We start from the raw sequence: 576,716 nt of genomic DNA on the forward strand, positions 1-576,716 counted from the left end.
GTACCCAAGACTGACCCTTTAAAGGGTGAGTCGAGCTTGGACCCTCCAGATGAGGGTCACCACAGGCTGTGTGCACTGCCCTAGGAGGCTGTGTGCACTGCCCTATGAGGACCGTTCAGATGAGGTCACCTGAGGCTGTGTGCACTGACCTAGGAGGCCGTGTGCACTGCCCTAGGAGGACCCTCCAGCTGAGGGTCACCAGAGGCTGTGTGCACTTTCCCTGGTAGGCTGTGCACTGCCCTATGAGGACCCTTCTGATGAGGTCACCTGAGGATGTGTGCACTGCCCTAGGAGGCTGTGTGCACTGCCCTAGGAGGCCGTGTGCACTGCCCTAGGAGGACCCTCCAGCTGAGGGTCACCAGAGGCTGTGTGCACTTTCCCTGGGAGGCTGTGCACTGCCCTATGAGGACCCTTCTGATGAGGTCACCTGAGGCTGTGTGCACTGCCCTAGGAGGCTGTGTGCACTGCCCTAGGAGGCCGTGTGCACTGCCCTAGGAGGACTCTCCAGCTGAGCGTCACCAGAGGCTGTGTGCACTTTCCCTGGGAGGCTGTGCACTGCCCTATGAGGACCCTTCTGATGAGGTCACCTGAGGCTGTGTGCACTGCCCTAGGAGGCCGTGTGCACTGCCCTGGGAGGCTGTGTGCACTGCCCTAGGATCACCCTGAGGGTGACCGGAGGCCGTGTGCACTGGCCTAGGAGGCTGTGTGCACTGCTTTAGGAGGACCCTCCAGACGAGGGTCACCAGAGGCTGTGTGCACTTTCCCTGGGAGGCTGTGCACTGCCCTATGAGGTCCCTTCAGATGAGGTCACTTGAGGCTGTGTGTACTGCCCTAGAGGCTGTGTGCACTGCCCTAGGAGGCAGTGTGCACTGCCCTGGTAGGTTGTGTGCACTGCCCTATGAGGACCCTCCAGATGAGGGTCACCAGAGGCTGTGTGCACTTTCCCTGGGAGGCTGTGCACTGCCCTATGAGGTCCCTTCAGATGAGGTCACCTGAGGCTGTGTGCACTGCCCTAGGAGGCAGTGTGCACTGCCCTGGTAGGCTGTGTGCACTGCCCTATGAGGACGCTCCAGATGAGGGTCACCAGAGGCTGTGTGCACTTTCCCTGGGAGGCTGTGCACTGCCCTATGAGGACCCTTCAGATGAGGTCACCTGAGACTGTGTGAACACCCCTAGGAGGCCGTGTGCACTGCCCTAGGAGGCCGTGTGCACTGCCCTATGAGGACCTTCCAGATGATGGTCACCCGAGGCTGTGTGCACTGCTGTGCTTGTGCTGAGGGCTGTCCAGCTGTGCGACTATCGAATGAACACCTGCCCGGGAGGCCGGTCCTGGCACCAGCCCCAGTTCCCGCACCCACATGAACACACAGAGTTATGTAACCGGCGCGATGTAACACTCATTATATAACAGGACACAGGAGAGAGGCAGCAGCCGCTGACGTCACCAGAGGGCACCGAGCTCAAGAGCCGAGGGAGGGAATGGGGGGGGGGGCGGAGGGGGGGAGGCGTAACCGGTGCCAGGAAGGAGCCAGGTGCGCGAGTGACGTGAGTGGAGATCTCAGCGCGAGCGGGGGGAGGAGAGGGGCACAACCAGGGGACCTGACAACCTGCAAAGCATTGCAGGTCAGTGCAACCTCGCCCTTGAATGTTCAGATGAAGACCCCCCACCCCCCCGCTCAACCAGCGTGCCCCTCCCCTGGTAAATAAGAAGCTCACCTTTTACCCTACAGATGGAGACCCCCACGTCTGCCCCTGGTGCCCCACCCCCAGGTAGACAAGACCTCCAGGCCCTCCCAGCCTCTCCCTGCAGTTACAGACCCCAGGTCCAGAAGGTAAACAGGCTCTCTGTCCAGAAGAGACACCAGTTCAAGATGCTGACCCAGGGCACAAGGCCCTGCACAAGGAGGGACCAGCGTGCATCAACAAAGGCCTGAACTTCCACCAACCGACCAGACATCTACACTCTGCCTCCCTCTTCCTCACTAACACCCCCCCCAGATCCGGCGAAGCAACAGCGGAGGACACTCCTTCTCCCATCTGGCGGCAAAGCCTGGCACCACCTCCCCTCACCTCAGGACCACCCATCGCTCCAGCAATTCAGGAAAGGACTCTAGACCTGACTGTTCAAATGAACAGCTAGCAATCCAGCGCCACGAGGCAGCTAGCAATCCAGCGCCTCGAGGCAGCTAGCAATCCAGCGCCTTGAGACAGCTAGCAATCCAGCGCCTTGAGGCAGCTAGCAATCCAGCGCCTTGAGGCAGCTAGCAATCCAGCGCCTCGAGACGTTCACGCTCTGCAAATCCTTGGTTGATTGAGGTCTGCTGTTTGACCTCAGGCCATGAAGCCTGACCTTTAACACCCAGCTGAAGACCTCCAGAGCCCCCCTGCTGCCATTTACCCTGCAACTGAGGGCCCTAGGTACCCCCACGGGGCCCTTCCGCTTGAAGTTAAAGCCCATCAAATTCATGTAAGCTGCCCAAAATCTGCAGAGATGGCTTTGAGTGCTTCCCGCCTTTCCCAAGAAGGAATGACTCCAGCCCAACCCGCCTGCCCTGTACCCAGTCTCAGCCTCTGCAGGTAAAAGGACTTCAGGCCCATCCAGCAGGCCCCTTGCCCTGCAGATGAAGAAACTCCCCAAGTGCCGCAGTAGGGATCCTCAGTCAGTCTGCATGACTGGTGCCCTCAAAGAACCTGTCCTGCAGATAAGACCCCCAGATTTAACCAATGTAGGCATTTCCTGCACCTACGTCTCGGGATTCCCATAGCGCCCGCCTCTTTACTACCCCTGAGGACCACAGGCCAAGGCAATCACCCAACGCCTCTTCCTTCCGTAACCACATAATATTCAACGTAGTCAACTCAGGGCCTCGGAGCGCTGTAAATCGAGGGTCTTCTACCAACCCCAAGGTCCTTCCCACCTTCGAGGTTTAGCGCCTCCACCAACTGACCCAGTGGTGCATCCGTCACAGGGCTGCTGGGTCATCGTTGGGATTGTGCCACCATGCTATTTTCATTTCCCATGCCCGCCATGCATCACAAGAAAAAGACACTTATTTGCTTGAGGAGTTTGTTTTCTCTAAACAAAGCAATTATCAGTGCGGGCACATCACTGATGACTCCTGCTCACCAAACCTTTAGTAGAGAGAAGGTAGCTTCAGCGGTGGTGGCACACTTCACAGCACAGGATCCCTTTCATGTAGGCAGTGATCTCCAAGTAAGGTGGACGGTCGTACGCCAGGGTTGTGACTGCCTTGGTCACCACCCCTCCGGCAGGCCTGCAGACCCTACGGACTTGGGTTGCTTCGATTACAAGGAACCACTGAAGAAGGCCCCTCAAGAATTACTTAATGGACCGAAACAGCGCGGGCGCGTATTTCAGGAAGCTCAAATTCATTTGTGCTTTCCTAAGGATGTTTTTACAGATCATTCAATTAGAAGACAGATACTTGGTTTTCAAAACATACCTTTTGGAATGAGTGAAAATGTATGAGTGTAAAAACTTTTTAAAGATTGTTATGCGTTCCACTAAGAGTGGCTCAAAAATGCCAAAAGGCTACTTCCAGAATATGAAAGAATCATTTGTGATTACAGATGTGACACCCAAAAACACATTATGAAAATGTGAAAAACTTTTATGTTTCAAGCATGACAATTTTTTATTACAGAAATAGAAATTTTTAAAATTTTAACACTAGTTTGTTTTTTGTATAATTCAGGGTGTCACAAGAAATATTTGTTGAAGAAGCTGGTGCCAGGTAAATATAAAGATAGGAAAGCCCCCCCTGCCTGATACTCCAGCAGGTCTGTGTATAAAATAGGAGAGGGAGTCTATATGTGTGCTATTACCTGCATCCTAGACCGTTTCACCCAGGAGCTTCTAGGGGGGGGGGCACCCCTCTTTTTAATTTGTGAAGAGGAGGATGGAAGCTGAGGGAAATGGGGAGAAGATCCCCAATACCCCAGGACACTGGCCTCCTCTTGCGTAGCACATGACCCTGACCAGTGGGGAAGTTGTGCTTTGGCCCGTTTACGAGCCAACCACTCTACAGCAATTGTGCCAAAGACCAGCGCCCTACATACCCTAAAGCAGAAGATGAGTTAGATGTCAGTAACAGGGGTTACTGGGTTCCAAGTGACATCACAGGCCACTTGACCTTGACTCTTGTTATCTCTGGTGGCGCTGGGAAACCCTAGGTGAAAGACATCCCCCTTATTGATAGCTTCGGATGCATAATTATGTAGATTTTCTAGTGGAAGTCACGAATGTGGACAATGTAATTGAACCCTGCTGATGTGACACCGGTGTGATGTGACCTACCAATGAAAAACACGATTTTCATTGGTATGAGGTCAGGCCCAGGAAGCTGCCCCTTTCCCTGTCTTCCTCCCCTCCTGATGGTCTCTAGAGGTAAGTATTGTAATGATGGGCAGTAATGTGCCCCTGTTTTAGGTCTGCAAAGATCTAAAGAATGTAGTGAACCACACCGTAACGAGAAGGAAGGAAATGGTGGGCACCGATGTGGGGCCACTATCACTCATCCATCAGTACTTGTAAAGTGCAGTTCATCACCCGGGAGGGTATCCAGGCGCTTGGTTGCTGGGCTTAGTTTAAGCGTCAGTGCTTCAGTCTCTGCCTGAAGTCTGTCAGCGAGGGTGAGGTTTGGAGGTGGAGGGAGTTCCAGAACTTGATGACGAGGTCGGAGAAGGAACGGCCTCCACTCTGGCTACAGCGGATGCACGGTGTCTGCGAGGGATGCAGGCAAAGGTTTCTGGAGGGTTGGTGGAAGTTCAGAAGGTGCTTCATGTATGCTGGTCCTTGGTCGTGGGGGGCTTTGTAGGCGTGTTTCAGTTGTTTGTGGGTGTATTAGGGCAGGTTGGCGATCAGTCTGGCTGCTGAGTTCTGTATTGTCTGGAGCCTTCTCATGAGTTCAGTGGTGGTTCATGTGTACAGTGCGCTGCCGTAGTCCAGCCGACTGGTGGTGAAGGCTTGTCATTTGAAGATTCTTCAGAGCATGTGCAAAGTGTGGAAGCAAACAGACGAGACTGCGCTGATCTGCAGTTTCATGGTGAGCTCGTTGTCCAGGATGATGCCAAGGTTGCAGGAGTGGTCTGTTGGTGTAGGGGTGGGTCCGAGTTCGGCGGCCACCAGGTGTCATTCCATGGAGGGGCGTTGTTGCCAAAGATCATCACTTCGGTCTTGTCGGTGTTGAGCTTCCGACAGTCGGTCTTCATCGATTCTGCAACATTCCTCATGCAGTTGTGAAAGTTGGTCGTAGTGATGGTGAGGTCTGCAGAGATCCTGTCTTCTCTCTCCCTGGGGTCAGTCAAGACTTAAGGGAGACAGTAGATCTCTATGTGATGTGGCCACCACCGATGGGCATGCCGCTTGTGTTTGCTCCCATTCCCTGTGGACCATCATGCTCAGGATGGGAGGGAGAGGAACACAACAGGAGGAGGGGCTACCGGACACACAAACAAGAAAATTAATCTCTTTGGGAAAGAGGTACGGCTGTTGAGACAGGTGGCAGGGGTGCTAAGATGCAGGCTTTCGAGTTTAAGAGAGAAGAAAGGTACAGGAGAGGCATGAGAGGGCAGCAGGTATTTCTTTTACCTGTCAGGTGGGCGGGCCTTCCCTTTATTGTCTGTGACGCCACCCAGAACCCGCAGTAAAAAGATCCCCACTGTTCATAGTTATTACCTATAAGTCTGCATGTTGTTATTCAGAAACTAGCAGGTGGAGCAAACTTGTCAACACCATAGACAAGAACCTCAGGTCCCAGTGTAAGGATCTTTATTCATCGAGGGTCTTCTGCCGCTCCTCAATGCTCGCCTTCTGCTCACTTCAGATGCCTTGACTGAGTGAATCACTTGGTTTTCTTGTTCTTCTGCACTTAACCTTTCCTCGGGCTGACCAGTGAGGGTGGCATGTCCCCATTCAAGCAGTGAAGACCCTGACACAGATGTAGTATAAATGGCATTAGATGGATAATTATAGGTCAGCGGTTCTTAACCTGTGTTCCGTGGACCCCCGAGGGTTCGCAATGCGTACTCAGGGTGTCCACGACTGTTTAGAAAATTCGGCAGCTTAATAAAGTATAAAAGCTTAGAACAATCTGTTAACCTCTTCAGTGCCCATGACGAGATGGTCTCGTCATGGAGCACGGTCGCGCTGTGCCCATGACGAGACTATCTCGTCATGAACCCCACCCACTAATGTAACGCCCGGCACAGGAGGGGGAAAGGGCGTGGCACAGAAGGGGTTAACGTGAAGGAATTTGAAAACGAGGATAAAATTAAGTGGGCATCCTTATGTTCAGTGCCGGACTGGCCGTAGCGGGCACCGGGCGTTTCCCCGGTGGGCTGCAGAGGGTGGGGGCCGGTTTTGGGTAAAACAAACCCAGCAGCAGTGCTTCTTACTAGCAGCTCTCCTCATCCACCCCCCTCCCCCCCCAGGGCCAGGGCTGGTTGCTGTTCCCTGTCCGGCCCTGCTTACGTTGGTTCATGAGAGCTGTGCCAATGCCGCAAACAGAAACTAGTATGGACGATTGAAGGCCTCACCTGCAGCAGTGGTATGCGCTGACAAAAAGATAACACGTATTAGAAGCAAAAAGGACAAAGCGATAAGGTAGAGACTACCGTATTGCTTCATCTTTTAAAACTAAAACTACAGTTTGAAAAGCTCCAACATTCTCATAAAATTTTTGATTTTTGTAGATCGTAAGGGTAAGGGTGCTTGCGAGGTTCTGGTGAGTCCCCTTGACTACACGCACAGTAAGGGTGTTTGCTGTCTTGTATCTTGTGGTGAGTCCCCTTGGCTGCACGCACTGTAAGGGGGCTTGCTAGGTTCTGGTGAGTCCCCTTGGCTGCACGCACAGTAAGGGTGCTTGCGAGGTTCTGGTGAGTCCCCTTGGCTGCACGCACAGTAAGGGTGCTTGCGAGGTTCTGGTGAGTCCCCTTGACTGCACGCACAGTAAGGGTGTTTGCTGTCTTGTATCTTGTGGTGAGTCCCCTTGGCTGCACGCACAGTAAGGGTGTTTGCTGTCTTGTATCTTGTGGTGAGTCCCCTTGGCTGCACGCACAGTAAGGGTGTTTGCTGTCTTGTATCTTGTGGTGAGTCCCCTTGGCTGCACGCACAGTAAGGGTGTTTGCTGTCTTGTATCTTGTGGTGAGTCTCCTTGGCTGCACGCACAGTAAGGGTGTTTGCTGTCTTGTATCTTGTGGTGAGTCCCCTTGACTGCACGCACAGTAAGGGTGTTTGCTGTCTTGTATCTTGTGGTGAGTCTCCTTGGCTGCACGCACGGTAAGGGTGTTTGCTGTCTTGTATCTTGTGGTGAGTCCCCTTGGCTGCACGCACTGTAAGGGTGTTTGCTGTTCTGTGGTGAGTCCCCTTGGCTGCACGCACAGTAAGGGTGTTTGCTGTCTTGTATCTTGTGGTGAGTCCCCTTGGCTGCACGCACTGTAAGGGTGTTTGCTGTCCTGTGGTGAGTCCCCTTGGCTGCACGCACAGTAAGGGTGTTTGCTGTCTTGTATCTTGTGGTGAGTCCCCTTGGCTGCATGCACAGTAAGGGTGTTTGCTGTCTTGTATCTTGTGGTGAGTCCCCTTGGCTGCACGCACAGTAAGGGTGTTTGCTGTCTTGTATCTTGTGGTGAGACTCCTTGGCTGCACGCACAGTAAGGGTGTTTGCTGTCTTGTATCTTGTGGTGAGTCTCATTGGCTGCACGCACAGTCAGGGTGTTTGCTGTCTTGTATCTTGTGGTGAGTCTCCTTGGCTGCACGCACAGTAAGGGTGTTTGCTGTCTTGTATCTTGTGGTGAGTCCCCTTGGCTGCACGCACAGTAAGGGTGTTTGCTGTCTTGTTTCTTGTGGTGAGTCCCCTTGGCTGCACGCACAGTAAGGGTGTTTGCTGTCTTGTATCTTGTGGTGAGTCTCCTTGGCTGCACGCACAGTAAGGGTGTTTGCTGTCTTGTATCTTGTGGTGAGTCTCCTTGGCTGCACGCACAGTAAGGGTGTTTGCTGTCTTGTATCTTGTGGTGAGTCTCCTTGGCTGCACGCACAGTAAGGGTGTTTGCTGTCTTGTATCTTGTGGTGAGTCCCCTTGGCTGCACGCACAGTAAGGGTGTTTGCTGTCTTGTATCTTGTGATGAGTCCCCTTGGCTGCACGCACAGTAAGGGTGTTTGCTGTCTTGTATCTTGTGGTGAGTCCCCTTGGCTGCACGCACAGTAAGGGTGTTTGCTGTCTTGTATCTTGTGGTGAGTCTCCTTGGCTGCACGCACGGTAAGGGTGTTTGCTGTCTTGTATCTTGTGGTGAGTCCCCTTGGCTGCACGCACTGTAAGGGTGTTTGCTGTCCTGTGGTGAGTCCCCTTGGCTGCACGCACAGTAAGGGTGTTTGCTGTCTTGTATCTTGTGGTGAGTCCCCTTGGCTGCACGCACTGTAAGGGTGTTTGCTGTCCTGTGGTGAGTCCCCTTGGCTGCACGCACAGAAAGGGTGTTTGCTGTCTTGTATCTTGTGGTGAGTCCCCTTGGCTGCACGCACAGTAAGGGTGTTTGCTGTCTTGTATCTTGTGGTGAGTCCCCTTGGCGTCACGCACAGTAAGGGTGTTTGCTGTCTTGTATCTTGTGGTGAGACTCCTTGGCTGCACGCACAGTAAGGGTGTTTGATGTCTTGTATCTTGTGGTGAGTCTCATTGGCTGCACGCACAGTCAGGGTGTTTGCTGTCTTGTATCTTGTGGTGAGTCTCCTTGGCTGCACGCACAGTAAGGGTGTTTGCTGTCTTGGATCTTGTGGTGAGTCCCCTTGGCTGCACGCACAGTAAGGGTGTTTGCTGTCTTGTTTCTTGTGGTGAGTCCCCTTGGCTGCACGCACAGTAAGGGTGTTTGCTGTCTTGTATCTTGTGGTGAGTCTCCTTGGCTGCACGCACAGTAAGGGTGTTTGCTGTCTTGTATCTTGTGGTGAGTCTCCTTGGCTGCACGCACAGTAAGGGTGTTTGCTGTCTTGTATCTTGTGGTGAGTCTCCTTGGCTGCACGCACAGTAAGGGTGTTTGCTGTCTTGTATCTTGTGGTGAGTCCCCTTGGCTGCACGCACAGTAAGGGTGTTTGCTGTCTTGTATCTTGTGATGAGTCCCCTTGGCTGCACGCACAGTAAGGGTGTTTGCTGTCTTGTATCTTGTGGTGAGTCCCCTTGGCTGCACGCACAGTAAGGGTGTTTGCTGTCTTGTATCTTGTGGTGAGTCCCCTTGGCTGCACGCACAGTAAGGGTGTTTGCTGTCTTGTATCTTGTGGTGAGTCCCCTTGGCTGCACGCACAGTAAGGGTGTTTGCTGTCTTGTATCTTGTGGTGAGTCTCCTTGGCTGCACGCACAGTAAGGGTGTTTGCTGTCTTGTATCTTGTGGTGAGTCTCCTTGGCTGCACGCACAGTAAGGGTGTTTGCTGTCTTGTATCTTGTGGTGAGTCCCCTTGGCTGCACGCACAGTAAGGGTGTTTGCTGTCTTGTATCTTGTGGTGAGTCCCCTTGGCTGCACGCACAGTAAGGGTGTTTGCTGTCTTGTATCTTGTGGTGAGTCCCCTTGGCTGCACGCACAGTAAGGGTGTTTGCTGTCTTGTATCTTGTGGTGAGTCCCCTTGGCTGCACGCACTGTAAGGGTGTTTGCTGTCTTGTATCTTGTGTTGAGTCCCCTTGGCTGCACGCACAGTAAGGGTGTTTGCTGTTTTGTATCTTGTGGTGAGTCCCCTTGGCTGCACGCACAGTAAGGGTGTTTGCTGTCTTGTATCTTGTGGTGAGTCTCCTTGGCTGCATGCACGGTAAGGGTGTTTGCTGTCTTGTATCTTGTGGTGAGTCCCCTTGGCTGCAAGCACTGTAAGGGTGTTTGCTGTCCTGTGGTGAGACCCCTTGGCTGCACGCACTGTAAGGGTGTTTGCTGTCTTGTATCTTGTGGTGAGTCCCCTTGGCTGCTCGCACTGTAAGGGTGTTTGCTGTCTTGTATCTTGTGGTGAGTCTCCTTGGCTGCACGCACAGTAAGGGTGTTTGCTGTCTTGTATCTTGTGGTGAGTCCCCTTGGCTGCACGCACAGTAAGGGTGTTTGCTGTCTTGTATCTTGTGGTGAGTCCCCTTGGCTGCACGCACTGTAAGGGTGTTTGCTGACCTGTGGTGAGACCCCTTGGCTGCACGCACAGTAAGGGTGTTTGCTGTCTTGTATCTTGTGGTGAGTCCCCTTGGCTGCACGCACAGTAAGGGTGTTTGCTGTCTTGTATCTTGTGGTGAGTCCCCTTGGCTGCACGCACAGTAAGGGTGTTCGCTGTCTTGTATCTTGTGGTGAGTCCCCTTGGCTGCACGCACAGTAAGGGTGTTTGCTGTCTTGTATCTTGTGGTGAGTCTCCTTGGCTGCACGCACGGTAAGGGTGTTTGCTGTCTTGTATCTTGTGGTGAGTCCCCTTGGCTGCACGCACTGTAAGGGTGTTTGCTGTCCTGTGGTGAGTCCCCTTGGCTGCACGCACAGTAAGGGTGTTTGCTGTCTTGTATCTTGTGGTGAGTCCCCTTGGCTGCACGCACAGTAAGGGTGTTTGCTGTCTTGTATCTTGTGGTGAGTCCCCTTGGCTGCACGCACAGTAAGGGTGTTTGCTGTCTTGTATCTTGTGGTGAGTCTCCTTGGCTGCACGCACAGTAAGGGTGTTTGCTGTCTTGTATCTTGTGGTGAGTCTCCTTGGCTGCACGCACAGTAAGGGTGTTTGCTGTCTTGTATCTTGTGGTGAGTCTCCTTGGCTGCACGCACAGTAAGGGTGTTTGCTGTCTTGTATCTTGTGGTGAGTCCCCTTGGCTGCATGCACAGTAAGGGTGTTTGCTGTCTTGTATCTTGTGGTGAGTCCCCTTGGCTGCACACACAGTAAGGGTGTTTGCTGTCTTGTATCTTGTGGTGAGTCTCCTTGGCTGCACGCACAGTAAGGGTGTTTGCTGTCTTGTATCTTGTGGTGAGTCTCCTTGGCTGCACGCACAGTAAGGGTGTTTGCTGTCTTGTATCTTGTGGTGAGTCTCCTTGGCTGCACGCACAGTAAGGGTGTTTGCTGTCTTGTATCTTGTGGTGAGTCCCCTTGGCTGCACGCACAGTAAGGGTGTTTGCTGTCTTGTATCTTGTGGTGAGTCCCCTTGGCTGAACGCACAGTAAGGGTGTTTGCTGTCTTGTATCTTGTGGTAAGTCCCCTTGGCTGCACGCACAGTAAGGGTGTTTGCTGTCTTGTATCTTGTGGTGAGTCCCCTTGGCTGCACGCACAGTAAGGGTGTTTGCTGTCTTGTATCTTGTGGTGAGTCCCCTTGGCTGCACGCACAGTAAGGGTGTTTGCTGTCTTGTATCTTGTGGTGAGTCTCCTTGGCTGCACGCACGGTAAGGGTGTTTGCTGTCTTGTATCTTGTGGTGAGTCCCCTTGGCTGCACGCACTGTAAGAGTGTTTGCTGTCCTGTGGTGAGTCCCCTTGGCTGCACGCACAGTAAGGGTGTTTGCTGTCTTGTATCTTGTGGTGAGTCCCCTTGGCTGCACGCACTGTAAGGGTGTTTGCTGTCCTGTGGTGAGTCCCCTTGTCTGCACGCACAGTAAGGGTGTTTGCTGTCTTGTATCTTGTGGTGAGTCCCCTTGGCTGCACGCACAGTAAGGGTGTTTGCTGTCTTGTATCTTGTGGTGAGTCCCCTTGGCTGCACGCACAGTAAGGGTGTTTGCTGTCTTGTATCTTGTGGTGAGTCTCCTTGGCTGCACGCACAGTAAGGGTGTTTGCTGTCTTGTATCTTGTGGTGAGTCTCCTTGGCTGCACGCACAGTAAGGGTGTTTGCTGTCTTGTATCTTGTGGTGAGTCTCCTTGGCTGCACGCACAGTAAGGGTGTTTGCTGTCTTGTATCTTGTGGTGAGTCCCCTTGGCTGCACGCACAGTAAGGGTGTTTACTGTCTTGTATCTTGTGGTGAGTCCCCTTGGCTGCACGCACAGTAAGGGTGTTTGCTGTCTTGTATCTTGTGGTGAGTCTCCTTGGCTGCACGCACAGTAAGGGTGTTTGCTGTCTTGTATCTTGTGGTGAGTCTCCTTGGCTGCACGCACAGTAAGGGTGTTTGCTGTCTTGTATCTTGTGGTGAGTCTCCTTGGCTGCACGCACAGTAAGGGTGTTTGCTGTCTTGTATCTTGTGGTGAGTCCCCTTGGCTGCACGCACAGTAAGGGTGTTTGCTGTCTTGTATCTTGTGGTGAGTCCCCTTGGCTGCACGCACAGTAAGGGTGTTTGCTGTCTTGTATCTTGTGGTGAGTCCCCTTGGCTGCACGCACAGTAAGGGTGTTTGCTGTCTTGTATCTTGTGGTGAGTCCCCTTGGCTGCACGCACAGTAAGGGTGTTTGCTGTCTTGTATCTTGTGGTGAGTCCCCTTGGCTGCACGCACAGTAAGGGTGTTTGCTGTATTGTATCTTGTGGTGAGTCTCCTTGGCTGCACGCACAGTAAGGGTGTTTGCTGTCTTGTATCTTGTGGTGAGTCTCCTTGGCTGCACGCACAGTAAGGGTGTTTGCTGTCTTGTATCTTGTGGTGAATCTCCTTGGCTGCACGCACAGTAAGGGTGTTTGCTGTCTTCTATCTTGTGGTGAGTCCCCTTGGCTGCACGCACAGTAAGGGTGTTTGCTGTCTTGTATCTTTTGGTGAGTCCCCTTGGCTGCACGCACAGTAAGGGTGTTTGCTGTCTTGTATCTTGTGGTGAGTCTCCTTGGCTGCACGCACAGTAAGGGTGTTTGCTGTCTTGTATCTTGTGGTGAGTCTCCTTGGCTGCACGCACAGTAAGGGTGTTTGCTGTCTTGTATCTTGTGGTGAGTCTCCTTGGCTGCACGCACAGTAAGGGTGTTTGCTGTCTTGTATCTTGTGGTGAGTCCCCTTGGCTGCACGCACAGTAAGGGTGTTTGCTGTCTTGTATCTTGTGGTGAGTCCCCTTGGCTGCACGCACAGTAAGGATGTATGACGTTACAACGCACACTTTTACAACGCATGCACTTACAACGCATTTTTTACAATGCATAATCCATTACAACGCATGACATTACAACGCATGACACTACAACGCATTTTTAAAAAATACCTTTACAACGCATTGCCATTACAACGCATACTACCTTTACAACGCATACCATTACAACGCATTATATTAAATTACATTTAAGGTAAGTATTAGATAGTATAGGGGTAAAAATTACTATTCTAACTCCAGGGGGTGCAACAGTAGGGTAAGTGTTGGATAGTATAGGGGTAAAAATTACTATTCTAACTCCAGGGGGTGCAACAGTAGGGTAAGTGTTGGATAGTATAGGGGTAAAAATTACTATTCTAACTCCAGGGGGTGCATCAGTAGGGTAAGTGTTGGATAGTATAGGGGTAAAAATTACTATTCTAACTCCAGGGGGTGCATCAGTAGGGTAAGTGTTGGACAGTATAGGGGTAAAAATTACTATTCTAACTCCAGGGGGTGCATCAGTAGGGTAAGTGTTGGATAGTATAGGTGTAAAAATTACTATTCTAACTCCAGGGGGTGCATCAGTAGGGTAAGTGTTGGATAGTATAGGGGTAAAAATTACTATTCTAACTCCAGGGGGTGCATCAGTAGGGTAAGTGTTGGATAGTATAGGGGTAAAAATTACTATTCTAACTCCAGGGGGTGCATCGGTAGGGTAAGTGTTGGATAGTATAGGGGTAAAAATTACTATTCTAACTCCAGGGGGTGCATCGGTAGGGTAAGTGTTGGATAGTATAGGGGTAAAAATTACTATTCTAACTCCAGGGGGTGCATCAGTAGGGTAAGTGTTGGATAGTATAGGGGTAAAAATTACTATTCTAACTCCAGGGGGTGCAACAGTAGGGTAAGTGTTGGATAGTATAGGGGTAAACATTACTATTCTAACTCCAGGGGGTGCAACAGTAGGGTAAGTGTTGGATAGTGTAGTGTAATATTATGCGTTGTAATGGTATGCGTTGTAATGGTAGTATGCGTTGTAATGGAATGCGTTGTAAAGGTAGTTTTTAAAAATGCGTTGTAGTGTCATGCGTTGTAATGTCATGCGTTGTAATGGATTATGCGTTGTAAAAAATGCGTTGTAAAGGTAGTGCGTTGTAAAAGTTGCGTTGTAAAGGTTGTTCCCCGCACAGTAAGGGTGTTTGCTGTCTTGTATCTTGTGGTGAGTCCCCTTGGCTGCACGCACAGTAAGGGTGTTTGCTGTCTTGTATCTTGTGGTGAGTCCCCTTGGCTGCACGCACAGTAAGGGTGTTTGCTGTCTTGTATCTTGAGGTGAGTTCCCTTGGCTGCACGCACAGTAAGGGTGTTTGCTGTCTTGTATCTTGTGGTGAGTCCCCTTGGCTGCACGCACGGTAAGGGTGTTTGCTGTCTTGTATCTTGTGGTGAGTCTCCTTGGCTGCACGCACGGTAAGGGTGTTTGCTGTCTTGTATCTTGTGGTGAGTCCCCTTGGCTGCACGCACTGTAAGGGTGTTTGCTGTCCTGTGGTGAGACCCCTTGGCTGCACGCACTGTAAGGGTGTTTGCTGTCTTGTATCTTGTGGTGAGTCCCCTTGGCTGCACGCACTGTAAGGGTGTTTGCTGTCTTGTATCTTGTGGTGAGTCTCCTTGGCTGCACGCACAGTAAGGGTGTTTGCTGTCTTGTATCTTGTGGTGAGTCCCCTTGGCTGCACGCACAGTAAGGGTGTTTGCTGTCTTGTATCTTGTGGTGAGTCCCCTTGGCTGCACGCACTGTAAGGGTGTTTGCTGTCCTGTGGTGAGACCCCTTGGCTGCACGCACAGTAAGGGTGTTTGCTGTCTTGTATCTTGTGGTGAGTCCCCTTGGCTGCACGCACAGTAAGGGTGTTTGCTGTCTTGTATCTTGTGGTGAGTCCCCTTGGCTGCACGCACAGTAAGGGTGTTTGCTGTCTTGTATCTTGTGGTGGGTCCTCTTGGCTGCACGCACAGTAAGGGTGTTTGCTGTCTTGTATCTTGTGGTGAGTCTCCTTGGCTGCACGCACGGTAAGCGTGTTTGCTGTCTTGTATCTTGTGGTGAGTCCCCTTGGCTGCACGCACTGTAAGGGTGTTTGCTGTCCTGTGGTGAGACCCCTTGGCTGCACGCACTGTAAGGGTGTTTGCTGTCTTGTATCTTGTGGTGAGTCCCCTTGGCTGCACGCACTGTAAGGGTGTTTGCTGTCTTGTATCTTGTGGTGAGTCTCCTTGGCTGCACGCACAGTAAGGGTGTTTGCTGTCTTGTATCTTGTGGTGAGTCCCCTTGGCTGCACGCACAGTAAGGGTGTTTGCTGTCTTGTATCTTGTGGTGAGTCTCCTTGGCTGCACGCACAGTAAGGGTGTTTGCTGTCTTGTATCTTGTGGTGAGTCCCCTTGGCTGCACGCACTGTAAGGGTGTTTGCTGTCCTGTGGTGAGACCCCTTGGCTGCACGCACTGTAAGGGTGTTTGCTGTCTTGTATCTTGTGGTGAGTCCCCTTGGCTGCACGCACAGTAAGGGTGTTTGCTGTCTTGTATCTTGTGGTGAGTCTCCTTGGCTGCACGCACAGTAAGGGTGTTTGCTGTCTTGTATCTTGTGGTGAGTCTCCTTGGCTGCACGCACAGTAAGGGTGTTTGCTGTCTTGTATCTTGTGGTGAGTCTCCTTGGCTGCACGCACAGTAAGGGTGTTTGCTGTCTTGTATCTTGTGGTGAGCCCCCTTGGCTGCACGCACAGTAAGGGTGTTTGCTGTCTTGTATCTTGTGGTGTGTCTCCTTGGCTGCACGCACAGTAAGGGTGTTTGCTGTCTTGTATCTTGTGGTGAGTTTCCTTGGCTGCACGCACAGTAAGGGTGTTTGCTGTCTTATATCTTGTGGTGAGTCCCCGTGGCTGCACGCACTGTAAGGGTGTTTGCTGTCTTGTATCTTGTGGTGAGTCTCCTTGGCTGCACGCACAGTAAGGGTGTTTGCTGTCTTGTATCTTGTGGTGAGTCCCCTTGGCTGCACGCACTGTAAGGGTGTTTGCTGTCTTGTATCTTGTGGTGAGTCCCCTTGGCTGCACGCACAGTAAGGGTGTTTGCTGTCTTATATCTTGTGGTGAGTCCCCTTGACTGCACGCACTGTAAGGGTGTTTGCTGTCCTGTGGTGAGTCCCCTTGGCTGCACGCAAAGAAGGGTGCTTGCTAGGTTCTGGTGAGTCTCCTTGGCTACTTGTTTGGTAAAGGTTCTTACTGGGTTGTAGTGAGTTCCCTAACTTGCATGCATGGTATGGGTGTTTGTGGCGTTGTCTTGAGTTCCCTTGACTGGCTGCTCAGTTGGCATGTTGGTGGGTTGTGGTGAGTTCCCTTGGCTACCTCTTGGCAAGAGTGTTTGATTGCTGGTTTGTGGTGAGCCCTCTTCACTGCCCGCTCAGTAAGATTATCTGTTTTCAGATCTGGGGTGTGTCCACTAGTCTGTCTGCTCAGCAAGAGCATTTGTTTGCTGGGTTGTGGTAGTCCTGCTTTTTGTCTGCTCAGTGAGAGCATTGGTTTGCTGCGTTGTGGTGAGTCCTGCTTTCTGTCTGCTCAGTAAGAGTGTTCGTTTGCTGGGTTGTGGTGAGTCCTCTTGTCTGTCTGCTCAGTAAGAGCGTTTGTTTACTGGGTTGTGGTGAGTCCTCTAATCTGTCTCCTCAGTAAGAGTATTTGTTTACTGGGTTGGGGTGAGTCCTCTAATGTGTCTGCTCAGCGAGAGCGTTTGTTTGCTGGGTTGGGTTGAGTCCTCTAATGTGTCTGCTCAGTGAGAGCGTTTGTTTGCTGGGTTGGGGTGAGTCCTCTTGTCTGTCTGCTCAGTAAGAGCTTTTGTTTCCTTGGTTGTGGTGAGTCCTCTATCCCAGTGGTTCCCAAACTGGGGTCCGTGGACCCCTAGGGTTCCGCGACACATTCCCAGGGGGTCCGCAGACAGCAGTTTTAAAAGCACTGCAAAGTTCCTTGTATACTCAGCAGTTTTCAAAGCAACAATACAAGTGTCATGGGAACTCCGGTGATTAATGTACCTGCTGGTGAGCGATGGAAGTTTTGTCCAGTAACAGCTTTGACTCCTCTAAGGAGTCGCAGAGGTTTAATATACCTGAGGTAAAGAACGTGTACCATGCATTAAAAAAAATATTTATGTGCATAGCTCAGTGGGTTACTGCTTTTGGCACAGTGCTTCTGTTGTTACTGTGCAGTTCATGAGTGACAATCGTAAACTAGCACAGTGAGCTATGAACTGACATCAAAGAGCTGCATTCAAACTGCATGGTACAAGCTAGTAAGTTATGTTTGCTCTCAGTCTTTCATTATCCTGATGCTGCTAATAAAGGTTTATTTGGGTAGAAGTAAATTCTTATTATTAATGTCAATGCTAACCATCGTGTTATGTTCTGAATCCTGAGTTTGTGCTTCTTCAGACCAAGAACTCTTAAAAAATGCCGACCAGTATAGATGACATGTGAATCCTACACCTTGAAGTCCCCTTTGCCTTATGTAACATTTTCCATACACTCATTTACACATGTATGATTCATTGTCTCTGCCCTACACTGGTATGAGAGATGCTATAAAACAAATGCAATACATGTGACGGATGGGCCATGGAGAGATGAGGGGCACTGTTGGAGGGTGAGAGTGAGGGAGTCCGATGAGGAGGTCCGGAGGGGGCGTGGCCATGGAGAGATGAGAGGCACTGTTGGAGGGTGAGAGTGAGGGAGTCCGAGGAGGAGGTCCGGAGGGGGCGTGGCCATGGAGAGATGAGAGGCACTGTTGGAGGGTGAGAGTGAGGGAGTCCGAGGAGGAGGTCCGGAGGGGGCGTGGCCATGGAGAGATGAGAGGCACTGTTGGAGGGTGAGAGTGAGGGAGTCCGAGGAGGAGGTCCGGAGGGGGCGTGGCCATGGAGAGATGAGAGGCACTGTTGGAGGGTGAGAGTGAGGGAGTCCGAGGAGGAGGTCCGGAGGGGGCGTGGCCATGGAGAGATGAGAGGCACTGTTGGAGGGTGAGAGTGAGGGAGTCCGAGGAGGAGGTCCGGAGGGGGCGTGGCCATGGAGAGATGAGAGGCACTGTTGGAGGGTGAGAGTGAGGGAGTCCGAGGAGGAGGTCCGGAGGGGGCGTGGCCATGGAGAGATGAGAGGCACTGTTGGAGGGTGAGAGTGAGGGAGTCCGAGGAGGAGGTCCGGAGGGGGCGTGGCCATGGAGAGATGAGGGGCACTGTTGGAGGGTGAGAGTGAGGGAGTCCGAGGAGGAGGTCCGGAGGGGGCGTGGCCATGGAGAGATGGGAGGCACTGTTAGAGGGTGAGAGTGAGGGAGTCCGAGGAGGAGGTCCGGAGGGGGCGTGGCCATGGAGAGATGAGAGGCACTGTTGGAGGGTGAGAGTGAGGGAGTCCGAGGAGGAGGTCCGGAGGGGGCGTGGCCATGGAGAGATGAGGGGCACTGTTGGAGGGTGAGAGTGAGGGAGTCCGAGGAGGAGGTCCGGAGGGGGCGTGGCCATGGAGAGATGGGAGGCACTGTTGGAGGGTGAGAGTGAGGGAGTCCGAGGAGGAGGTCCGGAGGGGGCATGGCCATGGAGAGATGAGGGGCACTGTTGGAGGGTGAGAGTGAGGGAGTCCGAGGAGGAGGTCTGGAGGGGGCGTGGCCATGGAGAGATGAGAGGCACTGTTGGAGGGTGAGAGTGAGGGAAACATTGAAGAGCCCCAACAAAGATCGTTGTATCCTAGTACACAGCAAGGTCATCATTTAATATGCCTAAAAAGCTAATACAATCCAATATATAATGACAAATGTATGTGGGATACACAATTTTTCCTAATTTTCTTTCCTGTATGGCCCTGCGGGAGCAGGAACCTCGTTCCGCGAAATAGAAGCAAACATTGAAAAGTTAGTCTCAAAGGTGCATCGCTAAGCTTCCCATTAAAATCTTTAGATTTTTGCAAATATTTTCAATATAAAATAAAATCATTAGCTATTAGAGTATTTGTTTTGTCTGCACTTGTGTATTTTTCAAAAATTACTGCTTTAAAGTTTGAAATTTAAATAGTACAAATTGCTTGAGGTACCCGGCTTTCAGTAGTGACTTACTGGGTGTCCTCAGGAGTCAAATGTTTGGGAAACACTGCTCTAGTCTGTCTAGTCGGTAGGAGTGTTTGTTTGCTAGGTTGGGGGTGAGTCCTGTTATCTGTCTGCTCAGTAAGAGTGTTTGTTTACTGGGTTAAAGTGAGTCCTCTACTCTGTCTGCTGAGTGAGAGTGTTTGTTTACTGGGTTGCGGTGAGTCCTCTAATCTGTCTGCTCAGTAAGCGCGTTTGTTTGCTTGGTTGTGGTGAGTCCTCTAGTCTGTCTATTCAGTAAGAGTGTTTGTTTGCTATGTTGGGGGTGAGCCCTATTATCTGTCTGCTCAGTAAGAGCGTTTGTTTGCTGGCTGTGGTGAATCCTCTAGTCTGTCGGCTCAGTAAGAGTGTTTGTTTGCTGGGTTGGGGTGAGTCCTCTTTTCTGTCTGCTCAGTAAGAGCGTTTGTTTACTGGGTTGTGGTGAGTCCTCTACTCTGTCTGCTCAGTACTAGTGTGTGTTTTCTGTGTTGTGGGGATTCCTGTTGTCTTTCTGGTCACTAAGAGCACTTGTTTGCTGGGTTGTGGCGAGTCCTCTAGTATGTCGGCTCAGTAAGAGTTTGTTTGCTGGGTTGGGGTGAGTCCTCTTTTCTGTCTGCTCAGTAAGAACGTTTGTTTGCTGTGTTGTGGTGAGTCCTCTTGTGTGTCTGCTCAGTAAGAGCGGTTGTTTTCTGGGTTGTGGTGAGTCCTCTAATCTGTCTCCTCAGTAAGAGTATTTGTTTGCTGGGTTGGGGTGAGTCTTCTTTTCTGTCTGTTCAGTAAGAGCGTTTGTTTGCTGGGTTGGGGTGCGTCCTCTAATGTGTCTCCTCAGTGAGAGTGTTTGTTTGCTGGGTTGTGGTGAGTCCTCTAGTTTGTCTGATCAGTAATGATTTTTGAAGGTGCACTGGTTAAGAGACTGGAAGTTATCCCTGACCAGAGTTCCTGGCAAAGGCTTGTCTGAAAGCAAGCTTTTGTGTCTTTCCAGCCCTGTATTATTTTAAATTTGGTTTGTCCCTGAGTAGTTGGGCTAAGTGAGGTGGTCTCCTTTTCACAGCGCACCAGCTGCCAGTAAGGGGCTCACTTATGAAGATTCCCACCCAGGACATTATTCAAGTGGTCTGGAGCTGAATGCTATTACCATCGCTCATTGCACGAGGCAGTGTTTCTCCATTGCAGACACCTTGCAGTGGCAGAACCACACGCTCACATGTACAGCCCAGGACCCTCAACATGACCAGCCGCCACACATCAAGATCCACATGGTGGTTGGTTGACGGTCCCTCTCCATCAGCCCCACTGGATGACAAGGGGGGGGAAAGAAGAAGTTTAGCAGTAGTTGAAGCAGGCTAGATTGAGTATGGGAATGTAGGAGCCAGAGCTGTAGTTTGCGAGCCAGGTGCAGAAGTGGCGTAGGAGACGAAGAGAGCAGCGATAGGTCTGGGAGTGGAAGCAGGTAAGTGCCTCAAATCCTAAGGCAGGCGGTATAAGCGCACATGTCGGCACATTCGTATGTCTGAGTGCTCACTCACCCATTTGTGTGTGTGTGTTCATGTGCCTTAATGTGTGTCAGTCTGTGCGTTAGTGTGTGTTAGTGCGTGTGTGTGTGTGCATGTGCATATGCACACGTGCATGCATTTGTGCTATATGAGTGTGTGTCCCTAGTGTGGTTCCAACTATTTCCGACAGCTTGTACCACCAGTGGTGCAAGAGATACTGCGGAGAACCCGGGCATAACGATGGTCACCAATAGTAAAATGGCCATGGCAGGGTGGTAATTCATGGCTTCCTCATGGCTCCCCCAGCATAATTTTACCCACATGGGTGGCCCCCTGCATTAGGGTAGAGGAGTGTGGCCCTCAGTGTGGCCCTCAGTGCAGAAAAAGTGAAAAATTGTAATGAAGTCGCGCTCACTTCACCAGTTTACACCGCGCAAGTCACTTTGGCCGGCCGTCTTGTGACGGCCAGCCTGACATACGCAGTGTAAGCCTCTCCACATAGCTGTCTTAGATGGCTGGGTGGAGAGCAGGCACATGCCTCCAGTGCCGGCCGGAGCGTCGAAGCAGACCCACTCCAGCCAATCCTGGGGCTGCTCTCATGCTGCTCATCTGCAGCATGAGAGCAGCGTTGGGATTAGAAGAAGGGGGTTGCCTGGGGTTCCGTGAGGTGCCCTGGCTGAAACTGATGCCAGAAGGAAGAAGAAAACATGGCACAGGTAGGCACATTGAAATGTTTTATTTTTATTCGTTTTTTGCCCCCCACTGGGTTCATCTCCTGGTCACCCCAACAACCCTCCAGTTTTGAGTGTCACCACCCGCCACAGGTTACCCACATCAGACATGACACGACGTCCTTTACATTTTTAATACATACTTGACATTAAGGTGTGGTTATTTTTTAACATATTGGGGACATTTAGATCAATTGTGCCCATTATGTACATTGCGGTGGCCTTCCTTGATATATTGTGAGCATTGCTCGCCTAATGATGTCCACTGCCGGCCCAACATTAGCGGCTTTCTCTTTTGTCCATTTTGCCAATCGTTGGCCCTAGAGACGCTTAGCAGGTATGTGCAGGAGTAGCAGGCTGCTTCCTCCTTGAGGGTGGCGGTCTAGAACTGAACTCAACAAACCACAGAAGGGTTGTACCAGGGGAGAGTAGCCCCCTCTGGGCCACTGTTTTCCCCAAGGGGGCATGCACTTTGCCGGTAAACATTCCAAAAGCAATGTGCAATTCCCGTGGACTCACACTTATGGCCTCATTTAGATCTCGTTGACGGGTTACTCTGTCACATATATGAATCCCATATTTCAGCAGATGGGATATCTGCCACTAATGCGACCCGTCCGCCGAGAATAGATGAGGCCTTAAGTCACGTCGACAGGTGGAAATAGTGGGTAGGCTACAAAAGGTTGACCAAGCTGTTCGATTCATTCAAAGACTTTTCACCTTACATAAACCCTGCACAGTAAGTAATGCATGAAATAAAACTGCAGGTGAAAATAATGACATACGGCGAGGCCAGGACTTTGATTTACAGTACACTGAAAATTGACAAAATCGAGAAAAACATTGGCTCGCAGTTACACGTGCTGTCGGCATCATTTGACCCACTGCGCATACATAATCTAGGTAGATTTAAAGATAAGAGCTTGGAGGGAATGTGTTGGACAGGCCACATGAAGGGCTTGCTCCCTCCCCGCATGACAGGGCCCAAGCCCCGGACTCCCCGGTGTTACCCACCAGGGCAACCCGCACCCCGTCTCCCAACGGAACTCCTGCCCCCGGACAGCCATGTATCATGGGGCCGAACCACTACCGGCTCCCCCGGCCGGATCAGCCGCCATCTTGGACACTGCGCCACGAGGCCGCGTGGCCTCGGCTCAACCCTAACCCTGGGCCTGGCCGGCCCCGACATCCCGGCACCACCATCCACCCAGGAGGTGAACGGACCACTTGGCAGGTCAATGGGAGAAAGAAGTGTCGATGCCTCTCCCCCGCCAGGTGCCCATCACCCTCCAGCTCCCCCAGGCGCTGGCTCCACCCCCTGCTGGGTGTCTGGACTCCCTCATCCCGGACCCCCCGACCTCCAAGTGCGAGGGTCCGGACATCAAAGGGCGCCAGACCTATAACTAGGGCAGCTCCAGAGCAGGAAGGCAGTTGTATCCTGGAGTCGAGAGACACCGAGACGAACTCAGCCTTGACGGACTACTGGCGCTGCCGTAGCCCTGCCTTAGGAAAGATTGTCCTGCCTGCTGGCGCTGCTGCGGCCTTCTGCATCATCCATCCTCGTCGGGCCCTGCTGGCGCTGCCGCGGACCGTTGTAACGACCACCTTCATCGGGACCTGCTGGCGCTGCCGCGGACCGTTGTAACGACCACCTTCCTGGGGACCTGCTGGCGCTGCCGCGGACCGTTGTAACAACCACCTTCATCGGGACCTGCTGGCGCTGCCGCGGACCGTGTAACGACCACCTTCACCGGGACCTGCTGGCGCTGCCGCGGCCCGTCTCAGCTAGAACACCGAGCTCGAGGATTGTGAGCCATCCACCATACCATCTCAGCTACCCGATTGGTAACCAGACTGTCCCGCTACCCCCTTTTCCCAACCCAAGAGACTAGAACCGAGGGGACCCCTGAGTCCAGACCTCCTTGTACCATTTCACCGTACCTTAAGAAATCACCTATAAAGAACGTTGAATCCTATCCTTGTGTGGTGTACATCTGTGGGGGGGAAGTTATTCATCTGTACGATCGCTGGAGACGGCTCTCCCCGGAGACCTCTCCCCTTGTCCTCGGCCGACCCTCCCGGTCCGTCTAACATTGGTGGCCAGTGGCGGGATCCGAATCAACGCGTAATCGTACAGAGAGTAGCTCACCCCACGACAAAACCACGATGTCGACCAAAGAGAGCGGATCCACCGAGAAATTCCAGATGGATAAATTGGAAGAGTATAGCCATCGTGAACTGAAACAATTCTGCATTGAACTAGGCATTGCTACCACCGGCCTGAGTACCAAAGACGATTTGAAGCACACCATTGAGTCGTGGGCGGAAACCGGGGTCGCCGGATCCCCAGACCAAAACGGTGCAGCATCGGAGGGGAACGCCACAGCTCCCGAGGAGCGAGGAACGGGCCTCTCGCAGGAAGAGATCCAAGAAAGAGAAAGAAACAGATTACATGAGTTGGAAATGGCACGACTCAAGATGGACGGTGAACTAAAATTAGCCGAGCAGAAACTGAACCTAGAACATCTGCGGCTCCGAGAAGAACGGGAAGAAAAACAGAGGCAGAGAGAGCTCGAAGAAAAAAGACTAACATTCGAACACGAGCGCAAACTGGCAGAAATAGAACTTCGGAAACAGAATAAAGAACCGGAGGTGCCTGAGCGACCGCGCACCCCGGGAGCAACCGAGAAGAAAGTCCACATCCCCAAGGATGTTGTCCGAGAGTATGTCCGAGAGGACGACATACAACAGTGGTTCAAAGCCTACGAGATCGCCATGACCTCCCACCGGATCGATCGGAGTGATTGGGGAGCAGGCCTATGGGGGAGGTTCGTCAACGAAGGCCGCGATGCCCTACTGCAGCTCCCAGACCATCAGATGTCATCATATGACCACATGAAGGCTGCCCTCCTCACCCGATATGGGCTCACACCCGAAATGTACCGCCAGAGGTTCCGAGACTGCACCCGGATCCCGGGTACAACTTGGGTGGAATATGTCAACTATTTCAGCCGAGCCTTCGAGGGTTGGATCAAGGGAAGCCACGTAACGACCTACGAGCAACTCTTCAATCTCATGGTGTGGGAGCACCTGTCTAACAACTGCTTTGTCGAGCTCAGGCAGCACCTCCTCGACAGTAAATTGACTGACCCACGGCAACTCGCCGCCGAAGCTGACCGGTGGGAAAGCACCCGAGTGGGCCGGAGAGGGCCACACGAGCAAAACAGGAACAACCACGGTCAGCACCGTCCCCGAGGAGGAGGAGGAGGCCAGGGGCGAGGGAGAGACACCGTACCGGCCACTCCTGCGGCCAGCACCCCGCCCCCGGCCGGCCGGGGCAACCCCCCGATGCGCCCGGGGTTCCGAGCCAACGTCACGTGTCACCGATGCCAGCGAGTCGGCCACTACGCCAATGACCCGAGCTGCCCGCAGAACCAAACGCCAAAGCCCCGCCAGGTAGCTGCCGCCGCCCTGGGGGGAGAACAAATCTCCGAGGAACAAGAAGAGTATGAGCAGGCACAACAAGAGTGGGAACCGGCCGCCATGGTTCTAGCGTGCCTAGGGGGAAAAGACATGGTCCCGCGGGCTCCCCTACCCGCCAACACCAGAAAATATAGCCAGTGGGTGAACATTAATGGGCGCCGGGCCGAAGCCCTACGTGACACAGGGGCCAGTGTGACGGCCGTCCGCTGTCACCTGGTAAAACCAGAGCAGATCCTGCCGAACATTCTCTGCCCCGTCCGCTCAGCCGACAACTCCGAAAGTCTATGTCGGATGGCCTGCGTCCCCTTCGAATGGGGAGGAGTCTCCGGCATGTTGAAGGAGACGGTCCGGGATGATGCCCCCGTGGACTGTCTCCTGGGGAATGACCTTGAGAGTTCCCCGTGGGCCACCGTCGAAAGAAGAGAGCACCTGGGGATGCTGGGCCTCCCGGACTGGGCGTGCGTAACCACCCGGTCCATGGCCGCCCGTGCCATCCCCCGACCAGAAGAACCAGAATGGCCAGCACCTCCTCCCCCGGTCGCTCCAGTAGAGGACACCGACTATACCGACCCCCCAGAGCCAACCCCCGAAGGGGTCGCCCAGCCCCAGGACCTTCCCGGCCTGGCTCAGTGGCGTCAAGAAGGGGGGCCCACCCAGGAACAGTTCCGCCAGGAGCAGAAGACCTGCCCCTCCCTCGAGGGACTCCGCCAGCAAGCCATCGCCCAGAGCGCAGGGGACTCCACCGGAGCCCATTGGGTCTATTGGGATAACGACCTGCTATACAGTGAACAAAGAATAGCGGAGTTAGGGGCCAGTCGAGTGCTGGTGGTGCCCCTCCGTTTCAGAGACTTCCTGCTCAATTTGGCCCACGATGTCCCCCTGGCTGGACACCTGGGCCAGGACAAAACCTACAGTCGCCTGGTGACCCACTTTTTCTGGCCGAGGATGCGAAACGACGTCCTCAACCACTGCCGGTCCTGCCCCACGTGCCAGGCCAGCGGGAAGAGCGGCCGCAAGCTCAAAGCACCTCTGCAACCCTTCCCAGTGGTCACCACCCCGTTCGAGAGGGTAGGAATAGACATTGTGGGGCCCCTGGACCCCCGCACAGCACAAGGGCATCGGTTCATCCTGGTACTGGTGGACCACGCCACCCGCTACCCCGAGGCTGTGCCCCTGAGAACTGTAACAGCTCCGGTGGTCGGCCGGGCCCTAATGGGGATCTTCTCCCGGGTGGGCTTCCCCCGAGAAGTCGTCAGCGACCGAGGCACAAACTTTATCTCAAAATATATGAAGTCCCTCTGGCAACAGTGCGGGGTCACCTACCGATTCACGACCCCCTATCACCCGCAAGGGAACGGACTAGTTGAGCGATTCAACCGCACACTCAAGGGAATGATTGGGGGATTGGAAGAGCCCCTCCGTCGCCAGTGGGATGTACTACTTCCGTGCCTCCTCTTCGCCTATCGAGAAGTTCCCCAGAAGTCCCTCGGCTTTAGCCCTTTCGAGCTCCTGTACGGGCACCCTGTGCGAGGGCCCCTCAGCCTAGTCAGAGAAGGTTGGGAGATGGCCCCCCTAAAGACCCCTCCAGACGTCTTCAAGTACCTCCTGGCCCTACGCAATCAGACCCGGCGCTTCAGGGAAATGGCAAAAGCAAATCTCGAGGCCAGTCAGGAGGACATGAAAAAATGGTGCGATCAGAATGCCTCCTCCGTCGAATTCGAACCTGGTCAACAAGTGTGGGTGATGTCCCCCACCGAACCATGTGCCTTGCAAGATAAGTGGACGGGGCCCTTCAAAGTGGTCGAACGCAAGAGCCCCGTCACCTACCTCATCGACATGGAGTCCCCCCGGAACCCCCTCCGGTGCCAACCGACTCAAACCCCACTTTGTGCGCTCGGAACTCAGCCTTCTGATGGCTACAGACAGTGGGGTGGAAGAAGACTCCGAGCCCCTCCCTGATCTCCTGAAGACTCAGGAGAAAGACGGTTCCGTGGACGGGGTCCGGCTCTCCGATGCACTCACCCCAGAGCAACGCCAGGGCTGCCGGGACCTCCTGCTGCAGTTTGCTACTCGGTTTTCCCTCACCCCAGGGATCACCCCGTGGTGCTTGCACGACGTGGACACGGGGGACAGTCCCCCTATCCGACACCGGGCCTACCGCGTACCAGATCGGGTGCGGGCCTGCATCCAAGAAGAAGTATCCAAGATGCTCACGCTCGGGGTCATCGAGCCCTCGGATAGCCCCTGGGCCAGCCCGGTCGTGCTGGTCCCCAAAGCCGCTGCCCCCGGCACCACTCCTGAACTCCGGTTCTGCGTCGACTATAGGGGCTTGAACGCTGTCACCAGGACCGACGCTCATCCTATCCCCCGAGCGGATGAATTGATCGACCGCCTGGGGGCTGCCCGCTACCTCAGCATCTTCGACCTGACAGCGGGCTACTGGCAGATCGGTCTCACACCCCGGGCCCAAGAACGGTCCGCCTTCTCTACCCCCGATGGCCACTACCACTTCAAGGTCATGCCCTTCGGCATGAAGAATGCCCCAGCTACTTTTCAGCGTCTAGTGAACCAGGTCTTGGCGGGGCTCGAAGAGTTCAGCGCCGCCTACCTGGACGACATCGCTGTATACAGCCGCCACTGGTCCGACCACCTCCTCCACCTCCGAGAGGTCCTGCAAGCCCTCCAGCGGGCCGGCCTCACGATTAAGGCCGGCAAGTGCCAAATTGGTCAGGGGTCCGTGACCTACCTCGGACACCAGGTAGGAAGCGGTCTGGTGGCCCCTCTGCAACTCAAAATTGCTGCCATCCAGTCCTGGCAACCCCCAGTCACGCAGACCGAGGTCCGAGCCTTCTTGGGGCTCACCGGCTACTACCGGCGGTTCGTGAGGGACTATGGCAGCATTGTGGGGCCCCTCACGGGTCTCACGTCCAAAAACCACCCGAAGAAGATTAACTGGACCCCCGACTGTCAAGCGGCCTTCGAGAAGCTGAAAGCCGCCCTGTGCACCGCCCCTGTGCTCCAGGCCCCCGATTACAGTCGGGAATTCATTGTACAAACGGACGCCTCCGACCACGGCATCAGGGCGGTTCTTTCCCAGCTGAACCCCGAGGGTCTTGACCAGCCGGTGGCCTTCATCAGCAGACGCCTCCTGGCCCGAGAACAGCGCTGGAGCACAATCGAGAGGGAGGCCTTCGCAGTAGTGTGGGCCCTCAAAAAGCTCCGGCCCTACCTCTTCGGTACCCACTTCCGGGTGCAGACCGATCACCGACCCCTGCAGTGGCTAATGCAGATGCGGGGGGAAAACCCAAAACTATTGCGCTGGTCCATCTCCCTGCAGGGAATGGACTTCACTGTGGAACATCGACCGGGCCCAGACCACGCCAACGCAGATGGCCTGTCACGCTTTTTCCGCCTCGACGAGGAGAATCCCCAAGAGGATGGGTGACTCTCCCCGCCTTCAGCTGGGGGGGACGCATGTTGGACAGGCCACATGAAGGGCTTGCTCCCTCCCCGCATGACAGGGCCCAAGCCCCGGACTCCCCGGTGTTACCCACCAGGGCAACCCGCACCCCGTCTCCCAACGGAACTCCTGCCCCCGGACAGCCATGTATCATGGGGCCGAACCACTACCGGCTCCCCCGGCCGGATCAGCCGCCATCTTGGACACTGCGCCACGAGGCCGCGTGGCCTCGGCTCAACCCTAACCCTGGGCCTGGCCGGCCCCGACATCCCGGCACCACCATCCACCCAGGAGGTGAACGGACCACTTGGCAGGTCAATGGGAGAAAGAAGTGTCGATGCCTCTCCCCCGCCAGGTGCCCATCACCCTCCAGCTCCCCCAGGCGCTGGCTCCACCCCCTGCTGGGTGTCTGGACTCCCTCATCCCGGACCCCCCGACCTCCAAGTGCGAGGGTCCGGACATCAAAGGGCGCCAGACCTATAACTAGGGCAGCTCCAGAGCAGGAAGGCAGTTGTATCCTGGAGTCGAGAGACACCGAGACGAACTCAGCCTTGACGGACTACTGGCGCTGCCGTAGCCCTGCCTTGGGAAAGATTGTCCTGCCTGCTGGCGCTGCCGCGGCCTTCTGCATCATCCATCCTCGTCGGGCCCTGCTGGCGCTGTCGCGGACCGTTGTAACGACCACCTTCATCGGGACCTGCTGGCGCTGCCGCGGACCGTTGTAACGACCACCTTCCTCGGGACCTGCTGGTGCTGCCGCGGACCGTTGTAACGACCACCTTCATCGGGACCTGCTGGCGCTGCCGCGGACCGTGTAACGACCACCTTCACCGGGACCTGCTGGCGCTGCCGCGGCCCGTCTCAGCTAGAACACCGAGCTCGAGGATTGTGAGCCATCCACCATACCATCTCAGCTACCCGATTGGTAACCAGACTGTCCCGCTACCCCCTTTTCCCAACCCAAGAGACTAGAACCGAGGGGACCCCTGAGTCCAGACCTCCTTGTACCATTTCACCGTACCTTAAGAAATCACCTATAAAGAACGTTGAATCCTATCCTTGTGTGGTGTACATCTGTGGGGGGGGAAGTTATTCATCTGTACGATCGCTGGAGACGGCTCTCCCCGGAGACCTCTCCCCTTGTCCTCGGCCGACCCTCCCGGTCCGTCTAACAGAATGCCATGAGGTGCCTCCGTCATCCTAGCCCTGCTATAAAAAGACTAAACTGAGGAAAGGCCATGGATAAGGAAAACTCAAGAAGAAATCAAAATAAAAAGCGGAGAGACTGAGTGGGTCCGTCAGAGGTTGGCAGGTGAGTGGCATCTGCCCAAACACAGGAGTTGCCCCATCTGCCAACCTTGTGGTCCACATCCCCCATTTGGAGGGTTTCTGCTAGTTGAGCCTCACCAGACTCCAACAGCAGACACCACTGACCCGGCAGCCCTTCTGCTAGAGGACTGCTGGTCCACAGTGGCTGCAGCCCCGCTCTATTGAGGGACTTTGGGTATCCCTGCCCAAGAACGCTGTGCGACATATGGCAGTCTAGAATGGAGGAGAACCAATCAATAACCCAGGCTTGCTGGGAGTGAACTTTCCTCATCTAACCGCCATTTTCTGCATTTCTGAAACAAACTCCTTTGGAAGTTTATGTTTGAAAAACAAAAAATAAATGCTGAGTGATGGAAAAAAACATGGCATCTACTTAGCATTAAGCTCTGACTTAAGCAGATTTTCGGGAGTCATGTAGTGAAGGAGATCCCCGTCAGGCAGGGGGATCTCTCGATATCAATCAATCAATCAATCAATCAATCAATCAATCAATCAATCAATCAGTACTTATATAGCACAGCTATCACCCATGAGGGTATCCAGGCGCTGGGTTGTTGGGCTTAGTTGAAAAGCCAGGTCTTGAGTCTCTTCCTGAAGTTCGTCAGCGAGGGTGATGTTCGGAGGTGGGGGGGGCGTTCTAGAACTTGGCGGCAAGGGGGGGGGGGGGGAGAAGCCACCTCCACTGTGGCTACAACGGATCTAAGGTGTCTGTGCAAGTGTGCCGGAGGTGGAGCCAAGGTTTCTGGATGGTTGGTGGAAGTTCGGTCGGTGGGCCATGTGTGCTGGTCCTTGGTCGTGGAGGGCTTTGCAGTAATGTTGTAGTAATGTGTCAGTAGTTTGGCAGGCTCTCCCAACCAGTGCTTAGTTTGTAAAACAACAAGTGCCGGGGAGGGGGACACTGCAGCTTGCACCATCCAGCAATGACAGCTCCAACACAACGACTTGACAAGTCATAATATTCCAGGCCCCCAACGCAACAAGAATGGCGTCACTGTTAATGTTTATTGAATTCATAACAGCTGTTGTTGTACTCACACTTAAATTAGGCAGACAGCGCCACCATGTAGCAGACTGTCATAAGTGCTGGTGCTGACAATTAAGTGCCTGTGCCGAGCACCAGAAACCACCAACTCAAATTAAGCACTGCTCCCAACACAAGAAACAAGTTAACCACCTGCATGACCGAAGTTTCTAGCTGGATGAAAGCCAGCCATCTGGAGCTCAACAACAACCACAAGACACGTGGTGATCTATTCAGCAAGAGCGCCTTGCGGGTGATAGTGCGCATACACATAACAACGCATAACATGTGCTGCCGTATAAGGCAGGAGTTGCAAACCACCCAAGACCCATGTGTGGAGAAGTTCTTTAAAACTCATGCATTGTGAGTTTCAGTATAGTTCACAAAAGCTCAGACACATTCCTGTGTTTGCCTTTGTCTCATTAATTGCAATTGCATTACTATATAATCTATTTTCCCAAGGGTAAATCAGTATTACCATTTGTAATTTTCTTTTGTTTTCCGCTGATTGCTTTCCATGTTTTACCTAACATTTGAATAAGTCACCGTTGCAGTCCAGCTGAAGAACATGTTCTTGCATGATCATATTTGTCATAGCTTTAATCATGCTGCAGGATTCAGCCAATGACCTAATACTAAATACATTTACCATATTCTGCCTTTATACAGCCTTTTAATATAATATGTAGTTAGGAGCCCTAAAGCCCAATTTTGGTACCCCAGGCATTATTTCTGAGAATTTAGGAGGTTGTCGGCAAAGAGGTGGTATATAGCACAGATTCTTAACGTATGATCCTCAGAGGAGCGGTCAGGTTGAGCGGTTGAACACGATGGTCAGAGATAGTATTCAATCATGGTATTGGCTGTAAAAACATTCACAGTTTATTCTATGGCACCTTGTTTTGGAAATGGGGAACAACCCTGTGAGACGTTAAGAGCAGGAATGGTAAAACTGAAGGTGGCTATAAAATGCATCAGTTATGAGTCATTCTGAGAGCTAAATCCTGTTTAATGCCCTATAGGTGCTTTCGGCTGATTAACTGAATAGTTCACTTCCACCAATTTTATAAACAAACTGGTAACACTTTAAGAAATTCTTTCATGAGGAACACGGAGAAAAGCCCTACGTTAGTGGGCTATTTTAAGACCCCAGGGTGAAGAACCCTCAGCCGCTTCAGCCCTAAAAAGCAGCCCTGAGGAAGCAGCGCACAGTTGTTTCTGAGTCACAGATGCTGTTTGCTGCTATGAAGAGCCTGGGCCAGAGCAGAAGGTATTAGAACATACCATTTTTGATAACTTATTCATAGTTTATACATCACAGACTTCACCCCTAAGGATTTTAAAGCCCTGTACGACCAGATCACTGTTGTTCTAGTGAGGGAAAGACCTAAACAATTAGCAACAATGCTCCGATAAGAGATATATACGGGGGTGGTTTGCAGGGCTGGGGCCGGGTTTCAGATATATACGGAGCATGATGTAGATTATATTTACAATATACAATTTTACACCACTTCCACATCTTATATACAAAGACAATATGGACATAGACGGATTCTAAACAGGTTACACATGGGTACATTTGCAGTATTTTGCAGATCACTGGATTATTTATTTATTTATTGATTGATTTATTTATATAGCGCCTGCATCGACCCCCAAAGAGGTATCTCTGAGCTTCGGACGGGTAACAGGAAAGTAGAGCTTCTACAGCAAAATCAGAGACAGAAGAGAGTAGTCTTAAGCTGCTTTCTGAATTGTAGGTGGTCGGAACATTGTCTCAGGTGCGGAGGGAGCTTATTCCAATAGAGGGGGCCGAGGTGGGAAAGAGCCTTCCCACTCAGTCTAGCTTTTCTGACTCGGGGAACCAGAAGAAGAGACTTAGATCCCGAGCAAAGGGACCTAGAAGGCAGGTAAGGAGTAAACTTCTCCGAAAGATAACCGGGACCGAGGTTGAATAAAGCCTTATGGATGGTGCAGCAGACTTTGAACTTAACCTGTTTGCGTATTGGAAGCCAGTGACGCTGACAAAGGAGAGGGCGGGAGGCAGTCCTGGAAGGGGCGCTGAGGACCAATCGTGCCGCAGTGTTCTGGACCACCTGCAGTCTGCTAAGCGAGGACTCATTAGCAGAGACCAGCAGGCCATTGCAGTAGTCCAGATGGCTTAATATAAGTGTGTGAGTCAGAGTCTTCTGAGTTGAATCGGGGAGCAATGGAAAGACGCGGCGTAGTAAGCCTAGCGGGTGGAAACAGGAGTCAGCTGGCAGCGTGCTCCTTCACAGTGAGGGCCTGATCCAGGTGAATGCCTCCGTTCTTAACAAGGGATTTTGGGGGCAGGGGGAGCACCAAGATCGGCAGGCCACCATTCTGGAGTCCATAATAGGGGGGCATCTCCCAAGATCAAGATCTCAGTCTTCCCCACATTGCATTGGAGGAAGTTTTTTTTTTTTGAAAACCTTTATTGAGATATAGTAAATGAACATATCTGATTGCCGTAGGCTCCTATTACAATGGGTTGCTCCAGCGAGCTCATCTGAGCCGGTCCAGTATCTCTCACACAGCCATTTAGCCGACATCCCAGAGGACCGGCGGCATTGCAATAATACATCAAGCAGTCCAGACCGAATCACTACCGAAGAGTGAAAGACGTATTTGCCCCCAGCCTGCACAGTAGTCTAACACGCCCGCATGACCAACATACCGCTGGTCTGGTCAAGCTCCTAAGATTTCGTAAACCATATCTCAACGCCCACCCCCCCACCCCGTCCGCCACCAGTCCACTGTCTCCTCCTTCATTGCTTCTGCACGTACACGCTTTCGCAAACCCAGACGCCAAACTCTGACCAGTCACTGCGCCCCTCGCTTCCAGGCCACTCCAACCCTGCAACTCTCGTTCACATCTCACTTGCACACTGCTAAGAAGTGCAAGCCGCGGTCGGAGGACACCCCAACTCCCCTCCCGCAGACCAGCAACCATCCCAGTCGACTCACTGACATCATAGCCCATCACTCCACAATAGTGTCCTATTCTTGTGTCGCGCCCCCCACCGCCCCTCCGCCCGCACCTGGGGCTTCATGTTGTGTCTCCCCCTGACCAGCTTCCTCGGGGTCTCCGGCTGTCAGGTATGTTCTATACAGCGCCCAGAAGTTCTTGGGGCGACTACTAGGGGGTAACAGTTCGCTATACGTTTCCGCCTGCGTGCTGCAATACAGCATATCTCTAACCCATCGTTTCTTAGTAGGAAGCGGCCCTCTCATCCAGCAGGCCGCCACGACGCGTCGCGTGATCAATAACGCCATGTCCGTCAGACGCCTCAGCGCCAGCGGGAGAGGCCTGGAGTAGCCCAGCAGCGCCAGAGCCGGATTAGGGGGGGATCTCCTTTTCCAAAATCTGGCTCAACTCCCGAAACACCGCCGTCCAGAACCGGGCCACACCAGGGCAAAGCCAGGCCATGTGTAGGAAGTCAGCCACGGTGTTAGAAATGGGATTTCTGGTTGGCTAAGGCTTGCGCCAAAGTCAGGCAGAAACCACCACTCTAGTCAGGGCAAGGAAGTTACACGCCAAAGATAACCCCTGCTCACCCCCTTGGTAGCTTGGCACGAGCAGACAGGCTTATCCCTGAGGCGATGTGTAAAGCGTTTGCGCGCGCACCCAGCAACAACACCCAAGGCCCACCACAAAGGAAACTCCACACAAGGTATTCTATAAAAATAGCCTTTGTATTATACACAACACATTAGATAAAAACACACACTCTACAATGTGCCAACAGGCACGGGCAGAATTTACAAGGGATTATATATACAGGGGACAGGGCCACATGGACCACTGTCAGGAATTAGCACTTAGAACATAGCACAAATCACCAATAGTAAACATAGGACATAACACAAAGTAACTGTAGAGCACAACCAGTCTCTACTGGCGCAATAATGACCTCAGCATCATCACACTAGCATCGGGTGTAAAACCTATCCTGCATCTATCACAGGGGCATAAATACATTATGCACATTCCCAGTAGTCTAACGCATTAGACCTAACCACCTAAGTATAACTACTCTAGGGGCGTACATAACACAGGGAAGTACATTCTCCCTACCATCAACCTGAAAAGGTAAAACAACCTCCTAGGCAGAACTAACCACATTTAGAGGTATGAAATACAGGGAGCGCAAAATATACTATACACAGTACATTTCCTAACCCCATAAGCATGAACACAAGGTGCGCAAAACATACTACACCGTACATTTCCTAGCACCAAAATCACATTATAGTCCAGGTCGCACCAGAACCTAAACGTAGCAGCTGCCCACTACTTGCTGGGCAGCTGGGGACAGGGCAGGGCCTAAACGCTGCAGCTGGCACTAAGTGCTGCGCAGCTGGGGAAGGCAAATAGGAGGCATGGGCTCTCACTAGCCCCTGAATCATTATCCACAACGTTGGAGCCACCTAGGCTCGGAAATAACATGTCCCCAAGTCCCCCTTCGTTGGAGCCCTCCTCGGGGACTCGAGAAACAAAATGCCCCCGTTCGTTGGAGCCTTCACGGCTCTAAATACTCATGCCCCCTTTTCACCTGGGAGCCTCACGGGGCTCGGGAAACAACTATGTCCCGCATTGGAGCGCCCTGGCGCTTTGAACAAACATGCCCCCGTGTTGGAGCCATACTAGGGCTCTAAACCATGTGCCCCGTCGTTGGAGCGCCACTCGCGCTCTTGCTAGAAACACCGGTGCCCTGTTGGAGCGGCCCACTACCATACGGGCCCGCTCTGACTCCTAAACAGGACTGAGACATGGTGGCCCCTTCGTCGGGGCGGCCTGCTGCTCGACGGGGCCGCCCAGGTTGTCGGCACCGGCACTGGTGCCTCTCTCTCGCCCCCCCCTTCAGCCCTCACTCACCGGGCCTCTGGGCGGGAACTCTCTTCGCCCTGGTGGGACCGGGACTTCTCTGTACTGGCGGGGCTCTCTCACCTCATGAGAGCCCCGTCCCTGGATGCGCCGGCCTTCGCCCGGTCCCCCATCTCGGGACCGGGACTTCACTGGTGGAGCCTGCGAGGCTCCGGGGCAAATGGCGGCACTTCCGCTTCCGTCCCGCGGCCCCGCCCACAACCAGGCGGGCCGCGGGCGGCAGCGGCAAACTTTGGCAGCACAGAGGGGTAGGCTCCCTCCATCACAGGCAATACAATGCGGGGTGGGCACCCGCCAAGTGAACAACGGAAGCGGGGTGGACCCGCAAATCAAGCCACGAGCGGGGTGGGCACCCGAAACAACATAACATAAGCGGGGTGGCACCCGCAATCAAGGCATCATGGGGGGAATCCTCACGATGGGGATTCCCTCCCCCAGGGTGGCAGCACAGCGCTGCGCAGCCCCCAGGCTCTCCTCCTTTGGGGGGAAAGCAAGTCAAAGCGTTCCTAGTGCGCAGAAAAGGCTGCACGAAGTCTTGGGCAAAGTCAAAGGGGGAAAACGGTCCCAGATGTCCTGGCACAAAGAAATGGAGCAGCAAAGCTCCCAGCAAAGAGGCCCCTAGAAAGTAAGGGGCAATGGCCAAAAAGAACGGTCCCAGAAGTCCTCCGGCGTCCAGGGCATCCAGGGGCTGGGCAGGGCCCAGGGAGGCAAGCCTTCCCCTGGGCCCCAGCAGCAGCACGCCCCTGGTAGATTCAAGTGCAGAACAAGAACATTTTGTAAGGGGACACAGCCCCTTTTTATACACCAAATCCCTTTGTTCTGGGTTCAGGGTGAGGGGGAAAACCAGTCGCAGCTGGTTGGGGAGCACCCTTGATGTGCTCAGCCCCTCACTCTATTCACTGGCAGGGCTAGGGTCGTCAGTCGCACCACAGGGGGCGGGGCCAGCATTGTGTGTGGAAAACCCTGCCCTATTCAGGACCCAGGTGTACTCCTCCCACCCATCTAGCTGTTGATCTCCCCATTCACCACTGGGTGACTCATCCTGACTCTGGGGAATCCCTAGCCCGTCACATGACATGACCAGCCAATCACGCGACAGACACACTGCACACAGAAGTGCCCACTTCCAGAAGTGGCACTTCCACACTAGGTACATGCACGCCGCACACATCATCGCGCAGCATTCACTCCCACGAGTCCGCACATACCAAACTCGGGCCTGCACACCCCACGCATCAGGAACTACTAGGGACACATACATTCCCCATGCATTCCTATGGGAGGGCAGGCCTATCTCACCACATGCACTCAGAGCGCGCACGCACTTTACCCTGGGACACAGGGAAAGTGCGCAGAAACCAAGAAATCACCACACCAAGTTACCAATAAAAAGCAAAAAGTTCAGGGGTGAACCTGCCAGAAGGGCCAAGTCCAACACACGGGGACATGACAGCGCTCGCACTCCGCCGTGGGGCGCAACCCGTACCTATGCAGTCTTTCAGGGGTGTAATAGACCCGCTGCAAAAACTTGTAATGTATTAATCGGTGTCGACCATTCAAGGAGACCTTTTTAGTGCTAGAGCAGCAGTACTTCCAGATCTCATCCGAAATGTCCATTTCAAGATCCGTCTGCCAGGCTCGCCGCGCTGCAGAGCACTGGTGCGCCCTTTGCCGGTCACCGAGTTTTTTGAGGGTCGAGACCAATTTGGACGGCGCCGCAGTTTTGATAACATAGGAAAGCTCCGGGATTTCAGGGGGTTCCTCCCCGCACGGCCCCAAAAGAAACAGCAACGCGCCACGGACCCTGTGAAATTGAAAGCGCTGGAGTAACGTGATCTCTGGCTGAGTCGAGGCGACACGCTCCAGCGTCTTGGCCACTCCATCCTGAAACAGGTCCGCCATCCTAACTATTCCCAAATCACCCAGCGCCCGCTTCACCCCTGCTTCCCGCAGAGGGGGGAGCCAAGCTGCCCACTCCACCGCATCAACGGGAAGTATAAGAGGTCACGGTCTTGCGTTCTCATAATCGCATGCCACGCGTGGTTAGTGGCTCTGAGCGAGTCCAACAGACCCACCCTGCGATCCACGGGCAGAAAGACCGTCGCCGGAAGAGGGAGCGGATCCGCAAACAAGCGCTCCAGCAACACATGCGGAACGTCTGGTTCGGCATGTAGCCACGTATGCAAATGGGACGCCTGCGCCACTCTGTAGTAACTTTCTAGGTCCGGAGCTCCAAGCCCCCCCATCTCGTATGGCAGCGTCAGCACTTTCCACTGGACTCTAGGTTGTTTACCACCCCAGGCCAGTCGGGTCAGGGTCTGAGTCAGCTGTGCAAAGAAGGACCTGGGGAGCACTATAGGGATGTTGTTGAAAAGGAACAGAAATCGCGGTAGAATGACCATTTTCATGATAGCAATTCTGCCCATCAGCGACAAAGGGAGCCTGTTCCACTCCTCCACCTCGTCTACAAGTTTGGAATAAGCTACCCCATAGTTTTCCCTCAGCAAGACCTCCGGGTCCCTGTGCAGCCGAATCCCCAGGTAGCGGATTGAGTCCGTTGTCCACTGCAAAGGGTATTCCATAGGGAATGGCAATGTAGCCGGAGTCAACGGAAATGCCAGCGATTTGTTCCAGTTGACCCTGAGGCCCGACAGCGCCCCAAACCGGACCACCTCCCGCAAGATAGAAGCGAGATTCTCCTCCGGGTCTCGGATGTACAGCAGTGTATCGTCCGCGTAGGTGGAAATACCAATCTTATAGGAGGGAAAGTTGATTCCCTCGAATCTGTGGTATTCTCTTATCGCGCACGCTAAAGGTTCCGCCACCAGCGCGTAGAGGAGTGGGGAGAGAGGGCAACCCTGCCTGGTCCCCCTGGTGATTGCAAACGCCTCCGTGACTCGGTCTCCGAGGCGCAGCCGGGCAGTGGGCCTAAAATACAATGCTCCGAGCATCTGCAAAAAAGGCTCTCCCAGCCCAAGTTTCCTCAGCACCCGCACCATAAACGGCCATTCCACTGAATCAAACGCTTTCTCCATATCCAGGAAGAGCGCTAAGGCCTTACTCTCTGGGCGCACATGCTGCATGACTCCAAGGACCGTGCGGAGATTGTACGTGAGATTCCTGGATGGAACAAAGCCTGCCTGCTCCGGCGCCACGAGCTCCGGCACCAGAAGCGCCAAGCGCGTGGCCAGCACCTTTGCATATATCTTGGCATCGACATTAATCACGGAGAGAGGCCTATAGGAGCCGCACAGGTTGGAGGGTTTCCCGGGTTTTAAAATAGTAACTAGCAGGGCCTCTCGCATCGTGTCAGGCATACAGCCTTCAAGACATATGTCGTCAAAAAGAGTCATAAGGTGCGGGAGGAGCTGGTCCTGGAAGGCCTTATAAAAGGCCACCGTCAGCCCGTCCGCTCCCGGGGCAGTGCCCGCCCTCATACCTCCCAAAGCCTCCAAGATCTCATCCTTTTGTATGGGCAGCGCCAGGAATTCCCTCCGCGAGTTGGACAAAAACGGCATTTTAATGTAACTGAGGTAGTCGTCTATCTCCTCTTCCATGTGAGAGGACTGAGATTTATACAGTCCAGCATAATAGGCCTTGAATTCTTCTATGATCCCCGTCTCGTCAGTAATCACATCGCCCGAGGCAGTGACGAGCTCGTCAATGACTAGGGGTCGCCTAGCGTTACGGAGTATCCCCGCAAGTAAGGATCCCGGGCGCTCACCCTCCCCGTAAGTACGAGCCGTGGCGTACTTCCCCATATGTTGCACCTCTCGGTCCGCTTCACTGTTGAACTCAGTGACCAGGTTCTGCAGCCTCGTAGCTACCTCGGGGTCCGCAGAAATCCCCTGATTCTCCTCCAACTGCGCAATCTGCGTCTCCAGGGCCCCAAGCCGCCGCCGTATGGATTTAAGCACACCCGAATGCTTAGTCATTGCAACACCGCGAATGTAAGCCTTGAACGAGTCCCACACCGTTTGGAAACTCTGGACTGAGCCTGAATTTACCTCAAAGAACGATTCTATTTCATCCGCCAGCTCCCCCCGGAACGCGTCATCCAACAGTGAGTAAGGCGGCAGCCGCCACGTGAACGGCGGTACTCGTCGGTGCGGAGTAGCCAGTACCAGTAGAAGGGGGGAGTGGTCCGACAATGTGTGCGGCAAGACCTCGCAGCCCTTAACGCACGCAAGCAATGACCGCGACACCAACTAATAGTCTATTCTGGTATGCACGTCGTGGAATGCCGAGTAATGCGTGAAGCCCCCTTTACCCGGGTGCCGATGCCGCCAGATGTCTAGCATGTCTAGTCTGGTTAATTCTGCCTGCATATGTAGGGCGGCGGTCGCCGGGCGGCGGGCTGGCCCCAAGGAGCGGTCTAAATCCAGATTTAATGTAAAGTTAAAGTCACCACCCCATACCATGCCAGTGTGCACGTGTTGCCTGCATTGTGTTGCCAGTGCATCATAGCACTCAGGGGAGTCGTAATTGGGGCCGTACACATTGACTACAATTAGGTCATGGCCCTTACCAGCGCACCGCGCTATTAAGTAACGCCCGTCCGGGTCGGAGGTCAGCGACGTCAACCGCAGGTTCGATCGTGGGTTTACCCAAGTAACCACCCCTCTGGAGTGTGATGTAAAGCCCGCCGCCGCGCTGGTGCCCACTAGCCCCTTCGCCGCTAACAGTTTACTTGTAAGAGGGAGGTGAGTCTCCTGAAGTAGTGCCAGGTCAATGTGATGTCGGTGGAGATAATTTAAAACTTTCCTGAGCTTGCGATAATCGTTCAACCCCCGAACATTCCACGTCAGCGCCCTAATGGTCACTTCGCCAGTGTCACCCATCTGTTCTCCTAGTCCAGTCATCCCAGCAGAAACATACAGCAACCGCCGCAACGCACGGGCCAGGCGGGAGTCCCCGCCCACCACTCGGCTCCAGACAGTCTGAAACAGCTATACAACAGTAAGGCAGAAGGCTTGTCACTCAGCAGACAGTGCGGATCACAGTTCCCAACCACAGAACGTCCCCCTAACTTCCCAGCCCTCCACCCACAGCCGACCACCCCCAACCTGGCCAGACAGATCCCCAGTCCCACCCCCCTCCCTACCCCACAACAAACATACAGAACCATCCCCGAACCAGCCCCCAGAGGGGCCATGAAAGCTATCAGCGCTGGGGCAGGGGCCGCCGATGAACAGCTACCTTAAACTCTCAACAGTCCACCATATGGCCGTGCCCCCACTCCTAAGCCCCAAGTCTCAGTACAGCTCGAGCCATTATCGCCTCTCCTCCATTAGTTCTAGGGGGACCCCAACACCCCAATCAGAGGCGAGCCACCCCACCTATCTAAGCTTGCAAGGCACCCTCTAAGCGCCCCCATTAAGTCATCTAGGCCAGAGCCCATTTGTCTCGTAGACCGGCCCATACGGTGAGCTCCAGGCGCCACCCAAACCAGAGTCCCGCAGTTATTAAGGCCGCAGGGCTATCCCGCCCTTGACCAAACCATGAAAGCGGACCAGCCCCCGCCACTCCTCCAAGTCTAGGGCCTCGACACCAGGGCACCCCCAACACGTCGGAAAGTTCTCACCCAGCTGCAGCCTCAAAGTCCTCCGGGGCGGTCGCCGTCTCCTGCACACCAACAATGTTCCAGCAGCCGCAACACCGCCAGAGAAGCGGCAGCCTCCACGGCAGGGCAACGACCCCCCGCCAGGAGGCAGAGCGTATCCAGCGACCACTGCCAGCAACCTAGTCCTGCTCCCCCAGGCTGGAGACCTCCGCCCGGGCGTCCACGCCGTCCTGCAGCCCACGCCGTTGCTCCTTCGACCACTCCTTCAGGGATCGCTGCAGCTCCCTCGGGTCCATGAAGAAGTGCGAGTGCCCCTGTCTGTTGATCCGGAGCCTCGCCGGGTATAACATGGCATAGTCCAGGCCCAGGTCGCGGAGTTGTTTTTTGTAGGGTGCAAACTGCCTGCGCTCCTCCTGGACCTTCGCCGTGAAGTCGGGATAGATGGAGATGTCCATCCCTTCATATTGCAGCTTCCCCTTTTCCCTTGCCACCCGCAGGGCTGTGTCTCTGTCCCTATAATTCAGTAGTTTTGCTATTATGGGTCTTGCGGGTGCCCCAGGCTTGGGGCGAGGGCCCAACGAACGATGGGCTCTCTCGACAACAAACATGGGGGAGAACACGTCCTCTCCCAGCAGTGCCCGCAGCAGTTTTTCAACGAAGAGTTCCATTCGCCCGGTGTGCGTCGATTCCGCCACACCGGTGATGCGGACGTTCGACCTCCTCGAACGGGCCTCCAAATCTTCGGACTTGTCCTGAATGACCTGCAGTAGTTTACTGAATTGCCTGCGATCCGAGTCCCATGCCGTCTGTGCCTCCTCCACCTGTGTTATTCTCTGTTCGGACGCATCCAGCCGCTCTGTATTCTTATCCACTCGTTCCGACATGCGGTCCATGCGGTATGTGAGCGCATCAAGCTTGGTGTCTATCGCGGTCAGACTGCCCTGTAGCCCTTTTTCCATTGCCGCCAGCATTGCCTTGATGTCGGCGCACATAGAGCTCTCAGCGACCGCTCCATCTGGAGGCCGCGCCGGCGGTGCTTCGTCGGGCCCCTTCGGCTTACGGGGGTCAAAAGACAGTTTGGGCTGGGACTTATCGCTTTTGCCCATGGCGACGCTGAGGGTCAGCGGCCGGCGCGCGTCCGCCACTCCGGGGCAAAGTCCTGATCCAAGGGGGGCCGCGCTACAGGCAACCCCCACCACGTCTCGCAGATGCCCGGGGCGCCGACCACCCCGAGTCACAGTTCCACTCTCTGGTCTCTTCCCGGCCACAGTCTCCAGACTGCTCGCAGAGTAGTAGGTCAGCCTGCGCCACTCCCAGTGTCCGGTCGCCACCACAGGCCCGAGTGGGAGTGGGGTGCTCCCCACCCGAGTCAGTTGCTCCGGGCCGTCGCCGTCGCCCACCGGTCCGTCCACGGCACAGATGTCAGGCTCCCGTCAAGCAGGGGGCAGCAAAGGAGGGCGCCGCAGCGACAAGGCACAGCTCGGAGCAAGAGGGAGCGGCAATCTCTCTGGAGACTCCACAGGCCTGGGTCATCGCCTGTGGTGCAGGGGGGGGGAGAGCGCCAACACCCGGGCAGCCTGCAAGTGCCCAAATCACCGGGGGTAACTAGGGCTCCACGCGGCGCGGGCAGCCGCGTCTGCCGGGGGGCCAAGGCAGCAATCCAGCCGGGGGGGGAGGGATGGGGGGGGGGAGACACCACAACTGACTCTCCGCACCCCCCACGGGTCCGCGCCCCGCCGCTCGTGTGTCCGATGCACCTGGCTCCGCCGCTCCGCCGTCTCCCGGGCTCTCAGCAGTCGGACCGGGCCGATCGGGTCCTCCCCCTGCAGGTCAGCCGCATGTCGCGTGACGCACGGCGGGGAGAGCCACAGGACAGCCCGGGGATCACAGCCCAGTCCGCTCCTCCGCACAGCGCCCGCCGTTATCGACTCTCCGGGCCTCGCTCGCTTTCGCCGAGCATCCGGGGTGATGCAGCTGAGTGCCGGAGGGAACCCCCTCGCCAGCTATCTGTTCATCTCCGCCGTTCAGGATACTGTGGTCGGATATTTAGGGGCTGAGAGCGGGAGCTCCGCGTTTACACGGCCGCCATAGCCGCCGGCTAGCTCCGCCCCCCGCATTGGAGGAAGTTACTACTCATCCAGTGTGAGATCGCTCTCATGCCAGAGGAGAAGGCCGACTGTACCGATGGAGGGAATTTCTCACAAGGAAAAAGCAGCTGTGTATCGTCGGCGTAAGAGATGGGGATGAACCCATACGCCCTAAAGAGGTTGGCCAGGGGAGCAACATAGATATTAAACAGACTGGGGCTCAGGCAGGAGCCCTGGGGCACTCCCTTGGTCAGTTCCATAGGTGCCGAGCGATACGGGCCAAGATTGACGGTCTGAGAGCGAGAAGATAAAAAACTCGTCATCCACTGGAAGGCAGAGTCTCTAAGTCCGATCTCCTTCAATCTCCTGAGCAATATCTGATGTGAGACCGTGTCGAACGCGGCAGATAGGTCCAACAGCTCCAGACTCGTAGATTGGCCCCTGTCTAGGGTCATCCTGATGTTATCTGTGACCACTAGCAGAGCTGATCCTGTGCTGTATTTGGGCCTGAAGCCTGACTGGGAAGAGTCTAAACTACCAGTGAGTTTGACATGGTTGGAGAGATGTTTATTGATATGCTTCTCCAATAATTTGCTCGGGAAGGGAAGGAGCGAGATGGGACGGAGATTGGAGAAATCCGTCAAAGGAAACTTGGCGTTCTTATGGATAGGCATAACCTGTGCTGCTTTGCATTCTGACGGAACGTGACCCTCTCTCAATGAGAAATTGAGGAGATATTCGATGAAAGGAGACAGTTGACAGGCCAGAGAGGTGGCAACTTTGGCTGGGATAGTATCTAGGGGGGAACCTGATCTTACAGTGCGAAGCAATGTTTCTACATCTGCCAAGGTCACCGGGGGAAAGCTCTCTAGCAACTGGGAGGTAGCCTGTTCTGGCTGATGAGATGTCATGGTAACCAATGACTGGCTTCCTGACGGGACTATTTTTTCATAGATGAGCTCTATTTTCTGCGGGAAATATTGTGCGATGTCGTTACAGAGCATTTGCGTTGGAACCTCTAGATTCTCGCAGGCCTTGGGGTTAGTGAAAGACTGAAGGATACGCTATAAACTTTTAGGAGCAATGCCAGCCTGGGCTAATTGGGATGCAATGCGGGCTTTACGTGCAGCCTTTATATTTTTATGGTAGCCGGACAGAGTGACCAAGAACCGGTCTTTATCCCTCTCGTCATGGGTATTGCGCCAACGTCTTTCGTGTTTTCTACAGAGTTGTTTTTGAGCTCGGAGCTGGGTGGAGAACCAAGCAGTCTGAGGACGCTTAGAGAGGTTAGGAAGTGATCTCAATGGTGCAACTTGATCAATGGTGCTGGAGACAGCAGGACTGTATTTGGCAAGAGCGTCCTCTATGTTGTCCGGTGCAGCGTTCCAAGGCACTAAAAAGGAGGCTTGAAAGTGCCCCGGGGCGACTTTCTGCCATTGTCTGCGGGTGTGGTAAGTGACAGGGTTAGATCCTTTCATCTCCCTTGGGCCTTGAATGGAAAATTCAGTTGACGCATGATCTGACCATGTTAGTTGTTGGGGGGGCTCACACAGAACACTGGGAGAGTTGGAGAAAATAATATCCAGTGTGTGGCCTGCTGCGTGGGTGGGATTATACGGGAAAAACAGTTAAGTAAAGATTTGGGGTCCTGCGACTCAGCCCGGGAGATCACACATTCATGTATTTGCTTTTGAGGATATTTTTCACTCAATGTTTTGAAAATTGGCAAGAAGGGCGCGATCCCAATATGAAAAGTAACAGCGTGTTCTATTGTGAATTCTCCTTAAACCCTTCCGCGCTGCGTGAATTCCACCACTGTGCGGGCGATTTAATGAGTGGGAGGGTTACGGGCGGCCCCAGGTCGTCCTCCGCACACGCCAACCGTGATGTCGGACGGCCGAGGGCTGTCCGAAGCACACAAGGGGTTAAAATCTATTGTTTTTTAAATTATATATTTGGACAATTCTGCTGTAAAATGAAAGGTCTGGCCCAGTTTATTTTTTAAAAAGAAGGTAAAACCTTGCACCCCGCCTCCCAGACAGACTGGTACCCACCACCAATTTGAGCAGTTCGGGGCTTCCATTCAGGGCTCGTGTTAGCTCCAAGCACTGCCTACGTCATGGCACGTGTTCCATATCCCTGTGCTCCTCCAGCGGGGCCAGTGACGTGGTTCCAGCTTCCATCCTGAAGTCCAGCACCTCTGGCTTGAAGGCAACCTGGGCTACTAAGATCGATGCTTCCGTAGTCACTGTCCACTATTTCATGAAGGTTCGTCCGGTTCAGTGTGCACCGGAGTGGCTGCGTAAGAGCCCGGCAGGTAGTAGTAGCTCCCTCCGGCGTGGGAGTACTAGGATGAGGGCTCTGACAGCGAGGTAGGAATCATAAACTCTCTACCACACGTTAGTCGGGTGTAGACCCAACGCCAGCACGACCATGCACACATTCAAGATCTGCTAATCTGAGGTTTAGGGCTTTAGATTATAGACCTCACAAAAAATATCATTGCATCTCAGAAATAAAAAAAATCAATAGGTCACAATAAAAGTGGTTGCTTATCTTCAAATTGATAGTAAAGATGAGTAATGCAATACACAGTAAAAATGTAAAACAGAATGGTTAAAGCTCGTCTTAGTACAAGTTCATTGAATTCAAAGAAGAAAACACAATACTTAGGAAAAAATAAGTGCTTGCAAAATATGTGCATCTGTTGCATAAGAAGGACGAAGACTCAGAGCGAAATGCGATGGGCCAAAAATGAATCTACTTAAAGTGAGAAGGAGATGGCAGGTGAAGGGCATGGATTCAAATAGTTCCAGGTTTTGCTCACAAACGCTGAATATCCTTTTGTCCCTTGTTCCCTCAGACACACCTCACTATATCTTAGGGACATGAAAACCTTCTATTATAGTGAAGACGCAGGAAAGGGGTTAGCCGGGCCCACAGACCTCCGGCATTTGGTAAAATAATACAGTTGTATCCTCTCAGCAAAGTTATTGGTGGAAAGCAGGGAGGGGGAGGCAGACGACAATTCACACAATTGCCAGGAGCAACGGAAGTGACATCACACACTGTTTGACGTCACAGGAAGTGGTATGTGTTCTTCGACCCTGCATCTTAGGAAGTGATTTCACCTGATCTTTACCCTCAAGACATAGCAAATTCTGACATCACTGAACCGTAATGTTAACCTAACGAACAGATATTGATAAATATTAATAAATCACAGGAAGATGCATAAAAATTTAGAATTAGAAAAACAATAGGGGTCAAGTCCACCTATGTTAGTTTATATCGGCTAAAGATGCTGCATGTGAATTATTTTTTGGCTTTATTACACTTTATCGTTGGTTATAAGTTGTATGGTCACTTCTAAGAACTGAGATTGAGGTTTTGTTAAAGGCTCCAGTGTTTGACTGCGAAGTACATTTGGACAGTTGTCCTGTCCCCAGAGTGCAGGCTTTCTCCGGGGTTGGTCGGTCCTTCACGTACCAGAAGCTGCTGCGGGTTGGTGTCACTGGACCTTTCTGGGGCCCTTAAAACAATCTGTCGGGTGCATTGAATAACATTGAAAGAGCCCTATGGGCCAAGGGGTAAGGGGCTTCGGGTCCATCATATAGGATCTCTCAAGGTGAGGGTCGCCAAGTCCTCAGCAGACCAAAGTCCTATATGGGATGGGGTCTTAGCTGGGGCCACCAGGGGTCTGACAGTAAGGCTGAGATCCCCTTCCACCAGTATGTCGGGGGCATTGCACCTGCCGGCTGCATCTATCTCTGATGAGCAAAACCTAAGGCCAGCCTTCAGAGGGGCGGGACATGAACAGCAGCCCATTGTCTAAAAACCTAACACAACCAATGAACACAGCATTGGTAGTGTTGTCTTAGGGGCATTTTATATTTCTGAGCGGCAGGAAACTGCCCATTGTGAAAAGGGCATTCGGAGCTGCCGGATATCACTCATCATCAAACGGACATCAGTAACAAAGTAACAGTTTTAGCTGCCAGAGAGCGTGCATCATGAAAAGGGCAAGCAGTAACACTGTAACAGTCTGACCTGCCAAGGATAACACATGATGAAAGGGAGAGCCAGCAGTAACATTGTAACAGTCAGAGCTGCCAGAGATCACACATCGTAAAAGGGCAAGCAGTAACATAGTCATAGTACCCCCAGGGGCACCCCGCTGTCCCCCCTCCCCCATAGTAGGTTACCCAAATGACACACACAAGACAGTTGGTGTTGGGTAACAATGCTGCAGGTTTATTACATAATTCCAGAATATGTAATGGGTGGGTTATTTTACGGGCGATCCAAGGGCAGGCAACCAACTGAGTCGCCTGCCCGCCTAATGAGCCGGGCAGCGCGGGAGCGATGCCCGCCGTTGCTGCCATCCAGGTGATTCTTTCTACGATCACGTGCCGTTGGTAACTTCTACTCACGTCCCCCCTCTCGGGGCGGAGCGTCGCTTAGCAAGCCCTCGGTTGTTCAGGCCCACAACCGCCCGCAGGACTAGCGGGGTGCCGACACGGCTTCCGGGACCTCCCCTGAGGCTCCTCGGTTTTGGCTCAGGCACCCCCTATGGTGCCACGCAGAGGTACCCTTTGTACCGGCCTGCTTCCAGATCGCCCTGTAACTCCGCCACAGCCCTGGAGGCGGCTCACCGTCGCAGCCAGGGCCCCCCACCAACCCGCTATAGTCTTACCTGCAACCTCTCCTATCTAGGGCATCCTGCAACTAGCTGGAAGGGAACCATCCTAGCAGAAAGAAGAGTTTGAAATTCTGCCACCTCATGACAGTGTGACAGCGCTAGCAGGACTCAAACCCTGTGAGATCCCTTATATCCACAGGCCCAAGGCTTACCAGTGAGCTATAGCTCCTGGTGTTGTGGATGGCCCCATCTATGTCCCCAAAGCCCGAGACACCATCCCAATCGGATAGGGTCTGCTGAAATAAAGGACCCGTTGGGCCTGCGAAGATGAGCCAAGAACTATTCGCCCCCCTGCGGGAAGGTTACACCTCTTCACAATTCTGGGCCTGCCCTCTTTGGCTATTAAGGCGAGAAGGGTTTTACTGAACCTTTGGCCAGTCCCCTCTGATTGCTTAACCTGGAGCACAGGAGTGCTCCTAGCTGCCCACGCATGACCATGGGCAAGGGGCGACTCTTGCCCCTGCCCACCATCCCTTATTCCTTATGGGAGTTATGCCCCTACAGATCCCTCAGTGATGAATGAATGGTGGTTTCACCCAGCTATGGAACCTATTTACTTGTTTTGCTACTCGCCCCCCTATGGGTAGGCCTCAGAGTTAGGGCAACGCGCGTGCTCCCAGGGCACGGTGCTGCTGGAGAGCAGATGTCTGTTACCTACACGCTGATACTTTATCTGTTGCTAAATGCCCTACCGCTGGAAGTTTCCCAAGACCGTAGACTTCGTGTTCCCACTTAGATTGATCCCATCGCCTGGGGGGAACCCAGTGGTGGCAGGACCTATATGGTAACTCCACCCCAGCGTAGCTGTCGCCTATTTGTGACGCCGAAGCAGGAGATGCCCCCTTAGTCTCGAGTTCTAACCCCTAGAGGATAACCTTGGGGGCAGAAAAGTCTGTGGGAACCAACCGTAAACTTTGGTGCAACTACCGGCCCTATTCTGAATGTTGCGAATGCTGCATGGTCAATAATGCCCTGACGCCATGAGGCTCTACGTGGTGTTTACCACTACTTTCAGGCTTAGTGCTGGTACAGCATCGCCACAGTGCCAACCGGTGGCGTACCATTTGCAACATGGGCAATCCTGAAACTAGTGTCTGTCATGTGTACTAGGAGCGACACCTTCTAGATTCGACATTCAGTCCGCAAAGCATGCGGACTCGACCCGAAGGTATTGGAGAGCTGTACATGAGAACTGCCTTTACATTGCATACTCAGGCACAGGGGGAGATTAAGTGATTTGCCCAAAATCACAGGACACGACCTCGAGGCTCGAACCCTGGTTTCTTGCGCCAGAGTAGACGGCTGCACATGAGTACCGTATTTATAATACATATGCAGGCACGGGAAGATAAGAGATTTCCCCAGGATCACAGGACGCGACCTCGAGGCCCTAACCCTGGTCTCCTGCACTAAAGTCGGCGACTGCACATGGTCAGTATTTTCATTTCCTTTCCAGGCACGGGGAGATTAAGCGATTTTCTCAAAATCACAGGACGCAACCCCGAGGCTCTACCCTGATTACCAGCACCAAAGCCGCACTTGCTAGGCAAAGATGTGGCGGTGGTGTGAATATATAATGAATATATATTTGTTATTTGCTTGGCGCACAATCGGCCGGGATATTCCGCATAAGCACCAGTTCAATTACTCCCACATAATTATCTCCCGGCCGCCAAGCATCCTCGGGCTCTGCCTGCACATGCCACTCGAGGAGACATGCAGGCGCGCCGCCCCGGGCCTCGAGTCGGCTGAGCGAGGGGGAAGCGAGGGCAAAATAAATAAGGACGAGGCTTAACACATGTGCTTGCTTACTTAGTTTAGAGTGGTGGGCCTCCTGACCTGTATGTCGCTGTTCCTTCCGACCTCCAGATAGAACCAGTAACATGCCTACGCGCTTTTCCCACTACCCCATTAGGCCCCAAACCATAGGGAGCCGGCCGCCTTGCATAATGCTATTTCTGACATTGCATCCAGCCATATGAAAAACGTAACGTCGGACCTACGTCAATTAGCACTCTTGGATTGTCAATGATTGTCAATGGTTGCATGAGCTGAAAAGGCAGAAACTATGCATTCACACACTCACCGCGTGCAGTTCCTGTGGTGGGGGGGGATCGAGATGCAGGTTACAAAGCGTCACGTGTGGTCAGGATCGGACTGCGTGACCATTGCTGTAAATAGCACTTTTATATCGCGCGAACTCGACCCGAAGGTATAGCAGCACTGTGCATGAGCACCATATTTACACACATATTCGGGCACGGGAGTGAGATCATGAGCCGCCAGGTCCGCGACCCTCGGGAACCCGTGTGCGCACACCGGCGATGCCTTCTTGAGACACCGGTTGGGGGGGGAAGAAGCATCTGTCCATAGCGCAACTGCGCGCCAAAGTAACTGAGCACCGGACACGAGCACCTTACCACATTAATCAGTTCAGGTGCGGGATCACGTAATGAGCGTGCATGCATTTGAGCGCCGGACACGAGCAACGTGTCACACATTCATGCGCGTGGAATGTCGAAATTCCTTTAAACCGTAATGCGCGCGAAAGTATTAGAGCGCCGGACACGAGCACCGACCAAATAACCCATTCAGGTGTAAGGGGTGCCGTAATGCCCAGAATCACATAATGCGCGCGAATGGACACCCTTCACTACAGCGCAACCTCATTTATCAGGCCCAGTTCGCTAACTGGGCACGGGCTGTCAGTGTGTGCATCGCCGTGATACCGACCAATCAACCAAGGAGCCATGCACTGGGGCTCTTCCTGCCAGCTTGCAGGACGTGAACAGACCCACGCAGCCACCGGTGTCCTTTCAGCGACGCAGCTGAGCCCGATCTGTCCCAGCGCGTGTCTGTCCGCCTCGCGTGGCAGAGAGCGCCCCCCAGCCATTCGTAGTCGGGGACTCGGACTCAAGATGTGGAACAGAGAGATTTGTTCAGCCCTACGCCAGTCAGCCCTACGCCAGCCAGACCCAGCCGGAAGGACCAGACCTGGCCGGGTGGGGCAATGGGGTGCTAGCCGCCCAATCCGTCCCCGGCGCCGTTGACATCAGAGACACATACTCGGGGAGAGCAGGGTACGCGGCGCAAAGGCGAGGGGCGGAGTCAGACCCGCATATGTGGGAGCACACTGGCTTTAAAGATTTTCGTAGTCGGCAGGATCCGAAACGGCGCGGGGAAACCCCAATAGATTTCTAGTCTATTGCCTTAACCGCTCGGCCACGACATTAAAACATTAATGCGCGCTAACGTATTGGAGCGCCGGACACGAGCGCTGTGCCAAATTCACATTGAGGTGCAGGGGGGTGTCGTAATGTCCGGAATCGTCTAATGCGCTCAAATATGGGCTCGAGCGAAATCTTGTGAACAATGCATACACATGTATCATGTATCCGCATTCTTCGGCAGCCAGCAATTACAGCTTGCATATTTATATAGCGCAAATTCGACTCAAAGGTATTGGCGCAAAATTCTTGTGAATAATGCAATCCCTGCATCAGCATCTGCCCATATAGGCAGCCAGCCAATGCATGTTGCATATTATATAGCGCAAAATCGACCCGAAGGTATTGGAGCGCTCTACATGAGCACCGTATTTACATTACACATCCAGGCACGGGGAGCTTAGTACAATATTACATGCTAGACTGTCCCAGATCTTGAGCACCGTATTTACATTACACATCAGGCACGAGGAGCTTAAGTACAACATTACATGCTCGAATGTCCCAGATCCCGCGAGCTCTGCACCCGCGACCTCGCGGACCGGTACCTGATTCCTCCAAACCCGCGTCCCGCTCTCAGGTTACACCGCCCCGCCCGTTCCTCTCAGCACCCCCACGACAACGCACTCGCTGCCCCTGAGCACGCAGCCCAATGCATGCCCCCCCCAACGCCCTCACTGCATCGAAGCCACCGGAGGGGGGGGGCGACTGATCCCGGGAGCGCCACGGGTTTGCACCGCCCGCGATCCGCGGGAACCCAGGCAGCTCCCAACCTTGTAGTGCTGGGGGGGGGGAGGGTCCGAGTACCCATGCACGCTCCTAACGGCTCCCACCGGGTGCCGGGTGTGCGGCTTATTGGCCAGCCGCTCCCATATACACTTACTTGCGCGAAGTGCGCCGCCATATACACCCCAGGGGACGAAAGGCCGACGGACACCCGATTGATTTAGTGTGTGCCCGACAAGACCTTAATGGAGCTTTACCCCACACGGAATCACGCTGCGGTGGGCAGGGGATAGCTTAGACCGAGCCCGCGAAACCCCCCCGGAGCCCAGATCGATGTGGCGGGGGTGGGATGAAGGGATGGCCCTGGCGCGAATTCGCCCTAGGGTATTGGCGCGCCATGGACAGCACCGTCTGTACATTACACATTCAGGCACGGGCGAGAAAAGTGCTTTGCCCTGAATCACTGGAGTGGACGCAACCACGAGGCTCGCAAACTGCTTTCCCGCAACCAAGGCGGCTGGTGGACCACACCCCGTCAAGGAGATTACGTGGTTTCACAAATTTTCCAGATTTTTATGGAGTGTGCGGGCACCGATCCCGCTACTCGGCTGCCGGTAGATTTAGCCCGTCAGAAATGACCTTGCCTCCACTGCTGGGGATTGAACTCTTGCCTCTTAGGGACCTGCAACACCAAAGGCTGACAACAGTGCCTCTGAGCTACGGCTCCTGTTATAATCAGGTATAAAAAACATGGGAGGGACCCCACTGCCCAAGAGACAGGGTACCACAACTATGTAAAAAAGAGAGTTTCTCTTGGGTGTATCAGACCACCTAAACTACAACCATATCAAATTCACTCCAACCATTCAGACCAACTCTACTAAGTGTCTAAAATACCCACAATAATAGCCGCATATATCTCAAAGACAAAAAGCCAAATAAAGTAAAAATTAATATTGTGATTTATTGATAACAATTTGTTCACATATCAGTGATTGTGCACTCAAATTCATATAAACAATCAAAAAAGAAAAACATATAAACAATGTCTAAAAACATAAAAATTAGAGAGCAAAGATACAGTGTGAAATCTATTCATTCATCACAGAATGGTATAATTCCAGCATGCAATCAGATATACATATATATGTATCACAGGTCTATTTTTGGTACAGTAGATCCAAGTGTGAGACAGTTTCTGGATTTTAGACCAATTCTGGGTAATGTAGGCGTCGACGCGTTTCGGTGGTAAGTTCTAATTAATATCCACCTTATCAATAAATCACAATATAAATTTTTACTTTATTTGGCTTTTTGTCTCCTGTTATAATCAGACCTGCCCCGGAGGATTGGTTTTTTGTGGCATATGACTCCGGAGGCCGGCGCCATTATTCCCGCTCATGCCTCCACGCGCGCCCGGGGATCGAACTGAAAGCCCAGGCCGCGCTGCTGAGCGCTTCGACTTATTATTCTGGGCGCAGCCACGGCTTAAGGAAGGAGAGGTCTTCAGGTATTCAAATGGACCTTGAGACTTTGTTTGGAGGTTCTAGCAGGTTTTTATCAACTAACTGTCCTGCAGTGCACATGGAAGGGAGCAGCGCGCATTGTACCCGCGCTGCACCAGGGGGGGCCGAATTAAATGATTTGCCAGAGATCACAGGACGGTGACGCGACCACGAGGCTCGCATCCTGCATTCCCGCACTTAGGGCGGCAGCGCCGCTGACGGACCACATCCTTCAGGCCCCACCCGGTCCACACTCGACGCACAGGGGGATTAAATTAAATGATTTGCCCAGGAACACAGGGTGGTGCTGGCACCACGAAGCTCGCAGCCTGCATCACCGCACCTTTGGCGGCAGCGCCGCCGACGGACCACATCCCCAATGCCCCACCCGGACCGAACCCGACGCACAGGGGAATTAAATTAATTGTTTTGCCCAGGATCACAGGATGGTGACGCCACCAAGAGGCACGCAGCCTGCCTTACCGCAAGATATGGACGCGACCTAGAGGCTCGAACCCTGGATTCCTACACCGCAAGCGGCCGTGCAGCCGACGAACCTCAATCCCTCCCGGGGTGGTGGAGGCCAGCGGCACCAAGTTAGTGGGCATGCCGCCAGGGGTGGGGGGGGTGGGTTCACGTTGACCATAAGTGCCCCAGCTCCTAGGAGTGTCCGCTACCACGTGGCCGAACCCCGGATCCTTGCCACTAAGGCTGCAGAGCAGACGGTGGGCCACCGTAGCGCAGGGAAGAGGTCCGAGCATCGCTGGTGAACAGACGAGGGCGCAGCGGGGGGAAGCTAACTGCCTGACAACACCCCGCGTGGCGTGGGCACCCGCAAACGCGTGGGCCTCTGTGAATCACCTAGCCCCCCCCCCCCCCCAGTGGCGCCTAGGAGCACGCAAGGGGCTGGAAAAAGGCATTATGTATGCTTGTGCAACCACTCACTGAGGAAGTATAGGCTGGCGCTGAGGAGCAAGTGCCCGAACCCGGTTTTTCGAACAGGCAGCGCGCGCTCAAACGTGCCGCTATCAGTCATATTGTGGCACTGCTGTTCCACCCCCCCCCACCTGCTGAAGTCACCAGCATCGCGGGAGGTTTGAGGTTGGGCCGGGACACGCCCGGTTTCCCCAGGTCTGAGGGGCGCCTCACTGCGTCGCGACCGCAGCGTCGATAGTGAAGTGCGCGACCTAGGCCCCCCCCAGGCACCCGCTGAGCGGGGGCCCTTAGAGGGGAGAGGGACCCCCCCACGAGCTCGTCAATCCGGGGCCAACACCCAGCTCATATCCCCAACCCCGAGTCGCTGCCTGTCGCGCAAACGCCCGCCCGGGACAAGGGCTGCATCTCAGGCGGTGAGCGGAACCAGATCTCACCAGAGCACGACGCAACCTATTCAGCCGATGTACCCGCTGGCGGGGAGGGAGGGGGTCAGGGTGGCGCCCAGCATACCCAGTAGGGCAAGCAAGCGCGGGGTCCCCAAGATTGAACACTTGCGCCCCCCACTACCCACGCAACCGCATGGCCAACACCTCGAGCCTGGCTCCGAGCACGGTCCCCCCCCCGCCCGTGGTACTCCGACCACAGGGCCCCGTCTCCTGGTACTGCCCAGGGACAGGGCCGGGGCGAGGGGGTCAAACCGGCAAACTCACCGCCGAATATTCCGGGCAGCTGGACGGTCGACGATCAAGCTGCAACACGAGACGACGAGGTGAGATGATGTAGCGAGGTGGGCGACAAAGAGGTCGCTAGGAGGGTGGGGGAAGGCTAAATAGCCTCCCCCTCACACCAGGGCCAGGAAGTGACACGCATTGCGCGTCACTTCCGGCCAACCCGAGGAGGGGGGCTCCGGTCGGCGTCCCTGCCCCCCCCTGTGGGAGGGGGTGGGGAGGGGTGACCGGTGCCACGGGGGCACTAAGGCGCCGGCCGCCAATTGGCCCCCTGCGGGTGCCGCGGTCAGCGTCACAGTTTTAGCTGCCAGAGATCGCGCATCATGAAAAGGGCACCCAGTAACACTGTAACATTCTGACCTGCCAAAGATAACACATGGTGAAAGGGAGAGCCAGCAGTAACACTGTAACAGTCTGAGCTGCCAGAGATCCCACATGGTGAAAGGGAAAGCGGTAACATGGTAACAGTTTTAGCTGCCAGAGATCACACATGGTGTAAGGGAGAGCCAGCAGTAACACTGTAACAGTCTGAGCTGCCAGAGATCCCACATGGTGAAAGGGAAAGCGGTAACATGGTAACAGTTTTAGCTGCCAGAGATCACACATCATAAAAGGGCAAGCAGTAACATAGTCACAGTTTTAGCTGCCAGAGTTCGCGCCTCATGAAAAGGGCAAGCCGTAACACTGTAACAGTCTGAGCTGCCAGAGATCCCACATGGTGAAAGGGAAAGCGGTAACATAGTAACAGTCTGAGCTGCCAGAGATCACACATCGTAAAAGGGCAAGCAGTAACATAGTCACAGTTTTAGCTGCCAGAGATCGCGCCTCATGAAAAGGGCCAGAGATCACACATCGTAAAAGGGCAAGCCGTAACACTGTAACAGTCTGAGCTGCCAGAGATCACACATTGTAAAAGGGAAAGCGGTAACACTGTAGCATTCAAAGCTAACTGCCAGAAATCACTCATCATGAGTAAGAGAACAGTAACATCATAATACTCAGAGCTGCCAGAGATCACACATCATGAAGGGGACATCACTACACAGTGGCAATCTGAGCTGCCGGAGATCACACATTATGAAATGGACGAGCAGTGACACTGTAATATTCTGAGCTGCCAGCTATTATACATCATGAAAGGCGGAGCAGTAACACTGTAACAATGAGAGGGGCTAGAGATCACAGATTATAAAAGTGACATCACTCCATAGTAGCAGTCTGAGCTGCCAGAGATCACACATCATGAAAAGGGTGAGCAGTAACACTAATATTCTGAGCTGCCAGAGATCACACATGTCAAAGGAACATCACTCCATAGTAGCAGTCTGAGCTGCCAGAGATCACACATCATGAAAAGGGTGAGCAGTAACACTAATATTCTGAGCTGCCAGAGATCACACATGTCAAAGGAACATCACTCCATAGTAGCAGTCTGAGCTGCCAGAGATCACACATCATGAAAAGGGTGAGCAGTAACACTAATATTCTGAGCTGCCAGAGATCACACATGTCAAAGGAACATCACTCCATAGTAGCAGTCTGAGCTGCCAGAGATCACACATCATGAAAGGGGGAGCAGTAACACTGTAACAGTCTGAGCTGCCGGAGATCACACATCGTGATAGGGTGAGCAGTAACACCATAGCATTCAGAGCCTCCAAAGAAAGCTTTCACTAAATAAACAACAATGGTGCATTTTTTAAAACAGGAGCTAACAGAAATCTCACTTCCAATAAACACAAATAAAAGTGTGTGCTGAGCTTCAATGTTTCTCTTTATAATTGCATTAAAGGTGCAACAACTGATGTGGCTCACAGAGGTCCCTGTACAACTCCACAGGGACACCTAGTGACAGCCTGTGGTACTGCACCCTCTCATTGCTTCATGGAATATCTTGTATTACTTATGCTACTGCTGGGACATTTGTGAACCCCAAAAAATATACACAACAAACATTAGCATTTACAACGCCAATAGCTCAAAGTTTCACTAATGCGAGACCTATTGCATTGTAAATGCTTGTTATCCCTGCTGCTGAAAGGCCTTGGAGTTGAGGATAAATATATAATTGACTAAGGATTCTCTCTGTTTTGGGGAGTTCAATCATTTGGAAATACATCTGTGATTTCAGCAGTAGCAGTGAAAGGGTCTAGTTTGCCGCTTTCCGTCAGAGAGATCATGGCTTGGTATTTACGTTTGCTTCTGTAGTTCCAGTTCTAAGCTATAAATCTTCCTGAAAGAAAGTCACAGAATGAACTTCAAGGGGCTTTGGATTTACTCCCCCATTCATATTACCATTAATATTGGAGGTAAGAAAGGCGGCTGAGTATGTCTCCATCCCCATTGCTGTGGTTGTCTCAGTCATGGGGGAGGGGGGGGGGGGGGTAATGTTATCTTTTGACACAATCTTCATCTCAAATGTCATCCGGTTTAGTCATTAGGTCTCACCTACGCAGCGCACATGCGCTGCTTAGGAAAGAGACCTGTGGCCATCGAGTGCCTTTTTCAGGCTAAAATGTGCACGCGTTCTATTGCCTTCAATGGCAACGCGTGCACGTGTGGCGATTCCCTTGCGGGAGCAAGCGCCGCCATATGGTAGCAATTGTCGCTCTCGCAAGGGAATCGCGCAGCCCTCCTCCTCCCCCCTGCTGCCGCGTGAGGCGCGCGCACTCCTCCCGCTGCTGCCGGCAGCTTGCCTCGCTTGTGCTTGGTTTTTTTAGAATAGATGTGTCTAAATTTGGATGACCATACCCAGCGGCATCAAGCCTTAAGCTGCCTTATTTCATGCCTGTTTTGTTTTTTACTGAATTAACAATACTTTCACTGGGAAAGTCGCTATTTTTTCCAAACGCTATTTTGCCGGCAGAAAGACCATGTTGATGGACGATTCTCTTATCACTGTGAAAAACTTCTACTGTCTTGTCAACAATGCCAGTTTGGGATCTAAATCATACACAAGGTAATAACAGTGGACACCAGTGTTCCCACACAGAATCACAGATGGTGCAGCACATCTGGGGACGCATCGTTTACACACGCTCCAGAAAGCACAGAGGGCCCGATTCACAGAACTAACTTAAGACAAAATCGTACACTTACTACCATGTTGGTATTCACAGAAGGCACTTACTCATTTCGGTATTCACAGAAGTTAGTCGTCCTAACTTTAGGACTCCTAAATGCCATCTGTGCATACCGAAAGCCTTAAAGTTAGGATTTTTCTCAGTTTAGGAGTAGTAAAGTTAGGAGTCCTAACTTTACTACTCCTAAACTGAGAAAAATACTAACTTTAAGGCTTTCGGTATTCACAGAAGGCATTTAGGAGTCCTAAAGTTAGGGCTCCTAACTTTACTACTAAACTGAGAAAAATCCTAACTTTAAGACTTTCGGTATTCACAGAAGGCATTTAGGAGTCCTAAAGTTAGGACTCCTAACTTCTGTGAATACCGAAATGAGTAAGTGCCTTCTGTGAATACCAAAATGGTAGTAAGTTTACTATTTTGTCTTAAGTTAGTTCTGTGAATCAGGCCCAGAATAACTGTTATTATATGTAAAGTGCCGGAAAGGTGCGAAGAAGTGGAGCAGACAAATTGTCTTTACATGCACACAAACAACAGGCACAGCACAGTGAATGCAGTGTCAGCTTCTCTCACACAACAATAGGGGCACCATCCCATCCCACCCCTTCCTGTCACAGCACCATTTTCCTGGGAAATACGGTCAAGAGTTGGTCCCACCGAATCAATTGGAAGGGCGGACCTGAAAAAACACAGGACAGTAAAATGGTGTACTGGTGACACAAAAATAGACTGCAAAGGCACAGCGCAGACCGATGCGCACACATCCTTGACACACACAGCAAGAATCCTTCCCTTGCACAGTAAGAAGCATGCACACCGTGAAGCATACAGAAGGTGCAGATTCGGGCCGCTTGACCGGTTGCGGATTATCGCAGGTTCGGCCATGTTGCCCCAAAGTTCTGTCTCCTTCTCTGGCTGACATTCGAGTTCACAGGATGATTCTCTGCACCAATGTGTGCGTGGACTGGAAGGTGCACAGTAAATATTGCTCTTACTTGGCAAGTATCAACCAGAGATTTGAGTTCTGCTGAGGCCAAAATGGAACTCATTCAAACTTCTCAGCAGCAAAGTTTAGGGAGCAAACCTCTGGTAGTGTCTGGTCGAAACCTTGTAATGAGTTTCCCACTGAATTGCAGCACATTTCAAATCTCTCTTCAAAGAGCCACCGCCTCCTGAAGCGGGAGAGTTTGCCTGAATTATCTCGCGCATTTATACCCTTGGGTATAAGTGCTGCTCAGATCTTGAAGGTTTCGAATCTTTCTTACCAGCATGTGATGTTTTTTAATCCATCCCTCATCCATAGCTTACCATCCATCATTAGCATACCGTGCTTGTTTCAAATGTTTATAACATAGGACTCTTGTATATGCGCAACATGTATCCTCTACAGGCACATGTGAAGCTTTGCACTCACACTACCACAGCTCTGCAGTCTCCCGCCAGTGTCTAGGCCCCTTAACTGTGCCTGGCGGGGTTAGGCAAGACACTACTTCGGTTACACACAGTCATGCTCCCACGGTTGCAGGTGCAAAGTTAACAGTAACTTGCAACTTGTTCATTTCAACTCTACACACAGGAAGTACAATTATGTGATGTCTGCATGGACGAAGCAAGATGACATTAACTCGATAGTAGGAAATAAAAACCTGGAATTTAAAAAAAAGAAAGTCTAAGTCATTCCCTAATGATCAAAAGTCTCAGACAAATGAAAAATAATACATTGCATAATTCAATTGTCTATTTTGACCTAGGACCATATATTACAGAAGCAGCTAGAAGATGAATTATAGATTCCTATAGACTATTCAGAGATTTCTAGTGGGACCGCATGGGTGTTGCCAACTTTCAACACCACACAGAGCTACCCCGATTTACCGAATAAAATAACTCCCCAGGAAGTGACTCATTTTACATTTGGCTTTACTTTTTTCCAGACTTCTGGCTTCACTTAGAGTGCACACAATAAAGGTAAAGAAAAGTAATATGAAAAAACAGTACATTACAAACAACTTTGGCAAGACACACAGCATCTCCAGACCTCCGAGTCTTTGACAAGTTGAAATCCAAAATGCCTGCCAGACATTCCAGCTGCTGCTTAATGTTAGGCGGAGCTCACCCATGCTGAGAGGAACGGCATTAACAAAATTACAGCCTGCCAGTTCCTATTATGCCCTGAATGTGGCATGTCCAGCACCCCTGCGGCGATGGTTCTGGCGATGATGTCTGGGCCCGCGCGCAAAAAAGATCAGAGTTCACACAACCGGCAAACTACGAATACCAACACCTTTACAATGCCAATAGCTTAAACTCGCGTAAATGCGAGACCTACTGCATTGCAAATGCTTGTTTTTTTGAGATTTTACAATTTTTCTTTTTCAGTTTCCACCTTTTCCAGGTACTTGTAACTCCTGCCCCTTGTTTTCTTTTTCTGTTCAATTTATTTTAACGCAGCAAAAACCAAAGGAAATGATGTACAGAGTGTTGAACATTGCAAGCACTCACCCCCAGTCAACTGATCTGGGTTTAATCCATCACCGTTCTTTAGCCCACTCTGCCACCCCAGTTCAGACATGGCCATATGCAAATCAGTCTGACCCTGTGCCTCATGGGAACAGTCCAACCCGAACTGCCAAGCCATGCCTTCCCTGGACCGGAAACAAGCTTCCTAGGACCGGTTTCTGGCATTTCAGCCGTCTTCAGCCAGGCTTGCTTGAATCTAGTGGCAAAGTGAGCAAGGGACTCACGTCTGAGCATACCCTGCTAGGATAGAACATATACATATAGAAAGGTTGGAAGTTGCACAAATGGGGGACCAAAATGTGAGAAAGGGAAAAACAGATAATAACATAGTAAAGACCATTAATTCAAGACACGCCATATATGATAGGATTAAGGATAACTGGACTATCACTTTTTGGAATATTGCCGGACTTAGGGCCAAGCTGGATAACCCGCTTTGGTTTAAATTAATTGAAGGTCATGATGTCATATGCCTGCAAGAAACGTGGGCAAAAGATGTGTACCGTTTGAATGGTTTTAAAACAGTTTTCTCCCCGGCAATAGGCTCATTACATGGCAGAGCCAAGGGTGGGCTCTGCACATATGTTTCTAATTGCTTTAAATGCAAAAGTATTGAGGTTTTTTTATAATAACTGCTACTACCACATTGTCGGTCTACATATGAACAATACTCTTGAAGAACCAGAACCTTTTGGACCTGGCGGCGCAGGGTACGCCTTAATCTCCTGGGTTCTCCTGCTTAGCTACACAGAGACACGGGGACACTCTGTCGGCGTAAAAGGTCAGATTTATTAGCTGCAGCTAGTACAGTTGTCCCAGAAGTACACGAGGTAGGTTCTCAGGAGACTGCCACTTCACTCCGTGGCGCACAATCTTTTATAGCACATATGTAAAATATACATTAACCAAATACACACCCAGAACATATAAGAAAGAGCCAATAAGAAAAGTTGGAAAACAGGACAGAACCAATAAGAAAGGTTTGAAAACAAAGTATCAGATGACTCGAAGAAGCCTTTCCCCCAACTGTGTTTGTCAACCTCCCCACGAGCTAATTCATTAACTGATCTGCAACTAGCTTGCAGGTGGCGAGATTTGTTTGTGTGTATTGGAGGACAGTTGTGAAATGAGAGAATGCTAGCAGAGGACAGCGAAGGCCAAACGATAAGATAAAGTCAGAGGAGAATAGTGTGAACCAACAGATAGTTGAGACGGGGATTAGAAAAACCAGACAGGGATTAGTGTACTCGGCCAATCCTAACACCAGATTTGCAAATAGAGGCAGAAGGCTTATTTTAACACGAAGCTGCAGAAAAAGCAGAAAAAGACTTCGATCGTCGTGCTGCCTGAGTGAGGGCAACACAAAATGGCGGTGGAGCACAAAATGGCGGGTCGATACGATCATGATCGAAAATTGAGGTTCCTCACTCTCTGCATTCTGATTATTAATTTATACAACAATGTTCCCTCGGCTGACTTAGCTTCAGTATTTAAAAAGCTAAGCTCTGAAATTAACTCTATAATTTGCAATGAACGAAAGGAGTTCATTGCCATATGGGGGGGTGATTTTAATTGCGCAATCTGCAATAGAGTTGGAAAAGGAAACTGCGGATTAACCTTGGACAGGGAGTCCATATCGACACACTTCGAACATAGTAGGAAGGGCGACGCCCTGAATGAGATCCTCTTTATGAATGACTTAGGGTTTGCAAACAAATTATGCCAACCAGAGGTCCCGTTCTCTGCAACTTTTTGTGGTAGAGGGTTCTCGTCTGTAACCGACTATGTTTTGATTTCCTTGTGTTTTAGGGGAAGTGTTGGTAATTATCGTGTACTAGAAATATCCCTTAGCGATCATTTTCCCATCAGGGTGGAAATTATAGACCCTCGTGCCATCTCTGATAGCATTCCCAGGTTGCAGTCAAGAGATATTACTATCTCTAGGCAGAACGGATACACCCTAAAGTGGTCTAAAATTGTACCTGCCGAGTTTCTTTGCAATCTAATTAAGGCCTGTAATACATGCTTTAATACTTGTCTGGACATGGTGTATAAGGACATCGAAGTATTTAATAACTTCAAATCAATTATAACATGTATAAAGGAAAGTTTGTGGATCAGTCTGAAAAAACATAATAATAGTAAAAAGAAGGGATGGTTTGATGAAGAGTGCACTAAGGCACACTCTAAACTCAAACAGGCATTGAACGGGCATGTTAAAGACCAGAAACAGATCAGGGAGCTTCGGAAATCCTATAAATTGGCCATCAAGAATAGGAGGGCTAAAATAAAGAAGGCAGCATGGGAGAATCTATTAGGAGTTTCTGAACGGAGGGACATGACAGCATTTTGGAGGGCAGTCAACGCACCATACTTTAAGGATGATACTAAGGCACGGGTTGAGATTGCCATTGCCGAGGATGAATGGGTGAGTCATTTTGAGTCCCTTTATAGTCCTGTAGACTCCCTGAGGGACCCGATCGAGCAGGATACGCCCAAAGTACCTACAAATACTAAGGGCTTGAACCTCTCTTTTACATTGGGTGAGGTGACGAAGGGCATTAGTTCGAGTCAGGGGGGCAAGGCACCGGGCCCAGATGGTGTACCGGTAGATGTTTTAAAAAATAACGTAACATTATGGGCACCATTACTAACAAGATTCCTTAATGCATCTTGCACGGTGGGCCTTCCTAACACTTGGTACAAATCAATTATAGCACCCATTTTTAAAAAGGGCGATAGGGCAAGCTGCAAGTGCTATCGCCCTATATCCCTGCTCGATTCAACTGTTACAATTGTGGGTAGGGTAATCCTAGACAGGCTGCAGTCATGGGCAGATGAGCATAAGATCATTAGCGACCTGCAATATGGTTTTAGAGAAGGGGTAGGGACAGTAGACCAAGGACTTCATTTATTCATATTACTGGAAAAGTATACCAAGGCAAAGGGTGGGAGTTTGTTTTTAACCTTTGTGGACTGAACTTCCGCCTTTGACTGTGTTAACCACAGTAAATTATGGTCAATTTTAATACGATTGGGAGTAGAGGACAACATCATTTGTTTTTTAAGGGAGCTGTACAATGGGGCTAGGGCAACAATCAGATATGGCTTGAATGGAGAGTGCACTAGAATGTTTAACATTGCGAGGGGAGTAAGACAAGGTTGTGTCCTCGCCCCGTTTTTATTCTTAATCTATATCAACGAGTTAGAGGATATCTTGTTGAGGGATTGTATATATATGCCTACGGCATCACAACGTCATATACCGGCACTAATCTATGCTGATGATGCCGTTCTGATGGCAAGGACCCCCGTAGCAATGCAATCCATGATCACTTCCTTTTCCACCTTCATGACCGGTTTGGACCTGAAGGTGAATTGTACCAAAACCTTTGCTATGAACTGTGGCACTAAAACAAAACAGCGGAAAAAAAATCATGTTTATACATTCTAATCCATTAGATCACATCTCTACCTTTCCTTATTTGGGAATCCTGTTTGACTGCACAGGCCAGTGGAATATTGAAGTCAAGGGGAGAAATATGTTGTTCACCAAGTCTATAATGGCCCTTAAACTTTTTAGCAAAAAGATGGGAAAGAAACCAGTTAATGAGCTTTTGCGCATCTACAAAAGTAGTTGTGTGGCAGTGGCAACCTATGGTGCGGGAATTTGGGGCATTTCAAATATAACTAGTTTACAGTTGACAGAGAATAGCTTTTTGAAATATCTCCTAACCACGCCTGAGAGTACATCCACCCATAACTGCCACGCTGAACTTGGTATGTTATATATTGAGGATATCATTATAATCCAGCCGGTTCTTTTGTGGCACAGGGTTTGGACCACAAATGAGTGTCATTTGAACCGTCTCATACTGGGGGACGCCCTAAAATTGGAGGGTGCTCATCGAATGAAATGGTTGAGATACATCAAAAGCTTTTGTGGTTATATTAATCACCCCGAATTTTATGATGATCCCGAGTCAATGGTGAAGATCCCGAGAAAGGAATTGAAAAGGCTATGTATCATGTATCTTGTGAATTTAAGAAATCAAACTGAGTTGACTAAAAAAACAGTGATGTCTCATCAACTGACCTTAACCTCGCAGGCTATTCAACCATATTTAACCCTGCGGCTGACGGAGCATGAAAAGTTTCTACTGATACGTTTTAGACTTGGGTTTCTTTTTAGGTCTGTGAGTTTTCCTGTTAACAATGACTGGACAGCCGGAATAAGCAAATGCCCCTGTGACGATATATCCACCCAATCGGATATTCATATTTTATTCTTTTGTAAATATTATTCAGTACCCAGGGAAAGGTGGATCAATCCAATTTTAAAGTATATGAATTTTAGACATTGCCGCCCTGCCTTTCTGGCAATTCGGAAACTTGAAGACATTTTCACGGTAGCATCTGTCTCTGTATTTCTTAGAAACGTCTTTTATTCAAGAAAATCGATAATGTTTTAAAGGTATTGAGTCTATGAGTTTTTATTAACCTATATATACATCACCTGTTTTTACATTGTGTAAATTATGTCTAATATGTGTCTTATGTACTTTTATGGTTATCATTGTTTTATAACCGAATAAAGTCTTTGAACTGAACTGAATTGAACTGAAAGGGAGAGCAGTAACACTGTAACAGGCTGAGATGCAGGAGATCACACATCATGAAAGGGAGAGCCGTAACACTGTGACAGTCTGAGCTGCCGGAGATCACACATCGTGAAAGGGAGAGCCGTAACACTGTAACAGTCTGAGCTGCAGGAGATCACACGTGAAAGGGAGAGCCGTAACACTGTAACAGTCTGAGATGCAGGAGATCACACATCATGAAAGGCGGAGCAGTAACACTGTAACAGTCTGAGCTGCAGAGATCACACATCGTGAAAGGGAGAGCCGTAACACTGTAACAGCCTGAGCTGCCGGAGATCACACATCGTGAAAGGGGGAGCCGTAACACTGTAACAGTCTGAGCTGCAGAGATCACACATCATGAAAGGGAGAGCCGTAACACTGTAACAGTCTGAGCTGCCGGAGATCACACATCATGAAAGGGGGAGCAGTAACACTGTAACAGCCTGAGCTGCCGGAGATCACACATCATGAAAGGGGGAGCAGTAACACTGTAACAGTCTGAGCTGCCGGAGATCACACATCATGAAAGGGAGAGCCGTAACACTGTAACAGTCTGAGCTGCCGGAGATCACACATCATGAAAGGGGGAGCAGTAACACTGTAACAGTCTGAGCTGCAGAGATCACACATCATGAAAGGGAGAGCAGTAGCACTGTGACAGGCTGAGCTGCCGGAGATCACACATCATGAAAGGGAGAGCAGTAACACTGTAACAGGCTGAGATGCAGGAGATCACACATCATGAAAGGGAGAGCAGTAACACTGTAACAGTCTGAGCTGCCGGAGATCACACATCATGAAAGGGAGAGCAGTAACACTGTAACAGCCTGAGCTGCCGGAGATCACACATCATGAAAGGGGGAGCAGTAACACTGTAACAGTCTGAGCTGCCGGAGATCACACATCATGAAAGGGGGAGCAGTAACACTGTAACAGCCTGAGCTGCCGGAGATCACACATCATGAAAGGGGGAGCCGTAACACTGTAACAGTCTGAGCTGCCGGAGATCACACATCATGAAAGGGAGAGCAGTAACACTGTAACAGCCTGAGCTGCCGGAGATCACACATCATGAAAGGGGGAGCAGTAACACTGTAACAGCCTGAGCTGCCGGAGATCACACATCATGAAAGGGGGAGCAGTAACACTGTAACAGTCTGAGCTGCCGGAGATCACACATCATGAAAGGGAGAGCAGTAACACTGTAACAGCCTGAGCTGCCGGAGATCACACATCATGAAAGGGAGAGCCGTAACACTGTAACAGTCTGAGATGCAGAGATCACACACCGTGAAAGGGGGAGCAGTAACACTGTAACAGTCTGAGCTGCCGGAGATCACACATCATGAAAGGGAGAGCAGTAACACTGTAACAGCCTGAGCTGCCGGAGATCACACATCATGAAAGGGAGAGCCGTAACACTGTAACAGTCTGAGATGCAGAGATCACACACCGTGAAAGGGGGAGCAGTAACACTGTAACAGTCTGAGCTGCCGGAGATCACACATCATGAAAGGCGGAGCAGTAACACTGTAACAGCCTGAGCTGCCGGAGATCACACATCATGAAAGGCGGAGCAGTAACACTGTAACAGCCTGAGCTGCCGGGGATCACACATCATGAAAGGCGGAGCAGTAACACTGTAACAGCCTGAGCTGCCGGAGATCACACATCATGAAAGGGAGAGCCGTAACACTGTAACAGTCTGAGATGCAGGAGATCACACATCATGAGAGGGAGAGCCGTAACACTGTAACAGCCTGAGCTGCCGGAGATCACACATCATGAAAGGCGGAGCAGTAACACTGTAACAGCCTGAGCTGCCGGGGATCACACATCATGAAAGGCGGAGCAGTAACACTGTAACAGTCTGAGCTGCCGGAGATCACACATCATGAAAGGGGAGCAGTAACACTGTAGCAGTCTGAGCTGCCGGAGATCACACATCATGAAAGGGGGAGCAGTAACACTGTAACAGCCTGAGCTGCCGGAGATCACACATCATGAAAGGGGGAGCAGTAACACTGTAACAGTCTAAGATGCAGAGATCACACATCATGAAAGGCGGAGCAGTAACACTGTAACAGCCTGAGCTGCCGGAGATCACACATCATGAAAGGGGGAGCAGTAACACTGTAACAGCCTGAGCTGCCGGAGATCACACATCATGAAAGGGGGAGCAGAAACACTGTAACAGCCTGAGCTGCCGGAGATCACACATCATGAAAGGGAGAGCCGTAACACTGTAACAGTCTGAGATGCAGAGATCACACACCGTGAAAGGGGGAGCAGTAACACTGTAACAGTCTGAGCTGCCGGAGATCACACATCATGAAAGGCGGAGCAGTAACACTGTAACAGCCTGAGCTGCCGGAGATCACACATCATGAAAGGCGGAGCAGTAACACTGTAACAGCCTGAGCTGCCGGGGATCACACATCATGAAAGGCGGAGCAGTAACACTGTAACAGCCTGAGCTGCCGGAGATCACACATCATGAAAGGGAGAGCAGTAACACTGTAACAGCCTGAGCTGCCGGAGATCACACATCATGAAAGGGAGAGCTGTAACACTGTAACAGTCTGAGATGCAGGAGATCACACATCATGAGAGGGAGAGCCGTAACACTGTAACAGCCTGAGCTGCCGGAGATCACACATCATGAAAGGCGGAGCAGTAACACTGTAACAGCCTGAGCTGCCGGGGATCACACATCATGAAAGGCGGAGCAGTAACACTGTAACAGTCTGAGCTGCCGGAGATCACACATCATGAAAGGGGGAGCAGTAACACTGTAACAGCCTGAGCTGCCGGAGATCACACATCATGAAAGGGGGAGCAGTAACACTGTAACAGTCTGAGATGCAGAGATCACACATCATGAAAGGCGGAGCAGTAACACTGTAACAGCCTGAGCTGCCGGAGATCACACATCATGAAAGGGGGAGCAGTAACACTGTAACAGCCTGAGCTGCCGGAGATCACACATCATGAAAGGGGGAGCAGAAACACTGTAACAGCCTGAGCTGCCGGAGATCACACATCATGAAAGGGAGAGCCGTAACACTGTAACAGTCTGAGATGCAGAGATCACACACCGTGAAAGGGAGAGCAGTAACACTGTAACAGACTGAGCTGCCGGAGATCACACATCGTGAAAGGGGGAGCAGTAACACTGTAACAGACTGAGCTGCCGGAGATCACACATCATGAAAGGGAGAGCCGTAACACTGTAACAGTCTGAGCTGCCGGAGATCACACATCATGAAAGGGGGAGCAGTAACACTGTAACAGTCTGAGCTGCAGAGATCACACATCATGAAAGGGAGAGCAGTAGCACTGTGACAGGCTGAGCTGCCGGAGATCACACATCATGAAAGGGAGAGCAGTAACACTGTAACAGGCTGAGATGCAGGAGATCACACATCATGAAAGGGAGAGCAGTAACACTGTAACAGTCTGAGCTGCCGGAGATCACACATCATGAAAGGGAGAGCAGTAACACTGTAACAGCCTGAGCTGCCGGAGATCACACATCATGAAAGGGGGAGCAGTAACACTGTAACAGTCTGAGCTGCCGGAGATCACACATCATGAAAGGGGGAGCAGTAACACTGTAACAGCCTGAGCTGCCGGAGATCACACATCATGAAAGGGGGAGCCGTAACACTGTAACAGTCTGAGCTGCCGGAGATCACACATCATGAAAGGGAGAGCAGTAACACTGTAACAGCCTGAGCTGCCGGAGATCACACATCATGAAAGGGGGAGCAGTAACACTGTAACAGCCTGAGCTGCCGGAGATCACACATCATGAAAGGGGGAGCAGTAACACTGTAACAGTCTGAGCTGCCGGAGATCACACATCATGAAAGGGAGAGCAGTAACACTGTAACAGCCTGAGCTGCCGGAGATCACACATCATGAAAGGGAGAGCCGTAACACTGTAACAGTCTGAGATGCAGAGATCACACACCGTGAAAGGGGGAGCAGTAACACTGTAACAGTCTGAGCTGCCGGAGATCACACATCATGAAAGGGAGAGCAGTAACACTGTAACAGCCTGAGCTGCCGGAGATCACACATCATGAAAGGGAGAGCCGTAACACTGTAACAGTCTGAGATGCAGAGATCACACACCGTGAAAGGGGGAGCAGTAACACTGTAACAGTCTGAGCTGCCGGAGATCACACATCATGAAAGGCGGAGCAGTAACACTGTAACAGCCTGAGCTGCCGGAGATCACACATCATGAAAGGCGGAGCAGTAACACTGTAACAGCCTGAGCTGCCGGGGATCACACATCATGAAAGGCGGAGCAGTAACACTGTAACAGCCTGAGCTGCCGGAGATCACACATCATGAAAGGGAGAGCCGTAACACTGTAACAGTCTGAGATGCAGGAGATCACACATCATGAGAGGGAGAGCCGTAACACTGTAACAGCCTGAGCTGCCGGAGATCACACATCATGAAAGGCGGAGCAGTAACACTGTAACAGCCTGAGCTGCCGGGGATCACACATCATGAAAGGCGGAGCAGTAACACTGTAACAGTCTGAGCTGCCGGAGATCACACATCATGAAAGGGGAGCAGTAACACTGTAGCAGTCTGAGCTGCCGGAGATCACACATCATGAAAGGGGGAGCAGTAACACTGTAACAGCCTGAGCTGCCGGAGATCACACATCATGAAAGGGGGAGCAGTAACACTGTAACAGTCTGAGATGCAGAGATCACACATCATGAAAGGCGGAGCAGTAACACTGTAACAGCCTGAGCTGCCGGAGATCACACATCATGAAAGGGGGAGCAGTAACACTGTAACAGCCTGAGCTGCCGGAGATCACACATCATGAAAGGGGGAGCAGAAACACTGTAACAGCCTGAGCTGCCGGAGATCACACATCATGAAAGGGAGAGCCGTAACACTGTAACAGTCTGAGATGCAGAGATCACACACCGTGAAAGGGGGAGCAGTAACACTGTAACAGTCTGAGCTGCCGGAGATCACACATCATGAAAGGCGGAGCAGTAACACTGTAACAGCCTGAGCTGCCGGAGATCACACATCATGAAAGGCGGAGCAGTAACACTGTAACAGCCTGAGCTGCCGGGGATCACACATCATGAAAGGCGGAGCAGTAACACTGTAACAGCCTGAGCTGCCGGAGATCACACATCATGAAAGGGAGAGCAGTAACACTGTAACAGCCTGAGCTGCCGGAGATCACACATCATGAAAGGGAGAGCCGTAACACTGTAACAGTCTGAGATGCAGGAGATCACACATCATGAGAGGGAGAGCCGTAACACTGTAACAGCCTGAGCTGCCGGAGATCACACATCATGAAAGGCGGAGCAGTAACACTGTAACAGCCTGAGCTGCCGGGGATCACACATCATGAAAGGCGGAGCAGTAACACTGTAACAGTCTGAGCTGCCGGAGATCACACATCATGAAAGGGGAGCAGTAACACTGTAGCAGTCTGAGCTGCCGGAGATCACACATCATGAAAGGGGGAGCAGTAACACTGTAACAGCCTGAGCTGCCGGAGATCACACATCATGAAAGGGGGAGCAGTAACACTGTAACAGTCTGAGATGCAGAGATCACACATCATGAAAGGCGGAGCAGTAACACTGTAACAGCCTGAGCTGCCGGAGATCACACATCATGAAAGGGGGAGCAGTAACACTGTAACAGCCTGAGCTGCCGGAGATCACACATCATGAAAGGGGGAGCAGAAACACTGTAACAGCCTGAGCTGCCGGAGATCACACATCATGAAAGGGAGAGCCGTAACACTGTAACAGTCTGAGATGCAGAGATCACACACCGTGAAAGGGAGAGCAGTAACACTGTAACAGACTGAGCTGCCGGAGATCACACATCGTGAAAGGGGGAGCAGTAACACTGTAACAGACTGAGCTGCCGGAGATCACACATCATGAAAGGGAGAGCCGTAACACTGTAACAGTCTGAGATGCAGGAGATCACACATCATGAGAGGGAGAGCCGTAACACTGTAACAGCCTGAGCTGCCGGAGATCACACATCATGAAAGGGGGAGCCGTAACACTGTAACAGTCTGAGCTGCCGGAGATCACACATCATGAAAGGGAGAGCAGTAACACTGTAACAGCCTGAGCTGCCGGAGATCACACATCATGAAAGGGGGAGCAGTAACACTGTAACAGTCTGAGCTGCCGGAGATCACACATCATGAAAGGGAGAGCCGTAACACTGTAACAGTCTGAGCTGCAGGAGCTCACACATCATGAAAGGGGAAGCAGTAACACTGTAACAGGCTGAGCTGCCGGAGATCACACATCATGAAAGGCGGAGCAGTAACACTGTAACAGCCTGAGCTGCCGGAGATCACACATCATGAAAGGCGGAGCAGTAACACTGTAACAGCCTGAGCTGCCGGAGATCACACATCGTTAAAGGGAGAGCCGTAACACTGTAACAGTCTGAGCTGCCAGAGATCACACATCATGAAAGGGGAGCAGTAACACTGTAACAGACTGAGCTGCCGGAGATCACACATCATGAAAGGGGAGCAGTAACACTGTAACAGTCTGAGCTGCAGAGATCACACATCATGAGAGGGAGAGCCGTAACACTGTAACAGTCTGAGCTGCCGGAGATCACACATCGTTAAAGGGAGAGCCGTAACACTGTAACAGTCTGAGCTGCCAGAGATCACACATCGTTAACGGTAGAGCAGTAACACTGTAGTATTCCTAGCCACCGGAGATCACACATTGTGTAAGGGGGTGCAGCAACACTGCAGCTTTCGGAGATGCAGGGGCCCCCTCCCTCCCCCCATGGAATAATCAAAGCCTCCTCTGTACTGTAGGGTCATAAACTTGCAGTTTTATCAGCGGTGGCTCCTCCATTAAGGCGGAGGAGCGCCGCCCCACTGCTCTTTGAACAGTGCAAAAAGGAAAAATAAAATTCTAATAGCACAACATTGTTCTCGTTTTATTTTTCCTACTGGGGCAGTTTTCCAGGGCAGGGTGGGCAGGGCTGGGCTGCAGTCACTGCCATCAGGAGGAGGAGTGTTTGTCACACAGTGCATGGTGGTTTGGCCGGCTGTCTTGGGCGGCCAAACAGTCCTGCACACTTAGTATGTTCTCCACCCGGCTGATTTGAACCAGGGTGCTCAGACCAATCACGACACTGTTGTCATGCTGGCGACAAAGCAAAAGACACACAGATGATGGAGGGAATGCAGAGAAAATCAAACATTCACCCTGGGTTAAATCCATCGTTCTTGTGCTCACCATGGTTCTCCAGTTTAGACCCAGCCATATGTCTTGACCGTGGACCACAAGGGAACAGTCCAGCCTGAACTGCCAAGCCAGGTCCTCCCTGGACCGGAAAAAAGCATCATGGGTCATGCTGGTGACAGCAGCGTCGTGATTGGCTTTGGGGAGTTTTGGCTCCTGCGTGCATCAACAGATGAACAGACGAGGATGGAGGAGAGGCGGCAACTGGCAGTCAAGTAAGTGACATTTTATTTTTTGTCTACCCCCACCCCACCAGTACCATTCCGCGTCAGCCGCCACTGAGTCTTATCCATCAAAATGTCATTTATCGTGTATGAAGAATCTTCTTTGTATCAGAGGATGGATTGGGGGAAAAGTCACAAACAGAATGTTCTGGTTGACATGTAAATCAAAAAGGACCGTAGGCAAGAACGATGGATTAGTACAAACGACGAGTATGTGCTTATGAAGAACAGTGGGGCTCAGAGCATGAAAGTGCTGGCTGACTACGCGAGCAGACGTGATTAGAACATAAAAAACAACATTATGGGTCAACAGCTGAAGGTCACTGGCGGACAGTGACCCAAAGCACCTGTGCCAACCCTGGAAGGACCAAATTGTGGCCCTGCTGTGAGTGTGTCCAAGCTGAAGGAAACTAATTCAACAGACATGAGAAGGATGCTTAACAAAGAGTTCTGAGAGGGCATTCACAGAGACAAAGATCTCCTGTGGGCGGCGATAGCTGCTGGTAGGGCCAGTAGGACTCTATGTGAGACCTGTGCTAACCAGGTGGAAAACAAACTAAAGCACATCCTTCAAAGCTCCGGAAACTAGACATTATTCTGTCTGCTGGAGAACAGGCATGCTATAACAAAGGCACTGACGGCCATAGATTAGACTCTCGGGGGCCAGGCATTTAAGCAGAGCGATCGAGGAATGGTTGAAGTACAGAGGTCCACTCTATGCAGAAGACATAGCGGGTCCTTTTCCTCCAGATAAATCCGGTCCGGGAACTAGAGTTGGTTCAGCTCCAGGTGGGCCACCAGAATCATGGGGCAACCTGGTGCCAGTCTCAATCTTGAAGTGATCTCTGGAAACACAGAAGAGCATCAATTGCCACCCTTGACCAGTTGAGGAGCAGGGTCTGCCCCATAGAGAGAGGCTCTGTACCCACCCAGGAGGTAAAAGAGCTCGCTAACAGCTGGGCCTGGATACTGGCGACGCCAACGCCTGAAAAAGAGAGAGAGGTGAGTCACGCAGCTCACTTATACGGAGAGTACAATGTGTGCCACTGTAGTCCGCTCGATGGCTGCACCCTCCAGCTTGATGGACCACTGAAAGCTGCATGTCGAGGTAGTGCAAGATGGCAGAGTGTATCGGGGTGCGCCCCCCTGCTTCTTCTCAGGACCCTCGGACCTTCAGCATGTTCTTGTGGAAGGAGGAGTCTTCTTTGGAGAAGGGTTTGACACCCGAGTAGGCGTCCTGCACCGCCTCAAGTATATTCAGATAAATCAGTTCTGACCACCATCTAAAGAGCAAGAAAGGTGATGGGAGGACCACCAAAAGGGTGACCTTCTGACTCTGCAAGTAGAGCTGGTCTGAGACTGCATGGAAGGCCCAACTACTTCCCAATCCTATCAAAGGTCAAATATGAATTATTCTAAATAACCCATTTCGAGCCTGCTTAGCAGCATCTTAGTAGCAAAAAGGACTGAAGCTAAATAATCGGAAGGAAAAAAAACAGCCTGAATACAGCCGTCATTGAAAAATGAGAATAAGGTATCCTATCCCTTTAAGGTTCTAGGAGGTTCCCTTACCCATGATGCATTGCACTGGCTGTTGCTTCAGAGGCAGTTCTTCCTTTATGGTAAAATGTGTGTCATAAGTGGGTTCCAATGCCCAACCTTACCCATCCGGGTAGACAGGAGTCTTGTTTATGACTCCTGTAAATGTAAAAGGATTTTCAAAGCGCAAACTAATCTTCCGTGAGGGTATCCAGGCGCTGAATAGGTGTGTGTGGTCAGGAGCATCATTCGAGCAGCCAGGTCTTCAGTTTCTTGCAGAATGTTGTATGTGTGGTGACTGGTCTGATGCCCTGGGGGAGGGGGTGCCAGGTCTTTGCTGCTAGGTAGGAGAACGAGCAGCATCCTGTCCTGCGTCTGTGAATGCGAGGGGTACGCTGGGGGTGCGAGTGATAGCAAAGTAGCCCGAAGTTTCTGGGTTGGTTGGTAAAAGTGCAGTCGGCAATTAAGGGTAGGTTGGGCTCTTTAGAAGCAGCGCTTTGTAGGGAAGGGTGAGCATCTTGAACTGGCAGCGTTTCTGGATGCGGAGCCACTGGAGTTCCTGGCTCCCCATCCAGAAACGCTGCCAGTTCAAGATACTCCATATGGGTGCGGCGGGGAAGTTTGAGAACGAGTCTAGCGGTGGCGTTTTGGATGGTTTGGAGCCTGCGTGTGAGGTGGGTGGAGACTTTGTAGTAGAGGGCATTGCCGTAGCTCAAGAGCAATGCGTTGGTGATGGTCTTCTTGGTGACGGTCTTCCTGGAGCGTGCGGAGGACGCTGAAGCAGACGGATGTGACGGCGTTGATGGAGAGTTCAGTGTCCAAGATGATTCCCAGGTTTTGTGCCCAGTTGTTGGGTGTCGGGGTGGGTCCCAGTGCGGTGGGCCACCAGGTGACGTTCTAAGGGAAGTTGTTGGGTCCAAAGATCAGGACGTTCATTTTATCGGCGCTGAGTTTCAGGCAGTTGGTGCAGATCCATGTAGCCACTTCTTTCATGAAGCTTTTGAAGTTGTTTTTGATGTTATTGGGTTCTTCTGAGAGGGACAGGATGAGTTGAGTGTCATCCACGTACCAGATGATGCTGAGTCCGTGGGAGCGGGTGATCTTCACTAAGGGAACTAGGTAAATGTTGAAGAGGGTGGGGCTGAGGGATGACCCCTGTGGTAACAGGTGAAAGGTGGCAGCCTGACCCTTTGCATTCTTCTGGTCATGAAGATTCCTAAAATGCAGAACTACGGGTAAAAATGCGTAACATTTATTTCAGCATTTTAGGGTCTTTACTAACACCTGAATAGAGCAAGAAGCTTCCTGAAGTTATAGAAAGCCGCTGCCGGCAGCAGGAAAGGTAAATTAACATGTGTAATCAAGGGCTACCCTTAGGGACACATCACTTGAATAGGTTTCCTGACCAAACCTCAGACAAGATTAAGTGTCTGAATCTAATTAGTAATATCTATCAACCACCTCAAACTCAACCAGGAAAAGATTGAAATTCTTGTTTAGTCCAACCACGGCAATCACGACAGACTCAAGAATGGATAAATAACCTGGACGCTGTGAACTGCAAGCTGACTCTGGCTGCCTCCGCCAATTCTCTGGGCATCACCCTGGACTCAGTGAAAGATGCATTGTATAACCTCACACTCTTCAACAAAATCAAACCCTTCCTCCCTCTACATGACCTAAACAAGGCCACGCAAGCAATGGCTTTGTTCAGACTAGACTACGGTAATGCCACCCTCACAGGCGCACCGAAAGTATAAGTAGCTGCCCTGAGAGCCACTCTAAATGCAGCGGCAAGGATGGTTACAGGCGCAAAGAAACACGATCACATCTCTCCTTCACTGATACATCTAAAGTGGCTGCCAATCAAAGCACTCTGCTGCTTCAAAGCTGCTAGTCTCGCCCACAAAGTTCTACACACCGGCATCCAAACGCAGAAAGGCAGGCCAAACAATAAATCTACGGAACTCCAACACACTCCTTCTCTTCCTCCCGAAAAAACAGAAACAAAAAGCCCCTGCAGTTTCTTTTCCGGCAACGCCCCCAAAATCTGGAACTCCCTCCCAGTACATATCAGAACTACTCCCTCCTTTGTGAGCTTCAAGAGGCAACTAAAATAATTCCTCCTAAACCAGCGCCTTAATCCGCCAGGAAATAACTCTTAACACACCCTGGGAACACCACCTCAGGATATGCATATCCCTCGCAAGGTCTGTACTATGACTCAACACCCGACACTATTCCACTGTACTGTTATGAACTGATAATGACTCAACACTACAACTATACTGCATTCCGATTAACAGTTAATGCCTTCACGATGTTATAAAGCGCTCTGATACCCGCAGTGTTGCTAGTGCAATATAAAACTCTTTAAATAATTAATTAATATGTAAGTCAGAAACAATGAAAGATTATGTACGCATTACTACCCTGTTAAAAATGAAAATATTTTCCAAAGCTCCATGAACGGCAAAGAATGTACCTTGGTCACTCTTCCAGCATATGTAATGGCTATTAAAAAGGACTGCTTTCCAGGAAAGACGCTGCGCTGCAGCCTTGTGAATTGGCTCAAAAGAGAGGTCATTCGTTTTGACGGAACTAGATTGAGTCCACATGGAAGACACAGCCTTCTAATTGGTGGGAAACCCTTTCTTCAGTCCTTCCAAGAAGTCTTTAATTGATGGAACTTTGAAAAGGGGAGTCTGATCTGGTTATCTCCTGTAGGCCGTCCTAGTTGTCAAATGCCCTGTTATGGATGAGATCTGTAGATATGGGAGGGACGGTAGTGTGCATCCTCCTGAAAGCGTCCACGGTAAAGACACAATAAACAGAAACCTTTCCACTTCATTGAATAACAGGTTCATGTGGAAGGGTGTTTGCCTTTTTTAAATCTCCGTGCATGCCAGGGGAAAGATTTAAATGTCCATACTGTCCGAGTTCAGGAACCGTGCTGCCAAGCTCAGTGAAGTAGAGTTCGAGGTTTCAACCCGCCCTGACGTCTCTTTCATACATTGGTTTTGAGTGGAACCTCCTGAATGAGTTAATAGACACTTTGAGAAGGTTGAGAGACCACACTGTCTTGGCCAGTCTGGGGCTAATAACGTCATCTGTCCTGGAGACTTTCTCAGTTGCACAGAGGAAAACCAAAAGTGTAGGAGTAAAAGACTTTCACAAATAACTCAGACCAAGCCATCAACATGACATTGCCCTTTGATCCCTCTTCTAGTGGCCTGAATGCGAATTAGCAGCATTTTTTAGTTTTGTGTTGTTTGCTCTTCAAAGTTGTTGTCTCAAACTTCGTCATCCAGGACAGACTCGTGGTTCTCCTTGTAATAGAGACTGAGAAAGTCTATTCGTTGATTCGCCTCCTCTGGAATGTGGACCGCTGGTAGTGATACGTTTCGGCCAGAGCCCAGTGCCAAATTAACTCTGCTTCTGTGGATAGTGGTTTTTATCTGGTGCCTCCTTGTTTGTTGATGTAATGCCTGATGGTGGTGGTTTCCTGTCCGAATCGGGATTATTGTCTTTTTCTGAAGGGATGGAAGGATCGTTTTATTAACCACATAAACTGCTTTCAGCTGGAGGTGGTTTATTGATATTCCCTTGAACCACTGGATGATTCAAGTGAGCATGCCACCCTGCCATGGATGAATCTGGGACTCTTGCTTGTAACGGAGCTTCTCTGGAAGGGAGTTCCTTGCAGAAGATTCTGACTGACGCCTCCCCCAATGCCAAAGACTGTTTTGATGCAGTTGTCAGTTGCAACTGGTGTTTCAATCGTCCATTCTTTCACACCGCTGGTCTTCTAGACACCGTTGCAGGGGTCTCATTTTCAGACTTGCATTCAGGGCAATGTCATTACAAAATGCCATGGAACCCGGGAGCGATGTGATCTGTCTGGCTGCTGGTTGTGGTTCTCCGCAGAAGGTGGCACTTGTCTCGTTTAGATTACACTCGCTTCCCTCAAAGGAAACACTCCCTTTACTGTGTTTACAGTTGCTCCTGGGTAGGTCAGCCTTTGTACAGGGGAGAGCGTTGATTTCTGGAGATTCACATGAAGTCCAACAGGCTGGATGTTACAAGAAGCTCTAGTTTCACTTTCTGTTGCGTGTTGGCCTTCATCCATGTAGGGATGGGTGCGGATCCCCTTCCTCCTTAGGTGGGCTGCTGTCGCTGCCACAAATATATAGAAAAGGAGCGAGGAGCAGATTTCAGACTAAACAGCAGGACTGGCTGTAGGTAGTGACTTTTTCTTACCATGAATGTTGTGTGCTTCCAATGTCGGGGGCCCCTGGCATGTGTAAACATAAATATTAAAGACCTGTCATGCACATTCACTTGACTCGCGTTAGATGATGAATGGTTTGATGTCGGACGAGCCATTCAAATTTCTCATCAATGAATTTGTTTGTGAATCGTAGATCTATATCAATCTGAACTCTCCAATCGGATCTTTCTTTTGCACTAAGACATATCTGGGGCATTCCTAGAGCTTTGTGCAAGTAGGACAGACATTTGCTTCCTCAGGGTTGAAAGTTGGCACTCTGCTGATGGTTTTGGAGGGATTGGCAGAGGAACGGCTTTGAAATGTCATAAATATCCCAGATATACAACATTCAGCCCCCATTTGTGCTGAATATTGCAGCCCACTCTCCTGGAGGCAAAGAGTCCGCTTCCCCCACTGAATTGGGAAACGGGTTTGCGGGGTTACAAGGCTGCCACTGTCTGCGTCCTCAAGAATGGCATCTTCTAGAGGGTTCTTGGTTTTCACATTATCTTGTGTTTAGATGGTTCCCTTTAGTATGGGAATCTCTGGCTCTGAGGCCACTGTCGCTGTAGGTGCCAGACCAAGGAAGGGGATTCACCTGCATTGGTAGCGTCTGCGGTCCTCAGCCTTGTGCTGCTTTCTGAAGAATAACATCTGTATTGAAACTGGTGCTTGTGTAAAGCGCTCTGATACCCGATTTCTCGGCTCTAGTTTGCGCTATATAAAACTCTACAAAATAAAAAATACAAATCTTCTCCTGTTGGCTTGAGAGGTTCAGCTTTCTTTTTTCATCTTTACTTTTTATCATCAGTTCGACGGCCGGAGACAAGCTTGAGAAAGAAGGTCCACAGCCATATGTTGGGCTTCTGGGTGGCGACACGGAGCCAAGAAGATTTTCTAATTGAAGCGCCGTGGCCATTGCCAGTGGAAGCTAACTCTGCTAAGTTGACAGCTGTGCTGAGGGGTAAACAGAAAACTCTCATTGAGCGTGTCTTAAAAGTCTTGTTGCCGATGTTTTGCAAAATTGTCCATGTAAGACCTCATGCTGTCCGCGATTTCCATCTTTGGGTGATGGATGTCGTTGCTCTCTGAGGCGACCGTGTGTTGAAAGAGTAACGCATCTTAGTTGGCGAGCAGGTCGGTGCCAATGCCCTCGACATCGTTAGCTTTGATACCGACCATGAGTGGTGTTGAGAGTGGCGACCGATGAAACTTACAGCTTTGTCATATGACCTTGCAACACTCATTTGGGAGTCCTTTCCAGGAGCCAGCTTACTTCCAGAAGTTACGTCCTTTTCTTCCCTTGTGTATTTTCCTCCGCTCTCCTCGGCCTTATACCTGCCCAGTCTTCTAATACCTTCTCAGACATTTCTTGGCAAATATAACAATGTTTAGCGGAACATGAAGCCGGAAGGCAAACCACACAGACCTTGTGTGGATCCAAAAGTGCCTTTTTTCTGCCTCAGAAGTGGCACTTCTCAAATAGAGAAGATATTCTGACTGAACATAATTCCAGATGTAGGTAAACATCACTTCCTGTGGTAGCCAGATGAATAAGACTTCAAGCGAAAATAAAAAAGTAGAAGAGAGGACTGAAAATTCTGCCAAAAAACAGGTGTGAAATCTCTCATGACCTCTGAGATCCTACTCACAGGAGCCAAAAAATAGAACCCCTTCTGTGATGCGCCGGGCAACACAACGCATCAGGGGTAGGAGAAGGTTCTGGAGTTTCAAAATGACAGGATACTGTTTTCTCAGTTTTGACTCCATCACTTACAGGCTGCACTTTTGGCGTCCCATTGCACATTTCCACCATGTTTGCTACTGATGTCCTGCAATGCTGGTTTGAAATGGGTTATTCACGGTCAAACAGACTATACTCGGGGCTGGGCGGTTACTTCTCCTTTGATCGGCCACTGACGTCTGCTGCTCACCATATGGACACTACGCTTTGAGTTTACACTCAAGGACAGTGTACGTATGGCAAAGTGCTACGGGGTCCCACGCGTGCAGCGCGGTCCTGTTCCCTCGTTTAGGGCTGTCAATGAATATCCTATGATGCAGAACTCATCTTTCCACCAAGGAAAAGTGCCTGTGAATTTGGTGTTCTCTTGTCCCTTGGGTTTCATTTGCAGTCTGTGTCTGAAGCCAAAATACATCAAAAGGATTGGGCTCAAAATGAGATGCAAAAAGCCAAAAATGGTGCCAAGGTTGACCTGCATGGGCTTGTACCGCTGCCAAAACGACTCAGACACTGCACGTCTTAATGTACATGTGGGGAAGACAATCATTAGTTAAGTAAATGAAGTTCTCGACTCCCCACAGTGACCCCCTCCCACCCAAAAAGGATAAGGAAATGGGACATTGCGTTCTCACTCTGAATTCCAACTAAAAAGGCACCCTGTGGATGATGCCACAGCAGATCTCAGCAATGGGCAACAAGAACAGTTGTGCCCTACAGTGGAAGGCCTCTGTCGAGTTGTGGAAACAGCTGAATATTGGGAACCCCAAAAGCAAAGATTGATGTGTCTTTATTCCAGTGCTTTCCAGCAATGCCAAGGAGTCAACGTGACCTTACCAGAGTATGGACTTAAGTCAAAGACAAGGAGCGGAATCGATAACCCGGAGATATTTCATGTTCAGACATAGATTATCACTGGTCTTTAAGGGCTCTTTTACCCGTTTGTTTGGGTCTCCATCACAAGAGTTATCGTTCATTGTCCTCTACTCTGAGAAACTGGCTCCTTTTTTACTTTACGTAAAGCACTGTTTAAACCTTATAATGCCTAGCGAACAATATTCGTACAGCACACAGGGGGCCATAGCAAGAGTTAGAGTGCATATATGTAGAATAATAATCATGTTAAATGTATGTTCTGTCTTGTTCTCCTAAAACTCATCTCCCATTAGAAGATAACCACACATTTGGAGCTGAGACAGTGATGAGTCATAAGTACAGTTGAATATTTAAACCTCTAGATATTACAGATATTATATTAGAATACCTTGTTGATTAAGTATAAGGGTGCAGGTCCTATGAAGAGACGCTAAACCTGCAGTGATGCCCCCCCCCATTTTGGTTACTGTACGATAAACCTGCACTGACGACCCCCCCCCCCCCAGTTCTGGTTATTGTACGATGAACCTGCAGTGACGCCCCCCCCCCAGCTCTGGTGATTGTACGATGAACCTGCAGTGTCGACCCCCCCCCCCAGTTCTGGTTATTGTACGATGAACCTGCAGTGACGCCCCCCCCCCAGCTCTGGTTATTGTACGATGAACCTGCAGTGACGCCCCCCCCCCCCAGTTCTGGTTACTGTACGATGAACCTGCAGTGACGCCCCCCCCCCAGCTCTGGTTATTGTACGATGAACCTGCAGTGACGCCCCCCCCCCCAGTTCTGGTTACTGTACGATGAACCTGCAGTGACGCCCCCCCCCCCAGCTCTGGTTATTGTACGATGAACCTGCAGTGTCGACTCCCCCCCCAGTTCTGGTTATTGTACGATGAACCTGCAGTGACGCCCCCCCCCCAGCTGTGGTTATTGTACGATGAACCTGCAGTGTCGACCCCCCCCCCCAGTTCTGGTTATTGTACGATGAACCTGCAGTGACGCCCCACCCCCCCCCCCCCCCGGTTTTGGTTATTGTACGATGAACCTGCAGTGACGCCCCCCCCCAGTTCTGGTTACTGTACGATAAACCTGCAGTGACGCCCCTCCCCCCCAGCTCTGGTTATTGTACGATGAACCTGCAGTGTCGACCCCCCCCCAGTTCTGGTTACTGTACGATGAACCTGCAGTGACGCCCCCCCCCCCCCAGCTCTGGTTATTGTACGATGAACCTGCAGTGTCGACCCCCCCCAGTTCTGGTTACTGTACGATGAACCTGCAGTGACGCCCCCCCCCCCCCAGCTCTGGTTATTGTACGATGAACCTGCAGTGTCGACCCCCCCCAGTTCTGGTTACTGTACGATGAACCTGCAGTGACGCCCCCCCCAGCTCTGGTTATTGTACGATGAACCTGCAGTGTCGACCCCCACCCAGTTCTGGTTACTGTACGATGAACCTGCAGTGACGCCCCCCCCCCCCCTCCCCCAGCTCTGGTTATTGTACGATGAACCTGCAGTGACGCCCCCCTCCCCCGGTTTTGGTTACTGTACGATGAACCTGCAGTGACGCCCCCCCCCCCCCCAGTTCTGGTTATGGTACGATGAACCTGCAGTGACGCCCCCCCCCCCCAGAGTTCTGGTTAATGTACGATGAACCTGCAGTGACGCCCCGCCCCCCCAGTTCTGGTTAATGTACGGTGAACCTGCAGTGACGACCCCCCCCCAGTTCTGGTTAATGTACGATGAACCTGCAGTGACGCCCCCCCCCAGTTCTGGTTATTGTATGATGAACCTGCAGTGACGCCCCCCACCCCCAGTTCTGGTTATGGTATGATGAACCTGCAGTGACGCCCCTCCCCCAGTTCTGGTTATTGTACGATGAACCTGCAGTGACGCCCCCCCCCAGTTCTGGTTATTGTACGATGAACCTGCAGTGACGCCCCCCCCCCCCCCAGTTCTGGTTATGGTATGATGAACCTGCAGTGACGCCCCCCCTCCCAGTTCTGGTTATTGTACGATGAACCTGCAGTGACGCCCCCCCCCCCCAGTTCTGGTTATTGTATGATGAACCTGCAGTGACGCCCCCCCCCCCCCCAGTTCTGGTTATTGTACGATGAATTGTCCGGCTCGACTCTGGCCAATGTTTTGGCTCTTGGAGTTTACGTAGGAAATGCAGGGATACGGCCAGGTGCGCACAGGGCACAGGAACGAGTCGGTGCAGTACATGCGGTGGCTTGGGCTCCAAAAGTACTGCTAATTTCAAGCTCTGGAATTGGGGCGGAAGAAGCGGCATGGGGGTGGCGAGGTTTTGTCACATGCACAGCAAAGCACGCGCTCTGGCTTCTCATACTTTTTAATCCATTTGAGAAATCCTCCTGTCACTCTACTGCCTGGAGAGGGCATTGACACAGATTCTGTGGCAAAACCCAGCTAAAGGGCTGCCCAGGGTTGAAGACCAGCTCACTGCGCATCCGTGGAACCACCTCATATCATGGTGTAATAGGAACCCATCGACACATTATGTGTGATTCACACTGATACCACTGACGCAAGAAATCTGTAACCCCGGCTCACTAACACTGAAATCTTTCATATATTCACAGCCTGGGAAGCCGCTGTATATTTAAATAGCAGTAAACAGTGTTAAATGGACATCGGCCTGAACAAAATTGCTTTTGTTTAGTAGCACAAACACCCCATTTCAAACAATCCAAACTTCAGCCAATAGAGGGAAAGTGACAATACTTCTGTTCCCGCCAGAGGCCACCATAGCTCAGATTTCAAAGCACCAGCATCAGAAGAGTAAGTAATAAATGAGCCTCTGACCGGGGAGGAGGGAGCGTCGCATGTGAATATATGAAAGATTTCAAAGCACGAGCGTCAGAAGAGCATGTTATTAAATGAGCCTCTGACCGGGGAGGAGGGAGCGTCACATGTGAATATATGAAAGATTTCAAAGCACCTGCATCAGAAGAGCATGTAATAAATGAGCCTCTGACTGGGGAGGAGGGAGCGTCGCATGGGATATGAAAGATTTCAACGCGCAAACATCAGAAGAGTAAGTAATAAATGAGCCTCTGACCGGGGAGGAGGGAGCGTCGCATGTGAATATATGAAAGATTTCAAAGCACCAGCATCAGGAGAGTAAGTAATAAATGAGCCTCTGACCGGGGAGGAGGGAGCGTCGCATGTGAATATATGAAAGATTTCAAAGAGCCAGCATAAGAAGAGTTTGTAATAAATGAGTCTCTGACCAGGGAGGAGGGAGCGTCGCATGTGAATATATGAAGGATTTCAAAGCACAAGCTTCAGAAGAGTATGTAATAAATGAGCCTCTGACCGGGGAGGAGGGAGCGTCGCATGTGAATATATGAAAGATTTCAAAGCACCAGCATCAGAAGAGCATGTAATAAATGAGCCTCTGACCTGGGAGGAGGGAGCGTCGCATGTGAATATATGAAAGATTCCAATGCACGAGCGTCAGAAGAGTATGTAATAAATGAGCCTCTGTCGGGGAGGAGGGCGCGTCACATGAGAATATATGAAAGATTTCAAAGCACCAGCATCAGAAGAGTATGTAATAAATGAGCCTCGGACTGGGGAGGAGGGAGCGTCGCATGTGAATATATGAAAGATTTCAAAGCACCAGCATCAGAAGAGTATGTAATAAATGAGCCTCCGACCGGGGAGGAGGGAGCGTCGCATGGGAATATATGAAAGATTCCAATGCACGAGCGTCAGAAGAGTATGTAATAAATGAGCCTCTGACCGGAAAGGAGGGAGCGTCGCATGTAAATATATGAAAGATTCCAATGCACGAGCGTCAGAAGAGCATGTAATAAATGAGCCTCAGACTGGGGAGGAGGGAGCGTCGCATGTGAATATATGAAAGATTCCAAAGCACCAGCATCAGAAGAGCATGTAATAAATGAGCCTCAGACTGGGGAGGAGGGAGCGTCGCATGTGAATATATGAAAGATTCCAATGCACGAGCGTCAGAAGAGCATGTAATAAATGAGCCTCAGACTGGGGAGGAGGGAGCGTCGCATGTGAATATATGAAAGATTCCAATGCACGAGCGTCAGAAGAGCATGTAATAAATGAGCCTCTGACCGGGGAGGGGGGAGCGTCGCATGTGAATATATGAAAGATTTCAAAGCACAAGCATCAGAAGAGTAAGTAATAAATGATCCTCTGACCGGGGAGGGGGGAGCGTCGCATGTGAATATATAAAAGATTTCAAAGCACAAGCATCAGAAGAGTATGTAATAAATGAGCCTCTGACCGGAAAGGAGGGAGCGTCGCATGTGAATATATGAAAGATTTCAAAGCATCAGAAGAGTATGTAATAAATGAGCCTCTGACCGGGGAGGAGGGAGCGTCGCATGTGAATATATGAAAGATTCCAATGCACGAGCGTCAGAAGAGCATGTAATAAATGAGCCTCAGACTGGGGAGGAGGGAGCGTCGCATGTGAATATATGAAAGATTCCAATGCACGAGCGTCAGAAGAGCATGTAATAAATGAGCCTCAGACTGGGGAGGAGGGAGCGTCGCATGTGAATATATGAAAGATTCCAAAGCACCAGCATCAGAAGAGCATGTAATAAATGAGCCTCAGACTGGGGAGGAGGGAGCGTCGCATGTGAATATATGAAAGATTCCAATGCACGAGCGTCAGAAGAGCATGTAATAAATGAGCCTCTGACCGGGGAGGGGGGAGCGTCGCATGTGAATATATGAAAGATTTCAAAGCACAAGCATCAGAAGAGTAAGTAATAAATGATCCTCTGACCGGGGAGGGGGGAGCGTCGCATGTGAATATATAAAAGATTTCAAAGCACAAGCATCAGAAGAGTATGTAATAAATGAGCCTCTGACCGGAAAGGAGGGAGCGTCGCATGTGAATATATGAAAGATTTCAAAGCATCAGAAGAGTATGTAATAAATGAGCCTCTGACCGGGGAGGAGGGAGCGTCGCATGTGAATATATGAAAGATTCCAATGCACGAGCGTCAGAAGAGCATGTAATAAATGAGCCTCAGACTGGGGAGGAGGGAGCGTCGCATGTGAATATATGAAAGATTCCAATGCACGAGCGTCAGAAGAGCATGTAATAAATGAGCCTCAGACTGGGGAGGAGGGAGCGTCGCATGTGAATATATGAAAGATTCCAAAGCACCAGCATCAGAAGAGCATGTAATAAATGAGCCTCAGACTGGGGAGGAGGGAGCGTCGCATGTGAATATATGAAAGATTCCAATGCACGAGCGTCAGAAGAGCATGTAATAAATGAGCCTCAGACTGGGGAGGAGGGAGCGTCGCATGTGAATATATGAAAGATTCCAATGCACGAGCGTCAGAAGAGCATGTAATAAATGAGCCTCTGACCGGGGAGGGGGGAGCGTCGCATGTGAATATATGAAAGATTTCAAAGCACAAGCATCAGAAGAGTAAGTAATAAATGATCCTCTGACCGGGGAGGGGGGAGCGTCGCATGTGAATATATAAAAGATTTCAAAGCACAAGCATCAGAAGAGTATGTAATAAATGAGCCTCAGACTGGGGAGGAGGGAGCGTCGCATGTGAATATATAAAAGATTTCAAAGCACAAGCATCAGAAGAGCATGTAATAAATGAGCCTCAGACTGGGGAGGAGGGAGCGTCGCATGTGAATATATGAAAGATTCCAATGCACGAGCGTCAGAAGAGCATGTAATAAATGAGCCTCAGACTGGGGAGGGGGGAGCGTCGCATGTGAATATATAAAAGATTTCAAAGCACAAGCATCAGAAGAGCATGTAATAAATGAGCCTCAGACTGGGGAGGAGGGAGCGTCGCATGTGAATATATGAAAGATTCCAATGCACGAGCGTCAGAAGAGCATGTAATAAATGAGCCTCAGACTGGGGAGGAGGGAGCGTCGCATGTGAATATATGAAAGATTCCAATGCACGAGCGTCAGAAGAGCATGTAATAAATGAGCCTCTGACCGGGGAGGGGGGAGCGTCGCATGTGAATATATGAAAGATTTCAAAGCACAAGCATCAGAAGAGTAAGTAATAAATGATCCTCTGACCGGGGAGGGGGGAGCGTCGCATGTGAATATATAAAAGATTTCAAAGCACAAGCATCAGAAGAGTATGTAATAAATGAGCCTCTGACCGGAAAGGAGGGAGCGTCGCATGTGAATATATGAAAGATTTCAAAGCATCAGAAGAGTATGTAATAAATGAGCCTCTGACCGGGGAGGAGGGAGCGTCGCATGTGAATATATGAAAGATTTCAAAGCTGGAAAACTCGAGTTACAGGTAAGTAACTTTCTCTTCGCTTCTTTCATATATTCACACGCTTGAAACAGAATACTAAGCAGTAAATATTCAGAATTATACATAAGTAAAAACATGAAGTGGGCGCACATTTATTGAATCAGGTTTATGAGCACTGCTGGTCACTCTGCTGCGTCAGTTTTTGCGTCCACATCTAGGCAATAGTGCTTCAGGAACATGTTCTTGCTCTTCCAGGGGGTCGCATGACAGATGTCTTACAAGTGCACACCAGGATAGAGTGTCACTGCTGTTGTCATGCTCCTGGTGGAATGCACCCTCACCATCCCTGGAGTAGACACTTGGCCTTGGTGTGACAGAAAGTAATGCAGGCTGAGGGCCAGTGTGCATTGGTTCAAATGGGGGTTGCATTAACTGGCTGAGTACAGTGTTGAGCTCCTAACGAATCGGAGAGTCATACAGGTGGGAATGCCCTTAAAAGGTCTTTCATAAATTGCTTTGTGATCCTTTGAGAGAATAGACTAGATGACGGCAGTTCTGTTCTTCTTGCAGGTATATGGACTCTTACTGAGAATATTTAAGTCCAATCTTAGCCAGATCAAATAGGTATGACACATTTTGATGAGGCTTCATTTCAAGTTGAAGAAAGTCTTTAGTCTTGCACCAGACACCAATATTCTTCCACTTGGTGTTGTAAGTTTTCGGACTTGTAGGAGCACGTGGCTACGCAAGGATGTTCTCACAGAGCAATGAGGATCAGAGTGCCTCGATCAAGCTTCGCCTTCAACACCCTACGGATCAGGGAAAACCGAGGAAAGGTGCAAGCAAAGACTTTGGACCAACTGATCGAAAGAGCATTTGCTCACAGTGCCTGGATGCCAAAATCTGCTTCTGAACAACTGCCATTTCGTGTTCCTCGGTATCGTGAAGAGAACAATTATGAGTTGACCCCTTTGTCGGACTATGTGATCAACTTGGTCCTGGTATAGTTCCCACTCATGGCAGTCTGATATTTGTGGACTGCATCAGCCTGATCGATGTGGCATCCTAGCAGGTGTTCCTACGCAATGTCGATCTCGTAAGAGATGGCCCAGTAACATAGTAGTTGAGTTTCTTCTGAGAGGGGGTCAGGACCACGTCTGCCCGTGCTTGGCTATGTAGAACATTAACGTTTTATTGTCTGTTCTGGTAAGAGCTGCCTGACCTGCTAGTCTTGGTAGGAACTCCTCTAGGCCCAATTGCATGTCCCAGAGCCCCAATACATGGATGTGAATCATCTTTTCTGCATCTGACCAAAAAACCTCTGGTTGATAGTTATTGCAGTTGTTGTCTCAAATCACCCATGGACGCATCAGTTTTCAGTACGATTGTTTCTATTAGAGACTGGAAAGAGACCTGGTTTTTGATTTGTTGGGCTGCTCTACGACAACAGTGCCAGCTTCAGTCATCTTGTGACTTGGAATATATTACCCATGAGCTGTCAAATTGTTTTCATTGAGCGCCCAATTATTTTTGGACAAATCTCATCCGAAGCCTGCAAAAAGGGATGAGGCCTATACAGGATGGATGACATCAGACCCAACAGTGAGTTGCATTGTCTTAGTGGGACTGATCACTTTCCAGATAGCCTCTGCCACGGCCTGGAAATTTATTGCTCTTTTCATAGATAGAAACGCTTTTCCCAACTGCGTGTTGTGTGTTGCATCCAGGAGCTGGAACTTCATGTGGGGCTCTAAAGATGATGCCTCCTTGTTCAGCGTGAGACCCAAGTTCTGAGAGGGATCGATGCAGGCCGTCATAGAAGCCTCTTGTGGAGCTTTGATGAGCCGGTCATCCAAGTATGGGTAAACTTGGTGACCCCGGCATATGAGGAAGGCACTGGTGAATGGCTCTTGGTGAAAATTTGAGGTGCCGATATAAGACACAAGGGAGGGCCTTCAGTTAAAAATGTTGCCCTATCAACAAAAAACGGAGATATTTCCTGTGTTTTTCGTGGGTGAGTGTATGGAAATTTGTGTCCTGAAGGTCCAAGGATGCCATGTAGCCTGCTTCGAAGATCAGGAAGATTTTCTGAAGAGTGATGATCTGAAAGGATTCTTTTTCCAGATACCTGTTCAGTAATATGAGATCCAGGCTTGATCTCCAATGTCCTGTCGTCTTTTTGTTTGATATAGCGCAAACTCGACCCAAAGGTATCAGAGCACTTTACATGAGCACCAGTTGCATTACAGACGGACACATTCATTTTGTTAGGCACGGGGAGATTAAGTGATTTGCCCAGAATCACAGGATGTTAAGCGTCCCTGATGAGACTTAAACCCGTTTCCCCAGCTTCGAGGTCGATGGCGCTAGCCTCTTTGGGATTTGGGGACCTTTCTTATTGAAAACCTTGAGGAAGAGATGGAGAATTTCATGTTGTAGCTCCGTTGGGTGGAGATGATGTTCCTTTTTGGGGGGGCAGATAGGTGGTCTTTGAACAAATTCTAATGTATGACTTGTGCAAACAATTTGTGTCACTCATTTGTCTCTTACGATCCAACAAGAGGAGGTAACAAGCATTTGCAGAGAGTCTCGCATTTGTGAGAGTTGGACTGATTGGCGTTGTTAATGGCAATGTGTTTTTCTTGTGCGGTTTGGTGTAGAGTGGATGTAGGCGGTGTGTAGTGGAATTATGTGGGTTGGATTTGAATGGTAGGTTTGAAATTGTGCGCAGTGCAACTATCCCAATGAAAACAAACGAGGCGAGGCTGGAGGGGTGGGGGTGAAGCGCACAGCAACATGGAAAGTGGTGGGTGGGAGAGGAAAGCAGCAACATGTGTAAAAAACTAGCAGCAGAATGACAGATATTCCAACAAACGGCTAAGCAATGGCCGGGTGGCCAGCCCTATATTATATACAATAGAGGTAAGCCCTCCTGTTCTGATAAATTAGTAATTAATATAAGCCCCACTCCCAGAGCTGCAGGCTTTGGAACTGAGAATCAGGTTGATTCACAGCATCTGCTGAATATCCTGTTATTGTGGCAAATCACTGAATATCACAGGGCTCACTCAGATTATTATCCTGCTGACGGTGATAAACCCAGTGCAGTTGAGAGTAGTAATAATAACATGTGCTTTTAAATGTGCAGAGTGCCGAAATAGCTTATGGTGAGTCGCTATTTACAAGGAGATAAAATATCCTCGATCTTGAACAAGTATTTTGCTGTAAATTTGTGCTCTAAGCAAACACGTTTAAAGCCAAAGCATTTCCTGCTTATCTACGTTTGTGAATATAAAAGTAAAGGATTAGGGCATTATTTCGTCCAGCAGCATGGCGCCTAGTGCCGGTACATTCAATGGGGAAGTTAGTTCTCTGGTTTGGTATGTTGCCCTGTGCAATGTCAAAAAATGAATAGAGGTGGGGACTAAAGCCGGTGAGCGGTTTGCAACGCAAACTAAAAGCTGCACAAACAAAGCCGCCAGACACACGTGAGAGTAGCTGGCGCACTTTTTGAATTGTGCAGAGGAGCGCTGTCTTGCCCTAATTGTGGTGCGCGGAGTGTTTGGAAACATGGCAGACGAACTGGGCAAGCAGTGGTGGCAGGCGGAGAAAGAGCCACTGGAAGCAAAAGGTATTGCGCGCTGTAGCCATATGGCAAAATGATGTATCATGGTCACAAAATGTGCCGCATTACACAGCATATGTGACCTTTTCTTGCCGCACAATCTAGTCAACCCTGCCGCATAATTTGATCCTCCCATGCCACCTAATGCCAGTGGCCCTGGTCTTGTGATATATGCTGTGAAGGGACACCTATATTTATCTTGGCAGGCCTTGTTCAGAATCTGATGGAATCCGGCATTGGCAGTGCCGCAAAGAGTGGGTGACTGAGGGCATTTGGTGGGTGTTATGCCAGAGCACCGCTAGTGCCAGCACATAACAGTTTTGTTTCAAAAGACTTCCCGGTCACCCTGAGAAGTAATCTTGCTTGAGAGAGGTTCAATGGGGGAATTAGCATGGGGATAATGTTCAACCACACCCAAGACTCTTTCAAATCCTGGATATTTACAGAAAGTGTTGGGCTGCTGCGACAGACATCCAAAATCCAGATTTATCACGGTGAGATACGGACACTCAGCTCATGCCCACCCTTCCATTGGAAGAGTGCTGTAGGTGGGTAACCATGGAGTCTCCGTGTGCCCTCTTTGCTGGACACCATGGTTTGCGTCTGGGTCCTTTGGTTCTAGGTTGCCTAGCATTACTATGGTGATGGAAGGGTGCCTTGACGTCACTTGCTTAGGATGAACAGACTACGTAAATTCTGAAGAGGAGAGCAAGGTGATCCAGAAGCAACACTTCAGAGTGGCTCCTCCCTGGAATCCAGCATTTGTACCCTGCCTGTGTGAAGGCATGGAGCAGGTCAAGCTTTTGAGTAAGTCCACAGTACGTCACAAATTGCGACCTGCTTAATTAATATGATTTGTCAGTAAATAGGTTGCATCATAATTTGCATACACATTTGCAAACATTCAGCGTGCAAATTGTACATCCTGGTTTGGGAATAAGTCTGTATGTATCAAGCTTTTTATTTTGTGTCTGTCTCTGACCAAAACATCAAATGGGCTTTTTGGGTGGCATAAATGTATTATTGAGTGATGTAGAATTACTTTCACGTTGGTGCAGAACTCCGCTAATATTTGTGCGGAGTGGCTTTCACACAATGCATATTACTGTTCACATTGAATCAATATTACAGCAGTTCAAAAAACATAAGAACCATTCACTTCCATATAGGTAAACGTTTCAGCCAGTGCAAAATCCCACTTCTTGTGAAAACATATGATGCAATATTGCTGCTTCTTACAGGAGTTAAGTTATAATTTAACAGAATTAAACTAGTAATTATGTACTGTAAACTCTAAACTGCGTGTGCTGCCATTAAAAACCCGAAGCATTCTAAAGAACCGGAAGTCATTTTGTCACAATGCATGCCTATACTTGTAGTCTTGGACTAGCTCAATTAACCAATGGCACTGTAAGTAGATTGGAAACTAGGACTGACTATACCTGTCTTCTCGAAATTGTAAGAGGAGGATTCCCAATTTATGAGTGTGCCGACACTGTAACCATATCGCTCCTGACACGGTTTGTAACCAATAGCTCATGATATTCTTCAGTTAAGTATCTGATCTATGCGACTGACAGAGGTTCTGGCTCCAGGTCACTGTTTTAAGTGCAGTTCATGCTTTTCTGGTCCCAAATGTGGAAGGCGGGAAAGGAGCCACGAGATTTAAGAACAATATTTTGATAATTGCAAGACGGCCATTTCAGAGGTCAAGTCGGGCAAAGCTCGCTCCAAGAGACGTCTGGCCCTGAATGCACTCACCAGGCGCTCAGCTTTACAATGGATAATTAAACAAGAGGCTGTAATGAAACCGAACCTCTGCGCGACCTTGAGCAGTGTGACGATGCACACAGAAAGAAGCATAAAACACCAGAGATGAGAGAGATAATTAAATGCATTTCTACCCTCGCCGTGTCATCCCTGCAAACCTTTCTTAAACACGGAGAAGCAGCCTCCGGTTACCTGTTTTACGTAGCAGGCAGCTGTAGCGAGAAGTGAACATGGAGAAGCAGCCTCCGGTATGCATATCTGGAAGAGACACCATGCACGAGCGAGTGCAAGCTAAATCTCCAGTCTGTGTGGGCGGGGCCTAAGGGAGACAGGGCGGACACAAACCCTGCTTCCAGAGAAGCCGGACACAAAAGCAACGACAATAGATCTCGCCAAGGCGAAGCAGCGCATGCGCTGCAACGCTGGCGAGACCTAAAAAGGGAATTCTCTCCCCCACCCTCCCCATTCTGTGATTAAAATGGAAGGAGGGATAAAGGTGGTGAGTCAAGCTCTTTTTTAGTTTCTCGTTGGGGTGTGATCGAGAGGAGCTCTTCTTTCATCCCAATCACCTGCCATGTCCTTGCTTTTGATTTTGGTTTGACGCGTATCGCTGGTCATAGCTATGTTGTCTTTGAGGATAGTATGGTCAAACCTGGACCCCCCACTCTGGTTGAATACTTCCCTATAGGTTTGAGATCTACTTGAGCCAAGAAAAGTGGACAAACCAGATCTTTTATCCTGTAAAAGACTTAAGTGCTTTTGCTGAATCTGTTCCCATTTTGAGACTTTGGAGAGCTTCAACCACACGTTCTCCAAACAGGATGAGGCCATCGAAGGGCATGTTCAGGATTTTCTGTTGAACTTCAGGACTGAAGGCTGGGGATCTTAGCTAGCCATGCCTTCTCAAAATAGCTCCTACTGCAAGCTGGCAACACCCTACATTTCAGGCTCCCATTGCTGCTTCAATGATGCTGCTGAAGAATTCGCTCCCTCCCTGATGATAGCTTTAGCAGTCTCTATATACTCAGCAAGGGCTTCAAGCAATGATGTAATGTCATATCATATCTGGTGATCGTAACGTCCCAAAATTGCCAGTGCATTTGCCTCTATAATAGAAGTTGCAACAATTGTACTAATTCTTCAGCCTAAATTATCAATACGTCGATTATACCTGACCAGAGGACCAAATGAAGGTGCAATGGCCTTCTTAGGCCTCCTCTGAGCAGCCGGCTATCACAAAGTCTGGTTTGGATGGCTGGTAAAACATGCAGGCACTGAATCTGGGGCTCTGTACCATTTCTTCACAGTATCACATCGGCAACTGTAGCAGGTGTTTTCAGTCGTTTTAGCCATTCGGACCACTATGGATCTTATACATATTTCTGGTTGTTCCTTAAAGTCATAAAGGAAATGTTGTTTGTTGCACTAATGTCATGGACAGGTTGAACTTCTTGGCAGCCCTTTTCATTCAGGAGAGGAAACTGGATCTGTCATCTGATGAATTCAGTAGATTGGACAGGTCATCATGTTCCTTTGGGTCAATAAAGTCATTTTCATCTTTAGTACGTCCATCATCTTCTTGTGGAAGTCCCCCTTCCTCCCGGTCTACATCCAAAAATATAGAATTATATGCATCTTCATCATCTTCCATGTCCTTAGAAGTTTGAAGGACAACCAATCAATACATTCGTCTGGGTGATGGTTCCATTGGCGGTAGAGGAGGCGGTGAATGTCAGCGAGGAGCGGTGGATAGCAAGGGAGCAAGTGGAGGAGGCGGTGGAACAGGTACAGAAGATATTACAGGTTGACCCACAGGATGCCGTGCTAATCTTGTGTTTGACGGTATGCTGTGTCTGACGCTAGGTCACTGGCATTCTCTTTTGTGGTGTTCTATCATTTATTTATTATTTGTGAGCTCCTCTACTGCTTATTTTATGGTTCAGAGTGTAAGCACTCTGTTGGTGCTTCTACTAGGAGTTCAGTTGGTGCTGATCCTCTGGGCCCGTTGGACTTACATGCTGTTCTCTTCAATAAACTTCAAGAGAAAGCTACACAGGTTGTTGAGCTCTACTTTACAATTTTGGCAACAAGCTTGTGATCAGGACTACTCAACCTCGGCAAGTATTTTTTTTTCTACAAGCTGTTACACTTCATCAAGGTACTGTTATTTGTACTTTATTTTCTATCCATTACGGGCCCAGGGATCTACATTTTCACCCTTTCTCCAGTTTCTTCATTTGTCTGAGCTACCGATGAACTTTTTCATGTTTACGTTTCTTTCAATGTACTATAAATCGGCATTGGCAGTTACAGTACTCTTTTAAATATTTGCATTTGCGCGAGCCTACCTGCATACTACGTTTCTGTACGAGCGAGCCCCCACGAGCCATCAGTCTCCAGCTCTGCTTTCGTCATAGGGATTCCTGCTGTGCGGCTCTGCCATTATTACAATATCTTCCTGCTGTTTATGACGTACATACCAATACTCAGCTTGGCATGCGTCTTTTGGTTTCTTGCTGTGCGGCTTTGTTTCCAAGGTAATGCTGTCCTGACGTATGGTCTGGCTTTTCTCCACTTTGCCTTTTGACTGTGGGAGATCGCTCCAGTCTGTTGACACAGTAAGGTGACATTTGTTCTCTTTTCTTCTTGTTGTGCCGCTCGACCGTGGGAGATCACTCCGGTCACTTGGCCTCCTAGCGACTTTGGCACAATCACAACCAAGTGTAGTTGCATTAAGAAACAGCTACATCTGTTGGTTGCATTAAGAGACAGCTACGCTTGTTGGATTTTTTTCGCCATGCGAGGTCTCCCCACTGGATCTTGTTCCTAAGATACTTTTCTCCTCAATGTCAGCTTACATACGTCATCCTTTAAAGCTGCACATGCGCATTGATTTTCTACAACGTCTAGTACACTAACCTTTCATTTTTGTCACTGTTTCCCTACAAGCTACATGGATTTCGGTGATCCATACACCTCCATTGTTATCTATTTATGTCTACTTTGCTTTTGTGGTAAAATGGGGATTAACACACCTTTCCACACTTTCAGCGCATCTCGGTTACCATCATTTTTTTTTGTTTGTTTCTTTCTTTTGTGTTTTTTTAAGCAAGCCATAACTCAACCCAGTTATTTCTTGCAAGAACCTGGTGAACCACCTTTAATGTGGCGTTTATGGTTTGGATCCTTCAATGCCTATCTAGGAGCAATTGATGGTATGAAATTTAAACCAGACAGAAAACGTAGTCTTCTTTACTACTATCTAGGAATAGAAGGTCAGAATGCTTTTGACCACTTACCTACATATACTGGTCATGACAGTGGAGATATGGATGGATACCAATTGACGCTTAAACAATTGAGCACATATTTTGAGGGTAGAGTCAATTTGGTGGTGCATAGACACACAGTTTTCACTCGTGTTCAGGGTTCTTATGAGTCTATTGATACTTATGTTACTACCTTGAACGTTTTAGACAGTTACTGTGATTTTGAGGAATTTACGTCTCAACTAACCAGAGATCAAATAGTGTGTAGGTGCTACTCCAAGAAAGTTCAGCAAAAATTACTGTCTTGTAAAAATCCATCCCTAGATGAAACCATCGACATAGCCAAGAGTATTGAGCATTCAGAATTGGATTCTAAACAGTTAGAATTGAATAACACCAATACCACCAATGCTAAAGCTAATTTTTCTAGTAATAATTATCAGGCTTCTAATTCTAGTGATGTTAAGCAAAAGAAGGGAAAAGAACTTGTTGACAGTAATATCAGAGGGGGAAAGACTGTAGCACTAGGACGTACTTTTCTGGTTTGCAGTGTTTTAGATGTGGTTCTTTATGTCATTTGTCCAATTATAAAAACTGTCCAGCTGTTGCTCAAGAATGTTGGAGATGTAAGAAAATTGGTCACTTTGGAAAAGTATACAGAGGTGGCAAGCGCTTTCCTATTAGAAGTGTTCAAGAGCATTTAATTTTGGACAGTCAAGAGATTGTTGAAAAAAAGTGAATTCTGCTTCTGACTGTAATCAATGGATACAAAAGTTTGAGAATGTTTTTCACAATACAATTAGCAAAATAAAAGATTTTGTTCATACCATCAAGGTTAAAGATGGTGCATCTCCTGTGAAACATAACCTTAGAAATGTTCCACACAGTGTAAGGAGTGAACTCACTACGATGTTAAATAAAATGCAAAGTGACGGTGTTATTGAAAAAGTTGATGCTACCCTGTAGTTGTCCCCCATTGTTTTAGCCAAGAAAAGGTCTGGGGAACTTCATTTATGTATTGATTTAAGATCTATTACTAAGGCTATTCGGGTGGAGATTTTTTTTTACCACGCATTGATGACTTGATTACAGCTGTGAGCCAGTCCAAGTGGTTTTCGAAGTTGGATTTACGGTCAGCATATCATCAGGTAGTTCTAGATAAACAATCTCGCCATTTAACAGCTTTTGTGACACCTGATGGTACGTTTCAATTTTGTCGCATCCCATTTGGACTGGCTTCAGCTGCTTCTGTGTTTCAGAATGTTATGACCAAAATGTTTCAGAATGTACCGAATGTTGTAGCCTTTCAAGACGATATTCTTGTCCATACTGAAATAGAAGGTGAACACAACCAAGTACTAGAACTAGTTTTACAAACAATACAAAACAATGGTGTAACATTGAGGAAAGACAAATGCATTTTTGCAGTTAATGAAATTGAGTATTTAGGCCACGTTCTCACCAAGGATGGAGTAAAACCCAAACCTAGCATTGTAGAAGGCATAGTTAATGCACCACATCCTGTGGACAAAGATCAGCTATGGTCTTTTCTTGGATTGTGTGAATTTTTTTGCAAAATTCATAAAGACTTTTTCTGCACTTACTGGATGTTTCAGGAATTTACTAAAAAAAGGATTTGATTTCATTTGAACTGCCACTTGTCAAGAACATTTTATTCTCATCAAAGAGTGCATTTTGTCTGCTCCAGCACTTCAGGCGCATGTTGAGGGCAGGGACACTTACATTACAATAGATTCCAGCTGTTATGGTATGAGTGCTGTATTATCTCAAGTTATCAGGAACAAAGCAGCGACTGGAGGTATTGCTTAGAGGAGAATGAAAGATGTGGAATTGAGATATTCCGTAAGTGAAAAGGAAATGCTGGCTCATGTGTGGGGTGTTGAAAAATGGAAATCATCTGTATGGGGAAGGAAATTTTGATTGAGAACCGACCATAAACCTTTAGTAGACATTCTTTCAGGTTTTAAAATTAAAAACTCTACAGCTAGACATGCTAGGTTGGCCACTAAGCTGCTAGAATGTAATTTTTCTGTGCATTATTTTGCTGGTGATAAAAACGTTAAAGCTGATTTTCTATCTAGGCTTCCTGTTGATAATATTGATTTGAATGCTGAAGGGCTAGAGGACATTGAAGAATGTATCATTGCTCATGTGGATGACACTGTGATCTGTTCTAACATGGAGATTTGGCAAGATGTTTTAACTAATGATTCCGTCTTGAAACAAGTCATGGATTATGTAGTCAAAGGATGGCCCAATGAGAAGTCTTTAGTGGTTGAGTTACAACCTTATTGCAAAGTTGCGGATGAGCTTCCAATTGAAAATACCTTACTAATGAGGGGAGGTAAACTTATTCCTCCTAATAATTTCAGATCTAGAAAAATGGAAACAGCTCATTCTGGTCATTAGGGTATGACTTTTGGTGGCCCAGCATGGATCGTGATGTTGAGTCTATGGCAAGAGATTGTGTACAATGCTTGTATAGTGATAAGCATTTGATGACATCTACTCCTGTGCCTAGACCTGTTCTTTGTCTGGACAGAGTGTGGCACAGAGTTGCTGTAGATTTTCTTGGACCTTTTCATATTCTACCCAATTGTATGAAATATTTTATTGTACTAATCGATCACTTATCCAGATGGGTGGAAGTGAGAGGTATTTCTCAACCCAACACCAAATCTGTCATTCGTTTTTTACAAGATGTGTTTAGCAGAGAAGGTGTTCCAGAGGAACTATTGACATATAATGGTTTACTTCGTCTGGTATGCAAGAATGTTTAATGAAATTAAGGGTGAAACATCTACGCACTCCTCATCCACAATCTTATGGAAAACATGAAAGGTTCAACAGGGTGCTAGTTGAATGCATACAAAGCACTGTCAAGGCAAGAGGAGACTGTAAGACAGCTGTGAGAGATGTGGTTTGGGCATATAGAACCACTCCTCGTTCGGTTTCAGGTGTGGTATCATTTGAGCTAATGAGAGGAAGAAAGGCTTCTTCTCTTAATCCATTTTGGAAATTAAGAGCACTTGGAGGTGATTGCGATGTTTCAATTCAATCTAGAAAGGCTAAGTGTACTAGTGACCATGTTAATCATAAGAAATATGAAAGGAAAAGAATTTTAAGGAAAAGAAAAGAGACAAAGTTTGCATTGGGTGAGTATTTACGAGTCAAAGATCCTGTGCTATTACAAAAAGGAAAGTCTGAATTCAGAGAACCTAGATGCATTGTTCAAATTAAAGGCCATGCTGTCAAACTTAGCAATGGACAGTGGTGGAATGTGTCTCGTTTGGCAAAAGTTAGACAGTGCAATGATAATTCAAAGTTATAAATTACTAGTTCTAGAGTTGAAAATGTATGAAGGAGTTGCTGAATAAGAAGAATTCCCAAGAAATTCTATGACTAGCTTGCTTTTGTTATCATATATATAATTCATTTTTTTTTTTTTAAAAGGGGGGAGATTTGTGGTGTTCTATCATTTTGTATTTCTATCTATTGTTAATTATTCGTGGGATCCTCTACTGCATATTTTATGGTTCAGAATGTAAGCACTCTGTTGGTGCTTCTACTCTGTGTTATTCTGTAATGTTGGCCTTACATGCCGTTCTCTTCAATAAACTTCAAGAGAAAGCTACACAGGTCGTTGATCTCTACTTTACATCTTTCTGTTCCAATTTCTGAATTTGGAATGGTAGAGATGTTGTCACTCAGGTGGTGAAAATACAAGGGCAGTAAATACTGTTGTGGTCAGCAGTTCAACATCATAGGTTTCGCCGTCGTCATAGTGGTCAGCAATGTTGACAGCGGTAGGGGAGGCATGCATGGTACGGCCATCAATGGTAAAATCTTTGTTACTGACTGTGCCTTCGATGAGGTCTTTTTGAAGTTTGTCGACTGAGTGCTTTCAGATGATTAGAAGCAGTTTGGTTAGTTTGTGAATTACATTTGTCTACAGCTTTCTGCGCAGACAGAGAATCTTCTTTTCTGGAGTGTTTTTCAGCTCCAGGTTTAGTTTATGCAGAGGGAGCTGCAAGCGCAGTCCCACATAAGTCCATTTCAGGAAAGTCAAGATGTATCCTTTTCTACACTGTCTTCTTGGAAGTGCTTGGTGGGGCACTTTTTACAAAATATTTCCATAAGGAGGGAAATTCTCTTTATCCAGCAAATAGAGTGTTAACCTCCTCTCTCCGTCCTTTAGAGTCTTTGAGGTAAAGGTTTTTATAGATGTCACATTATGAAGCTTGTGAGTAGGATAAAGACAATAAATACACTGGGAACTAGGATCATCAGTGTACATTTGAGAGGAGGCTGAATGGTCTCCCTGGCACAGAAAAGTAAATGTTCCTAAAACCAACTCACAGTATAGTGGCAGCTGATATAGGGCTGAGTCAATCCCAGGGTAGACCAAGAAAGGATTATGTTACTTACCCTGTAAGCATCTGTATGTGGCATGTAGTGATATAGATTCACGCGCTGCGCATACTCCTGCCATCTAGTGTTGAGTCCGGACGTGTGCAAGTTGTTTTTCTTCAATGAAGTCTTTCGAGTCACAAGGTAAAGCGAATCCTCCTCTTGGTGATATAGCGCATGGGCATTGACTCCATTGTTAGATTGTTTTCCCGTGAATATGACTCATTACAATCCGTACTAATACCACACGTGCCATTACAACGCGGGTATTACTACATGTTGCAATTACAACAACATGCCATTACATTGCATACTTTTAACACGTATATGCTTTTACCACGCACGCCATTACAACACAAAGGCATGCGTGGTAAAGGTATACTCATGGTAAAAGTATGCAATGTAAGTGACACTACCCTGACCGCCAGTACTCTCCCTACATTAAGATGACCCAGCACGACCCCCCGACACTACCCTTAACCCAACAACACTACCCTGTACTACACACACACCACAACACTACCCTTACCCTAAAACACTACCTCCAGCACGACCCTCCCCGACTCCTAGTCCACTCCCTACACTTAAACACTACCCTGCACAGCCACCGACACTACCCTAAACCCTAAAACACTACCCTGCACTATAGACACACCACTGCACTACCCTAAACCCTAAAACACTCCATCCAGCACAAACCTCCCCCGACCCCCAGTCCGCTCCCTACACTTAAACACTACCCTGCATGACCCCCGACACTACCCTAAACCCTAAAACACTACCTTGCACCACACACACACCACGGTACTACCCTAAACCCTAAAACACTACCTCCAGCACAACCCTCCCTCAACCCCCAATCCACTCCCTACACTTAAACACAACCCTGCATGACCCCCAACCCTACCCTAAACCCTTAAACACTACCCTGCACTACACACACACCACGGCACTACCCTAAACCCTAAAACACTACCCTGCACTACACACAAACCACAACACTACCCTAAACCCTAAAACACTACCTCCAGCACGACCCTCCCCGACCCCTAGTCCGCTCCCTACACTTAAACTCTACCCTGCATAGCCCCCGACACTACCCTAAACCCTAAAACACTACCCTGCACTACACACACACCACTGCACTACCCTAAACCGTAAAACACTCCATCCAGCACGAACCTCCCCCGACGCCCAGTCCGCTTCCTACACTTAAACACTACCCTACATGACCCCCGACACTACCCTAAACCCTAAAACACTACCCTGCACTACACACACTGCACTACCCTAAACCCTAAAACACTATCTCCAGCACAACCCTTCCCCAACCCCCAATCCACTCCCTACACTTAAACACTACCCTGCATGACCCCCGACACTACCCTAAACCCTTAAACACTACCCTGCACTACACACACACCACAGCACTACCCTAAACCCTAAATCACTACCCAGCACTACACACACACCACAACACTACCCTAAACCCTAAAACACTACCTCCAGCATGACCCTCCCCGACCCCAATCCGCTCTCTACACTTAAACACTACCCTGCACGACCCCCAACACTACCCTAAACCCTTAAACACTACCCTGCACGACACCCACACCACAGCACTACCCTAAACCCTAAAACACTACCTCCAGCACGACCCTCCCCCGATCCCCAGTCTGCTCCCCACACTTAAACACTACCCTGCATGACCCCCGACACTACCCTAAACCCTTAAACACTACCCTGCACTACACACACACCACAACACTACCCTAAAACACTACCTCTAGCACGACCCTCCCTGACCCACTGTCTGCTCCCTACACCTAAACACTACCCTGCACGACCCCTCCGGCACTACCCTAAAATACTACCCTACACTACACAAACACCACAACACTACCCTAAACCCTAAAACACTACCCCCACCCCAGGCCCAATGCCCCTTACCTCTCTCTCCTCGTGGTTCCTCTCTCCTGGTTCCTGGTTTGCTTCACGGTGGCTGAGGGGCGGTGCACATCATTGTGAGGAAACGGAAGAGCCTCAGTTTCCTCACAACGAGGTGGATTGCCATTACATCGCATGCGTTGTAAAAGCACATGCAATGTAATAACATGTGTAGCAATGGCTACGCGTTGTTACATTGCATGGGTCGTAACGCTTGCGATGTAATGGCATGGGGGAAACAACTGCGCTGTAATGGCTTTTTTCCCCTTTCCTGCAGTTGGGTGAGAATGGGTGTGAGAAAGTGTTAGTAAAGAGATGACCATGCATACGATATTGTAAGTAGATTCTGCAACAGCCACAGGTGTCTGTGGAGGAGGGCGGGGGCATGTGAATCTACAGCACTACATGCCACGAACAGATGCTTACAGGGTAATATAATCTGTTCAATGGCTTTTGTGGTTCTAGATACACATGCTCTGCATAGACTATAAAGCAGTGCTTTCCAGAAAGCGATGGCTAACCTGAGAGTGTTGCAGTTGTTTGGAAAATGATACATAGTACCGCTTGTCCTACATTTGATTGCTGGCCTGCTAATACATCCACACAGTAATGTTTAGTGAAAGTGCGTGGGGTTGCCATGTAGCTGTTATATTGTTATATTGGCCAGGAAAGCCATAGAAAGATGCTCCTATTTTGTGGGTAGAGTTGGTTCTAGGAGGTGTGGGCAATGTTCTTTCAGCTTTGACATAACATGTCTGAATTCATTTAATTATCCATCTAGAAATACCTGAATATGATATGGGTGTTAATAAGGAAAACTTTGATGCCGATATGAGAAATGATACATTCATTTATGTGAATGATATCATGTTCTTATTGACGAATTAGCCCGTTGGGAACTCCACATCTACCTCGCACGTAGGGTGGCACATAGCTGGCAGACAAATGCACAGACAGGAACCCTTAGATCAATCCCACAGATAGACGCTGCAGCACTACAATGGTCAAGGGAGATTGGCCTCAATAAAGCACACATGGCCTGAAGGGGTTCGCGCGCTACTAAAACGCCATAAAGTCATATGCGATATAAGTTAGGAGCATATGGCCAATCAGAACACAGCACACACAGTATACGCAGTGATCACGTGCTCCCTATGCGGGACATCTGGACACGTTACCCACTGGCCACATTGTGTCCACGCAAGGTCGAGGCCCACCTGGATTATCCATCGAACAATTAATTTATGACTCCAAAGGCAACAACTTACATTCCTTACCATACAAGGATCACCGGATCCATTTATGGCATACAATTAATTATATATAAGAACCTCTCAGATAGATTGTAAATTGAGACAGTCCTCAGACCCTATGCCTGTGACTGATCTCCCAGCCACAATTTTTAATTAAACAAGCTGTTCCTGTTTTGACAAATGCCTCGTATCTCTTAAAGGTATTTCATGTTCAATCGAAATATGCAATAAGCTCTCCCACCTGACCCGTATTTCTTTACTATGGGGCCTAAACAGGATCCCAAATCTGGCCACAATGTTTCTTCCTTATTGATTTTACTGCTAATGTTATTTTCATTTTCTTAACCTTTTATCTACTATTTCTTTGTATATTTTACTTTAAATAAAGTCATAAAACTGAATACAATATATACAGTGCTATACAATAGTATGTGCATTATGAGTGGAGTGCAATATACAATACAAATTCATTTCACTGTATACACATAAGCCTTATTTTCAATTCTTTTATTTTCATTTTATTTTTTACACAAGGCATCTATATCATATGTGCATTATTTCAGAGCTGAATATACTCATAGCAATGAGCTACCCCCACATGGGCTGACCCACTCAGTCCTCACATACACACACATTAATTCTCTCATTTCTATCATACACGCTTGTTCCCAGCGTTACTATACAGTCACCATCTAGAAGCCAACCGGAACGGTCTATTAACTCAGCCGTTGCTGTAGAGTAGTAGGTAGAAATGTGTTGAAGTTCAGTAATGTTCAAGCAACATGGGTTTTCTTATGTGAGGGGTGAAAAAGCCCCAAAGAGTTACTTGGTTTTAAAGAAAATCTTTAGTTGGTCAATATAGGACATTAAAGCTCTTTTAACATCTAGTGCATGAAGGGTTCTTTCTGCAATTGAATCAGGTTGCGGAAAGAAGACAGGTAATTCAACTGACTGATTTAGGTGAAAGGTAGAAACTACCTTTGGAAGGAATTTTGGGTTAGTTTGAAGGACTACCTTATCTCTGTGTAGTTGGAAGAAAGGTTCTTCCAAGGTTAGTGCCTGGAGCTTACTGATACAACTAAGAGAAGGGATGGCTACTAAAAAGGCTACCTTCCAAGATAGGAATTGGAGAGGGCAGTTATGCAAGGGTTCACATGATGAACCCATAAGTCTGGTGAGTAGAATGTCAAGATTCCAAGCAGGCTCAGGGGGAACCCTGGGTGGAATTAATCTTTTAAGGCCTTCAATAAAAGCTTTAATAACTGGCATCTTGAACAGTGATAAATTGTGTCTGTTTTGCAGGTAGGCAGCTACTGCAGCTAGATGAAAGCGTATTGAAGTGTATACTTGTCCAGAAGTCCGCAAATGCAGTAGATAGCGGACAATGTTTTACACAGTTGCATCAAACAGGTAGATATGTTTACCACCACAGTATTTTCCAATTTGCAGGGTAACACGCCCTGGTTGTGGGTTTGCGAGTTTATTTGAGAATGGTCATACATTCTGGTTGGAGATTTAGGTAACTGAAATCCATGACCTAAGGAGCCAAATCGCGGGGTGGAGTTTCTTTGGATTTGGGCGCCTGACTTCCTTATGATTCTGAGTGAAAAGATCCGGGTTGAGGGGAAGCTACTCGTGTGGCACTACTGAAAGCTTGAGTAGTGACCATGGTTGCTGAGCCCAAGGGGGAGCTACCATAATGAGGGTGCGAGAGCTTCAGAATCACAAACAGAAGAAGAGCGAGCGGTGGAAAGGATCCCTGACCGGTTCATTCACAGAGCCTTGCTCTTGCATAGTAAGTGTGGACCCCTGGAGGGGAATTTGTGGGCATCGATCTGTGGAAACCCCCACTTGTGGAAGCATGGGAGGAGGACTCTGAGGGGGAGATCACACTAGTGGACTTATTGCCGCATCCTGCTGAGGAGGTCGGCGAAGTTGTTGTCCATACCTGGAGATGTTCCTCTAACAGGTGAATATTGTGACATATTGCCCAACGCCAAATCCTCTGAGATAGGCGTGATAACTGTAAAAAATGTCCCCCCCTTCCACGTTTTTGTAAATAGAACATGGCTGTCGTGTTGTGTGTTGGACCAAGATAACTTTGCCTTTCAGGTGGACTAGAAATGTTTTCAATGCTGGATGAACTGCTTGAAGCTTTAGGTAGTTGATGTGGACCTCTGGTGTTTGGTGTCCCAGAGACCCTGAACTGTGAGATCCTGTAGGTGTGCACCTCATCCTGTACAGGATAAGTCTGTGTGAGAATGATATGGGGAACAGGGTCAAGGAGCATCCACCTTTTTGATAGGTTCTGTGTGTTCCACCACTGCAGCGAGTGAGGTGTGCAGACTAGATCTTGTAACTGACCCTGTGACTGAGACCATCAACTCGCCAAATATTACTGCAGCTGACGCATATATAGTCTTGCATATGGCACTATTGCAATACAAAGCAAACACAAGATGATGGACGGAGTGCTGAAACTTTTCAACCGCTCACCCCCAGTCACAGATCTGGGTTTAATCCATTGTTCTTTTGCTCCCCATGCCACCCCAGTTTGGACCCAGCCATATGGAAATTAGTCTTGACCCTGTGCCTAATGGGAACAGTCCAGCCCGAACTGCCAGGCCAGGTTCTCCCAGGACCGGAAGCAAGCATCCTGGGACCAGTTTCGGCATTTCACCCCTCATCAGCCAGACTAGTTTGAATCCAGTAGCACAGCGAGCAAGGGACCCACATCTAGGCATACCCATGGCCACTAAGGGCAAACATAGGAAACACAACAAGATGATGGACGGAGTGCTGAAACTTTTCAACCACTCACCCCAAGTCACATATCTGGAGTTATCCATTGTTCTTTTGCTCACCATTAAGGGTGGGCGTCAAATTCCGTTCTGCTCGCGAAATTTGCGAAATTTAGGCATTTTCACGTTCCGCGGAGAACGCGGAGATGTCGAAATTTCCACGATCTGCGGCATAGCGGGGATTTTTTTCATGTTCGCACTTTAAAAATACGTTCTTGCGCACGCGGTCGACTTACCAGGATCCCTGCGTTCGCCATCGAGTTTTGCTATCCGTTCGCGTACGCCACGAGATGTTGGTAGCCGGTTGCGCTATCCCGCAAGAGTTTGCGTCATTTGCAGCGCCATCGGACACCGTGAGATATCTGCGAACACGTCATTCACCACCGCAAAAGTGAGCGTGCGATCGCGAACACGTCATTTGGACGTGCCATCCGACATCCGGCGGAAGTGTGGTGAAGCTTGCGATCCTGAACACGCAAAATTTTCAATCTGGAGAAGAAGAATATCTCGAGCAGCATAAAACCTTCTGTAAATGATGATTTGGATGAAAAAAACTCCACAGATTCAAAGGGTGAACGCAGGGGTTTATTTATTTTCTCAAAGGCGCCCATATAGAGGCAGGCTACGCTAGGTGCACAGGCAGCCCCCATTTTTTCCTTTTCCCCAGTCCCCTGTTCCTTTCCCCTTATGTATTCCCCAATGTGTTCATTGGCTTATTCCTCCTTAGTTTTCTACATTTTTATTTTTCTCCCTGTTGTGTGGAAACTTGCGAATTATGTAGGGATGAACCCCTGCGTTCATCCTTTGAATCTGTCCATGGGAGAATTTTCCCCCTCCTTCAGCGTCGTCTGTCCAGCATCCTATGCCCTGAATTCCTTAGGAGTTTACTGCATTCTGAACTTCTCTGGTAAGCGCAATTGTTGTGGGTAGCCAGTAGGCCCAGAGCTAGTCATGGGTGGGTACATGATGAAGCAACTGTTCCTTTGGTGTGTGGTGAATTTATTTCAAACATCATTTAGGGCATGGATGGAATTGGATTGATGTGCAAAATGTGTATTTTGGGGGGTATTTCTGTTCTTTTTGGGTGTGTGTTAAATAAATGCCTTTGTTGTGTATGGTGTGTTGTTGTGTACCTTGCAAACCTTGTTTAGCCCTGTGGATTTTCGTTTTTGCGTTTTATTTCATTAAAAGGCAAAGCAGTGTGGTTTAGCAGCATGTATCCTTTGCCTGGCTATTATAGGCCTTTTGTCAGTACATTGTTTTCCAGGCTTCCTGCTTGTTGCTTGTCATTTTGTGAGTGTGCATGTGGCTGGTGGCCATTTCTGGTGAGAGTTGTTAGTGTGCTGCTTTTGCCATATAGTCCTGAATGTTATTCCTTTGTGGCCTAGGCTTCTTGTTGTTGTGGGCCTGACCATGAGGCTGGTGGCCATTTTGAAGCCAGGCTGTGTGCTTTTTGCTATAGGCCTGCATTGTCTGTCTTCAGTTTCTTGTAGTGTGTGGGCCTGGCCATGTGGCTTGTGGCCATTTTGAAGGCCGGTAGTGTGCTTTTGCCATAGGCCTGCAAGCTTGTGGCCTAGTCTGCCAACAGGCCTTTAATCCAGTAGGCTCACAGGTAGTCACGGGCGCATGATACAGCTGTTGTTTCTGTGTGTTCTGTTGAATTTAAACACCATTTAGGGCATGGATGGCATTGGATTGAATTGCAAAATGTGAATTTTTGGGGGTATCTCTGTTCTTTTTGGGTGTGTGTTAGATAAATGCCTGTGTGGTGTGTACCTTCCTGGCCTTGTTTAGCCCTGTGGACCTTCGTTTTTGCATTTTATTGCATTAAAGGCAAAGCAGTGTGGTTTAGCAGCATGTATCCTTTGCCTGGCTATTACAGGCCTTTTGTCAGTACATTGTTTTCCAGGCCTCCTGCTTATTGCTTGTGATTTTGTGAGTGTGCATGTGGCTGGTGGCCATTTCTGGTGGGAGTTATTAGTGTGCTGCTTTTGCCATATAGGCCTGAATGTTATTCCTTTGTGGCCTAGTCTTCTTCTTGTTGTGGGCCTGGCCATGAGGCTGGCGGCCATTTTGAAGCCAGGCCGTGTGCCTTTTGCTATAGGCCTGCATTGTCTGTCTTCAGCTTCTTGTAGTGTGTGGGCCTGGCCATGTGGCTGGTGGTCATTTTGAAGGCCGGTAGTGTGCATTTGCCTTAGGCCTGCAAGCTTGTGGCCTAGTCTACCAACAGGCCTTTCATCCAGTAGGATCACAGGTAGTCATGGGTGCATGATACCGCTGTTTCTGTGTGTTCTGTTGAATTTAAACACCATTTAGGGCATGGATGTCATTGGATTGAATTGCAAAATGTGTATTTTTGGGGGTATCTCTGCTCTTTTTGGGTGTGTGTTAAATAAATGCCTGAGTGGTGTGTACCTTGCAGGCCTGGTTTAGCCCTGTGGATTTTCATTTTTGCATTTTATTGCATTAAAGGCAAAGCAGTGTGGTTTAGCATGCATCCTTTGCCTGGCTATTATAGGCCTTTTGTCAGTACATTGTTTTCCAGGCCTCCTGCTTGGTGCTTGCGAAATTTTTTGAATGGCCATTTCTGGTGGGAGTTATATAAGTGTGCTGCTTTTGCCATATAGGCCTGCATGGTTTTCCTCTTGGCTTACTGCTTCCATCCATCCCCTTTGCCAGCAGTAGCCCCCTGAATCTTTTATTTGTTTGTTTGTACTAGTAGTAATTGAACCACAACAACAAATGCAACATTTCACTGATGTCCTTCTCATGGCTTCTTTGCTTTTAGGTGCACAAAACGACAGAAGAGGAGGTGTCATCATCATCACCAGTTGTACTGCCAGACAGAAGTCCTGCTGCGCACCACGTCACGTCCACGTGTGACCACAGACATCTCTACAACTTGTACACCTGCGTCCTGCTGACATCTGAAGAAGATGGCCCCAAAGAAAGGTAGCAGGTCATGCAGTACCAAGAAAGATGTCGGTGACAAGGAATAGAAAAAGGAAGTGGCACTTGCCAAGACTGGTGTGCCGCCCCAGATGTTTTTAGGAAACAAAAAATTACGCCTGCAGCAGCGTTGTCCGGGGACCAAGCTGGGAGCAGCACCTCCGCATCATCGGGCCAGACCCCCCAACCTAAGCCCAAGCACATGAGTGTCGCAGAGGTAGCCAGTCTACTCACGAGCAGCGATGTTGAAATGTCATTATCGCAAAGTAGTACACAATCAAAGCAGGTGGAAACTCAGCAGATAAGTGGGCAGCAGCTGGCGACACAGCAGACGCAGCAGCAGCCGCAAGAACAGCAGCAGCCGCAAGAACGGCAGCAGCCGCAAGAACAGCAGCAGCCGCAAGAACAGCAGCAGCTGCAAGAACAGCAGCAGCCACAGACCATCATAGCAGTTGTTCCTCCTGAAGTAGGGGCATTTCAGGAGATCGAGCTTCCTGCAGACAGAGAGGGGCAAGCCACTGTTTCAGAAGATCCATTGTCTTCCAGACCCCCAGCAAGGAAAAGGAGGGTTATTCCATCGTCTTCTTCTTCAAGCCCCGCTTCTGATGATCTTGATGCCACTTGGAGGCAACCAGCTCAGTCTGAGAGTGATGCACGCCACAAGACAAGGCTAGTGAAAAGGAAGGTTCCAGAAAGCCTTACAGTTATGGAGGTAGATGTACAAGAGGGGGATGATGATGACGAGCCAGTCATCACAAGCATCACTCCCGGCCCCGAGGAGATGGGGACCAACATTATTACCCTATTCAAAATCTCTGCGAGGGATGTAGCACGGATACCTCCAACCCAGGTAACAACAACACGACTCCCAGCTTCCATATTTGCAAAGGCCTGGCAGGGACCTACATCCAGCTCAACCACCACCCCAGTAGGTAGTGGTAGTGTAACTGCACAGAGTCAAATTCCAGGCACACCCTCCAGTTCATCTGGTATTGAAAGTAGCACATCCAGCAGCGCCAGAAAGCTCTCCTCCCCAGTTTGGGACTTCTTTTCGGTTAGCAGTAAGGAGGAGAACATTGCTATATGCTCAATTTGTCAACAAGCTGTTAGGCGGGGTAAGCTTGGTACAAACTATGGTACCGGAGGCCAAACAAGTCATCTCAAAATGCACCACAGTATCCAGTGGGAGGCTCACCTACTTTGCTTAGAAAAAGTAAAACTGAACCCATTGCTGTTGTTGGGGATGAAGAATTAGGGGAAGATATGATCGCGGTGGAAGGTGAACAAGAGGGAGACATTTCTAGCCCTGTCCCCAGAAGTGTAGTGGTACGGCCTACATCCTCAGCAACATCTCAGTGGCACCGCAGTAAGAGTCATACTCAGAGTCAAACTGAGACACCAAGGCGACCGAGTACTGCAATGAAAAAAAGTGCGTGGTTGAGCCTAACTGGGTTAAAAAAAACAGCTGCCCCACAAAGTAAAAAAATCCAGCCTACCATTCTCAGCATGTTTAGGTTGGAGGGGCAGTACGAACGCAACCACCCAACGGCACTGTTGCACAATGCGAAGCTGGCTAAAATGTTAGCACTGGACCTTCTCCCTTTTTCATTTGTGGAAGGGGTGGGTTTCCTTGAACTTGCGTCAGCCATCTGCCCTAAATGGAAGGTTCCCAGCCGGTCCTATTTCGCAAGAGTTGCTGTTCCTGCACAACATCATGATGTGCTGGAATTGGTTGGACAAGCTTTGCAGCAGAGTGCTGTTCACAACATCCACCTGACAACAGACATGTGGACCAGTTGCCAAGCCACTGATTACATATGCATCACTGCACACTGGGTCTCTTTTGTGGGGGTTAGAGATAAGCTACCTGAAGTAGGTGCTGTTGATACAGCTGAGATCTTTAATGCTACTCTAAAAACATGCAACTGTAGCCATGTTCACCATGGAGAAATCTCATACTGCTGTAAACATTTTGGAAGAGTTTCAGAGCAAGTTCTTTGAATGGCTGCGCCCAAGAGGGCTTAAGATTGGTTTTGTTTCCACAGATAATGACAGTAATGTACTTAAGGCCATGCAGCTTGGTTCCTATTTCAGGGTGCCGTGTTTGGCGCACTGCATTAACATTATAGTTCAAGACTTTCTGAAAAAAGAAGCCATAGTCAGCAACTTACTGACCACCTGCCGAAGAATATGCACTAATTTCAGCCATTCTTTTAAAGCTCGTAAGCAGCTGAGGATCATTCAACGTGACTATAGAATGCCAGTCAAAGCACTCATCCAGGAGGTGGCAACACGTTGGAACTCAACTCATTACATGCTTGACCGTCTGTTTAAGTAATACAGACCAATCAATGAATATGTCATGCGAAGAGGGGATGCTACTGTGAAAGGCATGACCCTTCAGATGGACCAATGGTGCCTAGTTAAATGCCTGACTGAGATGCTTCTTCCTTTCGAGGTCTTCACACGTGAAGTCAGCAAGGAGGACTGTACTATGGGCCAAGCTATCCCATTGTTGCAAATGCTAGAGCAACAGCTGAAGGAGGTGTCTGAAGTGTACAAAGGTGTAGATAAAAAAAAGAAGCATATGAGTTGGTGGAGAGCTTATCCCGTCACTTAGCTGACAATACAAGGGTGCAAAATAAGATTTTCACACAAGAACATTACATTTGTGCCACAATTCTGGATCCACGGTCCAAATCGGCACTGAAAAGTAAGACATTAATTCCTTTTTCTGAAGTGTATGTTGCCCGGTACAAAATCTGGATAGCTGAGGCAGCCAGTAAGTTGGAAAATGAACGGCTGGTAATTAAAAGCCTGCTTCATACACCCACAACAAGTACTGCAGCAGTGCATCCGGCGTTAAGTTCAACTTCGGAGCCTGAGGGCAGTGCGTTTGGCTCAGAACAGTCACCAACACGACTTGCTAGGTCGAGTGCTGATGCTAAGACAAAAGAGGCCGAACAAAGTGTAGTACCCCTGAACATTGAGCGGATGGTCCAGGCCTATCTGGATGACCCGACAGAGGTGTACATTGATCAAAACCCATTGCGGTATTGGCATGGGAAAAGGGGCCAATGGCCACTGCTCAGCAGACTGGCGATAAACTATCTGGCTTGCCCTGTCACAAGTGTCTCTTCTGAATGTGTTTTCAGTGCTGCTGGTTCCATTGTAACAGTGAGAAGGACTAGTCTCTCGCCCAAAAACGTGGAGAGGTTAACCATGATCAAAATGAATCAGCACTATAAAAACCATAATGGCTTGGATGAGGAAAACATGGCGGCCGCTAGCTAGAGCTGTCCGCGCGTTCCAATCAGCCTCCTGAGACCCGTACCGCTGTGTTGTAGATTTCAAGCTATGCCGACATTTCCGACCCGCGGAGATTTTCTGTGACAGCGTGTGGTCAATCTCGAGAGATTAGAAGGGATTTGGCATTGTGGAACGGCAGGTACTGGCGAATGTGCCCGCCGGCGGAAACTCTCTCTCCTGCTCCTGCCTTTCTCCCGCCTTGGAGACGGGCAGCCATGGAGTTTAGGCGCGGCCGTGCGGCTGCTGCTCGGGGGCTCCATACCACGATTTCGGCCGGCAGAGGAAGAGGGAAAGTGATGCAGAGGGACACAGTACTGCATAGGTTTCGACTTACTGGAGAGACATCGGCATCAGAATCAGCTGGAGTGGCAGCTGGTTCGGAGGAGCCGGAAGACCAGGGCAACTTTCCCTCGGCTCGGGGTGAGGTGGTTGATTTGATTAGGGACCTTCAACTAGGAACCACAAGGAGTAAGACCAGGAATCGAGGTAAGGAGCTCAGGTTGGAAGATAGCAAACTACAGCTCCCAGAGTGCACCTTGGAGCTGGCTCCAAAAATAAGTCAGGAGCTTAAATCAAGTCTAATTGACTTCAAGCGAGAGACTGCGAAGGAGGGAAAAAAAAATACTAGGCAAAAAAAGACCAAAAATAAAAATCTGAAAGCCCCAGGAGGTATAACACCATCACTGCGCTCCTATTTTAAAGCCCTGCCCCAAGTGTTAGAGATTACGCAGGATATGGCAGCATTTAGGGGAGAAAGCTTGCAGCAGGATAAGCAAGAAAAGCAGGGTATATCTAATGCTACTTCCAGCTCAATCTCCCCCTCTAACCCGTCCTCGGAAGTGGTAATGCCCGAGGGTCTTCTATCACCTATCCCGCCTGACTCGGTTATGGTCATAGAGACTGCTACTGTCAGCAAAACATCTAGTCAACAAGATAAAATGCTTGATGAGGATACACGAAAAGCAACAGCAGCAGGAAAGGTGACGAAACAGGATGCAGTAGACCAGGGTCAGGAAGATCTGGGAGTAGGTAATACACTTGAGGCCCTGGTCAGCTCCATTGCTGCAATGAGGGAGGAAATAAGACATGATTTTGCAGTTTCTAAAACTAATCAAAATGAAATTAGAGCAACATGTGAGGTATTAGGTCAAAAGGTGGATGGCCTATGTGAAAGAACTGTAATATTGGAATCCTCAGTAGGTCTTTTGACTACAGATTTAGAGACTGCTAGATCTAAAATACACACCCTCTAAAGAGATGGGGATAACATGAGAGAGAGGATTGAAGTCTTGGAAAATTACTCAAGGCGTAACAACATTCGACTTCTGAAAATTCCAGAAGGCAAGGAAGGTGCTGATCTTAAAGGCTTTATAATTCGGATATTAAAAGAATCCCTTAACCTTGACGATAGAGCTGAAGAGTTAGACAAGGATATTCAGAGAATACACAGAGATCCGTTTCGCATGAAACCGGCAAGAATTAAACCCAGAAAGGTGTTAATCAATTTCTTGATCTACGCACTTAAAGAAAAGATTCTAAATCTGGCTCTGAAAGCCAGAACAATGAAGGGCCCGGATTCCTCCTTTGAGATACGTTCAGACCTTTCCAAAACCACACTGGATAGACAGTGGGAGCTGGGGCAGCGCATGGACAAATTTAGGTCATTAGGTGCTACAGTGCAGATGAAGTTTCCAGCATTCCTACGGATCATGTATAACAACAAGATGCACAATATCCGTTTTATTAACGATGCTGATGCCTTATTAGAATCTATCCAAGGACATGCCCAGGCCCAGAGTACAAAATAACTCAGGTGGGACTAGTAGTACAGAGGTCTCTTTGGTCCCTTATAGGTCCCTATATGTTCCTATTCATAAATTACTTCAAATTCCTGTACTAATCTAAGAGGTATGATATAACAAAGGGGGAAAATAAAATACAGACAACACAATTAAATTTAAATTCACAAAGGAAAGGGAAGAAAAAGGAAAGAATTATATAAAGAAGAAGAGGAAGAGGGAAGGGAAAAAAAATATAGATATAAAGGAAAAAAAAAGGGAAAGAAAAGGTGAGGAAGGGAAGAGGGAAAGAAGAAGGAAAATAAAAGGGAAGGGAAGAAGGGAAGGAGGAATGAGAAAAGGAGGAAAGAAGGAAGGGAATGGAAGGAAAAAAGAAGAAAAAAGAAAAAGAGGAAAGAAATTCTAAAAGAATGAAGGTAATGTCCAAACACTTATATTTTTTTCTTACTTTTTTTTTTTTTGGATGCTACTAAAGGGTTAATTTGCGCCCATATTGGTTGGCAATAGCAGCTTCTTACCTCAAAATATAGCAGCGGGGGGTTAAAGGGTAAGGCTGTAGGTGGGCGTAAATCTGGCCAGACACCAGGCCAGAATAAGTAGGGGTGGGTTTTCCAGGGGGTGGGGAGGAGGGGTGGGGGGAAAGGTCAATATAGCAAAAAATACTCATCTGTCTACCCTCTTTATTTTTTCAGTCTGTCCTTTTTTCCAAAATCAGATTATTAACATGCTAAAACCAAGATGTCATCAAATGGGGCATGTTAGACCTGTCAGCCCTTTGGGTGGTCCCTCCTCATCCTTATTTATTTTGTCCCACTTCTGCCTCAAACCCTATTATAATTATTCCTTTTTGGGAACCACCAGACTTTTTAGTGTTGATGCAGGGTCAGGGAGCCATTTTCCCTACCCCTGGAACTTCTGTCTGAGGGCCTGAGCCACAAAATGGTGGCCACCCATTGTCACCTGTGACATCACCAGAACCCACTGGAGGTTTCTAGAACCTTCTGTAACATTCTAGAACCCTGTGACAGTGGGAGGCAGTTTAGAATGTTGGGAGGCCATCTCAGTGGGGCAGTTGGCAACTGACTGGGGAAGAGAGAGGACAGAGATAGAAGGAGGTCGGAGTAAGGCAGCAGAGGTGGAAACCAGTGCTTGGAGTGGGGTCCAGAAACCCACCCTTGATGCTAGTCTCTACTGACCAAGCCCAACCTAAAGCCCTGTGTGGGATCAAGATCAGAAGAACCATCTTAAAGGACTGAATATTTGGAACAGGCCTTAAAGAAGAAGAACAGCAAGCTCCTGACCTGTTCAGCAGTGTCCTCCTGGAGTCCTGACGTCGAGAAGCCTGGAGACCTGGGGCCGGAGGTAGAGAAGCGGCGCTGACAGAAAGCAGACGTCGTACCCGGAGCCGCCAGAGGTCGAGTGAGGGCGCCGACGGAGGTCGTGGAGAGGCACTGGAGGTCGAGTGAGGAATCACCCGAGGTCGAGTGAGGGTGCCAACGGAGGTCATGGAGAGGTGCCGGAGGTCAAGTCGGGAGTCACCTGAGGTCGAGGTGAGGCGTCGACGGGGGAGTGAAGTCCGCCCACCGGAGTCGCCGGAGACTGAGGTGAAGCGCGCCGGAGGTCGGGAGTAGAGATTGCACTCCAGAGACACCAGGAAGTGGGGAGTCTGAGTCCCTGCGACGCCGGAAGGCGACATCGAGACGAGGCCGTCCAGCGACATCGAGCCGAGGCCGCCCAGCGACATCGAGTCGAGACCGTCCAGTGACATCGAGTCGAGACCGTCCAGCGACATCGAGCCGAGGCCGCCCAGCGACATCGAGTCGAGACCGCCCAACGACATCGAGTCGAGACCGCCCAGCGACATCGAGTCGAGGCCGCCCAGCGACATCGATCCGGAGCCGCCTCACGGCGTCGACGCGGTGCCGAGCGGAGCCGATCATCTTGAAAAGGACAGTAAGAGGTAGAGGGGGCGTCTGAGGCCCCGTGGAGCCCTAAAAGACCATTCTAGGGGCTAAAGGGGTGTTAGAACCAGCCTGGGAGTGCCAGGGGTGAACTGAGACTGGTACAGTGACCTCCATAAAGGGTTGTGTGGTTTGGAGGGCCAGGTCTTTAGGTTACTCTTGTTCTGCCTCAGCTTAGGCCCCAGCCTTGATCAATCTAGGTGGGACACCCCCATGCCATCCAAGTGTCCTTAAGTTGTGTGTGGGCAAAGTAAGACCAAGTGACCTCATGAAAATGATTTGAACTGTAACTGTCATTGATTGTTTTACCTTATTTATTGAGGTGCTTCATTTATTGTCATCCACTAATTTATTCCTGCACTGTATTTATTGTCTGACTGTATTTATTTGCCATCTGTATTTATTGCACATCTAATTATTCTTTGTGTAATGATGACCTGACCCTATTTATTGAAATTCCTAAGTAGTATTATTTATTTGACCTGCTCTTTTGAAGGAAAATCCCATTGTATTGTATTTATGTTATGAAACCTGCAACTGAGAGAAAATAAGATAAAGACATATATATATTTTCAATTTGACTTGCATTATTTTTACGGTGTAGTGTCGTTTTTGGAACGGATGAACGCATGGTTATTGTGAGGGTGTGACGTACGCTTAACACGGTGCCTGACCCCAACCGCTCGAGCCAAGCTACCATTGTGCTGGGAACCTGGTGACTGCTAACCCGGTTGCCCGGTTTCCAACAGGGCATAAAATAATGAAGGAGTTAGGAATAGTCTTATGACATTCATTCATTATATGTCCTGGAACGTCAATGGTCTGCGTGTGAGAGATAGACGAGATTGTATTTTACAATATTTGAGGGATTCTCAGGCGCAGATCATAGCTCTCCAGGAAACACATCTCCTTAAAACAGAGGCCACTACCCTGCTTAAAAAACAGAGGTGGATTGATAAATTCTGTTCAACAGATCATAACGCTAATATCAGGGGGGTAATATTCATTTTTAAAAAATCTGCAAAAGCGCAAATCCTGGATTGTAAAGAAGACCACACAGGGAGATGGCTATTAGTGAGAGTCTCGCTGGATGGTCAGATTCGTACCTTAGTTGGTTACTACGGTCCCAACTCAGATGATCCTTCGCATCTGGATGCTGTTAGAAACCAACTAGTATTAGTCCAGGATCCAGTGATCTGGATGGGGGACTTTAACATCGTCCTTAACCCCAGGCTGAACAAATCAACAAAATCTAGAAAGTGTAGTTCCGTCAAATCTAGGCAAACCCTTATTACAACTATGTCACAACTTGGCCTGGCGGATTTGTGGAGAGAAAGAGTGGGCAACAAGCTAGGGGTGTCCTTTCAGAATAGTCGCTTCAAACATAAATCTAGAATTGACTATGCTCTTTTTAGCTATTGCTTAAAAGACACTCTGACAACGATAGACTATTTACCATCACACCTGTCAGACCACTCTGCATTAACATTCAATTTGAGATCTGAAAACATCATTAAACATTCATCTTGGTCTTTTGACCGGTCACTTCTGCTCGAAGATGAAGAGGTTACATTTCTGCTAGCTGAGTCCTTAGTATTTTTTTATATAAATAGGGACTCTGCAGGCTTGGCTGTGGTCTGGGAAACATTTAAGGCCTTTTTAAGAGGTCAGATTACTAATAGAGCCTCGTATAGGCAAAAGATGTCTAGAGATAGGGTAGCTACCCTAGAGCAAGATATGAAATTTCTAGAGCTAAGGATCGACCCGTCCTCAGGAACATCAGAGGAACAGGAAAAACTGGCTGAGTTAAAATCACAACTGAAAAATATTCTACAGGAGAGAGTAAATAAAAGGTGGGAAGCGACCAAGATTTCCCAATTTGAATTTGGAGAAGCTGCAGGGAAAGTGTTAGCATGGAAAATAAAAGCTGACCAAGCCCTCAAATATATTAAGGAAATCAAGATAGAGGGAGAGGCCATGGTAAGATCCACTAACCTAGATATAGGTAGAGCTTTCTTCGAATTTTTTGAGGCAATATATAGGGAAGATCTTCCCAATGACCAGCAGGCAAGGGATAGATGGCTGGAAGCTATCACGCTTCCAACCCTCTCAACATTACAGAGTAAGGCATTAGAATCTGAGATAACAGAGGCTGAGGTGAAAAAAGCTATTAGTAAATCTAAAAAAGGGAAAGCGGCAGGTCCAGATGGTCTGCCGGGGGAGGTTAATAGATCATTGGAAACTGTCATTGCCCCCGTGCTGACGGCCCTATTTAATGGCATCCTAATAGAAGGAGATTCACCACCTAAATCTTGGGGGGAGGCCACAATTGTACTCATCCCAAAACCAGGGAAATCTCCACTTGAGTGCGGGTCATATAGACCAATATCATTATTAAATAATGATTACAAGATCTTTACAACAATTATTTCAGCAAGACTGGCTAGTGTTATTGGTACTATAGTTCATTTAGACCAAAAAGGATTCATTAAAGGCCGACAGTTATCTGATTTAACACATGAACTGATAGGGGCCATAGACATCGGCACAGCCTTTTCCTACCTTTAGCTACCCTAACCCTAGACGCAACTAAGGCTTTTGATAGAGTCAATTGGCTCTATCTGAACCATGTACTTAAAAAATTCAATTGTGGGGAGGGTTTTCGCAGAAATATAAACCTGCTTTATGGTGCCACTTCGGACAGGTTATTGGTCAATGGGGTTCTGACGGATGTCTTTAATATAACCAGAGGCACAAGGCAGGGCTGCCCGCTTTCCCCTCTCCTCTTTAATTTATATATCGAACCATTTGCCCAGCTTTTGCTGGAGGAGGCTAATATTCCATCTTTTAGCTTTGGAGAGTGGGAAAGGCGGGTAGCACTCTATGCAGACGATATCTTGGTCTTTACATCCGACCCATTAAAGACATTTCCAGTCGTTTTTAAGCGGGCAGAAGAGTTTGGTCATATTTCGGGCTACGATATTAACTCGAGTAAAAGTGAAACAATGGTATGGAACTTATTAGATATACAACCTGGGGTAAACATCTCGACCTCCATGCGTTATCTTGGGATAAGAGTCACACAAGAAGTGGGTAGCATTGGACAAACTAACTTGAATAGAATATACATTGAGAGCAAAAGTCTTCTAAAATCCTGTACTCACTTTCCACTTTCTATAATGGGCAGGGTAAATTTGGTCAAAATGTGTATTCTTCCAAAGTTTACGTTCATTTTTAATGCTATCCCCATGGCATTTGACCTTAAAACAATCGAAAAATGTCAGCGAGAAATTAACTCCTTCATATGGAACTATAAACCCATTAGAATAGCATGGAAAAAGTTGAGGAGAAGAAGAGAGAAGGGTGGGCTTGCTCTGCCGGATCTATTGCACTATGCATGGGCCTTCCAGATGTCATATTCTAGGATGCTTTTAAAAACGCCATCTAATCTTCCTACTGGGTCAATGTATAAAGCTATGCTAACAGGGGCGAATTTAGCATTAGAAGGATTCATGTTTAAATTTGGGAGTCAGAAATTCTTCAAAAAAATCAAACTTAAAATTCTACAGTCATGGACCAAAACCTGGCTCATCATCAGAAAAAGATCGGGGTTGTCATACTATTCTAATTTCGCCCCAATCTGGGACTCGCCTGGTCTTCCACCATGTTTGAGAGATAGTCTCTCTTCCAGAAATAGAACAAGCCGGTATTATAAGATGGGGTCAGCTATTTAAGGAAGGATCACTAATAGCTTGGGATGAGTTATACGACCATGTTGGCCTTGGGCTTTCTAGATTTAAATACATTCAACTGGAAAGCTGGGCGAGATCCCAACGCCGCACAGACGCCCATCTTGGGAAGGCTAGCATACTGGAGCAACGGTTAGTGGAACGACCAATTGGAGGGAAAGAAGTAGCCATATGGTATTGGCAGTTGTTGGAGAAAATTGATGGGGAGTTTCTTCTTCCGGATGAGCTATGGGGGGAGGTGACTGGCCTCCAATGTGAAGAGATGTGGTTAAACTCCTTCGGTCTTCTTCATAAAATTGTGAAACCATCATGGTTAAGACTAAATCATTTATTTTCAGCACATCGTGCATATATAACACCGTTGAAACTGTTTAAATTTCTCCCCGATAAAAAGTGCAATAAATGTAACTTTATTGGAGCATGTGACGTTCACATGTTCTTGGATTGCCCGGACATTGCCAAATTTTGGGAGGAAGTGAAGAATACTCTAAATTCCATTTTAAATGCATCCTTGTCAATAACTCTACCACTTGTCATCCTTGGGTTGGAAGATAACATCACTGGCAAAGCAAGGTCCTTCCTCTTCTATGCAATTTTATTGGCCAGAAGGCAAATTTGTATACATTGGGCAGAGAAAACAGCCCCATTACACTCTGGGTGGCTCTCGTCTCTATACGAAACATCTAAAGCTGACCTTAATAGATCATGTAGCAAACGTAACTTGGCTTTCTGGAATCTGCTGATCAAATGGAGATAATATCCCGGGGTTTTTTGTTTTTTTTCCCCGGGTCCTATGATTATGCCACGAACACTCTTTGGACCGGGTTTAGCCCAGGTCCGTTAATGGTCCTGCAGGTTGGTATATACCTAGATGGAGTCAGCGAAAGCCCCTCTGGTTTTGGGATATATCTGCCACAAACATAGCAACTCACGCCTCCGTGTTGTGTAAGGTGGTTGGAATCTCCCATATTGAGGGTAAGGCAAATGAGGACAAATGAATCAGCACGTTATACCACCAAATTATCACCAAGTTACACAATACATGAATTAATGCAAGAAGATGAGGACATCTGCTCAGGTGATCTTAGATCATGATTACCTACTTCTGGTTGAACCTCCAGAGTTTGAAGATGAGCTACACTTCCCTGGCAACTAGACTTCCACTTCTTACTGTCTTTCTCCTTTATTGACTTTTATTTGTGTGTCTGTCTTTCTGGTTGAGTTTCAGCTTTCTGCATTTCAGTCCACTCCTCCGAGTCCTGCTCCTCCATCCTTCTGAATCACCCTAAATCCCTCAAGCAAAATGATTAGCATAATAGAAGAATATCTGCTGCTGTCTCCTCCTTCTCCTCCACCAAAGCGACCAGCCGCCGGTATTCCCTTAGTATGGCTTCCAGCTTCCTGTGCCGGGCCTTGGCTGCCAACTCCTTCCTGTCGGGTTTCCCTTTGGAAGGAGTAGCTATATCAAGAAAAAAAACAAGACTATTGTAAAATATACTCTTAGCAAAGCACTGCAGTAAAACAAATTAATTCTACACATAGTGGCACAGTAGCACTAGCAAGAACAGTACATAACATTTTTGGAGTATGTATCTATCCTCCCACTTCCTCGGCGTCTAACATTTGTGGGAGTTTCAGGCATTCAACAACCCATGCATCTGATTCCTATCAGCCACCTATGCATGCATGCATCCCACGTATCCTTCTCTGCCAGTCATAAATATTAACTCTCGCCTGTCCTTCTTCCTTCCACACTTCTTTCCCTTTTCGTTCAACCCATCCATCAAGGTCATCTGATCTGACTTTTAGTCGTCTCCATAAAACTTTCACAGCTGAGTTGAAGTCGGATAGAAGAGGCCATTGGTTACTCAACACTCCCGCCGCTAATGCTTTTACTAATGCTAAGTAAAGGGTGTCTTCAACCGTTCACAACAACATCTTACTTAAAATGTCTCAACAGTACAGTATACAGTACACCCTTGCAGTGAGTGTAATGCATTGTCAATAAGTAAGGATTAGGAATATAACTTACCACCGCCTGCCACTGCTGCTGGCTTCCCCCCGCCACCTCTTCTCCTCCCTCAGCAGCCACGTCACCTTTGCCGCTGGCCCCGGCACTGGCTGACATTAGTACGCCTAGAAAAAACATAACACATTTTTTAGATGCCATATACACCTCCCCCTATTTTTCACTAGCAAGATTGAAAAAAAAGTTAATACATACATATACAACAGACATCACTAGTACAAATCAGGTAGTAGAGTAGACACGAGTAGTGTTATATGGTCCCTAGGGTCATTCTAGTCTTTGCTTACCTAGCCCGAGCCATGCCACCATTTTACCTTTGTGTCTTTTATTTTTGCTCACGTTACCTCGCAGCTTGTAGCGTAAGACGCCTTTGAGCTCACATGAGCTCATACTGCTACTGTATGAGCGCTGCGTACAAGGTCGAAAAATAAGCCACTTTCTTATGGAGTTCTGGTGTTAGTCCATACTGCTTATCCATAAAAATGCTAGACTTTTTGGCACGACTGACAAATGCTTGCAATATAGTACTAACGTGCACCATTTTTCTCATAACAGATGGAAGATTCCCTTCTACGAACCAGAGCTTTGCAGAGCTTATGATGTAACCAGTACTAGGTTCTTCTAAGGTGAGGGGTCCCCAAAATTCGCTCAGAGATCTTCATTTATAATTTTATATAAACTATATTCCTAGCAAGGAGAGGGTGGTGCTTCCACCACTGTTCAGTTATCATGAATTCGCCTTTTGTCTTCTACTTGTAGTTGTTGTAACTAAGTGTAATGAACTGTAACAATGTTTATAGTTTTAATCTTATGCATTTTGCTGTTGGTGCTGCATTATAGAACAACGTACAGAGCTTGTCAGTTGAAAATAAAAACTTTTGAACTTAAATTAATTTCGGTGGTATATGGTGTGGATTTACACGAGTGAGTGAGCGAAAGGGTGTGCAATGTGCATGTGCATTGCTTCCGTGACTGAGAGGTCAGGAGTGTTCTAATCTGGGTTGTCTACTCATTTGGTATGGGGGGTTCAGAGAGCTATTAGTAATGAGACACTGTCTATAACTAGTCGGTCAGGGGATTGTGGTGGGTTCTCTGATTGAGATGTGAGGAAGTGAAGAACCAGAACCTTTTGGACCTGGCGGCGCAGGGTACGCCCTCTGTCTCCGGGGTTCACCTGCTTCGTTACACAGAGACACAGGACACTCTGTCGGCGTTAGAAGATTGGATTTATTTAGCTGCAGCTAGTACAGTTATCCTAGAAGTACACAAAGTAGGTTCTCAGGAGACTGCCACTTCACTCTGTGGCGCATCAGATTAAATAGCATACAATACATGATTATTAACAAGACATACGCCCCAAGCAAAGAAGAAAAGAGCCAATAGGGTAAGTGGAAAACAAATCGGAGCCAGTAGAAAAGGTTTGAAAATAGAAATATCAGATGACTCGAAGAGACCTCTCCTCCAACTGTGTTTGTCATCCCACCCCAAACTAATTCATTAACAGATTACAACTAACTTGCAGGTGGCGAGATACGTTTGTGTGTATTGGAGGACAGTCATTACAAAAGAGAATGCTAGCAGGAGACAGTGAAGGCCAGTCGATAAGATATGATCGGGAAAGAATAGTGTGAGCCTACAGATAGTTGAAACAGGGATTAGGAAAGCTAGACAAGGATTAGTGTACTCGGCTAGTCCAAACACCAGCTTCACAAATAAAGGCCGAGGACGAATTTCGACACTAAGCTACGGGAAAAGCAGAATAGACTTCGTTCGTCGTGCTGCCTGAGTGATGGCAACACAAAATGGCGGCGGGTCACAAAATGGCGGGTCTATTCGATCGTGAACGAAAATCGAAGTTCCTCAGACCCTCCTTTTGCCAGAACTCAGGCAAGATAGACTCACGTTAATCTAAGTCCACATCAATAGCCATGAGATCATCAAGCTGTTGCTGTAACATCATCCTTATGTTTTCTGTTACTTGAGGTTTGGGTTTTGGGATGCACATAGTAGCACAAAGATCACAGATAGCGGGACCACAGTGCATACAAAGGCAACAAGAAAATACAATAGTCAAGATTATTCCAAGGAATGTCAATGCTTTCCAACCCCATTTGGACAGTAGTCCCCAAAACCATTCCGTTAAAGACCAATCTCCTTCGTCCTGATGAATAGACGCGGAGATTATGTGCAACTTGGAGATAGCTTGGTATACTGTCGGAGCGTCATTAGGAATGAAAATACAACAGCTTGACCCGATCAATTTACACACTCCACCACGATCGGCAAGAATAAAGTCTAAGGCAACTCGATTTTGCAAGGTCATAAGACGATCCGCCTGTAGTTCCGCCGTGATATTACTCAAGGCTCCTACAGTGATGTCTATTGTAGTCTCTACGACACGGACCAGTTGCCTTATATTTCTGCTGTTGGCCATTGGACCCCAGAAGGGAAGAAAACCTTTAAGGAAATCTCCTCCCTCTTGTCCCGCGGTGTCTTTTGAGTCAATGATTCTTCGGCTGAGACGGGTTCGGTGATAATTGGCAGAAGCAGTGTAAGTAGGAGGAAGAAGGAAAGCTATGTAGCAGGTACCAGAGAAACCTGTTGGTAACCTGGTATAAGCTCTATCATAGCAAATGAAATAGGTGCCTTGAGACGGTACTAGAGGAGGCGAGTTTTGAGAGGAATAAATGTATGTGTAGGAGCAATTACTCTTTAGTGCAGTGTCAGAAGAGCGATCGTTTATTTTTAGACAGAAATTACCTTGATGTGGTATAGTCCAGATTGGTGAGGATTTCTCTTTTCCCATTTTATTATTAAGACTCGACATATATTGGGTGACGTTCCAATTGGTGTATGCTTTCCTTTCGTCGATGAAAATCTTGCTGTTCTCCATGATTTTAGCCATAACTACCATACCCTTAATCAAGAAACTATGACTAAAATCCGGATAATTAATTTGTGAAGCAACGGACCGTCTAAATTTACTTTGATATGCATTTGAAAAAATGACAAAGAATGCCCAAGCAGAACCCTCATAAGAGAAAGGAAGAACTAGATATGGTATTCCTTTCTCAGTAGTATGTGGCATAAGACCACATACCCAACAATCAGTTGTGTTAACCACTAATTGATGCTGGTTCAATAGTTGGACAAAAGAATTGTTGTAATACTCAGTTCTTCTGACAAGTTCATGTGAAGGGAAAGTATGAAAGAGGTGTGGAGAGATAGTAGAAGAAGGCAAAGAGGAAGAAGGGGAGGTATTTCTTGGCTGCAACACATAAATTATCTAACCAATAGTCGCCAAAACAATACAGAATGATATTAAAACACATAGAGTTACACTGTAACGACTGTACATTATTTTACAAGATGCTTTCTTCATTTAATTTCTTCTCTCTTTATTACTTGGTGTAGTTTCCATTTTCACTAGTGGATGCTCACGGCAATCTTCCTCAATCACTGAAGTCGCGATGCTCAACCGTCCTATGACACTGAAAATCCTGCAGACCTATTGTCACTACTCAGGTCGTGACCTAGACTCCTACCGTGACCCTGCAACCTAAACAGAACACTACACAAGGGAGAAGAAAGTTTTAATTGTTCTTTTGTCTGGGCCTGAGGTGATAACGTTCCTTCCCTAGAACACTCTGGTCTCGAAACAATGTTCTTGGTTCAGTCGTATTCAAGCGATGATGCGATGGAATTGCTTCCTGTAAAATGTCATCGTCCTCTTTTTCAGACAATGTCCCATTCAGGTGTGCATCGCTAAAGGGTACAAATTGTGGAACTGTTTCGCCTTCACAGTCACCAACCCCTCTACGAACCCACTGATCAAAAGGCAAAAGCAAGGGTACTTTCTTGCAATGCACACCGTGAATCCAATTTTTCTTTCCTTCAACTTTAACTGCTGTCCTTGTCGTTAGTAGGACCATACGAGGCTCCCGCCATCTGGGTTCCAAATTCTTCTTCTTCTGAAAGTTTCGGGTACAGACCCAGTCACCTGGTCGGATGGAATGACCTGGATCTGTGGAAGCCTCTGGCAAAGCGCTCTGAACCTGTCGATGAAGGACATGCAATTTAGTTGTAAGGTCATGCAGATAGTCAATCAACATTGGATAGGGCAAGTCGGAAAACTTTTTAGGACGAGGTATTCCCCATACGTTGGCCGGACGGCCAAACACCACTTCGTAAGGGCTAAGTCCCAGAAGAGAGTGCACTGCAGTTCTGGTGGATAGCAGAGCTAACGGTAAAGCATCAGGCCAATTAAGTCCCGTACTTGCTTGAATCTTCGCTAATTTCAACTTCAAGGTACCATTGTAACATTCTACTAAACCCGCTGACTGAGGATGATTTGCCGCGTGGAACTTTTGCTTGATTCCAAGACCTGCACAAACTTTCTGCATGACTTGGCCAACAAATTCGCTCCCATTGTCACTCCAGACAATGCGCGGCAATCCAAACCTGGGAAAGAACTCTTTTAGAAGGATTTTAGCTGTGGATAAAGCTGTGTTATCTTTCAGAGGGTATGCTTCTATCCACCTCGAAAAGGCACATACTACCACTGTAGGAAGGTGGATATCTGACTATGGTTACCCCCAATTTTTTGCCTAGTGTCTAGCTGGTTTTTCGACTTAGTAGGCCTGAGATCCTGCCATTCAGGGTCTCAGCCTGTCTGCTCTCTCTTTAAAATGGACTCCATGTACCCTAGGTGCATAACCCATTGGAACTAGATCACCCTGTGAGCCCCTGTACCAGTGTACACTAGGTACCCAGGGCATTGGTGTATCTAAGGCCACCAGGGGCTGAAGCATGTATTGTGCCACCCCTGGACTGGCCTAACAAATTTGACACAACTGGCTGATCACTCAGCTGGGGTAAGTCGGTGTAACCACCTCTTACTTAGGTGTAATATACCTATACCTAACCTTAAATGGGACACATGTTAACCTATAAGTCACTCCTATGGCAGGCCTGGACAATCCTGAAGGCAGAGTGCTTGGTTCCATGTGAGATGGTGCTCTGGCATGAGCTGAGCCTGTCTGCAGTGGTCGGAACAACTTCCTTCTACCGTTTCCAGATATCGTCATACCATATACTCTTAAGTGCATTATGAACCTCGCGGTTAAATGCTATCTTTGGTTTGGCTTTATCAAAACATGTCGAGTAAGGTGTCATACGAATTGGAATGCTAACCCCTCGCCAATTCTGGCGACGGGGTTAGCATTCCACCCTTCTAGAGGGACACGACATGTATAGTACCTGAAACCCAGGTAAAATCAGACATAGCCTCAGCTCCACAAAATGGATGCTGCCACCACAGACACAAGTCTGCCCTCCTGCTGCTGGGAGTCCTTCCAGCTTGGGAGGTGTGGACAAAGGGTTTCCTGCCAGGGGAGGTGCGTGCACCACCCCAGACAGGATTTTGTGTATTGGTCAGGTAGGGCTTGAAAGGAATCAGACATGCCTGAGGCTCACAAGGAGCCTCGGTGCATATGCCAGTTCAAACTGGTCCTGGGGCACACCAGCCCCGGACCTGGGGCGAGCTGGACAAAGGATTGGGGGTGTAACCACCCCCCTTCCTGGTCCCACCCTTAGGGAGGGACCTAGCAGGTAGTCCGGCCCCTAGAATCCGCTTAAAGGTAGGAGCTGTGTCCTAAGACTTTAGACATCCTGGAATCAACTTACTACAAAGAAGAAGACGGGAACTTCGACGCTCTGCTGCACAGAGGACTGAAGGAAATCTCCCCTATGGTCAGGGAGTGACCATCTTGCTAACGCAAGCACCAACCAGCTATTCAATGTCTGCTTTGCCGCCGCCTCCCGCCGGAGCCCGAGCCCAGAGCCCGACAAGACCTGGACCTCCAGACCTCTCACAGCCCGATCCACAGTCCCTGCAAAGAAGGAACCCGTGGAGGCACCGAGACACGTGGAGCCAGCCATCTTGGAAGACCGACGACAAGCTGCAAGTACGACAACAGAGGCTCCCTCCAAGTTGTGCTTTGGGTCCTGAGAAGCCCAACCACCGAGCAGCATCTGCACCAAAGGTGAGCCCTCCAGCATCTCCACGATCTGCGTGGGGCCCCTCTGCACTTTGCATCTCAACGCGACTGCCCGGTCCCTGGCCCGTTGGCTAGTGGCCATTTTGGCGACCTATTTTGAAATCAACGATGCTGGTTGCTCCAGACTGGCCCCAGCTGCTCTCGAAAAGAGCAGCCCCTCTGACCTTGCTGGTCAGTAGAATCAGCTTTCTTGAATTTCCACAACTCCTGCCTTTGCCAAGGCTTGTTTGCCTCTTTCGAGTCGCCGACACCGCCGACAGCGAGAGCCTGCGTGGGACAGCTCGTGACTCGACTCCTGGACGTCGTCGACCTTCAGGGACCACGTGGCTGCAGAGACAAGCTACACCTAACCACCTGTTTGCACCCGACATCGCCTGGTACCTACCTGGTGCCACGCCGGTCACTGGCTAGTGACTGTGAACACTGTCCCCTCTGCTTTCAGGTCTTCTACAACTCCGATCCACTCTTGGATCCACCGCATCTCTTCTGGACCGACCGCCTGCAGCATCTTTGCCATCAGGCTCCATTGAATCGATAGAAGAAACCCGACGCACTTCGAGACCTATGCACACGCTTCCTGTGGGTGAGGTAAAGCTGGCACTCCGGTGCCCAAGTGTAGAGAAACATCTCTAGTGTCTGTGTTTTGAATCTTAAGATTGTAGTCCATCCAGAAGACCCTTTCTGCAGTAACTTTTATACTTTTACGCACCCATTGAAAACCTATGGGAGCCCGCGTGTAACTTTCCTCACTGCACACGCGACCCGTGGACCTCCTGGTCACTAACTGAAGTTAGCTCCTTGTAGGCCCAGCAATTCTAGAGGCCCTAGGCCTTTTCACTTTCCTGTTCGTGGTACTTATACCACTATTTTAGTATATGGTTTGAGCGGCCACCAGGGCCCATCCATATAAAGTGCAACTTCTGTATATTATAACATTGTCTTGTTTAACGATTTGTGCTCCTGTGCTCATAAAGAGTCTAGGGGATACTTTGAGTACTAAATACATATATATTTTGAATATATATCTGTGTGGTGTCCTTTCATTGGTATAAAGGGGGGTTACATTTGGTAAAACAGCCTGCTTAACACGCTTTAACGAGTTTAGCCTCAAAGACTGCTTAGCCTACGCTACCACTAGGGCAGTTAGTCCGAAAAGGTTGACTTACAACCACACCATAAGGGTTGCTTGGCATGGTACAAGGTGGTCACTTTAACTAGTGAACATCATATACCAGGCCAACTTCTCACATTGGTGAGCAGCGGTTGGATTTGAGCTTGCTGTGTTTTACCTCTGTAATCTCTTTGTTACCAATTGAAAGATCATACAGGTACCTTTAGGTACATATAAAACAAGATTAGATATACTTAAGTTCTACTGAACTTAGTTGTTGTAGAGCAAAGGGAGTAGCACACCCTGACTACAACTACTAGATAGGTTTAGTAGGAAAACCCAAGTGTAGGTAGATTGCAACACATCCACCCACACTTAAGAGCAATGGAGGGGGCAGAGGGGTCCAAGGTACCCATCTCTGTCGAGAGTGACCCCCAGAGGGCACCAACTCTCTTTGCTACCCTAAATCAAAATGAGCTCAGGCAGTTGGCAAATATCAGGGGCCTTAAACAGCCCAAGAACCCTACTTCTGCTGAGCTCAGAGAACTCTTACAGGCTGATGAAGATCAGAGAGCTCTCAAGAAAGCCTCCCAGTTAGGCCCCTTGGCGACTGGAACAGGAGGCCCCCCTTCTGAAGATGCTACTGAGGTACCCCTTTCCAATAGTCACCCCTTAGATGAGAATCATACTACAGAGGATGAAAGTGATAAGGGTACTGAGACAGAAGGTAGTGGGGATGAAGGGAGAACTAGCCCAGTGCCAAGTGTTATACGTGGCCCAGCTAACTTAAGGCTACTGGGGACTGACAATGGGATCATCCCATTGGATCTCCCTAGTGGACTTAACCAGGGGTTTGGGAGGCAAAGGAATCACTCAGGTGACTCTAATGCTTCTCATGCCTCTAGAGGCTCTCAAGGTCACTCCAGAAGGGGGATGACCAGCCCTCAGAGGAGGGAGCATGAGGCCAGAATGAAGGAAGCTCAGCTGAGGATCAGGAGACAGGAGCTAGAGGTAGCCCTGATGGAAGAGAAACTGAACAAGGATAGGCAACCTAGAGAGAGTGGGTCTATACCCACTGGTGGCAGCACTGTCCCTAGGGACAAAGATAGGGTCTTTGATAATAGGAACCTGTCCAAGGTTGTGCCCCCCTACAAAAGTGGGGATGATATCCACAAGTGGATGACTGCTCTTGAGAGAGCCTGCAAAGTGCAGCAGGTTCCTGAAGACCAGTGGGCAGCAATCTTATGGCTCTCCTTTGAAGGTAGAGGCAGAGATAGACTCCTCACTGTTAGGGAAGAGGATGTCAGAAACTACAGAGTCCTGAAGAGTGTCCTGATTGATGGGTTAGGCTTAACCACTGAACAGTACAGGTTAATGTTCAGAGATACCCAGAAGACACAGACTCAGGACTGGTCTGAATGTGTGGAATGTGCCACTAAGGCTTTGGAGGGTTGGTTGCTGGGAAGTAAGGTTTCAAATTATACAGGATTGTACAATTTGATGATGAGAGAGCAGATTTTAAGTAACTGTCAAAACCAGCTTCTCCATCAACACCTGGTAGACTCAGATTTGACCTCTCCCCAAGAATTGGGAAAGAGGGCAGATAAATGGGTCAGGACCAGGATTAGGCCTAAAAACCAGGGTGGTGACCAAAAGAAAGATACCACCAAGCCTCAAGAGAAGGGTGGGGATAAAGCAAAAGAGAAATCTTCCCCAGGGCCCCAAAACTCCACACAGGGTGGTGGGTCCCAAGCTCCCTCCTCTACCACAAGTAAAAAGTCTTACTGCCATGAATGTAAAATTCCTGGGCATTGGAAAACTGACAGCAGTTGCCCAAAGGCTAAAACCAAAACTGTTCCTCCAATTACTCCTGTCACACCACCTATTACTGCCAGCAGTAATCCCCCAGGTGGTGGGAGTGCCCCCAGAAATCTGGGTGGGTTTACTTGGGGAACACATGGGGACCCTGGCTTAGCCAATTCCCCTACAGCAACTACTCTTGTCTGTGATGGTGGCATGGGGTTTGCCAACTTCACTGCCTGTCCCAACACTTTGGGTAGGTACAGACAGGAGCCCTACATCAATGGTACAAAAGCTGAGGCCTACAGAGACACTGGAGCTAGCATCACTATGGTGGCCCATTGGCTAGTTCCCTCTGAGCAGCTTTTGCCTGGTTGCTCCTACCAGGTGACTAACATTGATGGCAAACAGAACAGTCATCCCATGGCAGAGGTATGTCTCAGCTGGGGAGGTGTCACTGGCCCTAAAAGGGTGGCAGTGTCCCCAACCTTGCCTGTAGACTGCTTACTGGGGAATGACTTAGAACTCTCAGCTTGGTCTGGAGTTGAACAAGACACCCATTCTAAAATGGTAGGCCTTTCACAAAAGGGTAGTGGGGTTGTGCCATTCACAACCCCTGTCCAAATAGATTTCCTCCCTGGAAAGGTTGGAAGGGCAGTGGTAGCCACAGCCCAGGCACAGACAGACTTCCCTATAGAGACTGGCAGAGCTGTGACAGTCACAGCTCAAACCCAAACTGAGTGCCTCCCTGAAAAGGTTGGCCAGGCTGTAATGGTCTCAGCCTATACTCAGACTGACATAGGTGTAGTGAAGCCTGAAACTATGGATCACTCCACACAAACAGAGAGTAGTGGGGAGGAAGAAAAGTCTCCCTCTCCCCAGACATTAGGAAAAGGTCAGCCTCCTCAGGGATCTGACCTCACCCCTTGTGAAGGAACTGCCCCAGAGGTAGCCAGGCCTGGCTACCTCTGATGTCAGTGGCCCCTTCCAAGGTGGGACCCAGTCTGGTGCAGGTAGCCTGCCTCTCTCTACCCTGCCTCAGTCAGCCCAGGGCTGCAGAGGTCAGGGAGGTCAGTGGACCCCAAGAGGGCCCCTGTCCACAAGAACCCCCCCATCAAAAGAATGAGGATTGCCTGACTAGTAGCCCTAGCCAGGTGATGGGTAAAAACATTCCTGAGGGATCTCCTTTACAGGTAGTTAGGGACCTCCCCCAGAGGGATTCTGTTGGGCACAGGCAAACATGGGACCTTAGGGCCCCAAACCTGACCTGTCCCTCCAGTAAGCCCACAAAAGGAACCCAGCCTCCAGCTTTAGGTAGCCAGAGGCTGACCCTGAGAGCACAGTGCAACTCAGCTAAAGAGAGAAAGGCATCCATGGTGGAGGATGATTGGAGGAAGCTGAGGCCTCACTTTGAGGACACTCACTTCAGTACTCCATCTCCACACCAGCCTTTTACTTTGCAAAGACACACCAAAGGTAGAGAGTCCCTATGGTGGAGACCCTATGGTACCTTTAGGGTGAGGGATTGCTTAGTGGACCATGAGACAGGGGGTAACCATGCCAGTGCTGGTTCTTCCTTATATGGCCACTTGGGCAATAGAGGCTTACCTGGTCAAGGACAGCCTTATCTCCCTTCGTTTGGGGGGGGGGGGGGGGGTTGTGTAGGAGGGTGGATATCTGACTATGGTTACCCCCAATTTTTTGCTTAGTGTCTAGCTGGTTTTTCAACTTAGTAGGCCTGAGATCCTGCCATTCAGGGTCTCAGCCTGTCTGCTCTCTCTTTAAAATGGACTCCATGTACCCTAGGTGCATAACCCATTGGAACTAGATCACCCTGTGAGCCCCTGTACCAGTGTACACTAGGCACCCAGGGCATTGGTGTATCTAAGGCCACCAGGGGCTGAAGCATGTATTGTGCCACCCCTGGACTGGCCTAACAAATTTGACACAACTGGCTGATCACTCAGCTGGGGTAAGTTGGTGTAACCACCTCTTACTTAGGTGTAGTATACCTATACCTAACCTTAAATGGGACACATGTTAACCTATAAGTCACTCCTATGGCAGGCCTGGACAATCCTGAAGGCAGAGTTGCTTGGTTCCATGTGAGATGGTGCTCTGGCATGAGCTGAGCCTGTCTGCAGTGGTCGGAACAACTTCCTTCTACCGTTTCCAGATATCGTCATACCATATACTCTTAAGTGCATTATGAACCTCGCGGTTAAATGCTATCTTTGGTTTGGCTTTATCAAAACATGTCGAGTAAGGTGTCATACGAATTGGAATACTAACCCCTCGCCAATTCTGGCGACGGGGTTAGCATTCCACCCTTCTAGAGGGACATGACATGTACAGTACCTGAAACCTGGGTAAAATCAGACCTAGCCTCAGCTCCACAAAATGGATGCTGCCACCACAGACACAAGTCTGCCCTCCTGCTGCTGGGAGTCCTTCCAGCTTGGGAGGTGTGGACAAAGGGTTTCCTGCCAGGGGAGGTGCGTGCACCACCCCAGACAGGATTTTGTGTATTGGTCAGGTAGGGCTTGAAAGGAATCAGACATGCCTGAGGCTCACAAGGAGCCTCAGTGCATATGCCAGTTCAAACCGGTCCTGGGGCACACCAGCCCCGGACCTGGGGCGGGCGGGACAAAGGATTGGGGGTGTAACCACCCCCCTTCCTCGTCCCACCCTTAGGGAGGGACCTAGCAGGTAGTCCGGCCCCTAGAATCCGCTTAAAGGTAGGAGCTGTGTCCTAAGACTTCAGACATCCTGGAATCAACTTACTACAAAGAAGAAGACGGGAACTTCGACGCTCTGCTGCACAGAGGACTGAAGGAAATCTCCCCTATGGTCAGGGAGTGACCATCTTGCTAACGCAAGCACCAACCAGCTATTCAACGTCTGCTTTGCCGCCGCCTCCCGCCGGAGCCCGAGCCCAGAGCCCGACAAGACCTGGACCTCCAGACCTCTCACAGCCCGATCCACAGTCCCTGCAAAGAAGGAACCCGTGGAGGCACCGAGACACGTGGAGCCAGCCATCTTGGAAGACCGATGACAAGCTGCAAGTACGACAACAGAGGCTCCCTCCAAGTTGTGCTTTGGGTCCTGAGAAGCCCAACCACCGAGCAGCATCTGCACCAAAGGTGAGCCCTCCAGCATCTCCACGATCTGCGTGGGGCCCCTCTGCACTTTGCATCTCGACGTGCCTGCCCGGTCCCTGGCCCGTTGGCTAGTGGCCATTTTGGCGACCTATTTTGAAATCAACGACGCTGGTCTGGTTGCTCCAGACTGGCCCCAGCTGCTCTCCAAAAGAGCAGCCCCTCTGACCTTGCTGGTCAGAAGAATCAGCTTTCTTGAATTTCCACGACTCCTGCCTTTGCCACGGCTTATTTGCCTCTTTCGAGTCGCCGACACCGCCGACAGCGAGAACCTGCGTGGGACAGCTCGTGACTCGACTCCTGGACGTCATCGACCTTCAGGGACCACGTGGCTGCAGAGACAAGCTACACCTAACCACCTGTTTGCACCCGACATCGCCTGGTACCTACCTGGTGCCACGCCGGTCACTGGCTAGTGACTGTGAACACTGTCCCTCAGCTTTCAGGTCTTCTACAACTCCGATCCACTCTTGGATCCACCGCATCTCTTCTGGACCGACCGCCTGCAGCATCTTTGCCATCAGGCTCCATTGAATCGATAGAAGAAACCCGACGCACTTCGAGACCTATGCACCCGCTTCCTGTGGGTGAGGTAAAGCTGGCACTCCGGTGCCCAAGTGTAGAGAAACATCTCTAGTGTCTGTGTTTTGAATCTTAAGATCGTAGTCCATCCAGAAGACCCTTTCTGCAGTAACTTTTAAACTTTTACGCACCCATTGAAAACCTATGGGAGCCCGCGTGTAACTTTCCTCACTGCACACGTGACCCGTGGACCTCCTGGTCACTAACTGAAGTTAGCTCCTTGTAGGCCCAGCGATTCTAGAGGCCCTAGGCCTTTTCACTTTCCTGTTCGTGGTACTTATACCACTATTTTAGTATATGGTTTGAGCGGCCACCAAGGCCCATCCATATAAAGTGCAACTTCTGTATATTATAACATTGTCTTGTTTAACGATTTGTGCTCCTGTGCTCATAAAGAGTCTAGGGTATACTTTGAGTAATAAATACATATATATTTTGAATATATATCTGTGTGGTGTCCTTTCATTGGTATAAAGGGGGGTTACATTTGGTAAAACAGCCTGCTTAACACGCTTTAACGAGTTTAGCCTCAAAGACTGCTTAGCCTACGCTACCACTAGGGCAGCTAGTCCGAAAAGGTTGACTTACAACCACACCATAAGGGTTGCTTGGCATGGTACAAGGTGGTCACTTTAACTAGTGAACATCATATACCAGGCCAACTTCTCACAACCACCAAAACATATTTGAGGTTGTTGCATCGATCCATGTGAATGTAATCGATTTGCAACACTTCAAATGGGTATGTCGGAGGAGCAAAGTGACCTGCTGGAGTGGGGGTTCCCTTTCCTGGATTATACATCAGACAAACAATACAATGCTTTACTACGTTGTCTGCACATTTTGGGATGTTCTCATTTTGCCAAACTGGGGCTAAAAGTTTACAAATGCCTTTTGTGCTTAAGTGAGCTGGACCATGAGCCATAGTAACCACTGGGAGTACATAAGCATCTGGTAACAACCAACGTTGATGTTCGGATAATTCTACCCAACAACCCATCTCATCTAACATTCCCGCACTTTCTCTCCACTTGCTCAACTCTCTTTCTGAAGCCTCTTTCTGTATCGTTTTCACGCTTTCCACTGTATTCTCACACATTCCTCTTTCTCTGACCCAATTCGCAGGACCTGCCATATACATTCGACTCGTTGAATCCCTCGCTGTTTTCTTTGCTGTTTCATCAGCAAATGCATTTCCCCGTCCAACATCATCCGTAATCTTCTTGTGTGCACTACACTTCACTATCGCTATTTGGGTGGGTAAAGCAAGTGACTCAAGGAGATCAGTCACTAACTGACCATGCTGTATCTTAGTGCCATGTGAAGTTAGGTAACCCCTCTCTTTCCAGAGACGCCCAAAATTGAACGCGACACCAAAGGCATACTGACTGTCATTGTACACGTTCACTCTTTTCCCTTTTGATAACACACAAGCTCTCGTCAGTGCTATCAACTCTGCTGCTTGCGCTGAATTGTGTCTAACAGGCGCAGTTTCCACAATCGTATGCAAGGTAGTTACAGCATAAGATGAAACCGTATCTCCATTAGGCATCTTAAAACAAGAACCATCTACCCATAGAGTCCCATCCGGACTCTCTAGCGGTGTGTCTCTCAGGTCAATCCTTCCTTTTGTCTCTTCCTCAGTACGGAAGAAACAGTCATGCTGATCCTCAACACTCTCCTCATTTGGAAGGGGCAACAAAGTAGCTGGATTCAGAGTATTGCATCGTTTGATATGCACGTGACTAGCCAATAGCGTCAGCTCGTAACCAGTTAGACGTGCACTCGTAAGATGCTGTGTCTTCGTTCTGTTTAGTAAGGTATCCACTGCATGTGGCACCCTGACAATGAGAGTGTTATCTAACACCATTCCAGCAGACAGTCGGATAGAAATTGCTGCGGCTGCTGTGGCTTTGAGACAACTGGGCAATGCTTTAGCTACGGGATCTAATGTAGCCGAAAAATAGGCACATGGCCGCTGTCAATCTCCAAATTGCTGTGTCAAGACTGATAATGCACAACCTTCTTTCTTGTGAACATACAGCATAAAAGGCTTAGTGTAATCAGGGGTGCCTAGTACAGGAGCAGAACAGAGAGCAGTGCGTAAATCAGTGAAACTCCTTTGGCACTCATCTGTCCATGGAAGGGGCTGAGGCGTATCTTTTAAAGTGAGTGCCAACAGGGGTTTGGCGATCAAAGAGAAGTTAGGGATCCACTGTCTACAATAAGAAGTAATACCCAGAAAGGCACGTACTTCCCTTTGTGTGGATGGTACAGACATTCGTGCAATCGCCTGAATTCGTTCTGGTGTCAATCGTCATCCCTCCTTTGATAGGAGATGACCCAAGTAGGTAACCTCTCGACAAACATACTGTAGTTTGGAAGGTGAAACCTTGTGTTTCAGCTTAAACAAGTGACGCAATAGTGCAACAGTGACATCCTTACAGATATCTTCTGAATCGGCAGCGACTAACAAGTCGTCCATGTATTGGATAAGAGCAGCACCAGACGGCAAGTGAAAAGTATCAAGATTACATTTCAAAGCTTGGCTGTAAATGGAGGGACTTTCACAGTACCCTTGGGGTGCACGCTTAAATCGGAAGCTTCGGCCTCCAAGAGAAATACCAAAAATATCCCTACTCTCTTCTGCAATGGGAATACTGAAGAAGGCATTCTTTAGATCAATAACAGAAAACCAAGTCGCTGTGGAAGGTATCATAGTCAACAAGGCAGTGATATCTGGAACAACAGGAAATTGTGGAATCACAATTTTGTTTACTTCTCGCAGATCAATCACAAACCGGTACACAGGTGGCTGAGAAGGATCAGTACGTTTAAGAACAGGAAGTATAGGACTATTGCATGTGTTACCTCTCGTTTCTTCAACCACACGCTTCCGAATTAAGTCATGAATGATTTCCAAAAGCGCTTTTTCACCTTCAGCAGAGATTCTATATTGTGGGATACGTGGTAGTTCAACATTGGGCTTGAGAGTGACAACATAAGGTGGTATCTCAAGACAACCCACATCGTTCGGACCCGTGGCCCAAAGTGCTGTTGGAAGAGAAAGCAACTCAGAAGGAAACTGATCTTTAGACAGATACATTGGGGAGATCAACTTCTGACCTAGAGTAAGATGTACGCCTGAAGGAGAACAATATATTGTAGTATGCATTCTTTTCAATAGGTCTAGACCCAACAGATTCTCACCACAACCATTCGTCAACAGAAGTGGAGCTTCCAAATCATAAGGACCAACTGAAATAGGCAAAGGACAAGACACTGGATTGCGAATAGGGGTGCCAGAAAATCCTACAGAAACATTCGTTAAGCCAGACAAAGGTGCCCCAGGGAGTTTAGAATGAATAATAGAACTTCTCATTGCTCCAGTATCTAGAAGAAATGGCTCTGATACACCCATTGTAGTGACGCTGACATAAGGACCATTTTGATCTACTGGGATTGGCACAACTCCCTTACTTTGTCCATGGCTGTCCTAGTTGGCATGAAGACTCTCATTCTCGCCTTCAACATAATGGTCTTCATTATAATACTGAGTAGATCTCACATTCTGCTGATCAAAGTAGTTCATAGAATTGGGAGAAGGAAGAGCACGCTGTTCTTGAGTTAACATACCTCGACCTCTACCTCTGTTTGCTGACTGGAGGCCAGCACGACCTCGTGGAGCAGATAACGCTCCATTGCGCTGCAATAAAATCGGACAACTGCTCTTAAAATGACCTTCCTCCCTACAATAGGCACATTGATTAGGACCTAACAAAGGTCGCGGAATGTACGTCTCAGGTTTCTGATACAATCTCTGAAACTGCGGTGGCTGCTGAGTCTGGGGCTGAACATAACGTGGAGGATAAGCTTGCTGCAAGAGAACCTTCGTTTTTAAATCTTTTGTCTTTTTCTCTTGCTTTTCTTTTTCTTCTTTATCCCTATTCTCGTAATATTGTGCGGTAGCCAATATCTGGGCAGAAGAAGAAACGGCCCAAGAACTTTCTGAGTCTTTTAATTTGTGTGACAGCTCAGGAAGCAAATTGAATACAAATTTGTCCACAAATAATCGCTGTCCACCCTCGGTAGCCATGTCTTGACCACTGTGTCTGGGACACCCGTCCGATGAGAGATAAAGGAAGTACAGACCATTTATCAAGTAGGGTTTTTATTTTAGTCAATGTGGCCCTATAGTTCAGGGAGAATAATTGATATATTGATTTAGAAATAAAAATACCTAGATAACGTACCGGAGCTAACTTGGCTGCTTGTATTTCTAGAATGGGTGGTAAAAAAGAGTTGTCATTTAAGTTTAGTATAATGATCTCCGTTTTATTTTGATTAATTTTATATCCCCCTATAGACTCAAAGTTAGTGAATTCCGCCAACAGATGATCTAAATTGGATTTATCCGGATGTAAATAAAGAATAATATCGTCTGCAAAAAGTTTCAATTTCTCCATCCCACCTATTGGAGGTCTTATTTCGGGATTTTCTCTGATTCTGATTGTAAGAGGCTCTATAAAAAACGTAAATAATAAAGGAGAAAGGGGACAACCCTGTCTAGTCCCACGTTTAATGGATACTGTTCCAATCTTCTCGGCATTCAAAACTACTCTAGCTTCAGCTCCCGAATAAATATTTCTTAGCATATGTATTATTGAATGAAATGAAATGAAATGAAAGAGGCATTTGTAGAGCGCATGGCTACCCTAGGGCCTCCCAGCGCTGAGAACCAGGTAAACAGAAATGCTGACTGCTTATGCGATGGGAAAAAGGTGCGTCTTCAAGAGTCTACGAAAGGGTAGATATTTTTCCTCCATTCGAATGGAGTGTGGGAGGATATTCCAAGTCCTCGATGCGACATAAGAGAAAGAACGACCTCCGCATCTGGACCTGAGAATTCTCGGAACCATAGCCAGGTGTTTACTACCAGAGCGGAGGTGTCTGTTGGGATGGTATGGGGAAACTATCTTTTGAAGGATTGGAGGGCCATTCTTGTTCAGGACCCTATGCGTAATACATAGGGCCTTGAATTGGATTCTTTCTGCGATCGGAAGCCAGTGCAATTGTCTGATTGCTCCTTTAGCTGATTCTCTCCGCGGGATTTGTAGGAGAATTCTTGCTGCGCAGTTCTGGACCTTCTGCAGAATGCTTATTGTGGATAGGGGAGCTCCTAGATATAAGGCATTCGCGTAGTCCAGACGTGACAAAACCAATGCTTGAAGGAGTAGTTTTTTTGCGTGGAATAGGAGAAGAGGAAGAATCTTCCTAGCTGTTTTCATGATCCCGAAGCAGCACCCAGCAACCTTGTTGGCCTGTGTCTTCATATCTAATTTTTCATCCAACCACACTCCTAGACTCTTGATGTGGTTTTTTGGAGTGGGTGGGGATCCCATGCAGCTGGGCCAAGCCAAAAGCAGGTCTGGGGGCAGAGGCTTTCCCAGCAGCATGAGCTCTGTTTTTGCTCCATTCAGTTGGAGGCAGGACTGTTTCATCCAAGCTGATATTTCTTCGAGGCATCTAGAGAGATTGCATTGTGGCTGTCCGAGATTTTTGAGAGAGACAATCAGCTGAGTGTCATCGGCATACATCACTATTTGTATGCCAAATTCCTCCACAATTTTAGCTAAAGGACTCATATAAATATTAAAAAGAGTGGGGCTAAGAGAGGAGCCCTGGGGCACTCCACTCTTCAGAGGAACCTTCGTAGAGGACACGTTCTCCTCAAAAACCTGAAAAGTGCGACCTTCCAGAAAGGAGGCTAACCAACTCAGTGCTGAGCCAGTCAGCCCCATTTCGAGACACCTTAAAATCAAGGTTTAATGATTAACGGTATCGAAGGCCGCACTGAGGTCGAGGAGAATCAATGCAGCTGATCCTCCTGAGTCCATGATTTTCCTTGTTTCTTCCACTACCGCAACCAGGGTGGTTTCTGTCCCTTGATGTGATCTAAAACCGGTCTGTGTCCGGTGCAGGCAGTTATGTTCTTCCAGATAGGAGGAAAGGGCAGTGTTAACATGTTTCTCTGCAATTTTAGCTATTCCCGGGAGCAGGGAAATAGGGCGATAGTTGGCCATTAATTCCGGGTCCGATCCTGGTTTTTTTAACAGGGCTTTCACCATGGCTTCCTTCCATAGTGCGGGGACTTTACCTGCTACAAAAGAAGAGTTAATCATTGTAGCAATGACAGGAGCTACTTCTGGGGCAACCTGCTGCAGTACAGTGGGAGGCGCCTGGTCATTTGGGGAACCTGATTTGAGTTTATTAAGTAAAGACACCACTATGTCTGCGTCTAAGGGCGGGAAAAATTCCAAGCTTTGATCTCGACGGCCTGTATTTTCCACCGTTGAGAGGTCATTATTAAGGTTATCGACGGTCGAGAAGGCTGAGTAGATCGCCTGAACCTTGTCGTGAAAGAATTCTGCTAGATTGTCACAACGCCCTTGTAAATCAATCGGTGTCATTGATATTACGGAAGGGGTGGTCAGGGCTTTGAATATTTTAAAAATTTCTCTGATGATGATGGAAATCCAAACTTGTTTAGCCCGATAAATAATGCCTCCCAATTTACTAAATCGAAAGCCTTTTCGGCATCAACCATCATAAACATTGATGGAATTTTATTACAAGTACAGTAATCAAGAGCTTGAATCAAGTAGTTAGTATTAGATGACATAAAACGACCGGCTATAAAACCTGATTGATTACTATGGATTATTTCCTGCGTGGCTGGTGTAAAACGCTGAGCCCAAATTTTCATAAAAAGTTTATAATCGACATTAAGCAAACTAATCGGGCAGTAAGAATTTACATCCTTTGGGTTTTTGCCTTTTTTAACAAAGCTGACAATCAGCGACTCTTTAAAACTGATGGGAATGTCTGAGCCATTTTTAATAACATTGAAAAGCTTTGTCAAAAATGGGTTAAACTCCTGGGAAAAGGTGTTGTATAGTTCTGCGGGAAAGCCATCCGCTCCGGACGCCATAGCACCTGAGATAGATTTTATAGTTTGTGTAACCTCTAATTCAGTAATTTGTTGGCTAATTAACTCACATCGATATTCTGACAGGTGAGGGAAAGAAACCGCCTCAAAATATTCGATTATTCTTTCCTGAGGTAAGTTATAGTGTGTGGTATATAAATTTGAATAGTGGTCCATAAAGATCTTGGCTATTCGTTCTTTTTCGAGCGTTGTGTTCTCAGTTCGAGGATCGGTAATCTCATTTACCGATGCAGCTTCCTGCTTAAATTTGGTTGTCCCAGCCAGCAGTTTGCCTACCATCTGGCTTTCTTCATACACCCTCTGCTGGAAGTTTTTAGTATGACTGATCTCTTCTAATATAAAAAATTCTCGCAGTGAGTGTTTAGCCTTATCCAGGAGAGATTGGGCATTAGAATTGACAAAGCCTTGTACATTATTTAGACGATGTAAAGCTATTTCTACATCGCGCTGAAGTTTAGCAATTTTATCTCGCCGTAATTTATTCTGAGCTGATGGATAAGCTATTAATTGACCACGTAATGTCGCTTTAAATGCACCCCAGACCGCAAATATCCCTGCTGAGTCCTGGTTATGAGAGAAAAACTTAGATATCCAATTCTTAGTATTTGCCACCCAGATGGGGTCTTGCGTTAAGCGCCGATCCATCTGCCACCTGGAGCGAACATTTAATTGTTCAAAGACCTCAACTTCTATTTTAATAAATGAGTGGTCTGAAAAGGAATTAGCCCCTATCTCCGAACCCAAGCACTTTAGTGACTGGGATAAGAGGAAAAAATCAATGCGAGAGGCCGTAAGAAATTGACGCGAAAAACAAGTATATTGATGCCGCCAGGGATCATAGAAATAATGCTCCGATCTGAGGGCTTCAAGAACTTTCTTAGTACGTGGTTTCAACTCTTTTTTATTTACATTAGATGTGTCTTTTTTAATGTCTTGAATGAAGTTGAAGTCTCCTCCCATAATTATTTTTCCTGGCACACCCCTTATTAGATTTGCAATTTTAGTTAACTGGAGGGTCTCATCTACCACCGGGCCATAATAGTTTATGAAATTGAGTATTGCGCCATCCAATTTAGCCACTACCCAAATCCACCTCCCTTGCGGATCTCTCTCTATTTGAGAAAACTCCCAGGAAAGATTCCTGGAAAAATAAATTGCGACCCCTCTTTGCGCTAAACCAGAAGAAGCAAAGAACGCATGAGAAAAGAAACCAGGAAGAAATAATTTAGGAAGGTTGGTTTTCAAATGAGTTTCTTGCATAAATAAAACATGGGGGAAAAGGAGGTGAGCCATCTAATTAATCCACCATATTTCTGCTTATTTAAGATCCCATTTACGTTAACAGACATTATGATGCATTTATTGCCTTTACTAACCATTCTTTTGTAATTTCCTTTGATTTATCCAAATTATAATTTTCCCTGATACTGCTCATTTTGTTTTTTTCAACCCTAACCCCCCCATCCCACAACCACCTAACCCCTAGAGATATGGCACTTCCCCGCTTTCCACATCTCTCTCACCCATACCGCATGGGGTGCTTTGTTGTTGCACCCTGTGTGTGTGACCTATAACCCATCCCACCCCAGTGAAGGCACAAATTATTTAACAGACTTTACTCGCCTGAATACATAAATTCTCCTTGTCTCTTCTTTTTTCCCCTTACCCTCTCCTTTCCTTTCTTCTCTCTCTCTCTCCCTCTCTCTTCTTTCCTTTCCTTCCCTTCCCTTCCCTTACTCTCCTTATACCCCTTTATTTCTTTTCTCTTCCCCCCCCCTTCTCTCCCAGGCTACCCTTCTTCTCTTCTCTCGCTTTTCTTCCTCTTCCCTTACCCTCACTTCCCTTCTATCCTCTAGCTCTCCAGTCTCCATCCCCCAGAAAGGCATTCTACCCTGTTGATAGCTCTTTCAGTAGATCTTGAGCTTCCTCAACAGAGGAAAACATTAGAAATTTGCCTCTAACTAGAACCTTTAGTTTGGATTGCTTAGCTATGGAGGCTTGTGCCCCCTTAGCTTTGAACAGGTGTAGAAGCTTGACAAACTCCTTGCGTCTTCTGGCTGCCTGCGCTGACATGTCTGAAAAGACACGACATTTTGATGTCTCAATGACCGTAAATTGTCTCTTTTCAATTGCCTTAGTCAAGATTTTCTTTTTAACTCTGAAGTCAGCAAAGTTGACTAGTATAGTACGTGGTATCCGAGAATTTGGAAGAGGATGCGATGGAATTCTATGTGCCCGCGTGATTGTTAAGTCATCCATACAGCCTGGAAGAATCTGCTGTTTAACGAAAGATTCAATCCACTGAATCGGTTGTGCTCCTTCAATCCCCTCCGGGACCCCCACGAAGCGGAGATTAGTACGCCTAGAATGATTCTCAAGCTCCTCCAGTTTATTTTCCAAAAGGCGTTTTTCCTTTACCCCGTCTTTAACTCTCACGGACATGCTGGTCATCTGATCCTCTAATTCAGAGATTCTTGTTTCGGCTTCTTGCATTCTGGCAGGGAAGCCTGCCATAGTCTCTTCAATTTTATCCAGACGACAATGAATGGATGCCGTAACCATTTCTTGAGATTTTTTTAAGTCTCGGATTCCTTCTAGAATCATGTTAAGCATTACCTTAATATCCATTTGAAGGCTACTATGTTCTTTAGTCTCAGAAAATAGAGGCGGGGAAGGTGATTGAACAGAGGATGTAAACCCTGCTTGTTCCCTGGCTAGTAAAAGGGAATCTCCTCTTTCTGTTTGCAAATGATCCTCCCTTGACTGCGTGGCCAAGATCTCAGAAAAGGCTGTTGCAAGTGACGGACTTACTACTGTCGTGTTTTCCCCTACCTCTTGAGGAATAGTATCTGGGCCTAGCTGTAGGGGAAATGTGGAAGAAGGCGTTAATACGGTGGATGTCATTGCCGGGGAGTCTGCGAGTTGGATAATTAATTTAGGGGGTCTCAAAACAGACTTCTCGGATGACGAAACCAAGGCTTGAGATATGTCCAGTGATTGAGTTGATGTCGGAGTAGAGCTATTCAATCGAGGCGGTGGGATATCATCCCCCCCCGGATGATTCTAGAGTAGATTGATCCTTAGCTACTGCACCATTAAGAGTATCAGATGATATTTGTGAAAAAATGTTTTTTTTAAATAAAGGAAATTCTCTTAAACTGGGCCCGGCAGTTAAAGCTAAATGAGCTGGAGGAAAACTTGGATTTTCCGGGATAGAGCCTTTCTCTGTACTGGAAATTAATGTAGACCCCTTTGGGGGGGAATCAACATCTGCAGATAGGCGAGCCTCTTCAACGACGCTGACTTGGCTAGAAATGGACGGAATTCGACCCGGATTATTCTCTAGCGTCACTATGGGTAGTGTTGATTTAGTCTGACCCAGGCGTGTCTTGGTCTTGCGTTTCGCCGCTGCATCAGGTATTATAGCAGTGCTTGAGGATTTAAGGCTTTTCCCCATTTTTTCAAAAGACAAAGTTGAAGAAAGAAAAAACAAAAACAAAAAACTCAAAAAACTTTGTTAATGTCTTTGAACTTGCAAGAATGGAAAAGCGGTTAGGTGCCTTGCGTTTCCACAACAGTATGAAGTAGGAGTGTGAGACAGCAGTGGTCAAGTGCCGAATGATATGTGACTCACCGATTAACCAGATTAACCAGAGCTATGCCTTACACCTGTAGAGTCGCTCGAAGCTCCATCCGCCGGACACAGTCAAGAGGAGAAGAAACAAATAAAGTGAGCAAATCATCAGCGATGCCTTTTACGCCGGTTAATAGCACGCACTGCAATTTATCCGCTTTTCCGGGTATTGTTTGGCTGGGAACCACCTGCAGAAAGCCCAAACCGCGCATCAGCAGCCGCTCTCATATCCAGCTCTCATATCCCAGCGCCGCTGCAGTTCCGCTATTAGCGGCTCTTGAATACCTCCGTGGGGGGGAAACGCCGACCTTCGGACGCCTTACTCAGCCGCAAAAATTAGCAGCAGGCGGTATCAACTCAAGCTTCCCGCAGAAGCACGGCCGCCATCACTCACTGCCGAACAAACAACTGCCTCCACAACAGGGGGGAGGGGCTCAGATCACCTGTGGCTACGGGGCAGCGGGATTCGCCGCAGCCATCTCCGTCTCGACTACTTCCTTGACTCACTCCTGACCACTGTGATCGATAAATGTCTCTTCCAAACGAGTAAAGAAATCAGAGACACTTTCATCTTTCTTTTGTTTGCATGCTGCTAGCTTATCCCAATTCACTCTCAATGCAGGCTTCATAGTTTTCATCAACGTAATGATTCTACCAGGAAGCTCTGAGATCAATGCGTCAGGCTTTGCGCCACCCACTTGATCTCTATCTGTATCAGCTATAACATCCCAAGTAGCACCCAGTTCCTGTGCGTGATCCTCTCTACGAATTTTAGCCCATATTGTCTGTGGGACTACATTACCCATTAGCATATCAATATCTGCTAGATTCATAATACAAGCATCAATTGTCTGCGATAATTCTTTGTAATAACCTGCAGGGTTCTTACGAGGATCTGGTAGAGTCTGCTTAAGGGCCAAAACTTCAGATCTCTTCCATGGCACATGTACCCATATGCGTTGAAAGTGAGCAGGAATAGCTGGATTAACACCTGCTGCCGCAACTTACTCCTTCCATACTGGAGGAACCTCTCTCATAGGATAATTTTTCGACGTCAGTTTAACCGACGGATCAGAATCAAGAAAAATCTGAGAGAACAATAAGGTTCTATAAGAGATGAGTGTCCTTACAGCTTCCTCGACTTTAGAACCTACAATAAGTCCTTATTCAAAATCGGCTTGAATATCTAACAAATCTTGTGAGATCGGACTCGAACTCACATCTTCCCATTCTTTAATGAGAATATCGCACATTACATTAAAAACATACCTTTGCGTAGGCGCATTCCATTGCAAAAAGGTAGGCATAATATCAGACACACTATATTATGGACCCTTCTTGATCCATCTTCGTGCAAGAGAATCTAGCTTCTCTCGTTCCTCAAAATCTGGAAACTGACTGCGAGATTGTCTTCGAGCAAAAGCCGGAGACACATTAAAAGCTCCAAAGAAAGGAGATAAAATACTAGTGACAGAATCTGTGAGACGCTTACGCATAGACGGTGAATTGGACATCAGAACTGGAGACAGAGTATTAGGAGAACTAACAGGAGAAGAACTAGAAATTACAGGAGGCGCAGAAGGCAAAGGAGAGCTAAGATCAGGAGATGAAGGCAAAGAAGTTGAGAATAATGGTAAAACCGGCAAGGGCGGTAATACTGGAGGAGGCAAATGCTGAAGAGCCGGAACCGGCGGAGGTACCACTAGCAGCTGAGCAGGCTGTAACGGTTGAGGTACATTGGCATTTTGCGCATAGGGCGGAGGCAACCTCAATAAATGGGACATTAGGGGATCTTCTTCTATATCTTTCTTATTATCAGAGGGAGAAACAGGCAACACCGGATAGCATTTATCTATCGCCATACGATGTTGTCTTTCTGAAATTTCAGTCGCATTGTCAATTTCATCATTCTTGAACTGTTGGGCAGCCTGTATAATTGTCATACCCTGTGCTTTCCTATCTTGTTTTTCTTGTTTCATTTCATTTTGTTTGGCTTCCTTACGCCAAAGGCGGAAAGAGTCAAACATTGCTGGCCGGGCTTTTCTTTTGAACAGAACTGCTTCCAAATTATCTAGCACATCAGGGTCAAAACTACAGTTTTCTGGCCATTTAAGAAAATCCTCTTTCTTCGTGTATCGAGTCCATGTCTCGTTAAAGGCAATGGGGCCGATACCATGTTTCAAATAGAGCTCATATGTGGGAGTTCGACCGAAGGAATCGGACAAGAGTCTTCAAGTCGGGAGTCCCTATTACAACCAAGACAACAAATTCTTCCAAACTTAGTCAGACCAGGCATTTCGCAATGTCTCTGGACTGTTCACAAACTTCAAGGGAGTAAAACTCAGTTTACGCAGTACAAATGCACTTACCCTCGGCTTTAGTCTTGCAATGACTAAATCTAAGATACATAAGGACATCAAACAAAGAACCAAAATTGTGGGCGCGATCCACGAAAATACTTAACTTAACTAAGGACGTCTTCTTCCACCAACAGAGGCCCGTCTATCGTCTCGCTTTACCATACATCACCAAAGGAATGGGCCAAAGCAGGGCGGCAGTCAGGGCAGCGGTCGCCAGTAGCCGTCAGGAAGGAGTAACCGCGCTGCAAAAGACCTTCGGACCACTTTCGACATACAGGGGTCGCTTAGCGTGGTTGGCGAACCCTCCGGAATTTTCTTGTGAGGTTCCTCACGACCTTCGAGCAGAACCGGTACCACTGAAGCCGCCCTACGTTGGGCACCAATTGAAGAACCAGAACCTTTTGGACCTGGCAGCGCAGGGTACGCCCTCTGTCTCCGGGGTTCACCTGCTTCGTTACACAGAGACACGGGACACTCTGTCGGCGTTAGAAGATTGGATTTATTTAGCTGCAGCTAGTACAGTTATCCTAGAAGTACACAAAGTAGGTTCTCAGGAGACTGCCACTTCACTCTGTGGCGCATCAGATTAAATAGCATACAATACATGATTATTAACAAGACATATACGCCCCAAGCATAGAAGAAAAGAGCCAATAGGGTAAGTGGAAAACAAAGTGGAGCCAGTAGAAAAGGTTCGAAAATAGAAATATCAGATGATTCGAAGAGACCTCTCCTCCAACTGTGTTTGTCATCCCACCCCCAAACTAATTCATAAACAGATTACAACTAACTTGCAGGTGGCGAGATACGTTTGCGTGTATTGGAGGACAGTCATGACACAAGAGAATGCTAGCAGGAGACAGTGAAGGCCAGTCGATAAGATATGATCGGGAAAGAATAGTGTGATCCTACAGATAGTTGAAACAGGGATTAGGAAAGCCAGACAAGGATTAGTGTACTCGGCTAGTCCAAACACCAGCTTCACAAATAAAGGCCGAGGACGAATTTCGACACCAAGCTACGGGAAAAGCAGAATAGACTTCGTTCGTCGTGCTGCCTGAGTGATGGCAACACAAAATGGCGGCGGGTCACAAAATGGCGGGTCTATTCGATCGTGATCGAAAATCGAAGTTCCTCAGAAGGTCCAACCTCCCATCACCAACGTCCTATTTTCTTGTGCCAAGTTCTGTATGTGCAGAATCCCTACAACAGTAGTAGTATGTCCTATCCTATCAAAAATAGTAAAATCTGGTTGGGCATTTTGTTGGTGGGAATTGTCAAAGCCTCAAGATTAAGAAAGCCTCAAGATTCAGAAGAATTGAAGTAGTAGAAGAGGACAACCCAAAGGACTGGACTCAATGGCTAGAGCTATTGGTGAATCTGAGTTTTATTTAAAACCTTTCTGTTAGAAAACCCCACTCCCACACTAGAAGGGGTGGTGGTGGTCTTCCGGTCACACTGTGGTAGCTTGGCTCGAGTGGTCAGGAATCAGGCTCCGTGCTAAGCATACAACATACCCAAACAATAACCATGCGTGCATCCGTTCCAAAAACGACTCTACACCGTAAAAATTATGAAAATAACTTTCTTTATCTTCTTTTTCTCTTAGTTGCTGATTAGATAAATAAATAACAATCACAATATACAAACTTTTTAAATAGTGCAGGTCAAATAAATACTGGCTTAATGATTCAATAAATAGGGGTGATCATAAATAATGAAGGCCTAAATATAAGTGCAATACATACAGGCAATTAAATATTCTGAGGCAATAAATACTGTAAACCAATAAATATTGTGCATCAATAAATACTGTGGACCAATAAATACAGTGGAACAATAAATAGGTTAAATACAATAAATACAATGCCCCTAATAAATACTTAAAAGCTGAGAGTGACACTCATGGAATCAGACCACTTTTGAATTCCTAAGGGCTGATTTGGCCCAGGCACAGCTTGTGGGGATGTGGAAGGCTTGGGGGTGTCTACTCCCTGGCTTGGTCAAGGCTGAGGCCTAAACTGAGGTAGATAAAGGGGGAAAATACCAGAGACCTGGCTCTCTCTCTCCACACAACTTCTCTAGATTAGTCCCAGTTCACCCCTGGCACAGTCAGGTTGGTTCCAGCACCTCCCTAGCCCCTTAGAGCAGTCTCTCAGGTCTCCACAGGGCCTTAGGCGCCCTCTACTCCACTTACTGCCCTTTTTCTGATGCTCCGACGCCGCTGGAGTCGGGTCGATGCCGTGAGGCGGTTCCAGCTCGATGTCGGCGGCCTCGGCACAATGTCAGTTCTTTGACGACGCCGGCGGCGGCTCCGGTCTCGACGTCAGCGGCCTCGGTTCGATCTCGGCCTCCGATTCGATGGCGTCGGCAGTCTTACTCGATGTCGACTTCGGGCGGCTCCGGTCCGATGGCGACCTCGGCTTCGATGACGTCGGCCGGCCTTGCCTCGATGTCGACTTCCGGCGGCTCCGGAGTGCGATCCTCACTCCCGACCTCCGGTGCTCCTCACAGGTTTCCGGCGACTCCGGAGTGCGACCTCCACTCCCGACCTCCGGCACGATTCTCACAGGTTCCGGCGACTCCGGAGTGCGATCCTCACTCCCGACCTCCGTTACCCTTCACCTCGGTCTCCGACGACTCCGGAGGGCGGACTTCACTCCTCCGATGACGCCGCTCACTCGACCTCGGGTGACTTCCTCCTCGACCTCTGGTATTCCTCACGACCTCTGACGGCGCCCTCTCTCGACCTCTGGCGGCTCCGGGTACGACGTCTGCTTTTCCAGTCAGCGCCGCTTCTCCACCTCGGGCTCCAGGTCTTAGGCTACTCGACGTCGGACTTCAGGGAAACCAGCTTCCAGATCAGGATCTTGCTGTTCTCTTGTTTCTAAGGCCTGTTCCTGCTGTCCAGGTCCTCAGGATGGTTTTTCTGACTTCTTCCCACACAGGGCTCTAGGCTGGGCTCCGTCAGTAGGGACTAGTATCAAGGGTGGGTTTATGGACCCCACTCCAGGCACAAGTTTCCACCCCTGCTGCTTCACTCCTTCCTCCTTCACGTTTGTGCTGCTCACTCTTCACCAGTCAGGTGCCAACTGCCAGCTCCAACTGCCAACTCTCTCTCTTAGCTTCCCAACATTCTAAACCGCCTCCAACTGTCACAGGGTTCTGGAATGTTCTGGAAGGTGCTGGTAGGTTCCAGTGGATGCTGGTGATGTCACAGGTGGCCACCATTTTGTGCTTCAGGCCCTCAGACAGAAGTTTCAGGGGTAGGTAAAATGGCTCCCTGAATCTGCAGCAACACTAAAAAGTCTGGTGGTTCCCAAAAAGGAAAAATTCAAACAGGGTTTGAGGCAAAAGTGGGACAAAATAAATAATGATGAGGAGGGACCACCCAAAGGGCTGACAGGTCTAACACGCGTCCCCCCCAGCTGAAAGTGGGGAGAGCTACCCAACCCCTTGGGAGTTCTCATCACTAAGGCGGAAATACCTTGAGAGACCGTCTGCATTGGCGTGGTCCACTCCAGGCCGATGTTCCACCTGAAAGTCCATTCCCTGTAGGGAGATAGACCACCTCAACAACTTGGGATTCTCCCCCTTCATTTGCATCAGCCAACGAAGGGGTCTGTGGTCGGTCTGAACAAGGAAGTGCGAGCCAAACAGGTATGGCCGCAACTTCTTCAGAGCCCATACCACTGCAAAGGCTTCACGCTCTATTGCACTCCACTTCTGTTCCCTGGGAAGTAGTCTCCGGGATAGGAAGACCACGGGTTGATCCAGACCCTCTTCGTTGAGTTGCGATAACACTGCCCCAATGCCATGTTCTGATGCATCTGTCTGGACAATGAACTCCTTGGAAAAGTCTGGGGCCCTTAAGACCGGGGCCTCGCACATGGCTTTCTTCAATTTCTCAAAGGCTTGCTGACAAGCCTCCGTCCAGACTACCCGTCGAGGTTGTTTCTTGGACGTGAGCTCCGTGAGGGGGGCTACGATGGTTCCGTACCCCTTCACGAAGCGGCGGTAGTATCCCGTGAGACCCAAAAATGCTCGGACCTCAGTCTGTGTCTTGGGGGGTTCCCAGGCCATGATGGCCTCGATCTTCGCCTGGAGGGGTTGCACCGCTCCCCTACCCACCAAGTGTCCAAGGTACACTACCGACCCCTGCCCGATCTGGCACTTGCTGGCCTTGATCGTCAATCCAGCTTGTCTCAGAGCCTGGAGAACAGCTTGCAGGTGACGCAAGTGATCCTCCCAGCTGTTACTGAAGACGGCTATGTCATCCAGATAAGCAGCAGAGAAACTCTCCATTCCGGTGAGGATCTGGTTTACCAGGCGCTGAAACGTGGCAGGTGCGTTCTTGAGCCCAAAGGGCATCACACAGAACTGGTAGTGGCCATTGGGCGTGGAGAAGGCTGACCTTTCCCTTGCTCCATCAGTCAAAGAGATCTGCCAGTACCCAGAAGTAAGGTCAAAGGTACTTAGATATTGGGCAGCTCCCAGCCGGTCAATCAATTCATCCGCCCTAGGGATCGGATGAGCATCAGTTTTGGACACTGAATTCAGTCCCCGATAGTCCACACAGAACCTCAGTTCTGGTTGGGCACCCGGTGGTGCAGCTTTGGGTACTAACACCACCGGACTGGACCAGGGGCTGCTAGAAGGTTCGATCACTCCTAGCTCCAGCATCTTAGTGACTTCACTATGAATGCTGGCCTTCACCTTGTCTGACATCCGGTAGATCTTGGACTTCACAGGTGGGCTGTCTCCTGTGTCCACGTCATGGACGCACAGGTGAGTCCTACCCGGGACAAGGGAGAACAACGAGGAGTACTGCCCCAGGACCTGGCGACAGTCCTCCTGCTGTTCAGGAGTTAGAGATGGGGAGAGAATCACTCCCTCCACCGACCCATCCTTTTCTTGAGACGCAAACAAATCGGGGAGAGGCTCGCTTTCCACGTCCTCTCCTCCGTCAGTCACCATCATCAAGATGACTTCGGGCCTCTCGTGGTGGGGTTTGAGGCGGTTGGCATGCAGCACCCGCAGGGGCTGACGAGGGGTCTTCAGGTCCACCAAGTAGGTAGCCTTACCCTTCTTCTCCAACACCTCAAAGGGTCCTGACCAGCGATCCTGGAGGGCACTAAGCTCTCCCGGTTCGATCACCCACACCTTCTGGCCAGGCTCCAACTCCACCGGGTGAGCGTTGTGGTCATACCACGCCTTCATCACTGCTTGGCTGGCTTCCAAGTTGTCAGAAGCTTGCTTCCACAACTTAGCCATTTGGCTCCGGAAGGCCAGCATGTAGCTCACCACATCCTGGGGAAGCTTTCTGGGAGTTCTTTCCCATCCGTCTCTCACCAGGTTGAGAGGTCCACGTACAGGGTGCCCATACAGAAGCTCGAAGGGGCTGAAGCCCACTCCCTTCTGTGGCACTTCCCTGTAGGAAAAAAAGTAAACAGGGTAGGAGGACGTCCCATTTCCTCCGCAGGCTTTCAGGCAGACTTCTGATCATGCCCTTCAAGGTTTTGTTAAACCTCTCCACCAGACCATTGGTCTGGGGGTGGTAAGGAGTGGTGAACCGGTATGTCACTCCACACTCCTTCCACATCGCCCGCATATACGCTGACATGAAGTTGGTCCCCCTGTCGGACACAACTTCCTTGGGAAAACCCACTCGGGTAAAGATTCCCATCAGGGCCCTAGCCACAACAGGTGCTGTTATGGTCCTCAGAGGTATTGCCTCTGGGTACCGTGTGGCATGATCCACTAGAACCAGGATAAACCTGTGACCAGCTGTAGTTGGTGGATCTAACGGACCCACAATGTCGATGCCCACCCTTTCAAAGGGGGTGCTAACGACAGGAAGTGGTTCCAGGGGAGCTTTCAGCTTCACCCCTGTTTTCCCACTGGCTTGGCAAGACACACATGTCCGGCAGTAGGTATCGGACGACACTTTCATCTGAGGCCAATAAAAGTGTGGGACAAGACGGGCGAAGGTCTTGTCTTGCCCCAAGTGTCCTGCCAATGGTATCTCGTGAGCCAACTCCAGAAGGAAGGCTCGATAACGTTGAGGGACTACCAAGGCTCGTGACGATCCGTGTAGGGGTGCCTTGGGTTCACTGTAGAGGAGGCCATCCTCCCAGTAAACACTGTAGTTCCCTTCAACGTTCCCTGCTGCCTGGGCTTCGGCCTGTCACCTCAGCCCCTCAAGGGTAGGGCACTCCCTCTGGCCCTGGCAGAATTCCTCCCTGGACGGGCCTCCCTCCACGTGCCACTCGGCCGGGATGGGTAGGTCCTCCAGGTTGGTAACGTCCCCCACCGCAGACTCCTGGTCCACCACCTCCGGTGGCCTATCCGTCCTACGGGGTGGGGACGCCGAGGCAGGCTCCTCCTGTCCTCGGTTCTTCCCTTGACTGGCAGCTGACTGGGCCTTTGTTCCAGGCTCCAGCCGAAATGAACTCCCTCTTCGGGTAGTCGCGGACCTTGTGCTAACACAGGCCCAGTCAGGTGTACCCAGCATCTCGGTGTGAGTCCGGTATTCCACCTCCTTCCAAGCGTTGTGCTCCATGTCATTCCCCAGCAGACAATCGACTGGCACGGCAGGGCTTACGGCAACTCGAAGTGAACCTGCAACCCCCCCCCATTCAAAGGGAACCTCGGCCACGGGATAGTGGCCTGTTCTGCCGTCAGCCATCGCGGCTGGGTGGAGTACATCGGGAATTACCTGCTCTGGAGACACCAGTTGGCTACGCACCATAGTCATACTGGCTCCTGTGTCTCTCAGAGCCTCCCCTCTTTGGCCGTTGATGGTGACCCACTGCCCATACTTTGCGGTATTTGCGGGCACCTGGATCTTAGGAACCATCTCCCGTTCTCCCAGGGACACTAAAGTGACACCCGCCCACTCCCTTCCCTTAGTTAAGGGCATCTCCTCCCCGAGCACTACACTAGCTACTCCGGGGGTCTTTCCTCCAGTGGGAGGGGGTGGTCGTTTCAAGCACTTCGGATCTCCTTTATAGTGTCCAACGCCACCGCACTCATAGCAATGGACAACCCTTGGCTGCTGACTCTGGCCAGGATTAGGGTTTCTGGGTGGGTTAGCCCTAGGGGTGAATCCTGTTCCCTTCCCTTGGAAGTTATTTTGGGGGCCTTTGGAGAACTCCTTTTTCTTTTCCCCTCCCTCTTTCTTCTGGGGGGCGCCCTGTCCGGCCTTTTGAGTATCCCCTCCAGTCCCCCTTGTGGACACCCGGGTACTAGCCCAAATGTCCGCCTCCTCAGCAAGCTTCCGGGGACTGGTCAGCTTGCTATCCACCAGGTGTTGCCGCAGTTCAGGGAAACATTTCTCGAGCAGGTGTTCCTTCAGTACTAGGTCAAACAGCCCCTCGTAGTTCCTCACTTCACTGCCCTGAATCCAACCTTCCATTGCCTTCTTTGCATAGTCCAGGAAGTCCACCCAATTCTGCGTGCCCAGTTTGTGACTACCCCTGAACTTCTGTCTGTACTTTTCAGGTGTTAGTCCAAACTTTCTGATGAGCGCCAGTTTCATGGTGGGGTAGTGGGTCTGCTCATCCTCTTCGAGGGCCAATAAAGCATCCCTACCAGCTGGAGGCATGTACTTGTACAATCCCCCTCCCCAGTACTTCTCTGGAACCCCATGGGCCCTCAGTGAGACCTCATAGGCCGCTAGCCACTTGGCGATATCGTCGCCCACTCCATAGCTAGCTACTATGTCCTTTGGCAGGTATGGTTTAGGTTCCCTGGTGATCTCTTGGGTTTGGCTGCCACCATTAGGAACAGGTTGTGCCCCGATTCTCAAGATCTGAAGATCTATTTCTTTCAGTCGTAATTCATGGGCTATCCTCTGCTCCTCCTTCTCCTTTTCCAGCCTTGCTAAGTCCCATGTGAGCTGTCTTTTCTCCCTCCGGTCTGTTAGCTCCACTTCAGACAAGCCACCGCTAGAGGCACTGCTGCCCTTCCTAGAAATGGTTCTGGGCCCTGCTGACAGGTTCCCCACCTCAGGTTGGTACATCTCAGCCCCCTCAGGGTCAGGCTCTCCATCCCTGTCTTCCTCCTCAGCCTTGCTTTCTCGGCGTGCCTCCCCCCAAGCCCTTAAGCTGGTTTGGAGTGCACCCTTCTTTGCTCCTGGGGGACAGTACACCCCCTCCCGCTGGCAAAACTCCCTGAGTTGGGCCACAGTGTACGTTTCTAGATTTTCTAGTACAAACTCCATCTTGCCCACTCAGGTTAGAGGACAGGTTTTTGTGCAGTAACTATGCAGGGGGGTACCTTTAATAATACCTCCTCCCACCACCAGAGTAAATTTGGAAAAAACAAAAACCCACAATTAGGAAGGCCGCTTTTGAGAAAACTCCCGGTGTAGGCCTATGGACTACCCACAGTTATTGTTGAGTATGCGTAGGCACAGCTCTATCCCACCACTGAACACCAATTTATGTTGGAAAACCCCACTCCCACACTAGAAGGGGTGGTGGTGGTCTTCCGGTCACACTGTGGTAGCTTGGCTCGAGTGGTCAGGAATCAGGCTCCGTGCTAAGCATACAACATACCCAAACAATAACCATGCGTGCATCCGTTCCAAAAACGACTCTACACCGTAAAAATTATGAAAATAACTTTCTTTATCTTCTTTTTCTCTTAGTTGCTGATTAGATAAATAAATAACAATCACAATATACAAACTTTTTAAATAGTGCAGGTCAAATAAATACTGGCTTAATGATTCAATAAATAGGGGTGATCATAAATAATGAAGGCCTAAATATAAGTGCAATACATACAGGCAATTAAATATTCTGAGGCAATAAATACTGTAAACCAATAAATATTGTGCATCAATAAATACTGTGGACCAATAAATACAGTGGAACAATAAATAGGTTAAATACAATAAATACAATGCCCCTAATAAATACTTAAAAGCTGACAGTGACACTCATGGAATCAGACCACTTTTGAATTCCTAAGGGCTGATTTGGCCCAGGCACAGCTTGTGGGGATGTGGAAGGCTTGGGGGTGTCTACTCCCTGGCTTGGTCAAGGCTGAGGCCTAAACTGAGGTAGATAAAGGGGGAAAATACCAGAGACCTGGCTCTCTCTCTCCACACAACTTCTCTAGATTAGTCCCAGTTCACCCCTGGCACAGTCAGGTTGGTTCCAGCACCTCCCTAGCCCCTTAGAGCAGTCTCTCAGGTCTCCACAGGGCCTTAGGCGCCCTCTACTCCACTTACTGCCCTTTTTCTGATGCTCCGACGCCGCTGGAGTCGGGTCGATGCCGTGAGGCGGTTCCAGCTCGATGTCGGCGGCCTCGGCACAATGTCAGTTCTTTGACGACGCCGGCGGCGGCTCCGGTCTCGACGTCAGCGGCCTCGGTTCGATCTCGGCCTCCGATTCGATGGCGTCGGCAGTCTTACTCGATGTCGACTTCGGGCGGCTCCGGTCCGATGGCGACCTCGGCTTCGATGACGTCGGCCGGCCTTGCCTCGATGTCGACTTCCGGCGGCTCCGGAGTGCGATCCTCACTCCCGACCTCCGGTGCTCCTCACAGGTTTCCGGCGACTCCGGAGTGCGACCTCCACTCCCGACCTCCGGCACGATTCTCACAGGTTCCGGCGACTCCGGAGTGCGATCCTCACTCCCGACCTCCGTTACCCTTCACCTCGGTCTCCGACGACTCCGGAGGGCGGACTTCACTCCTCCGATGACGCCGCTCACTCGACCTCGGGTGACTTCCTCCTCGACCTCTGGTATTCCTCACGACCTCTGACGGCGCCCTCTCTCGACCTCTGGCGGCTCCGGGTACGACGTCTGCTTTTCCAGTCAGCGCCGCTTCTCCACCTCGGGCTCCAGGTCTTAGGCTACTCGACGTCGGACTTCAGGGAAACCAGCTTCCAGGTCAGGATCTTGCTGTTCTCTTGTTTCTAAGGCCTGTTCCTGCTGTCCAGGTCCTCAGGATGGTTTTTCTGACTTCTTCCCACACAGGGCTCTAGGCTGGGCTCCGTCAGTAGGGACTAGTATCAAGGGTGGGTTTATGGACCCCACTCCAGGCACAAGTTTCCACCCCTGCTGCTTCACTCCTTCCTCCTTCACGTTTGTGCTGCTCACTCTTCACCAGTCAGGTGCCAACTGCCAGCTCCAACTGCCAACTCTCTCTCTTAGCTTCCCAACATTCTAAACCGCCTCCAACTGTCACAGGGTTCTGGAATGTTCTGGAAGGTGCTGGTAGGTTCCAGTGGATGCTGGTGATGTCACAGGTGGCCACCATTTTGTGCTTCAGGCCCTCAGACAGAAGTTTCAGGGGTAGGTAAAATGGCTCCCTGAATCTGCAGCAACACTAAAAAGTCTGGTGGTTCCCAAAAAGGAAAAATTCAAACAGGGTTTGAGGCAAAAGTGGGACAAAATAAATAATGATGAGGAGGGACCACCCAAAGGGCTGACAGGTCTAACACTTTCAAATAAAGAGTGGCCAACTGGGCAAGCTTAGCTACAGACAGAATAGAAGTAGTACAGAGAGTCATAGCAGAGGCAGTTAGAGGCAGGGATAACAAGAATTTAGAAACAGATAGTCTAGATCGAAGAAGAATTGGTAAAACAATAGCATTAGGAAACGGAAACAATAGTTCGGAAAAAATAAGGTGCAGTAAAAGTTAGGGAATAATAATTATTAATATTAACAACAGTAAGACTTACTGGGGCCAGCAGCAGAACCATCGATAGAGGAGCGGTCCTGGTCCTGTTCCTCCTGTGCCTGGTGTTCTTGGTCAGCTGCTCCCGCCGACTCCGACCCAGTCTTGTTGCCCCTGGATGCTGATCATGAAAGATATAAGAAAGAAAGAGACAAACATTGATGATTGGTGTGAAACAAATAAAATATTTATAAAAACGGTCAAAAAAACATGTATGGAAACAACAATTGCAATAAAATTGAACTATGTAATCTGGTCTACTAGTAGTATCGGGGGATTTGCGGACCGACTAGTTATTATTTATCAACACTAATCCAACACTAATCCAGTGTTCCATTCTAATTCCAGAATACCAACTAAGCCTAAGTACCGCCTGACCTAGCCCACCTCTTCCAGGCAGCACAATTTTCAACTAAGTCTGCATTTCCAGTTATTTTAGTCCTCAAAAATGCATAAATGGAGGACAAATTGTTGGTTGGTTGCTGCTGATGTTCTGCTAGTGCTAAGCCTCCATTACCACTCACTAAACAAACTACAAAAGGTTCTACTAAGGACTGGGGTAAGCAGCACGTAACGTAACAGAGGGTGCGTCACGAAGACCAGTAAAAAATTACCAACTCATACTAATAAGTAACTAAACCTAAGTATCAATCCACCACTATCTCTTAGTGACAGGAGGACAAAGGAAGGACTAGTCTCTCTAGCATTACCTAACTTAAGTTCTCTAAAAGAAACTCTTACATAATCACGCTAAGCGAGCGCAAATTTGCAAACAAGTAAGATTAGTAGCGCCGAGCACCTGTGTCATAACAATCACAGAAGATTGTTAAACGTAATTTACCTGCAATGTAAGCAGCAGCATTCTTGCTGGTCTGTAAAAAAATATATTCGCAATATATAACACAGAGCAGAAGAACAGACACAAAGTAGTAATATTAAATAGCTACTCACCAAGCCCCGAGACCTCCACTCCTAGCAGGTCCAGCAGGTCCTGCTCCCGGTCCAGAATATGGGACCACCGGTGCGTCAACTGGTTTTGGGTGCGCCGGACACCAGAGCAGCGAAACACTGCCCGGTGCACCTTTCCCAACACTGCCGATGCTCCCGGAGCCCGGACCCGGACCCAGGCCTGTCGCCTGCTGCCAGGGTTAAGGGGAGGTGGTGCTGCACACAAAAAAAACAGTGGGGCCACCTCGGCCTCACCGAATAAGGCCTGTCGCTGCACCCCGGGTTGGCGCCGCCTTCCGCAAGGAAGGCGGTCGCTGCTGTGGCTACGGCTACGAGCCCTGCAGCCCTTTGCCATGGTTCTGGGTAGTAAGAGGGGGCAGAAAAGAAAAGGTAGGAATGAAAAAAGTAAGTAAAAGAAATGAAAAAAGCAGGTAATAGAAAAAGAGTGAAAAAGTATTGAAAAATACACAAAAAGTTGGAAAAAACTCAAAATAAAGAATCAGGAAAATAGAGAGATAGATAATAAATATAAAAAGTTCAAAAAATGTTTCCACAAACAAAGGATTGAAAAGATACAGGGAGGATTGAAAAGCTAGCCCAGAACCATAGCAATAGAGTGAAAAACCAGATGGCCGCGCCCATTGCAACCGCGTGGGCAAGTTCGCGCGATATTTCCCCCGCGAGCACGCACAAAGCGTCGTTAACACTTAATATGCGTTCCCGAACAGGAAATATTTATCGCGAATGAGCGGGAGCATGCAGTACGCGACCCGGAACAGGAAATAACCATCGCGAGCGCGCGGGACAAGTGAAAAACAAGATGGTCGCGCCCATTAGTGACCTCATTGGCAAGTTGGCGATCGCGAGTACGCAAATCACATCCCAAACAGGCGGGAAAAGCAATCTCTGTGTCTTCGCGAAAGTTCCGCATGCTCGCAGAGATTTAGCGCAATTTCGCGATAATTTGCGTAGGACAACTATGGAAATTCCGCCCACCCACCCCAGTTTAGATCCACCCTTATGCAAATCAGGTCTTATAATTTACCCTGTGACTAATACAATTGACTTGCCAAGTGTTCCAGCAGCGGACGCAAAAATAGGCTTGCATGTGGCACTGTTGCAATACAAGCCACCATCATGCCTAGAAGTCGTTGAACTATTCTGACATATGGTGATTGGGGTGAAGTTGATAAGGCAGCATTGTGATGTTGCGAATCCTGAATGCATTAGGGTAGGCTAATCCCAGCTGTGTGTTGGGAATAGCCCCTAGATGAGACTGAATATGTGAAGTCGTAGAGTAGTGTGTGTGTGTTGTAGGTACAACTGAAGCGCACTGGCTTTGTTGACCCAATCGTCCAATAGGAGAAGACATGAATACTCTGTCTGCGTAGATGTGCTGCAACTACCGCCAGACATTTGCTGAACACCCGGGGTGGGGGAGTGACTTCACATGGAAGCACTTTAAGCTGATAATGTGTTCCTGCAAAAAAAACTTGAGATATTTTTGGCGAGCTGGATGCATTGGAATGTGAAAGTAAGCGTCCTTTAAGTCTAATGCAGACATAAAGGTGTAATAGAGGAATCACATCCTGAAGACTTACCACGTCAAAGTGCTCTGAGAAGATGTATTGATTTAATGGTCCGACGTCTAATTGGGCCGAAGTGAATTGTCTTTTTCGGGAACTGAACTTGTTGTGCTAGAGGAACAGGCTCTATGGCTTCTTTTTGCAAGAGAGTTTGTACTTCCTCTTGGAGCAAAGTTAGGTGTTGTTTGAAAAGTATGTGTCAGTGAGGTGGGATGTTTGGAGGTGTTTTGACGAGCTCCACACAATAACCATGTTGGATAACATGCATCGCCCACTGGTCTGTTGTTATGGTTTTCCAGTCGGGGAAGAAAAGTTGTAGTTGTAGCCCAACAGGTGTTAAATGGTCGGAGGGAACGAAAAATGAGTCACTGTTTGGAAGTGAAGGGTGTGATGCGTAGGAAGGCACCTCTAACACACCCTTTGAAATTATTCCCTTTATATGTGCCTCTATAATATCCCCTTGATGGGGAGGTTTGATGCTGTTGCCTATAGAAGGGGTAGAGGCATCTGATGGTTTTGTTTTATTATCATTTGTATGTGAGTGTTGGAAAACGGGCAACCGGGTTAGCAGTCACCAGGTTCCCAGCACAGTGGTAGCTTGGCTCGAGCGGTTGGGGGCAGGCACCGTGTGAAGCGTACGTCACACCCTCACAATAACCATGCGTTCATCCGTTCCAAAAACGACACTACACCGTAAAAATTATGAACGAAAGTAGTTTGTCTTTATCTTATTTTCTCTTAGTTGCAGGTTTCAAAACATACATACAATACCATAAGACTTTTCTTGAAAATAGCATGTCAAATAAATAATACCACAGTGGGGTTTCAATAAATAGGATCAGGTCATAAATAAACACGGAATAAATATAGGTGCAATAAATACAGATGGCAAATAAATACAGTCAGGCAATAAATACAGTGCAGGAATAAATTAGTGGAAGACAATAAATAAAGCACCCTCAATAACTTAAATAACACAATCAATGACAATTACAGTTCACAACCCTTTCACGAGGTAGTTTGGTTTTACTTTGCCCAAGTACAGCTTGTGGTCATTTGGATGACATGGGGGGGTGTCCCACCTAGATTGGTCAAGGCTGGGCCTGAACTGAGGTAGAATAAGGGTAACCTAAGGACCTGGTTCTCCCAAAATACACAACCCCTCACAGAGGTCACTGCACCAGTCTCAGTTCACCCCTGGCACTCCCAGGCTGGTTCTAACACCCCTCTAGCCCCTAGAATGGTCTTTTAGGGCTCCACGGGGCCTCAGACGCCCCCTCTACCACTTACTGCCCTTTTCACAATGATCGGCTCTGCTCGGCGCCGTGTCGATGTCGTGAGGCGGCTCCGGCTCGATTTCGCTGGGCGGCTCCGGTTCGGTGTCGCTGGGCGGCTTCGGATCGATGTCACTGGGCTGTTCCGGATCGATGTCGCTGGGCGGCCTCGGCTCGATGTCGCTGGGCTGCTCCGGCTCGATGTCGCCTTCCGGCGTCGAAGGGTCACGGTCTCCCCGCTTCCGGGTGTCTCCGGAGTGCGACCTCCACTCCCGACCTCCGGCGCGCTTCACCTCAGATTCCGGCATCTCCGGAGTGCGATCTCCACTCCTGACCTCCGGCGCGCTTCACCTCGATCTCCGGCGACTCCGGAGTGCGATCTCCACTCCCGACCTCCGGCGCGCTTCACCTCGACCTCAGGTGACTCCTTACTCGACCTCCGGTGCCTCTCCACGACCTCCGTCGGCGCCCTCTCTCGACCTCTGACGGCTCCGGGTACAACGTCTGCTTTCTGTCAGCGTCGCTTCTCCACCTCAGGCCTCAGGTCTCCAGGCTTCTCGACGTCAGGACTCCAGGAGGACACCGCTAAACAGGTCAGGAGCTTGCTGGTCTTCTTCTTTAAGGCCTCTTCACAATATTTAGGTCCTTAAGATGGTTTTTCTGGTCTTGGTCCCACACAGGGCTCTAGGCTGGGCTTGGTCAGTAGGGACTAGCATCAAGGGTGGGTTTCTGGACCCCACTCCAAGCACTGGTTTCCACCCCTGCTGCCTTACTCCGACCACCTTCTGAACTGGTCCTCTCTCCTCTCTAGTCAGATGCCAACTGCCACTCTGAGATGGCCTCCCAACATTCTAAACTGCCTCTCACTGTCACAGGGTTCCAGAATGTTACGGAAGGTTCTAGAAATCTCCAGTGGGTTCTGATGATGTCACAGGTGACAATAGGTGGCCACCATTTTGTGTCTCAGGCCCTCAGACAGAAGTTCCAGGGGTAGGGAAAATGGCTCCCTGACCCTGCATCAACACTAAAAAGTCTGGTGGTTCCCAAAAAGGAAAAATTATAACAGGGTTTGAGGCAAAAGTGGGACAAAATAAATAATGATGAGGAGGGACCACCCAAAGGGCTGACAGGTCTAACACGCGTCCCCCCCAGCTGAAAGTGGGGAGAGCTACCCAACCCCTTGGGAGTTCTCATCACTAAGGCGGAAATACCTTGAGAGACCGTCTGCATTGGCGTGGTCCACTCCAGGCCGATGCTCCACCTGAAAGTCCATTCCCTGTAGGGAGATAGACCACCTTAGCAACTTGGGATTCTCCCCCTTCATCTGCATCAGCCAACGAAGGGGTCTGTGGTCGGTCTGAACTAGGAAGTGCGAGCCAAACAGGTATGGCCGCAACTTCTTCAGAGCCCATACCACTGCAAAGGCTTCACGCTCTATTGCACTCCACTTCTGTTCCCTGGGAAGTAGTCTCCGGGATAGGAAGACCACGGGTTGATCCAGACCCTCTTCATTGAGTTGCGATAACACTGCCCCAATGCCATGTTCCGATGCATCCGTCTGGACAATGAACTCCTTGGAAAAGTCTGGGGCCCTTAAGACCGGGGCCTCGCACATGGCTTGCTTCAGTTTCACAAAGGCCTGCTGACAAGCCTCCGTCCAGACTACCCGTCGAGGTTGCTTCTTGGACGTAAGCTCCGTGAGGGGGGCCACAATGGTCCCATACCCCTTCACGAAGCAGCGGTAATATCCGGTGAGGCCCAGAAAAGCTCGGACCTCAGTCTGAGTCTTGGGGGGTTCCCAGGCCATGATAGCCTCGATTTTCGCCTGGAGGGGTTGCACCGCTCCCCTACCCACCAAGTGTCCAAGGTACACTACCGACCCCTGCCCGATCTGGCATTTACTGGCCTTGATCGTTAAACCAGCTTGCTTCAGGGCCTGGAGAACAGTTTGCAGGTGACGCAAGTGATCCTCCCAGCTGTTACTGAAGACGGCAATGTCGTCCAGATAAGCAGCAGAGAAACTCTCCATTCCAGTGAGGATCTGGTTCACCAGACGCTGAAACGTGGCAGGTGCGTTCTTGAGCCCAAAGGGCATCACGCAGTACTGGTAGTGGCCCTTGGGCGTGGAGAAGGCTGACCTTTCCTTAGCTCCATCAGTCAGAGAGATCTGCCAGTACCCAGAAGTAAGGTCAAAGGTACTCAGATATTGGGCAGCTCCCAGCCGGTCAATCAGTTCATCCGCCCTCGGGATCGGATGAGCATCAGTCTTGGTTACTGAGTTCAGTCCCCGGTAGTCCACACAGAACCTCAGTTCCGGTTGGGCCCCCGGTGGTGCAGCTTTTGGTACTAGTACCACCGGACTGGACCAGGGGCTGCTGGAAGGTTCAATCACTCCTAGCTCCAGCATTTTGGTGACTTCACTGTGAATGCTGGCCTTCAACTTGTCTGTCATCCGGTAGATCTTTGACTTCACAGGTGGGCTGTCTCCTGTGTCCACGTCATGGACGCACAGGTGAGTCCTACCCGGAACAAGGGAGAACAACGAAGAGTACTGCCCCAGGACCTGGCGGCAGTCCTCCTGCTGTTCAGGAGTTAGGGACGGGGAGAGAATCACTCCCTCCACCAACCCATCCTTCTCTTGAGACGCAAATAAGTCGGGGAGAGGCTCGCTTTCCACGTCCTCTGCTCCGTCAGTCACCATTAACAATAGGACTTCGGGCCTCTCATGGTGGGGTTTGAGGCGGTTGGCATGAAGCACCCGTAGGGGCTGATGAGGGGTCTTCAGGTCCACCAAGTAGGTAGCCTTACCCTTCTTCTCCAACACCTCAAAGGGTCCTGACCAGCGATCCTGGAGGGCGCTAAGCTCTCCTGGTTCGATCACCCACACCTTCTGGCCAGGCTCCAATTCCACCGGGTGAGCATTGTGGTCATACCACGCCTTCATTACTGCTTGGCTGGCTTCCAAGTTGTCAGAAGCTTGCTTCCACAACTTAGCCATTTGGCTCCGGAAGGCCAGCATGTAGCTCACCACGTCCTGGGGAAGCTTTCAGGGAGTTCTTTCCCATCCGTCTCTCACCAGGCTGAGAGGTCCACGCACAGGGTGCCCATACAAAAGCTCGAAGGGGCTGAAGCCCACTCCCTTTTGTGGCACTTCCCTGTAAGAAAACAATAGACAGGGTAGGAGGACGTCCCATTTCCTCCGCAGGCTTTCAGGCAGACTTCTGATCATGCCTTTCAAGGTTTTATTGAACCTCTCCACCAGACCATTGGTCTGGGGATGGTAAGGAGTGGTGAACCGGTAGGTCACTCCACACTCCTTCCACATGGCCCGCATGTATGCTGACATGAAGTTGGTCCCCCTGTCAGACACAACTTCCTTGGGAAAACCCACTTGGGTAAAGATTCCCATCAGGGCCCTAGCCACAACAGGTGCAGTAATGGTCCTCAGAGGTATAGCCTCTGGGTACCGTGTGGCATGATCCACCAGAACCAGGATAAACCTGTGACCAGCTGTAGTAGGCGGATCTAACGGACCCACAATGTCGATGCCCACCCTTTCAAAGGGGGTGCTAACGAAAGGAAGTGGTTCCAGGGGAGCTTTCAGCTTCACCCTTGTTTTCCCACTGGCTTGACAAGACACGCACGTCCGGCAGTAGGTGTCGGACGACACTTTCATTTGAGGCCAATAAAAGTGTGGGACAAGCCGGGCAAAGGTCTTGTCTTGCCCCAGGTGTCCTGCCAAGGGGATCTCATGAGCCAATTCCAGGAGGAAGGCTCGATAACATTGAGGGACAACCAAGGCCCGTGACGGTCCGTGCATGGGTGTCTTGGGTTCACTGTAGAGGAGGCCATCCTCCCAGTAAATGTTGTAGTTCCCCTCAACATTCCCTGCTGCCTGGGCTTCGGCCTGTCGCCTCAGTCCCTCAAGGGTAGGACACTCCCTCTGGCCCTTGCAGAATTCCTCCCTGGTCGGCCCTCCCTCCACGTGCCACTCGGCCGGGATGGGTAGGTTCTCCAGTTCGGTAACATCCCCCTCCGCGGACTCCTGGTCCACCACCTCCGGTGGCCTATCCGTCACACGGGGCACGGATGCCGAGGCAGGCTCCTCCTGCCCTCGGTTCTTCCCTTGGTCGGCAGCCGGCTGTGCCTTTGTTCCAGGCTCCCGCCTAAACGAACTCCCCCTCCGGGTAGTCGCAGACCCTGTGCTGACACAGGCCCAGTCAGGTGTACCCAGCATCTCCGCATGAGTCCGGTATTCCACCTCCTTCCAAGCATTATGCTCCATGTCATTCCCCAGCAGACAATCGACTGGCACGGCAGGGCTTACGGCAACTCGAAGTAACCCTGCAACCCCTTCCCATTCAAATGGAACCTCGGCCACCGGATAGTGGCCCATTCTGCCGTCAGCCATCGCGGCAGGGTGGAGTACATGGGGAATCACCTGCTCTGGAGACACCAGTTGGCTACGTACCATAGTCATACTGGCTCCTGTGTCTCTCAGAGCCTCCCCTCTTTGGCCATTGATGGTGACCCATTGCCCATACTTTGTGGTATTTGCGGGCACCTGGATCTTAGGAACCATCTCCCGTTCTCCCAGGGACACTAAAGTGACACCCGCCCACTCCCTTCCCTTACCTAAGGGCATCTCCTCCCCGAGCACTACACTAGCTACTCCGGGGGCCTTTCCTCCGATGGGAGGGGGTGGTCTTTTCGGGCACTTCACATCTCCCTTATAGTGTCCGACACCACCGCACTCGTAGCAATGGACAACCCTTGACTGCTGACTCTGGCCAGGATTAGGGTTTCTGGGTGGGTTAGCCCTAGAGGTGAATCCCGTTCCCTTCCCTTGGAAACTATTTTGGGGGCCTTTAGAGAACTCCGTTTTCTTTTCCCCTCCCTCTTTCTTCTGGGGAGCGCCCTGTCCGGTCCTTTGAGAGTCCCCTCCAGTCCCCCTTGTGGACACCCGGGTACTAGCCCAAATGTCCGCCTCCTCAGCAAGCTTCCGGGGATTGGTCAGCTTGCTATCCCCCAGGTGTTGACGCAGTTCAGGGAAACATTTTTCGAGCAGGTGTTCCTTCAACATCAAATCAAACAACCCCTCGTAGTCCCTCACCTCGCTGCCTTGTATCCAACCCTCCAATGCCTTCTTTGCATAGTCCAGGAAATCCACCCAATTCTGTGTGCCCAGTTTGTGGCTACCCCGGAATTTCTGTCTGTACTTCTCGGGTGTTAGTCCAAACTTCCTCACGAGCGCCACTTTCATGGTGGGGTAGTGGGTCTGCTCATCCTGCTCTAGGGCCAATAATGTATCCCTGCCAGCTGGAGGCATGTATTTATACAATCCCCCTCCCCAATATTTCTCTGGAACCCCATGGACTCTTAATGAGATCTCATAGGCCGCTAGCCACTTGGCGATATCATCACCCGCACTATAACTAGCTACTATGTCTTTTGGCAAATAGGGTTTGGATTCCCTGGTGATTTCTCTTTCTTCGCTGCCACCACTAGGAACAGGGTGTGCCCCGACCCGTAGGATCTGGAGATCTATCTCCCTGAGCCTCAACTCGTGAGCCATCCTCCGTTCCTCTTTTTCTTTCTCCAGCTTCGCCAAATCCCATGTGAGCTGTCTTTTCTCCCTCCGGTCAGTGAATTCTGCTTCTAATAAGCCGTTGCTAGAGACACTGCTGCCCTTCCTTGAAAGTGTTCTGGACCCCGCTACTAGGTCCCCAACCTCAGGTTGGTACAAACCAGCCCCCTCGCTGTCAGGCTCTCCATCCCTGTCCTCCTTCTCAACCTTACTTTCTCGCCGTGCCTCCCCTCAAACCCTCAAGCTGGTCTGGAGTTCACCCTTCTTTGCACCTTGGGGACAAAACACCCCCTCTCGCTCACAAAACTCTCTGAGTTGGGCCACAGTATAAGTTTCCACATCCTCCAATACAAACTCCATTTTGCCCACTCAGGATAGACGACAGTTGCTTACAGAAGCTATGCAGGGGGGTACCTTTTGTAATACCTCCTCCCACCACCAGAAGTAAATTTGGAAAAAACAAAACTCGAAATTAGGAAGTCCGCTTGGAGAAAACTCCCGGTGTAGGCCTATGGACTACCCACAGTTATTGTCGAGTAGACGCAAGCACAGCTCTATCCCACCACTGAACACCAATTTTATGTTGGAAACCGGGCAACCGGGTTAGCAGTCACCAGGTTCCCAGCACAGTGGTAGCTTGGCTCGAGCGGTTGGGGGCAGGCACCGTGTGAAGCGTACGTCACACTCTCACAATAACCATGCGTTCATCCGTTCCAAAAACGACACTACACCGTAAAAATTTTGAACGAAAGTAGTTTGTCTTTATCTTATTTTCTCTTAGTTGCAGGTTTCAAAACATACATACATTACCATAAGACTTTTCTTGAAAATAGCAGGTCAAATAAATAATACCACAGTGGGGTTTCAATAAATAGGATCAGGTCATAAATAAACACGGAATAAATATAGGTGCAATAAATACAGATGGCAAATAAATACAGTCAGGCAATAAATACAGTGCAGGAATAAATTAGTGGAAGACAATAAATAAAGCACCCTCAATAACTTAAATAACACAATCAATGACAATTACAGTTCACAACCCTTTCACGAAGTAGTTTGGTTTTACTTTGCCCAAGTACAGCTTGTGGTCATTTGGATGACATGGGGGGGTGTCCCACCTAGATTGGTCAAGGCTGGGCCTGAACTGAGGTAGAATAAGGGTAACCTAAGGACCTGGTTCTCCCAAAATACACAACCCCTCACAGAGGTCACTGCACCAGTCTCAGTTCACCCCTGGCACTCCCAGGCTGGTTCTAACACCCCGCTAGCCCCTAGAATGGTCTTTTAGGGCTCCACGGGGCCTCAGACGCCCCCTCTACCACTTACTGCCCTTTTCACGATGATCGGCTCCGTGTCGATGTCGTGAGGCGGCTCCGGCTCGATGTCGCTGGGCGGCTCCGGTTCGGTGTCGCTGGGCGGCTTCGGATCGATGTCGCTGGGCTGTTCCGGATCGATGTCGCTGGGCGGCCTCGGCTCGATGTCGCTGGGCTGCTCCGGCTCGATGTCGCCTTCCGGCGTCGCAGGGTCACGGTCTCCCCGCTTTCGGGTGTCTCCGGAGTGCGACCTCCACTCCCGACCTCCGGCGCGCTTCACCTCAGATTCCGGCGTCTCCGGAGTGCGATCTCCACTCCCGACCTCCGGCGCGCTTCACCTCGATCTCCGGCGACTCCGGAGTGCGATCTCCACTCCCGACCTCCGGCGCGCTTCACCTCGACCTCAGGTGACTCCTTACTCGACCTCCGGTGCCTCTCCACGACCTCCGTCGGCGCCCTCTCTCGACCTCTGACGGCTCCGGGTACGACGTCTGCTTTCTGTCAGCGTCGCTTCTCCACCTCAGGCCTCAGGTCTCCAGGCTTCTCGACGTCAGGACTCCAGGAGGACACCGCTAAACAGGTCAGGAGCTTGCTGGTCTTCTTCTTTAAGGCCTCTTCACAATATTTAGGTCCTTAAGATGGTTTTTCTGGTCTTGGTCCCACACAGGGCTCTAGGCTGGGCTTGGTCAGTAGGGACTAGCATCAAGGGTGGGTTTCTGGACCCCACTCCAAGCACTGGTTTCCACCCCTGCTGCCTTACTCCGACCACCTTCTGAACTGGTCCTCTCTCCTCTCTAGTCAGATGCCAACTGCCACTCTGAGATGGCCTCCCAACATTCTAAACTGCCTCTCACTGTCACAGGGTTCCAGAATGTTACGGAAGGTTCTAGAAATCTCCAGTGGGTTCTGATGATGTCACAGGTGACAATAGGTGGCCACCATTTTGTGTCTCAGGCCCTCAGACAGAAGTTCCAGGGGTAGGGAAAATGGCTCCCTGACCCTGCATCAACACTAAAAAGTCTGGTGGTTCCCAAAAAGGAAAAATTATAACAGGGTTTGAGGCAAAAGTGGGACAAAATAAATAATGATGAGGAGGAACCACCCAAAGGGCTGACAGGTCTAACAGTGAGTCACCGAAAGGAACCATAAGAAGTAGGAGTTTGAAGCGCCCCACTGAATTGGCAATCACTGTCCGATTACATTTTTTCTAATGTTTGGTCCACTTGGGGACCAAACAGATGTTGTTGATCAAAAAGGACATCGAGGAGTGTCTGCTGTACCTCTGGCTTTAAGACAGATATGCGTAGCCAAGCGTGTCTACGCAGCAGTACGCTTGTATTTATGCCCCTGGCAGCTGTGTCTGCAGAGTCGAGGGCATGTCTGATGGAGTTGTTTGAAATTAATTTACCCTCCTAGACAATTTGGTGGCCTCTTTTTTTGTACTCCTCAGAGAGATGTTGGAGGAGTTCTGCCATCTTGTCCCAGTGGGCCCTGTCGTACCTCACCAACAGTCCCTGAGTGTTGGCAATTTGCCAATGGTTTATTCCATTTTATTTATTTCAATTTATAAAGCAGGAACATAAACCTTTAGGGCAACAGAGAGCTCCACAACATGGAGGCAGATTGATTAGAGGGTGGTACAACTGAAGAAATAAAGCATATGTGAATATACAAACGCGGGGGAACAAAAAATGGGAAAGTGTGGAGTAGGGTCACCGTAGGTAGACTTGATTTGAGGTAGTCATTTAAAGGATATATAGTGTAACATCAGAGAGCTTGTAACATCATTGGGGAAGGAATCTGCCATTAGTAGTTGTTTTACTTTCTGTTTGCATAGGGCCATTGAAGGGATGGATCTGGTCTCAGGGGGGAGTGAGTGCCAAACTTTGGGGGCAATTCCAGAGAAGGGGAGATTGTAGGTCTTTTTTATTATTTATTATTTGGGGAGCTTTAGTAGAAGGGAGCATGTACTTCTTAGAGTTCTGCTTTTGCCTGATAGGAAAGGTTTCTTGGCCAGGTAAGTTGGAGTGCTGTGGTGAAGAGCTTTGTGAGTCAGGCAAGCAATTTTTAGGTGGATCTTTGCCTAATAGGGTAGCCAGTTTATCGTCTTGAGGTCAGGGGTGATGTGATCACTTTTTTTTAGCAAGTTATGAGTCGAGCTGCTGCGTTAAAAATGGCCTGTAAAGGTGCCAGCTTTGCTTTTGATAGACCCAAACTGGTAGCGCTACCATAATCTAATTTAGAAATTACTATCGCTTGAACTGCTGTCTTGTTAATTTCCTTAACTGAATTTGGGTAGCTTGCGCCTTTGGTGGTGATGCTAATGTGATCCTTAATGGAGAGGTGATTGTCCAAGATTTTTCCCAAAGAATTTGCTGAAGTTAGGATGTGTGGGGTACAGTTCAGGGCTGTTAGATCAGCGAGCCAATCTTTGATGGTGGAATGTGATTGGGAGGAGAGATTAAGAGGAATTCAGTTTTGAAGGCATTGAGTTTCAGGTGGTTGCGTGTGAGCTATTGTTAAGTTCTTGTCTGAGTGTAGGCGAGAGTGCCAATGTCTTCAGGAGAGGTGATTTTCAAGTAGAGTTGCGCAGCATCAGCATTCATATGGTAGATGTTGGATACTTGGAGGATTGCAGTCAAGGGTTCCATGAGTAGGTTCGATGAGGATGGCAGAGAGGAGCCTTGAGGGACTCCACTTGTGACTGGTGTCTGGATGGAAACAGTGTGGTTGAGCATAACTCTTTGGGTCTTGTTGGGTAGGAATGAAGGAACACGGAACCCGATAAGCCCATCCTGCTTCCTGGGAGGTTCTCAAGTTTAACTGTGTCAAGCACAGCTGATAAGTCTGGCAGTATTAATAGGCAGGATTCAATCTGGTCTAGGAGTCTCAGGGCATCATCAGCGATATGGATCATGGCAATTTTGGTGCTGTGACCCGGTCTGAAACCAGATTGGTATTGGTCATGGGGTTGAAAATGATCTATGTGATTACAAGCCTGTTGGTGCACGCATTTTATCAAGAGCTTGGCCTGAGTTGGGATGTTGGTTATAGGGTGGTAGTTGTTAGGTTCTGAGAGGTCAGTATTGGTTTCTTTTAGTACAGGGGTGACATGGCTACTTTTGTGACAATCTGGTATGGAGCCTTGGGTTAGGGATGTGTTAATAATCTTGGCCTATAAAGTAAGCGGGGAGTTTTATCTTGTTGAGAAGATTGGAGGGTAAGGAGTCATTCTAACAGTTAGGGTATTTCAGGGAGGATAGTAGATGTAGGATGTTAGTTTAGTTAAAGGTCTTAAAGATTGATCAAGGGGTGTTCTTTGGTGTAGGGCATGAGCAGTCAGGGTGGATTCCGTGAGAGATGGGGCGTAAGGTGGCGTGTCAGTGATGGGTAGAAGCTTAGCAGTGGCTTTGAGTTCCGTGTCAATATCGCAACTGGGTGGAGTTGAGTTCGTAGTAGAAGAAAGGGGAATTGGATTTTCTATTGGCGTGATTTCTGACAAGTTCAAACTGTTTTTAGGACGGTTTCGGCTCTATCAAGTAGTTTGAAGAATGATGCTTTGGATCTTCTGATATGCCTATTGAAGGCTTTCCTTTTTACTTTCAGTACATTGAGGTTAGTCAGAGAGGGAGAGAGTCTCTGAGTTCTTTCAGCTGCTTGTGCTGCCACTCTTTTCGCTTTTGAGGCGTGTGAAGATACCCTATATACCATTGAGCTTAAATTACTTGAGAAGAGATACCTCCCTTGTTCGTATCTCAGATTGTCATCTATGACCATTATACATTTTATGACTTTGTTTTATTGATCACCCACCTATATCATATCTGTTAATGTAAAGTTGTGCACCCAAAAAGAGAAATGACATGTCTTATTATGAAGTATATTTATCTCTTGATGTCATTGTTATGTACAATTTGTATAAATCCTTCTATGCACAACACCATAAAAACATATACATACAAAATATCAAAACCTTAAATTGACATATTACATTTATCTTCTTGTGCCATATCATGTCACAACTAGTGCATATTGTGAAGGGAGCGTCCTATGGCGTAACTCTAAGGCGGTTACAAGTTTTTAAATCTTTGGGAGCATGTTTTCACTCTCAGCGATGCAGTCCAAATGGTACTAAGCCGCCCTTTTGTGGTTGGAGATCATTTACGTGATCCTGGAGGTACCAATACTCTACTCGCCTATTTGGTAAATTAATTATTACTTTCTTGGTTGTAGAATGACTCCTGGCCACTTAGATTTATACGCTGATGCCTTTCGATCTTCTTGTGGGGCCTGTGTGTTTTTTGATGAAGGTCTTCAGGACACTATGTGGAAAAACAAAACAGCAAGTGGGTGACCATGTCATTCTATAAAAATGTTTGGGAAAAAAGCATGTATGCTCCAGGGATGAGTCCTGTTCCTGGTTGCCCAGGAAAACAGCTAAAGAGAGCCATATAGCATATTAGCTTCAGGAACTGCTACCGATGGACACGCTTTTGCCTTATCACGTAAATGACTTGAATGGCTAATTCCACCAGACTCTAACTGATTGGTGGAAAGTTAAGTGAAGAACTAATTCAGGCTCCAACCGACTGGTGGAGACCTGGCTCTATACTAAATAAGAGGAATCACACAAACCGGCAGATTTCATCTACTGAAGCATCTGCTTTTGACTGTCAAACAACACCCCCTTTTCCAGTCCTCAGGAAGAACCGCCTTGATGCTTTTTACATTTGCGCCACTTACAGGGTCAAAATGTCGACTTGCTGCATATGTCTGCATAGTGCTCATGATCACAGTTTATACTTATCAATGGATCCTACAGCATATGTGAATAAACGATATGGACAAAACAAAATCCCCCTTTTTCCCAAGCTTAGTGTCACATGTCTATTTGTCCTGTACATAGTGTACTGTCAATATCACCAATCACTATATGTCACTTTTTTCACCACAGTCACCTATTCCTCACTACAATTGAATTTGTAAAGTGTGACAGCCTTAAACATTTTGATATTTAATTTTGAATACATTATTGAAATCCTAATTCTGGTGTGTGTTATTTCATTTATTGATACATGTGTTATAAATAAGTCTCTACTTGTTGAGTATTCTAAGCAATTGATAATCCTCGACAGAACCAATTGTTTTACTTAATACTTATACCCAGGTTCTGAGGGACACCAGGTTACCCCATTAATTTTACTATTGTACCTTCAACAGCCAGGACAGGAACAGGTGTTCTGTAAGATGGCCCAAATTCTTTCTTGTCCACAATCTGTTCTCTGACCAGATCCCCAACTTTTGGGACCCAGGCAGTTCTTGCTGTTACGGAATTTACTTCCCCAGTGGCTGTGTGTTTTACTTGGACGTTGATTTGTAGTACCCGGAATTCATTTAGTTCCTGTAAATCAGCCAAACGGTTATCGATGTCAAATGGTTTTTTATCCGCCACTGTGCTGCCACAATCGAGGTCTGCTCCCACATTCTAGCCCCAAATAGGACCTCGTAAGGAGTACGGCCTCCTTGGCATGTTATTAAGTGCCCTCTGGACCCCATATAGGTGATTGACCCAACTACCACCCGAGCCTAATACCCTTGCTGTTAAGGATTGCTTTAAGTCCCGGTTTTTCCTCTCCACTGTTGCATTTCCCTTGGGATGATACGGAGATGAGTATCGCAATGCAACACCCACACTTCCCATGGCTTCCTTTTAAGCCTGAGAGCTAAACGCGGAACCACGGTCAGACTGTAATGTGCCAATTGTGTATGTCCCTATAAAGACTCGCAAATCCTTTATAACAGTTTGGGCGTCAGCCGAGCGCTGAGGCCAAACCCACATGAATCTAGAGCATGAATCCACTGCCACCAAGATATACTTGTAAGCCCCATCAGATTGTAAGGGGCTGCAGTGTTCCAAATAGACATAAATGTGAGAGGTCTGTCTGAAATCAGTAGTGGTGTTTGTGGTTGGCGTGCTACAGTGGAACCCTTCATCTGCTAATAGATGTCACACTTAAGGACAAATCCTTTTGTCTGTTTCGTTAAACCTTACCACCAATAGCGTTGTTTCAATAGTGAAACTGTCGTAGTAATCCCTGTATGTGCTGAACCCAGAGCCTTGGGGGCAGCTAGAATTAAACCTAATCTGCTATCCATGTTTGGTATTACTCTATCCCCCACTTCTGGAATACGAGCACATGGAATATTTTGCGCATCTAACCTGTTGGGGTACTTGAGTGGAAAGCCTTTTGGAAAGGTTGTGCTGTTTTTGCATGAAGCGATGACAGCAACCATTATCTGTCAGTCTGTCCTTGTTTTTGAATGAGTGATTGTAGCTACGGCAGCAGTTCGCACTGTCACCTTGGCAGCTTCATCAGCCAATGAATTCCCTTCAACATGCACGCCAACACGTTGATGACTCTGCATATTATTCACGTGAGCCAGCGGCAAGCCTTTGTTTTTAGCTCTGCCACTTGTTACCAAAGCAACCTATGATTTATTGTGCAACCTTTCGAGTCTTTAAAACCGTTCTGACCCCAGTAGTGAAGATATTCATTGTATGATTGGACACAATAAAATGTATTGCACACAATAAGTGTGGGGAAGTATCGATCCGTATTTTTTAGGGCCAGTACTAGGGCTTTTAGATCTGCCAACTGAGCCGTGCAATCTCCTAGAGACTGCGTCTGCGTATTGCTAGGACGGAAATTACCATCCCGTACACGAACCTTAACTATCGCACATGCTGCGCTCTATTGCAGTTTACTTCCTACGGCAGGCTGAGCAGATTCGTCAGTGTAAATAATATATTCATACGGATCGAGAGGCATTATTTCATTCGGAAGAGGATATTCTTGTTCGTACGGCAGAAATGCTTGACTTTTAATGTAGGATCAAATTTGCAGTCTACATCTCTTGCAGTGAGAGAATTAGTACATTGTATCCATCGTGGATGTAGTGCTTTAGGGTTTGGAACGCTAGCTTTTGTAACAGCCTCTAAGACCGGTACTGGAGTCACAACAATTATAAGTTTTCCCGGTCAGTGCTCTTTCTCTCACTACAGTAGTCTGTACTGCTGTTAGAATCTTTTCAGTGCATGCAAAGCGCATCTCAGCGTTTATGTACAGATGAGATTTGTATGCAATGGGTACAGTTCGCCTTCATTGAAGGTTGGGTAAGTGTACCCAGATTGACCCGCCACTACACGGATCACCAAATTTGTAGTGTTTACACGTGTGTGTAAGTGTTTAGAAGCTATCATAGCAGCTTGTAAGGAACAAAGTATCTCTGTGCGTTCCTTTGTACAATGTTGAACCGAGAACTGAGGTCTGATTAAGTCGTAGAAAGCTTTTACTTCTTCAGCGTAACCTAAAATGTATGTTATGCCAATATTTAGGAATCCTAAAATGGATTGTAAATTTTTCAGAATTGTTAGAGGTGGGAGTAGCGCAGACTTTTCTGAAAAGTTAGCTGCTAGGTTTTTCCCTTTACTTGAAAGCTCATATCCCAAAAAATAGGACATTGAGATGGGCAAGTTTTGATTTTTTAAAGTTACATTTGTAGCCCTCAGAGGCGAACCTCAATATGTTGTTCACCCTGGTCAAGTGATCCAATAATTCATCATCCGTCAGATAAATATCTATATTGGACAATGCCTCTTCACCAAAAGTTTGAAGTAACTCTGTTGCCCTTGCTGAGAACATTCTCATACCCTTGGGCAGTCGACAGAATTGACGCTGAGAGCTAAAAATACTGTCAAATATCTTGTGTTTTGTATTATATTGTATTTTTTCTGCTCAATGTTATTCATCAATGCAGCACTGTGTGCATTCTGTACTAGAAATGTCTTTGTGCATGTGTTCAAATGCCTGTAGTCCAAAATTAGATGATATGAATAATTGGGTTTCATTACGGGAAACATAGGCTTATTCATGGAAGAGATGCAATCCTCTATTACACCTTGTTATTCAAGTTGACCTAAGATCTCCCCGACTTGTTTTTTCGCATCATGTTTTATTGGGTACCGTGTCTGTGGAGTTGGAGTCGTTTTTACTGGAATTTCATGGTGAGGTGGCTCAGCATCCCACCCTACATGATTACGGTATAATGCAGGAGATAATGCTACCGCCCACTCCTGCGCGTATTAGTGTTTTAGTAATCCTGGAACAAGGTCAGAGAAAGCTGGTAAAATTAAAGTTTCTCCTTTTGGGCAATCCATAAAGAACTCAGGTGGCCAATCTTTTTGAGCCAAAAGGATATCATAACCAAAACTCAGGTTCTCCCAAATGAGACCTTTAACCTTCCTGGGTTTGTCCCCCTCTATTTGGAGTGTTATTTCGTATAACAGGTGTGGGACACTTACTCTAGTATCAGGTGTTTCCACCTTGATATGTTCATTCAACACCGCTGTCACCAGATATTCCATCGGGTTCTGGCGAACTTTTGTTACTTCTGCTGAGCTGTCTAGCATCATCAGAGCCCATTCCCCGTTCAGAAGTTGAGTCCTCAGTAGCCTGGTCATTTCTTAGTTTGAGGGCAGCTACTTTCTTCTTTTTAAATTGAGGTTTTGATTTTTGTTTATCTTCTTTTTTGATATTATAGTACAAAGTACCATGTGTATCTATGGACTTTGTTCTTCTGATCTGTGATCTGATCGTCCTTCCCTCTCAGAATTTTTGGATGAACCCTGAAAGGAACGAGAGGAACGTGTATCAGAAGATGGTAATCCTGCTGTGATTCTGAGAATCCTCATGAATAATAAATTAGGCTAGTTTTCAGAGAAAACCACACAACATTTATGCAGCCCCTAACTAGGTAAAAAGTCAGCAAAAAAAACCCGTTATGTAGTACAATGGCAGGGTAAATTTAGGTGAAAAGTTAGGTGACTACCCAGGCCTATATTGGGGTACATTCCGAATCGTAACACAGAGGGTCAAAACATATTCCCAAAGATTTCAAAACATGTAGCTGCCTTAGGGTTACACCATAGGACACTCCCTTCACAATATGCACTAGTTGTGACCTGATATGGCATAGAAAGATAAACATAATGTGTCAATGTAATGCTTTGATATTTTATATGTATATGTTTTTTATGGAGTTGTGCATAGAAGGATTTATACAAATTGTACATAAGTTGTTTTGGCACGCCTTTGAATGTTTCTTCTTTCAAGTACCACCCAGAATACAATCAAGTGATAAATATACTTTATAAGAATATTTTCTCTCTTTTTTTGGGTGCACAACTTTATATTAACAGATATGAGGTAGGTGAGTGATCAAAAACGAAGTAAAAAAAATGTATAATGGTCATAAGATGACAATCTTAAATACAAACAAGGGACGTATCTATTTTCAAGTAATTTAAGATCAGTGGTATAGAAGGTATCTTTACACTCCTCAAAGTTAAGTGATCCCAGCCCCTTAGGTCCAGAACAGGATCACTCTTTGCTACAACAGACAGTGTTGGAAACCGGGCAACCGGGTCAGCAGTCACCCGGTTCCCAAGGCACAACGGTAGCTTGGCTCGAGCGGTTGGGGTACAGGCACCGTGTGAAGCGTACGTCACACCCTCACAATAACCATGCGTTCATCCGTTCCAAAAACGACACTACACCGTAAAAATTATGAAAGAAAGTGGTTTGTCTTTATCTTTTTCTCTTAGTTGCAGGTTTCATAAAAATAAATACAATACAATACAATAAGATTTTCCTCAAAAGAGCAGGTCAAATAAATAATACCACAGTGGGGTTTCAATAAATAGGATCAGGTCATAAATAAACATGGAATAAATATAGGTGCAATAAATACAGAGGGCAATTAAATACTGTCAGACAATAAATACTATGCAGAAATAAATACAGTCAGACCATAAATAAAACGCCTTCAATAAATAATATAAGCAATCAATAACAATTGCAACTCAGGTCACATTTATGAGGTAGTCTGGTTTTACTATGCCCAAGTACAGCTTGTGGTCATTTGGATGACATGGGGGGGTGTCCCACCTAGATTGGTCAAGGCTGGGCCTGCACTGAGGTAGACTAAGGGTAACCTACGGATCTGGCTCTCCCACAATACACAACCCCTCACAGAGGTCACTACACCAGTCTCAGTTCACCCCTGGCACTCCCAGGCTGGTTCTAACACCCCTCTAGCCCCTAGAATGGTCTTTTAGGGCTCCACAGGGCCTCAGATGCCCTCTCTACCACTTACTGCCCTTTTCACGATGATCGGCTCCGCTCGGGCCGGGTCGGCGTCGCTGGACGGCTCCGGTTCGATGTCGCGTCGATCTGTTCCACTTGACGCCGTGTCGATGCCGTCTGGCGGTTCCGGTTCGATGTCGCTGGGCGGCCTCGGTTCGATGTCGCGTCGATCTGCTTTACCTGACGCTGGGTCGGTGCCGTGAGGCGGCTCCGGATCGATGTCGCTGGGCGGCCTTGGCTCGATGTCGTGTTCCGGCGTCACAGGGTCACGGTCTCCCCGCTTCCGGGTGTCTCCGGAGTGCGACCTCCACTCCCGACCTCCGTCGACTCTACCTCGGGTTCCGGCGTCTCCGGAGTGCGATCTCCACTCCCGACCTCCTGCGCGCTTCACCTCGGTTTCCGGCGACTCCGGTGGGCGGACTTCACTCCACCGTCGACGCCTCACCTCGACCTCAGGTGACTCCCGACTCGACCTCCGGCTCCTCTCCACGACCTCCGTCGGTGCCCTCACTCGACCTCGGGTGATTCCTTACTCGACCTCCGGTGACTCTCCACGACCTCCGTCGGCGCCCTCACTCGACCTCTGGCGGCTCCGGGTACGACGTCTGCTTTCTGTCAGCGCCGCTTCTCCACCTCGGGCTCCAGGTCTCCAGGCTTCTCGACGTCAGGACTCCAGGAGGACACTGCTGAACAGGTCAGGAACTTGCTGTTCTTCTTCTTTAAGGCCTCTTTGCAATATTTAGGTCCTTAAGATGGTTTTTCTTATCTTGGTTCCACACAGGACTCTAGGCTGGGCTTGGTCAGTAGGGACTAGCATCAAGGGTGGGTTTCTGGACCCCACTCCAAGCACTGGTTTCCACCCCTGTTGCCTTACTCCGACCTCCTTCTGAACTGCTCCTCTCTCCTCCCTAGTCAGATGCCAACTGTCAACTGCCAACTGCCACACTGAGATGGCCTCCCAACATTCTAAACCGCCTCCAACTGTCACAGGGTTCCAGAATGTTGCGGAAGGTTCTAGAAATCTCCAGTGGGTTCTGATGATGTCACAGGTGGCCTCCATTTTGTGTCTCAGGCCCTCAGACAGAAGTTCCAGGGGTAGGGAAAATGGCTCCCTGACCCTGCATCAACACTAAAAAGTCTGGTGGTTCCCAAAAAGGAAAAATTCATAACAGGGTTTGAGGCAAAAGTGGGACAAAATAAATAATGATGAGGAGGGACCACCCAAAGGGCTGACAGGTCTAACAGACAGATACCCTTTTCTCTGAAGCAACAATGAGTTTAAACTCTGTCGGTGGAGGAGCATCTGCTGATGTCTGAAAATTAGCCCCCTTGCGGGCGCAAGATACCAACAGCAAGTCTGGAGGAAGTTGGTCCTTGATGTGAGGTGAATCAGAGGGTGCAGCTTTGTATTTTTTGTTTACTCTTGATGTAATTTGTTTACTCTTGATGTAACAGTACGTGCCCATATCAGATATTGAAAGATATCATCTGAGTAACAGAGCATCCCCTTTAACATGGAGGCAGGGAGAGGTACTGGCATGCCCTAGTAGTAGAGGAGAGTGTTTCAAAGAGGAAGTCCTCCTCTATGAGGTCTTTGTGCAACGGGTCCTGGTGATATGTAGCTGCCCTAGCTTTAAGTTCCTGGAAGGGTTTTGCCTCATTCGGGGGTGATGGATTAGCTGGATAACGGTCTGGGTCTGGGGTAACTGTCCCAGGGGTCTGTGGGCTGCTAATCATCATCCTCTCCGCCCCCCTGATACCCAGTATCAGACTGTGGGGAACCCTTCTGCATCACTAAGAGTGATGAGATGAAGGATGTAGCGATGGTGAGGGAGGTGGAGGAGAAGCAGGTAATAGTAGCTGTAAAGGACGTGTAGCAATGTCCTTTTTAGGATGAGCCTGGGCAGTGCATGTGCTGCGGCATACTGTATTGGAGTATGGAATTGAAGCCCCGCCCACTCAACGCCCATATTTGTCTTTGCCCTTCGTAATGGATTCGTTTCTAGCCTTGTTAGTCCCTCCTTAGTACCGCCTTGTCTTCATTTGTAACCTCCCATGAGGACTTGTCCTTTTACTTCGGTTGTTACACAGTACTTCTTTTTTAGTCTGTAAACACTATTTTCTTTAAAGAGTTTCTCCTACTACATGCTTTCCTGCAACATTCAGCGGGCCATGCGCGCTTTAACTTTCCGAGCAGCCCTGGAATAATGGCGGCCACTTCTTTGAATAGGTCTCGCATTAACAAGAGTTTGAGCTATTGGCATTGAAAATGACAATGCCTTTTATTTATGTGTTAATTAGCAAAACAGATAGATAAAAGGCAGTGTCATTTACAATGCCAATAGCTTAAACGGGAGACGACCTTTACATCGCGGTCATCACACTACGATGCCATTCCAACGCGGTTGTTACAACGACCGCGTTGTTACCACTCAAAGCCATAACTACGCAAGTCATTACATTGACTTGCAGCAGATGGCGCGCTAACATTAGGAATAGTATAGTTTACTATTCCAACACCTTCCCTACTGTTACGTAGGTTGGAGTTGGAATAGTAAATTATACATTTCTAATGTCAGCGCACCATCTACTGCAAGTCGATGTAATGTCTTGCGTAGTAATGGCATTGCGTGGAAAACAACGCAGTCGTAACGACCGCGATGTAATGTGATGACTCCCATTGTAACGAGTCATATTCGCTTAAACTCTTGCAAGTGCAAGACCTATTGCACTGCAAATGCTTATTCTGTTTCTTAGGAGGTACGGGTAGATCGTTGGGGTCCTCAAAAGAAAGCTGCCGTTTGGATGAAGCAGGGGCTGATTGTACTGATTTTGGCAAAATGCGACCAGTAGAAGGCTGATTATGTATCTTCCTCGGATCAAGACTTTTTTTTGTAGGTTTGAGGATCTGTTCTGGTACCGAAATGGGTCAGTTCAGTGCCAAACTTGATTTCTGTTTCGGCACGGAGGTCTGAGTCTAAGTGGCAGAGGACTAGGTGCTCTGAGCCAATGCTTTGGATATTCTGCTCAGATCGCTGTGTACATTTTTAGCTTGGCTTTCGGTACGGGCCCAAGTGCAGGGCACCCTTAGCAGATATTTGGTGCCTACCATGGCCTGTCGGCAGGGACTGCCCAGAAGCCGTAATTTCAGTCGAAACTGATTGTCTTAGTGAGCTGGACATAGACATTGGTACTTACTGTGCACTGTCCCGAAGGTAAGTGCTTCATCTGTAGGCCAAACTCTATTTGAGGTTAGGATGCTGATTCCGATACGGAAAGGGCCTCTTTCTCTGCTGCTGAAGCCTTGTGCATTTCCTCCTCCATCTCTTTCAATCAATCAATCAGGGAATTGTAAGCGCGCTACTCACGGGTGAGGGTCTCAAGGCACTGAGGGGGGATGGGGGGGGGGGGGGGGGGGGTCCGCAGATCTGTTTAGCCGAAGAGCCGGGTCTTGAGGGTCTTCCTGAAGGTCTTCAGGGAGGGACGCGTCTGATGTCTGCCAGTAGCTCGTACCAGGTCTTGGCTGCAATGCAAGAGAAGGATCTTCCGCCTGCTCTGGCTCTGTGGCTGCTCAGGGTTTCGGCCAGTGCGAGGTTGGAAGAGCGGAGGTTTCTTTTTGGGTACGTGGAAGTTGATTCTGTCGTTGAGGTATTTGGGTCCCTTTTTCTGTAGGCATTTGTAGGCGTGAGTGAGGATTTTGAAAGTGACTCTTTTCTCCACGGGGAGCCAGTGGAGACTTCGTAGGTGTTGACTGATGTGATCGTGTCAGGGGATGCCGAGGAAGAGTCTGGCGGCGGTGTTCTAAATTGTCTGGTGTTTGCGGAATAGGGACTTGTTGATGCCGGCGTAGAGGGGCTTCCATAGTCCAGTCTACTGGTGATGAGTGCGTGGGTGACTGTCTTCCTTGACTCAGGGGGGATCCACTTGAAGGTCTTGCGGAGGATGCTGAGGATGTTGAAGCAGCTGGAGGTGATGGCGTTGACCTGTCGGTTCATGGTGAGTGATGAGTCGAGTACGATGCCGAGGTTCTTGGCGTGGTCTGAGGGGGTAGGTGGGCTTCCGAGGGTGGTCGGCCACCAGATGCTTTCCCATGCAGAATGGGTGGTACTGAGGACGAGGACTTATGTCTTCTCGGCGTGGAGCTTCAGGCAGCTGTTGGTCATCCAGACTGCAACGTCTTGCATTCCTTTCTGGAAGTGGAGTTTAGCAGTGGTGGGGTCTTTGGTGAGGGAGAGGACGAGCTGAGAGTAGTCGGCGTAGGATACGATGTTGAGGCCGTGTTGTCGGACAATGGCTGCGAGGGGGGCCATGTAGATGTTGAAGAGGGTGGGGCTCAGGGTTGAACCCTGTGGGACTCCGCAGGTGATTTTCACGGGGTCAGAGAGGAAGGGTGGGAGTCTGATCCTTTGGCTTCTTTCGGTGAGGAATGAACGGATCCAGTCCAGGGCTGTTCCTTATATGCCTGCGTTGTGTAGTCTGGCGACTAGTGTGCAGTGAGAGACTGTGTCGAAGGCCGCTGATAGGTCGAGTAGGATGAGGGCTGCGGAGTGGCCTTGGTCCAGGAGGGTGCGGATGTCATCTGTGGCGCCGAGTAGGGCGGTCTCTGTGCTGTGGTTTCTTCAGAATCCGGATTGGGACGGGTCAAGGATGGCATTCTCGTCAATGAATCGTGTCAGTTTCCGGTTGACTGTTTTCTCTGCAACTTTGGCTGCGAAGGGGAGGAGCGAGATGGGCCGATAGTTCTGGAGGTCAGAGGGGTCAGCTGTGGACTTCTTGAGCAGAGGTCTGACTTCTGCGCGCTTCCAGTCATCTGGGAAGTTGCCTGTTTTGAAGGTGGTGTTGATGGTGCGTTGTAGTTCGGGTGCGATGGCAGCTGCGGCTCTGTGGTAGATGTGAGGGGGGCAGGGGTCAGTGGGGGCCCCCGAGTGGATGCTTTTCATGGTCGAGGCAGTGTCTTCAGCTGTGATCGGTGTCCAGTTGGAGATGGTGGGCTGGCTGGTGTTTCTGGGGTGCGGGGGACCGTCTGTGGCACCTGGTGGATGTTCGAAGTTGTCGTAGAGGTTTTTAATCTGGAGATGGAAATAGGTTCCAAGCTTGTCACAGAGGTCTTGGGATGGGGTGATGTCTGTGGCTTTGCTGCGTGGGTTGGTGAATTCTTGAATGACACTGAGAAGTTCCTTGGAGTTGGCCAGGATTTCCTTGTGGATGAAGTTCCTCTTGGTGGCTCTGATCTGGCTGTGGTAGTCCGTCATGGATTGTAGGTGGTGTGGTTTTCGGTTGTCTTGGTGTTTCTCCAGTTCTTCTCCAGGCATCTGCAGGTGCGTCTGGCTTCTTGGAGAGCGGTGGTGAACCAGGCAGCTTTCCTGGGGCGTGGTCTGTTGGGGTTGCGTAGCGGGGCAAGCTCGTCTGCGCAGTCGGAGATCCAGGTGTGGAGTTCTCCGGCTGCGTTGTTTGTGTCGGGTGCCCAGGTGTGGTTGTCTCAGGTGAGGGTGGAGTTAAGTTGCTAGTCGGTAACCTTGCTACAGTTCCTACGTGGTGGGCGTGGGGCTGGTTTGGGTGCCTTGGGTTTGTTGATGGCGAAATGTACACAGTGGTGGTCGGTCCATGGCGGCTGCGTCGTGTGGCTGAATTGGATGCTGTTTCCTGCCCCGAAGATGGGGTCAAGGGTGGGTCCTGCTCTGTGGGTCGGTGTGTTGACGAGTTGTTTAAGTCCGAAGCTGGTGAGGTTGTCACGAAGGATAGTGGAGTTGGAGTCGCTGGGGTTGTCGAGGTGGAAGTTCAGGTCTCCAATGAGTATGTAGTTTGTTGAGGTGATGGCGTGGTGTGCGATGAAGTCGGTGGTGGTGGTGGCGGCGAAGAGTGTTCGGGGGGGGGTCTGTAGATGAGGGTCCCTCAGAGTGTGGCTTTGGGGGTGTTCTGGATCTGGAAGTGCAGGTGTTCGGCTAGGGAGAGGTTTTACTGGAGGTGGTGAGGCGGAGGGTGCTCTTGTGGGCGATGGCGAGGCCCCCTCCTGGGTGGTTGGGGCGCTCTTTCCTCTGGATCTTGCATCCATCTGGGATGGATGTGTTGATGTCGGTGGCGGAGGATGCGCTGGTCCAGGTCTCTGTGAAGAAGGCGGTGTCTTGCGAGAGAGTGTTGAGTAGGTTCCAGATTTTCATGGCGCGTTTGTGTACGGAGCGTACATTGAGGAGGATGCATTTTAGGGTGTTGCCGGTGTTGGCGTCGGCGGTGTTGGAGGCCGGGGTGGCGGTGAGTGTCTGGTGGCAGTGGAGGCAGGAGAACTGGCCGTGGGTCTTGTTCGGCGAGGCATGTTGGCATTCTCGAAGTCTTCCAGGGTTGAGTGCGAGGAGGGTGGTGGTGGTGTAGCGATGGGTAGTGGATAGTTCAGGGTTCCTGGCGCTGGCCGCGGTTTGGTCGCGTACAGGCGCAGACGGGCTTGCCTTTGGTGAGCCTTAGGCGTGCCAGCGGCGCGCCCGCTGTGCTCGTCCGCTGTGCAACCGCCATCAATAGGGGAGGTGGGAGGGAGGAGAGGCTGGGAGGGGCGGAATTCCAGGGGGTAATCCCAGAGGGGAATTCCAGGGGGGGGTGGGGTCGTAGGGGCAGCAGAAGGCGAAAGGAACAGGCAGTCACGAGAAAATAAAAACAGTGGTGGAATTAGAGCAAGACAGAGATGGGAACAAGAACAGTGGCACAACAGGGAAAAATTACGGAAAAAAACGGCTGAGAAAGGTTACGGTGGTTGCAGGCAGTCTGGTCCCAGTTGGAGCGGGCAGCAGGCGCAGGAACGGACAGCAGCCTCGAACCTCCAAAGGAGGTGGTCGGGATCTGAAGGCAAGAGACGGCACAGCAGAGCTGCGGGGAGAGAGTGGACCGAGGGTCGGCGGTTTCTTTGACAATATGTCCGGAATCTCTTCCAGATCTCGGCGCTGAATCTCTTTCCGATGCACCAGAGGGTCCGCAACGTTTTCTTAGATTGTAAATATCGACAGGCCTCACAGTTTTCCTCGTTGTGGTCAGGAGACAGACTTAGGTTTCAAACCTGATGAAGTCTGTATACAGGTATTGTGTTACAGTTTGGACAGAATCGAAATGGGAGTTCAGTCCATCAGCAGCGCATTATTGGTGGAAGCCGATGAGACAAGAAACCAGGTCCAAATAGAGAGGGCCCAAATAGGCAAAGCCCGAAGGCCACAGCTACAGAAAGTTGAATGGACGAACAAAGGATTGCTTCTGTTTTCGAAAGTCAGCGTTGTAACGCAGATGAACACAATACCTAAAGATATAGAGGTGAACAATGAACCAATGGGAGGCGAAAAGCAGTATTGAATCGGGCGTGGAAGAACACATCCGAACCCGACGGCAGAAAGAAAAGCACAAGTTACTACTTGTGTAACAATAGATCTCTAAGAGACATTAGTTAGTGATAGATTCCTTACCTCAGAATATCCCCAGGCGTCAGACTGGATCCGGAAAGTTTGTAAGCAGTACCCTGCGCGTCAGAACGTGGTGTTGTGCGGCTCCGCGTCCGTCGCTGGCGTCGTAAGTGCCGAGATGACGTAACAGACTACTTAGGCGCCACCCATGCGACCGGACGTCACTTCTGTACACGACTTTCCGCGCCAGGAACGCAGAGCCATGCAAAAAGCTGACCACTGGTGCCATGAAACTAGGGCCCTTAAAGGAATGACCGTAACCCTAGAAATCAGGTTGCAGAGCAGGGAGGATGGGTGGAGCGGTAAGGAATCCATCGCTAACTAATGTCTCTTACAGATATATCGTTACACAAGTAGTAACTTGTGCATCTGAAAGAGACACGTTAGTGATAGATTACTTACCTCAGAATAGATACCCCAGCAATACCAATCCCGGTGGTGGGTCTGTGAACAGGATTACACCAGAAAGTCACGAAGGACCAAACGACCAAAGAAGCAGTCTCTCCGGACTTGACTGTCAAGGCAATAATGCTTGGTAAACGTGTGCAGGGAGGCCCACGTAGCTGCCTGACAAATGTCCTGCAAGGGAACGCTGCATCCCAAGGCAGTAGTGGCTGCCGTTGCCCTTGTAGAATGGGCACGCAGCCCCACAGGAGGCTCCTTCTTAGCCAACGAGTAATATGCTTTGATGCACAGAACGTCCCACTGAGAGATGGTCGGTTTGTGCACGGCCCGACCTTTTTTGGCACCCACGTAGCCAACAAAAAGCTGTTCATCCACCCAGAAATGTTGTGTGTGCTTTATATAAAACGAGAGCGCACGTTTTGGAGCCAGACGGTGGAGCCTCTCTTCCTCTTTTGAAGGAAGCGGAAAGAAGGTGGGCAAAGTGATTGTCTGTCCAATGTGGAAGGGCGTGACAACCTTCGGCAAGAAAGGACGAGTCCTTAAAACCACCTTGTCCGGATGAACAGAAAGAAAAGGAGGTTTAGAAGAAAGCACCTGGAGCTCACTCACTCTTCTGGCATGGGTGATAGCTACCAGGAAAGCAGTCTTGAGAGTGAGAAGACATAAGTGACAGGTATGAAGGGGCTCAAAGGGAGCGCACATTAGATATGTCAAGACAAGATTTAAGTCCCATTGAGGCATTATGAAAGGCACGGGAGGAAACGTGTGTGTAATGCCTTTGAGGAAGCGATTAACAACTGGGGACTTAAAAAGAGAAGGGTGATCTGGAAGCCGTAGAAAGGTGGAAAGAGAACCCTTGATAGTGCCCAGAGCAGAGCACTGCTGGGCCAAAGAGAGAAGGAACAAAAGGACCTTGGAAAGAGGGGCAGAAAGGGGGTCCACAGCCTTTGCTGTGCACCATGCCACAAATATGTTCCACCTGCAGGCATATACAGTTTTAGTGGAGGGACGCCTGGCTGCCAGAATGACATCACAGACTTCGGGAGGCAGGTCGAAAGCTGTTAACTGTCGCCGCTCAATCTCCACGCATGGAGGTGGAGGATGGACAGGTTCGGGTGGAGGACCATCCCCTGCTGCTGCGACAGAAGATCCTCCCGAAGAGGCAGTCGGATCGGGGGAATCGATCGCCATGCTGAATAGCTCGGGATACCAGTGTCTTCGTGCCCAATCCAGAGCCACAAGGATGACTTGGGCCCAGTCACGCCGAATCGTCTTCAGCACTCTGGGCAGAAGTGGTATAGGCGGAAAGGCGTACAACAGACTGCAACTCCACTAGCGTCCAAAAGCATCGCCGAGCGAGAGCTGCATTGGAAATTCCAATGAGCAGAACTGACATTGAGCGTTCTCTTCAGTGGCGAATAGATCCTACCAAGGCTCTCCCCACTGCAGAAAGAGACCTTGCGCCACGTCAGTTCAGACACCATTCGTGATCCATCATGCACCGGCGGCTGAGTTCATCCGCTCTGGCGTTTTACATAACCAGACAGCGATTGAACCACCAAGGTAATGCCTTAATGTTCCAGCCATGTCCAGAGGCGAAGTGCCTCCTGACATAAGGTCAACGACCCCACCCCGCCCTGTTTGTTGCAGTACCACATGGCGGTGGTGTCCGTGAACACCTGCACTACACTTCCCCAGACAGAGGGAAGGAATGCTATCAGTGCAAGTTGGATCGCCCGAAGCTCCAAAAGGTTGATATGGAGCCGGGATCCGCCGGAGACCAGAGGCCTCTGATCTCCGCCTCTCCCAAGTGGCCGCCCCATCCCAAGAGGGACGCATCAGTCACCACTGTAGGCTCTGGTTGGGGAAGGGAGAGGAATCTGCCCTCGACACAATTGCGATTCGTGAACCACCACTGCAATTGTCGTGCAGTGCCCTCCGAGGTCTGGACAGGTTGCCCTGATGCTGTGCCCACTGGAGAGCCCGCATATGCCATCTGGCATGCTGCACTAGCAGGATGCAGGAGGCCATTAGGCCCAGGAGCCAGAGGGTCATCATGACCGAAACCCAGGATAGAGGCTGAAAGGTCGGAATCATAGCCGAATATCTCGGACTCGCTGCTCAGGAGGATAAACCCGAAACTGCGTCTAATACAGAACCGCTCCGATGAAGAGGAGCTTCTGAGAGGGGCTCAGGTGCGACTTCGGCACGTTGATGGAGAACGCCAGCAAATGCATGAGGTTGGCCGTAGTCTGGAGGTGTGAGACGACTGCCTGGGGAGAGCCCGCCTTCATCAACCAGTCATCAAGATAGAGGAAGACTGGAACCCCTGATCTGTGCAGATGAGCTGTGACCACCGCCATCACTTTCGTGAACACCCAAGGAGCACTGGTAATGCCGAAGGGGAGCGCGGCAAACTGAAAATGCTCTTGGCCTACCGTGAACCGCAAGTAAGGGCGGTGGGCCAGCAGGACTGGGATATGAAAATATGAGTCCTGCAAGTCCAACGCTACCATCCAGTCTCCAGGGTCGAGGGCAGCCAAGACCTGAGCTAGAGTGAACATCTTGAACTTCTTCCCGGAGGAAGCGGATGACGTTCCTAAGGTCCAAGATGGGGCGCAGGCCCCCTTTCTCCTTCTTGGGGACCAGAAAGTAGTGGGAATAACAACCACGTCCTACTTCTGGCCCAGGAACCCGCTCGATGGCCCCTTGGCCAAGAGGGCCGTGACTTCCTGCTGGAGAAGTCCAAAATAGACCCCCGACATGTGGTGGAACCAAGGTGGCATGGCTGGAGGGGCAGACTCGAAAGGGAGGGAGTAGCCCCTTCGGACGATTTGCAACACCCACCTGTCCGAGGTAACAGAACGCCAGTGGGGGAGGTGAAGGCGAATCCTGCCACCCACCGGCATGGGGTGTGCCCCAAAGCTCAGACTAGGCGGGTGCTGCGGGAGCGTAGGTGGACTGACCCGCACACAGGCCCCCTGTCCTGCCGCGGCAGGAACCACGTCCGCGCTGAGGTTGGTTCTGCCCAGGCTTCTGGCTGAACGAACGTGTCGGGCACCCTTCCGTGCCCACGAAACGAACGAAAAGCAGACGTGGCCGGGCACGTGGTGGAGAGACCCAAGGACTTGGCCATACCCCGGGAGTGCTTAAAACGCTCCAGCGCACTGCCTTATAGCCAAACAGGCGAGTACCATCAAAGGGCATGTCCATAAGAGAACTTTGAACATCCCCCGAAAACCCAGTGGACCGCAACCAGGCGTAGCGACAGAGGGCCACTGTCGTGGAAATCGCCCTACCCAGTGAGCCCGCGTTGTCCAGTCCACACCGGATGGCGAACTTTGCCGCATCTTTCCCCTCAGCAACAGCTTGGGAAAGCACTGTCCGAACCTCCTCCGGACACTGAGGTAGCACCTGCGCAACCGTGTCCAACACAGCGTGGGAGTTGCGGCCCAATAGGCATACGGTGTTCACCGACCGCACCCCTAAGCTGGCAGTTGAATACAGTTTCTTGCCGAACTGTTCCAGCTTCTTGGATTCCTTATCCGGTGGGGCGGTTGGGAATACGCTTTGGGAAGTGGAGGCATGGATGACCATGCTTTTCGGAGTTGGGTGGGTTGTCAAAAAAGCAGGGTCACCCAGGGCCGGGCGATGACACCTGGCTACGTTTTTATCCACGGGAACCCCCGTTGCCGGTCTAGACCAGGTGCCCATCAATACGTCAGTTAAGGCCTCATTGAATGGTAGTAGGGGCTCCATAGAGCTTGCCGCCGGCTGAAGTACTTCAGTGAGGAGATTAGTTTTGAGGGTCACCGTAGGCAGGTCAAGGGCCTCAGCTGCTCTACGGAGCACCATAGTGTATGTGGCTCCCTCCTCCATAGCCACAGCAGGAGGAGAAATAAAAGCAGGTTCGGAGGAGAGGTCAAGGCCACCTGCATCCAACTCCTGTCCATTCCTGTTCCGACCCGCACAGCCGCGCGAGAGGGTCCTCAGACCCCTCCCAGTCGTCCCCGTCCTCCACTGCCCATGTAACAGGCTGAGGTCGTGGGGGAGGGACAGGGGTATAAAAAGGGTCGAACTGCGCTAGTCCGGCTCCGTGTCCCAATTAGGGTCCCAACCAAGAAAAAAAAATTGTTCGGGAAACCGGGCAAGGTCGGTGGTGGAACGAATGGAACCCACTACAGCGCCGGGAGCAGAGTCGCCGGCGGGGGGACCTTGCGGCGCTGGGGCTGCCGGCGGAGGACCATGCTGCGCCAGAGCTGCCGGCAACGGAGCCGGCGGCAAGGGAGAGCCCTCAGCTGGGACCGCGGGGCCCGAAGGCACACCGGCAGGAGCCCTAGGCCTGAAAAGGCAGTCTATGGCAGGAAGGAAAGCTTGCACCTGGGCAGGAGTCACCGACGGACCCGGATAAGGTGGGTAGGCCGCGGGACTCACAGGCTCCAAAGGAGCCACGGGGGAGATACCCACAGCCCCCACGTCCGGAGACTGACGGGGGGACGTCGGAGAGTGAAAACGCTTCTTCGACTTCTTCTTATGACATCTCTTACCCGATTGAGTGTGAAGACTTCAACCCCGAGGAGCGATGATGGCTCCACAGTCGGTCCCTCAATCGACCCCTGGACCTCGAACAGCACGGAGACGACCGCCAGGCCTCCAGCACCTTACGGGACCGCTCCTGCAAGGCCTTTGGAACCACGGTCAGACAGTCGGAACATGACCGGGAGTCATGGTCGCGCTCCAGACAGTAGACAGACGCCATGGGGGTCGGCCACCGACATTGTACAGCGACATGCCCCGCAGGATTAACCCAGGCATCCCTACGTGGCACCAGGAGTCGAAGACTCAAAAATGAAAGACAAAAAGTCTCAAAAGTTAGTCAAACAGTGACTAGGGTACGTGCTCTAACCGGATCTGCGCTTGCTGGCGTAGAAGAAGAAAGAACTGACATCAGCGCACATGGGTGGCGCCTAAGTAGTCTCCATGACGTCATCTCTGCGCTTACGCCGCCAACGACGGACGCAGAGCCGCACGACACCACCTTCCGACGCGCAGGGGTACTGCTGACGAAAACTTTCCGGATCCAGTCTGACGCCTGGGGATATTCTGAGGTAAGGAATCTATCACTAACGTGTCATTCAGATCAATCTAACAATGGAGTCGAAGCCCATGCGCAATATCACCGAGGAGTCACTTTACCTTGTGACTCAAGAGACTTCTTTAAAGGAAAACAATTTGCAGACATCCTGACCCAACACTACATGGCAGGAGTATGCAGAGCATACCTACAGCCACACATACCATCAAGCATAACAATTTTAGGTTCACTAAGGGTTACAGCACAGCTCTGCCTGTGGGCTCCCTCACACACGACGTGCAATAAGAAATCAGAGCTATAATGACCTCTAGGAGTAGTAGAGGGGCTTACACTTACATCTCATTGACTGAAGTTCAGACTGCCAAATGAGGTGGTAATGCTACTAAACAAACTCTATGCAGGCCTATGGCTACTTCAACACGATTCACTGCTATTTAAATATACATAAAACTCCCAGGCTGATGATGGGGAATAATTCAAGCATGTGAATATATGAAAGATCCAATGTTTGAGAACAGTTGATACTGTCAATGTACTGGAAGTGAAGCCTCTGGAGGAGGAGTTTTTGGAAACCAATATTCTGCTATTCAAGTGTTTCATGGAGTGGCCTGATGAACCACCTGGCGACACAGAACCACAAGACACCTTTCATGGCTTAAACATTTATTTAAATATTAAATAGACATCAACCATTTCATATTTTTATAGACATTTCTCATTGAAACATAAGAAATACAAGTTATCAGTACAGTTTGCCGTAAAAAACAAATAAAAAAAACTTACATCTGGATGAGAGATCCTGTAGTGTCTGCTCTTACATATTCCAAGACTGCTCAGCAGTCTGAATGAAAGCAACTCAAAGAACATATCCAGCTGAAACAATTCATGTGGGGGGAAGGGGGGGGGGGTCGGAGGGAGGGTCACTCCAAAGATAAGCCTCTCATACTGTAAAATACTAACAGCCTATGGTGCTTCTTTTAGGCTGTGGAGAACATAGAGGGAAGGAGAGGCTGGCCTGGTAGAACTACAACAGAAATCAAGTGACACTATTCTCTGCCCTGCCAACACTAATGCGTCACCTGTGATTACCAGAACATCAGCATCTATCTGAACGCAGGAGGTTGGCCTCAAGTCCTGTGAAAAGGGACCCCAATAGCTAAAGATTTCAAGTTCATCCAAAACAGAAACGCAGGGTCACAGGGTGCCAAGAGCGGGCAGCAGCAGACTTCTACAGCTACACTCCCAGACCACAGTTCTATTTTAAGCCAAGTACTGAATGTCCACGTCAGCCAGAAACCATTCATTGACTGCGGGGAGAAAGTATCCACACAGCGGACAATTTGTCAAAATAGTACCTGTGGCTTCTCAGATGGCTTTCACTGACAATTTGCACAGGCCAAGGGCTACTGCTCGCAGTTAGTACTCCCCTCGCCACTTTACTTCAGTCTACAGGTCAACTGAGGTAGCAGGGTTTTTAGGGTTCCCTGGAGCTTCAGCAGTGCCAAGAAACAGAAGGCTATAGTCTGACAGGCTTGTGGACATAACCAAGTCTTCCTGAACAGAGACCAGAACAGCCTACTCTTCTCCCTACACCCAACCCTTCAGAGCTTGTCAACTAAACTTAGGGGCAGGCCACAGGGAAATTAAACACTACTCCTCTGCACAAGCAATGTTGAACGCAAGTGCCAAATCAGCCTAGCTAGCACTGAATCAACAGGACAGGAAGGCTGATGGTGGGTGAAAGATTATACCAGGAGTTATTGCCCATGCCTGTATGCTACTATAACAGGCTGCTGAAATGGGGTTGAGAGGTTCTTTGGTAATGTGGGAGGGCGAAGGGTTATTTTAACGAGACTACCCTTCAATGTACTAATGCTCTTCCTAATACGAGATGACATAACTCACAGCTATTTAATTTGTTCCAGCATGGTTACAAGAAATCTTCAAGTATACAGGATCCACCCCTTTTCCCCAAATATTTATCAGGTAACTTTGGATCCTGACCTGAAATGTTCTTCAAAACAAAGAAACACACACACACAAAAGCAGCATTAAAAATTAGTAAAGTGCATCATATGCAATCTCTCTGCCCCTTCCTAGGGCACAGGCACCGCCAGTTCTAGAATGATAGCAAATCTCACTGCATCAATCCTGCAGAGCGGCCTGGCCACAGGTGTGAAATGAGAGAGTGCGCTGGGTAACTAAGGGCATTGTGTATACTGATGAGGTCATCTAATCTACCCATTGTGCTGATTTTGGTTCAACTACCTCTGAATGCCCATCAGAGATGCAGATAAAAGGTTCCATCAAATGAACTCTTCAGAGCAGAGAATATTGCATATCTGCAGGCGTTCCTCAGTCAATGCTTGTCCTCCACAATGCACACGTTGTCCTTCAGACTGGGCACTTGCCATAGAAGGGTGGAAGGGTTAACAGGTAGTAAGGTTATTGTGCTGGACAAGTGAAGACCCAACCTACAGGGCTGGGGACATCACCTTGGTGTTCTTGCGCTCCATAAATACGCTGGCGGTTTGAGAGGTAATCTTCGGAGTCACAAGAAGGTGCAAAGGAAAAGTGGCTCTATGTGGTGACAGCATGCTGCCTGTGCCATTGTGCTGGGTGGTACTGTCCAACCATTCCTTTGAGTTCAGAGGCTTGCAACGGCCTTCAGTGCAAGAAGTAGGCAATGCCTACCAAGAATATTGCTGGTTTTGGTTGGGCCCTAGGGCTCCTCATCGTCTTTTTTTATTGCTAGACTCTGGAACTCCAGGCCCCGGATTCTATATGGTGCAGATTCCTTCAAGTCTCAGGAAAGGCTCTAGAGCTAGCCTTGCTACTTCACCAGCACAAATGTCCCTGCCTGCAGGGAGCTGAGGTCCTCCATCTCGCAGTCTGCCGGCAGCAGGCCCATGGGCTGGTACGGAGGGGTTAGGAAGGTGAAATGGGGCAGTTGGGGGAAGCGGGGAATGGGACTGTCACCCCTGACGTAGAGATGGGAATCCAGGAGGCGGGCTGCTGAAGACGCAGACACGTTGCAGACCTGAGCTTTCTCCGCCACAGAGATCTCCGGCTGTAGTGCAGAGAGCACAATGGAGGTGGTGCTGGATGGGCTGGTGCTTTCAGTTGTTGGAGACAGGCTGTGAGCAGGAGGCTGGAGCTGCAGCTGTAGCATTCTACAGGAGACAGTAAGGAAGAGAGTCAGTGTAACATTTGTTGTTACCGCTCGGAAAACATTACACATTTCAACCAAAACCTCTACATTTTAATAATCCTTCTACCTTCCATACTTGGCCACAAATCCTTCCTCTATATCTTCTCCCAGGAGGCTCACACCCTACTTTAGGCATCTGTGTCACAGCCACAACTCTAAGGACCAACAGACCACATGGAGCCTGAGGAGCAGAGGCCAGGCTCATGAGGGGCAGTGCTTTTCATAGTATTCTGGAGCAGTGCTAAGGCCACCTTCAGACCTCAGGTGGGGGGATAGACGGACACACGTTCTTCTCCAATCGCCCGTCCCAAGCCAGAGCCTCACTAGGAGCAGTACTTTTCATATTCAGACCTCAGGCACGCACCCCCCACCCCGTGCTCAGAAGTCATGCTGAAGCCTCCTCCTTCAGACTGTTCTCAAATCACCCTTCCTAAGCACAAACCAACAGAGCCCATTTAGGCACCCTCCCACATTTTTATCTGGCAGAGGCCAGCAGCAGGGCTGGTACACACGATAAACACATTTTGTCACAGCCTTCCCCTGGAAATGGAGCCATGTTTGATTCCAGTCCTGGATGTGTCTGATGTGCCACACTTCCCCAGTAGTTTGAGGCTCCCCTACACTAAGCCTCTCTCCCAGGCACTACCCAAAGCTCTCCAGTCAGCATGGCACCAAGTGCCCATGTGTTACCCCGGCTCTTGCACTATGCATTAAGGCTGGTACAGGCAAGTGTGCACTCTACTCACCTCTGCTGATGTAGCACGTCTTCCAGTAGACCACGACTCTCTCGGCCACTCCCTGAGCCGTACATGCAGGAGCTCTGCACGGGATGCTGCAGTGGGCCAGTGCGTGCTGCCCGAGCAGAGGGCGACTGGCACATGTGTCGAGCAAATCCTTTGATTTTGTTCAGACCCAGGCAGCCCTTGGCTCGAGCATTTTTGCGGATCTGCTGCCGGAAAGCTTTTAATCCTGTGGATCAAAAACAGGACATTTTTAGAATTTGGAGACCCTTGGGTGAACAAAAAAAAAAAATTTACCTGAAAAATCGCATGATGGCAAACAATGAATTAGGGGAAAAACAGCATTCAAAGGCATCTGCGGGAACGAACACATGGGCAAGGAAAGAAATGAGCATGCTGTGTTACCAGGTTGGGGGCGCCACGAAAGGTGTATCACACCAGGCTATGCACAAAAGTTCCGGCCATAGAAATATCACTTTACAGCTGTGCCAAAAAAGCAGCAGTACAGATGTGACATGATGTAGTAGCCGTTTGCAAAGGGGCCCTGTACTGAACCAGAGACAGTTCACACCTAGGGGCAAACAGCAAAATCTTGTGCGGATTATGCCCTCCCCGAAGTGTACAATCACCTCGAAGGCCACCACCTATCATAGCACCCAAGTTCAGCTGGCTTAGGGTGTAGGTCTAGATTGTAACAGGAGATGAATAGGACAGGAGCATTGTAAGCCCCCCAAAACCCAACAAAGCAGTGGCAAAACCCCATCACCTACCTTGTGTTAGTGAGGTATCAGAGGCCCGTCTTCCTTCCTGAAAGGTGACTGGCAGCAGGGAGTTCCCGCTCAGGCAGCCTTGAGCCTGGAAGGCCGGTGTGGCGGACTGGGCATTCAGGAACGGCGTGGTCATCCTAGCCGTGGCCTGGTTGGCAATGCACACCTGCTCTGCCAGGCAGACACCAGCTGACAACGAGCCTCCATTGGAGGAGGTGCCAAGGTAGCCATCCAGACTTACTTCCTCAGCCTGGCTCCCAGAGGAGGAAACGACGATGCCTGGGAAAAAGAGGACATACCAGGTGACTCCCAGAAACAGACCACAGGGCAGTCTGAGAAGCAGCCGCTGGCAGTTAACGTTACAACAACAAGCCTAGTCAATACTAGCTTCCTCCCAGCAAGAACCCATGTGAAAACGGGTACCAACTCCCCGATGGGCAAACCCAGTCAATATTACCCCCCTCCCAGCAAGAACACACGTGAAAACAGGTACCAACTCACCGTTGGGCAAGCCTAGCCAATACTCCCTTCCTCCCAGCAAGAACCCACCTGAAAACACGTACCAACTCACCAATGGGCGAGGGCCTGTCATCTAGGTCTCTGCCCATGTAAGAATGGCAGACGTAGGATATGGAGTGCGTGTGCTGGGGCCTAGGAAGAGCAACCATGAAACCCCATGTCCCCCCAAAACTGCTTGCATTCCTTATCCCCTTAGCCACCCATTTAAGAGGAGACACAGGCATCCCAGCCCACAAGTGCGCGTCACTGGAGAGGGGACGATTTTGACAGCTTCCAGGACTTACATGGCGGTGTACACTGGTGAAAGCGAGACATGACTTCCGCCAGCGTGTGCCTCCTGCTCCCACTGCAGGAAGTGACAAGCTCATCTTCCAGTTCCCGCTCCTGCCTCGCCTCGTCGCTGATACTGGTGTCGTGTGCAATGCCGGGAGAAAGGGAGCAATTCTTGAAAAAGCCATTGAGGTTTGCATCAGAGGGAAAGAACAGGGGCTAGAAATAAAAAAAGAATTAAATGTATAAGTTACAGCAGAGTCCAGCAAACACAAACAGGACACCACAAACCCGCTACAGGGACATCGAGGGAGTACCCACAGGCAGAAACCCCTCACTCACACACGAAGAGTACCCCCGCAGACCTGGGGCAGGCACACAGAGGGAGGACCCACAGGCTGAAAACTCATCCACACAAACAGGACCCCGCAGACACTGCACAGGCCCACAGAAGACACACAGCTCTCTGCAATTGTCCCTCAAGGCTGGGTACTTCACGGAAGACTCTTACCAGACGATACACACATACCTGCAGGGTGCTCAAGTCGCACTCCATGTCTGACTGGAACGAGGGCTGCGCGAGGCTTGCAGGCTGCGGGTACAAGAGAGAGGACTGCAACGAGTCGCACACAGCACTGTCCCGAGGAAGCTGCAAATAAAAGTTTTAGAGATCAGGCAGGGTTTCCGGTCACAAGAGAGCTCAGGGTATGGCAGCTTCCCAGGCTCTTGAAGTAGAACTTCAGGTTTGCACCCATAGTTTGACTTAAGAAGCATTATTGCCTGCTATTTTTTTTTTAAAATCCTACTGGCACTGGGGTATTGTCAGTCATCTCCCCCTTAATAGGACTAATTTTGCTAAGCTGCACATATCTAACCAGTGCTTAATTTGAGCCTGTGGTTTCCGGTGCTTGGCACCGACACATAATTGTCAGCACTGGCGCTTATGACAGTCTGCCACAAGGTGGTGCTGTCTGGCTAAATTAGAGATGACCACAACAACAGTTAATTATTACTTCACTACATATCAATCAATATTTCCTGCAGCCCAAGCCATTCTTATAGCTTTGGGGCCGGATATAGTCTGAATAGTCACACTTGGAGTTTGATGGTTAGGTACTATCATTGGCAGCGCTGACAGGGACAAGGGCTGGCGCAACCTGCAATGACCTCCTGTTAAGGCGCCCGGCACTTATTCCTTTACAAATTAAGCAATAAAGGCAGGAAAAGTTGCTTCCCTCTGGCATGTTTTGACATTTAAATCATTTTGAGATGTAAAGACACAATCCTAAATCCTACACAAGCTCGTGGATATTCAACCAAATCTAAGCTTGCGACTCTTGATTAGGTCAAGGATTCCCAGGGAAGAATGCAGATCACTGAAGCAGTACGTTTCAAGGACAACTCCCTCCAGAAAGGGGCTAGCATTTAAGTGATCAGACAAGGCAGGATCAGCATTGGGGGTTTTTAGGATATTAAATTCTCGGGTGGCCGAGGCAGGCCACAACTCACCTCCATGCAGAGCTCTAGAGTTTTCAGTCGAGGTTGCTGACTTGCTGCAGGAAGAGCTGAAGAAACAGCTGAAGAAACAGCAGACTTGTATTCTTTTAGACGCTCCAGCAGAAGATAGTAAATGGCCGCAAAATGATTATAGCTTGAATTCTGTAGAGACTGAGGAGGAAAGATACAATTCATCAGCAACAAAAGAGAATCCACTAGCAGAATTGAGGTCTACATACAAGCAAACAGGGAGAAGCGGGCAGAAGCATTCACGTCCGGCATCAAGACACCCTAAACACACTCACCTCTACTGTCCTCTGCCGGTCGATGCCCAGTGTGTTCATGATGCCCAAGACCTGCTCGCTGTAGTCTCCCAGGTTTGAGTTGTAGTCCTGCAGGGGAAGGGACAGGGGGGGCTGCGACAGCTGGAGAGAGGGATCCGCCTGCATCCACTTATGCTGCTTGATCTGGCTGATGGTTAGGCGTTTGGTGGGATCCACCACCAGCATCCGACGGATCAGCGACTCACAATCTAAGAGTTTACAGAGACAAGAAAAGACACATTGAGGGCCAACATACTAAAAGCAGGAAGAGCGAAGTCTCTTACTGACAATGTTTATAACTAGAAAGCACTACAAAATCACCACCTGAGCCCAGCAGAGATGGATTAAGGTGTTTGTGGTTTTTATGGTGGGCGGAGGTGGGGGGGGCATTTGCCGATTTAATGGAGAAGCATGCTTCACTCTCACACCAAACTTGTAGGACTAGCAGGCTGTGCCAGAGATATGAACTGACGTGCAGGAGTAGGATCAGCAGATCACACCTTTACATGATTTGGGCGTTTGCAGTACTACAACAGAAGGTGAGCATGCAACCGGTCTGGATGAGCAATAAACAGAGCAATTATAGAACCTCCCCCCCCCCACCATGCCTCGGAGTCAGTACTGTGAACACAGAGATAAATCCATCCCTTTGGCGGGACACGCAATGCAGTCATGGTCGAGTCCTGGAAACATACCTTGCGACATGAAGTACGGAATGCGGAACCTGCCCTCCAGCACTCGCTGCCGCAGAGTTGGCAAGTTTGGGCCATCGAAAGGGAACGAGCCGCAGACAAGAACATAGAGCACAACCCCTAGACTCTGAAAGGAAAAGAGCATGAGCGTTAGGAACATCATCTTCTGTCAAAATGCTGACTCCAAACAATGCTGGACGGTCGCTTTCAAAGCCTGAATAGGGGCCTGGAAGGGCGTGCTGAGTGCCAACAAGTGCCACAGGCGGGGGACCCTTTAGACCATCACCAATGGGATGTACAGACAATGTAATGAAGAGTGGCTAGTGGATGCCAACAGCACTGGACTGAGAAGCACTGGCTAGCAAAGCTCTGAGGGAAGGACTCTGGCTACAAGGACTCTGGCTACCCAAGATGGAGCCAGAGGATGGCACGCGCCTGTAAAGGGGATGGAGAAGAGCTCAGGCCACAGGGTGGAGAGGGCGACTGAATATGCCAAGCAAAGCAGGGGGCAATCACCACCTGGCTTACCCAAATATCAAGATGGGGTCCCTCGTACTCCTTGCCCTCAAAGACCTCTGGAGCCGCATAAGGAGGGCTCCCGCACCACGTTGAGAGAGGTTCACCTGACTTGTAGAAGTTCCCAAATCCAAAGTCTGTTGGGAATAAAGAACAATGAGTTTTCTGCGTGTATTTGTGTGTCCCTTCACCATCACCCACCCCAAGATGGTCGCCAAACCCAAGCAGAAGAGAGGCTCACCAGCTATCTTGATGTTCATGTTGGCGTCCAGCAGCAGGTTCTCTGTCTTAAGGTCCCGGTGCACGATGTGGCGGCAGTGACAGTACTCCACTGCAGACAGGATCTGGCTGAACTTGGTCCGTGCCTCGCTCTCATTCAGGTGCCCATTGGTCGTCAGGTAATCTGCAGGCAGAGAGAAAGCATGCTGGTTGTACAAACTGGCAAAGAAGCAGCAGCGGCGCAATGCAGACGCACCCCACACCTGACATTGGATTACAGGTGCTGCCCATCTCTGGGTGGAGGCCTATCATCTCATCTCATCTCAGGGGCGGGGCTTGTTATTGGATCACCTCTGATAGGAGGAGGAATAAGGTCGCAGGACATCATTTCAGGGAGCAGAAGAGGCTATAATCTCACGTGGGAGACAATGCTGCAGGTAGCAGGGTTTAAAATCTGACCGGGTATGGGGTAAAGTGCTGCAGGGAGCAGGTTCTAGCACCTAGAGTAGGGAAAGGAGGTGCAGGCGCTACAGTGGCGATCTGGGGAAAGGGGCCCATCATTCCATGATGTGGGGCTGCAAGAAGCAATTCAAAAAGTTTTGCTCAAAAAGATTAAAAACTCACCAAACATTTCTCCATTCTTTGCAAACTCTGTCACGATGTAGAGCATGTCTTTGGTTTCCATCACCTGACAAAACACAACGCAGAAGAGATCTGGTCAGCACACAAATGAAAGTGGACGTTACACAGCACAGGTGAATGAAACTGCTGAAACATGATGACATGGCGTGTAGTGCCACTTGGTGGAGAGGTGTGGCTCACTGGTTAGAGGCGGCAGATCCGCAAGCAGAGAATCGGCCAGGGACCAAGGTTCAATTCCCGACGCGGCAGGGTCGTGGACCAGGGTCAAAACGGACTCGATAATTCTCGCCTCGGTACCTACTCTAACCAGGAACACACTCGGCAACTCTGGGCATTAGCTTGCCTCATCTCCACAACGGCCCCCCACATTCGCCGGGGATGCCTGGTTTCACCTTGGAGATACCCTGGAGGTACCATCTTACAGGGATAGCCAGGACGGGTTCCCCAGCGGTCTACAGCGCCAGGACGCCTCAGGGCAGCAGTGCGCTTTACAAGACACATACATTTACATGATGAAGTGAGGTGCCGTTCGGTGTAAAATATGATGACATGGCGTGGAGTGCTGCCTGGTGTAACATATGATGGCATGGCGTGGTGTGCACCTGGTGTAACATAAGATAGCGTGGAGTGCCAACTAGTGTAACTTAAGTTGACATGGCGTGCCACCTGGTACAACATAAAATGGCGTGGAGTGCCGCCTGGTGTAACATAGGACGACATGGCGTGGAGTGCATCTGGTATAACATAAGATAGCGTGGAGTGCCAACTGGTGTAACATATGATGGCATGGCGTGGAGTGCACCTGGTGTAACATACGATGACATGGCATGGAGTACCACCTGATGACATGGCGTGGAATGACACCTGGTGTAACGTATGACGACGTGGCGTCATGCCTGGTGTAACATAGAATGCCATGGCGTGGAGTGACGTCTGGTGTGACATATGATGGATGACATGGCGTGGAGTGACGTCTGGGGTAACATATGATGGATGACATGGCGTGGAGTGACGTCTGGGGTAACATATGATGGATGACATGGCGTGGAGTGACGTCTGGGGTAACATATGATGGATGACATGGCGTGGAGTGGGGCGCATGGGCAAGGCGAGAACCAGGGCGCGCTGCTAGAGGTCAATGCGACACATGGGAAGGCAGGCGGAGGAAATGAATGGGAGAAAGGCGACAGGCACAGAACCCAAAGGCTGGACCGCAGCATCTGAAGAAAGGCTCGAGACTCGCTCAAATCCGAATAAGAGAGTTGCGCACATATAGCAAACAACAAGCTCGCGGGCCAGCGTGGACGGGAGAGAGCCCCTGCTGCCTTACATCATCTGCTCCCATGGAAAAGGCCCGTCCCAGGCTGGCACTACCACCTGCGACAACAAAGCACGCAGGCAGCCTGCTGTGGGGACGGCCGCAGGGGTGGCGCAAGCGGAGCCTGAACTATGCCAGGAATGTGGCCAGCCACGGCAGGGCACCAATGCGTGCCCCCACCGGCCCGTGACGCAGCCAGCACCCGGTACGTGCCCCCACCGGCTGATGACGTAACCAGCAGCCCGTGCGTGCCCTCACCGGCTGATGACGCAACCAGCAGCCAGCACCCGATGCGTGCCCCCACCGGCTGATGACGCAACCAGCAGCCAGCACCCGATGCGTGCCCCCACCGGCTGATGACGCAACCAGCAGCCAGCACCCGGTGCGAGCCCCCACCGGCCCGTGACGCAGCCAGCCCCAGGTGCGTGCCCCCACCGGCCCGTGACGCAGCCAGCACCAGGCAACGTGCGGGCCCCCGCCGGCCCGTGACGCAGCCAGCACGGCGTCCTACTCCGCCACAGCGGCTCCTGGCACCGAGCGGGCTGGGCACGGCATGCCCTCACACCATTACCAGCACCACTCAGGGCGCTCGGCGCCTCACGTGTCGCCCCTAATCCTCTTCCACGTGGGGGCTGAGCGCCCTAATCCATGCGGACTCAGCCGCCCGTGGTTCCTTCCACCGAGTCCTCCTGACGGATCCACATAAAGACGATTAAAGAGAACCGGCCCGGCGTGTAATGCGATCACACCGGAGCCGTGGGCAGGCCAGAGTCACGCATGCACCTGGGTCCAGGGGACAGGCCAGAGTCACGCATGAACCTGGGTGCTACCCCAGGGGACAGGCCAGAGTCACGCCAGAACCTGGGTGCAACCCATGGGGGCAGGCCAGAGTCACGCCGGAACCTGGGTGCTACCCCAGGGGACAGGCCAGAGTCACGCCAGAACCTGGGTGCTACCCCAGGGGACAGGCCAGAGTCACGCCAGAACCTGGGTGCAACCCATGGGGACAGGCCAGAGTCACGCATGAACCTGGGTGCTACCCCCAGGGGACAGGCCAGAGTCCCGCCAGAACCTGGGTGCTACCCCCAGGGGACAGGCCAGAGTCCCGCCAGAACCTGGGTCCAACCCATGGAGACAGGCCAGAGTCACGCATGAACCTGGGTCCGACCCATGGGGACAGGCCAGAGTCACGTATGAACCTGGGTGCAACCCATGGGGACAGGCCAGAGTCACGCATGAACCTGGGTCCGACCCATGGGGACAGGCCAGAGTCACGCCAGAACCTGGGTGCTACCCATGGGGACAGGCCAGAGTCACGCCAGAACCTGGGTGCTACCCCCAGGGGACAGGCCAGAGTCACGCCAGAACCTGGGTGCTACCCCCAGGGGACAGGCCAGAGTCACGCCAGAACCTGGGTGCTACCCCAGGGGACAGGCCAGAGTCACGCCAGAACCTGGGTGCTACCCCAGGGGGCGGGCCAGAGTCACGCCAGAACCTGGGTGCAACCCATGGGGGCAGGCCAGAGTCACGCTAGAACCTGGGTGCAACCCCTGGGGACAGGCCAGTCACACATTAACCTGGCTCCAACCCCTGGGGACAGGCCGGAGTCATGCCAGAACCTGGGTCCAACCCCTGGGGACAGGCCAGAGTCACGCCAGAACCAGAGTCCAACCCCTGAGGACAGGCCAGAGTCACGCATGTGCCTGACTACAACCCCTGGGGACAGGCCAGAGTCACGGCAGAACCTGGGTGCAACCCATGGGGACAGGCCAAAGTCACGCCAGAACCTGGGTCCAAACCCCGGGGTCAGGCCAGAGTCACGCCAGAACCTGGGTGCTACCCCAGGGGACAGGCCAGAGTCACGCCAGAACCTGGGTGCTACCCCAGGGGGCAGGCCAGAGTCACACATGAACCTGGGTGCAACCCATGGGGGCAGGCCAGAGTCACGCTAGAACCTGGGTGCAACCCCTGGGGACAGGCCAGTCACACATTAACCCGGCTCCAACCCCTGGGGACAGGCCGGAGTCACACATGAACCGGAGTCCAACCCCTGGGGACAGGCCAGAGTCACGCCAGAACCTGGGTCCAACCCCTGGGGACAGGCCAGAGTCACGCCAGAACCAGAGTCCAACCCCTGAGGACAGGCCAGAGTCACGCATGTGCCTGACTACAACCCCTGGGGACAGGCCAGAGTCACGGCAGAACCTGGGTGCAACCCATGGGGACAGGCCAAAGTCACGCCAGAACCTGGGTCCAAACCCCGGGGTCAGGCCAGAGTCACGCCAGAACCTGGGTCCAACCCATGGGGAAAGGCCGCAGTCACTCATGAACCTGGGTGCAACTCCAGGGAACAGGCCGGAGTCACGCCAGAACCTGGGTGCAACCCCAGGTGACAGGCCAGTCACGCCAGAACCTGGGTGCAACCCCAGGGGACAGGCCGGAGTCACGCATGAACCTGGGTGCAACCCCAGGGGACAGGCCGGAGTCACGCATGAACCTGGGTGCAACCCATGGGGACAGGCCACAGACAGAACCTGGGTACAACCCATGGGAGCAGGTCAGAGTCACACCCAACCCCTGGGACAGGGCAGAGTCATGCTGGAACCTGGGTCCAACCCCTGGGGAAAGGCCAGAGTCACGCCGGAACCTGGGTCCAACCCCTGGGGACAGGCCAGAGTCACACCTGAACCTGGGTGCAACCCATGGGGACAGGCTAGAGTCAGAACCTGGGTCCAACCCCTGGGGACAGGCCAGAGCCACGCCTGAACCTGGGTCCAACCCCTGGGGAAAGGCCAGAGTCACGCCGGAACCCGAGTCCAACCCCTGGGAACAGGCCAGTCACACATGAACCTGGGTCCAAACCCTGGGGACAGGCCAGAGTCCTGCATGAACCTGGGTCCAACCCCTGGGGACAGGCCAGAGTCAGAACCTGGGTCCAACCCCTGGGGACAGGCCAGAGTCACGCATGAACCTGGATCCAACCCCTGGGGACAGGCCATAGTCACGCATGAACCTGGTTACAACCCCTGGGGATACCGGCCCTTGAAGTTACAAACAGCAGCTCATATCAGTCTCACGCCTGAACCTGGGTACAACCCCTGGGGACTGCCAGCCCTTGCTATGATTAACAGGTCATGCCAGTCAGAACCCTGGGAATCTTCAAATGGCTGCTGAGCAACACCCAAAAGACCATCACACAAGACCTAGTTGCCAGCAAGAGCTATGGGGGCACTCTTTACGCAAGAATCAGCCAGAAACTCACTAGACCACTACAAACCCTCCAGAACGCAACGTCCAGACTCATCCTCAACTTCTTTCACATCACACCACACCTCAGGGAAATACACTGGCTCCTGATGCACAAGCGTGCTCATTAGAAATCCTCACACACTCAAGGCACTACACAACTCAGGCCCCACCTACCTGAACAGTCAAATCACTTTACACCAACCACTCGGAAACCTCCGCTCAGCTGGACTCCCAACTCGAACACATCCCATGCACAGACAGAAACAGACAAACGGACCTGGAGGCCGGGCCTGCTCCATCGCTCACAAAACTTGGAACACCATCCCACTACACATTAGAGCCTTGTGACGTCGTCGCGAGTGCTGCAGGAAGACCTGACTCTTCACCTAGTCCAGACCCTGGTTCTGTCCATACAGCTCCTGCTCTAGCACCAGGATACCGTAGCAGGGGATAGTATGCTCTACAAATCCACACAGCATTACACACCATGAAGCGGGGTCCGGAGCAGCCACACAGCCCTGCCATGTATCGAAAGGCCTGGACAGGGACTGGAGAACAGACTAACTCCATGCAGGGGTTATTATGGATTTATATTGTGAGACATTAAAAAAAACTAACAGTGGTAGAGTGAGAGATGCTAACTGTTGACTGCCAGTGATCTAAACCCAACACAAGGGCCCCACACGAGGTCTTCCAGGAAAGACGGAACACCCAGCTCCAACCCATGAGAGGTACCAGCTGGTGCAGCTGTAGAAAGACCTGGAGTTCCACCTCAAGCCTCTATCACTCCACAGGCACCAGGAAACAATCTGCCAACTAAGACGACGAAAGTGCACCTCAGCTGCAGGAGATACGCAAGAGAAGGCCCGGGAAGGTGAAGGGATGGGGTGAAGCCCCAGAGGACACAACACAAGTCCCTTACCTGGTACAGCTTGATGATATGCGGGTGGTTCAGCAGCTTCATGATTTGGACCTCCCGGTAGATCTTCTCCAGATTCGATGGGTCTAATCTGGTTTTGTCAATGATTTTGATGGCAACCTGCCAATGTAAACATGGAGTGTTCAGTTTAGAGAGACGAGGAGCTATAGGTGACATCACAAGCACCGCATGTGCGACACGAAACATCGCCTGCCAGGGTCTGCCAAGCATCACACACAGAGGGAAGGTGAAGGGACAGCTGGTCAGAATCTGCTCTGGTTGAATGCACAGAAGCTTGAGGAAGGGATGCCAAGCAATGTATTGCAGAGAACAGTGCACGGCTCACAGCAGGTCGGATCTTCACTATGGAGTGCGCACTGAAGCGTGGGGCAGTGGCTGGAATCCATTTTGTGCTCGGGTTGGTCGCTCTAAGTAGCCTGTGCTGGGAGGTCCCTGCGGTGCACTGTTAGATTGCCGCCAGCTCACCTCCTGTGATGCGCCTGATGCACACATGCTTGGCCATGGAGGAATCTTCGGGGAAGCATGTGGGGGGCAAGTGGTGGGATGTCGGTATACCCACCCCTACTGGGGAGGCTGCATAGGTGACATACTCACACCCACCCACGCCTACCCCATCACCTTTGTATTACAGTTCGAATGGATACGAGGTAAAGGCATGAGTGACGAGAGGTGCTTTCGACACACTTTACGCTCAGAATGTCACATTTAAAACTCAGATGGAAGATATACTGAGCAAAATGACACAAACTGAAGCTTGTGCAAGATGAACAGATATCGCGAGAGCTGGACTAAAGCTCTATGTCACACCAAAGAAATGCACATCTAGAAAACTGTGGCTGCGCAGAGAGCCCAGCTCCTAATCTCAGACAAGGACGCCCCCGTCCCACCTGGGGAGCAGGGGGTCCCTGAGCACGGGCATGTCCTCTCACCTGGGTCTTGGTCACTCGATGCCTGGCTAGCTTCACCACTGCAAAGTTTCCCTTCCCCAGGGTCCGCTCGATGTCATAGAAGCCAACCCGGAGGGGTCTGCATCGGGGCGCGCTGCAATCGGCCATGACCACCATGGTTCAGACGGGACACTGGTGCTGGGCTTCACAGGAGAGACACATGCAGCCGCCGACTGGCACGAACAGCACCTGGGCACAGGAAGAACCACAAAAGATTAGAGTAAGCGCAGACCGCATACAGCCAGCCACCAAAGCAGGCAGAAAACAGAATGGAGGTTACAAAAGCACACCCTTCGAGGCCGCCCACTCCTCCCTAGATGTGCCCTCTACCCTCCGAGAAGCGTCTTACACCGGACTCGAGCACGTGCCCACACGCCCGCCACCCTCACGCACACAAAGACCGCCCACTCCTCCCCAGATGTGCCCTCTACCCTCAGAGAAGCGTCTTACACCGGACTCGAGCACGTGCCCACAGGCCCGCCACCCTCAAGCACACTAAGACCGCCCACTCCTCCCCAGATGTGCCCTCTACCCTCAGAGAAGCGTCTTACACCGGACTCGAGCACGTGCCCACACGCCCACCACCCTCACGCACACTCCGAGACCTCTTCAAGCTAAAGAGCCCGGGTCGGCCTTGAACTCACGGGCAGCCTCCCTCGGAGACCAGCTCCAGGCCGCTCCGAGGGTCATATTTATTTATTTAGCAGCAGCACTCTGCACGTCCTTCCTGCCATCTGCGCTGGATCAGGAAGGAACAAGGCCCTTCGAGCTAACGAGACATCCGCGCTCTGGCCGACAGCAGGCTCCAGGGAGAGCCTCACAGGCTGAGCTTTGAAGGATGCTTTTATAGGGCCACGGCACCAGGCCTGGACACCTGAGGCCGTGTGTGCGTAAGCTGCACACGCACATTCCCTCTCACCGCCTCCTCGGGTTACGGCTGCCACCGACACGAACTGTAAGCTGCTTAGACCGGTCCTAAAGTCAACAACACGCAGGGACCGCAATCTGGGGCCACACAGACTGCAATCCGGGGGCCGGTGCCACCTGGGACACACTGGGAGAAGCCACCCAAGGAGACAGACGCACCCATGCCGCACAGGGAGGGATTGGGGCTGGGAGGTCTAGCCCCATGCCCAGAACCAGCCGGTGCCACACACTGGGAGGACCAGCCCCGTGCCCTGCAGGGTACAGAGAAAGAACCAGCCGGTGCCACACACGGGTAGGCTGCAGGACCAGCCCCGTGCCCTGCAGGGTACAGAGACAGAACCAGCCGGTGCCACACACGGGTAGGCTGCAGGACCAGCCCTGTGCCCTGCAGGGTACAGAGACAGAACCAGCTGGTGCCACACACGGGTAGGCTGCAGGACCAGCCCCGTGCCCTGCAGGGTACAGAGACAGACCCAGTTAGTGCCCCACATGGGTAGGAAGGAGGACCAGCCCCGTGGGTACAGAGACAGACCCGGCAGGTGCCACACAGGGGTAGGAAGGAGGACCAGCCCCGTGGGTACAGAGACAGACCCGGCAGGTGCCACACAGGGGTAGGATGGACGCTGTAGGACCAGCCCAGTGACCTGGAGGGTACAGAGACAGAACCAGCCTGTGCCACACACTGGTAGGATGGAGGCTGGAGGACCAGCCCCGTGCAGTGCAGCAGGATATAGAGACAGAACCAGCCTGTGCCACACACTGGTAGGATGGAGGCTGGAGGACCAGCCCCGTGCAATGCAGCAGGATATAGAAACAGACCCAGCCAGTGCCACAAAGATAGATAAACCAAAGGCAACCTCAGGCATGGCAGCTGCCCAATGGGGTGACTCGTGTGCTCCTTGTCCACAGAGAGAAGCAGGCTCCCTTCTGCACCGAGGACTAAGGAGCTTTTATGCCCCCTGGAGCAGATGGCATGTCAGTGTGTCCAACAGTGGAAGGACGTGCACGGGCCACCTGTGCCTCTTATCCACAGGAGGCAGCTGGCTCCCCTTGGCACTTACGGGACTGGAGGAGTGTGAATGCCCCGGGGGGGGGGGGGGGGGGGGATGTTAGTGTGTCCAACAGTGCTGGTCACAGAGCCCTCCTTGGGTAGTTCTTAGACAACCACCACTTGCTCCGCCACCAGAAACGGGCCGCCCGGATTACCAGGGCACCACAAATGTAACTCGGGTTTTCGAGATTCTTACATGTTGACCAATGACACAATCGTCCAGGTTTCTCGTAGGAATGTTTCTGTCCTGAAAAGTTCCCTTGCTGGCAGAGACCAGGGCACTTTTGTACCTCATTAAACACAGCGAAGGGAGGTTGAAATGACACCCACAAGTGCACACCCGTGTGAGGGGCCTGAAAGAGACGGGCCCGCCGCTCAGCACCGGGTGAGAAGCGAGTTCACCTAGAGGGCAGGGAATGGAAGGGCAGTGGACCCCTCCACCCCCACCCCGTGCCCGCACGGGCTCATACCTCGCAGGGCTCAAGTGCCTGAGACCACCGGACTCAACGTGTGCATCACTTGGATGTGGTCAGTGGCTGCCCCTCTGGAGGCAAGACCTTCGTCTGTGGGCATCGCAGGGTGACCTCAGGTGCCCCCGGGCATTAGGTCACCGTGTGCTGGTCAAACACCCACCTGTGCTCATTACCTGCCCCCTGTGTGGCACCACACGATGCCCTCGGGTGCCCCCGGGCTCAAGGTCACCATGTGCTGGTTAGACATCCCCCCCTATGGTCAGCGCCCGCACCCCAGAAGGCAAGACCCCCCCCCCCCCCATCTGTGGGCACGGCATGATGGCCTCAGGTGCCCCGGGCTAAAGCCGCCATGTGCTGGTCAAGGGCCAAAAGAGTCTCAGAGGAGACCAGCCATGGTGGGGGGGGGTCACCTGGGGACCCCGAGTGTCCCCCTTCGGGTTCGTCCCCACCCTCCAGTCACCAGCTGTCTCGGGCACCAGGTGTCCGTGGGTGGCACCGAGGCGGGCGGAGGGGTGGCTCCGCATGTGGCCACCATGTGTCTCTCCGAGGCCACTGCCCGTCTCCACAAGGTTCAAGCAGGTCACCACCCTCTGAGAGACCGGTGGGCGCCACGAGAGCTCTCTATATAGCCGGTGTCTCCCGCCTGTGGCGTCTCCGTCTTGAATACTGTGGACTCCTTCCATCACCAAAGTCTCTCCCTGGAAGCCCTCCGTGGACACTGAACCCCTCTCTCCCACAGTCCACGCGCCTCGGCCCCTTAACGACTGTTAACGGCTCTGCCCGAACCTCGCGCCTCTTCGCCCTGCCGCCCTCGCGCTCCAGCTCGAGTAGCCACGTGCAGCCCCTCGCGCTGCCTCTAAGTCAGTACCTCGCGCAGGTGTCCTCGCGCTGTGTGACTGAAGAGCTCGCGCCGGTCTCCTCGCGCTGCCTTCACTCTGGCTCTGTCTCACACCTCCTCCGCGCGCTCGCTCTTCACTGGAAACCCCCCTCATGCCCTCGCGTCGCTTCCCCTCTCGGCGCTGACAGGTCGGGCCGCCTCATTGACGTCACTTTGACGTCAGCAGAACGCACGGCTGACTGCGCGAGGGGGGAGGTGTGCGAGGCGCCGGCTGGTTGCCAGGTCTACTCATCGGCCGTGACGTGTTAGCCCGTCCCCATGGAAACCAGAAGACTGACGTACAGATAATGGCACACGTCTGCTTAACATTAATAACCTCATCTGACCGGTAGCGGCGCGGACACAGCGCACGCGCAGTACCGCCAGTCCGGTACCATGAAAGCAGAACCCGCACTCTGCGCACGCGCGGTGCTACAGAGGTCGTGTCCAAGTGTGAAAAAGTAATAGACATAAGAGCAGGGAAACCATGACTCAGGCTTACTATTCTATTGTAGCTGCTACATATAGCGTTTACTGCCCCTGCTTCGAGGCGGGCAAACCAGAGAAATCATGATATATAAATATAATAAACAGAACCAGTGTTGTAGCTGCAGTCCTATTATTGAAAAACTGCAGGAATTTCCAACCATTGTATCCACCCTGGTTGAGGAAAAAAAAACATCAAGGCGTATTCGCCCCCCCCCCCCCCCCTAATACAAAATAAAAGCTTTCTAGATCTTCTAAAGCCACAGAGACTAAGGCATTGCCACAACAGGTACTTCTCCAACCGAATCCCTCCCTGACATAACTCCAAACAAAGCATTGTATAGTAGCCGAAGTGCACAAAAATCAGGGTCTCTGACAACAATGGTTGTGAAAAGCCCAGTCCTGCTGAGCCAATGTTTGATACCAACACTTTACTGTCACTTGAAGCATTACATACTCATAATAAGAGCTCAATACTAAATTCCTCCATGGAACCAGCTGTCACCTCAAGGAGCAAACAAAAGAAAATAAGAAAACAAAATTAAAAAAAAATAAAAACAAAAAGGCAATAGAATAAAAAAACTAAACTGCGAAATTGTTTCAGATATTTAATCAAAGAAGAAGATCGTTTACTAATATAAAACCTCAAAACTGTACAACCCTCCCTACTGATAGAGAGCTGTCAACAGGGTTAGATTGGGATTAAAAATCCGCCTGGGCACGCAAAAAAAAAGTGGCCCACATTTGCATATTGCATTTCCTCAAAACACTGCTTTGGCGAAATTCAATTTAAAAAGAGGGGGGCGGGGGCAGGGCCGGACTGGGAACCAAAACCGGCCCTGGCAAAGTGCTCTGCCGGCCCCCCCAGTGCTTGGGGGTGCCGCCGAGCTCTTTGCGAGGGCCGGTTTTCGGCCGATTTTGTTACAAAAACGGCCTCCAGGGGCCCAAAACCAGCCCCCACCCGTGCGGCGCACCGGGGGATTGCCCGGGGCCCACTACGGCCAGTCCGGCCCTGGGCGGGGGTGTTGGAAGCCGGAGTCCCCGTCCCGCACCATTGTCACCAAATGCGAGACCACTCAAAGTCAGGCCAAGTAAGGATACTGTTTGAGATAGCCCTGCTCACCCCCTTTGTAGCTTGGCACGAGCAGCCAGGCCTATCTCCAAGGCACAAGTGTACAGTATGTGCAACCACACCTGCAGCAACCCACTGGTGACACTACAAATGGACTCCACACAAGTTTGATAAAACAAGTATAAACTGTATATAAAAAGATATACGATCAGACCACACGTTACAAAAGCCAACATATAATAAAGGGTAATATTCGTTCCGGCTGGCTGGTAGGTTCCAATCCCAACCACCGCTTTCAAAACGCTATGCTGGTCGTAATGCTAGAATCACACACGTTGCAATGGACAAACAATAATGCACTGCGTAACGATACAATCCTGTGCTGGCCGAAGGAGAAATAATACAATGCGTAACAATACACCCCGGTATCCTGCAATGGGAGAACTAATGCAATGCGTACCGCTACAATCATGTACTGCGCAATGAAGGAATAATGCAATGCGTCACACCCCAATCACATACTTTGCAATGAAGAAATAATGCAATGCACGCTGCTACAATCATGTACTTTGCAATTAAGGAATAAGGCAATGCGTAGCTACAATAATGTACTTTGCACTGAAGAAATAATGCAATGTGGGCCACTGCAATCCTGTACTTTGCAATGGAGAAATAATGCAATGCATAGCGCTATAATCGTGTAGTTTGTTATGCAGAAATAATGTCAGGCGTCATAAGACAGTCCGGCAGTTCATTAGCAGCTATATTGGCAATGTGTATTACGACAATCAGCCTCTTCGATAACAGTTGCCCCCCACACGTATCAACGATGACAGAAAGTACAGCTTCTCACTCTGGCCCCAGTACTGCCACTCCGTTGGTCAGTAACGGCCCCAATCTAAGCCGAAGCACAGGTTCACGTCGCCAGAAGGACTGAGAGGCAGAGAGAGTGTTCCTCCGAGCCCAAACCCCGCCCAAGTAGTGATCCAAGTTACCGTGGGGGCGCGACCCCACTCTGCTCTCCTCCTTCAGCGAACTGGGCCTTCCGTGTAGAACTTTCTCAATGGGCCTCAGCGGCTCGGCCTGGCAGCTCAGCTCCTCCAGGGCTGCCGGTCCGGTCCGCGACTGTTAGGAAGGACGCAGGGCACACGTACCCCACGGCTCTGAGATTGCGTTACTCTGGGAGCCCGTTCACCAGAGCACCCACCGGGTCACCTCTGGCACGAAGCCACACACACAACGCTGATGGGACTTCACGTAGACTCCGAGTACATGTTCACCAGGCACTCCTTCCTGCGTTCTCAGTTGGCACCAAGACACGCACACCGCGCGGCAGAGACTCACTTTCTTCTGGTGCACACGATGATCAGCCGATCACTTTGACAGTCCCAGGTTGGACCAAAGCATGCATGCTGCTTTACTGAGACTTACTCCACTCCGGTGCCCCGATATCCAGGTGTTCTTCACCAATGCCTTCGACTGCACCACGACATGAACACCGTGTCCGAGCCTCCTTCTCCTCTGGTGCACTCGACGACCAGGCGCTCTTCACCAGTGCCTCCGGTGCACCCTGACATGCACCCTGTGCGTCCGAGACTCACTCCACTTCCAATGCACATGTTGACCAGGCGCTCCTCACCAATGACTCCTGTGCACCGTGACACGCACCTTGCGCATCCGAGACTCCATTCGCCTCTGATGCACACGCAGATCAGGCGCTCCTCACCAATGCCTCCTGTGCACCACGACACACACCTTGCGCATCCGAGACTCCCTTCGCCTCCGATGCACACGCCGATCAGGCGCTCCTCACCAGCACGTGGGGTGCACCTCGACACACTCCCAGCATGTCCGAGACTTGCTTCACCTTCGATGTACACGCTGACCAGGCGCTCTTCACCAACACCTGTGGTGTACCACGACATGCTCCCAGCGCCTACGAGTCTCACTTCTCCTCCGTGTATCCAAGATGACAGGGCACACCTTCCAAGGGTCTCAAGCTACCACAACACGCGCCCACCGCGTCGCTCAAACTTCTCCGGAAACTTTTATGTTCCTGTGTTTCCAAACAGGGAGCCAGCTCACCTCGGGCCCTTGGGGTTACAAGACACAGCACAAAGTACAGTCTTCTTCAAGCAGGGGGACCCAGCGCACACAGCACAGCACAGTCCCAACAGCCTCTTCCTTGGTTAAAACAGCAAACTGAAGACCAGCTCCAGATAACGAAGCAAGGGTTGGTCCTTCCCAGCAGTCTCTTCAGTTGTTCCTTCCTTAGCAGAGGTTCCTCTTGACCACAAAATGGGTTTAAGCCTTTTCAGTCTCAATCCATTTCGATTCCAACGTTTAGGGGCCTCAGCTCTCATAGTTATACCCCCAAATGTCTTTGAAGTTTGTTGTGCTCAGGGGTTCCTGACCCCTGCCTAAATCAGTTCTGGGTGTCTTCCTCCCAGTGTCACCTTTGTCCCTTTGATACTGGGGGTCTGGATTCTTAATCACTCAGCAGGAGATGGGTCAATTGGTCTATAGTGGCAGCCCAGGCCTTTTCACCTCCCGGCCTTCTCCTCCCCCTACTCTCCAGATGCAGGGCAGCTTGGTGCCATCTCAACTCCTCCCTGGGTCAAGACCTCTCCCAGCTCCTCTCACCTCTCAGATCCAGACAGTCAATCCACATCCAGTAGAGAGACACAGAAATGCCTAAAGCACAAAACTCAGCCACTTTCTTAAAGAGTGGTTTCTGAACACACAGTGACAAAACCACCTTCATAGAAAGATATGTTATGACTCTGTGAGTTCTTAAATACTAAACTTCACCTCTCCATTTTAAACTTATAGGAAACTAGGCTAACAAACACAAAACCCAGCCTTCCCCATTCTGTCCTATGGGCAGGATGGCCTTTCACCAGTGAAAAACGAAATGAAGTGTTTTTCACTGTCAGGACATTGCACACACCTCAGTATATGTCCTGCCTTTTACTTACACTGCACCCTGCCCAGGGGTTACCCGGGACCTACTACAGGGGTTCCCACTGTGTACGTAAAAGGGAAAGTGAGGCCTGACACGTGGTTACACTTTTCAGGACAACATGCTAACTTAGCAAACTGCGCGCAGGCCCTACACTGCAGGCCTGAGTTCCCTTCTCCGTGCGCTTTTGCATTACTAGCCCTGGCACACACAGTGCACATCACTAGGGACTTTACTAGTAAGGCAAACATACCAATCATGGCCAACCAATTACCATTACACTTTACACAGGGAACACTTGTACTTTGACACTGATCAGCAGTGGCAAAGTACCCAAAGCATATAAATTGGCAACTCTGTGTCAGGAAAACGGTCCAGGGGGAAAGCAAAAAGTTTAGGGAACTTTAGCCAAAAAGGCCAAGTCCTACAGGGGAGGGTAAAAAAAATGCATGGATTAGTTTACACTGGTGAAACACACCTGAAAACAAGTGAGGCCACTTCTGCTCAGCCCCCCTGACCCCGCTCAGTATGTACACAATAATGGGCCGTCCCAGCGAGAGAAAGGGAGTGACACCTAGCCCGTTCCTAAATGGGAGGTAATGGACGCCCATCTGCCCCAGAAAGGCCACTCAGACACCCACTGGGCCGCTGGCTGTATCCGAACAACAGCGACACCGCCCAAATTGTCCCCCCAGACTGCTCAAAAAAGCAGCCCACAGCTGGAACTGGACACCGGCCCCTCAGGAATTGCCCGAGTGCCCGCGTTATCAATCCGACGCTGGCTGTCGAACCCTGAGTGCACTGCTCACCTCACGTTTCAACAAGGTCAACCACAAAATGGCTCATCCCCTTTCAGGATTCAAACAGAGTTGTTCTCCATTCAGCCACATCTCTGCAAAAATAAGTGAACAAGAACACGAATCAGCATTACCCTGCACAGCAAAAATTCAATATCATCCCCTAATTCTTCAATTAAGGCCCAAAGCGCTACAGGCGAGCACTTAGTGACAGTACCAAACCCCCAGGAACTACTACAGAAATGGAACACTCCACCACATTTTTTTTTATAACAGTTCTGCCCAGACTTTTGTGGATAGTGACTTACACCTAAAACAACAATTTCCTCTGCAAATAAACCTTCAGTAGAAAAAATGCAAAAGAAAAGCACTCTGCAAATGATTTGTCACACTAGATCTGTCCAGACTCTCGCTGATAAGGAACCACATCCAAACCAATGTCCTCTGAAACTAAGCCCTCAGTTGATATTGGCTCCTTTCGAAAGCCTTTAGTCAAAGAGGTGTTTCGAAGGGAAAAAACCAAAACTTTATTCCAACCCCATTATAAATCCCGTGGTAACAGCGATGTTCTGAATAGATTTAATATCTTGAAACTACTGGCTGCACAGGAAGACCTAAGCTATCTACCCTCCACATGTACAGATGCAACAGAATTCAAGACTGGAAATCCTTTTGAGGCCGCTGTAGTAACCTGGACATCACCTGAAATTGCAAATTTCATTACAAAAAAGCATAGTATCTTCACAGACTGGGGAATACCGGTCTAAGATGTGTCTGAGGAGAGATATTCAACTGTTTTATCATCTATTGACCACAAACCACCTCCATCAGTAAAGGGCAACAAACAAGCCTGGGATGGTCAGACAAAGACCTTCTCTCTTCTGAGGAACGCGATAGGCTCAAGTGATGCCAGCCGCACCCCTCCCATAGATTCAGTAACAATATCATTAAATAGATCACAAGAATGGACTTGACGATTTCGCAATCCCGGACACCTTGATACAGCAGACTGGAACTGGCTTACCCCCATTCTCAATCAAAATAAAATACATTGACGCAACCAGAATCCCTGTACTGTAAATAGCCAAAGAGCTTCAATGTTTCACTGGGAAATTAAGCCTCAAATACAGAAATTCTTCCCCAAACAAAAATGTGTTAATTCCAAGGTTCATGAGGAAAATCAAGTTGACAAGGCCCCTAGGGCAACAAGCATAATTCCATGGAACATTGCAGGCCCTAAAAAACTACATTCAGATCCCAAACTCGAAAAATATCTGAGGAATGTTGATATTATATGTCTGCAAGAGACATGTAATGAGGTGGAACAGCTATTAGGAGGTTATGCAGAAACTTTCTTTTCAGCACAAAAAGCAAAGAAAAATGGTCATCCAAATGGAGGCGCATCAGTCTATGTGTCACGCGATAAAAGTTTAATTTATACTTGCCTCTCAATTAACACAGCGTTCCTTCGAGGCATTAGGATAAACCATTGGAACTATGGGTCCAATTATAATTTTAAATATAGGTATTTGTGAGACCGGCCTCACGGCGTTGCCCTTTCCATCATCCAGCCAACCTGCAACCACCCTCAAGACACGACATCTCCGACTCCGGCCGCCCCAGCCACCCCCGATCTGCGGGCCGGCCAGAGGCCTGACAGACTCAACACCCTACCATGCATGTCCAACCGAGGGAGCGGGAACCCTCGAGCCAGACCCAGAGGCGCCAGCCCAGTCACACCTCGGGTCGCCTTCCCCGGGAGGACTTGATCGGCCACCAGGCCCCTGGGGAGCAGGCGCCTCCCCTGCCGAGCGTCTGGGGTCCCTCCCAGACCCACCTGAAAAGACCAAAGAAGTGAGCGGCAGGAAATCCCGCCGAACCCCCTCGTCACCCCAGTCCCCCCTCTGCGAGCACTCCGGACTTCAAAGAACCAGCGGAGTATAACAAGGGGTGCCGGAGAAACGAGTGCAGAGAAGACCTGGAACCATCTGAGCCTGCAGACGCTGTCGCGGCTCCTGAATGCTGAAGTCACCTGGGCCTGCTGAGTGACTCGCGGCCTCTTGCTATTGAACCATCTGAGCCCTGCGGACGAGGTCGCGGCTCCCGAACACTGAACCACCTAGGCCTGCTGAGTGACTCGCGGCCCCCAGCTATTGAACCATCTGAGCCCTGCTGACGCAATCGCGGCTCCCGAACTTCAACCACTTGTGCCTGCTGAGAGACTCGCGGCGCTCCCCTTGAGGACGACTCGGTAAGAGATCGCCCAGAGACACGACACCCTCCAGCTCGAGGATTGTGAGCTTTCCGCAGGGTATTTCGCAGAGACACCATCTTGAAAGACTGTCCCGCTACCCCCATTCCCCACGACCGATTTGTGGTACGTTGTGCCACTGCTGTACTGCTTGCATCTTGGATCATAAAGATCCCTTGAAATCATCGATAAAAGAACCTATCGTCCTACAAAGAATACGTGTGGTGTCACTCTGTTCGTAGTGTATCTCAGGGTGTGCGCGCCTGGTTCGGCCTACTTGGGAGAGGTGGGTCAAAGGGGTGGGCAAGACGTGTATCGAACCCCCCTCCGGCGAACGCCTTTTCAACAGTATTCACCCCAGCTCAGTACAAAAATGACGGAATATAAAATTCATACAAAATCTTCTCATGGAACTGGAAACGTCGCATGGTGGTATCCTACGTATAGTCACAGGCGATTGCAACTTGAATCTGGCTCATCACTTGGGAAGAAGTGGTAACCTGAAAAGAACAGATAAGCATTGGTGAATTCCAATCCAAATCTCCAAATTTGGTTCAGTCAATAAACCAGACCATGAACTATTATGAACATTGGAGGCCCTAGGAGTTCGGGTACTAAATGGTTGCATTCAAGGAGACACCCCAATGAGCGCGACAAGAACATCTAGTAAAACGTAATCTGTCCTAGATCATATATTTGTATCTCTTAAGTTATTTCATAAGATCTTGTCATATAATATAACAGCAAGGTGTGACAGCAACCACTCTTCACAGGCCATCTGGATTACAAATTACCATGTGAAGTGTCAGGTTTACAAATCAATTGGCATGCAAGATTCCGGTACCAACTGGAAAAAAGTCAGATGGAATACATTCTCATCAGCCCGCTGTGAGGCCTGAAAACGGTCCGGTCTGTCAATCAACTGGGATTCTCAAGACCCAATTATGGCGTGGTGCAAGACGCAAGATGAACTCAAAGCTACTCTTTCAACAGCAAACACTCAAACTCTATTCCTGTCACAGCCAAAGAATCAAACCTGGTGCTCAAGCACTCTCAAACAACAACGAAGGCCACTGGATAAGGAAATTAAATCCATCGGTCTTTATCCTGATCCCCAGGCACAAATAACATTTCGAGAACTACAAAACTCTTATAAAAAGCATTCTGGCAAGAGAAAAGGGCCAAACCAATCAGGACTGGATTGACATAATGCAAGCTTGTAAAAATAATTCAAAATCCTTATGGTCACTAATAAACCATTTAGACAGACACCCTACGGGGTCAGTAGGAAAGAATGTAACAGAAGAGGCATAGAAGTCTCACATGAGCTCCCTATATGACATACAAGATGTGCACGCACCTAAAATTACTAAAAATCAATGTGATATACCTTTAACTTTTGCTCAAAGCGAAATCATAAAAAAGATTGGGATAAGCAGAGGCAATGGTGCGCCAGGCCCACATGGCCTTCTTGGGGCCATATTTAAAGACGACTGGGAGTTCTGGAGCAGCCGCTTTTATATTTTGTTTAATTTTTGTCTAGCACCAGAAGCAATCTCGGAATCATGGCACGGCTCCATCTTCAAGCCAATATATAAGAAAGGCTCCTATAATTCTCGGGATCGCTATCACATGATCGCTCTTATGGATACAGATTGTAAAATATATGCAGGTCTGTTCCTGGCTGAATTGGAAGAATGGTCTGAAAGTAAAAACCTAATCCCATTTGATCAAACAAGTTTTGGACCAAAATCCAGCACGGCAGACAACCTGGTAGCTCCCACTATGATCGTGGACAAATGCGCGTGTAAAAAACAACTTCTATACAAATGCTTTGTGGATTACTCCAAAGTCTTCGATGACGTTGACTGAAATCTACAATCGAAAAAGTTGATTGATTGGAATATTCCCACAAATCTATTGCATGCAATCCAGCTCTGATATTCTAATAATTGGGCTCAGGTCAAACTTCGTCAAAATAATGGCTTGACAGATAAAATTCCAATAAAGGGAGGCTTGAAGCAAGGCTGCGTCTCGGCGCCAATTCTTTTTGATCTTTTCTTGGCGGATCTAAGTACATACCTAGACACAGCAAATTCTCATCCTCGAAGGCTGGGTTATCGAAAAGTGACCTCACTACAATATGCAGATGACTTAGTCCTGATGAATCTGACTGGGATTGGGCTCCAAAGGTTACCTAACCATCTTAATCTCTATGGCATCAACAACTAAATGACTATCAATCTCACAAAGACTCGTGTCGTGGTCTTTGGCACAAGAATCAACAAGAAGGGGAGTTGGTCCTTGGGTGGACAATCAATTCTTTGAGGCTTTTTATATAAATATCTTGGCATCTGGCTGCAAGATCGGCTATTGCACCAACTCCACCAAAACTCACTGAACCTAAGAACTGCTTCGTTGATTTCAGTGTTTGAATCAATACATCGAAAATTACAACGCCTAAACTTCCTGCCGCCACTTAAAGCAATGAAAGCTCAGTTTATTCCAACCCTTTGCTATGATACAGAAGCCTTTGCTGGAAAGCTCAGGATTTTTCTTAACTCTGAACAAAATAAGGTTTTCTGTCTCTTGTTCCATCTTCCCCAGAATGCGTCACCTTCTCAGATTCAACTTGAATGCGGCCTGAATAGCCAAGATCTAACACAAAATGGCTCATTTCTCAAAAATATGCGGCTTTTAAGTTCCTCTGGTGAAGCCACATTACGTGCCCTGTTATGGAAAGAAACCCAAATGGGCACTCAAAGAAATTTAGATACCTAGGCCCGGGCATTCGATGCCGCGCTCAAAGACCTGAGAGCAAAAGAGCTTTGGGATCTGTCATTCCCTCACAACTCCTTTGAGAACGCAGTAAATAAACAAATCGGAATCTAAAATGAGCTTCAGGAAGGGCCTAAAGACTTGGCTTTTTACCCAAACTTAACTGCTCCACTGCTTTCTTTCTCCTCTGTATCTCACAGCACCAAGACACCGCGGCATTCGTGCGCTTTATAAGCATTTCAGTCAGTCAGTCAGTCAGTTGTCGTGGCGCAGAGACAAAAAAGAATTCATTAAAAGAAGTCGCGCTTGGACAATCATTGATTCTTACAAGCATCCTCGCCCACAGACGCATTTAACGTCATTATTAGATCTTTCTACAAAAATCAGGTACTTCATCAAACACGGGAATATATCCCTAAATGGCGGCCAAAGCCACAGATTACAAAGTGTGGACTATACCATGTATACGGAGAAAGCTTGTACCGCATTTTATTGGCCTGTCCCATTCTACTCACTGAACGTAAGAAAATACTAAAAATAATTTTCAATCAATGTGGCATTAGAACATGTTGGCATGCCTTAGTATTTTGTATGAAAGGAGAAACTCCACAAATAATAGCAGCCTTTATCAAATGATTTCTCAAAGCGGATCGGTTATTGACAGAAAATGGCCTCGTGATCACCAGTAGTAGGTCAACCCATGACCTTGATTTGATATGTCTGCATTTCTAGATGTGCTTTGGGAATTGAATGGCAAAATGTTATTTTTAACACATTTTTAACATTATTGCTTACACCTGGCGGCGGGCTATGGTAACTTTAGGTGATTTTGCACAAAAACGTCTGCACTTTAACCTGGAAAAAAGGTAGGAAAAGGATGGGCACAGCGTCACTATTTAAACAAATCGATAATTCTGCTGACTTTAGGTGTTTTTGCAAGAACATGTTTGAACTTTAACCTGGAAAAAAGGTGGGAAACGGATAGGCACAGCGTCACTGTAAACAAACCGATCATTCTGCTGACTTGAGGTGATATTCCATGGACACGCCAGCACTGTAACCTGGAAGCAAAGCGGAAGTGGATGGGCAGAGCCGGAGCGTCACTCTAAGCATGCCCAGAGCTCCGCAGGCGGTGTCTGCTCTACTGGGTCATTTGCTCACGAGAATAGCTGAGGAGCAAAGCACACGTGAGCTCGAGGACTCTAGTTTACACCTAACGCTGCTGCATTCCGACAGGAATGCTGTTATCATTTCGGTGGGGCCGTCTGTCTACCAAAGCACACGTGAGCTCGAGGACTCTAGTTTACACCTAACGCTGCTGCATTCCGACAGGAATGCTGTTCTCATTTCTGTGGGGCCGTCTGTCTACCAAAGCACACGTGAGCTCGAGGACTCTAGTTTACACCTAATGCTGCTGCATTCCGACAGGAATGCTGTTCTCATTTCGGTGGGGCCGTCTGTCTACCAAAGCACATGTGAGCTCGAGGACTCTAGTTTACACCTAATGCTGCTGCATTCCGACAGGAATGCTGTTCTCATTTCGGTGGGGCCATCTGTCTACCAAAGCACACGTGAGCTCGAGGACTCTAGTTTACACCTAACGCTGCTGCATTCCGACAGGAATGCTGTTCTCATTTCGGTGGGGCCGTCTGTCTACCAAAGCACATGTGAGCTCGAGGACTCTAGTTTACACCTAACGCTGCTGCATTCCGACAGGAATGCTGTTCTCATTTCGGTGGGGCCGTCTGTCTACCAAAGCACACGTGAGCTCGAGGACTCTAGTTTACACCTAATGCTGCTGCATTCCGACAGGAATGCTGTTCTCATTTCGGTGGGGCCATCTGTCTACCAAAGCACACGTGAGCTCGAGGACTCTAGTTTACACCTAACGCTGCTGCATTCCGACAGGAATGCTGTTCTCATTTCGGTGGGGCCGTCTGTCTACCAAAGCACACGTGAGCTCGAGGACTCTAGTTTACACCTAACGCTGCTGCATTCCGACAGGAATGCTGTTCTCATTTCTGTGGGGCCGTCTGTCTACCAAAGCACACGTGAGCTCGAGGACTCTAGTTTACACCTAATGCTGCTGCATTCCGACAGGAATGCTGTTCTCATTTCTGTGGGGCCGTCTGTCTACCAAAGCACACGTGAGCTCGAGGACTCTAGTTTACACCTAATGCTGCTGCATTCCGACAGGAATGCTGTTCTCATTTCGGTGGGGCCATCTGTCTACCAAAGCACACGTGAGCTCGAGGACTCTAGTTTACACCTAACGCTGCTGCATTCCGACAGGAATGCTGTTCTCATTTCGGTGGGGCCATCTGTCTACCACAGCACACGTGAGCTCGAGGACTCTAGTTTACACCTAACGCTGCTGCATTCCGACAGGAATGCTGTTCTCATTTCGGTGGGGCCGTCTGTCTACCAAAGCACACGTGAGCTCGAGGACTCTAGTTTACACCTAACGCTGCTGCATTCCGACAGGAATGCTGTTCTCATTTCTGTGGGGCCGTCTGTCTACCAAAGCACATGTGAGCTCGAGGACTCTAGTTTACACCTAATGCTGCTGCATTCCGACAGGAATGCTGTTCTCATTTCGGTGGGGCCGTCTGTCTACCAAAGCACATGTGAGCTCGAGGACTCTAGTTTACACCTAATGCTGCTGCATTCCGACAGGAATGCTGTTCTCATTTCGGTGGGGCCATCTGTCTACCAAAGCACACGTGAGCTCGAGGACTCTAGTTTACACCTAACGCTGCTGCATTCCGACAGGAATGCTGTTCTCATTTCGGTGGGGCCGTCTGTCTACCAAAGCACACGTGAGCTCGAGGACTCTAGTTTACACCTAATGCTGCTGCATTCCGACAGGAATGCTGTTCTCATTTCTGTGGGGCCGTCTGTCTACCAAAGCACACGTGAGCTCGAGGACTCTAGTTTACACCTAATGCTGCTGCATTCCGACAGGAATGCTGTTCTCATTTCGGTGGGGCCGTCTGTCTACCAAAGCACATGTGAGCTCGAGGACTCTAGTTTACACCTAATGCTGCTGCATTCCGACAGGAATGCTGTTCTCATTTCGGTGGGGCCATCTGTCTACCAAAGCACACGTGAGCTCGAGGACTCTAGTTTACACCTAACGCTGCTGCATTCCGACAGGAATGCTGTTCTCATTTCGGTGGGGCCGTCTGTCTACCAAAGCACACGTGAGCTCGAGGACTCTAGTTTACACCTAATGCTGCTGCATTCCGACAGGAATGCTGTTCTCATTTCGGTGGGGCCGTCTGTCTACCAAAGCACATGTGAGCTCGAGGACTCTAGTTTACACCTAACGCTGCTGCATTCCGACAGGAATGCTGTTCTCATTTCGGTGGGGCCGTCTGTCTACCAAAGCACACGTGAGCTCGAGGACTCTAGTTTACACCTAACGCTGCTGCATTCCGACAGGAATGCTGTTCTCATTTCGGTGGGGCCATCTGTCTACCAAAGCACACGTGAGCTCGAGGACTCTAGTTTACACCTAACGCTGCTGCATTCCGACAGGAATGCTGTTCTCATTTCGGTGGGGCCGTCTGTCTACCAAAGCACACGTGAGCTCGAGGACTCTAGTTTACACCTAACGCTGCTGCATTCCGACAGGAATGCTGTTCTCATTTATGTGGGGCCATCTGTCTACCACAGCACATTTTTAAAATCTAAAGAAGGAAGGAAAGGTCGGCGCTCACGCTGGTACTCACATTTACAGACAGTTTTTAGCCCCTGTATTTTAAATAGAAATGTGTTCAAAATGATACCTTTTAATGTTAGAAAGAATTCTTTCTTAATGCCCAGGGATCTTGCGATTTTTTACATTTCATTGACCACGATGTGTAACATATTATGGTTTTTATGAACTGAAATAAAACTCCTTTGACTTCATGGTAAGAGCCGAGCTAGGGATGGCGCCCAGAGCCGAAGAAGGAGCCAAACCCACAAGAAGGGAATCCTGACTCTTTTGTGAAGCCCCGGACAGAGGTGCATTGTGTACGTGCACACATGATGCGAGGCTCCTAAACTTGTAGAAGACAGATGTTTATTTGCATAAAACTTTCTTCAACAGCTGCAGTAGCTCGTTTGTAGCCGGGCAAGCATGTCAATGTGTGTAAGTGTTGGGCATGGTGGCTCCTCTACCTGCAACCACACACTTCATGGCCCAGGTGTGTCTCCCTCCAGCCCAATCAATCAATCAATCAATCAATCAATCAATCAATCAAGGCATTTATAGAGCGCGCTACTCACCCTTAAGGGTCTCAAGGTGCTAGGGGGTGGGCGCTGCTACTGCTCGAACAGACAGGTCTTGAGAAGCCTCCTGAAGGTCAGGAGGTCTTCGGTCTGCCGTAGGAGGATGGGGAGGTCGTTCTAGTACTTGGCGGCGAGGTGGAAGAACGATCTGCTGCCGGTGGTCATTCTTCGGATGCGGGGCACGTTGGCGAGGGCGCGGTCTGCGGAGCGGAGCGGAGCTGGCGGTTCGGGGTGTGGAAGGTGAGTCATTCGTTGAGGTACATTGGTCCGGCGTTGTGGAGCGCTTTGTGTGCGTGGGTGAGGAGTTTGAAGGTGATCCTCTTATTGACAGGGAGCCAGTGCAGGTCTCTCAGGTGGGGTGTGATGTGGCTGTGGCGAGGGATGTCGAGGATCAGACGTGCAGAGGCGTTCTGTATGCGTTGCAGTCTTTTCAGCAGTTTGACCGGTGCTCCTGTGTAGAGGGCGTTTCCGTAGTCCACCCTGCTGCTGACGAGGGCCTGGATGACAGTTCTTCTTGTGTCGGTGGAGATCCACCTGAAGATCTTTCGGAGCATGCGGAGGGTGTTGAAGCAGGAGGATGAGACGGAGTTGACTTGCTTGGTCATGGAGAGAGTTGAGTCGAGGATAACTCCCAGGTTGCGTGCGTGGTCGGTGCAGTGGTCGGTGCAGTGGCGTAGCTAGAGCTTCTGGCGCCCGGGGCTATCCCTCAGATTGCCACCCATGGCCAGTAACAAGGGGCGGGCGGGGCTGGAGAAAAAGGACGGCGAGCAGTGGGGGTGGATTGGCAGGGTTTAAGTTACGACACCACTCTCTACTCCACTGCAGGTGAAAGCAAAGGTCGGAGCTGAGTTTGCTGCGTGCGTCCACCCACTATTTTCTCAAGGTGAACACCATTCACCCTGCCAAGAAGTTGGGCCACACAGAAATATGCTGAACTTGTCCTGGTATCATTTTCAGACTCCTGGACAAGTTACACTAATTATGAGATCCTCCGCTGGCTTCTTGTGAGGCATAAAAGACCCTAGTGATTGTACACCGTTCTATCTACTCTTTCTCTCCTCTTTGTATCAGGGATACACTTTAATAATACAGCCCAATATTAACTTTGCACGCCACAAATAAAAATTTCCTGAATGTCCTCAGGAATAAAATAGCTTCCTTTTGGGACAGGGCCTTCTAATTTGCATTGGCTAGAGAATGACCTTCCCCTATTGTGCATTAAAAAAACGTAAGACTTGTATGTAATCTGTATTTTATCATTTTGATCTATAATTCTCTATGATTTTCCTTGTTTTTATTACACTGTTTTTTCCTATTAAGTTGTTCTATAGTGCCAGGAATCCAAGGTATTCATGCTTGTATTAATAAACCATAGCAGCATAACATCAAATGTGAACTGAGCTCTCGGAGAGCGGCCAGCTGCTGTTTGCTCTCCCAATTCTCAGCTCGCAGTTTTGAACTGAGCACAAAGAGAACTGTGAACAGTTCACAGCTCACTGAGTGCTCAGTTCACAATTGCAATAAGCGTTTTGAAAGAGCTATGGGTTGTTCTCAGCTGAGGGAATCCTGAGGAGGAGGTCATGAGGGAGAGCCCAAGAAGTGTCACTTGCATGATACTCCCACCTCAGAAACCTCCAATTCCCATCAAAGAGACATTACAAAGAAATATACTCTATTTTGAGAGTGATAACATTTAGAAAGGGATTTGGAAAGAAAATAATGTGTATTAATGAGCCCTTGTAAGACTAAGGAGAGATAAAGGAGGGCCCTGAAGCAGGCCTGGCATATAAGTAACAATCGGGCGTGCAGTGGCCCACCCGAATGTATCCTTGGCCCACCCGAATAAAAATTCCTGTAACAGGGCCTGTTGGGAAGAAGCACTGTGCGGCAACACGCATGTCATGGGTTCAAAAACCGGTAAGGTGGGCAAATCGTTTTAATCTGGGCAGAAGTAACTATCATTCAAGCGCCTTGGGACAATATTCTGTTTGTGCGCGATATGACGACAGAACATTTACGGTCACCCAAAAGGTGACTAAACATGGACCCGAAAAACAATTTCATCCACACACTTTTGCAAACAATCCCCTCTAACCCCGGATAAAAGAGTATCGCGCGCCACAAGGAGAGGCCCTTGCGTATTCCCGCCATTCTACGTTCCACTCCATCCATTCAGTGGAGAATGGTGTGATTTTTCACAAAAAGTACGCACCGTTATCGCGATTGGCTAAATCTGTGACTTGAGCAACACCTACAGGCTATGTTCAAATTATGACTACGACTGCCATGATTCCAAGCACAAGTTCAAGTGATATGGTCAAATGCTATGTGGCCACACTTCCAGCTTGTCATGCCTTTTTGGCCGCATTCTAGGAATTGTAGTTGCGTTTTAAACATTGAAAGTATGTGCCAAAAATATTATCTTAATAGCCAAAACTGGTTGGCGGTGTTGCACATGACAGGCACTAGTTGGTACATATACATTTGTACTCTTATAATTTAAAATGTATAACGCCGTACATAACAAGTGTTATTAGTGCACTAGTCAATAAGGAACTCGATTTATCGACCCAGAAATAAATATAGTGTGGACCCCGACGTGATTAATACTAATCAGCTGCTGATAATACAGACGAGCAGAGAATTGTAGCGCGCTGCAATGCTTTTAAGGGAATGGCTCAAGGGGGCTGCTCGTGTCAATATTATATCAACTGATGAACCAGGGTAAAAAGGGATAACGAATAAATTCCAAGATGCAACCTATGTTCATAAACCAGTTTATGCGAACGTTTTTCAGAAATAAAAACAGAACACAAAATAACAAAACAAAAACTGATTATAAAATTATAGGAAAGAAGGAGAGAAAATATATTGGTTACATTTCTTGTTACGCAAACAAGGCAAATCAGAGAAAATTCAGTATGCCCCACATGCAAAAACCTGTGCGTGCTCTGGACTGCTATAACGCCTGGTTGCTCAAATGCTTGAACGCCATTGGCGACGAGGCAGTCACCCACTCTGCTGTTCACATACAGTGGAAGAGCTGCGCGCTCAACAGACATCCAATGAAAGCACTTCTTACCCAGTAACACTGTGGTTAAGGGAAAGGAAACAGACCGGACATCCGACCCGTGTGAAATGCAGACAGTGTCTGCAGCAGATCTGCATTTCCCGGCACGAGACTCCTCCACTCGGAAGAGAGCGTACGTGTTGGTGTGCGGCATGCGCGATAGTGTGCATCACCGCTGCAGCGCGGGGCTGGCCAAAAATTATGCCCAGGGCCGTCATTGGTAGCGCTTGATGCTCGCTACAAGATTGATGGCCCTGGGACCACATAAACAGTACGCCGGCGCCGCACCACCACTAAGTTAGGTGGAGGTGGTGCAGAATTTTGTGTGGTGCGGCATTTGGGTGCAAGCAGGTGCGCTTGTACTTACAGTTACACGTGTGGTGTACTGGCTGCTCAGCGACTGCACCAGTGCCACGCAGCTGCCGCTGGCCACCACGAAAATAGTGCTACGCCACTGATTTCACTGCGCCACTTCTACAACTTGACTGCATCACAATCCTTCCGCCTGCTTCAAGCAGGCGTAAGGACTGACGCAGGGCCTTTCACGTGGGACTCGCCCATGGGCAAGGGCACATTGCTAGAGTTGCCTCAAGTTTCTGGCACACTCCAGCAATGCGTTATTACTGTGCCAACAGATACGTCAGGATTCCTGATGTATCTGTTGACTCCCTGGGACATGGAGCTCCATACAGTAAGTACGACGCATCCACGGTGTTGCATGGAGGGCGCAATGAAAAGTGTTGCATCGCTGTTTTTAACCAGCGATGCCACACTTTTCATAAACGAGGCCCTAAATTATTATCAATGGTTGTTTACAAAATGTACCTAGAAACGCTGCCTTTGCCACAGCTTTCCCCAAAGGAGTGCTTAGGGGGAGCACACAATACCACGTCTAATTACATTCATGTGTGTTTACTTTTCAGCAGTTTTATTGGAGAGCATTTAACACATATTTACTGAAAGTAGCAGTGTCCCTTGCTCACTGTGCTTTAAAATGTGCCATTTCCAATATATTATTACAAACAGTTGTAAATATAGAATAATAACAGTTAAAAAAATACTGCAAAATGTGCAACATTCTTTTAAATCTCACCATATTATGTCTTTCATTAAAAGATATTGTGAGGGATCGAAACCCATGCCCATCACCGAGACCCAAGTGTTGTTATTGGGGATCGTGCCCCCCCAAAACCCCTACCTCCGGCTACGGGCTGTTTCTGCACCATATTCCCCTCTGTCTGCACCATATCCATCTCTGCCTGCACCATCTCACCATTTGCATGCACCATCTCGCCCTCTGCCTGCACCATCTCGCCCTCTGCCTGCACCATATAACTCTGTCTGCACCATCTCACCCTCTGCCTGCGCCATCTCACCCTCTGCCTGCGCCATCTTACCCCCTGTCCGCACCATCTTTCTTTGCCTGCAGAAATCTCCCCCTCTGCCTGCACCATATAACTCTCTGACTGCACTATCTCACCCTCTGCCTGCATCATCTCATCACACCCTCTGCCTGCACCATCTCCCCCTCTGCCTTCACCACCTCCCCTCCGCCTTCACCACCTCCCCTCTGCCTGCACCATCTCACTCTCTGCCTGCACCATCTCTCCCTCTGCCTGCACCATCTCTCCCTCTGCCTGCACCATCTCACTCTCTGCCTGCACCATCTCACCCTCTGCCTGCACCATCTCACCCTCTGTCTGCGCCACATCACCCTCTGTCTGCACCACATCACCCTCTGTCTGCACCACATCACCCTCTGCCTGCACCATCTCCCCTTTGCTTGCACCATCTCCCCCTCTGCTGGCAGCATCTCCCGCTTGCCTGCGCTACATTACCCTCTGCCTGCATCATCTCACTCTTGGCCTGTACCATCTCTCCCTCTGCTGGCACCATCTCACCCTCTTCCTGCACCACGTCCCCCTTCCCTGCACCATCTCACCCTCTGAGGGCACCGTGTCACCCTCTGTCTGCACCAACCCCCCCTGTGCCTGCACCATCTCACCCTCTGCACATCTTCCCCTCTGTCTGCACCATTGAACCCTCTGTCTGCACCATCTCTCCCTCTGCCTGCACCATCTCACTCTCTGCCTGCACCATCTCACCCTCTGCCTGCACCATCTCACCCTCTGTCTGCGCCACATCACCCTCTGTCTGCGCCACATCACCCTCTGTCTGCACCACATCACCCTCTGCCTGCACCATCTCCCCTTTGCTTGCACCATCTCCCCCTCTGCTGGCAGCATCTCCCGCTTGCCTGCGCTACATTACCCTCTGCCTGCATCATCTCACTCTTGGCCTGTACCATCTCTCCCTCTGCTGGCACCATCTCACCCTCTTCCTGCACCACGTCCCCCTTCCCTGCACCATCTCACCCTCTGAGGGCACCGTGTCACCCTCTGTCTGCACCAACCCCCCCTGTGCCTGCACCATCTCACCCTCTGCACATCTTCCCCTCTGTCTGCACCATTGAACCCTCTGTCTGCACCATCTCTCCCTCTGCCTGCACCATCTCACCCTCCGCACATCTAGCCTCTGCCTGCACCATGTTCCCCTCTGCCTGTCCTGTCTCGCCCTCTGCCTGCACCATCTCACCCCCTGCACATCTCCCCCTCTGCCTGCACCGCCTCCCCTTGTGTCTGCTTCTCTTGTAACCCTTTCCTTATTACCTTCTATCCACCCCCACCGATGCTTTCTGTCTCCCAGTTCACAGCTCTTCTCAATGTGACGGAAAATAAACTCTGGTGAAATGTGCTTTGAATTCGTGCACGCGACACTAAATGAAAAGTTTAAATAAACAGAGAAGACACACTCACCCTCACCTTCACTCTGCCTTCGAACACACCGCAGGGACTGGGGAGGACTGGTCAGGCTGGGAGCAGGAAGAGTCTAAAACGAGGGGGTTTATGGAGAAGGGAAAGATAGGCATGTAGCTTTGCTTGCAGTAGACACCGCGGGGCTGGCCACAAATTGTTCCCAGGGCCGTCATTGGTAGCGCTTTACGCTCGCTACAAGATTGACGGCCCTGGGACCCACATAAACAGTAAGCCGGGCCCGGCGCCGCACCACCACTACGTTAGGTGGAGCAGCATTTTGTGTGGTGCGGCATTTGGGTGCAAGCAGGTGCGCGTGCACGTACAGTAACACGTGTGGTGTACTGGCTGCTCAGTGACAGCACCAGTGCCACGCAGCTGCCGCTGGCCGCCCCGAAAATAGTGCCGCCTGGGGCGGACCGCCCCCACCGCCCCCTCCTAGCTACGCCATTGGGTCGGTGGGTGTTGGGGCTGATCCCAGGGCAGTTGGCCACCAGGAGTCGTCCCAGGCTGAGGGGGTGGAGCCGAGGATGTGGACCTCCGTCTTGTCCGAGTTTAGTTTCAGGCGGCTGTTCTTCATCCACTCGGCGACGGCTTTCGTTCCTTCGTGGAGGTTAGTTTTGGCGGTGCGAGGGTCTTTGGTGAGGTAGAGGATCAGCTGTGTGTCGTAGGCGTAGGAGATGATATTGAGGTTGTGCAGTCTGGTGACGTGGGCGAGAGGGGCCATGTAAATGTTGAAGAGGGTCAGGCTGAGGGATGATCCTTGGGGTACGCCGCAGATGATCTTGGAGGCTTCGGATCGGAAGGGGGGTAGTCAGACGCTCTGCGTTCTGTCGGAAAGGAAGGAGGAGGTCCATTCCAGTGGTTTGCCGCGGATTCCTGCGCTGTGGAGGCGGGTGCATAGGGTGTGGTGGCAGACTGTGTCGAAAGCATCTGAGAGGTCCAGAAGGATGAGGGCCGCGGTCTCGCCATTGTCCAGCAGGGCCCTGACGTCGTCGGTGGCGGCGATGAGAGCTGTTTCGGTGCTGTAGTTGCTGCAGAAGCCGGACAGGGACGGGTCCAAGACGTTGTTCTCCTCAAGGTAGTGGGTCAGCTGTTTGTTGACGGTCTTCTCGATGACTTTTGCCGGGAACGGGAGCAGAGAGATGGGCCGGAAGTTCGTGAGGTCCCTCGGGTCTGCCTTGGGTTTCTTGAGTAGGGCGTTGATTTCGGTGTGCTTCCAGCTCTCCGGGAAGGTCCCGGTTTCGAAGGAGATGTTTATGGCCTTGCGGAGGTGGGGTGCGATGGAGGCACTGGCTTTGTTGAAGATGTGGTGGGGGCATGGGTCGGAATGGAAGCCAGAGTGGATGGTGCTCATGATTTTGATGGTGTCATCGTCGTTGATGTTAGTCCATGTGAGTAGTGGGTCGCTGTGGGTGGTGGCCGTGGGGTCTTGGGGGGGGTGTTGGCTGCCATGGCGGTCTGGTTGCTGAAGCTGTCGTGGATGTCTGCGATCTTGTGGTGGAAGAAGGAGGCGAGGTAGTTGCACAGTTCCTGCGATGGTGGGATGTTGTTGGTGTTGGAGCTGGGGTTGGAGAGTTCCTTCACAATGTTGAAGAGCTCTTTGCTGTTGTGTGCGTTGTTGTCGAGGCGGTCCTTGAATGAGGTCTTTTTGGCGGTTCTGATGAGGTGATGATGTTTGCGTAGGGCGTCCTTGTGGGCTGCTAGGTTCTCTGGTGCTTGGAGGTCTGGAGGTCCGCAGTGAACCAGATGGTGTTCCTGTTGGTGCGTCTGTTGGAGGGATTCTTGACCGGTGCGAGGGTGTTGGTGCAGTCGTTGATCCAGCGTCTGAGGTTGCTGGCGGAGGCGTCAGGGTCGGTGGGGTCGGTGGGAGGGCTACGGGCGAGGGTGGTGGTGGTGGTGAGCTGGTATTCGGTGACTTTGCTCCAGCAGCGGCGGGGGATCTGTTGGGTGAGGTGGTGCGTGGTGGGTTTCCAGAAGGTGAAGTGGATGCAGCGATGGTCGGTCCAGTGGTGTTCAGAGGTGTGGCTGAAGGAGACGTGGGTGCTAGCTGAGAATATAGGGTCCAGCTTGTGGCCGGCGGAGTGGGTGGGTGTTGTCACGAGCTGTCTGAGTCCGAGGTTGGCGAGGTTGTCGATCAGGGTGGAGGAGTTGGTGTTGTTGTTGTTCTCGAGGTGGAAGTTGAGGTCTCCTAGGAGGATGTAGTCTGTGGATGTGAGGGCGTGCGTGCTGACGAAGTTGGCGATGGAGTCGCTGAACTGTGGTCGGGGTCCGGGGGTCTGTAGATCAGGGTTCCTCTGAGGGTGGTGTTGGGGTCGGTGTGGATCTGGAAGTGCAGGTGTTCGGCGGTGCTGAGGGTGTCACTGGAGTTGGTCGAGACTTTAAGGGTGGACTTGTGACGATTTCGATTCCTCCTCCGATTCCATTGGCGCGGTCTCTGCGGGTGATCTTGTAGCCATCCGGGATGGCTATGGCGATGTCAGGTGCCAAGGAGTCGTTCAGCCAGGTCTCTGTCAGGAAGGCGACGTCCCAGAGTTTGACGGCATGTTTGCGTGCGGAGCGGGTGTTCAGGAGAATGCATCCGAGGTGGTTGCGTCCCGGCCTGGTGGGTGGGTTGGAGGCTCTGGTGCTGGTGAAGCTGCAGTTCCGGCAGGAGAAGGGTCCTTGGGTGCGCTTCGGGGCGGCCTGGAAGCAGGTGCATGCTCGTTCGGTGTTGAGTGCGTGGAGGGAGCTGACGTCGTAGCGGATTCGGGGGTCGTGGCTTTCGTGGGGGCCAGGGGTTCTGGCACTGGCCGCGGTCCAGACGTGGACGGGCGCAGGCGGGCGTAGACGGGCCCGCTGCGCACGTCCGCTGCACGGCCCATGCCTGCTCAGGACCACAGACTTTAAATAAAATATCTCAGAATGGACATCCCAGTGCAGTAAGGAGCTCGATAGGACACGATCATGAGAAATACTATAAAGGGACCTGCAGAGCTGGTCAAAGCTGCCGCCATACTAAAACCACAACCTGCGCACCTGTCTCTCGCGCCTCCACATGCAGCACAATGCTCAGTGCTGCATCCTATAGCACAATAACCACACCTCTACGGTCATCACACACTACATGGAAACCTTTCCACTAGGGTTGCTCTGGGCTGTTTTTTAACAGTATGACCAGTATTTTGATGGCCCAGCCTGCAGAAAAACTGGGAAAATTACCCAAATCCAGTATTTTTTGGACTTTTCAGTGCATACTTTAAACAGTAAATATAATAAGAAGCTCTTTAAAAAGTGTTGTAGAGATACCCTAATGAACCCTGACTGATAATCAAAGTAAACAAAGACAGAAAGGTCATGTTAAATATGATTATAGGTGATTTTATATAAAGTTATATTAAAGAAGCATGTCCGGGCTTTTGCAGAATCTCGAAATGTGATGGGAAAAGGAGGCAACTTTACTGACCACATAGATCCTTGCATAGGGGCAGTAAGCTCAACATAAATGTCATAATCCATGTATAATGCAATAATAATATACATTACATTCACAGCACTGCTTTCCGCTTGCCTTTGGTGCAGTGTGTGATCTTGACCAGTTTTCCCTGCTCGGTCTCTGAGGAAATGCCGGTGTGCCCGTTTTGAAAACCTTGGTTTTGGTAATGCCCATTCACCAGCATCTCCGGATGAGGTTTTCGAAGAATGGGAGGATCGTGGTAGAATGTGTTTTCCCCTTTCATGTCGCATCTCTATCCAATGGATGATATGGAGACTAAATTACCCGGCACCATGTATGTTGGTCGGCTTGTATCCACTCTTGTCGGCAGATCCACAATGGCAGAATAATATATTCCAAAGGATGCAGCTGAGAAGAAAGTGGATTCCCCTTTAAGGAAGATTTATTCAGGATCTCATTGGACTCTACCTGCTGGTGTGTTTGTGGCCGACACACTCCAATCTCCAATTTCAGACTTCAGAGCACTATTTAAAGCCATTTGGGATGTCCTGAATGTTCTGATTTACTTGGCGGTATGGAGAGACGAATACAATTCCCAGCCAACATCTCGCTTGATGTGGTAAGAGCTTCTGCCTGAGCAAGCGGGGCTTCTATTGCAGCTCGTAGTTACCTCTTCTTGAACGAGTGGCATTCAGATCAGAGTTTTAAATCCCTTTGAATGCTGTTTAAAGGGACAAGACGGACTGGTCCAGACTTGGAAAGAAAACTGGATTGTATGCTTCAAGAAAGGAAACATTCTTATTCCTTCAGGAGGCATCAGAGCAGGCCTATTGAGTCATCTAAGCAGAAATCATTGTTCAGACACCACCAAGGAGACACCCATACACAGGGCACCTCTCCAACTTCAGAGGGGTGTCATCTGCTGGTTCATTCTCTAAAGAGCAGAAGCAGGAGTCCTCCAGGAAAGATCCTCGCTCTTCACTATGCCGGTTCCCAGGCAGATGCTGGCCAAGACTCAGAGGTTAGGTGTTGTATTCCCCACTTTCTGAAGGAGTGGCACCGGCAACTTCAGATGCTTGGGTGTGTTGGACATTACATGGAGAGCATGCAAGCGTCAATTTCTCTGAATGTAGGGACCAGTTCTACCCCAATGCCAAAATGTCCCATTAAGAAAAAAGAGATGAGGGAAGGAGCTTGTGCCTTAACGGAGAAGAGGGTTAATGGTCAAGTTCCAGAATTGGAGTGAGGTAAAGGGGTCTCCTGAGTACTCAACTTGGTACCCAAGCTGACGGGCAGATATGGGATTGTGTTAGACCTCAGGAAGGTGAACAAATGGATGGAGAAATCCCATAGAAAATAGAGACGTTTCAGAGCTTTATCCCACTGTTTCCCATAGATCACTTAATAGTTACAACAGACTTGAATGCTTTTCATCCACACAACTATTGCAAGTTGCCACCAGAAGTTCTGCAGGTTCTGTATCCATTAGCACAGTAGGACCAGCACAGACAAGTCAGATTTCCTCTGTTCGGACTCCGTTTATCCCGGGGTCTTTACAGTCATGGTGGCCTCAGTCGCGCTCATCATTCTCCAGGGGGTTCCTGTTTATCCGCATCTCAGTGACTGGCTAAGCCATGCTCCATCAATGATCAGGACTCTGCAATGGATGGAAACCGCACACTCCGCTCTATTTCTTCTGAGTATCCCAAAATGTCATCTCAGTCCATCGTGACACATGACCTCTTTAGGAGTGAGGTCCAGGATGGACTTAGGTGCGGGTTTTCATCCCAAAGTGAAAGTGAACTGCCTTCTGCTGTCCCTTCAGGACGCAGCAGAGAGAGGAGGGACGGAGGGTCACGGTCATATGTCAGTCGGTGTCCTTCCCCTTCATCCTGTGCCATACCATCAACAGAATCCAATCCAGGTGGATTTGAATAGCGCCGCTAATCTCCTGTGAGGGTATCCAGGCGCTGATAGCTGCTACTGGGGTTCAATCTAATAACCTGGTCTTAAGTCCTCTTCTGAATTCCAGCTGGGAGGATGAGGTCCGTAGGTGAAGTGGGAGGGTGGTCCCAGATTTCGGGGCGAGATGGGTGAATGAGTACCGGCCTCCAGATTTCCGGTCTGTGGAAACCTTAATTCGTGTTTCACCGGACATCTGATTGGAGCTTCAGTGTGGGGTGCACCGTCAAACCTTTCCAGGGGTATCTCAATGCATCTAGAACCTCGAGGGGTGCTCACAGCAGACACCCACTCTCTAGGGTAGGGACGGTCACTGGACTTCCATTCCAGACAGCGGCAGACGGCTGCCCGTGGAGGGTCAGCCATAGTCCCACCGGAGAGAGCCGTGAAGAACCGGGGTTTAACCCAGCGGCGTCAGGGGCACGCCTAAGATCTTCGAGTTCACCTGTCTTGGTATACAGAGACACGGAATACTTCTGGATGGCATCAGAGACCAAGTTTATTAGCTGCAGCTAGTAACAGTGATCCTAGAAATACATCACGGTGTAAATTCTCAGGAGACTGCTCATTTTACTAAGGCGAGACGTCTCCTTTTATACCCAATATTCACATTATAAATGTACACCCACTGCACAAAATTCTAGCCAATAAGGTACATTTTCAAACAAAGTGTCACATAACAAAAACTCAATTTACAGTATCCCAACCCAAAAGTTAATTATTAGGAATGTCCCAAATTCAATCTCCACAAGCCGGACAAACCTATAATTGAAAGCATAACCCATGTAATGAAGAAACATAAAAAAGAAACGGTAACAGATGCTGAACAAGATAAGGCATGTGCAAGGAAACTAAAAGTTAACGATGTCCTGAACATTGATTGGCAATCTCAGACAAAGATCGATCAGGGAAATTGGCTTTGCGGGGTCAGTTTGAGGTGCAGAGGTCAGTTTCTTACAGTTCATTTCAGAGTCAAAAAGAAATCTAGTTAATGTATACATGAACTAAGAAGGCCAGGCCACTTTATTCGCCAGGCTACCTTCACAGGCCTACATGAGGGCAACACAAAATGGTGGCACAGAACGAAATGGAGTCAGACTCGTGAATTACAGAACCTCAGCCGACAGCAGTGTGCTGGGCACTGCAGCACTTTCAGCTACAGGCACAACACTACAATGTCCTGGTGAGATGGGCCATCACAGTGACTGCAGTGCATATGAACCACCAGGGAGCTCCCACTCCAAGCCACTGAACTCTGTGCCAGTCCAGCTTTAAACTTTGTACCCTGGAGCTGGTAAGAGCTCTTCCTGTGCACTTCCAGCAAGACATTATCTGCAGGTTATGCATCACTCTTTCTCATGACAAATGTTTCTACAAAATAAGTTTCAGTATATATCTCCTGTCTCTGCTCTCTTCCACTTTGGAGACCTGACTGGTGAACACAAACACATTCTCTGCTCTCTCCTGCCCCACTCCTAAACTCCCTTTGTGTGACATTAATTATATAGATAGAGATGATATATCAATCACAGTGTGCACGTATTCACAACACCTCTTCTCTTAAAAAATAAGTATTTTATGATTTGCAGTGACACACAAGTGTTGTCTACCACAATACCACTGCTGTTTGCTTCAGTGGTGATACTGGTAATATCTAAATTATTGGTACCTTTGTATATTTATTTGCTCCTCTCGTTTTCAATTATAATTTAAAAATATGTATCAATGATATTTTCAGTTCTGAAAAGCCTCAGGGCCACAGGCCATTTATGGGGTGAAACACGTTGGCCGCATGGACACCTGCCCATAAAATGACCCTTCTTCTGGGCATGTGCATGGAAAGTTGCTTGTTACGTTAAGATAGAAAACCTACAGATAGTTCTTTTGGTATTTTGTCCACGATATCAGTGTCCCACAATATCCTGGATGTGAGCGACATCGTCATCTACAGATCTCAAAGTGTGTTTTGATAGCAGTAACCCAATAAATATACACATGTGACTCCTGTGCTGAGTTTTCAACTACATTTCCCATCTCCCCTCACTGACCTTCTCAGCCTGTGTTTGTTCCACCCACCGCGCAGCTCCACCTGCCAGGTGTCTGCCTTCCTGAGCCCTTGGCTCGCAGTTCAAGGCCCTTCTCCACCCGCAGGCCCCGACTGCGCCTCATCCCTGGTGGGACCTGCTTGACTCCACCTCTCCCGACGTCGCCTTCTTCCCGTCACAGAAACCTAGATGAACCCACTCCTCATCCCCAGGACATCGCAACCGCCATCCCTGACGGCTACAAAATCATCCACAAGGACCTCGTCAACCTACCAGTAGGAGGCATCGACATCATACACAAAAACACCCTCCACCTCACAACCAGCTCCGACGATCAGTCACCCAACATGGAACATCTTCACTTCCAGATCCAGACCAACCCTCCCCGACACCCTACTATACAGACCTCCCGGACCCTGCCCCCCCTTCAGTGAAACTGTAGCCAACTTTGTCGCTCAACACGCTCTCGCCTCAACAGACTACATTCTCCTCCGTGACCACAGTTTCCACCTGTACAACCTCGACAACCACAACACCTCATCCCTACTGGACAACCTTGCCACCATCGGACGCAAACAGCTGGGCACATCCCCAACCGACTCAGCAGGACACCCGCTCGACTCCATTTTCTCCGCAAGCAACAACATTGCAGTTAGCCACACCTCAGAGCCACATTGGATCGACAACCCCTGCGTGCTCTTCTCTTTCACTGAATCCACTGTACGGCACCGCACCCATGCTATCCGCGCAGAAGCCGGAACAAGGTCACTGAAGGCCAGCTCACCACCTCCCTCAGCAAAATCCCACCACCGACATCCACGGACGCCAGCACTCTCATGTCAGCAGGAACTTCCCAGAGGCTCACTCTTGGGAACAATTTGAAGACGGCTCTGAGGTCAACAAGGGCAACATGAAGGTTCATAATTCACAAAGAGAGGGACAGGGAGCAAAAAAAGAAGGTCCAGTACCCGTGCTCCCAAGAACACATATCAAATACACTGAAGGCTCCTATAGAGATATGCCGGCCTACTAGGTTCCGGATAGTGTTGATAGAAGAAAAACAGAAGAAAGATAAGTCTCAGGTTGGATAAAGTGGAAAGTGGGGGAATTCCTCAAATTCGATAGAGTTGTCCTCACACTAAACGTGGGCGTAATGTGCGTAAGGGACCTACTCGGAGAATGCACGGAGATGGAACCAATCTCCGCACTCTCCGCATAGTTCCGTTACGCACATCCCGCCTCTCGCCTGCCTCCCGCCCGCAGTATTAAATACATTTAAAAAACAATTTTTAAATAACCTTTCCTTACTGGGCTTCCATCGTTTTCCAGCGCGTCTTCTTCTGGGAACTGCGCATGCGCGGAAGCCCGCGCATGCGCATTCTTGCCGAGGTCTTCGGTGGAGTGTGATGGTGGTGGAGTGGAGGGACTCCGGGTGGGGTGTGACTCCGGGTGGGGTGATGATTATGGATGGACTCCAGGTGGGGTGATGGCGGTGGAGTGGCTCCAAGTGAGGTGATGATGGTGGAGTGACTCCGGGTGGGGTGATGGTGGTGGAGTGACTCTGGGTGGGGTGATGGTGGTGTTGTGACTCCGGGTGGGGTGATGGTGGTGTTGTGACTCCGGGTGGGGTGATGGTGGTGGAGTGACTCTGGGTGGGGTGATGGTGGTGGAGTGACTCTGGGTGGGGTGATGGTGGTGGAGTGGCTCCAGGTGGGGTGATGGTTATGGAATGACTCTGGGTGGGGTGATGGTGGTGGATTGACTCTGGGTGGGGTGATGGTGGTGGAGTGGCTCCGGGTGGGGTGATGGTGTGGAGTGACTCCAGGTGGGGTGAGGTCTTCCCCTTCCTCTAAGAAATAACAGCCATCTCAATGTCTAGCAGTAAGAAAGTGATAGTATGTCCAGTAACACTAATTTGAAGAAGATTACGTAATCAAATATGGGGTCTGGAGGAGGGGGCGGGATTGTATTAGACTAAAGCAATTTAAAGTGATTCGCCCAGTCACTGGGCTGGATATGGACTTGTGGTCTCATGGCCATACTACGACCCCCACGGCTCACTATATGCCAGAAACTCATAACATCATTTTATTTTATTTTATAAGTTTTATTTAGCACTAGCTTGACCCATGGGTATCAGAGCGCTTTACATGCACACTGTAAAAACAGACGGAAATTGCATTACATAGTAGGAAGGTGGTGAGGAAGCAAAACAGAGATAAAAAATACAACATGAAAAATAGGTAAACAGTGCAGCGGAGGGAGAGAAAACTAACGAGGGTGACTAGCACAGTCCGGTCACCAACTATCCTTGAATGTCAAGAGAGAGAGGAGGCAGCTCGGATATTGAAGTCTAGGTTAGTTGACGTTGGTCAGGAAAGTATTTAAGGAGATGGAGTTTCAGGTCCCTTTTGAAACAGGAGAAGGAGGGGTTGCATCCGAGGACTCTAGGGAGAGCGTTCCACATCCTGGGAGCGTTGCCAGAGAACGATCGGTACTGGGTGGTTTTCTTTTTCAGTTTCGAAGGAATAAGAAGGGGTGAGTTGGAGCTTCTCAGCGTTCTGGATTGACCTGCTCTTATCAGTTTGTTGTTCAGGTAGTTAGGGGACGGAGAGTGAAGGGTTTTGTGTGTGATGCAGGCCAGCTTGTAGATACACCTCCCTTCCATGAGAAGCCAGTTGAGGGAGTTGAGAGCTGGAGTGATGTGTTCAAATCTTTTTACTCCGGATAGGGGTCGAGCGGCCATGTTCAGCACTGCCCTTAGAGGGGCTGGGTGAGCTTTTGGAGTCCCTGTTAGGGTGACGTTCCCGTAGTCGATTTTAGAGAGAACTAGGGATTGAACTACTGTCTAGAGGTCATCATGGGGAAGAAAATGTTTCAATTTCTTGAGGTGTTTAGTGAGAAAAGAGCACCTTTTGCAGAGTTTTTGATGTGGGCCTCCATTGATAAGTTCTTGTCAAGGGTGTTGCCTAGAGACTTAACTGAGTCTGATAGGACGAGGGGACAGTTTAGGGCAACCAGATTCTTGAGCCACTCGTGGATTGATCGGTGGTTGCTTTTTGGAGAGAATAGGATTAGTTCCGTTTTATCTGGGTTGAGCTTTAAGTGGTTAGCGTTGAACCAAGTTTGGATCTCGGTTAGAGTGACATTGAGGTGTTGGATGTCGCTGGGAGACCTGATTTTGGAATAGATTTGGGTGACATCAGCATAAAGGTGGTAATTCACTCCAGCTTTTTTCAAGATGATTGTGAGGGACTCCATGAAAAGATTGAAGAGGGCCGGGGAGAGGATCGAGCCTTGCGGGACCCCAAGTGTGACTTCTGTTGGCTTCATTGGTCTAAGCTACTACTCAGACGGGTCCTAGATCGAGCTATTAAGTCCGGGATGCCCCAGAGTACATCCTTGTCTCTAGTCACTTCCCGTGTGAGTGACGAAGGTTCATAAGTTAAAGTAAATTTGCCCGCAACAATAAGATAATGAACACTGATATAAGAGCGCAACAGAGTGTTGAGAAGTTCAAGTGTAATCGATTCAGATCGGGGTTTGTACCTCTATCATAAAGGTTAATTATGAGAAGGGGGCATCTCGTGAGCAGAAATAATCCTCAACCCTGCATATCTGGTGAACCTGTGGTTATCTCTACTACAGAGCACAGTAAAGACATTTTTAGCCATACTATTACGTTCCCAGCAGCTTCCCCGGACCATGTGGTTGCGGCCGGGGCGAAAAAACTCCTATAAACAACTCTGTACGCTTTATCTATAGTCCATTTCTCCATGGATATATAGAACTTGTATCGATCTATATAATTGCCCCAATCATTATCATTCAATTTAGGTTTTAATCAAGCTTAATTTCAGTTGATAAAAATATTGTTTCCGCTGGAAGTGACCAAATGGGGAAAAAAGCCTTACTTAGATCCGGCAAGTAGATCGAGTAGTTAATACTAGTTACTAGAACTTTCACAGCTATTGGAAGTAGCACCTGCCTCTTCCTGTCCGGGATCCGCTCCAATATAGCCGGTGAGGGATCACACGTGAGATGGACAGTGCTGGAGGAGTCATATCAGATTTTGGTAGTCAGTCATTCTTCAGCAGCTCCGAGAGCACGGGACACGGTTAGCCATGGGAGTTAATTCTGGGGCAGCCATTGCAGGCAGGCGTGGAGGAAAGCTTGGTGGTCCCGGGGTTCAAATGCTTATAAAAGACCAAGGACAAAAGCTTCACTGGACCGGAGTAATTAGGGTCCAAGTGGGAATGGTGCGGAAGGTCTTTAGGAATGAGAGAAGTCCTAAAGTTCTTAATTACTCCATCACCAGGGAGATTCTTGGCCAATGGTCCAAACCACCCAACCCTCCGTACCAGAAGAATCTCATCGAAGCAGCACACATTGGGTCTAACTGTCCTATGCAGCCAATGGGCAGCCTTGTTTCATAGCTGCTCTGGTGATTGGAGTGCATGCGAGGTCAGGGATGGAGCATTTGCAAAAACAGTTACATAGGGGCAAGCTTCGGGGGTGAATGGATCACAGGATGGGATAAATCGACCTGTTCCGTCACCCATCTTTGTCCCATTTCCCCAGTCTCTCCTCTCTTGGCCAGCCCCCCTCAAAATGCCCACCCCCCAGCTTGTGGAGAGCACAAATGAAGTAGTTTTATTCATTTATTAATTTTATTTTCACTATGCCGTCGTATGTCGACCCCATGGCGCTTACCTGCACGAGCCACCACTGACAGGAAGTACAGACCTCCTTGGTAGTGCACAGGTTGACTGGTTTAGCGAGAGAGGCTGCGGACTCAGCACTCTGAAAAAAGTTCTGTTAAGTTTAAGAGACCCTATAAATATTCTGATGCCAAAGCACACCTGGGGGGTATTTTGAGTTGGCCCTAAATGTGTCAATAATACGTGGGACCACTTGATACATCATCGCTGCCACATAATAGCGATCAACTAATGACTTTTTGTTTTTTACGGGTGATTTTTCTAAATTTGTGTGTAACCTTATGCACATTCTGACCAATTATACGTCACATCGTCTCAGGCAGTTAATTTCAGTCACTCAGGGTGCGAGAGGGTCACCGTGAGGCCTTTCCTCTTAATACCCAAGAGAAAGCTGCGGTGAGCAGCCAAGGTTTACTCCAAGAAGACAGACAGTAGTCGGACCTTCCAATCAATGTTCTGTGTTCCTAAAAATGAATAGGAGGTGCTCGCACCTTGGAAGCACGAGACACGCCACACATGCGATTCAACAACCCGCGCTGTGGCATAAATGACGACGCCTGACACACAGAGGTGTTACTGTGAGGGGTCTGCAGCTCCATACACAATCTAGAGACAACATCCATTGGCATGTTGGTGCCAGACCCGCGCAGTTGTACGATGCTACACCAAGGTGGAAGATATGGCGCCATCGGCCTCGCCTACCGCTCCATGGCCAAGGAAAGAGTGGTGGTGCTGTTTTTACATCCACGTCATCTTTCCAACGCTATTAACAATTATTCACACCTATTATTCTTACCAAACCTTACCTTGCACAATAGTAGGTGCAAGAATATTGTAGTGCGATGTAATGCACGTGATATAGTGGGGGTGTACCCCCCCGAACATGAAGGACACATCTGAAAACTGCTCATATGAGACATCAGTCTCACACCTACAACTGGTGTGGAAAAAATGAAAAACTATACTCATGCACTCACTCTTCACTGACAACCTGTGGCCACATTTATAATTTGAGTTTGTTTGTTTCTGTTGTTTGTCAGTCTGCATACCATCAGCCGTTGGATACACACCAACCGATCGAAGGTTAATCTGAAAACATTGGTTTCTGCCCCGTAGTTACTCCAGCTGTGCCTGTTCACGTCACTCCACCACCATCACCCCACCAAGAGTCACTCCACCACCATCACCCCACCGGGAGTCACTCCACCACCATCACCCCACCCGGAGACACTCCACCGCCATCACCCCACCCAGAGTCACTCCACCACCATCACCCCACCGGGAGTCACTCCATCACCCCACCCGGAGACACTCCACCACCATCACCCCACCCGGAGTCACTCCACCATCATCAACTCACCTGGAGTCACTCCACTGCCATCACCTCACCCGGAGTCACTCCACCACCATCACCCCACCCAGAATCACTCCACCACCATCACCCCACCTGGAGTCACTCCACCATCATCACCCCACCCGGAGTCACTCCATAACTATTACCCCACCCGGAGTCACTCCACCACCATTACCCTGTGGAAATTTAGCTCGCAAACTGAACATTATCTGCGCCATCTTGCCTCTCCCCAGCGCTACGCACAGCGAGCACACGGTAGCCATTTTGGGCACCCCACTCTCTCCCCCGCTCATTGTCAATCGCCAGCGCGTTCCCCTGACACTGCAAGCATCCCCCGCGCGCCGGCCACCCCCGCTCTCTCATACAGGCCGTAAACCCTCTCCTTCTGCGCGACCCTGCTACGGAACCACATCCGACCGACATCCCATACATGGTCGTGCCTCTCCTTTGATAACCCCCTTCCTCTGCGCCCCATTGTCCGAACTGGTCCCAGGCCATCACCTAGCCCTGCGGATGCAGTTTATTGCCCCTACTGTAAGGGAAACACCCCACATCAAAGGGATTACAGTAGATCAAAGCCCCTACCCCCTGAGACCCGACCGGTCACACACACCCCCGGGAATTGGCGGAATACCCTGCTGCGCGATAGCCATCTCCTACTGCGGGTAAGGTGGGAACTTCTACTGTAGTTATGTGTGGGATCGGATCTGAGCCGGGGCTTCAGGGGATGTTGTCTCATGCATCAAGGGAATCTCAAGAATGTACTATGTGTAATAAAGCAATAAACCTGTGTATAAGAGACCAGGTCTCAGAGATGCAGTTAGAGCACCTCGTGACGATACCTTGCTGTCTGATCTGATGTGTTCTGCTCCGACGGAATAAAACTTTGTTTCCTGCCTTCCAGTCTCCGGCGCCTGCCTCTTTCATTGGTAAATTATCGAGTGGTATGAGAGGCGATTACCGCCGGGCAAATACTTGAAAGGTTATCGATTGAAACTGCCTCTACCATTTAACAATTGGCGTCCCAAACGTGGGGCCCATCAGCGACACGTGGATCCAGTGGGAGAGGTCCCGACGACAGAGTGAACGACTGCAACGATCGGGAGAGCTCCTGCCCAATAGACCCTCGTCTGGCAGCCGATCATCCGAACTTCACTGGTTCCGAGCAGACCTCTCTCGAGTGATCTACGGTCCTGACTGGGAACCATCAGGAGTGCCGCGGCAAATACGGAGAGTAGAGGACGATCGGGCGCTGGAGGCGGAAGACGAGAAACTGTCCACGCGGTCCGGGTAAGGTCGTGATACACGACAAATTGCGAAATAATTGATTGATTGTTTGAAGTTTTGGAAATACTAGTATTGCTCATTGATTGTTCTCTTTGAGATATTCGCTGTCTACAAACGGGGAGGAGTAGAAATACTCTCTCTCTCTCTCCCTTTGCAGATAGTGAAGGGTAGGTAACGCAGACTTTTGTCCCCGTTGTAACCCGTCGTGCCTATCTTTATCTCCCCACTGATTGATTGTCCGAACATTGATTGTTTTGAAGAATAGTGCTCTTTGAGATATTCTCTGTTTGCAAATAACGTAGAATAGAAATATTCTGTCTAGTCTTTGCAAATAGTGAAGGGTAGGTAACGCAGACTTTTGTCCCCGTTGAAACCCGTCGTGCCTATCTTTATCTCCCCATTGATTGATTGATTGATTGTCCGAACACTAGTTGTTCGATATTGGTTCTTTGGAGGTATTCTCTGCTTACAAATAACGAGGAATAGAGATATTCTGTCTAGTCTTTGCAAGCAGTGAAAAGATAGGTAGTGCTGACTTTTGTCCCCGTTGAAACCCGTCATGCCTATCTTCTCCCCACTGATTGGTAGTTGGTTCTGCCCGGACCGCTTATTAGAGGTGAACCATCCGGCTCCACTGGAGGGCACCCCTAATAAGGACATGTTCACTAAATATGGACTAGTCGCCGTAGCTTATAGCAAGCTGTGGCATAAATATACCAAGAAGGACCCCGAGAGTCAGTGGCCACTGATGGGATCCTTCGACGACCATAAGATAGAAGCGCTAGAAGTAGCTCTGCGTAGCAATAAGACGACGCCTACTATGCTTGACAGTATTGGCATGTGGCGCAAAGAAGCAACGCAACGGAAAAAGAGGGAAGAAGTAAAAGCAGAAAAGGAATTACGAAAGGCAGCCCACCTTGCCGCTAGAAGGTTAGAAGAAGAAATAAAGGAGAGAAGGGAAACTAAACTAAGGCAGGAGCCCGAAACATCAGGCCAGTACGCTGTTAGGACCCCTTCTTTGCTCTACCCTGAGTTGTCCTCCAAGCAGCGAACGAATGACGAATTACTATTAGGTCCCCCGATCATTTACATGCCCCCTCCATATGCACCCTCCCAGTCAGTAGTGCAACACCCACCACCCCCAAACACGAGCGAAAGCAGTACAGGGGCCTCGGTCCTCACGGCCTCCACGCCGGCTGAGCCTCTTGTACTGAACCCAACGTCGGCTATAACGTTAGATGACCCTGAAATGAGACAGAAAGAGTCCACCAGAATGAATCGACTAACAAAGGACGAACGAGCAGGAATCGACAAAATAGTAAAGACACTAGTGGAGCGAAAAGAAAGTGAGGAGTATATAACAGACGTGTATAACTCGTATGCCGACAGCCGCAGACGACACTTTGTCGTACGGCTCTGTTATCACGCCCTGAATGCATATGAGGATAGATACCACGATAAAGGTCCCGAAGGCTTAGAGGCCCTATATAGGAAGGTAGACATCGGAGAAGAAAGAGAGGGCGACGTGACGAACCTCTTCCCTCGTACACTCGAGGTCTACCGACACCTTAAAGAACATAGACAGACCACCAAAGCAGAAACCCCCATAGCGACTAAGCCCCAGGAAGGAAGGGCTGATGCCATGATGCCCATCAAAGAAGCTGCCCCCTACTGGGTCCCCCCACGAGGTCAGGGAACACATGACGACATCAACCACCAAGATGCGAAGGGAAGGGTTGTATATAACTGGGTCTACCAGCCGTGGGACCGGCAAGATATTTTGACCTTTAGAAAAACTCTACCCGACTTGAGAAAGAACCCGACTGCCTTCTACACTGAACTGGGTACAGCCTTAGGCTCAACGATAATGACTTTAGCAGATATCGACTTGTTCTTTGGGCTATGCCTGCCGGCTGATGTGTGGAAACAAATCCGGAAAGTTGACCACGCTGAGCCGTTCGGATATACCTGGGTACAACTCGATACCATAGATAAACAGCGAGAACCAGGACAGAAACCCCCGAAAGCCATATTAGAGCTCCCAGACAAGATTGTACAAAAGCTGAAGACTCTAATCCCAGAAAGAAAGGTAGACTGGTCGATAGTGACGGCTTGCCGCCAGAAACCCCAGGAGGATGTGTCTGAATACTTCTCCCGATTCGAGACTGTGTTTTCCGATTACAGTGGCCAAGACATGACCACCGCAACCGGACATCACCTCTTTGTCCAGAATTATGTGAAGGGTCTGTCACAAGAAGTTTCCCAGAAACTACAGACCAGCGAGAGTAGTTGGGCAGCCTCCAAACCCGCAGCAATTCTCCAGATGGCCCAATACTACGAAAACCAGAAAAACGAGAACGATAGGGCGTCAGAGAAGAAGAAAAAGGAACTAAAGGAGAGGGTAATGATAGCACAGTTGCAAGGGGTGACCATAGGAAGGGAACCCCCGAAAGAGAATTACCAACCAACCGCCCCTAGAAAGCTACCCCCTAGAGACCATACCCCTACACCCTACAACGGACGGAGAGACTTAGATGGGAACCAATGTGCGTTCTGTAGAGGGTTCGGACACTGGAAATCCCAGTGCCCGGTCCTTCTGGAACTTAACAAAAATAGGGATCCCAGAAACACCGCATATGACCCCAGAAATAGAGGACAGGGACGAGGGCACACGAACGACGCCATCAACGACAGGCCAGGCAGACCAAACACCTTTGATCGCCCCCGACAAAACCAGTGTCAGCAGTCCGACTACGAAAGCACTCATGACTTCGCATAGGACCGCCAGGGGCAAGGGAGGGATCCAGTCGAACTCCGTGTTGACCAGCAAGGTCCTTACGTCACCGCTAAGGTCCTGGGCACGAAATCTCCATTCCTGGTAGATACTGGGGCGACACGTAGCGCGTTATCTAAATGACTGATTCCTAGGGCACCCTTGTCTGGCTCACACGTAACCTCAATAGGCTTCGATGGAACGCCCTCCACTAACCCCTTATCAGCACCAATCTCCTTTGACTTAGACGATAACGTCACTGACACGACCTTTCTGCTCTCCTCCAACACCCCCGATGCTATTATGGGACTTGACTTACTAAAACATTTTCGAGCTACCATCAGATGCTCCCCAGACGGAGTTCGGGTCATCTTGCACGATAACCCAGATCTGTCCAGACCCTGTCACACACGACGTATGCTCTCTATAACTGATGCTGACCTGTCCCTACTCGACACATTACCTTCACATCTATGGGCTAAAACCGACTCAGATGTAGGGCGCATGGTGATTGACCCAGTACACATAACCGTCCGACCGGACGCAGTGCTCCCAAAGCTTCCACAGTATCGGATATCGCCTGAAGGCGAGAAGGCGTTGGTGGAAATCATCGAGTCCCTAGTTGATGCAGGAGTGGTAGAAGAAGTAGTCAGTAATGTTTGCAACAGCCCTATCCTACCCATTGTTAAGAAGCAAGGCGAGGGAGATGAGAAAGCATACCGCTTTATTGTTGACTTACGAGAAGTTAACAAAATAGTCATACCTCAGTACCCTGTGGTCTCAGACATCACCACCATCCTCACCCTGATTCCGTCCACTGCCACTACCTTTACCGTTATTGATCTCAAGAACGCATTCTTTTCCATCCCCATCCACCCGGACAGCCGTTACCTCTTCGGCTTCACCCTAAAAGCTCGTTCATACAGATTCTGTAGGGCACCCCAAGGCTACACTGAGAGTCCCAGCATTTATAGCCAAGCCCTCAAGAGACAACTAGATGCAGTCCAACTACCCGATGGAGTAGTGTTAATACAGTACGTCGATGACATCCTTTTGGCGGCCGACACCACTCCCCTTGCAGTCACAGCCACCATTCACCTTCTCCGCTTCCTCGCGGAGAATGGTCACAAGGTCTCCAGGAAGAAATTACAATTCTGCCAACCCCAAGTAACATATTTAGGCCACCTACTATCCAAAGACGGGAGAAAACTTACCCCTGACCGAATTCAGACCATCCTAGAAACCCCTGTTCCCAAAACTCAGAAGCAAGTACGGTCCCTAGTAGGCCTCACCTCCTTTTGTCGACAATGGTTGCCAAACTTCAGTCTTATCGTAAAACCCCTGCTTTCCCTGCTGGCTAAAGATGTCCCCTTCCCCCTCCCTTGGACACCCGAATGTCAATCCTCCTTCAAAGAATTACGAGACGCCCTCTGCTCAGCCCCAGTCCTAGGAACCCCAGACTACACTAAACCTTTTTCCCTCTACACCCACGAAAGGGAGGGGTGTGCGTTGTCTGTCCTAACCCAGTCCATAGGCCCTAAACAACGCCCTTGTGCCTACTTCTCTGCCACTCTTGACCCCGTAGCCAGAGCTTTGCCCGCCTGCCTTCGAGCAGTGGCCGCCGCCGCTGTCTCTATCCGGCAAAGCGAGGGGATTGTGCTCTCGAACTCCCTCACTGTATTGGTACCCCATGCGGTTGACACCCTCCTGAACCAAACAAGACTCAACACCTGACTAGCGCACGATTGACCGGTTACGAACTGACTCTGCTTGCACCCCACATCACATTGAAACGATGCACCACTCTGAATCCAGCTACTCTACTACCTCTCCCTGACGCTGACCCCAATGCGTCCCCTATACATGACTGCGTGACCCTCACCGACGAACAGACCAAGAGTAGGGTTGACCTCCGAGATACTGCCTTCCCGAACCCTGACGGAGAACTGTGGGTGGATGGCTCATGTATCAAGCTCCCCGATGGCACCACCTCAGCTGCCTATGCAGTCACCACGGCCCGAACAGTTGTTGAGACAGCCCGCATCACACAGCGATCCGTACAGGCGGCGGAACTAATAGCTCTCACACGAGCATGCATTCTGGCAGCAGGGACAACCGCAAACATTTACACAGACAGTCAGTATGCCTTCGGGGTAGTTCACCACTTTGGGCTCTTATGGAAAGAGAGGGGATTCCTGACCTCTCATGGCACACCCATCCTGCATGGAGATCTAGTCTCTGCCCTGACCGAAGCAGTCCTCCTACCCACACGGCTGGCCGTGATCAAATGCCAGGCACACAAGAAGGTGACAGACATTATAGGACAGGGAAATGCACTAGCTGACATTACTGCCCGAACCACAGCCGAGAATAGGTCCACGACCCGTATGTACGTGACCAGGTCACAAACTGAGAGATGGAAGGATGCTAGGGAAACGATTAGGGATATCCAACTAGCCAGCACACCTCACGAATTAGCTGAATGGGCCCGGGTGGGATTGAAGGACGATGACGGTTGCTGGCGAACTAAAGACTTGAACAAATGGTTGCTACCAGACTCATACTTGATCCCCATGCTGACCATGGCACACTCCCCCGCACACATAGGGTCTGCCCCCATGATCGAACTCGTCTCCAAAGTCTGGCACAACGACAAGATCCCAGACTCAGCCAAACGTCTGGTCCAACAATGCCTAGTATGCCTCCAACACAACCCTGGGAAAGGAACTGCTGTACCCCGGGGAGGGTTTGGGGTCCCCAATCACCCTTTTGAAGTCCTACAAATGGACTATGTCCAGTTAGAAAGGTGCCAGGGTTTGAAGTACGTACTTGTTGTTGTATGTGCCTTCAGCAAGTGGGTGGAAGCCTATCCAACCCACGACAACACCGCTATGACTACTGCAAAAGTACTACTGAAGGAATTCTTCCCCCGATACGGCCTTTGTCGAATTTTGTGGAGCGACAACGGCCCCCACTTCGTAGCCGAAGTTATCCAACTCATCTTAAAAGGGTTGGGTGTAAAACAGAAGTTCCATGCGGTCTTCCATCCCCAATCTGCAGGCCTGGTTGAGCGACACAATGCCACATTGAAGCTTAAGATAGCAAAAATAGTCGCCACCACAGGACTGAAATGGCCAGACGCTCTCCCACTAGCATTGCTATCAATGCGTTCCACCCCCACCAAACACCACCTAACCCCCTACGAGGTCGTCTTCGGGCGGCCCATGAACCTTTGGACTGCACCAAAACCAACATCCATCCACGACGTCCCGGACGTCCTCATGTCTGATTATCTGTACAATCTAACTAAAACGTTGTCTGTTATCCATCAGCAGGTGCTGCACGCCATTCCCGATGTTTCCAGGGGCCCCGGACACGACATCCAACCCGGTGACTTCGTCTTAGTGCGTAACTTCCAGCGCACCAAGAGTCTGGAGCCCCGGTGGACGGGCCCCCTGCAAGTCCTGATCACCACCCGAACATGCACACCACTGCAAGAAGGTATCACCGACCCTGACAACCACGGACAACATCACCGCCCAAGAGGAACTTCTGGACAAAGACCGACCATCCCTGAGCCGCTGCCCGGATACAGAGACACTTGAATTGACTGAATATCCCGATCCCACTGTGCCATCCAAAGAAGGGTATAACTTGCGACGAAAGGAGAGAACTTCGGCTAAGCAGACCACAAACTAAGTTAAAATCTCAGAGCGGTTGCCTAGTCCCCTCAAAGGCCATCAGGAGAGAAACTAAACAAAGTCTGTGGTTCTGCCCGCTACCGAGTTCCTTGAAGTTCCTTGAAGGTGATGGAAGCGCCGACACGAAGATGATGGAAGCAACCAGACGTCCGAAGACCTACTACAAAAACCCAAAGACTGACAGAATACACAGCTCGAAGATTATTATACTTTTCGTCACCCTTCTCTTTTGCCTTCTCCTCATGGTCACCTTCTGGATCATGGAGGAGAGCGCCCCTGCTCATAGGACATTGCTGACCACCGTCCAACCTACCACCATGAAAGAACACCATCTGATCTCACTTACACCCCAACTCCGAGAAAGACGTAAGGAGTTCTGGAATAACTCTTTTGTGCAGTTGCTCCACCAACACAATCTTGCCGCCAACGCCACTAACTGCTGGATCTGTGGATTGCTACCACATGCCACTGGGCACTCAATCCCTTTCATCCCTTCACCTTTTTCTGTCCATGGTTCCTGCCTCGCCTGGCTGATCCTCCTGCAGGAGAGCTACAAGGACAATGCCACTTCCGGCAAAACTGTGTCACACTTCTACCATGGGTTCTGGCTGAACAAAACTGGAAAAACCCCTGCCCTCTTCTGCCCTCTGAAGTCAAACACTTCCTTCCACCTGGACATCCCTGCCAAAGAACGAGTTGAAATGCAAGTGTTCAACAACCCAGCCAGACCTACCTTCTCTTACCTCCGGAAACGAATGGCCGCCACCCTGACAGTGGCCCTAACCGTCGTCAACATCACTGGATTTGTGTGCCTCGAAGGCCTAGGGGCGCAGCTGGTGGGCCACAGCTCCTGCCTCATCACCCGAACATTGGACTCAGTCGATCCACCCTCCTTTGTTGCCTCCCCGAATATGTACTTCATCTGTGGTACTAAGGCCTACACCTGGCTCCCGAAAGGTTGGGGAGGCACCTGCTACATTGCTTTTGTCCTTCCCCCGACATTTGTGGCTCCAGCAAACCATCACCAACAGAAACGTGCCAAAGACATTGTACAAGCCGACTCCACCGGAGCACAGTTCCTGGATGCAGTAAAGGGACTCGTTCCACTCTGGGGTCCAATGGTAAACAGCCGTGCCATCCGCCACTTAACCCAGGCAGTCGAAACAGCAATGAACATTACAGCTGGCGCCCTCGCCAACAACACCGCTGAGCTTCAGGCCGTCCGCCTGGTGGCTCTTCAGAACCGCCTTGTTCTAGATGTGGTTCTGGCTGATCGTGGAGGAGCATGCCGCATCATTGGGTCCAGCTGTTGTACCTACGTACCGGATAACTCACCCTCAGTCTACAAAGCAATTGAACACCTCCACAGACTTTCCGCAGAGGTCCATCAGGAGCAAGAAGGGTGGTCACTTGGGAGCTGGTTTTGGGACACTATTAAAAGTTGGGGATGGAGGCTGTTTTTATTTATCCTAATACCGGTTGTGATACTATGTGGATGTTGCTTGGGGATTCAGTGTCTGCCACCTTTATGTTCGCTTTTTATGAACTGCATCTGACCTAAGACTTTGAACTTTGAAACAGAGCGGATGAAAGCCCTTTATGAGGTGGAAGTCCGTAGTATTATGGGGATAAATCCGAACTAGACAAGCTGGCGAGATATGTTAAAAGGGAGGACTGTGGAAATTTAGCTCGCAAACTGAACATTATCTGCGCCATCTTGGCTCTCCCCAGCGCTACGCACAGCGAGCACACGGTAGCCATTTTGGGCACCCCACTCTCTCCCCCGCTCATTGTCAATCGCCAGCGCGTTCCCCTGACACTGCAAGCATCCCCCGCGCGCCGGCCACCCCCGCTCTCTCATACAGGCCGTAAACCCTCTCCTTCTGCGCGACCCTGCTACGGAACCACATCCGACCGACATCCCATACATGGTCGTGCCTCTCCTTTGATAACCCCCTTCCTCTGCGCCCCATTGTCCGAACTGGTCCCAGGCCATCACCTAGCCCTGCGGATGCAGTTTATTGCCCCTACTGTAAGGGAAACACCCCCCATCAAAGGGATTACAGTAGATCAAAGCCCCTACCCCCTGAGACCCGACCGGTCACACACACCCCCGGGAATTGGCGGAATACCCTGCTGCGCGATAGCCATCTCCTACTGCGGGTAAGGTGGGAACTTCTACTGTAGTTATGTGTGGGATCGGATCTGAGCCGGGGCTTCAGGGGATGTTCTCTCATGCATCAAGGGAATCTCAAGAATGTACTATGTGTAATAAAGCAATAAACCTGTGTATAAGAGACCAGGTCTCAGAGATGCAGTTAGAGCACCTCGTGACGATACCTTGCTGTCTGATCTGATGTGTTCTGCTCCGACGAAATAAAACTTTGTTTCCTGCCTTCCAGTCTCCGGCGCCTGCCTCTTTCATTGGTAAATTATCGAGTGGTATGAGAGGCGATTACCGCCGGGCAAATACTTGAAAGGTTATCGATTGAAACTGCCTCTACCATTTAACATCTACCATTTAACAACCCCACCAGGAGTCACTCCACCATCATCACCTCACCTAGAGCCCGTCCGCCGCCATCATCTGCCGTGAGTGTCATCTCACCTGGAGCCCGTCCACCGCCATCATCTGCCGTGAGTGTCACCTCACCTGGAGCCTCTCCACTCTCATCATCTGCCGTGAGTGTCACCTCACCTGGAGCCTCTCCACTCTCATCATCTGCCGTGAGTGTCACCTCACCTGGAGCCCTCCACTTCCATCATCTGCCGTGACTGTCACCTCACCTGGAGCCTCTCCACCGCCATCATCTGCCATGACTGTCACCTCACCTGGAGCCCCTCCGCTCCCATCATCTCACGTGAGTGTCACCTCACCTGGAGCCCCTCCACTCCCATAATCTGACGTGACTGTCACCTCACCTGGAGCCCCTCCACTCCCATCATCTGCCGTGAGTGTCACCTCACCTGGAGCCCTCCACTCCCATCATCTGCCGTGACTGTCACCTCACCTGGAGACTCTCCACTCCCATCATCTGCCGTGAGTGTCACCTCACCTGGAGCCCCTCCACTCCCATCATCTCACGTGACTGTCACCTCACCTGGAGACTCTCCACTTCCATCATCTGCCGTGAGTGTCACCTCACCTGGAGTCCCTCCACTCCCATCATCTGCCGTGAGTGTCACCTCACCTGGAGCCCCTCCACTCCCATCATCTGCCGTGAGTGTCACCTCACCTGGAGCCCCTCCACTTACATCATCTGACGTGAGTGTCACCTCACCTGGAGCCCTCCACTCCCATCATCTGCCGTGACTGTCACCTCACCTGGAGCCCCTCCACTCCCATCATCTGCCGTGAGTGTCACCTCACCTGTAGCCCCTCCACTCCCATCATCTGCCGTGAGTGTCACCTCACCTGGAGCCCCTCCACTTACATCATCTGACGTGACTGTCACCTCACCTGGAGCCCCTCCACTCCCATCATCTCACGTGACTGTCACCTCACCTGGAGACTCTCCACTTCCATCATCTGCCTTGAGTGTCACCTCACCTGGAGCCCCTCCACTCCCATCATCTGCCGTGAGTGTCACCTCACCTGGAGCCCCTCCACTCCCATCATCTGCCGTGACTGTCACCTCACCTGTAGCACCTCCACTCCCATCATCTGCCGTGACTGTCACCTCACCTGGAGCCCTTCCACTCCCATCATCTCACGTGACTGTCACCTCACCTGGAGCCCTCCAGTCCCATCATCTGCTGTGAGTGTCACCTCACCTGGAGCCCCTCCACTCCCATCATCTCCCATGAGTGTCACCTCATCTGGAGTCCCTCCACCGCCATCATCTGCTGTGCCTTCTACCTCACCTGGAGCCCTCCACTCCCATCATCTCCCGTGAGTGTCACCTCATCTGGAGTCCCTCCTCCGCCATCATCTGCTGTGCCTTCTACCTCACCTGGAGCCCCTCCACTCCCATCATCTGCCGTGACTGTCACCTCACCTGGAGCCCCTCCACCGCCATAATCTCCTGTGCCTTCTACCTCACCTGGAGTCCCTCCACCGCCATCATCTGCTGTGCCTTCTACATCACCTGGAGTCCCTTCACCGCCATCATCTGCCGTGAGTGTCACCTCACCTGGAGACCTCCACCGCCATCATCTGCTGTGCCTTCTACCTCACCTGGAGTCCCTCCACCGCCAACATCCTTCTACCTCACCTGGAGTCCCTCCACCGCCAACATCTGCTGTGCCTTCTACCTCATCTGGAGTCCCTCCACCACCATCATCTGCTGTGCCTTCTACTTCATCTGGAGACCCTCCACCGCCATCATCTGCTGTGCCTTCTACCTCACCTGGAGTCCCTCCACCGCCATCATCTGCTGTGCCTTCTACCTCATCTGGAGCCCCTCCACTCCCATCATCTGCTGTGACTGTCACCTCTCCTGGGGTCACTCCACCGATGTCTCCTGCTGTGTGTTGCCTAGAATCTCTTCACCACCTTCCTGTGTGCCTGCCACCTCCCCAGGAGTTATTCCACCTCTGTCTTCTGTTGTGTTTGTCACCCGCTCTGTTGTGCTGTCTGCTGCCTTGCCTAGAATCACTCCTCCACCGTTTCTGCTGTCACCGACTCCTTCCTGGTGTTATTCCATTTCTGTCTGCTTCTGATCCCTAACCTTGTTTGAGAGAGTCTGACATTATCATCCAAATACTACTATTCTCAGTTTTATCTCCCCTCTCCCCTGCTGAGGTGAAGTTCACTTGACAATAGGATTTTTTAAATAAATATGTACATGATGGCATGAACTGGTCAACCAACAGCGCAACAGCTGCAGTCCATTTGTGGTCCAGGCCTCTGAACGGTACTGGACTCGGTGCTAGGGACCCTTTACTGATTGGTCTAACACTTTTAACAAGGGCAGCATCTTCCTTGTGGATAGGGGACTCCACTGCCCCTCATCTGGTCTATGCACCTATGGCCTGATGCAGATGAACCCAAGGGTCTTCCATGGGGGCCTTGGTTGGGACTAGTTCTCCGAAGCAAAGGCTGGGCGGTGGATTGCATATGGACAAGTGTGATAGATGTACAAATGCCACTGACTGGCCGTCTGCAGCAACTAGACCTCTGCTTGGGCTGGTTCCACTGGTTCTTCATATTCGTCACAAAGGGTTCAACATGTGCATAGGGTTCCCTTACCTCATACCCGGGTCTGTGCTGTTCATGGCAGATTCACTCATACACACATTCCCAGGCAAAGAAGAAATATTCATCAAAGCACACATGTGCTCTCACTCCCTTGAGTATGGTACAGGAATCCTTTTACACAAGAAATGCTCTTTATAAGACTGGCCCGGAATATTTCCAAAAGATCTTTTGCTGGTGAGTGCCCAGCCGCAATCTTCGGTCAAGCTCAGCTAAGCTAGTGGCCATACCCAGAATGAATGAAGCCTGATGGGGTGACAGGAGTAAACTTTGGATCTCCCTTCCCTGTCAACTAAGATCCCAGTCAAATTTACTTCAATTCAGGAAATTGTTAAAAACCTGGCTTCTGTCACTCTCTTTGGAACAGGTCTCTTGTTCTGGTGGCTGTTTTAGGCATAAGCACGCTTTACTAGCTCTTACTTACTCACAGAGTAGCCAGTGATGCACAGTTACGACTGCTGTAGGCATGGCTCGTCTTCGTGATGGTGAACACCAGACCTAGTCAGTGACAACCTGCTCTACTCACTTCCCAGTCACCAGGAACTACGGCTTTCCTCATCGCTTGGTCTTGGTGTAATCTACGCCTTGCAGACCTTTGTTGATCTTCTCTACAGCGTCTTCGGCATCACCGCTCTGTGCGGCTGAAGAGTCAATCTACACTTGTTGCCATAGGTTCAGCACGTTCACCAGACAAAGACTTCAACTGGCACGGAGTCGCCTCCATGTGTTTCCTGCAATAGATCTAATAGTAAACACTCACCATTGTTCTGTTCTTTAATGATGTGATCCTCCACAGTGGCCTTTGCAACATCCAGAACATCAACAAACTCCACGTGCCGCTCTGTTGACAGAGCCTTCTGGACTCCAGCTGTGTCCTCTGGCTGCCAATGACAAGACAAGCAATCTGCTGGATTATTGAATCCACAAATGGGTATGCACGTAGCTTTCCAGGGACATTTAAGTCACGATTCCCCCCAGTATCACATTAACGCCAATTTAAGTGCTCTTGATGAGTCGAAATAGCCTATAACCGCATCGTCTGTACATATGTCCTTCATGGTACACGACACTTGGCGACACCAGTCATTCCAGAGCCAAGGTCCTTGTTCAGCTGTCGAGAATGGCATGCGAGAGAATCATCTTTGGTCGTAAGTGGCCATTCTCAGAAGAGCTCGTCTGTCGCATTAGTGGATGTTGAAGCTTATTTGAAAGCATGCGCATTCTGATGCTCTGGTGCATTTCAGGGCGTCAGTACATGTACTCACATGAATCAAGCATCCCTACTTATTCCAAATCCAAACAAATCCACATATCTGAGACAACTGAATAGATGTGTGTGGTTTTCTGAATCATTTGTAGCAAATATTAGGATTTCTCAGTTGGTATTCTGACGTAGATGACACGCTAATGGGTTAACAGGATTGCGTTGCTGTGCTGCTTAGGTCTGGGTGACAACCCAACTAGTGAAAACGCCCCAAGCTGATTTTAATGAGTGTCACCACACTTGTTGGCAACTCATTCTTGAATGATACCCCTGTTGCTGTTAAAAAACATGAACTGGAGGTTGCATGTCTACTCACAGGCACACCGTCCGTACGATTGAGTGTTTCCACAATGCGTGAGAGCCATGGGGTGCAGCACCGACTGTACGGTGGGACCAGCACAAATCAGGTTCACCATCTTCCTGCTCAGCCACCCCAGGAGCAGGGCTTGATACCAATCGAGCACTCCCTGTGAGGAAACCTGCTTTGCTGCGTGTACAAGACAAATGAGACTGAGGCATTTCACAGAGCCGCCAGTAAGCAACGTACCAACAAGAGTAGGTGATGAACATGCTGGGGCAGAAACCGTTTGCAGGCTATAAGAAATGTCCATGTGCAACACATCTTGAATTAAAATTGGAAAAGTAGAGCTATATGGATACATCTTTCCTTTAGATGTTCATTTGCTGGAGCACCTCAGTCAAGGAGCAGAGCTGGACACCTGTCAGTGTATACTATCCAATGTGGCTGAGTTGTTGCAGATAATATTACTAAACCAGATACTACACATACATATTCATTATCTGACCCTTCTTCGTGGGCAACGTCTGTGATGAAAGGCGTTTGCCGTAGGAGGACATGTTGTGGACGAGCTTGTTTGTGCGGACGCTCAATGAAGAACAACATTCCGTTGCAAGTGCTTTATTTTACTCTCAGGACCTCATGTGACACAATATGTTTGATGAGACTCTGAGTTACAATCCCACAGAAGGAAGGGGTTTGAGCACCTGGTGTATAGGGTCAACAGAAGAGTGTAACAACATGGATTTTTAGGGTGGTCTGGGTCTTGCAGTGCTCCCAGCACAATGTGGCTCTTCTGTTTATCTTTGTGGTTGATCCCTGAAACAACGGATTCTTGTGGTGAATTTCTCATAGTAGTGGGTCAGCGGTTACCTTATATCTGGGCTCTTTACAGGGATGTAGCGTCCTTTCCTCACAAGACGAAGGACACTTTTCTGGCTGATGTAGTTTTCTTCTGCTTTCCAGGTCTGTATGACCCCTGACCTCACACTTGGTCATCAGCTGCTTGTGTTTAGGGTTCTTCTCTGAGAATAGATGATCTGCTCGGGTGTGACTTCTAGCCTGTTGTTCTTCTTTTGTGTCTATGTTTCCACACAAGTTGTTTATCCTGGCTCGCCTTCTTTCAAGAGCAGATTCGGGGGGTGTTTGATAGCTTGTGTTTTTTTGTCAATGATGACTGGATCTCGGTCCAGATTCTTCAGCAGCTCATTGATCAATGTCATATTTTATTTACTCTGCATTGGTGCGAAGTGAATAAGAGTGTCCGATTTAAAAAGACTTACGGTGGCCCTTCCTGGACTTCCCTTGTGCTCGCTTATAACGCAATAGTCTGCACTCGATGCCTCCGCGGGGCTGAGTTATTCGCCTTAAGTATGGAGGGAAGCTAGGAGAGGTACGAAAGTAACTGTTTGAAAAACTTGTTGGCTCTCCCCAAAGGTGCGATATCCCAGGCGATAAGAACAGAGCGAAATTTGCAGGCCTGGAACTTCTTTGCCTATAAAACAACTTTGCGATTTACGGATAAACTTTGGGTCTTAAATGTACAGAAGAGATCAGCCTTCTGTGCCGCTGAAGTAGGAAAGAGGGAACTACAGTGGGCGAAGAAGGTCAAGAGAGGCCAGAAGCCATCGCAGAACTTTTAAAATTAGAATTAAAAATAGCTGAGGCCTCACATCTTTCTAAAGCATAATTAAAAATAGCCTGGATGTACGGAATAGGCCATCAGAAAAGTATATGGTAGATTCTTGGGGAAATTGGAATGCATTTCCGAATTCATCAACACTTCCAGACGCCCGGTACATTTAACACTATTACAATTCCAGGTACCATTAGATGTGCAATATGTAAGGGCTGAACATTTTGAAGCTTTTTTAGATCCAGAGAATAATTGCACGAGTGAATTGCATTTTCAAAATGTTAATGTCCTTGTGTTAATTGATTGTCGTCATTTTTAATAGGCTTCGTTGTTTAATTTTAAAACAGCTTTTTAAAAGATATTACATAAATTGTCACAATGACATACCTGCATTTTTGTTAAATATGGAGGGGCAGATCTATATTGGAGATGCGCCACTTTTACGCTGCCGTTGCGTCACTTTTGTGTAAACCCTGCGCCACGTTGCGCCATATTTACATCGTGACGCATCTATGGAGATGCGTCACGATGTAAAGCCCTGCGCCACGTATAACCTGCGTCAGGTTTCACGTGGGCGTGTCGACAGAGGGGGGGGCGTTCCGTCGCAGGAACGCCCCTGAAAAGTGACTCAGTCAAATCTATAAGATTTGACTGAGTCACTTTCCCAACGCTGATGCGCCAAAACCCTGCGCCTGCATGAAGCAGGCGTAAGGCTTGACGCACCATGTTGGGGATAGGGTAGGTTGGAACAGTGCTGGAGTTGCGTCGCGCTTGCGACGCAACTGAAGCACTGCGCCAACCTTACGCCATCGGATGCATCACGCATCTGTTTATTCCTGCGCCATGATGCGCCGCATTGTAAATGCGGCGCATCATGTGTGGCGCAAGGGTAAACTTGCGTGACGCATCATTCCTGGCGCATCCTTGCTGATTTGCAGGGATGCGCCAGGAAACATAAATCTGCCCCGGAATTTTTTGATGTGGCATGTGCATTGGCAGACAAAATTTTATAAAATATGTTTGGATTAGTGACCCAATGTGTTCAGGTGGCAGGGGAAAGTAGATTTTATCTTGAATAATGGTGTATTTGGTATTCATTTGGTTTGTATATAAATATAAAATTGTATTCGGTTTTAAAATGTATGTTTTAAAGACAGTCTGAAAAAATTAATAAAGTATGAACTGAACTGAAAGAGACTTTACAATTCCTGAGATGTTTCAAGCATGTTGTGGCATGTTCTCTGTTCAAGCCCTGACACTAGATACCCCCTTTCGGTCTGAAATTAGTTGTTGGGGGTATGTTTGACGTCTTTCAGAACTTTCCTTGTAGAACAAGTTTCCCACCTGCTATAATCTTGGCTGTAGGCACGGCTCACTACTTCGCCGCTGAAGAGCAGTGTTAAGCTAAAAACAGTTACGAGCAACAGTACACCCTGGTGTAGGGATATTGCCGATCACTGAGGACTTTCTTGACCCTATAGGGAACGAGGCCTTTATAAGGTCTTGAATCTCCGAAGCGACTTGTAATATCCTTTTAAAGGATGGCAGAGGGCATTTATTCCGTATAATACATGGTCACACCATCATCCTTCCCTCACTCCACTCAAATTTTTGGGGCCTCATTTACGAGGCCCCTAGCTGCACTTTTTTTATGCAATGTGCCACAGCATATTTACAAGGCCTAGCAGAGCCATTTTGCATGGCTTTTCATGGCTTTGTGAATAAGTGCCCCTTGCATGCAGAACACTGCGTAAAAGGGGCGTTCCATGGGCGTGGCTGGGGGTGTTCCCACGCAGCATCCATGGAATTTGAAGCATTCCCAGATTTACGAGGCATCGTAAAACTGGGAATGCGTCAGAATCTAACACCCCCCCAGGGGGGGCATTAGGGAGGCGCCAGGAGGAGAAATGTCCTTATTTCTCCTTATGTTTTCCTCTGTGAGATACGGTGCATTCCAGCCCTTTTCTTTTGACGCATGGCAGAGCAGCAGGATTCCTTGAGGCGCTGCCCTGAGCCATAACCTCATACATGAGGCCCTGTGAGTCTTGCTCCTTCGTATGAAGGCGATGGCATGGCTCGTGACTTCAAGAATACATGCAAATACGTAGTTTCAAATTAAACACACCAAAATGCAGTTAGTAATTACTTCCAAAAAGATATTAGAATCAATTTGATGGAAGTTACTTTAAAAAAATGTTGTAGCTCTGAATGTGGAGTAAGATGCAGAGTCTATCTTTTCTGAAATGACCTGTGCAGAAACAAAAGTGTTGCTATAACTATCTCCTTTCTGCTGATCACTGGTCCTTTAAAAAAAGAAACAAAGCTCTGAAGCCTGTCTTTCTCCTTGGCTGCTGGTTCGGGGAGCAGGCATTGTGATGTCACAACTGAACTGTAATACCTTATTACAGCAGAGTAGTGACGTTACTATTTTATTACAGGAAAATAGTGACATCACAATTCGATTTCAATAAGGAAATTAAAGGCCGCCTTTTGTGCAAGGATTGCAGTCTTCCAGGTATTATTCAAATGTTTGTTAGCAAGAATGTCAGGGTTGAATTATTATGAAATGACTCATATTAAATTGACTCCAGACATGGACAGCATAAACATACACACACATGATGTGGGAGCCACGCATCTCTGCGGATGTTACTCCTACGCCCTGCTCGGGGTTGTAGCGCGGAATCCCTCAGGCCGCAATCCTGAAGTAAATAACTTCATTAGAATCTCGAAGGCTCCTTTTACCGCTGTCTCCATCTCACCCTCCAACGCTAAAGGAGGTCCTAGTGACCAAGAGCGACCCCCAAAACAGTGACGCTTCCTGTCCAAATCCACCCCTGGGTTTCCTTCCATGCCAGAGAAGTTGTTACAAAGCTCCTGTTGTAATCGATAAACGTTGGCGCGTGGCCAAGTCGTATGGACTAAAGGCGAAGGTTTATTGAGCTTGGTCCAAGTTACAGATAACGCCCTACCTGGGCCAGCACCCTTGCGGCTCAGCCCATTGCTTCAGCGACTCTCATCCAACCACAAACGCTCTCAGCAGTCTAGTGACCTCACTCACGACTGAGCAGCAGAGACCTGGAACTCTGGGAGATGCATAGCAACCAAGACAAGTCACAGCAGCTCCTGAGCACGGGAGAGCCTGGAGACCCCTGGCAGGTGCAGGTTTCACTTTCGGCTGGTTAAGAACAATCTCCAGAAGAGGCAGAGCATGCCCGTTGCTTTCTCTGGCACCGTTAGTTTACTGATTTTCAAGGGACTCGAGACGGGTCCCTTGGCATCTGGTACAGCGACAGCAGGAGCCATTCATGCCTCTGAATGGTCACCCCGCAGAAGTAGTGTGTACTGCTTCAGTGCCAAGGGAGAGCCGCACTCCACTTCAACATGGCTGCCACGATGATCCGCAGGTCCCTACGTAGCTCAGTTCAGATGGTATGGCACGGGTGCACTGCTTCTGCTATGAGGTTGGATGCCCCCTGTGGAAGCCATTCGCCGCCCCGGAACCGGCCATGACTGCTTCTGCCATCCTCAATTCTCATCGCAGCCAACGCCGCTGCAGGACCTAGTCCCTTTCGCTGCTCCTTCACCAATCACAACATCCAGACTATTTTCGCCTCCCTCTCCAGAATCTTGATTGATGGGTCCAGGGGGGGATCTGGCCCACTCTAGAAGGAAGTGAATATTCATCACCCTGGAGACTCTCTGCAAGTCCAGAGGACAGAAAGAGCTGGGTGCCTTGGTCTCTGCAAGGCAGTTTTATGGAAACCAATGTCCCCAGCGCGCCATGACCTCTCTTCATATATATGTTGCAGTGGGACCTTCGTGAACCCAGAACCAGTGACAAGTCTTTAGAGGTGAGATCCCAGGTCGAGCTTCGCTGACATACGATGACCTGGAAGCTGTGCAAGCTTCCCCTCCCTCAGGGAAGTCACACAACCTAGAATGCTATCATGGCCTTTCCTTATTTATTTATTTATAAAGTTTTATATAGCGCGAACAAGATCCCAAGGGATATCAGAGGGCTTTACGATCAAACTAGAACTGAGTTAAAAACACAAATGAACCATAAAGTGCACGAAACTTCACATGGAAGTTATGTTAAACAAAGTACAGTGTAACGACAGAGGAACACAATATATCAAGAAACAAAAAAAAAAAAAAAAAATAGTAATAAATGTTGAAATGTTTCCTTAACTACTTACAGCCATCTCCACTATTTTGAATGTTAGCACCACATGCACGAATTGTTTTAGCATTCGCAAACCCTCTTACCCTTTGTTTTATGTACCAACCACACAGAGTGATTCGAAAAACTTTTTTTGAATTGCTAAATGCATTTGGAAATCGATAACAAATCGGTTTTTGGAAGAGGTGAGTTTGGGGCGTTTCTACTCAATACTGACTTGGTGCCCTCTGTGTTGCTGTCTTAGAACTGCAATCTGGTCACAAAACATTGAAAAATCACCAACTCCTGAGTTGGGGTGGTGACCCATTAACAAAAGAAAAGACATCCTTTTGGAACATTATCCCGTTTGTAGAAGTGTATTCTCAAACAAACTTAATAATTCAGTGGTTACAAAAAGCAGGTATGGACATTTCAACCGTCTTTTGTGAGCACGTTTGGTGTTACACCACTTCCCTCTCTGAGAGCTCACGACACAGCGGACCTTAGGCACCAATGTGGGTCCATGCCCGATGAGGGCGAGCGCATGTCTGTGAGGCGGGTTTAAGGGCCTACCCAATGGGAGGGGGGTCTGCAAGTCCCACCGGGTCCCTTCCCATCCCCGGGGGACGCTCCCACCCACCCTGCCAGCTCCAGCCAGACCACCGCTCATCGTATTCCTGCCTCGACACAAGGGGCGTGACCGCTGGGTGAGCGCTGACTCCAGGGTTGCCGTTCACTGGTGCCAACCATTGCTTCCCTACTAAGTCTGGTAAATAAAGGAGTGTTTATACACAATACAGCCGCTCCTGTGAACGCACAGAGATCAGCACCGGCCTGGAGGTGAGGTCAAAATATGGAGGTGTTCTACCTCTCAAGCTTGTGGACGTAATGTCCTCACCACCAGGGGCGCAACGCCCATTGGGCTCAAAGGGCTTCAGCCCCCCCTCGCGTGGGTCAGCCCGGCTGAGACAGCTTCCCAGGCACACACAGCCGCGCCCGAGTAATTCACAGGTCTTTAAAAGACCATTTGCATGTTACTGAGGCCTCGCTGTTGTTTCACCCCGTCTAAGAGCCCCTGCAGCTCCACTCTGCCTATGGCTTAAAAGATTCTGCCCCCATTCGAAATTTTTCCTTAGCACCCCCCCCCCCCCCCCCCCAAAATTTGGCACTAGTTGCGCCTCAGTTGCAGAGTGACTGACAGAAGCCCTACGAGTCTGGAGTAACAAGGACTTTTACTGGAAAGGAGTTCATGAAGTAGAATCCAGCGCTGAGAAATACTGGCTGGCTTCGTTTTACCCTTAGAGCAGAACTTCAAGGCGCTACAGGAGGTGATGTAGCGCTTAAAAGTTTGAAAATTGTAGGGGTGCATTATACTCACTGTTAGTCGGCACCCGCATATAATCAAATGTGTATCCAGGTATCTTGTGTGCAATGTATTATGAATTGTATAACCTATATCGATTTTAATAGAAGTGCTAGCTATGTACAAGCCCATTGTACACGTATTGGAGAAATGTATAGAGTTTAGTTTATGTGAAATGTAATGTGGTGTTAGAAATGTGCACCCTAGACTTCGTGTCTGTAGTTTGTTTAGCTTGACCACACATGAAAGAAAGACGTAAATGTCAGTACTGTGATTGAAACCTGCTTGTGTAACCGAAGTAGTGGCCAGAATTCGCATATATCGTTGAGGCGAAAGGCCTGGTATTTTCTTATGTTAGCCAAGGGCAATAGGCCAAAAAGGATTTATTCCAGTAGAGGTTTTAGGCTGTAGTAAATTGCAACTTAAAAGATGTGAAGAATGTCTGCTTTGCATGATCTCACCCCAGGTGCAAGGACAGTTGCTCGTTAGTAGAGAAGCTCTTTGTTCACAAATTGACTTATGTAGTAAAAGCCAGACATGGGAGTGTATTGGAATGTGCCAATCGTAACTCCTAGTGCGGATGGCGTCTGGGACTCAAGGCCAAGCGATGGACGATGGAACTGGACAGCGCTCTGTGGAAATTTACTGAAAGACGACCCCGGAGAAGAGGAGGCGCAAAGGGCGTGTTCTGGGATTTGGGGTTCTGTATTAGGGACAGCGCCCCGAGGGTGGAGGCAGATCAGAGCAGCCCTGAGCAGAGGAAGGCTAGGCGAAGAGATAGAGGGGGCAACTTAGACCAGCTCTCTAAGTGAAGTCTTCTTATGAAGTTTCACTCTGACACCTTTTACTGGATAAGGGTCTCAAGGGATTGCTAAGTAGGGATGTCATCTAGTGCAGAGTAGGGACAGAGATGGTATGGTTCAGTGTCCCTAGTATCGACATTTGCTTGGTGGTGTTCTACCTCATGCTTTTAGAGATTGTACTTTTAGTTATTTTTAGCCGTATGCGGATTCTCCGTAGAGTAGCATTTGTGTTAGTGCCTATGTACTTGTTGTGCCTCGTATTGAGGACTTTGTATCTGCAAATCTTCATGCTGATAATAAAAACCAGAGAGCCAAGAGATTAAGTCTCGAGTCCTTGATTATGGCAAATTGCGGACAGTAATTTTGATAATTGTGTTTTTCCCTCCACGCTATTGGGCAAGTAAAAAGTTCCATCTGACCAGAGTGGGTTCCAGTAGATAATTGCGAGATACTAAAATGGGCCGGAGCAGTTGGTAGCAGAGGATGGTTTCTTTCTGATAGCGAGGGAAGATTAGATAAGGATAAGTGACCCTTGAGGCCAAGAGACGATAAGTGATGCTGAATCATCAGATGGCGAGCAGCAGACGGCAGCAGATGAGCATCGACGGCGAGTAGCGGTGCGGTAGAAAGCAGCAGTTCCAGGAATGAGTATGAAAATGAGATGTTGTAGATTGCGGTGTTGATTTGTTGTGTGATGTCTTGCGGAGTTGTTGTGTATGTCGTGTGATTGTGAGATCAGGCTGTGAGCGCGCGCAGCCCGGGAATTGTGGTGTAGAAGACACCTGAGATAGATTTTGTTGACCACCCAAAGGAGATCGTGAGGTACCATCGATCACCTGGACCGAGATAGGGGGAGCGAATGCGTGTGTGTATGGCAACTTAACGCTGGTCGTGGGTTGTGGTGTGCAGATCGGAGTGTTAGTAACCTATCAGAGGCGATCTGTCTGGCCGGACGGGGGCAGACGGGCGCCAATTGAGGTCAACAAGGTCGAGAGACTGTGGACGAACAGTCAGAGGCTGTGGACGGACAGCCAGAGAAGTAACTTAATTGGTTATTTCAGTGTGAGAATGGGACGTGAGTAAGCGTGAAACGAGTTTTGGAGAAGGGAACTGCTGCGAGCGAAGGAAGGTGACGTCAGAGAGTGTCGCGCTGTGATAGGCCGGTTGGTGTGAGTCGCGCTGTTATTGGAGGATTCGGGAACAAGAAGTAAATAGAGCGCGAGATCGAATTTGCTCATTATGAAGTGCCTTAGGGCTTTGCGAGAGTTGTGTAGAGGCGATAAGCATGTGGTTGTTCGTGGGGGAGAAGAAGCCCCTCCCGAGGATACCCCGGCACATTACATGGCACAGAATGTGGGGTTACATACTATAGTTTGGATCGAGAATTGGCACAAGGTTACACAAGGCGAAGGGGAACTAGCTTTCCCGAGGTATGGCTCATTTAGACTAGCAGTGCTGTACCAACTGAAGACGGTGATGGGGTCCTTAAAACCCTTGCCAAGACCAGCACAGTTTGAAGCATTACATGCGTGGATTAGAGCAGCGCATGATAAGGAAAAGGGAAGAAGTCAGGAGAGGATGAGGAAGTCGATTAGGGCATTTCAGGATGCCAAGTGGGACGCAGCGGAGAAAAGATGGAGAGTGCAGACAATTGAGGAAGCGAAACTGTATCCCGCGCTAATGGAGGAGACTGGGATAAGGCATGGGAAAGCACAGAAAGAGGAAGATAGTGATTCTGATGATGGGGTATTGCAAAGATTGCTAGACGAGAGACCACCCCCTTATAATCCAGATGAAGAGGATGATAGGTGGGGTGAGAGGGGAGACTCTAGGAGGGTAACAATCCAGCCTGAGACCCGAGTGGAAGGGTTGGTTTCGTTTGAAACAGCGAGTTCTCAGGGTCAGTCGGAGACCAGTGGAAGGATTGGAAGAGAGATGAGGTTACCGGATGCCTTAAGGGTACCGGTCACCATTGGACCGATTGTGTCAATATACAGTCCGGAATCAGAGGAAAGAGAGAGGTCAGAACGAGTGGCAGAAGGAACGAGGAGAGAAAGCGGGGAAAGTGAGTTGGAAGGGGCAACGGCCCGACCTCCAAGCCCTGTACAATGGAGTACACCATTAGCAGCGGTGTCAGACACATCTAGGGGCGAAGAGGACGAGAGACCGGCGAGGCCGAGGACTCTGATGGAGTCAAGATCAGATTCAGGGTCATGGGTACCGCCAAAGAAGCAAATGAGCTGGAATATGGGCCGAGCGGGGACAACCCCAGTTGCCTTTACGAGCCATTCTGCTCCCATAGAACTACCAGAAGAAAGGAGAGAGCAGGAACCGGAATGCGAGTATGATGAGGGACGTGGAGCAAGTTGTCAGGTGTTGAAAGGGGCCTTGAAGGCAGGAATGATAGATGTAGTAAGACTTAAAGCAGAGGCGGATGAAATAATATATGGGAATCTACCTCTTGAGAGAGTAGTGGCATATACTCCGGATGAATTGCTTTTTGTAGCAAAAGATGTGACTCGGAAAGCACGAGCGGCACATGAGAAACTGGCGGGTTTGGCTAGAGAATATGGGGTGGATCTATCCAAGACTAGAGCATTGCAAGGGAGCCATAGGATGCATTGTACCGAGCGGGAATTGGAAGAGAAAAGAGTGGTTGGTCTAAGGTCACATACTAGGGAACTGATTGTAGCTATGAGAATATGGCTGATGCTTGACAAATGGCAAGAGAAATGGGCTAGGAAAAAGAATTCTAGAGGAGCGAAAGGAGGGAGCTCTGAAGGAGATTTGCAGGAGGTGAAGATCCTTCCCTTGAGAGAGGTGGCGAATGGAGGATATGTGCATGTACCATGGAGCAGGGGGGATTTGGCATCATTTACGAATGATTTTCCCAGGCTCAGGGAGAAGCCTGCAGAGTGGTACAAGCAAGTTGAGCGTTTCGTTAAGATTTCGAAGGTGTTGTGGATAGATCTGAACACCTTATTCGATATTGTAGTTCCGGGAGATCTGTGGAACGCATGTAAAATTGCTGTTGATTGGCCGGACTATGAGCCTGATAGGAACATAGTTACAAATGGTCCGTCGCCCGTGGTAATGAGGCTGTACGATAAGGTAATTACCTGGTTGAAATCGAAGGTTTCACCCCAAGACATCGATTGGGTGAAGATAGACAGGACAGTGCAGGAGCCAAAGGAGACAGTACATGAATTTTATGAGAGACTTTTGAAGGCTTTTAAGCAGTACAGTGGTTTAGATGAGCTGGAAACGAAGGACATGGGACAGTTTGTGTCTAAGTTCGTGCTGGGTTTGAAGCCCGAGGTCAGTCTTATGATACAGCAGCATTTGATCTGTTGGCAGAATAAGCCTGTAGATGAGATCTTGCGGTACGCCAGGTACTGCACGGATGAGATTGAGTCCAAGCATAAGAAGATGAAGGATAACTTATTGCTCATTCAGATGCAAGCTGCTCAGGGGCCGCCGAATGGGGGTCAGGTGGGGCGGAGACAGGGAAATTATCAGACAGGGAATCAGAACGCGCAGGGTCAGGGAAGGCCGAGGCCCGTTGACCCTAGGACAGGTATAGATGTAGCGATCTTGAAGAAGACGACAGCTTGTCACCAGTGTCACCAGGTGGGACACTGGAGGCGCGAGTGTCCCTTGAACCCCTATAATCAGCCGCAGATGGAGGGAGGAATGGGTCAGGTCCCTGGGGCGGAGCAGGTACAGACGGTGACTGTACCGAGAATGATGCAAGGGGGGACCGGCGTCTCGCAGGTGCAGGTTCCCCAGCCACCCCGGATGCAGAACATACAGCAGGGAGCCCGGACTTATTTGCAGATGCCCATGTTCGAAGTAGGAGAGGAGAGGGATGCAGACTTGCTGGCGCAGCTAAGTTTAGGTCAGGATGATGATTGCATACTTAGGGCTATTCTAGAGGTAGATCAGAGAGGACCCTTTGTGGAAGCAGAACTCGATGGACACCCTACTACCTTTTTGGTAGATACGGGGGCTACCAGGTCAACTATAAGATCAGCAGTAGTTCCGGGGGTAGCCCTTTCGGGGGAATGCATACAAGTGGTTGGAGTGGCGAACAAGAGGCTAGTGAGCCCCTTAACGGAACCGATTCCAGTCAGGATAGGAAACTTTAGGGATCGACATCAGTTCGTGGTGTGCGATTCTAGTCCTGTTTGTCTGTTGGGAAGAGATTTATTGTGTAAGCTCAATTGCACAATTTACTGTACCCCGAAGGGAGTAGAGGTACAGACAAGAGATGATGACGCGACCTTTAAGGTTGCAAATCAGCGGGTATGCGTGGAAATGTACCCGGCTTTGACAGTGGAGGAGCTTCCACAGGATTTGAGGGAGTCTGTATCGACCGATGTGTGGGATCTAAGCGGAGAGGAGATCAGCTTAGTCAGGGGAGTGGAACCAGTGAAGATACAGGTTAAGCCAAACGCAGAATTCCCGAGAACACCTCAGTATAAACTGTCGCCTGAAACAATTGCAGGGATTAAACCTGTGATTGAGTCTATGATTAGGCAGGGAATACTGGTGGAGATCATGGGTAGTCCATGTAATTCACCCATTATGGGACTGCAGAAACCAAGCGGGAAGTTCAGGATAGTGCAAGACCTGCAGAAAATAAACGACATAGTTGTTCCATGTTGTCCAGTGGTACCGAATCCATCTGTGATACTGTTCCAGATCCCATGCGAAGCTGGATGGTTCACAGTGATTGACTTGTGTCAGGCATTCTTTTCGATTCCCCTACATGAAGAGAGTAGATTTCTTTTTGCATTTAGGCTAGAGAATCGTATATTAACGTGGTGTCGTATCCCACAGGGGTATACGGAGAGCCCGTCAATTTTTAATCAGCTCTTAAAGAAGAATCTTGTCTTGTGTTGCCGAAAAACTCTGTTTTGGTGCAATACATTGACGACCTGCTTGTTGCGTCAGAGACAGAAGACGCTTGCAGGGTCGATACGATTGCGTTGTTGAATTTCCTGGGAGAGAACGGTCACAAGGTGTCTCCAAACAAGTTGCAATACTGTTTACCTGAGGTACAGTATTTGGGGCACAGAATTGAAAAGGGTAAAAGGAAGGTGTCTCCAGATCGCATTGATGCGATTCTGAGAATGCCAGTTCCCTCGACGCAGAGGGAAGTTAGAATGTTTTTGGGAATGGTGGGCTATTGCCGCCAGTGGATCCCAAACTTTTCCTTTGAAGCGAAGCCTTTACAGCGGCTGACGCGAAAGGATGTAAGTGATCCGGTACCATGGGACGACGACTGTTTGAAATCATTTCTGAGGCTGAGAGAAGCCTTATGTAGCGCTCCTGCGTTGGGAATGCCGGATTACAACAAGGCATTTGCATTATTCTGCTGCGAAAGAGAAGGTTGCGCATTAGCAGTGTTAACCCAGAATCATGGAGGTGTCCGTAGACCAGTTGCTTATTTCTCAGCTACTTTAGATCCAGTAGCTTCTGCGTTGCCCGGATGTCTCAGATCCGTTGCGGCAACAGGTGTCAGCATCGAGAGATGTGAGAGCATTGTGATGGGTCATCCTCTTACTGTACATGTGCCACATTCTGTTGAATTGTTGATGACTAGGACTAAAACGCAGCACCTCACGAATAATAGGCTGACTCGTTATGAGCAAGTTATCCTTGCAGCCGATAATGTGACACTGAAGAGGTGTGCTGTTTTAAATCCTGCTACATTGTTACCTATTCCATTTATAGATGATCATGAAGATTGTGAGGACCATGATTGTCTCGATGTGACTGAACTATGCACCAAACCGAGACCCGACATTGTCGATGAACCGCTCCAAGTGTCAGATGAGATTTTCTTTGTAGATGGTTCATGTTTAAGAGACAGTGTCGGTCGATTGAGAGCAGCGTTTGCTGTATGCACCATTACGGGTGTGGTTGAAGCTGCTTGTTTAGAAGGAGTACACTCCGCGCAGGTGGCTGAGCTCATTGCTCTGACTCGTGCCTGTTTGGCAGCCGACAAGATCCGTGTAACTATTTACACGGACAGCCAGTATGGGTTTGGTGTGGTTCATGACTTCGGACAGCTATGGTCCCAGAGAGGGTTTATGACGTCTTCAGGTTCACCCATAAGAAATGGTGATCATGTGCGGAAATTGTTAAAAGCATTGCAAGGTCCTGATGAAATTGCTGTTGTTAAATGTGCTGCACACACAAAGGGGAACGATTTCGTTTCGTTGGGAAATAACTACGCTGATGAAGTAGCCCGGTTTTGTGCAGAACAGGGATGCAACTTCACTGAGACCCACGTTGAGGAAACTGGGGAGGAGGTGGTGTACGGTCAGATGTTAGCAATGGCAGACTCATGGGAGGAACTGAAACAGCTTCAGGAAGGGGTCTCGGATCAGGAACGTGACAGTTGGATACGAGCTGGATGTGAGAAGGGAGATGTGGATATATGGGTTTCGAATGATGGACGAGCAGTGTTGCCGGAAAGTTTGTTGAATCCCATGGCGAGGTTGATACATGGTGCTGTACATCTTGGTAGGGATGCCATGATGAGAGTGTTTCGTCAGACTTGGTACAACCCGAAGTTTCGTGCAGTGGCTGAAACTGTGTGCCAGAGGTGTGTCACTTGTCAACAGATGAATGTAGGGAAAAGAACCGCTGTGACTTTAAGCCACATAGGGAGGTCAGGGGGACCTTTCAATAGGATGCAGTTGGATTTTGTCGAAATGCCGAAGTGTAATGGGTTGAGGTACATATTAGTGATAGTATGTGTCTTTTCCAGGTGGGTGGAGGCATACCCTACACGCAGATGTGATACACTCACGGTAGCGAAACTATTATTGAGAGAACTCATTCCAAGGTACGGGTTCCCGACGTCCTTTGAATCGGACAGAGGAACTCATTTCCACAGCGAAGTTATGAAGTTGCTTTGTGCTGCTTTGAATATAGACCAGAAGTTACACTGTAGCTATAGACCGGAAGCTTCAGGGATAGTGGAGCAGGTGAATGGAACTCTGAAGGCTCGGATGGCGAAAGTGTGTTCGTCTACGTCTCTGAAATGGCCTGACGCATTACCTTTGGTCCTTATGAGCCTCCGAAGTGTGCCTGATAGAAGGACTGGGTTGTCACCCCATGAAATCCTCATGGGAAGAGCGATGCGTTTGCCTGCAATACCTGCTACTGCTCTGATAAATATCACTGATGATATGATCCTGGACTATTGTAAAGGCCTTGCTGACGTGGTCCGTTCTGTGTCTCAGCAGGTGCAGACAGCAACGGTTCCAGCTGCGAGTGACAGGTGCCACGACTTGGACCCAGGCGATTGGGTCCTAGTCCGAAAGCACGTGAGGAAGAGTTGTTTGGATGCTAGGTGGCGCGGCCCTTTCCAAGTGATCCTTGTCACGAACACCGCTGTCAAGTGTGGAGGTTTACCGAACTGGGTGCATGCTTCTCATACCCGTAGAGTTCCAGCACCCTTGGAAGATACAGCCCCTCTCGAGAACAAGGATCCCAGTGAGCCGACAGAGCCTCCTGAGAGGGCCAGTCAAGCTGTAAGGGTTGCTGAAGCGGCTGCTGGTGCACTGAATCGTATTGGGGAAGAGCGTGAAAGGAGTACTGACCCAGAAACCGGCGAAAGAGCAAGAGGTGCAGTGGGTAGTACAGAATCAAGTTCTGCCGAAGAAGAGGAGGTCAGTGCACAGGGTATTGAAGGGAAGACCGGAGGTGTTGCCGAAGCAGAAAGGGTTTGGCCCGCAAGACAGAACCGGGTAAACCTGAGGTTGGCTCCGGACACAGACCTTGCACCAGTTTCGGAAGAACCAGAAGAAGAATCAGGGGATGAGGAGAATCCTCAAGGTGTGAGAAGATCAAAGAGAACAAGAGTGCCAAGTCGGAAGTACGCTTCACCCGAGTGGGCATATCAAGTGACTGATGCCAGGGTTACCGAGCACGGGAAGGTTGAGGTCGATGACATTGGTCAACAGTGTCCCGCTCCAGAGGGTGGAAGTGTTGCTGAAGGTTCCGGGATTGGAGATCGAAGGAATTTTGACGATTCATATTCCGAGTCCGCCATTCCTGAGTGTCATTCGAGGTATGATCTTGGACAATTTAGAGTTCCCGACGTTCATGACTGTGCCAGACCCACAAGAACTGATCATTCTTAAGCTCGAAATATTGCAGGGAGTCCTGGAACTGTTGGGGCCAGCGCTTATGTTAGATTGATTTGAGAAGGTTGCAAGCAGAGAAGAAGATAACCTAGATCCGAGCGGAAGAAGAACAAAATTAGGGATTTTTCCGTTATAGAACGAAGAAAAGTTAGGGAGGTTTGCCTAAGTTCACGAAAGAGACACTAATGAGAAGGAGACTTACCCTTTCAGAGACTGTATTGGACACTGAGTACATTCCGAAGATGGCAGATCCTGCAAACCCACATCGTAGGGCTAAATTGATAATAGGCACATTGGTAGGAGTTGTGATAATCACCATATTTGCGGTAGTGATAAGTTCATACATGGTGGCTCACAGGCAAGAGGGGAAGGTTCAGGGAGCACCCACACCTATTACCCCAGGGCAGAGAGGTGTCAGTATCAGAGAACAGGAAATATCGAAGTTGAGGGATGATCGCAGACTCCACATGGATTTATCGAGGGGTGATTTTAAGCTTAATGCGTATGCAAGGTTGCTGTATGAGTATGTTGATGCGATGAAGGTGAAGGATTGCTATGTGTGTATGCAGTTGCCTGCTTCAGTGGATGAGGGTATCAAGTATCATCATCTCCCATTGACATATGGGATTTCTTGTAGTTTATTACTCAGTTTATTTTATGACAGGAGACAGTTCGAGTATTTCTTTTCAAATTTTGACACGGTACTTCCTGAAGTTCCAGCAATCAAGCATTTGAACAAATATGATTCTAGCAAGAAAGAGGACAGACTCCTAAAGTATTTTAGACCGACTATGAAGTTGGATACGGCGCATGCTCACAGGAATAACCTGACATGTGCGTTATCTGAGATAGAGAAGAAATTCATAGACCAGGTAGAGGACAGATATAGACAGTTGACCCAGACACGACACACTGGAGATAGCCCAGTAGATTGGACAGACGAGGAGAGGGCTCACAGATCCAAGGGAAGTTATGGACCGATAGCGTTAGATGAGGTACAGAGAGGGAATTTGTGTATTGGGCGGCCTCAATCCGATACGGATAAGGTCGCAGTAGGACATAGCACTTGTTCTCAGACTTTCACAGTGGAAGCTTCTGCTAAGAATTTTATGGTAGGTCCAGTAGAGGTAATTCCGACAGTATATTATGTATGTGGGAAGAATGCTTATGTCAGGCTACCTGCGAATTGGTATGGCATATGCTATTTGGCCATTATATTCCCGAAGATCTATCACACCGAGGATTTGGAGTTGTTAGAGACGAAGCGACAGTCTAGGAAACGTAGGGCTACGAACGCTGGTGCAGTGATTGGGGACATATACGGAGCAATGATACCTAGTATGGGTGTGGTATTGAATGATGTGAAGATTAGGAGGTTGGCGACTGTGGTTGATGAGTTGTCTATGAACACGGCTAGATCTTTGTTGTTGGTGGCTGGAGAGATGTTGTCGATACGGAATATGGTTATGCAGAATCGCCTTGCTTTAGACGTATTATTAGCAAAAGAAGGCGGAGTCTGCAAATTATTGAAGGTTCAGGAATGCTGCACATATATTCCAGACAACACGAAGGAGATAGGGAAGTACATAGACAACATCACGACTATTCACAAGGAGATTATGGATTTGACGGAGGAGAATGTGTGGGAGAAGATTGGATTAGGATTTGGAAGAGTGGGAACTTGGTTTGCGAATTTGGGAAGAGGATTTCTGGGATCAGTATTGAAGCCGATTATCATTGCTGTGGTTTGTGTGATTTGTTTGTGGGGATGCGTGAAGGCATGGAAGTGGTATCAAGGAGGCAAGGTTGAAAGGGCTCTTAAGGCAAACGAGAAAAGGATGGCGAAGCTCCAGGAACAGCAATATGAGAGTCTTAAGAAACTAGAGGGAGTTCGACATGGCAAAGTTATGACTAGCGCGGTTTAAATCAGTTCTAAAGAAGAGAAATGTAATGGTGTGATGACGGATGTCATCAAAGGGGGGAACTGATGTAGCGCTTAAAAGTTTGAAAATTGTAGGGGTGCATTATACTCACTGTTAGTCGGCACCCGCATATAATCAAATGTGTATCCAGGTATCTTGTGTGCAATGTATTATGAATTGTATAACCTATATCGATTTTAATAGAAGTGCTAGCTATGTACAAGCCCATTGTACACGTATTGGAGAAATGTATAGAGTTTAGTTTATGTGAAATGTAATGTGGTGTTAGAAATGTGCACCCTAGACTTCGTGTCTGTAGTTTGTTTAGCTTGACCACACATGAAAGAAAGACGTAAATGTCAGTACTGTGATTGAAACCTGCTTGTGTAACCGAAGTAGTGGCCAGAACTCGCATATATCGTTGAGGCGAAAGGCCTGGTATTTTCTTATGTTAGCCAAGGGCAATAGGCCAAAAAGGATTTATTCCAGTAGAGGTTTTAGGCTGTAGTAAATTGCAACTTAAAAGATGTGAAGAATGTCTGCTTTGCATGATCTCACCCCAGGTGCAAGGACAGTTGCTCGTTAGTAGAGAAGCTCTTTGTTCACAAATTGACTTATGTAGTAAAAGCCAGACATGGGAGTGTATTGGAATGTGCCAATCGTAACTCCTAGTGCGGATGGCGTCTGGGACTCAAGGCCAAGCGATGGACGATGGAACTGGACAGCGCTCTGTGGAAATTTACTGAAAGACGACCCCGGAGAAGAGGAGGCGCAAAGGGCGTGTTCTGGGATTTGGGGTTCTGTATTAGGGACAGCGCCCCGAGGGTGGAGGCAGATCAGAGCAGCCCTGAGCAGAGGAAGGCTAGGCGAAGAGATAGAGGGGGCAACTTAGACCAGCTCTCTAAGTGAAGTCTTCTTATGAAGTTTCACTCTGACACCTTTTACTGGATAAGGGTCTCAAGGGATTGCTAAGTAGGGATGTCATCTAGTGCAGAGTAGGGACAGAGATGGTATGGTTCAGTGTCCCTAGTATCGACATTTGCTTGGTGGTGTTCTACCTCATGCTTTTAGAGATTGTACTTTTAGTTATTTTTAGCCGTATGCGGATTCTCCGTAGAGTAGCATTTGTGTTAGTGCCTATGTACTTGTTGTGCCTCGTATTGAGGACTTTGTATCTGCAAATCTTCATGCTGATAATAAAAACCAGAGAGCCAAGAGATTAAGTCTCGAGTCCTTGATTATGGCAAATTGCGGACAGTAATTTTGATAATTGTGTTTTTCCCTCCACGCTATTGGGCAAGTAAAAAGTTCCATCTGACCAGAGTGGGTTCCAGTAGATAATTGCGAGATACTAAAATGGGCCGGAGCAGAGGCGAGCACTCCCACTGAGGCATGTCTATGAGCTAACACCAGTAAACTCGCTGAGCCATCCATAGCGCTGCGAGGGAGGACGTCGCTCCCCTGGGAGCTAGCCTCCACTACAGCAGGCATAGCAAACGTGGTGACGTCACCCAAGCCCACAGATAAGCAGAGTAAACACGATCCGCAGCAGCTGCAGTTCCGGTATTACTTTCTCTGGCCAGCCCTAATAAAGGGTGTGAACACAATCTAATCACGAGAGCACACAGGTTTTGGCCAAGGTCACACGATGCTTACGTAGAAGAAACGGAAGGACCTCTCTGATCAGCCCCAGCTGGAGGAAAGGCGGGGATACTGCTGAGCTGTCACTGAGATACCCTTCCCAGGCGTAAAACTCGGGTTCCAAACCAGGATGGGGGCTCCCCTCTTCAAAGAGCCCTGCCCCTTCAGACAGACAGCCCCCACCTCTCCCTCCTCAACTCCCCCCAAGGGTTGTTGCGCTGGACGACCAGCCCCAGCAGAGGCACTGCCCTCTATGCATAGGAGTAGTAACCGGAAGTAGTGGCAGTGTGAGGCCGCCCCAAAAAATGGACTCAGATATGGGGGGGGGGGAACACCTATCGAGGGAATATATGCGAACCCCCGAAGGAAAATTCAGACTCAGAAGCAAGTGACTGAGGGGATCAGGGGACGGATCGTGGAATGCCAGGCAGTATTAATGTCCTTGATGGGCACCGGTGCAGAGAGGGGGTCAGTGGTATTGTCACATCAATGTATTGTTCTATCATATGTTGAATGAATGTACACATGTCAATGGACCGGTCCTCACCATAATCAATGCCGATGATTGTTCATATGTTTTTGACATGTCAATAAAAAGTGTTATAAAAAAAAAAAAGGGGGGGGGTGTCCATTGGGGCCAATATCTTTTCCTAAGGATGGGGCTACTAGGGCTACAATAGCGTTAATGCATGTTGGTCAAGAATTAGGGTAGCCATGCATGGATGGGGGGAGTCATAATTCATACGCAGACGCCCTCTTACAGCACGGGGTATTAACAGAGGTATTAAGGTGTGTCTGCTGTCTAGCAAAAAAAAAAAAGGTATTAATAATGTGACATCACTGCTTGGGGAACTTGCCATGGACAGGGGTGTCCCCCTTTACAGGTCACTACAAAGAGGTGAAAGGTAGATAGTTCCCTTCGGAATATTGGCACATGGGGAAGGAATATGGCACCAAGAAGTTACAAAATAACTCGGTAGCCGGTCACAAAAAACGCTGTCAGCCCGGACGTTAGCAGATGCCAGGCATGAGGAGCGGGCTGAACAGTGGCTGCTAGTGACATTTGAAAGTGGTATGGCACAAAAATTCTGAAGGAGTTCCCTGTGGCGAGGGAACGGGATCGACAGCCATCATAGGGGGGACTCGGCGGCAGGGTGGACAAATGGTGCATTTTCAAACGCTGGGAGAGCCGTATCTCTGCTGTCTGGCCGAGGGAGGATCAGGGGGTCAGGATAAGGGATACTGATTAGGGTGCCTTATAATAGGGAAGGCGGGAGCATACTCTGAGTGTGAAGGAGCTGGGGTAGTAGGCCCTTAAGTTAATGTACACACTGTAGGCTTGCCGCTGAATGATCATTATATTCTTATTCGAAAGGCAGGGAGCAAAGAGCAACAACACGACGTAACACACCTCGTCAACAAACCCACTGCAATACAAAGGCTCATCACACTAAGGGCAGGGGTACTCTGTTTGACAGCCCGTCATTGCAGAAGTAAGGCCAGTACCTTTCTCCCACAGAAAGTGTTCTTCGCGTTGAAGTCGCACTACCCATGTTCAAATAGAACGGTGGTCACTGCATCGTTAGCTAGGCGGCAGGAAATGACAGAGCTACATATTTAGGGGGGTTCCTGGCATGCAATAACATTGGGGGGTTGTGGTTAGGGAGGACCTGGGTACAAACAACTGAGGTAGCAGGGTGTGTAAAATAATAAGTTTAGGGTACGGTCCAACAAATTAATGAATTTAAGCAGTCCATCGATCGCTTTGTATACCTAGTAATAGAAATTGTAGTATTCAAATAAACCAATATGTAACGAGTCACTGATTTAAGAACCAGGAATTCAATAAGATTTACAACCCCTGCCAAACTATGTGTTGGGGCTTGTTTCATAGCATCAAGGGTAATTATTTTCCAACTTCGGTGCATTGATTGTGGTGTTTGTGGCCAAATGATGCCGAAAAGCACATAACCTCAATTAGCTCGTGCCGCGGTTGCTAGTGCTGCAGGGGCATAAGTCCGAACTCCCGCTACAGTGATCACAATGGTTTGTAAAGCACTACCAAGAGCCTACAATTCTTTGTTTCTCAAAAATAAATAAATACATTGGATACAAATGTATATTGAGGGTAACGCAAGCCATGAGCTAGGTGGTGGCAGTAGGGATGATGAGGGTGTGTGCTGAACGTGAAAGGTTAGGTTTCAAGAATAAAAGAAAGTTGCACCACGGGAGCCAACGATACCTGCAGTAATGGGGAAGCCATGTTTCATGGTCGCCTACGCATCGTCCCTTTTGGAGGACAGGATATCGACTAATATATAAGTTGCAATGCAGGGACCTAGAAGCATTTCCCCAAGGCTATGAATAGGGTGGTTATTAGGGATGGCAGCAGAGCCGTATAGATGGATAGTTATAGTTACTAGAGTACGGCTCCAAGTTCCATTTCACAGATTATAGTAAGACACTGAACTTAGAAGGAAGAGCAATGAACACTAGCCCCTCTGACCTCGGAGTAGGCGAGCAAGGCACATCGCCGGGGGTTTGGGGTGGGAGGGGTTTGGGAGAAGGGAAGCTCCTAGCACCTCCTTCCCCCTTCCCCAGCGCGCCTACACCAATGCCGGATGGGCTGGGGCGAGGGGTGGGAATAATACATGTCATTGGCAAGGAAGCAGCTTCCGAGTTACACATACAGAAGTATAGTTCGGGGAGTGAGCACAAACACGGCAAGAGTATTCACAGAAGGATACTATAAGCGGTGATGGTAAGACTAGTGATGGGGGTGACATGAAAGGCGCGCACAAGGGTCGGGGCGAATGGGGTGGATCATGGCAGGGAGCGTGCTCTGCCAGCCTCCTGCCGACCACAGGGGCTCTTGCTGGCTGCCTTAGGGCGGGCTAAAAGGCCTAGGCGGGGAAATGTCCAGCACTGGAGGAGGGATCGGCTATGTATCGGGTGCTGCAGCTGCCACGGCATGTTTTGTGTCGGTGTGCATGGCGCTCTCACGTCTCACTGACGTGCTCCGCTATAGGCAGGACTAGATATCAGTATTTGTTCGAACGCCAGTGCATCGTAACAGATGGGAACGTGCAAGAAGGGCACACGCAGTTGGAGGGAACTGAGGTAGTTGGAACGAGTCTTTGGTGGCACACAGGCGCGCATGTCCTTCAAAAGGGGGTTATTAGTAAGTGGAGGTAGGGACCTACCACTTAGGGAAAAGACCACAGTAACACGGGCTCGATATCTTATTCCCTTGGACATCGCTTGGTAGCTCACTGCAGTTGGTTAGGTGCGAGGGGCAAGTAGTATACCGTGCTTTGCCATGGGGCCCCCTTTTTTTTCAGGTGCATGGGGGGTGCCCAGTTGCAAAAGGCATAGGTGTCATTCTAGCACCAGCGCACAGTGACTGTACACTGCAGGTGGAGGGAGCTGAGGTGGTTGCAGTGAGCTTTGGTGAAATATTAAAAAAAAAAAAAAAAAAAAAGGAATAAAAGGAAATCTAAGCAACAGCAGTTTTCAATTTTATGGATTAAATATTTGTGCTTCCCAAACTCAAGGCACCAACATGAGACGTCTGGTCGAGTTGCCTGAGCAACGTTAAAGTTTCAGGCCAACGGCGATACAGACGCGAGTATAAACAACTAAATACGCAAAAGAAAGACGTGGTGTGGGCCAAGGTGGCAAGTAAATATAGGTCCTGCATCTCAAAGGATCCACGGGCAGGAGCATGCGATGTAAAGCGGAATGGTACAATACCAAAATAGGATGATTATTGTCGGGATAGGCCACATGTGAATTAAGACCAAGAATTGGGCCTTTTCAGGTTATTGAGCGGGTACCAACAGCCAAAAAGGTGCAAAAGGACCCCCCCCCTTTTTAGGTCTCGCCTGACCCAGCGCATACGCTGGTCTGGCGAGACATTTTGTGAGGGCTCCAAAAAGGGCTACCAGGCCCGCCTAGACCTACAGTGCATGTGCGCGGGCGCGCGCGTCGCGCTTTTCTGCGATTACTTTCACTTTTGCGGCCGCATTGATGTTTGATCGCGATCACTTTTGCGGCCGCACGGCCGCTTTGATGTTCTCCGTGAGGCTTCAATAGATTGCAGCAGTTAAAACAAGCATTGGCATAGCCAATAGGTCTCGCTTTTGGGACCTTATAAGTGTTTAGTTATGCAACTGTTGCATGGCTAAACACTTATAAGGTCCCAAAGGCGAGACCTATTGGCTATGCCAATGCTTGTTTTGTTTTGTTTGTTAGGTATAGCTAATTCAGACCGGACAACATAGCCTTCTCATTAAGCCATATAAAACAGATCAAATTAGCAGGTGACCCTGAATGGGTGTATATAGCATAGAGGTGGACAGCCATCATTGCCCAGTTAGGCTCCTGGCTGGGTACAAGAATTAACAGGCGGGAGTCCTTGACTAGAATACATCCTCACCCACAAATATGGGATGCCAGAAGCTCAAGGGGAACTTTGGTGGACATCGCTGCCAAAAGTTATAAAAAATGTAATGCTTAAGCGGTATATTAAAGTCATTCCTAAGAGATTATTAGTAACGATGGCTGTGTTTTTGTTCCACTTCACAGAGTGCAGAGCGGTTTTGCGCGATCGAATACTGTGACCTTTCAAGGGCTGCAGACAGAGCTGGCGGCAATTAAGGGGGAATTCAGCATTGTTGCTTTCATGGGTGCACTGCTTTAAAGATTGCAACGGGCCGCACCTGGTCAACAAATGTTATATTGTGATCATTGACTTCGCAGAGAGGGGTGGGGGAACAGTCAACGAGGTTTGGCGGGTGGGAAGAACAGTGGCGTGCCCAGGTAATAAAGAGGGTGCACACCGGAACTGAAGAAGCACAGGGTTGGGCTGAGAACAAACGCCTACCCGGAAGGAAATGTGTGGACACCGGAAGTGAATGGTCACCCTGCCGGGTGGGAACCGGCTGGTTACCCGGGAGTGTGTGGGCACCGGAAGGCAAAGGGTCATCCGGTTGGGTTGGAAGCAGACGCTTACCCAAGGAGTGTTTGGCAACCGGAAGTAAAAGGTTACCCGGTCGGGCTGGAAGCAGAAGCTTGCCCGGAGTGAAAGGGAAGGGTTGCGTCCCCAGGTGATAGGTCACCAGGGCAAGGAGAGCTGCACTGAAGGTAAGGCACAGTGCAGCATGTATTACACAAAGTGGGTTACTCTGAGATTATTCCCTGGAGGTCCCTGGCAGGGGCTCCATCCCAAGAAGGGAGCTATACAGTGGTTAAAACATCAGGCCAAATGTTCTTCGGCACATATGGGCAATATTTAATACAAACTGTTGTAGGTGTATTAGAAGAATTGAGGCGCAGTTATGGCAGGGGGGGGCCTTCCTGGCAACGAAAGCTTCCAGAAAGGCTTGGCGGTACTTACAAAGCGATCCTACTTAAACTTAGCATCTGCTGAACTAGAACAGGCCACAAACAGGTAACAGTCAGGACCCAGGGGGTACTGGCAAGCTACCGCAATGGCCTTGGGGGTTGAACCGGAAGAAAATAGTCAAGGGCGGAGCCTGTGGCCCGGAAGAAGTTAGGAGGCATGATGGCACCGGAAGGGTAAGGTCACACGGTCAGGTTGGAAGCAGGCGCTTACCCGGAAGGAAATGCATGGTGGTACCCACCGGAAGTGGAAGGTCACCCGGTCGGGTTGGAAGCAGATGCTTACCCGGAAGCAAATATGGTTGCACCGGAAGTGAAAAGGTCACCCAGTTGGGTTGGAAGCAGAAGCTTACCCAGAATGGAATGTGTGGGGCACCGGAAGTGAAAGGTCACCCAGTCGGGTTGGAAGCAGATGCTTACCCGGAACGAAACGTGTGGGTGCACCGGAAGTGAAAGGTCACCCGGTGGGGAAGTGAATGATGGCCGGCACTGAATGTAGGGCACAGTGCTTCTGGCTATGGCACAGAGGTCACAGGCTTTCAAATAAATTGAAGTAATGCAGGTGGAAGGATCGCCTGTAAGTTTAAACTGCCTAATAAACTGCGGCCTCAATTCTGCCATAACGTGAAATTGGTGTGGTCTAAGTTTGTGGGATCCGGGTGGGGCGACCAGGTAGGGGGTGCCTTCGCTAAGGTTTGGGCCAAGGTCCCACGATGCTTACGTAAAAGAAACGGAAAGACCTTCCTGATCAGCCCCAGCTGGAGGAAAGGCGGGGATACTGCCGAGCTGTCACTGAGATACCCTTCCCAGGCGTAAAACTCGGGTTCCAAACCAGGATGAGGGCTCCCCTCTTCAAAGAGCCGAGCCCCAGACGGCCCGCCCCTTCAGACAGACAGCCCCCACCTCTCCCTCCTCAACTTCCCCCAAGGGTTGTTGCGCTGGACGACCAGCCCCATCAGAAGCACTGCCCTCTATGCAAAGAAGTAGTAACCAGAAGTAGTGGCAGTGTGAGGGAGGCACCGGGTGGCTCTCGGCAGGAAACTGGGCTATAGGGTGACAAGGAGAACATGTGTTGGGCAGAAAGTATCAAGAGCAAACCAGACGAGCCCATGCCCTGGCAAGAGTGGTATCCCCGAGATCTCGAGATTGGGGCCACCGCCTTTGACCAACAGAGTTTGGGCCCGAAGGAGAACCCGAGCGCGTGGAATAAACCGCCTCGTCAAGGCCACCACAAGCAAGAAGACAGGTGGATAAAAAAAGAACCAGAGGCCTCAGATAAAGGGTTGTAGAGGTGAAACTACAGAACAGCCAGCGTGAGGTGCTTGTACGAGGGGAGAAATCACCACTTCGAATGTACTCAAGATATAATGCTGTGTTTACACGTGCTCGCTTCAGCAGGCCCGGCCGCCTGGTCTCCAAAGGCGGTGCATTCTAGATATAATGCCGTGTTTACTCGTGCTCGCTTCAGCAGGGCCGGCCGCCTGGTCTCTAAAGGGGGTGCACTCAGGATATAATGCCGTATTTACTCATGCTCGCGTCAGAAGGCCCGTCTGCCTGGTCTCTAAAGGGGGTGCACTCAGGATATAATGCCGTATTTACTCATGCTCGCGTCAGCAGGCCCGTCTGCCTGGTCTCTAAAGGGGGTGCACTCAGGATATAATGCCGTATTTACTCATGCTCGCTTCAGCAGGCCCGGCCGCCTGGTCTCTAAAGGAGGTGCACTCAAGATATAATGCTGTATTTACACACGCTCGCTTCAGAAGGCCCGGCCGCCTGGTCTCTAAAGGAGGTGCACTCAAGATACAATGATGTGTTTACACGTGCTCACTTCAGAAGGCCCGGCCGCCTGGTCTCCAAAGGCGGTGCACTCTAGATATAATGATGTGTTTACACGTGCTCGCTTCATCTGACAGCGCCGCCTGGTCTCTAAAGGAGGTGCACTCAAGATACAATGATGTGTTTACACACGCTCGCTTCAGCAGGCCCAGCCGCCTGGTCTCTAAAGGAGGTGCACTCAAGATACAATGGTGTGTTTACACGTGCTCGCTTCAGCTGACCCGGCCGCCTGGTCTCTAAAGGAGGTGCACTCAAGATACAATGCTGTGTTTACACGTGCTCGCTTCAGAAGGCCCGGCCGCCTGGTCTCTAAAGGAGGTGCACTCAAGATATAATGCTGTGTTTACACGTGCTCGCTACAGCAGGCCCGGCCGCCTGGTCTCTAAAGGAGGTGCACTCATTATATAATGCTGTGTTTACACGTGCTCGCTACAGCAGGCCCGGCCGCCTGGTCTCTAAAGGAGGTGCACTCAAGATATAATGCTGTGTTTACACATGCTCGCTTCAGCTGGCCCAGCCGCCTGGTCTCTAAAGGAGGTGCACTCAAGATATAATGCTGTGTTTACACGTGCTCGCTTCAGCAGGCCCGGCCACCTGGTCTCTAAAGGAGGTGCACTCAAGATATAATGCTGTGTTTACACGTGCTCGCTTCAGCAGGCCCGGCCGCCTGGTCTCTAAAGGAGGTGCACTCAAGATATAATGATGTGTTTACTCATGCTCGCTACAGCAGGCCTGGCCGCCTGGTCTCTAAAGGCGGTGCACTCAAGTTATAATGATGTGTTTACTCTTGCTCGCTTCAGCTGGCCCGGCCGCCTGGTCTCTAAAGGAGGTGCACTCAAGATATAATGCTGTGTTTACACGTGCTCGCTTCAGCAGGCCAGGCCGCCTGGTCTCTAAAGGAGGTGCACTCAAGATATAATGCTGTGTTTACACGTGCTTGCTACAGCAGGCCCGGCCGCCTGGTCTCTAAAGGAGGTGCACTCAAGATATAATGCTGTGTTTACACGTGCTCGCTTCAGCAGGCCAGGCCGCCTGGTCTCTAAAGGAGGTGCACTCAAGATATAATGCTGTGTTTACACATGCTCGCTTCAGCAGGCCCAGCCGCCTGGTCTCTAAAGGAGGTGCACTCAAGATACAATGATGTGTTTACTCATGCACGCTACAGCAGGCCTGGCCGCCTGGTCTCTAAAGGCAGTGCACTCAAGTTATAATGATGTGTTTACTCTTGCTCGCTTCAACAGGACCGTCCGCCTGGTCTCTAAAGGCAGTGCACTCAAGATGCAATGATGTGTTTACACGTGTTCGCTTCAGCGGCCCCGGCCGCCTGGTCTCTAAAGGCGGTGCACTCAAGATATAATGATATGTTTATACGTGTTGGCTTCAGCAGGCCCGGCCGCCTGGTCTCTAAAGGAGGTGCACTCAAGTTATAATGATGTGTTTACATGTGCTCGCTTCAGCTGGCCCGGCCGCCTGGTCTCTAAAGGCGGTGTACTCAAGTTATAATGATGTGTTTACATGTGCTCGCTTCAGCTGGCCCGCCCGCCTGGTCTCTAAAGGAGGTGCACTCATTATATAATGCTGTGTTTACACGTGCTCGCTTCAGCAGGCCCGGCCGCCTTGTCTCTAAAGGAGGTGCACTCAAGATATAATGATGTGTTTACATGTGCTCGCTTCACGGGCCCGGCCGCCTGGTGTCAAAAGGCGGTGAACTCAAGTTATAATGATGTGTTTACTCTTGCTCGCTTCAGCAGGCCCGGCCTCCTGGTCTCTAAAGGAGGTGCACTCAAGATATAATGCTGTGTTTAGACGTGCTCGCTTCAGCAGGCCCGGCCGCCTAGTCTCTAAAGAAGGTGCACTCAAGATATAATGATGTGTTTACACATGCTCGCTTCACGGGCCCGGCCGCCTGGTCTCCAAAGGAGGTGCACTCAAGATATAATGGCATGTTTACACATGCTCGCTTCAGCAGGCCCGGCCGCCTGGTCTCTAAAGGAGGTGCACTCTAGATATAATGCTGTGTTTACATGTGCTCGCTTCAGCAGGCCCGACCACATGGTCTCTAAAGGCAGTGCACTCAAGATATAATGCTGTATTTACACGTGCTCGCTACAGCAGGCCCGGCCGCCTGGTCTCTAAAGGAGGTGCACTCAAGATATAATGCTGTGTTTACACATGCTCGCTTCAGCTGGCCCAGCCGCCTGGTCTCTAAAGGAGGTGCACTCAAGATATAATGCTGTGTTTACACGTGCTCGCTTCAGCAGGCCCGGCCACCTGGTCTCTAAAGGAGGTGCACTCAAGATATAATGCTGTGTTTACACGTGCTCGCTTCAGCAGGCCCGGCCGCCTGGTCTCTAAAGGAGGTGCACTCAAGATATAATGATGTGTTTACTCATGCTCGCTACAGCAGGCCTGGCCGCCTGGTCTCTAAAGGCGGTGCACTCAAGTTATAATGATGTGTTTACTCTTGCTCGCTTCAGCTGGCCCGGCCGCCTGGTCTCTAAAGGAGGTGCACTCAAGATATAATGCTGTGTTTACACGTGCTCGCTTCAGCAGGCCAGGCCGCCTGGTCTCTAAAGGAGGTGCACTCAAGATATAATGCTGTGTTTACACGTGCTCGCTTCAGCAGGCCCGGCCGCCTAGTCTCCAAAGGTGGTGCACTCTAGATATAATGATGTGTTTACACGTGCTTGCTACAGCAGGCCCGGCCGCCTGGTCTCTAAAGGAGGTGCACTCAAGATATAATGCTGTGTTTACACGTGCTCGCTTCAGCAGGCCAGGCCGCCTGGTCTCTAAAGGAGGTGCACTCAAGATATAATGCTGTGTTTACACATGCTCGCTTCAGCAGGCCCAGCCGCCTGGTCTCTAAAGGAGGTGCACTCAAGATACAATGATGTGTTTACTCATGCTCGCTACAGCAGGCCTGGCCGCCTGGTCTCTAAAGGCGGTGCACTCAAGTTATAATGATGTGTTTACTCTTGCTCGCTTCAGCAGGACCGTCCGCCTGGTCTCTAAAGGCAGTGCACTCAAGATGCAATGATGTGTTTACACGTGTTCGCTTCAGCGGCCCCGGCCGCCTGGTCTCTAAAGGCGGTGCACTCAAGATATAATGATATGTTTATACGTGTTGGCTTCAGCAGGCCCGGCCGCCTGGTCTCTAAAGGAGGTGCACTCAAGTTATAATGATGTGTTTACATGTGCTCGCTTCAGCTGGCCCGGCCGCCTGGTCTCTAAAGGCGGTGTACTCAAGTTATAATGATGTGTTTACATGTGCTCGCTTCAGCTGGCCCGCCCGCCTGGTCTCTAAAGGAGGTGCACTCATTATATAATGCTGTGTTTACACGTGCTCGCTTCAGCAGGCCCGGCCGCCTTGTCTCTAAAGGAGGTGCACTCAAGATATAATGATGTGTTTACATGTGCTCGCTTCACGGGCCCGGCCGCCTGGTGTCAAAAGGCGGTGAACTCAAGTTATAATGATGTGTTTACTCTTGCTCGCTTCAGCAGGCCCGGCCTCCTGGTCTCTAAAGGAGGTGCACTCAAGATATAATGCTGTGTTTAGACGTGCTCGCTTCAGCAGGCCCGGCCGCCTAGTCTCTAAAGAAGGTGCACTCAAGATATAATGATGTGTTTACACATGCTCGCTTCACGGGCCCGGCCGCCTGGTCTCCAAAGGAGGTGCACTCAAGATATAATGGCATGTTTACACATGCTCGCTTCAGCAGGCCCGGCCGCCTGGTCTCTAAAGGAGGTGCACTCTAGATATAATGCTGTGTTTACATGTGCTCGCTTCAGCAGGCCCGACCACATGGTCTCTAAAGGCAGTGCACTCAAGATATAATGCTGTATTTACACGTGCTCGCTACAGCAGGCCCGGCCGCCTGGTCTCTAAAGGAGGTGCACTCAAGATATAATGCTGTGTTTACACGTGCTCGCTTCAGCAGGCCCGGCCGCCTGGTCTCCAAAGGCGGTGCACTCTAGATATAATGATGTGTTTACACGTGCTTGCTACAGCAGGCCAGCCGCCTGGTCTCTAAAGAAGGTGCACTCAAGATATAAGGATGTGTTTACACGTGCTCGCTTCAGCAGGCCCCGCCTCCTGGTCTCCAAAGGCGGTGCACTCAAGATATAATGCTGTGTTTACACGTGCTCGCTTCAACAGGCCCGGCCGCCTGGTCTCTAAAGGAGGTGCATTCTAGATATAATGCTGTGTTTACACGTGCTCGTTTCAGCAGGCCGAGCCGCCTGGTCTCTAAAGGAGGTGCACTCAAGATATAATGCTGTGTTTAGACGTGCTCGCTACAGCAGGCCCGGACGCCTGGTCTCTAAAGGAGGTGCACTCAAGATATAATGCTGTGTTAACACCTGTTTGCTTCGGCAGGCCCGGACACTTGGTCTCTAAAGGAGGTGCACTCAAGTTATAATGATGTGTTTACATGTGCTCGCTTCAGCTGGCCCGCCCGCCTGGTCTCTAAAGGAGGTGCACTCATTATATAATGCTGTGTTTACACGTGCTCGCTTCAGCAGGCCCGGCCGCCTTGTCTCTAAAGGAGGTGCACTCAAGATATAATGATGGGTTTACATGTGCTCGCTTCACGGGCCCGGCCGCCTGGTGTCCAAAGGCGGTGCACTCAAGTTATAATGATATGTTTACTCTTGCTCGCTTCAGCAGGCCCGGCCGCCTAGTCTTTAAAGAAGGTGCACTCAAGATATAATGATGTGTTTACACATGCTCGCTTCACGGGCCCGGCCGCCTGGTCTCCAAAGGAGGTGCACTCAAGATATAATGGCATGTTTACACGTGCTCGCTTCAGCAGGCCCGGCCGCCTGGTCTCTAAAGGAGGTGCACTCTAGATATAATGCTGTGTTTACATGTGCTCGCTTCAGCAGGCCCGACCACCTGGTCTCTAAAGGCAGTGCACTCAAGATATAATGCTGTATTTACACGTGCTTGCTACAGCAGGCCCGGCCGCCTGGTCTCTAAAGGAGGTGCACTCTAGATATAATGCTGTGTTTACATGTGCTCGCTTCAGCAGGCCCGACCACATGGTCTCTAAAGGCAGTGCAATCAAGATATAATGCTGTATTTACACGTGCTCGCTACAGCAGGCCCGGCCGCCTGGTCTCTAAAGGAGGTGCACTCAAGATATAATGCTGTGTTTACACGTGCTCGCTTCAGCAGGCCCGGCCGCCTGGTCTCCAAAGGCGGTGCACTCTAGATATAATGATGTGTTTACACGTGCTTGCTACAGCAGGCCAGCCGCCTGGTCTCTAAAGGAGGTGCACTCAAGATATAAGGATGTGTTTACACGTGCTCGCTTCAGCAGGCCCGGCCGCCTGGTCTCCACAGGCGGTGCACTGAAGATATAATGCTGTGTTTACACGTGCTCGCTTCAGCAGGCCCGGCCTCCTGGTCTCTAAAGGAGGTGCATTCTAGATATAATGCTGTGTTTACATGTGCTCGCTTCAGCAGGCCCGGCCGCCTGGTCTCTAAAGGAGGTGCACTCAGGATATAATGCTGTGTTTACACGTGCTCGCTTCAGCAGGCCCGGCCGCCTGGTCTCTAAAGGAGGTGCACTCAAGATATAATGCTGTGTGAACACCTGCTCGCTTCGGCAGGCCCGGACACATGGTCTCTAAAGGCGGTGCACTTAAGATATAATGCTGTGTTTACACGTGCTCGCTTCGGTAGGCCCGGACACCTGGTCTCTAAAGGCGGTGCACTTAAGATATAATGCCGTGTTTACTCATGCTCGCTTCAGCAGGCCTGGGAAGACATGGCTTGGCAGTTCTGGGTGGACTGTTCCCATGAGGCACAGGGTCAGACTGATTTGCATATGGCCATGTCTGAACTGGGGTGGTGGAGTGAGCCAAAGAATGATGATGGATTAAACCCAGATCAGTTGACTGGAGGTGAGGTTTTGATTTGCTCAAACTGGTATTGCTTTGTCCGCCCTAAGTTGGCAGGGTATGCCCAGACGTGGGTCCCTTGCTCACTTTGCCACTGTATTCAAGATAGCCTGGCTGATGAGGGTTATGAACCCGAAACCGGTCCCAGGATGCTTTTTTCCGGTCCAGGGAAGGCATGGCTTGGCATTTCGGGCTGGACTGTTCCCATGAGGCACAGGGTCAGACTGATTTGCATATGGCCATGTCTGAACTGGGGTGGTGGAGTGAGCTAAAGAATGATGATGGATTAAACCCAGATCAGTTGACGGGGTGAGTGTTTGATTTGCTCAAACGTTCCGTCCATCATCCCCTTTGGTATCACTTTGTTCTCCCTAAGTTGGCAGGGTATGCCCAGACGTGGGTCCCATGCTCACTTTGCCACTGGATTCAAGATAGCCTGGCTAATGAGGGTTATCAACCCGAAACCGGTCACAGGATGCTTGTTTCCGGTCCAGGGAAGACCTGGCTTGGCATTTCGGGCTGGACTGTTCCCATGAGGCACAGGGTCAGACTGATTTGCATATGGCCCTGCCTGAACTGGGGTGGCGGAGTGAGCTAAAGAATGATGATGGATCAAACCCAGATCAGTTGACTGGGGGTGAGTGTTTGATTTGCTCAAACGCTACGTCCATCATCCCCTTTGGCATGACTGTAATTGAAAGCATGTGTGATAGGTTGAATTAGTCTGTGGATGACATTCTGAAATATTTCCGTAGCCAAAGATACTCCAAAACTCAATCTTTTGTCTCTGAAAAAAACAACATGATTAGAAAAAGTGGTAATTTACTTACAGTTCTCTTCCAGCTCGAGTTGATGTTATCCTTTCTGCAGGACAAGACGGGAGAAGACTTTGGCTCCGTTCAGCTGCATAATCATGTCCGCGAGGCTTTTTTGGCCTGGCGTATATCCAAGCAAATGCGCACTGCACCTCCACTGTCCTTTTTTGGCACTACAACTATGGGCGAAACGCACGGCACGGGCCGGTGGAGCTTTCAATGTTGTCATGTTTCAACAATGTTCCTAGTTCTTTCTCAATGGCTACTTGTAACGTGAAAGCGACTCTGCAGAGCCGTTGAGCAACGGGGCGAACGTCCTCCTTAATATGAAGGTGCGCATTCATTGCCTTGCGCCTTCCCAGGCCACGAAACAATGATGGGAACTGACTCACTGAGCACGGTTGTTGTAGTAGAGAGATATCAGTCCCATGTCAACAGCAGTGGCAAAGCTAAGTAGGCGTGCACTTGATGCCGTGGATTATGCGCTATTATGCAGCTCTGTGTGTATGAGTAAAGCCAGAGCGGCACTCGTTGAACTAGAGAAAAGCAGGAATTTGGAAATATTTTGTTTGGATTACATTGGATTACACATGGAATAAAGTGTATTAAAAGCGGACATTATGTTTGAATCTCTTTGAATGATTTGGATACCTGTCCTAAGTTGTGCATCCTGGGTCGGGGTGCCTGACGAGGTCTCAGCTGTTTAGGAACCCCGTCAGATTGTCTCACCCTCACCACAAAGGCAACCCATGCCCTCACATCCAGCTCAACGCAATTATATCAAAACACAAAGCAAACAGACTAATGCGTGGAACTGCAGGGAGGTAATTAAGAAGGCAAACATTCACATGTGTGTTCTTACCAGTAATGCTGCACTTACATGAAGTCACTGCTGAGCGTAATGTACAATAAGATACGTATGAAAAAAAGTAGGTGGGTGATGCGGCTTCTGAATTTGTGTGCCAGATTATCCTCTTCTAAGCAGGGTCGGACCAGGACAAAAAATAGGCCCGGGCACCAAAATAAAAGTGAGCCCTATTAGCGAACCAGATACTAAAAAAGAGGCCCACAATTGCAAATCCGGCCAATTTTGAACTTTTAAAGACTGCAAGCATTTGTGTTTGCTGCAGGCAATGTTTGTGGAAGTATCAGGGAAATCAACAGTAAAAACCAGCCGACCCGGCCATAAAACAGGCCAGGAACTGCTAAAAAGCAGGCACACACACTGGTCTCCCAGACCACCCCACCGGGGGCTGCCTAATTGCCCTATAGGCCAGTCCGGCCCTTCTTCTAAGTGAACTGAGGGGCCTTTTATGGGATTTTGGCATAGGGCAGCGCAGCAAGGCTGAGCTGCTCAACACCAGAAGCAAAAGGGCAGGATTGCGGGCATATAAGCAATACGGTGCATTCCTCTCCCTCCTCCCTGCGCGGGCGCTGTTTGGCAGCCTAGCGCCAACAGAGGCGCCATGGTGCAAGGGTGCCTCCGTTGCATGCAGGGTTGTTTTTGTTCAGGAAGGGGTACTGTGCTGCATAAAAAGAACCCTGAGAGACGTTTTCCTCTTTCTATGCGTGCTGCAGAATGCAACATATATGGAAAGAGGAAAAAACGAGGAGAAATAAACAAATTTCTCCTCGTTACGCCTCACCTCGGGGATTTGGCGCTTCCCCGGGTCTATGTGATTATGTAAATCTGGGGCAGAGTCAAATTCCATGGGTGTAAAACCCACCGCAATGCCCAGTGCAACACTTCCTGGGGACAGAGTAAGGTGGCTTCACTCCCCTAATTAATTGCATATGGCTTACCGCCCCTCAGAGCAATTTTGGCCATAAGTATCCACGTGGTACTTGCACTACGAATGAGAACATCTCAGCAGTCCACTTCTTAGGACACGTTCATACCAGGCGCACAGCTCCACGCATGCACCTCACTCCCATCCTACAGCACCCCTGCTCCGTGCATGTGCACAGCTCCACGCATGCACCTCACTCCCATCCTACAGCACCCCTGCTCCGTGCATGCGCACAGCTCCACGCATGCACCTCACTCCCATCCTGCAGCAACCCTGCTCCGTGCACGCGCACAGCTCCACGCATGCACCTCACTCCCATCCTGCAGCAACCCTGCTCCGTGCACGCGCACAGCTCCAAGCATGCACCTCACTCCCATCCTGCAGCACCCCTGCTCCGTGCACGCGCACCGCTCCATGCATGCACCTCACTCCCATCCTGCAGCACCCCTGCTCCGTGCACGCGCACAGCTCCACGCATGCACCTCACTCCCATCCTGCAGCACCCCTGCTCCGTGCACGCGCACAGCTCCACGCATGCACCTCACTCCCATCCTGCAGCACCCCTGCTCCGTGCACGCGCACAGCTCCAGGCATGCACCTCACTCCCATCCTGCAGCACCCCTGCTCTGTGCACGCGCACAGCTCCAGGCATGCACCTCACTCCCATCCTGCAGCACCCCTGCTCTGTGCACGCACACAGCTCCACGCATGCACCTCACTCCCATCCTGCAGCACCCCTGCTCTGTGCACGCGCACAGCTCGACGCATGCACCTCACTCCCATCCTGCAGCACCCCTGCTCCGTGCACGCACACAGCTCCACGCATGCACCTCACTCCCATCCTGCAGCACCCCTGCTCTGTGCACGCGCACAGCTCCACGCATGCACCTCACTCCCATCCTGCAGCACCCCTGCTCTGTGCACGCGCACAGCTCCACGCATGCACCTCACTCCCATCCTGCAGCACCCCTGTTCTGTGCACGCGCACAGCTCCACGCATGCACCTCAGTGGGCAGTTGTGTGGCAGGCAGCTCTAGAAGGGGTGAAAAAACAACAAAGCCCCATTAACAAGCGAATGGTCTTTTAAAGACCTGTGAAGTACTTTGGGCGGCTGTGTGGGTGCCCGGGAAGCTATTTCAGCCCGGGCTGACACACACGAGGGGTGGGGGAGCGGGGTGTATGCACTGCCAGCAACCTGGCAGACCAGTGCACAACACTTGCATCGCCCTCTCTCTGCCATGGCGCTCCATGCTTCTGAAAGGGAAGAACAAAACGTGCATTTGCGTTGCATATGTCCGACCCTGCAAAGCCCATATATGACACTAACCCGATTCAAGGCCCCAGTCTCCCGATTTTTTTTTTAATCTCCCACTTTGCTCTTCTGAAATGTTGGCATGTATGATATTGGCACTATGGAAAGGTGGTCTGCAGACCACAGTGACAGACCAGACCCTGGACCCAGCTGATATCCGTCCACTGGACCCGGCGCTACAGTGTAAGCACGGCCCGTGGGGATCACAGCCACACTCTGCCCCCCCCTTCCCCTGTGACACCCAGTCACTCGGGCCGCACCCCCTCCCTTCGTCCCTCCACCCCCACACTTCACTGTGTCATACTCAGCTGCGAGTGTTAGGCGCTCACAGACAGCTGCGCGGGGCTCAACGTGTGACCCTGGGCTCCTGAGCTCAGGCTGAGTCAGTCCGGATGGGCAGACAGACAGCTGGCCGCTCTCTGCACCGTCAGGACAGTGTCTCCGCCACGTGAGGGCAGCGTCACAGGGAGCCTGGGGCCGAAGAAGGGCTGTGTGGTCACGTGATGGTCTCACAGCTCCTTGAAGTGTCTCCCAGGCGCTCTCTGCACAACCAACCACTGAATGTAATCACTTATCACACAGAATCGAGAAAAGGACATTTTTGATTTCAGTTTTACTTTAATTGTAGATGCTTTCCACTTATGGTAGGGTAAATTTGCTCACAAATGACGCAAAATGAGAACATTTCAAAACAATAACTGGTACTAAGAAATTGCATATTAAAAAATATATATATTTTCAAAGAGTAAATAATGCTGTGCAGGTGCTGGTCACGCCCATCTGTCATATAGACCAGGCACGACGAATGATCATTCGCACTGCATGCCAGCGCAAGCACTGCACAGTACTGTGCACCTGAGGTGCAAAAAAGAATTCCTAGCAATGAACATGTCTGGATGCGGGTGGCCCCTCTGGTATCTATTATAATGATGAAGTACACATAGTCTCTTTAATGTGTTTATTCTTAACACCCACCAAATACACAGCGATGACAGCAGGCTATGGCTCCAACTGTCCCTTCAGTCCCTTGTACACTCTCAACCCATGTCATCACATTCCGAGACAGAACTACCCCTTAAAGGAGAAGCTACAACACATCTTCCCTTTATAAAAAATGTAAAAGAACACAAAAGAAAGCATAAAAAGAAGAAAGATAAAATAACACAGTTTAAGCAAATACATAAGACTTGCAGATACAAAGATAAAACAACTTAATACCATTAATACTTTACACAGTAGTCTTGAAGATACGATGGTGGTCTCCTGATCCTGGAACCAGGAGTGTCTGGATCAGAATGAGTACAATTTTCATAACATTTTGGAACTTTGGGCTGAGACGGGGAATCTCTGTGTCCATTCCCAGAATGGGAACATTTTGACAAACGAGACATACTCCACACATCTCCCCCATCAAGCATAACTACATTCCTCATGACTTTAACAATACGCCTCGGTCCAAAATATTTTGTACCACCTTTGGGAGACCAAACTGCTTTCTTAACAAATACCAGGTCACCAATTTTCCAAGTAGGTTGACATACCCCATTCCTCATGTCAAACCTACGCTTGTAATTCTCTTGATATTTGTTAAGTCTCCAATTCTTCACAACACAACCGCCGTCTTTCACACTCAACCAAAGAGGATTTAACTCAGAACCAGCTGTTCTCCCCTTAAGTTTTTCAAATGGGGAACAGCCAGTAACACTATTAGGTGTATTCCTATGCGCCCACAATTTTTCTCGAAGGATGGGCTTGACTGGAGCTCTTCTCTCTAAGGCACTCTGAGCGGAAGCTCTAATCAATCTATTCATACTTTCAACTAACCCATTTGCCTGAGGGGCATAAAGGGCAGTTCTGTGATGTGTGATTGAAAGATCTTTCAAAAAATCTGTCATTTCTTGAGAGGTAAATTGCACCCCATTATCCGAAACAAGAACATCGGGTATGCCTTCCCATGTAAAGGCATCTCTAAGAAATTCAATAATGTTCTTAGTTACCACTGAACCCATACAAGAAGCAGATACCCACTTGGATGTGTAATCAACTAGTACAACAACAAACCTTTCCGAGGGAGACAAGGTGTCAAAAGGACCCACAATATCAACAGCAAGCTTTGACCAAGGACGTTCAGGTATCGCAACAGGAGAAAGAGGAGCAGTCCTAACTTTCCTCGACTTGTCATTTCCTGCACACATAACACAATCCTTGACTACTTCTTCCACCTGACAATCTACTTCAGGCCGCCAATAAGACTCTCTAACTCTCGCCTTAGTCAAACTGCGCCCAAGATGGCCCTCATGGGCAAGATTGACAATTTTCTCTCTCATGTCAACAGGAGGTATAAGTCTATCCCCCGCAAACGTTCTCCTTGAAGAATATTCAATTCTTCACGCACATTCCAAAAACCTCTTACACAACTCGGAACCAAATTCAAAGAAGGCCAACCATTGACAATGAAATTCATGATGATACTTCTAGCCTCATCACCCTCACAACCGGCTTTCCATTCTTCCTTGTCAATAGCTGACTCTTTCACCCAACAAACATTGCTGTCAAGGCTCTTAATTGAACTTTTCTCCAACGGCATTCTAGATAGGAAATCTGCTGGAACATTCCTTAGACCAGGTAAATACTCCACCGTAAAATTGTATTCCCATAGTCCCTCAACCCACCTTTTAATTCTTGGAGTAGTGCTTTCAACATTCCTACACGAAAACATATGTACAAGAGGTTTGTGATCTGTTCTCACAAGAAAAGGTATACCCCACAAGTAAAATCTGAAATGATTTATAGCCCAGTAACAAGCTAAAGCTTCGCGCTCTATCACCGAATAGCGCTCTTCCGCACCCTTCAATGAGCGAGAAGCAAAACCAATCACCTTCTCACTACCATCCACCACCTGTGATAACACCGCACCCAAACCTCGTACACTAGCATCAGTGGTCAATATGGTCTTTTTTTAACATCAAAATGACCTAAGGTTGGCATACCTGCAATTTCTTTTTTTACTCTTTTAAAAGCATCTTCACACTCATCAGACCAATTAAATTCCTCTCCTTTTTTAAGAAGAATTCTTAAAGGTTGCATAACACTCTCAAAATTATACACAAATTTTGAATAATACTCAGATAATCCTAAAAAGGATTTTACTTGATCTTTGTTTAAAGGAGATGGTGCCTGCAATATTGCCTCTGCTAGATCAACTTTAGGGCTGATACCCTCCCCAGAAATTGAATGACCCAGATAGGAAACAGAGGTAACCCTAAATTTACATTTCTCACTTTTCAACGTGAGTCCCCGTTACTTCAACCTGGACAGTACGGGGAACAAAACTTCATCATGTTTATCCCTATCTTTACCATGGACAAGAATATCGTCCTGAAAAAATAAAACAGAATCAATGCCATTCAAAACATTCTTCATCACTCTTTGAAAACAAGCTGCAGCACTTGCTAACCCAAAAGGCATACGAATAAATCTATATGCACCTAAAGGGGTTACAAAAGATGTAAGATGTCTGGATTCTTCATTTAACATAATCTGATGGTATGCCGCAGATAGGTCCATTACACTAAATACACTGGAACCTCCCAATTTTGATAAAGCCTCATTGATATTAGGTAAGGGTTGTCTGTCTACCCAGATGCAGTTGTTTAAACTTCTCAAGTCCACACACATCCTGATCTTTTTTCCATTATCCTTCGGGACCAAATCTATGGGAGCCAACCATTCAGACGACTCTATCTCCTCAATTACTTGCAGACCTAATAGCCTATCAATTTCTTCCTGTAAGGGTTCCAACATAAGGTTGGGAACCTTCCTTACTTTGTGTACAATCGGTGTGGCATTTTTTTTTAGAATTATTTTATGGTTAAAACCATTGAGACACCCAAGCTTTTCACTAAAAACTTCAGGAAACTTTCCCAAAATATCTTGAACATCACTCTGTTGTGAAACTAGCATAACTTGGTTTGGTGCATTTGGGTTCAGAATGATGCCAAGATCCCTTTGATGACGCCATCCCAGCAGGTTATCTCCTCGTTTAGCAACATAAATCTTCCCTACTGTTTCTCTACCTTTAAACACAATAGGATGAATTGAATAACCAATTAAATCAATTTTCTGCCCACCGTAACCCACCGGATTGATATCAGGTGACAAAAGTTTTATATCACAAGAGCCAAAGGTGGAATACCAGAACTTATCGCTCAGGAGAGTATAAGGTGAGCCAGAATCTGCTAGCACAGGAACACATTTATCACCAATGTACACATCACATAAAGGCATGTTAACATCCCCAATGTCAACTGTTTTCTCATTATTCACTGCTTCAACCTTACTATCCGTGATACAATGTATAGCTAATTGAGCGAATTCATCGGCATCATTTAACATATTCACTTTGGTGTTCCTACACATGCGAGCATAGTGACCTTTTTTCCCACAGCTTCTGCACATGGTACTCCTAGCAAAACAATTTGGATAATTCTGTCCATGGTTCTGACTGCCACATCTAGGACATTTAAACTTATTCTCCTTATTAAAACTAAAATTAGACTTCTGTTTGTCCAATTTAATGGCAGGCTTGTCCTGATTGATGTTTGCTTTTCCAACCAGTGCAACAGGTGTTTCGCATGACGCGCCTTCTTGGTCCACTTTATTGACATTGGACATGGGAACAGAGGAAGATGCGCCACTTCGCATCTCTTTGACCCAAAAAGAAGTGTGTTCGATACTTTCCACAATCGTAATGGCTTCTTTAAGATTGGGGTTTTTTGATAGTAATTTTTCCTGGACTTTTGGATCATTGGTGCATCGTACCAGTTGATCATGGATGAGAGAGTCAGATAATTGTTCAATCTCGCAAGTCTGTGCCAACGACTTTAATGCTGCCACATAGTTCCCAACTCTCTCTCCTTTAGCCTGTACACGCATAAAAAATTTGTGTCTCTCCATAACCACATTTATGCGAGGTCCAAAATGACCCTGCAGTTGCAAAAGAGTCATTTCATATACATCATTGGGTTCACCTGCACCTCTTCCTATAGGTATAGGATCCAAGCTGTCATAAATGTTTCTTCCTTCTGTACCCAGGTTGTGCAGTAGTATGGCTTGTTTCCTAATAGCAGAAAACTTTTCACCCCCAATCGCCAACAAATATGAGTCAAAAAGTGGTCTCTATTTCTTCCAGGGAAGTACAGGTTCCCCTCGTTCGCTTAAAATCCTTTTACTGTGATCACTTCGACATCTCGCAGGAATCTTTATGAGACGGACGACAGCTCCCCTCGTTGCAAAGCAAGGAGCTGCGAGCCAGGCAGCCTCTGAGAGCCGCAGTCCTCCGGTTTATAAAGGGGGTTTACCCTTGATGATGCCAGGCTGTTGCCGTACCCTTGATGACGCCAGGCTGTCACTGTACCCTTGATGATGCCAGGCTGTCCCCGTACCCCTGATGATGCCAGGCTGTTACTGTACCCTTGATGATGCCACGCTGTCACAGTACCCCTGATGACATGCCCGGCTGACACCGTACCCTTGATGATGCCAGGCTGTCACCGTACCCCTGATGATGCCAGGCTGTCACCGTACCTTTGATGACACCAGGCTGTCCCCGTACCCTTGATGATGCCAGGCTGTCACCGTACCCCTGATGATGCCAGGCTGTCACCGTACCCTAGATGATGCCACACTGTCACCGTACCCCTGATGACATGCCCGGCTGACACCGTACCCTTGATGATACTAGGCTGTCACTGTACCCCTGATGATGCCAGGCTGTCACCGTACCCTTGATGACGCCAGCCTGTCATCATACCCCAGATGACGGCAGCCTGTCTCCGTACCCTTGATCATTCCAGGCTGTCCCCGTACCCTTGATTGAAGCCAGGCTGTCACCGTACCCTTGATGATGCCAGGTTGTCGGCGTACCCCTGATGATGCCAGGCTGTCACCGTACCCCTGATGATGCCAGGCTGTCCCCGTACCCTTGATGATGCCAGGCTGCCACCATACCCTTGATGATGCCAGGCTGTCCCCGTACCCATGATGATGCCAGGCTATCACCGTACCCCTGATGATGTCAGGCTGTCACCGTAACCCTTGATGACGCCAGCCTGTCACCGTACCCCAGATGATGCCAGGCTGTCTCCGTACCCTTGATCATGCCAGGCTGTCACCGTACCCTTGATGACATGCCAGGCTGTCACCGTACCCCTGCTGATGCCAGGCTGTCACCGTACCTTTGATGATGCCAGGCTGTCACTGTAGCCTTGATGATGCCAGGCTCTCACCGTACCCCTGCTGATGCCAGGTTGTCACTGTACCCTTGATCATGCCAGGCTGTCACTGTATCCCTGCTGATGCCAGGCTGTCACCGTACCCTTGATGACATGCCCGGCTATCACCGTACCCTTGATGACGCCAGGCTGTCACAGTACCCCTGCTGATGCCAGGCTGTCCCCATACCCTTGATGATGCCAGGCTGACACCGTAGACTTGATGATGCCAGGCTGTCACCGTACCCCTGCTGATGCCAGGCTGTCCCCGTACCCTTGATAACATGCCTGGCTGTTACCGTAGCCTTGATGATGCCAGGCTGACACCGTAGCCTTGATGATGCCAGGCTCTCACCGTACCCTTGATGATGCCTGTTAGAAGGCGACCTCAGAGGGGCCCGGAGGGGGCCCTGACTGCCCTGAGACCCACCCTCGGGGTATCGTAGCCGGGCACTGGCGGGAGACTCCTCAGGGGAGGAACCTCGTATCTAGGATCGTACACTCGGCACCGCACGACAGATAGACACCACACGAGGAGTTCTTAAGAACAAATCTTTATCAGATCGGAGTGGTAAGATCTTTATGATCAGCAAGGCAAAATATATACAAGTAGAGCACGGCTCACAAAGTCTTGGAGGGGGTTTAGGGGGTAGCGGGACAGTCTTTTTTGGGGGTATGGATCAAATGCAGGTGCGTATCCGGCGCACAGCTCTCAATCCTCGAGCTGGGGGATACGCTTGTCGTCGTGGGGTCCGGCGGGACCAAGGGAGTCTGTGGGTGCTGCGAGATACTCAGCAGGCTCGGGTACAAGTTCGGAGGTCTTACGATCTTCGGGGAGCCGCGAGTCACTTAGCAGGGCTCAAGCACAAGTTCGGAGGTCTTACGATCTTCAGGGAGCCGCGAGTCACTCAGCAGGGCTCAAGCACAAGTTCGGAGGTCTTACGATCTTCAGGGAGCCGCGAGTCACTCAGCAGGGCTCAGGCACAAGTTCGGAGGTCTGACGATCTTCAGGGAGCCGCGAGTCACTCAGCAGGGCTCAGGTGTTTCCAAGGCGAATCTGCCGGACAGTCCCAGAGCACCCCTTGTTATAGGGCGACTCCTCTTTGATGTCCGGAGTCGGTGCAGGCAGGGGTCTTGTCACCTGGGGGTCGCTTGTTGGGGGTTTCCTGCCATTGTCCTTTGATCCTTTCAGGACCGGGTCGGGAGGAGCCCCAGACACCCAGCAGGCGTGGAGCCAGCCCTCGGGGAGGCCGGCGGGTCGATCGAAACCCACCTTCCCAGGGAAGCGCAGAGGTGTGAGGGAAACTGCTCCTCCCTTTCTCATCCCAAGGGGAGCGCGATGTCCTCCAGCCGGAGTGGCGCCTGTAGGCTAGGGTCGCGCTGGGGCCGGGCGGCCATCTTGGTGCATGAAGTGGGCACGCGGGCCCGGGGTGGCCGAAGGAGGAAGGCCACGGACGGGGGAAGTCCGGGTCGGGTGTGTGTGTTCTGGTGGGAAGGATCGGCTAGGCCAGGGGCTCGGGGCTGGTGTGAGGTGCAGGGGTCAGGTCTTACTATGTTACGAGGGCCGGGTCTAACACGCGTCCCCCCCAGCTGAAAGCCGGAGAGAACTACCCATCTTCTTGGGGGTTCTCTTCGCTGAGGCGGAAGAATCGGGAGAGGCCATCGGCGTTGGCGTGGTCCGTACCAGGGCGATGTTCCACGGTGAAATCCATCCCCTGGAGGGAGATTGACCACCGCAGAAGCTTGGGGTTTTCTCCTCGCATCTGCATGAGCCATCGCAAGGGCCGATGGTCGGTCTGGACCCTGAAATGGGTGCCGAACACGTAAGGGCGTAGTTTCTTGAGGGCCCAGACTACGGAGAACGCCTCGCGCTCGATGGTACTCCATCTCTGTTCCCTGGGCAACAGCCTTCGGCTGAGGAAGGCCACGGGCTGGTCTAGACCCTGGTCATTTACTTGGGAGAGGGCGGCCCCGATGCCATGCTCGGAGGCATCAGTTTGTACCACAAACTCTTTGGAGTAGTCGGGGGCCTGGAGGACGGGGGCCGTACACATGGCCGTTTTTAGGGCATTGAACGCCTCTTGGCAGGCAGGGGACCACTGTACCTTCTTGGGCTGCTTCTTGGACGTGAGTCCCGTGAGGGGACCGACCAGGCTGCCGTAATTCCGGATGAATCTCCGATAGTAGCCCGTGAGGCCCAGAAAGGCTCGGACCTCTGTTTGGGTAGTGGGGGGTTCCCAGGCTAGGATGGTGTCGATTTTGGGCTGTAGAGGGGCGACCTGCCCGCTTCCGACCTGGTGCCCCAGGTAGGTTACCGAACCTTGCCCAATCTGGCATTTGCTGGCTTTCACGGTGAGGCCCGCCTGGCGTAGGGCGGTTAGCACCCTCCGGAGGTGCTGGAGGTGCTCACTCCATTCGGAACTAAAAACTGCGATATCGTCGAGATATGCAGCGCTGAATTTTTCCAGCCCGGCCAGGACTCTATTTACCAGTCGCTGGAAGGTGGCCGGGGCATTTTTCATCCCGAAGGGCATTACGCGAAAGCGATAGTGCCCATCCGTGGTGGAGAAGGCGGACCGCTCCTTGGCTCCCTCTGTGAGCGCAATTTGCCAGTAGCCGCAGGTGAGATCGAAGGTGCTGAGGAACCGAGCAGCTCCGAGCCGGTCAATGAGCTCGTCGGCTCGGGGAATGGGGTGGGCATCGGCTCGGGTGACCTCATTGAGTCCCCGGTAGTCCACGCAAAAGCGGAGTTCCGGGGCGACCCCGGGGGCAGCTGCTTTTGGGACCAGGACCACGGGGCTGGCCCAGGGGCTGTCTGAGGGTTCGATCACGCCTAGGGTCAACATTTTCGAGACTTCGGCTTGGATACAGGACTGGACCCGATCAGGGACTCGGTAGGCTCGGTGTCTCACTGGCGGGCTGTCCCCGGTATCCACATCATGGACACACCAGTCGGTGTCCTTCAGGACCAGGGAGAAGAGGTCCGGAAACTGCCCTAGGAGCTGGCGGCAATCCTCACGTTGCTGGGGAGTGAGAGACGGGGAGAGGTTCACTCCCTCTACGGAGCCGTCTTTCTCCTTGGTGCGCAGAAGATCAGGGAGAGGATCTGACTCTTCTTCGGACCCGTCGTCAGTGGCCAGTAGGAGGCTCAGCTCTGTCCGCACAAAGTGGGGCTTGAGGCGGTTCACGTGGAGGACCCGGAGGGGGTCCCGGGGTGACTGGACGTCTACCAAGTACGTGACCGGGCTCTTCCGCTCAACTACTTTGAAGGGCCCGGTCCATTTATCCTGGAGAGCGCAGGGTTTCACGGGGGCCATGACCCACACCAGCTGGCCCGGCTGAAACTCGACTAGCGCGGCGTTCTGGTCGTACCAGCGCTTCATCTCCTCCTGACTCGCCTCCAGATTGGCCTCTGCCATTTCCCGGAACCTCCTAGTCTGATTGCGGAGGGTCAGGACGTAACGGAACACGTCTCGGGGGTGCCTCGGGGCGCTGCCTGCCACTCTTCTTTGACCAGGCTGAGGGGCCCTCTGACGGGGTGCCCGTAGAGTAACTCGAAGGGGCTGAAACCCAAGGATTTCTGGGGAACTTCTCGGTATGCGAATAGGAGGCAGGGGAGCAGGAGGTCCCACTTACGCCGGAGGGGCTCTTCCAGGCCCGCGATCATCCCCTTCAGAGTCCGGTTAAACCACTCTACCAGGCCGTTACCTTGGGGGTGGTACGGGGTGGTGAATTTGTAGGACACCCCGCACTGTTGCCATAAGGACCTCATGTATCGGGAGATAAAGTTGGTACCACGATCGCTCACGACCTCGCGGGGAAAACCCATGCGGGAGAAGATCCCCATCAGCGCCCGGCCCACCACGGGGGCCGTGACGGTGCGCAGGGGGATGGCCTCAGGGTAACGAGTGGCATGGTCCACCAGGACGAGGATGAACCGGTGCCCCTGGGAAGTTGGGGGGTCCAGAGGTCCTATAATGTCGATCCCGACCCGCTCAAAAGGGGTACTGACGACAGGGAAGGGCTGGAGGGGAGCCTTGCGCTTTCCTCCACTCTTCCCACTAGCCTGGCACGTGGGACAGGACTTGCAGTGGGCTTCTACATCCGCTTTCATTCGGGGCCAGTAGAAGTGAGTCACGAGGCGACTGTATGTTTTGTCCTGACCCAAGTGGCCTGCGAGGGGAACGTCGTGGGCCAAGCCCAGGAGGAGGTTTCGGAAGCGTAGGGGTACCACCAGCACCCGGCCGGACCCTAGCTCCACCGACTTCTGTTCGCTGTACAGAAGGTCATTCTCCCAATAGACCCGGTGCGTCCCCGTCTGGTCGCCTGCGGCCTGGGCCTCTGCCTGTTGCCGGGGCCCGACCAGGGAGGGACAGGTAGCCTGCTCTCGGCAGAACTCCTCTCGGGAGGGGCCCCCTTCGTGGCGCCAGTGGGCTAATTCGGGCAGATCGCCTAACTCGGTGTCTGGGGTGGAGTCGGAAGGCGGCGGTTCGTCACTGGCGAGCGACTCTTCTGGTGGGGGGATGTGGGGGCCCTCGGCCGGGACCATCCCATCTTCGGGGGTCGGGGCGTCGTCGACGTCCCTCAGGGGGGGTCAGTCGAGCCGCCATGGATCGAGTGGTGGCGCACACCCACTCAGGGAGGCCCATCATCCCTAGGTGGGTCTTGCGCTCAACTTGCCCCCAGGGGGAACTTTCCAGGTCGTTCCCCAGGAGACAGTCGACTGGCTGGGATGTTCTCACTGCGACCTTCAGTTTACCGACCACCCCTCCCCACTCGAAGGGCACCAGGGCTACCTTACATAGGCTTTCTGTGTTGTCGGCTGAAATGACAGGGCAAAATACGTTGGGGAGGACCTGGTCTTCGTGGACTAAATGGCTGAGGACACCGGTGATGCTGGCCCCGGTGTCACGGAGGGCTTCTACTTGGTGGCCATTGATCGTGGAGAGCTGCCCATATTTCTTTGTGTTAGGGGGCAGGAGGCTCCCAGGGACCATCTCTCTATCTCCTAAGGACACTAGGGCCATGGCGGCGGGTTCCCACTCTTCGGCCTCCTCAACCTCCTTCCCCAGGGCTACATTGGCTATCTGTCTAGCGGGGGGTGCTGCCTGGGTGGTGCATGGGGCCATGGGGCATTCAGGGTCGTTGGCGTAATGCCCGGGCTTCTGGCAGCGGAAACAAGTGATGGTTACCCGGTGCCCCCGTCTCAGGGGGGGGCCGGATACAGCTGGTGGGGGTGCCGGGAAAGGCGGAGGTTGGGACTTTGGGGGACTAGCCTGGGGCTCTCTCTGCCCTCCCTGGTTTCCCCCCCCTCTCTGGCGGGGTGGTCCCTGACTGGCTCGGGGGTACTCCCCTACAGGGCCCCGGGAGACCCGGGTGTTGGTCCAGCGATCCGCCTCGACAGCCAGCTTTCTCGGGTCCGTGAGCTTGCTGTCGAGCAGGTGCTGGCGTAGTTCCACAAAGCAGTTGGCAGCCAGGTGTTCCCATAACATAAGGTCGGTTAGTTCTTCCAGGGTGGTTACCTTGCTGCCCTTGATCCACCCATCGAAGGCGCGGCTGAAGAAATTCACATATTCCACCCAGGTGGTACCCAGGATCTTCCTGCAGTCCCGGAACCACTGGCGGTACATCTCCGGGGTGAGGCCGTACCTTGTGAGGAGGGCCGCTTTCTTGTGTTCATAGGAGGTCTGCATGGAGGTGGGTAGGTCGAGCAGGGTGTCTCTTCCTTCGCTCAGGAACCGTCCCCATAACCCAGCCCCCCAATCCTTCTGCGGGACCCGATGGGAGGTCATGGCGACCTCGTAGGCCCGAAACCACTGCTGAATGTCATCATATTTGTAATATTCCTTGACCACATCCTTGGGGATGTGGACCTTCTGCTCCGTCGGGGCGGCCGCCTCCCGGTTCCCCGGGGGCCGCGCTTCTTCGCTTCTTGCTTTCAGTTCTATTTCCTTTAAGCTGCGTTCATGTTCTAGTTGAAGTCTCCTTCCCTCGTGTTCTCATTGGAGTTTCTTCTCTTCTAGTTCTCCTTGTACTCGCAACTGTTCTACTGCTAGCTTCTTCTCCGCTAATTTCAACTCGCCCTCAATTTTGAGTTTGGCTAATTCGAGCTTGTGATGGCGACTTTTTTCTCTGTCTGCGAGTTCCTCCGGGGATAGGCCCCCGTCTGGTACGAAGCCTCGCACCTGGTTGCTGCTGCGTTCTCCTTGGGAGGGTCCAGCTTCGTCGTGGGGCTCCACCGCTCCTTCTGGGCGGGAGGCTCCAGAATCCACCCAAGCTTGCAGTGCCTTTTGCATATCTTCTTTGGTGTTGAGACCAGTGGTAGCGATTCTGAGTTCCTTACAGAATTGCTTTAGTTCTCTGTGAGTGTACTCTTCCAGCTGTTCCACCTGGAACTCGGTACTGGCGTCGTCTTCTACGAGAACTACGGCGTTTCCTTCTGCCATCTTTGTCGGTAGTGCGTCAGCCGTTCACGGTAAGATCTCTAGATCATAGGCCCGAATCCCGTCGCTTGCCACCAATGTTAGAAGGCGACCTCAGAGGGGCCCGGAGGGGGCCCTGACTGCCCTGAGACCCACCCTCGGGGTATCGTAGCCGGGCACTGGCGGGAGACTCCTCAGGGGAGGAACCTCGTATCTAGGATCGTACACTCGGCACCACACGACAGATAGACACCACACGAGGAGTTCTTAAGAGCAAATCTTTATCAGATCGGAGTGGTAATATCTTTATGATCAGCAAGGCAAAATATATACAAGTAGAGCACGGCTCACAAAGTCTTGGAGGGGGTTTAGGGGGTAGCGGGACAGTCTTTTTTGGGGGTATGGATCAAATGCAGGTGCGTATCCTGCGCACAGCTCTCAATCCTCGATCTGGGGGATACGCTTGTCGTCGTGGGGTCCGGCGGGACCAAGGGAGTCTGTGGGTGCTGCGAGATACTCAGCAGGCTCGGGTACAAGTTCGGAGGTCTTACGATCTTCGGGGAGCCGCGAGTCACTCAGCAGGGCTCAAGCACAAGTTCGGAGGTCTTACGATCTTCAGGGAGCCGCGAGTCACTCAGCAGGGCTCAAGCACAAGTTCGGAGGTCTTACGATCTTCAGGGAGCCCCGAGTCACTCAGCAGGGCTCAAGCACAAGTTTGGGGTTTGACGATCTTCAGGGAGCCGCTAGTCACTCAGCAGGGCTCATGTGTTTCCAAGGCGAATCTGCCGGACAGTCCCAGAGCACCCCTTGTTATAGGGCGACTCCTCTTTGATGTCCGGAGTCGGTGCAGGCAGGGGTCTTGTCACCTGGGGGTCGCTTGTTGGGGGTTTCCTGCCATTGTCCTTTGATCCTTTCAGGGCCGGGTCGGGAGGAGCCCCAGACACCCAGCAGGCGTGGAGCCAGCCCTCGGGGACGCCGGCGGGTCGATCGAAACACACCTTCCCAGGGAAGCGCAGAGGTGTGAGGGAAACTGCTCCTCCCTTTCTCATCCCAAGGGGAGCGCGATGTCCTCCAGCCGGAGTGGCGCCTGTAGGCTAGGGTCGCGCTGGGGCCGGGCGGCCATCTTGGTGCATGAAGTGGGCACGCGGGCCCGGGGTGGCCGAAGGAGGAAGGCCACGGACGGGGGAAGTCCGGGTCGGGTGTGTGTGTTCTGGTGGGAAGGATCGGCTAGGCCAGGGGCTCGGGGCTGGTGTGAGGTGCAGGGGTCAGGTCTGACTATGTTACGAGGGCCGGGTCTAACACGGCCAGGCTGTCACCGTACCCCTGCTGATGCCACGCTGTCCCCGTACCCTTGATAACATGCCCGGCTGTTACCATAGCCTTGATGATGCCAGGCTGACACCGTAGCCTTGATGATGCCAGGCTGTCACCGTACCCTTGATGACGCCAGGCTGTCACCGTACCAATGATGATGCCAGGCTGTCATTGTACCCTTGATGACACCAGGCTTTCACCATACCTCTGATGATGCCACCAGGCTGTCACCATACCCTTGATGATGCCAGGCTGTCACCTTACCCTTGATGATATGCCAGGCTGTCACCGTACCCTTGATGATGCTAGGCTGTTACTGTACCCTTTATGATGCCAGGCTGTCACCGTACCCTTGATGATGCCAGTCTGTCACCGTACCCCTGCTGAAGCCAGGTTGTCCCCGTACCCCTGCTGATGCCAGGCTGTGCCCGTACCCTTGATGACATGCCCGGCTGTTACCGTAGCCTTGAAGATGCCAGGCTGTCTCTCGGTGTCTGGGGTGGAGTCGGAAGGCGGCGGTTCGTCACTGGCGAGCGACTCTTCTGGTGGGGGGATGTGGGGGCCCTCGGCCGGGACCATCCCATCTTCGGGGGTCGGGGCGTCGTCGACGTCCCTCAGGGGGGGTCAGTCGAGCCGCCATGGATCGAGTGGTGGCGCACACCCACTCAGGGAGGCCCATCATCCCTAGGTGGGTCTTGCGCTCAACTTGCCCCCAGGGGGAACTTTCCAGGTCGTTCCCCAGGAGACAGTCGACTGGCTGGGATGTTCTCACTGCGACCTTCAGTTTACCGACCACCCCTCCCCACTCGAAGGGCACCAGGGCTACCTTACATAGGCTTTCTGTGTTGTCGGCTGAAATGACAGGGCAAAATACGTTGGGGAGGACCTGGTCTTCGTGGACTAAATGGCTGAGGACACCGGTGATGCTGGCCCCGGTGTCACGGAGGGCTTCTACTTGGTGGCCATTGATCGTGGAGAGCTGCCCATATTTCTTTGTGTTAGGGGGCAGGAGGCTCCCAGGGACCATCTCTCTATCTCCTAAGGACACTAGGGCCATGGCGGCGGGTTCCCACTCTTCGGCCTCCTCAACCTCCTTCCCCAGGGCTACATTGGCTATCTGTCTAGCGGGGGGTGCTGCCTGGGTGGTGCATGGGGCCATGGGGCATTCAGGGTCGTTGGCGTAATGCCCGGGCTTCTGGCAGCGGAAACAAGTGATGGTTACCCGGTGCCCCCGTCTCAGGGGGGGGCCGGATACAGCTGGTGGGGGTGCCGGGAAAGGCGGAGGTTGGGACTTTGGGGGACTAGCCTGGGGCTCTCTCTGCCCTCCCTGGTTTCCCCCCCCTCTCTGGCGGGGTGGTCCCTGACTGGCTCGGGGGTACTCCCCTACAGGGCCCCGGGAGACCCGGGTGTTGGTCCAGCGATCCGCCTCGACAGCCAGCTTTCTCGGGTCCGTGAGCTTGCTGTCGAGCAGGTGCTGGCGTAGTTCCACAAAGCAGTTGGCAGCCAGGTGTTCCCATAACATAAGGTCGGTTAGTTCTTCCAGGGTGGTTACCTTGCTGCCCTTGATCCACCCATCGAAGGCGCGGCTGAAGAAATTCACATATTCCACCCAGGTGGTACCCAGGATCTTCCTGCAGTCCCGGAACCACTGGCGGTACATCTCCGGGGTGAGGCCGTACCTTGTGAGGAGGGCCGCTTTCTTGTGTTCATAGGAGGTCTGCATGGAGGTGGGTAGGTCGAGCAGGGTGTCTCTTCCTTCGCTCAGGAACCGTCCCCATAACCCAGCCCCCCAATCCTTCTGCGGGACCCGATGGGAGGTCATGGCGACCTCGTAGGCCCGAAACCACTGCTGAATGTCATCATATTTGTAATATTCCTTGACCACATCCTTGGGGATGTGGACCTTCTGCTCCGTCGGGGCGGCCGCCTCCCGGTTCCCCGGGGGCCGCGCTTCTTCGCTTCTTGCTTTCAGTTCTATTTCCTTTAAGCTGCGTTCATGTTCTAGTTGAAGTCTCCTTCCCTCGTGTTCTCATTGGAGTTTCTTCTCTTCTAGTTCTCCTTGTACTCGCAACTGTTCTACTGCTAGCTTCTTCTCCGCTAATTTCAACTCGCCCTCAATTTTGAGTTTGGCTAATTCGAGCTTGTGATGGCGACTTTTTTCTCTGTCTGCGAGTTCCTCCGGGGATAGGCCCCCGTCTGGTACGAAGCCTCGCACCTGGTTGCTGCTGCGTTCTCCTTGGGAGGGTCCAGCTTCGTCGTGGGGCTCCACCGCTCCTTCTGGGCGGGAGGCTCCAGAATCCACCCAAGCTTGCAGTGCCTTTTGCATATCTTCTTTGGTGTTGAGACCAGTGGTAGCGATTCTGAGTTCCTTACAGAATTGCTTTAGTTCTCTGTGAGTGTACTCTTCCAGCTGTTCCACCTGGAACTCGGTACTGGCGTCGTCTTCTACGAGAACTACGGCGTTTCCTTCTGCCATCTTTGTCGGTAGTGCGTCAGCCGTTCACGGTAAGATCTCTAGATCATAGGCCCGAATCCCGTCGCTTGCCACCAATGTTAGAAGGCGACCTCAGAGGGGCCCGGAGGGGGCCCTGACTGCCCTGAGACCCACCCTCGGGGTATCGTAGCCGGGCACTGGCGGGAGACTCCTCAGGGGAGGAACCTCGTATCTAGGATCGTACACTCGGCACCACACGACAGATAGACACCACACGAGGAGTTCTTAAGAGCAAATCTTTATCAGATCGGAGTGGTAAGATCTTTATGATCAGCAAGGCAAAATATATACAAGTAGAGCACGGCTCACAAAGTCTTGGAGGGGGTTTAGGGGGTAGCGGGACAGTCTTTTTTGGGGGTATGGATCAAATGCAGGTGCGTATCCTGCGCACAGCTCTCAATCCTCGATCTGGGGGATACGCTTGTCGTCGTGGGGTCCGGCGGGACCAAGGGAGTCTGTGGGTGCTGCGAGATACTCAGCAGGCTCGGGTACAAGTTCGGAGGTCTTACGATCTTCGGGGAGCCGCGAGTCACTCAGCAGGGCTCAAGCACAAGTTCGGAGGTCTTACGATCTTCAGGGAGCCGCGAGTCACTCAGCAGGGCTCAAGCACAAGTTCGGAGGTCTTACGATCTTCAGGGAGCCCCGAGTCACTCAGCAGGGCTCAAGCACAAGTTTGGGGTTTGACGATCTTCAGGGAGCCGCTAGTCACTCAGCAGGGCTCATGTGTTTCCAAGGCGAATCTGCCGGACAGTCCCAGAGCACCCCTTGTTATAGGGCGACTCCTCTTTGATGTCCGGAGTCGGTGCAGGCAGGGGTCTTGTCACCTGGGGGTCGCTTGTTGGGGGTTTCCTGCCATTGTCCTTTGATCCTTTCAGGGCCGGGTCGGGAGGAGCCCCAGACACCCAGCAGGCGTGGAGCCAGCCCTCGGGGACGCCGGCGGGTCGATCGAAACCCACCTTCCCAGGGAAGCGCAGAGGTGTGAGGGAAACTGCTCCTCCCTTTCTCATCCCAAGGGGAGCGCGATGTCCTCCAGCCGGAGTGGCGCCTGTAGGCTAGGGTCGCGCTGGGGCCGGGCGGCCATCTTGGTGCATGAAGTGGGCACGCGGGCCCGGGGTGGCCGAAGGAGGAAGGCCACGGACGGGGGAAGTCCGGGTCGGGTGTGTGTGTTCTGGTGGGAAGGATCGGCTAGGCCAGGGGCTCGGGGCTGGTGTGAGGTGCAGGGGTCAGGTCTGACTATGTTACGAGGGCCGGGTCTAACACGGCCAGGCTGTCACCGTACCCCTGCTGATGCCACGCTGTCCCCGTACCCTTGATAACATGCCCGGCTGTTACCATAGCCTTGATGATGCCAGGCTGACACCGTAGCCTTGATGATGCCAGGCTGTCACCGTACCCTTGATGACGCCAGGCTGTCACCGTACCAATGATGATGCCAGGCTGTCATTGTACCCTTGATGACACCAGGCTTTCACCATACCTCTGATGATGCCACCAGGCTGTCACCATACCCTTGATGATGCCAGGCTGTCACCTTACCCTTGATGATATGCCAGGCTGTCACCGTACCCTTGATGATGCTAGGCTGTTACTGTACCCTTTATGATGCCAGGCTGTCACCGTACCCTTGATGATGCCAGTCTGTCACCGTACCCCTGCTGAAGCCAGGTTGTCCCCGTACCCCTGCTGATGCCAGGCTGTGCCCGTACCCTTGATGACATGCCCGGCTGTTACCGTAGCCTTGAAGATGCCAGGCTGTCACCGCACCCTTGATGATGCCCGGCTGTCACCGTAGCCTTGATGATGCCAGGCTGTCACCGTACCCTGATGTTGCCAGGTTGTCCCCATGCCCCTGCTGATGCCAGGCTGTCCCCGTACCCTTGATGACATACCCGGCTGTTACTGTAGCCTTGATGATGCCAGGCTGACACCATAGCCTTGATGATGCCAGGCTGTCACCGTACCCCTTGATGACGCCAGGCTGTCACCGTACCCTTGATGACGCCAGGCTGTCACCGGACCAATGATGATATCAGACTGTCACCGTACCCCTGATGATGCCAGGCTGTCTTCGTACCCTAGATGATGCCCATCTGTCGCCGTAGCCTTGATGATTCCAGGCTGTCAGCGTACCCTTGATGATGCCAGGCTGTCACCATACTCCTGATGATGCCAGGCTGTCACTGTACCCTTGATGACGCCAGGCTTTCACCATACCTCTGATGATGCCAGGCTGTCACCATACCCTTGATGATGCCAGGCTGTCACCGTACCCTTGATGACATGCCAAGCTGTCACCGTACCCCTCATGATGCCAGGCTGTCACCGTACCCTTGATGATGCACGGCTGTCACCGTAGCCTTGATGATGCCAGGCTGACACCGTACACTTGATGCCAGGCTGTCACCATACCCCTGATGTTGCCAGGCTGTCACCGTACCCTTGATGATGCCAGGCTGTCACTGTACCCTTGATGATACTCAGCTGACACTGTGCCCTTGATGATGCCAGACTGTCACCGTACCCTTGATGATGCCAGGCTGTCACCGTAGCCTTGATGATGCCTGGCTGCCACCGTACCCTTGATGATGCCAGGCTGTCACCGTACCCTTGCTGAATTGCAGGCTGTCACTGTACCTCTGATGATGCCACCAGGCTGTCACCATACCCTTGATGATGCCAGGCTGTCACCTTACCCTTGATGATATGCCAGGCTGTCACCGTACCCTTGATGATGCTAGGCTGTCACTGTACCCTTGATGATGCCAGGCTGTCACCGTACCCTTGATGATGCCAGTCTGTCACCGTACCCCTGCTGAAGCCAGGTTGTCCCCATACCCCTGCTGATGCCAGGCTGTGCCCGTACCCTTGATGACATGCCTGGCTGTTACCGTAGCCTTGATGATGCCAGGCTGTCACCGCACCCTTGATGATGCCCGGCTGTCACCGTAGCCTTGATGATGCCAGGCTGTCACCGTACCCTGATGTTGCCAGGTTGTCCCCATACCCCTGCTGATGCCAGGCTGTCCCCGTACCCTTGATGACATACCCGGCTGTTACTGTAGCCTTGATGATGCCAGGCTGACACCGTAGCCTTGATGATGCCAGGCTGTCACCGTACCCCTTGATGACGCCAGGCTGTCACCGTACCCTTGATGACGCCAGGCTGTCACCGGACCAATGATGATATCAGACTGTCACCGTACCCCTGATGATGCCAGGCTGTCTTCGTACCCTAGATGATGCCCATCTGTCGCCATAGCCTTGATGATTCCAGGCTGTCAGCGTACCCTTGATGATGCCAGGCTGTCACCATACTCCTGATGATGCCAGGCTGTCACTGTACCCTTGATGACGCCAGGCTTTCACCATACCTCTGACGATGCCAGGCTGTCACCATACCCTTGATGATGCCAGGCTGTCACCGTACCCTTGATGACATGCCAAGCTGTCACCGTACCCCTCATGATGCCAGGCTGTCACCGTACCCTTGATGATGCACGGCTGTCACCGTAGCCTTGATGATGCCAGGCTGACACCGTACCCTTGATGCCAGGCTGTCACCATACCCCTGATGTTGCCAGGCTGTCACCGTACCCTTGATGATGCCAGGCTGTCACTGTACCCTTGATGATACTCAGCTGACACTGTGCCCTTGATGATGCCAGGCTGTCACTGTAGCCTTGATGATGCCTGGCTGCCACCGTACCCTTGATGATGCCAGGCTGTCACCGTACCCTTGCTGAATTGCAGGCTGTCACTGTACCCTTGATGATGCCAGCCTATCACCATACCCATGATGATGCCAGGCTGTCACCGTACATTTGATGATGCCAGGCTGACACCGTAGCTTTGCTGATGACAGGCTGACACCGTACCCTTGATGATGCCAGGCTGTCACCGTACCTTTGATGATGCCAGGCTGACACCGTGCCCTTGATGATGCCAGGCTGTCACCGTGCCCTTGATGACATGCCAGGCTGTCACTGTACCCTTGATGACCCCAGGCTGACACTGTACCCTTCGTGATGCCAGGCTGACACCATAGCCTTGATGATGCCAGGCTGTCAGTGTACCCTTCATGATGCCAGGCTGTCACCGAACCCTTCATGATGCCAGGCTGACACCATAACCTTGATGACATGCACGGCTGACACCGTACCCTTGATGATGCCAGGCTATAACCGTACCTCTGATGATTCCAGGCTTTCACCATACCCTTGATGATGCCAGGCTGTCCCCGTACCCTTGATGACATGCCAGGCTGACACAGTACCCTTGATGATGCCAGGCTGTCACCATACCCCTGATGATGCCAGGCTGTCCCTGTACCCCTGATGATGCCAGGCTGTCACCGTACCTTTGATGATGCCAGGCTGTCACCGTACCCTTGATGACATGCCAGGCTGTCACCATGGCCTTGATTATGCCAGGCTGTCACCGTACCCTTGATGATGCCCAGCTGTCAACGTAGCCTTTATGATGCCAGGCTGTCAGAGTATCCTTGATGACGCCAGGCTGTCACCATATCCCTGATGATGCCAGGCTGTCACCGTACCCTTGATGATGCCAGGCAGTCACCGTACCCTTGATGACATGCCAGGCTGTCACCGTACCCTTGATGACGCCAGGCTGTCACTGTACCCTTGATGACGCCAGGCTGTCACGTACTCTTGATGACATGCCAGGCTGTCACCGTACCCTTGATGATGCAAGGCTGTCACAATGAACTATAATATACAGTATCCCTCTAGACCTATATTGCTTTTTCACCAATAAATAGTTCTTAGCATTAATTCAATGAATTAATGCTAAGAACTATTTGTTGGTGAAAAAATCTTTTTTCCAATTTTGCACTAACTTTGGCTTTGCAATGCCAAGGTACATGTAAAGTTTGTTATACATCTTTGTATAGTTCAAATAGCTTTGTAAAATATAAAGAGAAAAATAATCTTTTTTGTACGTTTGTTTTAAAAAAAGAGATGAATTTCACTTGTACTTGAGAATAATGAAAAAAGAAATTAAATAATTAAATAATAAAAAGAAAAAAAGAAATAAAACCAATACATATATAAGGTTGTTGTGTTCTTTCAATGTGAACCCACAAAAATGAAAAGCAATATAGGTCTAGAGGGATACTGTATATTATAGTTCGTTGTTCTTTGTTCCCCCTGTTCCCTGACCTGAAATTAACCTTGTAGGGGGTTGCCTTATCTCATTTGGCAAGGCTGTCACAATGCCATTGACGATGCCAGGCTATCACCGTACCCTTGATGATCCCATGCTGACACCGTAGCCTTGATCACGCCAGGCTGTCACTGTACCCTTGATAATGCCAGGCTGACACCGTACCCCTGATGATGCCAGGCTGTCACTGTCCCCTTGATGATGATAGGTTGTCACCGTACCCTCGATGATGCCAGGCTGTCTCTGTACGCTTGATGGCATCAGGCTGTCACCGTACCCTTGATGATGCCAGACTTTCACCGTACCCTTGATAACAGCAGGCTGACACCGTACCCTTGATGCTGCCAGGCTGTCACAGTTTTCTTGATGATGCCAGTCTGTCCCCGTACCCTTGATGATGCCAGGCTGTCACCGTACCCTTGATGAAATCAGGCTGACACCGTACCCTTGATGATGCCAGGCTGTCACAGTTTTCTTGATGATGCCAGTCTGTCCCCGTACCCTTGATGATGCCAGGCTGTCACCGTACCCTTGATGAAATCAGGCTGTCACCGTACCCTTGATGATGCCAGGCTGTCACCGGCAGGACACAAATAATGGATGCTTCAGGCAACGCCGGGCACAGGATGGGCGCTGTTTTAGCCTTGAGTCTGTGGTGGTGATTAGAACAGCCCAGGGCAGCAGCGAGCGAGGCTCACACTCCCAGGAGAAGACAGAAACAGTCCTTACAACATACTGCCGCTTTCCCTCTGTAACTGTTCTTCATACTCAGGTCATGGCTGCAAGGACTCAGGGGTCGTTCTCTGCACATCAGGCTACCCGGGTTTGATGGGTGACATCTCCCAAAACCGGAACTCTTTGATCTGGTTATTTGAAAGCAGGATCCTCCCTGAGAAACACGTGCCAGTGCTTAATGTGAGCCGGTTGTTTCGGTGCTCGGCACCGGCACTTAATTCTTAGCACCGGCGCTTGTGACAGTCTGCCACATGGTGGCGCTGTCTGGCTAATTTGGGCACAGCAACAGCTGTTTATTAATTTAATTTAATATGCATTAGCAATCACTAATACGTGGCAGCCAAGCCATTCTTATAGGTTTAGGGGCCTTGAATAGTCTAAATTGTCGCAGGCCGCGTTGGCAGGGGCAAGAGGTGGTGCCAGCTGCCGCGTCCTGCTGTCGTGGGCCCTGGCACTTATTGTTTTACAAATTAACCACTGTCGGTGACAGCGTTTTCTGGGAAGCAGCCCTGACCTCAGAGCCACAGCTCACATCCCAGCAAGCCTGGAGTGACAGCAGCTCTGAAGCGCCTTGCAGCTCCTCACTCTCACGAGGCACTAGCCATCCTGTTGAAATTTCGTGTCCAGAGAATCCTGCTCACTGTCTGTAAACCTGATCTGCAGGAAGCAGCATTTCACAGAACACAACAGGGGCGCACTGTAAATTATAATACTGTACCCCAAAGATGAACCAGCTATCGTGCGTATTGCTGATAAGATTGTTTTTTAATAATCTCTACATTACTCGCGAGGAAACATTATTCAAGCAACTCTGGTACTGGGGTGCACGCATTTTTAGGTCTCGCCTGAGCCAGCATGCATGTGCTGCCCTGCGAGGCTTTTAGGAAGGACTTCCATCTCGGACCACACGCTCGTGTGTGTGCTTTTATTTTTGCTCACACGCTATTGGTCTTTGTGTGCGTCTTTCTAAGAAAGACACCACGCAATTGGCCAAAGGCGGGTGCATGTCCCGCCTTCTCTCTCCCCTGGCCTATGGAGCTCGGGAGCGAGCAGCGGCCCCACACTGTGCTTGCTGCATTCCTTAAATTGTTTGCAGTGCGCGGGCGCCTGCACCACTCGTACCACTCCTGGGCATGTTCTGCAGGCCGCACTGCCAGCTCTCCTGGGCATTCCCTGCCCCCTTCCATCATTGGTATCTTTTTTATTTCGATCCCTTTGAACCAGGATACGTATAGTTTGTTTCCCGGGTATTCTACCAATTTTAGCGCGATTCCAAAAATTCTAGGTAATTATAGAATCTTGGGTGATCTTTATTTCGCTGTGTTTTCTATCGGCCATTGGTGTGCTTTCCCATGCTCCCACTTGAGATGAAACACCATCCCTGAGGCCTCCAGTCTCCTCCACCTCGTTTGATTAGACAAGCGGGCACCGATATGCACCCTCCCCCTCTCACTTGGCTTTGTTTGGAAACAGTACAGAGCAACCTCTGCCCGCCAACTACGTGCAAGAGTAGGGCGTTAACCACCAATCACTCAGCCGAGGAACTGCCCCCTAGCCAGGATAGGCGGTGCCTCAAAAATTCTTGAATGAACAGTCAGCGAGTGCCGCACTGTGCATGTTCCACCTGGCCTACGTCTCTTTCCTTCAGCCAATGGGTCATTGCAATGTACTGCCTTGGGGAGGGGCAGCCAGCGGGGTGTTCTTTATGGCGGGCTGGAAGCGGAAAGGATTTAGGAGTAGCACTTGGTCTTCGGGATTTTTCAGTCTACGAATCAGAAGTGCGAGTGTTCGTGTTACGAGTCGCCTTCGCAGCCAGCATTCATACACGCCTGCTCTGGTTCAGCTAGTTCTTTGGCAGCGTAAAGCCTCCTGAACAGTTTGTTTGGCTCGCACCATGCCGAAGTTCCGTAAAATAGTAATTCTTGGCTACCCTTCGGTCGATGAGTGATAAATGGTCGTCATGCTGCGCATGCGCGCATTGAATAGTTTGCATCCCGCGCTTCGGTTACTGCGCATGCAGGAGTAAAAAGGACAGCTCTTTTAGAGAGAAATGAACTGCACCTATTGGATAGATAAATGTGTTACTTAGTGTCTGCTATAAAGATATCTTCGTGTTGTCGACACTCTTTTCCTGCCTAGTTTACGCCTCTATGCCTCTAGAAGTTTCGACTTTATTTTAAGAAACTTTAGTTTATTTGCTACTTTAACGGGAGACGCCCTCTCATGGTGTGCTTCATATCCACCTACCGCATCTGAAGGACCTCCCTGCAGCCCTCCTCTGCCATGAGGAGGACTCCTTCGTAGTTCGCTGTGCGCTACCACAAAGTAATTTAATTGATGTGTTGCGATAGCCGGGCAGTGTCAAAGTAGACGAGTGTATGCCTAGTATATTATGCCAACATCCGATTCAGGTTGTAGACGCTCGTATTTTAAAGCAAAAATTGGCTTTATTTTAGTTTTCTCCCACCTAAAATTGCTTTAATTTTAGTTGTGAAAAATAAGTGCTACCCCTGATTTTTTGGGGGGGTCAAATGCTCTTTCTAAATAGGGTGTATGTGTATATATAAAAATATATAAAATACATGCCAACATTTTGGAAGAGGATAGTGTAGGAGAGTAGGATCTGCTTCTCATAGTTACCCCCACTTTTTGCTGATGTTTCACTGTTTTTCGACTTTAGTCTGGCTGGGGCCCTCCTAACCAGGACCCCAGCCTAGCTGCTTCCTCTCTAAATTGATTCCCAGTACTTTAGGTACACTCCAGATTGGATTCTGGGGTACCCTTATAAGTCCCTAGTATATGGTATACTATGTACCCAGGGCCCAGGTACCCCAGAGGCCTACCAGGGGCTGCAGCATGTATTATGCCACCCCTAGGAAGCCTTCCAAAATGACACCACAAGACTGCTACCGCAGCCTGGGTAAGGTGGTGCATTCACCCCTTACTGAGATATAGGTTCACCAAATCTTTCCATATCACTACACATATAAACCTATCAGTCCCCCCTATGGCAGGCCTTACTAATCCTGAAGGCAGGGTGCTGGGTTTTATGTGAGAGGGTGCCCATGCATGAGCAGAGCCCCTCTGCAGCCTTCGGAACCTTTATTCCAGGGTTGTTTGTGATGCAGCCAAACCATATACTCTTAAGTGCATTATAACCAAACGGTAAATGCTAACTTTGGGATGGCTGCACGGAAACATGTTGTGTTTGGTGTCAAACACCTTTGAATCATACCCCCACACCAGTAACTGGTGTGGGAGTATGATCCCACCCTTCTAGAGGGAGAGACATGACAGCACCGGTACCAGCTAACAGAGCCCTGGCATCACAAAATGGATGCTGCCAGCCACAGACATGAGTCTGCCCTCCTGCTGCTGGACGAAACTCCAGCAGGGGAGGCCTGGACAATAGGTTTCCTGTAACAGGGAGGTGTCACCACCTCCCAGACAGGCTTTAGTGTATTGGGGCTGGGTGGGTGCACTCCATGAGTGCTTTAAAGTCAGAACTGGGGGCACATTTGGTGTCCCTGTGCATAGTCCAGCTCAAACCGGTTGCAGGGGATACTAGCCCCTGCTCTGGTGTGAAACTGGACAAAGGAAATGGGTGTAACCACCCCTGTTTCCTGACCCTCCCTTAGGTGGGTCCCTAGAGTTTGTCCCACCCCTTCCTGGGGTATAAGATAAGAACCCCTGGTAACAGGACTTTAGATTACACCTGGATGAAACTCTGATACTGAATCCTGGAACTTCGACGATCTACATTGAAATTTTTTTAAATTTTTTTTTAAACATTTTTTATTGTTTTCTTACCAACATACCAATACAACTCCCACAAGAGCACCAGCAACTCACCAAAGAATATTACATACGACATTTCAACCAGTTATGCATTGGATCAGTTACCCTCCCCGCTGTGGTCCCCTCCTCCCACTCCCTCCCGCAACCCTTGTCAGTGTGCCCCCGTCTTCCTATCCACCCACTGATGCGACCCTCCCTATTACTATGATGCATGTAGGGGTATCCTGTCTCTGTCCCCTTGGGCGTTCCCCTGGGTTCAGCCGCGTTGAATGTGTCCACCTACCATAGTGACCCCCCTCCTACTCCCCGTTTGTCGCATCCTCATGTCGGTCGGGTATGCCCCTCTCTCCCATGTTTTCTGACATCAGCCCCTGAAGTTCAACCACCAGTAACTCCCATGCACGGGCCGTCTCAAACGCCTTTTCGTCGTTCCTCCTATGCGCTAATTGCAGGCGAAGTGTGCCCTCCGCACCTGCCCATTTCGCGAACGCCGTCCTCCACCTCAGAAAGCTAGGCCCCACCCTTGACTTCCAATGCATGGTCAGCTCCCTCTTGGCCATGATCAACCCTAAGTCACAGAACTTGCTAGTAACCTTCGTGCGCCGGGTGTGGGGGAACCAAAGCAACAGGCAGGCCCCCATCTCAAAATCGAAGTTACGATCTGTCACTTGGTTCAGGCATTCCGTGACGTCTTCCCAGTAACCACCCAGCGCCGCGCAAGACCAAAACATATGGCGAAAATCAGCCCCATCTCCCCCACACCGCGGGCACTGAGAATGTGTGCCCCCAAAATATTGCAATATCTTAACTGGCGTCAGGTATGCCCTGTGCAGTGTAAAAAACTGTGACGATCTACATTGAACTAGATGACTGAAGAATCTCCCTTGGTGTAAAGGAGTTACTACCCTGCAAGGCAGGCACCAAAGACGCATCTGTCTGGTTTGCATCTCCGAAGCTCCCGCCGGACTCCCAAGAATTTTGCAACACAGGAGGTGGGTTTCTGTGGTCTCTGAGGTCGATCTGTGCACTCAGCAAATCGGAGGTCTGCATCCCTCGTGGAAGACCGTGCAACCTGAACCCCTAAACACCGCAACCATTTGCAGAAGCATCAGCTTTTCAATGACTCCTGCAGCTGAGCTTTGGGTTACTTGTAACCCTGACCCCGAGCAGCATTTGCACCAAAGATTGCCCGCCTACACTCCACGAGTGTTCCGTGAGCTGGCCCTTTGTGTTTTCTCTCGAGGTCCCTTCGCGGTTCCTGGTCCATCGACTGGTGGGTCCCTCTGAAGGCAACTTTAACTTTAATTGGGCTTCCCTGGTTGCTCCAGACATGCCCTGACTCCATTGCTTGGGGAGTCCCCAGGACCTTGCTGGTCCGCACCGAAGCATCTTTTCTCTTCCTGTATGAGTTGGTGCAGGCAAGGCTTGTTGGGTCTAATCCGGGCACCGACACCGCAGCACTCGACATCCTTCGTGGGACAGCTCGAATCCAGCTCCTGGTTGTCGTCGATGCCTCCTGGTCCTCGTGGTTGCAGAGTCAAGCTTCACCTCTTCGCACCTGAAACACCCGACATCGGTGGGCATTCGTCTATCGTGCCCCTGGTCACTGGCAAGTGACCCAGACTCTGTCCCCTCTGCTTTCAGGTTCTTCTGATCTTCGATCCAGGCTTGGATCACCCCGGACACTTTTCTCCTTCCCGGCAGCAGCACTTTGCAGCAGATCACCATTGAAATCAACGACGATTCCCGACACCATTTGACCCCTATGCACCCAGCTTCCCTGGGTGAGGTAACTCGAGTACTCTGGTGCTCACGTGGGTGCTGGCCCTAGAACCTCCTAAGTCTAAAGGGGTTTGCTTAAAGTCCTCTCCTAAGTGTCCTTCACTTCTAAAATTCCAACCACGACTTTCCCATAGAATAGTACGGGGCTCGCAGCTGTGTTCTCACTCTGCACATGTACCCCGTGGGTCTCCTGTGTCACTACCTTGGGTGGTTCCTTGGTGTCCCAGCGATTCTACATGCTCTAGGCACTGTGTCTAGTCAAGTCGTGATTCTTATACCACTTTCTTAATATATGGTTTGGCCCGCCCCTGGGGCCCATTGTATATTGTGCTATTTACTGTCGTTTTAGAACTGTAATATTGTGTATCTTGGACTCTAATCTCATAAAGAGATTAGTAGTGAGTGTTTAGAAGTGAATACATATATTTTATATATTCCTGGTGTGGATCTCCATTCATGTAGTAATTCAGAAGGTTATAATCTGGTAATCCAAGCTCCTTTACACTCCTTCAAGACTTAGCCTGAAGGCTGCTCTCCATAGCTACCACTAGGATAGCTTTCAATAAAGGTTGTCTTTAAACCTATTCATCAATAAGGGTTGTTTGGACTGGTACAAGGTGCCCACTATAACTAGACGACAGCATATACCAGGCCAACTTCTCACAGAAAGTGGGAGACAATATTTTTTGATCAAAATGTATTTCTCCCATTTACTTATTTTGCAGCCTTTATTTGGTCTATTGACGTGCATGGGGCTTGCAGGTGGCAGTGCATAATCCAAGTCACACAAGACCACTCCCTGCCGTCTGAAGCGCGCAGACCTACTTGGGTCTAACTGTGGACAGATTTTGTTCCCTTAGTCAGGGTCGTGTAATTTAATAAAATCTCCTTGCCGATGATACAGGTTGCTTCAGAAATCTCCATGTCCTGTTAAATAATCCACTTGTCCCTTTTGGTTCCTCGTAGTGCGGCGATAAATCATAGGAGCGATCTCTTTATATATGAACTCTTATAATAGCATCTCTGATTATGCCAGGGCTCGTGCTACAGTAGGGATTTAATTCCAGCAAGCTCCGCATTTTTCACCTTACCTCAGATCTACTTATTGGGGCTGGAGGTGATGTTAAACAATAATTCAGGGCTGCAAACAGGTTCTGTGCAAACATACTAGCTTGTATGTTCTAGGGGTTTTCACCAGCTGTTCGCTAATCTTTTCCCTCACTGAGAGAGGCTGGAAATGTACTCCTCACAAGAGCAGAAATAAAATTTCTTCCACTGTTTGGCGGGGGAGTGAACTCATAAACGCTCAACACATTTACGCATGAGGGAAATCATCCGGTGACTCTGGGCAAATCACGTAATCTCCCCTATCTAACAAAATGAATGTGACCTTGTGTAATGTAACTGGCGCTCATGTAAGCGCTCTTACTCTTCGGGTCACACTATACAAAAATACACGGATCTATAAAACTATACACGGCTAAACACTTATGCGGTCCCAAAGGCGAGACCTGTTGGCTATGCCAATGCTTGTTAAGCGGGTTTGCACATGTACAAGGGTGAAATGCTGTCACTCATACTGAAGTTGGCCAATGGCTGAAGTAGGCTGGCCCGCTGCCCCATACTGCATGCCACAGAGGGCGGACGAAAAATGCAAATGGCACAACAACTAACCGCGAGATGAAGGGGGTCGGCTGAGAGACCCTGTATGACAGTATGATATATAGATAATTTTAGTAAAATCAAAAGGTCTTGGCTAACGCCAGGCGTAAAAAGACACTATGATGTGACAGACATACCATTTTGATGGCACGCGAGCCTACAAAATGACTCCAGTGGTTCTTTTTATTGAAGCAGCAGTGAGGACGCACAACTCGGAGGGCGGGGGTGGGAGGTATGGAAGTAAGTAACACCGAAGGGGTAGCTGAGGCGGAAGCAACGCAGGGGAAAGGAAGGAACACAGAGGGTGGGAATAGGGATGAGAACCAGGGGGGTGAGATGGAAGGAGGGCACAGGTGGGGAAGCAACACGGTGAGTGGGGGGTAGGGGAGAACCAATGGGCGAGAGAGCAGTGTGGAGGGAGATGAGACAGGAGCACACGGGGAGCAAGCAATGCAGGAAGTGTGTAGGGGAGAAGCAACGGGCGAGAGAGAAGGGGGAAGTAACTCAGAGGGTAGAAATGAGGTGGTGAATCAATGGTTGGGTGAGAAGTGCACAGGCGAGGTAGAGTAACGGGGGAGGCAACAGACCAGAGAGGGAACGGAACTGAGAGGGGGATATAGGGTCAGATGCATCAAGGGTTTTACCGGTCGCAAACGTTTGCGAACGTTAAAAAGTCTTTTGGGATGTATCAACCCAAATGGCATTCACAAAATAGGTAATTGCAATTTTTTTTTGCTATTTCCTAAATGCAATGCAAGAAGCATTCTCAGAATGCGACTTTGCTTTAAGGAATTGCAAATTACCCCCAACTTCAAGTCGATGGTAATTTGCAAATCCTTAGAAAAATGCACAAAATTGCATTTTTCGAAGTGTCATGTGGTGCACACACATGCCCTTAGGGCATGCATGTGTGCCACATGTGCACACTTACCTTTTTTGGGGATGCATCAGGGGGCCTTATGGCCGCCTGGCACCCTTGCAATTACATTCGCAATTTGCGATTGCCTCTTTGGTAATCACAAATTGTGAATGCCTTCCCATTCATTCCTATGAGCCTCTAGGCCCATAGGAATGAATGGGAATGCATTCCTTAATAGCTAATCGCAATTTGCGTTTCGCTATTAAGAAATATGTGGAAATCGCATTTTTTTTGCGAAACCTACATAAAATGCAGTTTGCGATTCTAAAATAGTGAATCAGTAAAATTTGCTATTTTAGAATCACAAAATGCAATATTGAGACACCTGGTCCATAGAGTGGGGAAGCACTGGGTAAGAAACAACATGGAGCAGATGGGTAAGAAGTACACAGACGAGAGGGAGTAACACGGAGAGTGGAGGCGGGAACAGAAGCACACTAAGAAGACAGCTGGACAACACATGCATCTCTTGGAGTGCTTATGACAAAAAAATTAACTAGGTCCCTAAAACTGAGCAGTGGAGGACACAGCTAAATTAGCACTACTTCAGGTGCAGAACAAACACAAGGTGGACAAGGCAAGACAAGGCATAGGATAAGAAAAGCAACTGCGAATGACAGGAAAGCCAACCCATGGTAAGCAGTGGTCGGACTCTTAGCCCTTCTAAGTGCTTCGTAAGCCCTCGATATGTCTCCCGACACACAGAGCAGCCCTCGATATGTCTCCCGACACACAGAGCAGCCCTCGATATGTCTCCCGACAGACAGGGCAGCCCTCGATATGTCTCCTGACAGACAGAGCAGCCCTCGATATGTCTCCCGACAGACAGGGCAGCCCTCGATATGTCTCCCGACAGACAGAGCAGCCCTCGATATGTCTCCTGACAGACAGAGCAGCCCTCGATATGTCTCCCGACAGACAGAGCAGCCCTCGATATGTCTCCCGACGGACAGAGCAGCCCTCGATATGTCTCCCGACAGACAGAGCAGCCCTCGATATGTCTCCTGACAGACAGAGCAGCCCTCGATATGTCTCCTGACAGACAGAGCAGCCCTCGATATGTCTCCCGACAGACAGAGCAGCCCTCGATATGTCTCCCGACAGACAGAGCAGCCCTCGATATGTCTCCCGACAGACAGAGCAGCCCTCGATATGTCTCCCGACAGAGAGAGCAGCCCTCGATATGTCTCCCGACAGACAGAGCAGCCTTCGATATGTCTCCCGACAGACAGAGCAGCCCTCGATATGTCTCCCGACAGACAGAGCAGCCCTCGATATGTCTCCCGACAGACAGAGCAGCCCTCGATATGTCTCCTGACAGACAGAGCAGCCCTCGATATGTCTCCCGACCTCGATATGTCTCCTGACGGACAGAGCAGCCCTCGATATGTCTCCCGACAGACAGGGCAGCCCTCGATATGTCTCCTGACAGACAGGGCAGCCCTCGACATGTCTCCCGACAGACAGAGCAGCCCTCTATATGTCTCCTGACAGACAGAGCAGCCCTCGATATGTCTCCTGACAGACAGAGCAGCCCTCGATATGTCTCCCGACAGACAGAGCAGCCCTCGATATGTCTCCCGACAGACAGAGCAGCCCTCGATATGTCTCCCGACAGACAGAGCAGCCCTCGATATGTCTCCCGACAGACAGAGCAGCCCTCGATATGTCTCCCGACAGACAGAGCAGCCCTCTGTAACGCCCTGAACGTCTCAGGATCGTTTAACAGACACGACAATGAGGACGCAACCACTTGTGAAGGGTTAGTTCTTTTAATGAAGGCAAATAAAATACAAAGAACAAACAAAAGTTATAGTCACTGGAATCCTCCAGGCTAAGTACGTTACCAGCCCACAGCACGGATGGTCCTAACCGTCCTCTGCATATACGCCGATCCCGGCGTATGCCAACAGAGGGCAGAAATGAAATGGCCGACAATGCCAATCGGTAGGCTGTGAGGGGCACGAAGAGTGTTGGGGAGAATCGAGGAGTCAGGGAAACACCCAGCCGGGGTCTCTACCTGAAGGGAGCAGCCGCTCAACCTCTTCCTCAGACTGCACCGGGACGCGGAGTCACCTCCTGGTGATGCGTCACCGATACCCCAATCACAAGCAAGAAGACTGAACCGAGAGCAGCCGCTCGATCGATCCTGTGGACTTCCGAGTCTGTAACGCGGCAAACACCTCCTGGTGTGCGTTACAGCTGGCAGTCCCTGTGTCTCTGGTCGGGCTGGGAGTTACGACTCCAACCAGCAAAAGCGCCACTGCGCTTGGACTCAGCCGAGTCAAAAAGCGAAGCTCAATGGTTTTTTTTTTTTTTTTTTTTTTAAACTTTATTTATTGGATTTTGCATCAAAACAATACAATCACACGGTTAGCATAATCAAACTTCGGTGGCATTTCAAGGTCTGAATCATTACATCAGTATATCCAATGCATGTCCGGGGGGGGCGGGAACAGCAAAATAGACATTATCATGAGTCTTAGCGCAGGGACCCTGGGCAGGAAAAACCGGCAACAGAGCCACACCCAAGAAAAGCGAACAATGTAGTCCTGAGGGGTTCTTCAGCGGACCTTCCCCATACAGTATACCTCTCCCAGGGCATGACCGCAATCCTTAAGACACGTGTAACAGATATGCAACCCGATCATCCCAGCCTGGCAATCGTGGAAGAACTCCCGCCCCCACAGCACCGCAACAGCTCAACCGATCCCTTGCGTAGTTTGTGAATCATGAGCAGCAGAAGCAACGCCATCAAGGGCCGGTGGAGGGGCATCCCCGGTCAGGGCCTCTGGGTATTGCAGTAGGTAACATTGTAGTGGGCCCCATATATCGGCGGGGCGGGATCGAGCCGGGAGCAGGTCGGAGTATGCCAGGATCTGTTCTTGGCAGTAGACAAGGTCTTTAAGCCATTCCTTAAATTTCGGAGCCCTCCCCCGCCCCCAACGGCACGCTATCCTCCGCTTCGCCAACAACAGCGCCGCCGTGACAAACCTGCGGCTTGCCCGCGGAATGGGTTTGGTATACCCCAATAGGGCCTGCACCGGGTCGGGCTCAAGGCGTAAGTCCACCATCTGTGAGACAGCAGAGAACACTTGGGTCCAGTAGGTCTGAATTGCGGGGCAACCCCAGGACAAGTGCAGGAAGTCCGCATGTGGGGTATGACATCTCTCGCAATTATCCGAGTTTTGCAGTTTGAATTTGTGTTTGGTGACCGGTGTGCAGTACAGACGATTTAGGAACTTAAAGTGTATGATACGATGTCTGCTGCTTGCAGAGATTTGCTCTGTCTGTATGCAACAGTATGACCACCTGTCATCTCCCAGCTCTAGCCCCAACTCCCGCTCCCACTCCCCACGAGCCCGCGAGGCGTCAAGTGCAGTGTCAGATCGGATTGTGTGGTATAGCATGGAGACCAGGTGGGAGGGCGAGGACGCCTGTAAGACTCTGTGCAATGGGTCAGTGATTTCGGGTTCCTCCGGGAATGTCTGTAATATGGACCGCATGCCGTGCCTCAGTCTCATGTAGGTGAATAGATCCAAGGGGGTAGGCGCGTACCCATCAAAGAAGTGTTCCCGATCTCGAAAGCGCCCAGCCGAGAATAGGCAAAAAGCGAAGCTCAATGGTTGACCGGTAGAGCTTCCGGGTCCTTCACAGGTGACGATGGGGCAAGACACGGCCCAGGGAGTAACGACTCGACCTACCTCCGTTCTTGCCTTACTGGAGCACCACTCCGGAACACTGCTCTTCACGAAGCAGGTACGTCGGTGTAAACACAATATCCGACAGCCTTGTACCTCCCGGTTCCTCCCTTTATAGGGCGTGTTTTCCTTGAGTTATGTAACAGCTCTCCTGTTTACATAAGGGCGTGTTTCCCTTGAGTTATGTAACAGCTCTCCTGTTTACATAAGGGCGTGTTTCCCTTGAGTTATGTAACAGCTCTCCTGTTTACATAAGGGCGTGTTTCCCTTGAGTTATGTAACAGCTCTCCTGTTTACATAAGGGCGTGTTTCCCTTGTATGACAGGAATTCTTGACAGTACATCCTCCCTCTCAGCGGCTCCCCACGGGTCCAGCGCTGGCAGGAAAACGCCGATGGAACAAGGAGACCAAGCGCGGAGCATGAACCCCTTCAGCCGGTTCCCATGAATGCTCCTCCGGGCCATAGCCTTTCCACGCAACCAGGTACCACAGCTTCCCCCTGCACCATTTGGACGCCCGTATGCCCGACACTTCATACTCCACCTCCGACTCCACGCATACCGGCCTAGGTGTCCCAGACGGCTTGGAGGGTGCTGGTTTGAGCAATGATACATGAAAGACAGGGTGTATCCGCAATGACTGGGGCAAGCACACCTTCACGTTCACGGGACCCATACACTTGGTAATTCGATAGGGGCCCATGTACTTGGGATGGAACACACTGTTCTTTCGAAACCTCATGTTTCTTGTGGATATCCAGACGTAGTCTCCAGTGCGGTACAGTGGCCCGGGCCTTCTCTTCCTATCTGCCGCAGCCTTGTATCTTCTCTTGGCCTCTATTAGGACAGCCCTTGAGCGCATCAACGTGTCTTTTATGTGTGCCACCCTGTCCGCTGTGGCGGGAATCCTGTCCTCTCTGAACGGATGTAGAAATGGCAAGAACCTGGGATGTTGGCCATAGTTGCTATAGAACGGAGATGACTGTGTGGAGCTGTGAGTGGCGTTGTTATAGGCTATCTCTGCAACCCATAGCAAGTCGACCCATTCTTCCCTGCCCTGGTCCACAAAACATCGCAGATACTGTTTGAGCGTTTGGTTCAGGCGCTCGGTTTGGCCGTCCGTTTGAGGGTGGTAGCTGGTGGACAGGGCGGTCTTAACATGCAGCGCAGTGCACCAAGTCTTCCAGAATTGCGCAGTAAACTGCGACCCCCGGTCCGACACGATCACCCCAGGTAATCCATGCAGTCGTACCACGTTCTTTAGGAGTAGTGACGCCAATTCCCCGGCCGTAGGGACTCTCTTGCAGGGGATGAAGTGCCCCATTTTCGTCAAGTAATCCACCACCACCAGTATTGCCGTCATCCCCTGGTCTACCGGTAGGCCCACCACGAAGTCCAGTGATATGCTATCCCATGGTCTATCCGGGGTCGGAAGTGGATGTAAGAGCCCTTGGGTTCGGCCATGGTCGGCCTTCATGGTAGCACACGTAGGACACTCCTGTCCCCACCTCCTGACATCCACTCTCATGGTTGGCCACCAGAAATGCCGTCCCATGCTAGCCACCGTTTTTTCAAAGCCCAAATGACCTGCGCATGGAGAGTCATGGCACCAGATGAATGCTTGTTTCCTTAGCCTAGGCGTGGGTATCAATAGGCACCTGCCCTTCAGGGGTATCCCGTCCTTCAGCTGCCATTCTCTGTGACTGAGGAGCCACCTCCGCCATGCGAATGACCTGATCCCTCTCTTTATTCCCCTCAGGAAAGTATCCGGTTGGATAACCCCCAATACCATCCTCGGGGAAATGATGGAACGCTCGGTTGCAGGCAATGGTTCCTTAACTGCAGATTGACGGGACAGGGCGTCCGCCTTCCGGTTTTCCGTCCCCGGCCGATATGTGATGCGGAAGTTGAACCCCGCAAAGAAGATCATCCACCGCAGCTGCCTGGGAGAAAGGTGTCTAGTGGCCGTCATGAACTGTAGGTTCCGATGGTCCGTGTACACCGATACCACATGTCTTGCCCCCATCAACCAATGCCTCCATTCGGTGAAGGCGTCCTTGATTGCGAGAAGCTCCTTCTCCGCAATATGGTAGTTGCGTTCGGCGTCGTTGAGTTTGCGGGACATGTACGCAACGGGATGAAGCACCCCTGTGTCGTGGTTGCGTTGGGACAAGATAGCCCCCAGCGCCACATCCGACGCGTCCGCTTCCACCACGTAGGGGAGATCCGGATCGGGGTGAGCCAACACCGGCGCCTTACCAAAGGCGCTTTTCAGGGCCTCAAAGGCTTTGTTCGCTTCAGGGGACCAGACAAACTCCTTGGACTTCCTCAGTAGCTGTGTGATTGGGGCCACCACTCCTGAAAATCCATCTATAAACCGCCTGTAAAAGTTGGCGAAGCCAATGAAACTTTGGACGTCCTTCACGCTTTGGGGCACCGGCCATTCTTTCACCGCCTTGATCTTTCGTTCTGCCATCTCCTGTCCCTCTGGACTCAGCATCACTCCGAGGAATTCCACGGATGTGACGTGGAAGTCACACTTGCTGAGTTTACAAAACAGCATGTTTTCCCTCAGCTTTTGGAGCACGGCTTTGACGTGGTGTACGTGCTCCTCCACACTGGACGAATAGATGAGGATGTCGTCGATATATACGACCACGTAGATATCCAACTCCTCTCTGAATACCTCATTCAAAAAGTACTGAAAGGCTGCCGGGGCGTTGCACAGACCGAACGGCATGACGAGGTACTCAAAAAGGCCGAACCTGGTCTTAAAGGCGGTCTTCCACTCGTCTCCGTCCCTCATGCGCACCAGATGGTATGCCCCTTTCAAATCCAACTTGGTGTAGATACGAGCTTTCTTGACCTGTTCCAGAAGTACACTGATGAGAGGCAAGGGGTACCGATTTTTTATGGTTATCGCGTTCAATGCCCTAAAGTCCACACAGGCTCTCAGCTCCCCATTAGCCTTCGGGATGAAGAAGAGTGGCGAGGCGGCCGGAGACTTGGACGGGCGGATGAATCCTAGCTTGAGGAGTTTATCCAGGTACCCCCGGAGATGCACGTTTTCAGGCTCCGTCAGGGCATACAGCCTGCCGCTGGGAACGCTGGCCCCTGGCACCAGGTCGATCTGGCAGTCAAACTGTCTATGTGGTGGTAGCACTTCCGCCTTCACCTCATCAAATACATCCTCAAAACTGTGATAAGCCTGGGGGAGAGCCACATCTTTTTCTGCCGCTGTAGCCACCGTCTGACTCCCGCTCTCATCTGCGTCAAGGGATTCCGTTCTTATTCCACAATGCAGGATGCAATACGGTGACGTCATTTCGATGCGATGTGTTGGCCAATCCACAAAGGGGTTGTGTTTCTGTAGCCACGGCAATCCCAATATGACGCCATATTGGGGCGCTCGGATGATGTTAAAATCGATTTGTTCCAAATGGTTCCTCCCATATCTCATCGGAAGGACCCCCGTGTGCTGTCCGATGGGCCCCGTCACCAATCGCCTTCCGTCTACCGCATAGACGTCTTCGGGTACTGCTTTGGGAAGAAGCACTAGCCCTAGCCTGCATGCCTCGTTGTGGTCCATAAACATGCCAGTGGCCCCTGAATCCACCATGGCCACAACGGGTATCCACTGGTCATGCACTCCCACGTGCACCGTGATAAACAGGTGTCGTTGTCCCTTAGTGACCGAGTTGGAAAGTGAAGGGATGGATGAGTGACTCCGAGATGCCCCTTCTCTGGTCTTGGAGTCCTCTAGTTTTCCGCCGGTATGTCCACCACGGCTGTTACCGACCGGTTGGCCCGATAACGTGACGTCTTCGGTTTGGCAGGGCATTCACGTACGTAGTGGCCTTTTTTGCCACAATATAGGCACAATCCTTGTTTACGGCGTGACTCTTTCTCCGTGGCTGTGAGGCTCGCTCGTATTGCGCTGATGTCCATGGGTTCTCCCTTGGATGCGGTGGAAGTTTCAGGACTTCCCACCGTCACATAGGATGGAAGGGATTTTCCTTTTCTCCCATGATCCCCCTTTCTTTCACTTAGCCTATGTTCCAGCCGTAATACCAGGTTGATAAGGCCCTCACATGTCTTGGGTTGAGGGTCAATATGAGCCACGGCGTCCTTGAGCTCATCGCACAGCCCTTGATGGAAGAGCGCCGTCTGTTTAGCAACAGGCCACTTGGTTTCCGCAACCAGCCTTCGGAACGCGTTGAGATACTGCACCAGGTCGTTGGATCCCTGTCTCAACTCAAGCATTTCACGGTCCGCCGTGTACGAGTCAGCCCTTCTGTCGAATACCTTCAGGAATTCCTCGCGAAAAGCACCCCAATCACATAAGAGGGGGTCGTCCCTGCTCACCAGAGGTACGGCCCATTGTGCCGCGTTTCCAGCCAAATAGGATATAAGGAAAGCCACACGAGCCTGACTCGTGGGGAACGCCTTTGGTTTGCACGATAAATGTAGCGCCACTTGTGTGAGGAATACCTGCACTGTGTTAGGATCCCCACTGTACCTCTCTGGTGTTGCCAAGGGGATGGCTACCGGCATTTCCACTACTACCGCAGGGGTCTGGTTCGTGAGGGAGGTGCTGGGCGTGAGCGGGTCCAATTGGATAGCATCCAGTCTGGCTTTTACATCGGCTGTTTCTTGCCTAGAGGCAGCCACTTCAACTTGCATGGCCGCTAAAGCAGCCAGCACATCATCAAGTGTTGCCATGTCTGTTATCGACCGGGAGACAGTTAGTGTTATTAAGGTCGGATATTTTGTAACGCCCTGAACGTCTCAGGATCGTTTAACAGACACGACAATGAGGACGCAACCACTTGTGAAGGGTTAGTTCTTTTAATGAAGGCAAATAAAATACAAAGAACAAACAAAAGTTATAGTCACTGGAATCCTCCAGGCTAAGTACGTTACCAGCCCACAGCACGGATGGTCCTAACCGTCCTCTGCATATACGCCGATCCCGGCGTATGCCAACAGAGGGCAGAAATGAAATGGCCGACAATGCCAATCGGTAGGCTGTGAGGGGCACGAAGAGTGTTGGGGAGAATCGAGGAGTCAGGGAAACACCCAGCCGGGGTCTCTACCTGAAGGGAGCAGCCGCTCAACCTCTTCCTCAGACTGCACCGGGACGCGGAGTCACCTCCTGGTGATGCGTCACCGATACCCCAATCACAAGCAAGAAGACTGAACCGAGAGCAGCCGCTCGATCGATCCTGTGGACTTCCGAGTCTGTAACGCGGCAAACACCTCCTGGTGTGCGTTACAGCTGGCAGTCCCTGTGTCTCTGGTCGGGCTGGGAGTTACGACTCCAACCAGCAAAAGCGCCACTGCGCTTGGACTCAGCCGAGTCAAAAAGCGAAGCTCAATGGTTGACCGGTAGAGCTTCCGGGTCCTTCACAGGTGACGATGGGGCAAGACACGGCCCAGGGAGTAACGACTCGACCTACCTCCGTTCTTGCCTTACTGGAGCACCACTCCGGAACACTGCTCTTCACGAAGCAGGTACGTCGGTGTAAACACAATATCCGACAGCCTTGTACCTCCCGGTTCCTCCCTTTATAGGGCGTGTTTTCCTTGAGTTATGTAACAGCTCTCCTGTTTACATAAGGGCGTGTTTCCCTTGAGTTATGTAACAGCTCTCCTGTTTACATAAGGGCGTGTTTCCCTTGAGTTATGTAACAGCTCTCCTGTTTACATAAGGGCGTGTTTCCCTTGAGTTATGTAACAGCTCTCCTGTTTACATAAGGGCGTGTTTCCCTTGTATGACAGGAATTCTTGACACCCTCAATATGTCTCCCGACAGACAGAGCAGCCCTCGATATGTCTCCTGACAGACAGAGCAGCCCTCGATATGTCTCTCGACCTCGATATGTCTCCTGACGGACAGAGCAGCCCTCGATATGTCTCCCGACAGACAGGGCAGCCCTCGATATGTCTCCTGACAGACAGGGCAGCCCTCGACATGTCTACCGACAGACAGAGCAGCCCTCTATATGTCTCCTGACAGACAGAGCAGCCCTCGATATGTCTCCTGACAGACAGAGCAGCCCTCGATATGTCTCCCGACAGACAGAGCAGCCCTCGATATGTCTCCCGACAGACAGAGCAGCCCTCGATATGTCTCCCGACAGACAGAGCAGCCCTCGATATGTCTCCCGACAGACAGAGCAGCCCTCGATATGTCTCCCGACAGACAGAGCAGCCCTCGATATGTCTCCCGACAGACAGAGCAGCCCTCGATATGTCTCCTGACAGACAGAGCAGCCCTCGATATGTCTCTCGACCTCGATATGTCTCCTGACGGACAGAGCAGCCCTCGATATGTCTCCCGACAGACAGGGCAGCCCTCGATATGTCTCCTGACAGACAGGGCAGCCCTCGACATGTCTCCCGACAGACAGAGCAGCCCTCTATATGTCTCCTGACAGACAGAGCAGCCCTCGATATGTCTCCTGACAGACAGAGCAGCCCTCGATATGTCTCCCGACAGACAGAGCAGCCCTCGATATGTCTCCCGACAGACAGAGCAGCCCTCGATATGTCTCCCGACAGACAGAGCAGCCCTCGATATGTCTCCCGACAGACAGAGCAGCCCTCGATATGTCTCCCGACAGACAGAGCAGCCCTCGATATGTCTCCTGACAGACAGAGCAGCCCTCGATATGTCTCTTGACCTCGATATGGCTCCTGACGGACAGAGCAGCCCTCGATATGTCTCCCGACAGACAGGGCAGCCCTCGATATGTCTCCTGACAGACAGGGCAGCCCTCGACATGTCTCCCGACAGACAGAGCAGCCCTCGACATGTCTCCCGACAGACAGAGCAGCCCTCGATATGTCTCCCGACAGACAGAGCAGCCCTCGATATGTCTCCCGACAGACAGAGCAGCCCTCTATATGTCTCCTGACAGACAGAGCAGCCCTCGATATGTCTCCTGACAGACAGAGCAGCCTTCGATATGTCTCCCGACAGACAGAGCAGCCCTCGATATGTCTCCCGACAGACAGAGCAGCCCTCGATATGTCTCCCGACAGACAGAGCAGCCCTCGATATGTCTCCTGACAGACAGAGCAGCCCTCGATATGTCTCCCGACCTCGATATGTCTCCTGACGGACAGAGCAGCCCTCGATATGTCTCCCGACAGACAGGGCAGCCCTCGATATGTCTCCTGACAGACAGGGCAGCCCTTCGACATGTCTCCCGACAGACAGAGCAGCCCTCTATATGTCTCCTGACAGACAGAGCAGCCCTCGATATGTCTCCTGACAGACAGAGCAGCCCTCGATATGTCTCCCGACAGACAGAGCAGCCCTCGATATGTCTCCCGACAGACAGAGCAGCCCTCGATATGTCTCCCGACAGACAGAGCAGCCCTCGATATGTCTCCCGACAGACAGAGCAGCCCTCGATATGTCTCCCGACAGACAGAGCAGCCCTCAATATGTCTCCCGACAGACAGAGCAGCCCTCGATATGTCTCCTGACAGACAGAGCAGCCCTCGATATGTCTCTCGACCTCGATATGTCTCCTGACGGACAGAGCAGCCCTCGATATGTCTCCCGACAGACAGGGCAGCCCTCGATATGTCTCCTGACAGACAGGGCAGCCCTCGACATGTCTCCCGACAGACAGAGCAGCCCTCTATATGTCTCCTGACAGACAGAGCAGCCCTCGATATGTCTCCTGACAGACAGAGCAGCCCTCGATATGTCTCCCGACAGACAGAGCAGCCCTCGATATGTCTCCCGACAGACAGAGCAGCCCTCGATATGTCTCCCGACAGACAGAGCAGCCCTCGATATGTCTCCCGACAGACAGAGCAGCCCTCGATATGTCTCCCGACAGACAGAGCAGCCCTCGATATGTCTCCTGACAGACAGAGCAGCCCTCGATATGTCTCTCGACCTCGATATGTCTCCTGACGGACAGAGCAGCCCTCGATATGTCTCCCGACAGACAGGGCAGCCCTCGATATGTCTCCTGACAGACAGGGCAGCCCTCGACATGTCTCCCGACAGACAGAGCAGCCCTCTATATGTCTCCTGACAGACAGAGCAGCCCTCGATATGTCTCCTGACAGACAGAGCAGCCCTCGATATGTCTCCCGACAGACAGAGCAGCCCTCGATATGTCTCCCGACAGACAGAGCAGCCCTCGATATGTCTCCCGACAGACAGAGCAGCCCTCGATATGTCTCCCGACAGACAGGGCAGCCCTTCGACATGTCTCCCGACAGACAGAGCAGCCCTCTATATGTCTCCTGACAGACAGAGCAGCCCTCGATATGTCTCCTGACAGACAGAGCAGCCCTCGATATGTCTCCCGACAGACAGAGCAGCCCTCGATATGTCTCCCGACAGACAGAGCAGCCCTCGATATGTCTCCCGACAGACAGAGCAGCCCTCGATATGTCTCCCGACAGACAGAGCAGCCCTCGATATGTCTCCCGACAGACAGAGCAGCCCTCAATATGTCTCCCGACAGACAGAGCAGCCCTCGATATGTCTCCTGACAGACAGAGCAGCCCTCGATATGTCTCTCGACCTCGATATGTCTCCTGACGGACAGAGCAGCCCTCGATATGTCTCCCGACAGACAGGGCAGCCCTCGATATGTCTCCTGACAGACAGGGCAGCCCTCGACATGTCTCCCGACAGACAGAGCAGCCCTCTATATGTCTCCTGACAGACAGAGCAGCCCTCGATATGTCTCCTGACAGACAGAGCAGCCCTCGATATGTCTCCCGACAGACAGAGCAGCCCTCGATATGTCTCCCGACAGACAGAGCAGCCCTCGATATGTCTCCCGACAGACAGAGCAGCCCTCGATATGTCTCCCGACAGACAGAGCAGCCCTCGATATGTCTCCCGACAGACAGAGCAGCCCTCGATATGTCTCCCGACAGACAGAGCAGCCCTCGATATGTCTCCTGACAGACAGAGCAGCCCTCGATATGTCTCTCGACCTCGATATGTCTCCTGACGGACAGAGCAGCCCTCGATATGTCTCCCGACAGACAGGGCAGCCCTCGATATGTCTCCTGACAGACAGGGCAGCCCTCGACATGTCTCCCGACAGACAGAGCAGCCCTCTATATGTCTCCTGACAGACAGAGCAGCCCTCGATATGTCTCCTGACAGACAGAGCAGCCCTCGATATGTCTCCCGACAGACAGAGCAGCCCTCGATATGTCTCCCGACAGACAGAGCAGCCCTCGATATGTCTCCCGACAGACAGAGCAGCCCTCGATATGTCTCCCGACAGACAGAGCAGCCCTCGATATGTCTCCCGACAGACAGAGCAGCCCTCGATATGTCTCCTGACAGACAGAGCAGCCCTCGATATGTCTCTTGACCTCGATATGTCTCCTGACGGACAGAGCAGCCCTCGATATGTCTCCCGACAGACAGGGCAGCCCTCGATATGTCTCCTGACAGACAGGGCAGCCCTCGACATGTCTCCCGACAGACAGAGCAGCCCTCGACATGTCTCCCGACAGACAGAGCAGCCCTCGATATGTCTCCCGACAGACAGAGCAGCCCTCGATATGTCTCCCGACAGACAGAGCAGCCCTCTATATGTCTCCTGACAGACAGAGCAGCCCTCGATATGTCTCCTGACAGACAGAGCAGCCGTCGATATGTCTCCCGACAGACAGAGCAGCCCTCGATATGTCTCCCGACAGACAGAGCAGCCCTCGATATGTCTCCCGACAGACAGAGCAGCCCTCGATATGTCTCCTGACAGACAGAGCAGCCCTCGATATGTCTCTCGACCTCGATATGTCTCCTGACGGACAGAGCAGCCCTCGATATGTCTCCCGACAGACAGGGCAGCCCTCGATATGTCTCCTGACAGACAGGGCAGCCCTCGACATGTCTCCCGACAGACAGAGTAGCCCTCTATATGTCTCCTGACAGACAGAGCAGCCCTCGATATGTCTCCTGACAGACAGAGCAGCCCTCGATATGTCTCCCGACAGACAGAGCAGCCCTCGATATGTCTCCCGACAGACAGAGCAGCCCTCAATATGTCTCCCGACAGACAGAGCAGCCCTCGATATGTCTCCCGACAGACAGAGCAGCCCTCGATATGTCTCCCGACAGACAGAGCAGCCCTCGATATGTCTCCCGACAGACAGAGCAGCCCTCGATATGTCTCCTGACAGACAGAGCAGCCCTCGATATGTCTCTCGACCTCGATATGTCTCCTGACGGACAGAGCAGCCCTCGATATGTCTCCCGACAGACAGGGCAGCCCTCGATATGTCTCCTGACAGACAGGGCAGCCCTCGACATGTCTCCCGACATACAGAGCAGCCCTCTATATGTCTCCTGACAGACAGAGCAGCCCTCGATATGTCTCCTGACAGACAGAGCAGCCCTCGATATGTCTCCCGACAGACAGAGCAGCCCTCGATATGTCTCCCGACAGACAGAGCAGCCCTCGATATGTCTCCCGACAGACAGAGCAGCCCTCGATATGTCTCCCGACAGACAGAGCAGCCCTCGATATGTCTCCCGACAGACAGAGCAGCCCTCGATATGTCTCCCGACAGACAGAGCAGCCCTCGATATGTCTCCTGACAGACAGAGCAGCCCTCGATATGTCTCTCGACCTCGATATGTCTCCTGACGGACAGAGCAGCCCTCGATATGTCTCCCGACAGACAGGGCAGCCCTCGATATGTCTCCTGACAGACAGGGCAGCCCTCGACATGTCTCCCGACAGACAGAGCAGCCCTCGACATGTCTACCGACAGACAGAGCAGCCCTCGATATGTCTCCCGACAGACAGAGCAGCCCTCGATATGTCTCCTGACAGACAGAGCAGCCCTCGATATGTCTCTCGACCTCGATATGTCTCCTGACGGACAGAGCAGCCCTCGATATGTCTCCCGACAGACAGGGCAGCCCTCGATATGTCTCCTGACAGACAGGGCAGCCCTCGACATGTCTCCCGACAGACAGAGCAGCCCTCGACATGTCTCCCGACAGACAGAGCAGCCCTCGATATGTCTCCCGACAGACAGAGCAGCCCTCGATATGTCTCCTGACAGACAGAGCAGCCCTCGGTATGTCTCTCGACCTCGATATGTCTCCTGACGGACAGAGCAGCCCTCGATATGTCTCCCGACAGACAGGGCAGCCCTCGATATGTCTCCTGACAGACAGGGCAGCCCTCGACATGTCTCCCGACAGACAGAGCAGCCCTCGACATGTCTCCCGACAGACAGAGCAGCCCTCGATATGTCTCCCGACAGACAGAGCAGCCCTCGATATGGCTCCCGACAGACAGAGCAGCCCTCTATATGTCTCCTGACAGACAGAGCAGCCCTCGATATGTCTCCTGACGGACAGAGCAGCCCTCGATATGTCTCCCGACAGACAGGGCAGCCCTCGATATGTCTCCTGACAGACAGGGCAGCCCTCGACATGTCTCCCGACAGACAGAGCAGCCCTCGACATGTCTCCCGACAGACAGAGCAGCCCTCGATATGTCTCCCGACAGACAGAGCAGCCCTCGATATGTCTCCTGACAGACAGAGCAGCCCTCGATATGTCTCTCGACCTCGATATGTCTCCTGACGGACAGAGCAGCCCTCGATATGTCTCCCGACAGACAGGGCAGCCCTCGATATGTCTCCTGACAGACAGGGCAGCCCTCGACATGTCTCCCGACAGACAGAGCAGCCCTCGACATGTCTCCCGACAGACAGAGCAGCCCTCGATATGTCTCCCGACAGACAGAGCAGCCCTCGATATGTCTCCCGACAGACAGAGCAGCCCTCGATATGTCTCCTGACAGACAGAGCAGCCCTCGATATGTCTCCCGACAGACAGAGCAGCCCTCGATATGTCTCCTGACAGACAGAGCAGCCCTCGATATGTCTCTCGACCTCGATATGTCTCCTGACGGACAGAGCAGCCCTCGATATGTCTCCCGACAGACAGGGCAGCCCTCGATATGTCTCCTGACAGACAGGGCAGCCCTCGACATGTCTCCCGACAGACAGAGCAGCCCTCTATATGTCTCCTGACAGACAGAGCAGCCCTCGATATGTCTCCTGACAGACAGAGCAGCCCTCGATATGTCTCCCGACAGACAGAGCAGCCCTCGATATGTCTCCCGACAGACAGAGCAGCCCTCGATATGTCTCCCGACAGACAGAGCAGCCCTCGATATGTCTCCCGACAGACAGAGCAGCCCTCGACATGTCTCCCGACAGACAGAGCAGCCCTCGATATGTCTCCTGACAGACAGAGCAGCCCTCGACATGTCTCCCGACAGACAGAGCAGCCCTCGATATGTCTCCCGACAGACAGAGCAGCCCTCGATATGTCTCCTGACAGACAGAGCAGCCCTCGATATGTCTCTCGACCTCGATATGTCTCCTGACGGACAGAGCAGCCCTCGATATGTCTCCCGACAGACAGGGCAGCCCTCGATATGTCTCCTGACAGACAGGGCAGCCCTCGACATGTCTCCCGACAGACAGAGCAGCCCTCTATATGTCTCCTGACAGACAGAGCAGCCCTCGATATGTCTCCTGACAGACAGAGCAGCCCTCGATATGTCTCCCGACAGACAGAGCAGCCCTCGATATGTCTCCCGACAGACAGAGCAGCCCTCGATATGTCTCCCGACAGACAGAGCAGCCCTCGATATGTCTCCCGACAGACAGAGCAGCCCTCGATATGTCTCCTGACAGACAGAGCAGCCCTCGATATGTCTCTCGACCTCGATATGTCTCCTGACGGACAGAGCAGCCCTCGATATGTCTCCCGACAGACAGGGCAGCCCTCGATATGTCTCCTGACAGACAGGGCAGCCCTCGACATGTCTCCCGACAGACAGAGCAGCCCTCGACATGTCTCCCGACAGACAGAGCAGCCCTCGATATGTCTCCCGACAGACAGAGCAGCCCTCGATATGTCTCCTGACAGACAGAGCAGCCCTCGATATGTCTCTCGACCTCGATATGTCTCCTGACGGACAGAGCAGCCCTCGATATGTCTCCCGACAAACAGGGCAGCCCTCGATATGTCTCCTGACAGACAGGGCAGCCCTCGACATGTCTCCCGACAGACAGAGCAGCCCTCGACATGTCTCCCGACAGACAGAGCAGCCCTCGATATGTCTCCCGACAGACAGAGCAGCCCTCGATATGTCTCCTGACAGACAGAGCAGCCCTCGATATGTCTCTCGACCTCGATATGTCTCCTGACGGACAGAGCAGCCCTCGATATGTCTCCCGACAGACAGGGCAGCCCTCGATATGTCTCCTGACAGACAGGGCAGCCCTCGACATGTCTCCCGACAGACAGAGCAGCCCTCGACATGTCTCCCGACAGACAGAGCAGCCCTCTATATGTCTCCTGACAGACAGAGCAGCCCTCGATATGTCTCCCGACAGACAGAGCAGCCGTCGATATGTCTCCCGACAGACAGAGCAGCCCTCGATATGTCTCCCGACAGACAGAGCAGCCCTCGATATGTCTCCCGACAGACAGAGCAGCCTTCGATATGTCTCCCGACAGACAGAGCAGCCCTCGATATGTCTCCCGACAGACAGAGCAGCCGTCGATATGTCTCCCGACAGACAGAGCAGCCCTCGATATGTCTCCCGACAGACAGAGCAGCCCTCGATATGTCTCCCGACAGACAGAGCAGCCTTCGATATGTCTCCCGACAGACAGAGCAGCCCTCGATATGTCTCCCGACAGACAGAGCAGCCCTCGATATGTCTCCCGACAGACAGAGCAGCCCTCGATATGTCTCCTGACAGACAGAGCAGCCCTCGATGTGTCTCCCGACCTCGATATGTCTCCTGACGGACAGAGCAGCCCTCGATATGTCTCCCGACAGACAGGGCAGCCCTCGATATGTCTCCTGACAGACAGGGCAGCCCTCGACATGTCTCCCGACAGACAGAGCAGCCCTCTAGATGTCTCCTGACAGACAGAGCAGCCCTCGATATGTCTCCTGACAGACAGAGCAGCCCTCGATATGTCTCCCGACAGACAGAGCAGCCCTCGATATGTCTCCCGACAGACAGAGCAGCCCTCGATATGTCTCCCGACAGACAGAGCAGCCATCGATATGTCTCCCGACAGACAGAGCAGCCCTCGATATGTCTCCCAACAGACAGAGCAGCCCTCGATATGTCTCCTGACAGACAGGGCAGCCCTCGATATGTCTCCTGACAGACAGAGCAGCCCTCAATATGTCTCCCGACCTCGATATGTCTCCTGACGGACAGAGCAGCCCTCGATATGTCTCCCGACAGACAGGGCAGCCCTCGATATGTCTCCTGACAGACAGGGCAGCCCTCGACATGGCTCCCGACAGACAGAGCAGCCCTCTATATGTCTCCTGACAGACAGAGCAGCCCTCGATATGTCTCCTGACAGACAGAGCAGCCCTCGATATGTCTCCTGACAGACAGAGCAGCCGTCGATATGTCTCCCGACAGACAGAGCAGCCCTCGATATGTCTCCCGACAGACAGAGCAGCCCTCGATATGTCTCCCGACAGACAGAGCAGCCCTCGATATGTCTCCCGACAGACAGAGCAGCCCTCGATATGTCTCCCGACACACAGAGCAGCCCTCGACATGTCTCCCGACAGACAGAGCAGCCCTCGATATGTCTCCCGACACACAGGGCAGCCCTCGACATGTCTCCCGACAGACAGAGCAGCCCTCGATATGTCTCCCGACAGACAGAGCAGCCCTCGATATGTCTCCCGACACACAGGGCAGCCCTCGACATGTCTCCCGACAGACAGAGCAGCCCTCGATATGTCTCCCGACAGACAGAGCAGCCCTCGATATGTCTCCCGACAGACAGAGCGTGCTCAGCAGCCCTGACACTGCCCCTTTTGCTCCCTAATGCAGCCCTTTATTGAAAAGAAACGACAAAGGCAGACGGCTGAGCCCGTCTGTACAGCCCGTCCTGCTGGAATTGTTTCCATGGCGGAGTCCAGGCCGCTCTGCGTCCAGGCGGCGCTTCTGATGCGTCCCACCGAGGGCCGGTAACTCAAGCGCTATTCCCGGGGCTCTCCGAGGCCCCTTTCTTTGGCTGAACTGTAAATCCCCTGAGTCAGCAGAGTTGAAGGAAAGTAATGGACATACCATAAATCAGAACAAACCGCGAAATCAACCAGTCATGGTTAGCAAGGCAAATCAGGGCTGACGCGTGACTGATCATCTCTTAGATTACGTCACTGGAATCACCCATGAGATCACGTGACATCATTGCTGTCAGATGATTTAACATGCTATGTGTGTACTTTCGTTTAACTTGTTTTTATTGGTAACACTGCATCATATCACATCATAAACATTTCTCTTAGATGTATTACATTGTGTCCATCATCCTTTCGCATTCGTTTTTCACATGACGTCATACCACAAGCTCTGCTCGCAAGTTATACGTGTACTTAATGAAGACAGGCTGGAGAGCCCAGGCCTCCTGGGTTGGTCCCTATCTGTCCCGACAGATCTCAGCATGTGTCGCCCACAGCGCCGTTTCCAGACGGGATGCTCTGATCTCAGACGAAGGCAGTTTCATGGCTCCAAGAGCAAAATGTGAAATGCAAGGCTGCCCCGGGGGGTTGCGCAGCAGCCCCCCTAACAGGGCGGCCGCCTTAGTGCCGCATGAAGGCACTGGGGGCAGCCGGTCTAGTCCCTGGGCTCAGCCAGGGAAGACGTCCGGCGAATGGTCACTTCCGGCGGTGGGGGAGGGGGCTGGGTATTTAGGCTGTACCCGCCCCTTCCTCGCCCTCTGGCACAGATAGGTGAAGGAAGCTGGAGTGGTTCTTGTCGAGTGCCCTGGCCTGACAGTTAATTTAAATTATGCCCTGCCTAAAGTAAGTGTGGTGTGATATAGTGGAATTTATTTCCGTTGTCGTGTGATGCACGGTTTGACCAATATTAGGCCATAGATGAGCATGTCCATTGAACAACAGTCCCACAGTGTCGAGGTCAGCACAGGATACGTCACTTGTTTGAGCAGCCACGACATGAGCCATGCTTCGCAGACGCCTTCACACAAGCACACAATTTGATTAATTTCATTATAGGACCACTCAATGCAAATACAGTTAGGGGTACAGACTGAGGGAGAGTTCTTTCCCATGATGGGGTTTGACTTCTGGAGCCAGCGAGACAATTTGAACTATACCGGCAGACAGCATCACAGGTCCCGCCGCCCTAACATGTTTCAGTAATGTGCATGGGTAGGTTGGATATGCACCGTATCATTAACTGATTTCGCTCCCACTGTAGTGTCATTTATAGTCTTGGAATGTCACCCACAGTGGCGCGGTCATTATGAAAATGTCATACATAGCAATATGAAACCTTGGCAGCTAGGGATGGAGGCGGCGGGCCCTCGTTTGGCTACGCAACGTCGCTTTAATTGTGGCCTAGTTACCTTATGGAAATGGAAGTATTGACTGACAATTGTTTGGCTTGTGGTAATCTGGGATTTTCGGTGTAATCCTCGGTGTCCTGTCCGGCGCCTGGGTGGCGGGCGCCGCGAGAAGTCTTTTTCGTATTTTGCATTGAGCGAAGATTTCGCTGCTTGGCCAACAAGGCCTTTGGCCACCAGGAGTTATGCAGGTGGCCCTTATCAATGTCTTATTGAGGTATGTTCTACTGCTGACAATTGGTAAAATGGTTGTCGGTTTTGGCCTGGGCTCGGCAAGTATGGTTTCATCTTTCACCTACCACTTGTGCATTATCGGCCTACAAGCCAAGAAATACTTCACAGGGATCTGCTCACACCAAAGTGGGCCAAGATCACACTAAGTACAGGATGAGTGATTGGTGTCTGACAGATAGGCGAATCATGAGATAGATCCCAGAGGTAGCGTATACATATCTCAGATTAGATCAGTGATATTATCACTTTCTGGTTGCGTTTGGATGCTTGGACAGGTGCCCGTGCACCTGTCCAAGAGGACATATACACGGCGATAAGTGGTTCAGTTGCTCCAGTTATTCGTGTTAACGGGCAGGTGAAGCAGCAGAACTTAGAGGGGCTTGGGTCTGACCTCTGGTTCAAGGGTGGAGCCTGGTAAGCCCATTTAGCAGCCCGTCCTTGAGTTAGACGAAACAGGTACCATTGATGGGAGTAACGGTAAAGGGCAACTTCTTCCGCCCTCCAGCACTGGCTGGCAGCTATGCAGTTTGTGGAAGTGGCCTTCCAACAAGGGCGTTGGTCCATATGATTGGGGGAAACTCCTGGGAAACATTTTGGGCTACTAAGTAGCAGGAGAACTACTGGCATTCCCAGTATTTAACAGAGAGAGGTATTTACGCTCTGGTTCCCCCCTGGGGCACGCTGTCCTGTCTGCTCCCTGGTATGTTAGCAGAATTTCGGGAGGGCAAGGCTTCACTTAGGGTGGTGCCTGTCGGAAGGTGATGGTTATACTCCGACTAGTGCTAGATTCAGCTATCTGAGGTAAGAGGAGGTAGAGCGGGCTTGTCAACTCTTAACTACACTCGCATGGGCACTTCCTGGCAGGAGTGGCTTGGAATAGGTCTTGTTCTTCAGCCAGGCAAATGTATCATTGGACCGTCGCCTATTTTTAGGCAGGTTAATTCAGTCATAAATCCATGGGGAGTTTAGAATGGATGGGGGCACCTGTCCTGATGGGGCATGATGGCCTCTGGTCCGGTATTGGTTAAGACTTGTTTGGCTGGACCTGGGAGAAGCCCGGCAATAAGTGGTTTCTGGCTTCATCAGGCATGGTCTTATACACGCCGAGTCCACAGGGTGTTTGGAGGGAGATGGGGTGCACCTCTCTAGTTTAGGCATGGATCCTTTCCTCTGGACCGAGGGGAAGCTTTGGCTGCAGCAGGTTGTAAGGAAATAAGGCTACCTTGGTGGGGGGCCCTGGTAGTGACGGTGGCCACTCCCAAGGCTGTGGAGGAGTTACAGGGCGATCCAGAGTCTGCAGATACCAAGGGGTACTTCATGCAGCAGCACAGCGTGGTGCTAAGCCAGGATACCCAGGGATGTCTAGAGTGTCCCCTGGAAGAACTACGGCGCCCCGTTTAGTCCTACGGGCGGTTGTGGGTCTGAGCAACCGGGGGCTGCCAGCATACGCTCCGCCCACCTCTTTTGGGGGGGGGGCGTGAGTAAGCACGTGGACTGGTGGTCCACGGATGGGAGGGGTGGCCCCTCCCAAGGTTTGGTATGCACCATTCGGCGACTGCCATGGTGTAATTTAGGCTTATCAGACGGGCAGGCTGCTAGGGGTTGGCCTGCCCTGGGATCGGATCGCCCGTAAGATAACCCACCATGTTTGCATATTGGTTATGCTAATAAACCTGCAGCAATATTTCTCCACTTACAAAAAGTGTCGTGTGGTTTATTTATGTATTTACTATGTGTTATGTGACAACAGTTGCCGATATTGGCACTATTTCGGAGCTCGCCTAAAGGCAGGCTTCGGCTCTATTAAACAACGGAGGCGAGGTTTGTGCCTTTCCTTCTTCACTTGATTTTCTCCTGCAGCATCAATAAAACATACACTGTTTCAACAAATACAACCCCCACCTACACCTGGGAAAGACACAGCTGCAATGCACAGCCAATCGGCGCATTCCAAATGGGAACCTCCTATCTTACTCCTATCTCACTCCTATCTCACTGGTGTTCATGCTCAGTTCCTGCAAATGATAAAACAATATTACCCGCAAAACTGCACATTACACTCAAGAACATTCCAGCATGAAATAAGACTGTACTGTATGACCATTATTAACATTTCATATCATACATATGAAGAAAGAATGGTCGCTTGCCTCTCCATGTGATGCTCCCATCAAGCTTCTACAACTCCCATTGATAACCTCGGGCGGGCTGTGGGGGAGGGGGGGGGGGGGAACGGGCAATGGTTCACCATGGAAAGGCGCAGGAGACTAAACTTTGTGCAGAGAGAAAAATACTTTATTTGGGTTTTGCAACAAAAAAGAAACATCAGTCTCTTAGACATGTGTGTCCTTTGGTTAAAAAAAGGGTCTTTTCTCTTTCCTCCTTTTTAGGTCTCGCTAAGTCTGCGTGCATGCGCTGCTCGAAGAGACTTTAGTAGGTGAGTTTTCAAAGTGCTGCTGGCCGGCGACAAGCTTGTGTTCACGCGAGCGTGCACGCGTGAACCGCTAGCCTTCAGCGTCATCTGTCTTTCCTCTTGCTTGCTCCCTGCCTCCGCCCCTCCCCCCGCCTTCGTGCTTACAGTGTTGCAGTGCATCACCAGTGCGTGAAGGGAACTGCCCAAGTTCCATACAATCAATCACCCAGGACACCATTACCAAGGGTCCTGATTACGGCAATCGGGCACATAGCGCGAGCGCAGGCACAGATTACGGTGATAGATGAACTGAAATGCCCATTATTTTACACTTGACTCGGCGGCCATAAAACACATTTCGTCAATTACTACAAAACGTTACTGATTCTTCCTGATATGAATCTAGATAAACCGCAGACGAAACGACATTAAAAACTGTCTATAACTATTTTGAAGGGTTAGAAAGCATGAACAGGACGGCATACATGTGTCGATGAAAACAACTAGGTTAAACTTCAAGTACTACATACACATATCAAGCATTGCTCTTGGGAGTGGGACCATGCAGTAGTGGGGTGTTACTTAAGGAGATCGCACTTGAGGGGGGGTGAATAAATGCTGCAATTGCAAATGGATGACTCAAAGTTTGTGAACTGTTCCTTGTAAGTGTAACAGTATTGTTTACATTTAACTTTACGCTCGTGCTTATACACCCGCACAAGCAATGCTGTTATTGGAATTGTTACGACTTGACTATGGCTCTGGCTGCTCTCTCGCCCTGGGTGTTCCAAATGCTACTGCCGAGCAGGCTGCGGCTGGAAATCACAAGGCTTGGTGGCGAACCCATGGGCTCCTGCCTCTGCCTGAGGAAATATGAATTTTTATGATCAATTGTGTCCCCTATCTAGACCCCAACGGCTCCATGTACATGCTACAAGTACATGTATGTTCCCTCCACTTCAAGCTATGAAGACGCAAATACAATTGTGTCCAACGTTAATATGTCCTCTTTCAGATCTGCCATGAATGGGTCAGATATTCCGTTCCTAAGTATGCCTTGCCACCGTCTTTATATGGTATACTTTTCACGTTTTCCAGCTCTGGCAAGGTAGGCCCTGAATTCTGCCATCGAGCTTTTCCTGCCTCTGCCTCTGAATGCTCCAGCCTGGACCTGCATCTGCATCCATGAACTTTGTCTTACTTCCTGCGCGGCTAACGGTGCCTAGCCCGGCATGTTGCCTGCCAAAACTGTATTCAGCCTTCAAGTTATCTGTTCCGCTCCTCGAGAAATGCATTCCTGTCTAGTAGCTTAGGTAAACATCCCTCCAGCTGCAGAGCAAAGGGCCCGGCCTTACTGTCTCCGTGCGAGTAATTCATGACTTTCGTTACCATGGTAGGCCCATGCCCCCTCGCATCTCATGTAGACACGTAGACGCTTGTACACGCACTAGCAGTCAGTATAGAATAGGCTCTGTCCGAAAAGACCTTTCCTTCTAGATAATATAGTTCCTTAAACACAAGATATTAGATACGATTTGGGATTAGGTTGACCTGACATCCCAGACTTCTGTCTCCACATGTAGGGCTAAATGTCAAGTTCCCTTCACCCTCTAGTTACACGTCAATCACACGTCATGCGGCTGCGCGCGCATCTCTGCCATGTATTTTTACTAACTTCGCAGGATTCTCTTATGGATCCACCCACTTGTGTCATCATCATAATGACGTTTCTAGTATACGCCTTTATGCACGCCTATTGTAACGCCTTTTTCATTACGTATGTGTATTCTTATCAGCTGTTACGCCTCCTGCATCTGTCTTTACTGTAATGCATTTTCTTATAAATATGATAACCTGTCAATAATGTATTGCTGATCCCTTCCTGAACCTTCGTGGTGACGGAACTCGATTGCCTGGTTCGAACCATAATTCCTTTGTAAGGAATAAATTCCCTTTTATAACCTCAAATACCACGGATTCTGCCTCTTATTTCTACTGAGTTATTCTTATCGAATTTTACCGCATAAATTAAGTCTAGGTAATTTAAATTTACCACATAATTGGCGCCCGAACAGGGACACCTCTCACACCCCACGCGCCGGAGGTGCGTTGCAGACCCGGTCTCCTGCCACAGCCGGACGGACAATTCCGCGTACCCGCAGGATTTCCTGTATCTCCCTCAGGCCAACGGGGGCGACTGAGGCTGCGATCAACACCCAGACGAGGCGGTGAGGAGTGCGGAGAATCCCGACCAGAGCCTAGCTGAGAGAGCAAGATCCGAGGTATACAGAGGCCCACCAGATTCCGAAGTTCCGAAGTATCTAAGTCACGAGTCGAGTCCAGTCCAGTTTGGTCTAGTTCAGTCCAGACTTCCAAGGCCTTCCGTTCCGTGCTTCCCGGTGAGTACCGTTGCTGGGGACGCATCTAGACGTGCACATTAGTTTGTGCCGGTCAAGACGGGTTTGGGTACACAGACCTGGTCTGCACTGTTTTAGCAGTGTATCTGTACTGTTTAGCAGTACATACAGTATATTTAGTATTATGCAGTTAACTAGTTTTATTCTAATTATTATTGTTCGTTTCTAAAAAAAAGTTTTTGATATGTTTTAAATGTCGTGGTATGAGTGACTGTTCGATTTTCATTATTGTGTTTATTGTATTAATTGTGTTCAAGTCCAAGTAAGAATCAAGTAGCAAGGTTTAAGATGCCGTTATTTTCAAAATTAAGACAGATAAAAACTAGAAAAGGGATACTCGAGGAAGCTGTTCCCATTCCACCTAGGGACACTCCAGGGTACTTTATGTACCATAAACATGGCCTAGATGCCGTATTATATCTTGATCTATGGGTGGACTACACCAAGGATTTAGCAGAGAGTCAGAGATGGCCCGCTGCTGGAACATGGGATGCAGATTGCATCATGAGAGTAGAAGAAGTATTATGGAAAAAGAAAGCCAGACAGTCACAGAAAGATGCCATTGAATTATGGCGTAAAGAATCGCATAGGCGCACAGAGAAAGCGCTCAGAAAAGAAGAGAAAAGTAGGGAAGATTCAGAAAGAGCCCGAGAAAACGTATTAATTGACGAAGGTATCCGAGTAAAAACAGAACAAGTAGACAGACAACGAAACACTCTTATGAATGGTATGTATCCTCTTCTGGCCGAGGGTTTGCCTAAGGCCACCTTGGAAGTACCAAAAGATCTGCCACCTCCATTACTTCCGATTAAAGTACATCCCAAGACCGCAAAGGACATTTTCCTTTCTTCCTATTTAGACGATGCAGCCCCCGAATATGCTAATGGTGCGCAGCAACGCACACCACCTGTTAACGACGCTCAACCCCAAGAACAGCTGCACCCACCTCCGCAGCAACAAACTCCTCCTCACGTTCAGACCGTTCCACCTGTTTCTACAGTCCGCCCTGCACCCACACTCTCTACCCTACACCCAACAAATCCTTTTGGACTTGGCACCTCAGGAGGTGCGACAGGAGGTTTTTCCACGCCACCGCCAGCAACTAGATTGACTTATAGGGATTTAGCACACCAACGTACACCCCAAAGAGCTAATGACAATATATTAAATGAGCCTCTTACAGATTGTAGATATGATCCAGGGCCAGGTAAACACAACAGAATGTTGCTATCTTCAGTACGTCTACGACGAGTCGCAAACTATTTAATGACATTACCAGGAATGGTTGAACATCTAGACAAAATATATCGCTTTGTCCAAACAGGGCAAGGTCCTGAAAGTATTGGCGAGGCCATGGAATACCAGAAAGTAGACATGCAAAAATTATTGTTACGCTTTTTCATAAACTGCTTAATCAGAAACAGAGATAGGCCTGAGGTAGATCCGGAGGAAATGCAAGTACTTACCAGATGGGGTCAGAATATAGCAGACGGAAAACATGATAAACAGAAGAATATAGAAGTCATGCACCGAAAGATCAGAAAAGAAGTAGAACGAATACATGAAAGAAGATTAGAAGCAGATAAAACTGAATCAGAGGAAGAGGAGGAGGAACAGTCAGAAATAAACACAGGACAATTAGAATTACCAGCTAGACAAACGATAGCTTATGTGGGAAAAGGAAGATCTTTTAACAATCCGATACGTCCGATACGTCCAGAATGTAACAGAATTTTTCAAGCTATCTCAAATCCAAGGACCCCTGAACACTTATTCCAGGCTACTGATAAATTACTTCGAGAACAAAGGGGGTACCATGTGCTCGATTCTATGGATGAACAAGAATTAGCCAGGTCAGCAGTACAATGGGCTGACAGTTCTGAAAAATACAGTGATGATGCGCTAGCACACACGTTTCTGAATCTCGCCCCAGATGAGCAGCGTTTAGCTAGTATATACATGATACAACATCTCCTTATATTATATAAAGGCCAACACTCCGATCCTGGTCCCCTACCTGATATACTGATAGAACTACTCATGAATAAATGGAGAGGTCTAGGTACCGATCTAATTAAAGTAATTCTAGAAAACCGACATAGATATAGTGCCTTTTTGTGTCCAGAACATGATCCAGTTCCTCCCATGGAAAGAAAAACGTATTACATGGACAGACAGAATCCCTTACGCGAAGTACACCCAGTCAGGAATGATGATAATACGTTTAGACGCGTGTTTGTGTACATGCCCATAACTAAAATAGAACTATTGGAAATGAAAAAATTAGTGCCCAGCCATGACAAAGATCCAGCAGGTTTTCACCGTGAACTAAAGGACATGTTACTCATGGGTGATTATACCTATCCTGATATTATGAAAATATTGAAAGTATTATTGCCTGCCGGTATTTATGAGAAACTCAAGGAAAAAGAATGGGAAGTGGGAGACCAAAAGATTGATTGGACAGTATTAGAAAACGAAGAAAATGCCCGAACTGCAGGTGTAGGGCTTGGGGACAAAACTAAAGCATTACCAGGATTATTAGTACAAGTATTGCCACGTTTATTAACTACGAAAAAGGAAGACTGGGGAGCAATCTCAGCTTGTAAACAGAAACCAGATGAAGACACTAGTGATTTTTATTCCCGATTTGAAAAATGTTTTGGTATTAATAGCGGCCTGAAAGCAAGTAGCGATTCATATCCACATCTTTTTGTAACAAAACTAGTCGAGAATTCCCTGCCACAGGTTAAAAATAGAGTATTGAAAGTTGAGAGCACTTGGCAAGCTAACACTCCTTCACAAATGTTACAAATGTTACAGTATCACCAGAATAGAATTAGAGAAGAACAAGAACACGAACAAAGACGTATGAAAGACACGAAAATGAAAATGCTCGTCGCTCAGTCAGTTCCAGCTGACGGTCATAAAAAGGGTGCGACACAGTCCAGTAATTCAGCGGTTCCCGTTAAAGGGACATGCAACTATTGTAAACAGCCAGGTCATTATATAAACGATTGTGCAGTTCTGAAACATAATATCTCTACGGGTAAAACCAAGGAGAGACCACGTCCGCCTAGACAGGATCAGATCCAACAACAAGCACCTCAACATGCACAGTCTATGCCGGTTCCACAACAGACCGTAGTGGTACCACAGTCACAACCTATTGCCGCAACACAAAACACGACGCAACAGATGTACCAGTATGCACAAAATGACTATCCAGAATATCAGCGATACACATGAAATAGCCTAGAGAGGGAAGTTGGCTTACCCCTTATTGAGGTTCCTGTAGATCAAGAGGGTCCTTATGTACAGAGTCAAGTATTAGGGAAAGACAGAAAGTTTCTACTTGATACAGGGGCAAGCAGAACAACTATAAGTCATAACGAAGTCCCAGGGGCACCTCTCTCAGGCTCACAAAATATTTCCCTTGGTTTTTCAGGAAAGCCTACTATTAACGAAGTATCGCAACCGCTTGCACTTACAGTTGGTCCATTGACACGGACTACAGATTTATTGCTTACAAAATCATGCCCAGAAAACTTGTTAGGTATAAAAACATTGAAAGCTCTAGGAGCTATAATATGTTGTTCTCCGGACGGAGTACGACTATTTTTGCGTGACTTTAAAGGTCACTACGTGACAAGAGACATGGATCACCGGTTACAGAATCTACCTGCACATTTATGGGCACAAGGCCCCACTGATGTAGGTTGTATGCACATTACACCATATCGAGTCACACTCAAAGCAGGAGTGGTATTACCACGAATGCGACAATACAAGTTACCTCCAGATGCTGTAGTGGCCTTACTGCAAATCATTGACGAGCTCATTGCACAAGGAGTGGTTGTAGAAACTGACTCCAATGTATGTAATTCTCCGATCATTCCAATCCTTAAACGAACTGATCCAAAAGCACCGCCAGTATATCGATTAGTTATTGATCTGCGCGAATTGAATAAATGCATTATACCACAATATCCCGTGGTCCCAGATATCTCTTCATTACTGACAGCCATTGATTCAGAAGCAACGTTCTTTACTGTAATTGACCTCAAGAACGCCTTCTTCAGCGTCCCAATCGATCCGGAAAGCCAATATTTGTTCGGATTTAGTTTAAATGGACGAAGTTTTAAATTCGCACGCGCACCTCAAGGATTTACAGAAAGTCCTAGCATCTACAGCCAAGCACTGAAAAGACAACTTGACAGTATCCACATGCCAGTAAACACTGCACTGCTTCAGTATGTCGATGATCTGCTGATCACCGCCCGAAGCGAACCCGAATGTGAAAAAGCATCACTGACGGTTTTACATTTTCTGGCCGACAAGGGGCACAAGGTGTCCCCTTCAAAGCTGCAATTCTGTGCCCAGCAAGTTGTGTACCTAGGGCACTTGCTGTCCAAATGGGGGAGACAGCTCACACCTGACCGCATTCAGTTAATTGTAAACATGCCACCACCCAAGACACAAAAGGAGGTACGGGCCTTCATAGGCCTCACTTCGTACTGTAGGCAGTGGATTCCCCAATATGCATTCCTAGCAAAACCACTCATTCAGTTGACAACCCAGGAGGCAGCGACAACGACTGTCCTCCCTTGGACTTCAGAACATACACAAGCTTTTGAAGACTTAAAGAAAGCTTTATGCCAAGCACCTGTTTTAGCGACACCATGTTACAGTAAGCCTTTTACACTCTTTGTTACAGAACGTGAAGGTACTGCCTTGTCAGTACTCACTCAGGAACAAGCAGGATCACACAAGCCATGTGCTTACTTTTCTAGCACATTAGATCCCGTAGCTCAAGCTCTTCCTGCGTGCCTGAAATCAGTCGCAGCGACAGCTCTAGCGATCAGACAAAGCGATTCCATAGTATTAGGACACCAATTGACAGTACAAGTACCACACGCAGTAGAGGTTCTCTTGAACCGGACACAAACACAACACTTGACTATAGCACGACTGACAGGTTACGAATTAACATTGTTTCAGCCACACATAGAAATCAGACGTTGTAGTACATTAAATCCTGCCACACTTTTGCCATTAAGTGGAACAGACCCACTGGCACATGATTGTATTGAAGTCATTACTGTTACGACAAAACCCAGACAAGACTTGACAGATGTCCCATTACCAGATCCAGACCTGACATTTTATGTAGATGGTTCATGTAGGAGAACAAGTACAGGAGAGTTAGTGGCCGCTTATGCAGTCACGACAGACACCGAAGTCATTGAAACAAATTGTATTAACACATTATCAGCTCAAGCAGCAGAACTCATTGCTCTGACACAAGCTTGTATTCAAGCCAAGAATAGAAAGGTTAACATATACACAGATTCACGTTATGCATTCGGAGTTGTACACGACTTCAGAGTCCTTTGGCGAGAGAGAGGTTATTTGACTTCTCACGGTGCCAACATTCAACACGGTCCCCTCATTCAAGCTCTATTATATGCAATACATCTGACTACTTCAATATCTATCATGAAGTGCAAAGCCCATACAAAAGTCACCGATATTATTTCCCAGGGTAACGACCTAGCAGACCGAACAGCTAAGCAAACAGCACAGAATAGGACTCATGCAACTGACTTGACAAAGACAATAGTTCCGACGACGACACCCTGCATGACAGTTAGGGATCCCGCCCTTGATGTAATTGACATACAGACACATGCTACAGCAGAGGAAATCAAGAAATGGACTGAACTAGGAGGGATCCAAACAGATCAGGGATGGATGACGAAGGGAAAATCTATATGGTTTCTCCCCGACTCAATGGTTCAAATTATCATTAACACAATACATAGTCCAGCACATCTAGGAGAAAAAGCTATGTTAGACAGTATTCAACACATTTCGTTCAACAAACACTTACGAGTTGCAGCCAAACAGAAAGTCCGAACTTGTATGATTTGTTGTCAGTTCAATCCAGGTAAAGGCGTACCTGTAGAGCAGGGTGGATTTCAACCTCCCGATCATCCTTTTGAAGTCCTCCAGATGGATTATATCCAGATGGAACGATGTCGAGGATTCAAATATGTCCTCGTAGTTGTATGCGCTCTTTCCCGTTGGACAGAGGCATATCCCGTCTCAGATTACACTGCCCCGACTACTGCCAAACAATTAGTTCGTGAATTCTTCCCACGGTATGGTTTGCCCCGTATCGTGTACTCAGATAATGGCCAGCCGTTCTCATCCGAGCTAATGAAACACATTTCACTCTTGTTAGGCTATCAATGGAAATTTCACTGTGTCCGACATCCCGAGGCAGCGGGTCTCGTGGAACGTCATAATCAGACTCTGAAAATACGACTTTCTAAAATCTGTAGAGAGAAAGGTGTCGACTGGATAGTAGCATTACCGGTTGCACTATTTTACATGAGAATGGTAGCACATTCTCGCACCGGGCTATCCCCGTACGAGGTGGTCTTCGGTAGGCCACCAAATATGTGGGGGACGCCTATACCTCGTAAAATAACTGATGTTGATTGTAATATGCTGACAGATTACCTTGCTTCCTTGATGTCTGCACTACAATCTTGCCGTTCACAGGTAGCTGCAGCCTTTCCCGACAACACCGAGGTAAAACCCCATGAAGTGGTTCCTGGAGATCTAGTTCTCGTCAGAAACTTTGACAGGAGGAGCCCGTTGGAGCCTCGCTGGCAACAACCAAAGCTGGTTCTTCTAACGACGAGGACAGCAGTGAAGGTCGAGGGTCGCAAGGGTTGGTTACATTCGAGTCATATCAAGAAATTTCATGGACTACCATCCAATCTGAACCCTCAGCCCTGCCCCCTTCCAGAGACTGATTCAAAACTTCCCCTGGTTGAAAAGACCGAATCTCAAGACTATAAACTGAAACTAAGGTCTAGCAAGTCAGACAATTCGATTGTTTAAGTCCTCTCCAAGGTGAATCGGTTGAATTAAGTCTTTGACATGTATCCTCTAGACCGAATTAGAGAGAGAAATAGGCAGAAACAGCTCAAGAAACATGCATACTGTAAATCACTTCATAGTCCCTGTATAGTGACATTGTTGATTATGTTTTTTCTAAGTCTTTTTATTATTGCTGCAAGTATACTGTTGCACACGTACTATCCTATTTTCAAGCGTGCTTATTCTGCTTACAATGTTACTGCCGAACATTCTTTTAGTGAACTACCTCCACATGAATTGTCCTATAGATTTGCGCTGCGCAACAACACATTTATTAGTATGTTACATCATTTCCATCAGACCAGCAATGTTACAAATTGTTGGATATGTGGCCGACTTCCTCCCTATCAGAAATACAAAGGAGTTTTGCCTCTCTTTCCGTACCCGTTCACACACAATGGTTCCTGTGGAGCATGGTTTAGTTTGATTAACTCTTTAGATTCAAACACTGTAGTTTACCAGAGCAACTGGGTAAGGGGAAACCTGAACTTAGTTTTGCTTAAAGCCTGTTGTCCTAACAAGGAGGGACTTCCCAAAAGAACAGGAACTGACCTAGAAAATGAAGTATATGGATTAGGTAATTTTACACTTAACCTCATGATTCTGAATGTTGAATCTGAAGCTGTACTAGTCTTGCCTGCCATGTCAGTATTACCAGTCAAAGGTGAATTCTGTGTAAGAAAAAATGGTTCAGTACACCTGGGTCATAGTAAATGTACTACTGTGATCGAATTCAGTGATAAAGGCAAGTCTACATTTAGAGCTTCCCGTCATTCCTACTTCATATGTGGTCATACCGCATATATACGCCTACCCCTAGATTGGGATGGTACCTGTTACATTGCATTCCTTCTGCCACCTGTTTTCCTAGCCCCTCCTGATTATCATAGAAATACCAATCTAGTACACCATAGACCCCAGAGAGATATCCCGATTGTTGACTACACTGAAACAGCATGGGAACAATATACAGACTTCAATAAAGGTCTCTTTCCTTACATAGGTGTGGTCTCAAATAGTAAACTGATACGTAGATTAACCAGAACCCTTGAAGCAGTAGTGAATGAAACTACTTCCGCCCTAGGCAACTTAACAGAGGAGCAGTCTGCAATGCGGATTGTTGTTCTCCAAAATCGTCTTGTCCTTGACGTCATTCTAGCCGATAGGGGCGGAGCCTGTAGGGTCATCGGATCAAGTTGCTGTGTTTTCATCCCAGAAAACGCGCCATCCGTATATAAAGCCATAACTCGTCTTCACAAGATTGCAAACCAGATACATCAGAATCCAGGCACCTGGACATGGTCCGGTTGGTTCTGGAGCGTGTTGTCAGCCTGGGGATGGAAAGTCCTATCCTTCCTAGGTATTGGCCTTCTAATAGTATTCAGTTGTTGCCTGTGTCTACAATGTGGACCAGCGATTTGCGGCCTGTGTGCCACATCATGTATTCCACGTTCAAGTTTTCATTCAAAATCCCGGAAGAAGAAAGAAGAGCAAATGATGTTATATGAACAGATTGATGGATTCCTGAAGATCGATATTTCATGAAGGGTCCGTAGGGGACAAGGAGGGAATGAGGAAATATGAATTTTTATGATCAATTGTGTCCCCTATCTAGACCCCAACGGCTCCATGTACATGCTACAAGTACATGTATGTTCCCTCCACTTCAAGCTATGAAGACGCAAATACAATTGTGTCCAACGTTAATATGTCCTCTTTCAGATCTGCCATGAATGGGTCAGATATTCCGTTCCTAAGTATGCCTTGCCACCGTCTTTATATGGTATACTTTTCACGTTTTCCAGCTCTGGCAAGGTAGGCCCTGAATTCTGCCATCGAGCTTTTCCTGCCTCTGCCTCTGAATGCTCCAGCCTGGACCTGCATCTGCATCCATGAACTTTGTCTTACTTCCTGCGCGGCTAACGGTGCCTAGCCCGGCATGTTGCCTGCCAAAACTGTATTCAGCCTTCAAGTTATCTGTTCCGCTCCTCGAGAAATGCATTCCTGTCTAGTAGCTTAGGTAAACATCCCTCCAGCTGCAGAGCAAAGGGCCCGGCCTTACTGTCTCCGTGCGAGTAATTCATGACTTTCGTTACCATGGTAGGCCCATGCCCCCTCGCATCTCATGTAGACACGTAGACGCTTGTACACGCACTAGCAGTCAGTATAGAATAGGCTCTGTCCGAAAAGACCTTTCCTTCTAGATAATATAGTTCCTTAAACACAAGATATTAGATACGATTTGGGATTAGGTTGACCTGACATCCCAGACTTCTGTCTCCACATGTAGGGCTAAATGTCAAGTTCCCTTCACCCTCTAGTTACACGTCAATCACACGTCATGCGGCTGCGCGCGCATCTCTGCCATGTATTTTTACTAACTTCGCAGGATTCTCTTATGGATCCACCCACTTGTGTCATCATCATAATGACGTTTCTAGTATACGCCTTTATGCACGCCTATTGTAACGCCTTTTTCATTACGTATGTGTATTCTTATCAGCTGTTACGCCTCCTGCATCTGTCTTTACTGTAATGCATTTTCTTATAAATATGATAACCTGTCAATAATGTATTGCTGATCCCTTCCTGAACCTTCGTGGTGACGGAACTCGATTGCCTGGTTCGAACCATAATTCCTTTGTAAGGAATAAATTCCCTTTTATAACCTCAAATACCACGGATTCTGCCTCTTATTTCTACTGAGTTATTCTTATTGAATTTTACCGCATAAATTAAGTCTAGGTAATTTAAATTTACCACATGCCAATAAATGTCTTCAAGGAACTCGCTGTGCTTGCGATCCTTATTATCGACCTCTTCACATTTGGCAACGAGCTTGAGGTGCTGCAGGAGCTCACTGACAATTCTGACTTTTTTCTGTAGGTTGGATCACCAGAGCCTGGACCCCCTCCAGGGCGCAGAAATAGCAGGATTCATTGGAGCCGTGTAGCACCGTGCATGTGCAGACTGCATGCCCTTTCATGATACCGCTTGGAGCACATAGCGGCGGATTTGAGGTAGTGGGGACCGCGCGCACATAGTATGGACATGCTCAGGTGCTTGCTGTGAGTGTCGCGCCACGCCCCCACCGGTGTCATTTAACTGTTATACATACTGCATTCCATTGTCTGTAACCTCCTCGTGCTCACACCTTGAAGCCTCACACACTGGTCACGTGACCTGTAACATCACAATGTCGAGATCTGGCAGCCATCTTGGATTGGACAAAAATAATTTCAAAGCTATTGGCAAATGTTTTTCTTTGTACAAAATAATCGTTTTTGCACAGGAAGTCAACAGCACGACTACAATTATTTTGGTTGGTGTTACACTTTCCAAACCATCTGGGTTAATAATATAAGAGGTGCTTACAGAAAAGCCCTATAAATGTTTTCTGCTATGTGCTGAAGAAGGGCGTGTGATACCTACTCCAGAGTTTCCCTGCGTGCCCTGCTTGTACTGTGCAGGGTGTCCTGCTGTGATAAGAGCGGTCTGCTCCAGCGCACACAGGGCGGTGCAGGATGTAGTACTGACTACTTCTGTAGATTTCAACCGCTGTACACATGGGCATCAGATGGAGACAGCAAGCCAGGGGTTGTCGTTTCGTAAGGACAGAGCGACAGCTTCATTCTGGAGTCAGGCGGAAAAGACTGCTGAGTGTAGGTAAGTTTCCAGACTATAAACCTAGAGACCTTCACCCGGCGTCTCTCCTCTCGCTAATATTACATTAAATAAAGATTAGAAAACGTTCTAGCAGACAAAGCCTCAAGAGAAATGTGTATTTTTAAAGCATGCCCCTCCAGGTACGCATGGACACCAGCTAGCCTTGAACGTTTCCACCCTGTTACTCAACGCTGTAAGGGATAGGCTTGGAGCGCGATTCTTTGCACTGGGACAGGTCTGCTTCCAGTGGAAAGCAGCCTTCGGAGGTTTCCTAGGGACTGAATGTATCTTCTGCCATTGAAGCTCGCACGCTTTCACTTTTTATCCATTGTAGACCTAAAATGTTCTTTTCTTCCTGGTTAATCTAGAATGTATATTATTGGACCAATGGCTGCCAGTGTCCTATATTGAAACATGATATTGGAGGCACACTCACACACACACACACACTCTCACACTCTCTCACACTCACACACTCACACTCTCACACTCTCACACGCACTCTCTCACACGCACTCTCTCACACGCACTCTCTCACACACACTCTCTCGCACGCTTTCTCACGCACACTTTCTTGAACATGCACACTTTCTCGCACACTTTCTCGCACGCACACTTTCTCGTACTCTCTCACACACACTCTCTCGCGCACACATACCTTTTCACACACACACTTTCTCTCACACACACACAATTTCTCTCTCTCTCTCTCACACACACACTTATAAAGAGAAGTAGAAGTCACATTGGAGAACACTTAATGCAGAGGTTTTGTGCATTTCATGCCTCCCACTTTTGTTTTAGGCTTGATCTAAGACAAGTCTTGAAGTGGATTGTGCATGTCCTGAATCTATATTTTACATAGTTGTTAAATCTTGCTGTTACCTCAGGGCACGCCTGTGTAAAAGAAACAAGCATTGGCATAGCCAATATGTCTCGACTTTTGGGACCTTGTAAGTATTTAGCTATGCAGCACAATATCCTTGGTGCAACAACATCAACTGTTGCATGGCTAAATAATTATAAGGTCCCAAAGGCGAGACCTATTGGCTATGCTAATGCTTGTTTAGCTCTCGCGTGGCGTGGCAATGCAAAGCGCTGCTCGCCTCGGCGAGATTTATTGTTAACGAGGTGTTTCAGTAGAGGGCTTGAAGCCCCGCCCCTCATTTTCATTGTCTGGCGTCACCGTTTATGCTAAAACGGTGGCCTGCCATTGGAAATGAAGGTTTTTGGGTAACGCCCTTTGGCCTCCGAGCCGGACTGGGTCGCCTGCTTTGCTGCTGTTGGAAAGCAGTTTCTTATCTTTATGGGGCCATGTGTTTCTAATTAGAAGCACATGGCCCCATAAAGACAAGAGATCCCCATGCTCTGGCTGCAGCGCGGTCCTCTTTCACTTTCGGGGCCGCGTTTCTTGTATTTTGGTATCGGCCTGTATATGACCAAATATTTCTAGTGGTTGAATAGAAAACCCCCCTGTAACCAAACAGGGCAATGATCAGTTCCCACCACTATCTGGAATTAACTAGAATGTTTCACTCTAGAAGGTCAGTCAAGGTTAAACAAAATACAGATAAAAGAGTCGAGCTTGGTAGAAACCAATCCCATCCGGTCAACTGGAAGTTAAGTCAATGTTTTCACGAAGCGTGTTTTAAAGCACTTATGGGCACGTTTGTGCAGTGGGGCGCTACATGTGGGTCCGCGCAGGAGTCGAGTTTTCAACTGTTACATCTTGCCACATGTTCATGCCTTGTGTACGATTAGTTGAAGTGTGTGAGTGTGTGTTCCTCTGCTCACCGGGCAGCTACAGTGTAGTGGGAGCACAGATGTTGCACCTGTGGACGTGTGATCCTCTGCACTTCCTCTCTCCGGTAGCCGTGGGGGCGAGATGAGGTTTCAAGGATGATTGTGAAAATCAAGCGTGGCCGCCCCTGCTTGGAATCTGCAGTAAAGTTCACTTTGCCGTCTTTGCTCGGGCAGGCTGCTAATATTTCGGCCATCTGTGCATCTTTATTTTAAGTTTCTAGCAGTTCCAGCGCCTTTGGTGATGTTTTGAAATGGCGATTAAATGTTGTCGGTCGTTTCCTGCGTGCAAGCTTGATGTGTCTGTTTAGGGTCCAGAAGCTGTCGGATCCCAGCAGGCAGCCGCCTCCCTCTGTTTCTCACTTGTGTGCTCTTGGGCATGGTCCCACACCTGGACACATTCAAAGGTCTCCATGGAATTTATTGGTGTATTTAACGGGTGATTCTCTTGCGTCATACCCCAGTGACGCCTTCAGCCCACCCAGGCTTCTTCGTAAACAGTACTTTTTGGCACATTAGCATTTTAAGAGATATGCTTCCCCCCACCCCCCGGAAGTATTATATAGCGCGAACTTGACCCGAAGGTATCGGAGTGCTTTACATAAGCACCAGTTGCGTTACCAACGGGCACATTCTTTTTTGTCAGGCACGGGGACATTAAGTGATTTGCCCAGAATCACAGGATGTTGAGCGTCCCTGCCGAGACTCGAACCCGGATCCCCAGCATGAGCTCGACCACCCTAGCCGTAAGGGCAGGTACTCTCCCCAGCGCTTATAATCAGAACTCCATTTGGAAATATATACTCAGTGGTCGAAGTGGGGGAAAAAAAGTAGGGGAACTGTGGGCGGAGACTCAGGGGGCGGGAATAACCCAAGGATTGGATTAGTGGGCGGAGTCGGAGGTGTGGCTATAAATAGCAAAACATACCAATTTTTGAACGTTTGGCATTTCACTGACCAGTTACAGCTTATAGCGTTATTTAATTCAAAGAATCAATAAACATGTTTATTTGAGGTTTAATATATAAGTTGTTTATATTTAATTCATTTACAATGTGGGACATGTTTCCAATCACAGAATATTCCAAATACGCTTATAAGTGGAATCATAAGCCATTTGTCTCCGAGCCATGCAGTTTCTTTCATCTGCACTTCTCCTCCCTTTTTCTAACCATTTCTGAACATAAAATTCAGGTTTAAATTCTATGACAGGTGGCCCCATGATATTTATGAACATTGTAGAAGACAGACGATTGATTGATATTCTGTTCCGCAGTGGTGTGAGCACATCATTCATTACACTAAAGCCCCGTTCACATTCAGCAGATGAGGTACAAAAGGTGTTTATAATGTGCATTAATGGTTTCAGGCTTTCAGAGATGCAATTTTTATTTTGTTTGTACTCTCTGAAACCAAGGATGTACTGCCTGGTATCAAATACATGCAACCTGCTACAAAGGTTTTGTAATTCTCCCTCACCGTATAAGATGTCTGCTGGATCTGGCCAATAAACTGGTTGTAGGAGTTTCATTCTATGTACTAACTCTTTGTATTCCATTTCGTCATTGTTTGTGGTTGTGCATCTAGAAACATTTGATGCATTAGACATTGTCATCCTTTTTCGCAGGTTATTTGCTAAGCTCCTAAAGAACTGTGTCCTATTGATGCTAACACAGCCTTTGTTCTGTTGCAGTCCTACACCAGCAAACTGCATCCGTTCAGCAGCATCTAATGCAGTTGTAGCAAACAAAGGGCCCAGGTGCATCAGCCATTGATTCAAACACTAAAATCTGCATCTGTATTGAACGATTGGCCTCATATATGGTCATATCACGCCGCTGCAGCCTTCTGGATAGGTCACCCAATTCTGTGAGAGCATCATATAAAATGCCCATATTTTCAACAAACACCAGGGAGGTTAATAAACGGTTTAAACCAGCATAATTCCTCTGCTCAATGTCACTCCTCGTTGAGTCTTCGGAAGATTCCATGAAATGTTTAATAAGTCCTTTGTAGTTATTCCAAACAGCTCTCACAGATCTTTCACTTGAGGACACCCAACGTACATCTAGCACCTTTCCAATTGCCAGAAGTCTTACTTCTACCTCCAGAGCACATTCCCCAAGCTCTCTTTGATTTTTCGGAGAGGCATGGTAGGTGGTATATAGTTTATCAAAAAAAATTTTTTGCTGATTAATGCCTGCGACTTCTTTACAAACATCACCCACAGCAAGCTCCAGCTTGTGGTTAGCACAGTGCCATACACTCAACTGTGGCTATTTCAGTTTCAGAAGAGTTGCCACACCGGATTTCCTACCTATCATATTGGAAGCACCATCTGTTACAAGCTGAACCAAATGACTTTTTAAATACTCATCAGTAAAACCGTGTCTCTCTAAGCATGCAAGTAAGGCATCTAAGATTAGATCTGCTGCTGTGCTTGGCAACTCAACAAGGTCCAAGAAAAAGGTCAGTGGCTCATTGTGTTTATCAATACATGCTCTTACACAGATAATTGGTGTTGTCAATTTACTATTTGTGAGCTTAGGGACATATTTATGGGAATGGTGGCGCAGGGCAGCAGAGCAAGTTACTTTGCTGCGCTGCCCTGCGTCACAGGGAAAGGGCGGGAATGTGCCGTATTTATCCAATATGGTGCATTCCGGTCTTTTCCCCATGCACTGGCGCCATTTCGACAGCCTGGCTTCAACGCAGGCACACTTGCCCCATGGTGCAAGGGTGCCTCCTTTGCATGCAGGATTGTTTTTGTGCAGGAAGGGGCACCTTCCTGTACAAAAACAATCTTGAGAGGCTTTTTCATCTTTCTATGTGGGCTGCAGAATAAAGCACAGTTTGAAAGAGGAAAAAGCAAGGAGAAATAAAGATATTTCTCCTAGTTATGCCTCCTCTGGGGCAGCGCAAGATTTTGCCGCATTCCCAGGATTACAAGTCCTTGTAAATCTATGAATGCGTCAAAAACCGTGGGGGTTGTGTGGGAGACTTTTATTATTGCAGGAAAACTACTGCGTGACAAAGCCACTGCTGCTCTAGGGTGTGCTGCTTTGTAGACCTGCCCGCAAGACTGGTGGTGAACCTGGGTATGAATTGTGGTGGACAGGGCTTCAAGTTTACCCAACTGGCCACCGGTAGGGTTCACCTGCTGGTGCTAAGAGACCAGGGCTTCTAAGGTCTAGTGGGGCCTTCTAAAGTCTATCATGGGTGCTCCCTCAGGAGTGGTCTGATGGACAAGGCATGAAGGCTGAACCAGGTTCCCCAGTTCCAAATTTGGTAGCTCTGGCCATAATGCCACATCCTATCCCCACCGAACACCCTTCTGCCCCACTGAGTGAAACTCGCACTGTCTTCACCTACAACCCAATTCTGCCCCATTATAAGCACCTGGATGTGACTCATTTCAAATTATGCAGTGCCTGAAAAAAAGTAACAACATTCTGGGAAAAGCAAATACTCATAGGGAATGCAGGTTTATGTAAAGCATTCAAAATATAAGCAGGAACGACATGTTACCTTAACGCTTTTACTCTCGTTCAGAAATCAATGAGTATTTTTTGTCTCAAACATTGAGGACGTGAATATAGGGCTCCTCCTGTACACATGTGTTAAGCAGGGCTCAGAGACAAAGGAACTCTTCAAGAGAATCTGATCTGACTCACGGAAACCCACAAGGGCTCCTTCTTATCCACAAATTGTGCACTCTTGATTGTCAGCGCCAGGATGCCTGTTAGGTGAGAGTGCGCTTTACAAGTGAGATAAATAAATAAATAAATCTTATTCATGTCAGCCAGCTAGCTGCTCAAACATAGTATAGCACATATGTATTCAAGTGTCCTGCAAAGAAGGATGAGTGCGAGTAAGTAAATGTGGGTGTGAATGATTGAGTGCCTGAATGTGACTGAGCATGAGTGAAAGAGTGTATGTCGATGAAAGTGAGAGAAAGTGAGTGAGAAGGAGTCACGTAGAGTAAGTGAAACTGTAAGTTAGAATGAGGTAATCAGAGTAGGAAAAAGTGGTGAGACTGAGTGAGTGAGAATGTGATACCGAATGTTGAAGAGTGAGTGCAAGTGAGCAATTTTGAGTAAAAGGGAAAGTGAATGAGAATGAATAATGGGGGTAGTGAGCCTGAGTGAGATAACGTGAGCAAGCAGGACAAAACACAGGCCTTGGCAAAGTGGAGGTAAATATTTACTTATGGGAGGAACATATTGAGCAGCTTGAAAAAAAATGTGGTCAACTCCTGGGGATGTTGTCTTGGCACAGTAATGGCTTTTGAGAGAATTTGTGTAAAAATGGGGTGTTGAAAATAAAATGCAGTATTTGACCCTATAGTTTTTTTTTCAAAATTATCTTGGGAGTAGCAACACCCAGACTGCAAATCCTCCGGGCCCTCCTTTATCTCTTCTTAGTCTTACAAGGCCCAGTAAATCGCACTCTTTTCCAAATCTCTTTCTAAATATTATCACTCTCAAAAACTGTATTTCCTATGTAATTTTCCTTTGATGGGAAGAGGAGGTTTCTGAGGTGGTAGTATCAGGCAAGTGACACTACTTGGGCTCCCTCTGTTCGAGCCTTCATGGAGGATCCCTCTTCATTGCTAGCTCCACCTGACCCCAGACTCCGCAACGCACTCCCTTACAGGCGTGATTATCCACTACTCCTCTCCAGTGCACCTTATCTCACAGCTGACCTTGGGCCCCAGCCCCATATCAAGAACCATCGGGCTCCACTTTCATTTTTCCCGGTAAAAACATTAGTAAAATCACCTTCAAACTTAAAACATTGAATATAGCAGTAAATATAATTAGCACACACTTTAAAGTATGTTCCACAGTAGCCCTTATGACCCGACTGCTAATTAAATAAACAAAAACAGAAAGGCCATAACAGGGCCGGCTTTAGCGCTGATGTGAAAGTCTTTTTTGGCGCCACACCAATAATCACTGCCATACGCCACAAGTGCTCCTCATCTCCCCATAGCCCCTCCCCCTCATGACCTCCTCCTCGGATTCCCTCACTGCCACCCTCCACCAGTGCCCCTCATTTCGCTGTAGCCCCTCCCGCTCATGACCTCTTCCTCAGATTCCCTCACTGCCACCCTCCAACAGTGCCCCTCATCGCTCCATAGCCACTCCCACTACCTCCTCCTCGGATTCCCTCACTGCCACCTTCCAGCAGTGCCCCTCATCTTTATGTAGTCCCTCTCTCATATGCATTTCATTTGTTGTGTAGCGCTACTCATATCAGTGTAGTGTGTGTCAGTACTTTACACCACGCACACATTATACAGAGACAACAAATCATACAAGTATGTAAATCAGCCTACAGGGAATGTCACATAAGCCAATGAGGATTACAAGGTGTATGAATCACATGTCATCCATACTGGTGGGCAGTTATTTTAAGAGGGTTTGGTCTGGAGAAGCACAAACTCAGGATTTAAAGAGTACTCCAGTGGTTAGGGGTTGGCTTTACTGATAAAAATGTATATCTGCCCAAAGATACTCATTTTAGCAACATTAGAATAATGAAAGACTGGGGAAGTTCTAACTATATCACAAAACAAAAAACGCGAAGTTCTAACTATACCATTCAGGTTTGCGTACAGCTCTTTGATGACAGTTCATTGGTCACTGTCCTATGTTAGGATTGTAACTTCTGAACTGCAAGTAACACAAGGATCTCTGTCACAATGACAGTAACCCACTGAGCTTCCACATAATATACAGTTCATCTGCACTAAACTACTAACAGAGAAATGATTGCTCTCCAGCAGGATCATTAATAGCCAGCGGTATCTGGGCATTTTTTTATTGTCCTATTGTTGTCCTGCATCAGCCATGATAATAAAAACGGATTAAATGAAGCACACACGAAGTACATGTCCTGCTGGGCCTGTGCGGATTTGAAATAGAAAAACAAATAGTGACACATTCTCCTACTTACTCCATTAGTCAAACTTAGTGTCGCAGCCTGAAGTGATATGCAGCTGCAGGGGTTGGGAAAGGTGAATCAAAATAAACAAACTTCTTTTCTCCTGCGCTGCATAGAAAAAGAATATCCACGCAGGACAGTCGGCAAAGGTTACCGCGGCCAAAGAAAGGATGTGTCGCCTTTAAAGACCTGTGAAGTACTCAGGTACGGCTGCGATAATCTCTGAAACTGTCTGTGTGCGCGCGCCCGGGCTTTGAAGCACTTTGAGTCCAATGGCGTTTCGCGCCTGCCTTCAAGCCCTTACTAGAACCGGGCCTGAATTAGGGCAGTCCCGGGACGCTTTTCTTAAATCAAGAAGTAGGGGAACGGACTAGCATAATTTTTAAAAGTAGGGGCACGCCGTGCCCTTCCGTTCCCCCCCACTTCTAACACTGGTCCCACTCTTTCTTAATGCAGTGCTGCTACTCCCTCTTTCTTAATGAAGTGATGCTACTCTCCCTTTCTTAATGAAGTGCTGCTACTATCCCTTTCTTAATGAAGTGCTACTACTCTCCCTTTCTTAATGAAGTGCTACTACTCTCCCTTTCTTAATGAAGTGCTGCTACTCTCCGTGCTACTACTCTCCCTTTCTTAATTAAGTGCTGCTACTCTCTCTTTCTTAATGAAGTGCTGCTACTATCCCTTTCTTAATGGAGTGCTGCTACTCCCTCTTTCTTAATGAAGTGCTGCTACTCTCCCTTTCTTAATGAAGTGCTGCTACTCTCCCTTTCCTAATGAAGTGCTGCTGCTTTCCCTTTCTTAATGAAGTGTTGTTACTCTTTTTAACGAAGTGCTGCTACTCTCTCTTTCTTAATGAAGTGCTGCTACTCTCCCTTTCTTGATGAAGTGCTGCTACTCTCCCTTTCTTAATGAAGTGCTGCTACTTTCCCTTTCTTAATGAAGTGTTGTTACTCTTTTTAACGAAGTGCTGCTACTCTCTCTTTCTTAATGAAGTGCTGCTACTCTCCCTTTCTTGATGAAGTGCTGCTACTCTCCCCTTCTTAATGAAGTGCTGCTACTTTCCCTTTCTTAATGAAGTGTTGTTACTCTTTTTAACGAAGTGCTGCTACTCTCTCTTTCTTAATGAAGTGCTGCTACTCTCCCTTTCTTGATGAAGTGCTGCTACTCTCCCTTTCTTAATGAAGTGCTACTACTCTCCCTTTCCTAATGAAGTGCTGCTTCTCTTCTTAATGAAGTGCTGCTACTCTCCCTTTCTTAATAAAGTGCTGCTTCTCTCCCTTTCTTAATGAAGTGCTACTACTCTCCCTTTCCTAATGAAGTGCTGCTTCTCTTCTTAATGAAGTGCTGCTACTCTCCCTTTCTTAATGAAGTGCTGCTACTTTCCCTTTCTTAATGAAGTGCTACTACTATCCCTTTCCTAATGAAGTGCTGCTACTCTCCCTTTCTTAATGAAGTGCTACTACTCTCCCTTTCCTAATGAAGTGCTGCTTCTCTTCTTAATGAAGTGCTGCTACTCTCCCTTTCTTAATGAAGTGCTGCTACTCTCTCTTTCTTAATGAAGTGCTGCTACTCTCCCTTTCTTAATGAAGTGCTACTACTCTCCCTTTCTTAATGAAGTGCTGCTACTTTCCCTTTCTTAATGAAGTATTGTTACTCTTTTTAACAAAGTGCTGCTACTCTCTCTTTCCTAATGAAGTGCTGCTACTCTCCCTTTCTTAATGAAGTGCTACTACTCTCCCTTTCCTAACGAAGTGCTGCTTCTCTTCTTAATGAAGTGCTGCTACTCTCCCTTTCTTAATGAAGTGCTGCTACTCCCCCTTTCTTAATGAAGTGCTGCTACTCTCCCTTTCTTAATGAAGTGCTGCTGCTCTCCCTTTCTTAATGAAGGGCTGCTACTCTCTCTTTCTTAATGAAGTGCTACTACTCTCCCTTTCCTAATGAAGTGCTGCTTCTCTTCTTAATGAAGTGCTGCTACTCTCCCTTTCCTAATGAAGTGCTGCTTCTCTTCTTAATGAAGTGCTGCTACTCTCCCTTTCTTAATGAAGTGCTGCTACTCTCCCTTTCTTAATGAAGTGCTGCTGCTCTCCCTTTCTTAATGAAGTGCTGCTACTCTCCCTTTCTTAATGAAGTGCTACCACTCTCCCTTTCCTAATGAAGTGCTGCTTCTCTTCTTAATGAAGTGCTGCTACTCTCCCTTTCCTAATGAAGTGCTGCTTTCTTCTTAATGAAGTGCTTCTACTCTCCCTTTCTTAATGAAGTGCTGCGTCTCTTCTTAATGAAGTGCTGCTACTCTCTCCCTTTCTTAATGAAGTGCTGCTACTTTCCCTTTCTTAATGAAGTATTGTTACTCTTTTTAACAAAGTGCTGCTACTTTCCCTTTCTTAATGAAGTGTTGTTACTCTTTTTAACGAAGTGCTGCTACTCTCTCTTTCTTAATGAAGTGCTGCTACTCTCCCTTTCTTGATGCAGTGCTGCTACTCTCCCTTTCTGAATGAAGTGCTGCTACTTTCCCTTTCTTAATGAAGTGTTGTTACTCTTTTTAACGAAGTGCTGCTACTCTCTCTTTCTTAATGAAGTGCTGCTACTCTCCCTTGCTTGATGAAGTGCTGCTACTCTCCCTTTCTTAATGAAGTGCTACTACTCTCCCTTTCCTAATGAAGTGCTGCTTCTCTTCTTAATGAAGTGCTGCTACTCTCCCTTTCTTAATAAAGTGCTGCTTCTCTCCCTTTGTTAATGAAGTGCTACTACCCTCCCTTTCCTAATGAAGTGCTGCTTCTCTTCTTAATGAAGTGCTGCTACTCTCCCTTTCTTAATGAAGTGCTGCTACTCTCTCTTTCTTAATGAAGTGCTGCTACTCTCCCTTTCTTAATGAAGTGCTACTACTCTCCCTTTCCTAATGAAGTGCTGCTTCTCTTCTTAATGAAGTGCTGCTACTCTCCCTTTCTTAATGAAGTGCTGCTACTCTCTCTTTCTTAATGAAGTGCTGCTACTCTCTCTTTCTTAATGAAGTGCTAAAACTCTCCCTTTCTTAATGAAGTGCTGCTACTTTCCCTTTCTTAATGAAGTATTGTTACTGTCAAGAATTCCTGTCATGCGAGGGGAGGAAAACGGTAACCAGCGAAAACGGACTACATCTCCCAGGATGCTTAGCGGTTGAGAGGTTATGTAAACAGGAGAGCTGTTACATAACTCAAGGAAAACACGCCCTTATGTAAACAGGAGAGCTGTTACATAACTCAAGGAAAACACGCCCTTATGTAAACAGGAGAGCTGTTACATAACTCAAGGAAAACACGCCCTTATGTAAACAGGAGAGCTGTTACATAACTCAAGGAAAACACGCCCTTATGTAAACAGGAGAGCTGTTACATAACTCAAGGAAAACACGCCCTATAAAGGGAGGAACCGGGAGGTACAACGCTGTCGGATATTGTGTTTACACCGACGTACCTGCTTAGTGAAGAGCAGTGTTCCGGAGTGGTGCTCCAGTAAGGCAAGAACGGAGGTAGGTCGAGTCGTTACTCCCTGGGCCGTGTCTTGCCCCATCGTCACGTGTGAAGAACCCGGAAGCTCTACCGGATAACCATTGAGCTTCGCTTTTTGACTCGGCTGAGTCAAAGCGCAGAGGCGCTTTTGCTGGTTGGAGTCGTAACTCCCAGCCCGACCAGAGATACAGGGACTGCCAGCTGTAACGCACACCAGGAGGTGTTTGCCGCGTTACAGACTCGGAAGTCCACGGGATCGATCGAGCGGCTGCTCTCAGTTCAGTCTTCTTTGCTTGTGATTGGGGTATCGGTGACGTATCACCAGGAGGTGACTCCGCGTCCCGGTGCAGTCTGAGGAAGAGGTTGAGCGGCTGCTCCCTTCAGGTAGAGACCCCGGCTGGGTGTTTCCCTGACTCCTCGATTCTCCCCAACACTCTTCGTGCCCCTCACAGCCTACCGATTGGCATTGTCGGCCATTTCATTTCTGCCCTCTGTTGGCATACGCCGGGATCGGCGTATATGCAGAGGACGGTTAGGACCATCCGTGCTGTGGGCTGGTAACGTACTTGGCCTGGAGGATTCCAGTGACTATAACCTTTGTTTATTCCTTGTATTATTTTTGCCTTCATTAAAATAACTAAACCTTCACAAGTGGTTGCGTTCTCATTATCGTGTCTGTTAAACGATCCTGAGACGTTCAGGGCGTTACAGTTACTCTTTTTAACAAAGTGCTGCTACTCTCTCTTTCTTAATGAAGTGCTGCTACTCTCCCTTTCTTAATGAAGTGCTACTACTCTCCCTTTCCTAACGAAGTGCTGCTTCTCTTCTTAATGAAATGCTGCTACTCTCCCTTTCTTAATGGAGTGCTGCTACTCCCCCTTTCTTAATGAAGTGCTGCTACTCTCTCTTTCTTAATGAAGTGCTGCTACTCTCCCTTTCTTAATGAAGTGCTGCTACTCTCCCTTTCTTAATGAAGGGCTGCTACTCTCTCTTTCTTAATGAAGTGCTACTACTCTCCCTTTCCTAATGAAGTGCTGCTTCTCTTCTTAATGAAGTGCTGCTACTCTCCCTTTCCTAATGAAGTGCTGCTTTTCTTCTTAATGAAGTGCTGCTACTCTCCCTTTCTTAATGAAGTGCTGCTACTCTCCCTTTCTTAATGAAGTGCTGCTGCTCTCCCTTTCTTAATGAAGTGCTGCTACTCTCCCTTTCTTAATGAAGTGCTACTACTCTCCCTTTCCTAATGAAGTGCTGCTTCTCTTCTTAATGAAGTGCTGCTACTCTCCCTTTCCTAATGAAGTGCTGCTTCTCTTCTTAATGAAGTGCTGCTACTCTCCCTTTCTTAATGAAGTGCTGCGTCTCTTCTTAATGAAGTGCTGCTACTCTCTCCCTTTCTTAATGAAGTGCTGCTTCTCTTCTTAATGAAGTGCTGCTACTCTCCCTTTCTTAATGAAGTGCTGCTACTCTCCCTTTCTTAATGAAGGGCTGCTACTCTCCTTTCTTAATGAAGGGCTGCTACTCTCTCTTTCTTAATGAAGTGCTACTACTCTCCCTTTCCTAATGAAGTGCTGCTTCTCTTCTTAATGAAGTGCTGCTAATCTCCCTTTCCTAATGAAGTGCTGCTTCTCTTCTTAATGAAGTGCTGCTACTCTCCCTTTCTTAATGAAGTGCTGCTACTCTCCCTTTCCTAATGAAGTGCTGCTGCTCTCCCTTTCTTAATGAAGTGCTGCTACTCTCCCTTTCTTAATGAAGTGCTACTACTCTCCCTTTCCTAATGAAGTGCTGCTTCTCTTCTTAATGAAGTGCTGCTACTCTCCCTTTCCTAATGAAGTGCTGCTTCTCTTCTTAATGAAGTGCTGCTACTCTCCCTTTCTTAATGAAGTGCTGCTTCTCTTCTTAATGAAGTGCTGCTACTCTCCCTTTCTTAATGAAGTGCTGCTACTCTCCCTTTCTTAATGAAGTGATGCTACTCTCCCTTTTTTAATGAAGTGCTACTACTCTCCCTTTCTTAATGAAGTGCTGCTACTCTCCGTGCTACTACTCTCCCTTTCTTAATGAAGTGCTACTACTCTCCCTTTCTTAATGAAGTGCTGCTTCTCTTCTTAATGAAGTGCTGCTATTCTCCCTTTCTTAATGAAGTGCTACTACTCTCCCTTTCTTAATGAAGTGCTGCTACTCTCCGTGCTACTACTCTCCCTTTCTTAATTAAGTGCTGCTACTCTCCCTTTCTTAATGAAGTGCTGCTACTATCCCTTTCTTAATGGAGTGCTGCTGCTCTCTCTTTCTTAATGGAGTGCTGCTACTCTCTCTTTCTTAATGAAGTGCTGCTACTTTGAGTGCATCCTACAGTTTGAGGGCTGGATCAAAGTCAATTCAAAAAGGGCTTTATTGGGCCAATCAGGCCAAAAAAGACAAAACTAAACATACATAAAAGACCATCATAAGTGAACCCTCACAGCATCGAAACATTGCCAACGAAGTAACCATTAAAACCAGTCGAGGCAACCTGATCAGCCAGGGCAGAAATAATAACCCCAGCTGATAGGGAAGATCATGTAAGTGCAGGTGCGTACAAAGAGATGTGCACATTTCAAAAAACATTAAAACCACAGCCAAACGGAAGTAACAAAGCCAAATTGCAGAGCCCGATTGTACCAGGTTAATTCCAAGTTCACCAGTTACCTGTTACGAGTGTTGTTACTCGGTACGCTTTAATTACAGCTTCTGAGCACTATTTTCTCAAATAGCTTTGTCCTGCCTGCTGCACAGGACACACACACTCCTAATTTTGTAGCACGGAGCTGGCATTTGCAATGCAATAGGTCTCGCATTTGTGAGAGTTTAAGATATTTGCATTGTAAATGACAATGCCAATAGCTCAAACTCTCGGAAATGCGAGACCTATTGCATTGCAAATGCTTGTTTAGTGGGGTGTCCGGTATGTTCTCCCTGGTGGCGCCCACCTTTTTTTTTAGGGCCTTGGCTAGCCACAGCTCTTCCCTGGACCATGGCGGGGCGGGGACCTCTTGAGCTGGAGCTGTGCCTCTCTACTTCTCCTATTCTAGTCTGTGCGTGTTTGCCTCCTCGCACTAACTCCTCTGATCTGCTTTCTCCATGAGTGGCAGTAAGGGTTTCTTGTTGCTCCATTGTGTGTTGGCGTCCAGGGTCCTTATGGCGCTCTGTTCTGTTTCTTCCTGGTTCCAGACCTGTGTGTGTGCAGAGAAAGCCCTTCACTAAGGTTTTAATAGGCTTTTCTTTCCTTCACTCTCTTGTCTATAGATAGTCTTTCTTTCCTTTACTCTCTTGTCTTTGGATAGTCTTTCTTTCCTTTACTCTCTTGTCTATAGATAGTCTTTCTTTCCTTTTTGATGTGCTGCGTTTTCTATGTCTTACAGGTGGCAACGCAGAGCGAGAAGCTGACTGGTGTCGCAGGATTCCACCTTTGTTCTCCGGTGAGTCTTGATGACAGGGCCAAAAACCTATCAGGATAAAGCAGTCCTCGCTCACGCCTCGCTTCTGTGTCCTTAATGTGACGGAAACTTTCCGTTAAGTTACCTAGGAACATTTATATTCTGTGTCAGTACCAAAGGCAGGGATCATGCTGGTTCAAAGCTTGTTTATAACCAGGGAAACCACAGGCACTACAGGTGGAATCGGATGGCCATTCATGAAGTCCTCCAATCTTTCCCTCAAAGACAAGGCTTTGGAGCCTTCGCTTCCCTCATGGAGGGCGCCCCGTAGGAATGAATGTCTATACTTACCTCCTGCATTACGCGGCAATCCCAATGGGGAATAGTTGGCAAGAGACTGCTGTGAATGGTTTTCTCGATGAGAGCAGGAGCTGTTCCCATTTGGGTCATAACTCCTCTGCCATACTTTCATATGCCTTAATGCATTGTACCATGCACAACTTGGGGTTGCCCCTGAGAGCAGAGTTTGACAACAATTCTGGAACTGAACTTGGTTCCTCTGGATAGACTGAAAGTAATTCCTTCCGGAGTAAACATCCTGCCAGAAAGGTCCAGAGTCCTCACACCTGGAACTCTTCTACAAGTAAAGAGACGTAAGAGCAGAGACGACTTACCAGGAAGGTCTTTGCCAGACACACATCTAGTCTCTTGCCATGACAGAAAGGATTCAGAACTCAATACACGTCTCACAGAATAGAATACCTAGGTTCAGGCAGTAGTGGCAGCTGTATGCCCTCTAGTAACTTCCTAACCATGGGATGCTCTCTAGTCAGAGAAATATCCAGCAGCGCGTGGCCCACCGTAATGGTGGCACAAAAGGTGTCTTCTGGCTTGTAAGCAAGACCTTCCGTCGCCAGTCCTGAGTAGCAATTCAGGACATGCACATGGTCAGACCCCATGGGATCCGCTACTTTGCATACAGCAACCAAGCCGTCTTGTCCAGGCTGATCAGCATCGTTGACTGTACTCCCTGCCTAGGCTCTCCTAATGAGTCTCATATACTGTCCTGAAAGTCCAGGGATTTCCCACCATTCCTTGTAATCCTCCGTGCCATGAGACATCAGTCCCTGTCTTCCACTTGCTGATGTGAAATGCCTGCTGGATGTAGCAGTAACTCTTAATACTGAGAAGAACAGATGGCAGAATGCTATGGAAGTTGCTTCAGAACTGGATACCACACTTGCAATCTCCAAATCGATGTGACAATGACCACGTCCATCTGTTGTGCTGACGCTCAGCAATCATTGCAAAGAAGGGAAATACATACCTGCTCTCCCGACCTCATTCTTACAGAAAGGCCCCCATCACTGCCGCCTCTGGATCTGCCGAAAAGGGTCCCAACTGAACCTGATCGCCTTGAACAACCTTGAGTCCAGCTTCAGCAGACCCAAGTCCTAAGTGTGTCTGGAATGCCAACCATATGCCAACCTGCTGCGTTGTTCTTGATCCCTGAGAGGCACTCTGCCATCACTGCCAGTTAATAATGCGGCCATAAGTGCCAGAAGTCCTTTGCCAACTCGGACAGCACCTGAAGTTTGCTCCTCCAGATGGCTGATGTAGCGGATCAGTGGGACGTTGTCCATTTTCGGGAGGATGCAACATTTAACCAGATCCTTTGTCCAGCCCTTGACTACAAAGGAAGCTGCCAGGAATTCCAGCCAGTGGATATGAGGACCTAAGTCTCAATCTGACCACTTTCCTCCTGTAGATAGGTCTTCACATCTGGAACTTCAGCCCACCCTGCCCATCTGATTCACAGACCAAGTCTGAGCTTGAGCCAAAGATGGCTCTCTCGTTCCAAGCCTCCGTCTGTGTCAGATACCACCACATTTCTTCCTTGACCTCGTCCAAGAGAGGAACCATCTCCGAGTAGCTTAGACTCTTCCTGAGTCGTTGGAGTGCTCTGTAACGGAGAGTCTCGGGGAATATGGCTTGTACAGATGACGATAGAAGTCTAACGAGCTGTGCAAACCGCATCATTGATGCTGTTGTAAATCTGGCAGAATGTTATCTGTGATGCTTGTGTAAACACTGTGAAATGCCAATTGAGTCAGAGGGTTCCCACTGGTGTTTACTTTGGAACCTGGCTAGTTCAGTTGCTGGATTGGTGCCTAGCCTTGATGGGCGTCACGGGGTGGCTCCTGATTAAACACCTCATTTCTACAAGACTGTCTCTGAAGGTTATTACTACAACATTTTGGCGACGATCTGGCCAGCAGCACCAGGAACAAGGACAACCATGACGATAAAATAAAGGTCTCACAGGTCGAAAAGTTGATCGTGGATAAATACAGAAGATCAACTTGACTCAACACCCGCCCGCTTTGCACGCCCCATCTACTGATTGAAGAGTTCAATACTGGCCTTATGCCCAACAACTGCTCGATGAACCGAGCAACGCTCCACAACGCTAACAACTCATGGGCATTGTGTTCCAAGGTTGAGTCATGTGCCGTCTCTTCTCTGCTAACAGCGCTATGCCGCCTGTTGGAAGAAGGCAATACTGCTACCTAGTTTAATTATTTTGTATTAAAAAACTTCCATCCTTAGACAACATCTGATATCATAACACACAGCACCACCACTTTCCATCAAACATTAATATATCACAAGCAATAATCACCCCACACAGCTTACTTGCACAACCAAGATCTCCTCCCATTGAGTGGGAAGACTAAATGGAAATGTTTGAAAATGATACAGAGGCACTGGATAGTTTAGATTTTCTAGCTGCAAGAATAAAGGGCCTTGTTGCTGAGTGCCCTTGGGGAAGAAAGTCAGCACTTACTTAAACACCTTCCTCCCGTAACGGATGAGCCAGGTAACAAAATACAAGACATTTAAAAGAAGCTAAGTTGCCACTGGGAACCAGATTTGCAAAATCCATCAATGTGACAATGTATTGACATAAATATAAGCCCCACCGCAAAAACCTATACAAACTGCAGATGAATTTGTTGCCAGACAAATAGAACTTGCTGTTAAATTTCAGTTTGATAGCACGACCGAAGAACTAATCAAAGATCAGCTCATTGTGCAACGTGCAAGCAAAAGGATGCAGGAACGCCTTTGGGCTGCTAGTTATCCATTCCTAAAAGAGGCCATCACAAGTACTATGGTAGTAGAATAATCAAAGAATGTATGAAAGAAATATAAAGAATAGATAACAGTAAAAACAGAAGTCACTGAGAAAGATAAAGAACTGGATGACGTGAATGAGCTTGGAAAGAGAATAAATTGGGCAAAACCCAATAGGAGCGATAACAACAAACCAAGCAGGAGTAGTAACGTCGTTATCAGGACTGGGGTTCAGCCTGGTCATAGATGTGGAAGCATTTTTCTTTCTGGAGACTCAAAACAACTATTTCTCTGTGGGCAAGCAGTGTCAGAACTGTGGCAAAAGAGGACACTACCAGAAGGTGCAGAAGTGGAAACAAAAATTTCCATAAGAGAGAAAAACATTGAGGATGGTGGTGAAAGAGTACTAAGCCTAGAAGGGCAGAGGATCCTCCGGGAAGTGAGAACAGACCGGCTGCACTGGATGAGGAGGTACGGCGTTAGGCTGATGGTTGGCTCTGGCTACTTATACACAATCATACCCATGAGTCTATTTGAGATCACTTGGCCGGACGTTAAACTTAATCCAAAGGACATCAAGGCTCAAACATTGATGAGGTCATGTTATGTGAATTTGTAGAGTGAGGCTATTCACCCATGAGGGCCTCCAGGCGCTGAGTAGGGCAGGCCCGAGGTAGGAGGAAGAGATCTTGCCTGTTTCGTCTGGAGCAGCCATGTCTTGAGGTTCCTTCGGTAGCCCATCAGGGAGGAGGAGATTCTGAGGTGTTTCGGGAGGTCATTCCAGTCCTTTTACTGCGAGGTATGAGAAGGAGCGTCCTCCACATCTGGTCTTCATGATGCACGGGAGGTGTGCTCTTGCCTGGGACGCAGATCGAAGGTGTCAGGTGAGTTGGTAAAAGTTGAGGTAATTTGTGGAGAACTTTGTAGGCATGGGTGACTAGCTTGAACTTACAACTTTCCTGGACTGGGAGCCAGTGGTGATTGTTGAGGTGTGGAAAGATGTGGTTATTTTGCATGATGCTCAGGATGAGTCTGTCAGTGGCGTTTTGGAGTCGGCGTAGGACATGGGCTGGGATTCTGATGTAGAGGACATTTCCATAATCAAGCCTCCTTCTGATAAGAGCCTGGGTGACTGTTTATCTGGTGTTCAGTGGGATTCACTTGAAAATCTTGCGTAGCATTCGCAGGATGTGGAAGCATGACGAGGGGATGGCGTTGATTTGTCTGCTCATGGAGATGTTGGTGTCCAGGATGATTCAGAGGCTCTTGGCATGGTCCACAGGGGTGGTTGGGAGTCCAAAGTCCCAGGGGGAGTGGCTGTTGCAGAAGATAAGGACTCTGGTTTGGCTGTGTTGAGCTGGAGTCAGTTGTTTTTCATCCAGGCAGCGAGGTTGCTCATGCACTTGTCAAGTGCTGGTTGTGTCGGCAAGGAAGAGGATGAGCTGTGTGTCATCAGCGTAGGATACTATGTTGATGCCGTAGGCTCTGACGATGTCCATGAGGGGTGTCATGTAGACGTTGAAGAATGTTGGACTGAGTGACGATCCTTGAGAGACCGCGCAGAAAACTTTCTTGGGTTCTGAGTTGCAGGGGGAAAGTCTAGCTCATTGAAATCTGTCTGTGAGGAAGGGGGATATCCATTTGCGGGCAGATACCCATGTGCTGAAACTATCTGATGAGTGATTTGTGGGAAACCGTATCAAAAGCTGCGGAGAGGTCAAGGAGGATGAGTGTGACCGGGTCTCGTCCTTCAAAAATGCTTCTGATGTCATCAATGGCCACAATGAGGGCTGTCTCTGTGTTGTTGTTGGTGCGAAAGCCTGATTGAGAGCTGTCTAGGAGTTGATGGAGTTCTAGGTGGTCTTCAAGTTGGGTATTGATGGCTTTCTCAATCACTTTAGCTAGAAAAGGCAGGAGCGATACGGGTCTGTAGCTGTGGAGGGTGTTGGGGTCCGCTGTTGGTTTTTTACAGAGCTTTGATTTCTGCATTTTTTCAACAAGACGGGAAGGTGGCAGTGGTTATGGAGGTGTTGATGATAGCGGTGAGCACAGGGGAGTTGATGGTTTTTCCAAGATTGTATGTGAAGTGGGGCATGCGTCTGATGGGGCTCCTGAGTGGATGGTATTCATCCGGGCAGTGGTTTCTTCTTTCAAGATGGACTTCCAGTTGCTTAGCTGCTGTTTGGTGATGTAGGAGGTATTCAGCTGGTCGGCAGAGTTTGTATTGATATGCTGAGGGTTGAATGTGTTGTAGATCATGGCTTGAGAGGTCATTGCAGAGTGTTTCGGGTGGGATGATGTTGTTCGCAGCTGCGGGATTGGAGAACTCCTTGACGATGGTGAAGAGTCCTTTGCCGTTGTTGGAGCTGGCTTTGAGTCTAAGAGTTAGGGTATTTTTCTTTGTGTCTCGTAGCTGTGGGTGGTAGAGGTTGAGGGAGGCTTTGTATGTGGATCTTGCAGTGGTGTTTTGGTTGAGTCTCTATTTTCTCTCAAATCTTTGCAATGGCGCTTGGACTCTCTGAGGACATTCGTCTACCAGCGGGGTAGTTTTTTGTTTTTGTAGGTCTTGTTTCTGGTTGGAGCGGTGCGGTTCGTGCAGTCAGCAAGTCATTTATTGAACAGCTTGGTGTCGACATTGAGGTTCTCTGTGTGGTTGGCTAAGCATTCCTGTAGGGTCTTGGTCCAGTTCTTTTCAGATATTTTGCCCCAGTGTCTTGATAGTGCTTTAGGTGTTTGTGGTGGGATGGCTAGGTCGGCGAGTATCTTGAAATGTATGATGTAAGGGTCGGACCATGTGAGCGGGGTTGTCTGGGAGGTATTAATCCTGTTGTTGGAGGAGAAAATAAGGTTGAGGGTGTGGCCTGCTGTGCAGGTTGGTTTTTGGACGAGCTGTGTGAGTTTGAGGTTCCTGAGGCATTGAGAAGGGCCATGGATTTAGGGCGTGCATGTCTTTCAGGTGGAAATTGAGGTCTCCGAGGAGGATGTAGTTGGTGGATCTGATGGAGAGGGGAGTGATGAAGTCTATGATGTGGTTGCAGAATTCCGCTCGGAGGCTCGGGGACAGTAGGAGAGGTTTCCCTTAAGGGTAGTGTTGGCAGTCCATTTGTATCTTGAAGTGGAGGTGTTCCATGAGGTTGGTGTCAGAGTCTGTGGAGGTGGTGCAGTCAATCTGGTTTTAGTAGATGATCTTGAGGCCTCCGCCTTGTTTGTGGATTCTTTCCTGGTGTATGATTTTGTAGGCGGTGGGATGGATGCAGTGATGTCTGGGTTGGAGGCTAGGCTGAGCCATGTTTGGTCACGAAGAGAAGTTCAGGTGTGTTGCTGTTGAGAAGGTTCCAGATTTCTGTGGAGTGTTTTCCAAGGGATCGGATGCAGAGGAGCATGGCGGACAGTTGTTGCGAGGTGGTAGTGGTGGCGTGCGTCGGTTAGTTGAAGGTGGTGGTGTGTTGCAGGCAATGTTCCCTCTAATATGTTTCCTCTGTGTGCGGCAGTATAAGGTCTATGTGCACTGCAACCAAGGCTAAGTGCGCCAGTAACCAGGCGTGCGTGTGGGTGCAGCGCCAAATATCACTCCAAACTATTGCTTAAAAAAGTGAAAAGACGGTGCATTTCCACACATACAGATCCGTGGAGAAGTGTGGCTCAATGGTTAGAGCGGCAGACCCTGATGCAGAGGTCTGGCCCGGGACCAGGGTTCAATTCCCAGCCTCGGCGGGTCTTGGGCTCAAAAATTCCATGGACCTGATAATTCTTGCCTCGGTGCCTATTCTAATCATGGAGTCCCACTCTGCAACTCTGGGCAATAGCTTGCTTAATCTCCACAACGGCCCCCACAACGCTAAGGATGCCTGGCCTCCACCTTGGGGGTGCCCAGGAGTGGATGCCTCACAGGGAAAGCCAGGATGGGTTCCACAGCAGTATTCATACAAGCGCCTTGAGACCCTTGCGGGTGAGTAGTGCGCTATACAAGTATCAATTTACATTTACATCCACGTGAACGGTGTTGAGTCAGGCTTGAAACCGAATTTGAAACCGTAGCAGCTATGTTGCTCCATTTCTTTTCTTAATAGAGCTGGGCTGCGGGGTGATTGTGTGCATCTGTTCAAGTTTTCATGTTAATTTCAGCTCATTATGGGCGCTGCAATTAACATGAAAACTTTAACAAATGCTCTCTTAGAGCAGGAATAACAAAATTATAATAACCTTATTATAATTTTACTTTTTGCGGTTTCAGGGCTGGGTTAGGGTAGGTCCGCATCAGGCTTTCGACTAACACATTTTAATGCTAGTGTTCACATCACTGCATTAAAATGCATTAGTAACGCATTCTAGCGCCACTCTGACAATACTGTAATTGAGGCGCACTGCCAATGAGGCAGCACCAGCATGCTAAAATTGTCTAACATATGAGAGCATGCAACTGTGCCTTCAAATTTAAAATGCTATGCGTCAGAGATGGAATATTCATGAACAGCGCTGAGCAGGCAGGCCAGAATTTAACAGATCAATTAGCCATGCCCCAACCAGCCTTCCTGTGTGTCTACTCTGGGGGTACCAGCCATCACGAGGGTGATCCATGGAGCTGGTCCTGCCTGCTGTTTTCCCACAATCACACCACCCTTTTGGTGAACAGAAGCACACACATGCTTCAAAGATTGGACACACCAGCGGGTGGTAGCTTTGTTTTTCCTTTTTGCACCCCCCAGCTGAGAAGTCACATTACCTGAGCCTCTTGCGCAGGATGTTATAGTTTTACAGCCTGCTGGGCCCATTCCCTCCTAAGCACCCGCATCAGCCTGGACAGAGAATGTTGACAAAACAACTTCTCAGCCTCTGCCGTGCCCTCTGAACATGTGTACTTTCCTGAACCGGAGGCACAGTATTGGTCTTGTCACTTGATACCTGCACTTGATTGTCGACAGAGCGGCACACCAGTGTTTACGTGTGACCGGCAGAAGTAGGAGGCGTTTTTAAAAACAAGCTTATAATCTATATTTTCAGACATTCTGTTTGTATGATCTGGGTTTAATGCAATAATCGCTTATATACTTCAAAACACTTTGCTTTGGAAATGATCTGCTTTGCCACACTTTTCGAATCATTGTCGTTTAACTAGTCTCACCGTCAATGAACTTTGCTTTATCTCTCAAAAAGACAAAAAAAATCATGATTATATTATTGGTTGTCTCCAAAACGTGTATGTATATTCTGCCAGTAGAGGTGTTAACTAAATGTCAAGACTGCTGCACTGCTGTGGAATTGGTTTTCAATAAACAGTTATATTAAAAAAAAAAAAAGACAAAACAAAATCTCGGAAAATGGACTCAGGGAGATTTAGGTAGTTACCCAACCCTTACCTCGGCTACCACCTTCTCCACAAGGATGGGGCGCCGCAGTCTTACTGCTTTGTCACACGGTAGCTGCTGCTGAGGGCACATCATTCCAGGGGTCAAGAATGAGGTTTTCAGGGAAAGGGAATGGGATTGGTAATTCCAAGTGCACGTGATTCAGGACTCCGAGAGTAAAAAGTAGAGCTTTCATTAGAAGACTCTGCCTGCTGCACAGAGACGGGAATTAAACATCTTTCAGCAATAGAATGAAAATGCCGCTCTGCCAGCGTTATCGCCTCTCACTGCCAAACAAACAATGTCCATCAGATTCCCTTCCTTTTCCGACTCGAAGCACAAACATTTTTTTGTAGTTACTGTCCGATCATGTTGATTCACCTCATGCACTCAGCTCAGCCATTCTAGTAGCAAGACGATCATTAACCCACAAAGTAGTCCGCTTGCTTCCAAAAAGCACCACAAATGCAGTGGTCGAAGTGGGTGGGATCGGCAGGGCACGGCGTACCCCTACTTCTTTAATTTCATAGATTCCGTTCCCCTGCTTTTATTATTTTAAACATGTGTCCCAGGATGGCAGAAATAGCCAAGGCCCACAGATAAGGCTCGGCGTTCGTGGCAGTTCGGGACGGGCGGGTAGAGAAGGAAAAGGACTCTGTCTCTTCCTTCTTGCCCAGATGAGACAAGGACAGTGTCCACTTCTGCTCTGCCACTGGCAAAAGCACTCACTGATCTCTGACTAATTAATGTAAAAGCGTCAAGGTAACCATGTTGTTCCTGTTTACATTTCACATGCTTTACTAAAACTTGCATTCCCAATGAGTGTTTGCTTTTTCCATGAATTTGTAACTTTGGTTTTTGGGCAGCATATTACTCTTGTTTAATGCGTAATTTGAATTGTGTCGCATCCAGGAGTTTATAGCTGGCCACAATTGAGTTGTAGCTGAAGGCAGTGCAAGTTTCTATCAATGGGGCAGTAGGGTGTTCAGTGGAGGAGAGGATGTGGCACTATGGTGAGAGCTGCCGAATTTGGAACTGGGGAACCAGGTTCAGCCTTCATGACCAGTCCACCGGACCACTCTCCTGAGGGAGCACATTCCCATGCTAGACCTTAGAAGCCCTGGTGTCTTTGCGCCATCATGTGTACCCTAACGGTGGCAACTGTGAGTTAACCTTAAAGGCCTGTCAACCACAATCCATACTGAAGTTCACCTCCAGTCTTGCAGGCAGGCCTATGAAGCAGCACACCCTAGCGTGACAGTCACTGAGGTCACAGGACCCTTGAGCAAGGTGGCTCTAGGGCGGTGCGATCGCACCGGGTGCTGAATTAGGGTGGGGTGACATGCTTGCAAGTATATTATGTTTCTAAAAGCACTTGCTGCCTCCTTCCTGGCTTCCAGCAATTTTAGGCAACAATAAAAATGTCATGATAACTCCGGTGATTAATGTTCTTCCTGAGAGCGATGGTGTGTCAAGTGGAAGGTTTGACTCATGGAAAGGTAGCGCAGAGGGCTTATTTGCTTGCTGCAAAGAACATGTACCATCCAGATCACAAAGTGCACATAATGTAAATGGGTCAGTGGGTTACTGCTTTTGTCAGAGAGATCCATTTGGTACTTGCGGTTTATAAGTCAAAATCCTAACATAGAACAGTGAGCTATTAACTGTCATCTAAGAGCTGCATTGTGTTTTTTCCCCAGTCTTTGATTATCCTAATGTTGCAAAAAGGATTCATTTGAATAGAAATCAATTCTGGTTATTAAAGAGAACTCCCAATTATGGTATTATGTCCTAAATTCAGTGTGTTTCTCCAGACCAATCACTATTAAACTATATATTGCCTACTCGTATGGATGTCATGTGACTACTACACCTTGTAGTTCTTTGTCTTATGTAACATTTCCTACACAGAGATTTACACACATATGATTAATTGTCTCTGTGTAATGAGTGTGATGTAAAGTGCTCTGACACCCTACACTAGTATCTGTGGTGCTGTAAAGCAGGTTAAATTCATCTGAGCGAGAGTGTGGTTATGGAGACTTGAGGGGCACGGTTAAAGGGTGGTAGTGAGGGAATCAGTGGCGGCAGGAGTAATTGGGGAGGCACCAGCAAACATTGTCTCACAGGGCTCCACCAGCGCTCATGCCGGCCCAGCCGCCTCACCCATTTGTCCCTACGTTGGCCTTATTTCAGCAGTAGTAGCTGTAACTTAACAGGGGTCGGAAATGCAGGATTTGCAAGCACACCAAACTAAGTTCACAAACTTCACAGTCTCTGCTTCATGCACAAGCACTTTTAACATGTGCGGCCTGCTTTGGGGGCACTGGAATTATGCAGCAATGGAGGAACAATTATACCGCAGTGTTGACTTAATTATGCAGCAAAAAAGAAGGCTTCCGCGTAATGCAGTATATTTTCTGATACTTTATTATTTTTACAGATGGTAACAGTCCATGGAAAAATGTTGCCTTATTAGTACCAGTGTAACATACAAATCCAGCAGTGACAAAGGTGATCAGACAACCTTTGCAAAGCGCCGTCCACTTCGCAGAAACACTAGTCACATTTTTTAGCAACATTTGATCTGTTTGAGCTACAAACAATTTTTTTGTTAAAATCGTCAAATTATGCAGCAGATGATGCATTATGCGGTAAATATTGCAGAACTGGCATGAGGGTTTAGGGGTGCCAGCGGACGTTGCTAAGTTAGCATTAGTCCGTGCTTTGCATCACCGCCATCTTGCCGCTTATGCACACGACACTACATGCCTTGGTTCCCGTAAACACTTTTGCTCCTGCTGCTTCACATGGGAACTGTCTGCCTTTCACTATTTCTGTTGTGCTCTGAGTTCTCGTCTGTACTTCGTGTTCAAGGCCAGAAAATAACTCCACTGGTTAATCGGCTTTGGTCCGTCCCACACACATATAGACATAACAAGGAACACAGCTGCGCTTCTGACTTTTCGAGTGCTTTTAATATTGCACGGGATGCAAGTTAAAAAACACTTGGAGAAAACCTTTCCAGAGGAAGAGCTGTGCTTGTCCGTAGATGTAAATCCTATCATCTAAGACTTGAGGTAGGGGGTTCCGCTGTCCAAGCCCAGAGGTCATCCACTGATATAATAAACATAGCTCGTAGCACGGGGAGGGTGGTAAAGCGCTATAAGGCTTCATCCACTTTCATTATAATATGCTATCCCCGTTCGTATTATATGGAATTGTAACCATGCTGATTATATTGTTTTTATGCATCTCCTTGCTAATGTTAGCACGTCCACTGCATTACAGAGCACGTTAGTTGAAATAGACATTTTAAACTATACAGTGTCTCTGGTTACTCACATTGTGAACAGGTATGAGTGTCTACGCAAAAGAGTGTCTTGTTCCCATGAATTCTGAGAGGCCCTGAGTCACATGTTCTAGGATATCCAATCATTGGTAGCTCCGCTGTAGTACGAAGCACGAATGGGATACTATAGCTAGCCGGATAGGGGTTCTGGGCACTGAGGCGTGTTTTTGGTACACCAAATACACCGAGGTCCTGGTTTCCTGTGCATAGTTCTGTGTATGTGTAGAATCCCTGAAACATGGCACACCTAAAGTTTGGTCTGGTACTGATTTACGCGGCACTTTAGTAGTTCTCAGTGACGGTTTACCTGCCTATATTGTCGCTTTTATAGTTGATTCAAGCTTGAAATATACAAAAAGGTATTGTTCGTATTTTGAATTACAACCCAACTTTGTCTTGCTGCCTTTTTGATTTGTGTTTTTCTTTTCAAGTTTCTATATGGTTGAAGTTGACATCGTGGCGCACAGCCGCTTGGCAGTCCGGCATCATTTGCAAGCATGTGGAGTGCCGGATGCAGGTGTCAAGTTGATCTTTATGGTCCAAGCCGACCAAGTCTACACATATGAGGTGTTTTATTCCTGGGTGACATTTCCAGCAGTTGAAGGGGCGGATAATTTGTTGCCTTAAATACAGCCATACCGCCCTTCCTGCTGTATATCGGTCATATAGAACTCTAGAAGTTCCGTTGACGGCATGGCAGCATCGCATTTGGTTTGATGGCGCCCTTCCCGTACCCTTGACACCGGTCATGTCTGGCCCGTTGTCGATTGGTGTGGCCACTTGGCCCATGTTGGCAGGTTACACAACGCATCCACGGTATTTAACGTGCGATGTTGCGGCTCTCCGTCTCATGCACACTACAATAGTCCGTGTGTATACAGCACTGGTTCAATATGTAGACCGCAACATCCGGGGGGAGCACCTGGAGTTGCACAGCAACCAGCTGGTACTGGCGGTGTTATTATTAGCCCCATCATGGTTAATTCGGTTATGGGCAAGCCTCCCCCGAATAAGGAAGATTTACCTTATTGGCTTGCTGAGAAATTTGACCAGCTGGAAGCGGTGTTTCCACATACCACTCCTGTAGAGAAGCACCGAATATTGATAATTAGTTTTCAGAAAGACTTAGTACCCGTAGTCACTGTTGTGGGAGTTGGGGTAAAATATTTGCGGCCGTTTATGCAAAGTGTTTTGGCACACCATCCATGATAGTACTCCCCTCTGTAATTAAACGTGTTGAAGATGAACACGGACCGGAGGTGGCAGTCGAATTGGGGATGAGGTTAGTTGGAGCGTATGACTGGTAGCTAATCTGATCCTTGCTAATGTTAACGGTGATGCAGTCAACTTTCAGGTGTTTAATGCTTTGGCGCTTGTCCCAGATGTAGACAAGCCCCGCGAATTACCTAAGATTATAGCCCAGGCTTATAAAACGGTTGGGCGTAATAGTTTGGGTGTTGAGCCTTTTGATAAAGTACCTGCACAACCGCAGGCTCAACGGACGCCTCAAACTGATCAAGGAGGCCGTCCACAATTCCCTATACAGAATTGGAAGAATAACAAACAGGGGAAATCACAACAAAAGCAAGGGGGACGGGCACCGTCCCCTACACCTTTGGTCTCAGAACGCACTTATGAACTGCGTGATCGCGCAAGAATTAAATCTCCTGATAGATATCAGATTCCTGATACTCGTTCTCCTCGTTCTTCACAGGAAGCATCAGGCTCCTATGCCGGTGAAGGTGATCACCAGGAGCGTGGAAGAGGTCGAGGTGCCCCGCAACGATGTGAGCAGCCACCGGTAACTGATGGAAAGGGTAAAGAAGAAGACTTTCCTCGTCAGTGCCCTCCTTTTCAGAAAAAAAAAGTGGCCACTTTAACTGCGAGGTATGCCACAGACGGTGAGGATCTAACTCTGGAATCTAACATGGGCAGTAACGCTGCTAGAGAGCGCAGCGGAGGTTACAGTAGTGCGGCAAGCACTGCGTCCATTTCTGGAGGCGACAACAACTGATACTTTCATCACAGTTGAAACCGCAGACATCCGAGTGGCTCCCCCTGACAGAATCTATGAAATTAGTATTCTCATAGAAGGTGATATAAAACACATTATCAAAGGTTTTTTGGTGGAAAATATGACTTCTTCGTATGACATCCTGTTAGCGGAGGCTGACTGGCCCCCGCCTTTTGTTCTGGCAGCTCCGAGGGGGCAGGAGGTAATCCTCCCTAGTTTTTCACACGCTGTCTCGAAGGAGCATGCGCAACATTTTGCAGAACAGTGGGCTTCAGTGCTTGCGCCAGCTTTATACCGTACTCAGGTGGGATAGGACACAACATCTCCCCACTACGAGATTCCATTGCGGTCCATGCCACAGGCATAACCCCAATATCCTATCCGTAGGGAAGCAAAGGCTCCTATAGCAGAGATACTAGACCAACTGGAGTATCAAGGGGTAATTGAGACATGTGTGTCACCTATTGTTAGACTTGGGGGTCTCTAGTTGGCACAGGTGTGCACTTGTGACAAATAGGGACCCTCTCCTCTAGTTAGGGTAAGGGGGTACACTCCGAAAATAACCCCTGCTCACCCCCTTGGTAGCTTGGCATGAGCAGACAGGCTTATCTCAAAGGCAGTGTGTAAAGCATTTGTGAACACATACAGTATTCAAGTGACAACACTACAGATGGACACCACACAGGTTTTATATCAAAAATAAGTATTCTTTATATAGATTTACCACAAGACCATTAAACGACAAAAATACACAATACTGTTACTTAGTTCTCTTTAGTTCTTAAATGCGACACTTTAAGTCAATGTACCTTTTGGATGTGACACGCAGGGCAACAAAAGTGTTGCAATGATGTTGATGCGTTGAAGATTTTGGTGCAAAGAAATAAAGACGTGAAGATCTTCCAGATGCGGCACGCTTCTCCGATGTTGCGAGAAGACTCGATTCGATGCTCCAGCTGCAGCGGCGACACACTTTACGCAATGCGACAACAGCGGCCTTGGCAGCGACACTCTTCTCCGACATTGCAAGATGCTTCTGCTCGATGCGATGCTGCAGCGGCGACACCCCTTTACGCGATGTGACGACAACAGCTCCGACGGCGGCACACTTCTCCGTGGTTGCGAGGTGCTTTTCTTGATGCGGTGCAATGCGACAACTACGATGGCTGCGATGGCGACACGCTTCTTCCTTGATGCGAGACTCTTCTCTTGATGCGGTGCAATGCGTCAGCTACGATGGCTGAGATGGCGACACGCTTCTTCGGCGTTGCGAGACACTTCCTGGATGATGCGAGACGCTTCCGCTCGATGCGACAGATGCAGCGGCGACACACTTTACGCGATGCGACGACAACAGCTCCGATGGCGGCGCGCTTCTCCTTCTCGAGTCGCGCTTCCAGCTCCTTGCGACACGCAGTCCCTCAGAAGGCCCAACAACAGCAGCAGGCACTTCCAAAAAAATCTAGGGAGCTGGGGGGTTGAAGTCTGTTGTTCCTGAGACTTCAGCAGGAGGCAAGCTCTTTTCCAAGCCCTTGGAGATCCTTCACAAGTTGAGCAAAAGTACACACAAAGTTCCTTTCTCCTCTCTTTGGCAGTAGGCAACCCCTTCAGGCCAATCCCCCAGTTTCAGGGATAGTCTCTCCTCAGTTTCTTCTTGGTTCCTCTCCTCAACAGAGTTTCTTCTTGTTTCCCAAAGTGATCTAAATTCTTGGGATTAGGGTCCCAATATTTATACCCCAAAATCCTTTGTCCTCTGAGGGCAGAGGGGCCTTTGCCTTGTTCAAACCGGTTCTGGTCAGTCCTGGAGTACTTTGTTTACCTGACTCCTTCTTTCCTTTCAGAGTGCAGGGCAGAGACATCAGATGCACCACAGGAGGTGGAGCCAGCATTGTGGAGGGAAGGCACAGCCCTATTCAGGTCCCAGGTGCAACTCTTCCCACCCATCTAGATGCAGAACTCTCTATTCACCACTGGGACACGTCACCCTGTCTCCTGGAATTCCCCAGCCCTGTCACTCAAACTCCAGACAGGGAATACACAGCCTAGCAGAGGCAGGTTTGAATGGTTAGACAAGAAAATCCCTACTTTCTAAAAGTGGCATTTTCAAACACAGAATGTTAAAACCAACTTCACTATACACAAATCGTTTTCAAAGGACAACTCAGAGGAAATTTGAGCAAATGCTTTTAAATCGTAAGGTAAGTTGCGAATAGGAGGCCAACCTTTAACAATGAAATCAGAGACTTTTTTGAGGGTTGTGTCAAGAGAGGGAGCAACAAGCCATTCTTTCTCAGAAATGATACCATTTGAGAAGGAAGAAGCATCAATGGTGGCTACAACACACTCAAGCTCGTCAATAGAATCATCAGTTGAGGGCAACGGTAGACGGGAAAGGCAATCAGCTCTGAAGTTTCGGCCGCCTTGAATGTATTTAATAAGAAAATTATACTCTTGAAGTTTGGAGAGCAAGCATACAAGGCGAGCAGAAGCTTTGCCTAAACCGTCGCCCTGTAGCAAGAAGACAAGAGGTTTGAGATCACTATAAATGGTGAAATGACTGCCCCAGAGAGAGGTCTTGAATTTGTGAACGGCCCAGACACAAGCTAAAGCCTCCCTCTCAATAGTGCTGTATCTGGACTCAGCAACGGACAGACTTCGCAAAGAAGAAGGCAACAGTGAGATCATTGTTGCTAACTTGCTGGCCAAAAACAGCACCAAGGCCTTTCAAACTGGCGTCGACAGTAATGGTGCATTGATAAACAGGAACAAACGGACTCAAGGCAGGAGCATTGATGACGAGTTTCTTGATGAGTGTGAAAGCAGTGTTAATGTCATCGGTCCAGACAAAACTTGTACCTTTCTTGAGAAAGGATCTCAAGGGCTGAACATAGGAGGAGTAATCAGGAACGAAACAAGCACATTATTTGCAGAGATCTAAAAAGGATCTCAAATAATCCTTGCCAAGTGGAGGAGGGGCGTTAACAATGGCCTCTACATTACAAAACTTGGGTTTAATGCCCTCTGGGGTAATGGTATGACCTAAATAATTGATTTGTTCAACTGAGAATTTACATTTTTCTGGCTGAATGGTAACTCCTCTGGCATTAAGGATAGAGAAAACCTTACGTAACGTATCTAAAAAAGAATCCTTCGTTTCGGTGAAAACAAGGGTATTATCCTGAAAGGCCTGAATATGGGGAGTGTCCTTAAAAAGAACGTCCATGGCTTTCTGAAATACTGAGGCTGCGGAAGCCAAACCAAAGGGTAGCCTTAAGTACTTGTATGCTCCAAAAGGAGTGACAAAGTTTGTGAGTTCTGGAGATTCAGTACTTAAGGCTTTCTGATGGTACGCAGAATGCAGGTCAATGGTGGAAAAATACTTAGAGTGGCCAATGTTGGAAAGCATCTCCTGAATATGGGGAAGAGGGTGACAATCAACAATTATGTTACGGTTCAAAGACCTAAGGTCAACACAAAGGCGAAGATCACCGTTCTTTTTAGCGAGAACAATGGGAGAAACCCATTCAGAGGAGTCAGTAGCAGCAATGATGCCATCTTTGGTCCAAGTTTGACGTTAATAGGAACAGATCTAACTTTGTGCGTAACGGGTGTGGAATTGGCCTTAAGTCGAATGGTATGTTCAAAGCCTTTCATGGTGCCAATGCCGTTGCTAAAAACAGAGGAGAAGTTGTTTTTAAGCGAGGAAAGGAGGTCAGTATCCTTAAGAGTGTTGTTATCAATGGAAAGGAGAGGAGCATCTCCTAAAACAATAGGAAATTTGTGACAGGGTTTTAAAATAATACCTAGTTTGGCTAAATCTTTCCAACCTACTAAATCTCTACCTTTGACAGCCACGTAAATTTTAGCTTTGGTGATTCTTCCCAAAATTTGTAAAGAACCAACAAAGAAACCAAGAGGATCAATATCCTTATCACTGAAAGCTTTGGGAGAGATATCAGGGGTTTGAAGGGTAATGGAATGGTCCCATAGGGTATAGAAAGTATTGTCTGCTAGCACAGTGATAAGGGCTCCTGAGTCAGCCATAACCTATAAGGGTTTTCTGTCAATAAGGGCCTGGCAGCAGGGGCTTTCAATCTCTATAGAATTCAAAGGTTCATCAATCGAGAGAAGAAATTTAGAAAACTTACTGATGCAGTCAGAAACAGTGGAATCACAAGAGGAAGTAGAAGGAGTTTGCAAATCCAAGCTGTCGATTCTAACATTTTCAAAGGTGCGCTGGGATCTGCAAACGCCTTGAAAATGCCCTATCTTTTTACATTTGGTGCACTTCTTTCCCAAGGCAGGACAAGAGGGATAGTTGCCAATGTCGGTCTTAGAACCACAACGATAGCAAAAGCGCTTATTACTATCTTTGTAAATTGTGATAGCAGAAACAGTGGCAGTATCCGAATTACCTGATACATAGGAAATGGGAGAATGTCCTTCTTGTCCTGACAAGGCCTGGGAAGAAATAATAAAACGTTCAATACTTTTACCAGTATCAATAACCTCTGAAAGTGAAGGGTTGCGACAAGTAAGAAGGTGTTCCTGCATCTTTTTAGAAAAACAATTAAATACGAATTGGTCTCTGATACACATATCTACAGAATTCATAAAGTCACAAGTAGAGGCTAGGACATGTAGGGAAGCTACATATTCTTCAACTGATTCGTCAGCAGCTTGTTTGCGTTTGAAGAAACTATGCCTTTCCAAGAGGACATTAGGTTCTTCCGAGAATTTTTTTTTAAGTCTTTCCTTGGATTCGAGAAAGACATTCCAAGCACCATCACCAGCGGGCCGTGGAAAAGGAGGTAAGTTGTCAAAAATGTTTTGTGCAGCAATGCCAAGATGAATGTACAGAAGTGCTTTTTTCCTTGCCGTGAGTATTCCAAGCCATCGATCCCAATGAGATAATTCTCAAAAATATGTATCCACTGTTTCCAGATGATTTCAGGTTTACCTGGTTTTTGCAGGAAAGGAGGAGGATGCAAAGCACTGTCGGTGGACGACATGTAGGCGCAGAAGTAGTTGACAAAAGTGAGCACAAAGTGATTGGAGCGTGGCTCCCACAACCAGAATGCTAATGTGCAGGAGGGTGTAAAGACAAAGTGGTTGGAGCAGAGCTCCTACAACCAATTTGCTGTACTGGAAAGCGAAGCGTTTGGGGAGAAACTCCCACAGCCGAAGTAAAGTGTCAGAAATCAGCTGAGCAAGGCAAAATTCCATGAGCAGAGCTCTCACAACTAAGAGTTGTAGCGGTAAGTACACAAATTGGTTGGAGCAGGGCTCCCACAACCACGATGCTGTAGAGGTAAGTGCACAAATTGGTTGGATCAGGACTCCCACAACCAATTTGATGAGAAGAAACAGCTGAAGAGGAGCTGTGAGGAATCAGCTGAGAGCAATTAATGAGGAATGCTAGGCGGAACGAGAAATGATGAGCAAATGCAAAAGGTGTCACAAAGTCGATTGATGACACAGCAGCAGTGTCACAATGGAAAAAAGAAGCAGCACCGGGCCGGGAAGGAATGCGCTAGTTGCTATGGAAGCAGCGTCACAATTGAGAAAAGTAGCAGCGCCGGGCCGGGAAAGACTGTGCTAGCTGCTAAGACAGCGGTGATGCAGGTGAGGTCACTGCGTCATAAGGAAAAGCTCGAGCAGGAGATTAAAAGATGCGTGCTGGCTCGAGACTACAAGTTGAAACGGTAGAGGCCTTGAAAGACGGCCGGAAAGTTGAAACTTAAAAAACACACACCTGAAGGCTTGTGGGTCCTCGAGTTAAATAATAAGTAGAGTCCTGGTCGATGCGGGTGGTGGAGAAGCCGCTGGCATCACAGGATGGTAAAGCAGGTGGCAGTTGGGGGAAAGATTTTTTTTCCCTTTATATTGACCCTACTTCTGGTACCAAAATATGTAGAGACGAAGAAGTGGTCCAGAGTCAGTATGATGAAGAATCCTGGCTTTGTTTATTTAACAGGATACAATCAGATACAGAGTATCAGGGCCCACTGAAATGATGCGAGAGGCGCAGTATCAATTTCAAGTATTTATTGTAAAAGGAAGAACAGGCGAGCGCCAGGCTACACGGTCTCTTCTCCAGGACATCAGCCAACATCTGATGTTCTAGATTGGAAACCGTCTAAAACCCCACAAGGATTCCATGCACGCTCAACACATACAACATTGAAAAATAACCAATGCCTTAAAGGCATACACTACACATCCCCCTCTCTTGGAAACAACAAAACAAACATACAATCCCACCACATAAGGAACTGACCTGACAATTAAAAAAAACAAAATAATGCTAAACACGGAAAGAAGAATTCCCAAAAAGAAAACAGAAACCTACCATTATAAGCAATAAACACAAATATGAATACATTACATAACTCATTACTTGACATATTCCTTTAGCCATGCAGGTAAGACTCTTTTCCTTTTTCCGCTATCCCCACCTGAGTACCCACCTACTGTCACACCTTCCATACTGGAACTACCAGGACCCACTTCCCCCTTCCTTACAGCGGGAAAAGATTCCGGAAGAACGGAACTCTTCCCACCACAATCTGCACTGACCTGGGACTCCATGGATGTCCTATCTTGTTTTGCCACACCTGTATCACTACTCTCTATACTACCCAAGTCAGCCTGAACTTCACTGCAATTAAAATAATCTTCCACCCATTCAAAATCAGGTGTATGCCCAGAATTAAGTGTATCCTCAGAATGCACTTGATCAAAATCTAATGCTACATTTTTCATGTTCCCTTCCATCCTCAAGCCTAACAGCATTTCGGAGAACCTCCGCTACTTGCTGTGCTGCTTCAAACCTACTCTCACCTTTAGGAACTTTAACCGGCCTTTTAATTTTTACCCAGTCGCCCACTCTTACTGTTGCCTCCTTTGAACCATGTTGTACGTCATAGTACTCCTTGCTCTTGCCATGAGCTAACTCTAGACTATTCTTTACTTCTTTTGGTGACCATTGTTCAATCCCACCTTCCATCATCCAGTTGGGACAGAACTTAGATCTAGGCCTCCAACCTCTCATCATAATGAAAGGTGCTAACCCTGTTGTAGGATGTTTAGTCACCCTATATGCCCAAACCGCTTTTTGCAATTCCAACTTCCAGTCCAACTTTTTACTCATTGCAAATTGGATTACACCTTTGAGAACACGATTAAATCGTTCCACAGTACCATTCCCACTAGGATTATAAAGCGAAGTTGTTTTATGTTGGATGCCACATTACAGGAAATATTCCTTCGCAGTATTGGAAGTAAATTGTACCCCATTGTCACTTAAAACACACACAGGTAAACCTTCCAAAACGAATATTTCATCCAAAAATTCCAAAACTGTGTGTGTGTCCACCTTGTTTACAATCCTGACCATCGGCCACTTAGAGAATAGATCAACCACTACGATGCCATACTCCCTCAAGACCCCCACTGGCCCAAACATATCAACTGCAATCACTTCCCAAGGAAGGCTAGGAATCAGCCCTTCACTCATAGGGGGTCGCAAGGTTTTTAAAGATTTATCTGCAGAGGAACAGACCGGGCACACTCTAACAAACTTCTCCACCTCCATGTCAACTCCCGGCCACCAAAATACACCTTTAACAACTATCTTGGTCCTGACTACTTCAAAATGTCCCTCATGACACAACTCCAAAATCCTACCCCTCAGACTTCTAGGAGGAATAACTCTATCACCTCTAAGTAATAAATCTTTATCCAAAGACAGTTCTGTTCTGACATCCCAATAGGCTTTTTCCTCTGAAGTAATATTTAGTTTCTTTGGCCAACCTCTGCAAACATAATTAGAGACTGCCACCAAAACCTCATCTTTGGATTGTTCCTCTATTCATACCATCTTAGTAATGACTGGGGTGCCTGAGTCTTGAATAAGGGCAATACTGAAATTTCCACATGAGTCATCCTCACACTTCTCTAAAGGTGCAAGCAATCTAGAAAGACAATCTGCGACTACGTTGTCCTTCCCAGGTACATAAGTGATTCTATAAATGTACTCTTTCATCCTCATAGAAATCCTTGCCAGCCTAGCAGAAGCCCCTACACTACATTCGCTAGTCAAAATTTTAACCAGAGGTCGGTGGTCAGTGCGGATGACAATCGGTTTGCCCCAAATAAAAGCTCTAAAATGTTCTAACGCCCAAGCACAGGCTAAAGCTTCCCTTTCGATAATAGGGTACCTGGTTTCAGCAGGAGATAAAGCTCTTGAGGCAAATAAAATAATACTTTCACGACCATCCTTACCCTTCTGCGACAAAACTGCACCCAATCCTTTGTCGCTTGCATCCGTGGTCAAAAAACACTCTAGGTTTGGATCGAAACTACTTAAAGCATTCACATTATCCAAATATGTCTTAATCGTTGAGAACTCTTTCTCACATTCCTTTGTCCATTCAAACTTCACATTTTTCTTTAAAAGTGAACGTATGTTGTATAACACACTAGCAAAATTAGGTATGAACTTCGCACAATATTCACTCATTCCCAAAAATGATCTAACCTCTTCCTTGGTGCACGGAGCTGGCGATCTCATGATTGCATTAATGAGTGAGGGTTTTGGTTTCACACCCTCGCCACTAATAATGTGTCCTAAATACGATACTTCCCTCTCGCCAAATTTGCATTTGCTTAGCTCTACACTTAATCCGGCATTCTGTAAAATTCCCAAAATCTTGTTAAGCAAACCATCATGTTCTCGCTTACTAGTGGCAGCTATCAGAATGTCATCCTGACAAAAACTCACACCTTTTTCAGCCCCCAAGAGCTTGTGCATCAGTCGCTGGAAAACCACCGCGGCTGAGGCGAGTCCAAAAGGCATTCTTTTAAACTGATAACACCCGAAGGGTGTGATAAAAGCGGTGAGCTTCCGAGATTCAGGTGCTAAAATAATTTGATGGTAGGCTACCGATAGGTCAATAGTTGAGAACCAACTTGCCCCTCTGAGTGAGGAAACCATCTCATTTATTTTTGGCAGCGGAAATGTATCTATCACGATGTTATTATTTAAATGGCGTAAGTCAATGCACAGACGTATTTTTCCGTTGCCTTTCCTCGCGACGACAACCGGAGAAATCCATTCCGAGCTTTCTACTTCCTCAATTACATCTTTAGCTAACAACTCCTGTAGCTCTTTATTTACCTCATCTCTTATCATAATAGGAACTGGTCTCACCTTAGGAACTCTGGGTTCAGCTGCTTCTTTAAGCACTATTTTATGTTCAAACCCTTTAAGAGCTCCTAATCTCTTCCCAAAGACACCTGGATATTTTTCAGCCAATTAATCCCCCATTTTGTAAGTTTCATCCATAATCAAAACCTTCTCTTCACTATTGGGGTCTAAAATGATGTGCAAGTTTTTCTGATCGAACCAACCTAAAACAGATGGTCCCTGTTCTGCCACATATAATTTCCCTCTTGCCGATCTTCCCTTGAAACAGAACGTGAGCCATCTGAACCATAGCATGTTAATTCTTTCCCCAGTAAAACTTACTGGGTTCACATCAGTAGGATATAATTCCTGTCCCATTTTGTCTATGAACTTCTCTTTCCAAACCGGCTGACTTACAATAGTATAAGGTGAACCAGAATCCGCATATACATTAATCTTGATAACCCCCAGGGAGACTTCGCAAATAGGTTTTCCCTTGACTGATTCGTCTGATACATTTATGATGTAGTTTCCTTGTAAGCTTTTGACACAACTGTCATCATTGTCCCCTGTCGCTCCTTGATCCGCCTCACCATCCCACACATATTTCACGTTCCCTCTTCTACAGCACATTTTGCTGAAATGACCCATTAAACCACAGATACCACATTTCTTCTTTAACGCTGGGCAATATTTGCTGAAAGCTAAATGTTCCTTGCTATCACAGCGGTAACATCTCCTCTCTTCTTGTCTCCATTCCTTCTGCACAGACCTTTGAACCTGGGTAGGCCAGCATACTCCTGGATTCTTGTTTGTGTTCTGTACTTTAAAAACACCCCCCGGATCTTTCCCCGATTCTTTAACTACATTGGCACATCTCCCAGACATCTCCGATTTCCTTAATATGGCCAGCACATTGTTGTAGATAGATCCGTACACCAGAGATAGGCAAGAATAGTAGTTTATTAGGAGCACAGAGAAGCGTTGGCAATCCCACCAGAAATCAGCATACAGTGGTCACACTCCAGAACACAACTCTGTCACCAAGCATGGCAACATTGGAATCATATGAGTATTCTATACTTAAAGTAACATAGCCCCACACATATGGACCTATGAAATCCAAACAAACCGTGTGCCACGGTAATTCGGGATCAACAATTTTACCCAAATTCAATTGGTTACCCACTTTTAATCTTTTCTCACTTTCAAAACACTCTGCACATGACTCGACCCAATCAGAAATCTCCTTGTCCATTGCTGGCCACCAAAAGTGTTCCCTTATCCTCTTCTTTGTAAGCGACTGACCCATGTGACCCTCATGTGCGAGTTTAAATAACACAAACCTCATATCTAACGGAGGAACAATTTTATCCTCCTTCATTATAATGTTAGTCTCACCATCCACGATGGACAAGTCTCCAAGAACCTTTAAAAAAGGTCTTACTGCAATGGGGAGAGTACTCTCCCTTCTACCTCCTTTCACTATTAAACCCCTCACTACCTTTAAACTTTCATCTTTGTCCATACTAGCATTCCATTCCTTCTCACCAACAGCACCATTAGTCCAACTCACCATTTCAACCATTGTAGCTACAGCACCCTCACATTGAAAAGACTCCACATTAGATTTGTCCACTTCATCCCAAGGTAAAGGTAACCTTGATAACCCATCTGCCTGGCAATTTCTCCATCCAGCAATATAATCAATCCTATATAAGTACTCTTGTAAACGAGCAGCTAATCTAGCCAGTCTTGCAGAACCTTTATTCGCACCTCCAGGAGACAAAATCTTTACGAGTGGTTTGTGATCCGTCTCCAATGTGAATTGAAAACCCCATAGGTACATTCTAAAATACTCAGCACCCCACGCTGCAGCCAAAGCTTCTTTCTCTATCACTGAGTAATTTCTTTCAGAGCTCGTAAGGGACCTTGAGGCGAAAGCAACCGTTTTCCTATCTGGACCATGAACCTGTGCCAGGACCGCACCGATCCCCACCGCACTAGCATCCACAGTCAAAATTGATCTTAACTTCGTATCAAACGGAGTCAAAATCTCCGCATCACAAATTTCTTTCTTGATTTTTTCAAACGCCAGTTGTTGATCAGTGGACCACACATATTTATGTCCTTTTCTCAAAAGAGCTTTAATAACCTCAGTTTTCCCCGCAAAATTATGCACAAATTTTGCATAATATTCAATTAGACCCAGGAATGATCTCAACTGGTCTTTATCTGAAGGAGCCGGAGCTTTCTTTATGGCCTCTAACAAATCTCTCTTTGGCCTAATACCACTAGCTGATAGCGTGTACCCTAAATATTCTACCTCCTCCACCGCAAATTTGCATTTTTCTTTCTTTAAGGTTAAACCTGCACTATCCATTTCTTCTAACACTTCCTTAAGTACCAGATTATGATGCTCCTTTGTGTCTCCAAACACCAGCACATCATCTTGGAAGTATACTACATTCTTTATACCCTTCAGTACTGACCCCATCATCCTCTGAAACACTCCAGCCGCGGATGCTAAGCCAAAAGGCATCCTTGTAAATTGAAATATCCCCTCGGTTGTTATAAATGCTGTCAATGATTTGGACTCCTCATGCAATTTGATTTGGTGATACGCACTACGTAAATCCAATTTAGAAAAATACTTTCCACCCTTTAATGACAAAATCAATTCATTTATATTAGGCAAGGGAAACGTATCTACCACAATGTTCTGATTTAACGTGCGCAAGTCCACACAGAACCTGTAACTACCGTCAGGTTTGCTCGTGATCACAACCGGTGATCTGGATGTTTCAATTTGTTCAATAATACCTTGTTCACTCATCTCGTCAAGCATACGTTTAACCTCCTGTCTAGCAATGATTGGAACCCTTCTCACTCTGTGTTGCATAGGGACCGCATCTGGCTTGAGTATTATTTTATGCACATACCCTTTAAGCTCCCCAATCCCTTCCGAGAACAGGTTCGTCATACCATCAATAATACTTTCCGTTGTGATCTCATCTACTACCATTACCTGTTGTTCCGCCCTGGGATTTAGAATGATATGGAGATCATACTGATGTGCCCAACCTAAAATCGGTGGTCCACTGCGTGCCACATACACTTTACCTTTAACACACCTTCCCTGGAACACAATATCAGTGAGCATGTAACCCTCAATATCTATCCTTTCCCCTTGATATCCTCCTGGATTTATATCTTTGGGAAGTAACGCCACCTCTGGCCAGTTTTCCTTATAAGTTGCTCGAGGGATAATTGTCCAGAAAGACCCCGAATCCACCATTAACTCAGTGTCTTTTCCTTGTATTTGAAATATCGCCTTGGGTCTTATTCTCCTTCCCAATGCCATAGTCAAATCATCCTCTTCAACACACAATATCTTATTTAAGCCTTTATCTACACAAGTCGTCACTACCTTATCATCATTATTTTGTACAACTGCTACCTTCGGTCTACTGTTTGTTTTGCACATTTTGTAGAAATGACCTTTACGTCCGCATTTCTTACATGTTTTATCAAGGGCATAACATCTCTTATAGTCAGCCATGTGGTATGTACTTCCACACCTTGTGCACATTTTCTCATACGTTTTGTTATACTCTGAATTTCCTTCAGAGTTATTATTATTTCTTTTAGAGGGTAACTTCCCACCAGACTCACTATTCTTATTATTGCTTACAGCAGCCACCTCCTCTTGTATCACATTCGTCGTACTAGTAGTACTTTCTTTCTTTTCCATTTCTTTCATACATGTCTCTGACTGTTCCACCACCTTAGCTATGTCAATGGCATTACCTAACGTTGGGTTTTTTGCCGCCCATAATCTCTCTTGCATTTTTTTGTTGCAACATTGCACAATAAGTTGGTCTCTAATCATTTCATCCCTCATTGCGCCAAAATGACACTTAAGGGATAACTCACGTAAGCGTGTGACGAACTGGTCAATCGTTTCATCACATCTTTGGGGTTGCGTGTAAAACTTATGCCTACACATTACAATATTCACTTCTTTAGCATACTGCTTCCTTAATCTTTCTTTTGCTTCATTGTAAACATTTGTAATCACTCTACCTTCACCATCTGTTCCCACCGGTAGAAATCTAAAAGCATGCTGCCCTTCTTTCCCCAAAGTGCTTAATAACAATGCTTTTTTCCTTTCTGCATTAAAATCTTTCCCATCTAGTGCTATTATATAATTTTCAAAAATATCAATCCATTCATCCCACTCTATAGGAGGATCACCTGGTTGTTGTAGGAATAATGGTGGTGGCACCACAGTACTTCCTTCCATTGTCTATGGTCTTGTTCGAATGCAACTTCTTATTTAGCTGTTATTTATATATGCTCTCTTTTTTTTTTGTACAACACAAAAAAAAATAAACAAATTATTATATTCGCCTGCAAAGTGAACAAATTAAACCAACCACTTCCTATAGCCAGGTACAACTAGAAACATGTTCATACTTCTTTTCCTTCTATATGCTTGATATCCACTACTGGTGTCCCCACAATTTGCCAAACCTAAAAAAAAAAAAAAAAAATTTTTCCGAAAACGTTTCAGTTACATTAATGTTCCTTTTTGGTACCGTATCGTCAATGTTCGTTGAAATAATCGTTCCCTTTCCCCAGCGCGTTGATATTTAGTCCCTTCGTGAAGAAACACACCTGGTAATCGCTTCCGTACGAAACTCCGAGTTCGTTACCTTGGTAACCGAAGAGCACGTACAACAACAAGGACACGTTGCGCGGGTGAGCGTGCTGATGACAATTTTTTTCTTTACGTTGTGGCGTGGAGACGTGATGATGTAGATCTCCTGCTGACGCACTACAACCAAGTCGAATCGTCAATACCAGCCACGGTTCTCTCGAGCAGATGGCATCTTTTGAAATACTTCACGCGCACTCATCAATGTCGGGATGGCCTCGCGAGGTATAACCCAACGGTAAAGTACACGTTCTCTGTATTTCTTTTACAATTTGGACGCTCACCTTACTCGATTTCTTTCAGTCCGCCTGGGTAGTTTCGATAAACGATGTCATAAACGATGTTGGGCATTAAATATTCACAGCCTACTTTGCCCACCGAATGTTTAAATTCTTCACACGATCGGTTTTCTTCAACGTTGATCGATTTTAGTACAATTTGGTCAATACCAAAATTACTCCATTCCTCACGTTGTTAAGCGCAAATGTGGATTCTGCTTGCCAATTGAACCAAAGGTTCACTCTGTGCTCCCTTGACTTTTATCCTTCTTCTCTTGGCAAATTCGTATCAATTCTATCTTCATAGTTCAAGGTGTGTCTTCTTATACGAGGTGTAGCTAAATCGTCGCCATTTGTTGTAGATAGATCCGTACACCAGAGATAGGCAAGAATAGTAGTTTATTAGGAGCACAGAGAAGCGTTGGCAATCCCACCAGAAATCAGCATACAGTGGTCACACTCCAGAACACAACTCTGTCACCAAGCATGGCAACATTGGAATCATATGAGTATTCTATACTTAAAGTAACATAGCCCCACACATATAACCAACCAATTCAAGATTACAACACACATCTTCTAAAGGTGCATCCCCATTGACCCATAATCTGTCTTGCAACGAAGAATTGTTGTTATGCATGATTAGTTGGTCCCTGATGAGGTCGTCATGTAAATTACCAAAATTGCAATCTCTTTATTCTGCTTCCTTTGAAAGAATCTATGCCTTACTACCCCAATGCACACCTTTGGAGCGAAATATCTGTCAAGGTCTTTAAGCGCAGCTGCAAACACATTCCCATCGCTAACAGCAGTTTTTTGCATCCGCAAATAAGTCTTTAATCCCACAGGACTTAAAGAGTGAAGTTGTAGTCTCTTTTTTTGCTCTGGTTTCATCTTGCCTTCCTCATCAATGGCCTCAATATAGTTCACGAAGTACTCTTTCCATTCTATCTACTTAATGATAGGTTGTGGTCCGCTTACCCAAAATGCATGTGGGGCGCTAATGGTGAAATTTTGTTGAGCCATAGCTTGTACTCCAGTTTGGGACACCTGGTCCCCCTGATCCATACGCAAAACTAATATTGTAAGCCTTGTAGAGGTTGACCTTGATTTTCACAATACTGGCTTGTCAGATACCAAAGGTCTTTCCCCTTACTGTTCACTTAAGTTCCATTTTTATTTTCACAATATATTTAAAAAAAATAACTCCCCCGACTCTCTCACCTGTTCTTCCTTACTTCTGTTGTGTTTTCTACAATCTCCACGTATCCAATTTAAATTCAAATCAGTTTACTGCCCATGACTTGTTCACTCGTTACCTCGTATCTCGCTCAGCGCTGTCAAGGATACGATCTTCTTCCTCCTTTCGTTCGTGCCTGTTTCAAAATGGCCGCTACGAGGTCACGTTGCGTGACCCTATGTTGAGTTAAACCTTCTGCGCATGTCCCGCCCGCACTCGTCCGATAATGACGGCGCGAGCAGTCAGCAGAGTCCGCGCAGGGTAGAACGCCGGTGCCAGTCAAACGATGCACTCGCAAACCCACAACTGCTTGCTGACTAAGTAAGTTATTATCCTTACTTTACCTGGTCAGCACTTCGTTCCAGCGTTGGGTTCGATCGTGGCAAGCAAAGTCGAGATAAAAAAACTTGAATAGTGATCTGTCCCTCGACGGAGGTTCTTTCCTTCGTTTATTTATTTCTTCCTTCTTTCCATTTTTTTTTCTCTGACAATTACGAGGTCTCTTCTTGGGTTAAATCCATCTCGTTGCCAATTGAAATGATGCGAGAGGCGCAGTATCAATTCCAAGTATTTATTGTAATAGGACGAACAGGCGAGCGCCAGGCTACACGGTCTCTTCTCCAGGACATCAGCCAACATCTGATGTTCTAGATTGGAAACCGTCTAGAACCCCACAGGGATTCCATGCACGCTCAACACATACAACATTGAACAATAACCAATGCCTTAAAGGCATACACTACACCCACAGCAAGGGAACTGCTCCGAGCGAAGGGCAAGCACGGAATGAATCATTCAAAGGGTAAGATTCTAAAAGGTAGAAAGGCGGAAAAGAATGGAGAGAATTAAAGGGAAAGAACCAGAAAGAAGTAAAGAGAAAAGATGAGACAAGATAGGAGAAATAGGTTATTACACCGTGGTAGGTTTCTCGCTTCGGCACACGGTGCGCATGCGCTGTCTCCTCACGCTGCAGGGGGCACTCGGGGGTTGCGCGCGGACAATGATGTCACGCTTTGGCCCAGTTGTCCTCAGACCCGTGGTTGGTTTCTAGCTTCCGCCCACGGTGCGCATGCCTGTCTCATCGCGCTACAGGGGGCACGCGGGGGTCGCGCGCAGACAATGAAGTCACGCTTTGGCACAGTTGTCCTCAGACCCGCGGTTGGTTCCTCGCTTCTGCCCGTGGCGCGCATGCGCTGTCTCCACGCGCTGCAGGGGGTACGCGGGGGTCGCGCGCGGACAATGAAGTCACGCTTTGGCCCAGTTGTCCTCAGACCCGTGGTTGTTTTCTCGCTTCTGCCCGCGGCGCGCATGCGCTGTCTCCTCGCGCTGCAGGGGGCACGCCGGGATCGCGCCCTGAGCAAGATCCCGCGCAACCCACCCCCCCCCCCTTCCCCCCCGCGGCGCCTCGGGCCTGTCATTCCTCTCATGCCGCCGGCGCTGACGCAGCTCAGGCCGCTCTCCCACCGAGGCGGCCTGCTGCGAGCAGCCAGCCTGGCACGTACCCAGCGCACAGGCCCGCATGGACAGAGCGAACTCCGGCGGAGACGGGGCGGCTGAGGCGCAGACATCCCCCATCGTGTCACGTAGGCACAGCGACGAGCGGTCTCCAGGGCAGCGATGGGGCGCCCGGCCCAGATAGGGTCTGCGGAGGAGGCACGACGCGTGCCCTGCCCCCCGCACAGACGGGGGCTCCCATTTCAGTCCCAGCGGAGGTGAGGCCTCGAGAAGGCACGGCCTCACGTCTGGGCCCAGAGAGGGCTGTCACGTTCCCGGCCTGTCGGGCACCGTAAAGGGCTGTCACGTACCTCGGGCCCAGAGAGGGCTGTCACGGACCTCGCACCCGAGCCCAGAAAAAGGACTGTCACGTACCTCAGACCTGGGCCTAGAGAGGGCTGCCACGTACCCCTCAGCCTGGCCCAGATAGAGCTGTCACGTACCCCTCAGCCTGGCCCAGATAGAGCTGTCACGTACCCCTCAGCCTGGCCCAGATAGAGCTGTCACATACCCCGCACCAGGGCCCAGGGAGACAGCTTGCAGCCATCTCAGTCTGCACATACGTGTGTGGCAGCAGCTGGGTCAACCATGCAGTCCAACTCTAACAGATGAGGGAAATTCAGTGGGAAAAAACGGTGGAATATAATTTACCTATCAACTTGCCTTACGACCTGCAAAACAAGGAGCGGGGAGAAAGGTACAACAAACTCTTATGGGTAGCCCTTAGCGCTAACTTAGTATGAATGCTCTCAGAACTCCATCACTTCGTATGTGGAACTCTTCCTCACATTGCGAATATCCTTTTACTGTGGGCGAGCTTGTAGCATATCCATCACAACCTCTTAACAGAAGCTGTGGACTGGGGCAATTGGCTGTGCCATCTTTACAGCTAGAAATGTCTGTATGACAGGAGTCATGGTCCTTCACAATGTTCTGCTGACCAGCAGACCTAGGTCTTAAGATGTTCTACTCCAAAACTGGACCTTCCTTCCCATCTGGGCTCTACTGTTCCTCACTGTCCCAGAATGACAAGCACTACTATGAATTCTGTGTTTAACTTATCTGACCGACTTATCTAGTGTATGGGCACTTATATACATGCTTTACAAAGTAATACAGCAACACAAGGTCTTACTAAGAATAATTATGAACAAATAAGAGGAAAAGTGTGGAGGGGCTGTGAAACGAAATTGGAAGGGAGAGCTTAGGGCTTGGTGTTGGGAAATTGGGATGGAAGGCAGGGCTGGAAGCAAAAAGAGTGGCAAGGGAAGAGCGGAGAAAGGAATGGAGGCAAACAGAGGGAGCTGCAAGAGGAAGGGAGTGAGAAAGGTGGGAGACGATGAGAGAAGATAAGGGAAGACTAGGACAATGGTAACAGCCCAGTAAGGTCAGGCAAGGAGGGGGAAGGGAAGACAGGAACTTTACTAAGAACTAGAGGGGAAGGAGAAAGCTAGTTGAGGAGGTGAGATTTCACCTTCCAACCTTATAATTTGACTCCAGAATCCAAAGCAGTGTTCACGGAGGGCGAGCTTTCAAGAGTGATCACTTATTTCAAACACCACTGAAAGATACACCTGGCCGAATCAGGTGTAGAGTTAGAGCTGTTGAGTCCTGGAGACATGGTTGTGGAATGATTTACAGTTTCCTCAGTAAATATCGAATCACAGACTTTGTTTTGTACCAAGGTGAGCAGTTCCTCAGGGAATAAAACATTACGCACACAAGGAGCCACCTCCTTTTCATCCATATAATCAGACAGAGCAGGAGCACCGGACCGTAATATACAGAAGTCATTCCTCCCGATTCGGGTGTGAGACAATGCTTCTAGGACGGCCCCATATAATTAGTGATTTTGGGACTAATAATTGGTGGTTCTTGAAAAACTGCGCCTTCCAGTGGTTTGGTCCTCCCCTGTTCCTTGATGGAACCGCATAGAATTTGGATTAACCAGTGGTGTTCCAGACTAGCGTAACGCTCCATATCTTAGCACAGTGTTTTAGCATACACATTTCTGTTCTGTAAAAGTAATTCCTCCCGACTCTGTCTTGCTCTCCTCCATCCCTCTTCTCAAGTCTGTCCAGTGACTTTTCCTTCTCACCACGATCACACTCTCACAGAATCAATCCTCACCTAACCATGCTTTTACATACTTCACAATCGTGTAATCTTTCTTCTCCAGCCTACCTTCTCCTTTTTTCTGCCCTCACTGGCCATTCTTTCTACTACCCCCCTCTATAATCTATGTAACCTCTCTGCCCCACTTAACACATGTCTGTTTCCTCTCCTGCTTTTCCTCCTTCTCTTTAACCTTGAGTATTCCCTTTCCCACATTTACCTACTTCCATTTCACCCATGCTTCAACCGCTCCAATGTACTCTTTGTACATTGCCTACTTTAGAGTACTCAATGCTCTACAACTCTTCCACTCTGATAGTTGCTCATATATGTGTTCTTTCCAGATCTGATCTTAGAAACAAGTACTCCTACCCGACTCTCTTTGCCTCCCATAGCTTCCTAACTACTCATACTCTTGTCCCCTTTCTCATCTTTTGTCCTTGTATTTCCACCTTTAGAAATCAAACTGTAGTTGCCTGGATCCCGAAAACAGGTGGTTGCAGTTAAGTTGTTTGGTGGGGGAAATACCTGTGTGACCTGTGGCACCCACTAACCTCCAGTACATCAACACTTCCAGCTGGCAACCAAGTTTAGACTTGTTTAGACAATGACTATCTGTAGAGACATAGAGTTTAGAAACATTGTTCAGATGATTCTGGAATAAGGATATTCGTATATTATCAATGAAAGCTGACCCTGGAGTTGGGTGTGATGGATCAGAACCCCCAGCTTCCTTCTGGGAAAGGCATGCTGAAGGTCCAGGGAGAGTCTAGGACAATGCAGGCTCCCAGTGATGATGAGGTAAACCGTCTCTGTAGCACCACAGCTCAGGCATTGCTTGTCTGTGGTCTTTGGTTCTCTGTCAAGCTACAGGGATCTAATGACTTTGGGCATTATTAGTTGCTGAGGTCCTCATGTGTACAGGTCATTCAGTTACTTGCCCACTCAGTTTCTTCCCTCTCAGGGTAGTCCATCCTCCTTCGTTCTAGGAAGTCAGGCATTTCCTCACCGAGAATGGGAAGTCGGCCACCCAGCAGATGCGTTTTTGTTGTCTTCTAGAGCATGGAGTCCACCGTTACACCAGTTTAGACTGGTCAAGGTGTGGATGCTGACCCAAGGCAGACAGAGGCAAAGAGCAAGCCCCTGCTGATAGGTGACATTTACACAGGAAAAAGAACGTTAGAGGTGTCTCCGAAGCAATCTACTGTGTGCAAAGAAGAGAAGGGCAACATCTCGCTGATCCTGTAGGAAGACTTGTTTTGGATGGTTTCTGAACCCAGGGACATGCAAGCGGTCATATTCACAATGGACACAGGGCAGCTTGGGGCAAGACTACGATCTTGCACATGGAGTTCCAAAAGGACACGACCATTCAAAGACAGTGAGACACTTTCACACAGTAATTGCTCATGTTGAGGTTAGAGAAGGGACCTTAGTTGAGGCAGGCCTTTTCAGGGAATATCCAGTATGTAGTTTTCTCCTGCAGAAATACGGTTCCTCAGAGGCCTTGTAACTTTCATTTCTAAACCATTTTTTATGAGAATCCTTCTGTTGATAGCAAAGAAGGTAAAGACCGTCAACAACTGAGCTGACATTGACACTCACCAAAATCCTTGTTGGTGCCTGTGGCTACAGGTTCTCCATTCCCTCTGCAACCAGTGGTGCCCTCAGCAATAATTCAACAAAAAACACAATTTTCCTGGACTCAGTGGGGATCCACTTGAAGAATGAAGATCTTACGAAGGAGGCAAGCGTGTGGAAGCAGGAGGACAAAATGGCGTTGATTTGGCAGTTCATTGAGAGCGAGGAGGATGCCAAGGTTTTGTGCGTGGGACATGTGTGTGGGGGGGATTCCAAGTGTGCGGGCCACCGAGAGTCATCCCGGATGGAGGGGGAGGAGCCCAGCATGAGGACTTTGGTCTTGTCTGTGTTAAGCTTGAGACAGCTGTCTTTCATCAAGGTAACGATTGCCTTCATCCCATTGTGGAAGTTGCTCTTCGCGCTTGTGGGTTAGTCTGTGAGAGAGAGAATCACCTGGGTGTCATCGACATAGGAAACGATGTTGAGTCCGTGGCTTCTGACGATGACTGCAAGCAGGACCATGTAGATGTTGAAGAGGGTGGGGCCCAAGGAGGAGCAGCTGATCTCTGCAGTCTGAGTTGAGCAGTGAAAGTCTGACTCTGCGTTCGACCGGTGAGGAAGGAGCGGATCCATTCTAGGGCTTTGTCACAGATGCAGTAGAGTCTTGCGCAGAGGGTGTAGTGGGAGATGTTGTCGAAGGCAGCTGAGAGGTCCAGAAGGATGAGGGCAGCAGTCTCGCCTCAGTCGAGTAGGGTGCAGATGCCATCATGAGCAGCGAGGAGTGCGGTCTCGGTGCTCTGGTTGCTTCTGAAGCCCGATTGGGAGGGGACCAGGTTGTTGTTTGTTTAGATGAACTTGGAGAGTTGGGCATTGATAGCTTTCTTGATGACTTTGGCAGAGAGAGGGATCTGTAGTTCTTGATGCCCGTTGTGTCAGCAGAGAGTTTCTTCAGCAGGGGGTTGATCTCTGCGTGCTTCTAGTCTTCCGGTAAGGTTGCGGACTAGATAGAGCAGTTGATGGTGTGGCAGAGTTCGGGTGCAACGGAGGTGATGGCTCTGTTGAAGATGTTGTGAGGGCAGGGATCTGAGGGGGCTCCAAAGTGGATACTCTTCATGATCCCGAGGGTATCACCAGAGGTGAGGGTAGTTCAGCTGGTTATGGTCTGCTGAGGTCTGGAGCCATTGGGTGCCGTGGTTGTGGGTGGGGTGGGTGGGGCTTGGGTTGCGAAGCTGTCGTAGTGCTCCTTGATCTTGCAGTGGAAGAAGGTGGTGAGGTTGTCACAGAGGTCTTGAGACAGGGGAATGTCTGCTGTCTTTGTGCAGGCATTAGCGATTTCTTTGACCACAGCGAAGAGGCCTTTGTTGTTGTGTGCGTTGGCATTGATGCGTTCCTCATAGGCTGCTCTCTGTTGTTCTAATAAGGGTGTGGTGTGTGGTGATGGTGGATTTGAAGGCTGCATGGCCGTGATCTTGCTGCTCTTTTATCTTTTCTAGAGCTGTCTGCTGGTGCGCCTGGACTTTGACGGGGATGACGGTTGCAATGTGCGGGGCTGAGCTGGAGTTCATCCAGGTTTCTATGAAGAAGGCAACGTCAGCGGAGATAGAGTTGAACATGTCCCAGATCTCCACAGTGTGTCTTTTGAGGAAGCGGGATTTGAGTAGGATGCATCTGTAGGACCTGGGGTCTCCAGGCCCTATGGGGCGGTAACGTGACACGAGCGGTCGGGCCACCCAAGGTCTGTGTGTTAAGCAATCATACACCACGCACCTCTCATGGACGGGACACACACACAATAAGTGACGCCACACAGGTTAAATTATGCAAATACTTCAAGTTTATCCAAGTAAAGCCAGATAGATGCAGTTCATGAGGTATCAGTGCAATGCGTGCGATGTAATACAATCTATCAAGGTATACAGGCCAGACCTGAGATGTAACGGCAGTTCAGAATCTTTACATTCACTTCATGAATATGGCGAGGCACGCTTCACTTATACCAGCGCGGGACTCCCTAGGAGGGTTAACTACCTGTAGGGCCCTGGGGGTGATTATCGCGCTGTGCTCGTTAAGCAAGGTCTATCTCTGAACGGGGCATCTAGCACCGGGCAATACTCGTGAGGGGTGACACTGGATACTTCAACACGGAGCCTGTAGAACAAAGCGCTCCTCGTAATCAATGGCACTTAATACTTTGAAGCAGAGCACCTAAAACAAAGCGCTACTCGTAATCAATGACATGTAATACTTTCAAGCAGAGCAGGTAAAATAAAGCGCTACTCGTAATCAATGACATGTAATACTTTCAAGCAGAGCATGGAAAATAAAGCGCTACTCGTAGTCAATGACATGTAATACTTTCAAGCAGAGCAGGTAAAATAAAGCGCTACTCGTAATCAATGACATGCAATACTTTCAAGCGGAGCAGGTAAAATAAAGCGCTACTCGTAATCAATGACATGCAATACTTTCAAGCAGAGCAGGTAAAATAAAGCGCTACTCGTAATCAATGACATGCAATACTTTCAAGCGGAGCAGGTAAAATAAAGCGCTACTTGTAATCAATGACATGCAATACTTTCAAGCAGAGCAGGTAAAATAAAGCGCTACTCGTAATCAATGACATGTAATACTTTCAAGCAGAGCAGGTAAAATAAAGCGCTACTCGTAATCAATGACATGCAATACTTTCAAGCAGAGCATGGAAAACAAAGCGCTACTCGTAATCAATGACATGTAATACTTTCAAGCAGAGCATGTAAAATAAAGCGCCACTCGTAATCACTGACTCTTGGTACTTTGAAGCGGAGCATATAAATCCAAGCGCGCCTCGTAATCACTGATAGTCAGTACTTTAGGACGGAGCTTCCAGCGGGGAGCGCAACGGGACTTGAGGAGCGAGTCTTCAGGCTCCGGTGCAGTTCGTAGGGCACCGCGCTTCAGTACCGCTCGGGGGAGGGGGGGGCACACGGAAAGGATCCCTCGGCGGGGTCTCTCCGTCGCGAAGGCAGGGGAGGACTCCCACGGAGGGGGGAACCCGGGCTAAGAGTGCGGTGCGGCTCCCAACCAGCAGGGGGCGCACCGGGGACGATCCCAGCCTCCGGGCTTACCTCGATCTCGGCGTCAGCAGGCGTCCGCTCCCACGATGATGGGGGAACTCGGCCCCGGCCTCGCACACCTCCTCACGCAGCTGCGACGGCAGCGACGGGGCCCCGGGCTTCTCCGCAGGCCTCATGACACGGCAGGGCACTTCTCCTGGCCTCCAGGCCGCGGCGGTGAGCGCGCTGGCTTCGTCGTCACAGGGGGGGCTCAAATTAAGGATGGGGGTTCTGTGCTTAGCGGAGCACGCTGCCGGGGGTCCCAGACCAGGGCAGGGAGCGCAGGGGTCACAGCGCTAATACCTGGTCGATCCCCGGTGGCTCTTCAATCTGCTTTGCATACGGCTTCAGGGGTCAGTCTGGACACGCAGTCTCAGTGCTTGGCATATAAGTTTAAGAGTTCAATCTGGACACGCAGTCTCAGTGCTTGGCATATAAGTTTGAGAGTTCAATCTGGACACGCAGTCTCAGTGCTAGGCATATAAGTCTCTGTTCTCAGATGTTAGATAAAGTCTTGTTGGCGCAGATGTATCTGGCGCCCTTAAGGGGTTCTGTTACAGGGGGTTAGGAATGGAGAGGGCGACTAGATCCTTCCTAGTCAGGCTGGCAGAGAGTCTCTGGGTCCTCCTACTACTGGGCGAGATCAGTGGGTTTCACAGGGTCCCTCACTCACTTAAGAGGCAGCACCTAAATCCTGTCACTCTCAGAGGCATAAGTCCCTGGCTAGGCCCTACCGCCTACACTCCTGGTGGATTCTTCCAGCTCTGCTTCACCCCAATGGCCAACTCCCCACAAAAGTTTCCCTCCCTCTCTTAAGTAGCCCTAGGTCAGGTGACCTCTGGCCAAGGCGGCAAAAGAAAAACCACACCTCCCTTCTAGAAGGTTCCAGCACATTCCAGGAGCTTCCCCACTCTACCTATGGGACAAAAAGGCGGGCTGGAGTCGCAACATTGTTGTGGGGTTCCAGCCAGCTCCTGGCAGCTAGGGTGCTACTATGAAAGACCACTCTGCAGTAGCAGGGGCCTGTGGCAGCCATCTTGGGAGAAGGGAACACCTGCACCTTAACACTGATTGGCAATGAAAAGGCGCCCGGAGACCTAGTCCAACATAAAAATGAGGGTGGAAAAAATGAGGCACGATCAAAAATGGAAGGGGAGACCACCCTAGGGCTGACAGGTCCAACAGCATCTGAGGTGGTCCGTGCCGGTTTTTGAGGATCGTGTGGTCGGTGGGTCTGGTGTGCGGGGCCGGCGAAGGTGCAGTTGCAGGTGTTTTAGATGAAAGGGCCTTGGGATTTCTTCGGCTAAGCAAGGTGGCAGGTGGTGGAACATCCGGTGTGGAGGGGGCAGGAGTCATAGCTGTGGAGGGTCAGGGTACCAGGGTTTGTGGCGCTGGGTGCGGTCCAGGCGTAGATGGATGCAGATGGGCTTGCCTTTGGCACGCCAGCGGTGTAACTGCACAGCCACAGCCATTAAATAGTGTTTGGGGAGGGTTGGACAGCTGGAAAGTGGGAAAATGGCTTGGGGGATGGGGCGGGCCATAGGGTACGAGCAGCGGCAAGGGAAAAAAGATGCAACTAATGAGAAATTAGAGAAAGTGACAAGAAAGCAGAAATCGAGAAAAAGGAAGGTGAAAAAAGAGCAGAGGAGCAAAAATGGCAGAAGGCAGAGGGCAGAGCAGCAGCAGAACACAGATGCTCTCCACTGAACCACCAGGTGTGGGGCGCAGGCGGGTGCCTGCGGGTGGAGGAGGGCCTCGATCTAAGGACCTGGAAGAGTCAGGGGGCAACAGCTACCAGGCGGAGCAGTGTGGTGAGGGAAGCAACTTACTGACAAGGTCAGTAAGATTTCTTCTTCACCGCGCAGCGGCCCCCATTAAATAGTGTTCGGGTAGGGCTGGACAGCTGGAAGGTGGTAAAATAGCACTGGAGGAGGGTGGGCCGTGTGATACAAGCAGCGGCAAGGGATAGGGAAAAAAGGCACAAATAAGGAAAAAAGAAAGAAAGTGACAAGAAAGCAGAAATAGAAAAAATGAAGGTGGAAAAAAAGAGCAGAGGAGCAAAAAAGACAGAGGGCAGAGCGGAGATGCTCCCCACAGCACTACCAGGCATGAGGCGCAGGCGGGTGCCCGCAGGTTGAGGAGGGACATGAACTAAGGATCTGAAAGGGTCAGGGGGCAACAGCTACCATGCGGAGCTGTGCTGAGAGGGAAGCAACTTACTGACAAGTTGCTGCCTTCCCTTACTTGTCAAGGAGGTGTTCCATGGGCGTTGCAGTGGGTCTTCCCACGCAGCAACCATGGGTGTTGATGCTGCCCCAGAATTACTTAATCACGTAATCCTGGGGCAGGGCCAACACCGTATGCTTCCCAGAGCAGGCGTAACTAGGAGAAATATTTGTATTGCTCTTTGTTTTTTCCTCTGCCCACGTGTGCTGCATTCTGCAGCACACATAGAGGAAAAGGCCTCTCAGGATTGTTTTTGTGCAGGAAGGTCTTTCTTCCTGCACAAAAACAATCCTGCCTGCAACTGAGGCACCGTTGTGCAAGGGTGCCTGTATTGGCACTAGGCAGCAAATTGTGCCCCAGCACATGGGGAAAAGACAGGAATGCACTGTATTTCATAAATACGGTGCATTCCTGCCCTTTCACATTAGCGTAGGGCAGTGCAGCAAGGAGACTTGCAGCGCTGCCCTACGCCAATTCCTCATAAATGATGCCCTTGGTGTAAGCCTGATGACGCGAGAATGACATGGAGTATGTACCGATCAGCAAAGCTGAGCTTCTGGCAGTCACACGCCTTAGTATGGCTCCTGCATTGCATGGGTAGAAACACCTGCGCTTATTAATGGTGTAAAAGGCACCGAGCTCCACTCTTCCCGGTAGAGGCCAGGGAGGTTGCCAGTCGATTAAGGATGAACAGAGTGAGTGCACCAGGGAAGCAGGGTAGGGCAGTCACTCAGGAGCAAGAGGCAGCACCCCTGCTTGAAGGCCTGGAGGGGCCCAGGCTCATTTAATTGTGTGTGGGCACTTCTGGAGGGAGCATGATAGGACCTCGAGTAGTCTACCGGTCAAAGGTACTGAACTGGCCAGTCTTGGCCGGCAGGGTTCTGCCACGCTGCCTGAAGGCTTAGTGGCCCCAGTTCTGGCTTCTAGGATCAGCAGAAGGTCCCAGAGCATAGCGAGAGACGCTCCGAAGTCTGAACAGATGACATGCTTACAGCGGTGCCGGACATGACAATATTGATACTCACTATTGTAATACTCCCAGGGTATTGGTTGCACCTCATTAGTGCCAGTTTAACATCCAAATATAGCAGTAAGCAACAGAAAGGTGACTAGTCCAGTGTTGCAAGTGCGCGGCAACACGTTTTGTTGCGAATTAGAAATATTTAAACCATTTGAGCTAGAAACAAATGTTTTTTGGTTAAAATCTGCAGAGTATACGGCAGATTATGGATTATGTGGCAAATGTGCAAATTTTAATATACAAAGATTGCCGCACAATCACATAATTCCAGTGGCTTTGCTGATATGTCCCAACCCCATCGGCCTTTCAGTGGCAGGGACCCATCTGCCGTGCAGACACGAATATGCCAGTGCCGCACAAGCTTTTCACAGCAGTGTCCCCTGCAAGCAACCTTCAACATGCCACCGACAGTGCTTCAGCCCCACCGTGCATTTGAGGCAGTGGTCTGCCATAGAGTGGCACAAACTGTCTGCATGCTACAAACAGCCCATTCAGAGGCTCCGCCACAGGCCTGGCAGACCGAGCTCCTGTGACACCAACTGTGCCCAGGCTCCAGCCACACAGTCCTTTGAGAGGCTCCTCCACAGGCCTAGCACACGGAGCTCCTGTGGCACCAACTGTGCCCAGGCTCCAGCCACACAGTCCTTTGAGAGGCTCCGCCGCAGGCCTGGCACCCAATGCTCCTGTGGCACCAACTGTATCCAGGCTTCAGCCACACAGTCCTTTCACAGGCTCTGCCACAGGCCTGGGGCACTGAGCTCTTGTGGCACCAACTGGCTCTGCCACAGGCCTGGGGCACAGAGCTCTTGTGGCACCAACTGGCTCCGCCACACAGTCCTTTCAGAGGCTCTGCTGCAGACCTGGCACACACAGCTCCCATGGCACCAACTGGCTCTGCCACAGGCCTGGCACACAGAGATCCTGTGGCACCAACTGTGCCCAGGCTCCAGCCACACAGTCCTTTCATAGGCTCCGCCACAGACCTGGCACACAGAGCTCCTGTGACACCAACTGTGCCCAGGCTCCAGCCACACCCATCCTTTGAGAGGCGCTGCCGCAGGCCTGGGGCACAGAAAACCTGTGGCACCAACTGTGCCCAGGCTCCGCCTCAGGCCTGGCACACAGAGCTCCTGTGCCACCAACTGGCGCCGCCACACAGTTGCTTCTGAGGCCCTGCCGCAGGCCTGGCACACAGCACTCCTGTGGCACCAACTAGCTCACCACATAGTCCTTCCAGAAGCTCCCCCTCAGGCCTGGCACACAGAGCTCCTGTGGCACCAACTGCCTCTACCACATAGTCCTTCCAGAAACTCCCCCTTAAGCCTGGCACACAGAGCTCCTGTGGCACCAACTGACCGCCGCCGGCCTGGCACACAGAGCTCCCGTAGCACCAACTGTGCCCAGTCTCCAGCCACACAGTCCTTTCAGAGGCTCCATCGCAGGCCTGGCACACACAGCTCCTGTGGCACCAACTGGTTCCCCCACACAGTCCTTTCAGAGGCTCCACCGCAGTCCTGGCACACAGAGCTACTGTGGCACCAACTGTGTCCAGGCTCCAGCCACACAGTCCTTTCAGTGGCTCTGCCGCAGGCCTGGCACACACAGGTCCTGTGGCGCCAACTGTGTCCAGGCTCCAGCCACACAGTCCTTTCAGTGGCTCAGCGGCAGGCCTGGCACACAGACCTCCTGTGGCACCAAATGTTTCTGCCACACAGGCCATTCAGTGGCTCTGCCGCAGGCCTGGCACATACAGCTCTGTGGCACATTTAGCTTCCAGGCTCCAGCCACACAGTCCTCTCAGAAGCTCCATCGCAGGCATGGCACACAGAGCTCCTGTGGCTCCAACTGGTTCTGCCACACAGTCCATTCAGTGGCTCTGCCGCAGGCCTGGCACACAGAATTCCTGTGGGACAAAGAGCGGTCAGGCTCCAGCCACAAAGTCCTTTCTGAAGCTCCACCCCAGACCTGGCACATAGAGCTCCTGTTGCACCAACTGTGCCCAGGCTCCAGCCACACAGTCCTTTGAGAGGCTCCATCACAGACCTGGCACACACAGCTCCTGTGGCACCAACTGGCTCCACCACATAGTCCTTCCAGAAGCTCCCCCTTAGGCCTGGCACACACAGCTCCTTTGGCACCAACTGGTTCTGCCACACAGTCCTTTCAGAGACTCCGCCACAGGCCTTGGGCACAGAACTCCGGTGGCACCAACTGGCTCCACCACACAGTCCTTTCAGAGGCTCCGCCGCAGGCCTGGCACACAGAGCTCCTGTGGCACCAACTGTGCCCAGGCTCCAGCCACACAGTCCTTTCAGTGGCTCCACCACAGCCCTGGTGCACTGAGCTCCTGTGGCACCAACTGTGTCCAGGCTCCAGTCACATAGTCCTTTTAGAGGTTCCGCCATTGGTCTGGCATCTGGTAGATGACCTCAGGGGCCCCACAGATCTTTCAGAGGCCCCTGGCTGCTAGTGCACAGTAGACAACCTCAGAGGCCCCCAGATCTTTCAGAGGTCCCTGTCTGCTTGTGCTTGGTAGACGACCTCAGGGGCAGGGCAGTTTCTAGGTGTTTTGCCGCTCTAGGCGAGAATTGAAAAATCCCCCCCCCCCCCCTCCCTTTTACTACCATCACTCTCTCCCCCTGTCATCCAGGCTGGAGAGGCACACCCTCTACTGCCGAACCCTTCTATGTTACTCTCATTTACTATCAGGAAACACAATCACAATAGTTAGTCCTGCAAACGACCTCAACGAAAGGCCCAGGCCAGACGTTACGGTAGCCACACACTCACAGAACTATATACATGGATGCACAATAGAGCCTTGTGTTTAAATACCAAGAGGCATCAGGTGCAACTTGTTTTCAAAACCAGAAACAACAAAAAAAAGGTAACGTGCACCATCTTCCAAGGCCAGACCTAATGGTTTTGCCAACGCTTGTTTTTTTCACTGAGGCACCTGAAATAGTTATCATCTACCAGTGCTCGGGGTGCCACCCATTTAACTAAATGAGGAGCCGGGATTACAAATCGGGGTCTCCTGCTCAGCAGCCGTGATTTTACCGCATCTGCTCTGTACCACACCAGACTACAATAAAGAAGTTAGGGGCATATGTATCAAACTCCCGTTTAGCGGATCCTAATTTGCGATATTTTGCGATTCGCAAATTCAGATTCGCTAAACGGGATGTAAAAAATTAATCGCTAATCATTTGCGATTCCTTAAAACTCTCAGACACCCGTTTTGCGATTTCTTAATATCGAAATTTGCTAATTAAGAAATCGCAAAAGCGGGAATCTGCAAGCCAGGTGCCGCCTGATGACATCACAAACAGGAAACTGGAGTGATTTCCTGCACCTGCTCACCTGAGCCACACCCAGAGGCTGCTTGGGGAGTGTGAGGAGGCATCCCAGGAGAGTGCAACCAGCAATGGATTCCACCAAACAGCAGGGCAAGGATGCAGAGAAAAGGAAGAGAAAACATAAGTGAAAAGGAGCAGGAGGTCCTCATTGAGGAGATGGTCTGCTGCCATGAGCTCCTCTTCGGCAAGAAGGCACTGCGTGTCCCAGAGGCCAGGAAGAGGAAAATCTGGCTAGAAATACAGAGTAAGGTGAATGCAGTGGGAGTCACCACACGTACCATTGAAGAGCTGCGCAAGCGGTGGTACGACATGCGCCAGAGGTCCAAGGAGAGGGTGGCAGCCAGACTGAAGGACGCCAATCAGACTGGAGGAGGACCATCCACTCCAGAGCAGCCAACCCCCCATGAGGAGCTCGTGGAGTCTACTCTCCTGCCTGAGAGCGTTGGTGGTGTGGCTGACATAGACAGCTCCGACCCTGCATCCAGCAGTCAAGGTAAGATGCATGCAACATCAATCTGCACTCCTCCCCATCCCTTGCACACTTCCCCAAATGCGCATAGTAAACTCCCAAAATGTCAATCCAGGCCATGTCTTACAGCACACCCAGCAATGCATCATGGGACTCGTAGTACTGTGTCTGACTGTGTGTCCATGACACTAACGAAATGAAATGCAACATGTGGGTTGGGGATAAGTGAATGATACAGTGTCAGAGGTTAGCCAAAAAAAAGTAGTAACTTTATTGATTGCCACATGCAGACAATAACACAAACTCATGTAGTCCCCTTTACATCCACAGCACATGGCATGGCACAAGAAGACAGCGCAGAGGGAGAGGAGCATGCACACCCTGCGGACTCCAGCGATGACACAGAGCAGCAGCCAATCCAGCGCAGGCAGCGCGTACATGTGCCCCCACTGCCTCCATTTGAGCACGAATTCCCTGCCACAGGGGATGACACCGACAGGAGAGAGGGGAGTCAGGGTGTGTCACATATGCCCAGTCATGACACACAAACGCCAAGGATAAGACCACAGGCCCAGGAGCAGCACTGCGACTGAAGCAGAAGGGTCCGTGTTCTCAGGGCTGGAACAGAGCATGCTGCAGGAACAGCGCCTGCAAAGCAAAGCAATGCGGTCAATTAATCGGCAGCTATGCCGCATACACAAGGACCAGAAGAACATGGGGGAGGGCTTTGTGGCCATGGCAGGGGCAATCCATGAGCTCTGTGCCACTTTGAAGCACTCCCAAGCTGCCAATGACAGGGCTGGCCGACGTGCCAATGCACGCCTACACAATTACACAAAGGCCGTGAACCGCCTCTGCACCACCACCAGCACCCTCACACGCAGAAGCGTAACAATGCAGGTCGACATGGCACACTGCTGCCAGGATATTGCCCGAGGGCTTGCGCAGGTAACCACTGCTGTGGAGCAGCTGCAGACAGCCAATGCTGGTGGCAGCGCACTCATGGCCTCTGCCGAAAGTGAGGACACCTCAAGTCGCATCAGCCTCACTCCCACCTTGCCAGGGGAAAGACGCCGCAGTGCCAGACAGGGTGCAGGCCAAGGGAACACCATGGGGGGCACTCAGCCTGGACGTCACCGAAGGAGGTAAACATCTGCGGGGACACTCACTGCAACACGGGTGCATTTACCCGAAAATGCTGTTTGCACAATTACTTGTGCCTTACCTGCACTGTGTGCACAACATGTGCTGGGGACAGCTACTATTTCTTTCATGTGAAGTGTGATTAAACACTTGACACATCATCAAGCTTTGTTGTCTCATTTCATCATTACTCACCTAGAAGTAGTTTTGTGTGATGTCTGTCCGTCTCTGGCGTCCAGCAGCTGCCCCAACTCCTGCTGCAGGTCTGGCAGGGGGAGCAGGGCGCTCGTCATCCGATGTGTCTGTATCGGTCACATCAATTGTGGTGCCTTTCCTCATTGCCATGTTATGTAGCATTGCACAGCTTGCCACGATTTTACAGCAGGTCTCAGGGCTGTATTGCAGTGCGCCTCCACTTTTATGCAGGCACCTGAAGCGGCTCTTCAGGATTCCAAAGGTTCGCTCAATGATGCAGCGTGTAGATCTGTGTGCCCTGATGTAGCTCCTCTCACTTGCATTTGCAGGATCCAGATATGGGGTCAGGATGAAGTCGCGCACTGCATAGGCACTGTCACCTGCATGTACAAACACAATAGGTAAGTCAATGTCCCCCCCCTCAAGTGATGTAGTGGATGTATTGATGTGTGCCATGTATTTACCTAGCAGGTACCCCTCCCCAAACTCTCCAGCACTCAGACGTCTGTGTATTCCACTGTGTCTGAAGATGAAGGAGTCATGTGTACTGCCGGGGTATTTGGGTACGATGTCTGTGATGAGATACTTAGCGTTGCACACAATCTGTATATTGAGGGAATGGTAGCATTTCCGATTCCTGTAGACATATTCAGTTGCTGCTGGGGGTGTGATGGCCACATGGGTCCTATCGATGCAGCCAATGACGTGGGGGAAACGTGCAATCTGGTCGAAGTCCAGTTTTGTTTGCTGTAATGCCTGTTGGGGAAGTAAATGTGATGTGATAGCCTCTGTAGCATTGCATCTAGAAAGGCATGGAGAAAGCGCGAAAGGGCACTCTGTGACACCCCACCAACCTCCACTATTACCCGTTGAAAACTCCCTGACGCCAGGAGGTGCAGGGAGCACAGGACCTGCACATGTGTGGGAATTGTTTGTGTCCTGCGTGTAGGGTGCTCCAAGTAGGGTTTCAGCTCCTCAATCAGGTCCATTATGGTCTGTGGGTGCAGCCTGTACTTGTCATAGATGTCCTCTTCAGTGTGCTGGAACAGAGTGATGCGCAGCCTGAATATACGTTCCTGTCTCATTCTCCTTTGTGCAAAGGCCCGAATACGCAGCCTCCTGGCTATCACGAATATTGCTACCATTGTGGGTGGGTCTGTTGCATTGTGGGGTGGTTTATGTACCTTGCACCAGTTTACCACCTGCAAGCAATTGATGTTAATAGCGATTTCTTAAATTGCGAATTTTGTGAAATCGCAATTTGCGATTTTTTCATACAAGCGCTTGCGATTTCTTAGTTTGTGATTTCTTGTTTGCGATTTTCGCTAAGCTAAGAAATCGCAAATTAAGTATTCGCAAGGAAAATCGCAGTTTCAATGTTTCGCAGCCTAAGAAATCGCTAATTTAGCGATTTCTTAGTTTTCTGTGTGGAAGTGTGTCATACATATGAAATTGCGAAAAATCAGTCACAAACGCTGTTTTTAGCGATTCGCAGCTTTTGCGACTAATTTTTCCTTTCATACATATGCCCCTTAATGTTCTTTTTCTTGTAAAAACCCATTTACACGACACTTGATGTAGGGGAGTGCATGTGAGGAGTATTTTAAGAGCTCAGCAGTTTGGCGGATGAAGGAACAGGGGTCTGGGATTATAAAGGGGTATCCCCAGGACCACACTGTTGATCAAACGGGAAGTGGGGTCTACTTGTTAGCATGTGGAACTCCGATGCTAGCGGGTGCAAAAGGTTTGCTTTTCACTATATACGGAATATTTAAAATAATTTAATATCTGTTTTGAATCAAAGCATACAAATGTATATGAGGGCAGGTCACACTGTAAAGAAACAATCTTTGCAGTGTCTCAGTGCTAAATTTGGTCTATATCTCCTCCTCACAGCCACATTTTTCATGATAGAAACTGATGAATGATTAGATGAATCCATGAATGGCTGGATAGATGGATTATTCTGTGAGTGAACAGAGGAATGTTAGAAGTGAAGAATAAACTGTGTAGATAAATTAATTCATGGAAAAATAATCATTAAAAGAGAAGCGATTGCATGGCTATGTTGTGAATGCATTAACAATTGGGCGCAGGAATGAATACATCGATTTGTGAATTAACAATATAATGAATGCATGCACGAAGGAATTCGATGGCACGCACTGTGCACCATAGTCTGGTTGCTAAAGATGGGACCCTGTAGATAAAAAAACATTGTGCATAACTCTATTTCTGAACAAGACTCCTCCGCCCACCTCCAGCTGTAACCCGCTTAGCTAACGGCCGCGCTCACCTAAGAGCTCACCCCTTGTGTTCTGGTGCAGGTAGCCCTGGTCCAGGGAGCAAGGGGCCACCCCCGAGTTCACCCCATCGCAGGAACGCCGCCAGGCAGCAAGGGCTGCTGCTTCATGTAGGCTCCGGCCCCCGAGGAGCTCCAGTGCACGGGGGGCTGGCATAAGGCGAGTGGCAGTCCATTGCGCTCACCAGGGCAGGTGAGGAGGGCATGGGGCTGCTGCTGCTGCCTCTTTTTGGCAGGTAGTCCCCCCCGGGGGGGCAGCTGGCCATGTAGCAGAAGCCTGTGCTAGGAGGCATGTGGTGGGCGCAACCAAGCCCCCCCAGGCCCACGGAGCCGTTGCCCCCGAGTGGCAGCCCAGCGGGCCGGGAGCGCCTGGAAATTGAAGGTCCCAAAACCCAGGCCGTTGACCATACGGTACATGGTGGGCTTCCGCGCCTGGCACTTGCACCAGAAGCCGCTGGGCCACCGCCAGAAGGAACCCTCCTCAATCGGACGGTGGTCCAGTAGTGGCCCTTGCTGGGCTGGCCCAGGCCCTTGGGCAGCTTGATGAAGCACTCGTTGAGGGAGAGGTTGTGGCGCACTGAGTTCTTCTAGCCCTGGTAGTCCCCGCGGAAGAAGGGGAAGCGCACCTGCAGGAACTGGTAGATTTTGCTCAGCGTCAGACGGCGCGCTCTGGATGGCCATGACTATCAGCGCAATGTAGGAGTAGGGCGACTTCTCCGGCCGCCGCAGGCCGGCACACTGCTTCTTGGGCTTCGATGAGGCCGGTGGCTCCATGGGGGCGGGTGTTGGGCTCAGCAGACGCTGCTGCGCGGCTCCGCCGGGGCTGCAGAGGGGTCCGCGGAGGCAGGTGCTGCTGGTTCACAGGGCCGTTTCTACCATTAGGCAAGACTCGGCGGCCGCCTAGCTTTACTATCATAGGTTCAAAGAAATAAAAAAATCCCACTTTTGCCGCCCTAGCCCTTTTGCCTCCCTAGGCGGCCGCCTAGTCTTGCCTAATGGTATAAACGGCCCTGCTCAGGGGCCCCAGATCTTTCAGAGGCCCCTGGCTGCAATTGCACGGTAGATGACCTCAGGGGCCCCACAGATCTATCAGAGGCCCCTGGCTGCTAGTGCACGGTAGACGACCTCAGAGGCCCCACAGATCTTTCAGAGGCCCCTGGCTGCTAGTGCTCTGTAGACGACATCTGGGGCCCCACAGATTTTTCAGAGTCCCCTGGCTGCTAGTGCACGGTAGACGACCTCAGAGGCCGCCAGATCTTTCAGAGGCCTCTGGCTGCTAGTGCACTGTAGACGACCTCAGGGGCCCCCAGATCTTTCAGAGGCCACTGGCTGTAGGCTCAGAGTAATGCAGCCCACCCTGCCACACTGGTCTTTCAGTCCAGAGGCACCGGACTGCAGGATTAATGTAATGTGTGACCCCCTGTGTAGGGGCAGCCTCCAGATCTCTGTGTCACTTGCAGGCCGCTGTGTAGGAGCAGCCCCCAGAACCCTGTGTCCCTCGCAGGCTGCTGTGTAGGAGCAGCCCCCAGACCTCTGTGTCGCTCGCAGGCCGCTGAGTCGGAGCAGCCCCCCAACCTATGTGTCACTTGCAGGCCGCTGTGTATGAGCAGCCCTCAGACCTCGGTGTCCCTCGCAGGTCACTGTGTAAGAGCAGCCCCCAGACCTCTGTGCCACTCGCAGGCCGCTGTGTAAGAGCAGCCCCCAGACCTCTGTGTCCCAAGCAGGCCACTGTGTAGGAGCAGCCCCCCAACCTCTGTGTCAGTCGCAGGCCGCTTTGTAAGAGCAGCCTCCAGACCTCTGTGTCCCTGGCACACCTCTGTGTAGGGGTAGCCCCCAGACCTCTGTGTCGCTCGCAGGCCGCTGTGTCAGAGCAGCCCCCTGACCTCTGTGTCACTCACAGGCCACTGCGTAGGAGCAGCCCCCCGACCTCTGTGTCACTCGCAGGCCGCTGTGTAGTGACAGCCACCAGGCCTTTGTGTAGTGACAGCCCCCAGACCTCTGTGTCACTCGCAGGACACTGTGTAGAAGCAGCCCCCAGACCTCTGTGTCACTCGCAGGCCGCTGGGTCGGAGCAGCCCCCCGACCTCTGTGTCACTTTCAGGCCGCTGTGTAGGAGCAGCCCCCAGACCTCTGTGTCCCTCGCAGGCCGCTGTGTAGGAGCAGCCCTCAGTCCTCTGTGTCCCTCGCCGGCCGCTGTGTAGGAGCAGCCCCCCAATCTCTGTGTCAGTCGCAGGCCGCTGTGTAAGAGCAGCCCCGAGAGCTGTGTGTCCCTCGCAGGCCGCTGTGTAGGAGCAGCTCCCAGATCTCTGTGCCACTCGCAGGCCGCTGTTTAAGAGCAGCCCCCAGACCTCTGTGTCCCTCGCAGGCCGCTGTGTAGGAGCAGCCCCCCAACCACTGTGTCACTCGCAGGCCGCTGTGTAGTGACAGCACCCAGACCTCTGTGTCACTTGCACACCTCTGTGTAGGGGCAGCCCCTGACCTCTGTGTCACTCGCACACCTCTGTGTAGGGGCAGCCCCTGACCTCTGTGTCACTCGCAGACCTCTGTGTAGGGGCAGCCCCTGACCTCTGTGTTACTCGCACACCTCTGTGTAGTGACAGCCCCCAGACCTCTGTCTCTCAGGCCTCTGTGTAGTGACAGCCCCCAGACCTCTGTGTAGTGACAGCCCCTGACCTCTGTGTCATTCACAGACCTCTGTGTAGTGACAGCCCCCAGACTTCTGTGTAGTGACAGCCCCCAGACCTCTCTGTGTCACTCGCAGACCTCTGTGTAGTGACAGCCCCAAGACCTCTGTGTAGTGACAGCCCCCAGACCTCTACGTAGTGACAGCCCCCAGACCTCTGTGTCACTCGCAGGCCGCTGTGTAGTGACAGCCCCCAGACTTCTGTGTACCAACAACCCCAGACCTCTGTGTCACTCACAGGACTCTGTGTAGTGACAGCTCCCTGACCTATGTGTCACTCGCAGGCCTCTGTGTAGTGACAGCCCCCAGACCTCTGTGTAGTGACAGCCCCTGACCTCTGTGTCACTCGCAGGCCTCTGTGTAGTGACAGCCCCTGACCTCTGTGTCACTCGCAGGCCTCTGTGTAGTGACAGCCCCTAGACCTCTGTGTAGTGACACCCCCTGACCTCTGTGTCACTCGCAGGCCTCTGTGTAGTGACAGCCCCCAGACCTCTGTGTAGTGACAGCCCCTGACCTCTGTCTCACTTTCAGGCCGCTGTGTAGGAGCAGCCCCCAGACCTCTGTGTGCCTCGCAGGCCGATGTGTAGGAGCAGCACCCAGACCTTTGTGTCACTTGCAGGCCGATGTGTAGGAGCAGCCCCCAAAACTCTGTGGCACTCGCAGGCCGCTGTCTAAGAGCAGCTCCCAGACCTTTGTTTCCCTCGCAGTTCGCTGTGTAGGAGCAGCCCCCCAACCACTGTGTCAGTCACAGGCCACTGTGTAAGAGCAGCCCCCAGACCTCTGTGTCACTCGCAGGCCGCTGTGTAGGAGTAGCCGCCAGACCTCTGTGTCACTCACAGGCCGCTGAGTCGGAGCAGCCCCCCAACCTATGTGTCACTTGCAGGCCGCTGTGTATGAGCAGCCCTCAGACCTCTGTGTCCCTCGCAGGCCGCTGTGTAAGAGCAGCCCCGAGAGCTGTGTGTCCCTCGCAGGCCGCTGTGTAGGAGCAGCCCCCAGACCTCTGTGCCACTCGCAGGCCGCTGTTTAAGAGCAGCCCCCAGACGTCTGTGTCCCAAGCAGGCCGCTGTGTAGGAGCAGCCCCCCAACCTCTGTGTCAGTCGCAGGCCGCTTTGTAAGAGCAGCCTCCAGACCTCTGTGTCCCTGGCACACCTCTGTGTAGGGGTAGCCCCCAGACCTCTGTGTCGCTCGCAGGCCGCTGTGTCAGAGCAGCCCCCTGACCTCTGTGTCACTCACAGGCCACTGCGTAGGAGCAGCCCCCCGACCTCTGTGTCACTCGCAGGCCGCTGTGTAGTGACAGCCACCAGGCCTTTGTGTAGTGACAGCCCCCAGACCTCTGTGTCACTCGCAGGACACTGTGTAGAAGCAGCCCCCAGACCTCTGTGTCACTCGCAGGCCGCTGGGTCGGAGCAGCCCCCCGACCTCTGTGTCACTTTCAGGCCGCTGTGTAGGAGCAGCCCCCAGACCTCTGTGTCCCTCGCAGGCCGCTGTGTAGGAGCAGCCCTCAGTCCTCTGTGTCCCTCGCCGGCCGCTGTGTAGGAGCAGCCCCCCAATCTCTGTGTCAGTCGCAGGCCGCTGTGTAAGAGCAGCCCCGAGAGCTGTGTGTCCCTCGCAGGCCGCTGTGTAGGAGCAGCCCCCAGATCTCTGTGCCACTCGCAGGCCGCTGTTTAAGAGCAGCCCCCAGACCTCTGTGTCCCTCGCAGGCCGCTGTGTAGGAGCAGCCCCCCAACCACTGTGTCACTCGCAGGCCGCTGTGTAGTGACAGCACCCAGACCTCTGTGTCACTTGCACACCTCTGTGTAGGGGCAGCCCCTGACCTCTGTGTCACTCGCAGACCTCTGTGTAGGAGCAGCCCCTGACCTCTGTGTTACTCGCACACCTCTGTGTAGTGACAGCCCCCAGACCTCTGTCTCTCAGGCCTCTGTGTAGTGACAGCCCCCAGACCTCTGTGTAGTGACAGCCCCTGACCTCTGTGTCATTCACAGACCTCTGTGTAGTGACAGCCCCCAGACTTCTGTGTAGTGACAGCCCCCAGACCTCTCTGTGTCACTCGCAGACCTCTGTGTAGTGACAGCCCCAAGACCTCTGTGTAGTGACAGCCCCCAGACCTCTATGTAGTGACAGCCCCCAGACCTCTGTGTCACTCGCAGGCCGCTGTGTAGTGACAGCCCCCAGACTTCTGTGTACCAACAACCCCAGACCTCTGTGTCACTCACAGGACTCTGTGTAGTGACAGCTCCCTGACCTATGTGTCACTCGCAGGCCTCTGTGTAGTGACAGCCCCCAGACCTCTGTGTAGTGACAGCCCCTGACCTCTGTGTCACTCGCAGGCCTCTGTGTAGTGACAGCCCCTGACCTCTGTGTCACTCGCAGGCCTCTGTGTAGTGACAGCCCCTAGACCTCTGTGTAGTGACACCCCCTGACCTCTGTGTCACTCGCAGGCCTCTGTGTAGTGACAGCCCCCAGACCTCTGTGTAGTGACAGCCCCTGACCTCTGTCTCACTTTCAGGCCGCTGTGTAGGAGCAGCCCCCAGACCTCTGTGTGCCTCGCAGGCCGATGTGTAGGAGCAGCACCCAGACCTTTGTGTCACTTGCAGGCCGATGTGTAGGAGCAGCCCCCAAAACTCTGTGGCACTCGCAGGCCGCTGTCTAAGAGCAGCTCCCAGACTTTTGTTTCCCTCGCAGTTCGCTGTGTAGGAGCAGCCCCCCAACCACTGTGTCAGTCACAGGCCACTGTGTAAGAGCAGCCCCCAGACCTCTGTGTCACTCGCAGGCCGCTGTGTAGGAGTAGCCGCCAGACCTCTGTGTCACTCACAGGCCGCTGAGTCGGAGCAGCCCCCCAACCTATGTGTCACTTGCAGGCCGCTGTGTATGAGCAGCCCTCAGACCTCTGTGTCCCTCGCAGGCCGCTGTGTAAGAGCAGCCCCGAGAGCTGTGTGTCCCTCGCAGGCCGCTGTGTAGGAGCAGCCCCCAGACCTCTGTGCCACTCGCAGGCCGCTGTTTAAGAGCAGCCCCCAGAAGTCTGTGCCAAGCAGGCCGCTGTGTAGGAGCAGCCCCCCAACCTCTGTGTCAGTCGCAGGCCGCTTTGTAAGAGCAGCCTCCAGACCTCTGTGTCCCTGGCACACCTCTGTGTAGGGGTAGCCCCCAGACCTCTGTGTCGCTCGCAGGCCGCTGTGTCAGAGCAGCCCCCTGACCTCTGTGTCACTCACAGGCCACTGCGTAGGAGCAGCCCCCCGACCTCTGTGTCACTCGCAGGCCGCTGTGTAGTGACAGCCACCAGGCCTTTGTGTAGTGACAGCCCCCAGACCTCTGTGTCACTCGCAGGACACTGTGTAGAAGCAGCCCCCAGACCTCTGTGTCACTCGCAGGCCGCTGGTTCGGAGCAGCCCCCGACCTCTGTGTCACTTTCAGGCCGCTGTGTAGGAGCAGCCCCCAGACCTCGGTGTCCCTCGCAGGCCGCTGTGTAGGAGCAGCCCTCAGACATCTGTGTCCCTCGCCGGCCGCTGTGTAGGAGCAGCCCCCCAACCTCTGTGTCAGTCGCAGGCCGCTGTGTAAGAGCAGCCCCGAGAGCTGTGTGTCCCTCGCAGGCCGCTGTGTAGGAGCAGCCCCCAGACCTCTGTGCCACTCGCAGGCCGCTGTTTAAGAGCAGCACCCAGACCTCTGTGTCACTTGCACACCTCTGTGTAGGGGCAGCCCCTGACCTCTGTGTCACTCGCACACCTCTGTGTAGGGGCAGCCCCTGACCTCTGTGTCACTCGCAGACCTCTGTGTAGGGGCAGCCCCTGACCTCTGTGTTACTCGCACACCTCTGTGTAGTGACAGCCCCCAGACCTCTGTCTCTCAGGCCTCTGTGTAGTGACAGCCCCCAGACCTCTGTGTAGTGACAGCCCCTGACCTCTGTGTCATTCACAGACCTCTGTGTAGTGACAGCCCCCAGACTTCTGTGTAGTGACAGCCCCAAGACCTCTGTGTCACTCCCAGGCTGCTGTGTAGTGACAGCCCCCACAGCTCTGTGTCACTCGCAGGCTGCTGTGTAGTGACAGCCCCCAGACCTCTGTGGAGTGACAGCCCCCAGACCTCTATGTAGTGACAGCCCCCAGACCTCTGTGTCACTCGCAGGCCGCTGTGTAGTGACAGCCCCCAGACTTCTGTGTACCAACAACCCCAGACCTCTGTGTCACTCACAGGACTCTGTGTAGTGACAGCTCCCTGACCTATGTGTCACTCGCAGGCCTCTATGTAGTGACAGCCCCCAGACCTCTGTGTAGTGACAGCCCCTGACCTCTGTGTCACTCGCAGGCCTCTGTGTAGTGACAGCCCCTGACCTCTGTGTCACTCGCAGGCCTCTGTGTAGTGACAGCCCCTAGACCTCTGTGTAGTGACACCCCCTGACCTCTGTGTCACTCGCAGGCCTCTGTGTAGTGACAGCCCCCAGACCTCTGTGTAGTGACAGCCCCTGACCTCTGTCTCACTTTCAGGTCGCTGTGTAGGAGCAGCCCCCAGACCTCTGTGTGCCTCGCAGGCCGATGTGTAGTAGCAGCACCCAGACCTTTGTGTCACTTGCAGGCCGATGTGTAGGAGCAGCCCCCAACCTCTGTGTCAGTCGCAGGCCGCTTTGTAAGAGCAGCCTCCAGACCTCTGTGTCCTTGGCACACCTCTGTGTAGGGGTAGCCCCCAGACCTCTGTGTCACTCGCAGGCCGCTGTGTCAGAGCAGCCCCCTGACCTCTGTGTCACTCACAGGCCACTGCATAGGAGCAGCCCCCCGACCTCTGTGTCACTCGCAGGCCGCTGTGTAGTGACAGCCACCAGGCCTTTGTGTAGTGACAGCCCCCAGACCTCTGTGTCACTCGCAGGACGCTGTGTAGAAGCAGCCCCCAGACCTCTGTGTCACTCGCAGGCCGCTGGGTCGGAGCAGCCCCCCGACCTCTGTGTCACTTTCAGGCCGCTGTGTAGGAGCAGCCCCCAGACCACTGTGTCCCTCGCAGGCCACTGTGTAGGAGCAGCCCTCAGACCTCTGTGTCCCTCGCCGGCCGCTGTGTAGGAGCAGCCCCCCAACCTCTGTGTCAGTCGCAGGCCGCTGTGTAAGAGCAGCCCCGAGAGCTGTGTGTCCCTCGCAGGCCGCTGTGTAGGAGCAGCCCCCAGACCTCTGTGCCACTCGCAGGCCGCTGTTTAAGAGCAGCCCCCAGACCTCTGTGTCCCTCGCAGGCCGCTGTGTAGGAGCAGCCCCCCAACCACTGTGTCACTCGCAGGCCGCTGTGTAGTGACAGCACCCAGACCTCTGTGTCACTTGCACACCTCTGTGTAGGGGCAGCCCCTGACATCTATGTCACTCGCACACCACTGTTTTAGGGGCAGCCCCTGACCTCTGTGTCACTCGCAGACCTCTGTGTAGGGGCAGCCCCTGACCTCTGTGTTACTCGCACACCTCTGTGTAGTGACAGCCCCCAGACCTCTGTGTCGCTCGCAGGCCGCTGTGTCAGAGCAGCCCCCTGACCTCTGTGTCACTCACAGGCCACTGCGTAGGAGCAGCCCCCCGACCTCTGTGTCACTCGCAGGCCGCTGTGTAGTGACAGCCACCAGGCCTTTGTGTAGTGACAGCCCCCAGACCTCTGTGTCACTCGCAGGACACTGTGTAGAAGCAGCCCCCAGACCTCTGTGTCACTCGCAGGCCGCTGGTTCGGAGCAGCCCCCGACCTCTGTGTCACTTTCAGGCCGCTGTGTAGGAGCAGCCCCCAGACCTCGGTGTCCCTCGCAGGCCGCTGTGTAGGAGCAGCCCTCAGACATCTGTGTCCCTCGCCGGCCGCTGTGTAGGAGCAGCCCCCCAACCTCTGTGTCAGTCGCAGGCCGCTGTGTAAGAGCAGCCCCGAGAGCTGTGTGTCCCTCGCAGGCCGCTGTGTAGGAGCAGCCCCCAGACCTCTGTGCCACTCGCAGGCCGCTGTTTAAGAGCAGCACCCAGACCTCTGTGTCACTTGCACACCTCTGTGTAGGGGCAGCCCCTGACCTTTGTGTCACTCGCACACCTCTGTGTAGGGGCAGCCCCTGACCTCTGTGTCACTCGCAGACCTCTGTGTAGGGGCAGCCCCTGACCTCTGTGTTACTCGCACACCTCTGTGTAGTGACAGCCCCCAGACCTCTGTCTCTCAGGCCTCTGTGTAGTGACAGCCCCCAGACCTCTGTGTAGTGACAGCCCCTGACCTCTGTGTCATTCACAGACCTCTGTGTAGTGACAGCCCCCAGACTTCTGTGTAGTGACAGCCCCAAGACCTCTGTGTCACTCCCAGGCTGCTGTGTAGTGACAGCCCCCACAGCTCTGTGTCACTCGCAGGCTGCTGTGTAGTGACAGCCCCCAGACCTCTGTGGAGTGACAGCCCCCAGACCTCTATGTAGTGACAGCCCCCAGACCTCTGTGTCACTCGCAGGCCGCTGTGTAGTGACAGCCCCCAGACTTCTGTGTACCAACAACCCCAGACCTCTGTGTCACTCACAGGACTCTGTGTAGTGACAGCTCCCTGACCTATGTGTCACTCGCAGGCCTCTATGTAGTGACAGCCCCCAGACCTCTGTGTAGTGACAGCCCCTGACCTCTGTGTCACTCGCAGGCCTCTGTGTAGTGACAGCCCCTGACCTCTGTGTCACTCGCAGGCCTCTGTGTAGTGACAGCCCCTAGACCTCTGTGTAGTGACACCCCCTGACCTCTGTGTCACTCGCAGGCCTCTGTGTAGTGACAGCCCCCAGACCTCTGTGTAGTGACAGCCCCTGACCTCTGTCTCACTTTCAGGCCGCTGTGTAGGAGCAGCCCCCAGACCTCTGTGTGCCTCGCAGGCCGATGTGTAGTAGCAGCACCCAGACCTTTGTGTCACTTGCAGGCCGATGTGTAGGAGCAGCCCCCAACCTCTGTGTCAGTCGCAGGCCGCTTTGTAAGAGCAGCCTCCAGACCTCTGTGTCCCTGGCACACCTCTGTGTAGGGGTAGCCCCCAGACCTCTGTGTCACTCGCAGGCCGCTGTGTCAGAGCAGCCCCCTGACCTCTGTGTCACTCACAGGCCACTGCATAGGAGCAGCCCCCCGACCTCTGTGTCACTCGCAGGCCGCTGTGTAGTGACAGCCACCAGGCCTTTGTGTAGTGACAGCCCCCAGACCTCTGTGTCACTCGCAGGACGCTGTGTAGAAGCAGCCCCCAGACCTCTGTGTCACTCGCAGGCCGCTGGGTCGGAGCAGCCCCCCGACCTCTGTGTCACTTTCAGGCCGCTGTGTAGGAGCAGCCCCCAGACCACTGTGTCCCTCGCAGGCCGCTGTGTAGGAGCAGCCCTCAGACCTCTGTGTCCCTCGCCGGCCGCTGTGTAGGAGCAGCCCCCCAACCTCTGTGTCAGTCGCAGGCCGCTGTGTAAGAGCAGCCCCGAGAGCTGTGTGTCCCTCGCAGGCCGCTGTGTAGGAGCAGCCCCCAGACCTCTGTGCCACTCGCAGGCCGCTGTTTAAGAGCAGCCCCCAGACCTCTGTGTCCCTCGCAGGCCGCTGTGTAGGAGCAGCCCCCCAACCACTGTGTCACTCGCAGGCCGCTGTGTAGTGACAGCACCCAGACCTCTGTGTCACTTGCACACCTCTGTGTAGGGGCAGCCCCTGACATCTATGTCACTCGCACACCACTGTTTTAGGGGCAGCCCCTGACCTCTGTGTCACTCGCAGACCTCTGTGTAGGGGCAGCCCCTGACCTCTGTGTTACTCGCACACCTCTGTGTAGTGACAGCCCCCAGACCTCTGTCTCTCAGGCCTCTGTGTAGTGACAGCCCCCAGACCTCTGTGTAGTGACAGCCCCTGACCTCTGTGTCATTCGCAGACCTCTGTGTAGTGACAGCCCCCAGACTTCTGTGTAGTGACAGCCCCCAGACCTCTCTGTGTCACTCGCAGACCTCTGTGTAGTGACAGCCCCCAGACCTCTGTGTCACTCCCAGGCTGCTGTGTAGTGACAGCCCCCAGAGCTCTGTGTCACTCGCAGGCTGCTGTGTAGTGACAGCCCCCAGACCTCTGTGTAGTGACAGCCCCCAGACGTCTATGTAGTGACAGCCCCCAGACCTCTGTGTCACTCGCAGGCCGCTGTGTAGTGACAGCCCCCAGACTTCTGTGTACCAACAACCCCAGACCTCTGTGTCACTCACAGGACTCTGTGTAGTGAGAGCTCCCTGACCTATGTGTCACTCGCAGGCCTCTGTGTGGTGACAGCCCCCAGACCTCTGTGTAGTGACAGCCCCTGACCTCTGTGTCACTTGCAGGCCTCTGTGTAGTGACAGCCCCCAGACCTCTGTGTAGTGACAGCCCCTGACCTCTGTCTCACTTTCAGGCCGCTGTGTAGGAGCAGCCCCCAGACCTCTGTGTGCCTTGTAGGCCGATGTGTAGGAGCAGCACCCAGACCTCTGTGTCACTCGCAGGCCGATGTGTAGGAGCAGCATCCAAAACTCTGTGTCACTCGCAGGCCGCTGTCTAAGAGCAGCTCCCAGACCTTTGTGTCCCTCGCAGGTCGCTGTGTAGGAGCAGCCCCCCAACCACTGTGTCAGTCACAGGCCACTGTGTAAGAGCAGCCCCCAGACCTCTGTGTCACTCGCAGGCCGCTGTGTAGGAGTAGCCCCCAGACCTCTGTGTCACTCACAGGCCGCTGTTTAGGAGCAGCCCCCAGACCTCTGTGTCCCTCGCAGGCTGCTGTGTAGGAGCAGCCCCAGACCTCTGTGTCAGTCGCAGGCCGCTGTGTAGGAGCAGCCCCCAGACCTCTGTGTCCCTCGCAGGCCGCTGTGTAGGAGCAGCCCCAGACCTCTGTGTCAGTCGCAGGCCGCTGTGTAAGAGCAGCCCCCAGACCTCTGTGTCCAATTCAGGCCGCTGTGTTGGAGCAGCCCCCAACCTCTGTGTCACTCGCAGGCCCCTGTGTAGGACCAGCCCCCAGACCTCTCTGTGTCACTCGCAGGACGCTGTATAAGAGCAAGCCCCCAGACCCCTGTGTCCCTCGCAGGCCGCTGTGTCGGAGCAGGCCCCTGACTTCTGTGTCACTCGCAGGCCCCTGTGTAGGAGCAGCCCCAGACCTCTCTGTGTCACTAGCAGGCCGCTGTATAAGAGCATGCCCCCAGACCTCTGTTTTCCTCGCAGGCTGCTGTGTAGGAGCAGCCCCTAGACCTCTGTGTAACTCTCACACCTCTGTGTAGTGGCAGCCCCTGACCTCTGTGTCACTCGCAGGTCTCTGTGTAGTGACAGCCCCAGACCTTTGTCACTCACAGGCCTCTGTGTAGGAGCAGCCCCCCGACCTCTGTGTCACTCACAGGCCTCTGTATAGTGACAGCCCCATGACCTCTGTGTCACTCGCAGGCCTCTGTGAAGGGGCATCCCCCGACCTCTGTCACTCACAGGCCTCTGTGTAATGACAGCCCCCAGACCTCTGTGTCACTCGCAGGCCTCTGTGTAGGGGCAGCCCCTCGACCTCTGTCACTCACAGGCCTCTGTGTAATGACAGCCCCCAGACCTCAGTGTCACTTGCACACCGCTGTGTAGGGGCAGCCCCCAGACCTCAGTGTCACTCACACACCGCTGTGTAGGGGCAGCCCCTGACCTCTGTGTCACTCGCACACCTCTGTGTAGGGGCAGCCCCTAACCTCTGTGTCACTCGCAGGCCTCTGTTTAGTGACAGCCCCCAGACCTGTCAGTCAGGCCTCTGTGTAGTGACAGCCCCCAGACCTCTGTGTAGTGACAGCCCCTGACCTCTGTGTCACACACAGGCCTCTGTATAGTGATAGCCCCCTGACCTCTGTGTCACTCGCAGGCCTCTGTGTAGGGGCAGTCCCCGACCTCAGTCACTCACAGGCACCTGTGTAGTGACAGCCCCCAGACCTGTCACTCAGGCCTCTGTGTAGTGACAGCCCCCAGACCTCTGTGTAGTGACAGCCCCTGACCTCTGTGTCACACACAGGGCTCTGTATAGTGATAGCCCCCTGACCTCTGTGTCACTCGCAGGCCTCTGTGTAGGGGCAGCCCCCCGACCTCTGTCACTCACAGGCCTCTATGTAATAACAGCCCCCAGACCTCTGTGTCACTCCCAGGCCTCTGTGAAGTGACAGCCCCCAGACCTCTGTGTCACTTGCAAGCATCTGTGTAGTGACAGCCCCTGACCTCTGTGTCACTCACAGGCCTCTGTGTAGTGACAGCCCCCAGACCGCTCTGTGTCACTCGCAGGCCTCTGTGTAGTGACAGCCCCGAGACCTCTGTGTAGTGACAGCCCCCAGACCTCTGTGTAGTGACAGCCCCCAGACCTCTATGTAGTGACAGCCCCCAGACCTCTGTGTCATTCTCAGGCTGCTGTGTAGTGACAGCCCCCAGACCTCTGTGTAGTGACAGCCCCCAGACCTCTGTGTCACTCGCAGGCCACTGTGTAGTGACAGCCCCTAGACTTCTGTGTACCAACTACCCCAGACCGGATGTGTCACTCGCAGGCTGCTGTGTAGTGACAGTCCCCAGACCTCTGTGTAGCGACAGCCCCCAGGCCTCTGTGTAGTGACAGCCCTCAGACCGCTGTCACTCGCACACCTCTGTGTAGGGGTAGCCCCCAGACCTCTGTGTCACTCCCAGGCTGCTGTGTAGTGACAGCTCCAAGACCTCTGTGTCACTCGCAGGCCTCTGTGTAGTGACAGCTCTCAGGCCGCTGTGAAGTTGCAGCTCCCAGGCCGCTGTGTAATGGCAGCTCCCAGGCCGCTGTGTAGTGGCAGCTCTCAGGCCGCTGTGTAGTGGCAGCTCTCAGGCCGCTGTGTAGTGGCAGCTCCCAGCCTTCATGTCACTTGCCGGCCACTGTGTAGTGGCAGCTCCCAGGCCTTTGTGTCACTTCCAGGCCGCTATGTAGTGGCAGCTCGAAGGCCATTGTGTAGTGGCAGCTGCCAGGCCTTTGTGTCACTCCCAGGCCGATGTGTAGTGGCAGCTCTCAGGACGCTGTGTAGTGGCAGCTCCCAGGCCTATGAGTCACTCACAGCCTGCTGTGTAGTTGCAGCTCTCAGGCTTCGGTGTAGTGGCAGCTCCTAGGCCTTTGTGTCACTCACAGACCGCTGTGTAGTATCAGTGGCAGCTCCCAGGCTGCTGTGTAATGTTAGCACCAGGCAATTGCCACTTGGAGGCTTTAGTGTAGTGTCAGGTCCCAGGTCATTGTGTCTCACCAGGCTGCTGTGTAGTGGTAGCTCCCAGGTTATGCCACTTGTAGGCCGTTGTGTAGTGACAGCTTCCAGGTCATTGTGTCTCGCCAGTCTGCTGTGTAGTGGTAGCTCCCAGGTTATGCCACTTGTAGGCCGTTGTGTAGTGACAGCTTCCGGGTCATTGTGTCTCGCCAGTCTGCTGTGTAGTGGTAGCTTCCAGTTCATGGTGTCACTCGCAGGCCGCTATGTAATGGCAGGTCCCTGGCCTTTTTGTCACTCTAAGGCCGCTGTTTAGTGGCAGATCCAATCCTTTGTGTCACTCCCAGGCCAGTGTGTAGTGGCAGTATTAAGACGCGCACACAGCAGCACGGCCTGCTATTTCAGTACTGCAATGCACACAAAGCTGCACGCCCTGTTATTCCAATATTGAGACGAGCACACAGCAGCACACCCTACTATTCCCGTACTGAGACGCGTACGCAGTTGCACGCCTTGCTATTTCAGTACTGAGTCATGCACACAGTGGAACACCCTGTTATTCCAGTAATGAGACAAGCACAAAGTAGAACCCCCTATTATGCTAGTACTGAGATGTGCACACAGCGGCACACCCTGCTATTTCAGTACGGGGAAGCGCAGACAGCTCTGCAAATGCACCTCATGTCTAACATGCGGCAAGCCCTGCAGTTCCAGTACTGATATGCGCATACATCGGCACGCCCTGCTATTCCAGTACTGAGATGCGCACACAGTGGCAGGCCCTGCTGTTCCAGTACTGAGACGCCAGCACAGCGGCACACCCTGCTATTCCAGTACTGAGATGTGCAGACAGCTCTGCAAATGCACCTAATTTCTAACATGCGGCAACCCCGCTATTCCAGTACTGATATGTGCACACAGCTGCATGCCCTGCTATTCCACTACTGAGACCTGTACACAGCGGTAAGCCCTGGTATTACAGTACTGAGACGTGTTCACAGCAGCACGCCCTGCTATTCTAGTACTGAGATGCGCTCACAGCAGCACGCCCTGCTATTCCAGTACTGAGACGCGCTCACAGCAGCACGCCCTGCTAGTCCAGTACTGAGATGCGCTCACAGCAGCACGCCCTGCTATTCCAGTACTGAGACGCGCTCACAGCAGCACGCCCTGCTATTCCAGTACTGAGACGCGCTCACAGCGGCACGCCCTGCTATTCCAGTACTGAGATGTGCAGACAGCTCTGCAAATGCACATCATTTCTAACATGCTGAAAACCCCTGCTATTCCAGTACTGATATGTGCACACAGCTGCAGGCCCTGCTATTCCACTACTGAGACCTGTACACAGCGGTAAGCCCTGGTATTACAGTACTGAGACGCGCTCACAGCAGCACGCCCTGCTATTCCAGTACTGAGACGCGCTCACAGCAGCACGCCCTGCTATTCCAGTACTGAGACGCGCTCACAGCAGCACGTCCTGCTATTCCAGTACTGAGATGCTCACACAGCGACTAGCCCTGCTATTTCAGTACTGAAACACACACACAGCTCTGCCAATGCACCTAATTTCAAACACGCGGCACACCCTACTATTCCAGTACTGAGATGCACACACAGCGGAAGGCCTTGCTGTTCCAGTACTGTGACCTGCACACAGCGGTACGCTGAGCTATTCCGGTAGTGAGATGTGTACACAGCGGCTCACCCTGCTATTCCAGTACTGTAACACACACAGCTCTGGTAATGCATCTAATTTCCAACACGCGGCACACCCTACTATTCCAGTACTGAGATGCGCACACAGCGGCAGTTCCTGCTATTCCAGTACTGGGACCTGCACACAGGGGCAGGCCCTGGTATTCCAGTGCTGAGACGCGCACACCCGACACGCCCTGCTATTCCAGTACTGAGACGCGCATGCCCTGCTATTCCAGTACTGAGACGCTCACACAGCGGCACGCCCTACTATTCCAGTACTGGGACGAACACAGTGGCACGCCCTGCTATTCCAGTACTGAGACGCGCATGCCCTGCTATTCCAGTACTGAGGCGCTCACACAGCGGCACGCCCTACTATTCCAGTACTGAGACACACACACACACACACTCTGCCGAGGCACCTCTGTCCCAGCCTAGGTTCCTCAGTTACGCTGCACAGTAGGAGGGTGGTGGCAGCTGGGGGTGTTGGCTCTACTCAGTATCTGCAAAGTGTGCCCTTCCTGTCCACAGTGACTTCATTGTCCTTCTGCAGAGGATGGGAGGGGGTCACCCTGAAGCGGCCGCGGGGTCACAAAGAGGTGTCAGGGGGGTGCCCCCTTGTGCCCTTGGAGTGCCCTGTCTACGTGCTCAGCTGCCCGATGCCATGGGCAGGACGGCTCTATCAGCCTGGTACATCTGCCAAAGCTGGCAGCCGCTTCCCACTGAACGTGCCATGGGGAGACCTGATGTGTGCCATCCCGTCACCACCTCCAGGCTTCCGGAAGGCACCGCCCGTCTCTGCAGGGGCAGCGGATGTTTTTAAGCACTTCTTTTGAAGTGGGACGTGCCTCTTGCCAGGGTTCAGCGACTCCCTTTGAAGACTGATTATACTGCCCATTTACTCAGCGCCAAGAAGGTCCTCGGGGTGAGCGTGCGCTTTACAAATACACTATGGTTTGTTGTGTAGGAATTGTATGGCTGCCTGTGGGACACACCGCTGCCTGACACTTGCCACTCGACAACGGCCTAGGAGTGACACAGCAGCTTGGGATCTGCCACTACACAGAGCCTGTGGGCTCCCACTACACAGAGCCTGGGGGCTGCCACTACACAGAGCCTGGGGGCTCCCACTACACAGAGCCTGGGGGCTGCCACTGCACAGAGCCTGGAGGCTGCCACTACACAGAGCCTGGGGGCTGCCACTACACAGAGCCTGGGGGCTGCCACTACACAGAGCCTGGGGGCTCCCACTACACAGAGCCTGGGGGCTGCCACTACAAAGAGCCTGGGGGCTGCCACTACACAGAGCCTGGGGGCTGCCACTACACAGAACCTGGGGGCTGCCACTACACAGAGCCTGGGGGCTCCCACTACACAGAGCCTGGGGGCTGCCACTACAAAGAGCCTGGGGGCTGCCACTGCACAGAGCCTCGGGGCTGCCACTACACAGAACCTGGGGGCTGCCACTACACAGAGCCTGCGGGCTGCCACTACACAGAGCCTGGGGGCTCCCACTACACAGAGCCTGGGGGCTGGCACTACACAGAGCCTGGGGGCTGGCACTACACAGAGCCTGGGGGCTCCCACTACACAGAGCCTGGGGGCTGCCACTACACAGAGCCTGGGGGCTCCCACTACAGAGAGCCTGGGGGCTGCCACTACACAGAGCCTGGGGGCTGCCACTACACAGAGCCTGGGGGCTGCCCCTACACAACGGCCTAGGAGTGACACAGCATCCTGGTAGCTGTCATTAGGCTGTGACCTGGGAGTGACACTGGGACCTAAGAGCTGCCACTACACAGATGCCTGTGAGTGACACTGATGCATGGGACCCGTCACCACACTATACAGAGCACCGGAGCGGTTTGGGGCCTGCCGCTACACAGAGCCTGGGAGTGACACTGATGCATGGGACCCGACACAGAGCCTGGAGGCTGCCACTACACAGAGCCTGGGGGCTGCCACTACACAGAGCCTGTGGGCTCCCACTACACAGAGCCTGGGGGCTGCCACTACACAGAGCCTGGGGGCTCCCACTACACAGAGCCTGGGGGCTGCCACTACAAAGAGCCTGGGGGCTGCCACTACACAGAGCCTGGGGGCTGCCACTACACAGAACTTGGGGGCTGCCACTACACAGAGCCTGGGGGCTCCCACTACACAGAGCCTGGGGGCTGCCACTACAAAGAGCCTGGGGGCTGCCACTACACAGAGCCTGGGGGCTGCCACTACACAGAACCTGGGGGCTGCCACTACACAGAGCCTGGGGGCTGCCACTACACAGAGCCTGGGGGCTGCCACTACACAGAACCTGGGGGCTCCCACTACACAGAGCCTGGGGGCTGGCACTACACAGAGCCTGGGGGCTGGCACTACACAGAGCCTGGGGGCTCCCACTACACAGAGCCTGGGGGCTGCCACTACACAGAGCCTGGGGGCTCCCACTACACAGAGCCTGGGGGCTGCCACTACACAGAGCCTGGGGGCTGCCACTACACAGAGCCTGGGGGCTCCCACTACAAAGAGCCTGGGGGCTGCCACTACACAGAACCTGGGGGCTGCCACTACACAGAGCCTGGGGGCTGCCACTACACAGAACTTGGGGGCTGCCACTACACAGAGCCTGGGGGCTGCCACTACACAGAGCCTGGGGGCTCCCACTACACAGAGCCTGGGGGCTGGCACTACACAGAGCCTGGGGGCTGGCACTACACAGAGCCTGGGGGCTCCCACTACACAGAGCCTGGGGGCTGCCACTACACAGAGCCTGGGGGCTGCCACTACAAAGAGCCTGGGGGCTGCCACTACACAGAGCCTGGGGGCTGCCACTACACAGAACCTGGGGGCTGCCACTACACAGAGCCTGGGGGCTCCCACTACACAGAGCCTGGGGGCTGCCACTACAAAGAGCCTGGGGGCTGCCACTGCACAGAGCCTGGGGGCTGCCACTACACAGAACCTGGGGGCTGCCACTACACAGAGCCTGGGGGCTGCCACTACACAGAGCCTGGGGGCTCCCACTACACAGAGCCTGGGGGCTGGCACTACACAGAGCCTGGGGGCTGCCACTACACAGAGCCTGGGGGCTCCCACTACACAGAGCCTGGGGGCTGCCACTACACAACGGCCTAGGAGTGACACAGCATCCTGGTAGCTGTCATTAGGCTGTGACCTGGGAGTGACACTGGGACCTAAGAGCTGCCACTACACAGATGCCTGTGAGTGACACTGATGCATGGGACCCGTCACCACACTATACAGAGCACCGGAGCGGTTTGGGGCCTGCCGCTACACAGAGCCTGGGAGTGACACTGATGCATGGGACCCGACACAGAGCCTGGAGGCTGCCACTACACAGAGCCTGGGGGCTGCCACTACACAGAGCCTGGGGGCTCCCACTACACAGAGCCTGGGGGCTGCCACTACACAGAGCCTGGGGGCTCCCACTACACAGAGCCTGGGGGCTGCCACTACACAGAGCCTGGGGGCTGCCACTACACAGAGCCTGGGGGCTGCCACTACACAGAGCCTGGGGGCTCCCACTACAAAGAGCCTGGGGGCTGCCACTACACAGAACCTGGGGGCTGCCACTACACAGAGCCTGGGGGCTGCCACTACACAGAACTTGGGGGCTGCCACTACACAGAGCCTGGGGGCTGCCACTACACAGAGCCTGGGGGCTCCCACTACACAGAGCCTGGGGGCTGGCACTACACAGAGCCTGGGGGCTGGCACTACACAGAGCCTGGGGGCTCCCACTACACAGAGCCTGGGGGCTGCCACTACACAGAGCCTGGGGGCTGCCACTACAAAGAGCCTGGGGGCTGCCACTACACAGAGCCTGGGGGCTGCCACTACACAGAACCTGGGGGCTGCCACTACACAGAGCCTGGGGGCTCCCACTACACAGAGCCTGGGGGCTGCCACTACAAAGAGCCTGGGGGCTGCCACTGCACAGAGCCTGGGGGCTGCCACTACACAGAACCTGGGGGCTGCCACTACACAGAGCCTGGGGGCTGCCACTACACAGAGCCTGGGGGCTCCCACTACACAGAGCCTGGGGGCTGGCACTACACAGAGCCTGGGGGCTGCCACTACACAGAGCCTGGGGGCTCCCACTACACAGAGCCTGGGGGCTGCCACTACACAACGGCCTAGGAGTGACACAGCATCCTGGTAGCTGTCATTAGGCTGTGACCTGGGAGTGACACTGGGACCTAAGAGCTGCCACTACACAGATGCCTGTGAGTGACACTGATGCATGGGACCCGTCACCACACTATACAGAGCACCGGAGCGGTTTGGGGCCTGCCGCTACACAGAGCCTGGGAGTGACACTGATGCATGGGACCCGACACAGAGCCTGGAGGCTGCCACTACACAGAGCCTGGGGGCTGCCACTACACAGAGCCTGGGGGCTCCCACTACACAGAGCCTGGGGGCTCCCACTACACAGAGCCTGGGGGCTGCCACTACACAACGGCCTAGGAGTGACACAGCATCCTGGTAGCTGTCATTAGGCTGTGACCTGGGAGTGACACTGGGACCTAAGAGCTGCCACTACACAGAGCCTGGGAGTGACACTGGTGCATGGGACCCGTCACGACACTATACAGAGCACCGGAGTGGTTTGGGGCGTGCCGCTACACAGAGCCTGGGAGTGACACTGATGCATGGGACCCGACACAGAGCCTGGGAGTTGCCACTACACAGCAGCTTTTTACTGGAATAGCAGGGAGTGCCACATGTCAGAATTGAGGTAGTTCGACAGAGCTGTGTGCGCATCTCCACACTGGAATAGCGTGCCGCATGTCAGCAATGAGATGCATAGGTAGGGTGTGCCACTATGTGCGCATCTCAGTACTGGAATAGCAGGGCGTGACGCATTTCCGAAAGGAGGTGCATCGGGAGAGCATTATGTGATGGTCAGTACTGGAATAACACGGCGTGCCGCATGTCAGCAACAGGGATCCTGGCAGAGAAGGTTTGACAGGCTAAGGTCAAGAGGGATCTGGGCAGAGAAGGTTTGACTGGCTAAGGTCAGCAGGGATCTGGGCAGAGAAGGCTTGACTGGCTAAGGTCAGCAGGGATCTGGGCAGAGAAGGCTTGACTGGCTAAGGTCAACATAGATCTGGGCAGAGAAGGTTTGACTGGCTAAGGTCAACATAGATCTGGGCAGAGAAGGTTTGACTGGCTAAGGTCAACATAGATCTGGGCAGAGAAGGTTTGACTGGCTAAGGTCAAGAGGGATCTGGGCAGAGAAGGTTTGACTGGCTAAGGTCAAGAGGGATCTGGGCAGAGAAGGTTTGACTGGCTAAGGTCAGCAGGGATCTGGGCAGAGAAGGTTTGACTGGCTAAGGTCAACATGGATCTCGGCAGAGAAGACTCGACTGGCTTGGGACAACATGGATCTGGGCAGAGAAGGTTTGACTGGCTAAGGTCAAGAGGGATCTGGGCAGAGAAGGTTTGACTGGCTACGGTCAAGAGGGATCTGGGCAGAGAAGGTTTGACTGGCTAAGGTCAACAGGGATCCTGGCAGAGAAGGTTTGACTGGCTAAGGTCAACATGGATCTGGGCAGAGAAGGTTTGACTGGCTAAGGTCAACAGGGATCCTGGCAGAGAAGGTTTGACTGGCTAAGGTCAACATGGATCTGGGCAGAGAAGGTTTGACTGGCTAAGGTCAAGAGGGATCTGGGCAGAGAAGACTCGACTGGCTAAGGTCAAGAGGGATCCTGGCAGAGAAGGTTTGACAGGCTAAGGGCAACAGGGATCTGGGCAGAGAAGGTTTGACTGGCTAAGGTCAACATGGATCTCGGCAGAGAAGGTTTGACTGGCTAAGGTCAACAGGGATCTGGGCAGAGAAGACTCGACTGGCTAAGGTCAGCAGGGATCTGGGCAGAGAAGGCTTGACTGGCTAAGGTCAGCATGGATCTGGGCTGAGATGAAGGAATGCTCTGATGTTGAGCCTCTACCCACCCCAAGGGTCACCATCATAAAGCAAAAAGATGATGGGTCTGTGAATGAGACATGGATAATGAAGGGTCAGAGTTTTGGTTCAACCTACCCCAAAATTGTACCAAAAGTTACTTACATCCGGTAAATTTTGATAGATCTGTTATCTCACTGTGGTTTCTTTCCAATCTGTATGGGCAAGGTGCAAGACTGGATCATAAAACGTTTTTCCTCAGTGTCAGGATTCGTTTGGGAGAAATGTCTTCAAAGAATGTCCGTGATAGTCTCTGTTATCCGCCAGTTGCAATTGATATAATAATGTTTGTACCTCAATAAGAAACTAGGAGAACATGGTGGTTGGTGAGGGGTTGGGTTGAGACATCAGAGACACTGGTTTGGAATTGCACCAACAGTAACCTTAGATCTTGAGAGACCCACCGCTTGGTAATCTTATACCCAAAATAATACAAGACAATTAGACTTCATGGATTAATTCACCGTCCTCCCGCTCAGCAAGAATGGACTGTAACTTGGCCCAGTCCTACCAGGACACATGTCCGTAGCCAAACAGGCAGAGGAGAAACAAGCTGGCCGTGTAGATGGCGAAGCAGCAACACTCGCTTGAGGAAGCCAAAAGAGAGACTCAAGTAGGAGACAAGGAGAGCAATGAGAGAGGGTCTCTGGAGGGAGCGGGTGCAGCTGCAGGTTTGAAGTAAAGCCGTAGATTGTCTCAGGATAGTGAGCAGCAGGGAGAGGGAACCAAATAGGAAAAAAAAAAGAAGTGTGGAGTCGCAATGCCGAGTGGCCAAACTGTTTGTGAGAGAAATGCTGAAACAGCCAGGAAGGTTGGCAGGCACCTTGTAAGCATCTTACATGTTGGCAGTGCTCAGGCTGACAGGGAAGTTCCACTCCCAACACAGAAGTAAACCTTATGCTATCCTCTGCTACCTCCAGAGCTACAGACTCCCACAGTTGCGTGCGTGGACCCCTTTTGATCTTACATGAGGCCTTAAACCCAGGGTACCGGTCTGTCTCCTTGGTAACCTTTCAGAGTCGTTTCTTCCTACACCTTCCAGTAAACCTACCCACAGAATCTCTCTTGTGGGGCCTGGTTTCTTTGGGGTTGTCTATGAATCTGGTCTCTTAATCTGGACGCATGGACTAAAGAAGCGGCTCCCGAGATCTCTCAGAGGCCTCTTATTCTTTCCATGATATTGAGTGTTGCCGTTGCCCAAATCTAGCGTTGGACTCAAGGATTGGCTCAACCTCATGTTCTTGCTCCCTCATTTGATATTGTATGTTTAACTCAGGAGACATGACATTCTGAACAGGCCCTCCATGTAGCAGGTGATTTAGGTTGTACCGCAGAGGACCCTAGAAGTCTTTAATACAGAGTGAGCCGCAGACCTAGATTCAGAGTGTGGGTGTGACCCCGGAAATGTATGTGTTCCATGAGTAACCAACTCAGGGCTTGATTTAAATCTTGGTGGACGGGTTACTCTGTCATAATGGTATATCCCGTCCACCGAAATATAGATCACATTTTATCTTATGGAATTTATATTTGGGCGGATAAGATATCCGTCACGTTGTTATGGAGTAACCCGTCCACCAAGATCTAAATCCGTCCCTTGGTCTCAAACCTGATGACGGGACGCTGGTCTGTGGTGTCTAGCTTCCTGTTTCTTATGTTCTGCCCGTCATGGTGTATCTGCCTGTTTGTTATAATATGTTCTTTGATGCTGGTAGACCGTTTTCTTAATTTATTTGATGTTTCAACAAATGACGGAACAGGGATAGGAGATAGAGAGACGTGGGGGTGCATGATAGGAAAGGCTTATCTTAAATAAGAACATTTTATTTGTAAGGGAAACCTGAGAAATGTGTCTCCGAATCCTCACACGTGCAATGCCGAGTGAATGAACTATTCATACTCAAAGTGCTGAAACACTCAGGAATTTTGCCAGGCACGTGCTTAGTGCCGAATGGGCTTGGATACCGACACCATTGCACACCAAGGGCAGGCCATGCTCCTAGTGCAAGGGAAATAAAGGAGCAGATGACAAGATCCAGGATTAGAATAATAGGCTGGAATTCGGCAGGGCTCAAATCTGTAATAGCAAAGAAGAAAGCCATGGAACTCCTACAAACCGGTGACATCCGTTGCTTACAGGAAACATGGCTGACAAGTCAACACCCAGCCCCATTAAAGGCTTCTAGGCAATCCACACATTGGTGCATAAGAAGAATATCTTTGGAAGACCCATTGGCGGGCTGTCATGGACTGGCGCACGCACTCACATGATGTACAGATCCTTAGCATAAAAAGATTAGGAATAGAGGGAACACCAACTGCAATCGTAGTAATAAATCTCTACTTTAACCCAAAAAGGAAGGCAAAAACGTCAAATGTCAAGACGATCGCTGATCTGATCAAAGAATACCTCTACGAGGACCCGGGGCATGAGTGCATTGTGGCCGGATATGAGAGATCTGAGAGATCTGTGCTGCCCTGAGCCAAGCCAAGGGGAGAGGAGACGGAATGTCCTGGAAGCTTGCATCAACAAACTCAAGCTGGGGTCTGCCGATGGAGCCGGACTTGTGAAGAGCAAAGCAAACCCACTTTTAGAAATATCTCCACATTGGATTACATGCTCCTGAGCAAGGAACTACTAAGGAGGGGTGCAACCGACAAAGTCCAACACACCACTGCGAGTGACCACTACCCATTACTGATTCTGGTGAACATTAGTGCCACAATGCATGAGGAACACACTCCTGCTGGCCAAATAGTCCCAACAAATACTGGGCCATCAATCAAAAGAATCAAAGGGGGTGCTGCTCACTGGGCTAGATGTCTGCGGTGGAAGCAAGGCAAACAAACATCAGGCATTGAGAAAAGTTGGCCAAAGATGATAGAATTGCTGTTTGAAGCCCTGTCTGCACACAAGCAAGGCAATCCCAAAAGCAAGCCCATAGGGAGAAGTCCCACCTTCCTTTTTGACAAGAAATCGTTTAAATATTATAAGAGACACTGGTCCCTGAAAACGAGAAATATTCGCAAAAAACAATGAATATAGCCAAAATTGGTGCTATATTATAGCCTATGTCCAGCCGGACAAGGCGACTTTAATAAGAAACAATAGTTTAGCGGTGATCAAAGGGATGTAAGCAAAATGTTGGTGGGACACAAGCCTGTATCCTGTGGCTTACATATCAAGAGAACATAATATTTTGGAAAAACATACAGGCAATTGCAGTGATGTTTCTATGTCAAAGAATACTCGATAGTGAAACATCTTAGTATACAGCTTGTCACCTTCACCACATTTTATACACATAGATTGTTTTAGTGTAAGGTGAACCACATAGTCGACGACGTTTCGATCCTTAACGGGGGGATTTTAGGATCATCATCAGGACTAATTAGTATGAATTGCCAATTTAAGAAATGCCTCGGGTGGAGACGAGTACAAAAGTATATTGATTCGTCTGGGTCCAATGACAAGATTCCGAAGGAACGGCCTGCGGAGGAAATTCTAAGAAGTAAAAAACGAGGCGGGAATGGTGAAAGGGTGGGGCGAATAAAAAGCAGGAATCATTTACCTCGAGTTTCCGAGTTTTTGAGGCAAAAGGAAAATTCGTCTTGGTTCGATGACCTGAGCGAATTTAGGGAATCCAAGAAGTGAGCCTTGGGCAATGAAGGTACAATCAAGTCAACACGGTGATGCGGTATCTCGTTACAATGAAGGAGATGCGTTCCGTGGGGGTCTTTTTGCTGTTTAAAGACAGCAAAAGGAGGTGCCGACGGGCGGAATTACTACATAGAAGAGAAAGGTGAGCACAGACAGAAAATAATCTGAAAGCAACCAGAAAATCACACAAAAAGGCACTTGGCAGCTGAAACAAAAACACATAGAGGAGGAATGGAAAGGTGTATACTCCCTGCTAGCGCCCAACAAGTCAAGGGGATTCTGGGGGATATGTCTCAGTGCCTCAATGGGGAAACCCACACAGAGATGGCTGTACCGGCTCATGAATGGGGAGCTCATGCAACAGAGCTTTTCACCGACTTAGACAAAATCTTAGGTGCCAACATGGTGATAGTGGGCAACTACCCCGAACACCTAGAGGAGCAACACACCCTCATAACCAACAGGGAAACCCTCATCACTGTGAAGGGTATGCGGCAGGACGAAGCCCCCCGACCTAGTGGCCCACCGGGAAGCATTTTCAATGAAGATCGGGAATTCAGGGCCCTACATGCATAGCTTGTTGAACAGGTGCTACAACACATCAGCAGTACTGGACTCATGGAAAGGCTCCATCTTGCACTCTATACATAACAAGCATTGAAAATGCAATAGGTCTTGCCTTTTATTAAGTTAAAGCCATTTGCTTTGCTAATGGTATGGTATAGCATAGCAAATGGCTTTAACTTAATGAAAGGCGAGACCTATTGCATTGTAAATGCTTGTTTTTATATTTCTTCGGTGTTACAGGCCTCTGGTACCCGTCCTCCAACCCCTTGAACCAGAAAATCCTCTGAAAGAAGGTGCTGCGATGGCGCGGACGACTGTTCTTTATGCCCATTAAAGAAGCACATTTCAGCAGGTGGGCGGCACTGTAAATCGATCATTGTGTCTAAGAGAGGTCACAACTGTACGGCACACACGTTTTCGACCCCAGAAGGATGAAGGGATGAGTTGGCCATGCAGTCAATTGAAGCTGTTGTGCAAGTACAAACAACCATTGGTAAAGCCAATAGCTCATCCTTGTACAGCCAAGACCGATTGGCTTTGCCAACACTAGATGTTTTTATGGTAGGGTTGTGAATCGGAAAAAACATTTAAAAACATCTTTTTAATGTACCCTCTTAACTCTGCTGGACGGAAGATATTAAATTACACACCGAGTGTGAACATGCAGTCATTTTCGAAGACAGGCCTCGAATGACAACATCATGTCCTCAATAACACGCACAATAACAACCAGAAGCCTGGACTGAGAGGCTACAAAGTTCAGAGGACTGTGTTTTACGCCTTCCCCGTCGCGCTGTCCACGCTCCAAAGTGCCGTCTCACAACCTCGTGTGACAAAACACTGCACATGTATGAAGAAATGGGCAAGTACCGCTCAAGTACAGTTACTGCAGCGCTGCTACTGATGCCCCAAGCTCCCTTTCCAGGCTGGTCGGGATCTCTGACATCTGTTCCCTCCCCTCCCAGCCACGCCTAGGGTGGGGAGCCACCGTACCTGTATATCCTGCCCCCCACAGGTCCTCAGTAGGGTACAAGGGCAAGCGGCTGGCACCTTGGCAGCGAGGAGGGGGTTTCTCCCACAGCTCAGACGGTGGGTGGGTGATGTGGGAGGGTGGTGGAGATTGGGGTGGGGGAGTTAGGAGTCAGCGGCTCTCTGTGCTGTAACTCTGACTTGCTGTGTGCGAGGGAAGGAGAGGAGGAGGAGACAGAGAGAGAGAAGGAAAAGAGCACGGCAAAGAGGTGGGGACCATGGGGCATATGTATCAAACTCCTTGTTAGCGAATCTCAATTTGCGATATTTTGCAATTCGCAAATTCAGATTCGCTAAACGGGATGTAAAAAATAAATCGCAAATCATTTGCGATTCCTTAAAAATCGCTAATGATTCGCAGACTCCCCTTTTGCGATTTCTTAATAGCGAAATTCGCAAATTAAGAAATCGCAAAAATGGGAATCTGCAAGCCAGGTGCAGCCTGATGACATCACAAACAGGAAACTGGAGTGATTTTCTGCACCTGCTCACCTGAGCCACACCCAGAGGCTGCTTGTGGAGTGTGAGGAGGCATCCCTGGAGAGTGCAACCAGCAATGGATCCCACCCAAAAAGAGCAGGGCAAGGAAGCAGAGAAAAGAAAGCGAAAACATAAGTTTTCTGAAAAGGAGCAGGAGGTCCTCATTGAGGAGATGGTCTGCAGCCATGAGCTCCTCTTCGGAAAGAAGGCACTGCGTGTCCCAGAGTCCAGGAAGAGGAAAATCTGGCTAGACATACAGAGCAAGGTGAATGCTTGTGGAGTCACCACACGTACCATCGAGGAGCTGCGCAAGCGGTGGTACGACATGCGCCAGAGGTCCAAAGAAAGGGTGGCAGCCAGACTGAAGGATGCCAATCAGACTGGAGGAGGACCATCCACTGCAGAGCAGCCAACCCCCCATGAGGAGCTTGTGGAGTCTACTCTCCTGCCTGAGAGCGTTGGTGGTGTGGCTGACATAGACAGCTCCGACCCTGCATCCAGCAGCCAAGGTAAGATGCATGCAAAATCAATCTGCACTCCTCCCCATCCCTTGCACACTTCCCCAATTGCGCATAGTAAACTCCCAAAATATCAATCCAGGCCAGGTCTTACAGCACACCCAGCAATGCATCATGGGACTCATAGTACTGTGTCTGACTGTGTGTCCATGACACTATCAAACTTAAATGCAACATGTGTGTTTTGGGGATAAGTGAATGAAACTGTGTCAGAGGTTCGCCTTAACCCCTTCAGCGCTGCGCGGATTCCCCCGCGGTGCTGAAGGGTTCGAGCGCGGGCGGGGCCATGACGGAACGGTTCCATCATGAGCACAGCTCAACCGATGCTCATGACGGAATCGTTCCGTCATGAGCATGGAAGGGGTTAAACAAAAAGTAACTTTATTGATTGCCACATGCAGACAGTAAGACAAATTCATGTAGTCCCCTTTACATCCACAGCACATGGCATGGCACAAGAAGACAGCGCAGAGGGAGAGGAGCCTGCACACCCTGCGGACTCCAGCGATGACACAAAGCAGCAGCCAATCCAGCGCAGGAAGCGCGCACATGTGCCCCCACTGCCCCCATTTGAGGACGAATTCCCTGCCACAGGGGATGACACCGACAGGAGAGAGGGGAGTCAGGGTGTGACACAAATGCCCTGTCATGACGCACAAACACCAAGGCGAAGGGCACAGGAGACATCCAGATCAAGGCCCAGGAGCAGCACTGCGACTGAAGCAGAAGGGTCCGTGTTCTCCGGCCTGGAAGAGAGCATGCTGCAGGAACAGCGCCTGCAAAGTAAGGCAATGCGGTCAATAAATCGCCAGCTATGCCGCATACATAAGGACCAGAGGAACATGGCAGCGGCAATCCATGAGCTCTGTGCCACTTTGAGGGACACTCAGGCTGCCAATGACAGGGCTGGACGACGTGCCAATGCACGCCTACACAATTATACTAAGGCAGTGAACCGCCTCTGCACCACCACCAGCGCCCTCACACGCAGAAGCGTAACAATGCAGGTAGACATGGCACATTGCTGCCAGGACATTGCCCGAGGGCTTGCAGCGTGTAGATCTGTGTGCCCTGTTGTACCTCCTCTTACTTGCATTTGCAGGATCCAGGTATGGGGTCAGGATTAAGTCGCGCACTGCATAGGCACTGTCACCTGCATGTACAAACACAATAGGTAAGTCAATGTCCCCCCCCTCAAGTGATGTAGTGGATGTATTGCTGTGTGCAATGTATTTACCAAGCAGGTACCCCTCCCCAAACTCTCCAGCACTCAGACGTCTGTGTATTCCACTGTGTCGGAAGATGAAAGAGTCATGTGTACTGCCGGGGTATTTGGGTACGATGTCTGTGATGAGATACTTAGCGTTGCACACAATCTGTATGTTGAGGGAATGGTAGCATTTCCGATTCCTGTAGACATATTCAGTTGCTGCTGGGGGTGTGATGGCCACATGGGTCCCGTCAATGCAGCCAATGACGTGGGGGAAACGTGCAATCTGGTAGAAGTCCAGTATTGTTTGCTGTAATGCCTGTTGGGTGGTGGGGAAGTAAATGTGATGTGAGAGCCTCTGTAGCATTGCATCTAGGAAGGCATGTAAGAAGCGCGAAAGTGCACTCTGTGACACCCCACCAACCTCCGCTATTACCCATTGGAAGCTCCCTGACGCCAGGAGGTGCAGGGAGCACAGGACCTGCACATGTGTGGGAATTGTTTGTGTCCTGCGTGTAGGGTGCTCCGAGTAGGGTTTCAGCTCCTCAATCAGGTCCATTATGGTCTGTGGGTGCAGTCTGTACTTGTCATAGATGTCCTCCTCAGTGTGCTGGAACAGAGTGATGCGCAGCCTGAATATGCGTTCCTGTCTCATTCTCCTGTGAGCAAGGGCCCGAATACGCAGCCTCCTGGCTATCACGAACAGTGCTGCCATTGTGGGTGGGTCTGTTGCATTGTGGGGTGGTTTATGTACCTTGCACCAGTTTACCACCTGCAAGCAATTAGTGTTAATAGCGATTTCTTAAATTGCGAATTCTTGGAATTCGCAATTTGCGACTTTTTCATACATGCGCTTGCGATTTCTTAGTTTGCGATTTTTTATTTTGCGATTTTTGCTAGGCTACGAAATCGCAACTTAGGTATTCGCACGATATTTCGCAGTTTTGCGGTGTCGCAGCCTAAGAAATCGCTAATTTAGCGATTTCTTATTTTTCTAGGTGGAAGTCTGTCATACATCTGGAATAGCGAAAAATCAGTCGCAAACGCTGTTTTTAGCGATTCGCAGCGTTTGCGACTTATTTTTCCTTTCATACATATGCCCCCATGAGAGGAGAGAGGGCGATGGGAGAAAAGGATGCGATGTACACAAGAGTGAGCGAGGGGTGGAAGGGAGAGAGAGAATCGGACAGCACAAGAGTGAAAACGAGGAGGTGGAAATGTGAAATGGGAGAAACAGAAAGAAAGAAAGAGTGTAAGGAGAGGGTAAAGAGAGGACGGGATATAATGGCCTGCATATGCCCGAGAAAGAACTCAGAGGTGACACGGGAACAATACAATTAGAAAAAGCTGTGTGTGAGCAAGAGAACACAGCTGAAACGAGAAAGAGAAAAGAGTTGATGAATCCCACCGTGGGGCAGAAGAGGAGGGATGTTAGTTAGAGTGTGAGAGGTCAGATGGAAATAAGAAAGACGGAGAAAAACATGGTTTCCAAAAGGCAAACGGATTGTGTGAAAGGGAGATGTGTGTGTGTGTATGCGGGAGTTTTTAAGAGAAATGATGTGTAAGGATCATGTGTGCAGTTGTGTATGTGTGTAAGGGAGGTGAGTTCACAAGGAAGAAAGTAGGAAGTTCCTATGCGATGCGTTAATCACTCGGAAGGTAAGTATGTGAGCAGGCCCAAACGATGGCGCATGACACCTAGCATGCTGGGTGTGTGAGGGCCCTGGAGGAATCCCCCCTACCCTCCTTTCTACCTGTAGCACTTATACAACTCTTACCTTCCGAGTGATTAACACATCTCATAGGGACTTCGCACTTTCTTCCTTGTGGTCTGTATTTAGGGCATGTACGCTGGACCGCCCTAAGCCCCCTCCGTCCCTCGGATTTTGATAGATAAGGGAGGTGAGTGTCTTTAAACGGGATACAGAGATAGGGAGAACTGTGTGTGTGTTTAAGAGCGGTGTATACCTAAGGGATGTGCACATGTAAGGGAAATGTTTGCTGTTGAAGCAAGGTGTGCTTGTGAGTGAGATGTGCGTGCATGTGTGTGTCTGTTGTGTAAGGATGTTGTGTGGTAAGGAGATGCGTGTTTACTAGCGATCTGAGTGCAACGGGGATCTGTGCAAGTGACATATGTGTTTAAGTGTAACGGGAGCCTCTAAAGAAATGTACATTTTAAAGAAAAACACGCAGAGGTACGTACTCAGCAATTAGGTTAAATAAAATAAAACGTACAGTCGATACCATTAGTGGATTTCAAGACTGGCTATGCTAAAACTTATTAAATCAGTCAATGTTTTACAAGCGCTCCCCGGGGGGGGGGGGGGGATGGGGTGGTGGGGAGTTCATGACAGACGGGGGGGTAACACATATGTATCTATAGCTCATGCTGCCATTGTTAGAGTTTGTTGTTATGAATAACCTTTGGGAATTGTGGGTAATTTGCCTGTTTACAATACCTGAACGGGTGGGCGGCATCCGTGTACAGGCAAGGAGTCTGGCTGATTCACAGTTACTACTGTCACTTCTGATGTGACTCCCTGGAACTGCCCATGAGACTGCAGCTGGCTCCGAAGTGGGCAGCGATCACAATTTGACTTGAATGCATATCAGGACTGTAGTTATTGACCCTGATACGGGGTGATCCCCTGCACATGCCTATGTATATTTGCTTGCCTGTCATGTCAAATGCCAAAGAATGTTCTTGTTTAAACTAATAAAAACAGATTTAAAAAAAAAAAAAAAAAAAAAAAATGAAGTGTATGTAGGTAACCTGGCACACTATGCGTTGTTATTGCGTTGTATAGCAATGATCCTATCCCTGTAATGTAAAGTGCTATGTGCTATTTCAATGCCACTGCTATTTGTTGTTTCTCAAAACTAAAAAATAAAGGTTATATAAATCAGTTAATGTTTTCTTTTTTTCCAGTTCTGTTGCCGCAATTTTCAAGAAGTTCATAGCTCTACAGGACAGTTGGATTGATAGTCCTCCAAGGCATTGGATGACGGCTACTTTACATGAACTTATTTGTTCCTTCCTAAAGGCTTCCCGCAGGACTGTTCTTCGGGTTTCTGCCAGGAAGGGGCAGATGCAGAGTAAATGTAGAAAAGACTCGTCCCCTCCTCCGCATAGGCGGCATTCTTTGGATTGCCAGGGGTATTTCAATTATGGTATCAGGTCTTTTGATGGAAATGACCCCAGCCGCAGTAACGTCAGGTAGTGCTTTTTCTGCTGGGAAAAGTGGTCTAGCAGGTATGGTTGGGGTTTCAGCCGTTGATAGCCTTGGATCACTGCCCAGGCATGTTTTATTTTGAGAAGGCTGTTTGTCTATTAATAAGGAGGTCCGTTTAATTGCCTTGTTAACTACAGTTTTGAAACTGGAATAGGTGGGAAGAGTGAGCCAGGCCTCCTCTAGCTGCAATGCCGCGTGGGAATCCTTCAGAACTCTGAACGTCGAGTTATTTAGCCTGGCTTGGGATTCTCTGCTTCCCTCATTCTCCAGTAATATTTGGCTATGCCCCTTGTCTGTCAGGAGTCTGGTTTCTTAGTCCATACTCTAGTCGGATTTGGGATTGTGAAATGTGTCGGGGAATCGAAAACAGGTTCTTAAAAAAGGTTGATTGTACTATATTCAGGGAGGTGGCGTCTTTAAGGTTTAAAATTTTTGAGCCGTATGAGATCGAAGGTAAAATTTTGCTGAAATGGCTTTAAGCAAGTGACCTGTACAACAACATGTAATTTTTTTCCTTAGAACTTTGAAAGCAAACTGCAGTTATTTAGCTTTGGTACGGCATTGTCCCAATTGTGGTTTAAAATTAAGGTTGCGGTCTGTTAGATTTGGGGGTCTCTAGTTGGCAGAGGTAGGTACCTTTAACCAAATAGGGGCCCTTGCGTCTAGTCAGGGTAAAGGGGTACACTCCTAAAATAACCCCTGCTCACCCCCTTGGTAGCTTGGCACGAGCAGACAGGCTTATCTTAGAGACAGTGAGTAAAGCATTTGTGAACACATACAGTAACCCAGTGACAACACTACAGATGGACACCACACAAGTTGTATATTAAAAATAAGTATTCTTTATATAGACTTAACACAAGACCACAAACGACAAAAGTCCACAATACTGTACTTTAAAAATGGTAGACATAGCTTAGTCCTCTTAAGATGTTAAATGCGACACTTTGAGTTTAATGTACCTTAGGATGCGTAACGCTATACAACGAAAGTGTTAAAGGGAAGTTGATGCGTCGGTTCCTTACACGCAAGAACGGTGATGCGTCGGGTCCCTACTGATGCGTAGGGGATGCGTCGGTTCTTCTCTGCGAGGGGAGGTGATGCGTCGGTTTCTTATTGCGCTTTCGTGGCATTGCGGCACGCAACACCGTGATGCGATGAAGATCCGGTACAATGCGACAAAGATGGCGTCTTCTTCTTGATGCGACACGATGCGTGCATGCCCGACGGCTGTGCGGCGACTCAATGATTAGTCTGAGCTGCGACAGGCCCTGCGACACGCTTCCCGGTGATGCGGCGGCGTCTGATGCGACGTCGATCCTCTTCTCCGGTGATGCGAGGCACTACGGCAATGATGCGACGGCCGTGCGGCGACTCAACGATTCTTCTGAGTCGCGACAGGCCCTGCGACATGCTTCTCGGTGATGCGGCGGCGTCTGATGCGACGTCGAACCTCTTCTCCGGCGATGCGAGGTGCTTCGGCAACGATGTGACACCTGCAGCAGTGGCGACACGCTTTTCCGTTGATGTGGCGGCGTCTGATGCGACGCCGATCCTCTTCTTTAGCGATGCGACGACAGCAGCTGTGGCGGCGACATGCTTCATCGTGACTTGCGCTTCCAGCTCCTTGCGACAGGCAGTCCTTCAGAAAGCCTCGTACAGCAGAAGGCACTTCCAAAAGAACTCTTGGGGAGCTGGTGGGTGAAGTCTGTTGTCCCTGAGACTTCAACAGGAGGCAAGCTCTCTCTAAAGCCCTTGGAGATCCTTTACAAGTTGATGAAAGTACACACAAAGTTCCTCTCTCCTTTTTTGGGCAGTTTAGGCAACCACTGCAGGCCAATCCCCCAAGCAGCACTTCAGCTTAGGGATAGTCACTCCTCAGTCTCTCTGGTTCCACTCCTCAGCAAAGGTTTCTTCTTGTTTCCCAAAGTGACCTAAAGTTCTTGGGTTTGGGTCCCAATATTTATACTCAGTTTCTCTTTGTTCTCTGAAGGCAGAGAGGCCTTTGCCTAGTCCAAACCAGTTCTGGTCAGTCCTGGAGCACCTTGTTGACATGACTCCTTTTTTTCTTTCACAGTGTAGGCCAGAGACATCAGACGCACCACAGGAGGTGGAGCCAGCATTGTGGAGGGAAGGCACAGCCCTATTCAGGTCCCAGGTGCAAATCCTCCCACCCATCTACATGCAGATCTTTCTATTCAGCCTTGTGCTGACTCACCCTGTCTCCTGGAATCCCCCAGCCCCTGTCACTCAAACTCCAGACAAGGAATACAAAACCTAGCACAGGCAGGCTTGGGTGGTTAGACAAGAAAATACCTTTTTTTTTAAAAGTGGTATTTTCAAACACAGAATGTTAAAACCAACTTCACTAAAAGATGCATTTTATCATTCTGAGTTCAGGCATACTAAACTCGAATTTCTACCTAGTTCCCTGAGTCAGTTAGGATTATAAGATGTAATATTCAAACTGCCCATTCTGGCCTATGGGGAACAGATAGCCATGCAATAGTGAAAAACTAAAATGGCTGTAATTCACTATTAGGACATGCCACACACACATGGGCATGCCCTACCTTATACTTACAATGCACCCTGCCCATGGGCCTACCATAGGGGTGTCTAATATGAAGAAAAGGGAAGGTTTAGGGACTGGCAAGTGGGTGCACTTGCCCGAACTGAGACACATTTTTACAGGCTGCTTCTGTAGGCGGCACAACCAGTGCTGCAAGCCCACCACCAGCATTTGGTTTACAAGCCCTGGGCAAACTCAGTGCACTGTACTAGGGTCTGACAAGTAATCCAAACCAGCCAATCATGGAATCACTAATCCATACATCAATTTACCATAGGGAGAGCAAATGCACTTTAGCACTGATCAGCAGTGGTAAAGTGCCCAGAGTCATAAAAGCAACAAAAACAGGTCAGAACAAATACAGGAGGAAGGCAAAAAGTTCAGGGATGACCCTGCAAAAAGGGCCAAGTCCAACACGGTGTATTTGAAAACCTAGATATTTGTGAGTCTACCCGGGACAGAGGTTGCTCGTCCAAGTGCCAGAGGAATTTACGATTTGCCTTTGTTTTGAGTTGTCTGGCAAAACACATCACCTTTGTTTTCTGATGGTTGATGGTTTATTGGGCCGAGATGGTATAAGCTCCTAGTTTGGTGATGAGTCGCTGCAGGCCTACAGGTGTTTGTGCAAGGAGCACGATATCGTCCTCGTATTGTAAACCGGGTGTGGGAATTTTGCCCAATTTGGGGGGGTCGAATTAGATTGACCGGAGTTGTTTATCAAGGTCGGCAATGTAGATATTAAAGAGGCAGGGTGCCAGCACACACCCTTGTTTTAACCCATTAAGAGTTTGGAACTTTTTGTTTATGCTGTGCCCGTCTCCTTTCCTGACCTGAACCCACGACTGGGAATACAAATTGATTATGGCGTCCAGGATGCGTAAAGAGGCCTGGATTTTGTGAGAGCTTCATTGGCTAACAGGGTGACCGCGGAGATATTCGTGAGTGTGCCCATCCCTGCCCTGAATCCAGTTTGTGTGTAGGGAATGAGGTTACATCTTCTGTCCCAGTTCTCCAAGTCAACCAACAGGTTAGATGCCTCCACGTCAATTAGGGCTATCAGACGGTAGTTGGAGAAGTCGGAACGGGGGCCCGACTTGTGTATTGGGTTTAAAACACTGCCCCTCCAAGAGTCTGGGATGGTACAAAATTCTAGGATGGAAGAGAAGAGTGGCGTGAGGAGGTCGGACCAGAATGAAGGATCGTGCCGCAACAAGGCGTTTGGCAACCCGTTGGGTCCTGGAAGTCTCTCGGATCTCAGGTTTTTAATGATTTTTAGAACTTGCTCTTTCCGGATTTGCGGGAAGTATTCGGGTGCTACTGGGTTGGGGGGATTTTGAGACGACCTGCAACGATTGCCCCCTCGCCTGGTTCAGAACCACAAGTTGCCGGACAGACAATTGACTTTTCATTGTATAAGAAATCGATGTGGGCTCTCCAGGAGTCCTCCATTATGTCTGAGTTGTAATGCTGGTTCTTGCCGTTTGTTAACTGGTTAATGATTTCCCAAAAGAGCCTAGAATCCCTTTGTTTGCAGGAATGGTGGAGTTTGACCCAGAGTTGTTCTTAGAACGCTTTTTTTGCCACCTTAGGTACTCTTTTTAGGTCCTTTCTAGTTGTAGTGATGAATAGCAAGAGATCCTGGGAGGGGACAGAGCTCTGGGTGCGTAGTCTTCTAAGGTGTTTGTTCAGTTGTTGTTTTTGGATCCTGAGATTTTTTGTGAACCAATCGGCCCCTTGATGTCTTCTTACGTTTTTGCCTGTGGGCTGGTTGCAAAATTTTTGATTTTGTTCTAGGGTGAAGCGCTACCATGCCTGCGTGTTTATGGGTTCGACTTGGAATCTTTCCAGGAGGTGGGTGCATGTCCCCATGATGTCGCCGATCGAATCCTTTTTCCATGCAAGGCATTTTAAATTGTAGCATTGCGTTGGTTGAGATAATACGCTAGTTGGCACTGGATTAACGATGTTTCTTAACAACGTGAAGGATTGCGGTTGGTGGTCGCTTTCTGTCCTATCCATTATTTGGAAGTTCGTGATCGATGGGAAAAGGTCTTGATCTGTGAAAGTATAGTAAATTGTTTAAGCTGATTATTGGGTGATCCTGGTGTATGCTGCAGGGTTGTTTGTCGGGCTGCTCCGGTTCAGCATGCTCATTGAAAGATCAGCCAAACTGGCCGCACATCTCTTGCCAAGGGTGTCTCGTTGTTTCGGGACCTGTGTACGCTCTTCGATGTCTTTGTTTCCATTTTGCAGTAAATTCATATTAAAGTCCCCTGACAGGATGATGTTTGCATCCTGATGGGCAAGTTTCAGTGTTGCCAGTGTTACTAGTAAGTGGTCAACTCTTGTCCTTTTTAGCTTGAATGCTGGGTGAATATAGATATTAAGAATAAGCAGACAAGCGAGGAGCGGAGCTTCAAGTTTTGACGCATTGCAACCAAGAGAACTCAAGGTCTATTGTAGAAACTTGCCATGGGATATCAGTTGAAATGAAAATTGAAAGGCCTCATTTAGCTCTCCCTAGGTTGGTGACTTTTTTGGCTGGCCTCAGAAATTCCTTATATCCGATTATGGGGGTAGAGTTTGTCGTCCAGGTTTCCCAAGAGAGGAATATTATACTTTGTGATGAATTCCATGAAGCCTGGATCTTCTAGTTTAGTAATAAGGCCGAACACGTTCCAGGAGCAGATGTTACAGCACGGGAGTAAGTTGGTGGCTACGTGTGTTTTGGTTCATGCCATGTCTAGGGGTGATCTGGCCGATATTAAATCTCGAAATCTGGGGGGTCTTAGGGGCTTCTAGGTTAGCAAAGGTGATGGTGATTTTCTTAGTTGTGGACTCTTTCCTCTTTTGAGGGGTTTGGTGGTCAGGGCCTTTGGCTCCCTTTAACAGGCCCACTGGTTGGTTGGATGGTTGATGCAGATTGGGATAGCAAGAGGGGTCGATCTTTTTTAACTTAATGCCCCACTTTGCAAATTGATCCCTCTGCTGCCAGATTTGTTCAATAAGAGGAGTGGCTGAGAACGAAGCTGTGGTTGTTTCTTGGCCCATGAAGTGCCTGTTCTGTTTAAACTCTATACTAACAATGTCACTGGTGGTTATGTGGCTCAAAGGGGGCAGTGCTTTAAATAGTTTAAGCAGGACGCTTCTGTTTAAGATGTCGTGGTTTCCCCTTGAGACGTAGTGAGGGATCAAGTCCAATTTATCGATGTGTGAAGAGGAGTCCTGCTGCGACTCTAGATGTGAAACCCTTACCGCTGCTTTGTCGGCCGGTATTGGCTCTGTGATTGTCGAAGGTGTGGTCGAAATAGCGTCTGTGTTGTTTAGTGTTAATTGTTCGTTGACCTTTATCCAAGTTGCTTTATTGCTTCCCGGGTTTAGGTTATGGGTTAAATTTGGGTGGCAGTTTTCTTTCCTCTTGTTGTCAGTAACCGAGTTTACTACACGTGGGCTGATTGTACTTATTTCTTTCGTGACTTTCCTTGGTGTCGTTGGGGGGTTCTCAGTTTGTGTTGCCTGGGTGGATGAAAGGTGTTTCTCTTTCCTTGGAGGCTTAAATATGCTGTATACTTTCCCAAACTGCGGTAGTTCCCTTTTGGTGTTGTTTGGACAGCTGGGAGAAGTAGGCAGGGTGGATGAGGGGTTCGGTTGATCCTTATTTATAATTGTGTCCAGGGGAGGAAAGGCCGCATCGTGGTAACTCTGTTTCAATCCCTGGTCGGTATTGACGGGAAGTAAGTTGATTGCCTGTCTGGAGTGCCTTCTGTTTCTTGTTTTCCTTAGACGTTTTCTCTCCCGCTCGGTTAATATCTTGGTTGCTGTTAATGGCTGACCTAATGGTAACTCACCATTATCAGTTGGTTGGGGAGCTGAAATGTTTATATTGTCAATGGTTTTTGCTGGACTGGATACTGTTGAATCTGTCTGTGTTTGTTCTAAGTTAGATACCGCACCACTAGTGATCTGCCCCCCCCGTGTGTGGAAATTTAGTTTACAACTGAACATTATCTGCGCCATCTTGCCTCTCCCCAGCGCGACACACAGGAAAGCGCACGGCAGCCATTTTAGGCACTTTTGGTCTCTCCCTGCTCATTGCCGATCGCCAGCGCGTCCCCCTGGCGCTGCAAGCACCCCCCCCCCCCGCGCGCCGACCACCCCCGCTCTCTCATACACAGGCCATAAACCCTCTCCTTCTGCGCGACCCTGCCATGGAACCACATCCCACGCCTGACCGACATCCCATACATGGTCATGCATCTCTTTGATAACCCCCTTCCTCTGCGCCCCATTGTCCGAACCGATCCCAGGCCATCACCTAGCCCTGCGGATGCAGTTTATTGCCCCTACTGTAAGGGAAACACCCCACATCAAAGGGATTACAGTAGATCAAGGCCCCCCACCCCCTGAGACCCGACCGGTCACACACACCCCCGGGAATTGGCGGAATGTCCAGCTGTGTGATAGCCATCTCCTACTGTGGGTGGGGTGGGGACTTCCACTGTAGATATGTGTGGGAACGAGCTCGAAGTGGGGATTCTGAGGATGTTCTTTCATGCATCAAAGTGATCTCAAGAATGTGCCATGTATGATAACCCTGCAATAAAGTCATAAACGTGTGTATAAGAGACCAGGTCTCAGAGATGCAGTTAGAGCACCTCGTGACGATACTTCGCTGTCTGATCTGATGTGTTCCACTCCGACGGAATAAAACTTTGTTTCCTGCCTTCCAGTCTCCGGCGCCTGCCTCTTTATTGGTTTAGCATCGAATGGTATAAGAGGCGATTACCGCCGGGCAATACTTGAAAGGTTATCGACTGCAACTGCCGCTACCATTTAACACGTGGGGCGGGGTTGTTCGGTGTTCGTTACCCGTAGTGCCTCTTGATCTTGCTCTGTTTGTGGAACATTCTTTGTTGAAGCTTCCCTGGTTGTGACCAGAATATCTGACAGAAGGATGGGGACTACTGCTAATTTGTCTATAATTTGGGTGCAGTGGTAGTAGCACGTTTGATATGTTGTTTCCTGGTCTCGCTGCACCCTACAGACTATGTAGAAACTATGTAGTTTCTGTTCTACCCCCTGAACGTGGATTGCTAAGATGTTTAGGAGGTCCACTTGGGTGTCCAGCTTGTCGGCGTGGTAAGACATTGCTTTGGTGATTGTGTCCAGATTTGCCTGGCAGGGGATCTGGCCCTTTTGTTGTTCTGCTTGCGCTTCCGCCAAAAATGAGGAGAAACCAGGCTTGTCACAATTGTTTTGTTGGTATTGAGGAAGACAGACTCCTGAACTTCGGTGTGTTGAGCGCCTTGAGGTTTTGTCCGGTTCCCTCTTAAATTCCCACTTCAATTCGAGATATTTGTGGTCGTCTGGTTGGCAGGGGCCCCTTCATTAAAACTTTGGGGTCCGTCATTACCTGGTGAAGATGAATGTAATGTCTGATGATTGAAATGATCGGGGGTGTATTTGTGCCTCAAAGACTTGGTTGTTTTGCTTTTGTCTGAGTTCTAGCGGGATGAGAGCTTAGGGTGATGAGAGTTGGAGGCTTGTAACAGCGATGGTTGCCTCGTGAGGGGGTTCCAATCATTGAGGTGGCTGGGAACTTCTCCCGCACTCCCAGCTCATGATCTTTTTTCCGCTGGGAGCGCTCGTGGTGGCCTCACTCACTGAAGCTGAGCGAATACTGGTTTAATCTCTTATTTTGGGGGCGCTGGGGTCATTACAGTGTCGATTAACTGAGGTGGATTTTATTACAACTTTTAGAAAGTCCGAGATCAGTGCCCTTTTGCTGCTATTTGGTGCCGAGTGGTGCCTGATTGGGGCCGCAGAAATAGCTTTGGTGCTGCCACCCTGTTTTGCTGCTGAAACGCCGCTGTAGGTGTTTTTGATATGGCTTTTGGCCTGTTGCTTGCAGTTGATATGTTTGTTGGCGTTGCGTCTGTTGAGGCTCCCGGTTCTAGCCACCGGTGTTTTTCATCTTTAACTGAAGGACAAGGGCCTGGGAAGTTCATGCCTAGGAGATCTTTGGTTGCAGCCTCTTTGACCTTCTCCTTGTCCTTTGGCGGGGGTGCACTCCTAACTTTCCCCAACCGCATCCCCCATTACACCACCCCAAGAGGGGAGAATGTAGTTGGGGTAGGGGGGTGGAGGGGTAATTCGAAGTTGCGTGGAGCAGCTTGTTCTGGTCTCAAGGTAGCAGTAAGAGGGGAAGGGGGGTCACAAGCCGCACCCAGCCTAGCTGGGCCGCCTCCGCGGACTCTCCTGGGCAGTTCACTCTGCAGCCTCCTGCTAAGGGAAGCCGCGCCCTCACTCTCGCACACTTGAATCCCACCAGTGCACCTGCCTGCTTGCCTGCTGTGATTGCTCCTCTGTCCGGTCTCCGCCTCCGCTCCGAGATCGCCGCTGCCGCCGCCGCCGCTCCGTTTCCTGGTTTTTAACGGAGTCTCCAGCTAGTCTGCTCCGTGGAGACAGCTGCTGGCTACAGGCTACGGGCAGCAGAGGACGAAGAGGGCAGTTATCAAGAACTGCAAGCCGTTCGGTTCGGCGGCTCGTCATCTCGACGGCCGACTGCTGTTGTGGCTTCGTCAGTCTGCGCGAAAACACGGAATGGTTTGGAGAGATCCAGGTTCCAGATACGGATCACAAATCTAATTATGAATATTTCCCATGGACCCGATTCACAAAAGTAATCTGAGACAAAATCCTAAATCAATCTTAAGTTTTGGTCTTAAATTAAACTTAAGACAAACTTAAGTTTAACTGAGACAAAATCCTAACTTTACGATTAGCGTAAAACTTAAGTTTGTCTTCAGTTTATCTTAAGACCAAAACTTAAGTTTAACTGAGAAAAAATCCTAACTTTAGTACTGCTAAATGCCTTCTGTGAATACCAAAAGTCGTAAAGTTAGGATTTTGTCTCAGATTACTTTTGTGACTCGGTGTGGAAACTTAAAAGCAGTACTCCTGTGCTTCAGCACGTGGCATTATGAGTCTCCGCATCCATGTTGTTCTGCTCCGGAGCTGATGAGCAGAGACACATATAACTGCCACTGATCCGTCCTGAGTTCCTTTATTTCCATGCCTGCAGACGTGAACTCAGAGCTACTCATTGGTCTTTTCCCAAAATGTAACCAGTGTGCAAGGGAAAATGTTGCCCCCTAAGACAACAGGGTTGAAGCCATTTAGAGACTGTCGCAAACAGATGTCTGTGACAGATCTTCTTGGGGTATGCCTATGGTGCCAGAGGTCAGAGCAGGATTCAATGGCCTATAGCGACTTTCCCCACAGGCCCTGGAATTGTGTCGTATGGGACGGCAAGGCAAGATGGATGTCTCCAAACATCGGTATACTCCATGCCGGGACCAGTCGAAAGGAAGGTCCTGTTCCCCCTCCCGAAGTTGATCTTCATTGTGGTCAAAGTCTTTGGGTAAGTCTAAGAAGAGACAAAGAAATCTAAGAGGAAATAGACAGTTTAAAGCCACTCTTGTGCTTCATAGCAGGCACAAGGGTGTCAACGTGCCACCCGATCTTGCTCCTGATCCCCATCGGGCCCATCCTGAGTTTAGTCCCTGTGCATCCTGACTTTCCGGGTCTCTTGGAGAGGTAGCAGGGCTCTAGACAGGCCATGCTGTGCATTTATGGCACTTTACCACTTTCATTGGGCGGACATTCGGATCCGCAAGGGGGTCCAGTAAGACTCTCGTCAGTGGGTCCATTTTTGGTGCCCAGATTTTGGTCTCAGACTTGTCTGAGCAGGTCCCCTCCATGGACCCCCCAGAAGATTAAGTTGCCCAGTACAGATATATGTCCTCCATTTATGGCCTCTCCGCTCTTTTTCATAAATATCCAGGACTTACCGGTAATTCCGCCACTGTATCCCTCATTCAGAGTACTTACGTTGCATCCGAAGAGATAACTCCAGGTGGAGTTTCAGAGGTTGCCATAATGAGTTGCCGGTGTCTCCACATGTCGCGCCAGGTATACCAGGCCCAGTTTTACCAGTGCGGATGAGCTCCTGGTGAAATTCTGCAGGACCTGAGGGCACAAGCACAGCCCAGTCCCCGCCCTACTTCCGCAGCACAACAAGGAGAGCAGACTACACTTCCCCAAACTACCCCATGCCCCTACTCTTCACCCCCTGCCCTCCTCGCCCCCTTTACCCCAGAAAAGAACAGCCTTACGCTAATGCCAGAGTTCACGGGTGAGTGACCCCACGCCCTGCACAGGGATCAACACAGGGAAGAAGATGATGACATACGTTTTATTATTTGGTGGGTTGTTAGCTTTGTAGCGGGAAGTATTCGAATGTGAATTTGATAGGTTTTTAGGTATACATATTTGACTTTTGTATACAGTTTAATTTGTTAGTATAACTGTTAATTATCTGAATTAAATTATTGCTAAAATATTTAATAGGCATTTTTGGGAAATAAAAGGGAGTTATTACGTTAACTGTTAACTGGTTAATTATGTTAAGAATTATGTAAATTAACTAATTGTTTTACTTTTTTTGTTCTTTTTATTACAGTTTTTGCATATATAGAACCAGTAGGTATAGCCAGGGATCACAGTCTCCAGAGATCGCTTAGAATTTTAAACACAGCTGACGTTTACATAACCCAGATCAAGACAACGTGATAATTATCGTCTAATACAGCAATCAGATCAGATCAAACAGAGCGTGATATCATGTCAGTATATAAACCTATTACCATTATCTTATTCATGAGTAAAGGTATTTTATGCACGTGTTTTTAGTGGCTCCCTTTGGCCATGTCACGTTGTCAGGGTCAGTGACCAAACAGCTGAGTGTGTTACAGTAGAGGGTATGACGGCAACTTATGAGAACGGGCATGGGGAGAGCAGGATAGGCCCGGGTGAGGGAGGGGGGGGGGGGGCGGTCCACTTCCGTGACAACGATGCCACATCTATTATGGAGAATGCGACATCCATATCGTTGAAGTGTGACATTGCCGCTCTAATGTACTAAATATATGTTGCACAGTCCAGGGCTCACTAGTGTCGTGTCACATTGCAACACACATATAAGTAAGGCCTGGGTGAAGTCAGGGATGTCTCGGGGGTCATCTGGAGCAGACTCGTGTTCCAAGCCACTGGAACGGGGTATTTACGCAATCCTAACGTGTCCCCTCTCACCAGTGAATGTGCCTCAGACTTGGCCCTGTTCAGCATAGACTGAGACCAGGCTTTTAGTGGTGGTGGGGGGGGGGGGAGGGGGTCTACTGCTTTCCAACGATGTGTGACAAGTCTCTTGGCCATCACTAGCCCCAGGTCTAAAAATCTGGAGGAGGCTTTTTAGGTCTCGGCTGCGAAGGCTGCGCTTGCGCAGTCTCGCTCCGAGATTTAATGACTTGGAGAAGAGGGGCTTGAACCCGCCCCTCTTCTCCCCTGTTCTCCATTGGCTGGCCTCTTGAATGCTGGCCAGCCATTGGAGAAGAGGTCAGTCATTCCAAACAGGCCCCGTCCTTTTCGGATCGGGGGGCGTGTTTTTTGCAAGAAGTCTCAAGGAGGAGACAACAGCAAAACACGCCCCCGAATCCGAAAACGACGCTGCCTTTCTCCGAGGCATTTCTGCTCTGCCTCGGAGAAAGGCGGTGGTGTGTTTGTTAGCAGGATGTCTCCTACCGCTACACCTCTCGCACTGCCCCCTCGTATGTAGATTCCCCCTTGTTTCTATTTTCAGCACTGAACTAAAACATGTTTTCATGACATTTGTGAAATCTTCACAATCAAACGCTCCCGTAAGAGCGACATGAGCCATGGTGAAGTGCTTATCACTTTTTTGTCTGACTGGCACCACAGCTGTCTACAAAATGTATTGTCAGCAATTCATTAAAATATACATTAAAAAGTATACCTCGTCTCGGGCTTGAGCTTGTCTGGGTTCCGAGGCAAGATGGCGGCTGCGTGACCACTGCGAGAGTCACTCCCTGACCGCTATGCTCTGAATGTTTGGTGAACCCTTAGCGAAATTCATCTCTGTGTGAAACGTGGCGGTGAAAAAGCCTAACCGGTGCCTGGATGAGCGCTCAGCAATATTTTCAAGCGCTACTGCGACGAGCAGCGGAGGTCTTTGCTATCGGCGTGTAGCGACTCAGAAACCGGACATACATGCCGCCATTGAAGGCACTGCTTGCCGGGAACTTTCAGCTGAGACCTAGACCGAGCGGGATGGCTCCACGAAAACACGTTGTGAAGGAGGGAGCGACCGGCACTAAGGTTCTTCTTGCTCTCAAGAAGCCAGCTGCACCAAAAGGATCAGACGCTAGGAGAGGGCGGAAAACATTGTCAGAACTACCAGTGGCGAGCAGCATCTCGCCGATGTTGCAGTAAGACCGAAGATGCAGACGGTGCCCGGGATGTTCTCCGGAAAGGGGGTAAGCAGTAGACAGGTTAAACCCTCGCTTAAGGACAAGATGGCAAATAAATCTCCAGTGTGAGAAGGAGATGTAGACAATATGAGAAAGGATATACCTAAAACTTCAGTGGAGATTGCAATACTTGAAACCCCCAATGCTCTCAATGCTCCCAATGTTCAACCGGGTGATGCTCATAATACCGGGTTAAACGAAAGGGGGCAGGAAGGAAGGACGCTCAGAGACAAAACACAGAGTGATAACAAGGAAATGGCAATATCTGCAGAGTTTAAAGATTACAGCATTGATTTACCCGAGGCAGGAGACAAAATCTTAGGTACACCGGATGGGAAAAACTTCTTTGCTTTAACTGATTAATCGGATCATACTAATGTCAGTGATCCTGATAATACAGAGCTTGATGCTTCTGGGGATGATTGCGACAGCCCCCCCACAACAACAGACACCCTGAAGAGAGCAGCTGATCGTACAAAGAGAAAGAGCGCTAAAGGTCTAGAGAATGGACGTTTTCACTCTGATACTAGCGAACACCTTCAATGGGATTATTCCGCCACCTTGTTGGATACAGGAGCTGATGAAGGAAACGCTAATGGATTTATGTGTAAAGATCTAAAGGTTTCTGGTAATGAGATGGAGCCTGCTCCTTCCATGGGATTAATATATGCCACACTTAAATCAATGCAAGTAGAGGCTCGTCAAGAACATAAAAGAGCACAGCTTGCGAATAAAACAAGCATTTACAATGCAATGGTCTCGGCATTGGTAAAGTTAGAGCTATTGGCATTGCTCATGACATTATTTTTGTTTATGTTTTTGTTTTTAAAACATTTAAAGAAAAGGCATTGTCATGAGCAATGCCAATAGCTCTAACTTTACCAATGCCGAGACCATTGCATTGTAAATGCTTGTTGTTTCTTACTTCTGGGGACTATCCCTGCAATACATGCCTCCCACGGTGCCAGCCATGCCCTGTCTGTGCTCACGGACAGCCATCGAGTCCCCCCGTGCCAGTGGGCTTGCAGTTTGGGGCATGACCACATCAGATGAAGGAAAGCAGCATCTATCATATTACATCACGGACAGCAGGCTTCTTCCCTATTAAAATACCTATTCATTTTATCAGTGAAAAGATATGCTCTAGGGTCTAATTGTTTTACATTATTATTATATTGATTAAATGTATTATGGATTATTATTTTTTAATTTGGTATTATTTACTTAGTTATAATTAAATACTATTATAATAATATACATTTTCTATTATTATGTACAATTCGTTAAGTATTATTTTTTGGTGCATGTTGGGTTTTAGGGTAGTAGCATGGGAAGTGTTTTAAGTATATATATATATATTATCTACTGGCGGTTGCCAGTAGATAGTTATAGTTAGGACCGTGTTTCCATAGGAAATCTGAAAATTCTATTTTGAATAACTTTGGCGCCGTTTGACGAATCTTTGCGAAATTTTCAAAACTAATGGGGCGCTCCGCTCCGCTCCTACCCTGAAAGTCTCGGGGTGATTCGTCAAGCGGGGGCCGAGAAAAAGGGGGGGTCCCAAAACACGTTTTCCCCATGCATTTTTCCATAGGGACTTTAGTCGCAGCTACAGCCCGAACGGCTGAACAGAATTACGTGAAATTTGGCAGAGAGGTAGCCATAAGGTCCGTTTGGTGCCTTTTGCAGGTTTGGTGTAAATCTGTTTAGTATTTTCTGAGAAAATAGCATTTAAATCAATATATATATCTGTACGTGCGCTCGGTGCGCGCTGGGTGCGCGCACTCGGCAGTCCGCGAGCGCACTTCTGATTGGTTGTTACATCTTAGTAAACATTCGAATCGGTCGAAACCAGGAAGTGTCAGCCGCCATTTTGTCTCTCGCATTGAGAGGGGGGTGAAACAGAAAGGAGAAAAACATGTAAAGGGGGCAGGCTGGACAGTTCCTGACCCCCTAGCAGGGGTCAACAGGTCCCATGCGGTCCCCCAAGAGTAATTAAAACATTTTAATTTTTTTATGTAAAATCGCCGAGTGCGCGTAGGGTATGCGCACTATTGAAATTAAAAAAATATCCACTAGGTTCGCGCAGCGTGAGCGCACCCCAAAAATACCCCCCAAAAAAATTGCAATATCAGTCACCCCGTGTGCGCAAGCTGCGCTTAGCGCAGACTGCGTGCATGGCATATCATCTCCAACAAATTTATGGCAAAACCCTTAAAAATCATGTGCATCATGTATACTCCGTGTGCGGACGGTGCGCAAAGCGCACCGTGTGTACATGGCCTATAACGCGTAACGTGGGCGCGCGGTGCGCGTAGCGCACCGCGTGCCCACCGTGCGTGCACGGTGCGCAAAGTGCACCGTGCGCGCAAAGTGCACCGTGCGTGCACGGCACTAACTGCGTGAAGTGGGCGCGCGGTGCGCGAAGCGCACTGCGTGCCCACCGTGCGTGCACGGCACGAACGGCGTAAAGTAACTTAGCATTTAAAAAACCGTACAAATTCACTGAAAACACCATAGGTTTCACACACGTTATAGTTAGGAATTAGCATTTAAAAAACCTTGCAAATTCACTTAAAAAACCATAGGTTTCACACATGTTATAGTTAGCTGGGCATTTTCCTCGTAAAAAACCAATGAAATTCCCCTGTTATAGTTAGTGCAGGCAACTATAACTCACGCGACCGTAATCCGCTGATGATGACGTCAGATATTACATCACTGATGACATATGTGTCTTTCTGAAAAAAAAATATATATATATGTATAGCTAAAAACAAAAGGAAGAAGACATGGCTATATAAATGTGTAAATACAGTGATGTAATATCTGACGTCATCATCAGCGGATTACGGTCGCGTGAGTTATAGTTGCCTGCACTAACTATAACAGGGGAATTTCATTCGTTTTTTACGAGGAAAATACCCAGCTAACTATAACATGTGTGAAACCTATGGTTTTTTAAGTGAAATATATATATATATATATATATTCAAAACAATAAAGTGGGTCCTTCCGGAAACAAGCCCGTGGTCAGGTGGTGCGCGGTGCTGGTAAACCCAAGGCCGGACATGTAGTAATCCAAAGAGTTCAAAGAAGTAGAACGCACTCTCAAAGGTCCTGATACAAGGCAGGTTGCTCTTTATTGCTCAAACATTACGCGTTTCGACAAGTAAATGTCTTGATCACACAAAGAGTGTTTACAGAAGTGCGTGCATAAATAAACATACAAAATGGACAAAGGACTACAGATGCAATACATTCACATAGTAAGTCAACAGTGTCGGCCATTTTGTAATGTGCAACTATAAGTATAGACGCAACATGTCTATATATGTATTGGACATCATGATACATCACAGAGATATACTGAGGCAAAGCTACTGTATACAGTAATGCAAGTATAAAACTGTCAGTATTACACTGCGATAGACTCAGTTGGAGGGTAACTTGGTCTGGCATCGCCCTAGTGGCTTGAAGTTCACGGGGCTACAGGGGAAAGCCCGGTAGGGTCATAAAGCTGTAAGGCAAATGCCAGGTACCTTCATGCGCCCAGTGATTGTGTCAGGCACTCGGACTAGTGCCTGTGAGTAGTTCAATCACGCCACTGCATAAAGCTGGCTCTAGACATTGCCGTGGAACAGTGCCTCGATAGTATGGCCACTGTTCAAGCAAGAGTGCTAATGACTATGTGAAAGTTATTTTTTACGCGCCAAGTGGCTGCTTGAAAACTGTCCAAGTCCAATCTAAGTGCTGTAAAAGTGAAAATCCAAAAACTACAAAAAAGGAGAATTAATAAAATGTTAGTGATTAATTAAAAGTCTCTTATCTTATATTCAGTGTTCACCCGAGCCCAGGGAAGAAAAGGGTAGGGAACCCGTGAAGTGACCATTCTGCGTGGTGGGTCCCTTCCTTTCCTCCTGTGAAAAGGGAATAAGATAGAAAACATAGTAAGTACAATTTCAATATACCCATCTCATACAAATATACTCATATTTTCACAGTGTGTTACATCCTTCCACGTCGAGCCCACTCCCGTCAAGGCAGATGTCCCTCTGTAGACCTGGGACAGTAGGCACTTGCCAGTGAGTGAGATGAAGCAGTAGTTAGAAGTTTTGAGGAACACTGATGTTGTCCTATGGGATCCTTTTGCCAGCTGCTTAGCCCTTCCCCTCAATGCTGGCGTTGTCTTTTCTGAGGTATAGGCCAGGCCTCTAGGGGGATGTTGCCATCACCTGCCTGATCTTCCCTAAAGGTAAAATTGTGTAGCAGTCAGATGGAAGAAGCTTTAGTGGTTCCCCTCCATCACAAAATTAAAGACTACAGGGGACATGCTTGCACTTGTTCATGTCTTTGAATTACATCAACATGTTTCGGTACGCATTAAAGTCCATCAAGGCTCAGAGACATTCTTCAGGACTCTGGGCGAGATGAAACTGTATGAATGCTAGCCAGAAGCTCAGGGCACCTTATAGTTTGTGTAAAAAAGGATATATATGGGTCAGTGCACCACAGAGGAATGGTTCGGTGTAGGGTCAGAGAATTTAAGAGATGAGCTGCTCCTGGCATGGGCACCGGTACGTCCTTCAAAGCTCACCAAAGCTTGGAATAGATTTAATATTGTTTAGTTACGCAGAGAATGGCACTTTGTGGAAACAGGGCATGAGTGATGGTTGACTAACGTATGCACCTTCTTGTGTTTAGAGATACTCTTCATAAAGGTGAGCTCATAATGTTCACCTGTACGGCTGGGTCACCAGCAGGTGATTCACCAGTTTGAGTTTGGACCAGGTCACTTGATCGAGAAGCGCCTCTGTACCCACACAGGGCAGTAGTGCACCAGGCAATGCAAGTGAGAATCATATCTACGTAGTTGGGCAACAAGTGCCTGAACCTGGCTTTGCAAACCACACAACTAGCATTGTTAGAGCGTGCCACCTTGGCATTCGCTGGTGCTGCTTGTGCACATTTGGAGTTTATTTTCAGTGGTGCCATGTACTAGGCTCAGGGGTGTGCCTGCAAGGGACACTGACTTCTCACACTGCACTGCTTCCAACCCAGCTCACTTGATTTCCTGGGCCAGCTGTTCTACACACCCTGCACTTCTTCCCTGCTTGTGCATAAAAGGAAGACACTAGAGATGGGCATCCCTCAGAAGGCGTGAGCCAGGTGCCTGGTTCTGGCTCAGCTCAACGTTGTCTTGGACCCTAGAGCCTAAAATAGGCCGAGCTTCATGTGGGTTCTGCCTGCCACCCACGCTCCAACCTCATGTCCCAATCTTCAGAGACGGGGCATTAAGCTTTGATGTAAACAGTGGATTGAAAAAATACCTACTCAGTGGCTGAATAACCAGAAAATCTGGGGTCAATCTCAGCTTCCATGCTTCACCAAATTGTGTGATCCTGGGCAAATATGTCTCTTCTGTTTGATTTAATAGACTATATGTTGCTCCTTGCATAAGAATATAGGTCACATATAGGGTGCACGCGACAAGTGACTTACGTCTTAGTTCACTAACGGCATTGTCGTCAAGGTAGGGGGGCACAAATGTTTTAAAGTTCTTGTTTAAATAACTGGATTTCTATGTAGTGATGTAATCATATGCACTGACGTGAAAAGCTTCTGTGTGTTAAAGTCTCTTCAAAATCCACACAAGTGTATCTATTTATCATATCTTCTCCTGATGTTTGTTGTTTCAGGTCCCCTGAGCTGTCTAGAAGACACACCGTCGCGTGTCGCTGTCGCTTGTGCGGGGTTGTGTGCTACGCCCTGCGTGAGGTCTGGTGCACAGTGCTTTGGGAGCGGGCTATGAAGGTCAGCACTTGAGGGGAGGGGCATTGACGCTTCCTGGGTCAGGCAGTGGTATCCCCCGGTTCCTTCGAGATGCTGTGTGCATGTGATGTGCATCTACCAATCGCCGAGTGTGCTCGTTCGCTTTGCACGTTGCACGTGTGTTTTTAGGGCCCTGCTAGCTGTGCTGCCCTTGCTGCTTTGGGTGTGTGCACCTTGAGAGCAGCCATGTGCACTAGTGGTTTTAGTTCTCGCCTGAGACAGCGCATGCGCTGTCACTTGTGACAATCTATTGTTTCTTTAAAAAAACTAAAAAAAAACTCTAAAGAGGGGCTTTTAGCCCCCCCATTTCTTGTCTTTGGTTGGCTTCATCGTCAATCTTATTTCCTTCCCTTTCCTCAGTAATCCTGTCACACCTGCTGGCTTCACCTCATCTATTGAAAATAAATCCTCTAAAAGGGCGTGTGAGCCCCCACAATACTTACCATTCGTTGCCTTCATTGTCAATCTTATTTTCTTCCGGGGCGAGTGTAACTCGCATAATTTTCTGTAGCATAATTACGTGAAATTACAGCAAAATAATGAACCATTACGTGAGGAACGTAATGCAGCATTTAACGCTATTTTCTTAGCGCAAGATACACCCTCCCAAACAAAATGGACCCACGGGTGAATTTTGCACTAAGAATATAGTGCTAAATGTAACAGAACATGAACTGCAGCCGCCACTTGTGCTCGATAAGTTCATTGTGTTTTGTGCTCCTGCAGTAGGATTTTTGTGCCAAATTACTCATAAATACGCAAACGGGCACAATCACATAATTTTCCGTAATTCTGCATCGAGAGTATATGAAAATGCCAAAATTACTCCACTTACCCGGCGTAATTAAAATTTCCCCCAGGCCAAAGTTTCTGGCGTTTGTCAGCATCGGTCAGTTTTACTTGGACTTCATTTTGTCTCTGTGTGTCTGTTTTCTTCCCTGGAGCAAGGACCAAGTACCGATTGATTTCTTAATTAGTGTACTTTCGACCTGTTTGTGCTCCAATTCTGGTACTTCTTTCTTGCTTGCAAGACAACTAGAAACTGTCAGAGCTGCAGCTCATTCTCATGTTTCCAAGGTCTAAACTCAAACAACTATCAATCACGAAACTTCGACCAATTTCTGAAACATACATGTAAACAAAATTCCTTAATTTAAGTCTGTTGCCACAGAGTATGCATTTTTCTGAATTAACGTGTGCGGCAGTGTCACTTTTACTTTTTTGCTGTTACCTCTATTATAATTTAGAGGATGTTTTATTCATTATCAAACCACTCAGCCTTTCATCCTTTTCAGGTCCTTCTGAGGTCGATAAAACGAGGTCCTTCTGAGGTGGATAAAATGAGTACCATTGAGTTGGGTAAGAATAAGCATCTGTTATTCAGCACCAAGATACTTTTCCCAGTGAACTTGTGCTTTACAAATACACATTATGTTATGTAAACACACAGTAATTTCAAAAGGTTTATATTTCACCTTTACCTCTACCCACCCCTAACCTCTAAAATCACACTTCCTTCTATCCATGTCCAAACCCTAAAATCACTCTTGCGTCCCTTTGCCTCTGCCCATCCCTGAACCCTAAAATCACCATTACCTGCTTTCACCCCTACTCACCCCAAGCAGTTAAGTTACCCTCACCTCTCTTTACCACTACCCACCGCTTAGGCCTAAAGCCACCCACCCCTTCCTCCATCATACCACACCTGAACACTAAACTCACACTTACCTCCCTTTACCTCTACCCATCCCTAAACTCTAAAACCACCTTTTTCCATTAAATAATATAAAAAGGGGTGCTATTTAAAAAAAAAAAACTTTACTGCATGGTGAAGTATTACATGTTAAAGGTATAAAATACTTCCCTGTGTGGTACTTATCTGCGTTATAAAGACTGTGTGGTAAAGTACCTGCATAGGAAAGGCTTTTTGATAAATGCTCTTTCCTGTCAAGCAGGACACATCCCTGCCTCTTCCTTAAACACTCTCCTGCCTTCATGCTAGTGCCTCTAAATGTTTTGGGGGCACTTTCAGTTGTTTTATGCCCACTCAGTACGTTTGGTGCACACCTTCTCCTCTTTGACCCTTTGCCCGGTCCATTTCCCCCTCACTCTTCCACACCCTATGCTTTCGGTCTTGCGTGAGAGAACACGCTGTCACTTGCAATACATTTTGTTTACTTACTTGGAGCTTAGAGCCCGCCCACTGCTCTCCATTGGTTTGCTTCATCATCACTCTCATTTTGTTGCTTTTCTTTGGTCATCGAGCTCTGGCTTCGCTTCCACTTTGTGTGTTTGCCCCTACCCTGGAGCATGGCCCACGTACTGCTTCCCTTGCCCAGTGTCTTTCCACTGCTTACCGCTTAGAGAGGTACTTTTTTCTTTCCCTTGCACCCCCTTTCTCCCTCCTGCATTGTTTTTTTTTTCCGTAGTTTTATATAGCGCGAACTTGACCCAAAGGCATCGGGTATCAGAGCGCTTTACATGAGCACCAGTTGCGTTACATGAGGACACATTCATTTTGGTTAGGCACAGGGAGATTAAGTGATTTGCCCAGAATCACCTGATGTTGTGCGTCCTTGCCGAGACTCAAACCCGGTTCCCCAGATTTGAGGTCGACCGCCCTAGCAGTTAGGCCAACTCCTCTCCCCAGTGTTGTTTGCCTTACCCTCCCTCCACCCCTCCACCTGCGTTGCTGCTTGTCCGGTCTGCCCTCACCCCTCGTAGAGACTAATCCCGTACTAAGAAAATGGATCACTGCTCTCATGGTCAGCACTGGCCACGTCACAGCGCATTTTGTCTCTAAATTCCAACTATGCTGAACAGCAGCCGCGCTGCTGTACAACATGTCTAAAAGAAATTGACAAAGCCAATTGCGCTCCTGTAGCCGAGACATTGGCTTTGCTAATGCTTGTTTTTGTATTAAAGTGCTGTGTGTTACTCTGGCGTTTGCCCTGCCCTTTTCTGTATATTTAGTGATGTGCATGGCGCTCCTCATCTCTCACTTTGTACAAGGACAATATTTGCACCTTCCGGTCCAAAGTGACTCGAACACACATGACTTTTGTTGGGCGTAAATACATTCTTAAAAACCCAACAGATACCTAGAGTATTGATTCTCACTTTTCATCATTTTTCTTGTTCAGTTCATCCTTCAGATATATACTAATGGAATTATAAAGTATAACCATGTACAAAAACAAGAATGCCTCTTTCTACCTCTTTCACATATCCGCATCTCACTAAGCATATACAAAAGCTAGATCTATCGGCTTTGTCGGTGCTGGCGTCAACAGGTATGCGGAGCGAAACCCATCAGAGTTAGTAAGACGCTAAGTGCAAAGCGCTATATAGCCATGCTGTTACAACACAGCATACACCTGCTAGTGGCCTTTAGGGGGCACGGTGCACCTTGTGACTGTATCTCATCGTGAGAGGAGGGATGGATTGCTGGTAACTGGCCTCCATCTTTGGGCGTGCCACAATCCTGGCCACCACTCCCGTGCCGCAGTCTCTATCACTTGCTTGCCACTCAACATGAATACAAGGTCCCAAGTTCCCTGCAGACATCTAAACAATGTTATGAGCTACACGACTCGTTCTCTACATTTCGAGCTCTGAGGCCTTAGCACAGATCCGGAACAATACTATTTCTGATGGATACTTCTACCTATGGATTCCTCGCCTGACTGGATCCGGAAACTTGAAGTCCCTCACATCACCCGTACGGGGCGAAGGCTTCGTATCAGCGTCAGAGGTTGCATCATGTGGCGACACCAAAGCCATATAGTGCCCACCCCAGCTCACCAGCGCCAGTTCCCTTTTCCAGAGAGTTACATTTCTTCCTCAAAAAGGAAAAGTTGAAGATACTGTTCCCACTCAAGTTTTATTGGTGTTGGAATCTGGAGACTGAATGGTGTCACTTGACCTACCGGACACATACTTCCACATCCCCATCCTACGGTCACACTGGAAGTATTTACGCTTTGCAGTAGTCTCTACATGCCAGCAGTTTGCTGTGCTTCCCCTTGGTTGGACGTTGATGCCTCAAATCTTCAAGGCGGTCAAAGGTGATGGCAGTGGTGGCAGCCCATCTCAGAAGGTTGGGAAGCCCCATACTCTCATACCTGCACGACCAGCGGATCAATCAATGCAGATTCACCAGAGGCGGTCACTCGCTATCTGCAGTCGACAGCCCTGCTTCTGTTCTACCTGGATTTTGGATCAACAAGCCCGAATCTCAATTGAGGCCCTCCGAACGACTCCGAACTGGACACCAACCTCCTCGAAACCTTTCCTCCACATCAGAGGATGATTGACATTCAGGATATGGTCCCGTCCTTTCAACAAGGTGTGCGAGTTCCAGTCCTGGAGGTCCTGGGATTCCTAGGTCTGCTGGCTTCCTGCAATCTCCTTGTCACACGCATACGTTGTCATATGAGGGCCCTCCAGTATTACCGTTGGCATGGGAGGGCCGTACAGTAGTGCCGTTGGCATGGGTGGGCCCTACAGGAATACTGTTGACATAGGAGGTCCCTACAGTAGTACCGTTGGCATAGGAGGCCCTCCAGTAATGCCGTTGGCATAGGAGTGCCCTCCAGTATTACCGTTGGCATGGGAGGGCCCTACAGTAGTACAGTTGACATATGAGGGCCCAACAGTAATGCAGTTGACATAGAAGGGCCCTACAGTAGTACCATTGGCTTGGAGGGCCCTGCAGGAATACTGTTGACATAGGACGGCCCTACAGTAGTACCGTTGGCATACGAGGGCCCTACAGTAGTACCGTTGGCTGGGAGGGCCCTACAGTAGTGCCGTTGGCATGGGAGGGCCCTACAGTAGTACAGTTGACATATGAGGGCCCAACAGTAGTACCGTTGGCTTGGAGGGCCCTACAGGAATACTGTTGACATAGGACGGCTCTACAGTAGTACCGTTGGCATACGAGGGCCCTACAGTAATACCGTTGGCATACGAGGGCCCTACAGTAGTACCGATGGCTGGGAGGGCCCTACAGTAGTACAGGTGGCTGGGAGGGCCCTACAATAATGTTGTTGGCATTGGAGGGCCCAACAGTAACGCCGCTGGCATGGGAGGGCCCTACAGTAATGCCGATGGAATGGGAGGGCCCTACAGTAGTACCGTTGGCATGGGAGGGGCCTATAATAATGCCGTTGGCATAGGAGGGCCCTACAGTATGGAAGCGTTGATACTGTGGTCCTGTGCACACCACCAAGGGATCGGTGAATGTCAGAGCTGACTGCATGAGCAGGCGGTATCTTCCAGATCACGAGTATTTTCTCCTGCAATAAGTAGTCCGGAACATCTATGCCTACCGGGCACTTGCCAGATGGGCACTCCAGAGGTGGACCTGGCCACCTCATTTGAACATGCTTGATGCCAGCAATACTGTGCACCCCAGTATCACTTGAGGGTCTCTTTGAGTGATGTGTTTCGGTTGAGGTGGAACTTTGAGCTGCCTTATGCATTGCCCCCAAACCCTTGATTCCTCGAGTTCTGAGGTAGATGCACTGACAGGACCCAAGTCGTTATCATTGTCCCTGATTGGCCAAGAAGGGTGCATACGTGCACTCCTGCGCTTCTCCACAAGTTCTCCACTGAAGCTGCCTTCAGATTGGACCTCCTTTCCCAGTCGGAGGGGATGGTGCTGCACCCCAATATCCGAGGCCTTCACTTATATGCCTGGAGATCGAGTGGAACATCTGAGTTCCTTTCAGCTGCCATCGGAGGAGGTTGACGTTATTCTATCAGTGTGTCACCCCTCCACAAAGTTGTCTTACTCCTACAGATGGAGCAGCTTTGTTGCCTGCTGCGTGGACAGAAACTTAGATGCCTTACGGACAAAGTTATCTCAGGGCCCAGAGTTTGGCCTGTTGCTTGCACTGAGGGGGTGCAACTGGTGCTGTTAAGGGATGTCTTGCTGCGCCGTCAGCATTCTTCTGTCTGTCTGACCAGCCGTCGCTGTTCAAATCCCCGATCGACATCTGTTTCCTAAACGGATTGATCAATCTGTATCCTCCAACTCCATTTGCTGTTCCCCAGAGGGACCTTAATTGGATTTTAACTTCTCTCATGGAACTCTGTTTCAGCCCTTTCGTAGCCATCCCTTAAGCATGTTGGCCTTGAAGCCCATTTTTCTAGCGGCAATCCCTTCAACTAAAAGGGTGACCGGGTTACAGGCTCTTAGTTCCTGTCCTCCATTCACAGTTTTTTAAGCCGGACAAGTTGGAGTTGAGAACCAATGATGCTTTCCCACCTAAGGTGGGGACTCCTTTCCATCCCAGTCATTCCATCACTCTTCTGATTTTCTATTCCCCACCCAATCCCTTGAAGGAGGAGGGGTTGCATAGGTTGGATCCTATGCTGGTGGTCAACTACTGCCAGAACCCCACCAAGAACATAAGACTGGATGACCAGCTCTTCGTAGGGTACTGTGGTGCCAGAAAGGGACTCTTTCAAGCTAGATTATCCTGTGTATAAAGACCTGCTATGCTTTGGTTAAGAAAGAATATATTTAGAAGGGAAGAGGGCCCATTCCACCAGGGCCAAAGCTCCCACACTGCTCCTGCAAGAGGAGTAACAATTGCAGACATCTGCAAGGTAGCGATGGGGCATCCCTGCTCACATTCGCTAAGCATTATTGTCTCGATTCTGAGGTGTGCAGAGACGGTCACTTTGTCAGATCCGTCCTGCAGATATTCTTGGCGTAATCATTCATCAACCCATCTCATAGATGGTTTACGGCTCTGCGATCTATTCTACAGGTGAGGAATATACAGGTAGAAGTATCCCTCAGGAGAACAAATGACTTACCTGTGGGATCGATCTCTTTGGTGGATACTCTGTCTAGCTGCAGATTCCTCACTGACCCGCCCGCCCCTTTGTTTGATGGATTGTTATAGTTAGGGCTGGGCGGAACTCACAAAATTACCTAAGAACTCAGTGAGATTCCATGGAGTTCCGCGAGCGGCGGAATTCCAGTCCAGTCTAGCTTGTCCTGTGCTCTAAAATCAGCGAGAACGGCACCACGTGGCATGCCAGAGGGCGCTGCCTCTTTCTGTCACTCAAGTAGATTTTCTACTTGAGCGGCAGCTTTCACAACGCGACGGGCAACTTTCTCAATGCGAGCGTTATCGACCTGCCGCAACCGCCCGCGCTGAGAAATCTTGTCGGAAGGAGGTCTAGTGCTTGATATTTGTCGCTCACCAACGTAACTTTGGCGATCTACGCCTGAGAAAAACTCCGCCACGCAGCAGTGGTGGAGTTTTTGCTGAACTCTGCCTTCCAAGCAGAGCACGGAGTGGACAAAACTCTGTGAGCTCCGCAGGCGGAGTGGAGTTTACCCCCAACCCTAGTTATAGGGTAATAAGATCCCAAAATATGTTTTGGCACTGCATCACTATCAATGTCAGTCCATCCTTTTTCCTCGAAGGCTTGGAAAAATGGGTGGAAACTGACATAGTTGCGCCAGGGTGGGCACTATATATCTTCGATGATGATATAAAGCCAGCGCCCCCTACCTGCGACTCGAGAAATTTAAAGTTTTTTAGGTCCAGTCCCTCGCCTGGGATAATTCTACAGGAGATGAATCTGCAGGTAGATAAGAGTATCCACCGGAAAGATCTTTACCACAGGTGAGTAACTATTTCCTCCTTCTCACGGATGAGCTAGCCGCACTACGACTACAGACATCCAATCTCATGATAAGGCGATCAACGAATGGCTCAGAGAACAACAAGCGCCACTGAAGAGCATGGCTGCTATGGACATCCACCCCACAGATCTAGTGGCCTCCTCAACCCGGCCAGGGGCAGTTCCAAAAACTTTGAATCCTGCACTATGACGCCACTGCTGGAAATGTGTTAACAAAGGAGGGACTGATGGGCTTTTATTTGAGAAGGTCCAGCATACGTGCCCAGTTAGTTATGATAAGAAAAGAGTATGCAGTTCCTCAAAAAGAAAGGGGGAGTGTAAGTGAAAAGAGGAGACCGTAAGACAGAGGAATACCTCTATTCGGAACTAGGGTCCTCACACACCCAGCAAGCTAGGTGTCATGCTTCATCATATGGACCTGCTCCTCGTCGGGCCGGCGCTGCAATGCCCGACGGGCACCCTAAAAGGGGCTCTTTGGCGGAGATCTTTAGTTCCTGGCCGTATGATGCAGTGTGTGTGAGAGGAACCTAGTGGTGTAGATATGAGTGCAGGTATGTGGGTTAAAACAAGTTGGAGAGTCCAGAAATCGAGTTTTATTAAGAGTGGCTCTCCACCTGGCTAAAAATGAAAACAGAGTGGCAGCTAGCTGATGTTATGATTCAGCTTGGCTAAGCTCCTCTGTGCTGGTCGACATGTTTCTTGCCTAGGGGTCCTATTGATCCGTGGCAATTCCTCAGGACCTATATAGCTGTCTAAGATCTACACAATGTGGTAAGTACAGTTGTTACCTGCCACCTGTTATATGGAAAGCGGTCTCGCCATATGCCTAGGGGAACCTAAAAAGAAAGCAAAGTTTTAAGAAAGGCATCCCTAGGCAAAAGGTAGCAAACAAAGGAAAGTACTGTATAGGTTGATCTCACATAATAGTGATACCCCCTCGATTCAGTGTCACAAGTTAACAGGCTTTGTCACCAAGTGTCAACAACCCCTATACAGTGAGTAGGAAAACTCCTACAGCAAGTGAAATTAAGATCAATTAAAAACAGAAGACTGGAAGTGTCGTGCTTCCTATACGGAAGTGTGAAGTGACTGACAGCATCTTTTAAAAGTTGTGGAGTAGTTGGACACTCACCTATTATGGTGTAATACCCTGCTCCTATCCGTGGTCGTGGCGCCACCGGGACACCAAGACTCTGGTGTCCTAGTAAGAAACAACAAACGGTATATGATAACCAATTACCAGCCCGACAAATATCGTTAGCAAGTTCAAACTAAAACCCTCATGTGCGATCCCGTCACATGAGTTGGGGTGATGCGAATCCAAAAACAGAAGGGATAATCTGATGGTAGACTAGCCCCACAATGTAGACTGAAAAGGGAAGAAGAAGCCACAGAGGTCATAAATGCCAATTCGTCCAAGGTATCGGCCAGTCAAGGATGCGTGATCACCCACCAAGGGTCCCATCTTAGAGTCGCTCGCTCCACGTTTTGAGTCTGAGGCCCGCATGGTTTGCCAAGAAACGGTGATCGGTGGAAACCATGGGTTGCCAACAGCTCCCACCGAGTATCGAGCATAGGGCGCTAGCGGGCCCATAGATGTGGATCTCTTAAGGCATACTGACAACTGTTGGTCCCAGAACCCGTCAACAGGAAAGCACTTACAACACCGCGTCTAAATCACAGTAAGCTAATTCAGCGGCGGGAATACGAACCATCATTCAGCCTCCCATCAGTTGTAGAAAAGCATACACACCACTCACCTGACCCATCACTCGCTGCAGGGCGCGTAGTTGTAACAATGGTACACTTACTTCAAGGTCGTTGCCGGACTGGGCTATCAACCTACCCTCGCGCCACGTAACCCGGGAATACTAGTGTTCGGCATGGTGCCGAGTCAGATATACCTGTTGGATAATCCTGCAGGGGGGCGGGTCGAATACCCGGAAGTCTGTTCCGTGAGTGTGTGTAGTCGGAGCCGTGAGGCAGAGTGTCGAATGCAGTGGCCATCTTGGGACGTTGTCTAAGCCTACTGGAGATATCGTAACCCTATGAACAACGGTGTGGTAACAGCTCGAATAGAGTTAATATAGGTTGAGAAATGATGATTAACCCTGGAATACTGAACAGGGAAATATCTAATCAATAGTTGGTGTATAGTGCCGCTTCTGGGTGGTAGTAAGAATTTATGGCAGCCATCTTGGAGTAGGTGACCCTCAAAAGTAAATAACAATAAAGATTTGTGAATAACGCCAGAGTCTGTATTAACTGTCCATGAGTGCTGCCCATGGAATCTGGTCATTAAGGCCTTCTAGGTCTGTCCTCAGGCGGTGCACCCATCGCTGCTCAATCTTAAAGAGGGCTCTTTGTGTGATCCTGGGGTGTGCCTCAAGGATTAACCATCTAAGGGAGTCAGGTGTATGGTTATTCTCCTTGCAGTGGGTGTAGAGTTTCGTGGTAATTCTCTGGCATCTCACATTACTTTTGTGCTCTGTTATGCGCGTCTTTGCTGGTCGCATGGTCATGCCCACATACCTCTGTTCACATGGGCAGGTTATTAAGTAGATGCACTGTGTGGTGTTACAATTAGTGTGACGTTGTAACCTCCAGGTAAAGGAGTCAGAAAGGACCACCTCTTTTATTACCGCAGTTTGGTGGCATACAGCACACGACCCACAGGGATAATGGCCTCTCACTGGGGGGAGACCCCAGAGGGTGCTTTGATCATGGTGGAAGGTTTGTCTAGGTCTCGTATTAATGAGGATATCCTTTAGATTTTGGGTGCGTTTGAAGGCAAAGCGGGGGGGTGGGATATTAAGGTCGCCCGCAGTAAGGATGCCCCAGTGCTTCTTGATTATACCCTTAATGGCAGTGGAATTAGGGGTAAAGGATGTAACACAGGTCAAAGTCTCTGGTTTTTCCTTAATATTTGGTTGTAGTAGGATTTCTCTTGGATTATTACGGGCCCTCTTCATTGAGTTTTTTACCTGGCGCTCTGGGTAGCCTCTCTGTCTAAGGTTAGAGCTCAACTGGTCAGCTTCAGTTAGGTAGTCGTTGGTGGTAGTACAGTTCCTCCTAAGACGGAGGAATTGCCCAAAGGGTAAATTATCCTTAAGGGCCTTAGGATGATGGCTACTGTAAAGGAGTAAACTATTCCTGTCAGTGGGCTTTTTGTAAAGCGTGGTGCCCAGGCCTGTGCCCCCTAGTGTCACCATGAGGTCCAGGAAGGGTACATTGGAGTCAGAGATAGTGTGTGTGAATTTCAGGAATGGATTCTGGGCATTGATCCAGTCGCAGAATGAAAGACATGTCTGCCGGTCCCCCTTCCAGAAGATTAAAATGTCATCGATGAAGCGCCTCCATAAAGTTAGATTATCGATGTAGGGATTATTGGGGTGCCTGATGACTTCCTCCTCAAAGGTGGCCATGTAAATACAGGCCACACTAGGGGCAAAGGTACTACCCATCGATGTGCCCTGTGATTGGGGGAACAACTGTTTATCATACTCAAAAAAAATTTCAGTTAAGGCCAATGTGGCGCACTCCATCACAAAGGGGATGGGGGTAGGTGATATCCATGCCTCTTTCATAAGGGCACTTTCGATTGCCACCAAGGTGGCACGTTGGGGGATATTAGTATACAATGCCTCCACGTCCAACGTAACCAGTAGGTCAATATTGTTTGTGTCGTGTGTCTCCTCTATTACTTGCAAGATATCCGTGGTATCACGGATATAGGAGGGAGTTTTTTTGACCAAGGGTTGCAAGAAATGATCAACAAACCTCGAGAGAGGTTCCAAAAGTGAACCTATGCCCGATACAATGGGGCGCCCTGGGATAGGTGTAGTGCCCTTATGTATCTTGGGCAGAGTGTAAAAATATGGGGTCTTGGGTTCCTTAGTATTGAGGAATTCAGCTTCCTTTCTGCTGATCCAGCCATTACTCTCAGCTTCGAAAGTGATGGTCGCGATCTTAGTGGTGAGTCTTGGTGTGGGATCAACGGTGATGGGGGTGTAGTATTTCGTGTTGTCCAGTTGTCGTCTACACTCTTGGTCATAATCAATGGTATTCTGTATCACCGTCGCCCCTCCCTTGTCAGCCTGTTTGATAGTAATGCTATTGTCACTAGCTAAAGCTTTCGCTGCAGATAACTCCGCATTAGACATGTTATGGAAGGACCCTCTGACAGGGATAGTACCCAAGTCACGAAGGTCCGGCAACGACCTTGAAGTAAGTGTACCATTGTTACAACTACGCGCCCTGCAGCGAGTGATGGGTCAGGTGAGTGGTGTGTATGCTTTTCTACAACTGATGGGAGGCTGAATGATGGTTCGTATTCCCGCCGCTGAATTAGCTTACTGTGATTTAGACGCGGTGTTGTAAGTGCTTTCCTGTTGACGGGTTCTGGGACCAACAGTTGTCAGTATGCCTTAAGAGATCCACATCTATGGGCCCGCTAGCGCCCTATGCTCGATACTCGGTGGGAGCTGTTGGCAACCCATGGTTTCCACCGATCACCGTTTCTTGGCAAACCATGCGGGCCTCAGACTCAAAACGTGGAGCGAGCGACTCTAAGATGGGACCCTTGGTGGGTGATCACGCATCCTTGACTGGCCGATACCTTGGACGAATTGGCATTTATGACCTCTGTGGCTTCTTCTTCCCTTTTCAGTCTACATTGTGGGGCTAGTCTACCATCAGATTATCCCTTCTGTTTTTGGATTCGCATCACCCCAACTCATGTGACGGGATCGCACATGAGGGTTTTAGTTTGAACTTGCTAACGATATTTGTCGGGCTGGTAATTGGTTATCATATACCGTTTGTTGTTTCTTACTAGGACACCAGAGTCTTGGTGTCCCGGTGGCGCCACGACCACGGATAGGAGCAGGGTATTACACCATAATAGGTGAGTGTCCAACTACTCCACAACTTTTAAAAGATGCTGTCAGTCACTTCACACTTCCGTATAGGAAGCACGACACTTCCAGTCTTCTGTTTTTAATTGATCTTAATTTCACTTGCTGTAGGAGTTTTCCTACTCACTGTATAGGGGTTGTTGACACTTGGTGACAAAGCCTGTTAACTTGTGACACTGAATCGAGGGGGTATCACTATTATGTGAGATCAACCTATACAGTACTTTCCTTTGTTTGCTACCTTTTGCCTAGGGATGCCTTTCTTAAAACTTTGCTTTCTTTTTAGGTTCCCCTAGGCATATGGCGAGACCGCTTTCCATATAACAGGTGGCAGGTAACAACTGTACTTACCACATTGTGTAGATCTTAGACAGCTATATAGGTCCTGAGGAATTGCCACGGATCAATAGGACCCCTAGGCAAGAAACATGTCGACCAGCACAGAGGAGCTTAGCCAAGCTGAATCATAACATCAGCTAGCTGCCACTCTGTTTTCATTTTTAGCCAGGTGGAGAGCCACTCTTAATAAAACTCGATTTCTGGACTCTCCAACTTGTTTTAACCCACATACCTGCACTCATATCTACACCACTAGGTTCCTCTCACACACACTGCATCATACGGCCAGGAACTAAAGATCTCCGCCAAAGAGCCCCTTTTAGGGTGCCCGTCGGGCATTGCAGCGCCGGCCCGACGAGGAGCAGGTCCATATGATGAAGCATGACACCTAGCTTGCTGGGTGTGTGAGGACCCTAGTTCCGAATAGAGGTATTCCACTGTCTTACGGTCTCCTCTTTTCACTTACACTCCCCCTTTCTTTTTGAGGAACTGCATACTCTTTTCTTATCATAACTAACTGGGCACGTATGCTGGACCTTCTCAAATAAAAGCCCATCAGTCCCTCCTTTGTTAACATATTCTGATGCACGGGCTACCCCCGTGGGACATTATTTAGGATACCACACGGTGCTAATAGCGCTGAGTGGACCATATTTATCTTCAAGCACCACTAGTCTTACGGTTGCTTTGTGTTGACCTACCTGTCATGGAGGACAACCTAGGGCTTAGCTTCAATGATGAAGCGGTAGCTGATATTTTAAGGAAAACTCCCTCCCTTCTTGGGGCTGGGGGTTCTGTGGCTTCAGGGTCACAATCAGAAGACTGGACCTCTCTTACAGCATTAAAAAGGGAGTGGGTCAAGATCACACTGCATGGTGCTTTAATGACGGAATATCTAAGAGCCAATATAGCACCCAGTGGACTCATCATTAACATCTTTCCCAGACTTTTCCTGGAAGACCCGACCTTCAAGAAAGAATGGAGCCTAGTCTCGTGGAAGTGTACACGAGATCTCTTGGTTCTCATTATTAATACGGCCCAAAGACTAGCAGACGCCCTATTAGCGAGAATTCAGGCAGCAGAGAGTGCACTCAAATCCACAACCCAGAACACTGCTTTTAAAGCAAAACTGGCGGAAATAAACAGTGAGATCTCTGAAAATAAAGAGTATCTACTCAAACTTAAGATCACCAAACTTCAGAAGGATATTCAGAAGTTTGATAAAGAGAAAATCTATCCCTACCTGAGAGCAGACTTCCAGGCAACTAAGAATAGCTACTCTTCTGATGAAAGTCCAGATAATTCAAGGAGGGGATCAACGAGTAGTGACTCGAGCTCTAATAGCTGGGGAGGCAACCAACAGAAAAGGAATCGCCAATCTCCTTACCCTGTTTATAACAACGCCCCGGTCTATACAGGCCCACCACAACCCCCCTTCTGGCAGTACCCTTTGTTTCCACATGGACAACCTCAGTTCTATCCCCCAGGCAACCCTCCTTTTTTAGACAGAGGTTGGGGCAGAGGAAGAGGGCGAAAAAGAGGGCCACCCAAAGGAGTTCAATGGCAGGATCAAGAACAATTCCCGTCAGCCCCCAGGGGCAGGAACAGAGGAAAAAAGAATTAGTTGTTAATCTGTCTGACAGACCCCTGAGTCCCTTGGAAGAGGAGGTCCTTGAGAAGGGACTCGGCTATGTCCCCACACCGAGAACTGACAAATTTAGAGACAACTGCGAGATCCATGAATTCCTTAGAAAGATACGTCTTAAGGCATTCTTCCAAGACCAACCTACCATTGAGTCTACGGACACGGGTTTACGCAATCCATCTAGGTTCACCCCTACTAACAACATGGTCCCCCCGGAAGTTCTCACATTTGAAAAAGCTGTCCTTCGTGACTTGGGTACTATCCCTGTCAGAGGGTCTTTCCATAACATGTCTAATGCGGAGTTATCTGCAGCGAAAGCTTTAGCTAGTGACAATAGCATTACTATCAAACAGGCTGACAAGGGAGGGGCGACGGTGATACAGAATACCATTGATTATGACCAAGAGTGTAGACGACAACTGGACAACACGAAATACTACACCCCCATCACCGTTGATCCCACACCAAGACTCACCACTAAGATCGCGACCATCACTTTCGAAGCTGAGAGTAATGGCTGGATCAGCAGAAAGGAAGCTGAATTCCTCAATACTAAGGAACCCAAGACCCCATATTTTTACACTCTGCCCAAGATACATAAGGGCACTACACCTATCCCAGGGCGCCCCATTGTATCGGGCATAGGTTCACTTTTGGAACCTCTCTCGAGGTTTGTTGATCATTTCTTGCAACCCTTGGTCAAAAAAACTCCCTCCTATATCCGTGATACCACGGATATCTTGCAAGTAATAGAGGAGACACACGACACAAACAATATTGACCTACTGGTTACGTTGGACGTGGAGGCATTGTATACTAATATCCCCCAACGTGCCACCTTGGTGGCAATCGAAAGTGCCCTTATGAAAGAGGCATGGATATCACCTACCCCCATCCCCTTTGTGATGGAGTGCGCCACATTGGCCTTAACTGAAATTTTTTTTGAGTATGATAAACAGTTGTTCCACCAATCACAGGGCACATCGATGGGTAGTACCTTTGCCCCTAGTGTGGCCTGTATTTACATGGCCACCTTTGAGGAGGAAGTCATCAGGCACCCCAATAATCCCTACATCGATAATCTAACTTTATGGAGGCGCTTCATCGATGACATTTTAATCTTCTGGAAGGGGGACCGGCAGACATGTCTTTCATTCTGCGACTGGATCAATGCCCAGAATCCATTCCTGAAATTCACACACACTATCTCTGACTCCAATGTACCCTTCCTGGACCTCATGGTGACACTAGGGGGCACAGGCCTGGGCACCACGCTTTACAAAAAGCCCACTGACAGGAATAGTTTACTCCTTTACAGTAGCCATCATCCTAAGGCCCTTAAGGATAATTTACCCTTTGGGCAATTCCTCCGTCTTAGGAGGAACTGTACTACCACCAACGACTACCTAACTGAAGCTGACCAGTTGAGCTCTAACCTTAGACAGAGAGGCTACCCAGAGCGCCAGGTAAAAAACTCAATGAAGAGGGCCCGTAATAATCCAAGAGAAATCCTACTACAACCAAATATTAAGGAAAAACCAGAGACTTTGACCTGTGTTACATCCTTTACCCCTAATTCCACTGCCATTAAGGGTATAATCAAGAAGCACTGGGGCATCCTTACTGCGGGCGACCTTAATATCCCACCCCCCCGCTTTGCCTTCAAACGCACCCAAAATCTAAAGGATATCCTCATTAACACGAGACCTAGACAAACCTTCCACCATGATCAAAGCACCCTCTGGGGTCTCCCCCCAGTGAGAGGCCATTATCCCTGTGGGTCGTGTGCTGTATGCCACCAAACTGCGGTAATAAAAGAGGTGGTCCTTTCTGACTCCTTTACCTGGAGGTTACAACGTCACACTAATTGTAACACCACACAGTGCATCTACTTAATAACCTGCCCATGTGAACAGAGGTATGTGGGCATGACCATGCGACCAGCAAAGACGCGCATAACAGAGCACAAAAGTAATGTGAGATGCCAGAGAATTACCACGAAACTCTACACCCACTGCAAGGAGAATAACCATACACCTGACTCCCTTAGATGGTTAATCCTTGAGGCACACCCCAGGATCACACAAAGAGCCCTCTTTAAGATTGAGCAGCGATGGGTGCACCGCCTGAGGACAGACCTAGAAGGCCTTAATGACCAGATTCCATGGGCAGCACTCATGGACAGTTAATACAGACTCTGGCGTTATTCACAAATCTTTATTGTTATTTACTTTTGAGGGTCACCTACTCCAAGATGGCTGCCATAAATTCTTACTACCACCCAGAAGCGGCACTATACACCAACTATTGATTAGATATTTCCCTGTTCAGTATTCCAGGGTTAATCATCATTTCTCAACCTATATTAACTCTATTCGAGCTGTTACCACACCGCTGTTCATAGGGTTACGATATCTCCAGTAGGCTTAGACAACGTCCCAAGATGGCCACTGCATTCGACACTCTGCCTCACGGCTCCGACTACACACACTCACGGAACAGACTTCCGGGTATTCGACCCGCCCCCCTGCAGGATTATCCAACAGGTATATCTGACTCGGCACCATGCCGAACACTAGTATTCCCGGGTTACGTGGCGCGAGGGTAGGTTGATAGCCCAGTCCGGCAACGACCTTGAAGTAAGTGTACCATTGTTACAACTACGCGCCCTGCAGCGAGTGATGGGTCAGGTGAGTGGTGTGTATGCTTTTCTACAACTGATGGGAGGCTGAATGATGGTTCGTATTCCCGCCGCTGAATTAGCTTACTGTGATTTAGACGCGGTGTTGTAAGTGCTTTCCTGTTGACGGGTTCTGGGACCAACAGTTGTCAGTATGCCTTAAGAGATCCACATCTATGGGCCCGCTAGCGCCCTATGCTCGATACTCGGTGGGAGCTGTTGGCAACCCATGGTTTCCACCGATCACCGTTTCTTGGCAAACCATGCGGGCCTCAGACTCAAAACGTGGAGCGAGCGACTCTAAGATGGGACCCTTGGTGGGTGATCACGCATCCTTGACTGGCCGATACCTTGGACGAATTGGCATTTATGACCTCTGTGGCTTCTTCTTCCCTTTTCAGTCTACATTGTGGGGCTAGTCTACCATCAGATTATCCCTTCTGTTTTTGGATTCGCATCACCCCAACTCATGTGACGGGATCGCACATGAGGGTTTTAGTTTGAACTTGCTAACGATATTTGTCGGGCTGGTAATTGGTTATCATATACCGTTTGTTGTTTCTTACTAGGACACCAGAGTCTTGGTGTCCCGGTGGCGCCACGACCACGGATAGGAGCAGGGTATTACACCATAATAGGTGAGTGTCCAACTACTCCACAACTTTTAAAAGATGCTGTCAGTCACTTCACACTTCCGTATAGGAAGCACGACACTTCCAGTCTTCTGTTTTTAATTGATCTTAATTTCACTTGCTGTAGGAGTTTTCCTACTCACTGTATAGGGGTTGTTGACACTTGGTGACAAAGCCTGTTAACTTGTGACACTGAATCGAGGGGGTATCACTATTATGTGAGATCAACCTATACAGTACTTTCCTTTGTTTGCTACCTTTTGCCTAGGGATGCCTTTCTTAAAACTTTGCTTTCTTTTTAGGTTCCCCTAGGCATATGGCGAGACCGCTTTCCATATAACAGGTGGCAGGTAACAACTGTACTTACCACATTGTGTAGATCTTAGACAGCTATATAGGTCCTGAGGAATTGCCACGGATCAATAGGACCCCTAGGCAAGAAACATGTCGACCAGCACAGAGGAGCTTAGCCAAGCTGAATCATAACATCAGCTAGCTGCCACTCTGTTTTCATTTTTAGCCAGGTGGAGAGCCACTCTTAATAAAACTCGATTTCTGGACTCTCCAACTTGTTTTAACCCACATACCTGCACTCATATCTACACCACTAGGTTCCTCTCACACACACTGCATCATACGGCCAGGAACTAAAGATCTCCGCCAAAGAGCCCCTTTTAGGGTGCCCGTCGGGCATTGCAGCGCCGGCCCGACGAGGAGCAGGTCCATATGATGAAGCATGACACCTAGCTTGCTGGGTGTGTGAGGACCCTAGTTCCGAATAGAGGTATTCCTCTGTCTTACGGTCTCCTCTTTTCACTTACACTCCCCCTTTCTTTTTGAGGAGCCACTGCTGGAAAGCCATAAGCCCAGACCCTAAAGAGCCAGCCTGCTGTGACCCCTATCAAACCTCTGGCTTCCCAACAAGATCCTGGAGCTCACGTCATGCAGCAGTTCTGTCATTTTGTAATGGGCAGTCAGTTTTCAGAGTTTGTAGGAGCACAAAAGACACCTCGGATGACTTGAGGGTCACTGTTGCCGCAGATGGTAAATACTATCAGTTTTCCATCTTGTCAAGACTTCATCATCCACCATGAGTGCCAATATGAGACTGGCGCAGCTTTACCAGTCCAAGAAAGTAGCTTGTCAGCATGTGGAAATGGGGCTTTTTATAGGGAACCCGCATCTTGTGACGCTGCTTAACTTCCTGGAAATGTACAGCTTAAGGAAGAGGAGAACACCACCGTTTGGTGCAGTCGTTATATTTTTGGATAACAAGTAGAAATCAGAAAAGAGGGCAAAGTAAGCTAAATTGTATATCTGGGACATACAAGACAAATGATGAATTGGACCCTGAAGAAGACTGATAGATTGCAAACGAAGACCAAAACATGTCAGTGCATGGCCATACCCCATTTCTGAAGAAGGCATGTTTGGATGTACAAATCATCGGTTGATTCATTAATGTCTTTTGATTCCATTTTAAATACTGACCTTTAATTGCTGCTCTGTAATATTGATCACCTTCGTTTGCATGCTTCAACTTTTTCATGTAATAAAATATTAAATAGGTTTGAGAATTTCTGGAGCGAATGAGGATGTAGGATGAAATTAGACATATTTATAAATCGTGTTTGCTTGATTTGAGCCAAGACAGTTTCCCCTGTGGTTGGTTTTCCTGAGGGTGATATGTTGTGACTAGCCACCTTCTATTAGCCCCCCTGCCAGTTCCTTCTTGAACAGCATACATATAGTGACGTGGAGTTGGTAATTACATTGCACCTGTGATTTACCATCCCTCAGTTCATTTTGCATGGTGGCAGTGACGTGGAGTTGGTAATAACATTGCACATGTGATGCACCTTTTCACAGTCCTTCTTGGACAGTGGCAGTGGCGAGGAGCTGGTAATAACATTGCACATGTGATGCACCTTTTCACAGTTCTCCTTGCACAGTGGCAGTGGCGTGGAGTTGGTAATAACATTGCACCTGTGATCCACCTTTTCACAGTTCTCCTTGTACAGTGGCAGTGACGTGGAGTTGGTAATAACATTGCACCTGTGATGCACCTTTTCACAGTCCTCCTTGTACAGTGGCAGTGGCGAGGAGTTGGTAATAACATTGCACATGTGATGCACCTTTTCACAGTTCTCCTTGTACAGTGGCAGTGACGTGGAGTTGGTAATAACATTGCACCTGTGATGCACCTTTTCACAGTCCTTCTTGGACAGTGACAGTGACGAGGAGTTGGTAATAACATTGCACATGTGATGCACCTTTTCACAGTTCTCCTTGCACAGTGGCAGTGGCGAGGAGTTGGTAATAACATTGCACCTGTGATGCACCTTTTCACAGTCCTCCTTGTACAGTGGCAGTGACGTGGAGTTGGTAATAACATTGCACCTGTGATCCACCTTTTCACACTCCTCCTTGTGCATGGTGGCAGTGGCGAGGAGTTGTTAATAACATTGCACATGTGATGCACCTTTTCACAGTCCTTCTTGGACAGTGGCAGTGACGAGGAGTTGGTAATAACATTGCACATGTGATGCACCTTTTCACAGTTCTCCTTGCACAGTGGCAGTGGCGAGGAGTTGGTAATAACATTGCACCTGTGATCCACCTTTTCACAGTTCTCCTTGTACAGTGGCAGTGACGTGGAGTTGGTAATAACATTGCACCTGTGATGCACCTTTTCACAGTCCTCCTTGTACAGTGGCAGTGGCGAGGAGTTGGTAATAACATTGCACATGTGATGCACCTTTTCACAGTTCTCCTTGTACAGTGGCAGTGACATGGAGTTGGTAATAACATTGCACCTGTGATGCACCTTTTCACAGTCCTTCTTGGACAGTGGCAGTGACGAGGAGTTGGTAATAACATTGCACATGTGATGCACCTTTTCACAGTTCTCCTTGCACAGTGGCAGTGATGAGGAGTTGGTAATAACATTGCACATGTGATGCACCTTTTCTCAGTTCTTCTTGGACAGTGGCAGTGACGTGGAGTTGGTCATAACATTGCACCTGTGATGTACCTTTCCTCAGTTCATTTTGCATGGTGACAGTGACGTGGAGCTGGTAATAACATTTTACCTGTGAATCACCATTTCACAGTTCTTCTAGCACAGTGGCAGTGACGTGGAGTTGGTAATTACATTGCACCTGTGATGTACCTTCGCTCAGTTCTTCTTGCACAGTGGCAGTGACGAGGAGTTGGTAATAACATTGCACCTGTGATGCACCTTTTCACACTCCTCCTTGTGCATGGTGGCAGTGGCGAGGAGTTGGTAATAACATTGCACCTGTGATCCACCTTTTCACAGTTCTCCTTGCACAGTGGCAGTGGCGAGGAGTTGGTAATAACATTGCACATGTGATGCACCTTTTCACAGTTCTCCTTGTACAGTGGCAGTGACGTGGAGTTGGTAATAACATTGCACCTGTGATGCACCTTTTCACAGTCCTCCTTGTACAGTGGCAGTGGCGAGGAGTTGGTAATAACATTGCACATGTGATGCACCTTTTCACAGTTCTCCTTGTACAGTGGCAGTGACGTGGAGTTGGTAATAACATTGCACCTGTGATGCACCTTTTCACAGTCCTTCTTGGACAGTGGCAGTGACGAGGAGTTGGTAATAACATTGCACATGTGATGCACCTTTTCACAGTTCTCCTTGCACAGTGGCAGTGATGAGGAGTTGGTAATAACATTGCACCTGTGATGCACCTTTTCTCAGTTCTTCTTGGACAGTGGCAGTGACGTGGAGTTGGTAATAACATTGCACCTGTGATGTACCTTTCCTCAGTTCATTTTGCATGGTGACAGTGACGTGGAGCTGGTAATAACATTTTACCTGTCAATCACCTTTTCACAGTTCTTCTAGCACAGTGGCAGTGACGTGGAGTTGGTAATTACATTGCACCTGTGATGTACCTTCGCTCAGTTCTTCTTGCACAGTGGCAGTGACGAGGAGTTGGTAATAACATTGCACCTGTGATGCACCGTTTCACACTCCTTCTTGCACAGTGGCAGTGACGTGGAGTTGGTAATAACATTGCACCTGTAATCCACCTTTTCACAGTTCTTCTTGCACGGTGGCAGTGACATGGATTTGGTAATAATTCTGCACCTGTAATGCACCTTTCCTCAGTTCTTCCTGCACTGTGGAAGTGATATAGAGTTGGTCATTACATTGCACCTGTGATGTACCTTCGCTCAGTTCTTCTTGCACAGTGGCAGTGACGTATTTTGTTGGTAATAACATTGCACCTGTGATGTATCTTTTCACACTCCTTCTTGCACTGTAGCAGTGACATATGGGTTTGTAATAATAGTAAACCTGTAATGCACCTTTTCACAGTTTTTCTTGCACGGTGGCAGTAACATATGGTGTTGGTAATAACATTGCACTTGTGATGTACCTTTTCACACTGTTCTTGCACGGTGGCAGTGACATATGGATTTGGTATTAATATTGCACCTGTGATGTACCTTTTCACAGTTTTTCTTGCACGGTGGCAGTGAACTATTGAGTTGGTAATTACAATGCAGTTGTGATGTGCCTTTTCACACCCCTCCTCACACGGTGGCAATGACGTATGTAGTTGGAAATTACACTGCAGCTGTGATGTGCCTTTATACAGTTCTTCTTGCACGGTGGCAGTGATGGATGGTGTTGGTAATTACATTGCACCTGTGATGTACCTTTCCTCAGTTCTTGCATGGTGGCAGTGACGTATGGACTTGGTAATAACCATTGCACCTGTGATGCACCTTTTCACACTCCTCCTTGCATCCGTGCACGGTGGCAGTGATGTATGGAGTTGGTAATTACATTGCACCTGTGATGCACCTTTTCACACTCCTCCTTGCATCCGTGCACGGTGGCAGTGATGTATGAAGCTGGTATTAACTTTGCAGCTGTGATGCACCTTTTCACACTCCTCCTTGCACGGTGGTAGTGATGTATGAAGCTGGTATTAACATTGCAGCTGTGATGCACCTTTTCACACTCCTCCTTGCACCGTGGCAGTGACATGTGGTGTTGGTAATGACATTGCAGCTGTGATGCACCTTTATTCACTCCTCCTTGCACGGTGGCAGTGATGTATGAAGCTGGTATTAACATGACAGCTGTGATGCACCTTTTCACACTCCTCCTTGCACGGTGGCAGTGATGTATGAAGCTGGAATTAACATTGCAGCTGTGATGCACCTTTTCACACTCCTCCTTGCACGGTGGTAGTGATGTATGAAGCTGGTATTAACATTGCAGCTGTGATGCACCTTTTCACACTCCTCCTTGCATCCGTGCACGGTGGCAGTGATGTATGAAGCTGGTATTAACTTTGCAGCTGTGATGCACCTTTTCACACTCCTCCTTGCACGGTGGTAGTGATGTATGAAGCTGGTATTAACATTGCAGCTGTGATGCACCTTTTCACACTCCTCCTTGCACCGTGGCAGTGACATGTGGTGTTGGTAATGACATTGCAGCTGTGATGCACCTTTATTCACTCCTCCTTGCACAGTGGCAGTGATGTATGGAGTTGGTATTAACATTGTAGCTGTGATGCACCTTTTCACACTCCTCCTTGCACGGTGGCAGTGATGTATGAAGCTGGTATTAACATGACAGCTGTGATGCACCTTTTCACACTCCTCCTTGCACCGTGGCAGTGACATGTGGTGTTGGTAATGACATTGCAGCTGTGATGCACCTTTATTCACTCCTCCTTGCACCGTGGCAGTGACGTATGGTGCTGGTATTAACATTGCAGCTGTGATGCACCTTTTCACACTCCTCCTTGCACGGTGGCAGTGATGTATGAAGCTGGTATTAACATTGCAGCTGTGATGCAGCTTTTCACGCTCCTCCTTGCACGGTGGCAGTGATGTATGAAGCTGGTATTAACATTGCAGCTGTGATGCACCTTTATTAACTCCTCCTTGCACGGTGGCAGTGACGTATGGTGCTGGTATTAACATTGCAGCTGTTATGCACCTTTTCACACTCCTCCTTGCACGGTGGCAGTGACGTATGGTGCTGGTATTAACATTGCAGCTGTGATGCACCTTTTCACACTCCTCCTTGCACGGTGGCAGTGATGTATGAAGCTGGTATTGACATTGCAGCTGTGATGCACCTTTTCACACTCCTCCTTGCACGGTGGCAGTGATGTATGAAGCTGGTATTAACATTGCAGCTGTGATGCACCTTTTCACACTCCTCCTTGCACGGTGGCAGTGATGTATGAAGCTGGTATTAACATTGCAGCTGTGATGCACCTTTATTCACTCCTCCTTGCACGGTGGCAGTGATGTATGGAGTTGATATTACATTGCACCTGTGATGCACCTTTTCACACTCCTCCTTGCATCCGTGCATGGTGGCAGTGATGTATGGAGTTGGTATTACATTGCACCTGTGATGCACCTTTTCACACTCATCCTTGCATCCGTGCACGGTGGCAGTGATGTATGGAGTTGGTATTAACAATGCAGCTGTGATGCACCTTTATTCACTCCTCCTTGCACGGTGGCAGTGACGTATGCTGCTGGTATTAACATTGCAGCTGTGATGCACCTTTTCACACTCCTCCTTGCACATTGGCAGTGACATGTGGTGTTGGTAATGACATTGCTGCTGTGATGCACCTTTTCACACTCCTCCTTGCACGGTGGCAGTGATGTATGAAGCTGGTATTAACATTACAGCTGTGATGCACCTTTATTCACTCCTCCTTGCACGGTGGCAGTGACGTATGGTGCTGGTATTAACATTGCAGCTGTGATGCACCTTTTCACACTCCTCCTTGCACATTGGCAGTGACATGTGGTGTTGGTAATGACATTGCAGCTGTGATGCACCTTTATTCACTCCTCCTTGCACAGTGGCAGTGACGTATGGTGCTGGTATTAACATTGCAGCTGTGATGCACCTTTTCACACTCCTCCTTGCACGGTGGCAGTGATGTATGAAGCTGGTATTAACATTGCAGCTGTGATGCACCTTTTCACACTCCTCCTTGCACGGTGACAGTGGCGTATGGTGCTGGTATTAACATTGCAGCTGTGATGCACCTTTTCACACTCCTCCTTGCACGGTGGCAGTGACGTATGGTGCTGGTATTAACATTGCAGCTGTGAAGCACCTTTATTCACTCCTCCTTGCACGGTGGCAGTGACGTATGGTGCTGGTATTAACATTGCAGCTGTGATGCACCTTTATTCACTCCTCCTTGCACGGTGGCAGTGACGTATGCTGCTGGTATTAACATTGCAGCTGTGATGCACCTTTTCACACTCCTCCTTGCACGGTGGCAGTGACGTATGAAGCTGGTATTAACATTGCAGCTGTGATGCACCTTTTCACACTCCTCCTTGCACGGTGGCAGTGACGTATGGTGCTGGTATTAACATTGCAGCTGTGATGCACCTTTATTCACTCCTCCTTGCACGGTGGCAGTGACGTGCAGCATCGGCAGGGCTCGGTGGTGTCAGGTCGTTGTCTGAAGGAGGCCTTTGTTATCAGCTGGTTTGATCTCCCCCCCTCCCTCCTGGGTCATGCTAACAGAACAAATTGTTACTTCCCTTCCTCTTGGTTTCACTGACGTCATCAGCAGAGGTAGGAGGAAGACCGGGGGCCGTCACGTGACCTTCCCGCACGTACCTCACCTGCTGACTTCCCTGAATAGGCGCCTCAGGGACTCGGATCTCGAATGTCGCACATTGCAAAGCGAGGGGTCCACGTAAACAAACATTTACACATTCAAAGACACATCCAGCGCCGAGCACACCATACCTACCGCGGGCCTTTGCATGTGTTCCCTTTTCGCAGCAGCAGCCTGTAGTAACTCTGCCCTCGGCTTTCTTCTGTTTAATGGCTCCGGGTTGTTTGCGACTGGAGCAGTCGGACCTCGACGCAGGGCTCGCTCTGGGTTTATGGATTCTATGGAACACACAAGAGGTGATGGGAGGCGGCTTGCACGGAGTCTAACCCCTGCTCATCGCTCGGGGTACCACTCCAGCCCATCGTTCTTTTGCTCACCACCCACCTCAGATTGGACCCAGCCATATGCAAATCAGTCTTGACCCTCCTCCCCATGTCCAGCCCGAACTGCCAAGCTAGGTCCTCCCTGAACCGGAAACAAGCATCCTGGGGCCGGTCAGTAGAATCAACGCTGTACCCAGCTGATGAGCCCATAACTAGGGTGAAACCGGTCACTACAACCAACGCTGTACCCAGCTGATGAGCCCATAACTAGGGTGAAACCGGTCCCAGGATGCTGTTTTTCTTTTCAGGAAGGACCAGGCCTGGCAGTTCGGGCTGGACTGTTCCCATAGGAGCAGGGTCAACTCCGACATGCATATGGCTGGGTCCAAACTGAGATGGCATGGTGAGCATAAAACCTATGGGTTGGAGTGCTACCCGAGCGATTGCCAGGGGCTAGCCTTATTGCACGCAGGCTCCCATCATCTCTTGTGCGTTTTGTGTTTACGGGTTAGCCTTAGGTGCTATTGGAGACCAGTAGGACCTCGTCACGGTCGGTCTTTCTGCTACTGTAATGAATTAAGCTTCAGCGTTATTAGCGTCTCGTTGGGCCTTGTCACATCGCCTTTCTTCTGCTTTACCAGATTCGGTTTAGGTGGTGCCGTTAGAGACCAGCAGAGCCTAGTCCTAGAGTCTTTCCTCTGTTTTCATGAATTGTCCATAGGTGCTGTTCCAGGCCAGAGGGGCACATCACTGTCTCTCCACTGTCATACTGAACTAGCTTTAGGTGCTTTTGGAGACCAATGGGACTTTGTCATACACTATTTATACTGTTTTAATATAGTTGATTTAGATGGTATTGGAAACTAGCAGGACTATGGTACACAGTATTTCTACAATTTTAAAGGCTCAGATCCATGTGCGGGGCCACTGGAATTATGCAATTGTGCGGCTGCGGTGTTTTTCCTCCGTCTCATTCAGGTCTCCGGAGACTCAGGGGAGGCGGACGAGAGTGCCGACTGCCCTGCTCCATCCCTCTGCCTCCTTTGGGTCTCTAGAGGTTCAGGGGAGGCGGAAGAGAGTGCCGACTGCCCTGCTCCATCCCTCTGCCTCCTTTGGGTCTATAGAGACTCAGGGGAGGTGAAAGAGAGAGCCGACTGCCCTGCTCCATCCCTCTGCCTCCTTAGGGTCTATAGAGACTCAGGGGAGGCGGAAGAGAGAGCCGACTGCCCTGCTCCATTCCTCTGACTCCTTTGGGACTCCGGAGACTCAGGGGAGGCGGAAGAGAGAGCCGACTGCCCTGCTCCATTCCTCTGCCTCCTTTGGGTCTCTAGAGACTCAGGGGAGATGGAAGAGAGTGCTGACTGCCCTGCTCCATCCCTCTGCCTCCTTTGGGTCTCTAGAGACTCAGGGGAGGTGGACAAGAGTGCCGACTGCCCTGCTCCATTCCTCTGCCTCCTTTGGGTCTCTAGAGACTCAGGGGAGGTGGACAAGAGTGCCGACTGCCCTGCTCCATTCCTCTGCCTCCTTTGGGTCTCCCCCAGACTCAGGGGAGGTGGACAAGAGTGCCGACTGCCCTGCTCCATCCCTCTGCCTCCTTTGGGTCTCTAGAGGTTCAGGGGAGGCGGACGAGAGTGCCGACTGCCCTGCTTCATTCCTCTGCGTCCTTTGGGTCTCTGGAGACTCAGGGGAGGCGGAAGAGAGAGCCGACTGCCCTGCTCCATCCCTCTGCCTCCTTGGGTCTCTAGAGACTCGGGAGAGGCGGACAAGAGTGCCGACTGTCCTGCTCCATTCCTCTGCCTCCTTTGGGTCTCTGGAGACTCAGGGGAGGCGGAAGAGAGAGCCGACTGCCCTGCTCCATCCCTCTGCCTCCATGGGTCTCTAGAGACTCGGGAGAGGCGGACAAGAGTGCCGACTGTCCTGCTCCATTCCTCTGCCTCCTTTGGGTCTCTGGAGACTCAGGGGAGGTGGAAGAGAGAGCCGACTGCCCTGCTCCATCACTCTGCCTCCTTTGGGTCTCTAGAGGTTCAGGGGAGGCGGACGAGAGTGCCGACTGCCCTGCTTCATTCCTCTGCGTCCTTTGGGTCTCTGGAGACTCAGGGGAGGCGGAAGAGAGAGCCGACTGCCCTGCTCCATCCCTCTGCCTCCTTGGGTCTCTAGAGACTCGGGAGAGGCGGACAAGAGTGCCGACTGTCCTGCTCCATTCCTCTGCCTCCTTTGGGTCTCTGGAGACTCAGGGGAGGCGGAAGAGAGAGCCGACTGCCCTGCTCCATCCCTCTGCCTCCTTGGGTCTCTAGAGACTCGGGAGAGGCGGACAAGAGTGCCGACTGTCCTGCTCCATTCCTCTGCCTCCTTTGGGTCTCTGGAGACTCAGGGGAGGTGGAAGAGAGAGCCGACTGCCCTGCTCCATCACTCTGCCTCCTTTTGGTCTATAGAGACTCAGGGGAGGTGGAAGAGAGAGCCGACTGCCCTGCTCCATCCCTCTGCCTCCTTTGGGTCTCTAGAGACTCAGGGGAGGCGGACGAGAGTGCCGACTGCCCTGCTCCATTCCTCTGCCTCCTTGGGTCTCTAGAGACTCGGGAGAGGCGGACAAGAGTGCCGACTGTCCTGCTCCATTCCTCTGCCTCCTTTGGGTCTCTGGAGACTCAGGGGAGGCGGAAGAGAGAGCCGACTGCCCTGCTCCATCCCTCTGCCTCCTTGGGTCTCTAGAGACTCGGGAGAGGCGGACAAGAGTGCCGACTGTCCTGCTCCATTCCTCTGCCTCCTTTGGGTCTCTGGAGACTCAGGGGAGGTGGAAGAGAGTGCCGACTGCCCTGCTACATCCCTCTGCCTCCTTGGGGTCTCTAGAGACTCAGGGGAGGCGGACAAGAGTGCCGACTGCCCTGCTCCATCCCTCTGCCTCCTTAGGGTCTCTAGAGACTCAGGGGAGGCAGACAAGAGTGCCGACTGCCGTGCTCCATCCCTCTGCCTCCTTGGGGTCTCTGGAGACTCAGGGGAGGTGGAAGAGAGAGCCGACTGCCCTGCTCCATCCCTCTGCCTTCTTTGGGTCTATAGAGACTCAGGGGAGGTGGAAGAGAGTGCCGACTGCCCTGCTACATCCCTCTGCCTCCTTGGGGTCTCTAGAGACTCAGGGGAGGCGGACAAGAGTGCCGACTGCCCTGCTCCATCCCTCTGCCTCCTTAGGGTCTCTAGAGACTCAGGGGAGGCAGACAAGAGTGCCGACTGCCGTGCTCCATCCCTCTGCCTCCTTGGGGTCTCTGGAGACTCAGGGGAGGTGGAAGAGAGAGCCGACTGCCCTGCTCCATCCCTCTGCCTTCTTTGGGTCTATAGAGACTCAGGGGAGGCGGATGAGAGTGCCGACTGCCCTGCTCCATTCCTCTGCCTCCTTTGGGTCTATAGAGACTCAGGGGAGGTGGAAGAGAGAGCCGACTGCCCTGCTCCATTCCTCTGCCTCCTTTGGGTCTCTAGAGACTCAGGGGAGGCGGAAGAGAGAGCCGACTGCCCTGCTCCATTCCTCTGCCTCCTTTGGGTCTATAGAGACTCAGGGGAGGCGGAAGAGAGTGCCGACTGCCCTGCTCCATTCCTCTGCCTCCTTTGGGTCTCTAGAGACTCAGGGGAGGCGGAAGAGAGTGCCGACTGCCCTGCTCCATTCCTCTGCCTCCTTTGGGTCTCCCCCAGACTCAGGGGAGGTGGACAAGAGTGCCGACTGCCCTGCTTCATTCCTCTGCGTCCTTTGGGTCTCTGGAGACTCAGGGGAGGCGGAAGAGAGAGCCGACTGCCCTGCTCCATCCCTCTGCCTCCTTGGGTCTCTAGAGACTCGGGAGAGGCGGACAAGAGTGCCGACTGTCCTGCTCCATTCCTCTGCCTCCTTTGGGTCTCTGGAGACTCAGGGGAGGCGGAAGAGAGAGCCGACTGCCCTGCTCCATCCCTCTGCCTCCTTGGGTCTCTAGAGACTCGGGAGAGGCGGACAAGAGTGCCGACTGTCCTGCTCCATTCCTCTGCCTCCTTTGGGTCTCTGGAGACTCAGGGGAGGTGGAAGAGAGAGCCGACTGCCCTGCTCCATCACTCTGCCTCCTTTTGGTCTATAGAGACTCAGGGGAGGTGGAAGAGAGAGCCGACTGCCCTGCTCCATCCCTCTGCCTCCTTTGGGTCTCTAGAGACTCAGGGGAGGCGGACGAGAGTGCCGACTGCCCTGCTCCATCCCTCTGCCTCCTTTGGGTCTCTAGAGGTTCAGGGGAGGCGGACGAGAGAGCCGACTGCCCTGCTCCATTCCTCTGCCTCCTTTGGGTCTCTAGAGACTCAGGGGAGGTGGAAGAGAGAGCCGACTGCCCTGCTCCATCCCTCTGCCTCCTTGGGGTCTCTAGAGACTCAGGGGAGGCGGACGAGAGTGCCGACTGCCCTGCTCCATTCCTCTGCCTCCTTGGGTCTCTAGAGACTCGGGAGAGGCGGACAAGAGTGCCGACTGTCCTGCTCCATTCCTCTGCCTCCTTTGGGTCTCTGGAGACTCAGGGGAGGCGGAAGAGAGAGCCGACTGCCCTGCTCCATCCCTCTGCCTCCTTGGGTCTCTAGAGACTCGGGAGAGGCGGACAAGAGTGCCGACTGTCCTGCTCCATTCCTCTGCCTCCTTTGGGTCTCTGGAGACTCAGGGGAGGTGGAAGAGAGTGCCGACTGCCCTGCTACATCCCTCTGCCTCCTTGGGGTCTCTAGAGACTCAGGGGAGGCGGACAAGAGTGCCGACTGCCCTGCTCCATCCCTCTGCCTCCTTAGGGTCTCTAGAGACTCAGGGGAGGCAGACAAGAGTGCCGACTGCCGTGCTCCATCCCTCTGCCTCCTTGGGGTCTCTGGAGACTCAGGGGAGGTGGAAGAGAGAGCCGACTGCCCTGCTCCATCCCTCTGCCTTCTTTGGGTCTATAGAGACTCAGGGGAGGTGGAAGAGAGTGCCGACTGCCCTGCTACATCCCTCTGCCTCCTTGGGGTCTCTAGAGACTCAGGGGAGGCGGACAAGAGTGCCGACTGCCCTGCTCCATCCCTCTGCCTCCTTAGGGTCTCTAGAGACTCAGGGGAGGCAGACAAGAGTGCCGACTGCCGTGCTCCATCCCTCTGCCTCCTTGGGGTCTCTGGAGACTCAGGGGAGGTGGAAGAGAGAGCCGACTGCCCTGCTCCATCCCTCTGCCTTCTTTGGGTCTATAGAGACTCAGGGGAGGCGGATGAGAGTGCCGACTGCCCTGCTCCATTCCTCTGCCTCCTTTGGGTCTATAGAGACTCAGGGGAGGTGGAAGAGAGAGCCGACTGCCCTGCTCCATTCCTCTGCCTCCTTTGGGTCTCTAGAGACTCAGGGGAGGCGGAAGAGAGTGCCGACTGCCCTGCTCCATTCCTCTGCCTCCTTTGGGTCTATAGAGACTCAGGGGAGGCGGACGAGAGAGCCGACTGCCCTGCTCCATTCCTCTGCCTCCTTTGGGTCTATAGAGACTCGGGAGAGGCGGACAAGAGTGCCGACTGCCCTGCTCCATTCCTCTGTCTCCTTTGGGTCTATAGAGACTCAGGGGAGGCGGACGAGAGAGCCGACTGCCCTGCTCCATTCCTCTGCGTCCTTGGGGTCTCTAGAGACTCAGGGGAGGTGGACAAGAGTGCCGACTGCCCTGCTCCATCCCTCTGCCTCCTTTGGGTCTCTGGAGACTCAGGGGAGGTGGACGAGAGTGCCGACTGCCCTGCTCCATCCCTCTGCCTCCTTTGGGTCTATAGAGACTCAGGGGAGGTGGACAAGAGAGCCGACTGCCCTGCTCCATTCCTCTCCCTCCTTGGGGTCTCTGGAGACTCAGGGGAGGTGGAAGAGAGAGCCGACTGCCCTGCTCCATCCCTCTGCGTCCTTGGGGTCTCTAGAGACTCAGGGGAGGCGGACGAGAGTGCCGACTGCCCTGCTCCATCCCTCTGCGTCCTTGGGGTCTCTAGAGACTCAGGGGAGGCGGACGAGAGTGCCGACTGCCCTGCTCCATTCCTCTCCCTCCTTGGGGTCTCTAAAGACTCAGGGGAGGTGGACGAGAGTGCCGACTGCCCTGCTCCATCCCTCTGCCTCCTTTGGGTCTATAGAGACTCAGGGGAGGCGGACGAGAGTGCCGACTGCCCTGCTCCATCCCTCTGCCTTCTTTGGGTCTATAGAGACTCAGGGGAGGCGGAAGAGAGAGCCGACTGCCCTGCTCCATTCCTCTGACTCCTTTTGGTCTATAGAGACTCAGGGGAGGTGGAAGAGAGAGCCGACTGCCCTGCTTCATTCCTCTGCGTCCTTTGGGTCTATAGAGACTCAGGGGAGGTGGAAGAGAGAGCCGACTGCCCTGCTCCATTCCTCTGCCTCCTTTGGGTCTATAGAGACTCAGGGGAGGCGGACAAGAGTGCCGACTGCCCTGCTCCATCCCTCTGCCTTCTTTGGGTCTATAGAGACTCAGGGGAGGCGGAAGAGAGAGCCGACTGCCCTGCTCCATTCCTCTGACTCCTTAGGGTCTCTAGAGACTCAGGGGAGGCGGACAAGAGTGCCGACTGCCCTGCTCCATCCCTCTGCCTCCTTGGGGTCTCTGGAGACTCGGGGGAGGTGGAAGAGAGAGCCGACTGCCCTGCTCCATCCCTCTGCCTCCGTTGGGTCTATAGAGACTCAGGGGAGGCGGAAGAGAGAGCCGACTGCCCTGCTCCATCCCTCTGCCTCCGTTGCGTCTATAGAGACTCAGGGGAGGTGGAAGAGAGAGCCGACTGCCCTGCTCCATCCCTCTGCCTCCATTGCGTCTATAGAGACTCAGGGGAGGTGGAAGAGAGTGCCGACTGCCCTGCTCCATTCCTCTGCCTCCTTTGGGTCTGTAGAGACTCAGGGGAGGTGGAAGAGAGTGCCGACTGCCCTGCTCCATCCCTCTGCCTCCTTTGGGTCTATAGAGACTCAGGGGAGGCGGACGAGAGTGCCGACTGCCCTGCTCCATTCCTCTGCCTCCTTTGGGTCTCTGGAGACTCAGGGGAGGTGGACGAGAGTGCCGACTGCCCTGCTCCATCCCTCTGCCTCCTTTGGGTCTCTAGAGACTCAGGGGAGGTGGACAAGAGTGCCGACTGTCCTGCTCCATCCCTCTGCCTCCTTGGGGTCTCTGGAGACTCAGGGCAGGTGGAAGAGAGAGCCGACTGCCCTGCTCCATCCCTCTGCCTCCTTTGGGTCTATAGAGACTCAGGGGAGGCGGACAAGAGAGCCGACTGCCCTGCTCCATTCCTCTCCCTCCTTGGGGTCTCTAGAGACTCAGGGGAGGTGGAAGAGAGAGCTGACTGCCCTGCTCCATCCCTCTGCCTCCGTTGGGTCTATAGAGACTCAGGGGAGGCGGAAGAGAGAGCCGACTGCCCTGCTCCATCCCTCTGCCTCTGTTGCGTCTATAGAGACTCAGGGGAGGTGGAAGAGAGTGCCGACTGCCCTGCTCCATACCTCTGCCTCCGTTGCGTCTATAGAGACTCAGGGGAGGCGGACGAGAGTGCCGACTGCCCTGCTCCATTCCTCTGCCTCCTTTGGGTCTGTAGAGACTCAGGGGAGGTGGAAGAGAGAGCCGACTGCCCTGCTCCATTCCTCTGCCTCCTTTGGGTCTCTAGAGACTCAGGGGAGGCGGAAGAGAGTGCCGACTGCCCTGCTCCATTCCTCTGCCTCCTTTGGGTCTATAGAGACTCAGGGGAGGCGGACGAGAGTGCCGACTGCCCTGCTCCATTCCACTGCCTCTTCGTGTCTCTGGATATGTGGGGCAGGGGGGTGGGCCAGGGCCTGTGTCTGCCAATCACTGGCTTCAAAACTTCTTTTTTCGTGGCTCGTTCGTTTTCCCCGCACTTGTATGATTAGACCTGGGTTTCTAACTAGTGTTGTTGACAGTGTCTTCCACCGGAAACCAAACACAACACTTCATTCCACACAGAAAAAGAGACCCTGGGTTCTGCGGTGGGATGGGCAGCTCTTCATCATACCACACGTCACATCAGGCGCGCAACACCCATGGAGCTCAAAGCGCTTCAGCACCCCCCCCCCTCCCCCCTTTCGTGTATGTCATCCCGGCTGAGAGCTTCCCGGGCACACACATTGACAACTTTTGAGCTGCTGTGGGCTGGTCTGGCGTCCGTCTTATTGCAGCCGCGCCCGAGTACTTCACAGGTCTTTAAAAGATCATTTACTTGTTAACGAGGCTTTGTTGTGTTTTTACCCCTTCTTAGAGCCCCTGCATCTCCACTCTGACTATTGCTGGAAGAATGACCCCCCCCCCCCCCCCTCTGATATTTGGCTCTAGTTGCGCCTCCGCATCACATGCCAATATTTTAACAAATGCAAAAACAGTTGATGACAGAATGCAGAGCAATGTCATACATTCACTCCAGGGCCTAAATCCATCGTTTTTGCACCGGACGTGGGTCCTGGGCTCACTGTGCCACTGGAATCAAGCTATCCTGGCTGAAGAGGGGTGAAACCTCGAAACCGGTCCCAGGAAGCTTGTTTCCGGTCCAGGGAAGGCATGGCTTGGCAGTTCGGGCTGGACTGTTCCCAGGAGGCACAGGGTCAGACTGATTTGCATATGGCCATGTCTGAACTGGGGTGGCAGAGTGGGCTAAAGAACGGTGATGGATCAAACCCAGATCTGTTGACTGGGTGTGAGTGTTTGATTGGTTCTGATGTTCCGTCCATCACCCCCCCCTTTTGTACCGCTTTGTTCGCCATAAGTTGGCAAGGTATGCTCAGACGTGAGTCCCTTGCTCACTTTGCCACTGGATTCAAGCAAGCCTGGCTGAAGACGGCTGAAATGCCAGAAACTGGTCCTAGGAGGCTTGTTTCCGGTCCAGGGAAGGCATGGCTTGGCAGTTCGGGCTGGACTGTTCCCATGAGGCACAGGGTCAAGACTGATTTGCATATTGCCAGGTCTAAACTGGGGTGGCAGAGTGGGCTAAAGAATGATGGATTTAACCCAGATCTCTTGACAGGGGTTGAATGTTTTGATTTGTTCTGCATTTCGTCCATCAATTGTGTCTCTTTTAATATTTTAACAACTGGCAAGTGGGAGATTTTGAAATAAAAATCGAGAGAATGTATTTCGCAGTTGACTTATATTGTAGTAAAAGCCATTTTCGGCTTCACAAGTCCGTTGTCGCCCGCATGAATCGCATCTGTTGGCATGTGGGCGATAGGGCCCCTGAATTCTGTTTATGGAAGCCCCTGTGTGCGCCTAGAACGGAATCCTTTCCAAAGCGCAGCGCTATCCCCCCAAGAGAATGTGCTTAGCTTCCACCGAGGCGCTCCGCGTCAGGCGCGGGCACGTGGCCCTGGTACAGGGAATGGACAGGGTCCCGTCATTATGCGGTAAAACCTCAAGGTGTCCCATAAACGGTGCGCACGCTGCTCGAGTGACCTTCAGGGCCCCATGGGGCCCGTGACAGTGACGTGGGTCTCCATGACATCCGGTCAGGGCCTGGGGAGGGAGGGCCGGCTCAGCTCAGCCTCCACTGCCTTTCCATACTGCATCATACCCCCCGAGGGGCGTCCTTCTGACATCCATCCTCGTCTTTCCCTTAGCTTCACTTTTTCCACAGCTGAGAAGAAGGTTTCCCTGGTGCCGCCATCAGGGGACCTCTCTCCACACGCACAGCCTGGCCCCCACCTCACGCACATCCTGGCTCCCACCTCCCTCCACACGCACAACCTGGTGCCCACCTCCCTCCTCACGCACAGCCTGTCTCCCACCTCACTCCACACGCACAGCCCGGCGGCCCACTTCCTCCACACGCACAGCCCGGTGGCCCACCTTCCTCCACACGCACAGCCTGGCTCCCACCTAATGCACAGCCCTGCTGCCCACCTCCCTACTCACGCACAGCCCTGCTGCCCACCTCCCTCCTCACGCACAGCCTGGCTCCCACCTAATGCACAGCCCTGCTGCCCACCTCCCTCCTCACGCACAGCCTTGCTGCCCACCTCCCTCCTCACGCACAGCCTGGCTCCCACCTCCCTCCTCACGCACAGCCTGCCCCCAACTCAAGAAAACAGACTGGCTCCCACCTCCATCCACACGCACAGCCTGTCTCCCACATCACTCCACACGCACAGTCCGGCGGCCCACCTTCCGCCACACGCACAGCCTGGCTCCCACCTAATGCACAGCCCTGCTGCCCACCTTCCTCCTCACTCACAGCCTGGCTCCCACCTCCCTCCTCACGCACAGCCTGGCTGCCCACCTCACGCACAGGCTGACAGCTGGCGGCCCACCTCCCTCAACACGCACAGCCTGGCTTCCACATTGGCTCCCACCTCCCTCTTCACGCGCAGCCTGGCTGCCCACCTCACGCACAGCTCTGCAGCCCACCTCCCTCCTCACGCACAGCCTGGCTCCCACCTTGGCTCCCACCTCCCTCTTCACGCGCAGCCTGGCTGCCCACCTCACGCACAGCTCTGCAGCCCACCTCCCTCCTCACGCACAGCCTGGCTCCCACCTTGGCTCCCACCTCCCTCCTCACGCACAGCCTGGCTGCCCACCTCACGCACAGCTCTGCTGCCCACCTCCCTCCTCACGCACAGCCTGGCTCCCACCTTGGCTCCCACCTCCCTCCTCACGCACAGCCTGGCTGCCCACCTCACGCACAGCTCTGCTGCCCACCTCCCTCCTCACGCACAGCCTGGCTGCCCACCTCACGCACAGCTCTGCTGCCCACCTCCCTCCTCACGCACAGCCTGGCTCCCACCTTGGCTCCCACCTCCCTCCTCACGCACAGCCTGGCTGCCCACCTCACGCACAGCTCTGCTGCCCACCTCCCTCCACTCGCACAGCCCGGCTCCCACCTCCCTCCACACGCACAGCCTGGCTCCCACCTCCCTCCACACGCACAGCCCGGCTCCCACCTCCATCCACACGCACAGCCCGGCTCCCACCTCCCTCCACACGCACAGCCCGGCTCCCACTTCCCTGCTTTAACTTTTACAGCTGCTTTCAATTTTGGAATCAAACGTGTTTCCTGAGGGTGACTTTACCGAAAAAAACACTGGGAAAATATCATACCTGGTAACGTTTAGTTTTGCTACGACCTGAGCTTTAACGAGTAAACATTTCATAGAAATACTCATGATTTGTTGTGCTCATTAATAGTCAAATATGACTGTTTCTAACCACCTGCCAGTGACAGGTGCTACTGCAACTGTATCCAATGCTCCTCAATGGATCGACTTTGGAAGGATGTGGGGCTGAGTTGGCCTCGCGTCATTACAACCCATGGCATCACACTAGGGGGTATATTTACTAAACTTCGACCCAATGCAGCAAGGGCTGTTTCTGCGCTGCGTCAAAGGGAGAGTGCCACGACACAAGGGTGCCTGCGTTGCGTCAAAGGGAGAGTGCCACGACACAAGGGTGCCTGCGCTGCGTCAAAGGGAGAGTGCCACGACACAAGGGTGCCTCCGCTGCGTCAAAGGGAGAGTGCCACGACACAAGGGTGCCTGCGTTGCGTCAAAGGGAGAGTGCCACGACACAAGGGTGCCTGCGCTGCGTCAAAGGGAGAGTGCCACGACACAAGGGTGCCTGCATTGCTTCAAAGGGAGAGTGCCACGACACAAGGGTGCCTGCGTTGCGTCAAAGGGAGAGTGCCACGACACAAGGGTGCCTGCGTTGCGTCAAAGGGAGAGTGCCACGACACAAGGGTGCCTGCGTTGCGTCAAAGGGAGAGTGCCACGACACAAGGGTGCCTGCGCTGCGTCAAAGGGAGAGTGCCACGACACAAGGGTGCCTCCGCTGCGTCAAAGGGAGAGTGCCACGACACAAGGGTGCCTGCGTTGCGTCAAAGGGAGAGTGCCACGACACAAGGGTGCCTGCGCTGCGTCAAAGGGAGAGTGCCACGACACAAGGGTGCCTCCGCTGCGTCAAAGGGAGAGTGCCACGACACAAGGGTGCCTGCGTTGCGTCAAAGGGAGAGTGCCACGACACAAGGGTGCCTGCGCTGCGTCAAAGGGAGAGTGCCACGACACAAGGGTGCCTGCATTGCTTCAAAGGGAGAGTGCCACGACACAAGGGTGCCTGCGTTGCGTCAAAGGGAGAGTGCCACGACACAAGGGTGCCTGCGTTGCGTCAAAGGGAGAGTGCCACGACACAAGGGTGCCTGCGTTGCGTCAAAGGGAGAGTGCCACGACACAAGGGTGCCTGCGTTGCGTCAAAGGGAGAGTGCCACGACACAAGGGTGCCTGCGTTGCGTCAAAGGGAGAGTGCCACGACACGAGGGTGCCTGCGCTGCGTCAAACGGAGAGTGCCACGACACGAGGGTGCCTGCGCTGCGTCAAAGGGAGAGTGCTACGACACAAGGGGGCCTGCGTTGCGTCAAAGGGAGAGTGCCACGACACAAGGGTGCCTGCGTTGCGTCAAAGGGAGAGTGCCAGGACACAAGGGTGCCTGCGTTGCGTCAAAGGGAGAGTGCCACGACACAAGGGTGCCTGCGTTGCGTCAAAGGGAGAGTGCCACGACACAAGGGTGCCTGCGTTGCATCAAAGGGAGAGTGCCACGACACAAGGGTGCCTGCGTTGCGTCAAAGGGAGAGTGCCACGACACAAGGGTGCCTGCGTTGCGTCAAAGGGAGAGTGCCACGACACAAGGGTGCCTGCATTGTGGTTAAAATAGTTTTAGTTCAGGAAGGAATGCCTTCCTGGACAAAAACTATCCCTAGAGTCTTTCTCCTCTTTCTATGAGGCCTGCAGAATGTAGCAGATGTGCAGAGAGAGAGTAACGAGAACAAAGGAAGATATTTCTCCTTGTTTCACGTTGGCGCACCAGTGTGGAGCAAACCCATGTTTACTAACCTTAGAAAATGTGGTTTTGCATCAAAATCCATGAGTGGATGTACGGGAATGGCCATTACTCCACCCATGTAACGTCTCTCTGACGCAAGGTAACGCAAGTCAGTCCTATGTACTGCCCTGCGTCACTTTTTGTTTTTGCAAAGTCACAATATGTCACACAATTTGGGCTTTGCGTGGCTTTCTAAATACCAAAATAGATGTTGTGTCGGGCTCTGTAAAAAAAGTGACGTAACCCTTTCAGAACTCCGTTTAGAGGGCCAGAGGGCCAGCAGGAGCTACTGGGCCCAACCGTGGGGCTGAGACCTTGTGCTGCTGATGTGCAAGGGCCTGGCCTGCTATGGATCATGAGCAGCTGGGCCAAGCACCCCTCCAGCACTGGACTCCCAGTGGTAGGGCCGGCCGGTCGAGCAGTCCCAGGCTTCTCTGGGGGGAGGGAGATACAGTTTGGTGAACACGGGCTCACAACTCAAAGTACACTCAACAGCAGCAGTAAATGATTGTTCAGCCACATTTATGACTAAAGTAGTATTTAAATGAACACAAGGGGAAACACGGAATACACAAACAATACTCACAGCCCCTGAGGTCAGGGCTCTAGTGTTCAATAGGCCGTCCCCTGAGTCCCCATTAACTTAAGGCAACATTCGGGCAGGCGCCGCTCGCACTCCGAGTCTCAGGAGTCCCACTCCAACTCTGAAAAGTTGAAAGTGTTTCATCACCGAAGCACTATGGGGTAGAAATGTGCCCTGGTGCCTCCTGGCCCTTCGGTCAGCCTTACCCTCACGAGCAGTGATTGTCAGACCAGAGTCTCCGAGAGCCTCTCTTGCAGGCGCGACGTCTTCTTCTGGTGCGTATCATACACGAGGCTCTGCAGAGGCAGTGTCTGGGTGTCCGTGGTGCTCCTTTAGGCTACCATCGGAGGGGTGGCATTTCGCTGATTGCTGGTTCTGATCCTCAGTTGGGGCTCTGGCACCACGGTGGCCTCTCCGTGCAACATTGGCATCAACCAGGCTATGATCCATGTCCTTTCCCAGTGGCCCTCCCTGGCATATGGGGTCACCACATCTGCTCCTCACTCGTGCGATGGCCCGATTGGCACCACAGCAAGTTCTTTTTCAAGGTGGCCCCGTCTGGCATACCACGTCTCCAACTTACACACCACACAGAGGCGACAGCCCGATCGGCTTGGCAAACTTCATGGTGGCCCCCTCTGGCATATGGGTGTCGCCAACTTACCGCACACGGGCAACATCCCAATTGGCATGGCAGCGATGATGACCATAGCTAACTTCACAGTGGCCCTTACTGGCATATGGGGTAAGCAACTCAAACCTAAACATAAGCAAAGACTCTATATAACTCGCTACAGGGATTCACTCACCAGGATCCCCCACTGGTCCTTGCTCCCTCCACCGCTCTCTTCTTCCTCACAGGGCACACTGGTCTTGGCAAGCAGGCAGGCACTGGTGCTCCAGGCTCCAGGAGCAGGTGGTCTTAGATGTCCCTGGGTGATGTCACCTCGCCCAGCTGGGAGACTGGCAAGCCTTAGCCCCCAGCCCTGGGGCCCTGGCCACAGGCCGAAGTTTGCAGAGCTTCCCCTCCTCAGACAGCCCGTCTGGCTGCTTGACAGTTGACAATTTTAGGGTGTCGAGCTTCCCTTCTTATAATCCATTTCCAGACACCAAATGTGACTCAGGGTCTGAGTCTTTGAAGTTTGGGTGGGGTCTGCTTCCTTTTGAAGTGACCTCTCCTCCGCCCTCTCTTCCTTCAGAAAGCCGTCTGTCACAGCAGGAGCGACTCCAGATCTCATTCCTCCACAGCACACACCATGGGTTGACTTGAGGTTCACACCAGGATGTCAGCCGCAGTGGTATTTTTGTCAAAAGGATACCCCAGGGCCTCGGCCCTACTCTTTCGATTCTCTTATCAGCCCCGTCTCCTTGCTAAGATGTTCACATGCTTCCCTCTCTGAATCAAAGGCCACCCCTTGTGGTGTACGGGGGAGCTGGGCTCTCCTTCCTCCAGTGTGTCACCAGGTTCACAAGAATGCAGCAACCCACAAATCTGTCTGGGGGGGATCCCGAGACCCCCTCATGCTTCTCCAGTCAGCCCCTGGTCTCCCTAAATTGAACAATCAATCATAGCATTTGTAAAGCGCACTACTTACCCGTGAGGGTCTCAAGGCGCTGGGGGGGGAGGGGTGGGGGGAGGGATGGGGGGGGGGGGTGCTGCTACTGCTTGAAGAGCCAGGTCTTGAGGGGTCTACTGAAGGTCAGCAGGTCTTGGGTCTGCCGTAGGTGGATGGGGAGGGTGTTCCAGGTCTTGGCGGCGAGGTGGGAGAACGATCTGCAGCCGGAGGTTGCTCTTCTGATGCAGGGGATTGTGGCGAGGGCGAGGTCGGTGGAGCATAGCTGGCGGGTGGGGGTGTAGAAGCTGAGTCGTCTGTTGAGGTACGCTGGTCCGGTTTTGTGGGGTGCCTTGTGTGCGAGGGTGATGAGCTTGAAGGTTATCCTCTTGTTGATGGAGAGCCAGTGCAGGTCTCTCAGGTGGGGTGTGATGTGGCTGCGGCGAGGGATGTCAAGGATCAGGCGTGCAGAGGCATTCTGGATGCATTGAAGTCGTTTCAGGAGTTTGGCCGAGGCTCCTGCATAGAGGGTGTTTCCGTAGTCCAACCTGCTGCTGACGAGGGCCTGGGTGACTGTTCTTCTTGTTTCGGTGGGGATCCATTTGTAGATCTTGCAGAGCATGCGGAGGGTGTTGAAGCAGGAGGAAGAGACGGCGTTGACCTGCTTAGTCATGGAAAGGGTGGAGTCGAGTATGACCCCTAGGTTGTGTGCGTGGTCGGTGGGTGTTGGAGCTGTTCCCAGTGCGGTCGGCCACCAGGTGTCGTCCCAGGCAGAGGGGGTGGATCTGAGGATGAGGACCTCCATCTTGTCCGGGTTCAGCTTTAGTCGGCTGTTCCTCATCCATTCGGCAACGGCCTTCATTCCTTCATGGAGGTTGGTTTTGGTGGTGTGGGGATCCTTGGTGAGGGAGAGGATCAGCTGGGTGTCATCGGCGTAGGAGATGATGTTGAGGTCGTGCAGTCGGGCGACGTGGGCGAGCGGTGCCATGTAGATGTTAAACAGCGTTGGGCTGAGGGATGAGCCCTGGGGAATGCTGCAGATGATCTCGGTGGCTTCGGAGCGGAGGCGGATGCTCTGTGTTCTGCCGGAGAGGAAGGAGGTGGTCCAGTCCAGGGCCATCTCTTGGATCCCGGCGTAGTGGAGGCGCGTGCGTAGGGTGCGGTGGCAGACCGTGTCGAAGGTGGCTGATAGGTCCAGGAGGATGAGGGCTGCGGTTTCTCCATTGTCTAGCATCGTCCTGATGTCATCGGTGGCGGCGATGAGGCCAGTTTCGGTGCTGTGGTTGCTGCGGAACCCGGATTGGGACGGGTCCAGGATGCTGTTCTCCTCGAGGTAGCGGGTCAGTTGTTTGTTGATGGTCTTCTCGATGACCTTTGTCGGGATCGGGAGCAGGGAGATGGGCCGGAAGTTCTTGAGGTCCTTGGGGTCGGCCTTGGGTTTCTTGAGTAAGGCGTTGATCTCGGCGTGCTTCCAGCTCTCCGGGAAGGTTGCTGTCTCAAAGGAAATGTTGATGGTTTTCCGAAGATGGGGTGCAATGGTGGTGCTGGCGATTCTTCCATGCACTGCACCATTCACAGGCACACATGCACCCAGCACACATGCAACCACATGCGTTCTACATTACATACTAACTCGATGTAGGCCAGGGGTGAGTAAACCACATAGCAGCTGAACTTTACATGAGTCACCCTGGCGGCCTCACGCCACTGATACAGGCAAAAGGGCCTGTTCATTTCTACTGATCACTACTTGCGTGGTATACAGACACTACTGTGCTCCTGTTGCTTAACTTAGTAGCTTCTTGCCCCTATGAGGGTAGCGCTTGGGATGCCCCTCCCAAGCAAACAAGACTGCAATCCATTAGACAGGCCTATGTCATAGGAAACACGCATGATCCATCTTCGCCCATGACAACAAAAATCAGCACCAGGGATCCAGACATCGTTGCAGCTGGGCGCTCAGGGCAGGGGTACGTCTGTCACCAGGGTGGGAACTTTTCTGTCCCAACAAACTGTGACGCGAAATCTTAGTTAATCAGGGCCCAGATGTTAGTCGTGAGCCCTAACAACTTTGAGCTTTCTTGAGGGGTTTCTATGGAGGGAAGCTGGAACGCTGAAGAGACGGTGCCTTCTCTCAGGCCACTGGCTACAAGTATCCTTGCAATGGCCTCTGTGCAGCAGCTATCTGACACGGTCCATCACATGTGGGTATCTCACAGGGCTTAGACTGGCGTGCAGGCGATGCTATTTATTCTGCTGGACCTCAATGCTAGCCCAGCAAGACAGAAGGCATGGCCCTGGCATCATCTGGTTCAGGATAAGGCTGGAGACAGCTACACTGAGAAGGATAAAGGTGCCGGAAGCACTGTGGAAATCGGAACAGTATTGATTAGCGTTGGAGAACCCAGTGGAGAACGAGCAATGCTTTTTCGTTTAAAAATAGAAAACATGTCACGATGCCCCTGATGAAGGGTTTATCCCGAAAGGCACTGGGTGATTTTAAATAAAATTGTGACTTACGGAAACATCTAATTCTCCTGTGTTTTTTAAACAACCATGCACAACTACAAGAACTAGTCAAATAAATTGATGAAAAGAGAAAATATTGGTGAAAAGTTATTGAGGAAAAATGTTGAATAATTGAAGAGTTAAACAGGATATTCGATTTATTGGATTGATTTGTGACAGACATGGCTGTGCAGCTTGATGGGGACCAGATGCGGTCCCGCTGTGTTAATTCAGGATAAGGTTGCCCAGATGCCCCATTCCCATCCAGTTAGCCATGTCACCCATGGTCAGTGCAGTCGAATGCAACATGAACAGTCTCTGTTCCTCATCCTGCAGAGAGGCAGTCCTTCTGGCCACGTTGGCAAACTTCCGCCCATTGAGGACGAGGGCAAGCCTTCATGGCTGCTGGTACACGTCATTGGACATGGCTGATTGCGGTCTGCTTGGCTACTGTTACTAGACCTTGCTGCAGAATTGTATAAAGTTGAATGCAACATGCACGGCTGCTGCTACAGGGCTTTTCTGTGACGCTGGGTACGGTCAATCATTATACTCACAAAATAGAAGGCACAAGAGATCACGCCTTCTCTCGCTCTCCCGAGAGATCTATATTACTCACAAAACGAGGACACGTATGTAAAACTAAATCACACTAACATAAAGAGGGAGAAAAAGACCGGAAAAGAAGAAAAAGAGAGATTGGCCCACCTAATTCCTGGCCAAAGCAATCCACGTTGGTAAACCACTAAGAAACCGACTTTTTGGAAACCCTTAGGATTTTCAAAATTGCCCTCAACCACTAAATAGTGGCATGCTTCATCATAGGGCCGCTAACACACCCTGGCACAAGCCAACATTCAGGGTGGCACAATATTGTTTTGGAAAAAAATGATTTCAAACTCGGGATCCCCTATCATGACATGCATGGTGGCCATTAGTGGAGTTCTCGGCGTCCCTGAATATGGTTGATTGTGAAGTGCATGGTTGCTGTCGATGGAGTTCTCAGCGACATTTGATATGGTTGCTAGCGACAAGCATGGATGCCACTACTGGGCCTCTCTGCGGTGTTGGATATGGTTGGTCACAATGTTCATGGTTGCTCTTATTGGACCTCTTTGCTGCATTGGATACGGTCGATCATGACATGCATGGTTCTGTTATTGGACCTCTCTGCGTCACTGAATACAATCAATCGCACAACTCATGGTTACTGTAAATGGACCTCTTTGCAGCATTGGATACGGTCGATCATGACATGCATGGTTCTGTTATTGGACCTCTCTGCGTCTCTGAATACAATCAATCGCACAACTCATGGTTACTGTAAATGGACCTCTTTGCAGCATTGGATACGGTCGATCATGACATGCATGGTTCTGTTATTGGACCTCTCTGCGTCTCTGAATACAATCAATCGCACAACTCATGGTTACTGTAAATGGACCTCTTTGCAGCATTGGATACGGTCGACCATGACATGCATGGTTCTGTAAATGGACCTCTCTGCGTCACTGAGTACAATCAATCGCACAACTCATGGTTACTGTAAATGGACCTCTTTGCTGCATTGGATACGGTCGATCATGACATGCATGGTTCTGTTATTGGATCTCTCTGCGTCACTGAATACAATCAATCGCACAACTCATGGTTGCTCATATTGGACCTCTTTGCTGCATTGGATACGGTCGATCATGACATGCATGGTTCTGTTATTGGATCTCTCTGCGTCTCTGAATACAATCAATCGCACAACTCATGGTTACTGTAAATGGACCTCTTTGCAGCATTGGATACGGTCGATCATGACATGCATGGTTCTGTTATTGGATCTCTCTGCATCACTGAATACAATCAATCGCATGATTCATGGTTGCTGTTAATAGACCGCTTTGTGTCATTGGACACGATCAATTGCGATGTGCACAGTTGGTGCTACTGGACCTCTCTGCAGTGTTGGATACAATTGATTGTGGCATGCATGGTTGCTGTTAGGCCTTTCTGTGCATAGGGTATGGTCGGTTGTGGCATGCATGGTTGCTGTTATTAAGTCTTTCTGCTGCATTGGGTATGGTTGATTGTGGCATGCATGGTTGCTGTTAGGCCTTTCTGCTGCATTGGGTATGGTCGATTGTGGCATGCATGGTTGCTGTTATTAAGTCTTTCTGCTGCATTGGGTATGGTCGGTTGTGGCATGCATGGTTGCGTTAGGCCTTTCTGCTGCATAGGGTATGGTCGATTGTGGCATGCATGGTTGCTGTTATTACTCCTCTCTGCTGCATTGGGTATGGTTGATTATGGCATGCATGGTTGCTGTTATTAAGTCTTTCTGCTGCATAGGGTATGGTCGGTTGTGGCATGCATGGTTGCTGTTATTAAGTCTTTCTGCTGCATTGGGTATGGTCGATTGTGGCATGCATGGTTGCAGTTATTAAGTCTTTCTGCTACATAGGGTATGGTCGATTGTGGCATGCATGGTTGCGTTATGCCTTTCTGCTGCATAGGGTATGGTCGATTGTGGCATGCATGGTTGCTGTTATTAAGTCTTTCTGCTGCATAGGGTATGGTCGGTTGTGGCATGCATGGTTGCTGTTATTAAGTCTTTCTGCTGCATAGGGTATGGTCGGTTGTGGCATGCATGGTTGCTGTTATTACTCCTCTCTGCTGCATTGGGTATGGTCGGTTGTGGCATGCATGGTTGCGTTAGGCCTTTCTGCTGCATTGGTTATGGTCGATTGTGGCATGCATGGTTGCTGTTATTACGCCTCTCTGCTGCATTGGGTATGGTCGATTGTGGCATGCATGGTTGCTGTTATTACTCCTCTCTGCTGCATTGGGTATGGTCGATTGTGGCATGCATGGTTGCGTTAGGCCTTTCTGCTGCATTGGGTATGGTCGATTGTGGCATGCATGGTTGCTGTTAGGCCTTTCAGCTGCATTGGGTATGGCCGATTGTGGCATGCATGGTTGCTGTTAGGCCTTTCAGCTGCATTGGGTATGGTCGATTGTGGCATGCATGGTTACTGTTATTAAGTCTTTCTGCTGCGTAGGGTATGGTCGGTTGTGGCATGCATGGTTGCTGTTAGGCCTTTCTGCTGCATTGGGTATGGTCGGTTGTGGCATGCATGGTTGCTGCTAGGCCTTTCTGCTGCATTGTGTATGGTCGATTGTGGCATGCATGGTTGCTGTTATTACTCCTCTCTGCTGCATTGGGTATGGTCGGTTGTGGCATGCATGGTTGCTGCTAGGCCTTTCTGCTGCATTGGGTATGGTCGATTGTGGCATGCATGGCTGCAGTTATTACTCCTCTCTGCTGCATTGGGTATGGTCGGTTGTGGCATGCATGGTTGCTGTTAGGCCTTTCTGCTGCATTGGGTATGGTCGATTGTGGCATGCATGGTTGCTGTTAGGCCTTTCTGCTGCATTGTGTATGGTTGATTGTGGCATGCATGGTTGCTGTTATTACTCCTCTCTGCTGCATTGGGTATGGTCGGTTGTGGCATGCATGGTTGCTGTTATTACTCCTCTCTGCTGCATTGGGTATGGTCGGTTGTGGCATGCATGGTTGCTGTTAGGCCTTTCAGCTGCATTGGGTATGGCCGATTGTGGCATGCATGGTTGCTGTTAGGCCTTTCTGCTGCATAGGGTATGGTCGGTTGTGGCATGCATGGTTGCTGTTATTAAGTCTTTCTGCTGCATTGGGTATGGTCGATTGTGACTTGCGTGGTTGCTGTTATTAAGTCTTTCTGCTGCATTGGGTATGGTCGATTGTGGCATGCATGGTTGCGTTAGGCCTTTCTGCTGCATTGGGTATGGTCGATTGTGGCATGCATGGTTGCGTTAGGCCTTTCTGCTGCATTGGGTATGGTCGATTGTGGCATGCATGGTTGCGTTAGGCCTTTCTGCTGCATTGGGTATGGTCGATTGTGGCATGCATGGTTGCTGTTAGGCCTTTCTGCTGCATTGGGTATGGTCGATTGTGACTTGCGTGGTTGCTGTTATTAGACCTTTCTGCGGCATCGGTTACAATCAATCACAACGTGCATTTTTGTTATTGGACCTCTGCTGCACCGCATTTGGTTAATCGTGACATGCATGGCTACCGGACCTCTGTGTGGCATTGGGTACAGTCGACTGTGACGTTTTCAGTCTTGGCTTGCTGGCCAAGCGCTGGATTTCTTTTCTCCGGGGCAGTAGCTGCTGTGGTGAAGGCTGAGATCCCAGATAAAGAGGCTGCTGTATCTGTCAGGTGTGATGGAGTCATTGTCGATGATTTCCTCAAAGGAGGTTTATTAAACTTCAGATGGAATCTAGATCAGGAGGAAGGTGGTGGCCTCGGGCGCTCTGAGAGACTGGACCTTCATGGAGTCGGGTCGCAGGTTCCTGTATCTTGTCTTAGCAGAAAGACTTGTGCAATACACAAGACCTCATCTAGTGCTGGGTGTGAGATCCATGTGCTGTACGCGGCAGCGTGTGGCATTGGAAGCCTGCGATGGGCGTCATGTCTCGGTGATGGGCAGAGCATCAAGCCTTTGGGTGGTGGCGGTGTCTTTGTTGTCTGCAAGGCCGTAGCTTGGTCAGTAAGACTGGGGTGTGAGCTTCAGATTTCCAAACAATCTCGCTGGCATTTCATGGTAAAATGCATTATGGGAAGGAGAACAGGAGGGGGCTTAAGGGGCAGGGGGAAGGGAGAGCCGTGTGGATTATTAGTAGAGAGAGAGGGAGAGTGAGAGAGAGAGAGAGAGAGAGAGAGAGAGCAAAGAGAGAGGGGGAGAGAGAGAGAGCAAAGAGAGAGGGGGAGAGAGAGAGAGCAAAGAGAGAGGGGAGTGAAAGGAGAGAGAGAGAGGGAGAGAGAGAGAGAGAGAGGAGAGAGAGAGAGGAGGCAGAGAAGAGAGGGGAGAGAGAGAGAGAGAGAGAGAGAGAGAGGGAGGGAGAGAGAGAGAGAGAGAGAGAGAGGGAGAGAGAGAGAGAGGAGAGAGAGAGGAGGCAGAGAAGAGAGGGGAGAGAGAGAGAGAGAGAGAGAGAGAGAGAGAGGGAGGGAGAGAGAGAGAGAGAGAGAGAGGGAGAGAGAGAGAGAGAGGAGAGAGAGAGGAGGCAGAGAAGAGAGGGGAGTAAGGAGAGAGAGAGAGAGAGAGAGAGAGAGAGAGAGAGAGGAGGCATAGAGAGGGGGAGAGAGAGAGAGAGAGAGAGAGAGAGAGAGAGAGAGAGGAAAGAGAGAGGAGGCATAGAGGGGGGGGATAGAGAGAGAGAGAGAGAGAGAGAGAGAGAGAGAGAGAGAGAGAGAGAGGAAAGAGAGATGAGGCATAGAGAGGGGGGGAGAGAGAGAGAGAGAGGAGTGAGAGAGAGAGGAGAGAAAGAGGAGGCAGAGAAGAGAGGGGTAGAGAGAGAGAGAGCAAAGAGAGAGGGGAGTGAAAGGAGAGAGAGAGAGGGAGAGAGAGAGAGAGAGAAAAGAGAGAGAGTAGACATAGAGAGGGGAGAGAGAGAGAGAGAGATTTAGTCTGTGTGTAAAAATCCTAGGTGAAATCCAACAGACACCTCACCATACCTGACTGAAAGCACCTGTACCCAGTGATTCATTTGAGCCGGTGCTTTCCGGTGCTCAGCACCGGCACCTAATCCTCAGCACCAGCTCTTATAGCACCCATTATGGACACACTCATTTGGAAGGCATGTGTTTTCCCCCCGAATCATGTTCAGCCATGCCGAGACTCGAACCCGGTTCCCCAGCTATGAAATGGGCAGCTCTAGCCATGAGGCCATGTCCGCTCCAGGTTGATAAGTGCCAGGGCTCTGGTCAGGAGGCCGCCTGCACCAGCACACTTCTCCGGTTACTGCTGCCTCCTGAGGAGAGCCCCAGCACTTTTTATTTTACAAATTAACCACTGGCTGTACCCAAGTATTTACTAGATAATACATTGATTATGAGGGGTGTACACCCCCCGGAGCTCCGCCCCTGCTTGCCCGTGGTGGGCATAAGGTGAAGCACTTGCTCCCCTGGTGAGCTGTGAGGGTTGGAGGTGCTCAAGGGCGGGTGCGGAGTGGGGGTCAGACACGTTGTAGTGTCCCACGTGCAGTGTGAGAGTCAAGGCTCCCATCACAGCCCCATCGGCCCCTGTCAGATTGCACCCTTGGCTTCAGGCACCTGGGCGACCATGGCTTCAGGCCACAAGCATAGGGCCGCAAGGAGGGGTGCTGTGGGTCCTGCAGCCCCCCCAAAACAACCCTGCCGGAGAGCAGAAGGTGGGTGAGCAATAAAGATGTGTTTCTATTCTACAAAGACAGAGGTCAAATGTAAGACACGTTGGACAGAGGTCAAATGTAAGACACGTTGGACAGAGGTCAAATGTAAGACACGTCAAATGTAAGACACATTGGACAGAGGTCAAGTGTAAGACACATTGGACAGAGTTCAAGTGTAAGACACGTTGGACAGAGGTCAAATGTAAGACACATTGGACAGAGGTTAAATGTAAGACACGTTGGTCAGAGGTCAAATGTAAGACACGTCAAATGTAAGACACATTGGACAGAGGTCAAATGTAAGACACGTCAAATGTAAGACACATTGGACGGAGGTTAAATGTAAGACACATTGGACAGAGGTCAAGTGTAAGACACGTTGGACAGAGGTCAAATGTAAGACACATTGGACAGAGGTTAAATGTAAGACACTTTGGACAGAGGTCAAGTGTAAGACACTTTGGACAGAGGTCAAGTGTAAGACACGTTGCCTCTTCATCTTTGAACAGCGAACATGGGGCATCATCAAGTGTCTTTCTCTGACTGCACATTGAAAGGCTATAGTCGACTGATGAAAACAAAGCTCCTAATAGCATCAGAATATATCAAGGCGCTTTCCTTGGTGGTGCACAAATGATAAACATTCACTGGAACTCGAGTTCCACACATGATCTTTGGCGCGCTGCAGTGTTATCAGTACTTCTGCATGTTTGTGCGAATGCAGTGGCCGTTCCAACGGAAAGTGTGCCGTCTGTAATGACGGCGGCCCCCAGCGGGGTGCAGGCGGCAGGGCTGATGACGTCACACCACCAGCCAGGGCAGCCCTCGGGCGCTTGATGCTCATCGGGTGCTGTAGGCGCTGTTGTGATGCAGAGTCGAGTGATTCACGATTGGTGGGAGGCCGAGGGGGCGGGGCTCCTGACGTCACCGAGCCCTCCTGTCAGTCTCAGCCCGCCTGCTGTTCTTGGCTGAACCCTCAGGATGCGGCTCCCCGCTCGGCAGAGCGTGTCCGATCCTGAGCGTGAATCTTCCCATCACTCGAGCCCCAGACGTCCGTCTGTCCCTTCCTCCCGCCCAGTCTTTGCTACAAACAGAACAGAATGTTTCCTCCATCACCGACTGGTCTGCTCCGGTCATGCATGGCCCCGTCACGCGCTGGAAAATGCAATGATATGTCCCTTCCCTGGAAAGAATGGATCCCTTGTACCACCAGGGTTTGAGGGAGGACTGACCCTGGGAGGCCTTGGGGCTGCTGACCACAGATGTGAGCCGGGGCCCCTCCCTGCTCGGGCCCCTCTTTCATTGCAATCTTTTATCTAGTTGACATGCGCGCCCCTGTATTAGTAACCTCGAGCGGGGTGAGGGGCCCCTGGGGTGACATCATGGGTGCTGGGGTGCAGTAGGCGCCCCTGGGAGACGGGAGGCAGCATCCTGAGCTCAGACGCCCCGTTAAGTGTAAGGCCAGATGTTGACTGGCATGAAGGGTGCCAGGTGTGTGCTCAGACGGAGGCGAGCCCCAGGCTGGGGGATGCTGAAGATGGCTTGTGATTGGCTGCTCGAGGGGTGTGCAGTCTGGGAGAAGAGCAGGCAGGTGTTACTTTACGTCATTTGGATTCATAGAGCGCTTGGCTCCCCCGCCGGGGCTTCCAAGCGCTATCACAACAGCTGGAGCGTAAAGGTGACATTTAGAATAGCCAGGTGAGGTTTTCAAAAGCGTTGACACGCAACATCGGCGCAAGAGAGCTCCTCATTTTGGGGCCCAGAAAATTAAGGGAGCGCCCCCGAGTCTAGACAGTTGGACTCGGGGATCACTGCTAGATTCTCACTACCTGAACCAAAGTGCGATTCGAGATGTATGGATGGGCAAGCATCCTTAGAGGCACAGGTCCAGATTGACTCATGGTTTTGTGAATATTGAAAATATATATATATATATATATATATATATATATATATATATATATATATATATATATATATATATTTTTTTTTTTTTAAATAAATTCTTTATTGTAGTACAAGTAGACAGTACAAACTGTGTAATGAGCAGACTCGTAGGGACAAATCGACACATCGGACATGACATACAGTATTCATTCAATGATATAGAGGGACCACTGTAAGAGAATTAATTACAGCAGTAATCATCACCTGTTTCCTGTTACCCCTCCTCACCTGTCCATCGACCCCTCGTAGGGCGGCTACCGCTAGCCCTCAGCCCTCGGTGTCTGGGGCTGCTTCTTCTAGGACGGTCCTGTCTGTGAGAAGTTGTCCTGGTATATGCTGTCCACTAGTTCTAGTGGGCACCTTGCACCAGTCCAAACGACCCTTATTGATGATAGGTTATGGTGAATGGTTAAAGACAACCTTTATTGAAAGCTATCCTAGTGGTAGCTATGGAGAGCAGCCTTCAGGCTAAGTCTTGAAGGAATGTAAAGCAGCTTGTTTTACCAGTCTATAATCCCTTGAATGGCTAAATGAAAGGCAACCACACCAGGTATATATATAAAATATATGTATTTATTACTAAACACACCCCTCTAGTTTGTCCGGTCTCTGATCACGCGGCAGTTCATTTTGAAATTAGCCTGGCCCTGCTTCCCAGACCAATTAAGGCCAAGAACCCGCCCAGAACGATCAGGAAGTGGAAAAATATAGAAGGGGAGGCTCTAGAGAGCTTGCTAAGAACCTCCATGGGGCCCCTTCCAGTCAGTGTGGAAGATGCAGGCACCCCATATACGAACTGGCTGGAGGCCGCCTGCCTCAACTTAGCCCCTCCTAAAGCGTATCATTCCACACGCTCTAGCCCCTCGGCTGCCTGGTTCTCTGAACAAATCAGGGATCACAAAATGCTTTGCAAAAAGCTGGAAAGAATCTCGAGAAAAAACTACAAAGAGGAGGATAGAAAGCCTCTCAACGCAGAGTTGAAAAGGTACAAACACGCGATCCAAGAGGCCAAACAGGCGTTTTATACGAAACAAATCAAGGACGCTAGTAATTCCTTCAAGGAACTATTTCGCACAGTATCGTCCCTGGCTGCCCCCAAACCAGCTGAGATACCACCAAGTCGCAAATTATGCGAAGATCTGGCGAAATTCTTCCAGGAAAAGGTAGAAAACATTTTCCTCCCGCTAGACATTCAAGCCAAGCTCGCCGCTCCAGAAACCAACATAGAGGCAGACAGCAACAAAGCGTTGCTACTCAACTTCTCCCCCATTAGGGAGGAGGAGGTGGAGAACCGACTACAACAGATAAAATCTGGCTCCCCCAATGACCCATGTCCGGCCAGTGTGGCCAAACTAGCCCCCTTGGCCATGGCCGCAGGACTCACCCCAGTGTTCAATGCTATGCTGGACAACGGGGAGTTTCCCTCGCGTTGGAAACAAACCTCCATTCTACCCCTGCTGAAGAAACCTAATCTAGAAGTGACGGACCTGAATAATTTTCGGCCAATTGCCAGGCTGCCCCTTCCGGCGAAAGTCATGGAGGGCATCTTAAACACACAGCTGAGCGCCTTCCTGGGAGCAAGCCAGAGCCTGGATCCATCTCAGCACGGATTCCGGGCGGGGCACAGTACCAAATCAGCAGAAGACGTGAGAACAGTGATGGATGCAGGGGGCAGAGCCGACCTGATCTTGCTGGATCTGTCCGCGGCCTTTGATACGGTCCACCATAAGATACTAGTGGACCGGCTAAGGGCCAGCGGGATTCAAGGAAAGGCGCTTAAAATCCTGCATGCCTTCCTTTCCAGCAGGACGCAGAAGGTGGCACTAGGGGACTTTGAATCTGACCCTTTTGTGTTCCTCTGCGGAGTCCCTCAGGGGTCCTCCTTGAGCCCTACTCTTTTTAATGTGTACGTCTCCACCCTGGCACCAATTATTAGATCCTTTGGCTTCAACTTAACATCGTACGCAGATGACACTCAGATAGTGGTGTCTCTGCTACCGGGGGAAACTGACAGCACTGCAGAAAGGTTCAGAGGCTGCATGCGGGAAGTCAGTAACTGGATGGTAGAAAACTGTCTTAAGTTAAATTCAGCTAAAACTGAAGTGCTGCTGTTCGGGTCCAGAGACAACTTCTGGTCCCCACGCTGGTGGCCGGAGGAAATGGGCACCCCCCCCATCTCCGGTCTCGAAGGGTAAAAACTTGGGTGTACTGATGGACGACTCGCTGTCCTTCAGTCCTCAAATTAATGCACTTACTTCAGCAACCCACTTTGTCCTAAAAACCATCCGGAAAGTTCTGCCGTTTCTTGCCAACGAGCACAGGAAAGCTCGTTGGGGAGGTAGGAGCTTTTCCCTAGGTGCAGCAAAGGCTTGGAACGCACTGCCGCTGAACCTCAGACAATTGCCGGACCTCCTTTCCTTTAGGAGAGCGTTGAAGACATGGCTCTTCACACATTAATCCCTCCGCTCATACACACTATTGACAATCAGCGCCAGGACACCTCCGGGTAACAGTGCGCTTTATAAATGTGAAAAATAAATAAATAAATAAATGTATGAGGCTAGAGGTAAAAGCACATAAGTTACACTTAAAACAACACAGTAAAGTAGCACAAATACAAGTTAAGCCCTAGGGGCGAGCCAAACCATATACTAAGAAAGTGGTATAAGAACCACAACTTAACTAGACATAAGGACTAGAGCCTGTAGAATCGTTGGAACCCCAAGGAACCACCCAAGGTAGTGACACAGGGGACCCAAGGGGTCGTGTTCAGTGTGAGAACACAGCCGCAAGCTTCCGTTAGCTTCTATGGGGAAAGTCAAGGTTAGATTTTTAAAGGTAAAAGACACTTAGAGATGGACTAGGACCAAACCCTCTTGGACTTAGACAGTTCTAGGGTCAACACCCACGGGAGCACCAGAGTACTCGAGTTACCTCACCCAGGGAAGCCGGGTGCATAGGTGTCAAATGATGTTGAGTCGCGTCGTCATTTTCAATGGAAGCTGGCGAAGAAGTGCTACTGCCGAGAAGATGCAAAGTGTCCGAGGAGATCCAAGCCTGGATCGGAGATGTGAAGAACCTGAAAGCAGAGGGGACAGAGTCTGAGTCACTGGCCAGTGACCAGGGGCACGATAGACGAATGCCCACCGATGTCGGGTGCTTCAGGTGAGATGAGGGGAAGCTTGACTTTTCAGCCACGAGGACCAGGAGGCGTTGAGGATGACCAGAAGCTGGATTCGAGCTTTCCCACAGAGGATGTCGAGTGCTGCAGTGTCGGTGCCCGGATTGGACACAGCAAGCTTTGGCAACAGCAACCCATGCAGGAAGGAGAAAGATGCTTCGGTGTGGGCCAGCAAGGTCCTGGGGACTCTCCAAGTAATGGAGAGTCAGGGCACATCCCAATTGAAGTAAGAGTTGCCTTCACAGGGACCCACCAGTCGACGGACCAGGGATTGCAAAGGTACCTCGAGCGGGAATGCAAAGAGCGGGCTCACGGAACACTCGGGGAGTGTAGGCCCACACTCTTTGGTGCAAAAGGTGCTCCGGGTCTGGGCTACAAGTAACCCAATGCATAACCTCGAGAGTTGTAGGGAAGCTGATGCACTTGCAAATGTGCGCGGTGTGCAGGGGTTCCGGTTCCACGGTACCCACGAGGGCTACGGGTCTCAGTTTTGCTGGAGACTCGGTTCGGCCTCTGCGAAGTCTGGAAATCCACCTCTGGTGTTGCAAAGTCTTCGGCGTCCAGACGGAGCTTCGGAGATGCAGACCGGACAGATGCGTCTTTGGTGCCTGCCAAGCAGGGGAGTAACTCCTTTACCCCAAGGCAGTAACTCCTTTACCCCAAGGGGGATTCTTCAGTCATCTGGCGTTGAACAGATCGTCGAAAGTCCAGGATTCAGTTTCAGAGTTTCGTCCAGGGATATCTAAAGTTCTGGTTACAGAGGTTCCTTCTTTATACCCAGGGAAGGGGTTGGACTAACTCAGGGGACCCACCTATGGGAGGGTTTGGAAAGAGGGGTGGCTACACCCATTTACTTTGTCTAATTTCGCGCCAGAGCAGGGGCTGGTAGCCCCTCCAACGGGTTTGAGCTGGACTATGCACAGGGACACCAAATGGGCCCCCAGTGCAGGACTTCAAAGCACTCCTGGAGTGCACCCACCCAGCCCCAATACACTAAAGCCTGTCTGGGAGGTTGTCACACCTCCCTGTGACAGGAAACCTATTGTCCAGGCCACCCCTGCCGGAGTTTCAGTCAGCAGCAGGAGGCCAGACTTGTGTCTGTGGCTGCAACATCCATTTTGTGATGCCAGGGCTCTTTTAAGCTGGTACCGGGTATACCGCTGCTGTCATGTCTCTCCCTCTAGAAGGGTGGGATCATACTCCCACACCAGTTACTGGTGTGGGGGTATGATTCCAACGTGTTTGACACCAAACACATGGTTCCGTGCAGCCAGTCCAAAGTTAGCATTTACCATTTGGTTATAATGCACTTAAGAGTAGATGGTCAGGCTGCATCACAGACAACCCCGGAGAAGAGATTCCAAAGGCTGCAGAGGGGCTCTGCTCCTCACACAAAACCAAGCACCCTGCCTTCATGATAGATAAGGCCTGCCATAGGGGTGACTGATAGGTTTATATGTGCAGTGATAGGTGAGATATAGTGAACCTATATCTCTGTAAGAGGTGCATGCACCACCTTACTCAGGCTGCAGTAGCAGACCTGTGGTGTCATTTCGGAGGGCTTCCCAAGGGTGGCCTCTGGGGTACCTATGCCCTGGGTACATAGTATACCAATCGTAGGGACTTATAAGGGCACCTTAGAATCCAATCTGTTGTGTACCTAAGGTACTAGGAATCCATTTAGAGAGGAAGCAGCTAGGCTGGGGTCCTGAATAGCAGGCCCCCAGCCAGACTAAAGTAGAAAAACAGTGTTACATCAGCAAAAAGTGGGGGTAACCATAAGAAGCAGATCCTACTCTCCTACACTGTCTAGTTCCCCGAAGCCATCAATGAACACCTGCCATGTCTGTATGTCCTCCCTACACGTTCATCCCTCCTGCAGTGCCGAAGTTGCATTCCTTCAGCGACCCCCACTCTGTAACATCTTCAATCCATCCTTATGGTCCCCGGGCCTCTCGGACTCATCCCTGGGCCTCTTGGACTCATTCCTGCACTAATCCCTGAGCCTCTCATACTCATCCATGCACTCATCCCTGGGCCTCTCGGACTCATCCCTGCACTCATCCCTGGGTCTCTCGGACTCATCACTGGGCCTCTCGGCCTCATCCTTGCACTCATCCCTGAGCCTCTCGCACTCATCCCTGCACTAATCCCTGGGCCTCTCGGACTCATCCCTGCACTCATCTCTGGGTCTCTCGGACTCATCCCTGGGCCTCTCGGACTCATCCCTGGGCCTGTTGGGCTCATCCCTGGGCCTCACGGACTCATCCCATAACTCATCCCTGGACCTCTCAGACTCATCCCATGACTAATCCCTGGGCCTCTCGGACTCATCCCTGGGCCTCTCGGACTCATTCCATAACTCATCCCTGGGCCTCTCGGACTCATCCCATGACTAATCCCTGGGCCTCTCGGACTCATCCCTGGGCCTCTCGGACTCATTCCATAACTCATCCCTGGGCCTCTCAGATTCATCCCTGGGCCTTTTGTTCTCATCCCTGGACTCATCCCTGGGTCTCTCGGACTCATCCATGGGCCTCTCGGACTCATCCCTGGACTCATCACTGGGTCTCTCTGACTTATCCCTTGGCCTCTCAGACTCATCCCTGGACTCATTCCTGGGTCTCTCGGGCTCATCCCTGGTGCTCTTGGGCTCATCCCTGGGCCTCTCGGACTCATCCCTCGACTCATCCCTGGGTCTCTCGGACTCATCCCTGGGCTCATCCCTGGGTCTCTCAGACTCATCCCGGGCTCATCCGTGAGTCTCTCGGACTCATCCCTGGACCTCTCGGACTCATCCCTGGACTCATCCCATGACTAATCCCTGGACTCATCCCTGGGTCTCTCTGACTCATCCCTGGGCCTCTTGGACTCATCCCTGAACTCATCCCTGGGTATCGCTGACTCATCCCTGGCCCTCTTGCACTCATCGCTGCACTCAACCCTGGGCCTCTCGGACCCATCCCTGCACTCGTCCCTGGGTCTCTCGGACTCATCCCTGGGCCTCTCGGACTCATCCCTGCACTCATCCCTTAGCCCCTCGAACTCATCCCTGCACTCATCCCTGGGTCTTTCTGACTCATCCCTGGGCCTCTCGGACTCATCCCTGGGCCTCTCGGACTCATCTCTGGGCCCCTCAGACTAATCTCTGGGCCCCTCAGACTCATCTCTGGGCCCCTCAGACTAATCCCTGGGGTTGTCGGGCTCATCCCTGGACTCATCTGGGCCTCTCGGACTCATCCCTGGGCCTCAGGCTCATCCATGGGACTCTCAAACGAATCCCTGGGCCTCTCGGACTCATTCCATAACTCATCCCTGGGCCTCTCAGACTCATCCCATGACTAATCCCTGGGCCTCTCGGACTCATTCCATAACTCATCCCTGGGCCTCTCAGACTCATCCCATGACTAATCCCTGGGCTTCTCGGACTCATCCCTGGGCCTCTCAGATTCATCCCTGGGCCTTTCGTTCTCATCCCTGGACTCATCCCTGGGTCTCTTGGACTCATCCATGGGTCTCTCGGACTCATCCCTGGACTCATCACTGGGCCTCTCAGACTCATCCCTGGACTCATTCCTGGGTCTCTGGGGCTCATCCCTGGTCCTCTCGGGCTCATCCCTGGGCCTCTCGGACTCATCCCTGGACTCATCCCTGGGTCTCTCGGACTCATCCCTGGGTCTCTCGGACTCATCCCTGGGTCTCTCAGGCTCATCCCTGGACTTATCCGTGAGTCTCTCGGACTCATCCCTGGACCTCTCGGACTCATCCCTGGACTCATCCCATGACTAATCCCTGGACTCATCCCTGGGTCTCTCTGACTCATCCCTGGGCCTCTTGCACTCATCGCTGCACTCATCCCTGGGCCTCTCGGACCCATCCCTGCACTCATCCCTGGGTCTCTCGGACTCATCCCTGGACTCATCCCATGACTAATCCCTGAACTCATCCCTGGGTATCGCTGACTCATCCCTGGCCCTCTTGCACTCATCGCTGCACTCATCCCTGGGCCTCTCGGACCCATCCCTGCACTCATCCCTGGGTCTCTCGGACTCATCCCTGGGCCTCTCGGACTCATGCCTGCACTCATCCCTTAGCCTCTCGCACTCATCCCTGCACTCACTCCTGGGCCTCTCGGACTCATCCCTGCACTCATCCCTGGGTCTCTCTGACTCATACCTGGGCCTCTCGGACTCATCCCAGGGCCTCTCGGACTCATCTCTGGGCCCCTCAGACTAATCTCTGGGCCCCTCAGACTCATCTCTGGACCCTTCAGACTAATCCCTGGGGTTGTCGGGCTCATCCCTGGACTCATCTGGGCCTCTCGGACTCATCCCTGGGCCTCAGGCTCATCCATGGGACTCTCAAACTAATCCCTGGGCCTCTCGGACTCATTCCATAACTCATCCCTGGGCCTCTCGGACTCATTCCATAACTCATCCCTGGGCCTCTCAGATTCATCCCTGGGCCTCTTGTTCTCATCCCTGGACTCATCCCTGGGTCTCTTGGACTCATCCCTGGGCCTCTCAGACTCATCCCTGGACTCATCACTGGGTCTCTCTGACTTATCCCTGGGCCTCTCAGACTCATCCCATGACTCATCCCTGGGTCTCTCGGACCCATCCCTGGGCCTCTCGGGCTCATCCCTGGGCCTCTCGGACTCATCCCGGACTCATCTCTGGGCCTCTCGGACTCATGCCTGGGCCTCTCGGACTCATCCCTGGGCCTCTCGGACTCATCCCTGGGCCTCTCGGACTCATCCCTGGACTCATCCCTGGGTCTCTCAGACTCATCCCTGGACTCATCACTGGGCCTCTCAGACTCATCCCTGGACTCATTCCTGGGTCTCTGGGGCTCATCCCTGGTCCTCTCGGGCTCATCCCTGGGCCTCTCGACTCATCCCTGGACTCATCCCTGGGTCTCTCGGACTCATCCCTGGGTCTCTCAGGCTCATCCCTAGACTCATCCGTGAGTCTCTCGGACTCATCCCTGGACCTCTCGGACTCATCCCTGGACTCATCCCATGACTAATCCCTGGACTCATCCCTGGGTCTCTCTGACTCATCCCTGGGCCTCTTGCACTCATCGCTGCACTCATCCCTGGGCCTCTCGGACCCATCCCTGCACTCATCCCTGGGTCTCTCGGACTCATCCCTGGACTCATCCCATGACTAATCCCTGAACTCATCCCTGGGTATTGCTGACTCATCCCTGGCCCTCTTGCACTCATCGCTGCACTCATCCCTGGGCCTCTCGGACCCATCCCTGCACTCATCCCTGGGTCTCTCGGACTCATCCCTGGGCCTCTCGGACTCATCCCTGCACTCATCCCTTAGCCTCTCGCACTCATCCCTGCACTCACTCCTGGGCCTCTCGGACTCATTCCTGCACTCATCCCTGGGTCTCTCGGACTCATACCTGGGCCTCTCTGACTCATCCCTGGGCCTCTCGGACTCATCTCTGGGCCCCTCAGACTAATCTCTGGGCCCCTCAGACTCATCTCTGGACCCTTCAGACTAATCCCTGGGGTTGTCGGGCTCATCCCTGGACTCATCTGGGCCTCTCGGACTCATCCCTGGGCCTCAGGCTCATCCATGGGACTCTCAAACTAATCCCTGGGCCTCTCGGACTCATTCCATAACTCATCCCTGGGCCTCTCGGACTCATTCCATAACTCATCCCTGGGCCTCTCAGACTCATCCCTGGGCCTCTTGTTCTCATCCCTGGACTCATCCCTGGGTCTCTTGGACTCATCCCTGGGCCTCTCAGACTCATCCCTGGACTCATCACTGGGTCTCTCTGACTTATCCCTGGGCCTCTCAGACTCATCCCATGACTCATTCCTGAGTCTCTCGGACTCATCCCTGGGCCTCTCGGGCTCATCCCTGGGCCTCTCGGACTCATCCCCGGACTCATCTCTGGGTCTCTTGGACTCATCCCTGGGCCTCTCTGACTCATCTCTGGGCCTCTCGGACTCATCCCTGGACTCATCCCTGGGTCTCTCAGACTCATCACTGGACTCATCCCTGGGTCTCTCTGACTCATCCCTGGACCTCTCTGACTCATCCCTGGACTCATCCCATGACTCATCCCTGGACTCATCCGTGGGTCTCTCTGACTCATCCCCGGGCCTCTCAGACTCATCCCTGGACTTATCCCTGGGTCTCTCGGACTCATCCTTGGGCATCGCTGACTCATCCCTGGGCCTCTCGGACTCATCCTTGGACTCATTCCTGGGTCTCTCGGACTCATCCCCGGACTCATCCCTGGGTCTCTCGGACTCATCCCCGGACTCATCCCTGGGTCTCTCGGACTCGTCCCTGGGCCTCTCGGACTCATCCCTGGGCCTCCCGGACTCATCCCTGGACTCATCCCTGGGTCTCTTGGACTCATCCCTGGGCCTCTCAGACTCATCCCTGGACTCATCACTGGGTCTCTCTGACTTATCCCTGTGCCTCTCAGACTCATCCCATGACTCATTCCTGGGTCTCTCGGACTCATCCCTGGGCCTCTCGGGCTCATCCCTGGGCCTCTCGGACTCATCCCCGGACTCATCTCTGGGTCTCTTGGACTCATCCCTGGGCCTCTCTGACTCATCCCTGGGCCTCTCGGACTCATCCCTGGACTCATTCCTGGGTCTCTCAGACTCATCCCTGGACTCATCCCTGGGTCTCTCTGACTCATCCCTGGACCTCTCTGACTCATCCCTGGACTCATCCCATGACTCATCCCTGGACTCATCCGTGGGTCTCTCTGACTCATCACTGGGCCTCTCAGACTCATCCCTGGACTTATCCCTGGGTCTCTCTGACTCATCCCTGGGCATCGCTGACTCATCCCTGGGCCTCTCGGACTCATCCTTGGACTCATTCCTGGGTCTCTCGGACTCATCCCCGGACTCATCCCTGGGTCTCTCGGACTCATCCCCGGACTCATCCCTGGGTCTCTCGGACTCGTCCCTGGGCCTCTCGGACTCATCCCTGGGCCTCCCGGACTCATCCCTGGACTCATCCCTGGGTCGCTCAGACTCATCCCTGGACTCATCCCTGGACTCATCCCTGGGTCTGTCAGACTCATCCCTGGGCCTCTCGGACTCATCCCTGTACTCATCCCATGACTCATCCCTGGACTCATCCCTGGGTCTCTCTGACTCATTCCTGGGCCTCTCAGACTCATCCATGGACTCATCCCTGGGCCTCTCGAACTCATCCCTGGGCCTCTCAGACTCATCCCTGGGCCTCTCAGACTCATCCCTGGGCCTCTCGGGCTCATCCCTGGCCTCTCAGACTCATGCCTGCACTCATCCCTGGGCATCTCTGACTCATCCCTGGGCCTCTCGAACTCATCCCTGGGCCTCTCAGACTCATCCCTGGGCCTCTCGGGCTCATCCCTGGCTTCTCAGACTCATCCCTGCACTCATCCCTGAGCATCTCTGACTCATCCCTGGGCCTCTCACACTCATCCCTACACTCATCCCTCGGCCTCTTGGGCTCATACCTGGGCCTCCCAGGCTCATCCCAGGGCCTGTCAAGATCATCACTGGGCCTGTAGGGCTCATCCCTGGGTCTCTCAACTCAACCCTGGGGCTCTCGGGTTCATCCCTGGGCCTCTCGGACTCATCCCATGACTAATCCCTGGGCCTCTCAAACTCATCCCTGGGCCTCTCTGACTCACCCCTGGGCCTCTCGGGCTTATCCCTGGGCCTCTCGGACTCATCCCATAACTCATCCCTGGGCCTCTCGGACTCATCCCCGGGCCCCTCGCACCCATCACTGGGCCTCTCGGGCTCATACCTGGGCTTCTCGGGCTCATACCTGGGCCTCCCAGGCTCATCCCTGGGCCTGTCGGACTCATCCCTGGGCCTGTCGGGCTCATCCCTGGACTCATCCATGGGCTTTTCGGACTCATCCATGGGACTCTCTGACTCATCCCTGGCCCTCTCAGGCTCATCCCTGGACTCATCCCATGACTCATCCCTGGACTCATCACTGGGTCTCTCTGACTCATCCCTGGACTCATTCCTGGGTCTCTCGGGCTCATCCCTAGGTCTCTTCGACTCATCTCTGGGCCTCTCGGACATATCCCTGGGCCTCTCGGACTCCTCCCTGGACTCATCCCTGGGTCTCTCGGACTCATCCTTGGGCCTCTCGGACTCATCCCTGGACTCATTCCTGGGTCTCTTGGACTCATCCCTGGACTCATTCCATGACTCATCCCTGGACTCTTCCCTGGGTCTCTCGGACTCATCCCTGGGCCTCTCAAACTCATTCCTGGACTCATCCCTGGGTCTCTCGGACTCATCCCTAGGTCTCTTCGACTCATCTCTGGGCCTCTCGGACATATCTCTGGGCCTCTCTGACTCATCCCTGGGCCTCTCAGACTCATCCCTGGACTCATCCCTGGGTCTCTCGGACTCCTCCCTTGACTCATCCATGGGTCTCTCGGACTCCTGCCTGGACTCATCACTGGGTCCCTCTGACTCATCCCTGGGCCTCTTGGACTTATCCCTGGGCCTCTCTGACTCATCCCATAACTCATCATTGGGCCTCTTGGACTCATCCCTGAGCCTCTCTGACTCACCCCTGGGCCTCTCTGACTCATCCCTGCACTCATGCCTGGGCCTCTTGCACTCACCCCTGGGCCCCTCTGGAACATCCCATGGCCTCTCGGACTCATCCCAGGGCCTCTCGGACTCATCTCTGGGCCCCTCAGACTAATCTCTGGGCCCCTCAGACTCATCTCTGGACCCTTCAGACTAATCCCTGGGGTTGTCGGGCTCATCCCTGGACTCATCTGGGCCTCTCGGACTCATCCCTGGGCCTCAGGCTCATCCATGGGACTCTCAAACTAATCCCTGGGCCTCTCGGACTCATTCCATAACTCATCCCTGGGCCTCTCAGACTCATTCCATAACTCATCCCTGGGCCTCTCAGATTCATCCCTGGGCCTCTTGTTCTCATCCCTGGACTCATCCCTGGGTCTCTTGGACTCATCCCTGGGCCTCTCAGACTCATCCCTGGACTCATCACTGGGTCTCTCTGACTTATCCTTGGGCCTCTCAGACTCATCCCATGACTCATCCCTGGGTCTCTCGGACCCATCCCTGGGCCTCTCGGGCTCATCCCTGGGCCTCTCGGACTCATCCCCGGACTCATGCCTGGGCCTCTCGGACTCATGCCTGGGCCTCTCGGACTCATCCCTGGGCCTCTCGGACTCATCCCTGGGCCTCTCGGACTCATCCCTGGACTCATCCCTGGGTCTCTCAGACTCATCCCTGGACTCATCACTGGGCCTCTCAGACTCATCCCTGGACTCATTCCTGGGTCTCTGGGGCTCATCCCTGGTCCTCTCGGGCTCATCCCTGGGCCTCTCGACTCATCCCTGGACTCATCCCTGGGTCTCTCGGACTCATCCCTGGGTCTCTCAGGCTCATCCCTAGACTCATCCGTGAGTCTCTCGGACTCATCCCTGGACCTCTCGGACTCATCCCTGGACTCATCCCATGACTAATCCCTGGACTCATCCCTGGGTCTCTCTGACTCATCACTGGGCCTCTTGCACTCATCGCTGCACTCATTCCTGGGCCTCTCGGACCCATCCCTGCACTCATCCCTGGGTCTCTCGGACTCATCCCTGGACTCATCCCATGACTAATCCCTGAACTCATCCCTGGGTATCGCTGACTCATCCCTGGCCCTCTTGCACTCATCGCTGCACTCATCCCTGGGCCTCTCGGACCCATCCCTGCACTCATCCCTGGGTCTCTCGGACTCATCCCTGGGCCTCTCGGACTCATCCCTGCACTCATCCCTTAGCCTCTCGCACTCATCCCTGCACTCACTCCTGGGCCTCTCGGACTCATTCCTGCACTCATCCCTGGGTCTCTCGGACTCATACCTGGGCCTCTCTGACTCATCCCTGGGCCTCTCGGACTCATCTCTGGGCCCCTCAGACTAATCTCTGGGCCCCTCAGACTCATCTCTGGACCCTTCAGACTAATCCCTGGGGTTGTCGGGCTCATCCCTGGACTCATCTGGGCCTCTCGGACTCATCCCTGGGCCTCAGGCTCATCCATGGGACTCTCAAACTAATCCCTGGGCCTCTCGGACTCATTCCATAACTCATCCCTGGGCCTCTCGGACTCATTCCATAACTCATCCCTGGGCCTCTCAGACTCATCCCTGGGCCTCTTGTTCTCATCCCTGGACTCATCCCTGGGTCTCTTGGACTCATCCCTGGGCCTCTCAGACTCATCCCTGGACTCATCACTGGGTCTCTCTGACTTATCCCTGGGCCTCTCAGACTCATCCCATGACTCATTCCTGAGTCTCTCGGACTCATCCCTGGGCCTCTCGGGCTCATCCCTGGGCCTCTCGGACTCATCCCCGGACTCCTCTCTGGGTCTCTTGGACTCATCCCTGGGCCTCTCTGACTCATCCCTGGGCCTCTCGGACTCATCCCTGGACTCATCCCTGGGTCTCTCAGACTCATCACTGGACTCATCCCTGGGTCTCTCTGACTCATCCCTGGACCTCTCTGACTCATCCCTGGACTCATCCCATGACTCATCCCTGGACTCATCCGTGGGTCTCTCTGACTCATCCCTGGGCCTCTCAGACTCATCCCTGGACTTATCCCTGGGTCTCTCGGACTCATCCTTGGGCATCGCTGACTCATCCCTGGGCCTCTCGGACTCATCCTTGGACTCATTCCTGGGTCTCTCGGACTCATCCCCGGACTCATCCCTGGGTCTCTCGGACTCATCCCCGGACTCATCCCTGGGTCTCTCGGACTCGTCCCTGGGCCTCTCGGACTCATCCCTGGGCCTCCCGGACTCATCCCTGGACTCATCCCTGGGTCTCTTGGACTCATCCCTGGGCCTCTCCGACTCATCCCTGGACTCATCACTGGGTCTCTCTGACTTATCCCTGTGCCTCTCAGACTCATCCCATGACTCATTCCTGGGTCTCTCGGACTCATCCCTGGGCCTCTCGGGCTCATCCCTGGGCCTCTCGGACTCATCCCCGGACTCATCTCTGGGTCTCCTGGACTCATCCCTGGGCCTCTCTGACTCATCCCTGGGCCTCTCGGACTCATCCCTGGACTCATCCCTGGGTCTCTCAGACTCATCCCTGGACTCATCCCTGGGTCTCTCTGACTCATCCCTGGACCTCTCTGACTCATCCCTGGACTCATCCCATGACTCATCCCTGGACTCATCCGTGGGTCTCTCTGACTCATCACTGGGCCTCTCAGACTCATCCCTGGACTTATCCCTGGGTCTCTCTGACTCATCCCTGGGCATCGCTGACTCATCCCTGGGCCTCTCGGACTCATCCTTGGACTCATTCCTGGGTCTCTCGGACTCATCCCCGGACTCATCCCTGGGTCTCTCGGACTCATCCCCGGACTCATCCCTGGGTCTCTCGGACTCGTCCCTGGGCCTCTCGGACTCATCCCTGGGCCTCCCGGACTCATCCCTGGACTCATCCCTGGGTCGCTCAGACTCATCCCTGGACTCATCCCTGGACTCATCCCTGGGTCTGTCAGACTCATCCCTGGGCCTCTCGGACTCATCCCTGTACTCATCCCATGACTCATCCCTGGACTCATCCCTGGGTCTCTCTGACTCATTCCTGGGCCTCTCAGACTCATCCATGGACTCATCCCTGGGCCTCTCGAACTCATCCCTGGGCCTCTCAGACTCATCCCTGGGCCTCTCAGACTCATCCCTGGGCCTCTCGGGCTCATCCCTGGCCTCTCAGACTCATGCCTGCACTCATCCCTGGGCATCTCTGACTCATCCCTGGGCCTCTCGAACTCATCCCTGGGCCTCTCAGACTCATCCCTGGGCCTCTCGGGCTCATCCCTGGCCTCTCAGACTCATCCCTGCACTCATCCCTGAGCATCTCTGACTCATCCCTGGGCCTCTCACACTCATCCCTACACTCATCCCTCGGCCTCTTGGGCTCATACCTGGGCCTCCCAGGCTCATCCCAGGGCCTGTCAAGCTCATCACTGGGCCTGTAGGGCTCATCCCTGGGTCTCTCAACTCAACCCTGGGCCTCTCGGGTTCATCCCTGGGCCTCTCGGACTCATCCCATGACTAATCCCTGGGCCTCTCAAACTCATCCCTGGGCCTCTCCGACTCACCCCTGGGCCTCTCGGGCTTATCCCTGGGCCTCTCGGACTCATCCCATAACTCATCCCTGGGCCTCTCGGACTCATCCCCGGGCCCCTCGCACCCATCACTGGGCCTCTCGGGCTCATACCTGGGCTTCTCGGGCTCATACCTGGGCCTCCCAGGCTCATCCCTGGGCCTGTCGGACTCATCCCTGGGCCTGTCGGGCTCATCCCTGGACTCATCCATGGGCTTTTCGGACTCATCCATGGGACTCTCTGACTCATCCCTGGCCCTCTCAGGCTCATCCCTGGACTCATCCCATGACTCATCCCTGGACTCATCACTGGGTCTCTCTGACTCATCCCTGGACTCATTCCTGGGTCTCTCGGGCTCATCCCTAGGTCTCTTCGACTCATCTCTGGGCCTCTCGGACATATCCCTGGGCCTCTCGGACTCCTCCCTGGACTCATCCCTGGGTCTCTCGGACTCATCCTTGGGCCTCTCGGACTCATCCCTGGACTCATTCCTGGGTCTCTTGGACTCATCCCTGGACTCATTCCATGACTCATCCCTGGACTCTTCCCTGGGTCTCTCGGACTCATCCCTGGGCCTCTCAAACTCATTCCTGGACTCATCCCTGGGTCTCTCGGACTCATCCCTAGGTCTCTTCGACTCATCTCTGGGCCTCTCGGACATATCTCTGGGCCTCTCTGACTCATCCCTGGGCCTCTCAGACTCATCCCTGGACTCATCCCTGGGTCTCTCGGACTCCTCCCTTGACTCATCCATGGGTCTCTCGGACTCCTGCCTGGACTCATCACTGGGTCCCTCTGACTCATCCCTGGGCCTCTTGGACTTATCCCTGGGCCTCTCTGACTCATCCCATAACTCATCATTGGGCCTCTTGGACTCATCCCTGAGCCTCTCTGACTCACCCCTGGGCCTCTCTGACTCATCCCTGCACTCATGCCTGGGCCTCTTGCACTCACCCCTGGGCCCCTCTGGAACATCCCATGGCCTCTTAGACTCATCCCTAGGCCTCTTTGGCTCATACCTGGGCCTCCCAGGCTCATCCCAGGACCAGTCGGGCTCATCCCTGGGCCTGTCGGACTCATCCCTGGGCCTGTCAGGCTCATCCCTGGACTCATCCATGGGCTTCTCGGACACATCCATGGGCCTCTCGGACTCATCCCTGGCCCTCTCGGACTCATCCCTGGCCCTCTCTGACTCATTCCTGGACCTCTTGCACTCATCCCTGCACTCATCCCTGGGCATCTTGGGCTCATCCCTGAGCCTCTCGGATTCTTCCCTGGACTCATTCCTGGGCCTCTCGGGCACATCTCTGGACTTATCCCTGGGCCTCTCGTACTCATACCTGGACTCATCCTAGACCTCTCGAACTCATCCCTTGGCCTCTCGGACTCATCCCTGGGCCTCTCGGACTCATCCCTGGACTCATACTGGACCTCTCAGACTCCTCCCTTTTCCTCTTGGACTCCTCCCTGGACTCATCCTTGGCCTCTCAGACTCATCCCTGGGCCTCTTGGGACAATCCATTTTTCCCATTGCTGATAGTCCTCTTATAGATTTCCTACAAAATTAGGGATGGTATCCTTCAGGACAGTTTCCAGGTCCAGGGATCCAGCTTCGGCCATCTCCTTATGGCCTTGGTCTGGGTCCTTCCCTTGATCTGTTGGGCAGATTTTAGTAGTTTAAAGAGAATAAGGCAGTGGTCGGACCAGGGGGCTGGGATTACTCTAGATAGTGTGACCAGAGGATCATTTGAAAAAGGTAGGTCCACAGTATGCCCTTTCTCGTGTGTGGGGGTTGACACGAGTTGGGTTCGTTGTAGCACCTCAAGGTCTGCCTTCAGCTTTTTAACAGAGGGGGGTCCTATACGTCAAAGTGCAGGCTGGTGTCGCCTAAAATTGTCCTGTGGGTTTTCTCTAGCGCTAGGCTGGCCAGTATATCTGGCATTGAATTTGGAGCTAGTTTCCGGTGGTCTGTAGATAAGGATACCTGAGAACGTGCGGGTGGGAGTGTGTGATCAGGAACTGAGGACTTTCACATTGTAGAAGGGAGAGGGAGGAGGTGATACATCTAAAATCCTTGTTTTAAAAATAATGGCAATTCCACCCCCAATTAATCCTACCCGATCTAATCTGTGAATCTGGCAGCCTAACGGGAGGGCGAGAGGGATATGTGGACCTGAGCTGTCATTAAGCCACGTTTCCGTGACGAATAAAACGTCCGACGGATCTTCTTCCGGCAGAGTTCTAATGTCAATGGTATGCCTGGACACTGAATGCGCATTGATCATTCCCAGATTCCATGTAGCTACCTGTAGCTCCTGAGTTCCAAGATGAGAGTAATTATTCCAATGCAACTTAAAGCTGCATTGACTACAAACTCGTCTAGTATTAGTCAAAAGTTCATTATGTGCTCTCAGCAGTGATGGACATAAAGGAAGTGGTGGGGGTCTCAACGCTAGTAGCTGGTTTGTGGTGAACCTGACCTGGCCTGTGCTGTAAGGAGCAGGGACACTGGCCCCAGGGCCCGGTCGGGCACAGACGGGCTTGCCTTCGGTGGGCCTTAGGTGTGCCTGTGGCACGCCCACTGCGCACGCCTGCTGCACAAGCCCACTGCGCATGCTGGCTGAGCGCCCAGCCCACCGCAGACATTTAATGAGAAAATGGAGTTGGCAACTAGAACGCCAATCTCCCACCTTTGCTCACACTCCATGGTTAGAGGAGGCCGAGAGCTACTCTATGGTCAAAGTTCTTACGAGGGTAAAGGTCCTTGCAAATAAAAGAGCTAACAAGTCCAACAGATTCAAATTCAATTCTACACAATCCTTACATTTGGTGCATTAAAAGCATAAAAATGATTTAAAGTTTTAGGTAAGTGTTTAAAAATGTGTTATTGCACATGAGGCAGAAGTTCAGAAAACTGTGCTCTTCATGATTCTACCTTCCTCACAAGCATGCCTCAACCTGCATCGCAAGCACAACTCCACCTGCATCGCAAGCACAACTCCACCTGCCTCACAAGCACAAGTCAACCTGCCTCGCAAGCACAACTCCACCAGCCTCACAAGCACAAGTCAACCTGCCTCGCAAGCATGAGTCAACCTGTCATGCAAGCCCGATTCCACCTGCCTCATGAACATGACTCCACCTGCCTCACATGCACGACTCCACCTGCCTCACGAGCATGACTCCACCTGCCTCAAGAGAATTGGCTCTACCTGCCTCGCAAGGGTAGCTCTAACCACCTCATGAGCATGACTCTACCTGCCTTGCGAGGGTTGAACCACCTGCCTCGCAAACACGGCTCCACCTGCCTTAGGAGCATGGCAATACCTGCCTTGTGAGCATGGCTGTGCCTGCCTCATGAGCACAGCTGTGCCTGCCTCACGAGCACAGCTCCACCTCCCTCACAAGCATGGCTCCACCTGCCTTGCAACCATGACTACCCACCTTGCAAGCATGGCTCCAACTGCCTCGGAAGCACGGCTCCACCTGCCTCACAAGCACGGTTCCACCTGCCTCGCAAGTACAACTCTAACTGCCTTGCGACCATGAATCAACCTGCTTTGTGAGCATGACACTAACTACCTTAGGAGCACGGCTCTACCTGCCTCGCAAGCAGGGGTCCACCTGCCTCGGGAGGACGACTCTACCTGCCTTGTGAGCATAGCTGTACTTGCCTCACGAGCATGGCTGTGCCACCTCATGAGCACAGCTCCCCCTCCCCCACAAGCACGGCTCCGTCTGCCACACGAGTACGGCTCTACCTGCCATGCGAGCACAGCTCCACCTGCCTCGTGAGCACAGCTCCACCTGCCTCGAAGGCAAGGCTCCACCTCCCTCACAAGCACGACTCCACCTGGTTCATGAGCATGACTCTACCTGCCTCACAAGCTTGACTCAACCTACCGCGCGAGCTTGACTCCAACTGCCTTGTAGGCATGAATCCAGCAGCCTCGCAAGCACAACTCCTCCTGCCTCTCAAGCACGACACCTCCTGCCTGCCAGTCAAGACTCTACCTGCCTCGCAAGCAAGACTCTACCTGCCCCCCAAGCACGACACTACATACCTCGCAAGCACAACACTACATACTTCGCAAGCACCAATATACCTGCCTCACAAGCACGGCTTCACATGCCTCACAAGCATTGCTCTACCAGCCTCACGAACTTGGCGCTACCTGCCTCACGAGTATGGCTCCACCAGCTTCACATGCACGGTTCTACCTGCTTCACGAGCTAGCCCCACCTGCCGTGCGAGTACGGCTTCACTTGCCTTGCAAGCACAACTCCACCTACTTCATGAGCACAGCTCTACCTGCCTCATGAGCATGACTCTACCAGTCTTGCGAACAGGACTCTACCTGCCTTGCAGGCATGACTCAACCTGCCTCTCAGGCATGACTCAACATGACTTGGAAACACAACTCTACCTTCCTCACAGGCACAGCTCTACCTGCCTCACAAGCACAACTCTACCTGCCTCCCAAGCATGACTCTTCCTGCCTCGCAAGCATGGCTCTACCTGCTTCACAGGCATGACTCTACCTGCCCAGCGAGCATGACCCTTCCTGCCTCACAAGCATGACTCCACCTGCCTCAAGAGCATGGCTCTACCTGCCTCGCACGGGTAGCTCTACCCACCTCATGAGCATGAATCTACCTGCCTTGCAAGCGTAGAACCACCTGCCTCGCAAACACGGCTCCACCTGCCTCAGGAGCATGGCAATACCTGCTTTATGAGCATGGCTGTTTCTGCCTCATGAGCACAGCTGTGCCTGCCCCACGAGCACAGCTGTGCCTGCCTCACAAGCACAGCTCCACCTCCCTCACAAGCACGGGTCCACCTGCCTTGCAAGCATGACTCTACCCACCTTGCAAGTATGGCTCCAACTGCCTCGGAAGTGCGGCTCCACCTGCCTCGTGAGCATGGTTCCACCTGCCTCGGGAGCACGGCTCAACCTGCGGTGGTAGTTGGAACACATGAATTCCTGTATCAAGAATCATTCTTGACATGCGCTTTACTTGCTCCTGCAGGTTGCCATTGTGTATTTTTAGTCCTGATGAAGACCCGCATGACGATTTAAGATCGCATATATAGTGTTGAAACGTCGACAGCACCTAGGCCCAGTTCAAGACCTTGTTTTACAAAGAGCTTAAGTCATCTCTGGAAACAGTGTCATTGCTCTTCTTTATACTGGCCTGTTTTATTGTGTATATATATTTTTTCTATTCACTTTGTATATATTACGCACCAATTGTGTCACTTATGTCACTATGTCACTTATTCACAAATTCACTCTAATGTTCACAACTTTGGCAGCTTTTTTTGCTAAAAAGAATTATATGGGTGATAATATAAATGATGCAATTTATATATAAAGAATACCTTACCACCCAGCAAATCTGACTCTACCGTAGTTTGTGCACTCTCATTATTGTTTTCATGTGTTCTTCTTAAATGCAATTTTCGTTTGATTATTTTTTTGTTGATTGATACATTCAGCTTTCTTCAAATTCTATTGCAAAGCAAAGTAATTGTGTGGTTATACCCGACAGAACCATTGTACTTTATATAATTTATACCCAGGTTCTGAGGGACACAGGGTCACCCCATTGTTTATGAAATACAACCTGCCTTGTGAGCATAGATGTACTTGCCTCACGAGCATGGCTGTGCCACCACATGAGCACGACTCCCCCTCCCCCACAAGCACGGCTCCACCTGCCTCACAAGCGCGGTTCCACCTGCCTCGCAAGTACGACTCTAACTGCCTCGCGACCATGACTCAATCTGCTTTGCGAGCATGACACTAACTGCCTTAGGAGCACGGCTCTACCTGCCTCGCAAGCATGGGTCCACCTGCATCGAAGCATGATGGAGGAGTTGGTGCTGGTTGGTCCGGTAGGGCGTTGGTAGCGCGTAAATTAGTGCGAATGCAATCTCCCAGCTGACACGGCAATGCTTGTTGTCAACCTCCTTGATCGAATCCGATCAAGGAGGTTGACAACGAGCATTGCCGTGTCTCCTCAGACCCCGTCGGACCGTCCCCTTTGGAAACCCCTTCTCAGAAGCTGATTCTCCCGTGCTGAGGACGCATCTCTCCCCCTCCATCTCAGCTGGGAGATTGCATTCGCACTAATTTACGCGCTACCAACGCCCTACCAGACCAACCAGCGCCAACTCCTCCATCATGCTTCGACGCACCCCGCATCATTAATTTTTTCCCCCAAACGGGTTGAGGGTCTAGGAGCGCCCTGCCGTCCTTTTCCCCTCGCTGTCCACGCACAGCAAACTTTCCCAGGCATCTTATCCATCGTTTAGTCCTGAAGAGATCCCACCAATTCTATGGGGATCGAAACGTCGTCGACTCACGTCTCTAAACTCTTAACTATACGCTGTATTTTATAATCGAGTATGAGATGTTAACTAATTGTGACTTTCTATATTTTCTATTCTGCAAACACTAAAAGTCACATTTTAAAGTCACTTGCCTGCGGTAGGGAAATCGGCTGATTTCCTTTTAACCTACTCACGGGTTGCCCACTTATTCCACCACATACTATTTGTTTTTCGCCTTATTGTTATTAAATCACATTTATTTCTCGATTTAAGAACGTGTAAATTCCAATTTTTGACTGGAAAATTGTGTTACTATACCCATCCGAATTGAATGGGACCTTGTTTCTTTTGAAAAATATATCTACCCATGGTCCCATCTGACCCATAGGGTTTCCTTGTTTCTACTCGTATCTATCTACCACGCAAGCGTGCCTCTATCTACCTCACAAGCACGGGTCAACCTACCTACCGAGCATGCCTCCACCTACACACAACCATGACTCTACCTGCCTCACAAGCCCGACTCAACCAGCTTACAAGCACAACACCACCTGCCTCACAGGCATTACTCCACCTACCTCACAAGCATGCCTCCAACTACCTCAGACGCATGATTCTACTTGCTTCACAAGCATGCCTCAACCTACCTCGCAAGCATGCCCCCACCTGCCTCGCAGACACAGCTCCACCTACCTGACAATTATGTCTCTACCTACCTCGCCAGCACAGCTCCACTTGCCTCACAAACATGACTCTACCTACCTCACCAGCATGACTCAACCTGCCTCTCAAGCCCGACTCCACCTGCCTCATAAGCCTGCCCCCACCTGCCTCGTAAGCATGACTCCACCTGCCTCACTAGCACAACTTCACCTTCCTCATGAGCATAATTCTCCCTGCCTCACAAGCACGATTCTCCCTGTCTCACAAGCACGACTCACCCTGCCTCACAAGCACAACCCTACCTGTCTCGTGAGCACAACTCTACCTACCTCAAAAACCAGCTCTACCTACCTCGTGAGCATGATTCTACCTACCTCGCACCCATGGCAATATCTGCCTTACAAGCACAACTCCACCTGCCTCACAAGCACAAATCCACTTGCCTCACGAGCATGACTCCACCTGCCTGGCAGACACGACTCCACATGGCTCATGAGCATGGCTCCACCTGCCTTGTGAGCACATCCCCACCTGCCTCACAAGCACAGCTTCCCCTGACTCGCAAGCATGGCACTTCCTACCTCGCAAGCATAACACTACCTACCTCGCTACCACAATTCTACTTGCCTCGCAAGCACAACTCCACCTGCTTCATAAGCACGACTCCACCTGCCTCACAAGCACAGCTCCAACTGCCTAACAAGCATGGCTCCAACTGCCTCACAAGCACAACTCTACCTGCCTTGTGAACAAGACTCTATCTGCCTCACAAGTACGACTCTACCTGCCTTGCAAGCACAGCTCTACCTGACTTGTGAGTACGACTCTACCTGCCTCGTGAGCACGACTCTACCTGCCTCGTGAGCACGACTCTACCTGCCTCGCGAGCACAACTCTACCTGCCTCGCGAGCACAACTCTACCTGCCTCGCGAGCACGACTCTACCTGCCTCGCGAGCACAACTCTACCTGCCTCGCGAGCACAACTCTACCTGCCTCGCGAGCACAACTCTACCTGCCTCGCGAGCACAACTCTACCTGCCTCGCGAGCACAACTCTACCTGCCTCGCGAGCACGACTCTACCTGCCTCGTGAGCACGACTCTACCTGCCTCGCGAGCACAACTCTACCTGCCTCGCGAGCATGAATTTACCTGCCTCGCGAGCACAACTCTACCTGCCTCGCGAGCATGACGCTACCTACCACAAGCGCAATGTGTCTCTTGTGAACCTCGAACACTTCACTGCACGTCCCATCACATGAGAGACCATTTCGCACCGCAGCTTTAAAAAACAACAACAGCACAAACAAAACTGTAAGTTACTTGTTGCAGGATATGACAGATTAGCAGTGGCAGCGATCTTGGGAAGAGGGTAACAACAAGTTGAGCAGCAAGTGGCTCGGCACACGCCACTTTCTGCACTCCACTCAGTAATCGGAGCGTGGCTGCGGGGCTTGTGAAACAGATTATTGTATGGCTTTCTAAATATGTTAGCAGTGATCATGAAAGTGTGCCTCATGCTTTGAGACAGCGCTGCTATCTCACTTTCATGAGCACTGATATATTTAAAAAGCCACACAATTATTTTGTGTGGTTTTTTAAATATTTCAGTGCTCATGAAAGTGAGATAGCTGCGCTGTCTCAAACCATGACGCACTTTCACAATCCCTAAATGTATTTTAAAAGCCACACAATCTGCATTGCTCCACATTTGACTTGCAGAGCACGTCTTTGTTTCTACTCATGGCATGTGATTCACGAGTGGGGCGGACAGGGGTGCTCCGAGGGCTTCAGTAGCTCCACTCACTCCTCCTGGCCAGGTAAGGATCAGTCTCAGTCTGTTTACTGTTCATGAACAATACAAGTACCCCGGCACTCAAACTTAATAATTCTTTTGCTTTAAATCAAACCCTGTTAAGCAAAAAACCTTATTTAGATATAACACTGATTATAAACAGAGATGGATTCATACAAAAAGGTTATGTGTTTAATTTTTGTCAAAGCATAAAATATAGACAAAACATTCTAACAGTATGATTTTGAAATACAGAAGACCATGTAGACCCCTTAATTTGTCATGAGCTTGACTGTTGCAGTATCAATTATGGAGGGTGTCTGAGGCTCTATGGTCTTGATCCCAAGAATGCAACAGCCGACACGTGTTTCGTCACACCAGTGACTTCCTCAAGGCTATAAAGATAATGACATGATCTCACATTTTGTGCATGTTAAAATAGAAATATCTCCATATGAAAAGAAGTTACTTTTGTGATGTATAAGGAAATGAATTAGTGCCAAGAAAAAGAAAATTATGAGCTAAGTATACGTAAAGGAAAAAATATCAACAAGAACAGAAACAGGAACAAAATACATGAGAAAAAGAGAAAGAACCACCAGAGTGCCAATTGTCATCAAAAGAGTAGAGTCAGTGAACTCAGAATGAATATTGTTGGAAAGGCGTTCGCCGGAGGGGGGTTCGATACACGTCTTACCCACCCCTTTGACCCACCTCTCCCAAGTAGGCCGAACCAGGCGCGCACACCCTGAGCTTACACTACGAACAGAGTGACACCACACGTATTCTTTGTAGGACGATAGGTTCTTTTATCGAAGGTTTCAAGGGATCTTTATGATCCAAGGTGTAAGTAGTACATCAGCGGCACAAGAGACTACAAATCGGTGGTAGGGGAATGGGGGTAGCGGGACAGTCTTTGAAGGTAGTGTCTCTGCAAAGTACCCTGCGGATAGCTCACAATCCTCGAGCTGGAGGGTGTTGTTTCTCTGGGCGATCTCTTGCCAATTCGTCCTCGAGGGGAGAGCCGCGAGTCACTCAGCAGGCACAGGTAGTCGGAGTTCGGGAGCCGCGACCTCGTCAGCAGGGCTCAGGTGGTTCGAGGGTCGGGGCCGCGAATCACTCAGCAGGCCCAGGTGGTTCGGAGTTCGGGAGCCGCGATCTCGTCAGCAGGGCTCAGATGGTTCAATGGCTGGGGGCCGCGAGTCACTCAGCAGGCCCAGGTGGTTCGGTATTCGGGAGCCGCGACAGCGTCAGCAGGCTTCGATGGTTCCAGGTCTTCTCTCTATTCGTTCCTCCGGCACCCCTTATTATACTCCCCCTGCCCTTTGAAGTCCGGAGTCCTCGCAGAGAGGGGCCTTGGGTGACTGAGGGGGTTCGGCGGGATTTCCTGCCGCTCGTTTCTTTGGTCTTTTCAGGTGGGTCTGGGAGGGACCCCAGACGCTCGGCAGGCGAGGCGCCTGCTCCCCAGGGGCCTGGTGGCCGATCGAGTCCTCCCGGGGGAAGGCGACCCGAGGTGTGACTGGGCTGGCGCCTCTGGGTCTGGCTCGGGGGTTCCCGCTCCCTCGGTCGGACATGCGTGGTAGGGTGTCGAGTCTGTCGGGGGCTCTGGCCGGCCCTCGGGTCCGTGTGGCTGGGGCGGCCGGAGTCGGAGATGCCGTGTCTTGGGGGTGGTTGTAGGTTGGCTAGATGATCGGGAGGGCATACGCCGTGAGGCCGGTCTCACATGCGTCCCCCCCAGCTGAAAGGCGTGGAGAACTACCCATCCACTGGGGGGTTCTCCTCGCCGAAGCGGAAGAACCGGGACAGGCCGTCGGCGTTGGCATGATCCGCCCCGGGGCGATGCTCGACAGTGAAGTCCATCCCTTGGAGGGAGATTGACCATCGTAATAGCTTGGGGTTCTCTCCCCTCATCTGCATCAGCCACCGCAAGGGCCGGTGGTCCGTCTGCACTCGGAAGTGGGTTCCGAACAAGTAGGGCCGTAGTTTCTTGAGGGCCCAGACTACGGCGAAGGTCTCTCGTTCTATGGTACTCCAACGCTGTTCTCGAGGTAGCAGCCTTCGGCTGATGAAGGCTATGGGTTGATCTATGCCCTTGTCGTTGAACTGCGAGAGGTTGGCTCCGATGCCGTGTTCGGATGCGTCGGTCTGGACCACAAACTCTTGGGAGTAGTCGGGGGCCTTGAGTACTGGGGCGGTGCACATGGCGGTTTTCAAGGCGTCTAACGCCTGCTGGCACGGGGGGGTCCACTGCACCTTCTTCGGGAGCTTTTTGGAGGTCAACTCCGTGAGAGGCCCTGCGAGGCTACCATAGTTTTTAATGAACCTCCGGTAGTATCCTGTGAGGCCCAGGAAGGCCCGGACTTCTGTCTGAGTGGTGGGGGGCTCCCAGGACTTGATGGCGTCGATCTTTGGTTGGAGGGGGTGAGGTTCTGTAGCGATCCGAACCCGTGAAATCGGTATCGTAGTACTGACACGATTTTGGTACCAATGAACCGCAAATGATCCATTACATACATGACAGTGTTTTAGCTACGCAACTAGCATGAATTCACTGAGAAATAGGGCATTCTGTTGTAAAGTCATGGCATCCATTTTAGTTACGGCATCCATTTTGTTTCTTGCCCTCACATAGTCAATGAACGGGCAATGACCCCGGCAGAGTCACCTTGTTAAGGACACGTAAGCTCGAGCCCCGAGAAAGGCTGACGCTGCATGACTAGGCAGAATCAAGCTGCCTCCCTTGCCTGAGGCCAGTCCTGCTATACTGGTTCTCGCGTCCGTTGTCCTGACTGAAAGGCCGAAGACGGTAGCCATGCCCGTTTATGATCCATAAACACCTCTTATCCTACTTTTCAATCCTTTTCACCTGGCTCTGCTCCTCTCCTTCTGGGCTTTTACAATGGGGAGGTTACGATTTTTATGATGGGGAGGATCGAGCAAAGAATGGAAAACTGACAAGGGGACCTGATCGAATACCGAAAACCTACGACTAATTATTGTTTGATGTCTATTTACTGTTTGTTTGGGATACCGGGTTGGGCATGAGAAATATTCGTGTAATGTTGCCTAAAGACATTTTGCGTGTATTTAAGGAACAACCCACTTAATGCAATTCGAACAGTCTCGTAGATTCTGCCTCTGTGTGGTTCCTATGACTTCTGTGTCCCTGCAGTAAATAAACCTTGGTCTTTGACGCCACCATCGAGAAGCCCGTGTTTATTTGTGCACCGAGACAGGAGGAACTCAGGGGTCTTTGGGTGTTGTTTCCCTGACACCTCTGGACTCTTAAAAGTCCAGAACCTCAAATTGGCGCCCAATGTGGGGCGACGTCATCCGGTACCGGTCCAAAGCCTGAAAAGTTCGAGAAGTTTCGTGTGAAGATTCCGGAGGGAGGTACCCCGCTTCATCGATCCCTGCATGTCGTAAAAGTGGCCCGACGATCTCTTCCACGAGGGTTCCCGTTCCCTGACGGCTACAGAGGACCGCTGCCCTGACTGTCGCCCTGTCTTGGACCCGAGGTGCAGACCTTAGTACGGCGAGACGTAGACGGGTTCTCCTTGGTGACGTCTTCCACATTTCAGTTAAGTATTAAGTGGGTTACGCTCAGTTTGGTTGTTCTTTGTTGCTCTGGTTTAATTCGTAGATTATCATTGGTTGCTCTTGTTTAGATAATCTTTGTTTTGGTAATAGTTCATTTTGGTAGGCCTAAGTTCTTTGCGCATTTTGGTTGGAATTTGTCTTTGTTTGTCATGACTACCAGTAGTAATTGTTTCTTGTCCTGGTTACGTTGCAACGGGGATTCCCGGTTGGAGGATTCGTGTTCGGTTCCTCCGATTGGAACTCCTACATATGAGCTCTATTGTAAACATGGTGTGGGTCCTATTACGTATAATGAAGTATGGGTCCGTTATACCAGAAAAGATGGTGTCCTTAGTTGGCCACCGCATGGTAGCTTCGAAACTCAAATTCTAGACAATCTAGAAATGAAGTTGTTTAAGAGAAAAGCCCGGCCGGCAATGTTTGATTCTTTTCGCGTATGGCGCAAAGAAGCCAAACAGAGAGAAATTAGGAAGACGAAGAAAGAACAGAAAGAGAAAGGGTTGACTTTAATGGAGTCTGCTAGGCAGCTGCATGTCAACGAGACTGAGAAAGCAATGGAGATGGCGAATAGAAAATATAATTTGGCAATTGATAAATGTTACCCTGTATTGCCATCTTGTCCTACTAAGCCGATGGAGGATCATGAAAAGGATCCTCTGTTGTCTTACCTGTTGAATTCACCTCCACCGTATGCACAGGGTATTACAGTACCACAGTTACTACCTGTTGTACAGCCAGCTGCTGGCCAGCCTGGAATAGTTGCTCCACTTCCTTTGACTCCAGCACCTGTCCTTCCCGTAGTTAATGTTCCTTCGGCACCCCCTCTTCCTGGGTCGCCTGTTCCGCCTTTGCCTGTCTTTTCGCAAACTGCTTTACCTGCTACTCCCACCCTTACTATTTCATCTGCTTCAGCTGCCCTATCCCCGAACCCTGTGAACATTCTGACTCCGCTTTCCGTTCGTCGGAAAATAACCGACTCTGTAACTAATGTCTTAACTCCTCTCTACAGGTCTTTAATTGGGACCCCCGTTTCTGACTCTATACAGAGACATAGCCAGCTTCCTGGTCCTCAGGAACGAGACATGTTAGATTCGACAGCTCTTAGGTGGATGTCGAAAGCTGTGAAGTATGATGCACAAAGAGTGTTAGATACTTTTATGCAATGGAATGAACCAACTCAACGTTATGTTTTTGACGTGATGTGTTCTCTTGTGCGTGAAGAATGGGAAGATGATGACTTAGATTCCGTCCCCTCTGATCTGATAAATATTCAACAGAAGTTCGCCGCAGGAATGGTGATAGGTTCAGGAGTAAGGGGAGCGATAGAACTGATTTTAGCTTATAGGGATGATTCCCCTCTTCGAGCGACAAGGGACCCTGATGGTTCACCGATTACTACTAGGAAAAAACGAGGTCAATATCCGATGAGGGAAGTTCCACCGATATGGCGTGATGCAGTTCAAGCTGATGCGGCTCATAATATTGCAGCTGCCCCGGCACAATTCCAGAGAGTGTGGATACACATCCCTTGGAAACGGGCCGAAGTATTAGCAGTAAAACAAGCGTTGCCAGACCCACGTAAAATCCTGCTGGTTATTACAAAGAGTTAACGCAGACAGTTCAAGCGTGCGTCATGAATTTGGCAGACATTGAAATGTTATTTGGTAATGTAGTGCCACAGCCTATATGGGCCAAGATTCGGTAAGAGAACCACCCAGTCGCCTTAGGAGGTGATTGGCCAGCTATTGTAGCAGCAGATGCGCAACAAGTTGGCGGTGCTAAACCAGAACCTCTGATTGCTGCCCTACCTGGCAGAATAATTAATCTGATGAAAACGCTGATGCCAGCGTTACGAGTTAATTGGGACAAACTATCGGCATGCAAGCAAAAGAAGGACGAAAGCGTCTCTGACTTTTTCACTAGATTTGAAGAGACCTTCGTAGACCACAGTGGGCAAGATATGAGTACTGAGGGAGGCCAGAGATTGTTTGTCGACAAGTTCGTGTTTAATTTATTACCCGAACTTAGTAACAAGTTAAAGGATTCTGAAAGTGCATGGGCAGTGTCGACAACAGCACAGATACTTGCAACTGCTCAGTATTACGAGAATAGAGAGAAAGAAGAGAAGGAAAAGTCAGAAAATAAAACGAAAGATTTAAAGACTAAAGTTCTTTTGCAACAGGCGTATCCACCTCGTTCGAATCAGTCAGATTCACAGCAGCGACCCCAGTTTCAGCAACAGCCACAATTCCAGCAAGGGACGTCTCAAAGATTTAATTATGGTTTTTCCCGACAACAGTTAGCATGGAATCAGTGTGCCTATTGTAAAAAGGAGGGCCATTATAAGAATGAGTGTCCGGTACTGCACGCACAGACTAGTGGTGTCCCAGCTCAGAGAGGTACTGTTGGGTTTATGCAAACTCCTAGAGGTAGAGGACGTGGTACAATGACACCACAGGCTGATCGCCAATCGAATTATTTCGATCAGCGAAATGCACAATCTGCACAAGCAGGTAGATCTCCACAGTATCATGTTGAAGATTATTATGATCATAATGAAGAGATTCAGAGAAGCGAGTACTAGGACAGCCACAGGCAAAGAGAGGGAGTAGTATCAGTTCCAGTTGATCAGAGTGGACCTGATGTCGCAGTAGTTACATCAGGCGTGGTCGAACCGTTTCTGTTGGATACTGGTGCAGCAAAAAGTTCAATTATGCATGCGAAACTCCCTGGCGCACCTTTGTCTGGCTTAATGAACACTTCAGTAGGTTTCTCAGGCGCCCCTGTTCACAATCCTGTTTCTAGTCCTTTGCCAATATCTGTTGGGCCATGCGAACTAGAAGCACCCCTTATTCTAACAACCGGTTGTAGTGAGAATCTGCTTGGTTTAGATCTGTTGAAACGCCTACAAGCGACACTGTACTGTTCTCCTTCGGGAGTACAGCTCACATTAGGCAAAAGAGTAATCTCTCCAATGTATATGTCGATGGATAAGCTCCCACCGGAGCTGCATTCTCTCCCTGATACTCTTTGGGCAACTGGTCCTAACGATGTAGGCCTCTTGGAAATTCCCCCTTATGTGGTAAGTCTGAAAGCGAATGTTAAATTCCCACGAATCCCACAGTATCGGATTTCGAATGAAGGTGAACGTGCACTCTTGCTGATTGTGAAAGACTTGATACAGAAAGATGTGATTGAGGAAACTAGAGGAAATGTCTGCAATAGTCCTGTTCTACCGATTTTGAAACGCACTGACCCGTCCAAACCTCCAATCTACAGGTTTGTGATTGACCTCAGAGAAGTTAACAAAATAGTGATTCCACAGTTTCCTGTGGTACCAGATATCACTGCATTATTAACGTTGATTCCTGCCTCAGCCTCATGGTTTACAGTGATCGATTTGAAAAATGCATTTTTCAGCATTCCGATAGCCGAGGAAAGTAGAGACATTTTTGGTTTCTCCTTAGGAGGTCGCAGTTTCAGATTCAAGCGCGCTCCACAAGGTTATTGTGAGAGCCCTTCAATTTACAGTCAAGCATTGAAGAGTCAATTAGATGCTCTTGTACTTCCTCCTGGTGTTGCTCTGATCCAATACGTAGACGATCTTTTACTGGCTGCTGATGACAAGGAAACTTGCAAAGCAGCTACAATTTCTCTATTACATCATTTGTCAGACTTACATCACAAGGTTTCACCTTCTAAACTGCAATATTGTTGCCAAGAAGTGACCTACTTAGGTCATCTTTTGTCAAAGGAGGTAAGAAGGTTGACCCCAGAGAGAATCAAAGCAATTTCCCAGATGACTGTACCAAGCACACAGAGAGAAGTACGCGCGTTTTTGGGTATTACGTCATACTGTAGGCAATGGATCCCAAATTTTTCTCTCATGGCAAAACCATTGGTAGCCCTGACTGGAAAAGGTGTTCCGAGCCCTTTGCCATGGTCTGATGAATGTCAACAGAGCTTCTCCGACTTACGTGACGCGCTGTGTTCAGCTCCTGTGTTGGGTACTCCTGACTACAGTAAGCCGTTTACATTATATGTCCATGAAAGAGAAGGTTGTGCTTTGAGTGTTTTAACGCAACAATTTGGTGACAAACAGCGACCTTGCGCATATTTCTCATCCACATTAGATCCGGTAGCCAGAGCGTTGCCAAGTTGTTTGAGAGCTACAGCAGCAGCTGCAGTGTCTATTCGACAGTCTGCTGGACTAGTCATGAACAACATGTTAGTAGTCATGGTTCCACATGCTGTGGATACACTCATGAATCGAACGAAAACTCAGCACCTCACCAGTGCTAGATTATCAGGCTATGAGCTGACGCTTTTGGCAAGCCACATTCAGATTAAGCGATGCAACATATTGAATCCAGCAACGCTGTTGCCGACTGCTCAGGAGTCGAGTGATTCAGAGCCTCATGATTGTTGTTTCAAAACTGAGGAAGAGACAAAAGGTAGGATTGACTTGAAAGACACTCCGTTACTAGATCCAGACGGCACTTTATATGTCGATGGGTCGTGTTTTAAACTACAGAATGGTGATGTGACGGCCGCGTATGCAGTTACGACTTTGAGTACGATTGTTGAGACTGCAAGAGTAAGTCAGAATTCTGCCCAAGCTGCAGAATTAATTGCATTAACAAGAGCGTGTGTTTTAGCTGAGGGAAAGAGAGTGAATGTGTTTACTGATAGCCAATACGCCTTTGGCGTAGCACATAGCTCCCCCTTCTTGTCCCTTTGAAGTGATTCAGTTGGATTTTATCCACATGGACAGGTGTAACAATCTTAAATACGTCCTAGTGGTAGTCTGTGCCTTTTCAAGATGGATTGAGGCATATCCGTTAAAGGATAACACTGCTATGTCCACTGCCAAAATCCTCCTCAAAGAATACTTCCCCAGGTATGGTATGCCACGGATTGTTTGGTCGGACAATGGAAGTGAGTTTGTAGGGAAAGTTATAAAGAGTGTGTGTACGGGACTGGGTATTAACCCAAAAATTTCACAGTGCGAATCACCCACAGTCAGCGGGTTTGGTTGAAGGGTACAATGGCACCCTGAAACTGAAACTTGCTAAAATTCAAGCTTCCACTGGTCTATCTTGGCCAGATGCACTGCCTTTAGCTCTACTGTCCACCAGAGCGACTGTACACTCTCGAGTAGGGCTTAGCCCATATGAGATTGTGTTCGGTCATCCTGCTAATGTTTGGGGAGTCCCTCGGCCAAAGGAATTCAAACAGATTGAATACCCAATGTTGATTGATTATCTTTATGACCTGACTGCTAAATTAAGCCTTATTCATCAACAGGTATTTGAATCCTTGCCTAAACTGCCAGAGAGTCCAGGCCACACGTTGAAACCAGGCGACCAAGTTGTAGTACGGAACTTTGAACGAATTCGGAACCTCCAGCCAAGATTCGTGGGTCCGTTCCAGGTACTCCTCACAACAAGAACTGCTGTACGCCTAGCTGGAAGGAAGAATTGGGTGCACGCTAGCCATACGAAGCGTGTCCCTCTCCCACTCCCCTATGATAACTGGGTTAGACAGGGATTTGGCGTATCCGAGACAGAACCTGTTCCTAGGCACATCCCTTTCAGTGATGCAGAGTATATAACGGACCACCCACGAACTGAAACACAGAACTTTGACACCTCAGCAGGAACCGCTCCTTTGAATCCTGGACCTAGTATTGTACAAAGTGAACATTTGCCACCTGTGGAGTCGAACATTTCCGCACCTGTAGACCAGCTATTTCAAGATCAAACAAGACCCGGAAAGTACAGATATAATCTACGTTCCCATGTTATGAACTAATGACATTGCATAATTACCTTTCTGTTTGAAAACTGTTTTGACCTTACTGCATTCCATTCAGTCAGGAAGTTTGCTCTAAGTTTTATCTTTTTGTTTTTGTTGTTTCTCTCACCTTGCCGTCTGGGTTACCGTAGGGTCGTAACGTGTGCCTTGTTTTAATTTGCAGGGAACCAGACACAAGGTCGGTTTCTTCTGTCTATCTTGGGAACTCCCAGGGTAAACAGAGGCAAGTTTTTAACAGGTACAAACCATCCGTTGCGAACGGTTGTAGAAGATGGAGCTTCCTGAACTGCGACGGGTTAATGTCATAAATGTGCACAAGACAAAGCTATATGACATATTATATAGCAAATGTTTTCTAATGCAATGTACTCTGACACTTCTGATTGTTTTGATAACTTTGGTAGGCGGAATTATTTTTGGTATTCAGTTGATCTTTACACCTGTTACATCTACAGTATCTCCCCATGTTTCTGTTTCTCCGACTGTTGTTTCTCTTCATTCTTTCCATCCTTTTCCTGCCCACGAGCAAGCTTGATGCTCTGAGTTTATAAATAACACTTTCATTCAGCTCTTGCACTAACATCAACTAGTAGTTAACACAACAAACTGCTGGGTGTGTGGCTTAATACCACATACCATGGACAAGGGCATCCCTTATCTGGTTCTGCCCTTTAGTTATAATGGATCATTCTGGGCATTTCAGACCATGTTCGCTTATGCCCTAGAGACCTATCCTCCACGACCTCCGCGTTCCACTCTGTATAACTCTGCTAATAGAGCCTTGGTAAAAGGAATCACTGACATGGTTAGAGATGTCAATAACACTCCGTTCATTCCCAAGGATGAATTGCGAGTTTACATGGGTTGGAATGTTACGGAATATGGCATTACTCTGGGTGAGAACAAACGTAAAAGCTCAACTCCGATCTGGGTCGTACCCCACCAAGGTCAGGTCTGTTTGCAAGGAAATGGGAGGAATCCGAAAGCTCGACTAGGGAAGAGTGACTGTATCGAAACATATGTTTTCCCGTCACAGTCTTCCCCTGCATTCTTAGCTGCTAAGGGTACCTATTTTGTTTGCCAAGACAGAGCATACACATGGCTGCCTGCTGACTTCTCAGGCTCATGTTATATCGCTCAACTGTTACCTCCGACATACACTGCTGCACCGGACTATCACAAAACTAGAGTTGTGAGAGGTGTTTTCAGTAAAGAAGATACTGCTGGCCAAGAAGCAGGAGACTTCTTCAAAGGTTTCCTTCCGTTCTGGGGGCCTATGGCCAACAGAAGAAACTTACGTCAACTAACACGGGTAGTTGAATCCACTATCACCGAAACTGCGGGTGCCCTTAGTAACCTGACAGCTGAGCTTCAAGCGGATCGCCTCATGACGTTACAGAACCGTATGGTTCTTGATGTGTTACTTGCAGATCGAGGTGGAGTATGTAAGATGATCCAATCGAGTTGTTGTGTTTTTATCCCAGATAATGCGCCAACAGTATATAAGGCCATCTCTAAGTTACACAAAATCTCTGACTCTATTCATGTAGAGGAAGGTGACTGGTCATTAATGGGATGGTTCTGGAGCCTGTTGTCTGCGTGGGGATGGAAGGTTCTGATAGTCACTGGTGTTGCGTTGGTATTTTTATTTTCGTGCTGTCTCATTGTTCAGTGTGGTCCTGCCTTATGTAATCTCTGCATTTCAACATGCGTAAGAAGACCACCTGTTTTTAGAGATACGCCACGGGATAGAGTAATGCTTCAACAACATATCAGTGACCTGATGAACATAGAAATGGACTCTGACATAGAGTAAGTTATTGCCTATGTAAGGGCAAAAGGACGGTCTGAGGTTCTGTAGCGATCCGAACCCGTGAAATCGGTATCGTAGTACTGACACGATTTTGGTACCAATGAACCGCAAATGATCCATTACATACATGACAGTGTTTTCGCTACGCAACTAGCATGAATTCACTGAGAAATAGGGCATTCTGTTGTAAAGTCATGGCATCCATTTTAGTTACGGCATCCATTTTGTTTCTTGCCCTCACATAGTCAATGAACGGGCAATGACCCCGGCAGAGTCACCTTGTTAAGGACACGTAAGCTCGAGCCCCGAGAAAGGCTGACGCTGCATGACTAGGCAGAATCAAGCTGCCTCCCTTGCCTGAGGCCAGTCCTGCTATACTGGTTCTCGCGTCCGTTGTCCTGACTGAAAGGCCGAAGACGGTAGCCATGCCCGTTTATGATCCATAAACACCTCTTATCCTACTTTTCAATCCTTTTCACCTGGCTCTGCTCCTCTCCTTCTGGGCTTTTACAATGGGGAGGTTACAATTTTTATGATGGGGAGGATCGAGCAAAGAATGGAAAACTGACAAGGGGACCTGATCGAATACCGAAAACCTACGACTAATTATTGTTTGATGTCTATTTACTGTTTGTTTGGGATACCGGGTTGGGCATGAGAAATATTCGTGTAATGTTGCCTAAAGACATTTTGCGTGTATTTAAGGAACAACCCACTTAATGCAATTCGACCAGTCTCGTAGATTCTGCCTCTGTGTGGTTCCTATGACTTCTGTGTCCCTGCAGTAAATAAACCTTGGTCTTTGACGCCACCATCGAGAAGCCCGTGTCTCTGTTTATTTGTGCACCGAGACAGGAGGAACTCAGGGGTCTTTGGGTGTTGTTTCCCTGACACCTCTGGACTCTTAAAAGTCCAGAACCTCAGGGGGCGACCTGCCCGCTGCCCACCTGATGCCCCAGGTAGACCACGGAGCTTTGCCCGAGCTGGCATTTGCTGGCCTTCACTGTTAGGCCGGCTTGGCGCAGGGCCAGCAGTACTTGCCGGAGGTGCTGGAGATGCTCGTGCCATTGAGAGCTGAATACGGCTATGTCGTCAAGGTACGCTGCGCTGAACTCCTCGAGTCCGGCCAGGACCTTGTTTACCAACCGCTGGAAGGTGGCCGGGGCGTTTTTCATCCCGAACGGCATGACCCTGAAGCGGTAGTGTCCATCGGGCGTGGAGAAGGCGGAGCGTTCTTTTGCTCCCTCCGTGAGCGCAATCTGCCAGTAGCCGCAGGTCAGGTCGAAGGTGCTGAGGAAACGAGCGGCCCCAAGGCGGTCGATGAGCTCGTCGGCGCGGGGGATAGGATGAGCGTCCGCTCGGGTGACCGCATTGAGCCCCCGGTAGTCCACACAGAATCTTAGTTCGGGGGCGACCCCAGGGGCGGCCGCTTTCGGGACCAGGACTACCGGGCTGGCCCAGGGGCTATCGGAGGGTTCGATCACTCCAAGGGTTAACATCTTCTGTACTTCGGTCTTGATGCAGGTGCGGACCCGGTCAGGCACCCGGTAGGCTCGGTGTCTCACAGGTGGGCTGTCGCCGGTGTCCACGTCGTGGACACACCAGTCGGTGACTCTTGGGATGAGGGAGAAGAGGTCTGCGAATTGTCTGAGCAGCTGGTGACAGTCGTCGGACTGTTGGGGAGTGAGGGTGGTCGACAGTTTCACTCCCTCCAAGGAACCATCCAGTTCTTTAGCGCACAGGGGGTCGGGCAGGGGTTCAGTGTCTTCTTCCGCCCCATCATCGGTGGCCAGTAGCAAACTCAACTCCGTTCTCACAAAGTGGGGCTTGAGACGGTTCATGTGGAGAACCTGGAGGGGGTTCCGTGGGGACTGTACATCGATCAGGTACGTGACCTGACTCTTCCGCTCGATCACCTTGAAGGGGCCAGTCCATTTGTCCTGTAGGGCGCAGGGTTTCACCGGGGCCATGACCCAAACCTGCTGGCCCGGCTGGAACTCGACCAGAGTTGCGTTCTGGTCATACCAGCGCTCCATTTCTTCTTGGCTGGCCTCGAGGCTAGCCTCTGCGAGTTCTCTGAACTTCCGGGTCTGGTTGCGGAGCGCCAGGATGTAGCGGAACACATCAGGGGGGGTCCCCCGGGGGCTTGTCTCCCAGCCCTCTTTGACCAGGCTCAGGGGCCCCCGGACGGGGTGTCCGTATAGTAGTTCGAATGGGCTGAACCCCAGGGACTTTTGGGGAACTTCCCGGTACGCGAACAGGAGGCAAGGGAGGAGGATGTCCCATCTTCGGCACAGGGGCTCCTCGAGGCCCAGGATCATCCCCTTCAGGGTTCGGTTGAAGCGTTCCACCAGGCCGTTGCCCTGGGGGTGGTAGGGGGTCGTGAACTTATATGTTACTCCGCACTGCTGCCACAGGGACTTCATGTAGCGGGATATGAAGTTCGTGCCGCGATCACTCACAACCTCGCGAGGGAATCCGACACGGGAGAAGATCCCCATGAGAGCCCGGCCCACCACGGGAGCCGTCACAGTGCGGAGGGGAATGGCCTCGGGGTAGCGGGTGGCATGGTCCACGAGGACGAGGATGAATCTGTGGCCCTGGGCGGTCTTCGGATCCAGGGGTCCCACGATGACGATGCAGACCCGCTCAAACGGGGTACTCACAACGGGAAAGGGTTGTAATGGAGCCTTGCGCTTTCCGACACTTTTCCCACTGCCCTGGGACGTGAGGCAGGATTTACAGTGGACTTCTACATTTGCTCGCATCTTGGGCCAATAGAAGTGGGTAACTAATCGCTGATATGTTTTGTCTTGGCCTAAGTGTCCTGCCAAGGGTACATCGTGGGCCAGGCCCAGGAGGAGGCTTCGGAAGCGCAGGGGTACTACCAGTACTCGGGCTGCGCCTAGCTCGGCTGACTTTTGTTCGCTGTATAGGAGGCCATTGTCCCAATAGACCCAGTGGGTTCCGGTCCGGTCACCGGCGGTCTGTGCTTCGGCTTGTTGTCGGAGTCCCACGAGGGAAGGGCAGGTGGCCTGTTCCTGGCAGAACTCTTCACGGGAGGGACCTCCCTCACAGCGCCACTGGGCCATCTCGGGCAGTTCTCCGAGCTCAGTCAGTGCCTCAGGGGCGGAAGGTTCCGGCCCTTCTCCCGGGTTAATGTCTTCTTCTCCTTCCGAAGGAGGGTTGTCCGTTTCTGGTAGGGTGTCCCGGTTCTCGGGGACAGTGTTCGGTGGGAGGGCCTCCCCGCCCTCGGAGAGGGGCAATCGCGTCATGGAGCGCGTGGTGGCGCAGACCCATTCAGGTAGGCCCATCATCTCGAGATGGGCTCTTCGTTCCACTTGCCCCCACGGGGAACTCTCAAGGTCGTTGCCCAGGAGGCAGTCTACGGGCTGTGATGTTCGGACGGCTACCTTCAATTCTCCGGAGACTCCTCCCCACTCGAAAGGCACCAGAGCCATCTGGCAGAGGCTCTCGGAATTGTCGGAGGATATGACCGGACAGAGGGCACCGGGTAGGATCTGGTCTTCAGAGATTAGGTTGCGGTGGACCGCGGTGACACTTGCCCCGGTATCGCAGAGGCCCTCAACTCGGTGGCCGTTGATGGTCACCTGCTGTCGGTACTTCTTCGTGTTGGCGGGCAAGGGTGTCCCGGGGACCATTTCTCGATCACCAAGGGAGACCAGGGCCATGGCAGCTGGTTCCCACTCTTTGGAGTCCTCTATCTCTTCCCCTAGGGCCACGGAGGCCATCTGCCGGGCCGGGGGGTTGGTCGTTGCGGTTCGTTGATACTGGGGACACTGGGGGTCATTGGCGTAGTGTCCGGGCTGTTGGCAGCGGAAGCAGGTGATCCTGGTTCGTGGCCCTAGCCGCCCCGGGGCTCCGGTGCTGGCTGGGGACGGGGCTGGACCTGCCGCTGGTGGGCTGCTGGGAGGGCTGTGCGGGGGCCCCCCTGGGAAGTCTCTCGGTCGGCCGTGGTTTCCTCCGCCCCTCTGGCGGGGGGGTCCTTGACTGTGGCGACCGTAGTCTCCCACGGGGCCTCGGGTGGCCCGGGTGCTCACCCAACGGTCAGCCTCGGCGGCCAGCTTTCGAGGGTCGGTGAGTTTACTGTCCAGGAGATGTTGGCGCAGTTCTACAAAGCAATTGGCCGCTAAATGTTCCCAGGCGATCAGATCAAACAGCTCCTCGAAGGTGGAGACCTTGCTGCCCTTGATCCACCCGTCCAAGGCCCGGCTGTAAAAGTTCACGTATTCTACCCATGTGGTGCCCGGTATCTTTTTGCAATCTCGGAACCGTTGCCGGTACATCTCGGGGGTGAGTCCGTACCGGCCCACGAGGGCTTCTTTCATGTGGCTGTAGGAGTTCATGACCGTGGAGGGCAGATCCAGCAGGGTATCTCTTCCTTCGCTTAAGAACCGGCCCCATAGCCCAGCCCCCCAATCCTTCTGTGGGACTCGGTGAGAGGTCATGGCGACTTCGTAGGCCTTAAACCACTGCTGGATATCGTCATTTTTGTAATACTCCTTTACCACATCCTTGGGGATGTGGACCTTGGCCTCCACGGAGGGAGCGGATGGTAGATTCCCGGAAGGTTGTGACTCTTCGCTTTTAGCCCTTGTTAGAAAGGATGAAAGGATGGACGGACCGGGAGGGTCGGCCGGGGTCAGGAGGAGAGGTCTCCGGGGAGAGCCGTCTCCAGCGATCGTACAGACAAGTAACTTCCCCCCCACAGACAGATACCACACACGGATAAGGTTCAGTGTTCTTTATAAGCTCTTCTTAAAGTACGGTTGAATGGTACAAGGAGGTCTGGACTCAGGGGTCCCCTCGATTCAAGTCTCTCAAAGCAGGGTAAGGGGTAGCGGGACAGTCTGTCTACCAGTCAGGCAGTTTGGATGAGATGATGATTAGCTCACAATCCTCGAGCTTAGTTGGTACGGGCCGCGGCAGCGCCAGCAGGTCCCGGAAAGATGGTCGATGTACGGTCCGCGGCAGCGCCAGCAGGTCCCGGTGAGGATGGTCGTTACAACGGGCCGCGGCAGCGCCAGCAGGTCCCGGAAAGATGGTCGATGTACGGTCCGCGGCAGCGCCAGCAGGTCCCGGTGAGGATGGTCGTTACAACGGGCCGCGGCAGCGCCAGCAGGTCCCGACGAGGATGGATGTTGTAGAAGGCCGCGGCAGCGCCAGCAGGCAGGACGATGGTTCACAAGAGCGGGCTACGGCAGCGCCAGTAGTCCGTCAAGGCTGAGTTCTCTCGGTGTCTCTCGACTCCAGGATACAACTACTTCCTGCTCCGGAGTTGCCCCAGTTATAGGGCAGGCGCCCTTTGATGTCCGGACCCTCGCACTTGGAGGTCGGAGGTCCCGGGATGAAGGTGTCCAGACACCCAGCAGGGGGTGGAGCCAGCGCCTGGGGGAGCTGGAGGCGATCGGCACCTGGCGGGGGAAGAGCTCTTGACACTTCGTCTTCCCATTGACCTGTCAAGTGGTCCGCTCACCTCCCGGGTGGATGGTGGTGCCGGGATGTCGGGGCCGGCCAGGCCCGGGGTTAGGGTCGGGGCGAGGCCACGCGGCCTCGTGGTGCAGGGCCCAAGATGGCGGCTTGAACCGGCCGGGGGAGCCGGTGGGGCTGGGCCCCGTGATGAGTAGAGGTCCGAGGGTAGAAGATCCGTCGGGGGACGGGGTACAGGTGCTTTTCGTGGATTATGCCTGGTGGGCCGGAGCTCGGGCCCTGTCGTGCGGGGAGGGAGCAAGCCCTTCGTGTGGCCTGTCCAACATGCGTCCCCCCCAGCTGAAGGCGGGGAGAGTCACCCATCTCCTTGGGGACTCTCTTCGTCGAGGCGGAAAAAGCGGGACAGGCCATCCGCGTTGGCGTGGTCTTGGCCTGGTCGGTGCTCCACAGTGAAGTCCATTCCCTGCAGGGAAATGGACCAGCGCAAGAGTTTTGGGTTCTCCCCCCGCATCTGCATCAGCCACTGCAGGGGTCGATGGTCGGTTTGTACCCGGAAGTGGGTACCGAAGAGATAGGGCCGGAGCTTTTTGAGGGCCCACACCACTGCGAAGGCCTCCCTCTCGAGGGTGCTCCAGCGCTGTTCTCGGGCCAGGAGACGTTGACTGATGAAGGCCACAGGCTGGTCATGACCTTCGGGGTTTATCTGAGAAAGGACGGCTCCGATGCCGTGGTCGGAGGCGTCGGTCTGTACCACGAATTCCCGACCGTAATCGGGGGCCTGGAGCACAGGGGCGGTGCACAGGGCGGCCTTCAGCTTCTCGAAGGCCGCTTGACAATCGGGGGTCCAGTTAATTCGCTTCGGTTGGTTCTTGGACGTGAGACCCGTGAGGGGCCCCACGATGCTGCCGTAGTCCTTCACGAACCGCCGGTAGTAGCCGGTGAGCCCCAAGAAGGCTCGGACCTCGGTCTGGGTGACGGGGGGCTGCCAGGACTGGATGGCAGCAATCTTAAGTTGTAGCGGGGCCACCAGCCCGCTTCCCACTTGGTGCCCAAGGTAGGTCACAGACCCTTGGCCAATTTGGCACTTGCCGGCCTTAATTGTGAGGCCGGCCCGCTGGAGGGCCTGTAGGACCTCTTGGAGGTGACGGAGGTGGTCGGGCCAGTGGCGGCTGTATACAGCGATATCGTCCAGGTAGGCAGCGCTGAACTCTTCGAGCCCCGCCAAGACCTGGTTCACGAGGCGTTGAAACGTGGCGGGGGCATTCTTCATGCCGAAGGGCATGACCTTGAATTGGTAGTGGCCATCGGGGGTAGAGAAGGCTGACCGTTCCTGAGCCCTGGGTGTGAGGCCGATCTGCCAGTAGCCCGCTGTTAGGTCGAAGATACTGAGGTAGCGGGCGGCCCCCAGCCGGTCGATCAGCTCGTCTGCTCGGGGGATCGGATGAGCGTCGGTCCGGGTGACAGCGTTCAAGCCCCGGTAGTCGACGCAGAATCTCAGTTCAGGTGCGGTGCCGGGGGCAGCGGCTTTGGGGACCAATACAACCGGACTGGCCCAGGGACTGTCCGAGGGCTCGATGACCCCGATTGTGAGCATCTTGGCCACCTCCTCCTGTATGCAGGCCCGTACCCGATCTGGTACGCGGTAGGCCCGGTGTCGGACAGGGGGACTGTCCCCGGTGTCCACGTCGTGCAAACACCAAGGGGTGACCCCGGGGGTGAGGGAGAACAGGGTAGCGAACTGCAGCAGGAGGTTCCGGCAGCCCTGGCGTTGCTCCGAAGTGAGGGCGTCAGAGAGCCGGACCCCGTCCACGGAGCCGTCATTCTCCTGAGTCTTCAGAAGATCCGGGAGGGGTTCGGAGTCTTCCTCTGCCCCACTGTCCGTAGCCATCAGGAGGCTGAGTTCTGAGCGCACAAAGTGTGGTTTGAGTCGGTTGGTGTGGAGGACCCGAAGGGGGTTCCGGGAGGTCCCCAGGTCGATGAGGTAAGTGACGGGGCTTTTGCGCTCGACCACTTTGAAGGGCCCCGTCCACTTATCTTGCAAGGCACATGGTTCGGTGGGGGACATCACCCATACTTGTTGTCCAGGCTCGAACTCAACGGAGGAGGCATTGTGATCATACCACTTCTTCATGTCCTCCTGGCTGGCCTCGAGGTTCGCCTTGGCCATCTCTCTGAAGCGCCGGGTCTGATTGCGTAGGGCCAGGAGGTATTTGAAGACGTCTGGAGGGGTCTTTAGTGGGGCCATCTCCCAACCTTCTTTTACTAGGCTGAGGGGCCCTCGCACAGGGTGCCCGTACAGGAGTTCGAAAGGGCTAAAACCGAGGGACTTCTGGGGAACTTCGCGGTAGGCGAAGAGGAGGCACGGGAGTAGTACATCCCACTGGCGACGGAGGGGTTCTTCCAATCCCCCAATCATCCCCTTGAGGGTGCGGTTAAAACGCTCCACTAGTCCTTGGGGGTGATAGGGGGTCGTGAATCTGTAGGTGACCCCGCATTGTTGCCAGAGGGACTTCATGTATTTGGATATAAAGTTCGTGCCTCGGTCGCTGACGACTTCTCGGGGGAAGCCTACCCGGGAGAAGATCCCCATTAGGGCCCGGCCAACCACCGGAGCTGTCACGGTCCGTAGGGGCACCGCCTCGGGGTAGCGGGTGGCATGGTCCACCAGTACCAAGATGAACCTGTGTCCTTGTGCCGTGCGGGGGTCCAGAGGCCCCACGATGTCTATCCCCACCCTCTCGAACGGGGTGGTGACCACAGGGAAGGGTTGCAGAGGGGCTTTCAGCTTCCGACCACTCTTCCCGCTGGCTTGGCATGTGGGGCAAGATCGGCAGTGGTTCAGGACGTCGTTCCTCATCTTCGGCCAGAAACAGTGGGTCACTAGGCGGTTGTACGTTTTATCTTGGCCCAGGTGTCCAGCCAGGGGGACATCGTGGGCCAGGTTGAGCAGAAAGTCTCTGAAGCGGAGAGGTACCACCAGTACTCGACCGGCCCCCAGCTCGGCGATTCTTTGCTCGCTGTATAGCAGGTCGTTATCCCAGTAGACCCAGTGAGTTCCGGTGGAGTCCCCTGCGTTCTGGGCGCTGGCTTGTTGGCGGAGTCCCTCGAGGGAGGGACAGGTCTTTTGTTCCTGGCGGAACTGTGCTTGGGTGGGCCCCCCCTCTTGACGCCACTGAGCCAGGTCAGGAAGGTCCTGGGGTTGCGCGTCCCCTTCGGCCGTCGGGTCTGGGAGGCTGGCCTCGTCGTTGTCTTCTACTGGGGCGACTGGGGGTGGAGGTGCTGGCCATTCTGGTTCTTCTGATCGAGGGACGGCACGGGCGGCCATGGACCGGGTGGTTATGCAGGCCCAGTCCGGGAGGCCCAGCATCCCCAGGTGCTCTCTTCTCTCAACGGTGGCCCACGGGGAACTCTCGAGGTCATTCCCCAGGAGGCAGTCCACGGGGGCATCGTCCCGGACCGTCACCTTCAACAGGCCGGAGACCCCTCCCCATTCGAATGGAACGCAGGCCATTTGACACATACTTTCAGAGTTGTCTGCCGAGCGGACGGGGCAGAGAATGTTCGGCAGGATCTGCTCGGGCTTCACCAGGTGACAGCGGACGGCCGTCACACTGGCGCCTGTGTCACGCAAGGCCTCGGCTCGCTGTCCATTAATGGTCACCCACTGACCGTATTTCCTGGTGTTAGCGGGTCGGGGAGCCCGCGGGACCATGTCTCTTCCCCCTAAGCACGCCAGGACCATGGCGGCCGGTTCCCACTCTTGCTGGGCCGGCTCATACTCCTCTGGTTCCTCCAATGATCGCTCTTCCCCCAGGGCGGCGGCAGCTACCTGGCGGGGCTTGGGTGTTTGGTTCTGCGGGCAGCTCGGGTCATTGGCGTAGTGGCCGACTCGCTGGCATCGGTGGCACGTGACGTTGGCTCGGACCCCAGGACGCCACGGGGGGTTGCCCCGACCGGCCGGAGCCGGGGTGCTGGCCACGGGTGTTGCGGGCAAGGCGTCTCTCCCTCGCCCCTGGCCCCCTCCTCCTCCCCGAGGACGGTGCTGGCCTTGGTTGTTTCTGTTCTGTTCGTGTGGCCCCCTCCGGCCCACTCGGGTGCTTTCCCATCGGTCAGCTTCGGCGGCGAGCTGCCGGGGGTCAGTCAGCTTACTGTCGAGGAGGTGCTGCCTGAGCTCGACGAAGCAGTTGTTCGACAGGTGCTCCCATACCATCAGGTTAAAGAGTTGTTCGTAGGTGGTGACCTGGCTCCCCTTTATCCAACCCTCGAAGGCACGGCTGAAATAGTTCACGTATTCTACCCAAGTTGTACCTGGGATCCGGGTGCAATCTCTGAACCTCTGGCGGTACATCTCGGGTGTGAGGCCGTAGCGGGTGAGGAGGGCAGCCTTCATGTGGTCGTAGGACGACATTTGGTGGTCTGGGAGCTGCAGTAGGGCATCGCGCCCCTCGTTGATAAACCTCCCCCAGAGTCCGGCTCCCCAATCACTCCGGTCGATCCGGTGGGAGGTCATGGCGATCTCGTAGGCTTTAAACCACTGTTGTATGTCGTCTTCTCGGACATACTCGCGGACAACATCCTTGGGGATGTGGACTTTTTTCTCGATTGGCCCCGGGATGTGTGGTCGCTCAGGCACCCCCAGTTCTTTATTCTGTTTCCGAAGTTCTATTTCCGCCAGTTTGCGCTCGTGCTCGAGCGTTATTTTTTTCTCCTCCAGCTCTCTCTGTCTCTGCTTCTCTTCTCGTTCATCTCGGAGCCGCATGTGCTCGAGGTTGAGTTTCTGTTCAGCTAACTTGAGTTCCCCATCCATCTTGAGTCGTGCCATTTCCAACTCGTGCAATCTGGTTCTTTCTCTTTCTCGGATCTCCTCCTGTGAGAGGCCCGTTCCCCGCTCCTCGGGAGCCGTGGCGTTCCCCTCTGGTGTGATGCTGCTTTGGTCGGAGGGTCCGGCGACCCCAGTTTCTGTCCACGACTCTAGGGCGTGCTTTAGATCATCTTTGGTACTCAGGCCGGTGGTAGCAATGCCAAGTTCTATGCAGAATTGTCTCAGTTCGCGGTGGTTGTATTCTTCTAATTTATCCATTTGGAATTTCTCGGTGGAGTTGCTATCTTTGGCTGACATCGTGTTGTTGTCGTGGGGTGAGCTACTCTCTGTACGATTACGCGTTGATTCAGATCGCGCCGCTGGCCACCAATGTTAGAAAGGATGGACGGACCGGGAGGGTCGGCCGGGGTCAGGAGGAGAGGTCTCCGGGGAGAGCCGTCTCCAGCGATCGTACAGACAAGTAACTTCCCCCCCACAGACAGATACCACACACGGATAAGGTTCAGTGTTCTTTATAAGCTCTTCTTAAAGTACGGTTGAATGGTACAAGGAGGTCTGGACTCAGGGGTCCCCTCGATTCAAGTCTCTCAAAGCAGGGTAAGGGGTAGCGGGACAGTCTGTCTACCAGTCAGGCAGTTTGGATGAGATGATGATTAGCTCACAATCCTCGAGCTTAGTTGGTACGGGCCGCGGCAGCGCCAGCAGGTCCCGGAAAGATGGTCGATGTACGGTCCGCGGCAGCGCCAGCAGGTCCCGGTGAGGATGGTCGTTACAACGGGCCGCGGCAGCGCCAGCAGGTCCCGGAAAGATGGTCGATGTACGGTCCGCGGCAGCGCCAGCAGGTCCCGGTGAGGATGGTCGTTACAACGGGCCGCGGCAGCGCCAGCAGGTCCCGACGAGGATGGATGTTGTAGAAGGCCGCGGCAGCGCCAGCAGGCAGGACGATGGTTCACAAGAGCGGGCTACGGCAGCGCCAGTAGTCCGTCAAGGCTGAGTTCTCTCGGTGTCTCTCGACTCCAGGATACAACTACTTCCTGCTCCGGAGTTGCCCCAGTTATAGGGCAGGCGCCCTTTGATGTCCGGACCCTCGCACTTGGAGGTCGGAGGTCCCGGGATGAAGGTGTCCAGACACCCAGCAGGGGGTGGAGCCAGCGCCTGGGGGAGCTGGAGGCGATCGGCACCTGGCGGGGGAAGAGCTCTTGACACTTCGTCTTCCCATTGACCTGTCAAGTGGTCCGCTCACCTCCCGGGTGGATGGTGGTGCCGGGATGTCGGGGCCGGCCAGGCCCGGGGTTAGGGTCGGGGCGAGGCCACGCGGCCTCGTGGTGCAGGGCCGAAGATGGCGGCTTGAACCGGCCGGGGGAGCCGGTGGGGCTGGGCCCCGTGATGAGTAGAGGTCCGAGGGTAGAAGATCCGTCGGGGGACGGGGTACAGGTGCTTTTCGTGGATTATGCCTGGTGGGCCGGAGCTCGGGCCCTGTCGTGCGGGGAGGGAGCAAGCCCTTCGTGTGGCCTGTCCAACAGCCCTCAACTCGATCTCTTTCAGGCTGCGTTCATGTTCCAGCTGGAGTTTCTTTTCGTCGTGCTCTCTTTGGTGTCTCTTTTCCTCGAGTTCCCCTTGTAGCCGTAGCTGCTCGACGGCTAACTTTATCTCGGCCAGTTTTATTTCTCCCTCGATTTTCAGCTTGGCCAGTTCAAGTTCGTGGTTGCGGCCTCTCTCTCGGTCTGCTAGTTCCTCGGGGGACAGGTTCCCCTCTGGCCCGCTGTTTCTCACCGGGATGCTTTGTGGTTCATGGGCGGAGTCTCCTTCCGTTTGGGTCGGGGGCGCCCCCGTCTCGACCCAGGTCTTCAATACTTTCTGGAAGTCTTCCTTTGTGCTTAATCCGGTGGTAGCGATTCCAAGGTCTTTGCAAAATTGTTTTAATTCTCTATGCGTATAATAGTCCAATTGATCCTCTCGGAACGTCGAGCTTATTTCGGTACCTGCGGCACCCAGGGAGGTTTCTCCTTCCATCTCTGTTTGGTAGTGCGTCAGTCGTTCACTGCACGCTCTCTTTCGGTGTCGGCTCGGATCCCGTCGTCTGCCACCAAATGTTGGAAAGGCGTTCGCCGGAGGGGGGTTCGATACACGTCTTACCCACCCCTTTGACCCACCTCTCCCAAGTAGGCCGAACCAGGCGCGCACACCCTGAGCTT

At 50.4% G+C, this 576,716-nt stretch overlaps 1 protein-coding gene and 1 pseudogene across 1 annotated transcript; both read right to left on the bottom strand.

Moving 5' to 3' along the window:
* Positions 1–193,222: 193,222 nt before the first annotated feature.
* On the bottom strand, positions 193,223–211,901 carry SIK1 (salt inducible kinase 1). The gene is made up of 14 exons (XM_085620776.1): positions 211,746–211,901; positions 208,409–208,615; positions 207,462–207,578; positions 201,955–202,018; positions 201,353–201,514; positions 201,124–201,248; positions 200,599–200,722; positions 199,886–200,112; positions 199,593–199,751; positions 198,613–198,732; positions 198,098–198,302; positions 197,298–197,573; positions 196,534–196,756; positions 193,223–195,749 (listed from the first exon to the last, which is right to left on the bottom strand). The coding sequence occupies exons 2-14, from the start codon at positions 208,541–208,543 to the stop codon at positions 195,410–195,412; spliced, it is 2,277 nt and encodes a 758-aa protein (XP_085476902.1). The 5' UTR covers positions 208,544–208,615; positions 211,746–211,901; the 3' UTR covers positions 193,223–195,409.
* A 214,464-nt stretch (positions 211,902–426,365) lies between these two features.
* LOC146799869 (forkhead box protein F2 pseudogene) lies at positions 426,366–427,304 on the bottom strand (annotated as a pseudogene).
* Positions 427,305–576,716: the final 149,412 nt, after the last annotated feature.

The sequence above is a fragment of the Triturus cristatus genome, chromosome 8 (genome assembly GCF_964204655.1).
Source record: "Triturus cristatus chromosome 8, aTriCri1.1, whole genome shotgun sequence".
NCBI classification, from domain to species: domain Eukaryota; kingdom Metazoa; phylum Chordata; class Amphibia; order Caudata; family Salamandridae; genus Triturus; species Triturus cristatus.

Excerpts from the sequence above, each read along its gene's own strand:
- SIK1 (XM_085620776.1), bottom strand. The coding sequence starts at position 208,543 with ATGGTGGTCATGGCCGATTGCAGCGCGCCCCGATGCAGACCCCTCCGG. Across the intron at positions 200,723-201,123 it reads GACCCCATCTTGATATTTGG|AGTCTAGGGGTTGTGCTCTA; the intron begins GTAAGCCAGGTG and ends TTTTCCTTTCAG. Across the intron at positions 195,750-196,533 it reads GACGTGCTACATCAGCAGAG|AATGCTACAGCTGCAGCTCC; the intron begins GTGAGTAGAGTG and ends TGTCTCCTGTAG.